The sequence below is a fragment of the Polypterus senegalus genome, chromosome 13 (assembly GCF_016835505.1).
Source record: "Polypterus senegalus isolate Bchr_013 chromosome 13, ASM1683550v1, whole genome shotgun sequence".
In the NCBI taxonomy this organism is placed as follows: domain Eukaryota; kingdom Metazoa; phylum Chordata; class Cladistia; order Polypteriformes; family Polypteridae; genus Polypterus; species Polypterus senegalus.
This window is the reverse complement of record NC_053166.1, coordinates 34,777,305-35,336,011: the sequence shown is the minus strand read 5'-3', so window position 1 is coordinate 35,336,011 and position 558,707 is coordinate 34,777,305. Positions and strand designations below refer to the sequence as shown.

The 558,707-nt window shown below is 39.5% G+C and overlaps 1 protein-coding gene and 1 pseudogene across 3 annotated transcripts; both read right to left on the bottom strand.

The window, feature by feature from the left end:
• Window positions 1-71,798: 71,798 nt before the first annotated feature.
• Window positions 71,799-557,477, bottom strand: htr4 (5-hydroxytryptamine receptor 4). 3 transcript variants are annotated; one of them, XM_039775643.1, is made up of 9 exons: window positions 557,123-557,477; window positions 457,931-458,103; window positions 377,526-377,607; window positions 352,354-352,500; window positions 347,940-348,140; window positions 289,103-289,256; window positions 252,269-252,834; window positions 187,645-187,730; window positions 75,414-75,485 (listed from the first exon to the last, which is right to left on the bottom strand). In XM_039775643.1, exons 3-8 carry the CDS (start codon window positions 377,549-377,551, stop codon window positions 187,667-187,669), a joined length of 1,158 nt encoding a protein of 385 aa, XP_039631577.1. In that variant the 5' UTR covers window positions 377,552-377,607; window positions 457,931-458,103; window positions 557,123-557,477; the 3' UTR covers window positions 75,414-75,485; window positions 187,645-187,666. The 3 variants fall into 3 exon arrangements, with proteins under 3 accessions (XP_039631575.1, XP_039631577.1, XP_039631576.1); XM_039775642.1 differs by having other exon boundaries at window positions 75,421-75,485; window positions 187,649-187,730; XM_039775641.1 differs by lacking the exon at window positions 187,645-187,730 and having other exon boundaries at window positions 71,799-75,485.
• LOC120543434 lies at window positions 222,143-222,323 on the bottom strand (annotated as a pseudogene).
• Window positions 557,478-558,707: the final 1,230 nt, after the last annotated feature.

Below are 558,707 nucleotides of genomic sequence, written 5' to 3'. Positions count from 1 at the left end.
ATGGTCTCCTAATTGCCCACCTCTCAATCGGATCAAGCATATGTGGTTGTGTTGTGAAAGTCTGACCCATGGAAGCCCCACTTTGCAACTTACAGGACTTAAAAGATCTGCTGCTAACATCTTAATGCCAGATGCCACAGCGCACCTTTGGAGGTTTTGTGGAGTCCATGCCTCAATGGGTCAGTGCTGTTTTGGTGACACATGGAGGTCCTACACAATATTTAGGCAGCTGGTTTTAATGTTATGGCTGATATTTTTTTATTCATGGGTTTATTATCTGCTTGCACCTGTTTTGCTCTTGCTCCAATGGGAGAAGTGAGTAATATGAAAGGCAAATATTTTATACTTATGTAGTTTTACTAACCCTTTTAACTGGGTAGGTGTTAACAAGAGTGGCTGGCTTTCTCAGCAGCACTGAACACAAGGCAGGAACCGACAGTCCATCATAAGACACAATCATTCACATATACATACTGATCCAGTGTGGCAATTTTACTACTGAGATTAGTGATATTTAGCTTACACCTACCTCCTCAGATACTATCATATTCAATTCAGTTTTAAAGTAAGTGCTGCTCAAATATCTGCTGTCTGCTTCCACTTGTAAGCCCAGCCTGCAATTCAATAATAGTAAGGAGAGGGTGAAAAGAGCATAGCTTAAACACAAAGCATAATGCTGAAACACAGAGAAGCATCCATCCATTCATTATCCAACCCTCTATATCCTAACTACAGGTTCACAGGGTCTGCTGGAGCCAATCCCAGCCAACACAGGGCGGAAGGCAGGAAACAAACCCAGGGCAGGGCACCAGCCCACCACAGGGCACGCGCACACACACACACCCACACACCAAGCACAATTTAGAATCACCAATGCACCTAACCTGCATGTCTTTGGACTGTGGGAGGAAACCGGAGCACCTGGAGGAAACCCATGCAGACACGGGGAGAACATGCAAACTCCACGCAGGGAGGACCCAGGACATGCAGAGAAGCATCAAGCAATAAAAGTAAATGTGTACAGTACCTACAAATTTTTTTTTTCTCGCACTGATCTACAGATAAAGACTCTTTAATGTCAAGGTGAAAACCGATGTCTACAAAATGCTCTAAAATATTTATATACATAAAACACAAAATAACTGTTTAAGAATTCAGTCAGTTAGTACTTAGTAGACGCACCTTTGGGAGCCATGACAGCCTTGAGTCAACGTGCACAGGTCTCTCTCTTTTTATCAGCTTTGCACATCTGGACACTGTACTTTATCCCCATTCTTCTTTAGAAAACTGCTCAAGCTCTGTCGGGGTGAATGGGAATCATGGGCTCTAACTGAATCACTCCAGGCTATTCCTGTGTAGCTCTGGCTTTCTGCTTGTGGTCATTGTTTTGCTGGAAAGCACATCTTCTCCCAAGGCACAGGTTTCTTTACATCTTCATCAGGTTTTCCTTCAGAATTTTCCTGTTTTTGCTGCATTTATTTTACCCTCACAAGCTTCTGAAGCCTGCTACAGCGAAACGTCCCCACAGCCTGATGCTGCCACCATTATGCATCATGATGGAAACAGAGTGTTTTTCAGAATATCCCATGCTTGCTTATGCCGCACATGACATTTATACTAATGGGCTAAAAGCTCAATTTTGGTCTCATCAGACCACAGAACCTTCTTCCAGCTAACTTCAGAGTCTCCAATGTGCCTTCTGGAAAACTCTTAGGCATAAAAATATATTGACTTACTGGTGTCGAACCTGGCCTGCCTTTCATTTTTCAATCTTTCATTCAGAAAATAATATCTGCCTTTGTCTCCAAGTGGCAGAACAGGACTCTGACTACAAGATAGTAACACACAGGTTAACAAAAAATGTGATTTCTACTGGTTTTGGAACAAACACTTAGCTTCAGGTCAACTACTTTACACTCCTTGTTGCTCTGAAATAAAAAAAGGTATTGAAAAATTCATGAGGGTTGGTGTCCAACAAACTGTAATTATTGTCCCTCTCCCCAAACACCTGTGATTTGTTTAAGTTACTATCGGCTTATTGCCCTTACACCAGTTAAAATGAAATGTTTTGAAAAGATCATCATGTCCCCACATCAGAGCAAGCATCCCTATCACACATGAGCAGTTCCAGTAAGCTTATCGCTCAAACAGTTCTACAGAAGATGCCATATCTACTGCACTTCACTCTGCTTTAACTCCCCTGGATCTCCAGAACAGCTATTTCAGAATGCTATTTATTTATTTATAGTTCTGAATTAAATACGATCATCTCAAACTGGTCAGCAAACTTAGGTTTGAATACCCTTATATGCAATTGATATTAGACTTTCTAATTAACAGGCCCTATAATGTTAGGATTGGCAAAACCACATCTTCTGCCTTGTTTTTGAATACGGGTGCACCACAGGGCTGTGTGCTGAGCCCAATTCTATGTTCAATATTTGCCTATGACTGTGTCCCTGTTAACAGATCTAATTGATCATTAAATTTGCAGACAACACCACTGTGGTAGGGAAAACTTCAAACAACAATGAGATGGCTTACAGAGGTGAGGTTCAACGGCTATTGGCATAGAGCACAACTAACAATCTAACTCTGAACATCTCAAAGACTAAGAAATTGACCCGGAACTTTTGTTTATCCAAAATTGCACAACCTCCTACTTCTGCATCAATGGATCTGAATTTGAACAAGTGCCTACCTTTAAGTTCCTCCGCACTTACATCACAAAGGATCTAGCTTGGACAACTAACACCTTCTTGGTAAGGAAGATTCAACAGCACCTTCATTTCTTAATGAGGTTGATAAAGTCCCATCTGTCCTCTAAATTGCTTGTCAATTTTTACAACTGCACGGTCGCTGATCAGAAAGCTCTACAGAGTAAAGTTAAAACTGCAAAGGATATCATTGGCATTCCAGTTCCCGGTGTTAAAAAATCTACTCAAAGCATTGCTTGCAGAGAGGGATATATGTCACCCGTGATCCTACACACCCCAACTATGAACTGTTTTCACTTCTTCCCTCACAAAGGTGCAACAGACATCTTCAGGCCCTATCCTGTACACCAGGGGTCCTCAGTCATGGTCCTGGAGGGCTGCAGTGACTACAGGTTTTCATTCCAGCCAGTTTCCTAGTTAGAACTCAGTCATTCCTGATAATTAGATGCCTAGTTAGCTGCTTTCATTCATCACAGGCAGACTGTAGTTACATTGTAGATCAGAGGTCCTCAATTACAGTCTTAGAGGTCTGCAGTGGCTGCAAGTTTTTACTTCAACCAATTTCATAGACAGAATCCATTTATTTATTATTAGAGCAATATTTTTGGGGGGTTTAATTTTAGTTATCTTGCTTGTTACAATTCAGAACCCTTACTTGCCTATTTTAGTTTTTAGCAGCTGCTAAGTTTTAATTGTTGTCTGTTTTCTTAACCAGACATTAGTTAATAATGAACTGGAGATAACCAGTATAACCAGCTCTCCAGCTATCGTGCTTCCTTTTAAACCTGAGCATATGCATCATGAAGTTTCTGTGTTAAAAAATGTTTAAAAATACATGAGAGGGGAATTGGAAGGATCACTAAGTTTGAATCTGTTCTGGTCCACAAAACACATGGATAATGCTCTCAGAGAAGGAAACTCTACAGTGCAATTAAAATTTCTCCTGGATGAATGGAAGCACTAACAAGCCAAATAGTTAAATACCAAGCTTCATTATTAGCAAGGACTGTCTTTTAATTAGGAAAGTAGTTGGAAGGAAAACATGCAACCACTGTGGCCCTCCATGACTGTGATTGGGGACCCCTGCTCTAGACTAAGAAATAGCTTCTTTCCCAATACTGTGACGCTATTAACTCCTCAACAACGCCACTATGCTCTGGACCTTCCGAACTGCCTATTGACTATCCCCCTAGCTTTTGCACATTGAATACATTTTCTCTTTTTATGTCATTATTTATCTTTTATTATTGTCACTGTTCCATTGGTTTTCTTTTAGCACAGAGTATTTTTTTGTTGTACACATCCTCAGGCAGTGCACCATGACAATAAAGATGAATTGAATTGACCACAACTAGTCTACTTAAAAAATGATTAAAACTGAACATGAAGTGTAGTCTTCCAAATAGAGGATCCCAATTCACCCAGGCCACTAATTTTTCAATATCCAAATCTGACTACAGGGTTTTGTGGCATAGCAAGGTAAACAATAGGCTATCCATGTCACTTCCTGCTACTGGTGTCCCTGAGCAAATCACTTAAACTCACTATGCTCCAATTATAAAAATTATCTTAACAATTTACTGTATCCTGATCATATAAATCAAAAACATAAAAATGCTATTTTTTTTAATATTACATAATGCCTAAATAGTTTCCTCCCACAATCCAAAGACATGCAGGTTAGGTGGATTGGCGATTCTAAATTGGCCCTAGTGTGTGCTTGGTGTGTGGGTGTGTTTGTGTGTGTCCTGCGGTGGGTTGGCACTCTGCCCAGGTTTGGTTCCTGCCTTGTGCCCTGTGTTGGCTGGGATTGGCTCCAGCAGACCCCCGTGACCCTGTGTTCGGATTCAGCGGGTTAGAAAATGGATGGATGGATGGATAATGCCTAAATAGTGCCAGAGGGGGAAAGATTATGTTGTTATTATAGTGTTGGAAAAAAAATATTGTTATTATAGTGTTGGAAGAGAGTTCCTACATTGTACCATTATGGCTATGAGTGTTTACTGCAGCTAAACATGGCTTACTGTTCGATGTTTCATCCCATGGTAGATGAAATACATGACATTGTCTGTCTGCTTTCCTCATCGGGACTTATTTAGCCATCTCTTCTTCTGTAACTGTCACATTTGGCCTACAAGCACTGCTCTTGCTCATTCTCCATCCCTGCTTGGGGTGACTAGTTGATTTGTATCTGTTGCCACTGACAGAGAGAGGGCATTATAAAAGATAAAACACAGTTTGCTTCATGAGTATGTATATCGGTAGGGGGATTCTGAAGGAAAACCTGCTCATGACTTTGACTGGAAATCACCAATTAATCCTTCATCTCCAACAGAATAAAAAGCACACAATGAAGGCTGCAGATGCCAAGGTCCACATTACAGTTCTTTCATGTGATTTGTGTCTCTGAATTGCAGTCTGGGTTAATACCAGTGTCATAAGTTTGCTTTCTGGTGGGTTCCATATAACACTAGAGAGGAGGGATTCAGAGAAGTTTAGAATGTGCAGCCAACCATATAAAAAGATGTATTTTCTGATCAAGTAGAGGTCAGATTCATGTTTTTTTTGCCATAAAACAAATAGAGTTTGATCAAATATTACTGTGTGGGAATATTTTTGGGCTGCATTAGTCATCGGGTGACATATATTGGCTGACACTATATGGGGGTGGGAATGTGTGTGTGTGTGTATGTGTTTGTATATCTTCACTTGTTAGGCTAAAGAAAAACAAACATATCTTAAAATAAATGAAAAACATGCTACATTTAAAAAAAGTCTTTCAGACGTTTGCTTTACTCTTTTTTATGTAGCTTTTCAAGGATACATTTAGCATATCCATAACTGTCTTGAGTTGAAGTTTATTGGCATTTGTACACAGTACAGTGAATAAAATGTCACATTGAATGTAACATATACTACATGGCCAAAAGTATGAGGACATCCCCCCAAACTATTGAGTTAAGAATTAACCCGTTGTTATCAGATGCATAAGATCATGTACAAAGCCATGCAATCTCTATTGACAAACATTAGCAGGAGAATGAGTTGTTTGAAGAGTGCAGTGACCTTAAATGTAGCACTGACATAGGATGCACCTTTTGCCACAAGTCAGGTCATGGAAATTCTGCTTTACTAGATCTGCCCTGGTCAACTGTAAGTGCTATTGTGAAGCGGAAGTGTTTAGGAGCAACAACAGCTCAGCCACAACCACAGACCATGCAAACTCACAGAGCATGAATGAAAATTACTGAAGAACTTAGAATGTAAAAATCACCTGTTCTGTGGTACATCACTCACAAAACAGAGGTCCAAACTGCCTCTGAAAGCAACATCAGCACATGGGAGCTTCATGAAATGGGATTCCATGGCCGAGCAGCTTCACACAAGCCTAGGATCACTAAATAGGATGGCAAGTGTCCACTGGTGTGGTGTAAAGCAAGCTGCCATTGGACTCTGGGGCTTTGGAAATGTGGACTTTGGCACAGTGGCTGCTGGATGACCTTCCTCCGGGGCTCTCCTCTGCTCTTTTCTGAGTGGGGGCTGCAGTCATCCCTGCGTGGATCCACCTAGGACTCCTGTGTCCGGGGGTTTCTCTGGATGTCTGGGGCACGGGTCTCCTACATATCTGCTTCGGGTCCTGGGGAGCGGGGCTGCTGTTCCCCACACACACTATTACACTATTAGACATTTACATGGAAGAACCTTATGAATACAAGTGCGCTCACATATACGGGTGTGCACACAGGTGAACACGTGTGTATAATCAGGTAATCACAGACACACACTGTCTTGCCTAGTGGCTCCCTCTAATCCTATCCTGTAATATTAGTACTATGTGCTGTTCAATAACATTTAATATTTATTAATCACTGTGATTGATACAGATGTTGGTTGCTGGTTTTGCCTGTTTTTTTTTTCTCCTCTCAACAGGTATTGAAGCAGATTGTCGGTGTTTTGTTTTGTCTCCCCCTCTCTCTCTATCCTCCTTTTTATCTTTTCTTCCATTGTCCACCATCTGACTCTTTCCCCACTTTCTTCCTTTTTCTTTTGTTTTTGTTTTCCCCTGGTCCTGTCTGTGACTATAACAAACCTATTTAAAAGAAAAATAAATATATATATATTAAAAAAAAAAAAAAGCCATGAATGATGACAGCACAGCTACACATACATTACATATGCATGTGTCATCTGTGTTACTGACAGGCTGGTAAAAGGAAAAAAAAAAAAAAAAAAAGGAAATGTGGACTCTGGAGTAATGAATCACACTTCACTACCTGGCAGTCTGATAGATGAGTCTGGGTTTGGCAGATGCCAGAAGAATGCTACCCTCCAGGGTGCATAGTGCCCAATGTAAATGTTTGCTAAAGGAGAGATGATGACAAGGTTTGGGCTAGGTCCCTTGGTTCCACTGAAGAATACTATTAACACTACAGCATACAAAGACATTTTAGACAAATGTGCACTATCAGCTTGTTGGCAAAAGTTTGGGGAAGGCCCTTTCCTGTCTCAGCATTACTCTGTCCCTTTGCACATTGCCAGGTTCATACAGATATGGTTTAATAAGTTTGATATGGAGGAACTACAAAGAACGCTGACCTCAATCCTACTGAAGACCTTTGGGATGAATTTGAAAGACAGTTCTTCTTGTCTAACATTAGTAAACTGATCTCATAAATGCTCTTTTGGCTGAATGGGCACCAGTTCTGACAGACATACTTCAAAATTTTGTGGAAGCTGAAAAAGTGAGGGTGTGGAGGAGTGGAAGGATTGGACTCTGTATTAATGCCTGTAATTTTGGAGTTGGATATCCAACAGGCTGATATACCGTAGGTGTGATGGTCAGATGTCCACAAACTTTAGGTCATACAAGTCCCCCACAGGGATTACAGAGCAGACTCCCTTGGTAGGGATGTCATAAGGAACAGGATGTAAATTAATAAAAAGACAGCTGAGGTGGTGTTTTAAACCAGTCCCCCATTCCAAGATGGTGTGGACATTCTTCAGACTCCCACCAGAAAGTCTAAGAATTGTGGTCTTGGGAGACCACATCTTTGCCAGCAGCGCTTTTTGACTGACACTGAATTGATTCCTGTTTAGACAAGAGTGGCAGCAGAAGTACACCAAACGTCAGACCTTAAAAGGACCCCCTCTCCACAAGCCAGGTGAGCATTTTAGAAAGGAGTAAAGAGTTTGAAGCAACAGCTCACCTGAAGTAGAGAAGATGAAGGCTGGAGTTAGATAAAAGTAAAAGGGGTGAAAAGGAGACATTTTCTAGGCACCAGGTAGGTCACCTTTATGTTTAGGTAGACTGTTGGACCATAGCATTTATTGTTTTATCCTATTAATTATTCCTCTGTAAAAACCTTCCCATATCACCGTTAGTTTTTCAATAAACATTTTTGCTATTTGGACTCCGATCATGTCTGATGGTTTTTCCAAGTATTGAGTCTGATCACGAGTGCCACTCTCAATCCCTCTATATTGTGGGCTGTAAGGGGCATCTTGCACTTCAAACCCAAACACAACTTACCAGAACTGAAGTTCAGATCCAAAAAAAAAAAAAGATTTTATTAGAGCATAGTTGAGCATTAAATTAACCCAACTGGGATCACTTCCCAAAGGGATGGCCTTTTCACATCAGTTAAGCACAACTCCACTCTGTAGTAATTACCTTGTTTTGTATGTGTATTTTGCCTCACATTATAATTTTTATACCAACATAAACTTGTTTTTGGAGTTTGTTTATCATGTTTCATTTTATTCCTCTTCAGTTTCTTTATTTACGGGATGTGATGTATGTGTTGGCGCATTACTTACATCACAGTTTCTGTCAGTATAAATATGGCAGCTATCATTTCATGTTATCCCTTAGTTAGATACAATTGTTGTGCTTTCATTTCTCAGGTAGGTAGTAGGCCCTATTGTCAGGCTTCATTTTTGATTTTGAACTCTTTTTTTCATCCCTGACTCATATTTGCATTTCTTTCTTGCGTTTTGGTTTCCTTTGGTTGGTATTCTGTTAGGTTGTCTGTCTCTTTAGCTCTGACCTGGCTTTCTGTTTTCACCATGATTTGCTGCTAAACGCTGCCATCTCCTGGTTATTGTTGCGCTCATACACATCCTTCACACCTGCATGTCAAAACACACTCCTTTCATTTTCCTTTTTATTATACCTTTGTCTGCCTCCTCTCCCGATTCCCACTCCCTTGATTGATGTGGAGGGCTCCTTTTAAAACCTGACCCAGGAGTACTACTTGTGCCAAAATATTGTCTCTGGAATGTACTTCTGGATCAAGTGGAACTACAGTATATCAGGATAAGGGATCTGCCTCCCAACAGCTCCCTTTGGTGGTACCCAAGGAACCCAACAGGATATTTCTTGTCCAGAGCAGTGTTTAATGTGGGTAGGAGAAGCCCACATTGCTGCTTCTAAAATTGTTACTCCACTTCTCACACCGCCCTACATTTTCAGTCATGGTATGATGACTGCTGGTCATGGACCTTGCTGTTTCATGTTTAGCAGCTCTTTTGTTTCTTGTGTGTCAAATCCAAGGAGACTATGTAAGGTAAAAAACACCTTCCCCCGTGGGAGTCTGAATTGTTCATATTGGTCAATTTAATATATGTGAGGAGGTTTAGCTGTTTAGTAGCTGTTAGCTGTATAGAATTAGTCAGTATGCATGTAGCAGTACTGTGAGCTTTTCATACAGAAATATGCTTTCATTTCATAAAATAACAAAAGGAACTAGAAGAAGCAAACACCAAATACCCTTTATCATAGCCTCTCTTCATTCATCATGTGGTTAAGGTTTTGGACTTCAAACCCTGAGGTTGTGGCTTGAAATCCTACTAATGACACTGTGTGACCCTAAGCAAGTCACCTGACATGTTTGTGCTCTAATTGGAAAAACAAAAAGACATATACAAACAAACAATTAAACAATTATACAATTATATCATAAATGTTGTAAGTTGACGTGGATAAAGGTGGAAGCCAAATAAGTAAATGTTAAAAGTAAATCATGGTATGGATGCAGAAAATTTTGAAAGCCACAACAGAGAAAACACTGTGTCTGATTGTTTATCTACTAAAACTAACTTTTGTGATACAGCCATGGTTATTGAAATGGCTCAAGTTTATTTATTTATTGTTTGCTATTTACAGTACATACTGTATGAGATTTCAACCCGTCCTCGAGCCGCCTCCTTATCGTGGTGGAGGGGTTTGTGTGTCCCAATGATCCTAGGAGCTCTGTTGTTGGGGGCTTTATGCCCCTGGTAAGGTCACCCAAGGCAAACTGGTCCTAGGTGAGCGACGTGACAAAGAGCGGTTCAGAAAACCTCCTATGATGCATACAAACATTGGGCAGGGTTTTCCTTCGCCCGGATGCAGGTCACTGGGGCCCCCGTCTGGAGCCAGGCCTGGAGGTCTAGAGGGCACAGTTGCTGGGGACTCCATCGTTCTGCTGTGAGACTTCAATGCTCACGTGGGCAATGACAGTGAGACCTGGAAGGGCATGATTGGGAGGAATAGCGACCCCGATCTGAACCAAAGTGGTGTTTTGTTATTGGACTTCTGTGCTCATCACGGATTGTCCATAAAGAACACCATGTTCAGGCATAGGCACTTGGCACCAGGACACCCTAGGCCTCAGTTTGATGATCGATTTTGTGGTCGTGTCATCGGACTTGCAGCCACATGTCATGGACACTCAGGCGAAGAGAGGGGCGGAGCTGTCAACTGATCACCACCTGGTGGTGAGTTGGCTTCGTTGGTGCGGGAGGATGCCAGTCTGGCCTGGTAGGCCCAAACGTATTGTGAGGGTCTGCTGGGAACGTCTGGCATGTCCCCTGTCAGAAGTAGCTTCAACTCCCACCTCCAGCAGAACTTCGACCACATCCCAAGGGAGGTGGGGGACATTTAGTCTGAATGGGCTATGTTCCGTGCCTCTATTGTTGAGGCGGCTGACTGGAGCTGTGGCCGTAAGGTGGTCAGTGCTTGTCATGGCGGCAATCCCCAAACCCGTTGGTGGACACCGGTGGTGAGGGATGCCGTCATGTTGAAGAAGGAGTCCTACATGTACCAGCAGATCAAGTGGAATGCGGCTTCGATGGTTGCTGAGGCAAAATCTCGGGCATGGGAGGAGTTTGTGGAGGCCATGGAGAACGACTTCTGGACGGCTTTGAGGAGATTCTGGTCCAACATCCAGTGTCTCAGGAGGGTGAATCCGTGCAACACTGTATATGGTGGGGATAGTGAGCTGCTGAGCTCGACTCGGAACATTGTGGGTCGGTGGAGGGCATACTTTGAAGACCTCCTCAATCCCACTAACCTGTCTTCCAATGAGGAAGCAGAGCCTGGGGACTCTCTGGGACTGAGGTCACCGAGGTGGTCAGAAAACTTCTTGGTGACAGGGCCCTAGGGGTAGATGAGATACACTCGGAGTTCCTCAAGGCTCTGGATGTTGTAGGACTGTCTTGGTTGACATGCCTCTGCAACATCGCATGGACATCGGAGACAGTGCCTCTGGATTGGTAGACAGGAGTGATGATCCCCCTGTTTAAGAAGGGGGACCGGAGGGTGTGTTTCAACTACAGAGGGATCACACTCCTCAGCCTCCCTGGAAAAGTCTATTTGGGGGTCCTGGAGAGATGTGTCTGTCAGATAGTCAAACCTCGGATTCAGGAGGAACAGTGTGGTTTTCGTCCTAGTCATGGAACAGTGGACCAGCTCTACACCCTTGGCAGAGTCCTGGAGGGTGCATGGGAGTTTGCCACACCAGTCTACATGTGTTTTGTGGCCTTGGAAAAGGCATTCGACCGTGTCCCTCGGGGAATCCTGTGGGGGGTGCTCCGGGAGTATGGGGTACCGGACCCCCTGATAAGGGCTGTTTGGTCCCTGTAAAACCGGTGGTCCACATTGCCGGCAGTAAGTCGAAGTAATTTCCGGTGAAAGTTGGACTCCACCAGGGCTGCCCTTTGTCACCGATTCTGTTCATAATTTTTATGGACAGAATTTCTAGGTGCAGCCAGGGCGTTGAGGGGGTCCGGTTTGGTGGGCTCAGGATTGGGTTGGGTGATTTGCTTCATCAGGCCGTGATCTTCAGCTATCTCTGGATTGGTTTGCAGCTGAGTATGAAGCGGCTGGGATGGGAATCAGCACCTCCAGATCCGAGACCATGGTTCTCAGCCAGAAAAGGGTGGAGTGCCCTCTCAGGATTGGGAGCGAGATCCTGCCCCAAGTGGAGGAGTTCAAGTGAGGGAAGAATAGAGCTGGAGATCGACAGGTGGATAGGTGTGGCATCCACAGTGATGCGGGCTCTGCATCCATCTGTCATGGTGAAAAAGGAGCTGAGCCAAAAGGCAAAGCTCTCAATTTACCAGTCGATCTAGGTGTCTACCCTCACCTATGGTCATGAGCTATGGGTAGTGACCAAAAGAACGAGTTCGCAAATACAAGCGGCTGAAATGAGTTTCCTCCGCCGGGTGTCTGGGCTTTCCCTTAAAGATATGGTGAGAAGCTCAGTCATCCGGGAGGGGCTCAGAGTAGAGCCGCTGCTCCTCCGCATTGAGAGGAGTCAGATGAGATGGCTCAGGCAACTGATCAGGATGCGTCCTGGTGAGGTGTTCTGGGCACGTCAAACCGGGAGGAGGCCCCGGGGAAGACCCAGGACATGCTGGAGGGACTATGTCTCTCGGCTGGCCTGGGAATGCCTCAGAATTCCCCCAGAAGAGCTAGAAGAAGTGGCCGGGGAGAGGAAAGTCTGGGCATCTCTGCTCAAGCTGCTGCCCTGTGACCTGATCTCGTAAAGCAGAAGAGAATGGATGCATGGATGGATAAGTTTTCATATTCTGTTATTAATTCTTTAGATTTTGTATTATTTTTGTATTTATGAAAAATTTAGATTTTTATTAATATGGTATTGTTTGTTAATTAGTTTACAAGTTTGTATTATATTAAGGATATATGTCTTAGTTTTATTTGTCTACTGTCCTCTTAAGAGTTTCAGGGGCAGATCCTCCTGATGATGCACTTGGGGGTGTGGCCCCGGCTGTATAAAAGCAGAAGCGGCAGTTGTAACTTTTGCATTGCTAGTTTTTGACTCATCATTTTGATTCTTGTTTGGATTTCCTGGTTTTGACCCCTGGTTCGATTATAACATTATGAGTTTGATTTGTGGGCATTTTGTTAGATTTTGTTCCTGCCCATATGGTAATCATATTTTTGTTCTTTTTCCTGGATTTCCATTTTGTTTGGCTTGTTTGAAATTCTTTATTTGATTGGCCAGAAGGTTTATACAGCTTGCTCCTTTCTCGTTTTTGATTTTGGTGAACATTTGTTTAAACTTTAAAAGCCCTGGCTTCATTTTGGGACTATGCAGGCCTTAAAGTCTGCACTTTTAGTTGTGGGGTTAGGCAACCTGGAGGTGAGGGCTTTCCAGTAGGCTCAGACTAGAATAAAGGGTATGTTTGTGTTGATTTCCTGAAAGCCTGTTTCCCCTGTTTGTGCTTCATTGTGGCTTGTAACTGCGATGCTTCCATGCCTGCATGAGTATTCGTCGGGCACTTTGTTCTTCATCTTACATCCCAAAGACATGTCTATCAGGGTAATTGCCGCCTGTAATTTCAATCCATGTAGGGAAATACATGGCCAAGCTCCCAGTTCCAGATTCTCTTGTTCTTTACACCTGGTCCCGCCAATACAGACTATGGCATTCCATAGCCTTGAATTGCATGAAGCGGAAATTATCAGAATATTTTATGTTACCCAAGCAATCAGGGTTATTTCTGTCTAATATTCCTGTAGTTCCTTGATCTTGCTCTGGACATCCCAGTTAAAAACAGCAGATGGCGCACAAATGTAATATGGAGATGCAAACTACAAAGCTGTAGCTAGTTTTCAAGTAAATAGTCTCTTAAAATCCCCATCTGCTTGTTTATCTTCACTATTTATTTCCAAATGTTATACTCACACACAAAGGAACCAGTTTAAGTTTATTATTTTCTAATTGCTTTTATTTCAAACATAAGTGGCTGTTACCAGTATTTGCCTCCCTGTGCTCTCTCTGTGTCAAGTGAATCAGGATACTGTTGTTAAAGCAACTTTTGGGTCTTTAGTGAGCTCATTGCTCCGTCCTTTTTCTGAACCCACTGTTTCCATTACAGGGTCGCAGGGCACCACAGCAAAGCACAAATCAGCCCCATTGAATCATTCCAATAACCATTAACTGAAATGAAAATAAAATAGAAAACGTTTATGCTTCAGATTCTCCCTTCTTCCTTTAAAAGCTGATTTTCTGCACTATTCCATTTTTTGAATCTGGTAAGCCCATTCATTACAAGGTCAACTTGAGCCTGTTTCAGCAACAGCGAGCACAAAGTAAAAAGAACCAACTATAGACAGGATACCAGTTAAGTCATTGCATCCATTCAACCATCATTTTACAAAAGGGGCACTAGGTAAGAATCAAACCAGGACTGCATGCTTTTTACATAAGGTTCATTTCCTATATTTCCAATATGTTATTTTTTTAAGTCTTAATTATTCATCCATTCATTTTCCAAACCTAATTTATTTATTGAATGAAGATAAGGCTAATCCAGCAGCGCTAGCTCCGAGGCAAGACCCTAACCTGGATTGAAAGTTATATAGAAGAAGTAGTCATTTCCTGAAATTAAGTTACAGTATAGGTTTAGAATTTTAATCTTTACTATGGCGCTGGAGAGTTGCGATATGCTGCATACTAATCATACATACAAGTGTGAATTTCACTGTTTTCTATACATGTGAGAATACTGTTACTACCACTACTCCTCATTCATATATTCTCATCCATCTATTCATCATCACACCTGCTTAATCCATTTTAGGGTCACGATTGGGCTGACGACTGTCTTGGCTGCATCAGGTGCAAGGCACATACCAGCCCTGGTCAGAATGCCAGTGTACTGTGTACAGTGTAGGACATGACACACACACACACACACACACACACACACACACACACAAATGGGGCTAGCAATTAATCCAAAAGAAACACCTTTGGGTATGGGGGAATGCCAACACACACACACAGAAGAGATGATGCAAACTCTGCACAGACACTAAGTGAATTCAGGATTCAAACCCAGGCCTATTTTCGCCTTGCAGGATCAAGGGGAAGCTCAGGAGTAAAACAGGAGCCTAGCCTGGTGGGAACCCCTGAATAATGATTACAGTTGCTGTTTATTGAATCTAAAATGTAAAGTTTATGTCCTTGAGTTTACCTACATGCTGTTTTCTGATCCTAATAAGCCTATCACTGGGTGGAGAAGAATACAAGACATTTCCAGCAGCATTGGTTTCTATTACACAGGAATGGATTCAAAACAACAACGTTAATGTCCTGCAGTGGCCGATGTCAGAATCCAGATCTTAATCCAGCTGAGGATGTGTGGTGGGACTTTACAAAGGCTGTTCACTCAGGATCTATCTATCTATCTATCTATCTATCTATCTATCTATCTATCTATCTATCTATCTATCTATCTATCTATCTATCTATCTATCTATCTATCTTTCTATCTATCTATTTAGTTTTACAAAGAAGAAAGGGGACAAAATGGCAGTGCTCAGATGCGTAAAGCTGATTCCATACAGATTCAAGGCTGTCATGGCTGTCAAAGGTGCATCTACTGCACCAAATACTGATTTGAAAGGGAAGAATACATATGATAGCAATTATTTTGTGTTTAATATTTGTCATTAACTTAGACCATTTTGCAGAAATCTGTTGACATTAAAGAGTTGTTTGCTGTTGATTATTGTCAAAAAATACAAATTATACAAACTGTCAAAGTGGTGTAATAACATTTTAAAGTTCAAAGGGGATGAGTTCTTTCTGCAGGCATCATACATACAATATAATAATCCTCCAACCATTTTCATCCAATTCAGGGTCTTATAGGCCAGAGCCTTTCCAGACAACGCTGGACACAAGGAAGGAAACCAGCCACAGACAGGATGCCAGTCCATACCACAGCCCATTCAGGTACACACCTATAGTGTGTACAGTTTAAAGTCCCCAAATAACCTGACCTGCATGCATTTGTGAGAACAAACACACACACACACACAAACACAGAAGGTGCAGACTCCACACAGGCAAACTGGGGCACAAGATTCAAACCCTTGATGCTGGATACATGGAGCAGCAGTGCTCATCACTGTACTGCCCTAAAACACAAAGTATTTATTGAAATCAATACATTATTTAAAGGTTACGTTCTTAATTATCCATCCATCAATTTTCTGATAATTTTTAGAGCCCGATTTCCTTCTTGAAGAAAGAAAAAAAGAGCCAATCCCAGGAACATAAAATGAAAGGCAGGGCCAATGCCAAGTTTTGTAAACTCTGTTATTAAATAGAATTCTGAAGACTTTCAGCCAATAAAAGAAACAAGAGCAATGGAATTAAAATAAAAAGTTAATTTTGTTAAACAAAAAAAAAAAAAGAACAATCAAGCAAGAACACTCTCCTCATCATACATACTCAAGATTTATTTATAAGTGTCAGTGCCTTTCTCATCCACTTGTTGATTTTCATGTAAATATGTACTTTGTGACGTCAGTTTGCAGTACATCATTACGCAACGTACATTTCTGACTGATTTGTATCCCCCAGGGTAAAAATTCTTAACAATTTATGTGCCTTTCACCACAAATGCCTCAGTCCTTTTTTTCTTCAACAGGCCCCTCTATTAATTTTATGATTTATGTAGTGCATCTTTTTAGCAAATTCTGGTGGATCAGCAGCTTGTGAATAATGCTAGGAATCCTATGGAAATGTTGCAGGAATAAAATATTTTTTGAGACATTTCTAGTTCAGCCTTCACCTTTCTGGTAATTCTTCTTAATAGCTCAATTAGCTAAAAATGGAATTCAGATACAGCAGAGATGGATGGCCTTTTCTGCTACATCCACCAAGCCTTTTCTCCTTCACACAATCTGCTGGCTTCTCATGTCACTTGACTTTTGAAGTAAAAAAAATGATGCAATGGCATAAAACAAGGCCACTTGATTAATATTCAGTTTATGAAGGAATCTTGAATAGTTTTGTATTTTTAGAGAATTTTGTTTCAGTGCTTATTATTAAAGATGCTAAATAAGCAATATGTTTTCAGGCATTTAGTCAAAATCTAATACTACCTGAGTGTAGAATTAATGCATTTGTTACCTATGTTGTTTATTGAATTGATATTAATTATACAGCACCAACTAGTATCTGCCCCTTTACACTTTACATGTATTTACATTAAATTTCGTCTGTCACAAATTTGCGCAAGTCTGCGTTTTGCCCTTGTCGGTCTGTAATGATTCAGTTGGATTTACCATATCCGCAGTTCCACTTAGTTTGATATCATCTTTAGATTTGACCAGCTTGTTATTTATATTTTTATCAGAATCATTTATGTACTGCATATTAACAGATGTAGACAGAATCAGGCGTTTTCCAGCAGGTTTTAGGTAATTGTAGCACTCACAGAAACCGGAGTAAGGAATACATTAGGTAAGTTGATTTGTGTTTTTTATTTATTACAGTGAAGTTCTGTATTATAATACAGTTTGTCATGGGGCTGTAGATTGGCAACGTGATGCACCCAGTGTTGGTGCTGGGCCAAGCTTATAAGTGATCCAGCCGACTGTTTGGTAGTTGACCCTTGTGGCTGGTGTCCCCCCACCCCCGTGAATGCTTAATTCACCTTATTGGTGGTGGTGGCCCTGGGTGCACTTTGGTTGGACATGCAAAGCATCCTCATGCCATCACACTGTCACCACTTTTAGCAGGATGCTCTTACTACGGAATCCTGTGTTTGCTTTATGCCAGACATGATGGGGCCCATGTTGTACAGGAAGGTCTCCTGTTTGTGAAATATTCTTCCAAAAGGTTTGGGAATAATCTAGATGTTTCCTGGCCAAGATGAGACAAGCCTTTACTGTATGTTCTTCTTGTTTAGCTGTGGTTTCTGCTTTGCTTCTCTCCAATGAAGCCCATCTTTGCCTAGTGGCTTTTTGATTGGGAAGGTGTGACCATTGACCTTTGCTTAGGTGTATCCAGCAGGGGGAGCACAGTCCCTGGAAATAGGTCCATTAGAGATTGCAGCCTTTACTAAACCAAGACATATTATAACTTTCCCTAGTGGTACGCCAGTGAGTCTAAAAGGAAGAAAGAATCAGTAACACTAAAGGAAGATTATGCTTAGCATCTGTTTAATATTGACTTAACACACAAATTAATATAACAGTCGAAGGAGAGCTACTAGCGAAAGCATGATGCAGTCGGGGGTTTCTGTAGTTGCCGTTCGTCCAACTTCGATGGAGAGTGCGGGAAGGTATTTTTGTCCTAGGTACGGACAGGAGCGATGTCTTCCATCTGCCTGTATGTGAGGTTCAGTGCACTTGTCTGAGCTTTTCTGACTTCACTATAGTTCAAGGTTCTCCAAACCGGGGTGTAATTTTTTGCTGGCATAGCATGAATATTAAATAGCACATGGTTATTGCAAAGGTTGCTCGCATAGCAGTATCAGTTTGGGAAACCTCTAAAATAGCTGACAGTGGCCCCTGGCCATATATTGATCATAACCGAACAGGGCACATCAGCACTGCCTGAGTCATCTTCCACTCATTTCATCTCATCTCCCTGTCAGGTGGTTTGTGTGGTGTCAGCAAATACCCATTTTAAATAAAATAATGTGTATCGAATAACCCTCACAGATCACAGTGTTACACTTAAGACCATTGGCTACATTAGGTAAGAGGAGTTGCCGTTTTTTGGGATAGGTACTTTTTAGGTGATTTCACACTGTACCCTTGAGCTAATTATACCTGATCGATCATTCCTGAGAACATTCATTATTGTTTCAAGTGTTTTCCATTTGGAGATAATGGCTCTCGCTGTAGTACGGTGAAGACTCAGAGCTGTAGAACAGTTTTGTCCTTCCTGTACTGATAAATATCAACCCCTTTCTTTTCTGATCTCTTCAGAAATTTCTCTTACATATGTCATTATGTGCTTGTTAAATCTTTGCACTGGCAACTTGACTCTGATGTTAAGGATCAAAATAAGTGAGGTTTATAAGTAGGAGGGCTGGCTGTAATCAAGCCTGGCTAAGCACAATTATGCCTTTAATTAGGTTGATTTCATTGTGGGGCAATTAGTTTTTCAGGCATTGCCAGTTGGTGTTGGATAACTTTGTTCCTTAGATAAATGAAAATAATGTGCTCTTTGTTCATTCAGGTGGCTTTCATCTAACATTAGATTTTGGCTGAAGATGCGATGACATTCAGTGCCAAAAAATTAGCAATTATGCAGGAAATCAGGAAGGGGCAAAAACATTTTCACAGCAGTGTATATAATGAATCTCAAGTGAAAACTATGGCTTATTCCAAGGTTGCTTTGTGATATTTCTGACTTTTCTTTAAATAAATCCTTTGAGCGGGCAGGCTTTGGGCTGTGTTTCAGCTTTTTTGGTGAGATAAATCTCATTTGATTTTGTTTTTGGCAGCTGCAGTGTAACCTTTATGTGTCACCATTTGGACGCAGATTATTATAGCTCCTGTTTTGATAAAAACAAATCTTGTAAAAAGTTATTCATCAAATTTGGCTTTGGCTAATTTATTTTTAAGAGCTCTGTCAAGACATAGAAGAAGAACTATATAAAAGAAAACAATTAGTGAGCAGTATGTCACTGTGATCCATGAGGCTGGTTGTCTTTAATTCATGTATACTCAGCTTACACAATTACAGGATTACACTTTGGCAACACATCCTTACTAAAGACAGGGCAACTAAAGACAAACAGGAAATCATATCGACTGAAACATTAACCGGGCATCAAGGTTATAAATGAGGCATTTCAGGTTAACAGTGGCACAAAGTTACTGAAGAAGCATACAAGTTCATTAGTAAAGTTAGTAGAACGTACAGTGGCATGCCCTTGTTCAAATTGTCTGTCACTGTGAAGATGAACTGATCACCAAAAGGCATAAAGTTAAGTATGGTATAAGACATTTCTTTCCAGTATCTTATGGAAGATTAGCATATTATTTTTGTTTTGTACACTTGTACAGTGGAAAAAAAATTAAAGGAGCACCATGCAAAAGTTTGGGCACCCCAAGATATTTGATGTCTTAGATAACGTTTACTGAGGTCTCAGACCTTAATTAGCCCATTAGGGCTCCGGCTTGTTCACAGTCATCATTAGGAAACTCCGGGTGATGCAGATTGCAAAGCCATATAAATTCTCTGACTACTCAATCAGAGAATTTTGTCCCAACAATCAGCAGCCATGTGCTCCTCTAAGCAGCTGCCTAGCCACTCTGAGAAATAAAATACTGTAATTGAAGCTCACAAAGCAGGAGAAGGCTACAAGAAAATAGCAAAGCATTTTCAGGTAGCTGTTTCCTCAGTTCATAATTAGAAGTCAAGCAAAATGACACATTTTATTGGCTAACTATAAAGATTACAATTTGCAAGCTTTCGAGGCAACTCAGGCCCCTTCCTCAGGCAAAGTGTAATACAGACTCCCCTGTGTTTATATAGACACTAGGACAAGAAACAACATTGAAAAACCTTTAAGTGGGATGTCTTAGATGTAAAAAATGAATAGACCACTCCAGGCTAAGATTCATTTAGCAAGAGAGGAGAACAATGTATAGTCAAGATCTTCGGATAAGATAACTGTCCAACAAAGTCTTTTGAAGTTTTTGATGAGTATTTCCCTACAATGTGGATCTGTAGTCAGGTTGTCTGGGTCAGTCGGAGAGATGTAAACAATCCTCATATCTGGCTATAAAACTCTTGTCTCTATTTAAACCATGTTGTAATGTGTTACATTTTAACTTGAGTTTAACTTCCCATTCTTTTCTCTCTTGCTGTCTCTTCCTCTCTTACCCAGTTTATAATGTTATCAAAAAATAGCAGTTAACAGGAACAGTGGAGGTCAAGTTGAGGTCTGGAAGACTAGGAAACTTTCTGAATGAACTGTTCATTGGATTTCTAGAAAGGCAAATAAAAATTCCTGCTTGACTGCGAAAGACCGTCAGGAAGATGTAGCACATTTTGGAGTGGTGGTGCACTGTTCTACTATGCAGTGGCACCTGAACAAATATGACCCTCATGGTGGAGTCAGCAGAAGAAAACCTTTCCTGCATCCTAGCCACAAAATTCAGCACCTGAATGAACATTTAAACAAGTCTGATGCATTTTGGAAACAAGTCCTGTGGACTGATGAAGTCAAAATAGAACTTTTTGGCCACAGTGTGCAAAGGTATGTTTGGAGAGCAAATGTGCAGAATTCCTGGCAAGGAATGCCTTTCCAACTATTAAGCATGGGGAAGGATCAGTCAGGCTTTGGGCTTGTGTTGCAGCCAGTGGCACAGACAACATGTCATTGGTAGAGGAAAGAATGGATTCAAATAAATACCAGTAAATTCTGGAAGCAAACATCACACCATCTGTAAAAAGTTGAAGTTAAAAAAAGAATGGGTCCTACAACAAGATAATGATCTGAAACACATCTGTAAATCAACAGTGGAATACCTCAAAAGGCAAAGTTGATGGTTTTGCTCTGGCCCTCACAGCCATCTGACCTAAACATCATTGACATTTTATTGATAGATCTCAAAAGAGCAATGCATGAAAGATGGCCCAAGAATCTTATAGAATTAGAAGCCTTTTGGGCAAAAATACTGCAAGTAAGTACTGAAATACTCTTAGCTGGCTACAACAAGCATTTATAAGCTGTGATACTTGCCAAAGGGGTGTTACTAATATACTGACCATGTCAGGTGCCCAAACATTTGCTTTAGGCCCTTTTCATTTTTTTGGTATTTGTACCTGTGAATGATGGAAATAAAAATGTAATCTTGCTTAAAATATTAAAGAAATGTGTCACCTATAACTTTATGCCTTTTGGTGATCAGCTCATCTTCTGCTCACCTAACTATTCTCAGTAACAGACATTTTAAGTAAGGGTGTCCAAACCATTCCTGGCCAGGAAAGACAATGGTTTATTACCCGAATGAGAGGCCTCAACAGAAATCCAGACAGATTGGCTGGCTGGATGGATGGATCAGCAGAAGCTGGAGTTTGGGAACAGTTCCATCCCCCATATAGCAGGTGGCAGTGGCCCTTGTGTGGCAGCCCATTTGGGATTTACGCAGGGGTGCATAAGAGTTGGAGTCCGGAAGTGTAACCCTGTCAGGTTCCCTTGCTGCCCAGAACTTCTTCCAGGAAGACAAGACATAGTACTAGAAGCATCCCCAAGTCTGGCTTAAAAGGAGCCCACCCATTGGGGAGTTAGGAACAGGGTAACAATCACTGGGAGGATAAGAGGGAGAAGAATTTGTTTTAAATTGTGTATTTGTGGCTAATCTTTGGAAAGGTGATTGTGGAGAAGTGCTTTGGATAAATAAATATCTTTTATTTTATATCAGTAACATGTTGGGTACTACCATGTTTTGGGTTTTGGGCAAGGTGGCACCCCGTGGTGATTACAATTGGTGTAATTGGCAGGATTTTCTGATGTGTCTATTTGGCAGAAAAGCTGCAATATAAGTTTCTTTTAACTAAAATTCAAATCTTCAGTCCTTCACATCCGGTACCAAAACTGGTACCAGAGATGGGCAAATGATTAGGCAAGAAATCCAGCCAAAGGGAAGCTGGTTGCTGTCCAGGAGGTTGTGAAATTCAAAACACAAATGACCAACATACCGACTCCAATATTGGGATCTATACAGGCAGGAAGTATTCCTTCTGGGAGGGACACTGGATGGCCTCTTTGATGGTAAAGTTAATGAGGTACATGCTGGGGAAGGGCCAAAGTCCCTACAAAGATTTGAAAAAAACCTTTGCAAAATCACACTGTGAAAATGAGTTACCTGTGGCAGGCTGTCTTCTGTCTTTTTTAGCTCCCTGACTGGAAGGCTGTGAGATGCCGAGGACCTGGAGCGACGCCAATATCAGTACTGTGAACGCAAACCCGAATGCTGGTTATATCTGCCCTAATATCCCTGAAATCCAGACTGTGGGTAAGTAACATTTCCTTCTGTGTAAATAATGAGTCGTGGAATCAATGCCTGAACTCCATCACTAAATTATTTGAGATGGAACACACTGCCTCTGTACAGGGACTTCTGAACTCAGTCTCCCTGGATGCTGAGCAACACTCAATGGGAGGGCAAGTGGAAGAAGAATCTGTTTTATAGATAGATAGATAGATAGATAGATAGATAGATAGATAGATAGATAGATAGATAGATAGATAGATAGATAGATACTTTATTAATCCCAAGGGGAAATGCACATAATCCAGCAGCAGTATACTGATACAAAAAAAAAAAAAAAAAAAAAAATATATTAAATTAAATAGTACTAAAAATGAAAAATGAAAAAAAATTAAAAATAAAAAAGCAGACAATAACTTTGAGTAATGTTAGCATTTACTCCCCCGGGTGGAATTGAAGAGTCGCATAGTGTGGGGGAGGAACGATCTCCTCAGTCTGTCAGTGGAGCAGGACAGTGACAAAAGTCTGTCACTGAAGCTACTCCTCTGCCTGGAAATGACACTGTTCAGTGGATGCAGTGGATTCTTCATGATTTACAGGAGTTTGCTTAGTGCCCGTCGCTCTGCCACAGATGTTAAACTGTCCAGCTTTACTCCTACAATAGAGCCTGCCTTCCTAATAAGTTTGTCCAGGCGTGAGGCGTCCTTCATCTTTATGCTGCCTCCCCAGCACACCACCGCGTAGAAGAGGGCACTCGCCACAACCGTCTGGTAGAACATCTGCAGCATCTTATTGCAGATGTTGAAGGACGCCAACCTTCTAAGAAAGTATAGTCGGCTCTGACCTTTCTTACATAGAGCATCAGTATTGGCAGTCCAGTCCAATTTGTCATCTAGCGGCACTCCCAGATATTTAAAGGTCTTCACCCTCTGCACACAGTCACCTCTGATGATCACAGGGTCCATGAGGGGCCTGGGCCTCCTAAAATCCACCGCCAGCTCCTTGGTTTTGCTTGTATCATGTACTGTATTTGTGGCTAATCTTTGGAAGGGTGATTGTGGAAAAGAGCTTTGGATACATAAATATCTTTTATTTTATCCTAGTAACGTGTAGGGTATTACTGTGTTTGGGTTAGTGTCCCTTTGGTGTTTACAGCATATATAGAATGTTAAAAGCACTAATGATGTTTTGAGCAGCTTGAACAGAAAACGTATGAATGGACATTAAGTGTATAAACACAAGCATTCTTCTTCCTATCAATTAATACAAATTGCATCATCCAATGGTGTCAAGTAAAAGGATCATAGGATCATTTACATATTTAATTGAACTGAAGTGCCACATATGACCAATAGATGGCAGTCTTCTAAACAAAGAACTTAACAGACAATGCATTAAATACTCGCAATCCTGGATGCTAAAGGTTTTGTCTCACTCTCTTAGGAGGCATTGCATCAATGTCGTAAAATAAAATGACATCCGGGTCCGTGCCTCCTTGATGACAGAATGAGAAAAAAATACCTCCTACAAATAAAACAAAATGGCATTGTGGTAAACCAAAAAAATTATAATAAAATGTACTTAATCTCAAACATTAAATAAGAAGTAAGCATACATCCAGACATCCTGAAATGATGTTCAAACCCCCAACAAAAAAGAAGTGTGCTAGAATAAAAGATGTTATCTAGCCTATTACTGTAGATTCTTGTATCAATGTCTACACAGATGCAGAGTACGACTACCTTTACATTCTACAGCGTGAGTCACAGCAGTTTAAGTCACTCAATAAGGGTCAGAGGGGAAGTCAGTGCTGAGAAACCAATCTAGAGAAGTTCAGGCTTACAGTGCAGCTCATTAGCCACCAGACCACAGGTTTCCCTTGAGTGAGCTTTCAAGGGTTCGAGTGTTTACATAAACACACTCACTTTATTCAGTTCTGCACTGGAGCACGACAGGAAATTAAATGGATAAGGAAAAAGCAAGATACATGCACGCCCACATTTCAGAAATATTTACATTAAAAAAATAAAGTAAATAAATAATTATATAAGGAAAGTAGTCAAATGTATTGTTTGATATGTAATATACAAATGTTTTCTTTTTCTTCCCAAGGTAGTTAGACAGCCCACACAATGTACACCCACACCCACGTATTCAGTAAGAAATGAAGTTATATAATACATTTGGAGCAGCTTATTGTTTGCTCTTACATATCATTATTTTATACTTATTTAATGCAAGATTCAATAGCCTGATTTCATTATCTGGTTCTGTTATACCCGTAGCAGGTGGGCTCACTTAGGTTTCAGTTCACAGTAAGATATAAAAATTGTTTTAAATATTACAGTTTTTCCTCATTTTCTAGTTTCAGAAGCATAGTCATGTCACATTACTTAACAACTCTAGACTAAGCCATTATGAGTTTGTGTATGTGTGTTTGTGTCCTCAGTATAGTGGCCTTCCATCCAGGGCTGGTTCCTGTCTTGTGACTAATGCTACTGCAGTAGACTTCAGCTCTCTGTAACACTTTTATGAATAAAGGGAGATGGACAGATGGATATTCAAAAATAAATTTTACTACCTGTCAATAAAGAATGCCATTTTAGTACAGGGACTTTAAGGGCTTGCTATAGCCTGTCTAGTCTATTAGTCACTTCTTGTTGCAGTAGCTGCATTGCCTGCCATTGCCTAAGTGAGGAAGTGAAAATGTAGAAAGATGAAAAGTAATTACACATTATATAATACATTATTATCCTTAAACGTATTGAATTTAATTCATACTTACTGCTAGTAATGGAAAGCTTTTTATATGTGTGTATACAGTAAACACATCGATGCATATATATTGTGACTGGTAGAGGGTATCTCAGAAGTCCAAACATAAGACAAACTTAGAGACAAGCTGACTGAGATGGGAGTAGACTCACACCTGGTGGCATGGATCGTGGACTATCTTACAGACAGACCTCAATATGTGCGTCTTGGGAACTGCAGGTCTGACATTGTGTTCAGCAACACAGGGGCACTGCAGGTGACTGTACTTTCTCCGGTCCCGTTCAATCTATATACATCAGACTTCCAATATGACTCAGAGTCCTGCCACATGCAAAAGTTCACTGATGACACTGCTATTGTGGGCTGCATCAGGAGTGGGCAGGAGGAGGAGTACAGGAAGCTAATCAAAGACTTTGTTAAATGGTGCGACTCAAACCACTTACACCTGAACACCAGCAAGACCAAGGAGCTGGTGGTGTATTTTAGGAGGCCCAGGCCCCTCATGGACCCTGTGATCATCAGAGGTGACTGTGTGCAGAAGGTGCAGACCTATAAATACCTGGGAGTGCAGCTGGATGACAAATTGGACTGGACTGCCAATACTGATGCTCTGTGTAAGAAAGATCAGAGCCAACTATACTTTCTTAGAAGATTGGCGTCCTTCAACATCTGCAATAAGATGCTGCAGATGTTTTACCAGACGGTTGTTGCAAGTGCCCTCTTCTACGCGGTGGTGTGCTGGGGAGGCAGCATAAAGATGAAGGACGCCTCACGCCTGGACAAACTTGTTAAGAAGGCAGGCTCTATTGTAGGAGTAAAGTTGGACAGTTTAACATCTGTGGCAGAGCGACGGGCAAACTCCTGTCAATCATGAAAAATCCACTGCATCCACTGAACAGTGTCATCTCCAGGCAGAGGAGTAGCTTCAGTGACAGACTTTTGTCACTGTCCTGCTCCACTGACAGACTGAGGAGATCGTTCCTCCCCTACACTATGCGACTCTTCAATTTCATCCGGGGGCATAAATGCTAACATTACTCAAAGTTATTGTCTGCTTTTACATGCATTTTTATTACCATTTAATTTAATATTGTTTTTTGTATCAGTATACTGCTGCTGGATTATGTGAATTTCCCCTTGGGATTAATAAAGTATCTATCTATCTATCTATCTATCTATCTATCTATCTATCTATCTATCTATCTATCTATCTATCTATCTATCTATCTATCTATCTATCTATCTATCTATCTATCTATCTATCTATCTATCTATCTATCTATCTATCTATCTATCTATCTATCTATAAGATACAACTATCAAACACAGTCCCAGCTTCATAAGGCTTATTTATTTAAGCAGACACTTTTCACAGGCTTTTCCATTTGGTTCAAACAAGCACAACTATGATTCCTTCAACTTTACTCCTCCCAGGTGAGCTTTGCTCTACTCCACTCCTAAATCCTTAAACTGGAAAATTTCCTCTTCTGGTTGTTCTCCTGGGCAGCAGCCAAAACACCAAGCAGGGCTGCCCATTGGCACTACAAATCCCAGATAGCATTGCAGGTGTGCACACAGGAGTCCTGGCAAAGAGAGGTTGCCACTTAGCATATTTGGATAGCAATTGGCCTTGTAAGGCAGTTTCCTATTGTACTTCCACTATGTCATCCCAACTGGGAAAGGGAGCACCAACCATCCCGAGCAGTACACCCACTCAATGGCATTCTCCACCCATTATGAGTGCTCTCTGACTGGGTAACTTATCATCCATTCCAAATCTAATTGGGGCTCATCAGTTGTACACACCTTTGCTTCCCCTTGTGGGGATTGAACCTCAGACATCAGTGCATGAGACAAAACCTCAGGTGTTGCGCCATGTTGGCTCATTCGCTTACTTGGCAGGGTGTAGATTGGAGTATTATCTTCATAGGTCTGAATCGCAATCTGACTAGTTAGGTGGGCACCTACCAAGTAACGCTTGTGGTTGGTTGGCCAGTTGACAATCATCCGCCGTGCCCTTTCAGTTGGGAGAGGCATGACATAGGCATGATCATAGGCAAGTTATAGAGTACTGATCTGCTTCTGTAGGTATCCCAACTGAGTTCCAATGTGAATGACAATGAATGACCAATCTATTTGTCGTTATCCCATGGCCTCCAAGTATGAAATCAAGCTCTTTCCCAGCATGACATCATTCCTCCTTCTACTATATATTGTATGTAAAAAAGAGCACAAAATATGGGTCTAAAAGGTAACTCAGAACAAAAAAGCTAGTTCAAAATCTAATCATCAAAATTCACATGAACCAAACAAAATATTTCAGAAAACCTGAAAATCTGAATGGTACTTACTAATAAAATGTTCAATAAACAATGGCAACCTGGACAACCGGACCCTCTGCGTGAAATATATAGACAGTGGACAGTCCTGTGGGTGAAACATCATAGCAGCCCTGCCCCCTGAAACTCCACATAAAGGGGACAGGGCATATAACTAAACACGTTAACAATGAAAGAAACAAAATCCGTATACAGTATAATTAATAATGGGTGATTAAAATAATATTCAAAACATAATATACAAATAATATTTAAATGTTAACAAAAAGAGCATAATATGTGACCCAACGTTGAAGCACGGGTGGAGAAATTGGCTGTTTAATTATGTTATGGGAACACCTGTAACATTCATTTTACATGAAAAGTACCAACTAACCACTTTGCTACTTTTCTTAACGGTTGATAGGAAGAAATGTCAAAACCAGCTATGTAACTGTTACCTTTCATCTCTTACCTGTCTCACTGTGGGTATTGTGCCACATGTATTCAACCCTAGGGACTTGTAATGACAGGGTGCTCACTGACTAGGACTGCCTTTTATTTTCACTACTTTACTTTAATCCAGTTTACCATCAATAGAAGACTTCACAAGGTTGCTCTCTCATGCCCTTAATGTACCTCAGCTAGACAAGGAATGCTCAGTCTCAGATTCTCAGTTATGCTGGCAATCAATAATCAGACAGAGACAATGAATTTAATCTTTAATATAAATATTATATTTATATGCATAATAACCAATGTCAGAAAAGATAGATAGATAGATAGATAGATAGATAGATAGATAGATAGATAGATAGATAGATAGATAGATAGATAGAACTTTGTTTGTCCCGAGGGGGTAATTTGGCTTTTTACAGAAGCTCTTTAAATAAATAAATACACAAATAGGTAGATCAGTTAATAAATAAATATATATACACACACTAGAATGACTATATAGCAAGAAAATGAAAAACAAAACTTCTGACTTGTCAGTCACAGTATCAGTATGGCATTATGCAGATGTATTACTGTTGGTATAAAGGAGCCCCCGTAGCGTTTCCTGACACACTTCTGCTGAATAAATTTTTTGTCTGAAAGTCCTCAGAGAGGACGTGCAGCATTATTTATAATGGCACTGAGTTTTGTTTTCATTATCTCCTTTGCTGTGACCTCCAGGGGATCTAGAGTGCATCCTATAACCGATCTTGCACTTTTAATTAGCTTGTCGATTCGGTGGGCCTCTCTTGAAGTGATGTTATCAGTTCAGCACACCACAGCAAAGAAAATTACACTGACTATCACAGGGTTGTAGAAGATGTTAAGGGTGTCACTTCCCACATTAAAGGAATACAATCTCCTAAGGAAGAAGAGCCTGCTCTGCCCTTTCTTAAATAGGTCCTCTTTGTTCCGACAGTCTAACCTGTCATTAGTGTGGACTCTCAAGTACTTGTAGGAATGTACCAACTCTACATCCTCTCCTTGAATAGTGACTGGACATAGAGACTCTTTGGTCAACAAATGTAAGCATTACAAAGATTTATACAACCTGCACAGGTTCATACATTCTTCATTTAGTCCCAAATAACAATTCTGAGATGGTTCAGTTCCGTAGCTACTGATTTTATATCCCTCTCAGATAGTGAAAAGAAAGATTTCTTACTGGAGACAGAGCTCCTTGGAAAGTGTCCAACAGCTAAGCAGATAGCAATCTCCATTTAGATTGCCATGGCACCTCTCAAAGTGTCAGAATGACAGCAACTGAATCAAACACTCCATTTTTGGAAGAAAGCCCCAATTGAACTAAAACTACACTAAGAAACTGAGCTAAACGAAGTAATTTTGAAAAAAATTTTGATAAAAGCCAGGCACTCTTTTCTCCCCCCACTCTCAAATTAAGTGCACACACTTTGCTTATTGTCCATTAGCAAACCAGCTAACATTTTTACAGTTCCTAAATTATTATAAGCTCAAGGTGGCTTCCCATGGGAATGAAAATCTTCACTTAGCTGCAAACTGACTTTCTGTACAAAACAAACTAAGGCCCTGATTTACCTTTACCAAATGTAGTACTAGGGTGTTGTACTGTGTTAGTCATTATGGATGTAGTGAAAAGTCAAGCAAACTTACACCTTTTATCTTGCCTGAAGAAGGGGCCTGAGTTGCCTTGAAAGCTTGCATGTTGTAATCTTTTCAGTTAGCCAATAAAAGGTGTCACTTTGCTTGACGTCTCACTACAGTTTTCCCGAAATAATCTTCAATTGCTTCTTGAATACAATGAGGGAATCAAAAGTACGGATGGAGGTGGGAAGCCTGTTCCGCCAATTAGGATCTACATAGAATTGAGACCTGATACCATGCAGAGGCAGCATCACCAGATGCTGTTCCCTGGCAGACCCGAGTGGGCGAGAAGGAGTATAGGGCATCACCATCATCACCTGTAGTTTAACAAGCCTTTCAGGCCTTGGCTGTTTATTTGAAATCTGTCAGTTAGAAAGGTTAAAGCATCTCCCATCCACTGACTAAAACATAACAATAACCAAACTATTCCATTAAACCCTGTATGGCACTGTTTCTCTATCGATAATTCATACTGTACTGTTTCTTGCTACTCACTCTGACAAACCTAAAAGTTATAATTTGTGGACATGTACTAGAATGACAGGGTGCCAAGAAAATCTGGACCCCAAACAGGGTTGTCCTGTTTAATTAACGGGAAGCTCCAAAACAAAAAGAAATGCTCCTTAGGCATTATACCTCTTGCTCTCTGGCTTTAAACAACAAAATAAAAGCTCGCCTCTAGCTGTGCATTAGGTCAGGGAACGTCCAGGAAGTTGGGGTTCTTATGGTCAGGGAAACTAGTGAGGTTAGATGTCCTCACTAGGAGGTTTCTCAGTGCTGCAGGGAGAGATGGAGAAGACAGCATTAGGGGTAGCGCCCCCTTTCAGCCTGGTGGGTCATTACATACCTCGACAGAGCTTCCAACGCGCATGTGTGACAAAGTCTGAAACTTGATTTACAGTGAGAAGGACCTGTGTGCTAAACTTCAAGTTTGATGGCTTGACAAACAAACAGATAATGTGTTTTGAGACATAATAATAAAGGCTTTGTTATGCTCTTCTTACTTAGCAGAGACTGTTACTGTGGCAAGTCCCCTAGCATACAAGTAAAGTGTCAATAGTCCTTTTTAAGTGTTACTAAAAGCAAAGTGTTTGTTAAGTTCTTATTACACAGCAGGGGTAGCTCCTGTTCTAAAGGGTAACCAATAAGTTTTTGTATTAATGCAGACTTTGATGCTGTCATGACTCACTGCTGCTGTCACCCATACTAATAGGAATAGAGAAAGATGTGAAGACGTTTGAGAAATGCAGAATTAATTGACAATATAGCTCTTTGGAAGCATTTATAATGCTGCGTACAGCTAAAAAAAAATCTCCACAAACCAAGTTGGTTTGATAGGCACAGCATGAATAATTCAATAAAACCTAATTGGCTTGGATGTGTGCCAGAGAGAAGGGTAAGGAGATCATAGAGTTTTATGTTTTGACAAAGAAGAAAATAGTATTTGGAGGATTAAATCTTTTTATTACATGTTATATATTTTCATGCCTCACAGAATGATTATAAAGTAAGCACGCCATCGATCTTCTGAATACACTTTCTCGAGTCACAGGGTATAAAGAAAGCTTTGCTATGTAAATGATAAAGATGGAGTACACTGACATGTTTTTAGCATTTCAGTACATTTTGTAGCTGATCCAGGAAACTATTTCTCATGTCATCACACTGCCTTTCTGGTGTTAAATTCTTAAGAAACAGAAATTGAAAAGAAGGAGACCAGCACATTCATCAAAATGGACATAGATTAAGAATATAACAAGAAAGGGATACCCGCCATACTTGTTTTCTTTACAAGTCCCTGCAACACTTATTCCTTTAATCTGTCACCTGGTCATCCTGTAGACAGACATTTTCCTTGGTCCCATGGTGGTATATTAACTACTTTAATGGATAGCATGCAGGGACCAGCATCCCCACCAGTATGGACTCCAATCCGTTACCTGGTCCAGGTGACAAATGAACAGAAAGAATGGTAGGGTGTTCCTTGCCTTAGCCTGGAGGGTGGCAGAAGATGCCAGTGCAGAAGTGGGTATATTGGCATCCCAGTATGGCTGGACCTGAAAATAATACCCAGCTGGGATGCCAATATCATGAAAGAACAGGAGGTGATAACCTGCCATGACTACATGCTTTCCTGATACGCTAGATGGCAGCATTCCTGGGTCAGGATTCCCACAAAGACACCCTCAGGGCATGCTGGGACTTGAAGTCCAGTGTGGCCATTCCTGTTGGGTTCTGTGTGGGCCTCTTCTTTGTGGGGCTTCTGTTTGACCCAGAAGTACTTCCAATTGGCTATGTCCTAGCACCAGAAGTACTCAGTCTCCAAGATAAAAGAAGCCGCTCAACCTCATCCACACAAACTGGAGTCGGGTGTGGAGGATGGAAAAAGTTCACCTGGAGGAATGGAGAGAGGGAGAAAGAGAGAAGAATTGTGTTGTTTGTGATGTCAAAGCCTTTATACAAATAAACCTTTCGTTTGTATAGGGACTTGTGACTGTGCAGTTGTGTCTGGAGTTTGGAGTAGTGTAATACCCCGTAGTGGTCACACTACAGATGTATAGAGTATTTGATGAGGCTACCAGTGTCACATTATTTTTTATCACAGACTAGCTGCTGCTAGTGGCTAAAGGTTTAGGTGTTAAATTTAGATCGTCACATTCATAGTATGTCTACTGTCCGCATTAAGCAGTTTGGGCTTACATGCATCGCGGCAGTTACTATTAAAAGATTTGTGAAGGTGACTGGAAGAATGAACATGCCAGTAGACTGTCATGGCTTGAAGAACAACCATATGGAAGGAATACTGCTCAAAGAGTTAAAAACAGAAGACTTAAATTTAAGAAAAACATTGCCATTTCAGTTAAGAGACCCATTCATGTTAGACAAGAAGGAGTATTGAAATTTATGTTGCATAAAAGAAGTAGTAGTAGCAGTATCACTAGTGCTGTCACATAATAATAAAATGAAAATAATGCATTTTATTTATTTAATGCCTTTCCCATGCTCAAGGGTAAAGAGTACAGTGATATTCTTAACTTCCATGCTTTACCAAAATGCAATGTGTCACCACTCTCTGTTGCCGTGATAGACAAGAAAGCATTCAAAATTCCAAATACATAACTCCATTTATAGAATAGAACACAAAAGCCAGCTTACCTGATGTAATCCTTACCTGTTTCCATATACTCCTTGCACAGTTACACTCACAATTCCTAAAACCTTGTGGAAAGAAACATGATACAATCTCTAGTAAAACTTGCTATTATGGTAATCCAAATGGTATTTATTGTATGCTAGCTGTCCCCATCATGTAGTGGTTAAACAGGACAAACTTTAAAAATCAATTTAAAAAAAAATTTATATTGAGAAGAATTTATATTGACAGCTTTTGGATCTGAACGCTTCTTGATATACATTATTTATGGTTTTGCTATCGGGGCGAGAATGTAGCTGTGATCTCTTTGGTAAAAATATAAAAAGTTGGCAAGGTATCTCTGGCCAACCGGAAAGCAGGTATGCTCCATGTCAAACGTCGCCACTGTATTTGATCATGTTCAGCTCTGGCGGGAGAGCATCACCTACGTGGGGAGCGGTGCACGTGGCCGTGTTATCTCTGCCAATGACCAGGTACCCTCTAAAACACATGTAGCTGTGATCTCTCTCTCAAAAACGTCAAAAGTTACTCTTTAACAATCTAGATGATAATGTCTGCTGAACAAATAGGTATCACTAGATAAGCGGAGGCAAGGTACGCTCCAATATGTTATTAGAGGTAGAGCAATTCAAACGGAGGCTGGTGCGTGAGTGAGGATGGCCCCGTCCAGCTCCCTACTCCTGAGGTCCCCGCCTCCTCAACCTGTCTCTTGGATTCACATGAATAAATTGGTGCCGCAACCGAACTATAATACTTAGCAAAAGTCACAAAATCAACCGGAATATTCAAGCAAATTATAGAAAAAAAAAATCCATTAAGTAGTTCTCTCGTGAAAAGTGGACAGACAATCAGACAAACGGACAGATGTTGGATTTTATATATAGAGAGATGAGTGCATATTGTGACCACAAGGGGGCATCATAAAGTGCCAAACTCTTGACACAGTTACAAATAACTGGACGAAGGGCATAAAACCTACAAGGCAGAAATGTCTTCCTTTTGATGGCAACCTTAGGTAAGGGCATGGCATCCAACCTCAAAAGGATGTCAGTCCATTCAGCATTTTGTGGTTAAAAAAATATTCCTATGGTAACCTGTGATGGACTTTTCATTTAGCATGAACCTATATGTTTATCTTTCTATCTTTCTAACATAGTGAATTTTCTATCTATCTATCTATCTATCTATCTATCTATCTATCTATCTATCTATCTATCTATCTATCTATCTATCTATCTATCTATCTATCTATCTATCACTTGTGAAGAAACTTTCTGGGGAATATTGCCTATACAATGGATGTTCCCTCAGTATGTTGGAGGTCAGCATGCAACTGCTGCTTTTTCAGTTAGGATTTCCATAGGGCTGCATGGGCATTGTATTTGATGCATGTTAGAGACCTCTGGAGGAAGCTCTTGGAAGGGCAGCTTTCCTGCCCTTATCGGTCTGACCTGAAAGTGCTCCCAAGGTATAAATGCCGGTGACGTAACAGAAGTACTTCTAGATCTCACTTTAAAAGAGGCCCATTTTCCTTAGCCAAGTAAGTCAGAGTCAGGAGCCATGTCAGACAAGGTTCAGCTGGAGTGTAGGTAAAGGAAGGAAAGCCACAGAAAACAAAAAAGGTAGTATGGGGTAAAGAAGATTGTTAACTGAAAGAAAAAGAAGAATAAAAGGCTTATTTGAACCTGGAACTGACTGCATCTAGGGTTTGGGGCACCCCTCAGAGGCCGCACTAACTATCTATCAATTGCATATTTTCTTTGTACATGTTGAAAATGTAAAACAACTTTTACTTGATATTGGTGCTGAGTGAAGAGGAGCACAGCATATGTACCTTCTGTAAGCAGAGACCATAAAATCTGTATCCATACAAGGCAGAAATAAATTAAACAAGCAGGCATGTGCTATAGTAAAATTTTAACGAGCATCATTTAAGACTGCAGATAAAGATTTATAACTGGGTACCATGCAGATGCCTGCCAGCATGCTGCCTTCATTCATGGATTATTTCACCCTAACCTGTTTCCTGATGCATGTCACATACATTTGACGTTATGCAGTGAGAGGCTGTGGACTTTTCCAGCTCATCTGGTGAATCATAGCAGCTTGCTACAGTGCTAGCCTTCATTTTCTAAATCTCAAATGCAATGTTCATTAGTTAGGCATTCCCAGCACTAGACTTGAGGTAATACACTGACGTACTCATTCATGGCTTGTGTGCTTGAATAACGCTGGACAGCATATTAAACACCTTAGTCCAAAGTGATTTACAAATATCTGAGTAACACCAAAGCAATAATATGGATTTTACAAAGGGTGAAGAATAAAAGAAATAAGGCAGAAGAGTGCATTCTCCTCTTACCCACACTCTTTTTCTCTTGTCTGATCCAGTTTCAATGATTAATTAACTTCCACTGTTGCAGAATACCTTTAAGCTGCTAAGCCATTATTTGTACCAAGAAAAAGGCATTTTTGTATAACTCTGAAAATATATATATTTTTCAGTTTTTAATAACCTTCTTTCAACCATTGACAGCTCACCTTTGTACCATTTCATGTTATTCACCACCTACATTTCAATAAAACTGGAGAAATGTGGGTGTTCATACCTACTCAATCTCACTTAGCTCACTGTCATGGGAGACAGAAACCTATCCTGGCAGCATTGGGCAAAAGACAGGAACCAAAATTTGAGAGGATGCTAGTCTAGTATGCTATCTTATACACATACACACACAAACACTCGCACCCAAATGGGTACATTTTATAATCACCAATCAACCTAACACACACAACATTAGGGATAGGATAAGAATGGAAAACTAGAGCACAAACAGACAGGAGAAGAAAGTGAAAACTCTACACAGCCAATGGCTGGAAATGGCTTTCATGCCCAGGATGCTGGATGTGCTCTGTGGCAGCACTAAGCATGAAGCAAAAGCGCTGCCTCTTTAAACTGTTAGAACATTAGAACACTCTAGATGAGAATAGGCCATTCAGCCCAACAAAGCTTGCCAGTCCTATCCACTTTTTTATTTCTTCCAAAAAAACATCAAGTCGAGTTTTAAAAGTCCCTAACGTCTTACTGTCTACCACACTACTTGGTCACTTATTCCAAGTGTCTATCGTTCTTTGGGTAAAGAAAAACTTCCTAATATTTGTGCGAAATTTACCCTTAAAAAGTTTCCAACAAGTGTCCCCGTGTTCTTGATGAACTCATTTTAAGATGACAGTCTTGATCCACTGTACTAATTCCCTTCATAATTTTAAACACTTAAATTATGTTATCTCTTAATCTTTCTTAATCTTATTTTGTTTAAATTGTATAGGCTCAGCTCATTTAATCTTTCTTTATAACTCAACCCCTGTTGCCCTGAAATCATCCCAGTCGCTCTTCTCTGGACCTTTTCTTGCACTGATATGTCCTTTTTGTAGCCTGGAGACCAAAACTTCACACAGTACTCCAGATGAGGCCTCACCAGTGTGTTATAAAGCTTGAGCAGAACCTCCTGTGACTTGTACTCCACATATCAGGGTGCTATATAACCTAACATTCTGTTAGCCTTCTTAATGGCTTCTGAACACTGTCGGGAAGTAGCTTAGAGTCCACTATGACTCCTAAATCCTTCTCATAAGGTGTACTCTCGATTTTCCAACCACCCATTGTGTATTTAAGCCTAACATTTTTACTTCCTATGTGTAATACTTTACATTTACTGACATTAAATTTCATCTGCCACAAATCTGCCCAAGCCTGTGTGCTGTCTAAGTCCTTCTGTAATGATATAATGGATTCAAAATTATCTGCTGATCCACCTATCTTGGTATCATCTGCAAACTTAACCAGCTTGTTACTTATATTCCTATCTAAACCATTTATATATATTAAAAATAGCAGCGGCCCTAGCACTGAACCTTGTGGAACACCATTCTTAACATCGGCCAGTTCTGATGAGGTTCCTCACACCATCACCCTCTGCTTCCTGTGTCTGAGCCAATTCTGCACCCATCTAAAAACATCACCTTGAACTCCCACTTCTTTTAACTTGATGCCCAACCTCTCATGTGGCACCTTATCAAATGCTTTCTGAAAATCCAGATAAATAATATCATAAGCTCCACTTTGATCGTATCCTTTTGTTGCCTCCTCATAGAATTCCAGCATGTTAGTAAAACATGACCTCCCTCTTCTAGACCCATTCTGACTGTTCAGAATAACTCCTGTCCTTGCCATGTGTTTCTCAATCTTATCCTTAATAATTTCTTCTATTAATTTTCCTGTGATGCATGTTAAGCTTACTGGCCTATAGTTGCTTGGATCTGCTCCGTCACCCTTTTTATATAATGGGTTGTTATTTGCCATTTTCCAGTTCTTTGGAATCTCTCTAGTGCACAGTGACTTCCTAAAACAATGTGTCAAGGGTTTATATTTACTCACTAGCCTCCTTAAGAACACGAGGATAAATATTATGTGGTCCTGGTGATTTGTTTGATTTCATCTTATTTAATCTCAGCAGAACTTCTCCCCCTACAATTTCCAACTCCCTCAGTACCTCCTTAGTAGTCGCGTTTACCTCTGGTAGGTTATCCACTTGCTCACTTGTAAACACCTCAGAAGAATGTAAGTTTAGGGCATCTGCTATTTCATTGTCTGTATCTTTTAATTCCCCTTTACTATTCCTGATGCACTTGACCTCCTCCTTGACTGTTCTTTTTCTACTAAAATACTGAAAGAATCTCTTAGGGTCTTCTTTCACCTTATCTGCTTTATTCCTCTCCAACTGTCTTTTAGCCTCCCTGATATTCTTCTTAATGGTTGCCCTCATGTTCTCATACGCTCTACGATTCACTTTGCAGTCATTAGTCTAATATGCCTAAAGCAGTTTTTTCCTATGCAACTTCTTTTGAATTTTTTTTATTAATCCACTGTGGAGTTTTTTTTTAATTTCCTATTAATTCTAAATTTAGGTATGTATCTGTCCTGCATTACATGTAACACATTTTTAAACCTGTTCCACTGCTCCTTGACTGTCTCCACACTTAAAAGCTTATCCTAGTGTATCCTACTTATTGTCGCATCAGCTCAAAAGTTCTACTTAACAATTTTAGTCTTTGCACCTGCACTCTTACAAAATACTGAGAATTGTACTACATTATGGTCACTTGACCCTAGTGTTTCAATCACCTCTACACCCTCAATTCTATCTTGATTATTACAAAACACTAAATCCAGACCTGCGATGGGCTGGCGCCCTGCCTGGGGTTTGTTTCCTGCCTTGTGCCCTGTGTTGGCTGGGATTGGCTCCAGTAGACCCCTGTGACCCTGTAGTTAGGATATAGCGGGTTAGATAATGGAAGGATGGATAAATCCAGACAGGCTTCACCCCGTGTTGGTGCTTTAACATGCTGTGTTAAAAAAGTCTTACTTCTAAAAACTCCTGCTCTTGTGCTTCTCCATCTGCAAGGTTATCCCAGTTTATATTTGGATAATTAATGTCCCCCATGACTATAATATCTCCCTGTAAACTTGAAAAGATGTTACACCCTGTTTGGATTACAATATTCAGTGTTTCATCCTTTTCCTTAGCCAGCTTTCTTCTGGTCAGGGTCCTAAGTTGTATGAAATGGCCTTACCTGCTCTAAAGCACTGATGGCATACTAGATGTATGAAGCCTTGAAAGACTGTATGCCATTACCTATCGGGGTAGCAAATGTGTTTTATTTCAGTTCATTTTTAGACTTTTAAAAGGTTTGCCTGTATTCTAAATCACATTTCTGACTCACTGACTCACTGCCCTAAAAGTGTAAATAGATTTTGATTTTGGAGAAAGAATCCTTACAAGATGGAGATGGACAGTGTCACACATGTGCGCATGGGAGGCAGCTAATGGGCTTGAGTAAGGGCAATTCCGAGTCAGACTGGGATGTGGTAAAGTGCACTGACTCTTTTTCTTGCTTTCCTGCAGGCCATCCACGGGGGATTCCACCTGGCCCTGTTAGCATCACTTCCAGGTCTGAGCCTATGGAGGAAGACCTTGTCGGCTCTGGCCCCTTTGATGTCACGTCCGGGCTCGAGCCTATGGCTGAAGACCGTTATGAGCCTGACCCCTTTGAGTTCACTTCCTGTCTTCCCTTTTAAAAGCCTCCACCTTTTCCTTATTCCCTCAGTTCTGTTTTGGACTCAGTTTTGTGCACATCAGTGCTGTATAACATTTTGAGACTTTGCAGTTAGGATACCAAATATACGAGTGGCTGCCCCAAACCTTGCTATGACTCTGTGTGGAGTTTCTGGCAACAGCAAGGTGGTGTAGCAATTAGCACTGTTGCCTCATGGTTCCAATGTTAGGTTTGAATCTTGTGCCCAGTGTTTTCTATATGGCCTTTACATGTTCTCCTTATGTCTGCTTGCATTTTCCTTCCACCAGCCAAACAATGTCCCAGTTAGATTAGCTGGAGATTCTACAATGGACCCATATAAGTGAGTGCCAATGTGTGCATGAAAGTCCCTACCATGGATGGGCGCTATACCCAGGATTGGTTCCTAACTTGTACAAAGTACCATCGGAATAGGCATTAGCAGGATAAAAAAATGGACGGTCAATAAGCCTTAATGTATCATTTAAAGTGAAGTTGGTGCAAATACTATTAGCAGTTAAGATAGGCAGACTCCATCAGCCTCTCTGGCCTGCACGCTGTCAGCTTTTCATGATTTAAGATGTCTCCTGAATGAATTACATGTTTGGATTACTCTTGAACAGCTCTGACGTACACTTTGCCTGATTTAATTTAGTTTTGTGTGGCCAAATTTACAGAGCCCATTGAGCCTGCCCTGCTTGATGTTAACTCTAGCCGAAGTCTTTATAAATATAAAAAGCAATGGAATTTTTGTTTTATTCTAAATACTTGAAATGGTTTCATTAAAAACATGAAATTCTAAAGTGTTTTAGAGCTGAAAAACAAAGGTGTTTAGTGGAGAAAACTATTCACCCCCTTGCATACTTTCACATGTTATTGTTTTACAACACTGAATCATAATGGATTTAATTTGGCTTTTGTTGATACTGATCAACAGAAAAAGACTTGTTAATGTCAAAGTGAAAACAGACCTCTGCAAAGTGGCCTAAATTAATTACAAATACAAAAACGCAAAGGAATTGATCCCATAAGTTTTCACCCCCTTCAAGTCAGCAATTGGTAGATGCACTTTTGGCAGCCATGACAGCCTTGAGTCTGAGTGCGCTCTGTCAGCTTTGCACATCTGGACACTACCATTTTCGGACATTCTTTTTTGATAAAATGCTCCGTCAGGATGCATTATGAATCATGAATGAACGGTCTCTGTCAAGTGTATCCACAAATTCGCAGCCATTCCAGGACATTAACGTTGTTGTTTGGAAGCCATTCCTGTGTAGCTTTGACTTTATGCTTGGGGGTTTTTATCTTCCTGGAAAATAAACCTTTTGTCAGGGTGTAGGTTTCTTGCGGACAGCATCAGGTTTTACTCCAGGATTTCCCAGTATTTTTTCCGTAACAAGCCTTCCAGGGCCTCCTGAAGAGAAGCATCTTCACAGCACAATGCTGCCACCACCATACTTCACAGAGGGGATGCTGTGTTTTTGATAACATGCTGTGTTCAAACATGGTGTTTACGTGTCACTAGATCATAGAACGTTCTTCTAGCTGATTTTAGTGTCTCCCCTGTACCTTCTGCCAAACTGTGGTCAAGATGTTATGTGTGTATTTTTAAACAGTGATTTTCCCTTTGTCATTCTCTCATAAAGCTGCAACTGGTGAAGCATCTGGGTAAAGGACTTTTTTAATCTCAGCCACCATCGCTTATACCTCCATCAGAGATCTCAAAGGTCCTTTGATGGCCTCCCTCACTAGTCTTTTCTTGAATGTTCACTCTATTTTTATGGATGGTCTGCTCTTGTCCGATTTATAGCTCTGTCATACTCTTTCCATTTCTTAATGATTAATTCAACTGGACTCCAAGGGATTTCAGTGGCTTTTAATGAAGTTGCTTGGAGAATTCTTTTCTATTCATTGTGTACATTAGGCCAGCATACTTACAACATGTTGGACTCTTCCAGATAACGTGAATTTATACTACAATCTATTGAAATTCCTTGGCTACACACTTTAGAGTCTCCTGAGTGCTTTCTGGCAAACTCTAGCTGAGATACCACATGCATTTTTTAAAAATGGCTTTGTCATTGCCACCGTTAAAAACTGTTTGTGGAGCACCCAGGCACAGTTGGTGTATGCACCTTCTCTCCAATCTCAAACACTGCAGCCTGTGATGGGATTTTCACACACAACATTCTCTAGAGTTTATTCAAAATGGTGTGGGGAACAAACAAACAAACAAAAAAAAAACACATCCAGTGAGTATCAGTTCTTTTTGATGACAGGTAAGAGGAGAATGGCCAGACTGGTTCAAGTTGATAGTATCTCAGATAACCACTCAGTACAACTGTAGTGAGCAGAAAAGCACCTCAGAATGCACAACACAGCAGCAGGAGACCATGTCGGGTTCCACTCTTGTCAGCCAAGAACAGAAAGCTGAGGCTGCAGTGGGCACAGGCTCACCAAAACTGGGCAGTCAAAGATTGGCAAAACGTAGCCTGGTCTGGTGAATTTCAATTTCTGAAGAGGCACACAGATAATAAGGTCAGAATTTGTCACCAACAGAAGGAATCCATGTACCCAATCTGCCTTGTGTTAACAGTTGGCAATGGTGGCATAATTCTGTGGGGAATATTTTCTTGGCACACTTTGGAACCAATGTTATCAATCAATCATCGTTTGAATGCCAAGGCCTATTTTAGTATTGCTGCCAACCTTGTGTATCCCTTTTTGCCCACAATTTACACATCTTCTAATGACTATATCCAGCATGATAATACACTATGTCAAAAAGAAAAAGTCATCTCAAATTGATTTCATGAACATGACAATGAGTTCAGTGTTCTTCAGTGCCCTTCAGTGCCCTTCCCAGTCACTGTATGTGACTCTAACTGGGATATGGTAGAATGGGAGATTCACAACATGGATGTGCATTTTAAAAATCTGTAGAAATTGTGTGATGCAGTCAAGTCAACATGGACCAGAATCTCAAAGGCATTTTTGCAACATCTTGTGGAATCCATGCCATGAAGCACTGGGCCCTACCTAGTATAGCTAGTGGTATAGTATTTCTAAATGCAATCAATGCATTTAACCCTAATTTTGTAAACTCAGACTATTTTAAGTAGACATCAACAACAACAACAACAACATTTATTTATATAGCACATTTTCGTACAAACAGTAGCTCAAAGTGCTTTACATAATTAAGAATAGAAAAATAAAAGGCACAATAAGAAAACAAAATAAGTCAACATTAATTAACATAGAATAAGAGTAAGGTCCAATGGCCAGGAGGAACAGAAAAAACAAAAAAACTCCAGACGGCTGGAGAAAAAATAAAATCTGTAGGGATTCCAGACCATGAGACCGCCCAGTCCCCTCTGGGCATTCTACCTAACATAAATGAAACAGTCCTCTTTGGATTTAGGGTTCTCACGGAAGGACTTGAAGATGATGGTCACGTAGAATTCTGCCTTTTAATCCATCCATCGTTGTTTGAGCATCATGAAGCTTTGAGTAGGTGGAGGTGGCGCAGGCCACCACCACAAAGAAACCGGAAAAAGAAACAGAAAAGAGAGTAGGGGTCAGTAAGGATTTTAGAGCCACCATGAATAGTTATTATGAGGAAATTGAACATATAGAGTATCAGGATTAAGTTAAATTAAGTTAAATTGAAGTTATAGAAAGGCCATGTTAAAGTAATATGTTTTCAGCAGTGTTTTAAACTGCTCTACTGTATCAGCCTGGTGAATTCCTATTGGCAGGCTATTCCAGATTTTAGGTGCATAGCAGCAGAAGGCCGCCTCACCACTAGACATGGACTTCGTGTTGTCCTTTTATCACAGAGAGATCCAGTCTGTAATTTCACCTTCCTTACCTCTTTTAGTAGTCTGACAAACCCAAATTTGGAAAAAAACCTGCAGCAGATTACCAAACATGCAGTTAAAGGCTTTAGGGTTAATGTAGATGATTTGGTAAGTCTGTGTCAGAGGACAACGTTAAAAAGGAACTGGAAATCATCTCATCTGATGACAGACACCAATTACACACAGAACTTCAGTAAATCAGGGGGAAGAGTTACTTGCTTTAAAGATTGACACAAACCACTGCAGTTGTTTCTTTCTTCCTAGTGCCAAACATCATTTTAATAAGGAATATCTGAGATGATAAAAATCGCAAAAGTGTACAGTCTATATACAGTATATAATGTTAACTGTTTTAGGTAAAAAACAAACTGCTAGTAGTTAGCAAAGAATTTGTTTTGAAATGATGTTAATGTTTTTAAAGTTCTGTATACGTTTCAATTTGCCATGTCCAAGTTTTATTTTTATTTTTTCCCTGTCTGTTTTTGGGGGAAACTGAGAAGGCACATTAAATGACTAAAAAAATCTCGAACCTTGCAGTAGAAAGAGGAGTTATGAAATGAATGAATGGAGTGAACTCTAGGGGACACTTTTGAACCATTCCGGAGACCTAAGGATGCCAAGGTATAAATAAAATTGGGTTATATAATAAAAGAGAGAGAACATCATTGCAAGAACACAAAGAACCAAGAACATGCTAAACATTAAGTCCAATAAAAGTCCCAATGGGCAATCTCAGCGGCTAATTCTTGGGTTAACAATGCTATGTAGATACCAAGAATGCCCAACTGCTAGCCTCTTCTTCCCAATATTTAGCAGGGAACCATGAACAATAGGAAGGAGTCTCTCTGCTACCCCCTAGTGGATTGAGGAGAACTTGTTTGACAGTAGTTGTTACCCTCTTGCCTTTTTTAGTGCATTTATTATGCTGGGACAGTAATACCCCGGGGTCAACTCTCTGTGCATAAGAGATTCTAGCTCCCCGTCAGTCTGTTCACATAACATAAATCCATTTGTGTCTCACTTCTCTCCCTGGTGCCGACTGTTGGTTGCTATCCATCTTATCCATTACAGCAGGTTCAGTAAATGGATGGATATTTGGATTATGAATATATCTTCCTTTTAAATGTATGTCCACTGGGTTTCTTTTATATTTACAAATGCCAAAGCAACAAAAACAAGAGCAAATAAACCAATGTCAAAGAGTGATTATCTAGTAAGTGATTAGAGTAATTAGATCAACAACTGTAATCGGTTACTTATGTTAAACCCACCCCGTGTTTACAGTATCTTTCATGGATTGCACTATTTATAAATTAATGTACAAAAAAGCCGCAAAACCAGGAATGCATAGATGAATGAAGGCCAGGAATGCAATTTGCTATTTTTACTTCATAATTTATAACACAAAATTCTCAAGCCCACTTAATCTGACTGAGAGTTGTCTGTGGCTGGAGCCTATTCCAGCAACATTAGAGAGAAGACTGGAGCCAGTTCTGGATTGAGCGGCAGTCCATTGTAGTGTCCACACACACACACACACGCACAGAGTGGGTCCCTTTTGAATCATCATATAACTAAACAAAAGTCTTTAGGAACGTGAATAGAAAATCCTGAGGAAAAGACATTAAGACAAGGAGGGAATGTGTAGACATTACATGGACATTTAAAGTACAGCAAGTTTAAATCTAGGAGACTGGATTTACAAGGTGGCAACTCTAGAGAACAAAATGGTCAAAACCAAAAGTACAAGTGAGAAAAGAGAGCAAATAAAGATCTATCTATCTATCTATCTATCTATCTATCTATCTATCTATCTATCTATCTATCTATCTATCTATCTATCTATCTATCTATCAAATGCTTGGTGATTGGGTGGTTAGCACTGCTGGTTCGCACTTCACTGTCATGTCAGACATTAGAGAGTGGCAACATCCAGATTAACCAGCATGGAATACTGCCAGTTCAGACATAGGCTGAATAATAACTAAGAATATGAGAACATGACTTTATTAGGTAACCACTATGGGGCAGTGTGTGCCAAACTCACTCCTTGCAAGTTCAGTCAGCCTTGTACTTTCCAGTACAACACAGTGGTCTCCTGGTGCTGCTAGAAGGTGCTAGTCACAGATATTGTCACTGTGTTCTCTACCTGATCTATAAGGTAAACTTTCAATACTTCAGAGATTTTGTATCCATAGATCGTATAAGGATTTGCACTCATAGCCATCCTTTTATCCCATTGTGTCGATTACACATGTGTCCTGACCTCAGAGGCTACACCCCTTGCAATGCTGGAAGCAGCTCTATCAATGGAAATAAACACTGGCAGCCTTTGAGGACTCAAAATTGTACCAAAACACTCAAAATTGTACCAAAACACAATAACATTGTTTCATGGTAAGTGAAATTTAGTTATTTAGTCCCTGCCTTGAAGAGTTATCTTGTGCTAACTATACATGGGTCGACATATTATTAAGTGTTTAAATAAAGCTCACTTGTAAAAAAGCAATAATCATTTCTTTTCACATGTAGATGTTTTGTTCTATTTAAAGACTGACAGTGGTCAAAAAGAAAATGAAAATGACCAGAAGATGTCAAAACCAAAATACGAGTCAAGGTTCAAACCAGGAATCAGAAATTATCTTCAGGAAGGGAAAAAAAGTTTCTTTTTCTTGGCTTGTAATTTAATTAACCTCTCCAGTCTCTGAAGATTGGCTGAGCTTGGCTATTAAGATAATAATTTCACATGGATTTAAATTATTTGTTTTGTTACAGAAGCATTACAAGAAACCCATGTGTATGTTGATGTCACCTAATACTTGAAACTTTAAACATGTGAAAAATACTAAATTAAATTCTCACATCTACTAAAACCAATTCACGGTGGAAGAGGGCTGTGGGGAAAGCAGTACTGGTTGGGATGGGGCGGCACTGCATCACATTATGCAAGCAATTTTATTTTTGGAAAATACTGATATAACATAGCATAAGTTTCTGAAACTGACTTAAAGGAGCACTCCACTCAAAAAAAAAATTTTTATTAATGTTATTTACCCCATGTAGTTTGTAGTGATGGCAGAGAAACATTTTTAATATTGTGTTTTAATGCAGAACAGAGTCAACAAAGTTTCTGTTCCAGTAGATGTCTACAATAAACGTTATCAAAAAATCCATAAAAAATGTCACATCACACGTGTCACATAATCCACATGTTAAGCCGTCCAATCATATGCGCACAACATCCTAAACACATGTATTTTTACTAAAATACTGTTAAATAAATCACTTCCGCAAAACACTCAGACACGACTGAGCCTTTCATTTGCAGACTCACCTCCCATCATTAAATTCATATCCATAACTGGAGTACCTTGGGATTATTTAGCAGTAGGCTGTCAAACTGCACAGGTAAATCGACGTTCTGCTTGGTGAAGCTTCTCTGTCATGCAGTTGGATAAGCCTGTGGTGACCTGGATAATGGACTATCTGTTGGGCAGACCACAGTTTGTGAGAGTCAAGGACTTTTTGAGCAGCACTGCAGCACCACAAGGAACATCCGTGTCTCTTTTACTCTTCCCTCTGTACACCTCTGACCATAAATATAACAGCAGGTCATGTCACTTGCAGAAATTCTCAGATGACTCCACACTTAAAAGGTGTATTGATAAAGGGGGATGAGACAGAGGAGAGGAGCCCGGTGAAGAACTTTGTTTCTTGGGGCAGAAAAATATTGTCTGAAACTAAATATCTGCAAAACCAAGGAACTGGTGATTGACTTTCACCACATCAATAAGCCTCTGTATCTGGTCACTATTTAAGGAGTAGATGCAGAGATGGTCCACTCCTTCAAGTACTTGGGGGTCCACATCAATGATAGGTTGGACTGGTCACGTAACATAAAGGAACTATATTAGAAAGGGCCAGGGCAGGCTCTTTTTTCTTAGCAGGCTGCATTCCTTTAATGTAGGAAGTGACATTCTTTGCATCTTTTACAACTCTGCTATGGCCAGTGTCATTTTCTGCACTTTGGTGTGCTTATCTGCTAATATCACTACAGGAGGAGCCCACTGAATCAAAAAACTAATTAAAATGGCAAACTCAGTTATGGGACACACTGCTGACCCCCAAGAGGTCACAGCAAATTAGAGAATTAAAATAAAACTGAGTGCCATTATGAACAATGCTACACATCCTCTCTCTGACACACCAACACTGAGGACTTTCAGTCGACGAATCATTCAGTAGAGGCATGTCAAGAAACGCTACGGGGGCTCCTTTATATCAGCAGCAATACGCCTGCATAATGCCTCACTGCGATTGTGACAGCTAAGTCAGAGGTTCCTAATTTTCTTTCTTTTTAGTCATTCTGGCATTTGATCAACAACAACAACAACAACATTTATTTATATAGCACATTTTGATACAAATAATGTAGCTCAAAGTGCTTTACATGATGAAGAACAGAGAAATAAAAGACAAAGTAAGAATTAAAATCAGAGAACAGTAATTAACATAGAATAAAAGTAAAGTCCGATGGCCAGGGAGGACAGAAAAAAACAAAAATAACTCCAGACGGCTGGAGAGAAAAAAATTAAATCTGCAGGGGTTCCAGACCATGAGACCCCCCAGCCCCCTCTGGGCATTCTACCTAACATAAATGAACAGTCCTCTTTGGATTTAGGGTTCTCGTGAAAGGACTTGATGATGATGGTCATGCAGACTTCTGGCTTTTAATCCATCATTGTAGATGGTGCTTTGATTAGGTGGTGGTGGCGCAGGTCACCACCACAGAAAAACCGGGAAATGAAACTGAAGAGAAAGTAGGGGCTAGTATGGATTTTAGAGCCACTATGACTAGTTATGATAATAAATTGAATATACTGTACTGAGTATCAGGATTAAATTAAAATGAAGTTATGAGAAGGCCATGTTAAAGTAATGAGTTTTTAGGAGTTTTTTTAAACTGCTCTACTGTATCAGCCTGGCGAATTTCTATTGGCAGGCTATTCCAGATTTTAGATGCATAACAGCAGAAGGCCGCCTCACCACTTCTTTTAAGTTTAGCTCTTGGAATTCTAAGCAGACACTCGTTTGAAGATCTAAGGTTACGATTTGGTGTGTAAGGTGTCAGACATTCCGATATATAAGATGGAGCAGATTATTTAAGGCTTTTAAAACCATAAGCAGTATTTTAAAGTCAATTCTGAATGACACAGGTAATCAGTGTAGTGACATTAAAACTGGAGAGATGTGCTTGGATTTTCTTTTTCTAGTTAAGATTCTAGCAGCTGCATTCTGCACTCGTTGCAAACGATTTATGTCTTTTTTGGGTAGCCCTGAGAGGAGTGCGTTACAGTAATCTAGTCGACTGAAAACAAAAGCGTGAACTAATTTCTCAGCATATTTCAATGATATAAGAGGTCTTTTTTGCTGTGTTTCTTAAGTGAAAAAATGCTGTCCTAGTGGTCTGATGAATATGCGATTTAAAAATCAGGTTACAGTCAACAGTTACCCCTAAGTTCTTTACCTCCGTTTTAACTTTTAATCCTAATGCATCATTTATTTCTAATAACCTCATTATATCCATTATTGCCAATCACTAAAATTTCTGTTTTCTCTATTAGCTGGAGAAAATTAATATTCATCCATTTAGAAACACAAGTAAGACATTGTGTTAGTGACAACCTATGTCAGGGCAATTCAATTACAATTTCAATTGTGTCAGATTTTCACACCAAGAAATTTAGCTGGGCCAGACATTTTCAGCAGGCAGTAAGCCAGCAGGTAATGACAAATTTTAAATTTTTACAGAAATTAATGTATTTAAAAGCAAGTAATGTTTATTCATTGCTTCCCTTTTAAAAATCTGACACAGGCACATCAAAAATGTATTAAAAAAAAAACAAAAAGCTATAACTGAACAGAATCTGAAATAGTAGCAATACTTTTTTCCCCACTTTTGAAATAAACAAAACAAACATTTTGCTCACATCTCAAAGTGCATAAAATAAAAATAAAAAAAATGCACAGTATTAGCAATTACATTTGTTTCCCTTTTGAAATTTGAGACCCTCCCACAATTTAAAGGGGTGGTCATGACAGGCAAAGGATTTTTTTTTTCATGGAACTTAACTATTTTATTCACACGTTTCTAATCACTGATATGACAGAGGTTAAATTTGAGTTCCACAACGCCTTTCCTGTTGAATTTTTTTTTCCCCCAGAGGCTGCACGTATGGAGTGAAAGTGGATTAGTACATTTATTTTAAAATGTCTTTGTACAGAGTTGTTGGATGTCAAGTAATTAATCATTAATTATAATTATTGCTATTATTATTTTTACTAAATCATTTTTCAGGCTTCTTTGTTGACGAGTTTCCATTGAATAATTTATTAGTAACAGAACATATTGTGCACACGCCAAATTGACTGGAGTACTGTAATAACTAACGAAATGAAATTTTTCGATACCATTTTAACAACGTTTACTGACTGCTGTCGATCACTAAGCACCCTGGTAAAATGACAATAATACACTTCAACCTTAAAATGCAGACTTCATCGCATTGTTATGTATGACGAAACAGTGGGCAGGCAACTGCTCGCACATGTTTACTGACGGACAGGCCGGTATTTTGCATGGAGTATGCGTTAAATCAAAAGACAAACAGCATGCAAAGATGCACAAACACAAGGAGATTGGTGACAGTCACACGTTAGTGTGCCTGCACGAAGTCAGAAGGGACAACTGAATTCCACAGGGCAAAGATATCTTCGTAACAGAGGACCTATATGATGAGCAGAGGAATTTTAAATGTTTTACATGCTTACCTTTTATTTTGATGACCGTTTGCATCATATTCAGCCTCTCATTGAAATTCAACCGTCTCCTCAGCAGCGCCGTGTACTTAGAAATATTTTCCTGCACGCATCTCCAACTCTGATGTCACTGCTCAAAAAAATTAAAGGAACACTTTGAAAACACATCAGATCTCAATGGGAAAAAGAAATCCTCCTGGATATCTATACTGATATAGACTGGGTAATGTGTTAGGAACGAAAGGATGCCACATCGTTTGATGGAAATGAAAATGATCAACCTACAGAGCCCTGAATTCAAAGACGCCCCAAAAATCAGAGTGAAAAAATTATGTGGCAGGCTAGTTCATTGTGCCAAAATTTAATTGCAGCAACTCAGAATTGTACGCAGCACTTTGTATGGCCCCTGTGTTCTTGTATACATGCCTGACAACATCGGTGCATGCTTCTAATAAGATGACAGATGGTGTTGTGGGGGATCTCCTCCCAAACCTTCTGGCAATGACACGTATTGATGTGCCATCCTGGAGAAGTTGGACTACCTGTGCAACCTCTGTAGGGTCCAGGTATCGCCTCATGCTACCAGTAGTGACACTGACTGTAGTCAAATGCAAAACTAGTGAAGAAACAGTCAGAAAAGATGAGGAGGGAAAAATGTCAGTGGCCTCCACCTGTTAAACCATTCCTGTTTTGGGGGTCATCTCATTGTTGCCCCTCTAGTGCATCTGTTGTTAATTTCATTAACACCACAGCAGCTGAAACTGATTAACAACCCCCTCTGCTACTTAACTGACCAGATTAATAGCCCAAATGTTTCATTGACTTTATGCTATACTCTGATTAAAAAGTGTTCCTTTAATTCTTTTGAGCAGTATATATATGTTTCCTCCCACATTCCAAAGACATGTAGGTTAGGTGGATTCTAAATTGGCCCTAGTGTGTGCTTGGTGTGTGGGTGTGTTTGTGTGTGTCCTGCGGTGGGTTGGCACCCTGCCCAGGATTGGTTCCTGCCTTGTGCCCTGTGTTGGCTGGGATTGGCTCCAGCAGACCCCCGTGACCCTGTATTCGGATTCAGCGGGTTAGCAAATGGATGGATGGATGGATATATATATATATAAAGCCTTTTGCATCTGTTACAATATACTACTTTAAAGTTTCAATGTCTATTCGCCACAGGCAAACTAAGTAGAAATGATATTAGTCATACCTATTTTTGGTCGCATGTGTGATCATTTTAGTTGAAGTCTGGAGCCCTGGCGGGACCACAGGCTGGGCCACTCAGAGGTTGCTCCTGGGCCACATGTGGCCCATTTGCCGCCATTTGATTAGGCCTGACCTATGTGTCACTGTCTTGAACAAGAGAGAAGACACTGAATCCAAAGGCTTTAAGAAAACCAACTTTATTCAAATCAAAACAAGTTTAGGTATTTATCCAAATAGGAGCTATTAGTTCAACATACACAGACACAGCATATAAGCAGTGATGGAGCCAGGTCAATGGCAGGGTTAGAAATTGCCAAACATTAACCATCAGATAACAGATGCGTTACGCAGTGAGAGCTGCAAACTTGCAGTTGCCTCAGTGTTGCTGCCAACCTGAGGTTGCCCCTGCAATGGACAAGCAATCCTTGACAGACGCGTAAACTGCATTTCACCATGCATAACTGATGTTGAAGGTCTCAAAAATCTCACATGTATATATTTTTATATTTATTTATGTATTTATTTATTTAAAGAGCTCCTATAAAAAGTCCATTTGTCCCTGGGAACAAATAAAGTACCATATATACTTGTATATGAGTCGTATACTACTGTTCAAAAGGCAAAACTTAATATTTTTTTTTTACATTTTCTTGCTTCCTCCAGTCTCGCACCAGTTTCTCAGACACATCGATTTTTTTTGCAGCAGCGCAGTTACCAATTTCTTTCGCCACTTCAATGACTTTTAACTTAAAATCAACTTCATATTTTCTTCTGATCGAACACTCCATCGTAGATAAGGGATGCTCTTATGATAAAGGTGCATGAGGGTGTGAGATGCAAAAAACACAAAACAGGACAAATGTTGCTTCAGAATAGTTTGGGTATTACCGTGTGGTCACATAGGCACAATACAAGAAAAAAAGGGTGTGTGCTCCGTGGTCACTCTCTCAGGTGGGCGTTAGCATATCATAATCTCTTGGACCAATAGTGTGAGTTTTCCGCAATCGACTTATATAACCGACATTATAAAATACCGGAAATTATACAGTAAAATCAAGCCCCAACTTATCGACAGGAGAACTTATCTGCAAGTACATACATTATCTAACTATCTATACAAGTACAAAGCAGATTTTTTCCTTTATTTTTTGTATTCCATGTCTCTCAGTGCACTTTGCAATGTTGATATCACGTGAAGCAAGATGTTAGCAAATAAATAAGATATTACTGGGCTAGAGTCAGGACCACTTGACTGTGTGGGTCCAGCTCCATGCTCCCTCTTTCATAATTGGGAGCCTCTTGAACCCACCACTGTCAATAACGTAACGGGATGAGCGTGGCAAATGGGGACAAACACTCCAGGCAATGGGATGGTACATTTTTTATTAAAACAATCAAAACAATGTCCAAATAAATTGTGCAGTGCTTCCAATAAAGCTCAATAAATAATCCATAAAAACAGTTAAAAAAAATGATTCAAAAGAACACTAAAATCAATGTCCCAGAAGGCAGGTCTTTGTTCTTCTCCCAACTTGGACGAGTCCAACAATACACCCTCTTCATCTCCCCAGCTCACCCAGAGCTCAAGAAGCTAGCAGGAACTTCAGCAGCTGGGGTCCTCTCAATCCCAACCCCTGTCTTGGGTGCCTCCATCGTTGTCTGCCAGACCACAAGGGGTCGGTTGTCCTCCTGTCTTCTCTAACACACATGCAGCTGTCCCTCGGAAACCCTAAGAAGGATGCCACCTCGATTGTACATGCTCTTCAAAGAACAGTCCGCGGGCACGATCCACCCCTAGAGCACCAAACCCTTGCGTCTACGTAGGGCAAACGACCATGCTCCCTTTCTCCATACTGGCTAGCTGGACTTGCCTCTCCACCTGATGCTGTTCTCACGGCTCTGCCTCCGTTTTTCTCTTATTTTTTTTTTTATTTCTCAGTTCTCTCTTTACTTGTGATGGCCTGTACTTATACAGCTCTGTGGGCACAGTATCTCAATCACGCACCACAGGAAGTTGATGAAGCAATTGAGAAAGTACGCGCCATCACGTGCAGGTGCATCTCACCCCAATTACTTCACCAACTTCCCGCAGCTGTGCGAATGCACCCACTGAGGCTGTCTCGGCCAACAGATTATTTCATAGAATAGCCATTCTTTCAGAGCTGCGGACCTGCTATACCACAGACCAATGAATGAGGAGGAAGATGGATGAGTCTTCAATTCAAATGCACATTTGCATCTGAACACGCTCCATTTTCTGTCATGAAAGTGTTTTCCTGAAGTTGTTTATTTGACTATATTTTAGCAATTAAAAAAATCAATGTGTTTGGGACATTTTGCGTATATGACTGGACAACTTGTTATGTGGATTATGCAATATAAGTTACGTGAGACTTCTTCATGGATGTTTTTGATATTGTATGCAGTTGTCCATCATTGATCACCATAGTGGCCTATTCAATCAGAAACTTTGTTATCTTCTTTCAGCAAGATGGCGTGTGATTAAATTTTTTTTCTCCCATAATAATACACTACACGGAGAGAGAGAGAGAGAGAGAGAGAGAGATACATGCGCTGATAGCGTGTTGCCATACCCACCACACGACAAACCACCTGGATCGGGACCTAAGTGCAGCGAGTGACACCTCAGCACCACACTGGAACAGTGTGAGTTTTTGTACGGTAGTTGGAGTGCCAGTCCTGCCACCAACCCCGAAGTGTTCCCTAAAAGTTGGAGGAGCTGCTTATAAGGCTGAATGTAGATTAACGTCATACCCAGGACGAAGCAGGTTAAGAGCCTTATTCAAGGGTCCGACGGAGTATAAGGAACATATAAAAAATATAATTTTAGGGAGGAGTAGCCCTTTAATTCAGTTTAGGGTCATGGGTGGCTGAGCTTCTCATGGTGGAATTGGACACAAGGTAGGAATTAACCCCAGAGATGGCACTAGTCCAGGAGCCATTTTAGACACCTAACATGCACTGCTTTGGGGATATTGGACATTAACCCACATAAATAAGGATAAAACATGCAAACTTCACACAGACAACTACCTGGTGTAAGATTCAAATCCAGGATGCTGGATCAGTGAGGCGGCATGCACTAACTACTCAACAAACCTTCTGCTGCATAGTTCATAGAAACTATTAGGAACAGTTTTTTAGAAGATAGTAAACTCATCAACAGTTTTGCCTACTTTATATTGTTTCCAAAATGTTCACACTTTTCACGTCACTCAATTTCAAATATGCACAAATATCCTCTACTAAAATAGCAAGTACAGGCTGGAGGAGGTTGGAGTAAATGTGACCGAATGATGGCATCAACACATGAAACAAGTCAATGAAGGGAAACATTCCATTCATCACTTTACTGTTACTTTGCTTGTCAATAGTTGGTTCCTTCCCTGCACCCATTGCTTCCTCAACAGGCATTGTTTTTGGATAGGATGATTAAAAAAGAGATAGACAGGTGGAAATATGTTTATAGCATTACAGAGAATTAAAAAAAAAAGATAAGATAACAAAATCTATATTGTTGGTCTAGTGATTAGCACTGATGTCTCACAGCTCCAATGAGACTCCATTCAAGCACCTGTCCAGCAAGTCTATTATTTTAATTTCATTTCATAAACAATATTCTCTATAGTAGTGTTTGATTGGTTTACAATTTATAAATCTGCACTTCTCTGTCCATAGAAGCATATGAGAATAAAAGCAATAAATTAAAATGACTTGGACCACTTCTTATATATGTTTTTTTCAAACCTACAATTCCAGTGAATGACAAACTCCTAACCCTGTGACATTCTCCTTCTCTCTATCCATCTTTCTTCGGGGCTATGAAAGGAACATGAAATTTACATCCACCTTGGCTACTGCTGCTGCATGATCCACCATCCTCCAGAAAACGTCAGCTGTCAAAGCTGACAGAACACACTAACATGAAATCAACAGATGAGGAATATAAAAAGATGGGGCGGATTGGAAGCGGCATGATTGTGAGATTCTGCAGTTATATAACTGAAATCACAGCACGGAAATTTCCTGTCATCTCCGGGCCCTCTTGTTCAGCAGGGGCAGAGCACCACTGTGATATCTGACAACACGGCTCTATTATGGGCCTAATTAGAGACTTAGTGAGATTTCCTATAGTTCTGCGCCACTAGTTTCAGCACTTTTTTCTGTTCCGGAGACCCAGACACGTTTTACTGTCACACTTCTGAATGCACTCGTTTTCAACATCTTCTTGATGTTTGTGTTGGTGTGTAGTGCAAAGTCTAAGAGGTCCTGTTGGTGTCAATCACTCTTGTTGAATGCACATTACTGCACACAGAGAATTAAGAAGAGACAACCGGTCTGTTTGATGAAAAGTATTCAGATAGTCAGGCCACTCATCACCATTCCTTCAATGGTTTTCAAATACAACTATTAGATATAGCGCCTTTTCAAAAGGCAAAAGCATACAACGTAAAGCAAAAGCCTCCGTACTCATTTAGTGCAAGGCTCACCAGGTGAAGGAACTCAGTCTAGACAGTCAGTGAGTGTGAGTGTTGTGTTTTTTCACTTAAACCAACAGTAAACTAGTATATTAATAAAGACAGACACAAATGCAGCAATTATCAAACTTCCATCATTTTATGTGTGTAATAAGTTCCAGCAGTAACGTGCACATTAATGCCAAGGTGCAGGCACATCACACATTCAATGCAATTATTTGTAACATTAAAAAGACCTTATATTTAGTCTTAAATTCTTAAATTTAATGGACTCTCAGAGTGTGAGAAACAAGATTCTGTAGTTTGATGAAGCCAAATTTAGCATCACGTCTGGAGGAAACCAGGCACCTCTAATCACCTGCGTAATACCATCCTAACAGTGAAGCATGGAGGTGGCTGTAAGAGTTTCCTTACTGACAAGCCCTGTCTCCACACTTCTCTTCATACGAATAGTTGGCCCTCCACTCAAGTCTTGAAATACAATGAATGATTTTACTGGGAACAAAATGGCGGTTATATAACAGAGGGAGATCATGTGACAGGAGATGGTTGGCATGGTGTGACGCTGCAGCAGGAACCGGAAACAACGTCATCCTGATGGGCCGGAAGTGAGGTGATTTGTGGGAGCTGGAAGTGACGTCATCAAGGTTGGCCGGAAGTGACATCGTCGCGGCCATTTTGGAACCCGGAAGTTGCTGGGATTATTTTTCTTCTTGGTTTCTGTCGATGAAAAGAAGTTCAGGTAAGTACCACGTGACAACCCCTTATCTCACGATGTTTCACTCACCTTTAGGCTCTTTGACTGCCTCCTAATCGCACATGTGTGACATTAGAAAATCAGTTACTTGAGTATTTCACTACAACTGTCTATTTTAAATACTAATGAATAATAAAATGTAGTAAAAAGTAAATAAAAAATACACTACATTAACTTCTTGTCAAAAATAATATTACGAATTACTTTATCCTCTAACTTACATTCTATAAACGTTGCTTTTTTGCATTTCTGTTTGCATATTGTTTGAGATATTTTTCTCATTTTCATTTATTGGACGATTCTCTTTGTTCTTGATTTTTTATTATATGTAGCTCTTTTTGGTTCATTTTCTTTTTTCAACGTTCATTCACAGCTCTTGCCTCTCTTTTTCTATTGCAATGTAAAATTTGACATCTTGAATCGATCATTTGCTGTTCCTTTATAACCGACTGCATTGAAGGTACTGAGAGTGTCGCAGGGTGGTACGGAGATGTACGCAGTAGGAGTAATGATTGGGTGAGCGGTGTGGAGGGGCGTGGTCAAGGCTGAATAATACAGACACGATGGAAAACTTTTTTTTAATATAATAGAGAGATTATACGTGATGATTTGTCAGTTTCAAATTTTGAACATGTTTTTTCACCAAATAAACAAAACATGTAGCACTAGGATTCTCGGCCTCTGTGAGCCGTCATGGTACCTCAGACTTTATCCAAATACAATGTACTGTATGCGTACTGCCAGCTCTCTGTTTACAAAAAGGCACTGCTAATCACATGTGGTCATTTAAAATGAATCTCTGTTCCCCCAGTGTGCAGTAGACATATTCATGTGTGTTAGTTACTGTTATCACTTATTATGGGTTTGTGCACTGATTGCTTTGATAGCATTGATTGTTCTTTTTTGTATTCTGTTAACTGCACTTTGTGGTGTGCCTGAAACCAAAATGACCAAAATATTTATTTTATTTCAAAATGGAAACAAATGTTCTTGATAATGGGCGGCACGGTGGCGCAGTGGTAGCGCTGCTGCCTCGCAGTTAGGAGACCTGGGTTCTCTTCCCGGGTCCTCCCTGCGTGGACTTTGCATATTCTCTCCGTGTCTGCGTGGGTTTCCTCCGGGCGCTCCGGTTTCCTCCCACAATCCAAAGACATGCAGGTTAGGTGGATTGGCGATTCTAAATTGGGCTTGGTGTGTGGGTGTGTTTGTGTGTGTCCTGCGGTGGGTTGGCACCCTGCCCAGGATTGGTTCCTGCCTTGTGCCCTGTGTTGGCTGGGATTGGCTCCAGCAGACCCCCTTGACCCTGTATTTGGATTCAGCGGGTTAGCAAATGGATGGATGGATGTCTTGATAATACTGTGCACTTTTTTATTATGCACTTTATGATGTGACTACGTCAGATATGACCAAAATGTTTACTTTTTTATTTCAAAAGTGGAAAACGCGTATTGCTACTACCTCAGATTCTGTTCAATTATAGATTTTTTTATTGTGTTTTTATGCACTTTGTGATGTGTCTGTGTCAGATGTGACCAAATTTAAAAGGGAACAATGAGTTAACATTACTTGTTTTTCAATACATTCACTTGTGTTGGTTTAAAATTTATTACCTGCTGCTTACCATGCACTGAAAATGTCTGGCCCAGATAATGTTGTTGATTTGAAAATGAGGCCCAACTGAACGTGTAATTGAATAGCCCTGCTGGAGAGTAAAGAGAGTAGTGTGCACGATGGTGCATTTTGGTGCAGTTTTGTGTATAAAATATACAGAATGTCACATTTTATAAACGAGATGTTGTGAACAAGACGCATTAAATAGCATTTATTTTACTGGTGAACTGCAAATTACTGGCATTACACAGCTGAAGAAAAAAACACAGACATGTGAGCAGGATTTTAGGAAACAATATTTCATGTCTTCCACTCAAAACACTTAAAGAAAAAAACCCAAAAGCTCATTTTGATTACAAAATCTCATATAAAATGATTTTTAGCATCAACCTTCAAAGCTGCATGCAAAATGAATCTCTGCTATTTTGCCTTTCACTAGTTTTGAAAAAGCACTTAATGTTAAAAGTAGGGTAATTTCATTAGTAACATTACACAGTGAATGATGAGAAGCCTCAGGAGTGCATGCCATCCCTTGCAGAGCATTGTCTTGGCCTTTCTTGATGATGACGTATATTTCAGTCTTCAAGATCCAAATTTAGAAAGGAGTTAGATCTAAGATGGAAAGCTTTAAGGACAGATATAGTATTATGCTATTCATTATGCATAACGTCATAGCTTCTGAAGCATTCTGTTGTCACCCAGTGCCCTGAGATTCTCATTTTTTAGCATGTGTATAAATATCAAAAAGACTACATCTTCATTATTCATACCCTGGAAGCACAATTCTAGGAGCTTTAAACACAGAGCAGCACTAATGGATTCCCTAGACATAGAGAAAAGTACCTAATGCATTCCACAAAAGAAGCCATGTGTGAATTAGAATATGACAGAAGGAAATGTCACAAGTCCTGTGAGTCAGGAGCTTTACATCAGAGTGCACAGGCAGCGAGAGGGAGAGGAGGTCCACTAGCAAATCCTGCAATATTCCATTCTTAGATTAAATCCTGGAGCTGCCGAGTCTCTGCAGTAAACTGGGAAAGGCAATCCAAGCAGGAGGATGATTAGGAGCTTTCTATTGACAACTCTGTAGGTATTCCTACATTTACCAGACTTAAATCACCCTGAGTTACTGTACGGCATATGGCATCACTGTCACAATTCCCAGGGACTGCTCGTGTTTTTGTTCTTTAAATATTTTGTAATAATAAATCAAATAAAAACAGTGAGAATAGAATGTAATTACATGTAGTTAACAGTTAAAAAATGTATGCATCACATAACATTCAGGGAGTTAGTTAACTGAATTGAAATTTAGTTTTTTTAGTTGCCTCATCAAAGGGTTAGTAACCATGCTTTTCTAATTAAGTATTTTTACAAGAACGAGTCATAATAAAAATAACAGCAGTAATGTAAAGTAATTACGTGCGTCAATGGAGTGCATAAATACACTTTCAAAGGAGTGGTCCACTCAAAAACTTTGTTTTTCAAATGTTACCTCCCGCTGAAATGAGTTTCCTCCACAGGGTGTCTGGGCTTTCCCTTAAAGATAGGGTGAGAAGCTCAGTCATCCGGGAGGGGCTCAGAGTAGAGCCGCTGCTCCTCCGCATCGAGAGGAGTCAGATGAGGTGGCTCGGGCATCTGATCAGGATGCCTCCTGGACGCCTCCCTGGTGAGGTGTTCCGGGCACGTCCAACTGGGAGGAGGCCCCGGGAAGACCCAGGACACGCTGGAGGGACTATGTCTCCCGGCTGGCCTGGGAACGCCTTGGGATTCTCCCGGAAGAGCTGGAAAAAGTGGCCGGGGAGAGGGAAGTCTGGGCCTCTCTGCTTAAGCTGCTGCCCCCGCGACCCGACCTCAGATAAGCGGAAGAGAATGGATGGATGGATGGATGGATGGATGGATGGATGTTACCTCCCTCATTTTGTCTGTAGTGATCATTTTCTTCATAGTAATCACTAACCCTAATTTTTTATCTTAAGTTTTCACTCACAGTTTCTAATAGAATAGGCATCAATGGTGACCAGTGCTGGACGGCAGCAATAACTATCAAAAAAAGTCCATGAAAAAAAATCTCACATTACTCGTGTTGCATAATCCATGTGTAAAGTCATCCGGTCGCATGTTCATAATGCTCCAAACACATGCATTTTGAATAAAATATTATTAAGTAAATCAAGCCAGGGTCCTTTGTTCATTTTTGGTCCTTTGGTTATTATTATTTATGTCACTGTTTGTGTTTATGTATATTCTTTTTCTAATTGGGCATTTTCTTATCAGTTTTGTTTACTTATTGTTTGGTTTCTATGTGTGGCCGTTTGTTCTGCCATGTCCCTTGTCAATACAAAGGTTAAAAGGAGAGTGCAAGAATGAAAGAGGTAGCAGAACTGAAGCAGAACAAGTGCAGTGCTGTATAATAAAGGCAAGTGGTTGAGAAGGTGGACTCGGAAGAGCGCTAGGGAGTTGGAGATGGATGTGTAGGACGTGAAAATTCATCTGCAATTTCATCAGCGCTGACATTTTATCCCATTGCACACAAAATGTTACAAGCTGTGCATACTTGATTCAGTACTTTGGTTATGCTACAAGAAAATATATTGTAATGAGCCGGCAGTCAGCGCTGGCGGCATGGTGCATTGTGGGTATTTCTGTAACGTTACTGTTTGTACTGGGCAAGCAAGGCAATTGACTTCCTGTTGTACTATAAATGTTATATGTGTTTGTGTTGCAGTTGCTTGGGTGGGCTTGGGTCATTTGCAGCCCAGGAGTGGTAAGTGTAACAGTTACCATCATGGAGAAGGATGTCTTTCTGAATGACCTTGGCAATGGCCTTGCAATATGGGGAGCTTTGTTTCAGACTATCTGCTCTAATAAAGAGATACAAAAGGACAGAGCTGTGTGTTGCTAGATTCCATCTATGCAATTACGTATGGAGACACTCGGGGTCGTGCGGTGTATGGGACACGAGTGTTCACTTGCTTAATGAGCTGGGTACAGCTGCGTGCATGGCGCTGGCATTCCGCTGGCCGACCAGCTTGGGGGAAGAGCGCAGTAGAGTTCGGCTCTGAGAACTTCAATACGCAACCACGGGTTGTTACAGTATCAAAATGGCTGCGTCCATGAGGAACTAAGGTGGTATCAGAAACAATGCAAAATTATTCTGATATAGTTGAATACTCATAAAAAAATTAAAATAAAACTAAAGATAACTTTCATTTGATTTAGCCAACCTTGAAAACACAAATGAGAAAAATTACCATTATGAAAAAAATAATGGGAGGCTGAAAAAAATAAAAATTAAATGATTTCATAAAACTTTATGTTGCATTTTTGTCAGTTTCCTGTCTTCTTTTGGTAGCAAATCATAACAATAAGTTGTTGTTTGGTCTTGAAAAATTCTTGCTCTAATCAGTTGTAAGATATGGCCGGCTATGTACCCCGGCCAATACCTCCAGGCCGCCAGATGGAGCCCTCCTTGCAGCGTAGAGGTGCCCTACTGGATACCATGGGGGCCACCAGGAGTCGCTGCAGGGAGGCCCAGGGACTATTTTCCCTACACTCCGGAAGTACGTCCCACTCACATGGACAGAAGAAATGCGTGCTTCGGGATGAAGAAAAAGAGAAGTTTTACCTGACCCGGAAGTGATAGAAAGTCACATGGACTGAGGGACAAACACTTCCGGGTCAAGGAGTATAAAGGACCATGGGAAATCCCAGACGGACGAGCTGAGTTGGGAGGCAGGGTGGCTAAGCGTCTGGGAGTGGAGGATTGGTTTATTGTTATTGGAGAATTGTGGAGAGGTGGTGCTTTGTGCACAATTATTATTATAATAAATAATTATTGGATTTTTATCTGGTGTCTGACGTATAGTCTGAGGGTACAAGGGTGCGAGCAAGCACTTATTCTATTACACAGTCAATATTTTGATATTCAGTTGTTCAAAACCAATCCTTTGCTCCTTGAGAAATTAGTTGATGACTTTTGAAAAAAGACATTTCTCTGCCTAATGGGAAAATTCCTGGGGTTTATTACAGCGTGAAGAACTCAATTTGACATGCAGATTATTTGCTCCAGACTGAAGTCTCAGTAATACTAGCGATGTCAGATGATACACTGCATGTGTCAAAGGCACATCAACTAAACCTGCCCATCCAACAAACATTAGGTCTTCACTAATAAATGATTTGTGGCATTTGATACGTGCATTATCCTGTGAAACAGAGCGTTGCAAAGTGGCTCCATCTAGCAAGAAGAATGTGAAGTTATTGTAGCAGTGGGATCTTCGAATGGTGTATAAATAATTTCAATAGGTAGTAATCTCATGGACCTGGAGATGTCGGGTGAATCCTACCTCTGAAGGTAGACATGAAGAACACAAAATTATGCTTCCTGTTGTCTCACTTTGACATTCTACTAAAAACATTTGAAATATGCAAGACCTTTGCATGCAGCAAAAACAATGAGGAATGCAGTTAGTATTTTCTTTCTCTAGTTTATGTAGGCAGGATCATTAAAAGTGCAATTATTGGGTTAACATCCTCTGTGGAATGAATGAAATATTTCTCTATTTTAAGCAAAACTTTTTATGTAATCAAAATAGACTGTTAACTAGATATTCCGTCAATTACAGGCCACAATCTACAATCACATGTGGAAACCAGATTAGCTTATATGAATTTCAAATTATTTTTAGTGGAAACAGACTTTTTAATGTTTCTTATTATCAGGAAAAGGAAGGGATATCCTGTGGCAAACAGATTGTCTGATTAATTAGCTTAAACCAAAGTTAATTAGAAACAGTTAATTAAAATACCTGAGTAGTTCATAATAACATAATAGGTTTGCTAAAGTTTATGGGATGCATAGAATTTTATTGTCAAGGAATCTTGAGGACTTCTTACAGTTTTTCTTTAATTAGTCTGGATTGTTCTCTCAGACTCAGTTATGATCCTGTGCTGCTGTTAATGTGGAGCTTATGGAGAGAGATTCTCATTAGTGAGCAAAATCTAAATTCAGGTTCTGACTGTTCTGAAGAAGAGAATTTTCATACAAAATTGAAATTCTAGACAAAACAAATGCATAGTATGTTTAGATTTAGGTAATTTTATGAATCTACAGAGCATATTATTTTCAGCTGGACTTTTTATTATATTGCATGTATTTCATGTATCATATATTTGAATTTGAAACATCAGGGAATCATTCTTAGGAGTTGTTTGGCCATTTAATATTTGCTTTGCAAAGATTCTTGTGATTCTCAAAATGAATGTCACTGCATTGAGAAAACTTCACGATTTAAGCCACATTTAGTTCTGTGGTGATGTACAGTTTTACTGTAGATAAATGAATATGGTACGCTCGGGTTTGCAGGGTGCAGGTCGCACGTGAAGATATTAATTAGTATTTGCTGGCTTTTGACAACATGACAATCAGAAGGCATCTATTCCAGAGCCAGAGGAGAACCAAAGGGGGCAAAAAAAATCCAGGGAAATACAAAGGTTATAAGGAGAGTCCAAAAATAATAGAGGCAGCAGAACTGAATCAGAACAAGTGCAGTGCTGTATGATAAAGGCAGGTGGTTAGGAAGGTGGACCTGGAAGAATGCTAGGGAGTTGGTCTCAGCCGTAGTTTGAGATGGACGTGTAGTATGAGCTCCATTAGCAGCTGTGTTATTTTAACTTTTTTAAAAATATTATACCAAGATATCCTGTATTTATTCATCTCGAGAATATTTAATAATACTACACGCAAATACAAAATCGCATGTGTAGCAAACAAAGGGCTCAGAAGGAAAAGGATAAAGCAGCAAAAGCCCCATCAAGTCTAAAGCCTCAGGTTCACAGTACAGCCTCCCAGAGATAGACCTGGATCAGACAGGTGAAGGTACAGACTTGCCAGGACCTGACACAGCAGCATCTGCTCCTACTGAAAGCATTAGTAGGAGCGAAACTGCAAGTGAGGAGGGCAAGGAGTATTCATCGATTCCAAGAAGACCATTGGAGCCAAGCATGGCCTTTTCATCCCCATAGTCAAGTTCAATTAATACTCCCCACGAGTCTGCCACATAATCTCCTACTGGACTTGCAACTCCGCCTATGGAGATTGGGGAAGACCGAATCGTACTCTCTGAGCTGAAGGTAATGAATGATAAAAATTGATGAAAAAAATACAAGAAAATATGAATAAGAGAGTAAAATTAGTGTACTTAGCTAGAAGATGTTAAGCAAACGTTTACGACCCATATTGAAATAGCCGAACAATCACCTTCTGCTGCGGATGAAAAAGCTATGGCTGCAAAATCAGGAAATAAAATGCTCACTGAGCATTCCATGGCTGCACTGGAAGATAGATATAGAAGGAAGAAACATTAGAAATGAAAGTCTTCCTGAAAAATGGGAAAGTCCAAACCCAGCAAGAACTGCTAAATGTGTCACATTTTACAGCATCTAACATCACCTACATAGAGCTGAAATCAGATAGACTCTTGTACGCTGCCCTACTGAAAGTGATTATTGAAGATCAGTTTTAGATTTTTTGTTCTCCGGACAAAGTGCATAAAGAGCCGAGAAGATTTATGCCAACTTTCTTTTGAAACACACGATCATGAGTCACACTGTGTTCTGGCAAGGCAAAGAAGATTCTACTTGAAGCTTGCATTCTGGGCCATTTGTAATGCCCCTTTTGCCATAACTGTATATTATATTATTTTACTTTATGTTATATTTGACTTCTTTTTGGTCCATCCCTTTACTTTTTTTAAGCTGCAAGTATTATATTGATATTTTTTTAATTAACTATATACACATTTTGGCAGCTTATGGCTACATCTTGGCTAACTGATTAGCAAAAACCTCTATTAACAGTTTTTTAAGTTTCAGCTATTGTATTGAAATTTATTTCATTAATTATATGCACACTTTGACTACTACAAAGTAACAAACTATTGTGTTTGTTAAACTTTAATTAAGTAACCAGCCTTTTATAGCTCTTTAACATTATATCCTTAATCTATTATATTTGGACTGTTTAAGATTATATCATTAGTCTGTTGCATTTGGACTGTATCTTCACAAGATATCTCAGTTTTAACCTTCTCCACACCACTGCTTGGGGGTTCATTTTGCTCCAGAAGTGCTCCTTCTCTTGGCATGTCAGAGGACCAGGGGCCTCATGTATAATGCCGTGCGTAGAACTCGCACTATAACATGGCGTAAGCACAAAAGCCGAAATGTGCTTACGCACAGAAAAATCCAGATGAAGGAATCTGTGCGTACTCCAACTTCCACGTTCTTCCGCTACATAAATCCCGATCAGCGTGAAAACTAACGCTCGTGCACGCGCTTCATGTAACACCCCAACTCCACCCAGAATTACGCCTATTTGAATATGCAAATCAATATAAATAACCCTTAAGCTCAGCATTCTGTGAAAAGAGAATGGGAAAAGCACGGGAGAAAATATAAGATTTTCAGCGATTACCAAGTGGAGGCAAAGGAAAAACATACTATTTGTTCAAATAAACCGTGGTATAATCAACAAAAGGAAGTTGATCGAGTGACATAGCGTGTTGGAGAAACTTGAAAGCTCAGTTCACAAAATCGCACAGTGCCGGAAATAAAAAAGAAGTCACATATCAAAGTCGCCGTGAAAAGAAGAGTTGTAGCCCACTGTCTGAGTGTCATATGAAAGCTTATTAGGGTACAGAGAAAAAAAGGCACACAGTGGGGAAAAAGCACGAAATGTCAACTTCAATCTCGAAATTTCCACTTTAATCACGTAGTTTATTTTGTCATTAAAGTAGAACATCATAAACTTCATCTTAAAATCGTTTAATTAACCAGTTTCTCAAATCACATCGTAATTAAAGTAGCACGTTAAATGCTTTGTTTTGTATTTGATCTTCTATGTGCTCTATGTGTGTGAATCACTACTTGCTTCTTAAACTGGCTCTCTTCCTCCAACTGGACACAGAGTCCATTACATTCGTGATATTACAGCTCTCTAAATAACTAAAATACTGAGATGTATACGTGATATCATTTTTGTGATGACAGGAGTTAAAGTACGTTATTAAACATGTGTTTCACTTCGATGAAATAATTTATTGCAGCAGTACAATCAGGGTCGGCTCTAGGCTTGTGGTGGCACTGGGCAGAGGAAGAATCGGTGGCTCCTTCGCCCGACCGTCAGTAAGGCAGCTTATGCACAGTGGATGGCCACGTCCTTTGCAGACACTGCATAGCCGCCTCGTGCTCATGACACAAGCATTTAACTTTTGCCGAAATTTGTCGCTGTGTTTTTAGCTGTGTTGTTATTTTCTCTTTCTGTTTTATATTCAATATATATTGGCATAGCCGCCACTGCAGTCCTTGCTTTTCTTTCCCTAAGTAACCGATCGCCACACAATCAGCTCTGTAATAGAAGTTAAGGAATCTGTAAGCTTAGCGTCGATTCTTCAAAACGTTTAAGGAACATTGAAATATCTTTGTAGTACATGTTTAATTATTCTATCCTTCACGACACTCCCAGTGAAGAATATAGATTATTTAAATGAAGTTAAAGTTTTATCTGTATAATTTAATAAACATATTTTGCTGCATTTCACCTTAAAAATGATATCGTCATCATATGTAAATACGCGCTTTATAAAGTGGCTCAGGTTGTGCGATATTATAACTGTAGTGCAAGTTTACAGTGGGGTGATTGTACTTATAAGTACAAACAGTTCTACAAGGAGCACTTGATTGACTGCATTTAAAGTTCTTGGGATGAAACTGTTTCTGAACCACGAGGTCCGTACAGGAAAGGCTTTAAAACGTTTTGCAGTGGCTGAGACAGCGTGTCCTTGAAGCTGTATACCGATAATTCTCTTTCTGATCAGCTGCTGCTGTGATTCATACTCAGATACAGGGATATAAATACTCCGAGTGGTGCAGTGAGAGTAATATGGAAAAAGATGATCCGTTGTGGCAATTTCTAATGGGAGCAGCTGAAAGAAGAAGAAGAAGAAGGTGCAGTGACAGTAACAACGCTAAAACAGTTATGGTATTTGGAATACTATGGCTGTTCCCTGGACCATTATATTGTTACAAGTTAATTACAATCAGATGCATTACACTAATAAACAATATGCCGTTAGTTTCAGTGTATTTATAAAGCCGCGTCAGGAAAATAAGGTGTAACCACACAGGAACAGTAGCATTGCTTTGACGCTGGGTGCCGCCAGTCTGCAAAACCGAGTGGAGAACTTGTGTACGACAAGCCATGAGGTACCGTGGAAAAGTGCGTGGCTTTACACCAAGTGTAGGTTTTATACATCACGATTTGAACATGGAAAGGTTCTTACGCAACATTTCTGTGCGTAAGCACCATTTATACATGAGGTCCCAGGACTTTGTGAAGTGTGATTTACCTCACTTGCTGAAGCACTTTGAGGTGAGGGATTGGGAACTTGGGGGTGGAGAGAAATTGAGCAATGCTATTTCCATTTTATCTCTTATACCCCAGTAACCATTAGTGCCAACATAACAATATGCTCCATAACTGTATCACTGGGCAATAATATGAAATGAATGTCAAAGCTATCAAATGTAACAATGTACTAACTTAACCGAATATTACAAAGTGTCAACAAAAGTTCAGAAAAAATATTTACATGACCAAATAGTTAACTTTGTGAGCTGGAATGTTCAGGGACTCAGTCATGAATTAAAGAGAAAGAAAATACTCTTGCATTTAACAGGTCTAAATGTATTATTACAGGATACTCACCTACTAAGCAAGGACCAGTTTCAGTTGCAAATAGACTGGTCTGGCCAAATTTTTCACTCTAGCTATACAAAGAAAACCAGGGGTGTGGGAATCTTAATACACAGAACTGTTGCTTTTGTACCACCAGATGCAATATCTGATTCTGAAGGGCAATATGTCATGGTGATGAGCAATTTAACTAAAACTGAAATGATTTTGAATAATATCTATGCACTTAACATGGGCAATAGAGCTTTCTTTCAAAATGTAATTGCATCTATCTCTAATGTAAACACACAAAAAATTGTAATGGAGTGGTGGAAGGAGACAAATTAAGCAGGGACCCCACAGATACCAGAAGACCGGTGGTGGGGACCTGAGCTATGTTTAACGGGTTAACTGCACCTTTCATTGGACATCTCCCTGTGTTGAGGAGACCAAGGTAAAGCCGAAGAAAGTTTAAGGGGAATCACCGAGATTCATGGATATTTTCATGGATGAATTCTGCCTGGGATTTTCAATCTCATTTTTAGCATTGATCAATATTCATTGATTATTTATGTGCACTTTCTTTTGTACACCAGATACACTGTTTTTATATTGGATTATTTATTTTGTTATGGAAGACTACTGCACCTTTTGCAGTTTATTTGAAAATAAGAGCATTTCTACACTTGCATCAACACTTTATGTGTCCTCATCTGCCTGGTTCATCCTTTGTCATGTTATTGACACTTTCAGCTTCAAGGATGTTGTGGCTGCTCGAGCCAACCTGGACCATCACACATCAATTCATTAAACATCAACTTCCTATGTTTCATTAATTTTACCTAGTAACTAAATCTATCTATTTTCTGAATTCATTTGTCTTGGGTGTGGGTAATGTGTGTCTCTTTCCTGGAAGTGTTTTTATGGTTTCAGAGGAGTCTGATCATTATTCTTTTCCACTTTCTATTAGGAATAGCAGAGCTTGGAAAAACAGAATCTGAGCACCACCAACCACTATGCCACCATGCTGACCTGATATTCACTTTACAATGCAAAATGATATCTGTGTGGACAATACCACCATCACTGGACTGATTTCTGGGGGTGATGAGTCAGCATATAGGAGGGAAGTGGATGGCCTTGTGAGGTGGTTCTTAACACCAGCAAAACAAAGGTGATTATTGCCAGACAGAGGGAAAGAGGTCAGCACCCACCACTGTACACTGGAGAGATTGAAGTGGAGAGAGTGGTCACATTTAAATTTCTTGGCATTAATATGTCTGAGGATCTCACTTGGACCTACCACGTCACAGACCTGAGGGAGGAAGCCTAGCAGTGTCTGTGTTTTCTAAGAAGTTTGAGAAAGTTTGGCATGCCAAGCACTATCCTCAGCAACTTCTACAGATGTGCAATTGAGAGCATCCTCACCTATTCCATCACAATTTGGTTTGGGAACAGTACAGCATGGGACAGCAGACTCTACAGCGGGTAGTAAAATCAGCACAAAATATCATCAGAACATCGCTCCCTGCACTAGAGGACATCCATAAAACCAAGAGGACCCATAATATTATTAAGGACACAACCCAAGCACTACATGAACTGATGAAATTTCTACCTTTAGGGAGATGCTACAAGATCATAGCAGCTAGAACATCAAGGCTAAAAGACAGTTTTCTCCCTGTGCCATCAGGCTTGTAAATAGAACTCACCCACTGCCCCTCCTGCCAAGTCTGCAGGCTAGCTCATGTCTGGAAAATGGAAAAGCCATCATGAGACCTAATACCTGCAGAGTTTACATTGAATCATTTATTTATTTGTACATGCACTCCTACGTCTGTTTGTTTTTCAATATCTTTTTCACCCTAGTGTTATTAGTTTGTTGTTGTGTATTCTTGTCTGTTGCTGGAGGACTCACAGAATAAGATTTTCATTATACTGAGAACATATCACAATGAAGTTGAAAAACCCCACAAATTAATAAAAATCTAAAACTCGAATATGTAGGACATATGAAAAAAAACACAGAATGGCACTCAAATACCTCCAGATTGTGTCGTGTCAAATAGTAGTTACAGCCAGCACTAACAAACTGATGATTCTGGGCAGTTGTCTGTCATGGTTTTTCCAATGAATGCCTTTGTCTTTTGTGAACCCTGGAAGGCAGCACTGGAGTGCAGCGTCTTTATCAATATTACTTTCCAACTGTAATTGTGAACAACTGATTAGTTTACAAGCAGTGCCTTCAGCTGCAGCACATTAAACACAAATCACACAGCTGGTTTTAGGTTCTTAACATCTTTTTTCATTTCCCCTTTTATTAATAAAGCTGTCACATAGCAACAGAAAAAAGTAATACACTTAGCTCCCTTGAATGAGAAGCTTAACATGAAAATACTCATCTTATTCAATTAAAATAAATACTGAAGAGGTACAAAAATTCCTGTACAATATTTTACTACATTTACAAGTTTTTCATTCATTTTCGCAATCATTGTTTCCTTAATATTTTGGATGGGTGAGGGAGGTAAACTATCTATGTTTATGTCAAGCAGAAAATTCAATAGTTTAGTGCCACTTCATTTTTAAAGACTTCATTCTAACCACAAGGCTCCATAACAGACTTGGAAATAACACATTAAAGACATTAAAGAGCTTGCAGTGAAAGATTAAGGATAAATGCTAATAAGCGTAGGTCAGAAAAACGTAAAGAATCATAAATGAGCCTGCAGAGAGCTGGAATAGCTGGAGGCTAACATGCCCACTTAGTCTCCACCCAGTGAGAAACCCATGATGCCAGCTTCACCCTGTGTTGCACAAAATTCAATTCGGCTTTAAACAACAATACGCTCACAACACAAATGTGACTCAGGCCCAAATTAACATTAAGAAGCACAGAAAACAACAACAAGGAGATTTAAGTACAGTTTGGCAAAAATACAGAAAGAAATGTTTTCTTTGTAGGTGGCATGCTGAAATAAAAGGTCCCTTTTCAATTAGCAGTCAATTAGATAAATACAAGTCTTACCAAAGAAAGTGCAAACTGGTCACTCCTCTGATCCAAAGGCACTGGATATGGCACTCTGTTCACTAAACAGTAAGACTGAAACACTTGAAAATGTTGTAAAGGAGAATATCCAGAAAAGCACAAGAACCCAATTCCTATATGTAGCCAATCCGAGTGATGATTTCAGTATGGTGACTTCTACAGAAACCGCTTACATCACACTTATGAAGTAAATTAAAACAACACATTTTACAGTTAAGGCAACAGAAACTTCATCTTTTTAAGTGGACTAATTATAGCCAAACGTTTGAAGTATGTCACAGTGATCTGTGAGGTTTATGCCATAACACGATTTTACTCAAAACTAAGGCTATTAATTGACACAGCTGAAAATATTGAAATTATGTATAAAAGCTAATAAGCAGAAACAGTCCCACCATGTAAGAAACCTGATAGTGAGATGGGAAGACACAAGTGGAGAATGGCTATTAAAAGAGAGTAGGTGTATGCTGTGGTCTGATGGTCAGTTTATGGTCAGCAGTTACTGTGTGCAATTTCCATTTACCTTATGCCAGCAAAATATTGTAGCCCATGTTTGGTACATGCATTGTCTTATTTTGGAAGCAAAGACCACGAGAAAAGTATAAAGCTCTGGAAACTGCAATGAACATTAGAGCTCATCTACGGATGGATGAAAGATATCGCTCCTGCCTGTACCTAGGAAACATGCTTCCCACACTCTCCCAAAGTGGCCAGAGCCTGCTGCAGGAACCCCACAACTACATGCTTTTGTCAGTAGCTCTGCTTCGAAAATTGTATTATTGTGAGAGTTCAGATGATATTAAAAGATGATATGTGAAGCCTTTCTTTATTTTTAGCTTTTAGTTCTTCATCTTAGAATTACCACCATACTACTAAGGAAGGATATATATATATATATATATATATATATATATATATATATATATATATATATATATATATATATATATATATATATATATATATATATATATATATATATAGACTTTTGGTTTAATGAAAGCTGTAATCTCTAATGAACATATTCCCAAGGAGTCTGCACCCCATTCTAGATGCACTAATCACTAATGAACATTACTGGAACATCAGATCCTATGACACTTTATCTATCTAGTATTTTTATACTAAGGTGCCCCTATATGCATAACATTCACACTATACAGTTTAAATATACAATTACACAATCATAGTCTGCTACTCAGGACAATAATCCTTGCCCACTGTTACATCTTTATGCTCATTACAATGCGGCTTGTGGCACATTTTGCAGCAATCAGCTGTTTTGCAGTCCATTGATATTGAACAAATATGGCACTTTCTGCATTTTTAGTCCAATTTTGATTCTGTAAGAAGCTGCTTCAGGTGATGAGGCTTGTTCTGTTTCACTTTGTTCAGCCTCTCACAGCTGCCTGCCCACTTCACTTTCAACCTTCTTTTCCTCATCTGATCTCAGCCCTTTTACAATTCCCTGCAAAGAACATCTCTCTGCACTGCCTCAGTATGTTGTGTATTGTTTGACCCTTAGCTGCATGCCTCTCAGCCTGAATCGGACTTGTCACCTGCCGTCAATGAGAGGAAATCTTTCAAGGGCTTCTTATGCTGATAAGTACCAGCGGCACTTCATTTCACACCTCTTATCTCTCTAAACTCATAAATACCTAAATAATGACAAACACAATAGAAATGCAGCTGTAATAACACATTCTGTGAATTGTTTTGTCCACTTTTGTTTCTGTAAGAAGCAGTTTCAGTTGACATGACTTTTGTTGTTGCACTCGTGCATGGCTGAGATTTCTTTCTAACTTTACCTTCATTCTTCTACCTCTCATCTGTTCTCTGCTCCTCAATTTCCTGACAAAACATTTATAATCTGATGGCATCAGAACTATCACTCTGATAAGCCTGTTGTATTTCTTTGCGTATCTCTTACCTCTCTAAACTTGTAAATTCCTGCATAGAAAGCAACAAGATAGAAATAAAGCTGTAATGAACATATGTACTGTAGATAAAAAGAAATCCTGAAAATAGCACATTTTGTTCAAGCGGGCTTTACAATTAGAGCACTTAAAAAGTGCGTGTTAAAAAATTGACACTTTACCGTATCTAGGGTCTCTAGTGACCCTATATATTTTAGAAATCTAAATGATTATATTAAAATTTTGAACTATTTTGGCATATTTTTGGTAGTAAATTGCTGCAGATGAAATGAATAAAGGCACACTAGAGGAACTGGGTCCTCACTGTATCATACGATCCTGTGAGAGATGCAAACATGATGTCACAGGTCACAAGCAATCCAAAGTATGCATACAACGATGAAATCATGTCTTCTGTGTCTGCATCATCTGCTTAAATAGATGTTGTCTGTGAATAGAAACTGCATTTGCATTTACACCTGTATAATATGTGGTCACTGTCTGTTTCTAATCACCACTGAAAATAGTCTCAGCCATTTAAACACAATATTATTGAGCATTCACAGTTAGTTTTTAAGTTTATAGTTTATGCTTAGCTAGTTTATAATATGGTAAAGTATCACTTATTTCTGATGAGATAACCAAAAGTGCTTGTTATTATTAGGTATAATGGGAGTCCTAGTGTGAAAATATGAATCTTGTATTACTACGCTAGGGCGCCCTATTACACCTAGTGACAGTGATGTTCAAGGAGTAGACTTTATATCCTCGAATTGAGATGTGCAGATTATTTGCGGGGACAGCTTTCCATTTACTTTATACAGACATTCAACCCTAGCTCATTTCTCACTTCATCTTGTTCTTCTAAAATAATAAAACAACATGCTGTGCAACAACCAATCAGATCAATTACACATCGGTGAACCGACATACTATTTAAAAATACAGAAAAAAAAATGATTTGTCCTATAGGATCAAGACATGCCTGTCTTAGGAATTCCCACTAAGCACCAACTTGAGCTGAAAGAGAACTAAGATGATTTTCATTACCCCCTCTTCTCCCTCTTGACATCAAATCTAACATATAATCATTTTTTTCTTCTATGTAGAATTAAAGAACATGGCAGACATCAGTAATAAGGTTCTATGCTATTGTGTCACTGTTCTGATTACAGAATTAAAGCACATGCTGAACATCACTGTTGAGGGTCTGCAGTATCATGCCACTACATTCATTACAGCTTCATTTGAAGGTGATCCAAAGTGCCCACTTTTATTAAAGAGTTACACTTCACATCTACCCTGCTCTTTTAGCATCACTTTTAAAAGAGAACTCATAGTGGAACTATGACTTTTTAGAATATATCACAAATACTGTATATCACTTTCTGACAAAATAAACAAAGAGGGTCCAGCTCTTCATAATTAAGCATGTTGACCAGATGCTGTAGAGCCATACTTACTAATATTTCCATAATTCATCATCAAGTCAGGTTGACTTCTATCCAGTCCATTTCTACAAGGGCACATTAGGTAAACAGATTGCACTTTCTTATGTGACTGTAACTCATATTCACCACTTATTATTTGGTAATGGTTTCAAAAGCTGTGCAAGAGCCGCTCACCAGTTCATGATCCCAAACAGTTTATGGGTTATTGCACTTTGCATTATGCTGCAGCACCTTGAACTCTGACAGGATGTCCAAATCCTCACGCTGTACCTGCCTGTAAGCTTGAAATATGTGGAGCAGATCTCATAAGCATTAGGGAAAAAAGTGGATAATTTCTGTCAGCGTTCAGAAGAATAAGAAAGAGCTTAAAAACTAAAAACATAGCCCACATTTGTGCAGCAACCACTTAAAAGAAAAACTCTAATCAAATCAACTAATCTAGTTTTTTTCCCATTTTAGAGCAAAAGATCAACAATAATTTACATATTATGCATATTTTCTTTTAAGGAAATAACACATTTCGGGGTGGAGGGGGGGATCAGAAGTTCCACAGTTTGTTCATAGAGAAGGCTTCAATCTTCACACTTCTGGGTACATGCGACATTTGGCTGTTCCCTTCAACCAAAGCAGAATGTCATATAGGGTCGAATTTGAAATCATTCCTGTCTGTGCCACTAGAAGACAACGTGATTCACACGATTTGTTCTTTCAAGTCAAATTTTGATTTCTTGAGTAGGACAATAGAATATTTTACATTTTAAGGAGGTTGTGGATTGACGTAAAGGAAAAATAAAATTTCTTTCAAATTTACATTCATATTTTTTTAGACTGTAATATAACTCCAGTAGCTCAGACTGGACTGTAAACATTTTTTTTTCTTCTGAGTGTCAGAGTGATAAAAAATAAACAAAAAAAAGCATATAAACCAAGTGATAGCAGAGCAGAAAACAAATAATCGAGAATGAGGTGGCAATGGAAACCTGCCACTCTGTTATTCTCAAACTGCTTCTGTAGACATTCCACGTTCTGAATTAAAAGAAAATATTAATTTGCCTTCTTTTTTTTTAATCCAAATGTCCAGCACATTTGTCTGTTACTGGAAGGAAAATGAAAGGAACGTGCTGACTTGTAGATCTAAACATTATTAACTAAGCCAGGTTTCATATCTCCTGAATCAGCTGAATGTTGCTCTGCTATGAGGCTTCCTTTTGCGTTCTGTCCTGGGATTTTGCGCTCAGCTCTTCCAAATCGGTGTCTTTGTTTAGTGGCTGCTTCATTTCTTCAGTGTGGTTTCCATTCTGCAGCACTGTGTACCTATAAAGAAGAACAAATATCTGTATCACTTGTACATTCAACTGGTTTTTGAACAGTTATGATTTTGTCTAATTTATACATTAAATTTAACATTTTTAAGAAAAATTAAATCAGATTTGAAGTATGATCCACTATTGATTTAAGGAAAAGTCCTGATAACTTTTATTTGGCATTAAAAGATATCGATGTCGGCATTTTTCATGTTGACGTCCTTTCTAAACAATGATACATATTAATTTGCCACATGAAATTGCATTCTAAAGTGAAATATATTTTATAAATGTAAAGAAATAAAATAACTATCCCACTCTTGCGATTTGTAATGGAGCTTATGGATACCAGGGTCCCACTGTGAAAAAAGCTTTAAAGTTTACCAAATATGTCCATAAGCCAAAAATGTTACTGAATATTGATTTATGTTTTGACATTACACACATATTGCTAAACAGTACACCCATGTTGTATTAAGAAAGAAAAAAAAGCAAACCATTGTTATTAAATTCAGCTGTTTTAAAATGTGACCAGATGTACACTTGACTTTGCCACTCATCTTTCTGCAGCACCCTCCAGTGCCAACAGAGTGGAGTCACCTCGGAAACCCAACACCAAGCCAATTGAATATTGATGTGAATTACAGTCTCTGTTCCATAGACAACTAGGCAATCAGAACTACAGAATGTCACGATTGCACATATTCTTTTACTGTACAGAAGCTGCTGCTGCTAGAAAGATAATGAATGAGTATGTTCAGTAAGAGAGAATATCACGAATACGTATGCCAGACAATTAAGTGACAAGAGCTAAACAGACGTTACAGGCATCCATCTGTCTTCCTAGTTGTGGGCAACTAGTGCCAATCTCAGCAAGCACCGAATGCAAGGCAGGAACAGTCCCTGGTCATAATGCCCACCCACTAAACCGTGCCTGCTGCAAGCTCACAAGCGAGTAAGAAACATATCCTTATCTTGAAAAAATAGTACCCAAAATCTATAATTGAATTTATTTATTTTTTAGTTTACTTTTGCTGTTGCCTCAGAAATGCACAAGGCACAGTTTCTTAATTCAAAACCTTTGCTATTTCAAAGTTGAGGTATTTGGTAAGTTTTAAGGCTTTATTCACTATATTATACATCTTTTTAATCTTTTTTTTAAATGTATAAAATATGTTTCAATGTCATGTGTCAAAAATGATGTATATTATGATGGTGAAGAAATATCTTTGACTTGAAAAATACAAAACTTACCCTTTAAAGGAGTTCATTATGGAATACCATTTGTGCCAAAGTGAAATAAAATGTCAGTTATAAAACTAATTACATTGAAAACTACAGCAAAATATACAGTCGAGTCAATAAATTATTAAAACAGCACACAATTAAATAAAAGTCATCCAATTATTATGAAATACAATGTCATTATTTTATCTGATTTCAATATTGTGGTTTCCTTACAGGGCGGCACGGTGGCGCAGTGGTAGCGCTGCTGCCTCGCAGTTAGGAGACCCGGGTTCGCTTCCCGGGTCCTCCCTGCGTGGAGTTTGCATGTTCTCCCTGTGTCTGTGTGGGTTTCCTCCGGGCGCTCCGGTTTCCTCCCACAATCCAAAGACATGCAGGTTAGGTGGATTGGCGATTCTAAATTGGCCCTAGTGTGTGCTTGGTGTGTGGGTGTGTTTGTGTGTGTCCTGCGGTGGGTTGGCACCCTGCCCAGGATTGGTTCCTGCCTTGTGCCCTGTGTTGGCTGGGATTGGCTCCAGCAGACCCCCGTGACCCTATTCGGATTCAGCGGGTTAGAAAATGGATGGATGGTTTCCTTACATTATTGCAGATTTTATTTTAAAAATCTTCTTCTATTTAAAGACTGTTTTATTTAACAATGGGTCTTTTCTGAACCATGCATTTCCGAATGACTCTTTAAATGCCAATGCTATATATTTCTAAACCCCTCATTTCATGGTGGTCTCATCGTGTGTCAATCAAGACAAAGACTAACAATCTGAACCTGGTCCTATTGGTTAATCGTTTGCTGCTGATTACCATTCCTCGATTGTAGATGGTAGGTGACCAAAGAGTTTTTCATGCTACACCGACACTTGCCTTCCGACTGGCACAGACATGGGGACAGGTAACAGTTTTGAGAGATATGCAGATGAAATAGAAAGAGATCACTTAACACAGGATACTATTTGGAGGTAAAATGACAATATATTGGAAATGTTCAGACGTGCAAGTGCTCTTCACAATATTAGTGTTGAGCTGACATGCTTCAAAATGACTTTCTGTGTGAACATGGTTTTCAATTGATCTTAAGCTACTGAGAACATCTTCATCAACATTAATATCCTGAAGAACACTTACTGTATGTGTCTGAACATTCCCAATATAGCAAAAATGTATCTTAAAATTACATCATTTGTGGCTGACAGACTGATCTTCATATAGGAATGCTTAAGTGACAGTGACCCATTGGACAGGACATTCAAGAAAACATGTGGAGACTTTCAGACAGAGAATGGAGGATTTGTAGGTTGTTTTTGATTGATCACGAAGAGTGAGATAGAGAGAGAGTGCAAAGGAGAGAAGAGGTGATTCCAGTATTATTATGTGAAGGAGCAGGTACAGCGCAAGACTGGCTGCGTCTCATCCTTGGTGCAAGATTGTTGCATGTTTATTGTTTTATGAGGCACTTCCTTCAGATTTCAGCAGTGTAAATAGGTCATTAGATGATTACAACATATTATTGTTTAATAAATGTGCCCACTGTTCAGTATAGTTTGTTAGTATGTTAAAAATTCTGAATTAGCATAAGCCACCCTATATCGGGATGTTCATAAAAAATGTTAACAATTAATTTCATGAGCAAGACGTACATGATAAACAAGAATAGTTGTGTCACGCATTTGAAATATTAAAATATATGCTTCAATTTAAATGTGTAAGGTCTAAATATTCTTGATTGTAATAGAAATTTGTCATTTTTCATGCTCTGATAGAGATGCATAGAAGACTAGATCCCTAGTAAAGGATCAAAAGTCAAAAATAACAGCATATTCATAATCATTAACATAGAAATAGTCTGAAATGATGCCTCACATGCTTATGTTTGAAATGTGCCATTCTTAACTTTCTGGGAATTGCTCTTAGAGTGCTAGTACCACTGGTAAAGAATCAAATATCAAAATTGTATCATATTTGTGATCAGCAATCTCAAAATAGCATTAAACGACACTCCACATGCCTATATTACCATGAAAAAGAGTAACTTTGACCGCCGATATCTCATTAGAGGGTGCATCCCTGGGGATGGTTTTTCTGATCATTTTTGCTGAAGACACCTATTGGTTTACTTTTTATCTTAAAAGTGTAATTTTCTGCACAAAATATGGCCTAGAAATTAAGATTTTTCTGATCCAGAGGGTCAAAATATTGAACCCTAAAAAAATGAACGTCTTATATTTCTAGAAATTTAATGGTTAAAGTAATCAGCAGGAATTGATTAACCAATAAAAAGAGATTCAAAATGTTGGTCCTGATTAACAAATAATGAAACCATCTTGAAAATTACCATCGTGAAATAAACAGTGCTGCCATTTAGAGATAAAGCTGTTTCGGAATAATACCTTCAATAACAAAATGTAAAGTAATAATATTCCATCCATCCATTAATCCAACCCACTATATCTTAACTACAGGGTCACGGGGGTCTGCTGGAGCCAATCCAAGCAAACACAGGGCGCAAGGCAGGAAACAAACCCCGGGTCTGTGCAAGAGAGGTTAGAGCCGACTAGCACCCTCTTCTACGCGGTGGTGTGCTGGGGAGGCAGCATAAAGAAGAGGGACACCTCACGCCTTGACAAACTGGTGAGGAAGGCAGGCTCTATTGTAGGCCCGGAGCTGGACAGGTTGACATCTGTGGCAGAGTGATGGATGCTGAGCAGGGTCCATTCAATCATGGAGAATCCACTGCATCCACTGAACAGGATCATCTCCAGGCAGAGGAGCAGCTTCAGCGGCAGACTGCTGTCACTGTCCTGCTCCACTGACAGACTGAGGAGATCGTTCCTCCCCCACACTATGCCACTGTTCAGTTCCACCATGGGTAAGCGTTAACATTATACAAAATTATTGTCTGTTACACCTTCCTCGCACTCTCCACCTTGCATTTTTTAACTTGTACTTCATTTTTAGCTTTCTTTAATTAATAGTGTTTTTATTGGTTTTATCAGTAGGCTGCTGCTGGAGTATGTAAATTTCCCCTTGGGGATTGATATAGTATCTATCTATCTATCTATCTATAGTATTTTGCAAAAGACTTAAGCCACCCAAGGAATATTTGTTTTCAAGCTAGTTCTCTTGGCGGTCATATAGAATGTTTGATCGTGACACCACTACTGTATATACAGTAACATTAGAGCAAGCACAAGTAAACATTGATACAATAGAAAGTAACAAGAATGTCTGGTCTATTTTAAACAAGTCAGTATATTGCATGAATGAAAAACTAAACAGCTCACTTTGGTCTATGTTCATCTATTTTTTTTAGGGTCTCCCATTGTAAGTTCTTCAAAGCATCTTGCAGGATTTTCCTTTAACACTTTAACTTTGGTTGCTTTTTTGTTGATCCTACACAAATTCAGTGATGTTGCGGTCAGGACTCTGAGTTAACCAATCTAGTACTGTTAGTGCTTAACCTGCACACTTCCATTCCAAATAGGTCTTAATTGTGTTTGCAGTGTGGTGTGACCATTCTGCACACTCAGAAGACAATACAGAACTAAATAAAGCAATGGGGAATACATAAAACAATGTGAAGTGAGTTCAAATGACTGGAGCATGACACTAATACCCCCATTGTGATTCCTACAGGTAATGAGAAGTCAAGCAAAATGAAAAGATTAGCCAACAAAAGGTGTCATTTTGCCTGACTTCTTATTACATCCATAATGGATAACACGGTACAACACCCAGATTTCTACAGGGAAATTCAGGAGTGATTGCATGGACACACACAAATTTGTTAAATATACATTTACAGTATGACATACTATTTATTTTAACACATACTGTCTTATAATTAGATACATCAGTTATAATCTTGAAATGACTGTGAGCTAATGTGTTTATTTTTCTATAATTAACTTTAACATGAGTGATTATTCTGTACAGGAATTTATTTAAAAAGAGCTTTCAATTACTATAGCAGCGTCTCTCTATTAAGAGCCACTTTCAGCAGGACCAAAGATTTCTGACACGATAAATTACTCGTAATTTCTTCCATATAAATTTAAAAAATAGGTAAATTAAAAAAACGTAATAAACTAATTAAACTTGTCAAAACATATTTCCAAAAATGCCATATCCTTTATTTTAAACTTATATCCACCTAAAATGATCAAAAAACTGTTGCTCCATGTCCCACTTGGCAGCAATTATCTGATCCAACCCCCTTTACAGAATTAAAGCTAGAAGCAGGACAGACTAATAAAGAACCTACAGTACTTATTGTACACATACCCATGGCTAATCAACTGAGTAGTTTTTGGATTAGACTTATTTTGTAATGGTTTTATATATTTTGCATCTATCCATCCATCCATCTTTCCATTATCCAACCCGCTATATCCTAACACAGGGTCACGGGGGTCTGCTGGACCCAATCTCAGTCAACACAGGGCGCAAGGCAGGAAAAAAACCGTGGCAGGGTGCCAGCCCACCGCAGGGCACACACACACAACCACACCAAGCAGACACTTGGAACAATTGAGGATCGTCGATGCACCTAACCTGCATGTCCTTGGAATGTGGGAGGAAACCCACACAGACACAGGGAGAACATGCAAACTCCCACGTAGGGAGGACTTGGGAAGCAAACCCAGGTCTCTTAACTGCGAGGCAGCAGCGCTACCCACTGCGCCACCATGCCGCCCTATTTTGCATCTATTTCTTCTTTAAGCCATCATAAAGATTCTCCGCATAGATGGATCGATCATGAGACATACAAGATTTGTTGTAAATATTATCCCATCTCTGTCAAATGGATACCTATTTACAACTTCACTGTTTTTCAGCATTTCCTAAACCATTCGCCTTTTCATGGATGTGCATGCCAACCTCTGTCATCTTCCAGCAGCTCTTAGCAAGCTGGGATAGCTCATGAGCTCTCCTAAATCCTGGTGAAGCTTGGAGAAGTTAACTAAACTTAAAATTTGATAAAATTCTTTTACTCCTACTCCAGGACCAGATTTGCATCATTCTGAGATTTTTTTAACCACTTAGGATATTTTTCCTACTCTTAGACACTTGATGGATACAGGCACAAGTCAGGATGTCAGCCTGTTGCTGGATATACTGACACCCACACTCACATATTGTATGCGGGACATAAATGAATCTAACGATATGTGTTTGGAAACAGGGAGAAAAAGAAAGTACCATGGAGAATCCCTCAAAAACAATAAAAAAAATAAAAACCTGCAGCCACTATGTGTGACGGCTATGCATCCTAAAGCTGAACCTCCAATAATTTAGGCCATAGCATTCTAGAAGAGAAACAGATTCTCTTTCCCTAATCAGGTGACTGCAATGTTCATTATGCACCCCCTCCGCATTACACTGAATATGAAAAGCTTACGCATGGAGCATCATTACAATGTTCAGAAAGGTCAAGGTGGTGGCAATAAAAGACTTAAAATATGTCAGCTCAGGCTTTTGTTATATTTAACATACCCCCACCAGAATGCTCAAAGACAACACTGGAACAAGAAGAATATGCAAGGCTCAGCTTTTCTGTCTACACAACCTCTTTTTAGCAATTTCTGCTTTTGAGGCCATAACTTTAAGTAACTGAACCACAGCCAGCTGTGGTGACGTGAGGAGCTTCTCATTTAATATTATGAGTGATGACGAGCCAAAATGAGCTTGTTGAACTCTACCCCTTCTCTTATACAGACTCTAACCTTCGCATGGATGCATTCTTAAGCTGTAATGGAATAAAAATATTACAGTGGTGTGAAAAACTATTTGCCCCCTTCCTGATTTCTTATTCTTTTGCATGTTTGTCACACAAAATGTTTCTGATCATCAAACACATTTAACCATTAGTCAAATATAACACAAGTAAACACAAAATGCAGTTTTTAAATGATGGTTTTATTATTTAGGGAGAAAAAAATCCAAACCTACATGGCCCTGTGTGAAAAGTAATTGCCCCTGAACCTAATAACTGGTTGGGCCACCCTTAGCAGCAATAACTGCAATCAAGCGTTTGCGATAACTTGCAATGAGTCTTTTACAGCGCTCTGGAGGAATTTTGGCCCACTCATCTTTGCAGAATTGTTGTAATTCAGCTTTATTTGAGGGTTTTCTAGCATGAACCGCCTTTTTAAGGTCATGCCATAGCATCTCAATTGGATTCAGGTCAGGACTTTGACTAGGCCACTCCAAAGTCTTCATTTTGTTTTTCTTCAGCCATTCAGAGGTGGATTTGCTGGTGTGTTTTGGGTCATTGTCCTGTTGCAGCACCCAAGATCTCTTCAGCTTGAGTTGACGAACAGATGGCCGGACATTCTCCTTCAGGATTTTTTGGTAGACAGTAGAATTCATGGTTCCATCTATCACAGCAAGCCTTCCAGGTCCTGAAGCAGCAAAACAACCCCAGACCATCACACTACCACCACCATATTTTACTGTTGGTATGATGTTCTTTTCTGAAATGCTGTGTTCCTTTTACGCCAGATGTAACGGGACATTTGCCTTCCAAAAAGTTCAACTTTTGTCTCATCAGTCCACAAGGTATTTTCCCAAAAGTCTTGGCAATCATTGAGATGTTTCTTAGCAAAATTGAGACGAGCCCTAATGTTCTTTTTGCTTAACAGTGGTTTGCGTCTTGGAAATCTGCCATGCAGGCCGTTTTTGCCCAGTCTCTTTCTTATGGTGGAGTCGTGAACACTGACCTTAATTGAGGCAAATGAGGCCTGCAGTTCTTTAGACATTGTCCTGGGGTCTTTTGTGACCTCTCGGATGAGTCGTCTCTGCGCTTTTGGGGTAATTTTGGTTGGCGGCCACTCCTGGGAAGGTTCACCACTGTTCCATGTTTTTGCCATTTGTGGATAATGGCTCTCACTGTGGTTCGCTGGAGTCCCAAAGCTTTAGAAATGGCTTTACAACCTTTACCAGACTGATCGATCTCAATTACTTCTGTTCTCATTTGCTCCTGAATTTCTTTGGATCTTGGCATGATGTCTAGCTTTTGAGGTGCTTTTGGTCTACTTCTCTGTGTCAGGCAGCTCCTATTTAAGCGATTTCTTGATTGAAACAGGTGTGGCAGTAATCAGGCCTGGGGTGGCTACGGAAATTGAACTCAGGTGTGATACACCACAGTTAGGTTATTTTTAACAAGGGGCAATTACTTTTTCACACAGGGCCATGTAGGTTTGGATTTTTTTTCTCCCTAAATAATACAAACCATCATTTAAAAACTGCATTTTGTGTTTACTTGTGTTATATTTGACTAATGGTTAAATGTGTTTGATGATCAGAAACATTTTGTGTGACAAACATGCAAAAGAATAAGAAATCAGGAAGGAGGCAAATAGTTTTTCACACCACTGTATATGGCCTTACAGCCTTGAAGCAAAAATAAAACCGAGAACTGGAGTGAGCTAATTCATTTCTTATCCACAAACTATTAGTCTGCTCCAAAGCCTTTGTGCAATGAGGATGTCAAGAATTAAAAACACTGAACTGGAATAGATTTATTGTGATGAGTGATTATGCATGTGGGCGTGCTTGGGAGCAGACGGAAACATAAAAAAAAAATGAACATTTTCAGCCATCACATTGTGGTAACTGTGAAAAGCCTGGGATGGGGAGAGTGGCTGTGTGTGTTAAAATGTAGAAAACCATAGGCATGTTTTCTCCAGGAATGCTATCAACTGGAGTTAGTGCCTTGCTCCCCTCCATTTTCACCTGTCATAACTCAGTTATAATACTAATGGACTTTTTACTGTCATTTGTTTGGAATAGTTTTTGAAAGTACTCTGTTTTATAGTACATTTAATGTAATTTGAAATGTCATTTGGCATAATAATTTACTCTTCGTACATTATAGCTGTAAACATGTGTGAGCACTCATGGAAGACTGCTATAAAAAATAAACTAATCTGGTTAGTGGTGTTGGCTCACAGTCCCAGAGTCCTCGGTTTTGAGGTTTGTCACCATGGCGTCTGCAGGTTCTTCCTCTGTTCCTCCCACAACTCACACACGTGCATGTTAGGATGACTTGTCATTCTATGTTGGCCTGATGGTGAATGTAGCCATGGAAGTGAGTATTGTTTGTTATGAACTGCATCTCACCTTCTCCTGATCCTGCCAGGATTGGCCTCAACCGCTTGCCACTACTCTTGAGATAAATGGGTTTAGAAAATGAATAAACAAATTCTACCTATTTCTTAATTCAGTTACTCAGTTCAGGGTTGTGGAGTGATTGAATAAATTGCAAACAGCCTGCTTTGAAGTCAGTTAATCCGACCCTTCATTGTTTTAGGAGTAAACAAGCATGAAAATGTATGAATGACATTCAGGTGCGTTTGGAGACTTGGTTACCAGGATTGAAAGTTGGAGCATTTAAAAAATTTCCAGCCACTTCATCAAGGAACTTGTTGTTGCAATTTTATTTCTTCCATAAAGTGTTGGTGGCCACACTTCACCATCCCTTACCCTTAACACAGCGGCTCCACAGGACTGTGTTCTGAGTCCTCTGCTGTACTCCCTCAACACATATGACCGCATGGCTACACACATCTGTCACACGATTGTCAAGTTTGCCGATGACACAACTGTGATAAGCCTGCTCTTTAACAATGACAAGGCTTATCTGGATGATGAGCAGTGTCTGTCACACTGGTGTCAGGACAACAGTCTTCTCCTGAATGTCAATAAGACAAAGGAGCTGATTGTGGACTTTGTGAAAGAAAACAGCAGTGGCACTACCACCCCCTCAGAATTAATAGCATTAAAGAGGAGAGTGTGGACAGTTTTAGATACCTCAGTGTCCACATCATAGAGGACCTGACCTGGTCCAAGAATATTGACACCATGACACCATGGTGAAGAATGCACAATGTCTTTACCATCTCTGACGCCTCATGGATCTCATATGTACTAAAGAATGTCTGCATATCCACCATTGAAAGTATCCCAACAGGATATATTACAGCCTGGTTTGGAAACAGCATACAGCAGGACCATAATGCTCTGCTGTGAGTGGAGTGGTCAACTTTACGCATCATTGGGTGTGCACTTATTAGTTTCCAGAATATCTATACCAAACAAAGTTGGATCAGGGCAAAGAAAGTTATCAGGGATACCCAACCATCCCAACCATAGCCTCTTCTTTGTACAGTGCTCAGGGAAAGACTACCACTTCCTGAAAACCAGTTCAGAGAGGGCGATACGAGGGGAAGCTTCTTTCCACAGCATAAATGAGGACAGGGCCTAGTGCTACATGCCGCCTTATTGCTAATTCTACTATATTAAGTTATTAATCTTAATATAATGGTGATATTGTACATACTGATATTTATAGAATTGACTATTTACTATTTAGTGACTTTTTATATACTTCTAATGCACTGTCCTTGAATTCAGCAACTGAGAATTTCATTACATATCGTTCTCATATGTACAGGTGTATGTGACAAATAAAACCTAATTTTGTTTGATTTGATTTGATATTGTAACTAAGAATAGTGCTGGACTGGGGGCAGAGCGAGTAGCCAGACTGTTAGCATATGACAGGACCTACCAATATTTGTAGTGTAAGGGTTGGTTCTTACCTTGTACAGTGATGAATAAATAAACAGTATCATTATTACTGGATTGAATAAATAAAAATAGCACAATTAGAAAATTTAGTTAATAAATACACATCCAACATTGTACTTTAACACTCAGTCATCCAACCTGCCTACATCTGACCCCATCTCATCCTGTGCCCAGCAGTGAGGTGAACTTTCTTTAGTAGCTAAAAGCCCCTGTTCTCTCACCCACAGACCAGAGGATGAGTCCGACAACAATTGTTGATGTCACTTGTGGCTTGGCAATGGACGTTCTATTTCTTCTGCACCACAGGCTATTTAAGGAACAACATCTGCGGAAATCGGTTCAGTTCTAGACTAGAGACAAAAGAGAAAGGAGCATAACTGCTGAGGGCCAAATTAAGACTGTAGCCAGGAAGGGAGGCACTGAAGGATGGCCTATTATCCACAATAAAATTCCATTTTAACTCTTCTTCTCAGTCCCAGTTGGTCTCCAACACTTTAACATCTCCTTGTTGACATTTCTCTTTGCACATTCTTGTAAAGTTGTGACATCCATTTAACTTGTGACATGCCAAAAACAAAAGAGATCATTGAACCTAAATCCCTTAAAAGGCTGAATGTCAAACCTCTAAAATAAACCAATCAACCACAAAGTCATAGAGCCAGTCTTATGGTATCACCCAATCCCTTGAGATTGGTTCACTCAGTTGAATGTCAGCACATATAATGTCAGGATGTCATAATGTTTTGCTTTGCCTAACAATTTTCTGGCTGTGTGGCACAAATATGGTAGCCCAAGAATTATACCACATGTTCACCTAGGAAGTGGCTGGATTCATCTTCATTCAAACTTGACCTAAATCTGACAATTTAACAATAAGTACTTGAAACTGCCTACTGTACTCTTTCTTCATTTTAGAAAAATGCAGATTTATACTTTTCAGATATCTCTTTATTTCAACAACTCCTACTAAACTTGGCATTCTACACCATTTCACAGATTCATCCTTCTCATCTCTTTGAAACCTTTATGCTGTATGCTGCAGAGATGGTCATCCTTCCAACAGGTTCTCCTGTCTCAGTGGAAGATTTCTGACGCTCTATTAGCATGCAAATTGGGTTCTTAGTCACCTCCCTGATCAAGACCCTTCTTTCCCAGTTACTCAGTTTGGCCAACTCTAGGAAGAGTCCTGGTCATTCCAAACATCTTCCATTTCACAATTTTTGAGGTCACTGTGCTCCTGGAAACACTCAAAGCTTTAGAAATGGTTTTGCACACTTGCCATGATCTGCCAAATCTCAATTTTAATTGTGGAGCTCTACAGAATGTTCCTTGGATTCATGGCTTGCTTTATGTCCTGAAAGGTGTGATGTTTTATACAAAGGTGTTTGTCTTTCTAAATGATTTCCAATCAATTCAGTTGACCATAGGTGGACTCCAATCAAGTTCTAAGCACATCTGAAGGAGAACTAAAGCAAACAGGATACACCTGACCACAATCTGGAGTACCATAGAAAAGGGTCACAGATGAAATCCACAACACAGTAACATGCACAGAACGTGAAGGAGTCTGAATACTTTCTGAATCCACTGTAGACACCCACTCAAGCACGGAGAGCAACATGAAAACTTCAAACAGATGGTAACTAAGCTAGGGTTTGAACACAGGGACCTAGGCAGCACTAACCATTGAAATCACCTTAAAATTGCATTTAGTTTAAGAAAAGATGGAGTTAAAACTGTTCAATGAGCAGTTTAATATTGTTTAAGGCTATTTGTGTAAATGTAAGGATATTGTACAAATCTGAAAATTGATTAATTTGTGGCTGAAAATTATTGAGAGTATCAGTTCAAAATGTTCAGAATTAAAAAGAAAATCCAATTTCATACTCATACACCACACATTCTTTCAAAGAGATGGAGCCCATGCTGAGATGATATCGGATGTGTTTAAATTACTCAGACCGCACATGCTGGGATTTCTTTTTGGCTATCATGCAAAAATCCAGGAGTCCAGAGCCGTCATTAATAAGCTTGGCTGTGGGGTTCATTGCCTTCTAGTTATTTCATATAAGTTAATGAAAGGCTGAATGAATCCCAGCAAAGCTGCTTGGCACTCTCTAACGTCCAGTTGCTTAGCAACACCCATGTTTGAGCCTCTGTAAGGTGACGCAATTTAAGTGGCCTGCCACATGGTCAATATATGCTGAGGGGTCTATGCAATTCTGCAGAAGCAAACTGAGAAAGAAAAAGGAAGGAAAATGAAAAAAATGCTCTGGGGTGGCACTCTACAAGAGTTGGTCTTGGCCTGGTCACTGTTTTTGTGGAGCCTGAACACCTCCCAGTGTTTCTGATGGTTTTTATTGGGCATTGTGTTTGTTTTCTCACATCACAAAGTCATGTTTGTTAGGTTAATTAGCAATTCTAAATTGTCTCCATGTGCGTGTAAGCTTGTGTGGGTGACTGAGCCCTGTAATGGTCTGATGTCCCCTCTAGGTTTGGTTCCTCTCTTGTTCCCGATGCTGCCAGGATGGTCACTCATTCCATGATGCATCTGCACTCACAACTGTAGAGCCCTAGAAATATGCATGGTTAGATTATATGGTGGAAATACAGTGGATTCAGAAAGTTTTTGGACTCTTTCACTTTCTGCACATTTTATTATGTTGTAGAGTTCCTTTAAATGGTTAAATTTGCAATTTTTGCCCATCAATCTACACTCAGTTACCTTTAATGATAAAGCAATAGCACTTTTCCAGAAGGGTTTGTAAATCTCATTCATATGAGTATTCAGAGCCTTTGCTGTGGTACACCAAATTTTGGTCATGTGTATCCTGTTTGCTTTCATTCTCCTCAAGATATCTCCAGAACTTGATTGAAGTCCACTTATGGCAAAATGAATTGTTTGGGTATCATTTAGAAGGACACACATCTGTATATATGTGGTCCCACATTTCACATTGCATGTCAGAACAAACAGCAAGCCATGAAGTCCAATGAACTCTCTGTAGCCCTCTGTGATCAAATGTGGTGGAGCATCGATCAGGACAAGGATGAAAAACCATTTCTGAAACTTTGGGTGTTCTCAGGAGCACAGTGGCCTCATAAATTGTGAAATGGAAGAAGATTGGAATGACTAGAACTCTTCCTGAAGTTGGCCAAACTGAGTAACTGGGAAAGAAGTGTCTTGATCAGGGAGGTGATCAAGAACCCGATGGTTGATCTAACAGAGCTTCAGAAGATAGGAGAAAATTTCAGCAGCACTCCTTTAATCAGACAGATGACACTCTTGAGTAAAAAGGTATAAAACGGCCTCCTGGAGTTTACCAGATTGCATTTAAAGGATTCTGAGAGCATGAGGAAAAAGATTCTCTGTTTCAGCAGAACTCCAGGCACCAAGTCTGGTGAAGACATGCCTAAATATCATTCCTACGGTGAAGACATGGTGGTGGCAGCATCGTATTATGGGGGTGTTTCTCAGCAGAACTGAGGGAAGAATACATTTAGCCAAATACAGAAAAGTCCATAAAGAACACCTGGTCTAGTGCATGCACCTTCCGACTGGAGTGATGGTTTGTCTTTTAGCACAACAGTGACCCCAGGCACGCAACGTTGGAGTGGCTTTGAGACAAATGTCTGTTTGTCCTTGAGTGTCTCAGCCAAAGCCCAGACTTAACATCTGTGGAGAGACCTGAAGGTGGCAGTTTACAGACGCTTCCCTTCCAATCTAATGGAGCTTGATAGGATCTGTCATGAAGAATGGGATAAACTGACTATATCCAGGTGTGTGAAACTTGTACACATATACTCAAAAAGACGGCAAGTTGTAATTGCTGCCAAAGGGTCTTCTTCAAAGTACAGATATATATATATATGTGTATATGTATATATATGTGGATGTATGTGTATATATATATATATATGTATATATATATATGTATATATATATATGTATATGTATATGTATACAGTATATGTAGATATGTATGTATATGTATATACGAGGTGTGGCAGAAAAGTAATGAGACTGGCAACACTGCAAGCGATCTGGCAACGCTGCGCTGTTGTCCTTGATAGAGCACGTGTATCAGTACCCTCCCATAGCTCAGTGCGAGTTTCAACTCCTTCCGTTAACTACGTGATTTTTGTGACTGCTATTAGCGAAGTTGTGTTTTTGGTTGTGCGTCACGCAAAAAACAGCGGAATTTGGAGCAACGTTGTGCCATTAAATTTTGTGTTAAGCTTGGAGAATCGGCAAGTGTGACGTTTGAAAAGTTAAAACAGGCTTATGGGGAACATTCTTTATCCCGAGCTCAAGTTTTTCAGGGAGGCCTTCAACTTCGAAAAACAATGAAAACATCGAACGTGTGAACACTCTTGTGAGATCAGACCGTCGTTTAACATTAAGAATGTTAAGTTAACAATTAAATTGGAACAGATTTACCGTTCATCAAATTTTGACTGAACATTTGCACATGTGAAAGGTCTGTGCCAAAATAGTGCTGAAAAACTGCCCTCTCCATAACAGAATTTTTGACCTCAAAAGGCATTCATGTGGTTCCCCAGCCCCCTTATTCATCTGACCTCAGTCCGTGTGACTTTTTCCTTTTTCCTAAACTAAAAAATGTCCTCAAAGGACGTCATTTCGGGACTTTAGAAAACATCCAAAAGAGTGTAATGGACATGCTGAAGACCATACCGGTTGAAGACTTCCAGCGCTGCTTCCAACAGTGGGAACAACGTCTCCATCGGTGTGTAGCTGCCCAAGGGAACTACTTTGAAGGGGATAACATTGATGTTTGAAAAAAATAAAAACTTTGGTAAATAAAAAATCAGTCTCATTACTTTTCTGCCACACTGTATATGTGTATATGTATATACTGTATATGTTTATATGTGTGTGTGTGTATATATATATAACAGCAACACTCATAACAGTGACAAAACAATTACATTGTCAATCATGCTACGTTATTTTTAAAATGTTTCCTTTTCTTGTTCATTACTTCTCCGCTGCGAAGCGCGGGTATTTTGCTAGTACTAATATAAATGACAGATTTCAGTTTTTGATTTTTAATACATTTTCAAACCTTTCTGAAAACACATTTTCACTTTGTCATTATGTGTTATTAGACTGATGGCCAATTTATCTATTTAAAATGAATTTTACAACACAAAAAAATGTGCAGAGTGTTATCTTTCAGTAATCAGTGGTTCTTTTCCTGTCTGCCATGCAGATATCTGGGACTAAAGGCACAGCTGATGGCATTCAAATAAAAGGCACATTCATCTATGCAGGCAGCAACTTCACAGCCAGCTTTAACACGCCATCCCACTGTGTGACCAGCATGATGCTCTGGTACATATTCCCCCAGGAAGGCATCTTGCATGCAATTAAAACAAAACACCCGGTTATTATTTATTTCAGACATGTGTTAAAAGTAACCTGAGCTCAGATCTCGCATGTTTCATCCACAATTCTAAAAATAAAAAAAACTTGCTGAAAACCTAAAAAGTTCCCACATTCTTAAAGAGAAGGGGACATGCACAGAACAGGATGGAAGATAGCACTGCTTTCTAATTTGAGAAAATAATCCAAAGATTAACCTGCAAAGACTGAAAATAAAAAGGAAAAGAAAGCAGACTGGACCCGCTGCTCCTCTGCTGAAACAATTAGGCATTTGAACTTCACCCAGGCTTTTGGCCCCTCATTTCCTTCTTTCCCTGGTGGACAATAGATGGTGTTTTTTGCTAAATTGAGTCAATCAGGACCAACTGTAGTCTGTAAACAGGATCTGCCTCTCCATGTCAGGTTTATGGACTCCTCTGGGGTGCATCCTCTGCTAAAAATTAAACCTTTTCAAGCAGTTTGTGACCAGGTGGTTCATAATGAATGTCTGTGCTGTGGATGTCAGAATCAGAAAAACGTGGGGCAAAACTAAGCACCTGACACCACACCTACACTGCAAAAAAAAAAAAAGAAATCTGAGCCCATTGAAAAGTATTTAAATCATGATATTGTAAGAGTCCAAATATTTGCATTTATGATTATTTAACTTATTTAAGAAGTCTTGTCAAGTAAATTTGCACACCCCTTTGGCAGATTTATTTGCTAAATACAAGCAAAACAACTCCCATTTAAGTTTTTTTTTTTGTCTCGTTTTTGCATTGTATGTGCTGCAGGTTCAGGCTACGGTGAGTCTGGTTTTGCCCCCCTTTTGACTTGTACTGTTTGTTTAGGACAACCTTTCAAATCTGATCAGAAAATACCAGTTGTGATGAACTCCTTTCCTTCCAGTATTGAGAGAACACAAATATAATTTCAGATCGACTATATCATGTAGAAAGTTTGAGAAACGTGACATTAACTTTTATGAATTTAGATAGATAGATAGATAGATAGATAGATAGATAGATAGATAGATAGATAGATAGATAGGCACTATATAATAGATAGATAGATAGATAGATAGATAGATAGATAGATAGATAGATAGATAGATAGATAGATAGATATTATCATTTATAATATTCTGATATTTGCCTTTTTCAGTTTTTGCTAACCTAAACTTTAAATTTACACCTCTGGCAATTTACTGCCTGCCTTTTTCATTATATTAGGTCAGTCATTGCATTTCAGCTGATCAGGTTTGAAGAAGAACTACAAAAAGGTGTTTTAAAGCGTTTGACTGGTAGTGTGTATCATTCTTGGGGGGCTTATCGTGTTAAGTCAGGTAGACTGTATTTTTCCAGAAAGAATATTTGTATGCAGCAGAAAGCTACAAAACATAAGGCATTGTTGCACAAGTAAGTCAAGACATAACAACCAAAAACTAGTGTTATCATAAGTTCACACGCTAAAGATTAGTACAAAGAAGAATAATTACCTTTATCAGCACAAAAATAAAAATGTAGAATTCATTAGCATCTCTACCAGTGACAGAATTCAAAATACTTACAGCTCATTGCTCACTCACTCCCCATCTGAGGTGCCTGGATTGCGCTGTCTCCATCCGCACATTTTTTCTGCCAGGACTTTACTTATCTCCTACAGCCCAAGTACATGCCATTAGGCTAAACTGTAATCACTATATTAGTCTGTGTGCTACCTGATGGACCGGCCTCTTCCTTTTATGTGATCCTTTCATGGAAAGGATGATTAAGAAAATGGCCAGATCCGTGCCATTTGCAAAATCTGCATATCAAAGCACACTTGTTCTTTTAAACAAGCATCATACAGAAGGTGTTAACCTCTGTGAAGGCTGGCTAGGGACCTTACCTGACTAGCATGCCTCCATAATGGAAGGACGGGGGAGAGAGTATGCTCAGGAGTACTAGGTGGCAGCCCCCCTGGGCTACAGCAGTGCCTCGGATTCCCACAGGGCTCCATGGAGTTGGAGTTTGGCACAGCCCTGTTGGGTTCTGTGGGGGCCACCAGGGGGAGCTGCAGAGCCCTACTTTGTCAGGTTTCCGCCACACATGGGAAGGCTTTCTGGACCTTACTAAGGAGCCACCTGGAGTACTCCCAGGTGCAACATAAAAGGAGCCATCTGCCTTCATTCAGGGAGCCAGAGTCAGGAGGAGGAAGATGACGACAAATCTTGCCAGGAGGAGGAGTGGAGGCAGAAAAGAGAGAGAAAGAAGAAATAAAGAAAGTGCTGTGTGTATTGGTGCTTATTGTACTGTGCTGGGTATGGTGGGAAACTGGGGAAACGTTTCCCACATCAAAATAAACCCCATGTGTTGCTGGACTTGTGTGTAGTGTCAGACATTGTGTCAGGTTTGGGGAGTTGGTGCGCCCGCAGGTGGCCACACCTTGGATTATGCACTTTTAGGTTGAGTATGAAGTTAAAATTCAGTATCATTTAGCAGGTGGCCATGCAATTCAATTTGCAGATAATTTGATTATGTGCTTTCAGAAGTCTGAACGGCATTGAAACAATGGAGGACAGTAATGGCAAAGAGGAGATTACTGTAAAAGTGCTTCAGAGCTTCTGTTAGTAATAAGCCGTTGTTGGGCAGTGGTGCACATCTGCTGTAAATTATGCCCAAAGCAGCCTGATGAATTTGATATTCTAAATCTGATTGAGCATTTTATACACATTGGTGTCTTTGATTTTGAAAGTAAGTTCTGCACTAAGCTAGCAGGGTGATCAATCACATTTTTGGACAGCACCTTAACCTGGGTTTTAGTGGCTTTTTTAAATTTAAATGTCAGTTTTTTAACAGGAAGGAGAGAGTGAAAGCGTCTTGAGGAGGCTAATTAGGTTTGTGTGTTTGGGACAAGAATGTAAACAGAGCCTCAGGCATTCCCTGTTTGGTATCCGGTTAACTGGCACATACAGAAATACCTTCATTATTTTTCATTTACGCACAACTTCCGCCACCTCAGAAAGTATACACAGTGCAATGAAATGTGCATTATTGCTGTTTTTAATCTTTTCAGTCTTCCTTGTTGACTGAACTGGAGTTTGGCCATACTAAAACAAGACTTTATTAGCTAATTATAAACTTCAGTCTATGAATCTGTATTTTATATTGTGCCATTAAAAACGTGCACTGTCATAAGGTGCTTTAAAGAGCAAACAAGATAATTACCTGCTTTCAATCAATCTTCGTTTCATAGAGTGCCACTAATAGTGTGTTTCATTACAAGGTAATGTGTGAGAAGAACACCTTCTCAGCCCGACACAGATATGCAGTACCACATTGGGGTGCTGACGCGAACAGCCTATTCTTTTTCCTTCCCCTCTGCAGCAGTGAGAAAACGCACTAATAACCCTTCCCGTGCCCACCATAAGGCTATTAAGGTCCGACACCTACTGAAATCAACGTCACATTTGGACCCAGACTTGGTGGCAGGATGAAGTTTTCTGTGACAGACCTGCTCTCAAGAGCCAAAACCTTTTCTCAATGCCAGGAAGGCTGCTTATTTCATTTCTATTTTGTGCCCTCAGGTACTGATTTTGAGTTGTTCTATTGGATAATTAATACGAGAGACTCTGCTGGCACCCCATCACTTTTGGGACTTTACCTAAAATTAATCATCCGTCCACACGGAACAGACCACTTTTAATGATTCCATCATTCATTTATATAGCACCTTTAATAGTGGTCACCATTACAAGGTATATACCAAACAAGATAACCACAAACCTCTTTTAATTCAATTTAATTTCATTCATTTCAAGTCAGTATATTTTTGTGTAGCGCTCTTCACTGAGTGCAGGCTCAGAGCACTGTGACAAGTTCACAGGTAAAATATTGTACAATTACAAGCTAACTATTTACATTATGAGTACACAATTAATTAATCTATATTTCTATTTACTTACTTGGCTGATGTCTTTATCCAAGGAGACTTACAACATTTATGATACGATTGCTTATATTTCTTTTTCATTTACCAATTAGAGCACAGGCAGGTCAAGTGACACATGGTGTCAGTAGTGGGATTTGAAGCCGCAACCTCAAAGTTTGAAGTCCAAAGCCTTAACCACTACACCATCACTTAACAGTGTACACCATTACAAAGCACTAGAAAAGTAAGCAAGAACTTACCACTTTCAAATAATTCATAATTTTATTTATAGTGCATTACTAGCATGCACAGTTGCAATCTACAGCACACAGCATAAATGAATACACCCCAAAAGATTGATTAGAAAATCATCCATTAATACTTTCGATGGGATCCTACACCACAAAACAGTCCAGCAAATCTGGTTTATTGGTAGCAAATGAGATTTGTTGGTAATAAAAAAAAAAGAAAACAAAAATTTGAAAAATCAAAAAAAGATTTGAATGATTTAAGACCATGGTGCAAAACTTAGTACACCCCAATGACGGTCTTAGGACTTTAGAATAACCCTTGATAAAAATGTTTACAACAGATGAGTCTGAGTAATCATCACACAGGCGGCCACCAGAAAACTGTCATTTAGCAAGTAAAATCCCCTCCTATTCAAAGCTGACAACAATGGCACAGTATGGAAAAAGGATGTCACAAGACTTGAAAAATGAACTCACTCACAACTTGCACCCATATGCAAACATTTCTTTTACATCAGTGTTTGACTGAAGAGCACGGCTTGGGAAAGGTGCACTGGCAATATGTTCACTGTGAGGTGGCATTTTACTCATATTGAAAACAAAAGAAGGTTTTTTTCTGAAATGGAAATGTTCAGCTTGTTCCACCTGAACCACCAGCATTAATAAAAGACATCATAGGTTTGACAGGAACTGAAAGAAGAAACTATTTAGAATACAAGTATCAGCAGATCCTTATCTCTATTGATATTACTGCTGAACACGGTGCATACATTGTCACTTCACTTTTATTTTGGTCCATATGTTCTCCCCGAGTTTGCATGTTCTCCCCGTGTCTGCGTGGGTTTCCTCCCGGCGCTTCGGTTTCCTCCCACAGTCCAAAGACATGCAGGTTAGGTGGATTGGCGATTCTAAATTGGCCATAGTGTGTGCTTGGTGTGTTTGTGTGTGTCCTGAGGTGGGTTGGCACCCTGCCCGGGATTGCTTCCTGCCTTGTGCCCTGTGTTGGCTGGGATTGGCTCCAGCAGACCCCGTGACCCTGTGTTCAGATTCAGCGGGTTGGAAAATGGATAGATGGATGGATGTTCTATTAGTATATATTAAAAATTAAACAACCATTTTCAATGTATAAATTAAATGTATATATCTAGTGTCTTTAATAGTATGCACCATTTTATGGCACTGTGCATAGCAAATAGGATAATATCTCACTTTCAATTAGTCAATTTTTCAATCAATCATTAATAACAGTCTGCCATTTGCTTCCTATAGATTATGCTTCTGTTTATATATTGTATTTCTAACAAAACCTTTAACGTGCAAGCCCAGGGAGCACGTCACTGGCTCTACGTAGTCAGGTAACTGACAGGGAAGGGTCTGAGTGAAGTACAGCTGGTAACTCCTGCCACTTTTGTCTTCCTAGATCAGAGAAAGAAACTGTCAACAAGATGTGATGTCACTTCCACCAGAACATTGGAAGCTCCACCCCCTTTTGTTCCTTAATTTAAGTCAAAAGACAACTGGAAGTCGGTGTTCATATCAGACCCTGCTCACGGAGAGATAACATTTCCCACACATACAGCCTTATCTGAAAAACTGTGGAATTTCAGTACACACCTCTGGGCCTCCGGCCTTTACTTTTTATGATTTATTTTGGTGCTATTGTTTTTGGTTTAAAGACCTGTATTAAATTACTGAATCCTAGTTGGTGTCCAAATATTTTGACATTGTCCACATCTTCCCTTCACAAAGTAATCAAGGTAACCATTCTACTTAATGCCTATTTTATATTGCGCTTCCAGGGGTATATGCCATCACAAGATGCTTTAAAGGGGATAGACGATACCCACACAATCTTAAAACACAATGTGCATCATTACAAAACACTTTATAGTGGACGTAAGAAAAATCTTCATGTTCATTTTATACCTTATCATTATAAGGTGATTTATAGACCAAACAAGATAACCAATAATAGCCAGTCATAAGGGGTCCACAGTTTCAATAACTCGCACATCTTTGGGATGTGGTAGCAAAACTGAAGTACCCAGAGTAAAAGCAAAGCTAACATGGCGAGGAAATGCTAACTTCACAGAGAGAACAATCAGCCACACTATTCAAACTGAGGACACTGGAGACATGAGGCCACCCTAAATCTAATCAGTATAACAAAATCAAAAACATAAAATGCAAATAAAATCAAGCTGAAAGAAATGTGCAAGAGCTTGAAAGTATGCCTGACAGTTTTTAACAACAAATCCCATCAAAAGCAGCTTTAGAAGTCAAACAGAGTTATGATAAAAATTATGTAGAATAACTAGATGAGAGAAAGCATTTTGTTTGGAGCTGTCATTGCCAGCAGCTCAAGTTAATGTGCAGTATGAAGGGAGAGATCACTAAACTCAGAAGGGAGGCGACCACATTTAAACGAGCAAAGAGAACAGATAGGGTCTCTAGGTTGTGTTTGAGCAGACTGGTACTGAGGAGTTCGGACCCTGCGAGGATTTGATTTCGAGTCAGGTGTTATGATAGGACGTACTGGCTGATACTGGCCGAGTTCAAAGACGCTAAGACATGATTATTTTGCAACTTGGAAATTGCAGAGGGAGAAATAAAGCTTTGATTAAATAGGCTGAAATCTAACAAATCACCAGGAGCAGGTAACATTTATCACAAGGTGCTTAAGGAAGTCAGCAAGTACATATAAAAACCCTTTGCTTGTATTTTTGAAAAGCTCTGTATACTGGGAATTCCTGAAGACTGATGGCCAATGAATATTACCCCATTGTATAAAAGAGTGATCAGGCAGATCCAAGTAATTATAGGCCAATCTTAACATGGATCAGGGGTAAATTAATAGATGGAATTATTCAGGAGAGGGTCGAACAACACATATCTAGAACAGAATAATTAGCAAAGAGTCAGCATGGATTCAGACAAGGAATATCATGGTTCACTAATATGCAGGAATTCTATGAGGAATCAACAAAAGAATATAATCAGAGGGGTGCATATGATATTCTTTTTCTTGATTTACAGAAGGCCTTTAATGAGGAACCACATAAGAGGTTAGTGATCAAACTAAACCGAGTGAGAATTCAGGGCACAGTCTGTAATTGTGTACAAAATTGGCTCAAGCACAGGAAGCAAAGGGTATACGTGAGGGGAACTTTTTTAGAATTAAGTGATGTTAAAAGTGGAACCCCTTAGGGATCAGTGCTGGGGTCGCTGCTGTTTTTAATATAAATTATCTGGACAATAAGCTGGTTAAGTTTGCAGGAGACACCAGACTAGGTTGAAGGGCAGATTAAGCAGAATCAGCTGAATTGTGACAGAAGGATTTTAATAGCACAGAGGCTTGGGCAGATTTGAGGTAAATGAATTTTTAATGTAGTGGAGGTGTACAGAAGTGGCCAAAGGTTTTGAGAATAACACAAGTATTGGTTTTCACAAAGTTTGCTGCTTCAGTATTTTTAGACCATTTTGTCAGATGTTTGTATGGTATACTGAAGTATAATTACAAGCATTTCATAAGTTGGTACAAAAACATGACATCAGTTCAGTGGTCCTCTCATTGACACAGGTGACAGTGTCGACGAGGACAAGGCTGGAGATCACTCTGTCATGCTGATTGAGTTAGAACAGAGAGGTTCAAATGATGTGATGAAGGCTTCAGGGCACCCAAGAAAGTCCAGCAAGCGCCAGGACCGTCTCCTAAAATTGATTCAGCATTCGGACACCACCAGTGCTGAGCTTGGTCAGGAATGGCAGCAGGCAGGTGTGAGTGCATCTCCACGCACAGTGGGCTCACTCACAATTTTGCCTAAGATCACAGCCATGAATAAAGAATGGGACCAAAACATCCTCCGAGATCAACTTCTCCCAACCATCCATGAACAGTTTGGTGACGAACAATGCCTTTTCCAGCTTGATGGAGCACCGTGTCATAAAATAAAAGTGATAACTAGGTGGCTCGTGGAACAAAACATCAAAATTTTGGGTCCATGGCCAGACCTTAATCCCACTGAGAACTTGTGGTCAGTCCTCAAGAGGCAGGTGGATAAACAAAACCCCACAAATTCTGACAAACTCCAAGCATTGATTATACAAAAATGGGCTGCCATCGGTCAGGATTTGGTCTCGAAGTTGATTGACAGCCTGCCAGAGCGAATTGCAGAGGTCTTGAAAAAGAAGGACCAACACTGCAAATATGGACTCTTTGCATACACTTAATGTAATTGTCAATATAAGCCTTTGAAACTTAATGAAACACTTGTAATTATACTTCAGTGTACCATAGAAACATCTGACAAAAAGATCTAAAAACATTGGAGCAGTAAACTTTGTAAAAACCAATACTTGTGTCATTTTCAAAACTTTTGGCCACAACTGTAGAAAGTAGAAATGTTACTTTTAAATACACACTAGGGGGTCTGAAACTTGAAAGTACATTTTATGAGAAGGACCCGGGAGTTATAGGTGGACACATCACTATTTACAGTACATCCAGAGTGATGAAGGAGACCAATAGGGTGTTAGATTATATATCACAATGTGTGGACAAGGGAAGTTATGCTAAAGCTTTGTAACACACCAGTGAGACCTGACCTGGAGTACTGTGTTCAGTTTTGGTCTTCATATCACAACAAAGACAAAGAAAAAGTCCAGAGGAGAATAACTAGGCTGATTTTAGACTCAGAGGTCCAAGATATTTGGAGAGTTTGCAGGAATTGAACCTTAAGCAAATGGAGACTAAGAGGTGACATGACTGAGGTGTTTAAAATTATAAAAGGAATTAGTACAGTGAATCTAAGCTGTTTCTTTAAAATAATTTCTACAACAAGAACATGGGGGCACAGATTGAAATTTGTCAAGGGCAGATTTCACACAAATGTTCTAAAGGTTTTCTTCCATAGACACATGGATTCACTACCAAGAAGTATGGTGGAGAACAGGATGATAGAGACCTTCATATCTCCTTTTTGATGTAATTTTGGACAATCTATTTGAATAGGATGGATGAGCTCATGAAGCTGAATGGGCTGTTCTTGTCACATCTTTTCTAATGTTCTAACATTCTAAAGAAGAAACCTAGCAGAAATACAGAAAGGTGGTTCCAGTCATGCATTAAAGAGAAGGCCTGTCTTGGTTTATTGGCATGGAGGACTAGGAATAGCTGCAGAAAACACTGACTGGCATAGGACATATTGGGCTTGTCTTGTTTCACATCTTCTGACTGCTGTTTGGCTTTAAACCTTAGGCCTGGGGGTTTGATTACTCCTCTGACTCCCTGTGTGACACTGATCATGCCTGCTTGAGCTCAAATGATATAGTTAAATAATTGTATTATAGCTTTGTATTTACCCTTATGAACCCTTCTACTTTCTAACCTACCTATCTCTATCTCAGGCTCAGTCACTATCTGACCGAAGTCTACATATTCACTTCATGTTTCTTGTGGGTTTTCCTGCAGGTACTTAAGTTTTGTTCATATGTCTAAAGTAATGCCCAATGGTGATCGGCCTACCAGAACCCTCAATTGGAATAAGCAGGTTGGAGAATGTTATGTCATATTATGCCAAAGGTAATAAAACATGCCACTTTTTAATAAATGTTTGGACTGCAGAGGCAGAGCCATTCCCAGAAGAGTATGGGGCACAGAGCTGTGAAATGAAATTATTTTATTTTCTTGTATGCTTAAGCATCTTCTGTGGAAATAACTCACTTTTCTGATATTATTTATTATGAAACGTAACCTTTTTGGTTACAAAACACACTAGATGATGTAATGTTACTAACATAATACGAGTCAATAAAATATCAGTATCATTTATGCAAAATATTAGCAACTACACATTCAAAATGTAAATTTCCCACTACTGCTTACTTAACATTTCAGCACATAAGAGCCTCCTGTCAATGACACGTGTCAATGTATACCTTTAAAAGTGATACATCTTCAGAGACCTCTTTTCTCCAGCCTGGGCATCCATATTTTACAATATGCTGTTCTTGAAACCCTAATTATTATCAAACCCAGTGAAAGTTCATTCACAGAGTTCACCCTACTCCCCATTAGCTCTGTCTGATGGGTCTTGACCCTGATCCCTCTGGTCACTTTTGTACAGTGGGTGTTCCAGGTACTATCCCTCACATATCCTTGTCTTCTTTCCTTTCTTTTGATATTCTACTTTTGCTGGAAACTCTACCTTTTTTTGATGTCTTCCCTGCATCTCATCTCTTACCAGCAGATCCTTATCTGTTTAGGCTGTTTTACTGCTAAACATCTCCTTGCTTCACAGTGGAGATCCCCTGAGACTGTCACTAAAGGGTATCTATATTTTGCAGTGAATTACATATGGAGTTATCTGCATCTCGATTTAACAAAACATCCATGAAAACCATCGAGGATTGGCCTACCACTTTTCAGTGTTTTAAATCCTAGAATTGCTCATTAATGTAAATTCTGTGCTGGGGGCATTGTCACTGTATCGATTCTGTTAGAAATGTTCTGTACAATTCTGTTTAATTTACTTTATACTATATAAGTCACACTTCAGCCTTGTCGTAATCAGGCTTACAAAACATACAGTGGCTTGACAATGAAGGAGAGGATGGCAAAAACACGAGCTAATAACATCCCTTTTAAGAGTTTAATTTGGATTTCTAGCAAACCGAAATCACTGACATTGAGGAGTTTAAATGACCATGCAACATCTGGTCTGGTAGCAACTGATACAAGCCAAGCACACACACTTCTGATTTGCCTGGTTTTCAGTCCTCAGAATGGGGGGATTCGCCTTAAGAAGTAGGCTGCTAAGCTTCACTAAAGCCTATTATTAAAACGAACCTCTCTCCAAATTCAAGGAGCTGGCTTATGGCATGCACAGGCCCAACAAAAGGAAAGCTTTTCAAAGGAAGGGGGATTTATAGGACAGCCCTGGCCCCAAAATGCAGGAATTCTTTGTATGTTAAACATTTATTAACAAAATATAGTCAGAAATGAAACAAAAGCAAGGACAAAACTGACATCAAAAAAGAAATGCCTAAAAAGGCAAATCAAAGCGAGCAAAAACAGTCCACAATTCCAAAAATCTATTACTTTGAACAAAGCTAAGGTCCATTACCGAAATATCAAAGCAAACAAAGAAAAGAAAGCAAACTCAACAAAATAAAATCTAAACTGAGAAGATTGCATCATATCAAGCCTCTAAATTTTGTTTTCTTTGTTATAAGATTTATTGACTTACCAAGAAAGTGTTTAAGATTATTTAGCTCATTTTAAGAAATCTTATCAATTAAATTTTGCCTACCTCGTTGGCATATTTTTTGCTAGATAAAAACAAAACAACTTACATTTCAATTTTTTTCTTAGATTGGTGTTTTCTGCAGTGCACTTACAAAATCCAAAATCAAAAAAGACCCCTTAAGACAGAGGTTGAAGCTAATGCCACAGTAGCCTTTTAAAGGTCTGCTGGGCTTTTAGTAAATACAGGGGGTGGTCTCACAGTTGCAACGCCACTTGTGCACTGCTTTCTTCATGTTGTTATCTGTCTTGAATCGACGACCACCCAGATGTTTTTTTAGTGGTCCAAAAAGGTGGAAATCACACTGTGCCAAATCTGGCGAATAAGGAGGATGTGGCAATACTTTAAACTTCAGTGTCTCCAGACAAGCCTTGGTGTTCTTAGCAGTGTGTCATCGTCTTACAGCAAAATGACTCCTTGAGACAGCAGTCCCCGCCGATTGGATTGAATTAGCAGGCTTCACATTGGTCTCCAACAAGTCACAGTAACTTGCACTAGTGACTGTAGTACCCTTCGGCATGTAGTGTTTGACAATAACTCGAGTGCACGAGTGGTTGCGAGGACAAGACAAAACCTTTTATTCTGCTGGTATCCAGGCACTTCCAAGCAGGTAGCGCAAAGGAGTTGAGAAGGGTGGGGATGACATTGAAAAACGACATTACCAGTTTTGTTAAGGTTCATTCTATTTTCTTATTAATCCCATTTTCTAACTTTAGCTTGACTCCCCCTCATATTTTGTATCAGTTCCTACGCATGTGAACGTGTCTGTGATGTCAATGATGTCATCTCATATAAGAAAATTTACTTTAAATTGTTATGATTACCTTCTGTGGAAAGCCAACTCATTTAAATACTTTCAGAACACTGACAATTATGCAATTAATGTATTTAATTAAAAAATTAAATTGAACAAAACAGAGCTCCCAAACAAATCAAGTAACTCAAATAAAGCCAAGAAAATTACAAAAAAAAATAAACAAAGTGACTTCCAAAAGGAAATAAACAATAAAGCTAACTAATCAATAATAAATTCATTAAACTCTAGAAAAGGGCAAAATTGAAAAATAAAAAACACATGGACAGAACTTAGACTAACAAGTAGAAACAAAACAATTCAAAGACAAGGTCAAAACTCAGATTCCTAAAGCCAATAAATGAAAGCACAAAACTCAAAACCAAAAGAAAAAATCTCAAAAGAAGGAAATACACTATGCTGCTATTATATAATGTCTTTGGGTTATGTTTCAGCCAGGGTTTGTACCCTCAATGGGGTTCAAATTCTTGATTCATGCACTTTTTGGTTCATTTTTCAGTTATATATTTCTGTTAATGTTACTTTTGTTAATCATTTGCATTGTCCCCTGTTTCTTTTTTCTAAATCTTTGTCATGCGCCTTGAGTTTTGGGGGTGATTCTCCAAGGGGTGGGATCACCTGCCTATCACTGCCCAGGACTCTCTCAGCTCTGTAAAGGCAAGGGTTTCCCATAGTTCCTGGCAGGTCATTTCAGATGCGGTTGACTCAAGTAAAACAATCAAACCAGGGTATCCTCATTAATGGTTTAACTCTTTAATATTGTTTGCTGCAGCACAGATGCAAACTGGTCTAATGTTTGTCCAATTAACATGGTTGCTGCCCTTTGCATGAACACCAAAGTGCTGTTATCTGTTTTGTGTGGGCGGAAGGGTATCAGAAGCACAGATTCAGCATTGCCTTTCAGCACAGTATGAAAACAATTTCTTGACTCAGGGAAGCATATGCGAATGGAATGAAAAGTTCAAGAATAGCACTGTGAGTATCACAGATGAAGAATCAGGTGTTTGTGACTCTGGCCAATGGGTGTTACTAACCTAAGGTGCTCAGGCAAGTTCTGTTTTCTTTCTGCATTTATTTTATAAATATATTGCAGATACTTTTGACTTATCATCAAAAAATAAGAGACTGTAATAATTGCAGGGGGATAAATTTCCCATTAATACATAATCAAACCTGCTTATGTTTAAGTCAGAATCATGAGGGGAGTATGTCATGGCAGCACCGTGCACAAGGATGGAACTAACCTTGGAACTGGCATCAGTTCATTAATGGGCACGCTCATGCAGGATGTAAATATCTTGACTGTGGGAAGAACACTGAGATAAGTATGTAGACACAGGGAGAGCAAGTAATGCCTCTGTGACTACCATAAAATGACTACCACCCCGTAACACTCCCTCCATTTTGGATGAAGTGCAGTGAGAGACTGGTCGATGCTCACATATGTAACATCCTGACTCTCCATCCACACTGGATACCCTCCACTTTGCTTACCGTCCTAACTGCTTCATCAGTGACACCATAGCCTCTGCACTCCACCTGAGCCTGGCTCACCTGGAGGGTAGCGACACATACGTGTGGATGATGTTCTTAGACCTCAACCCCACATTTAACACAATCATCCCTTATCACCCACATTCAACACAATCATATCCCTTATCACCTCATGGACAAGGTTGCTGTACTTAGCTTGTAAACCACCCCGTCCACAATTGGTTATTAGACTTCCTTACAGGCAGGCACCAGTCAGTCCCAGTTGGAATCAATACATTGAATACCATCCTTCTGAGCACTGGTGTTCCCCAAGGCTGCGTCTTGAGTCCTGTACTCTTCACCCTGATGATCCATAACTGTAGCTCCTGGTACAGCAAAAAACAACAGCAGTAATTATGTGGACAACACAACAGTGATAGGCCTCATAAGTGGTGATGATAAGATGGCTTACAGAGAGGAGGTCGAACACCTTGTGGACAGGTAGAAGAACAATAACCTGATCCTGAATGCTGATAAAACTAAGATCACTGTTGACTTCAGACCTACACCTATCCACTGTGGAGTTATTTAGAATCCCAAAGCTCCTGGGAGTGGAGATAACAAATGACCTCTCCTGGACCCAACACACCTCCTACCTAGTCAACAGAGAACAGAAGTGACTGCAGCACATAAGAAGACCTTGCCTCCTTCCATCCACACTCCTCTCTTTCCACCAAGACAGCATGGGGGGTGTATCGACCATCATTGACATGGGGACTGTGCTGCCTCAGGTCAGATTTTCCTGCAGAGCGTGGTGAGAGCAGCTGAGAAAATCATTGAGTCCTTCTCTATAAACATAAAATCCAACGTCTTGTCTGTCTGTATATCTGTCTGCTTTTCATGAGAGAGCTACTTAATGGATTTAGATCAGGTTTTTATCTATAATTTGCTTAAACATTCCGGTTGATTTTGCGGCGTCTGTCATTGCACTAAATATCACGGTTTGCTTACAGAAGCGATTAGTTCACGCTAATCTGAGACAGAGGCTACGAGCTGAGGGGAGGGGGAAGCGTGATGTCAGGAGTGGGATGTCGGACGGGGTCCTCCTCACTCACGCACCAGCCTCTGTTCCAATCGGCCTACCTCTGGCCATGTTCTGGAGAGTACCTTGTCCCCACTTAGCTAGCGATGCCTGTTTGTTTGTTGATTTTTATAGTTTGTTCTGTTTAACTACTACACGGGTGGAGCCGCGGGGGACAGTTAGTTTGTGATAGTGGATCTGCAGCTCCAAAAGAATGGACGGGTTTTTAAATAATCCATTGGCCGTGTCAGTCTCCATTGGAGTGCTCCGTGGGAGTTGAAGAGGTAATTGGGACGAGTCACACCTGCTAATGAGGGTGCAATCTTTCTCAATTACTTCATCGGCTTCCTGCAGTGCGGGATTGAGACGCTGAGCCTATAGCGCCATATAAGTATGGGCCGGCACAGAAACGGAAAAAAGAGAAATGAAAAGAGTAAGTAAATGTAAAGAGAACAGAAAGAAAAGAAAGGCTTGTAGAGTGAGAGTGCGGCATTTAGTCAAAGAGAAAGAGAGAGAACGAGCCAGCCAGCTAGTGAAAAAGGGAGGTCAGCATAGTCAGGGGTCCTGTGTCAGAGTGAGGGATTGGCGCTCAAGGGACGGATCGTACCCACTGATTGTGCTGAGGAGTGGGTACGATCAAGGTGGCGTCCTCTCCTGGAATCTGAGAGACAACTATATGTGCGAGAAGGAGGGTAAGATACAAACGACCCCAAGCGGTTTGGCAGACACCGACGGAGGTACCCAAGATGAGGGTCGAGAATGAGAGGACCACAGCTACTGAAGTCCCACCAGTTGAGCGAGCCATGGGTGAGATGGGGAAACATGGAAGGAGTTGCTGCTTGGCTCATTTAGTCCAATGACTGTTGTTAGTTTTTAGTCTGGTTTTAAACATTTGGATTTTTCTGTTTTTATGGATTATTTATTGATCTTTGAGAACTGCACTATTTATTTGGATACTATTTTGTTTTTATTAAAAACACTTTTGCACTTTGCAACTTCCCCTTGCTCCAAGTATGATTTGTCTATATCTGCCAGCTCATTTGGTTACGTTATCAACGGTGGCAGGTTCAAGAGGCTCCCAAAGCTAAAAGAGCAAGTATGGAGCAGCACCCACACCATCATACCTCTCTTCAAATAAGAGGAATTCTAAAGCAAACGATGCCAAAACAGTTCCACCAACACTATCAGGGACCACACTTACCCTTACATTGAACTGTTTGCCCTTCTGGCCCACCCTGGGCAAGTGGTACCAAAATATATGGTGCTGAACTGCAAGATTTCTTAAAGACTTTGTCCAATAAGCCAACAGACTCTTAAACAATAACCAGTCCGAGAAAACAGTACTAGTTTGACCTTTTTCACTGTGGAGTCATTGAGGAGCACAAAGTTCCCAGGAGTGAAGATAACAAATGATCTCTGCTGGATCCAATACTGCTTTGATCATGCAGAAAATCCACGCTTAACACAACATAATGGCACACTGTGAGCACGTGTCTGCATTTAAAGTCATTCTGGCATTCCTCATGAGAAGCAAATATATAACGTAACTGTGCAATATGCCAGTTATTCTCTGCTGTTTACTTTTGCTATTCTAGTTCTCATTCTCATTTACTTTTGTTGTCTGTTCTTTCACATAATTAGGCCAAGTGATGCCATTTAATTCTGCTGTGCACTGACTTCTGTGTGCGCTCCCGAATGACAAATAAAGTCAACCTTAACCATACATAAGACTGCACCAAGGCAGTGGCCAGGTCAGAATTTGAACCCAGGAATTTGGATCTGTTAGCTGCCAATACCATCTACTATTTTAAACTGGCAAATATCTCATTTGATAAAATAAAAAATAGCCGAGATTTGCATTGAAATTCTCTTGCTGTTGTTTCATCCAGTTAGAGAAAAATGTGTACCAAAAAAGATGAAAAGCCTTGCTTTAAGAGCCTGCTAAAAATAATCCTTGTCCAGCTACAAACTGGGTAATATCACCACAAACAGAGCAGAAATTAGTATTCTTTCCAGCAAAAACAGAAGAAAAGGCTGTTTATGAATGTATTTATGGCACCCATAAATCCTGGATGTGCCCCTTAAATTGCTAAGCCACTAGTCTAGGCAAGGCTTCTTGTGCGTTCCGGTGACACTAATTTGAAAGGAAGGCATTGCTTTATTTCTCTGCTATTTATGGTGACCTGGACTGAATCCCCGAGTGAAAGCTGGTGGACTAAAATTCACTGCTTTACATAAACAAAGCGAGCAGAGACAATTCCTGCGAGGAAATTGGCCTGAACATTTACCTTCAAGCAGAGCTGCTGACGCTCTTCAAGTGTAAAGGAAATACGCTACAGCTTTAATGTTGCAGAACTCAAAATTGTTGCCATATTGATGCTGCTTTAACTTGCACCCTGCCAGCATCTGAAAGGGCAAACAATTCAAAAATTTGGGAGGGGGGTATAGTTCATTTTCGTTTTTGTTGGCATGCTTTCGAAAACTTTCAAAAATACACACATATTTTAGCGAGGGACACTTGAGAGCACTGACACGTATGCTGGGATTTCAAATGCACCGCAGCACAAAGTGACATTTTATTTCAGGGGGAACTTCCTAGGACTGCTTTGATCATGCAGAAAATCAGCACTTAACACAACATAATGGCATATTGTGAGCACATGCCTGCATTTGGAGCCATTCAGGCATTCCTTGTGAGAAGAAAATTACTGTTAATAAATAAAAAATAACACTGGCCTGGTTCACTCAAGCTGGTAACCCTTTACATTAAGGGTCTTTAATCAAAAGGTACTATACTGGGAGAGCAAGACACCTCTAAGTAGGCTTTGTCTTTGGGAAAAATACATGAAATGATCTGTCTAGCGACATTAACCGAGCAACTTATTAGAAGCACAATACTAATTCCTTTTGATCTCAACCCAGACTCAGTTCTTCATGGCATGGATTTCGTTAAGATGTTGGAAACTTTCCTTTGAGGTGCTGCTCCATGATGACATGATTGCATCACACCATTCCTGCAGATTTGTCAGTTGTAAAGTCATGCTGCGAATCTCCCATTCTACCACATCCCAAAGGTATCCTACTGGATTCAGATCTTCTGACGAGGAAGTCCACCGAAGAATACTGAACTCATTGTCATGTTCACAAAACCAGTTTGATTCGAATTTTACTTGGTGACTTGGTGCATGATGCTGGAAGTAGCCATTAGAAAATGTTTAAATTATGACCATTGAAGGGATGCACATGGTCAGCAACTATACTCAAATAGGTTATGGCATTCAAGTGACAACTGATTGGTATTAATGAGCTGAAAATGTGCCAAGGAAACATCCCCTTCATCATTACACAATGACCACCTCGGGCTGTTGACTCAAGGCACGTTGGGTGCATGGATTCATGATGTTGTGGACCCTACCATTAATGCACCCCAGCAAAAACCAAGAGTCATCAGACCAGGTTACCCTTTTTCCAATCTTCAGCTGTCCAGTTTTAATGAGCCTGTGCCTGCTGCAGTTCCAGGTTTCTGTCCTTATCTGACAGAAGTAGAATCTGATTTGGTCTTCTGTTGCTGCAGCTCATCCACCTCAAGGTTTGACATGTTGTGCATTCTGAGATGTTTTCTGCTCACTCCAGTTGTACAGAGAAGTTATCTGAATTGCCGTAGCCTTACTGTCTGCTCAAACCAGTCTGGCCATTCTTCTCTGAAGGCATTTCTCTCTGCAGAACTGCCATTCCCTGGATGTTTGTGAACCATTCTGAGTAAACTCTAGCAACTGTTGTGCATGAAGACCTCAGGAGATTAGGAATTATAGAAGTACGTAAACCAGCCCATCTGGCACCAACAATCAGTGAAATCACATTTTTATCCATTCAGGTGTTTGTTATGAACATTAACTGAAGCTCATTACCCGTATCTGCAGGAGTTTATGCAATGCTTTTCCACTCCATAACTGTTTCGTTAGGCAATTGCATGGATAAGCAGGAGTACAGGTGTTTCTAATAATTTGCTCAGTAAATTAAATCTATCTATCTATCTATCTATCTATCTATCTATCTATCTATCTATCGATCAAATGCCTGGTGGTGGGGTGGTTAGCACTGCTGGTTCGCACTTCACTGTCATGTCAGACATCAGACAGTGGCAACATCCAGATTAACCAGCATGGAATACTGCCAGTTCAGACATTGGCTGAATAATAACTAAGAATATGAGAGCATGATTGTTTTAGGTAACCACTATGGGGCAGTGTGCGCCAAACTCACTCCTTACAAGTTCAGTCAGCCTTGTACTTTCCAGTACAACACAGTGGTCTCCTGGTGCTGCTAGAAGGTGCTACTCGCAAAATTCTGTCACTGTGTCCTCTACCTGATTTGCTCCACGCATACCCAGCATTTACACTGAACCGCAGTGTATATTGAATATTACACCAATACCTGATTTGCACAGGATATGTGTTATTTTATAACATTTGTGACAACGGCCACAGCCATTGCACAGCCAGGATGCCAGCTGGATGAAAGGACTGGGGGAGAGGGCATCCACAAGGCACTACCTTTCCCAAGATGCTAGAGAACAGCCATCCGGGGTGGCTGTGGCACCAGAGATTCCTGCAGGACATGCTGGGAGTTGGTGTTTAGCACAGCCCTGTTGGGCTCCATGAGGGGCCGACAGAAGGAGCTGTAGAACCCTACTTTAGGCTTCCATCACACCTGGGAGTAGTTCCATCGAGTTTGCATCTGTCTTTGTTGGGTTTGGCTGCCAGAAGCACCCTCTGCAGGCCACACATTAAATTACTTTTCTTCTAGGATTGTATTGGGGTGGAGTTATTCTTTATTTGGAAGGTTTGTAAATATTTCTAGCTTTACTATGAAAGATAAACAGTTTAACAATGTCTTAAAAGAATAAATTTAAAGCAGAGAATTTCATTCTACCTTAATGAAGACTAGGGGACTCTGCCCCCTGCTCGCTTTGCTTGCCAACCCAAGTGAGGGTGCTATGCACTTGCCACTTTTTGCGGATCTGCCGCTCGCATATGGGAATGTGGATTTTACAATTTAAACAGATTGTTATTTTCATGGGAATTGTTACATGTGCATAATAGACCTAACTATTTTACATTACAGCGAGTAATTAACCACAGTAAAAAATAGTAAAAAGTAATAAATTGAAAGAAAACTATGTGTCATGTTTCGTTAGAGGTATTCGTTACGTTATATGTTTTCATTCTGTTTGGCTTTGAAATTAACACACAAATACTTTTTAAACTTACACTTTTGCTGTAAAAGTTCAGTAAGAACAATTTTTTTAATTAACTTTTCGTCAATATCATGTTTAATTTTGATTCCGTGTTTGGAGTTACATCATGACAACGCAACGTATAACTGCCCGTGTGTGAATATTGTTTCTTTCTCTTTAATAAATAAACTGACTTTTTCAAATGTTTGTCCTGGTGATTTGTTAATTGTCATTGCAAAAGCTATTCTAACGGGAAACTGTAAACGTTTTAATACAAATGGCATATCAAGACCTCCTTTGGTGTCTAATGTTATCTGCGGAAGATGTACTACATTACCTTTCTTGTCGCCTGTTAAAATTTTACATGTCAGACTTGTTCAACCAATTTTGAATACAGCTAATCTTGTCCTATTGCATAGCCCATCACTCATACCTATATTACACAATAACATTACGATACATCCTTCTTTTGACGGTAATTCGGCCGGTGGAAGACCAGACGGTGTTAATGGTTGTAGATATTCTATGGGATATTGTAAGCTAATGTTTTCATCTTCTGCACTATCACCACCAACTATTTCAGCATAGTCTATTGATATGCACTTAACCAATTTGCTGTATAACGATTGACAATTTTCGCGTTAATTGATTTGACTTCATCGTTTCTCTGTGCTAGGATTGCCCATGTACTCATTTCTTCTGTTGATAACCCTTCGGGATGAAATTCTTCAATAAGATTTGGACATAATAAGTCTTCTTTCATAGGGAACTTAAAGTGAGGAGCATGTAAAAATTTATAAGAGCTGAGAGCGCAGGAACTGTGTCTGACAAAAGCATTCACACGAATGAGAAGTGAAAGGACCGTGGGCATGGACTGTTAACCAGAAATGGTTGAGAGGAGGGCGGGACTTGAAAAAATCTCTTGGCAATAGTCCCGCAAGTGAACTGTAGTGTGTGTCCAGGAGTTTTATAATTAAACTTACTGTATGCCAGCTACATTAACATTTTTCTTCCACGTGATGTACAGCCTCTTGATCAAAGGTAGTGCGAAACTAAGGTAGTCAGTGTGGCGTAAAGGTTAATTTCAAACCCTGAGGCAGTGGCCCAAAGTCTGCGGGGTCAAATGCCACTGCTGACACCGTGCGACCATGAGCAAGTGACCTCACTTGCCTGTACTCCATTGGTAATATAAAAGAAATGAAACCAATTGTGTCTCAAATGTACTAAGCCGTCATGTATAAAGGTGTCAGATAAAAAAGTAAATTAAAAGAAATTAGGTTTAGAGATGCAAAAATTCTTCAATATCCTGTCATTCAAGTGTACAAATGTACCAGTACAAATGGAGTGCAGGCATTGGATGCCATATGCATTATCATGACTTTGAATGGTGAGCAATAACCTGGACCTAAAAGCCCCTTCCATTCACCAGCCTAGCAAGCATGGCAGTAGCAGACAAGGACTCATTGTATGGTGGAAATAAACCAAGGGGTGAGACCAGGAAAGTGATTTTGTGAAAATCCACGACTACTTGTAAAGCAGGGGCTCTAACCACTGTGCCCCCATCATTCTAATTCCTTAAAATAAAAGCATGTGCCTTTTATAAGAGCTCAAAATTGTTGGCCTTTTGTTTTTTTCTGTTACATAAAAAGTGCACCACACTGAGTTGGCATGACATTCCATGAAGATTGAAGTCTTAAAATGACATAGCAAGGGTAGTATCATTGATTTTTTTCACTTCACGTAAATTGTATTTTTTTATAGGCGTGAAATGATAAAAAAAATATTTGTAGAAAACTAAGGTTTTCACACTATTTACTGCATGTGGAAATGCCAATGGTGCTACAACTGCCAAGGAAATAATGTAATATCTCCCTTTCTGAAGAAAATGTCGCTATGACTCAGGGTGGGGTGGATTACTGTAAGTTTATAAAGCATTAAAGAATCCAAAAAGTGGGAATTTAGGGTTCACTGCTTTGCTTTTTTTAACATATATCAATATGTTGACCACCATTACTCTTCTTTAAGAAATGCAAAACAGCCTGAACTCCCTGAACAGCTATTCAATGAATTGTTTCTCTTTGTACAGCAGTAAAACTTTGCCCACCAAACTGCTCTTGGCTACACTGCACCCCACCAGCCATTCTTCAGATATAGAAGGTCTTGTACCCTGGACCCATGTTGAATTATCTGCCTTGCTCTGTTTAGGAGTGTGGATTGCAGTTTTGTTTTGGTATTCTAACTGGAATCAGAATTAGGGGCTTCTGGTGGGAGTAACAAAACAGGAACGGGGCCTCATTAAATCTTCCCAAAAAAATAACAAGTAACAAAATGTACATATAGTGTAACATTCAGGTGACTCTGGAGACTTGACTGTTTTGAGTACTTTCGGAGTGACAACATTAAATGTGATAACAAAATGTTGTCAAATTTTGTTTCTTCGATGTTTTTGCATCATATTAATAAACAACAGTGAAAATAGAATATAATGACATGCACTCGTAGGGTACATAAAATACAGGCTTTTAACAGCACAATGCAATAGCATGTAGTTGGAATAGCTTTCAAAGGCAACAACTCAAGTGATGAAAGATTGGCAGCAATTGATGTACTGTTGTTAGTTGCTGGTTGTGGATTGTTCACAGATAATTGGAGTTCAAATTTCTTACACATTACATTTTTGAAAGAAGTACCTGATGGAGATTTAAAATCACCATTGAAGGCTCAAGGTAAAATTGCTGGCAGCAGCAGCCCATAATGGATACATTAGGTAATTTACAGTGTCATACAAATATTAAATCATTATAATCTGAATATAATGTTTTAATGTAATGTATATCCTGAGTCTACATTTATTCACTGTATACATAAAGCATAGCCAACCAATGGTTAGGGACTTTTTTTTTCAAATTGGTCCAACACATGGATATTCACTGTAGTGCACCACCATCTTATATAGGTGGAAGGTGAAATTAACTATATATCACGTGGCTTCCTGGTCACATGACTGCTAATGAGTGATGTTGCTACAAATAAAGTCATGGGCATCAAAATACACTACAAAACTGTGACAACCATATCAAAAAGGCAACGTCTATAGGTCCCTCATATAAATGGCACAATATTTGCATATAACCTAGGCATATCCTCCTGTATACTTTAAATCATCTCTAGCTTGTGGTACTAGCAGCACTAACACTTCCACAAATCTTAGCTTCCTTCTTCTTTATTGTACGAGTGTTTGATTCATTCATGCTGACTTTATGGCCCACTTCAGCAAGCAAAATACCCCTTTTCAAAACTTCTAAGATCTTTATCCTATCGTGGAGAGGTAGCACTTGAAGGCCCATTTATACTTGGAGGTAGGCAGCTATGGACGCAATCTTACACAATGTATGCATATGATGGTCTGTTTATAGTTCAAGTATTTAGTCCATGGCACTGTGCACTTTCCCTGAAGTTTTTCCCTTGCTTTTATATATTGATCTCACAGATATTTCAATTTCTGCCAGCACAAACCTTCATTTCTGCCCAGGGTCTGGGTGATTCATGCCATGAATTTGTGGACATTTCATTTTCACTGTGCTTTTAAAGTTGGATTGTGTACATACAGGTATTGACACTTCACGTGACTGTTCCTTTGATGAGTACATGTTTTCTAGTCTAGTACAAGCACAGTTGATGCATACAGGCAGATACAGGACTGTGCAATAACAAAATTATTGATGCAAGGGTCTGCGCCTCAGGACTGATGATGAAATTTTCATCATGGGCACCCTGGCGAAATCTTGTCTGCATCAAATATAAATGGGTCTGTTAAGTCTTACACTTTGCACATAGCACGCATGGCTCCTATCAATCGGATTGGTTTAGTGAGGTGCAATTGCTTGCACAAAAAACACTTTTGCCTAAGCAGTGCCTGTCAAAGCCCATACAGAGTTTAGGTGGGAGAGTTTGGGTGTCCGCAGCACATGCCCCTTGAGTTATCAAAACTCAAGTATTATTCAGTATTATTAGACCTGGAGAACTCTTGGATGTCTGTACTGCGCACCCCTTGAGTTACCAAAGCGGTGCCCCCCTCAATGTCCATAGTATGGTGGGAGGAGGTAATTCCAGAGCATGCATTGCTTGAGTTACATAAACAGCATCCCAAATGTGCCCCTTAATTTGTTTTAGGGTATGTTTAAATTTCCCGCATAAAGCCTTTGTGCAGACTGCAATGCAAATCGCACATGCAGTCAGTGGGCACAACACATTTATACTTATAAATAGATAGATAGATTGCTTTGTATCTCTTGCCCGATGGCAAAAGCTGGAAGAGGCAATGACCGGGATGTGATGAATCCTGTGAAATGTCTATTGTTTTTTTGCGGCACCAGGAGGTGTAGATTTGTTCCAGAGTGGGGAGGATACAACCAATTGTTCCCTCTGCTGTCCTGACAATCCTGTGGAGTGCTTTCCTTTCTGAGGAAGTGCAGCTGCCGTACCACACACACAGTCCGTACGTGAGCACACTCTCGATGGAACAGTGATAAAAGGCAAGGAGCAGATTTTTGGGGAGATGGTTCTTTCTGAGGATTCTCAGAAAATACAGTCTCTGCTGCGCCTTCTTTTGCAGCTCCTTGGTGTTGGCGCTCCAGGTCAGGTCATCCTCCAGCTCAATGCCCAGAAACCTGAACACTGGGACCTTTCCACACAGGCCCCGCCAATGATGAGTGGCTGGATGTCAGTTTTGTTTTTTCTAAAGTCAATAACAAGCCCCTTTGTTTTTGTGGTGTTAAGGAGCAGGTTATTGACTCTGCACCACTCTGACAGCCGCTCCACCTCGTCCCTGTATGCCAGCTCACCCTCCTTGCCCGAGATGAGTCCGACCACCATCGTGTTATCTGCGAACTTTATGATCTTGTTGCTGTAGTGAATGGGGACACAATCATATGTGTAGAGGGTGTAGAGGAGCGGGCTGAGCACACAACCCTGCGGCGTCCCGGTGTTGAGGCCTCTTTTCAGGTTTGCTCTGGCTACACTATAAAGAGCCCAATTCCCAGACCTGAAAGCAGTATTCCTGGCTTTCAGTAGACTCTGGAAATCCCTCGTCATCCAGGACTTCCTGTTAGGATAAACCCTTATGCATCTGTCATTGTCCGTGCAGAACCTGATGTAATCCAGGACTGCTGTAGTGTGGTTCTCCAAGCCTTGGTGATCGAAAACTTCCCAATCGGTTCTCTGGAAGCAGTCCTGCAACTGTTGGGAGGCCTCCTCGGGCCATATGGTATCTGTCCTGGTCATAGTGGGAGCTTATTTCCTGAGGGGGGTATATGCAGGGAGCAGATGCAGGGACGTGTGATCAGACTGGCCAAGGTGTGCTAGGGATTTAGCCCTATAGGCCTGTTTGATGTTTGTGTACAGCTTCTCCAGTGTTTTTACTCCCCAGGTTGCACACTTTATGTGTTGATGGAATTTGGGGAGAACTGCTTTCAGATCTGCATGATTAAAGTCCCCAGAAATGATGTGAACAGCCTCAGGATACTTGCTCTGTTTACTGCTGATGGTGTCATGCAAAAGCCACAGAGCCGACTTAGCATTAGCATCTGGTGCTATATACATAGCAGCTAGCAGTATGGCGTTGAATTTATGGGGGAGATATATGGGTCTGCATTTAATTGATATAAACTCCACGTCTGGAGAGCAGTGTCTGGTGACTATGGTGGAATTTGTGCACCAGCTATTGTTCACATAAATGCACAGCCCCCCTCCTCTTTTCTTACTGGAGCTCTCTGTCCTGTCTTGCCGGTGTGCTGTGTAGCCTGCTATCTCGATCGCCTTGTCTGGTATGATCGGATTAAACCATGTCTCCATGATCAGCAGGATGCAGCAGTCCCTGGTGATCTTTTCCGTTTCAATCTGGAGCTTCCACTTGTCCAGTTTGTTCGCCAGCAACCTCACATTTGAGGAGAAAATGCTTGGAAGTGGTGGTTTATGTGGCTGCTTCCATAGCCTCGCTAGCACGCCGCCTCAGCACCCCATCTTTTGTTTATGTTCTTTGCGCCGGCTCCTCGAAGCTGGGATTGTAATTCACGGAGAGCCTGGCGTTTGTGCGATGTCATCCGGAATGTTGTGGACGCAGAGAAACTCGGATGTCGAGCAACTCTCTCTCCATAAGCCAATAGATAAAATATCCTGCCAGCTATACGTGTATTTATCCAGGAAGTGTGGAAAAACCAAACTATGAGTTGGAGAGTACACAGCCACAGTGACTAAGCGCACTGCCATTTGTGAGCTTGGTCCATTCAATGAAAGTACTGAGATTGTCCTAGTCAGTAGGCGACAGTGTTTGGTCAATGTGACATGGCTAACAATGTTATGAGGGAAAAAAGGAGAAGATGTACTGACCAAAAGTGGTAAAGAAAACGTGAGTATAATATTCTCGTGCGTGGAGGGCCTGCATGATGAACAGAAGAACTTCAAATATATTTGTAGATCATTCTTGCATTTTGATGACCTGTTGTGTCATATTCAGCCCTTCATTCATCATTCTGGCACCATCATAACCAGCCTCTCATCCAAATTTATTTACCACTTTGGATACACAGGGCCATGTTGCCATGTAGTTAGACAACAATCTGTGTGGTGTGCGCAGCGAAACACCATGCCAAGGCCAGCTTGCACATCTGACATCATTTTCACCATGCGGTTTTTACATTGACACTGACACGTCAAGTTTAAACCTGCTACTAAAAACAATGCCCACTGAATGATGGCAGCCTAAGGGGCTCACTATGTCAACTAATAGGTTGACCAGCCATGAGTCAAAGATTTCCATCACATTTCATTGCCACTCAACAGAAAATATTTCATAAGCTCTACCAATAAAAGAGCAGGAAGTTTACTTGGATGGAGTTGATGGATCGTTTGGAGTGTTTAAAGTTTTTGTATCACCTAAATGTTTTGCAGAAGTCTCTATTTTTGTTCTAAATCAATATCAGTATTCAGTGTATCACAATAACACTTTAGTAGAACTGGTGGAAGAACTGAAAATCCATGCCCATTCCCTAACCACTACATTGATTCTTGGGATTTTGAGTTCTTTCACCTGAGCTGTACTAGACCAGTGATGTCTTCTCTGATGATTTACACAAAAATGGCTGCATTTTTTCATGCCATGGTTTTTTCAAAGCTCCCACATGAAAGAGTACTTTAAGTCCCCATCTCAGGTCACTCACACATGCTTACAAATATATAGATATTCCAGAATATTTGAAAATATTGCTCATTTTCTGTTTTTTCATTATGATCCTGATTTGGATTGAGCAGCTTTGAGAATGCTTTGTTAAGTTTGTTCTAGTCTCTGTGGGCACCAGGGGGCTCACCAGCTCCCCAGTCAAGCATTTCCCACCTGCCTGCCACAGTTACAAATGAACAATGATAAAAATAACAGACAGCAATGCCTTTCTCTTACTCTCTCCATCTCTGTCTCTCCTTCTGCCTTCACTCACCCTCCAGCACGTTTCGACCCTCTTCCTTCTGACTCTGGCTCGTGGAGCAGTGGCAGTGGGCTTCTTTCATCCTGCACTCTGGGATACAACCGGTGGCCTGTTAGCATGGTCCAGAAGTACTTCTGGGTGAAGTTGAAACCCGACAAAGTAGAGCTCTTCAGTCTCTGCAGCCACCCTTGGTGATACCCACGCCATCGAAAAGGGCTGAGTCAAAGAACTCCGGTTCTCATGATACCCTGTGGAAAACTGTTGTAATGCTGCAACCCAGGGAGGCTGCCATTTACAGTTTCGGGAAGGCAGTGTCCTAAAGAAGCTGCCTTCCCCTATCCTTTCACCTCATGGCCAGCCATCCCTTACATCTATTATTTCTGTTGTTCATTGAAAGTTGTGATCACCAGGTCAGCAAGAAATAGTTTTTTATGGTTGAATTATATTTGGTGCAATGCAATACACTACTGCTTTCATTTCCCTTTCATTTTCTCCCAAGTACTTGGGTGTTGTACCGTGTTACCAATTATGGATGTAATGAGAAGTCAAGCAAAATAACTTGCCTGAAGAAGGGGCCTGAGTTGCCTTGAAAGCTTGCATATTGTAATCTTTTTAGTTTGCCAATACAAGGTGTCATTTTGCTTGACTTCTCATTATTTTCTCCCCAAAAATGGGCACTTATCTTTAATTGCCTCTTGTGAAAACGAAATGGCATATCAACAGATTGCCATTTCTACCAAAACACTATTGGATTTTCACGTGAACACAACAAATTGGGAATGTGAAATTGTCACAAGAGGTAATTCATAACATTCCCTTGCCACATACTCATGGCATTACTTTAGCATCCTTTGTAAACTTTTTTACTGTAAGAAACCTCAAAAGAAGTGAAAAATATACAGTACTCAGGCAGAGGCCAACCTTCTCCAAATGTGACTCACGACCCTTAGAGAGAAAGAGAACATCCAGAGCAGGCAGAGAAGAAACATTTTTAAATTCTGCCTTTGTAAATTCCTGTATAGTATCAGTGTCAATAACATTTCTGGCTTGCTTTGGTTTGTAGGCATAAAGAGTTATGGACTGAAAGACAGAAATGCATTCCATTGTGACACTATAACAGAGAATTAAAAAGTAATGAAAATAGTTATACTTATGCTCAATTCCCACTGCTGACACTGTATCACCATGAGTAAGTCACTTCACCAGCCTGTGCTTCATTGGGAAAAACAAAAGAAATGGAACCAATTGTTTCTCAAATGTATGCCACTGTGGGTAAAGGCGTCAGCCGAAAAAATTAATAAGTACAAGAATAACTATAAGTCAACCAACCAATCAACACTCCTCTTCCTGGAGGAATCCGGTCACCCTGCTACTTATATAACTACTTCTTATCAACTAATCCCTTCAGTTTACTATTTAGGCCATCCGATCTGAAGTGGTTACAAAATGGCTTTATGAGGTTTCCCTGTTTACAGCTTCCTATGCCTCATTGGACTCTGATCACCCTTACTGGAGCCATAAAAAAGTCCAAGAATTCTAATCAGAAGTAATTAGCAGCACTATTTAAAACAAACTCCTTCAGAAAAAATAAACTGAAGAAAACCAAAATAGATGGCAGAACTCCGACATGGGCGAGTAGACATGAAAGTCTTCCTTCCTTCATTTGTTTGATTTGTTACAGCACTAAACAAGGCCTCATAAAACTGATGAAAATGTCTTTCATTGAACCCTGACCCATATTTGTTAGATAGTAATGGCTGAAAGGGCTAAAAACTTGACTGATGCCAAAAACATGAATCAGAGGGCAGTGTATGGCACCAAGTGCCACCTCAAAGTGACCAGTGACCTGAGTGAAAACTGAGTGGCAGAGGTTTGGAATTACTAAGCAGACAATCAGAAAAGTTAAACAGTCAGGGGTCAAAATGATCAGACAGCCTTTCTAATCAAAACTCAAGATTTAGGAAAGTCGGTGACATGAAATTCTGCATTTTTTTTAAATATTTATATTAGGGAATTTGAGGAGTCATTCCTTTATTGGTCAAACAGATCAGATGACGCTAAGCCCAAGATCTTAAATCTCCTAACATGTACTATGTTAAAGAACTGACACATGTGCCTGGAGGACTTGCAATGGAAAAGCATCCGTAGAAATTGGTGTGATTACATCATCAAGAACCTAAAAAAAATGAAAACTATACAACACCTCAAAATAAACTTAAACCACAGGATATCCTGACATTCAGGGTGCAATACAGTCTTTTGTAATAACATAAAAAAAGATAAAAACACTACAGCAGGTGAAGCAGAACTAGACTACTGAGATATAAGTCAGCAACACCAGCTCCTCAAGTGTTCATCTGCCTCCCTTACCCAAGACATTCAGATCTGACTGACCTGGATGTCATAGGTGGCCTAGCTGAGAAGACAGAGAAAGCAGCTCAAACAAGAGGTTCTTGTTATTGTCATGGGAATGGCTGTTGTTGTACTGCTTGCACTGGACGACAGCGGTTTTGAGTGAGAGACTGGAATCAGAAGATGGCATGGACTGATAAGAATTCAAATAAGGATTATAACCGGGAAGAACACATTTAAATAACCAAAGATCAGGATGTATAGCCAGAATTGTGGTACCAAGTCGTAAGCCAAAAAACGAACATGCAACCAGAGTCCAAAAAAAAAGTGAAATGTAATTCATAATCAGAGGGTAGAAAAAGTAGTCCTAACTCAGGAACTAACAACAAGAAAGATTGTAAAGGTATCTTTGCTCATGAATCCAAATCTTGGATGACCAGAAAGGGTAAAACTCTGAACTTTAAGCCATCATTCGCCACACACTCCTAGTTGTCAAGCCTGTCAACAAAGCAATCCCAGAATAGCAGTGCCTATAAGATCAAAAAAAAAACACAGCACTCCCGGAGAACTTGAATCATATTTAATACTGGAAAATCACACAGGAACAAAAAATAAATATTCCTTGACTTTCAAAACCTAAAGAACTATATGCAAATAACTTTTAAAGACCAAGGAACTGTTGGATAAAAAAGAAATAAAAATTATAAGCCCGATTGTGACAGCAGTGTGTCCCTTTCGGGGTCCTGTCTGAAGGGTTCATGAGGGAAAGATTTGTGTTTTCCTCTTCTTTGTCTTCATCTTGTCCCACTTGTATTTGGGGTCAATGTATTTGATTAGCCTTCTTCATACAGCTCAGTCCTGCATCTCTTCACCAGTCAAGCCCTTTTCCTTCAGATCTTCTTTTAACTTATCCATCCATCTCCACTTTGGCCTCTCTTGCTTTCTCTTCCCCTGCACTTCCTTTCCCATCAGTCTTTTCTGTCACCCACATATTCATTGTCTGTCCTCATCACATGTCCATACCACCTCAACCTACTTTCCTGTACTTTCATAGATATCTCTCCCACTTTTGTTGTACCTCTTATTGTCTCATTTTTTACTCTGTTCTTTTTTGTAACTCCATACACCCATCTCAACAGTCTCATTTCTGCCACAAGTTCTCCTCCTACACATTTTACTGGCCACGTCTCAGTTCCATACATCATTGCTGGTCTCACCACTGTCTTAAAAGTCTTACCTTTAACCTTCACCCTAATTCTTCAATCACACTCAATACTCCTGATATCTCCTTTCACTCCTCACAGGTGAAAAGCAAATTCAGAAGAAGAACAGTGGCCTCACCCATGACCACACTGTGACGATGTGGGTTCTGGCTCCACACTCCCATTGCTGTTGGAAGCACTTGAACCCAACACCGTCGATAATGTTACCGAGTGAGCTAGTCAGTGGAGGCAAATAAACAATTGAGCAAGGGGTGGTGCAAAAAGTGCAATAGTGCTTTTATTAAAAACTGTCCATCAAAACAAAAACAGTCAAAACAGTGTTCCATAAATAGTGCAGTTCATTCAATAAATAAATAATCCATTAAAAGAAAACGTGGAGGTTAAAACCATTGGAAAAAAAACAATCCTTTAAAACGAGAGGTTAAAATCTTCTTTAGGAAGCTGTCTTTAAAAACCAACAACAAATCCGGTGCATCGTTTATTAGCGTTTTCTGTTAGCGTCTCACCTGCTTATCCCGTTTGGGCTTAGCAGCAGGCAAGACGCTCTCTGCAGCTGCCCTCCTACAACACACGCAAGACTGGAGACCTCCCGATCCCTGGCTTCGGTATGGCACTCATCCCAGTCCCCGAGACTTGATGTCCACCAATGACCAGGACGCACACATTGGGGACTCCACCACCAAGCCTCCCGACTTCCGCTGCCTTTCCATGGCCTCTCTGCGGCCAGTCGCCTTCCCTTGGTCACTCCCGCTACCTGATCGCTCAGCGGGAGCGACATCAACACAAACACCTGGGTGTCGGCCTAACACCCAGCTTCCATGCAGCTGTCCACAAGCGCTCATTCGCTCGCCCGTCCGCTCGCTCTTCGCGGCTCACGCCCTCTCTTTCACCGACCTGCTTCCTCTCCTGCTCCCGGTAACCTCCGTCCTCTCCTGCTCCTATCTTTCCTTTTCTCATCTCGTTCTTATTTTCCACACCGATCGTTTCTTTTTCACCTCTCCATTTTTGTCCTTTTTCTCTCCGATCGTTTCCTTTTCCTTTTTCTTTACACCTCTACACAACCGACTCGCGCTTCTTTTTAAAACCGTGAGGGGCCATCACAGCTGTAGCATTAGCCACGGGAGCAATCACGAATGTGGGCAGTTCCTCACCTGTGCACACGGTGAGAAACGCCCACATCGACGACGCCCTGCTCACTACAACAACGCCCCCTCACGGCCGCCTCGGTGCGGTGATTATTTATTTAAAATGAATGGCCTTTTCTCAATGAGCTGTGGACCCATAACACCACACACACCTCTTCCATTGTACCACCTTATAAACCCCCATCCCTCAACATTTGCTGGACCTTCTTGCAGGACATCAACCCGTGTTGACCTACACTGAAACAACGAACCTGCTATTAAAAGGGGATATAGCCCGATACCCCAACCCTCACACATGGTTCTTGTATGTCTCTTCCCATAATACAAAGAACAAAACTCAAAGTGTGTTTTTAATGATTCCCCTCAGCTAAGGAAAGTTAAAGATCTTTGGTATCTCATCAGAGACATGAGGAGATGGCCACCAGGGTCCATGGCAGCACCAGTTCCAGGAATTCCTGTCAGCTCTGTAGAAAACAGTGCCATCGGTTTGTTTGTTTTTACTTCCGCTTGGTGGAAATCCTTCCTGCCTACACACTTCCTCTCATGTTACTTACATTCCAGTCTGTCTTTTCAAAGAACTCTGCTTGGTATTTGCGCCAAGTGCTTCTACACTTGACATCTGTAAAAGATTGTGCATTAAAAGCAAAAAAAAAAAAAAAAACCCTGGTAGTTTTAAGAAAGGTCTGGTGGTTTCCACCACAACTGCCTGGCATTCATGTCCGCTAAATGTGTCTGGCATTCCTCACTGTGGCATTTTCAGCAGCAATCAGTAGGAGGTTTTATGCTCTGTGGCCACAAATCTTAATCAAAACTGGTCATTTTATAAGATTTTCTTTTGAAGACCGAGAACAATAGAATTATGTTGGCCATACATTGGGCAAATTAAATGTAAAAGGATCTTCTTTCTTCTAGCCTCTTATTGTAAAAGGAAAAACTAAGTAAGATTTTTAGACCTTTTTATAAATAAAGGATTCCAGTGCCTGTAGCAAAAAGGGTCTAAAATAAGACTACTGTTCGCTCCAACCCAAATTTGAGAAGAACAATTAGGAAATACTTTGGGTTACAGGATTAACTATATTTTGGAAAGTTTAACTCAATAGGGCAATTTCTGGCCCCTCACACCATAACATTTCAAACACCCTTAGATTTAAGTGGTGGAAACCAGGCAAAAAGAAAAGAGCTAAGAGAAATGTTAAATTTGCACAATAAACGCTAAAGCTAATAAGTCCACTTTGTTGTGATTGAATAGGTTACACTGATACTCCGTCCTGCCTTGCATCCATTGTTGTTGGTCCATTAAAAGTAAATGTAGAAACGCATAAAGTAAAGACACCGTATTACTTAGCCGAAAACCTACTACATATAGGGAATTCAGAAAGTGTTCAGATTTTATTTCCCTGACATCACAAGCTTGACTAACACAGTCATAATCGACATCCCAATGTTCCCACATGAACAAGAAAATCAAGATGGGAATAAGATTAAAAGGAGCCAACAAGACATTATATTGTATTGTAAATATATGGCGATGTGCACCAGTCCACCAAAGGGAGACCTTCTTAAATGCATAACCTGAAAGACGTAATTTTAAAGTTCAGTGAGTGTTGGGTAAAACTATTATTCACTATGCAATAGCAATTCAACATTAACCTTCCTCAAAATGAACCCTTCCTGTGCACATTGCTTCATTCCAAAGGTTCCATTACTTCTCATAGAGCCTTCATCAGCCTTCATCATCTCTATTACTGGAGTCAACAGTCATATTATCTCACTTTCTTTCGTCCTTTGCTAGTTGTATGTCATTTTTATTACATGGCTATGGGTAGTTGGAGTCTATCCCAGTATCACTGGGTACAAGGCAGGGACACTTGTGCACACTCCCGCAATGGTTCATACCCAGTCTTTGAGCTGAAATAAGAAACTGGAATACTCAAGAAAACCCACTCTGGACAGGCGTCTAGAATTAAACTGACCTTTACCATCAAGACATGGAAAATGACTATTTGCAATTTTTGTAGTTGAAATGGTAATAAAATGAAATCTGAGCTGTTTCTTTTGATTTCCTTTTTGCTAATCAATAAAGCTTCTCAGCTGTACATGTGGTCTGCTTGCTATCCAGTACTGACACCATTATGGGATTCAAACACATTCTCTGTGGCTCAATGTAAAGATTCATTTTGTAGTAATTAATTAAGAAATCCTCCATCACTAAAACACCTTGGAGAACTCACAGAGTGTCTGATCTTATTAGAAAATGCCATAGGGCTGAGTGTAGATGGAGGGAAACTAAATTAACAACACACTATAAAGTATTAAGCTGAGTCCAACAAAGTAGTCCATCTCGAGAGGCAGTTCTATTTTCCTAAAATTATAAAAGATTATGTAGGAAATCCTACAGTTTTATTTTCATCTACTGATTGTCTTGTAAACCCAGCTCAGTTAATGAAATGCCCTCATGAAAAAGGATTTTGCCACAGTTTTAAAAATAAAATAAATTAGATAGTACATGTAATTTGATATATCCTTTCAAAGTCAATCTTGTTGAGTCCTCATTTTAGCACATTAAATTCCTTCACTCAACTCGGTTTAAATGAATTCCGCAGAATAATTTCTCAACTAAACCCTTTACCTCCAAGCCTCCAGTGTGCTCACTGACAGTATACTTGACACAGTGAACTCGTCATTAGATACGCGGGTACTGAAGTAGTCAAACCCCTGCTTGGCAACTTTAGACCTATTTCTAAACACACTTTCTAAGTAATATTCTTGAAAGAATACGTTTTTTAGAAAGTAAATGACTATTCAAATAAAAATTGTATTCTTGACAAGGTTCAGTCAGGTTTTTTAACAAATTGTAGTATAAGAACTACATTGGTTAAAATAGTAAATGATCTGTGGGTAATGTGGACAGTTCTGCTCTTGTTCTACTAGACCTAAGCACAGCATCTGACACCATAGGTCACAGTATTCTAATAAGTCACCTTAGACCATAGACAATTAGTCTCACTGGAAGTGTCTTAAACTGGTTTCAATCCGGTTAAAAAATTCTTTGTTAGCAGTGGTGATATTGTGTACGGTGTACCACAAGGATCTATCCTGGGCCTGCTATTATTATCAGCCTACATGTTTCCATTAGTCCAGATGATATGGAAACACAAGGTGATCTACCACAGCTATGCAGATGACACACAGCTTTACTTATCTACAGCACCTGATGGACCTGATGCTCTGGGCTCCCTGATCTAATATCTTTCTTTTATTTCTGAATGGAGGAGTAGTAATTTTCCCAAGCTGAATAAGGAACTGAAATGTTAATCGTTGGTAAAAATGGAAATAATGAGAGTACTAGAATTAAATGTGATCACTTAGCATTAAAAGTCAAGGTGGAAGTAAAGAATTTAGGTGTAATCACTGACTCTGACAAACTTTAAATCATATATTAACCATATTATAGGACTGCATTTCTCCATTTAAGGAACACTGCAAAAGCTAGACCTCTTATAATATGGCAAGATGCTGAGAATCTAATTCACATTCTTGGTTTTAATCAACTAGATTGATCCTGCAATGTGCTCCTAACAAAGACATCAGCTGGTTGCAGTTAGTTCAGAATGCAGTAGTAAGAATTAAACCAAAAAAAGAACATTTACACACATCTCACCAGTTTTATTGTCATTACATTGGTTACCTGTGTCTTTTAAAATTGATTTTTAAATACCACTAATCGAATATAAAACCTTAAATCAAGAGCGATCAATGTTGGTCCTGGAGGGCCCAAGTGGCTGCAAGTTTTTGTTCCACCCCACTTGCTCACTCGTGATTTCAAGGGTCTGAGTCTTAAATAGCAAACCAATTTTAAATGAAATTAATTAGCAGCAGCAACTGGTCACTAATTCAGAAATGGTTAGAATGTGAATCTGTAGCCATTGTGGCCCTCCAGGATCAGAGTTGGGCACCCCTGTCTTAAATAATCTCGTTCCTTCCTATATTTTGGAGAGCCTGCCCCCCCCCCACATTCCAATTTGTACACTTTGATCCTCTAATAGAGGTTTGCTTATTATTCCAGGAGCCAGGCTTTTTAGAAGTGGTGAGACGGCCTTGTGCTATCATGCACCAAAAATCTGGAACACTTTACCGATAGAGAAAAGTCAGGCTAATACTGGGAGACATTTTTTTAAAAAACTCCTAAAAACCAACTTTTTTAAATATTGCTTTTTTGTAGCTGCATTTTTGTTCTACTAATACACTCACCTAAAGGATTATTAGGAACACCATACTAATACGATGTTCAGAACTGCCTTAATTCTACGTGGCATTGATTCAACAAGGTGCTGAAAGCATTCTTTAGAAATGTTGGCCCATATTGATAGGATAGCATCTTGCAATTGATGGAGATTTGTGGGATGCACATCCAGGGCACGAAGCTCCCGTTCCACCACATCCCAAAGATGCTCTATTGGGTTGAGATCTGGTGACTGTGGGGGCCATTTTAGTACAGTGAACTCATTGTCATGTTCAAAAAACCAATTTGAAATGATTCGAGCTTTGTGACATGGTGCATTATCCTGCTGGAAGTAGCCATCAGAGGATGGGTACATGGTGGTCATGAAGGGATGGACATGGTCAGAAACAATGCTCAGGTAGCCTGTGGCATTTAAACGTTGTCTAATTGGCACTAAGGGGCCTAAAGTGTGCCAAGAAAACATCCCCCACACCATTACACCACCACCACCAGCCTGCACAGTGGTAACAAGGCATGATGGATCCATGTTCTCATTCTGTTTACGCCAAATTCTGACTCTACCATTTGAATGTCTCAACAGAAATCGAGACTCATCAGACCAGGCAACATTTTTCCAGTCTTCAACTGTCCAATTTTGGTGAGCTCGTGCAAATTGTATCCTCTTTTCTCTATTTGTAGTGGAGATGAGTGGTACCCGGTGGGGTCTTCTGCTGTTGTAGCCCATCCGCCTCAAGGTTGTGCATGTTGTGGCTTCACAAATGCTTTGCTGCATACCTCGGTTGTAACGAGTGGTTATTTCAGTCAAAGTTGCTCTTTAATCAGCTTGAATCAGTCGGCCCATTCTCCTCTGACCTCTAGCATCAACAAGGCATTTTCGCCCGCAGGACTGCCGCATACTAGATGTTTTTCCAATTTCACACCATTCTTTGTAAACCCTAGAAATGGTTGTGCGTGAAAATCCCAGTAACTGAGCAGATTGTGAAATACTCAGACCGGCCCATCTGGCACCAACAACCATGCCACGCTCCAAATTGCTTAAATCATCTTTCTTTCCCATTCTGACATTCAGTTTGGAGTTCAGGAGATTGTCTTGACCAGGACCACACCCCTAAATGCATTGAAGCAACTGCCATGTGATTGGTTGATTAGATAATTGCATTAATGAGAAATTGAACAGGTGTTCCTAATAATCCTTTAGGTGAGTGTAGGCTTGAAATACATAAAATAATGATATTCTTTTTTGAATCTGCAGTCAGTCGCTATGAATCTCTACTTTTCTTTCCCACTTCCGCCTGATCGAAGTACTGTGCTGCCCCCTGTGATGTCTGAATGAAAGCGGGTACCCCAACTTCCTATGAGACCCACTCAACTGATCTCACAAAGACATTAAAAACATTAAGGAATGACTTACAGTAAATACATTAATACTGAAAAGTTTCAAGTAATGGCTGGGTGGTGTTTTGGCCTTGGGACCCCTGCAGATTTTTTTTTTCTCTCCTTTTTTAAAAATATTTTTCTCCCCCCGGCTATCTAACCTTATGATCGGACGCTTCTTTGGTGACTTATAAACCAATTATTTATATACGGATGACTAAATGATGACTATGTAAATATGGATTTTTAATGTTATCTATTCATTATTATTCTTGTCTAATTTTAGTTTGCTTTTCGTTGCTTTTAACTATTTCTGAGACGTCTTGTAAAGCACTTGGAGTTACATCCTGTTTATGAAAATGAGCTTTAGAAATAAATGTTGTTGTTGTAGGGTGAATGAGCTGAACTCAGGTCAGCACACACATGTCTTTGTTACTCCAGCAAAGCAAGATGATCAAGTTCAAGAATAAAAAAGGATCAACTGTAGACAGGAGGGGGGTCTTTTCATGGCAAGAAATCTGCCTTGTTGCTCACTAGTGCTTCAAACTAAAGATACTTTTTTTTTTTTTACAAAAGAAAATTTAACAGCAAGTTAGCAGCTCTTTAAACTATGACTCGACTCATTTTTAAAAGGCCTCCCCTTGACCCCCATGAGACTATTCCTCTGGCCCTTTGGGGGTCACTAGCCCCAGGTTAGAAACCTCTGACATATCGAATGCAGTAAATTAAATTTAATCAAATGTAATGAGAGTACATTTGAAAAGGGACATTACATTAACCAGATAATTAACATTTTGGTGTTAACGCTTAATGTCCTAAGTGCTAATTACCCTCAAATGAGTATAGATTGAATTTCTCATAATTCAGCAGCCACCCCAAAGTGGTATGGTAAATTTCATTGCTCATGCATAAGAGGCAGTAATGCTTTTTTCTCTGTATATTTTAGATTTAATTAATGCTTTTGTCCCAAAGGGATGCCAGTTCATTGTAAGGCATAAACAGACGCCCACACTTTAAACATACCACAACAAATTGGAGTTGGCAATTAGCCTAACATATATATCTATAGGATGTGGGATAAATCCATTTTAAATACGCGGAGATAATCTACTCACATTTGAGGCTGGAAATTAAATCCAACTCATTCTAACTGTGAGACAGCAGTGATAAGCAGGGCAGTCGTTTTGCTTTTCATTTTCTGTTCCCTTCTCACCCAATTCCGTCATGAAGCAGTCAAAAACAATCCCACCAGCATTAGGTCCACAACTGAAACAAACTCTAGAGGATGTGCTTAACCACTGGGGAACACACACATGCATGACAGGCCAATTTATGGCATCATGTTTGTAACATGGAGGGAAAATGGAGCTACCTAAAGAAAAAGCCATACAGGCATGATAACAAATTGAGTAACACCACCTAGAAAGAGAGGTAGACCCAAAGTCTAGGAGTTGTGAGGCAGCAGTATAACCCACTGAAACACCAAAATCCAGCATGTTTTGAATAAATCCCTCCATACACATGCACAATGGCAGCAGCCTTTAACAGAAGCTCATTCGCTCTGTTTTTTTTAGTTTTTAATTGAACAATTAATTAATTATTAATGTTAATATTAGATTTGATCTGGCTTGTCATTTTTCAGAGGTACTTATGTAACCATATTTTTATTTAAAAAATGTATTTGTTTTGCCCATTGTGAGCATATGAGTTGATGACACAAGTTTCACAAGTTTTTTTATTGTTTGCTGTTGTCCAGCGTTGGTCACCACATGCTGTAATTCTAGTAGAAAGTTTATTATCTCATGAAAGCATGAGATTATTTTTTTTCTTGGTCATCACCTCAAACTGCATGGAGTAATATAAAAATAAACTGCTCAAAAAATTAAAGGAACACTTTGAAAACACATTGATCTCAATGGAAAAAAATCCTGCTGGATATCTCTACTGATATGGACTGGGTAGTATGTTAGGAATGAAAGGATACCACGTCGTTTGATGGAAATGAAAATTATCAACCTACAGAGGGTTGAATTCAAAGACAATCCGAAAACCAAAGTGAAAAAATGATGCAGAAGGCTAGTCCATTTTGCTGAAATTTCATTGCAGCAACTCAGAATTGTACTCATTACTTTGTATGGCCCCCACATGCTTGTATACATGCCTGACAACATCGGTGCATGCTGCTAATGAGACGATGGATGGTGTTGTGGGGGATCTCCTCCCAGATCTGGACCAGGGCATCACTGAGCTCCTGGACAGTCTGAGGTGCAACCTGGTGGCATTGGATGGACCAAAACATAATGTCCCAGAGGTGTTCTATTGGATTTGGGTCAGGTGAGGGTGGGGGCCAGTCAATGGTATCAATTCTTTCATCCTCCAGGAACTGCCTGCATTCTTTTGCCACACGAGGCCGGGCATTGTTGTGCACCAGGAGGAACTCAGGGCCCACTGCACCAGCATAGGGTCTGGCAATGGGTCCAAAAATTTCATCCCGATACCTAATGGCAGCCAAGGTGCCTTTGTCTAGCCTGTAGAAGTCTGTATGCCCCTCCATGAATATACCTCTCCAGACCATCACTGACCCACCACTAAACCAGTCATACTAAACAATGTTACAGGCAGCATAATGTTCTCCACGGCTTCTCCAGACCCTTTCACGTCTGTCACATGTGCTCAGGGTGAACCTCCTCTCTTCTGTGAAAAGCACAGGGTGCCAGTGGTGGAGCTGCCAATTCTGGTATTCTATGGCAAATGCCAATCAAGCTCCATGGTGCCGGGCGGTGATCACAGTAAGGCAATCAGTGGAAACTGAAGGGAAATAAAATGACAACTTCTGTTCAAGAGTTTTCAAATGCTTGCCTATTGTCTCACACAGTGTAGCAATGTTGATACCTTGCCATTTCTGGGTGTGTGGGTACATGTCAAGGTTGCCACTTTCCACATGTTGTTGCCAGAGCTGCACTGTTGAATGAACTCCATTTATTTTATCTGCCCTTGTAAGCAGGTTTTCGTTTTCGGCCTTTTATCCGTGTGTACAGGGCATTCAAATGTTGAAATATATCCGCCAGATATGCCAGTCTTGCACACCACTCATCACTTGAAAGCAACTTAGCGTCATCACACCTCTCGTTTGTCAAAAACACTTTTAGTTCCTCCCGCAGCTCATACACACAGGCTAAATACCTCCGTATGCAGCAATAGCACTTTATGCTCCACTCCCATTTACTCACGCAATGATGCAAATGTGCGACTTTTTACAGGTCTTTTCTTCACAAAGTTTATAATGTGTACAACATCGTCCAATACAGGAGCTAGGTCTGATAATAATGTCTTCACAACGAGTGCCTCATGGTGCAGAAAACAATGCGTCCCAATAACTTCTAGATGTTGCTCTTTCACTCTGCTTACACATCCTTTGGTTTGCCCGAACATGGCGGCTGCTCCATCAGTGCAAACACTTAAGCAGTTTTCCCACTTAAGTCCTCCTTGTTCGAGGTACTTTGTATACAACTCGAAAAATTTCCTCTCCTGTTGTTCTTTCTGGCAATTCCTTACAACGCAGGAAGTTTGCTCTAATGGTGTCTCCATCTACAAAGCGTACATTTGCCAAAAGTTGTGCATATCCACTACTATCCGTAGATTCATCGAGTTGCAATGCAAATTTTCCACTGACGTGCAAATTTTCCAAAACGATCCTTTCAATACGTCTGCCAATTGTATTATTTGAGGGAAGGACTTGGGCTAGGCGCCAGGGCTGAGCACCTCATTTACAATGATTTTGCAGGCAGGTCGTATTAATGTCTCTGCCACCGTGTGTGGCTGTTTTGATTTGGCGATGAGTTCACCAACTTGGTAGGTAGCTTTGAGAGCTCCCTCATTCGTCGTTGTGGTTTTCCTCACTAAAGCTGCCTGTTTCTTAGTCTATTCACAAAGCTGAATAAAACAGTCTGCGTTCTTGTTTTGACGTGACGGGTGTTTTGTTTGGAGACAGCGTTTAAGTTTTCTAGGAACCATATGGCACTGTTGGACAGTTTCTTCCCACATGCTAAGCATAATGGAATCGGCTCGCTTGGTTCCCCAGTAAAAGTAAATCCAAAGGAAAGATGACTTTCATTATATTGGCTTGAGCTCACCTTTTTTGGTTTCTTCTGACCACTACTCATACTAGGGTCTTCATCTGGGCCACAATTTTCTCCAGGACTCGGGTTCGGATTGTGTACTTTTTCTTTTCAGGTATTTATCCATCGCTATCACTGCTGTCACAACTGAAGCATTATTAATTCTTTTGTTTGAATGGCAACATTTAGATACACAGATTAATTAGCCATCTGCTGCCACCTAGTGGAAGAGTATTTAATTGTTCTGCCTGCCACTGTCACATAGACGAGAGAAGACAAATTATTTGCAGTAAATAAATAATAATTTTCAGACCAATTTAGTGAAATTGGATACTTTTCCACGGCACACTTTATGATCACAGTGGTTGGGAATCACTGGGCTAGAGCTCCAGTGGGACTGATACAACAACAATGTATTTCTTGTATAACCAAAAATTACACAATAAATGCTTCAATGGGCATTAACAGGTCATGTGTTTTCACAGGACCCCAGCCTTGACTCCCTAAGAAGACAAGAAAAAAACACTCAACAAATGAAAAGAAAAGAAAACCTTGTAGGAAAAGAAATGGAAGAAATCTTGAGAAAGGCATTTCAGAGAGAGACTCTCTGCCAGGTAGGTTGGATGTGAAATGGGTGTCAACAATTGGGGTAAATGTACTACTTAAAAAAGAACACAACTACATCATGGGACACCTTAGCCATCTGACAGGAGAGCTTGCACACTCAAGTGCGGCCCTAAAGCTCTCTAGATTCCTCCTTTCCTACTTTTACATGGTTTCTCCATTACCTTTGTCATCCTTCATTACTGCGTAGTCCAATTTGGGGTCACAAGCCTATCCCAGCTCTATTGGGTGCAAGACAACAACCGATCATAGCGAGTCTGTAGCAAGGCAGGAAAATCTGCAACTTTCAAACTGAATAAGTCATATCAGAGTGGTATTTAACATAGACTTGATTAAATAAGAAATCTTTTTTTTGTAATTTACTCAGGCTTGTCACTTTTAAATCATTCTATAAATTGCTTTCAGGCTAACGCAGTTCTAATCACTAGTGAGGTTGCTTGGTGACAAAATAGAGAAAAAGAACTAAGCCACATTTCTAGATTATTAGGAATAATTGTGAAGTACAATAATCACCTTTTAAAATTTACAGATAATGTCAGTTTGAAAACTGACATATTTACCAACATTAATCAAATTTCTTTTCAAAGGGTGACAGCCTTTAAAAAATAACCTTTGCACATTCATGCTGTAATGTATAGTCTTTTATTCTAAAAATAGATCTATGGGGGGGTTATACATCTTACTACAAACACATTTAAGTTGATATTTCATGTGTATCTGACTGCAAGCACATGCATTTAGTGTAGGAGAAAAGCCGTCAGAGGGAAAAGGAAAGGACTAGATTAAAAAAAATTACAGGTCTCAATATAAATATATGTGTGAATACAATAAATTCATGGCAGTCAGTCTCATTTTACATCCATCCATCCATTTTCCAACTCGCTGAATCCGAACACAGGGTCACAATCCCAGCCAACACAGGGCACAAGGCAGGAACCAATCCCAGGCAGGGTGCCAGCCCACCGCAGGACACACACAAACACACCCACACGCCAAGCACACACTAGAGCCAATTTAGAATCGTCAATCCACCTAACCTACATGTCTTTGGACTGTGGGAGGAAACCCACGCAGACACGGGGAGAACATGCAAAGTCCACGCAGGGAGGACCCGGGAAGCGAACCCTGGTCACCTAACTGCGAAACAGCAGCTGTGCCACCATGCCGCCCTAATTTTACATATACTGTATATATATTTATCCATCCATCCATCCATTGTCTAACCCGCTGAATCCGAATACAGGGTCACGGGGTCTGCTGGAGCCAATCCCAGCCAACACAGGGCACAAGGCAGGAACCAATCCAGGGCAGGGTGCCAACCCACCGCAGGACACACACAAACACACCCACACGCCAAGCACACACTAGAGCCAATTTAGAATCGTCAATCCACCTAACCTACATGTCTTTGGACTGTGGGAGGAAACCCACGCAGACACGGGGAGAACATGCAAAGTCCACGCAGGGAGGACCCGGGAAGCGAACCCTGGTCACCTAACTGCGAAACAGCAGCTGTGCCACCATGCCGCCCTAATTTTACATATACTGTATATATATTTATATATATATATATATATAGAGAGAGAGAGAGAGAGGAGATATACATATATATATATATATATATATATAGATAGATATAGCTATAGATATAGATATAGATAATTATACATATAGTGATTGTCTTAGGGAATGATGGGCTGATTTTGGGGCACCAACCTGGCTGTCCCTGTTTAGTTAAGGTTTTTAAATAAAAATAATGCACAATGGTGCTCAAAAGAAACAGGAAATACTGCCACTATAACAATGTTTCTAAATCTTTATCAATGGCTTTGTCATTTGCTATTAGAGTGTGGCGATCAGGTCGCTTAGATAAGAAGCAATGCCTCCTTCCGAGTAGTCCCACTTTTATGGCCCAGGGACTAGAAGGTGCAGAGTTAGATGCCCTCACTGAATGGTTTCTCAGCATTGTGGAGGAAGAAGAGGACAAGACAGATAGTGGCTGGCAGAGGCCCCTCTCTGACCCGGGTTGTATCACATACCCAGGAGGAACTTGAAGGGTGACCCTCTGACATGCATGCATGACAATTTATATTGTCATAGAAGGCGTGGTTTGGCTGGTTTCTCGGCTGGGATGAATAGTTCCTTTCCCAGCCAAGAGGCCTTGATAATGGAAGGGTGGAATGAGTTTGCCTCCTGGGGCCATGTGTTCCCCCAGCAGTATAGGTTAGGTGGCAACAATTGTCTGGCATCACTTGTGTATACACACACTGCAAAAAATAAAATCTAAGCAAGTGAAAAGCATTCATGTTAGGACAATAAATCTTCTTTTCATTATTGTAAATTTTGTTTACCCCATTGATAATTTTTTTTTGCTAAATAAAAGCAAAACAACTCCCATTGAAAGTTTTTGTCTGGTTTTTGCATATGCACGTTTTGCAGTGCACCTGCAGGGCTGCATGGGAGTTGTATTTCCAAGGGGCAGCCCTGCTCAGTTACATTGGAGCAGCCAGGGGATGTTGGCAGGAGAAGATGTCCCCCATTTAGGGAGGTACCACCTGACCCAGAAGTTCTTCCTATATGCAACATGGTCAGGTGGCACCTGAGGCCACTGGTGTTGGGCGCAATGGAAGGACATAGCTTACTGGGAGGAATTAATAAGAAAAGATTAAGGAGAAATATCCTAACACATAGTGGAGAAGAAAGAAACCTTCTAAATTAAATTGTGTTAATAAAATCCTTTCTGTGTTTCTGTGCAATTGTGTGAAGAGCTTGGGGAGCTACTATACCCCTACTGGCTACAATATGCTTGAATATATTGCATATATTTATACACACACCCACACACACACACACACATATATATATATATATATATATATATATGAAATGTTTGAAAAGGCATTTGAGGTTTTTAGGAACAAATATACCATTTTCATTTAATCCCTTTTTCTACCTTGCTTCTTGAAGGACAGGATTGTATGGAAGCAATAACATAGACAATAAAGGGCTCAGAATTCATTTAACCTCCCACATTCATTCATAGTAAGAAATTATTGTGTTGTCTATTAGATCAGAAGCATGACTATAGGCCGTGGGAGTAAATAAATTTAAATTTATATATTCATTTTAGTCTATAGACATCTAACTAATGAAAGAAAATAATTTTGCCATAGATCTGTGCTTGTAAAGTATCTCGGGAGGATGGTGTTCATTATACTAAGATGCCACAGTGAATTCAGAAAGTATTCAGACTTTTTAATTTTTTTTCAATCTGTTGATCAATCTTATTCTGAGCAATTCCTATCATTAATTTACCTGTGATGCACATAAAGCTTACCGGCCTATAATTACTTTCCCATTTTAAACAATAGGACAATATCTAGAATTTTCCAGTCCATTTTTAACTCTTCAGAATTTCCCCAGTGCGCAATGACTTCCTAAAAAAATTGGTGAAGAGTTTATGCATGTACTGACTGACTTTCTTAAGCAATATTATCTGGTCCTGGTGATTTATTTGATTTCATCTTATTTAATCAGAGCAATACTCTATAAGTTCCAAATAACTCAGTACCACCATACCTACACACACACACACACACACTCAGTGGATTTCAACATTATTCAGTCCCCTACATTTGTTTCACATTTCTTATATTGGAGCCTTGTGCTAAAAACATTTTATTTTTCCCACATCAAGCAAAACTCAGTATACTTGTACCTGAATGGCAAAACAAAAACAGGATTTTAGAATGTTTCTCAAATTTCTTAAAAATAAAACACTGAAATATCACATTGACACAAGTATTCAGACCTTATTCTATGACACTTGAAAAATGGCCTAGGTGCATCCCATCCTATTGATCATCACTGAGATGTTTCTGCACCTTGATAGAAATCCATCTGTGGTCAGTTGAATTGACTGCATATCATTAGGAAAGGCACACACCCTATAGAAGGTCCCTCAGCTGACAATGTGTACCAGAGCAAAAGGCAAGCTATGAGGTCCAAGGAATTGCTTGCAGAGTTTAGAGACAGTATTGTGTCAAGGCCCAGACTGGGAGAAGGCCACCAAAAATTCCTGCAGCACCACAGGATCCCAAGAGCATGGTTTACTTTATAGTTATTAATCAGAGGCAGTTTGGAACAGACATAACTCATACTACAGCTGGCCCTCTAACCAAATTAAGTAATTTTGGATGAAGAGCCATGAAAGATGGGGTTTTGAGAAAGATGGTCACTCTGGCTGAGCTCCCCAGAACCTGTGTGGAAATGGGAGAAATGTCCAAATTGATATCCGTCACTACATCACTCCACCAATCTGGGTCTTATGACAGTGTGGCCAGACAGACGTCTCTCATCCATAAAGACATATGGAAGTCCACTAGGAGTGCAATAATGTATCAAAGACTCTCAGACACAAGAAACAAGATATTGTGGTCTGTTGAAACCAAGATTAGCATTGTGTCTGAAGGAAGCCAGGCATCGCTCATCCCCTGTTTAACACCATTCCTACGGTGATGCATGGAGTGGCAGTGTCATGCTGTGAGTTGAATTCAGCGGTAAGAACTTGGAGCCTAGACAGGGTTAAGGGAAATCTGAACAAAGTACGGAGATATCCTTAATGAAAATCTGGTCCAGAGTGCTTCAGAGTTCAGCCTGGGATGAAGGTTTACCTTCCAACAAGACAATGACCCTAAACACAAAGCAAAGACAACACAGGAGAAGCTTATGAGAAACTCTGTGAATGATCTTAAGTGGCCCAGCCAGAGACTGAACTTGAACCCAAATAATCACCTCTGGATAGTCTTGAAAGCAACTGTCCACCAACACTCTCCACCTAACCTGATACATCTTGGGAGGATCTGCAGAGAAGAATGGCAGAAAATCCCCAAATCTAGTTGTGTCTTACAGAAGAAGAGTCCAGATTGTAATCACTGCCAAACAGGCTTCAACGACATAGTAAGTTAAGGGTCTGAACCTTTGTACTAATGTGAGATTTAGTATTTTTTATTTTTAATAAATTTAAAAAAATCTAAAATCCTGTTTTTGCTTTGTCACTCTGAGGTATTGAGTGTTGCTTAATGTGTGAAAAAATGAGCACAAAGCTACAACATAACACCATGTGATAACTGTGAAGGGGGTCTGAATACTTGCTGAATCCACCATACATAAAATGAGCTTTAATTGCTTGTATATTCCACAAAGCACATATTCCAGGTATTCTAAAGAATAACCTGCTGACTGCTTTGTGCTTTTTCGCTCTTTCTCTGGGTACACCTGCCTCAGTTTCCACCAGGTAACTAGACTCCCATGTTTCCAGAGTGAAGAAGTCTTCTTTTTGTGTGAGCTGTGGTTGGGCTTACAATGTGAATCTTCTGAATGGGCTTCCAATACAAAACTCTACTCCTTCCTGATAAACCCATTCAATAAACTGCCAAATGCAATAAAACATTATAAAAGTCAGTCAGTCAGTCGTTGTCCAACCCGCTATAATCTAACACAGGGTCACAGGGGTCTGCCGGAGCCAATCCCAGCTAGCACAGAGCACAAGGCTGACTGCCAGCCCACCACAGACATTATAAAAGTACAAGGCAGAATTTCTGGAGGCCTGATTGCCACCATAGTATGCCTACCGCATTTCAAATCAGCCATAGTTGTTATGGTTACTAAGTGTCATCGTCATGTCATCAGTGCAGAAATTGTCCCCATTGATTTGAAGAATTTCAAGCTATATTTGTTGTGGCTGCTTTTATATTTTAAGGAGCTGTCCCTGGTGCTGCTTTATCTCTGCTCCTCTTCAACATGCCTTTGTTTGCCTCTACAAGTGGTGCTGATGCTTTTAAACTGCATCATTACCTCTGCTCACAAAAGCTGCCATGTCCTTTATTGTTCATATAGGAATCAATAAAGTTTGACAAAATCTCAGAGAGATCAACTTGTCAGAATGTTGTTTCTTATGTGTTATTTATTTTTCTTCTTATGCTTTATCTCTTTCATTTGGTTTTGTGGATGGGTCAAACAGAGCAAAATTAGCACCTTCAGACTGAAAAACCTGTCCTGTTTTATATTTCATCCTGCCAGTGTGACTTGCAGATAGCATTTGTGATCGCTGTATGTTCAGAGGCCCCCGAGAGTTATAATTGCTGAATGTTTCACGGCAGAATGAGCAGCTATGATTACAGATTGTCACGATCAATAAATGGAAGGAGAGATGCAGTGCTTTTGTTTCAATTAGATCTCCTTTCCTTCGAATTCAAGCTGTTGCCCTGTTGTTCAGGACACAGGATGACTGATGGCATTTGAGAGATTAAAGAAAAGTGAATGGGAATGACAGCTGACACTGGCCTTAATGACAAGATTTGACAAAAGGAGTTATGTTAAACCAGAGCCTTCTTTCCAAGACAGTCCCTTTGGGAGGAGCAGGTAAACAGCACTGATGGGCAATCAAAATGGAAAAAAGGAAATAACACAAAACTGCTTGTAGTAGGGACAATAATCAGCAAGAGCATAAGTCAGAAATTAGGCAACCATTTTCCCAGTGTAAGAAAAATAACCTCAAAGCTAACTTAAAGTAAAACATGAAATTACATGTGATCGAAAAGAAATGCCAAATTCAGAAGTATTAATTATTACTAGCCACGATATCTGTCAAAGACAGGCAATGGAAGAATTACAAAATATTGTTTATCTCATGTACCATGTACAAATTCCTCTGAATTTGTGTGTGTGAACGGCTCTTACCCGGTGAGCCTTCTCTCGAGTGGAGAGCAGGTTGGTGGCTCTGAGGCTAGACAGTCGGAAGGTGGCCTGTTCAAATCCTATAAACTACTCCAACAGGCCCTTGAGGAAGGCCCTTAACCTGCAATTGCTTCATCCTGGCTATTATGTTAATCTGCATCCAGCTCTACAAGAAGTTCCTCCAACTTACAGGGAAAACCTGGGGTTTGATGGCAAGATTGGCACTCCAGCCACCGTAAAAAAAACTCTTCCAGTGTGGTGCTGAGGTGTCAGCCACTGCACTCGGGTCCCAATCCAGGTGGTTTGTCGTGTGGTGGGTGCAGCAACACGCTATCAGTGCATGCTTCCAACCTCTCTCTCTTCTCTCGAGCTCATTCCCGTAAAGCCTGTTTCTCATATTCTGTTAGCATTTTTGAGACGCCTTTCTCACTTTCTGTCTAGTTTTATACTTACTAGGTTTGAAGGGGATTCTGCTTGGCATGAGCCTTATATGCCTTTAGTCCTTCTTGTGCATCCCACGCTTGCACTTCCTCTTTCATTGAGTCACCAAAGCCCGACCAATCACACCAAAGGCAATCAGATTGCTCAGAGGGACTGGACATACAGACCTAGGTGTTTTATTAGATACTAGCCAATCTGCGGCGTACCATACGCCGAATAATCAGGCTGGTTTTTTAATGATTTTTAAGCACAGGGAGAAAATTAACATTTGAAAAATAGGTAATGTAATAAATCAGCAAGGAAAGCAACATTGTAACAATGCATGGAACGAACCAACACACAATCGTCCTTGACTGAAAACTGGCGGACCGCCATCGCTCATGTGCCCACCTCCAACTCGTCACTTGAGTCGTTGTCGTCTTTGCACTGTCCAGATGTACCTGTGACTCACGTAGACTTTCTGTGTTCCTGCAGGAGCATCTAAGAAGATGCATGTTTGTCACGGATGCGAGTTGCTGTATGTAGCGTGTAAAACAGTTTGCTGTGGTGCACGCGGTCGCAAGCGTCGTAACGAAAACTCAGTTTTTAAAGACTGCCTACTTCATTGTGTTTTAACCTCAGTTGTAAAGGATTTTTTTAAGGATCCCATGAGATACGCCTCGCAAACCGTTTTACACGCTGCATATGGCGATTCACCTCCGGGAGAAACATGCCTCTATGAACAGTCAATGTGGCTCGGAGTTGCATGTGGCCTCTATGAGAGATGAATATAAATGACGCCGTTTTTTCTGTGTCATCGCGTCCGAGTTGGTGGGCGTGGCTCTGCGAGTTGTCGTCGTATCCAATGGTCTTGGAGTTGGTGGGCATGGCTCCTTCCTGCGTGGCGGCTTAATGAATCCACACCCCTTCCGGTGTGCTTTCCATGGGTTTCTTGCCTTAGTGAATTATATATATAGATTATACAGTACTATTTTAAGTGGTCAATAGATTTTTTTTCATTATTTTATCTTTTGTGTCAAACTTTGACTGGACTAAACAACTCATTAAAAATTTGTAGTGAACAGCTCTGAAATGCACTGCTGGAAAGGCTCCACCCACCCAGTTTCTTCCTCAAAACCCTCCCCCTATTTGCTCCATTCAGTGCACTTCACGGTTGCTGTGTGCCACGTCTACTCCTGTATTGGACAACTACTCAAAATACCAATAGGGAGACAGGGAGAGAAAAAAGAAACCAAACAAAACACTTGACATTGAAAGGAAACAGAAAGGTAAAATTGCTGAGCCTAGTAGCACAAGAAAAATGAAACTTAATGATTCATTTATATATCTTGTTGTCATTTGACTATTGCATCACTTCCTGGCATAAGAACAACAAGCATCATTTTTCCAGCTTTCATACTTTATAAATATACTTTTGATAAATTACTTCATTAGGTTTTAAAAGTAAACTGAGCATTTAGGTTGTCAATACAGTACATTCACATTACAAGCCTCATTGATCAATTCCCATTTTCAGCTCATATCGACCTGTATCTAATTGTAATGTAACGTATCTGGTCTCTGAAATGTCACACATGCGCACATTGTGCACAAGTCATCTGTGTCACAAACAAAAAAAAATCATATTGATGAGATGACTGATAAATGGACGTGCTAGCAGCTAGTGTATGCATCTCACTTTGTTCTGGAGAACAGCATACAGTTCATAGGCTGTACATGATTAGGCCGAGAAAGTGAAAAAGAGCCAGAAGGTTAGCTTTTGCTGTTTTTGCTGCAATTACCAGCAGTGCTGCACCAAGAGATGTGTGAGTTTGAGAAAGAAGCCAACAATGGTGGGACTATGACTGCTTTTACAGCTGTAGCTCTTCTCTATTGTTGTTTTGCTCCTTTGCTGGTTCTGGCTGATGGTGATAGTCCATGCATACAGGAAAAAAAAAAAACAAAAAAAACATGCATTCTAATCTGACCATTCTCATTCATGTCACATGGCCACAGATACGTATCTGATCTAGGACCACTTATGAAAGAGACTCAAATCTGATCAGCCTAGAAAACATCAGATTTGTGTCACATTAAGGCAAAAAATCAGATTTGAGTCACTTCAGCCTGCTAATGTGAACATCTTAGAATACTTACTGGAGCGATATGGTAGGTGCCATTTAAAATCCAGAAAATGATAACGACTTTCATGGGGATTAAATATTTTTTGAAGGCACAGTATACACAACTATTTATCTGAATTCTTAATGCACTCAGTAACCACACACCTTTGTATCTGCCTCCCTATGTCTGACTAAACAGCACCAGTTTATTTCAGTTTTATTCTTGCTGTCATGCATGTGCAATTGGGGGCCATTTTCCTGGCTCAGTTTTGGTTAGGTGGTCTCACTCTGGGACAAGAAGGAATGCTGTCACTAACAATATCTTCCCATTCACCCACAGTTCTGAGAAGATGCCCAGTGAGGGCACCCAATCCCGGCTGTGACACTACCCCTTCCAGTCAGAACACCATAAAACAGGATGGCTGTGGAAGGTAGTATCTCATTCATGACCAGCAGTTGATACTGAACAAGCAGTTGATACTGAACAAGCTCCTGTGTGAGACTGGAAAGAGAGAAAGAGACAACTTGGTGTGGGCTGGTTTTCTAGCTAGCTGTCCTTTCTGTTGTGCTAGATAGATAGATAGATAGATAGATAGATAGATAGATAGATAGATAGATAGATAGATAGATAGATAGATAGATAGATAGATAGATAGATAGATAGATAAGGAAAGGCAGTATATAGATAGATAGATAGATAGATAGATAGATAGATAGATAGATAGATAGATAAGGAAAGGCACTATATAGATAGATAGATAGATAGATAGATAGATAGATAGATAGATAGATAGATAGATAGATAGATAAAGGAAAGGCACTATATAATAGATAGATAGATAGATAGATAGATAGATAGATAGATAGATAGATAGATAAGGAAAGGCACTATATAATAGATAGATAGATAGATAGATAGATAGATAGATAGATAGATAGATAGATAAGGAAAGGCAGTATATAATAGATAGATAGATAGATAGATAGATAGATAGATAGATAGATAGATAGATAGATAGATAGATAGGAAAGGCATAGATAGATAGATAGATAGATAGATAGATAGATAGATAGATAGATAGATAGATAGATAGATAGATACTTCTATCTTTTTTTACTGCAGTGTACCTTGTAATTTTTTTTTTTTCATTAAACAGGGTTAATCAGGTTGTTAATTTAAGAATTTCTGCTACTTTGCACTGGTGTGTCTGCTGGGCACATTGCATAGCACACTTTACTGAGTGTAGGCCTTAAAGTACTATACAGTAACAAGGTGTAGGGGAATGTGATTTTATTCTTGTGAATGGAATAGCTAAAAACATTACAGACACTACTTTTATATTCAAATTGTATGTTAAAACTATAAGTTCTTTTAATTAGAACATTAGATCTCTGTAAAAGTAACAAGTTTTAACCACAGTAAAAGTAACTGTAAGTAGAGACAACAGATGGAAGGCTGAACTAGTAAAAGGGCAGTCTAGCAAGTTGAAAGTCAAGAGTTTTAAATAGTAAGATGGTCTTTTTCAGATTTTCCCCATGTGTAAAAGTTAAACCCTCGATTTTTTAGTTATCTTCATCCATGCACACATCGTAAACATGTATTAATGTAGTCATTGAACAGAGAGGGGCAAGGGATATTCACCTTGGAGTGGAAAAACTTTTTAAAGTAAGCAGGAAGAGAGGAGGACTAGGAACAGGAGGAAGCACGTAGAACACAATCACCCAGAAGGCCATTTCCGTGAGACACAGCAATGCAATCCCAAGAGACACAATGACACACATATTGTTGGCTAGCATCATCCATGAGTGCTCCTAAAACGGCCAGGTTGTACGGTGTGAAGTGCCAGACCTACAGTATTTACTCTTGTTTGCTTCCACTTTTATCCCATTAAGAATACAAAGGAATGTCAAAGACTATAATGACTAAATAAATGTTTATTCCCTGCCCGCCTTGCTTGCCTTGTTGCTATATCTTGCTGTCTGGGGTAATGAGAAGAGAGGAGATGTCCTCAAATAGGAGAGGAGAAGCACAGCAGCAGTCAGTCCTGAGTGAAGTCGGATCTGTAGTCCCAGCAGCAAGCGTATTGTGTCTCCTTCCAAGCAAAGAGAGTACAAGGAGTTGGGCGGAAGAGACACTTGTGGGTCTATGTAACGAATATCTAGGCAAAGTAATAAAACAATCTCTATTTAAGGATAGGGTTACCCCAAAACCTTTCCTTTATAAAACTCAAATTACAAACATTACAAATAATATAATGCACACGCATGAAAATAAAGATTAAGTGAAAGGCAAATGTTATGTCAAGAACGTTTTTTAACAAGAAGAAACAAGGAAGGGCTGATCAAAGGGAGACCCCAAAGGGTACAAAATGAAATGGAAAATAAATAAAAGCTTATCTGCCCCACTAGGCCTGACTTCAAAAGGTTTCAAGCAGGTGGGCTGGCTCACCCACTTGCTCAAAATCAGTTGTGCACACTCCAAACGTTCACTCTCTGGAATTTCTTAATCTTTTGGGGATTTTCTTCTTATTCTGATGACAGTGTTAGTTAATTTACCTAATGAAACTCTGAGTGCCACAAAATGTACTGTGTTCATGGCTCATAGTCCTAACATTGCTAGGACTGTCTTGTTGCCCTTTGCCAAGTCTGCTCTTCTCTCAACAATGTGACTTATTGAATAAGAGTCCACGTTGACGTCAAGCCCCTTATCTTTAAATGGTCCATTGCACTCTGTAAGCTGCTTATTTTGAAACATGATTTCTATACTTTCCTATCAAGCTGTGTGTTCTATTTTAACCTCTAACCTTTACCGCCTTCCAGCATGTAGCCAGCACTCAGCGAGGAGGGAAACTGCGATTTCATCTGTTTCTATTTACTGCACTAGTGAACGGTGTAATGACCAGCGGGCTCAGTTTATTATTTCTCTCTTGGTCAATGATATGAAAAAAACATTCTGACTTGGGTGGAGGGGACAATACTATTAGCAAGATCTTGGGCCTAATGTTATTTTCTCCTGATTTAATTTTTTTCTTGCATCCACTCAAAGATTATAGAGAGAGATGCTGATGAAAAGAATAATCTGTAATCACAGCTGCAGGTTTCAAAATTGTCAATGTGTTCCTTGTCACAATGGTAGATTTCCTTTTCTTTTTTTTATGCTCACAATCAATCCTGCCACAAACAGAAACTCGCTTATGAATTTTTATAATACAACGTAAATGTACTTGTAAATGTAAATGTACAGTCTGGAATTCTCTAGCACCTTCAACACCATCCAACCTCTGCTCCTTAGCGACAAGCTGACAGAGATGGGAGTAGACTCACACCTGGTGGCATGGATTGTCGACTCTCTTACAGACAGACCTCAGTATGTGCATCTCAGGAACTGCAGGTCTGACATTGTGGTCAGAAACACAGGAACGCCGCAGGGGACTGTACTTTCTCCGGTCCGGTTCAGCCTATATACATCAGACTTCCAATACAACTCGGAGTCCTGCCACGTGTAAAAGTTCGCTGATGACACTGCTATCGTGGGCTGCATCAGGAGTGGGCAGGAGGAGGAGTACAGGAAGCTAATCAAGGACTTTGTTAAATGGTGCGACTCAAACCACTTACACCTGAACACCACCAAAACCAAGGAGCTGGTGGTGGATTTTAGGAGGCGCAGGCCCCTCATGGACTCCGTGATCATCTAAGGTGACTGTGTGCAGAGGGTGCAGACCTATAAATACCTGGGAGTGCAGCTGGATGACAAATTGGACTGGACTGCCAATACTGATGCTCTGTGAAAGAGAGGACAGAGCTGACTATACTTTCTTAGAAGGCTGGCGTCCTTCAACATCTGCAATAAGATGCTGCAGATTTTTATCAGATGGTTGTGGCAAGTGTCCTCTTCTGTACGGTGGTGTGTTGGGGAGACAGCATAAAGAAGAACGACGCCTCATGCCTGGACAAACTGGTGAGGAAGGCAGGCTCTATTGTAGGCACGGAGCTGGACAGTTTGACATCCGTGGCAGAGCGACGGGCGCTGAGCAGGCTCCTGTCAATCATGGAGAATCCACTGCATCCACTGAACAGGATCATCTCCAGACAGAAGAGCAGCTTCAGACTACAGTCACTGTCCTGCTCCACTGACAGACTGAAGAGACCCCACACTATGCGACTCTTCAATTCCACCCGGATTGGGTAAACGTTAACATTGAACAAAGTTATTGTCTATTATACCTGCATTTTTATCACTCTTTAATTTAATATTGTGCTTTATCAGTATGCTGCTGCTGGAGTATGTGAATTTCCCATTGGGACTAATAATAAAATCTATCTATCTATCTATCTATATATTGTGGAGTATGGCCAGCCGTTCATCCCGGCCAATACCCCCAAGCCGCCAGGTGGAGCCCTCCCTGCAGTATGCAGGTGCCCCGAAGACCAGCAGGGCAACCTGAACATTGGAGTTTTTATACACAGCCCTGCTGGATACCATGGGGGCCACTAGGAGATGCTGCAGGGAGGAACGATGGTTATTTGCCTTACGTCCCGGAAGTACGTCTGAGTCACATGGACAAGGGGAATGACGTGCTTCCGGGGTTTAGAAAAGGACATTTTATCTGACCCAGAAGTGATAGGAGATCACATGGACTGGGGATTGGAAACACTTCTGGGTCAGTGAATATAAAACGGCGAGCTGAGCTGGGTGGAAGGGTGGCAACGCGTCTGATAGTGTGGAGGAATTGTTTATGGTGATTATTGTGTTTATTAATGTGTATAGTGGAGAGGAGGGTGCTTGGTTCACTGTTGATTAATAAAAAAATGTCAACTTTTTGAACTTTTATTTGGTGTCTGGCATATTGGACAAGGGTTCAAGGGAGCAATACTGCCCCCTATCTATCTATCTATCTATCTATCTATCTATCTATCTAAAATGCATCACCTTTTGCCAATGAAAAAATAACTAATTAATACAAGATTACTAAAAAAGAAGATTCTTTGTTGAAACGCGCATAGCTTTAAATAATTGTGACAGCGTCAATGTAAACTGTTGTCCTTTTGTTGGCTTAGTGGCCTTGTGGAATGTAAATGACTTACCAGCCCTGATCTTTAGAGTGGCAGACACTGGATGGCAAAGCATAAGGTCACCAATTTTTTAGCACTGACTCACTATGTTACTTTGAGCTGCTCTCAAGATCTAAAAATCACGAAAGCAAATGATCTGTGAACTTGTGATTTGAAAGTCACTTTTGATGAGACTGTGAGGGAAAGATGTAAACCTCCAATGCCCCTCGGATATGACACTGCTTAAACTGACTGACATCTAGAGGCCATAGTGTCAATCAGTTGTGAATGTGTTGGCAGTTAAGGAAATTCTACCTGAAAAGAGGTCCTGAAAGACAGGAAAAAGCTAATATGAAGCAACAAAAGAAAAATAAATGGAATTAAAAGGTTAAAGCCATGTTGCATTTAGCGACTTTTCCACAAATTTTAAGTCGTAGCTTTCATTTACATGATCTTAGCAAGTGTCGGCAGGATATTCCCGTGAAGCCAGTCTCGTAATGTGACAAACTTAATGGCTCACACCAACAGGTTTGATTTTGTCTTTAGTCGTGGGGATGGGTTCTGTGTGCACTAGAGTGGACAAACAATGATAACGGTCATTCGAAACTACAATGCATATAATGTATCGAAGAGGAATTAGCAACATAGGTGCTTTGGACCTCGCAAACAGAGAAGCTTGTCTGTTTGATGTCTCACATTTTACATGCCACAACAGAATAAAAAAAAAAGAAATAAAAGGGCTGAAATTGTGGCTGAACTCACTGTAGCTGTTAACCCTTTATAAAGTGCTAGCCTCGTTTGGCAGCGATCATATTGGCCACAGAAAGGAGCGAGCGCGACTGTGCTCGAAGGTGGGCATGCAGTCACTAAATCTGCCATATTTTCAATTATGCAAGTTGACATGGTCTTGCAGTGAACCAGTCGGCGAATTTGACATACTCCAAAACTAAAAGTCATCTAAGGTTTCATCGACTTTAGATGTTTAGATATTACACATGACTAGTAATAATTCTTCACATTCATATAGCACTTTTCTCATTACTCAAAGTGCTCTCCACACATGGAAGACCCAGGAAGCGAACCGACAATCTCCTTACTGCAAAGCAGCAGCGCTACCACTGCACAAGTGCTAATTGAAGTAGAAACTATTTAAAGCTCATGGTATGGCACAATGCTGCCAATGAACCTCATTGCTTGTCTAATGGCTCCAAGAAGGCATTGGAGTTGAAGGAAACATTGGGGCAACATGCAAACCCAAACCAGAGGTCATCACACTCTGGACTTCAGCTGTAGGTCTAAGACCAGTGAAGGGCCACCAGTGTCTGCTATCTTTCAAGCTAATATTTCGGCAAACATTTCTGCTTCCTGTCACAATCCCTCTTAACCCATTAACAGCTGTGTTTGGTGTTCTTCCAGATGGGTTTAAAGTGGAGAAGGACAAACAAACTGTGATTGCATTTACTACACTTTTGGCACACAGACTTATTTTGCTAAACTGGAAGAATCCTAACTCTCCTGTTTTAAGTCAGTGGGAAGCCGATGTGTTATACTATTTGAAACTGAAAAAAATCAAATACTCAGTTAGAGGATCTGTACAGATTTTTTTCAAAACATGGCAGGATCTAATCTATACTAATAAAAGGAAAAGCCCTCACTGACTCACTCACTGACTGACTCACTCACTCACTCACTCATCACTAATTCTCCAAGTTCCCGTGTAGGTAGAAGGCTGGAATTTGGCAGGCTCATTCCTTACATCTTACTTACAAAAGTTGGGCAGGTTTCATTTCGAAATTATACGCGTAATGTTCATAACTGGAACCTATTTTTCTCCATATACTGTAATGGAGTTTAGCTCGATGGCCGTGGGGGCAGAGCTGTGTCTCACGCATCACGCCTCCCACGTAATGACGTCAACTGACTGTGAACGCAGTACGTAGAAAAGAAGGAAGAGCTCCCAAAGAGCGCTGAACAAAAACGCATACAAGCTTATTCATAAGTGCAGCTACTGCGGAAACAAAGCACGGTGTAAACCGTAAGTTTAAATTAAGTTTATGGGCACGCTCCCGCTGCCGTGTCATTGTGGTGATATGGGTCCACAGCTCGTTGAGCAAAAGGCCATTCAATTTTTAATAAATAATCGATGTGCTCGCGGCTTAGTGAGGGACGTTGGGCCATAGTGAGCGCGGACGATCCGTAGGGTGTGGGCGCTTCTCACCTAGTGCACAGGTGAGGAACTGCCCACATTCATGATTGTCCCTGCTAATGCTGCAGCTGCTGTGGCCCTCGTCATTTTAAAAAGAAGCCGAGTCGGTTTTAAAGGGGGAGAAAGAAACGATTGGAGAGAGAAAGGAAAGGAGAGGACGGAGGTTACCAGGAGCAGGAGAGGAAGCAGGTCGGTGAGAGAGAGAGAGCCGCCAAGAGCGAAGCGGACGGGCGAGCGAATGAGCCGTGGGCAGCTGCGTTGAAGCTGGGTGTTAGGCCGACACCCAGACGCTTGTGTTGATGTCGCTCCCGCTGAGCGATCAGGTAGCGGGAGTGACCAGGGAAGGCGACTGGCCGCGGAGAGGCCATTGAAAGGCAGCGGAAGTCGGGAGACTTGGTGGTGGGAATCCCCAACGTGAGCGACCTGGCCGCTATGGGAAACCAAGTTCTCCGGGACCGGGATGAGTGCCATACCGGCCAGGGATCGGGAGGTCTCCAGTCTCGCGCGTGTGTTTCAGGAGGGCAGCTGCAGAGAGCGCCTTGCCTGCTGCGATGCCCAAACGGGATTAGCAGGTGAGACGCTAACAAAAGAGCACCGGATTTGTTTGTTATTGTTTTAAAGACTGCTTCCACAAGAAGATTTAACCTCACGTTTTAAAGGATTGTTTTTCTATTTATTGATTTTTTTTAACCTCCACGTGTTCTTTTTATGGATTATTTATTTAATGAATATGAAGAACTGCACTATTTATTTGAACACTTTTTGTTTTGTTGACTGTTTTTAATAAAAGCACTATTGCACTTTTTGTATACCACCCCTTGCTCAATTGTTTATTTGCCTCCATTGACTAGCTCACTCGGCAACATTATCGACGGTGTTGGGTTCATGTGCTTCCAACAGCAAAGCGAGTGTGGAGCCAGAACCCACATCGTCACAGTCATGCCTTCGAATACTTTATTAGCGAGATACAAATTTAATGAGAAGACACGAAGTATAAACGAGACTTTAGATCACTTTGTAACTAAGTTAAAATTGCTGTAGCAAGAAACTTTTAAGTGCCGGGTCTTAGCTAACATTAAATGAAGCCGTGGACATCGCAACATCACACAAGAGAGCTGCTCAGTGAACTAACTAAACGCAGTAACGAGTGATCACTTCCATGCATCAAACCTGTTCAAAAACGCATTACACAATTGACAAGGTAGGAAACGAATATGCTCGAGCTGAGCTCCACGGCTAACGCGGTCTTGTGAGGCAACTTCGTCACGCTGCCACCAAATACTCACAGAAAAATCCACAAGTTTCTCCACACTCAATTTATTCCTCGCATGCCCTGTTATACCCTCTGATCTCCCATTTCAATTCAGATGCCTCCAATTTCCAGTAAGGCTCTGCTTCGCGATGACAAGTAATAAGTCTCAGGGACAGACCCTACAAAAAGTTTGCCATTGATTTCAGGCAAGATTGCTTTTCTCCTGGACAGCTATACGTTGCATTCTCAAGAGTGAGCTCGCACAGCTTCATCATATTACAATCGGACTGCTGAACTGACAACGTGCTATATAAAGAGAACTATAACAATCGTAATAAACGAACAATAAAACAGCGGCGAATCCGTGAATTAAATAAAAAGGCAGCTTTCTTGGCGAAGCAAGGGAAAACAATGGCCTTATATGTCGTTCGTTTATAAAACAGCAGAGAAGCTGTGTATAGGCTGCGTCACAAAAAATCAGCAGAGCGCCTTATTTGAGCAGGCAGTCAGCTAAAGAGGGGAATCAATAAATAACTATAATCATAATAAATGAACAAAAATGGCGTGCAAGCGCTGGATTAAATAAAGGAGATGGGTACCTAAACAGTACAGTTAGTCTCAAATAGCTACACAATAACTATAAGCAATCGTATTAAACAAACAATAAAACAGTACAGAACCGCAAAGCAAGGAGAAACAATGGCCTCATATGGCGTTCGTTTATAAAGCAGCAGAGATGCAGTGTGAAGGCAGCTACACAAAAAAACAACAGGACGCCACACTCTGAATGTTTTCCTCACATCTCCGTTACACCCTCTGATCTCCCATTTCAATTCAAATGCCTCCAATTTCCAGTAAGGCTCTGCTTCGCGATGACAATTAATAAGTCTCAGGGACAGACCCTACAAAAGGTTGCCATTGATTTGAGGCAAGATTGCTTTTCTCCTGGACAGCTATACGTTGCATTCTCAAAAGTAATCTCAGTGCACAGATTGGTCATATTACATCCAAAGTGCTGAACTGACAACGTGTTATACAAAGGTCGCTGCAAAGTGTGGGGATTTTGCTATATACAGTATATATATGTGTAGATATGTATATATATATATATATATATTGTGGTCCCGGCCGGACGAGAGGAGGGCTTGTGCCTCCTCCAGACCGCGAGGGGCCCGTCCTGGTTATGTTGGGGCCTCGGGTAGAGGGCTTGGAAGCCCAGCCCTGTAGGGACCCGTGGCCACCGCCAGGCGGCGCCCCGATGCCGGTTTATCCCGAGTGGTCCCCAGCCGGGACGCCTTGGAGGACCAGAGGAGGGCGTGTGCCTCCTCCAGACCGAGAGGGGGCATCTGTCCTGGTTATGCAGGAGGCCTCAGGTAGGGGGCTTGGAAGCCCAGCCCTGTAGGGACCCGTGGCCACCGCCAGGCGGCGCCCCAGTGCCTATTTATCCCGGGAGCCGGCACTTCCGCCACACCAGGAAGTGCCGGGGAAGATAACAGGGGACACCCGGACGGCTTCGGGTGTGCAGCCAGCACTTCTGCCACACAGGGGTGTGACCAAGACAATTGCCGGGAAGCAGCTGGAGCCCATCCGAGTTCCTATAAGAGGGCCGCCTCCCTCCAATCATGGGTGGATGTCGGGAGGTAGTTGGCAGAGCTGGAGAGAGGACTGGAGGCGGCCAGAGGAAAGGCACAAGGACTGTGAGCCCTGGACTTTGGGGAATCGTGCAAGAGGCACTGGGGTGCACGTGAACAAATTGTAAATATTGTAAATAAACAGTGTGTGGTGATGAACAATATGTTGTCCTTCTGTGTGTGTCCGGCCAGCTTTCACAATATATATATATACTGTATATGTGTATGTATGTATGTATGTATATATGTATGTGTGTGTATATATATGTAGATATGTATATACTGTATATGTGTATATATATATGTGGATATGTATATATATGTAGATTTGTATATATATGTTTATATATGTGTCTGTGTGTGTATATATATATATATATATATATATATATGTTGATATGTGTATATATATGTTGATATGTGTATATATATATATATATAGATATGTATATACAGTATGTTTAAATGTGTGTGTGTGTCTCTGTGTGCGTGTGTGTGTGTGTGTGTGTGTGTGTGTGTATATGACAGCAACACTCATATCAATGACAAAACAATTACATTGACAATCATGTTACGTTATTTTTAAAATGTTTCCTTTTCTTTTTCATAACTTCTTAAACACATGACATCTGCTGCAAAGCGCGGGTATTTTGCTAGTCAGTAATATTTTAGAATAAGCTCTTAAAGCACATAGTAAGCAATTATCTCTGCATTTCTTTTTCTTTTCCATTCATCTCTATTGGCCTATCAAACTCATCAATTTAGGTATGTTTACAAACCTTAAGTTTTACCCCATTGGCCATGCTTTCTCTCTCAGGGGTGGGGCGACTTGTTCTCAATCCTATTTTTTGTAAAAATTGATCGATTTGTATGGAATGATTACAATAAAATGAATAATAATAATAATAAAAAAAATTCTGCTTCCTATTTTGGTTAAGAAAGGCAGATGACTATGTGTATAATTTCAAGGAAAATGTATGATTACTAAGAGAAATTGGTCAAAATGCTATTAATTTATTTATTTACTTCTTTTTCCTACTATAAAGTTTTACTCTGTTGGCCTTGTTCTCTTTCTCATGGGTGAAGGTTGATTTGTTTCAAACTTAGTTTTGCAAAACTTGACTTGCTTGTATGGAATGTTATTTGATTTTAATAAATTCATTGAAATGTTTAAAAAAATGCTGCTTTGGTCTTTGTATCTCTGTTCTTGAATGTAATCATTTAGCATCTTAAAACACTATAAGGGCTTTAAATATCAAAACTATTTATCCATACATTCATTTACTTCATTAAGAAAGATTAAACTGTCATAGGCTCCTTACAAAGCAATCAATTAGACAATAATTAGCATGTTGGTACATAGTATTATAAATTAAATAACAACATAATATCCATTCAGTTCTTCAAATGGATTCATCAAGGTAAAGCAAATAGCCGATCAGCAGGGCGCAGTCACACTATTAGGGGTGGGTTAGGCTGGTTTAGAGGAATTGTGCCCATAAGAAAGCTCTGCAAATATGCGAATGCTAAAACCCCATACAGAAGACCAGATAAATGAACTGGATTAAACTGAAGATTTGAGAATGACAAGTCAATAGAGGGATGAAGTATTAATAAAGGTGTGAAATAATTAAAATACTTTTGGTGCTTCATACACAATAAACTGCAGTTTTAAATATTTTAAATTGTGGCCTGCAGGGCGCAGCAACTGCCCAAACCTGACACAGGCAGACACCAGGCCCAAGTTTAACACACAGCACATGTTTATTCTTGAGGAGAAACGCTTCTTTATCATTCCCTCAGCAGTACAGTACAAAGCACAAAGCCGCCTTCTTGGCTTGTCTTCCTCTTTCTCTGTCATCTTCCTCTTGTGCCTTCATCCCTCCTCTCAAAGCTTTGTCTTCTCCCTCCTGACTCCGACTCTTGGAGTAGCAGCAGCTGGTGCCTTTGAAGCCATACCCAGGAGCACTCCAGGTGGCCCATTAGCATGTTCCGGAAGTACTTCCAGGTGTGGTGGAAGCCCGATATCACAGGGCTCTGTAGTCTCCGCAGCTCCCCCTGGTGGCATCCAAGGACCCCAACAGGGTTGCAGCGAACTCCCATTAAGCTCTATGGGAATCCGTGACACCGCAGTATCCTGGGGGGCTGGTACATAGCGACCAAAGGGGAGTTAATGCTCTGACCAATTTCTCTACCCAAGTCCTTCCACAATATAGGCATCCCAGCGGGGCAGGATCCTCGGCCAGCCATGACACATTATGTATACTGTAGCACTTACTAAAGCACCTGGCATTGCCCTGTTATATTCATACAATGCATTAGGGTAAGAAAGAAAAAAATTACATTTTTGAAATGTTACCCCTTTTGTCATTACTGGTTGGAGTCCAAGTGTCCCATCTGACATCTTCACCACCCCTATCAGTTTCCTCTGCCCTCACAAGATGAAAATGTGTCCTTTTTGCATATGATTGGATTGCATATTTGCAGCAAGTCTTTGCTAGGTTGGAATCAGGAACGCTACTTCTGTGTATTTCCTGGATTATTGTGGATTCACAAATAGATGTTTATTCCCACATAAGTAAACTGGATGGCTTGTTGAATAATTGAATCATTGATACAGGATGTAAGGTAGGCAAAACTGAGGCGTTTTGTGGTGTTTCAACTATTGAACCTTGATTCATGATAAAACATTTTAAACTCAATAAACAAAACGTATTAAGTTGAGTTATGTGTAATATACTGTATACGTGATAAAATTTGATTAACATCTACTCAGCTCTTTTGGAGCAGTTGGTTTTCTTGAAATCTTTTCAATGAACAATAGTGTAAATATAACATTTTGTGAAAGCAGACATAGCCACTTATGAGTTGTTGTTGTCCACCAGGCCATCGTTTAAGTTTTATCACTGACATGAAATGCAGCCTTCATTGTAAGTAGGGCCAAACCTAAATAATATGCCAATTTTATTTCCATCAGTTGAACTGTTTGGCATAGCAACACGGTATTGATTTTGCACATCCTCCTCCCATTCAAACCTGCTTCTCAATGGAACTTTTGACAGGCCTTAAGGTCTACATTTTAAGTTGTGTCAACTGTCACACTCATGTGCATGGGAGACAGTTTAAGCGCTTTAGTGTTGGTAGTTGTTCACCAATCCAGGGGTTGGTGCTGTGTGACAACAGCCTCTCTTTTCCTCCTTTTGCAGAAAGGAAGATTGACAGCTCTCCTCCTCTGTTGTCACTTCTGGGGTCCGCCTCTTCCGGCCCACATACATAATAACTGGGAGAGCCGCCATCTTTGTCAGTCACCTAAGAGGACTGTGTGTTATAATTTTTTTTTTAAATGTATTATTCATTTGATCATACAGCATTTGCCAGAAGGCATCCCCACACCCTGACTTTGTCTTGTCTTGTTCTTACACAACAGTAATATGCATGCAAAATCTGACTAAAGCTCTTTAAGAGTGACACATTTTTTGAAGGATGAAATGAGGTCCTAATTGTGCAAAATGGCGAAATAACGGCAACCAAAGCTGAAGAAATCAAAAGGCACAAAAGAACTGGAAACTAGAAAATCAGATCAATCGGTAAAGTGTGCACCATTAAAATCGCTGCCAGTCAAACAATTCTGGTACAAAACAAAAACTTTAGGACCTTATAATAAAGCCCTGTGGTAATATTATTAATACAAATGGGAAATGTTTGTATTCAGTTTATGCTTTTTTAGCTGTTAAATTAAACTTTTAGCAAATTTCTTTTATTACTGATACTCATTTTGTTAGGAACATAACAGGAACTTGCAATCTTCTCAGGGTTAGTGCAAAACTCACACTCAATTACACTTCAATGTTTCCTTTGATTTAAAAATAAAGAATTTGGGGAAATGTGCAATGCTGTCGTCACCTTTGTTTCAATGGTTTAATATACAGACTAATACATTAAACCATTCTCACATTTAATGTTTTGAGGGGTCCGAGCCAGTCCCAGAAGCTTTCGACACAAGATGCCAGTCTGCTGCTGGGCCCATGTGAACACAAGCTTAATTTAAGCCAATGTTACATTAAGGCCGTGTCACAGTAATGACCTTTACTGTTTTAGTCTTCTTTTGCATAATCTTAGTGAGTCGAAGGCACTAAGGGGGATAAAATTGATAAGCCACAGCATGAAGTTATGGGAAAAGAGTAGTGGAAGCTAGGTTAAGAAGGGAGGTGATGATTAGTGAGCAACAGTACGGTTTCATGCCAAGAAAGAGCACCACAGATGTGATGTTTGCTCTGAGGATATTGATAGAGAAGTTTAGAGAAGGCCAGAAGGAGTCGCATTGTGTCTTTGTGGACCTGAAGAAAGCATATGATTAAGTACCTTGAAAGGAGCTGTGGTATTGTATGAGGAAGTTGGGAGTGGCAGAGAAGTACGTAAGAGTTGTACAGGATATGTATGAGGGAAGTGTGACAGTGGTGAGGTCTGCGGTTGGAGTGATTGGAGGGATGCATTCAATGTGGAGGTGGGATCTGCTTTGAGCTATCTCTTAATTGCAATGGTGATGAACAGGTTGACAGATGAGATTAGACAGGAGTCACTATGGCCAATGATGTTTGCTGATGACATTGTGATCTGTAGCGAGTGTAGGGAGCAGGTTGAGGAGACCCTGGAGAGGTGGAGATATGCTCTAGAGAGGAGAGGAATGAAGGTCAGCAGGACCAAGACAGAATACATGTGTGTGAATGACAGGAAGGTCAGTGGAATGGTGAGGATGCAGGGAGTAGAGTTGGCGAAGGCGGATGAGTTTAAATACTTGGGATCAACAGCACAGAGTAATGAGGAGTGTGGAAGAGAGGTGAAAAAGACAGTGCAGGCAGGGTGGAATGGGTGGAGAAGAGTATCGGGAGTTATCAGCAAGACTGAAAGGGAAAGTCTACAGGACGGTATTGAGACCAGTTATGTTATATGGGCTGGAGACAGTGGCACTGACCAAAAAACAGGAGACAGAGCTGGAGGTGGCAGAGTTAAAGATGCTAAGATTTGCATTGGGTGTGACGAGGATGGACAGGATTAGAAATGAGTACATTAGAGGGTCAGCTCAGGTTGGACGTTTGGGAGACAAAGTCAGAGAGGCAAGATTGCATTGGTTTGGACATGTGCAGATGAGAGATGCTGGGTATATTGGGAAAAAATGTTAAAGATAGACTGTGGTGGGCTGGTGACCTGTCCGGGGTTTGTTTCCTGTCTTGCGCCCTGTGTTGGCTGGGATTGGCTCCGGCAGAACCCCGTGACCCTGTAGTTAGGATATAGCGGGTTGGACAATGGATGGATGGATGGATGTTAAAGATAGAGCTGCCAGGCAAAAGGAAAAGAGGGAGGCCTAAGAGAAGATTTATGGATGTGATGAGAGAGGACATGCAGGTGATAACAGAACAAGATGACAAGGACCGTAAGAAATGGAACAAGATGATCTGCTGTGGCAGCCCCTAATGCAAGCAGCCAAAAGAAGAAGTGAGTCTAAAGCACACTCCAGTGAAGCAGGTCGTGTAATGTGATATGCCTAGCGACTCATTCCAACTACTCCATGATTCCCTTTGTCTTTAGTCGTAAGGGTAGGCTCTGTGTCCATGTGATTGCTGACAATCAGTGAATGCTCATCTGGAATTACAATTCATTTAATGCAGCAACCAGAAGTAAGGAACAAGGAGTTTTGGACCTCAGGAACAGAAGAGGAACTCGTCTGTCTGACATCTCATGTTTTACATTTCATGACCAAATGGAAAAAAGAACAAAGGACGGAGATAGTGGCTGAAGTCATTGTACTCATTAACCCTTCATGAAGCATGGGATTGGTTAGGCAGCACATTATTAGCTGTCACAAAAAGGGGGGACTGTAATGGAAGGTCAGCACACAGTTGGTAAACTGAAAAGGTCTGGTGTCAAGATCAGCAACTGCTGTCGGCCAGTCTGGCCAAATTCAACCCACATGTCTTTGGGGAGTGGGACAAAAATCGGAGGACTTGAAATAAAGTCCATGCAAAAACAAGGAGAAAGTAAAAAATCACACAGATAACGGCCGAGTGCAAGATTCATTCCCAGATTACTGGAGTTGTGAGGCAGTACCACTTACCACTGTGTCACTACATGGCTTATACGAATATATAAATAATTAATAATATATGGGGAGAAATTAAAAAAATATATCCTCAATAAAAAATTAAAAGTATGATGAACCTTCTTTACAGGCCCTTTTTTGTTCATTTTGTCTCATTTGTGAACCCATCAGGCACATTTAGGAATCAGAGTCAATTTGGACAGCATGAGACAACAGCGCCAGTTTGTGCTCATTCAAATATGAGGTGTGTGTGTGTGCATGTGTGCACTTGAAAGCCTTCCTGACATTTAATTCCATTTTGTTTTAACTGGCAAAGGCCCCCAGCAATGCCACCAGCACCTTCTTTTAATCTCCTAAGAGTTACAGTTTTTTACAAAGTCTGAATATTAATTTAACAGCCAGCCAGCATCTGTTACTGATAAGTTGTCCTTTTAAAAATGTAAGCATTATAAGGGATGAAAGGGATTATGAACTTTTCAGTACATTATAAGCGAGTGGTTAGTTAATTTTATGGATTTTCTCAAAATGATTTATGCACTTGTCAGCAGTGATTACAGGTGAAGACTGGCTTCGAGTTTCTTTGCATCTCATTCACTCCTTTGAAGTCACACTCATACTGGGAAATGTAGAAGCTACAGGGATGGGAAATTAAATAAATGATTGCACACTGCATTTAATGCATGTTAATTATAAATAAAAACCAAAAAAAAAACGTTCAGCTGGAGAATATGTCGATGCCAGAAGTGTTAGAGGTAATCACAGAGAACAGGTATCTGTGGGATCAATATAATTAGAGGGAGAATGCTATTACAGCAAAAGAGCCAATGCAATACAAAGCAGAGCAAGTTAACGGGGGATTAACCAGATAATGTAAATGCAAGATAAATCATAGGGAAGAGAAGAGAAAAATGAGATCGAGCAGCCAAAAGTCATAAGCATACGATGGAGAGAAGCAGCAGAGACATTGCAGTTTTCTCCCTCATTGGGTGACATTAGGCAGTTTAAAAAGAGATAAGCAACAAAAGAATTGAAAGTCAGCAGTCATTATTTTAAAAAATGAGACAGTGTACAGTGTGTCCTACTGCTAAGATGTTTCTTCAGGGTGCCACTATGAGACATTATCCATCATTTTTGTGTACCACCATCTTTGTGTAAACTTCATAATTGCCCCATTTTACCAACTCCATATCAGGCTGTCCTGAATGATGCAAAATAACATTTCCAAATCTGCTTAATTTAATTCAGGAACATCTGGAAGCAATGTTGGCAGCACTGGACACAAGGTAGGAAACAGCAGTGGATGGGGAGCCAGCACATCACAGAGCAAAAGTAGAATTCACGATTAAGACTGCATATGAGTCTATGGGAATGTAAGATGAAAATCCACTCAGACAGAAGGGAAATACGCACAATCTACAAAGACAATGACTGAGTGCAGGATTCAAACCCAAGACCCTGGACTTCTCAGACAGCAGATCAAAAGTAACTGAAACTAACCCTAACCCTGAACGTAACCCTAACATCTTAACCCTAACCCTGCAGGTAAAGATAATCTGAAATAATTTTCTCAAACCTAGCGTGCACTGAACACAAGGAAAGAATCAAGCCTGGATGGAGCACCAAAACATCTTAAGGATCTGTCATCAGGGTGACTTGGGTGCACAATCAAGAGCCCTGCACGCAAAGGGGCCTTACATATGCAAAAGAACAAAATGCTTAATAACAGGAAATGTTCATGTTTCACTGACCATACAGTGAACCATACCATATATATATATATTGTGGTGAACGGCCAGGGTCCTTGCCAGGCTGGGAAGGCTCCACACTGGGAGCACTGGGGGAGCAAGTATGGCCAGAGCATTACCTCCCCTCGGAATGTTAGATGGCAGCCCCCCTAGGTTGCAGCAGTGCCTCGGACTCCCGCAGGGCTTCATGGGAATTGGAGTTTGGTTCTGCCCTATTGGGATCTGCGGCCACGGCCAGGGGGTGCTACAATTACTGCTGAGCCCTAGAGAACATCAAGTGTGGTATACAGAATGCAAGAAAGAAAAGATAGACAAATGCATGTTACCAGAAGTCTGCATGTAACTCCTGGGGCTAGATCATGGTCTTGACTGAGAGCTTATGATCTTATCCATCCATCCATCCATTTTCTAACCCGCTGAATCCGAGCACAGGGTCACGGGGGTCTGCTGGAGCCAATCCCAGCCAACACAGGGCACAAGGCAGGAACCAATCCTGGGCAGGGTGCCAACCCACCGCAGTTATGATCTTATTAGTTTGGAAATTTAAAAAACTGGAGGTAACAGAAACCTCAGCAAACTGATCTATGCTCATTAGTCTATTATGAAAAAGTAATTGGCAAACAAAATGACATAGCAGGAAGAAAAAGAAGGCCAGAAACATCTGCTGAGCGCCAAGTAAATCGCAGAGGCCAATGACATGACAAAGAACACCATAATAGGAAGTGAAAGAAGAAAAAAAGAGAAGCCCCATCAGCTGAGTGTCAAGTGCAGGATAGAGAATACAAGAAAGATAAAACAGAGAAATGCATGTGACCAGAGGCCTACGTGTAACTACTGGGGCTGAAACCTTGATCTTGGTCTTGATCAAAAACTTATAACCTGATACTTTCTAGAAATTCAAACATTGGAGGTAGAAACAGTATCAGAAAACTGACTTTTGCTTGTTTGTCCATTATGGCAAAGTGTTTGGCAAATGAAGTGACATGGTGGAGTGCTAAAGAAGACCAGCGCCATCTGCTTAGCATCAAGTGTAGATGCAGAATGCAAAAAAGACAAAGACAGAGAAATGTATGTGACAGGAGGTTTGTGTGCTTCAGTAGTAATAATAATATTTTGAACAAGTTCTTTGAATAAGCCAGAGAAGCTACAGTTGAAACTAATATGAGGAACCTAATAGTTAGTCGGGAGAGGGCTGATATCACTGCTTCTAGCAGTTTTACCAGCAGCATGCTGAGCAGTTCTGTGGAGTCACCAACACAGACGAGAACAACAATATGATGGACAACAAGGGCACTACCAGAGATAAGAAGTACCAAACAATGCCAACCCAAACACAAGTATTCTCTTTCTTATCTTTTATTTTATTTGGCTGCAAAACGATCAGCTACATATCACAAAAGTGTCATAAGGCCTTTTAAAATATTTGTTAACTGTGAAATCAGAAGAAAGTTGATTTTCTGCAGATGTGATGTTGCACTAATCCATAAATTTGCTATAGGCAGTGCAATAGGCAAAAGAACAAAAAAGGAAGGTGAAGTTTACAGTCTCTTTACCTGATTTATTATTTACATATGTGATGTTCATAATTTGTGAGTATAGACAGATGTCCAGTGGGGGAGCTTCATTGGAGGTAGTGAGGCGACATGGGACCTTTTGAGCTTCAACACACTGGGACCCCTGGGGGTCTTAATCTGGAACTTGCTTGCAGGGCCAATTTAAAATTGCCAACTTTCCTAACATTTATGTCTATGGGAAGTGGACGGAAAACTGCTGCACCTGAAGAGAAACCTGGGGGAACGTGCAGACTTCACACAGACAGATTAAGACCCTGATGCTGTATCCATGAGACCACAGAGCTAAACACTGTGCCACCGTGCCACTCCTGAACTGAAACAATGACATTAACATCTTCTGGCTGTTAAATTCTGTAGCCAGTTTAGAGTCACTAATAAACCTAACATCAAATGATTAATGAAATGTCTTTATTAGGGAGCTGATTAATAATTTGTTAAATACGTGGGAATTATAACTGTACTTTTTTCCAGATTATTTTAATGCTAATAGATAACACACTTCTAAATGTGCACAGTAAACTTAATTAGACATACTGTAAGCTTGTAATGCAACCAGCTGTATTTAAATCTCAATTTCAATGTCCCCTTATAGTGACAGCTCCAAATTTGAGAATTAGGGTAAAACTAATGCTACCCAAACTCTCCAGCTTGTGATTAAACACTGACTTCAGTCAATAATCTAAAATTAAAAAAGAATAACTTGGTCAGGCAGAAATAGCATTTTTGTAGTTGTATTGAGAGGAATGCAAAACACTTAAAATATGTCTATTATGCTCTTTATATTCACTCATAAACGGGGCTGGCGCCACCATTAGGGCGAATTAGGCATTTGATTAGGGAGCAGATCATAGAGTTGGGGGTGGCCAGCTGCAGGGGTTAGGTACCGAACAGTCAGTTGGCACACTAATAAGCTTGGCCTAGGGTGCAAAATAACCTAGCACTGGCGCTGCTCATAAATTAAGTAGCAAATCAGAAGCAATCTCACGCTTCTCCCAAAAATACAACTGGATTTTCATATTAGCACAATGAATGGAGAAGGTTAGAAGTCAGAACTGTGAAATCCAAAAGGTCACGTAATACATGAATGCAGTACTGGTGGTCACATTCTGGTCCAGTGTCTAGCAAACCATCAATGCAAGTGGACTCCTGTACTTTAGACACCATGAAAGTTACCAGTCAGCACATCAATGCAGGCTATTCTTTTCAGAAAAGCAGACACACATCTTTCACACTCCATTAGTGTACTGTGAGCACCTAGCTCTGTTATCAAATAATTAATCTTTAAAATGGCAATGATGTCTACCTTCATCACGTGCAAAGTTTCATGTGCTGTTATTATCCTTTTACCCCCTTAAGACACAAGGTTTTAAGTGTATTATGTAATTACAACCAAAATTCTAAATGTATAATTCAGGAATTGTAAATTAGAAATTTAATATTAACTTTTTTTAATTAGACTTTTCTTCAAGATTTCTTTTTCATACTGGGATTCAGCCTCTGAATTTTGCACTTCTGAAAGCCCTTCAAGCCATTTAGTTCCCTTTACTATGCTACTACAAAACAGCACAGTGGCACAGAGGTAAGTGCAGCTCCCTCATAAAACTCCTTAATGTCAGTAAAAACAAGGAGCTGGTCATTGACTTCAGAAAGCAGAAGACACACCAACCTGCCTTCTGTATCACAGAGGATGCTGTTGAGGGAGCGAGCAGCTTGAAATTTCATGGAGTAACAAATGCTGGCAAACCGAAGTGTGCACAACACATTTCAGCTCTTTTCCTGAAAGCTCACCAGCACCTGTACTTCCTAAGATATCTGTGGACAGCTTGCATTTCTCCATCTGTTCTTGTAAACGTCTACAGGTGCACAGCTGAGTCCATCCTCATAGGCTTCATCACCCCTGGTAGGGCACCTGCTCAGCTCAAGAAGGTAAAGCAGTGCAGAGAGAGATGAAGGCAGCAGCTTCCTTCTGTTCAGGACATACACAGCACTCGCTATTAGAAAAGCAAATGGTACATATAAAGAACTCGGCCATCCTGCATGGCAGCTTTTCTTAATGTTACAGCTTCTACCCCCAGATCTTAAGGTTTCTGAACAATCAATCACAAGAACAAATCTTGCATACTGTAATGTATATACTGTATATATTCAACCCCCACCCCTGAGAAAAAGAGAAAGGCCAACAGCCAGAGTAAAACTTTTCAGAGTAGTATCAAGGGAAATGAGTCCTTTTCCCCAATATAAGTGCTATATCCAAAATGTTATTGATTAAATCCTGGCAGAATTTTCAAATTTCAAATAGTATATAACATCAGTTACCCACTGAATTAACAGAGATGGGTTAGGATTCCTCCAGTTGAGCAAGATAAGTCTACGTGCCAATAATGTGGTAAAGGCAATTACAGTTTGTTTGTTCTTCTCCACTTTAAGTCCATCTGGAAGTCCAAATGCAGCAGTTAAAGGGTTAGGAGGGATTGTGACACCAAGGCTGTCTGATTGGCATTTAAAAATTCTAGTCCAGAATGATGTTAATTTGGTAAACGCCCAGAAAATGTGGCCTAGTGAAGCTGGAGCTCGATTGCAATGTTCCCAGGTTGGATCTTGCCCTGGAAACTTCTTCTTCTTTCAGCTGCTCCCGTTCGGGGTTGCCAGAGCGGATCATCTTCTTCCATATCTTTCTGTCCTCTGCATCTTGTTCTGTTACACCCATCACCTGCATGTCCTCTCTCACCACATCCATAAATCTTCTCTTAGGCCTTCCTTTTTTCTTCTTCCCTGGCAGCTCTAACCTTAGCACCGTTCTCCCAATATACCCAGCATCTCTCCTCTGCACATATCCAAACGAACATAATCTCGCCTCTCTGACTTTGTCTCCCAACCATCCAACTTGAGCTGACCCTCTAATGTCCTCATTTCTAATCCTGTCCATCCACGTCTCACCCAATGCAAATCTTAGCATCCTTAGCTCTGCTACCACCAGCTCTGTTTCCTGATTTCTAGTCAGTACCACCGTCTCCAACTCATATAACATAGCTGGTCTCACTACCGCCCTGTAGACCTTCCCTTTTGGACAATTTTAAATGAGACAGATGTGTTTGATACAATATTTTAAGTTGAATAATTGAATGTTTTGCACATATGGAGCTTGAGTGAATTCTGTGCATGGCTGCCTTCCACTCCGTTTCTGAAATGTTGAGTGAGAGATCCTTTTCACACTGTACTTTGGGATGTTTAAAAGGAAGGGACTTTAAAATGGTTTTATATATTATAGAAATGCTGTCTTAATCTTCAAGATTGATCAATATCTCTTCTGGAATAGAAATAGGTGGGAGGTGAGGAAAATTGGGTAGATTCTGTTTAGCAAAGTTTCTAATTTGGAGAAAAATTGAGTTGATGGGAAACTAAATTTAGAGTGTAATTGTTCATAGGGTGCAAAGACATTATCTTATATATAAACGTCTATGCGTCATAGTACAGAAACGGCACTAACACGGGTTGTAAATGACATTCTGATATCCTCTGATGAAGGAAATTCCACTGTAATTATGTTATTGGACTTAAGTGCAGCATTTGACACCATTGACCATTCTATTTTACTGCACAGGCTAGAAAACGATGTTGGGCTTACAGGCCCCGTGCTCGCTTGGTTCAGTTCTTATTTATCAAATCGATTACAGTATGTACAGAAATGTGCTGACAGTACTCCGTCATTATACACAGAAGTTCAATATGGTGTCCCGCAGGGCTCAGTACTGGGACCTTTACTGTTTTCACTTTACATGCTTCCACTGGGATCTCTCATTAGGAAACATAATGTTAATTTTCACTCGTATGCAGATGACACCCAGTTATACCTTTCATTTAAATCAAATGAAGTTTCTCCGATGTTGTCTTTAATTAGTTGTGTTAGTGAATTAAAGGAGTGGATGAATGAGAACTACTTGTCTTTAAACACAGATAAAACAGAGATGTTAATTGTTGGAGGGAATGACGCTGATCACAGCAATATTTTGTCGTCATTTAACTCAGTTGGAATCCCAATTAATTTTACTGAATCAGCCCGCAATCTCAGAGTTATCTTTGACTCTAGCATGTCATTTAAAGCGCATATTACAAAGTCATCCAAAACATGTTTTTTCCATCTTAAAAATGTTAGGAAATTAAGGCGCTTTCTAAATAAACAGGATTGTGAGAAATTAATTCATGCATTTATCTCTAGTAGGATTGACTACTGCAATCCGGTGTTCACTGGCTGTTCAAACTGTTCTCTATACAGCCTCCAGTTAATCCAAAATGCCGCTGCAAGAATTATTACAAGAACAAGAAAATATGAACACATAACCCCAGTTCTTAAATCTTTACACTGGCTCCCAGTTAAGTTCAGGGCAGATTTCAAAATCCTTCTTTTAACATATAAAGCATTAAATGGCCAAGGTCCGGCTTACTTGTCTGAACTTATCATGACTTACAAACCAGAGCGCACATTAAGATCTCAAGATGCCGGTCTGCTTAGGATTCCAAAGATTAATAAAATAACAGTGGGAGGTTGAGCTTTTAGTTACAGGGCCCCTAAACTGTGGAATGGTCTTCCTGCTTCCATAAGAGATGCCCCTTTGGTCCCAGCCTTTAAATCTCAGGCTGAAGACTCACTACTTCAGTTTAGCATATCTTGACTAGAGCTGCTGATTAACTGTACAGACTGCATCTCTGTTGTTAGTCATTAGCACTAAAACATAAGTAACATGATAGTTATAATTTGTTACTAACCCTCACCTATTCTGTTTCTTTTCTCGGTACCCAAATGTGGCCATTGTTGCCACGGCCCACCTGCCAAGTTGTTTGCCTGCCTATGGTAAAGTCATCCCTGATGGAGGATCACAGGAATCATGGGAAAGAGGGGTCCTTTCATCGGAGCAACGTTTCAGCCGTGGCATGGCCAAATGGGGAGGCAGCTAGATGGATGAGGTCTCCAGGACTCTAAAAATATCCAAACCTAATTATGTCATATCATCTACTGTTAAACTGTACTTCTAAAATTTTTATTATTATGCTGTCTTAAGGAATTGCTCTTTTCTGTATATTGTATTGTATTGACCCCCTACTTTTGACACCCACTGCACGCCCAACCTACCTGGAAAGGGGTCTCTCTTTGAACTGCCTTTCCTGAGGTTTCTTCCATTTTTCCCTACAAGGTTTTTATTGGGAGTTTTTCCTTGTCTTCTCAGAGAGTCAAGGCTGGGGGGCTGTCAAAAGGCAGGGCCTGTTAAAGCCCATTGCGGCACTTCCTGTGTGATTTTGGGCTATACAAAAATAAACTGTATTGTATTGTATTGTATGCGTGGAAGTGGGTGCATCTGTCCGTCCCGGAAGTGAGAAGTGGAGTCGGGCTAATGAATACACAAGCGAGGCCAGCATGTCAGCTAAATGAAACCTCTGAAGAAAGAGTCACTCCCTTAGCAGCTAATATACAAGTGATGAGAGCACGTCGGCAAAACGAATCCTCCTTGGAGAGAGATGCCCAGAGTAGTTTTTCAATTACCTGACATCCCTACATTTCTGACGATTTCAATAGTTTCTAGGACCCCAGGCTTTTTACAACACTGGCATACACAGCTAGTTTATATACAAATCTCTAAACAATAAAAACTGTGTAAGTTTGAGTTGTGATTATCATGTCAGGGTACCACAAATAAAATATTCTCTAACTTAAAGAGCTTCCTACATTGATTCTATATTCTGATTGAAAGAAGGACAATTAGGTTTTTAGTGTATTGACAATAACATTGTATTTACTGGAGTACAAAGCAAGGAATATAAAGAGGTACTACAGGATTTCATTTCTATTGGTTGTTCAATATTTATGAACCATTTTTCAATTCTGTTTCTCTTTTCTGTATCCTGCTGTGGCACTTGGTGAAGCTGTTCTCCTGCCCAGGGAAAAGACACCTGAGAATACTGAGAGCTTTGGAATAATCAGATAGAGAGATTGTGTTCTTCAGATTAGACAACCCAGCATTGACTCTGTCGCAAACTGTGTAGGAAGGAGTGGGCAGCCAAACTGTGTCTCTTTCTGGTTTTGTCTGTTATAACTGACCGTAGACCCTCCAGATGTTTGTTTTCTCCAGTGGAGTTTTTGATTTCCTCTCCTCTGATGTTAACCTTCCCTAATTCAATAATTAATTAATGTACAGCTAATGATGGCCTCCGTGTATATTAATCATTTTCAAACTACTTTGTATCTTTATGTACTCATTATGTTATTCTTGTTTGAGAATCACGTCTGGCCCCGTGAGAGTAGGTAGCATCAAGGTCAAGCTCTCACAGCAATACAAAAGCACACAGCATCGCCTGACAATGGATGGATGGTTGGACTGCATCGACAAATAAGAACTATCAGCTGGAAAATCATTCTGATGCATGCAGTTCTAATGTGGGAGAGGAAGCACACAGCGGCCTGAACTGGAGGGGAGGAATTAACTTTTTATCAGCTCTAGACAGACATCTTTCACAGAAGTCTACTGTCATTAGCCATTGTTTCTATTGGAGCCCAAATTTATTTTAATGAAAGTCACTGATCTCAAAGTGAAACTGTTTAATTGATGAAATTGTATTACCTTCGGTATCAACTTTTCCTTTATAATGTGATTAATTAATTGCTAATTGAGTTAGGATTTTTGCCAGTGGGACAGACTCAGACAGTACACAAAGCATAGTTGGATTATTGATTGAAAAAATCAAAGCTAGATAAAGGAAAGATTGATTGGCTGAAAAATAGATTGACTAATTGATTAAATGATTCATTCTTATAATGTGCTATTAGAAAAACAAAGTTAAATTATGAAAAAAATAATACATTCTATTTGTAGAGACAGGCATCATGGTGTCTCACAGCTGGCTAGTACTCTCACCTCATAGGTCCAGAGTCCTGGGTTCGTACCATTGCTTGGACATAGTTTATGTGTTTTTTGTCAAATTTGGTGGGTTGCTCTGTTTTACCTTTAAATCCCAAAGATGTGTGTTGAGTTAATTGGCATTTATGGATCTTTTTATCACTGTTTGAGCATTTTAATAGTTTCTTAAAAAATACTTTTCTTAAGAACACAATTAAATTGCTATTACAGTAAAACCACACATACAGTGGATTCAGAAAGCATTCAGACCCCATCACTTTCTGCATACTTTATTGAGTTTTAAATGGATAAATTTGTCATTTTTGCCCATCAAACTATGCTCGATAACCTTTAATGACAAACTGCAAATATATTTTCAGAAAGATTTGCAAATGTATTAAAAATCAAAAACTGAAATATCCCATTCATATAAATATTTAGACCCTTAATTTAGTACATTGTGGAATCCCCTTTGGCAGCAATTACAGCCTTGAGTCTTCTTGGGGCAGTCACTACCAGTTTTACACTCCAGTATTTAGTCAGTTTAATCCCATTTTGGGCGGTCAGTGGCGCAGTGGTAGCACTGCTGCCTCGCAGTTAGGAGACCTGGGTTCGCTTCCCAGGTAATTGCATGTTCTCTCTGTGTCTGTTTGGGTTTCTTCCCAGGTGCTCAGGTTTCCTCCCACAGTCCAAAGACATGCATTAGGTTTATTGGCAATTCTAAATTGTCCCTAGTGTGTGCTGTTTGTGTGTGTGCCCTGTGGTGAGCTGGTGCCCTGTGTTGGCTGGGATTGGCTCCAGCAGACCCCCGTGACCCTGTAGTCAGAATGTAGTGGGTTGGATAATAGATGGATGGATAATCCCATTCTTCCCTAAAGATATTCTCAGGCTCCATTAGATTGGATGGAAAGCTTCTGTAAACTGCCATCTTCAGGTATCTCTACAGATGTTCAGTGGGCTTTATTTCTGGGCTTAGACTGGACCACTCAACAACACTCAGAGACTTGTCCTGAAGCCACTCAAGCATTGTCTTGGCTTTATGCTTTGTGTCATTGTCATGCTGAAAGGTGAAGTGTTGTTCCAGGCTGAGGCTGCATGCATTCTGGAGCAGGTTTTATTGTCTTTATCTATCTGCATTTATCCTTCCCTCAATTCTGATGAGACACCCTGCATGATGCTGCCACCACCATTCTTTACCTTAGGGATTGGGCAGGAGATAAGCAGTGCCTAGTCTTTACCAGACAATATGCCTGGAGTTCAGTTCAAAGAATTCAGCTTTAGTTTAATCAGATCAGAGAACCTTTACCCTAATGCCCTCTTGAGTCCGTTAAACTGTCATATAACTTTTACTCAACTGCCTCAATACCATAAACGCTACAGAGATTGCCATCCTTCCTGCAGGTCCTTCCATCACAGAAGAAGACTTCTGAGGCTCTGTTAGAGTGACTATTGGGTTCTTAGGGCACCTCTCTGATCAAGGCCCTTCTTCCTTGGTTACTCAGTTTGGCCAGATGGCCAACTCTAGGAAGAGTCCTTTGTTGTTCCAGACTTCTTCAATATCACAATTATTGAGCCCATTGTGATTCTAGAAACACTCAAAGCTTTAGAAATGTTTTTATCTACCTACTGTGATCTGTTTCTAACCACAATTTGAGATCTACAGAGAATTCCTGGACATCATGGCTTAGATTTTGTACTGACATGTGAAGTGTGAGACCTTAAATACACAGGTGTGTGTCTTTCTTAACAATGTCCAATCAATTCAGTTTGCTTCAACAGGGACTCCAATCAACGTCTAGACACATCTCAAGGAGAATTAAAGCAAACAGGATGTACCGGACTACAGTTTGGAACGACTAAGCAAAGGGTCTGAATTCTTAAGGAATTAGAAATATCATTCTTAATCTTTAATAAATTTGCAATGGGTTATTAAGTGTAGCTCTATGGGCAAAAATGTCAAAACTTAATCCATTTAAAATGCATTCTACAACACAATAAGGTGTGCAGAAAGTGAAGGGGTCTGAATGCTGTCTGAATCGACAGTACATATACTAGTTTAAACAATAACGCTACACACATTTATTTAGTCAAATCAAATCTAGTACTGTATGTAGTGTCTTTGTGTTGGCCCTGTGTTGTGCGCCTTGTAACAGGCTGGTGCCAGGACTGACTTCGGCCTGGCACCCAATACACTCCAACCTTTGTAACTCTGTACTGGATTAACTGGAATCGATAATGGGTGAATGGGTTTACAGCGCACCTTTCTCATGCTTGCTATGCTTGATAAGTGATGTAAAAGGAACAATAAAAGCAGAAGTGCAAAGTCCAAAAACAAACTATGATATATAGCAGTGAACAGAAGGTAAGAATTTGATAATAAAAGAAAAATTAAACTGAAGTCCTGAGTCGGCCCAAGAAAACAATATGCAGCAATAAATATGTGCAATACTTGAATGCAATTCAAACCAGCATCGAGATATGGAGGCACAGTGCAAGAGTGACCTTATGGGCTCAGTATTCTAGGATCAAATCTCACAGTCAGCCATGACAGGAGTGCAGATGGCATGTTCTCCCTGGGTATGTGAGGGTTTTCCTACCATATGGCAAGGACCTATATGTGTTAGGTTAATTGTTTTACACAGAGAACCACAGACACATGGATTAAGTTACCAAGTAGTGTGGTAGACAGTAGACTTGGCTTAATGGTGTTTTAGAAGAATTAAGTGGATAGGACTTGCGAACTTCGTTGGACTGAATGGCCTGTTCTCATCTAGATTCCTCTAATGTTTTAATGTTCTAAAAATAACAACAAAATAATCATTCATACATTCTGAGAGCCGCTTGACCCCATTTTAGGGTTTCTGGGAGTCAGAGCCTGCCCAGGTAGTGCTGAGTGCAAAGCAGGAACTACCAGTGGACCGAGAACTTTGTTGGGTTGAATGGCCTGTTCTTGTCTAGACTGTTCTAATGTTGATTCAAAACTGTCCTCATGTGGGTGTGTGAATGTGCTCTATAAAGGACTGGCACCCTGTCTTGGGCCCAATGCTGCAGGTATAGATAGACACAGTCCCTGTTCAACCCTGAATTGGATTACGCAGGTCTCAAAGTATTATGCAATTTAAATACTGAGCAAAATGGCAAGCTCAAGTGATTTAATATAAAAGCTAAAATGATCTGAAACCCAGGGGCCTGAAATGATTCAAAAAGTTTCAAAGTATTTATTTATATATAAAGAGAGAGTGTGAGAGAAAGAAAATTACATTTGCTTGACATCTCTGCATTGAGAGACAAGTATATATAAATAAAAGCAGACTTAAGTATTATAAACACTTAAACAGAGATTTCAATAAAATGAGTAGTGAAAATCACCTTCTATGACTTGATTGATTTCACTCTTTACATTCACTCTCCATAGTTAATCTCTCGCTGGAAAAACTGGGCATTGACTACATGGTGAGACTGTTGTCTTTCCATTGGCTGGTGGGAATACAGTAAAGTGGAATTAGGGACGCCCTGATCACCGATTTCATGTTATTTGATTGGCTGATTCTGATTCCAATACCAATTTCTTTTTCTTCACCCCTTTAAAAACTTTTTACCCTAATCTCCAGCATAGCCAGGCAAATACAAGTTTTATGTCCTCTATTAAAGTGTATTTTTATAATTAAATTATAGACTACAGGTGTTAAATGTTCATTTATTATTAACAAAAGGAAAATCTGTAGGCTTATTGTTCTGGGAGCATAAAATACTGAAGTAAATTCAATTTCTTAATAATACATACTTTAAATAGTAAAATATGTACTGTGGCAGATGGCTGGGGTTCCTGCCCAGCCTGGACGCCTGGAGGGACCGGAAGAGGGCAATACCTTACCTGGGCCACAAGAAGGCAGCTGCCCTGATCTGTGTGGGGGCCACGGGAGCAGAGCTTGGAAGCCCATCCCGGTTGGGGCCCGTGGTCACCGCCAGGTGCCGCCCAGATAATTATGGAGCCCTGGAAGTCAGCACTTCCACCACACCAGGAAGTGCTGCTGGAAGAAGAATCCAGGTATGCCCAGAGTCCTTCCAGGTGCAAAAGCAGCACTTCCACCACATCAGAAAGTGCTGCTGGGAGAAAATCAGGAAGCACCTGGAGCTCATTCGGGGCCGGAGTTGGGTGGAAGTGGACAGAGCTTGGACGAGAGGAGTTGGAGGTGGCTGAAGAGAGAGAAGGAGGTCTAAAGGACTGTTGTAGTGGTGATTGCTGCACTGTTTGTGGTGTTGGGAAAGGGCTTGTAAATAAACGTGTGTGATTTGAGACATTCTGTGTCTACTCTGTCTGTGTCCGGGTCCGAGATGTCTGCAGTACAAAAATATATATCCATAATACATTTGACGTAAAAGAAAATAAAATGCTTCTCATAATTATAAGGTGTCATATTGTTTAGTTTTATTCCTGTAATGTAGCTATTCTCACACAATCAGTTCATTGATACTGGCAAATAAACTCTGTTTAAATGTAAATAAACATGCACTTATATGGTTTAATCATTTTAAATTATTAATTGCACAGCAACTTTTTGTTGTTAAAATAGAAATTTGCTATATTTATACAGGGTTTTTTTCCATTTATTAAGTAGACAGTCGTAATTCTTGAGGTGTACTTATAAAACATGGATTACCATTTTAATTATACAGTACTTTTAGTTCAAAGGACAAAATGAAAGTCTGAATTCTTTAAAGTAGCCTTTTTACTGTTTGTCTAGTCGCACAGGACGACTTCTATGACTACTTTTTTTTTACTCCACTTTCTTTAACGTAAAGGCTAAAATACCAGTCACCTTTCAATTACTGATAAAAGAAGCTTAGACTGCTGGAAGTTTGCTGCAAAAGAAAAAAAAATTAAGACACACACTGGCTCAGTGGTTCTCAACCTGTGGGGCGGACCCCCCCTAGGGGGGTGCAAAGTAACAAAAAGGGGGACGCGAAGATGTGAAAAAAAGAAAACAAGAATCAAAAATATGAAAAAAACATCTGTTGAAACCAAAGCAAATTAACTTAAACTACATTCTGATACTAGAACAATAAATATAGAGTTAGATAAATGTCGATAAAAGTTAAGTAGTGTGGTCTTTGGCCGACTTGTCATCACGGCCAATACCCCCAGGCCGCCAGATAGAGCTCTCCCTGCAGCATGGAGGTGCCCCGGATACCAGCAAGGAATCATGGACTATGGAGTTGTCCCCTATAAACCTGCTGGATACCCCAGGGGCCAACAGAGGACGCTGCAGGGAGGCCCAGAGAGTTATATGTGCCCTATAACCTGGAAGTGCATCATAAACAAAGCGACAGCAGAAGTGATGTACTTCCGGGATGAAGAAAATGACTTTTTATCTGACCCGGAAGTGATAACAATCACATCAACTGGGGATTGGAACGCTTCCAGGTCAGGGACTATAAAAAGACTGTGATAACTCCCAGACGGCGAGCTGAGCTGGATGGAAAGGTGGCAACGTGTCTGGGAGTGTGGAGGAGTATTGTGATTGATTATTTAATGAGTATTGTGGATAGGAGGGTGCTTTGTGCACTGTGCTGTATTAATAAAGTCAACATTTGGACTTTTATCTGGTGTCTGGCGATTTGGACAAGGGTTCAAGGGAGTGATACTACCCCCTATCTGTCACAGTAGGTATAATAAAATATGCATCTACATTTCAAAAAAATGTTGGGGGGGGGGTGCGATTAATACTGTTATGAAAACTCGGGTTGAGAAACGCTGCACTGGCTCAACTATCGTAATATCTTGCATAAAGGAGTACTGCAACTAAACTACCACAAAGCTTAGAAAAGCAGAGGCTGAAAAATGTCAGTTTTTGTGATCAGCCTTTTTATCATTCACCAATTAAGCAATTTTTTAGTGAAATCAGCAGCCGATCAATCAGAGCAACCCTGACAGGAAAAATAGGTACATGAATACTGATGAGCTTACATTAGAGTAGCAAAATTCATAGAAACAGTCATGAGTTTTGGTAGCATAATTTTATTTTATTTACTAGATGGCAGCAGAGTACTAAATGTTACCCCGAGTCTGACCCTGGTGTAACACCAAAGAGGTCATCCAGGTCTTCAAAATTCTCAAAGACATTGAGGGCGAAGATCCAGCAGAATTCTTAAAGTGTAACAGTGAATCAAGCACTTGAGGACACCAGTGGAAATTAAGGGGATGTGAAGCCCAGAAAAGCACTTCTTTACTCTAAGAGTTGTGGCGCTCTGGAGCAAACTACCAAGTCATGGAGTTCAAGCAAAAACCTTCACAACCTTTAAGAATTATCTGGATGAGATACTGGGACAGCTTAGCTATTAGCTAAACAAACAAGCTTGATGGAGTAAATGGTCTCCTCTCATTCGTCAGATTTTTAATGTTCTTAATTCTCAACAAAGAATTTTCATGAATGTGAAAAGAAAGCACCTAAATTTCATTCACAACATGTTGTGATCCATGTCAGTGGAAAAATGAAATGACTTATTGAGCCTTGTTTTTTGGTTAATACATTAGTAGTTCATTGATGGTAGGTCTAGGCTGGTGGATCGACAGGATTAAAAGTTCCAAAAGGACCAAGACATAAGAACAGGTTATAATATCTGCAGACACATATACTGTTAGTCCTTTTTTATAGTCATTCACTTCTTTTATCATAATGCGATGAACGAACAGAGCACCAGGGTCGATAATTGCACCCTATCAATGAATTTATTCAAGACAAATAACCCCTTTCAAAATAAAGGTGTCAGTCTTTAAGGATACAATGAATTCGAAAAATGAATTTTGTGCTGTTTAGTTATTTACTTTAGGACAGGGAAGGACATGAAATGACCTCTTAACTAATCCTTCATTTACAGTCACACTCTGTTTATTAAACCATTAGCGCAACTGACATTTTCCATTACATTGTGACATTTTCGGTACAATTATAAAAACAAATAAGCTGTAAACGACAAATTACATGTCTAGTCTAGACAGCTCAGCACAATGAAACTAATAAAATTCACTTATTGCTTACAGCCTCACAAAGGTACCGTATTTCACATGACAGGGTGCTAAGATCGGAGGGTCAGTAAAGTAATTGGCTCAATGCGAGGCTCATCTGGAATCTTCTCTGTGTGACATCAAACCCATTCCTCCATCCATTTTATGAATGTGTCCTGTATTTGACAGGTGTTGGCTAACATGCTGACGTCATGTCTCAGCTAGGGTTTCAAATTCATGTTTTATGTTCCTTTTGTTCAATTTTGTTTATTTATGTTGATTATGCGCATCAACTTTTATTTTCAGTTTTGTCGATGTATATAAGCTGCCAGTGTTATGTTCGATGTGTTTTGTGTGTGGTACCCTAAAGAGGAGGTGCCACCTGCCAATGACCACCAGGGGCTGTCCTCCATTTTCTTGGTGGTTCATTGTGAATGTGCTCTCTCGTCAGTAAGTTACAGTACTTGTGTTTTGCTGTGTTTGTGCCTTTTGTGTATTTTGGAATTTTTATCCTCTTGATGTTTTTTTAACCCCTCTTTTTGGATTCTGTTTTGGGACATTGTTCGACTTGGATTGTCTTGTTAGAGACAATTCCATTTTGCCTTTGTGCTCCACAAAGCTTCATTGTGATTACAATCTTTTTTGTGAAGAATAAATCTCTTATTATATAAAGATTCAAGGCTTACTCTTATTACTAGTCGGGGTTTGATGCTGATATTCCCCTCTAGTGGGCATTATTGGAAGTGCATTGGAAGTCTATAGTGCTTGGGGCTCCTAGATCATGACAGCTGATTAGTACATTAATTTCAAGTGTCATCATGAATTTGTGTTTTATAATTGTGAGGGTGACGTTGTGCTGTCACCACTGTTTTTGAGGTCATTTGCATTTTCGTGGCTTGAGTGGACATTTTTTGTAATGTGACCCTGACCTTGTAACTTGTGACATGATTGCTGCAGGCATATTAAAAAATGGTGGTGCAGACTTCTGGTTATCCTAGTTTTGGGGTTTTCAAGTTAGATCTTTACTATGTGTTGTCACATTGTCTTTAGTAAAGAATTAATTTTTATTTAGCTTGTCTGCTCAGAATTTTCATTATTATTCATGTCTTTTTTTTGCTTTTCTCTTCATGTATCTGTTTCTACGACATCTTGCAAAGCGCTTTGAGCTGCATCATTTGTATGAAAACATGCTATACAAATAAATGTTGATGCAGTTAATTTCGACTGCTAATGTCTATCACATAAGCTGTTGACTCGCAGAGATGCATTACTAATTCTGCTGTGGCTTTGGGTCTATTGACTGGCTCCTGTCAGAGTTTCTTCCAGTTTCCAAGGTCTTATTGATGATGTAGGAAACCTTTCTCACTGACACCTGGGCTTTCTTTGCAGTTTTGCTAAAGACAGACCTACACTTTTAAGGGTTATAATGGTCTGAATGTCTTTCCTTCTCAATTGCCTTTTTCTCACCATTATAATAGCAAAATATAGTTCGATACTGTCCAAATAATGCTTCAGGGGGTGTAGCAATACAGTTTGTTTTAACAGTGTGTGGAGCCGACCCGGACACAGACAGGCGGACATGTTGTTTTTCAACCACCGCACATTTATTTACAACTATTTACAATAATAATAAATGGTCACTCAGACCCAGTTCGTGCACAATACCCCAAAGTCACAATCCTGGCCACAATATGCCTTCTCTTCAGGCCGCCTCCACACTCTCCTTGTGCCTCGTCCTGCTTCCACCCGACTCCAGCGCTGAATGAATGGAGACGGCCCCTTTTAAACAGTCCCCGGATGAGCCCCAGGTGTTCCCGGAATTCCTCCTCTGGCCACGCCCCAGTATGGCGGAAGTGCCGGCTGTCCTCCCGGCAGCTCTCCGGGTGGCGTCCTAAATCTTCCCCCCAGCACTTCCTGGTGTGGCGGAAGTGCTGGGGAAACAGGTCCCCAAGGCATTGGGGAGCCTCCTGGCGGTGACCACGGGCCCCTACAGGGTGGAGCTTCCATGCCCTGTACCCATGGCCCCCAGAGCAACCAGGAAGGCGGCCCCCACGTGATCCAGGGTGGGCTCTGACCCTCTTCCGGTCCCTCACGGCGTCCCGGCCGGGTCGTTGCCCCTGGCATCCCTGACAAGTGCTTTTATTCAGACAGAGGATTTGTAAGTAATCAATAGAAGTTGAGACACCTGTAGGAATTGTCTACATCAACGTTCAAGGCTTAATTGATTTCAATTGCTGTAGAAGAGCTGTAAGCTGTTAACCCATTACTTGTTCCCTAAAAAATGTCCCCAACAATTTTGTATAATGCTGAAAATTACATTTGTTTTTCATTTTTTGGTAATCTAAACTTTTTTTTTTGTAAATTCTGAACAGTTTACAGCCTGCTGGTGTACCATTTCAGTTTATTCACTGGACATGAACTGCTTAAATTTCAATAAAAACTGGAAAAATTAGCATGGTCTAAAATTTTTGACTGGTAGTACATATTTTTATAGTGCATGCTGTTTGCAATTTTTGTATGTTTTAAGTTTGTGGTATCATCTGCTACCTGTTCAGTCTGTCACTAAAGCTCCCAAAAGTAACACTGATATGGGAAACATCTTGCACTGTACCTGTTCTGAAGCAGGCAGGTGCCACTTCAACTAAAGAGTGCAGACCAATGGCACTTACATCCCACATCAAGAAGACCTGGTCCTGGACTATATGAGTCCCCTTTTGAAAGACCACTTGGAACCAAAGCAGTTTGCCTATGGGAGAAAGATTGGTGTGGAAGATGGAACTATCTATCTGCTCCAAAGAGCTTATTCCAACCTGGACAAAGATGGCAGTCCTGTAAATATTATGTTTTTTGATTTCTCTAGCAGCTTCAACACCATCCAGCTATCCATCTTAACAAAGACAACATTTTGTTTCTTGCATAGCCCAAATTCACACATGGAATGCCTTAATGGGCTTTAACAGTCCCTGTTTTTGACAGCACCCCATCCTTGACTAACCTGGTAGATTGGGTATGTAATGGGGTAAATAAAAATGAAAATGGGGTAAATACAACACACAAAACAGAAGACAAGTAATCCTCTTCACAGAGCTAGATGGCTAATCGATCATTGCCAGTTCAGAAATATAAGACAGCAGTACAAACTGCAAGGCGATAGGCAAGGAAAGATTATACTACTCACTAAATACAGAACTGTCCCATATGAGGATAAAGATTTGTTTAAATGCATTAAAAACAAAGTAGAGACTAATTAAAGTAAATGAAAAACAACAATATCAGCCAGTCAGCTAATTGAAGAACCACAACCAGATTGTAGAAAAGTAATCACACAAACAATTCACCTCAGCCAACCAGCTGCCTCCCCGCTATTGGCCATTCTACAGCTGAGTCAGTGCTGGGCCAGCCAATCTGATTAAAGGAACCGTCTGCCCTTCTTAAGCGGTAAGCTCAATGATATGCAGGTGGATGCGCCTGTGGTGTTGTGGACAGTAAACTATCTGTCAGACAGACCACAGTCTGTGAGATTCAAGGACTGTGTGATCAACACTGGAGAAGCACAAGGAACAGTGCGATCTCCCTTAATCTACACCCTGTGCACCTCCGACTATAAATATGACCCCAGGTCAATTTTCTGATGATTCTGCACTGCACTGGGTGCATTGACAAAGGGAATGAGACAGAGCAGAGGAGTCAGGCGGTACATTTTGTTTCTTGGTGCAAAAATAATTAACTGCAAAATAATTACATCGGCAAAATTAAGAAACTAGTAATTGGCTTTCATCACACCAATGAGTGCCCAGTCACTATTCAGGGAGCAGACATGGAGGTGATGCATGCTACAAGTATTTGGGTGTCCACATCAATGATAGGCTGGATTGGTCTTGTAATACAGAGGAACTATAGAAGAAAAGGCAGAGCAGACTTTTTCTTGGAAGACTGCATTTCTTTAATGTGTGTAGTGATGCCTTTAACATGTTTTATAACTCTGATAGCTGGTGAGATTTTCTGTACTGTGGTGTACTGGGCTGGTAATATCACTTCAAGAGAGGCCCACTAAATCAATAAGCTAATTCAAAGTTAAGACTCAGTTATAGGACACACTTGGGACATGCTGGAGGAGAGAATAAAAGCAGAAAGTACTGCCATTATGAACAATGCTGCACATAATCTCCCTGAAACACCATTATTGGGTACCTGTCACCTGTTTTTCACTAGATGTGTGTAAAGAAATGCTACTGAGGCTCCTTCATACCAACAGCAGTATGTCTTTGTAATGCCTTGCTTTGGCTGCTCTGATATCTTTAGCCAAGTCGGAAGTTTTTTTCTTAATTTTTGTGATTATTAAGTATATTTGAAGAAGGTTGTTGTTGTTTGTTGTGATACAACTTGAGGTTTTGTAAAAAGCTACATTTATTTCATCCATCCATCCAACCCGCAATGGGAAAATATAATATTATAATAATTCTTCACATTAACATTAGTAACATTAATTTACCATCATGTCCATATGTCACACTGCACAGAGATGAATAACCTATCTGCTGATGCTTTATAAGTGTTATGAAGATCAAAATAAGCCTTGTTACAAAAGAGTACATAAGTAATCGATGCATTTTTGCAGTATCCAAACTAAAGTGTTACCACAGTTTCAAAGGAGTTTTCCATCCTGAGGTATTTGGGCTGGTATCATTGTTTCAAAAGAGGCCCACCACATGAACAAGCTAATTAAAAAGGCCACACTCAGTTATGGGATGCACTCTCAACCCCACAGAGGAAGAAGTGAAGAAGATAATGAAGACAAAAGATAAAGAAGAAAAAATTAGGGTTAGGGTTAGTGCCACTATGAACAATGCTGCACATCCTCTTCCTTCCACACTAACAAAGAGAACTTTCAGCCAACAAATTATTCAGCAGAAGTGTTTCAAGAAACACTATGGGCACTCCTTTGTGCCAACAGAAATACGTCTGCATAATGCCTCACTGGGAATGCCAAGTCAGATGTTTTCTTTTTAGTTTTCTTTACTTTTAGTCATTCTCATGTGTATTTGAGAAAGGGTTATTGTTTGTTGTAATATAATAATATTTATTTGTTTATTGATATCCTGTAAAACATTTTCCCTTGCAAAAAAATGGTTTATCTATCTATCTATCTATCTATCATATAGTGCCGTACACATCTATCTATCTATCTATCTATCTATCTATCTATCTATCTATCTATCTATCTATCTATCTATCTATCTATCATGAACTGTTCTGTGGAGATATGCAAGTAAGAATTTCATTGAATTATGTACACTATACATTACACACACAGGACAATAAACTTTGAATTGAAGGGGACAGAGAGAGTGAGAGAGGAGGAAGACTGACTATTAAACAAGAGGATTTTCGACTGGAGCTCACATCAACACTGCAAAAGAAAATAAGGTCAATAAATGTATTGATGGATGTGTCAGACACCGGGATCACCTAATTAAAAACAAATGAATGGCTTCCCCACTTAATTTTGTGCATTTCTCTTTTACAGTGAAGCATGATAAATCAAAAAGCACTTTAGTTTTACATATTCTGTTTGGGGCTTTTTAATATAACCTACTATTCATTATCAGCATTCACTCTGTTCATTTCGGGAATATAGGGCCCATAACAAACTTTTGGAAGATCAGGGAAAAGGCAGGAGCTGACCCTTGGTGGAGTGGCAGTTGATAGCAAGACTGCAGTCACGTGAGACACCAATTAACCTAAAGAGACCATCTTTGGGGGGAAAACTGGAGTACCAGGAGAATGTGCAAAATCCACACAGACTGTGGCCAAGCCTGGGATTAGAACTCTTTGAGCTGTAAGGTTGCAATCCTAACCTCCATGCCACCTCTTTTAAAAAATATATGCTTTTGCATTTGCCAAAAATCATTCATTCAATTAGCTTTTTTATTGTATATAGCACTCATCATACTGAACATAATGTTACACAACAATAATATTTTCTGGAACGCTGAATGTATCAGGGATTCAAAAATGTACAGCACACTCAAACTAAAGAACAGATGTGACATTCAAAATATACAGGTGATCTTCTATAATGCAGAAACATTTCAGTGTTTTGAAATATTAATTTTGCTTTGCTAGCCTTAAACAAGAGACACAAGTAGAGGAATACCAAAAAATTAAATTCAGATGAAGCCCACGTAGATGTAAATGATGATGATGCTAGTAAAACAGAAAGATAGCAACGGTGTTTCTGAGTGTCAGTGAACAACAGGCAGGCAGAAAACATTTCATCACTTGCAGGTATTTAAGTACATATGGCAGTACCATTCAAAGAGCTATGACAATCAGGATGCTTATAGCTCTGGAAATGGCGCTGCCATCTGCACCACAGATGTTCTGAGATGAGATCTGTTTTGTTATTTTTTGTTTTATCTTTTAATTCTTTTGGATCTTGGAGGCTTGAAAACAAAACAAGAATATTACTATTTGCTAGTTTAAGTTTGCATACTGTGTTTTCATATAGTCCTTGCTACTCTGAGTAACTGGAATTAACTCCAGTAGTCAGTGACCCTGACTGGGTCCAAGCAAATTGGACAATTCATGACAGATAGATAGATAGATAGATAGATAGATAGATAGATAGATAGATAGATAGATAGATAGATAGATAGATAGATAGATAGGAAAGGAACTACATATCAGGCAAGGTGCATTGCTTTCTTCATTACAATTTTGAAAAACTGAGAGCATTTTAAAGGCATATAGCTAATTTCATTTTCTACTTCAAACCACAGGCCAAAAAGATTAAAGAAATGAAAATTTTCTTACTACAAAGACGAATAAAATGTTTAGTGTCATCCAGCACATTACAGAAATTAGTTTTAAAAACTGCAGAAGCAACAGCCTTTTTCCAACGTGATGATTACATCTCTTTGACTCATTTTTTCTAGTAGATCAGAACTTAAGCGCAGAGTCTTCTTTAGTTTTCAAAGACACGTCTCTGCTTTTTAGCAGATAACGACCTTCAGAGGACAACACTAAGCATTGGTGCTACAGATAATGAGGTGCTAACACCAGTGGGATGCCAGTTTATTTGCAGGCAACATTCAATCCTCCCTGTGCTAATCAGAAGAGCGGGTGATGCACATTCACTATCTGCGTCACTTTGTGAGATAAACAGCACTGACCTGCTGATTTGAAATTCGCACTGATCTGACCTCCCAATACAGAACAGAGGCCCAGTGTATAGAATATATCATTTTAGAAAAATGTCACCTTTCTAAGCTGTGACTATTTCAGCCAGATTTCAAAAGGGAATCATTGGTGTATGTGTTTAGTTCATTCGAGACCCAAGACTGTTAACAAGTGTTGTTTTCAGAGTGAGTAGACACTGCAATGAACTGGCATACCTTCTAGGGATAATCCCTTACTTCTGCCTAGTAATGCTATCTCCATGCAATCCTGAAATGGAAAAACAAGGTTCAGAAATGGATGAATGAAAATTATACTGAGTGACCACTTTATGAGGTACAGATGCCCTTGCTATGTAAGTAAAAACTTAATTGGTGAAAGCACTGAATGTGAAGACAATGCAACTTTGAACATGTAGTCTAGTAACAAAGGCCACCTTGTGTCTGTCAATCAACCTTTATTATATACTGTGCCCAGAGAGTACTGTACTGAAATGTTGAGAGCATGCACTGATAGCGTGTTGCCGCACCCATCACACGATGAACCACCTGGATTGGGACCACCCACTGGAACATTGTAGTACAGTGACAGTGCCTCAGCCACCAATCCCCAAATGTCCCCTGCAATTTAGAAGACCTACTTGCAGGGCTGAATGCAGATTAACAAGTACACTGCCACAAAATGGTTAAGAAAGGAACAAGAAAACACAGCAATAAAATACTACGAATAAAAGCCCTTCAGGATACAAGACTCATAATGGTATTAAAATTACCCGAGAAAACATCCAGCCATCAATGGTCCAGACCATCCTGCTTACATTTTCTTTAGTTAAAGAAATGGCTTTCAAGTATCTCAGTAGTCTGCAAAATATTGCTAGGAATACAGTGCTTGCTTGTGCATAACACACACATTAGCACATTTTATAAATTTAGCTCTGGGTGAATCCCTGTAAGATGAGCCTTCATGTCTGTAGGGGATGAGCTTAGAAAATTTCATATTTAAAATATTATTTCAATTATCCATCCATTTTCTAACCCGCTGAATCCGAACACAGGGTCACGCTGGAGCCAATCCCAGCCAACACAGGAACCAATCCTGGGCAGGGTGCCAACGCACCACAGGACACACACAAGCGCCAATTTAGAATCACCAGTCCACCTAACCTGCATGTCTTTGGATTGTGGGAGGAAACCCACACAGACACGGGGAGAACATGCAAACTCCACGCAGGGAGGACCCGGGAAGCGAACCCGGGTCTCCTAACTGCGAGGCAGCAGCGCTACCACTGCGCCACCGTGCCACCCTTATTTCAATTAAAATTGTTTTTTTCTAATATAAACTGCTGCCCCATTAAAAAAATAAAATAAAACAAGCCAATGTTGTGTTTCTGTGCATTGAAATAATATCACAGTGTAACAGAGAGTAATATCTGATATATAGGTTAATTTTTTAAAATTATTATTAATATCTGACAATATCTAATTTTAAAATGTTTACCCTGGCAGAGGAGTCAATGTCTAACAATATTTTATTTTAAAATGCTGTATTATCCAGTCCTTGCTTGGGGACATTTACAATTTAGCAGTATATGATAAGAATTTTACATGAAGTTGTTTAGTCTTTAGCTGAAAATACCAAATCAGAACAAGCAGGAACAGACTGCTGAATGACCAGCACTAGACTGGGGGCCAGAATCACACACCCACTAGTCCAAGAGGTGTGCCAAGGCTGGGATAAATGAAGTCTGCAAAGGCATGCTGCTCTCTCTGCCATTCTCCATCCTTAGGAGATGCCATCTCTCTCAATCAATCTGTAAGCCATGCTGAAGAATATGCAATTGCAGCTTAAAAACTAATTAACATATTAAGACAGAGAGCCACTTGATAATCCAAGCATATTTGATGCTTAATATGAACCATGTTATATTGGTATTGTTTTGTCAGAAGCATTGTATTCTGCTTATATTTTGGGCATATTATCTATAGTGAATGAATACATTTGTAACTTTCTCTCCTGCCTGTTCTGGTACTAATTGCCTGGGGAAACAGACATAAAAGAAAGGGGGAAGTGTTGACTACAGTACCTGACAGTGCGGTAAGAGCGGGCGACTTAGGACATTCTGATATGATCTACGTAATAAAGAGTCTAAAAGGGAAAGTAGGGTTATCTTTGGTCCCTACCATGACAACACACACAGACAACAAACATTCAGTTATTCAGTAATATTAAAGAAGTAGTCAAAGGACTGAACACTTTTGTAAGGCACTATATACAGATGTGCATTTAAAATTCTTGGTGCTACATAAATAAACGTTACCATAAGGTACACAGTTAAAGTTTCATATAAAACCAAATGTGTTAAAGGCTCTTCAGTTCCATGATAAACATTCAATTTTATTCTGCATTCACAACTTTGTTACAGCTCAGAAGAGATTTACATTGTGACCTGCAGCCATACAGCACTGTAACAGGCATTAATGACTGCATGGGCTTGTGAACACTGCAGTTACTGATATTTCAGCTTTGGTTATCTGTTTTTCTACTGTTTATGATTATATCAATTTGTGTGCATGAAAAATTCTCGATTTAATATAAATCGTTTTTCAAGTGAATAGTCATTTCTTTAATAAGAACATGGGGACATAGAAACTTGTTTAGGGTAGATTTTTCATAGTTTTAATTCACACTGAGATCAAAATATTCACAGAATAAGTTATCAAGTAGTGTGGCAGATATTAGGACATTAGGAATTTTCGGAACTCAGGCTGATGTAATTTTGGAGAAAATGAAAGAATAACATCCATGAGGTTTATTGGGCTAAATGACCTGTTCTCATCAAAATCGTTGTAATGTTCTAACTTCGTGAGATAGTTCTAGTTTTGTAGTGTGTCAGAGTGAATGCTTTTAACATGAGAATGATTACAAATTTCATGTTTCATATTGGGCTCTTTCTTTGCTGTAACCTTGTAAAAATCAAACTTAACCCAAAAACAACTCGATCATGGAAAGAGAATTTGCCATTTTGTCTATGGACTAGTCTCATTTTAAAAATTAATGCTGTTGAGTCTCTCTGTCACTGTAGTGATTTGGGAGTTAGCTTCCATTTGCTGGTTGTTGCTACTTTCGATCTTCCTAAATTTTCAAAATAGAGCATCTCCCATCCTGACATTTGTTCAGTTTTCCTTAACTTAACTTACGTGGTTCATAACTTGCTTTATTTATTGTAGCAGTAAAGGTTGTAAAAAGAACAAGGCAAATGGGTTAAGGAGCAAGGCTAAGTGATTCATGAAGTTCTTAGGCTGTCTGGGTCATACATTGTGCACCTCCACTGTTCTTCTTGAGGCAGTCAGACTGATGTTAGACACAGTAACTCAAAGACTAACATAGAGAAAGAAAGAGAGGGAAGCAAACTCACTTACACGGTGTGCCGCCCTGGCTTAGACTGGGACAGGCCTGGTGTTGCAGAACCAGAGGAGGAATTTGGAGGCAGAAGAACAGCCGCTGAAGTGGAGATGGAGAGAAAAGTAGAAATCCAAGGAGTGTAGTGAGAGGGAGGACAACCAGAGGGAAAGGAAAAGAAGAAAGACAGAAAAGAAATGGTTAAAATATGCAATGAACACTGCAGGGAGACACTTAGTGAACTCTGACCTACGTGCTCTCCAGTTTTAAACAGAACGTTGCAGATTTTGGAACATTCAGTAACTCATCAAATATCATTTTAGCAGTTCCTCACAATGCTTCACTGAATGGACATTCAGCATTCCAAGAGGGGTGGGAAGTCTCTCTGTGTGAGGGTTGGAGTGTATGAAAATTATATTTGTGATAAATCAATGTTTTTCATATTCCTTATCCAATTCATTTAATTTTTGGAATTTTTGTATGCTTATTTAAATTGTTTTATTAATTTTAGCATTATTATGATAATGGCATTTTGTTTTCTGTTTTTATTTTTTACAATTGCCACCATTTTGTGACTATCTTTGTATAGTTGCAGCTATGTTTCTTTTTGTGATGCTGGTCCTGTGACATTCTGTTGCATCATACTCCACCTATTTAAGATGGTGCTTCTGTCTAAAGAGAGACAGAGGACAACACATGGAAATTGCCAGTATATTCAATAATCAAGTAACAGGCCAAAATCATAACCAGGAATCAAAGAAATCTTTCATCAAAGCCATAAGCATAAATCAAAAATTCAAAACATGAGAGCAAGGGATCGTAACTGGGAAATCAAATGGTAATTGGAGATTTACGCAAGGAATTAATCAAGTTCTTATACACTGCAATTGAAAAGAATGTTGTTTGTTTGATGACACTAACAAGAGCAACCTGGGAGAATTCAGAAACAGGTTTCAATGGAAACATTCAACGCAATGTTCAGAGTGGCGGTGCCTGTGACAAAGCCAAATGTCATTGCGGTGGGATGTAAACATATATTCAACTTTATTAGAAGGATAAAAACACAAACAAACCTCAGATTTAGATTCTCTGTACTTCAAAAGTCATAATCAATATACAATAGTCATGATGAATCGCTAGAACAAGCACAAATGATTTATAAATATCTGAGATCATTATAATGGTGGCACATACACTCACCTAAAGGATTATTAGGAACACCTGTTCAATTTCTCATTAATGCAATTATCTAATCAACCAATCACATGGCAGTTGCTTCAATGCATTTAGGGGTGTGGTCCTGATCAAGACAATCTCCTGAACTCCAAACTGAATGTCAGAATGGGAAAGAAAGGTGATTTGAGCAATTTTGAGCGTGGCATGGTTGTTGGTGCCAGACGGGCCGGTCTGGGTATTTCACAATCTGCTCAGTTACTGGGATTTTCACGCACAACCATTTCTAGGGTTTACAAAGATGGTGTGAAAAGGGAAAAACATCCAATATGCTGCAGTCCTGTGGGCAAAAATGCATTGTTGATGCTAGAGGTTAGAGGAGAATGGGCCAACTGATTCAAGCTGATAGAAGAGCAACTTTGACTGAAATAACCACTCGTTACAACCGAGGTATGCAGCAAAGCATTTGTGAAGCCACAACACGCACAACCTTGAGGTGGATTGGCTACAACAGCAGAAGACCCCACCGGGTGCCACTCATCTCCACTACAAATAGGAAAAAGAGGCTACAACTTGCACGAGCTCACCAAAATTGGACAGTTGAAGACTGGAAAAATGTTGCCTGGTCTGATGAGTCTTGATTTCTGTTGAGACATTCAAATGGTAGAGTCAGAATTTGGCGTAAACAGAATGAGAACATGGATCCATCATGCCTTGTTACCACTGTGCAGGCTGGTGGTGGTGGTGTAATGGTGTGGGGGATGTTTTCTTGGCATACTTTAGGCCCCTTAGTGCCAATTGGGCATCGTTTAAATGCCACGGGCTACCTGAGCATTGTTTCTGACCATGTCCATCCCTTCATGACCACCATGTACCCATCCTCTGATGGCTACTTCCAGCAGGATAATGCACCATGTCACAAAGCTCGAATCATTTCAAATTGGTTTCTTGAACATGACAATGTGTTCAATGTACTAAAATGGCCCCACAGTCACCACATCTCAACCCAATAGAGCATCTTTGGGATGTGGTGGAACGGGAGCTTCGTGCCCTGGATGTGCATCCCACAAATCTCCATCAACTGCAAGATGCTATCCTATCAATATGGGCCAACATTTCTAAAGAATGCTTTCAGCACCTTGTTGAATCAATGCCACGTAGAATTAAGGCAGTTCTGAAGGCGAAAGGGGGTCAAACACCGTATTAGTATGGTGTTCCTAATAATCCTTTAGGTGAGTGTACTGTAGAATCTCATTCTAAAAAATACTGCAAAGAATATAAGGAGAATTAGAGGCATGAAACTGGGATGGAGATTGGATGGGTAAGAAACTATGTTAGTGTTAAGACCATTTTCTTGTTAAACTGACTTCAGTCTCTGTTTTGGGTTTTGAACTTTGGCAGTCATGTTTCCTGACCCTACCCTGTAAAAAGACTAAATATTTGTCAGCTTCTGTTATCCCTCCCAATTCATTCTGAAGTGTTTTGGTCAGTAAAAAGAAAAAGCAACTTTGAACACGGTACTTTGGTGTTTATAACAATGTTAGAGGTATTGCTTTGAACAGGCAGTATGCATTAGAAGATAAGATGATAAGCTATAACCTATTATGTGTAGGAATCCATTTGCTTCAAAAGTTCAATTGATTTTCTTTTAGGAAGCATTGGTATTAGAGTTTTACTAGGACACCACAGCACACTGCAAGTTCACCCATACAGTAGCATACCAAATGAGCAGGTGCATGTGTCTATAACATCAAGCTCCTTAGACTCTTATAAACACCCGTCAGTGACAACATTTTAAATAGGGCTGGGTTTATACTTCATGCGACGTGACGCGTTTTCCAGTGGACGCTACTGCTACACAAGCGGTGTATTGTTTATACTTGCACGTGTACTTCGCATAAATCTGGAAGATTCCACCAGGTGGCAGTGAATTGCCTGAAACATTCATTAAATCCCAAGGACTCTGAAAAGGATGGATGTTTAATGATTACATCCATCAATCCAGGGATGTGCCTATTCCAGCTAACATTGGGCATGAGGCAGAAACAATCCCTGGATGGGGCATCAGCTCATCGCAAGGTGAATACAAGCACTCACATACACTAGCGTCATATTAGCATCACCAGATCCCCAAACCTTCATATCTTTGGAAGGAAAACGGAGCACAATGCGGAAATTCACAAAGAAAACATGCAAACTCCAGGCAGGGAATACCAGGGACGTGATTCCTACCGCTCCACCACTGTGCCACCCCCATATGTGTAATTATTAACAGTATTTATTATTTAAATGATAATTTAAATTCTTAAATTATCTGTAAAATGCAACATACAAACTGCATTTCCATCATGAAAGCGATATCAAGTGTAAATCTAAGTATTCTAAATGTGCAGAGAGTTGGAATATCATAAATGTAATGTGTTCTGTGTAGTGATCTATTGCTGCTTAATGCTGCTGTTTGTTCAGGAGGAATCCCCAGAAGCACATAGAGATTAATAACTGGATTGGTTTTAAGATGATGTTTAAAAATAAACTACGAATTTAAAGTGGAGATTTTGAGATTTAAGCTGAAATTTCCACTTTAATCACAAAATAGAGCTTTTCACTGTGTCCCAAATATTTTTCTCTGTGGCTCAAATACTCTGCCGTACTTTCTGATGCTGTTGCGAAGGTGCAAAAAAAAAAAAAAAAGACGGCACACAGATGGTATGTGAAACCTTTAAAGTGTATCGTGTCATTACATTGGGGAATATGCGATGCTTGAATGTAAAAGCAAGAAGAATGCATTTGTATGTCGGCATTTTGCATTCATGAAACATTGAAGCACGCACATCGATCCCTGATGATCCTCAATGCGGTTTTCTGTCACATATTGATAGTAAACACAGACTCTGATGTCATGTTCCAAGTTGAACAGACTGCGCCTCCTGACTCTTTGCTGGTACTGCAACTTATGCACGCGTCACATTAATTTCTGAAGATGTGCTCAGAGGATGTGTCAAATGAACACTAGTGTTCTGAGCATGAAGTATAAACTGGCCCTTAAAAGTATGAGTACAAGTACAGGCATAAAGAAGTTCAAAGTAGATTTCTGCTTACTGTAATTTGTTATAAAGTTCATTCATGTTAAACATTACACAAAACGAAGTCACAAACAAAATATCCTGAGAAGAAATATATTAGAACATTAGTGCAGCTGCAACAAGACCAGGCCATTCAGTGCAACAAGCTCATCCATCCTATTCACATAATTTGTCCAACATGACGTCAAATCAAGATTTGAAGATCCTTACGTCCTACTCTTTACCAAACTACCTGGTAATTCATTCCAAGTGTCTATAGTTCTTTGCATTAAGAAAAACATTCTAACATTTCTGCAAAATCTGACCTTATCAAGTTTCTAACTGTGTCCCTATGTTCTTGTTGAAACTTAAGGTGATGCCTGCTTTATGAGAAACACAGCACATGGAATGTGTATCCTGAAAGTCCTGCTTCATGCCACAGCTAACCAATGTTGTTGACTCAAAACAATTAATGTCTCACTGCACATTATAGAATTTGACTAGACAGGGGCCACAAGGGAACATTGTGCTCTACCACTGCAGGTGGTGCCCAGATGTAGCTCTTTCTATGGTCCTAGATAGGTGGTATGGCTTTTTCCAGAAGTAACTGCTAATAACATTTTAGCAAATAATGCATGTGTTTTGCATGTTTTCAGCATACAATTGGACAGCAGATATGTAGATTATGCAACACGAGTAATATAAGAATTTTTTTTTCTTTTTATATGGACATTATATCATTTGCCAATGTACAGCATTTGGTCACCATCAGGTTCTATTACATCATAAACCCGTTTATTTCATTCTTCATAAAATCATATTTTTTATTGGCCATCACTACAAACTACATAGACTAAGTAACATATGAAAAAAAAATCATTTTTGGGTGGAGTATTCATTTAAGATAGCAGGCATCCAGAAAATTGCCATTTGGGGAAAATATTTCCTCATAAATAGCCACGGGGAGAAGTTATAAAGTCCTTAGAAAGTCACGAGATGACACAGATGCAGACGTTTTACAAGACATCTGTAACTCTGAGAGTGATTCCGCATCTTTGGGTGTATTTTAAAGGTTTCTCCTTGGCAAGTGCTCATTGAGTCTTGAATTTGGAAATACAGTAAGTTAGAAGAAGGCATCTTCACAAGAAGGAACGGAGAAAAACTTGAGAAAGTGGACTTTACATATGGCAGCATAGTGGCATAGTGTTTGGTGCTAGTGGCTTGTAGTTTCATCTGGTTTCGAAATCAGAATCACTTTGTAACAGTCGTCTGGAATATGTGAGTGTGTCACCGTGAGTTTGTACCTTTTCCCAATCCTGATAATGGTGGAATGGCGTAATTTGCAAGGCCAGCCAATGGTACATAGGGAGCAGAGCACCTGGCTTGGAGGGCCCAACAGACTATACAAGGAGGAGCCAACATGGGGGGTGGGAAAAGGGAGAGTCAAGAGAGAAAGAGACACTATAAAAGGAAAAGGCAAGAAGGAAAGAGATTGACCCCACATGGAAAATGTCAGGTGAATGTATTCGGGAGAGGACCGAAAGTGTGTTTTGTTAAGTGTGTGTAATTTAGATAGATAGATAGATAGATAGATAGATAGATAGATAGATACTTTATTAATCCCAAGGGGAAATTCACATTTCTTCCAATATTCTATTTTTAACTTAAATCTGCATTCACTGGTGTGTTTCTGTACTCGGGGTGGTGTAGTAAGAAAGTAGTGTTGGTCGTTTGCGCCCTGGATTATTTATTTTTTCTTTCTTTGCTGCCGCTCTATGATGGCAGCGTATATTATAATCACGTCGGCTTTAGGAGTGGTACAACTTTTATTTGCAGGTACTTAATGTACAGGAATTTGACTTGGTAGATTTGAAGCTGCTTAAAACAGAACACGGCATCACATGCAAATAACATAAATAGCATAAGTTAAACGTTTGCAGAATAATACAATTATAAAGGAGATGTGCAAGTGAAAGTGGAAGTGTGTAGTGTGTATGCAAGTGCACACCCTTACATGTACATATACTATACACACATACCTTAATAAGTATATGACACCACGTATGAATATATAAAGAAGATAAGCTAAATTACTGGTTTGAGAGATACTATGGCTCTGGGAAAGAAACTATTGAGGTTTCTGCTAGTTTTAGTTTTAATTAACCTGAAGCGTTTACCAGAGGAGAGTTTATGGAATAAGTGATGAGCAGGGTGAGATGAGTCTGTGGTGATCCTTTTGACATGGTTAGTGACACGAGATGTATACAGGTCTGCAACAGATGGAAGGGTACAGCCAATTATTTTCTCAGCACACTTGTGATTTATTTTTGACGTGTGCCGTTGCTGAACCAAACAAGACAACAATGAAGAATGTGATCACACATTCAATTATGGCTTTATAAAACTGAACTAGGATTGGCTGGGAGATATTTAATTTCTTTAGTTGAAGTTTATTTAGCAACAGTTCAGGGACAATGGTGCTAAAAGCTGAACTGAAGTGAACAAACAGGATTCTGGTATAAGTTCCTTTACTGTCCAGATGTTCCAGCACAAAATGAAGGCCCATGTTGATGGCATCGTCAACAGATCTGTTTGCTCAATATGCAAACTAAAGAGGGACAATAACAGAAGATGTAAAGCAATCAGGTACAGTACACTGTGTGACAGACTGGGTAAAGATGTCTGCGTAGAGGGGAGCGAGCTGCCGAGCACAGTGTTTGATTGTCTCAGGTGAGACAAAATTAGGCAGTTCTGTGTTGCAAACAGCTTCCATTCTTTGTAGAAAAGGGAGAAGATGGGTGAGGCTTTTGTGAAGTGGTGGCTGGTGTTGAAACCACTTCAGAGCTGGAGGAGCAGAGCGATTGTAGATATTCAGCACTTTGTTGTTCAAATCTGTCATAGAACTTGTTAAGTTTGTCAGGGAGGGACGAATCTGAGTAAGCACTGGGGGATGTCTTTTTTAAGTTCTCATATACGAAGTATAGGGTAAGTATTGTAATCATCCAAAGATTCAATGTCAAGATTTCGATGAATCTCGACATTTTAGATCTGCCTGAGTCTCAAAATGCCATTTTTGGAATTATGTCTGTCTGTCTGCGTGTGTGTGTGTGTATGAAAACACGATAACTTGAGTACGGTTTCACTTAGATCAACCACATTTTGCATACAAGTATAAAACGTAGATTTCTATCAACGTTTGGGCTATTTCCGTTAACCGGAAGGGGAACTTTACCTTTTATTTATTAGGCTGCAGAGTCCAATTTATTCAAATTTACTTTTATAATAATTGTTCAATATATTATGAATTTGATTTGATTTGTTGTTGATGGTTCTTTAAAGTACATAGTATAAAAATATAATCATTGTCTTGCGGTTTACTCCTCAAATATCCATCCCCATATCTGAGTCTAGTAACAGACTGATGGCTTACTATACAGAGGAGCTATTGTTTGTTGAGAACTGAAGCTCCAGTTTATTTTTGTGTTTTCATTTAGCAGATCTGATGGCATTATTTAGCCTTTTCAGATCTTTAGCGGGTCACTGTCTATGTGGAATTTTCATGTTCTACCTGTGTTTATGTGGGGTGTTTTCTCCAGGTATTCTAATTATCTTCCAACGTGGTTTGTTGTTCAGTGTGCCCTGTTAAGGACTGGCAGTCTGTTAATTCCTGTCTTGTGCTTGATGATTCTTATTTCCAATACACTGTAACCTTCCATTTAAAGTTCTTAAATTTTGATTAAGTACTTAAGTAATGGAATTTCAGGTGATCTCGACTTGATTTTTTATATTGCTTCCATTTTTTCACTTTACACAATCATTCTCCTTGGGTGAGGGTCATCTGTTGCACTCCGGGTGTGCTGACCCCTTCGACTTCCCTGAATGTGGGAAACCAGAGTGCAGAATTTGTGGGGATGATATTTCATAAAGCTTTTGAGCATGTTAAACAGTTTTCTGACTGCTTTGTGAAATGTTTTTCTCCATATGCAGAGATTTCTATTCCCTGTAATGTATTAATGATTTTAGTAAAACTCCATTTATTGCTATAAATTCCTTACCCCACCTCACTCCAGGGTAATATATACAAAAATGTAATTGATCCAAAGTGCAGGATTTTAAAAAATCACTACTGCCATTCTTCTGTAAATCCAGTGTTATGCAAACAAAGATTAGGAATAGGACATGGTCATTTGAAATCCTTTCCAAAGATCAAACCATGCAGATGATTGCCTTTGCTTTGGCAGGAATTGACAAGAGGGTAAAGGAATGCCAAGTATGAAGCACTTGGCCTCTTCGAATAAACATTTATTTACAGTCCAACAACAGCTGGTTAGCAAATGGAATGAGGGGAGGAAGAAAACCGTCTGGGTGTTTGGCTCTCATCAGAATGAAGGGCTTTCGAAGAAGATTGCACAGTTCTCTTGATCTGAAACTGGCTTTACAGGCTCTTCCTTAATGGACCTGACAGTTCCATGGAACATTTTTGTGTGTAAAAGGTTAGACAGAATGCAAGTCCTTCAGAAGAAACTGATAATGTGAGCTCAATGGGAGCACACTCCTTCAAAAGATTTGAACGGAATTCCATCCATCTGTCTTCTGAAGCTTTTTTTCCAGTATCAGTTTAAAGAAGCAGAAATGTAATAAACCTGAACTGGATGCAAGTCCAACACAGGTAAGTAACACAAACACTTGGATTAGGCCCTGCATGTCACATACTGTATGACTCTAACTCCAGACTCCAGCCTGCTTCTCCACAGTTCTAGCATGGCAGAGGTTGTTCACCTTGGAGGCCAGTCTTACTGGTACACTATACCCACATTGCTTGATCACCCAATATACCCCAAGCTCTTCAGTCAAATGCTCATGTATTGTGGTGCTTGTAGACCCCCCTACATCAGAACACCGTCAGTAATTTGTTTCCACTTCAAGCACTGCAGCTTCACAACACCGATCTCCTGGAACCAAAAGTATTTCACACCTTGCCTGTTGAATATATTGATATGGCCTAATGCAACATTTAGACCCTCTGCCCTGAATTTTGAAGATGTAGAGAAAGATGTTTTTACTTTGACCATGTGTTTATTATTATTATTTTGGTGTCATTGATGTCATTTCCATTGCACCCGTGAACTTGTTGGATCAATCTGAGTATGTGCAATAGAACATTAGAAAAAACTGTGACAAGAACAGGGCATTCCACCCAACAGGCTCATCCATCTTATTCATCTAGATTGTCCAAAATAACATCAAGTTGATATTTTGAAAGTTTGTAAAGTTTTACTTTCCACCACACTACCTGGTAATTTGTTCCATGTGTCTATGATTCTCTGCATGAACTTTGTAACATTTGTGAGAAATCTGCCACTAACAAGTTTCCAACCATGTCCCCGTTTTCTTGTTGCAGATTTTTTTTTTTTGTTAAATAACAACTGGGACCTACTCTACTAATTCCTTTCATAAATTTAACGTTTCAGTCACTTCATCTTTAAATCAACATTAATTTCCTTCAGTCTCTCCTTATTCCTAGCCCCAGAATCAGCCTAGCCACTTTTCTCTGGATTCTCTCTAGTGCTGCTGTTTTTTGTCCTCAATTAAAATCACTGTGCAAAAATAAGTTAAATTGATTTGAATTGGGTTAGTCTGGCATCACCTTAACAACATGTGTTTGGATTGTGGGCAGAAATCCTTGGAAAAAGAGGAAGAACATTCCAACTCTTCAGCCAGAGGCTGAATTTGTTTAAGCATTGTGAAGCACACTGTAATAATCAGCTGGATTTAATCTGTTTTGTTAATTTGAATTATTGAATGGATTTCAGTCATCTATGGTCACCTATGGGTCTAACTGGAGTTCTCGGCTCCAGGATATTGAAATTCACATTACTTATTTATTTGGAATCCTCCTGACAAAGTTGAATATATTAAACGTTTTACCACAATGCCATTTTTGTTTTCTCACGGGCACCGCCATTTCAAGATATTTGTGTCCATTATCACCATGTTAATCCTTTCCAACAATTTCTGGGTTACACTTTTCTTGTGCTATCATACTAATGACAATACACAGGTTGACCCGAGCATTTCTGGACTAACCAAATTTGTGGAAAAACAAACCCTTTGTTTGTGCTTTACATTTGCATTTTGCTATTTTCCTAAGCTACGAAAGTTTTGTTATTTTTCTGATTTTTTGATTATTGGTTTACAAATCTAACTTGACTTATGGTTATGACTTTGGCTTGTTTTTTTGACTATACTTATCTCCTAGTCATTTCATCTCTCCAAGGAAAATGAGTACATGAAAAAGAAGGAAAAATGAAAAACCGTTGACCCCAAAACAGTAAAACTGCAAGGTAGCATGAACACAGAGACAGATTTATTTATTTTAAGAGCATCAAGAAACTGAAAGTACAGACCCAAAGACTGATTGCTAACAGGCACCAGTGTTGACGATTCTAAAACCTGACAAACCACATTAGACCATAACATTTTTTTAGGCACAATAAAGGATTTTTATCAACCTTTTTAGAAAAAAAAATTACTGCTTGAACCTAAATGAAGTTTCTACTGGCTTCTGATGTGGCACCTCATAATCCTTAAGACTGCTACTCTTTATTAATTAGTTTGCTCTCCAAAGGGGCTATGGTACATTTTTTTAATTTGGTCAGATAACATGGATAGCTGACAAACTGTCCCTTTCGTTCTGAACATTAACAATGGCACTGAAATTACTTCATGGATAATAACGTGCCAGTTGCTGTAAGCTGTGGAGTCAGGAGGCATTTAGAGCTGCCACGTTCAGTGAATCATAATGTCCTTACAGATTATATTTTTCTAATCCAGTAAACATTGAAAAAAAAAAACACTTTTATTTTAATCATGTAGATTGCTAAAGTAGTTACATGAATGTAATATTAATTGGAGCATTGCTAATGGCTGTAGATGAAATTAAAGCACTGCATTTATTTTTCTGTAATTTGCAAATTTGGAGTGTCGAGTACTCCTAGCAGCCTCCAGGAGGTCCATCAGTTCCATTTGCTGAATCTGCTCATTTCATTGTCAGGAATCAATAAACTGTACAGTTTTGAGCCATTCAGGGTACAGATGAATTGTCTATATATAATATACTACATAAACTATAGTACACTTGAATAGTGTTTTATGAGATGGCACATGTCTGATGCTGGCTATCCTGCTTCAGAGTTTCTCTGCAGGTCATTTGCTTTGGTGGTCGCGTCCCCGGTTGGTTGGCAGGAGTTATGGTTGTGTGCTAATCTCAGCTAAATCTCCTCTAATAATGTCTGAACATTTACATAAAGACCACTTTACTTTCAGCACCTGATTCTTGAGACTTTCTGTAGGTTTTTTTCTGACATTGCCTTTGCTTTCAACCCCTGGCTAGCTCTTTTTGACCTGTGCCTCAGTGCTAAGTCACTCTCATATTGACCAGTCTACAGTCTATACACTCATCTAATGAGCCAATTTACATTTGTCAGGCATGTGTTTGGAATATGTGATCAAAATCAGAGTTCATACCCTTAAAGCCAAAGTGAGAATATGGGGCGTCCAGGATTAACTGCTATTCACTATGAATAAATATTACACTAGTGAAGGTGGCAGGCCAGATGGCATATGGGCTAATAACATAAGAAATTTGACAAACGAGAGGAGACTATTCAGTCCATCAAGCCAGTTTGTTTAGCTAATAGTTAAGCTGTCCCAATATCTCTTCTTAAAGGTTGTCTAAGTTTTTGCTTCAGCTACATGGGCTCAGTAGTTTGTTCCAGAGTTACACAAATCTTTGTGCAAAGAAGTGCTTCCTGGCTTCAGTTTTAGGGTGTACTCACACTGGCACTTCATTCTGTGCCCGAGCATGTTTGTCCGTATGTAACTCTGCAAAGTCTAGTTCATTTGACTAGTGTGATCGCTCTGTGCCAGGCCAACCATACCATGCCCTGGACTGTTTGGAAGAGGTGGGCCTGAGCACAGTTCAGTAGCATTCAGGAACAATGTGATCACTAAACATGCCCGAGCATGGAAAACAGACATGACATCAATGATGCGACAAGTCAGATAGTGCAATTCTCATTTCATTCAATATCTTTTGAGTTAAAAACAGATTTTTACTCTCCCCTTACACATGAACGTGAATTGTAGTTAGCAAGAAAAGCTGCAAATTTCTCCCTTAACATCATTTGTCACTGTAAACATCTTCTCGTACATGCAACACGATTAACAGCAAAGCGCACACTCAATAAATCTTTAAGAGGGTAGAGCGTTATCCTGTCCTACACGACTCCAAAACAACCACAAAATAATGAAAATCATTTTGACATGCATGCTGTCACTCCGTGCTTGGATCTTGTTTTGGTCATTACACAAAGTCACATGGGCATAACAAAAGCATGCCTGAGCGCAGAACATTAAGTGCAGTGTGAGTGAAGGCCAACAGGGGAGTTGGGAGCGGGGACAATCGCGTTTGGATACAGTACGGGCCTAGTGTGAGAGAGAGGGAGAAGTTAGGAGCATTCGCTGATCACAGGGTGTCACTGCACCCACCACACGACAAACCACCAGGACTGAGTGAGTACACCCTCAAATGCACCTCCCTTTACTTTCCACTGATGTCCTCGAGTATGTGATTCACCCTTAAGAACGTTAGACAGTGGATGGATGGAAGCCTTTAATGTTTTTTGTTAATGTTTTCTATGCTCCAAACCCTTTAATTCCCATCTCACTCATTTTTTTTAAACTTTTCAGTTTTTTAATTTGTTCAGTGAAGGATACATTTATTTATGGTGGCTTATAATTAGATCTTTGACTGAGGCCCCTGCCATGCAGCCACGCACAAGATCACTTTATTTTAGGAAGCGTGGAATGAATATTTAGCAGTGAGGCCCTAACCCTTCTGGTTGACATGCCACAGATGGAGACATACCCAAGAGGAGGCATATGATTTCGGACCCGAGCCTAGTGGATGATAGAGCTAATGTACAACCCAAATGTTTCCTCTAATTCTGTGTTAGGGGCAGAGCTGTTCTGTTTTCTGTGGTGCCTTGTGCACTGGAACCCTTTCTGATTTTTGTTTCTATTCAGCAGAGTTGCCCAGCTGGCACCTCAACTTTTCCCTATGGACGATTACATCAGATATCAAATTAGCCTGTTACTTTGAATCCTACACTTATTTACTTTGTAAAGTCCCTTGTGATTGTGTAAAGGTCATTATATAAAATACAGATTGACAGACTTATGTTCTGCCTACAAAGAAGTTGGCGTTTCATTTATTTGTTCCCTTCCTATGAGCCCCTGGACATTTTCAAGAATTTTTGGAAGTGGAGACCACTTTGATGCCAGCAGTGTTTGCTGAAGACCTTTCCACTAATAATGAGTTCTTTCTGCAATTCCTAAATCCTACAGAGAGCCAATTTACACTTTGCTCAAGTCAGCGGAGTGTGACTATTGATGCCATTACCAGTCCAGAACATTCATTAAGCAAAACACAGAGAAAGCCAAATCTACCAATCAGTCGAGTCAAGGCACTGATGGAATTTTTCACACACTAACAGATAATCATACTAAAACACAAAGAGATCATCGGGCCATTTAACGCCAATCAGTACAGCTCTAATATTACAACAGCAAGGTGCTGGATGTGTCCCCTTGTTACTAACCTGTAAATCCCAATCAAGAAGTGAATACTGTTGGCTGGTGTCACTCTGTAAACTCAAATTTGTGGCTGAAAAGCCTGGAATGCTTTTTCAACTCCCCTAACTTTGGAGAGAGTTAAACCTGCTTGGCTATGAATGAAGTCCTCAGGGCTGGTGCATGGGGTGAGGTTCACTTTGCTAAGGACGACATTTTCAAACAGCAGCATTTTAACCTTACAAAGTAATATTTTAAACATTACAAAGTTGTTTCCATGTTTAAAGGAAACTTTTACTCATAGCTCAGTTATCCATCAGTTATCCATAGCTGAGAGTGTATTGTATAGTTTGTTGTGTGAGTCTGTATCAGTGGTGTCACTAGAGGGCTGCAAGGAGCACGGACCATACTTGGTAACACCATCCTAGGGGATGACACTCAAATGACTGTCTGTAAAAAATTTTTACAGTGTTTTGGGTTTAAATCACCATGGTGGCATCCAACTCTCCCACTTCAATGAAACGACTGAGTGTCCGAGTGCCACTAACAGTGGGAATTACAGCGCTGCATTAAATAGTCAGGTGTCTGCATTCTGCATTGTTTAAAGTAAGATCAACTATCTGTTAATGAGCTCTGTTTATCAAGTCACCCAGGGATGTGTGGTGGGCCTTGCCCAGAGGGGACTGGGCGGTCTCATGGTCTGGAATCCCTGCAGATTTTAGTTTTTTATCCAGTTTTTTTTTTGTTTTTTCTGTCCACCCTGGCCATCAGACCTTACACTTATTGTATGTTAACTAATGTTGACTTATTTTATTTTCTTACTGTGTCTTTTATTTTTCTATTCTTCATTATGTAAAGCACTTTGAGCTACATTTTATTGTATGAAAATGTGCTATATAAATAAATGTTGTTGTTGTTAATCCGGCCTCGGTTACCTCACTAGTTGACACCAACCCTAGTGACGCCACTGCTGCTGTATGCATCTAAATTTACCATACAAATTAGTAACGTTACTCTAATCTAATCTAATCTAATCTTAGCTGTCGTGTAGTAGAAGGAGTGCAGAACAGTTGATTGTTCACAGGCTCTGTGTATGGACGTCTATCAAAAGCAGAGGGCTGTAAAGCAGCGTCTGACCAGCTGCAATGTATATGTGTGGCTGAGGGGTTCTGAACACCACGCAGTTGTTTAGTAAAAGCTTCCCGATGGATAGCTTTGTTGCGTTCACATCAATGTCGCATGAAAAACATGACAGAACAAAAACATTCTGACAGGAGCGTCAGTATGCTTTACGCCCTAGTAACCAAGTTTCCCAAACTATTATATAACATTTCAGGAATTATTTACCACTCAGATGCTGATCTTTCTGACCATAAAATAGGTTATTACAATAGCAGCTGATGAGAAGAATTCATAATTAATTGCAATATTACGGTATTTGAGGGTTCCTCTAGGGAGCCTCTTTCTCTTGCACAATTTGGCTCAAAAACTATTCAGCACATCGACATCTCATAACAAGCTTATGTTTCGAGTTTGGTATTTTTACGTCCAGCCGTTTTAGCTCTAGACTGTCCTCAAGAAACTGTGATGCACCAACACAGACAGACATACACACATCATCAGCATAACAATGTTTTCGGTATCAGGGGACCCTAAAACAATTTGTCAAAAAATTGGAGATTTAAAGTTTTGACAAATCCAAAGCTTTCGCTCCTCCACCATAGACGATAGGTTACGGTGGGGGAGGAGACACAAAGCAAAATGAGAGTTAAGTATAAACCATAAGAATTAAATACACATACAAAGTTAAATGAGCAAATGTGCATGTCAATATTACATATCAGTTCATGATATTGATGTTCATTTTTTTCATTTTCACATATCGTATTTTGTATTTAATAATTTTGTACATTTCTGTTCATTTTTAGAATGTTACTAAGGTGTCAGTCACAGGTACAATATATTTTATATTTTAATTAAGTTTACATCATGGTTGTTTAATGTAATAATGGGATAAGGAATGGAATAGGAGTAACTCAAGAAAAGACAAATGGAAGAAACAGTGACCAGGCTAGAACTTGAATCCAGGATTTTGGCGCTATGAAGCAGTGCTAACCACGGTGCCACGATATTGATCAACTGTAAGATACAATCTGTCATCTAAAGCATGAGTTTGGAATTTATCCTTTGGACAGATACCATATCCTAGCTTGGTTGTATTGCTAAGTTACACGATGGCTCTTGCAGCTTTGAACTGGATATGTGATTTTGGACAATGGAGAGATTTTGGGACACTGGGTAGCACATACATGTGTGTGCTCTGCAATGGCTTTTGTTTCACAGAGAAATAATAGTGGAATAGTGGAAAGTGAAGAGACAAAAACGTGTAAAATTGTAAGGTGAAAACCCAAAAATATACCAAAAACCAAAACGCTTTGTTGAAAATTCCAAACCTTGATTCTCTGAAAAGATTTTGGAAGTAACCAATGCCACAAAAAGTTTCTGAATATATTAACAATCTCGGGCTACCGCAATGCCAAGATGTCAGCTTAAATATCATTTCAGCGATGACTTCATACGTTTCTACCATCACGCAGTTGCAATAGGATAGCCCACTTCCCTCTACCCTCTATGGTACCGTGGCTGTCCGTTTATCTGTCCAGGATTTGAAATCACCTGTAACTTGCAAACCGTTTGAACTATTGACCTGAAATTCTGTACACATATACTACTGTACGTGACATCTTCAGGGTTATGATTGACCTCCAAGTTATTCCTCTTTTTATTTTAATTTTATTTTATTGTAGAATCAACTCTCGGCAGCAGCCAGTGTTCTCATTCCTACCACCTTCACTGTCACTTCCTCTACCTCTTCATATCTTAAATCATTCCTGAGGCAGATTGAAGAGTTAAGTGCCAGCATAAGTGAAAAATTAAAGAAAAACATCTATACTAATAAAAGGCAAAGCCCTCACTGACTGACTGACTGACTGACTCACTCACTCACTCACTCACTCACTCACTCATCACTAATTCTCCAACTTCCCGTGTAGGTAGAAGGCTGAAATTTGGCAGGCTCATTCCTTACAGCTTACCTACAAAAGTTAAGCAGGTTTCATTTTGAAATTCTACACGTAACGGTCATAACGGTCAACAACGTCCGCCATGTTGAACTTCCTTATTCATGGCCCCATCTTCACAAAATTTGGTAGGTGGCTTCCCTGCACTAACCGAAACCAATGTACGTACTTATTTCGGTGGTATGACGCCACTGTCGGCCGCCATATTGAACTTTTCAACGGTCTTTGTTACTTATGGGCCCATCTTCGAGATATTTGGTACGCGGGTTCCCAACGCTAACTGAATCCTACTTATGTACATATATACGTCCATAGCCTGCAGCTCGGTCACCGTGTGAGGCGGTGTTGGGTCCCCCATCCCAATGCCTCCCACGTTGTTGGCTGCCTGCCTATATAAGGCTGTCCGTCGCTCCAGTCTCTACATTCCCTTCCTTGCTTCGTCACGGGATTCACGTCTCAATGCTGATAACTACAGCCTTTTTATTTAATCCACGGCTTCTCTGCTGTTTTATTGCTCATTTATTACGATTATAGTTATTGTGTAGGTATTTTAAACTTACTTTACATTGTTCAGGTACCCATTTCCTTTATCATTCCAACCGTACGCCCATTAACATGTCTATCGAGGTGATCACCATCGATCAAAGAACTGTCACTTACCGAGTGGTTTCCATGCCCGGAGATGGCACCTGCCTTTTCCATTCTCTTTGTTACATATTGCACAGCCATATCAGGCTCACTCTTGATATCCAGAGGAACATTGTGTCTTATGTATTGAATGACTGGGACAGGTTCAAGGTGTGGACTGATGACGGTACAGGAGATAATTATACTACACAGGAGCACTAGAAGAGTGAAATGCTTAAGCCCTTCACCTATGCATCTGCATGTGAGTTGATGGCTGCCGGTGAATTGTTTGGTTGTCGCTTTCACGTGTACCGAAATGGCCAAATATTTTACACCTTTTGACAACTGCCAATGCCTCTTTAACATCTTAGATTGACAGGTGACGATTTCAGTAGTGGACACTTTGATGTTTATGAATGTTTCAACTCTCAAAGGCTGGATGTGAAGTTATCGATGAAACCGGTTGTATACTTACAACGCTTTACAGATGCCGAATGTCTCTTCAACACAAGTCCTACAAATACTGTCGTAATTGAAACAAACCATGAAACTCATGCTCAAGAGTAAGCTCAGCGTACAGCTTGGTCATATTACAACCGGAGGACTGAACTCACAATGTGGTATACAAAGAGATCCTTAACAAATAATTTTTGGTATATTATCCCTCAGTTTAAAAAGGTTTAATTTTCTTCTTAATAAAAATTTTAAGGCAGTACTTAGCCGCTGCGAAGCACGGGTATTCTGCTAGTACTAAATAATTGCAACACAAATACTGACAAAAGATGCAGATGAAAGAGGAGAAGAAGCGGGCCACTAGGGTGGAGAAAAGAAAGCAGGAAGCAGGAAGTGCATCAACCTAAACGTACAGAGAAAGAGGATGAAAACTAGGAATACTCAAGTCAAGTGTATTCACTGCACGTTTTTGTGTAGTACGCCGTTACTGGTTACCAATAACAATGCTCCTAACAGACAAAATGGCAGTACCCACAAAAGTCAAAATAGTGCCTCATAACAAAAGTAATTTATATGGTTAGTAGCTTCGGTCTGCGGTGGGTTGGCACCCTGCCTGGGGTTTGTTTCCTGCCTTGCGCCCTGTGTTGGCTGGGTTTGGCTCCAGCTGACTCCTGTGACCCTGTAGTTAGGATGTAGCGGGTTGGATAATGGATGGATGGATAGTGGCTTTGGTTATTTTTTTTTTGTGGGACCCCTTGAGTGTATTCAAGTGGTTTTAAATCTCAAGGATTCAACACATTAGTGTTTTTGTTAATGGCAATTTAAAACACTGGAAAATATTTACATTTTCAGCATGTTGCAACACCATTTTTGTTTTTTTATGGGTGCTGCCATTTCAGAGGTAGGTGTCAGGTGTTTCCTTGGTAATTCCCACAATTCCCTGGGAGACAGGACACATAAAATATCATTGGAGCGACCAAGTATAATTCGACATGTGCATTTCCACAGTAAAAGAGATCAAAGGATGAAACTCTACTTTGTGTGCAACTTAACACTTTTAATTACAGTCCTCTTGGCATAGTGAATTTTGCCATTTGTTATACAGTATGTCTTCACGTTCTGATTAGTGATTTGAGTTTGACAATAGATTGGTTTGACTTTGGCCTTGACCTTGGTTAATTGCTGACTGCATTTATCTCCCAGTCCTTACCATCAAATGTATTATGTCTAAAACACAAAATCAGAAAAGCAATGATTAAAAACTCAATGATATATCCAAAAATAAAGAAAGATGAAAGAGAAAATAAATTCTGTAACATTCAAACCCCCAAAAGCATAACAGCTGTTATGGGCCTGATTGCCCTTTGCTCTTTGCTGGCCCCTGATGGAGAAAGTAGGTGAAGAAAATTGAGGACTGGATTATGAGGCACAAGAAAGCACATGCCTTATAAATGTGGTCCACAGACTGCCTGGCATTGCACATTTTATATCATCTTGTGTAAGCCGCAATTTTCTTTCATGAGATTATTGCACAAGGAAAGCACAACCAGTAACATAAAGTCTAACTGTAAAACAATTAAACCTTATTCTGCCCTAACACTCAGCTTGTGTCCCTTAGTGGAAATAAAAATATTTCTGTGAGTGGAGAACGGCGGCCACTTGAAGCACACATGATGAATTGTGGGTCACGTTTAAGGACAGTGTCTGGGTGGGCATTGTTATTCATCTGCTGGAGTACACCATATTTTACTTGATTTTGTTCATCTTGTTATAAGACAGACTTTGTTTGTTTATTTGTTGTATTTAACCTTTACCCTTCTTTTTTGATAATAAGACTTTCAAGTATATGTGGCCTCATGCAATGCATTTGAAGTAAATGGATAAAAAATTTTAATAAAACCAAATAAAATGAATAAGAACAGTTTTCGTACTTAGTTACTCTGGCTGTTCTCCTCACTTCATGTTCTTAAGAGTTCATTTTTTTTTATTTATAGCAGATAACGACAATCTACTTTGAAGATGGTGTCTGTGTGTTCTCAAACCCACTTAATCCAATTCTGGATCATGGAGGGCTGGAGCTTATCCCTGTAGCATTAGACACAAGAGAGGAAACATCCCTGGTCAGGGTACTGGTGCATCACAGGTCTCACTCACACACACACATATCCTGTACACATAACAGAGAAGAAAATGGCCAGAGTCCACACTGACAATAACTAGGCACAGGATTTAACCTTTTGTTATCTGCCTGGCTCACATTATCCTTAAAGGAAGCTTCAGATTCACCAGTAGGCCTCATTACTTAACTGAGGCTTATATTTAAAAAATAGCCTCTCCCTAAAACTCAAGAAGAACAAGGCTTCTGGCCTGCACAGGCCTAACAAAAAGTCATAGTCTTTTAATATTTAAAACAAACTTCAAAAGGAAGGAGGGGAACCATATTAAAAACCCTGGCCAAAGCTAAAAAAAAATTTTTTGTATTTTAAGGGCTTGTTGACAAATTAATTCAAAAAGACAAAAGTGAAAATAGAATCAGACAAGGTATGTCTAAAATTGAAAACCACAGAGCAAACAAAACCAGTCCACAATTTGAAAAAATCTATACCTTAAAATAAAGCGAGAGTTCAAAACCAAAATACACTTACAAAATCTAAAATCCAAAACCCAGAAAGATGAGCTAAAAGACAGAAGTAGATACTAATGCCACAGCAGTTATCTTGTGGTCTGCTGGGTTCTTATATAGCACTGAGAATGGTCCCCCAGCAGCAACATCAGGGGATTTTACCCCAAACCCCCTTTAGACAGTTAACATACCAAGAGATGGATATATAATTTAAAACATAAATATATACAATCAATCAACGTAAAGTAAATTATAAAATTAACGAACAAAACAATGCCCACAATATCTATACATATAAAAGGCAAAGCCCTCATTGACTCATCACTAATTCTCCTACTTTCCATATAGGTGGGAAGCTGAAATTTTGTATACTCATTCCTAGCAGTGTACTTACAAAAGTTAGGTATGTTTCATGTCCTATTGCAACACCCAAGGGGGGAAATGGGTGTACACCCTAAACTGTATATATAGATAGGGGATTTTTAATATACAATGGTACCTCTGGTCACGACCATAATTCGTTACAAAACTCTGAACGCAGTCGCGACCAAACAGAATTTCCCCATAAGATTATATGTAAATATAATTAATCCGTTCCAGACCATAGGAAGTGTATGTAAATATATATTTTTTAAGCACAAAAATAGTTAATTATACCATAGAATTCACAGTGTAATAGTAAGCTAAATGTAAAAACATTGAATAACAGTGAGAAAACCTTGAACAACAGAGAAAACTAACATTGTAAGAGTCCGCGCTAGACCCCATCCTCTACTGGCTTTAAATTCCTCACCTTCACCCCTCGAAAAAGGATTTTTTTTCAGCAAATCGCCATGAATCTTCCTGGCTTTCTCGCATATGATCGCCTTGCTTACACTATCCCCTGAAAGGTGCTTCTTGTTCAACCACACTAGCAACAGTTTTTCCACCTCTTCCAGCACTTGAGGCCTCTGCCTGGTTAACATTGTTGCTTTGTTAGGCCCTGTATATGCAAACAAAAGAAAATGGAAAACGGAGAATAGGAAATCATTGGTGCTTACGAATGTGCGTAGGGAAACTAGCCACCAGTGTTTTTGTTCGCCACCAGAGCGTGTGGTCATGAACAGATGCAAAATTTTGGCAAACTTTTTGATCGTAACCCAATTTGTACGTGTTTGGAAACGTTCATGGCCAGAGGTTCCACTGTATGTAGGAAGCCCAAATTTCCCATGCTCATCCTTTACACTGTACTTACAAAAGTTAAGTATGTTTCATTTCGCGCCATGCCCCGTAACAAACTCACTGACTATATACATTAACAACATCCAGCACTCATGTGCCTCCTCATTCGCTTTCTTAACTTCCTCAGCTGTTCGTCGTGCTCACTGCTCCCTTCTTCTTTACTCCATCGCTTAAAGACTGTTACTGTTTGCTTTCCTTCACGTCTTCCTGATGGTGACTCCTGCCTTTTCATTTACTCCACCGCTTCAAGGCTGACATTGTTGGGATTCCTTACTTGCCTACATACGTCTTCCTGAAGATGACTTCTGCTCCATCGCTTCTCGCCTTCCCTTGTACTTTCTTTCTCAATGGGTGTAAGTTTACCCCAAATAATGTGTCTATTCTGGTGATCACCGTCGATCACAATTTCACCGACCCGAACCCAGTGGTTTCCATGCCCCAAGATTGGGCCTGCCTCTTGCATTCTCTCTTTTACTTATTGTATGGCCATAATAGTCTCAGCCTTGAAATATGCAGAGACATTGTGTCTTATGTACTGAATGACTGGGACAGGTTCAATGTGTGGACTGTCGGTACAGGAGACAATTATACTACACAGGACCACTATAGCAGTGAAATGCTTAAGCTTCCAACCTATAGTTCTGCATGTGAACTGATAGCTGCCGCTGAATAGTTTCACGGTCGCTTTCAAGTGTAAACAAATGGGGAAGCATTGGACAACCGGGAATGCCTGTTAAACATCTTAGATTCACAGGTAGCGATTTGGGTAGTGGACACTTTGATGTTTATGAATGTTTCAATTCTGACAAAATGGACACAAAGTTACCAGTGAAACCTGTTGTATCTTTACAATGGTTGACAAACGCGGAATGTAACTTGAACACAACACATACTCCAAATACGAACCTGATTAAAAGAAATAATGATAATCAAATTCTTGACAGCAACACTAATAACAGTGACAAAAACAATTACAATGACAATCATGTTACGTTATTTTTAAAATGTTTCCTTTTCTTTTTCATAACTTCCTTAACACATTACTTCTCTGCTGCGAAGCACTGGTATTTTGCTAGTATATATATATATATATATATATATATATATATATATATATATATATATATATATATATATATATATATATATATCGTATACTCAACCCTGTGGGGGTCCGTTGTACAACCAAGGGGCTGCATAGATGATTCCTGAGCTCTGGAGCACAGCACTTCTGCCACACCAGGAAGTGCTGCCCATCCAGTAACTGTGTATGCCTGGAGTGCTTCCGAGTGCAAGGGCAGCACTTCTGCCACACCAGGAAGTACTGCCAAAAGACCATCACCAAGCACCTGGAGCACATCCGGGGCATGATAAAAGGGGCCGCCTCACTTCCTTCGTGGAGCCGGAGTTGGGAGGAGGAAGACAGACCTTGCGAGAGAAGAGTAGAAGCCAAAGAGAGAAAGGACTGAGGAACAGGGTGTGTGTGGGTGGAACCAAAGTGTAAATATTATTGTAAATAAACCTGTGTGTTTTGGAAATTGGTGTTGTGTCTGTATGTGGCCGGGCTATCAGTTACAATATATATATATACTGTATATAGGGTGGGTGTGTGGTATAGCGGGTCCACAGCTCCCGTCAAAGGGCCACTTTTAAATAAATAATCACCGTGCTCGCAGCTTGGTGAGAGGGCATGGTGGTTGTGTGGCTGAAGCAGTTCTCAGGGGGATTTGCGATGTGGGCGTTTTCTCACCTAAGTGCACAAGTGAGAGACTGTCCACATCCGTGATTGTTCCTGGGGCTATTGATTTGCCACAGCTGCCATGCCCTCTAGTTAAATAGAAGCGCCTAAAGGTGAGAGAAAAAAAGAAAAAGAGAAAGAAAGAAGAGAACGGAGGTTGTAGAGGAAAGCAGGAAGCAGTAGGGAGAGAGAGAAAGCTCGTGCGGGAGAGTGAGGGAGCGAGTGAAGGCTCGCATGCAGCTGTGCAGGCCGCCTGGGTGTTTGGCCGACACCCAGGGAGTAGTAGTTGTGGTTGCTCCTGCAGAGTTTGTTTTTATGAAGGACGGGAGTGACCGGAAGGCAGATGATTCTCCATGTGAGGCCGCGGAAGGCAGTGGGAGTCGGGACTTGGGACGTGGTGTCCCCAGCGTGAGAGCCGTGGTTGTTGGGGAAATCCCAAGTCGCTGTCAGGAAGAGCCAACCAGAGCTAGGGATCGGTGAAGCAATCCTAACAGCTGAAGCAGGCACAGAGAAGGTCAGCTGCAATTAGGGTGACTCCCCTATTGAGAAGCCCAGATGGGGGAAGCAGGGGAGTCGCAGGTATTAAGGCACCAGGCTTCTTATTGTCGGTTTTTAGAAATATGCTTTCTAGAGTATTTTAACCTCATTTTTTTAAGAAGACTTTTTTCTATTGTTTTTAACCTCCACATTGTCACTTCTTGGTTTTATTGGATTATTTATTTAATGACTAGTGTTGAATGCACTGCACTTAATTATTTGGACTTTGTTTTTGTTGATGGTTTTAATAAAAGCATTTCACACATTTGTATCATCCCCTTGCTATGTTGTTGCCTTACTGCTAAGCTCATTGGTGACATTGTGATGGTGATGGGTTGAAGGGCTCCCAGACAGCAGATGGGAGCATGGAACCAACCCGCATCATCACAGGTTGATGTGAGAGGCTGTTTTGCATTTACATCTTGGAAAATTTCCAGTTGAATCATCTCAGGAATTTATCAATGGTCTTTACTCATGAAGGCTAAGCCCAAGGCAATCAGGCAGAGGTTCTGTAAAGTGTGCAAGGGACCCCACAAACATAAGAAAAACAGCTACATTTGTTCTTTTAATGTATTTTAAGTATTGGATGGCACTGTACACCCTAAAATGGATTAAGTGGCTTTGACAATGTTATGATACATTTGGTCATGTTATTCAAATAGCAAAGACACATTCAAAGCACAGATGACACCATGGATGGGAATCAGAAATAGCAGAGGCAAATATGAAGAACAAGGGTACAAATCTGTATATTAATGCATATTCAAAACTTGAGCAACCTTGGTTTCCAAAAGAAGTGCATATTGACCACCAGAGCTTGTCCCCTGCTTCACTTATGTTCCATTCTCTGTTGTAAAAATGACAGCTGTGAAAAAGGTGATCTTTGACTGAGTCTGGTAATAACTGGCTCAACAATTTCCTCAATGGTTTGGGTTTAAAATAGCCTCCTTATTTCAAAATCCAGCCATTATAGACACTTTCCAAATATCTACCCTTAGAAAACAGCATGTTAGTCCATCAAGGCTCTTATGAGTAGTTTGCTTACGTAGACATCAATAAATATGTATCAAGCAGTTTTCTAGCTTTATTCACATACAGTATATGCCAGTCCAGCAAATTCCTTGAAATGTTATTAGGCCTCAGTCTGAGAAACAGTGATAAAACATTTTGGAAACACTTTAGATTTGGGGTTTTAAGTGCCGGCTCTACTGCATCTATTAGTCCTTTCATGCTGTCTATCACAAGCAAAGTCTTTCTTTCTTTCTTTCTTTCTTTCTTTCATTAGTTAGACCGTCCATACAGTATATGGTGGCATAGAACGCAGTCGTTGAATAGATACCAGTTTTCCCTTACTCCTCCACTGAAGAGCCATTCAGGTGAAAAAAGTACAAATCGTAAATAATCAGATTGAACAAAAAAATAAATGCTAAAACTTGAAAGATATGGACAGTGATCAGTGGATAAAATCAAAGCCCACACAGACGTAAGTGCCAATGACACAGCATGTTGGCAGCCTAAGACTGGCATCTTTTGGACTCCCTTTGTGCTGTTTTTTATCATATATGCCAAAGTTTATTTCATCAATTACTAGATGACAGAAAACATTGCCTGTTGACAAATATGTCACAGTTTATTGTTCCATTAATAAACAACAAGGCTTTTCTGGCACAAAGGCTTTCAAATTGAATTTGTGAATGTTGTGAAGTTGGTCATCGTGCTATCCAGCTTAAAGTATTCCAGATCTCCAGTCAATTGAGCTTATATATTGCACCTTTTATTACATCAACATAGCTAGGTGTGCCTTTTTTATTAAGGTACACAGGCACAGGAACAATTGCTTTAATAATCAAAAAACAAGAAACACATACATTATAAACACAAAGTGAAAATCATCACAATGTGCTTTTTAGCATTTGTTTCTGGAGCAGAGACAGTTAAGTGACTTAAACAATAGATATATAGTCTAGTGCCTTACCCCCTAAGAGACATTCTGCAGGCTCAACAATCCACCCTATTATAAAGATAAGTATCTGTGCAACTGTGTGTTCATTCAGTTCCCATGTCTCTGGTATTCCAATAAATGGCGCATCACAGACATTTGTGGCAATAAAAAGCATTGAATTGGTCATTCCAGCAGATGCTGCATCACAAACATTAACACTTCATCAAATGGCATAAAACAGAGACAAATGCATTGCTTTTGTCACATTTTAACATGCATTTCATTACTACAAATGTTAGTGATACACCATTTGTTGGAATGACACACATTTCGTATCTGTGATTTGGATAAAAACACTATCAAATTATGTGTGTACTCCCTTCTTGAATTTCTGGCTTTTCATCTTACTGTTTACTCTCTGACTTTCATTTCTGGTTAGCAATTAGGCTTTGGGGTAAAATTTTTTGTCAATTAAGGTTTCAATACATTTTCAGTTTTGACTATGGTTCTCTCCTCGACATTGAGCAAAACAGGCAAGTTTTATTTTTATTCAACTTTGAACAGGCATTTTGCTTGCTCATAAGCAAATGTAAACCTGCGACTGTGAGTGTCCCCTCTACTGATAATTCATCAATCAAAACACAATACTTGCAGATCCCACCCTCAAAACTTTACGGTTTGAAAATGACAGTTTCCATTTCAAGCCACATTTCATGTTGTGCTGCATGCGGTGTCACTGGAATAAATACACGAAGAAATAAATACATAAAGAAAAAACAAAAACAAATCTCATGACACATTTACTGCAATTATTTATGCTTACATGTTATTGTGTTCTTATTTATTGTCACATTTCATAATATATTTATGTATTTGCAGATTTATTTATCTCCTTAATATTGTCCAAAACGTTCCTCTGTACTGAAGTCACAGCCTCATTTTGTGTGCTCCAGTACTTAACCACCAGCTCACACATTGTGTAATGTGAAGAGTGCAATATTTGTGCCCCAAGCCTGACCCTGACACAAAGTGAAACAGAAGAATCTGATAATGTATGAACGGATGAGTGCATACAATGGATATCCACAAGCATGTCGACCTCAAATTGACAAATGGCCTGCTGCAGGCATGAGTAAGAAAATGTTCAAAAGAGTCATAAGATACTGTAAATTTAAGGTAGGTAAGGGTTAGCTAAACAACAACTGCACATAGTAACTTGAGCATTTGAGTGCAACATCAAAAGTGAGAGATGTGCTGTCCGCAAAGATTATTGCACAAGTGAAATCACACTTAGCAGGGTTATCATCTAATAGACTGCTTTGACTTTCTAATTTTTAACAAAGAATATTTTTGGAAGCACAAGCAAATCACAAAGGTCTGTTTTAAAAAATTTTGCTAAGACTTTTTTACATTCAGCTTGACATCAGAAAGGAGAGTGAAAATAGCAGAACAAAAATAAAAGGGGGATTAGGTTTGGTGGTCCTTCATTATAAGTCTCAGTCAATTGGGACCAACTTGTTAAAGAACTGCATGTGACTAGATCTCATCAAGGAGCAGTGCCATTAGCTTCATGTCAAACAGGTCAACTTTTCATCCTAGCCTGCCAGAAGACACAGTTGGCTAGCAGTGAGGTATCCCTTTGAATATTGGGAAATACAGGACTTGAAGAACAGAGGATCTGGGTGATTTTTACTGTTTGATGGCACGTCTATGGGCAGGTAACTATACAGTCAATCTGGTAAACCAAGTCCTCTCCAGTAATTTCTTTTATTTGTGAGAGTGGTCACAGGCTTGGACCTTCTAGTGATTCATGATGAACACACAAGTGAACATTACCAATTGAAGTTTCTTTGATATTTTGAAATCATTTTATTACTATAATCAGAAAGCAGCAGAGAAAGGGGCCTTACCTCATCCAGAAACTGACAACTGGAGTTTGTACTTCAAGTCCCAACACTTCAATTACTGTCTTGTTCTTTCAAAACTACATTTTGCAAAGAGATACATTTCAGATTCTGTTCAATTTTGTTAAATCATCTCATCAGAATCAAAAATAAATATATCACTTGGTGCTTTAGCCACTCTAATGAAAAGACTTTACTACAAGAACAAATCGAAATAGAGAGTAATGGGGAGATGTTCTAGGCCACTGCTGCAGCATAATGAGTAGAATAGATTTAACTTGGCACTGGGCAGAAAGCAATGCCCAACCCTGGGCTGGGTGCCAGTCTATTGCTAGGCACATGTCTACACTTGATCATACCAAAGAATTTTAGAGTGGCCTGTCCGCCTTCATGCATGTCTTTGTTATGTTTTATATAGAAGCTGGAGTAGCTGCATAAACTAGCATGAATGTTTGGAGAATGTCCACATATCACAGACTGGATTATAATGTTTCTAATTGCATTCATTCATTCATGGAGTTTGTTTTCTGAGGTTTCATTAATCCATTCATTTTTTTCACTTAGAGTTGCAGGAAATAAGTCCATCGGATGACATGCTCACAAGCACATGCCCACAATTACTCACACAGACATAATTAAGTGTGGCTAAGCCTTACACCAATCTTTGCCATGTGTGTGGTAACAACAGCACAGTAAATCCATACAAACATCTTTCATATTTACTTAATCCTGTTCATGGTAGAATCATGGTGTGTAAGGCAGGAAACTGCCCTGGACAATGCTCAGTCCATTGTAGAGCACCTATGCGGCACACTGGGGTCAGATTGAAATTGCCAATTAACTGGTCTGAAAGATGAACTAGAATTCTCTCTAACTTTATTTTGAAATTCATATATTTTCTTTATGGAATGCTAGTCTCTGACAGGACATGTTCATGTAGCACACCATCACACCCACTCAAGCCAAACCAATTTGAAGTCAACAGTCAAGCAAGCCTACCAGAATTTGGAATGTGGAGAAAACAGGAAACTAACTAGTGGCTTTTTTTCTGACATTGTGAGGTATCAGTACTAAACAGCATATCACCATGCTGTTCACCTAAGCAATCAAACTTTTTTGTTATATGGCACCTTTCATCACATTGTGCTCTGGAGAGGTTTCATCTCACAAGAAGCATTCCAGCTACTGCAGGAATATACTGCACAAGTTGCACCCTAGTGGTCAGCGGGTTAAGTGGGATCCACACAATGAAGGCGTACCTCATGACTAATAATTTTGTTTTGCCTTCGGATGAGGTGGAGTGGAGGCCAGTTTAAATCCCATAAATGCCAGAGGTTATTCCACTCCAAGGGGTGGCGGGTGGGTGTTTGAGCAAGGCTCTTAATCTGCAATTGTTCCATCCTGGGTATGACATTAACATTAAGCAGGTCCTCCAACTTGCAAGGGACAATTTGGGGTTTAGTGGCAGGACTGGCACTCCAGCCAATGTAAACACCACTCCATTCAAACTAGTGTGGTGCTGAAGTGTTATCTGCAGAACTAGGGTCCTAATTTGGGATCCTGAGGTGGTTCATCATGTGGTAGCTGTGGTAACACGCTGTATCAGTACATGCCCTCAACCTCTCTCTTTCTCACTCTCTCTTTGGATGAATCATGCTTTGCACTCATGGCCTCATTTGTGTCCTTCAAAGCTGATAGAATTAAAACCCATTATGACAAGCAGCTCTATTCTTTGTGTTCCCACTATCATGACATTTTCTGCTTTGCTGATTAAGTCATATAGGCCTTATAAAAACACTGATTGAACTGTTTTAATTTCATGTAATGCTTACAGAATGTCAAAGGCAATGAATAATAATAATAGCAATAATAATAATACACTCCAGTCATTAGTAACTTTTCTCCTGCCCAAGCATTTTAGAACACAAAAATCCCCGTTGTCAATGTGTGCTTATGTACTGAATATCCATCCATCCCTCCATTTTCCAACACGCTGAATCCAAACACAGGGTCACAGGGGTCTGTTGGAGCCAATCCCAGCCAACACAGGGCACAAGGCAGGAACCAATCCTGGGCAGGGTGCCAACCCACCACAGGACACACACACAATTTAGAATCGCCAAACCTATCTTTATAAGATATCTAAACATATCTTTGGACTGTGGGAGGAAACCAAAGCGCCCGGAGGAAACCCACGCAGACACGGGGAGAACATGCAAACTCCACGCAGGGAGGACCCGGAAAGCGAACCCGACAGCGCTACCACTGCACCACCGTGCCGCCCTGTACTGAATATATTGCACATATATATATATATATATATATATATATATATATATATATATATATATATATATATATACACCTGTAAACACAAAATGACATCAGTGGAGAAGTAAGCCAAGCATTCTTTCAAAATGGTAAAAATGAAAGAAAACTAAAATGGCAAAATGATTCAGTCGCTGCCATGACGAACAGAGGATAGCACTGTCGACTTTCAAGCAATTCACAGATGCGTATTTAGAATTGGGACTTTGAACATTTAATTTTAACAAAAGAACCCCTAAGATATATTGCATTTGATTTTGTCTTCCCCAACCTGAAGCCGTGAGTTTAACTTCAGGATTATTTTTATTTGATTTCCATTTCACTGGCTTTTTTAAACTGGGTCTGCCCACAGGTCTGCAGCCTTGTTTTGTGTGGTGCTACTGAATTAACTGACTGCTAGTGTCTCGTTTCATTTTTAAAAACAGCTATACTACAGTGGCACATTTTTTCAGCCACTGGCTAATAACTAAATCCACTGTGTGCCAGCTTGAAGTAAAAGTAAGGAGCTGTAGAGGCGGAAGGCAGATGTTGCTTACCAGACAAGGTGTTGGACATGCTGTAAGCAGAGAGTACTGCTCATTAGGCCTACAATTTTAATTCTGCTACTAGACAAGAATCTATAGTAGTGTGTAATATCCTGGAGAAGGACTTTGAAAAGTTAAGTGCACATAATTGATCTTTAACACTAAACAGCTGGTCAAAGTGATGGTCAGCATATAAATATGCAGAAAAAGGATAACATCCTTCATCCAGTAGTCTAGACAAACACAAACAGTGAGCCTAATTTTACAAAGATTATCACATAAAATGGTAATAGGTAAAGCAGGGAGAACAATATTAATAATTGCAACATCAATAATATTAATGACAATAATAAAAAACACAAAAGTGACACCTTGAAGTCACATAAAAGTGATAAAATGTTTCTGAACAAAAATTGAGGAGTAGTAATGGTTGTCAACTGATCCTGAAAAAGACACAGGCCTATAGATTGTATATGAATACACACACACTGTACTGTATATGGACTTAAGATCTGCCTTTTAGCTGAATGAAGCCCATCTCATCTTTGTTGGATACAAAACAGAAAGCAACTTTAGATAATATTCCATATTATATAAATTATATAGATATTTATATATTTATATAGATGTATTCTGCAATAAGATGCTGCAGATGTTCTACCAGACGGTTGTGGCAAAGGCCCTCTTCTATACGGTGGTGTGCTGGGGAGGCAGCTTAAAGATGAAGGACGCCTCACGCCTGGACAAACTTGTTAAGAAGGCAGGCTCTATTGTAGGAGTAAAGTTGGACAGTTTAACATCTGTAGCAGAGCGACGGGCATTAAGCAAACTCCTGTCAATCATGGAGAATCCACTGCATCCACTGAACAGTGTCATCTCCAGGCAGAGGAGTAGCTTCAGTGACAGACTTTTGTCACCGTCCTGCTCCACTGACAGGCTGAGGAGATCATTCCTCCCCCACACTATGCGACTCTTCAATTCCACCCGGGGGAGTAAATGCTAACATTACTCAAAGTTATTGTCTGCTTTTACATGCATTTTTACTACTATTTAATTTAATATTGTTTTTTGTATCAGTATACTGCTGCTGGATTATGTGAATTACCCCTTGGGATTAATAAAGTATCTATCTATCTATCTATATCTATCTATCTTTCATTAAAGGTAAAATGATTGAGGCCTCCAAAACAAGCTGGGGAGTATCTTAGAATTTTACCCAGTCTGCCCAGCAGAGGCTGACAAGACTACAGCCAGGTTCCTAAGGCACATTCAGGCTTCAACTGGAACATGCCCCAAAATGGAGAGCTTGCAAAAAAACTATTACAAATCTCAAAATATATAATGAATGCCCCATCAAAAGAAGGATGACCATTAATATATGGCTTGTAGGAATAGGGCCAATAAAGAATCTTTATAAATAAATGGTTCACTTGACAAAAATAGAAATATACAAAGCTAAAGCTCCATATACAAAAAAATTCAGAAAAGATTTGCCTAAAAGGCAATCCTAAGGAAACAGTCTAAATACACACTCCAGAGGTAAAATCCGAGAAAGCAGTCAAGTAAACTAAAAAACTAAAAAAGAAACAACAAACCAAAAACTCAGACAGAAAAAAAGATACTCAAAAATTCCTGTAAATGATGAATGATTCCTACTTTTGAGCCTTCTCAGCCAGTTTAAATAGCCAAAGGAAGAGCTCAAAAGTGGTGATTTCAACGTGGTCCCTCCTCTTTGGGCTCCACACACAAAGAACAAGGAACATAAGTAAATTTAAAGATGCAGTGCATACAGTGTATCCGGAAAGTATTCACAGCGCATCACTTTTTCCACATTTTGTTATGTTACAACCTTATTCCAAAATGGATTAAATTCATTTTTTTCCTCAGAATTCTACACACAACACCCCATAATGACAACGTGAAAAAAGTTTATTGAGGTTTTTGCAAATTTATTAAAAATAAGAAAACTGAGAAACAATTCGGGGCTTAGTGGCAGGATTGGCACCCCAGCCAATGTAAACAACACTCCATTCAAACTAGTGTGGTGCTGAAGTGTTATCTGCTGAACTAGGGTCCTAATTTGGGATCCTGAGGTGGTTCATCATGTGGTGGCTGTAGTAACACGCTGTATCAGTACATGCCCCCAACCTCTCTCTTTCTCTTTCTCACTCTCTCTTTGGATGAATCACGTTTTGCACTCATGGCCTCATTTGTGTACATTTGTGAAACATCTCAAGGATGATCAGGGGAAACAGGATGCACCTGAGCTCAATTTTGAGCTTCATGGCAAAGGCTGTGAATACTTATGTACATCTGATTTCTCAGTTTTTTTTATTTTTAATAAATTTGCAAAAACCTCAAGTAAACTTTTTTCACGTTGTCATTATGGGGTGTTGTGTGTAGAATTCTGAGGAAAAAAATGAATTTAATCTGTTAATACTTTCCGGATGCACTGTAATTAACCAATAGTGAACAACATCAAAAGAAATAACAAAAACATGAAAAAATAATAATATAAACACAACAAATACAACAATAAATCATCTACACATATGTTAATATATAACACTGGGGCTCATGGACCAAAACAGAATGTCACAAACTTGACTTATGGTGCAGAATGAATGAACAAACAGAATAAACTTTTAAATTATATTATTCATTCATTTTCCTGTCCTGCTTATCCAGGATGGGTCTGCAGGAAAACTGGGGCCAGTCTTAGCAGGCATAGGTAGTAAGTCAGGAATGACCCCTGGACAGGGCAGCAGTCCTATTAATGTATTTTGCTGTCATGGTTAGTGATACCTCCTTACAGATCTGACATTGCGGATTTGAATCCACTGCTTGGATGTTGTCCATGTGAAATATTTATGTTCTCCAAATGTCCGTATTGGTTTTCCTCCAAGCATTTGGGATAATTGGCAATTATGTCAGTGGGTGTGTTAATGGACGGGTACTGTCGACTACTAGTTTTGGATTCTGGTTTTGTAAATCACTATGAATGAAGATATTTAAGAATGTACTGTATAAAATGAACTGTGCTAAACATATACTGTACATTGGGGTAATGGTTACTTATATTGCATCTGCCTTTAAACTTCACCTGGAATTAAACTTCAAACCTTATGTTTAGAGTCCTGCAAAGAAGTAAGCAGGTAAGTGGAGTAAACATGAGAAGTAAAGTACTGTAGATCTTCCACTGTCATTATTTATATCAAACACTATTACTCTGAACATAAAAATATATATGCAAACTTTAAAAATACTACCCTATCCTGCAAACATAGTAATAAATATATCATCCCTGGGGACACAAAAAGTTGTATCTATCTATCTATCCTTATTTCTATACTATATATATATATATATATATATATATATATATATATATATATATATATATATATATATATATATATATATTACATTTTGACCTCATTTAAAAGCACAAAAATTCATTCAGACATTGATTGTAAATATAAACATTTATTGATCCAATCACTCATCCCGTTTACACCAACAACAGGAAATTCTGAAGCAAAAAATAGCCAGGTTGATAAAATGAATTTAAAAAATGACAAGAAAGTGCAGTGGATGGCTACTTTATTATTTTTGTAGGTATTAAGTTTTAGACTCATGGATGCTCATCTAAAACATGCTAGTTTCTTTAGTGGGTCTCAAAAAAAAAATATTTTTTTTTTTCTTTTTTATTTATGGCGCAAGCCCCTATTCCATCTCCCTGTTCCAAAAATCAATTTAATATATGGTCCCCAGATAGGGGACGTATCAGATATTAAACTGATAAGAACAGATACTACACTTGATCTTAGCCAAAAGGCAGAGAATATATATTTATATTATTTATTTTTTATTATATAAAATATTTATTTTTACTGAAACTTTTAGAAACTCTTTGTCTGATCAAAAAAAAATAAAATGAAAATGCCACACCATATTTTCCTGCAAGAATTGTATTTGATTTCCAATACATATGCACTAAATGGAAGGGTCTTTTAATTTATTTCACTACATTCTGGTATTCCAGTGTCTATACTATTAGTATTTTTATACTGTAAATTTACTAGTATCTTACAGTTTTTTTTTACTAGGATGTTACTGTTTTTAATTCCTTCATTCTCGAGAGCTTTAATTAACAGAAATATATGCAAATAATTTAGTCATAAATGATGACATTTATGCATATGCTTATCTTCACCAATATAAGAAAATCAGCTCAAAGGCAATTATTACCATTACTAATTATGCTGTTTGTACTAAAAAAAAAAAAAATGGTGAAATTAAAGTGGATAGTGCCAAGCCTATCGGTTGAAGGTAAACCATAGGCTAGAGTGGCCATGCCTTACATTCAGTCTGAAGTTCCAGCATATACCGTAAGTATGTAAAAAGACAAAGATCAGGTGAAGTGCCAGGGTCAGAAAGGACAGCAAATGGACCGAAGATAGTCCATGTTTTATTAGTCGAGCCGTAAAAATTGTAATGTTAGTAAGGAGCTGCTAGACGGGTGTGTTCCTCAGTAATTTAGAGTTGGAATACCCCATAATAATGGGAATGGCAATGTGAGTAAAAGGCTGAGGATGCCAGAATTTAACTGAGTGTTTTGGAGGATGTTGGTTTCAACAAGAAGTTATGTGTAGAAACTTCCAGATAGTATCTCTGTGTTACATACTGAGTCCTGTGCCCACTTATATGGAACAAGCAGTGTTAATGCCTGTCCCTTTTAATAGGTATAGAAGCTCAGAAGTCCTGTAGAGACAGACTGAGGGCTACCAGAGAAAGTTCTAGAGAGGCAGCCTTAAGACATTCTAAAATAATTCCTGACAATGTAACTATTTAAGGGAATTCCTTCAAAATGAGCATAAATCCACCCCTTTACCAGGAGGTAACATCAGAAAAAAGCACAGCCTGCATGGAAGTAGCATGGGCAGACAGAAAGGAGAACTTGGGAGGTCAGAAGGAGCGCTCTGTGCACGTGTAACTGTGGTTTTGTTGGCTGTTTGAGCCATCACACCTGCTAGAAACCTGTGAAGGATGGAATTTGTTTTCCTCTTGTTGTTGGATACGTCTGAGTTCAGCCTTTGATTACCCTTAAGGTGGGCCAGGATTTCAAAGTCCCAAAGAGGAACACTCAGGTAGCATGTGTGTACTGTATGTGTGTTAACTCCTGGCCATGCATAATGCACATCCTGACTTGTTTAATGCCTCATCATCATCAGAGAAAGATTATGACAGAGGACCAAAATTCACAAATAGACACATATACTTCAATATCAAAAATGACACATCTTTTTAAATGTATTTTTAATATTACATTTAATTTTTGTAATTTTTCATTTTATATTTCATAAACATTGGTGATGCTCTTTTAAACATGTAATACATTACACTCATGGATAATCTAGGTGCATTTAACAGTGCATATACCTTCACTATGACTTTTTGGAGTGCCGCAGTTCATTTTGTTTGTTTTCAAAGTCTATACTGAATGTGAATGCGCTGTTTATTATATGCATTGAGTTCTATCCTCAATAGAACACCAAATTTCCTTTATTAGCTTAATTTATTTAGTGTGGTTGAATTTTTGCCAGAAGAATGGACGCTCCTCAATAGCTTTTTGTGAATGGGAAGTGGACAGGTGGTCATCAGTATCTGGATTTCCTATGTGTGCAACTGAAAATGAGTGCACAAAACTTTAGTCATACATCATTGGGAATGTGTTTGAAAAAAGGGAAAGCTTTTCTGCAGTCCCTAAATAAAATCCATTTTTTCTTTGGCGTGGTAGATTTGTGAGAGTCACAGCATGGGTTGATATTCTCATCTCCGTATTTTTTTTCCTACCACATAGAATTGGCTTAAGGCTACATCCAAGTCCCCGGGACTGTAAATGACCAATTGTGTTTGACAGCTGTGATTGTCAGCTGTACGAAGTGTTGAGGAGGTTGCTTTTCATTTGTGTGATTGGTGGTTTCACGTCTGTGTCACCATGAGATATGTTTGATACACAATAAAACTTTTCTAGATGGTGTATCCAGCTGGGGGTGTTAGCTCCCTTGTTGGAATGAGTTCTTTTGTAATTGCGGCGTGTTACATAACCCAAATGTATATAAATATAATATAAAAAGGCGATACCCCTCCTTTAATGATACAGCGGTAAGAAATCATACAGGAGAAATAACAGCTTTCTTTAATGATGGCTTACGCTGCATAACAAATGAAGGAAGCCAATGGCAAGAACCCAGTTTGTGTAGAGACTGCCATTTTCCTCGCTGCGTTGGAAGGATTTATCTCCCATCCGTCCATCGGCTTCAAAGGTGTGCCAGACTATGTTTCAATACTTTATACTCTTTCTTCATGTGCAGACCCCCACTTAGGTGAATAATACAATTCCAAACATGGCAAAGAGGATACAATTTCATGCTGACTCACAGACAAAAAATAGTGCATGGTTCCCCAGCTGCTTTTATCTGTCTTGTCTTATGCTTTGCCTAGCAGTTTTAAATGATGAGGCTCTGTGCTAAATGTGTGAACTGTGCATGTGAGTAGAAAGAAAAGTATATTTATAAAATATATTTGCACAGAGCACAGTGACATATTAAATGTACACACTTATTACAGATGGACATATTTCTGCATTTCAGTTATTTCTCTGGATATTAACATACAGTACATAGCCTGGCTGTCTTGGTCAAACTTTGACACTGGGTCCTCCTAATTATTCTTCCTTTTCATATTTTTGAAAATAATTTTCAATTTAATTTTATAGTACTCTTTTTCTGTGTTTTTGGTAGTACATAGTGGTGCCCTCCTTCACTATAAGCATATTGAAAGAGCTAGTCTTAGAATGTTTAACCTTAATGTTAAAATGCCCAAGAGTGTTTGCTAAATTTGTTTAGTATGTGAGATTCTCATAACTACACAGATAATGGATGTTCACTTTATCCCCTAAAGCTAACTTGGAATTGAACTCCCTTAATTCTCAGCTTTACCTGACCGGCAGTAATAAAATTTTAGTCAGTCTTTACTCTGCTAGGATTGTAACTGTTTCATTTGCCTTGTTTTCATTCGGGTAATGACGGCACACAGTTTTCTGATTGTCTATCACGTCTGCAAATTTGATGTGTGAACATATGACTTGTGAAAAAAATATAACAAGATATACAAGACCTGAACTGAAACATTTTATATAAGAACCTTTCTTTTCTATTATCATTATTTCTCTTTATTTTTGTGTAAAGTGTTTTGCTATGAATATTTCAAATGAAGACACTTGAACTGCAAAATTATTTGCATTCAAGTCATTGCCAAACCCCATGAGAAGCTGCAGTATTTTTGAAACCAGACAAACACAACTACAAATATATATATATATATATATATATATATATATATATATATATATATATATATATATATATATATATATATATATATATATATATCTCCACAAGAAAATCCACAATCCTTCCTTATCCTCCTCTCCTTATTTGTATTCCTGTAAGTCTAATCATTTTCCTCTGATGATGATTCCTGATAGGAGGCTTAGAAATAAAAAACTATTTAAAGGTATGTGACGCATTTGCTCCTTGTGCTAATTTCCAACTACAAATATGCAAGCCGTATCACAGACCTTTTATATATATATATATATATATATATATATATATATAGTGGCCACCAGGGGGCACACGAGCTCCCCATACCTGACACAGACAGACACCAGGCACAAGTCCAGCAACACACAGGCTTTATTTAGTGGGAAATGCTTTTCAGTCGTTTCCACCTGCTCAGCACAATACAATAAAGCAGAATAAACAGCACACAACAGAGCCTTTTCTTTTTTTTCTCTCTCTCTGTCTGTCTCTTCCACCTCCACTCTTTCTCCAGCAAGCTTCATGTCCCTTCCTCCCGACTGAAATGAGCCTGTCACTTTTTTGCTGCACCAGGGAGCATTTCAGGTGGTCCATCACCATTATCTGGAAGTATTCCCCGGTGTGGTGGAAGCACAGAGTAGGGCTCTAAAGCCCCCCTATTGGTGGCCCTCACAGAACCCAACTAGGCTTTGCTAAACTCCAACTCTCAGGAGGCCCTGCAGAATTTTTGAGGTGCCGCTGCAACGCCAAGGGCTGCCATCTAGCTCTCTGGGGGGGAAGCAGTGCCAAATCTACTCCCCCGGTCCTCCATTAATTATGGCCGTCAATATTTATATTAACTATTTTTAAACTATTTGAAACTATACTTAAACTACTTGGTGTCTCTTTTACAGGATAGCTGCTGTTGTACTGATAGAGAGTTTAGGATGCTGATTTTTGTCTTAGTGTACTGTAACTGCAGGTATAATTATAGAGCAGAAGTACTACTGCCTCTTGGGAGGATTTTTTTATGTTGATCTCTGTGTTTTTTTGATGCTTGTACCATCTAATCATTCTTGTATGCATTACAACTTGCGTTGTAAATCACCTTGGATAAAGGTTTCTACTAAATAATAATAATAATAACAATAACAAATTTAATTCAGTTACTTTTTAAAAGTCTGTGCTTCCACTACATCTCTGTCATTTGCTGCACATTTGGACATGAAGTTGTGCTCTTTGTATTCAATTTAATTTATTTCTATCTAGCACTCCTCACTGAGTACTGGCTCAGAGCTCCTGCCTTAATTGACAGCTACAATGCATTAACAGTAAATTGCTAAAATATACAACATTTACATATCTGAACAATTACATTAAACTGAGCAGCTCCAGCTTAATTAACATACATCAGGAAATGTGAAACCCATTAACACTTGTCATAAACAACAGCATGGTGAGGCTCTATAGGGGGTCACTTATGAGTTACATCTGGGGAAGGAGATGAGGTCACAGTCAAAGTCAGACAAAGCCACAATTCTGATGACTCTGGTGACGTTATTTCTAGTTGTGGGGTATATCAGACTTGCTGAGTGAGTTGATTGATCCCATCTCAGGACCATGTCAGTCAATATCATTGGATGTGTCAAATTTAGCAACACTGTGATGATGTTGCAGTTGAGCAAACCCCCTTTTCCTGACAACCAATAGCGTGCTGTCTGATGGAGCCGGTGCTGTATGAATGGTTAACAGGTATGGTGAGTTCATTTTGTCATTGCACATAAAACACAAGACATCAGACAGATGAGTCTCCTTTCTGTTTGTGAGGTCTGAAACAGCCACATTCAATTTTTTTCCATTATTTCTCATCAATGCATTATATAATTTTGTTTTTCCAGATGAACATTCATTGGTTGCCAGCTTTGATGCACACTTCTGCAACTAAAGACAAAATCAAGCCTGTTTGGTTTTGTTTGAGTGAATTGTAGGCTAGTTGGAGTGAATAGCTGGACATGTTACATTATATGACTACCGTCATGGGAGCACAAGTGCACTGCTGACTGCCACTGACACACTAAGAAAATGTAGATAAAGGCTACAACTGAAAATCACTGGAAAAGTCGCATAATGTGGTGTACTTCAGCTTAGTCTCCACTAGGTGTCTTTGAGGATATGATCCACTATTTAACTGAAAAACTGCTTTGATAAAAATTTGAAGTCTGGGCTTGATTTTACCGTATAATTTACAGTATTTTATAATTTCGTTTAAGTCGATTGCGGAAAACTCACGCTATTAGTTCAAGAGATTATGATATGCTAAAGCCCACCTGAGAGAGTAACCATGGAGCACACTGCCTTTTTTCTATGTGTATTATGCATATGTGACCACACTGTAATACCCAAACTATTCCAAAGCAATGTTTGCACTGTTTTGTGTTTATTGTATCTCACACCCTCATACACCTTGATAGTAAGAGCATCCCTTATCTACAATGGAGCGTTCGTTCAGAAGAAAATATGAAGCTGGTTTTAAATTAAAAGTTGTTGAAGTGGTGAAAGAAATTGGTAACTGCGCTGCTGCAACAAAATTCAATGTGTCTTAGAAACTGGTGCAAGGTTGAAGGAAACAAAAAAATTAAGTGTCATATTTTTGAACGGGCATATAAGTCAGGGTCTGATTTTATGATCGATTTTTCGGGTTTCAAGACCCGACTTATACGCGAGTATATACTGTATGTAGCAATTTCAGTGTTATTTCTAATTACCAACAAGTCTTGATTATGAAAACCCTCATTGGAGAAAATGCAATAATTATTAGTGTAGTGACTTGTGAAAGACAGTAAAAGAAACCAGGAGAATCATAATCAGAAAATGGGCAATGGTCAAAACTGGAGGATAACATGACTGAGCATCAGAACTAGAAATCAAAATAAAAAAAAAACAAGAGCAGAAATTCAATAACCAAGAAGGGTAAAATGAAAGTTTTTAGCAGAATGAAGCAGGGTTTATCTATCAAACTCAGGTACCCCGGAACTGCTGATGATGATCTTTAAACTGTCGCTCTGATGACATCACCAACCAGCATACCGTGGAGCATTCTGGGAACCATTGCCAGAGAAACAGCAAATACGAATGCTCTAAAATAGTGCTGGTCATCAGGAAAAACAAAAATGGCAAAGTTGTACATGTAAACAAAAATGAACTTTCTAAATATGCCAGGCACACCATTTCTGACCAAATATTTAGAATTCTTGACTGTCAAAACCCCCGATTCCATATATGGATTGTCCTGATTAAACTCTGCAAGAGCATGAATAAATCCATTTCCATCCATTATCCAACCCACTATATCCTAACACAGGGTCACAGGGGTCTGCTGGAGCCAATCCCACCCAGCACAGGGCACAAGGCAGGAACAAACTCCGGGCAGGGCACTAGCCCACCACGAGGCACACACACACAGTCACCAAGCACACACTAGGGACAATTTAGGATCACCAATGCACCCAACCTGCATGTCTTTGGATTTTGGGAGGAAACCCACGCAGACACAGGGAGAACATGCAAATTCCACGCAGGGAGGACCCGGGAAGTGAACCCAGGTCTCCTAACTGCGAGGCAGCAGCGCTACCACTGCCCCACCGTGCTGCCTGCATAAATATATAATTAATGAAAATCAGAGGTCATAATAATTAGTTTTACAGTGTGTTTTATTTCCACTCTGTGTGCCTGCTTTTCGGATGCCCATTATATTCTGAATCTTTATGGAGGCTGATTCTCCTCCCTGTCCAGATGACTTCTCTGCGTGAGACCTGCCAATAAACACTGGAGTGATAAAAGGTGAGCTGTATCATTGCACTCTGCTCAGGTCAGTTGGATTTATGAAATCATCTCAGACATCTGCAATAATTTTGCTGCTGATGGTAATATGAAGCGGTTAGCGACAGGAGTGAATGCCATTTCATATTCAGTTGCAAGTCATTTCACTTAAAAGAGTGTACAAAATGTCAGGAGCACCAAAAAAGATGATTGAGGATTAGATAGGGATCAACCACCAGGCCAGCATTTTTAATGGTGGACTGGTGATAACTGCAAATGGAAGTCAAAATGTCCTGAGGTTCATAAAAAGGGAACAGAATTGCAAGCTTTATTAGTCTGTTATTCTGTATTTTAGATGGTGTCCTTTACACTGTCACAAGGAGTTTACAAAGCATTTCAAATTAACAAGATCCATTCGTTCTTTCCCTCGTAATCAAACATACACACTCATATTCCTCCCCTGCAGACCCACGCTCACAGATCACTGGTCCCTGCAGGCGTTCTACCTCAGGAAAAGTCTGGACTTGATGATGTTTTAATGCTTCTGTCTTTTATACTTATTATGTTTATTTTATTATTTATAGTGTATTATGTATTTTAAGTAGTCTGCCTTGAAGCCGAGTCCTAGAAAATGAAAAATGTTGTTATGTGTAGGCATAATGACAATAAAGAATTCTATCTATCTATCTATCTATCTATCTATCTATCTATCTATCTATCTATCTATCATCCATTTTGAAACATGATTCATCCTGAGCAGGGTTGTGGGGAAGCTGCAAGCACCAGGAACGAGGTAAGAACAACACCTGCACAGGGTGCCAGTCCATCGCAGGGTGCGCACACACACACACACACACACACAAGGGACGATTTAGCAGTGCCAGTTCACTTAACCTGCATGTCTTTGGACTGTGGGAGGAAACAAGCTAATCTGATGTGTAATAAATTACAAGGAAGACTTTCAACAATAGCCATGAGCTGATAGTGAGCACCTTATAGTAGTTATCTTTATTGTATATTGGCACGCAGGGGCCACAACTACCTCATAGAAATGGGAGGGAATCCCAGTCAAATTAATGTTTGTATAATCCGAAAGGGACTGTCATGGAAGCCAAATTAGTACCTTTTAATAGGGCCTTTTAAGGTGCTTCTGCCTCATAGCTTCAAAGGACTGGTTTTAATTCTTACTACTGATCCTTTACTATGGTGAATTCAACTGTTCTATTTAAATGTTCTCCATGTGTCTGTATATTACATATAAAGACGTGCATGTTAGGCTGACCGGCGGTCTTCTACGACTGTCAGTGTAGGCGTGTATGTGAATGTGATTGAGTGCGGATCCCGGGCTGGGATCTTGAACCACAGGTTTAGAAAACGTATGGCCTTTACATAGTAAGCATCATCACAAAGTGCCTTGAAAATCAGATTTAACAAAGTTCCTTCTCCTTTCCCCACCATCTTTCTTTCATTGTCTCTTATCAGAGGTCTTGCTAATTTGTCATATTTGTTCATTCATCTTGACCTGAATGCATTTTACTGAAAAGAAATTGTGTACAAGATAAAAGCTCAGTTTTACTAAAAGGTCTGAATATATCAATATATTGGTTACTAAATTTGTACAATTTGTCGATCCAGGTTAACTCAAATTTAGAATTGTGGAGAGCCAGAGCATATCCTGGCAACATTAGGCACAAAGTAGGAGTCGGCATCTTCACAGAGGTAACTCATCTTGACAGACTCAGAGGTGGTTGAATCTGCCTCAACATAATACATTACAATAACATTTTAAAATTTGCTGGGTCAACTTAGAGTCACCAGTCACAATGACTGGCACAACTCTTAGGGGAGCCAGAGTACCCTGAAAATAAAGCTGTGTGTAAACCACACACAGATAGTGTGACCAGGCCATGAACTCAATGCTGGTGTCCAGAGAAAATTCACACAGACAATGGCTGGACTGGAAATTTGAACCCGGATCCCTGAAGCAGTAACAAGGAAGCAATACTAATTAAGTTACTAACCATGAACAATCAGTATGGCTGATTTAGCAGACCTAATGGTTCTCTTGGCTGGCTGATTTCTGTCCTCTGAGTTGATGAATCAATCAGTTCTCTTTGGCCACATAACCAATAATGGAAGTGAGTGATCCCATTGCCAGCTTTGTGCTGATCTCTCGTCTTATTGCGTAATTAACTTTTCTCAACAATGCCTGCTATGTAAATAAAGCTCTCTTTGAATGTGACAGGGAAGCAGCTGGGAGTCCACTCAGGCCTCAAGTGCTTATTAAATTTTACAATGCACTTTGCTACAGTGTGTAAGTTTACGTTCTGCTCAGGCATCTTCACCAGCTCTGCTATGTCAGTTTTATGGGTCTGAAAGCAGCAGACTCAGACTGCTGGCTTCTTTAAACAATCACAGAGACCATGGACTTCAGCCATGCCTCTTGTAGACGCTGTCTCTCTTATAAATTGGAGCTTTGTTTAATCAACAGTGCCGGCTGTTTCCTAAAGGGCATACTCTGTGTGGCTAAGGAGTGGCACTTTAAAGTGCAAAGCTGCAGGATCACATGGGTTACCCATCCATCCATTCAGATTTTGTTTTTTTTGTTTTTTTTTAGTTATTTTTATATTTTATTTCATTAAAACCATAAAAGTTTAACAAAACTGTCTTGAAACAAATCGACCCCCACCCATGAGAAACAGAGCTAGGTCAGCAGAGTAGCATTTTAATAATAGTAAAAATATGTAAATACATAAAAATAGATAGAATAGAAAAAGAAAAAGAGGGGAGAGAATCCACAACCTCAATTTAAATGCTTATTCTAAAATGTTATTTATCAGATCCTGCCAGGTTTTGATAAAGTTTTGTACAAATCCTCCAAGTGAGAATTGGATTTTTTTTCCAATTTCAGATAATATATAACATCAGTTATCCACTGACTTAAAATAGGAGAGTTAGGATTCATCCAGTTGAGCAAGATAAGTCTACGTGCCAATAGTGTAGTGAAGGCGATTACAGTTTGTCCTTTTCCACTTTAAGCCCATCTGGGAGTACCCTAAAAACTCTGCTGTTAGTGGATTAGGGGGGCTTATGACGCCTAGGCTGTCTGATAGGCATTTAAAATTTTTGTCCAAAATGGTGTTAATTTGGTGCAGGCCCAAAATATGTGGCCCAATAGGGCTGGAACTTGATTGCAACATTCGCAGGTCGGATCTTGCCCAGAAAACATTTTGGACAATTATAAACGTGACAGATGCACTCGATATATAATTTTAAGTTGAATAATTGTATGCTTTGCGCATATGGAGCTCGAGTGAATTCTGTGCATCGCTGCCTTCCACTCCTTTTCTGAGATGTTGAGGAAGAGATCCTTTTCCCACTCTACTCTGGGATCTTTGAAAGGGAGGGACTTTGAAATGTTTTTATATGTTACAGAAATGCTGTTTGAGTCCTCAAGACTGGTCAATATTTTTTTCTGGTATAGAGGTAGGTGGGTGGTGAGGGAAATTAGGCAGTTTTTGTTTAACAAAGTTTCTAATTTGAAGGTAGTGAAAGAAATGTGTTGCTAGAGAGTTACATTTGGAGTGTAATTGTTGTTAGGATGCAAAGACATATATGTACAGATCTCTAAGTGATTTAATCCTGGATGTTTTTGAACCTATTAATTTAATTCCGAGTTGTGTGTAGTAGTTGCAGGAGCCTATCCTAAAGTCATTTAGTGGAAAGCAGGGGCCACTGCCGAAAGAGGCACTGGTCCATTGCAGGGTACTCTCACTCGTACAAGTTATAAATGAGCACACAGGTCTTCAGAATATGGGAAGGAAAATATGAGCATCTGAAGATGATGAACATGAACACAGTTAGAATGTGGAAACTACACGCAGACAGAGAGAGACTGGGCTAGAAATCAAACTCAGCTCTCATCATTTCCACCATGGTAGGAGGATCACAGAATGCTACAGATCTAGTTAGTAAGAGAGAGATTCTGCATTTGCCCTTTGTACAGATGTACACAGGAAGTCGTACTCGATCTGTCAGGCACATTGAACACGGTGCTAATACAGAGTAGAACATTTACATTACTAGGTAGCATGTTGTTGGATGTTTAATGTACAAGGATTGATTGAAAAGTAATGAGATTGTCTGTGTTTCTTGTTCATGGAGATAGACATGGGAATGCTGTTTAGGTGTTTGAAGAGCTAGTGTATATATGAAACGATCTGTACAAAAATATGGATCAAATCCCTCACTGATTCAATACGGTACGATGTATTTTATGTTCCAATACACAGCATTTTATATATACACTAGCTCTTCAAAGTGTAGAGAATAACATGAGAAAAAATAAAAACCGCTGTATAAGCGGAATGAATAATTTTCATTTTTGTGTCACGCTAACATTGTAGACGGACAAGTACTATGCGCTCAGTGACACTGCATGTCAGCATCATCCTTGCCATTATGCTGCTTACTCATTTTGATGCACAGTATAGCGGAATGTCCAGTACAAGACGCGACATGCAGTGATGTCTGCTAATGCACGGTCACCCTTGAAACACGAGTGAGAATGACAGTGTGTTAGACTTGTCCTTGGTGACTAATACATTTGCTGTGGAGCTTTTTTGGTCATTCAGGAAGGGATATCTGACCTGAAACAGCACGGTTTAGGTGCTACTCATGTCTGTGCAGCTAAATAGCAAATGACACAGAATAGAATCACTCGATTCCACATACCTCACTCTTAGACCCCCTAAACGCAGACATGGCACGTTATCATTGCTTAATTAAATGTATGTTACCTACTGTAACCTAAATTATAACCTACATTAGCCTATATTATACTGTAACCAATACAACTAGGCAATAATAAGTGCAAACTGATCATGCTAATATTTCCATTCATTTGGGCTAAAGGTTTAGATAGACTTATTTTTCATAAATGATACATTCAATGACAACACGCAATTTAAAACATCTAAATAAATAACCCTATCAGATACACATTTAGGAGTCTTTTTCAGTCTATACTTTGCTATTTAAAAGGCTAATCTATACACATTTACAGTCATATTCATGAATTCTCTTCTCTCTGTAACAGCCGTGAGTGTTTGATAGTCATTGGGCATTGTTTATGTAACACAAAACTGTTCAATAAACTAACTGAAATAGTTTAATTTCCAGAGGCAAGTGGTCATTAAAATGGCTTTTTAATTAGAAATTAAACACTGAGTTTTTCCTGCTTTATAGAAAAATATCAATACGCTAGAAGGTAATACGATAAATTGTGATTAATATGCAGTTAGTTTCTGAAAAAAAAAATACTCTTTCAAGTACTTTTTAATTGAATAGCAGCTCTAGGCTGATAATAGCTTCCAGTCTATTTTCAGTTATATGGGATTCATTTCAAGATACCTCAACTTTGTTTAAAAGTATCTTAAAGCCCCTTTGAAAGAATTTTGAAAGATATTTTACAGTAAGTCATATTTGAAATATCTTATGAATATGTCCTACTGTCTACCACACGACTTGGTCACTTATTCCAAGTGTCTGTGGTTCTCTGTGCAAAGAAAAACCTGTTTGTGTGAAATTTACTCATAACAAGTTTTCAAGATCATAATTTTAAACACTTCAATCATGTCACCTCTTAATCTTCTTTTGCTTAAACTGAAAAGGCTCAGCTCTTTTAACACTAGAATTACCAGAGCCTACGAGACAACTCGTAAATCCAGCCCATCTTAAATCCATTTGCGCCTCTCCGTCAGCGTCTTTTGTCCTGTAAATGTGCTGATTAAGACAAGCAGCAAGAATGTTCACTAAATTTTCCCAGCTCATGCCTTGTTTGATTATCTGGGAGTGAAGTGCTGCGGTTTTAGAGTGGAAATAATAGATTGCTATTTGGAACACATGCATTTCATGTGTGTTCCGTTTCTACAATAATCTGTGTAAACACATTGTTAAAACAGAAACTTTTTCATATTTTATTAATAAATGTTACAAAATGTAGGCATAAACTATAGAATGTGTGAAGCCTGAAGTCCAAAGATCAAATAAACACTTTCATAAAAGGTTCAAGGATGATACAACAGCTTCCATGGCGTAGCGGTAAGATTTGCTGACTTGTAATCAAGAGTCCCCGGTTCAATCCCTACTGCCCCCTATATTTGCTGTTTTCAGTAGTGAGTTGCTCTTATTGTTAATATTATACAGTACACACGCACATTTGGCTTGCGTCAGTACATTTATAGTACTGTACTTGTAAAAGTTACCGTTTTTTTTTTTTTCACTTTTATTCTATCAGTCATGATCACGAGACATACCACCGCCCTAGTTTATGTTTGAAACTGGGAGTAATTGTAGATGTGAGTGGTGTTTTGAGGCAATGGAATTGGACATTCTCTGATCCAGAGAGATAAAAGCTGACACACAAACGCTGGCGAATCTGTCTTCTTCGTATCTCACTGTCACTTTATTTTTTTTAATTCAGTTTTATTGAGTGTTCCTGCGCATGCTGAATTAGTATCACCTTATGGTTTATAATGTCAAAAAAACCCCCAAAAAACAGAGACGTAGGTATATTTGATATTTGGAATTATTCATTTTATGACCTTTTATGAGGTCAGTTCAGCGCTATATGTAATCATCAAATTCAAATGTTAACAGTTCACAAATACGCAAGGGCCGTCCTTCCTGCATTTATGACATGTGTACCTGCTGCAATGCGCACACTTCTCTCTATGCTGTGGTTTCTATTGCACACCTGAAAGAAAGAGACAATATATGTGACATTTTGAAGAAATCATTTTATGACCTGAATAGTACCAATCAGAATACATCATCACACTAATGGAATATTATTTGAAAATGAAAAGCGTCAGATCGGGTGTGAATTTACGCTAGCCTCAAATTCCTTCTTACAAGCCTCTGTACACTGTCTGGCAGTTGAAAGTGTTGAGTCTACTACAACTACTAAATCCTTCTCATAAGGTGTATTTTAAATTTTCAATCCTCCAATTGTGTATTCAAATCTAACGTGTCTACTTCCTTTGTGTAATACTTCACATTTACTGACATTAAACTTCATCTGCCACCAATTTGCCCAAGCATGTATGCTATCCAAGTCCTTCTGTAATGATATAATGGATTCCAAATTATCTGCCAATCCACCTATCTTGGTATCATCTGCAAACTTGTTACTATCCTGACTTTTTATATCTCTAATTCATTTTAATATATATTGAATGCATTTCCAGATCTCCTGAAATGTATTTTGAAATATCTTTAAGTGTTAATTTAGCTAAGTGTTAATTTAAGTGTTAATTTAGATTTCAAGCATTTATTGAGTGAGCTAAATGTACAGTAAAAACACAGGTGTTCACAGCTGCAGGAAACAATGCTACCCACTGTGCCATGCTTATATGGGAAGAAAAGGGAACCACCAAATCGTAACAGTGACAAAGACACAGAGAGAATATGCAAAATGAGAAAAGAAAAAGTCCTCCTCATCTGCAGAGTAAAGGGAGAACTGAAAAAATAAAATGGTAAAAAGTTTAATGTGGAGATTTTTACTTTATGGAGGAGAGACTTGTAGGCCCTAAGGAAAGAATATAAAGTATTGAACATTCAGAAGCATGTGAGATGCGGTTCTGACAAAGAATGGAGAAAATAAACTGGACTGAAGGGAAGAGCAATAAGGGAAATACTGAGACGAATAGATGAAGAGTAGGAGAGGAAAGGACACGACTGGGACATTTACAGTTGTTAGGCATGATGGACTGCTAAGCGATATCACTAAAGGGAGATTAAAGGGGAAATGTCATGTGGGAGACAGAGAAGACCACTGCTGGGCAATATTAAAGACAGCAGAATGTAACAGAGTGTGAAAAGGAAGACTCTAAATAAAAAGAGTAGGGGATTCAGACGAGGCATTGACCACACATAATTTGTCTTCACATGAGAACGAAAGCTTTTACTTTTTTAAAATGCTTCTCCTCTTTAGCATTTTGCAGTTGTTTATAGATTTTCTTCTCAATTTTTTTCTGTAGGGAGTACAGCTAAATGTCACCATTAATCCATGCATAAATATACAAAATTATAAAAGGACACTGATTCATTATGCTTATGAATTATTCAGACAATAATATGTATTCTATTAAATATAGATGTGACTTCTTTTTGGATTAGATTTTCCTGTAATTGTGGTCTTAGGGAATTCACTTTTAGCATTAAGTTTCCTCTTGCTATTTTTCATTGCACTAATGTAATGTAATGTAACTCCTCCTGAGCTGAAAGTCACTTATAAGCATGACGTCATTTCAAGACGGCCACTGCTCCTTACCAGATATCTAAAACAAGCCTTACAGAAAAGATGGATTGACCTTTCATTGGAAATACAAAGACAAAACAATGATGATCAAACCTCCAAGGGCAAAAGAGGAAAAAAGGCAATATTCACCCTAGAAAACACTTCAAATGTTTTACATCTTAAACATTGACATGACCCTTAAGTCCTTACAAATGTCAGGGATAGGACTGCAGAGGGTCAGAATCCTACATAGTAGCATCAGGTGCCAAGCAGAACTAAAACTTGAATGAAAGCCAGTCCATGGCATGACACGTTCACGCACATGAACTGGGTGCCAAGTCAGATGTTTTTCTTCTTTTTTGTAATTCTTGTGTGTATTTGATATTTTATGGGGGTTATTGTTGTGGTTTGTTATAATATTACTATATTTATTGAGCTTGTCTGCTCTGAAGCAAATTAAGTACTATCTATCTATCTATCTATCTATCTATCTATCTATCTATCTATCTATCTATCTATCTATCTATCTAATTATAAAACAGATGTGAAAGGCACTATATTAGATTCAGTCGGGAAAATAAGTATTTGATCCCCTGCTAAATTTGTACGTTTGCACACTTACAAAGAAATGAACAGTCTCTAATTTTTATGGTAGTTTCATTTTAATGGAGATAGACAGAATATGAACCAAAAATCCAGAAAGAACATATTACATAAAAGTTATAAATTGTCATTTGAGTGAAATAAGTATTTGATTTCCTACAACCGAGCCAGAATTCTGGCTCCCACATATTGGCTGTGTGCCCATGTGGCACATATATTTCAATCAATCAATCAATCAATCAGTCAATCAATTACAGATACTCCTGATCACAATTTGTTATGTGTATAAAACACACCTGTCCATAGAATCAATTTCTTCTATTCCATCATGCAAATACTTATTTCCCCCACTGTATATACACTCAGGGAGCAAATGATCAGAAACACCAGTACACCTGCTTATCTATGCAATTATCTAACCAGCCCACAATGTGGAGGCAGCACATGCAGATACAGATCAGGATCTTCAACTAATGTTTATATCAAAGAGCAGAATGGGGAAAAATGTAATCTTAGTGGCATGATTGCTGGTTCCAGACTGGCTGATCTGAATATTTCTGTAACTTTTGATCTCCTGGGACTTTAATGCACAACAGTCACTAGAATTTCCTCAAAAAGGTGCAAAAAGCAGAAAACATGAAGTGAATGTCAGTTCTGCACATGGGCACTCCTTCTTGATAACAGACATCAGAAAAGAATGGCCAGATTGGTCGGGTCAGAGAGAAAGGAGAAGCTCCATTAACTCAGATACCCTCTCTGTGTAGCAGTGGTGAGCAGAAAAGCATCTCCGAATGCACAACATGTTAGAACTTGAGGTAGATGGGCTACAACAGCAGAAGACCACTTTGGGTTAAATTCCTGTCACCCAAGAACAGAAACCTGAGGCTGCAGTGGACTCAGTCTCACCAAAACTGGATGTTAGAAGACTTGACGTAGCCTGGCCTGATAAATCTCATTATCAGCTGAGGTACAGAGATGGTAAGATCAGAATTTGGCACATGAATCCTGTATCCAACCTTCCTTGTGTTAATAGTCCAGAACGCTAGTGGTGGTTCAATGGCGTAGGGAATGTTTTCTTTGTACACTTTTGATCAGTTAATACCACTTTTGTTACTGACATGTGCATCCCTTCAAGACCACAATTTACCAATCTTCTAATGGCTAATTCCAGCATGATAATGCATCATGTCGGAAAGCAACGGTTGTCTCAAACTGGTTTCATGAACATGACAACAAGTGTGCTTCAGTGGCCTTTCCAGTCACCAGATCTCAGGCCAGTAGAACAGCTCTGGAATGTGGTAGAATGGGACCTGCCCAGCATGAATGTGAAGCTGACAAATCTGCAAAAACTGTGTGGTGCAGTTATACCCAGAAAAACCACACAACACCACACCACACCAACACCTTGTGGAATCCATGTCACAAAGAATTGAGGCTGTTTTGACAGCAAAAAGAGGCCCCACCATGCATCAGTATAGTGGTCCTAAACATTTGCTCACTGATTGAGTACATAGATGTGAAATTTACTGTATTACATAACTTGATCCATTTACTGAATCTTGCAATGTGGTCTACAGTGCTGTAGAGGCCAGCTGACCCCATATGTTTTTTGAGCTAAGACAGACCAAGTATTGGATTGAACATTGGTCCATTTCAGGTCATGTTCAATAATCATGAGGTCAGTTCAGAAACACTAATTAATCTAACCCAAGTTTTCTTTTCTGAATGAGGTGGGGGAAAGAGAAAACCAACAAAGAAGTGCTCAAAACATGGCAGCTCAACTCACACTGTGGTTGGTCAGGAAAATAGGCAAATATCACTAAAATCTGTGGGGCAGCAGCATGAGTTATTGTCTCACATCTCTGCCCATGATCTTAGCTTAGAAGGCAGTGATTTCTGATGCATGACAAAGGCCAGACGCACGTTTCTAGCAGCAGAGTCTTTGAACTGCTTCTTTCGCTCAAGCAGGTGTGTCTGAGCACAATATCATTGACAACACCATTCAGAGCCCTTCACTGGCAGCTCAGTGTATTTGTTCAGGGAAGCTGTAATTAGCATACTATTACATGCGCTTTTTTTTTGTCTCTCCACTAATGGACTGGCAGAGAGTCTCATTCAGAGCTTCAATGTGTCTCTTCAATAGAAAAGATCAAGAATTCTTTCAGTTACAAAAGAACACCACAAAGAGTGTGCAGTCACCTGCTAATATAATACACCATTAGAAGTCACTTTCCGGTGAGCGCTCTTTGTGCAGTTGGCGTTTGGAAGGCGAGGAGACTTGTCACTCTACTTGTTATACATCTACAGTTCTTGTACTTGTCTTGTGGTCCGTGCCTTAATGATACCTTAATCAATCAGTTTAATGCAATGCTATTGAAAGACTTCTAACTCAACTGTTGCTCATCAGACAGGCTGCTTATTAATGTTAAAAGTTCACACCCCATTGTATTCTGAAAATGAAGAATGGCCACATAAAGGTCATGCTAATTTCATAATTTTATAAGTGAGGAAGTGGTAAGTCCTCCTCTTGATTTCACCAGCACTCAGTGCTAATGCCAGGTGAACCCTGAATGATGCCACTCTGCCAGCACTCTGTGCCATACTCAGTCTCTCTTGGTCCCATTTAAAATGTATGCCTTTGAAGTATAAAGATTGGACATTTTATCTCTGTTGTTACATTTTATTTTCTATGTATCAATTTCTCTGTGATTTGATGTGGATATGAACCTCCATTCAATATGGTTTGAAGGTTTGCTTCTACAAAGGGCAACTCTTCATCCCTGGTCAGCTCTCAGCATGATGTCTGCAAACCAAGTAGGAAATAATACAAAGGTCGCCCAAAATGTTTTGCAACACATTCTACGTTTTAGTCAAAATAAAATGTTGGCAGCTTAATTGTGTGCTTAATTTGAAATGACTCACTTAACACACAAAACCTTTCCTACTGCATGTGCAGCTAGCATTCAAAATGGTAATGATACAATAATATGCATTTTAAAAAATAGGCTCTTATTGAACTTCGTCTGGCAGAGATGACTGGAAGAAACTGTTACCTTAAATATATACAATAAATAATAATCACTACGAATAACCAGGAAGGAGGAAGCTTGCTCATTGTGTCTTTAATTTCTCTTCTGGAAGAGGGTCACACTCCCTCACTGCAGGCTGTGATGCAATGGTCATAGAACAGAGACAGAAAGTCTTTCTTAAAGATCACAGCATTTGCATAACAGTGCTGAATTATTACTTACTCTGATTGGTACCATGTGAACATTTACTCTAATTGGTTCATTGGCTTACACACTCAATAAGCATACCCAAATTAAAGTCTCACTTCTACTATATTCATGTCCTTCAATATCTCTTAAGTTCATCTCTTACTCTTTTATGGAAAACTGTGAATGTGACAAGCGTTAAATCTTGAAAGAACATGACATCAGCCCCTTTCTTCAGTTATCTCCTGGAACATTCTGTTTCTCTTCATGACATTTCTAAGAAAAACGTTATATATTTCTTTTAATGTGTGCTGTATGCCAAAATGCTTCATGTGCAATAACTATATTACCTCTATAACTAAAGTTACAGAAGGAATCACTGAACATTCTCAAGAGATTAAGACGTAAAAAGAGATAAGGCAGATGATAACATTACTCTGCAGTTCCCCTGTTGGACCCTCTTTAGTTTGCCTACAGAAAAAACTGGTCAATGGATGATGCAGTCAGTATGGGTCTGCAACATCTTGACCACCCAGGGATCTACATAAGGGTTTTGTTTGTGAACTTCAGCTCAGTGTTTAGTGTCCTGAAATCCTCCACTCTGTTGTGGGAAAGAATTTGGTGGCAAAATTAGCTGCTATCATGAAAAATCCCCTCCATTCCTTTTAACCACAGACTCATTCCACCACGGTGTGCTAAGAAGTGCCTCTGGAGATCTTTTCTGCCCACTGCTATCAGTCAGTTCAATGCTTCCTCTCAACGGTCCATACTAAATACTGATACTCTTCAAATTCATTTTGCAATTTCTGATTTATTGATTGATTAATTGTATTATTTGTCTTTATATGTTTCTACTGATGTCTGCATCTAAATTTCCTCTTGTAATTAATCTATTCTCATCTAAACTCACCCAGCCTCCACCTGTCAATAGATGTACCAATTTCCTGACAAAAAGGAACAGCAGGTGAAACTGAGAAACACTTTTTCGCAACACCAAAGTGTGGTTTCTGATTTATAGTCTCCAACTTGACAAAGAAGGCTGGGAACGTCACTGCAAGCCCAGAAGTGGCTCACCCCAGTTTAGCAAACCCACAACTGCTACCTGCAGGCTTTGGCCTAATCAGGCAAAAATGGTGACATCAGCTGTGTTTAATGTCTCAAAATATTGTAAGATGTCTCTCAAGGGAGAGAAACCGTGAAAAACCCTGGCTAGAAGAGAAGTCTGAACCAAAGAACCTTTATAAATAGCAACATTTATGCACAAAAAAAGGAGCTGCCTAAAAGGCAATTCAAAGCAATTAAATCTCAATACATAAACCAAAAACATAAATCCATCAACAGAGTGAAGGTACCTGTAAATCTACATGAAAAAAAATACTTAAATTAACTCCTTCACACATCAGTGTACCACAACTCAGATCCTCTTCTCTGACTCAATTAAGAGTCAGAGGGAGGTCTCAGCAGTGGTGATGTCATACTGGCCCCGCCTCCAGGAGTATAACCCACAGAATGCAAGGAATGGATGCCCAGTTAAACAGACGGTATAGAAATAACAACTAATTAACAAATCTAATAAAGATAACATTAAAACATGGAAAGTATTAATGCAAAAACAACAAAAATAACAGTAAAACAGAAAAAACATAAGGAAAGAAAATAAACCCTAGCTGCAATATACTGTAACAAAGGAGTGATTTTGGTAGACATTAACATTAGAGATGAGCTAAATAATTCATGTGAAACTGAATTTGCAGAGTAACTCAGTGTTTTGTTTCACAAACCAATTTGCAAAATAAATTCTATTTCGCTACCAGAAAAATACATGCAATTAACAAAAGAAGAAAGGCAATTAGTTCCTGTGTGGAAGCATTTTCTTGCAATAATTCCACATGCATCTGCCTATCATCCATCCATCCATTATCCAACCAGCTATATTCCAACTACAGGGTCACGGGGGGTCTGCTGGAGCCAATCCCAGCCAACACAAGGCGCAAGTATTTAAATAAAGATCTCTAGTGGAAAAAAACTACTGGAAGCATGTGTATTGTCAATTAAAATTAGGCTGTTGATGGAGAACAGGGCAATGATGACTTTCCATACACTTTCAGTATAGAAAACACAATAATGTGCACAATGATGTGTTTTGCTGTGTCTTCAAACAACATATATGCACATTTGTCACAGTTGTACTCCTCAATGGTGATGTGAACAGAGGGCTAGAAAGTACAGATCACATGCTTAAGGCAGCTGCAGAAACAAACACAAGTAAACCGGAAGTAGGAACAAGGGTTTAGGGATCAGTACTCCTCATTTTCCAAAAAAAAAGTCTTTATTGAGTTTGAAAATTATCTTGAAAACAAATTTCAGCATCATTTTCACAATACTGTATGCCAAGCAAAACTTGCCTGTTTTGCGTATCACTAGTCCCGAGTGAGGATTATTTTTTCCCAGTTTCAGACAGCACAGCCATTTTGCAAGGTAATTCTAGGGTCTTCCAGTTGAGCTGGCAATATAACAAGCACAAGAGCAGCGTTTGGGGGTGGCAAGTGGGGTGACCGCTCTAGGCCCCGTGCCCCATGCCTAAGGGGGCTCTGCTGTCCTGTTCAAACGGATTTGTCGTTATATTCTCCAGTGTGTGTGTATATACAGGTATATATATAACATATAATATATATACACATTGAGCTGCTTCTAAGAAGAACCCTTTTAAAATGCCTCTTCAGGTCAAATTCCATAAATGTACGTCTTTGAAAACATTCCATAGTCCACCTTCATCGCCCAAACAGGGTTGCCAGTGTAATCCCTTCCTAAAATAGGAATAGCCCATTAGTCACTTGGATGGCTTTTTCTATCTATAGAAAAAGACATTGCATCCAGATTAGAATATGAAGATGTAATCAATGACTCTTCCAATCGGAAGGCAAGAAAAGTGAATTTTCGTCTGGAACCTGAAAACCGGTAAGAGATTTCATAATGATACCTCGATGTTAATTTCACACTTCCTGTCGAAACACTGAAACTCACATTTTATTTGTAGACCATAAACATGTCCGAATAGTAACGCACAAAAAGACTTATCGCTAATGATAACCGGCTGACATGACATCAACGTGACTTATGATTATGACATCCTGTATATTAGGATTCAGAGTATACTTGCAATTTGGGTACTTTTCTAGAAGAGACCCTGCTAATTTCCGCATGACACCGCATCGCATTTCCCACTGTCGTGGTATTGTTGTGAATTATGAATTGCACTTTTTTAACAGATTATATCGTTATATTTTGATAAAGTTCACATATTTAGCTGAATACTGTAATGAGAAAATTCGGTGTATGTTAACATTATTTTTATTAAAATCACACGCAAGTTTATACAGTCCACACATATCGGTGACAGCATTTGACTTAACTGGCCCCATGTGGTGTTGGTCAGCCCTAGGCCCCGCATACCCCTAAGGCCGCCTCTGAACAAGCACCATGACATTAGAATGAACAAACATCAGGGGGCACCCTCAAAAGAACCATTTTCTTACCATACATTGATATTTTAATAGCCCGTCTATCCATTTATCTATTTTCTATTTTCAAAATATACTTCCTCTACAACAGGGTAACAGACTTATGAAGAGTTCTTACACGTCTTGAAAACCAAACTAAAGACCAAAGGAAGAACAAATGACAGGAATCATTTAGGGATGGCCAGATAGGAGACAAACTCCAAGAAAAGACAAATATCTTAAAGGAGGAAGTTGGAGATATGGAGTTGGAAGTTCAGTTAGATTTTCCCCATGCTTATCCAGGTTTGCTCACTAAAGTAGAGTCTCGCTTATCCGACCTTCGCTTATCCAACATGCGAGTGTGAGCGTAGTCTATTTTTTGTTGCTAAGTTAATTTTTTCAGTTAAAATTTTCTGTTGTTTGATTGTAAAACATGATTACAGTGGATTATGTGGCCAGCCCTCTCTGGTGTGTCTCTGCCTCGCGTGTGTGTGTGTGTGTGTCTGTGCACGTGTGTCTCTCTCTCACAGGTGCGTGTGTGTGCGTGCATGAGTCTCTCTCGCGTGTGTGTGTGCGTGCATGAGTCTCTCTCGCGTGTGTGTGCGTGTCTCTCTCTCTCACGTGTGTGTGTCTGTCTGTGTCTCTTGCTCTCTCTCTCGCTGCACAGGGAATGCACAGGGAGATACTGAACACGTGCGGAAATAATCGGCACGCACAAACCAAAAAGGAAACCGGCTTGTTCCTATACCGAGTGTGTGGTCGTGAACAGAGGGCAAAAGTTTGGCAAACTTTTTGGTCATAACCTGAATTGTATGTGTTCAGAGACGTTCATGAACCGAGCCACTGTATTAGGTTCGTAATGTGTAAAATGATAACATAGTTTGATGTTTTAATAGGCATTTTCTTAACACCTCCCATTATCCGACATTTTCGCTTATCTGATGTTCTGCCGGCCCGTTTATGTCGGATAAGCAAGACTCTACTGTACTTGCATGTTAACTGGCTACCTACAAACTAGGAGGTTCATTAGCCATCATTATGGTCTTCTTGCACACCGTAAAGAATCAATTTGGCTACTCTTGTTGAGAAAATGCTGTGGATGGGGAGCCATCGAGGTTAAGTTGTCACAGCGGTGCAGATATTAGCATTGGAGATTATTGAAGCATTGGATACATAGCTTCAGTTTCTGGCCCAGATACTGTCATCACTAAGGCTAATATTCTTCCCATGTCTTTGTAGGTTTTAAAGATTCTGGTTTATTCACACGCACACAATCCAAAAATGTGTGTGAAAAAGTGTTTTCTTTTATCCAGTTATTTTTTGTAAACAAATATATAGAAAAAATAAAGATAAAGAAACAGAATGTGTGGTATGTGTGTATTGGATTATGTGCGGATTCAAAATTGATATGAGCAAGGGGCAACACGGTGACACAGTAGTAACTCCGCTGCCTCCCAATACAGAGGCCAGGGTTCATGTCCTGGATGCTCCCTCTGTGGAGTTTGAATGTTCTCCCCAAGTCTGCCAGGGTTTCTTCCAGGTTAACATGCAGGTTAACTGGAAGGGCAAAGCTACATTGGATCCTGACATGTGCGCACATGTGTATGTGAGTGTGTATGTTCACCTTGTGGTGGATTGGCGGCCTGTCCAGAGAATGTTTCTGCCTTGTGCAGACAGGCTCCAGCTTCCCCACAAAATGATTAGGTTACATCTGGATTGGAAAATAGATGGATGATATGAGCGAGGGCAGTTGATTTGATGGGTGCAGGAGTGTGACCTGTGCTGAAGTTTCCTCTCATCTCAGTCTGTTTCTTACTCTTCTCCCTGCTACGGTAAAAGCAGGTGCACAAAAAAAATGGATGGATGGAATTTTGGCTTATAAGACTGAGACATTTTCATGACGCTCCTCAGTCAAAGGAATGAAAAATTTCAAATCCAACCCTTAAGACATTTATTAATAGGCGTGTACAGAAATCTCTGAGACATATTAAAATCTCAGCTCTAATCCTCTAACTCTAGAGCTATTAATTAAAAAGACAAAGACAACTGTGCCGAATGTCAATTGTAAGATGATAATAACAGCCTTGGTATAATTACGTTTTAACAAATTCTGTTCAACCGATTCATGATTAAGTGCTTTTTATTCTCCAGACAAAATGTACACATTGTTGCAAGAGAGTGGCAGGTCTGGAGAATCCTGCTGATAACCTCCTTGCCAGTGTAAATTTGGGACCAACATCATCCTCTTTTCCATATTTCAAATTATCAGGAGTCATTGTGTTGGAGCGGAGGCTCACTTACTGTGTATGCAGCACTTTCAGGAAAGGTCAAGTGACTGGACCCAAAGTGAACGCTCATTACAGACTGAATTTAAAGACATGATTATATAGTTTTAATTGTATAGTTTTGGATAGTTAATGGATTAACAACTGAATTAATTTATTAATGAAGGAACAAATTTCAATAGTAAACAGCAAAAATAATCAAATATTCACATTACTCAATTTCAAAAGTAGAAACTATGCCCGTCGTCTAGAAAAATGAATGAAGTTCAGAATTTGCAACAGAATGGCTGCCATCTACTGCTCCTCCAGTCTTCCAGAGCTCCTTCCATGCAGCTCCAATGATCTTTTCTCCACCTTATCCATTGTCTATCGGTTCATATCACTGGCTCCATCTCACACCGTTGACTTGTGGTTGGAGGCAACAACATGGGCATCTTAACAGCATCATAGGCCCCTGGGCCAAGTAGTGCACTGGGGCCCCTGTTTTTACAGCTAAACAGAAACATACATTGGCATCAGAAACATTGTGGGCCCTGGCCAATGACCATTGTGCCCATATGTTATGACGGCCCTGGGCAAAACCATCCGCATTCGATTTCCTCGACTCTGTATGTCATGTTGAATCAAGCCAGGATGCTTCCCAAGATCACCAGCAGTCATGTACAGTGCCCAGTGCAATTGATTTAGGCAGCAGTGTGGATCTAGTAAGAGTCCGAGGGCAGCTGTTCAACTGCTCAATCATACAGTATCTCTCATTAAGCCCTACCAGAAGTATGACACAAAAAAATGACTCTGGAAATAAGAGGGACTGATGAACAGAGGGGCAGCTAAATGAATGAGTGCATTAAAGATAGATAGATAGATAGATAGATAGATAGATAGATAGATAGATAGATAGATAGATAGATAGATAGATAGATAGATAGATAGATGCTTTATTAATGAAGAAGCAAACCATTAAATGAATGAATGGAGGGAGAAGTTCATGAATAAATGCATGAGTGAACACATGGATGGATTTTTTTATAAAAGAATAAATGGAAAACTTAAAGATAAAGAAACAGAATCTGCAGAATGTGTGTATTGGGTTATGTGATGATTCAAAATTGATAAGAGCAAGACAGAGGGACAAACAAATGAATGATATTTAAACCTGCTTTAGTTGCAGTGGACAGAAAGGACATGACGTGAGGCCATCTGACACAAGCATCATGTCCAAGACGCAGCCCTGAGTGTTCTGTCTTTGCACAGACAACTTAGAGTCCTCTGGGTTTTGTCATTGTCATGAATGACATCTTCCCACTGTCAACACATTTTAAAGTATTACAGCACAAAGTGTTTATTTTTCTTAATTACACCTAATCCATCTAATCGACTGTATTATACACATCTCTGCACAGATTTTAAATTATCTGCACTTTTATTATTTTTTTTCCATGTTCACACCTGTTATCAATTTTCACATCTTGATTTCCAACGATTACCCGGTGGATGATTGGGTAATTTCTTTGTACCTTTGTTTATTCATGACTTCAAATTCAAATTGCTGGAAAGATCTCAGTGAATACTTTTCTATACAACAGCTCTTTTGTTACACGTAATTTGTATATATGAAATGGTATCAAAAGAAAAAAAATCACAGTATAATCACAGTATAGGACTGTGCTCTATTAAAGAGAGAAAAGACTAGAAGGAAAGATAATAAGTGTGACTTGAAATGAAAATACAAAAATCAGCCCATTCTACACAAAATGTGTATTTTATAAGTACACTGAGTTCTATCTTTACACCAACAATACTAAACCACAGAAAAATAGAAGATATACAGGTACAGGGAAGAAGTAATATGCAGCATATAAAAAACACTTGGACAGTTGTAGAAAACACACTGACAGAGACCTCATCAGGATGTGAACGCAGTTTATGAGGTACTGAGCAGTTAATCTAAATATTAACTGTTAAACTCATACCAGTGACTTCTCAACATTCATTTGCAGTAAATTCATCAACCCAGTGATAAAGGGAGCTATAAAATACTACAAGTAAATATGGCAAAGCATGTCAAGCTTGTGAAGTGTGGAACCAACTCATGCCACCCATGGTTTAATAAACAATGGAGTGTTAGGCAGGCTTCAGTTTCACTCACCTCACTACTGGCAGTCATATTTTTAGCCCAAAGAAAAGTACTAACGATATTATGAATGAAAAATAAAGATTTAGCTCCAAAATGAGAATAAAATGATGAATGGCATCATGGGCTGGATTATGGGCAATCAAGTGAGTGCCCAGGGTTACCCACACCAAAAAAACCTAAACAAACAATGCCAGATTCAGGCTCCACAAGTATCTTGATGGCTGTGTCAACTCATCAGCATTCACCAGTCTAACTAAGCAAATAAATAATTTGCTTATGTTACTAATTAATAAAGTGTATCAAATGCAAAAATACATAAATACTGTATACAACTGACGTTTTCATGTAGGGGCTGACATCCTAAGCACCTGGTTTCTGTACAGCTTGTGGCGGCACCAATTACACAAATTGACAGATGTTGCGGTTCTCATCTTGCACTCCACACAAACTCCTAGATGTTCCTGACACAGAATAGCATTCACGTTTAACAGTGCACTATGTGTAAAAACTTGTTATCTTCTCACAATGTGTGTCTGTCAAGTCAGTTCACTGGAAACATTTTATGATACCTCGTGAGTGCGCACATTGAACAAAAGTGTCCAAGGTACAAACAATTCTGGTAACACTTTAGTTTAGGTACGGCAAGAATGTATCGATTACTCATTTACTGTTATGTAAGAAGACCTCAACAAACACTCCTTTGTTCTTTCATAACACTAAAACTGGATCAGTAAGGTGTTTATCCATTTTTGCAATGAGACCGACAAACAAAACTTCACTTTGGAGTGGTCAGAGGCGGCTTAACTGAGACACTTATCTCTTGATATTACACATTTAGTATAAGACCTTCACATGAATAGGTAATTTAACATCATGTCCATATGTCACACTGCACAGAGATGAATAACCTGTCTGCTGATGCTTTATAAGTGTTATGAAGATCAAAAGAAGCCTTTGTTAAGGTCTTCTTACAAAAGAGTACATAAGTAATCGATGCATTTTTGCAGTATCCAAACTAAAGTGTTACCACAGTTTTAAAGGAGTTTTCCATCCTGTGGTGTTTGGGCTGGTATCATTGTTTCAAGAGAGGCCCACCACATGAACAAGCTAATTAAAAAGGCCACACTCAGTTTTGGGATGCACTCTCAACCCCGCAGAGAAAGAAGCGAAGAAGCTAATGAAGACAAAAGATAAATGAAGAAAAAATTAGGGTTAGGGTTAATGCCATTTTGAACAATGCTGCACATCCTCTTCCTGACACACTAACACGGAGGACTTTCAGCCAACAAATTATTCAGGAGAAGTGTGTCAAGAAACACTATGGGCACTCCTTTGTACCAACAGAAATACGTCTTCATAATGTCTAACTGGGAATGCCAAGTCAGAAGTTTTCTTTTTCTTTTTAGTTTTCTTTCCTTTTAGTCATTATGAGGTGTATTTGAGAAAGGGTTATTGTTTGCTGTAATTTAATAGTATTTATTTGTTTATTGATATTCTTTAAAACATTTCCCCCTGCAAAAAAAATCAAGTCAGTCTATCTATCTCTTATATGGTGCCTTTCATATCTATCTTTCTATTTGTTATATAGTGCCTTTCATATCTATCTATCTATCTATCGATTTGTGTATGATTGTGGTTACTCAACTGTTTAGAATTTGCTGTCCTGTCCCCCATTGCTCTTCATTTTTAGGTCAGGTGTGCTTCTTTTCTGATTTACAACACCATGAAACTGTTTCCAAAGAAACTACAAACACTCTGCAATGTTATCCTTTTTTGGATATGGAAGGCCCTTTATAGTCTAAAGTCTCTGATCAGTCCATTCAGGTGTATAACTACATTCGGTGGCTTTATTTTAGTTCCAATTATTTGACTAAAATAAGTAGTTTGTTTCTTAAAGTCAGAAACAGCCCTTTTTATAGCTTCACTCTTCTCATCTGGGTTTTTAAACGGGGACTGATGTTTAATGATGATGTTTGATGTTTGATGAGTAACCATCTATTGACGTATTCAGAGCTTATGAATTACAAAATTGATTTGGGGTGAATGGAGACACGTCTCATGGACAGGGGAGGATCTGCTGTTGCAGCCTATAATCCTGTACAGATTCTAATAGCACCCCACACCTATGGACCTTCACTTGGAATTTAAGAAAACTGATTCAGGTTGCAGGGATCGCTCTTTTGGATGTTTGTTTGCCTTTAACAATGGCTTATTACCTTTTTTATGTATTGTATAGTATAATACATTTGTGTGTGTGTGTATGATGACACCATTGGTGGTAATGCTCAGAGTCTTAAACCAGCCCTGAGTAATGGACAGAGCTACAAACATTCTAATGGTGAACTGACACCTGGGAAGTTGATTTTTGGTACCCTCATCATTATCATCCCGTACTATGCCAAGTTGGTTGGTTTATTTATTAAATTCACTGAGCAAAACTGAACTAATGCATGTGTCCTTTCAAACTCTTTCTAGGAAAAGTCCAACTGCCCAAGTCATGTCATGAAAACGACATGACATACAACCATTAGTGTTTAAAGCAATCAGTATGCATGCATAAGTGGACTTACTTCAGCACATGAGTGGATCCGTTGATTGTGGTCTCAGTGCAGGGTACGCTGGGCCCCAGGATGGACGGTCGACGGTAACGCTCATGCCCGCAACACAGGATGATGAGGAAGGCACGACGGAAGGACTTGTTCAGGAAGGCATAAAGGAAAGGGTTGAGCATGGAGTTGATGTAGCCCAGCCACAAGAAGGCAGTCCACAGCTTCTCAGGCACTGTGTAGTCAATGAAAGGGTCCACCACGTTTGTGATGAAGAATGGCGCCCAACAAAGGCAGAAGCAGCCCATGATGATGCATAGAGTCTTTGCTGCTTTGGTCTCTGTGCGCATGCGATGATTGCGCTGGTGATCGGCACTGTCAGAGGAGCTGCTGGCACCGCCCGCTCGCTGCAGCATGCTGATCTGGTGGGCATGATCCCGGGCCGTCACATAAATGCGCTGGTAAGCCAATACCATTAGTCCCAGGGGAATGTAGAAGGCCACCACAGAGCATGTAATGGCATAGGGCTTGTTCACCATGAATATGCACAGCGTGGAGTTGGAGCCCCCAATAAGCTTCCTTTCTTCTATCTGGTGGGAAAAAAAGAAGCTGTGAATAGTTATGTCATGTCATGTGGCTGTAACACGCAAAATAAATTCAACTTTTGCATGTTTCATTTTTTCATTTCTTATATATTAAGACAGGCATAACATGTATTTATGTTGTTTTTATTAACATTTAAAATGACAGAGCTGGAGAAACATACTGTGAAGTACACCTCACATTAATATGTTTTCCTAGAGAAAGCAACTTCAAAAAGGGATTTAGAGGTTTCCAGTGGTGCAACATTTCCATCTAGCCAATGCACAAAACAACTAAATAGGCAAATAAGGTGTAAAGTCATATTGTAAAGATACAGCAAGTCAAGGGGCGTTTTGCTCAGACTGCATAATGCAGACGTGAGAGTGAGAGAGTAGTTCTTGTTACCATGCTATATTAAGAAATAAAGGTGCCAAAATGGTTCTTCAGAGTGATGCCATAGGGCTGGGGTCAGCAACCTGTGGCACGCGGAGCAATTTTCAATGGCACTCTGATTGAACTGAAATCTAGTAAAAAAAATATATTTTAATTACAGCAAATGCGTCTGCGCCCTCACCTGCGTTTTGCGTATGCAACTCACATGTAAATGGAAACCATTTGTTCAGTGCAGGCCTGGTACGTTAAAACTAACCTGTTGTTATTATTAAGTAATATACTGCACTAAAATGACTCATAAAAAACAAAAACTTGATGTTTGCTCTTTTCAAGAATCTTGGACAAATGAATATGGATTTGTACAATAAAAGGATCGTGATGTGTGTGTGTTATGCTGTGAAAGTATTGTGTGTCGTACGTCAAGTGTACAAACTAAACATCAGTCCCCGTTTAAAAACCCCGATGAGAAGAGTGAAGCTATAAAAAGGGCTGTTTCTGACTTTAAGAAACAAACTACTTATTTTAGTCAAATAATTGGAACTAAAATAAAGCCACCGAATGTAGTTATACAATTGCATCAGATTAATTGATTAATAGCTCTGATTAATAATAAAGAATGATTAATCATATTAGAATTCTTAATTTTTTCTTATGCAAACTATGTGTTTGTGTTGAAAGAACTTGTAATTTATAATTTGTAAAACAATTTTTAATAAATGTGTTGTAAATTAAAATTTGACAAAACACTCCTATCACATATGGTCCTATGTATTTTAAAATATTGAATGACCAATAATATAAGATCCAGGTATAAAGTATATACTTTTGAAGCCCTTCATAACCAGACCAAATTTGATATTATATATAACAAAATTGGTAGAATTATGTCGTCACACGGAATAACATTGTAACATACTGTAGGTTCGGCATAACACTGCTGAAAGGTTGTCGACCCCTGCCATAGGGGAACCATCCACATGAAGGTCCCAGAATTAACCTTTAATCTTTTGGACTCTTAATAGGTTCCATAAATAGCCACAAAGTGATAATAACAGATTTGTGAAATACCAACAGGCTCATGATTTTGCTGCATACAATAACAACTCAGCCTGAGATCAGGTTTACTTAATATGTTAGAGTCCTGCTAGGTAGCCTACTGTACATTACAAATGTCTGTTATGGTTTCATATTAGGAACCTTTTCAAAACCTAAAGAACCAATTTCATATGCAAAGAACCCCTCGCTAAAAGAAAACAGTTTGTTTTCAAGAAATAGTCCTACCAGGAACATTACAATCCAAAACAAGTGCCATTCACGAACCATTATTTTTAGTGTGTTCAACCAAATAAGAAAATGCAGACATGGCATAAAATTAAGGTGCTTTCAGAGACTGGTGTAGGCCACTTCAAAGAGTGAGTTATCATAATTTTGTTTATTAAACATTTGCATAACAGTGAGTGATATTCAAAAATAACAGTCATAAAAGAATGTAATTATATGTATTAGTAGAGAACATAAAAATGTTTTCTTAATACCATTTTAAAATGTCATGTAGTTAAAAGCAGAGCCTTGTGGTGGCTCCATTTTAGCTCAAGTGAAAATGTAAAAATGGCATCCAGTGATATGCTATTGTTACAGTATATGATGGTTGAGGGCAGTCTGTGGCTAAACACATTTCCTAAATATAACATTTTTTCAAACAAGTAAATGAAGGAAGATTAAAGTCTGTGTTGAAGTCTCAAAATAAAATTGTTGGCTACTTCCAACCATGACAGAGAGAAGCTCATTACGGTGCTTTGCTGATAGATTATAGCACTACAGGAATATTGAATCATTGTGATCAGCAGATAATGCAGCTGTGAAGTTGTTTTTAATGTAATTCACATCCTGAGTACACGTTTATTCACTGTATGCATCACCAAACCACAGTTAGGTAGCTTGATTCTTCTTTCATTATTAGGACAAGTTGGCTCCGTTTCTTCATTTAGCTAAAGCCGATGGCACATTACACAAACTTTAGTTGGAGGGAGCGTCAAACATGATGACTGCACTTGCTTGTCTCCTTGCCTGAGTACTTCAGATTACAGGACTAGAAATCAAAGAGGATGACAAATTACTGTATGTGTCTGCATGATGAATTTCCTGCACACTTTCACATTTCATGCCATGTACAGCTTGAATGCTTTACAGGACAGGTACGGCAAGTTCAGCCACAATTGCTGCCCTTTTTTGTTCTTTTTTTCCATTCCTATGTGTTATGTAAAACACAAGACATCCAACAGATGCACCTCTCTTCTGTTTACAAGGTCCAAAACACCTGTGTTTCTTATTCCTCATAGCTGCATTATATGCATTGCACTTCTGTCTAAATGCTCACTGGTTCTCAACTCTCACACACACACAACCTAACCCTTAAGACATAAAGATAAAGTCAAAACTATTTGATTTTGTCAGAGCATGTCGCAGACTGGTTGGACTGAGTCGCTGGGGATGTCAGACTATATGACCAGTGAGAGGAGTGCATTGTGACTGCCTCCAACATGCTAAGTTTACATTAAAAGAAGCCTGAAACTGTTAATCACAGGAAATGCCAAGTCATGTGAGAGGGCCTTGACTCACTGTTATTTCAATGAGCATGTAAAGTGAGCCGCTGTGACTGAGGTTCATGCATATGGCATGGCATCTACCGCAGATGCTTCAACAAGCAGCATATCAAGCAGCGTGCACAACTGTGTTTTGCTGTCGCAAGCAGGTGTTGAATGAATAAAAGTTGAAAATATAAAAAACATTCAAGTTGAAGTTACCTCTCTTAAGGTAAATTTGAAAATGTAAAGTAATCCGTAATCGATATCTCACAGAATGTTTTCTTGTTTTAAGATAGACTAAGTTTGAACATTTTCAATGGGAGATTTTGAAGTTTCATTAATGTGTACCGTTCAAAAATTCAACTTTCCCAACAAATTTCCCAGAAGAATAACTGTGCCACATTTCAATCAAATGGGTTGTTTCATGCGGACAGACAGACAGACAGACATGGCAATCACTGTAGGAGATGTTTGTATTAAATACAAACAAACCTAACATGAGATAACAGCAGAGAAGAGCATCCAAGTGGGTGTCCTACTCTGACAGGTTTTGGAGAAGGATGTATGGCTACCTGACTCAGGTCTATCAGATTGTCAAGGCGCAGGTAAAAGTCATTCATCAGCATTCTGTCAACCAGATGGTGACTCTTGTATTCGAGGTCACCTTGCTAAAATTAGGGGGGAGTACATTTATGGCAAATGCAAGAAAACACTTCTTCACAAAAAGAGTAGTGGGAATCTAATTATAAATATTCAGTATATCTGTCGTTATGTATGTGTGCATTATTTATTTTTTGTATACTATTCATGCATTATTATTCTTATCTAATTTTAGTTTATTCTTTGATATGTTGTAAAGTATTTTGAGCTACATCCTGTGAATGCTATCAAAATAAATGTTGCTTTTGTGGGAAACAAATGACCAAATCATGTAGCCGAAGTGGAAACCTTGATAACTTAAAAGTATCTGAATAGCTAAGCTGTGCTTTATTGCATTAGCTAAACAAACAAGCCTGTGGGACTGACTGGTCTCCACTCATTTGTCAAAACGGTAAGTTCTTATGAAATTCCTTATTCAAATCCCTGATTGCAGCAGGAGGGAGTCAATTCTGGTAAAACAGGAAGCAGCCTTGAAAGAGGTGCCAGTCCATCTCTACCACAGACTCGCACTCACATGCACACCACTAAGTGAGTTTAGAGCTTGCTAAACAATATAACAGGAAATTGTTTAGGGTGTTCATACACACAGAGATCTCCACGCAGACTATGACCTTTCAATTATGTCTGATTGTATCAGATGAAATCCATCCAATATTAAAATAGCATCTGAAATAATAAGTCTGAGCTGATTCTCTGCAGAACTTCAAATGCCACAATACCTGAACTAGCTATGACTCACCATGAGATGTGACAGTTCATCCAACTTATTTAAAAACGATCAAACATTCCTCATTATATGGAGGCATGCCAGACCTGAAACCTCCATACTTTTATTATTGCTCCAGATTTTTGCCCTTTCCCCCAAGAGATGAGCTGATTCTCCAGTAAGGTGGAAGTTGTCATAGTGCTACCAGCCGAGTACAGGGATATTTAGTACTGTATATCTAACTATAGGTTACTCAGAGTCTCTTACATTCTCAGATGTGCACTGTAGATGTACGGTAGCCTTCAGATCCTCAATACTCACCATGTGACATAATCTCAAGTTCTCACCTTGTCTCAAAGGTAGTTGAGATAAGCTGACACTCAGATCTCTGACAACAGCAGCATTGCCTCAATTTAAAAATCCACTGAAAAATGTAGCCAGATGTCAGATCACACCTTAACATTAATAATTAATAATAATTGTTAAAAACAGAATCAAAAACTAGAACAATCGGTAGGCTTTGCACCATAGGAGCAAAGTTACCCAAACTATTCTATAACATTTCAGTAATTATTAACCGCTCTAATGCTGATCTTTCTGATCATATAATAGGTAATTAAGACAGCAATTGACGAGAAGAATTCATAATTAATTGCAGAATTATGGTATTTGAGGGTTCTTCTAGAGCAGGGGTGGGCAGATTCAGTCCTGGAGGGCTTCAGTGGCTGCAGGTTTTTGTTCCAACCCCATTGCTTAATAAGAAGCACTTATTACTCAAGTAACACTTCTGCTTCACTTTATTTGTCTCGCTTGTTAAGATTTTGAACCCTTATTGCATATTTTAGTCTTAAACAGCTGCAGCCTTGGTTTTTAATTACTCCTTATTAGCAATAAAATGCATTTCTCCATTTAGCTTGTTTCCATTTACACCTGTGTGTATTTATTATGCACTATTGGGTTTAATTAAATACTTGGAAGAAAAGTGAAGCACTGAGAATAACTTGTCTGTTTTAGACTTCAAATCATTTGGATGTTATCCTTAGAAAGGAAAAAAAAAATCTAGGATATTAGAATGACTTGACATGGCAGAGTTAAAACACTAACAAGCCATGAAGTTAAATAATTGACAAGGATTGTTTTTTAATTAAGCAACTGGGTTGGAACAAAAACCTGCAACCAATGCGGCCCTCCAGGACTGAATCTGCCCACCCATGTTCTAGAGTGTCTCTTTCTCTTGCACGATTTGGCTCAGAAACTAATCATCATATCATCATCTCATACCAGGCATAAGTTTTGAGTTTGGTATTTTTTCCGTCCAGCTGTTTTAGCTCTAGACCATCCTTAAGAAACTGTGACTCACAGACACACACACACACACACACACTGGCAGACACACACACACACTCATCATCAAGATATCAATGTTTTCGGTATCAGAAGACCCGTAAATGTTGAGCTCCATCGAAAACAAGTGATCAAAATTTTTGACAAATTTAAAGCTTTTGCTCCCCCATCCATAGATGATAAGTTATGGTATGGGAGGGTGTAAAGCTAAAAATGTATGATTTTAAAAAAGTGGAAGAGTTTTGTTCACAAAACCTACAGTGAAAATGTTACCCTTAGGCCCATACGCAGCCTGTGGTTGTGTGACTTGTTTTTTAATCAGCTTGTCAAATGTCTTATTTTTTGCACTGCTTTCTGTTATTGCATATGTTATTGACTTTCTGTGCTCCATCTACATACTGTATGTAAGTATGCAGAGGTGAGTATGTAGATGTAGATGCATGTATTTTTTTCATTCGTTTAACATTTTGCCAGTTCCTGACCCTGCCACTTTAAAGTGGCTAGCTCTGATGCCTCACAGTTTTGGGGACCTGAGCTCAATTTGCACCTCAGTCGCTATCTGTTGGAAGTTAGTCTGCTCTCCCTTTATGTTTTCTCCTCACTGGGTACTTCAGTTTTCTTCTACATCCCAAACACATATCTGTTTGGTCAGTAAGTAAATAAATGTGTACCTGATGTTGGACACTTGTCCTGTCTAATGTTTGTACCTTCCTTCCACAGTTCTCTTTGGACAGATACTACCTGTCCACAGACCCTGTAATAGAAAAATGTGAATGAAGAATGTGGATGCCTTTTTGCATGTGACATGTAAGATTTAAATAGAGTGTTCTAACATTTGTATTAAAGTGATTATTTGTCAGGATGGTGGTGAACTGAGATAGTGGTTTGCTAAAGTGGTTAAACTAACATCAACTTAGAAAAGCATTGTTAGTGTGTACTCCTTACCAGTGCCACTGCTGATGACCTTTACTGTGCCAAACCCTGTGCAGTAATCACTTCTTCATGACAAGACAGAGCACTTTGAAGACATCAGTTATCCCTTGAGCTTCATCCCATTTGAAAAATATACAGAGCTTAAGAAAAGTTTAACCTAGTGAGTAGAATTTGGTGCTAAAGCCTTCAACTGAAGCGATACCACCAGACCATAAAAGCTACATCATCCCTGCAAAAGTCCTAAACGTGGCTCTGCTAATGGCCTACATTCTACACTCTTAGTACATTATCTAATTATTGCAATAATAATTGTTTCTAGCAATGGCTTGGGATAAATACTGCTTTTTTATCATAATTTCCTGGGAAATTATTTGAGTTGTATTTTTTTTCGTCTTTTATCACATGGTTCAGAAGTTATTCCATTCTGCAAATGACTATAGAAAATAATCTTTTTATCATGCGGTGGGCTGGCACCCTGCCGGGGGTTTGTTTTCTGCATTGTGCCCTGTGTTGGCTGGGATTGGCTCCAGCAGACCCCTGTGACCCTGTAGTTAGGGTATAGTGGGTTGGATAATGGATGGATGGATAGATCTTTTTATCAACATGTTTTATGGCTTGTTGTATACAGGAGGATTCTTGTTTATTTTATTGTACTTTATTTAAGAAATAAAACATAAAATTAGGGTTAGGGTTAGCAAAAGGACAACTCAAATATGTGGAAATAACACAGCAAGTACAATAGTATGATCCCAAGACACCCCATGAAAATCAGCAGTCAACCAAAACTCAACAAAGAAAGCTACACAATTACAGGGCCTCATCTAAAATGATTCTTTAAATAGAATACAACAGCAAACGCAAAGGTTGAATACCGGCTCAGCATGTTTACTTTATAATTACATTAATGATTTCTGGCCAAGTCAAGTACAAATTCTGAAAAGAACTTTGTACAGAGAATTTTTTTTTCTGATCTGAAATAATGTAGCACATCGCTTTCCTACTGCGTTATAGATGGCGGATTGGGATTCTTCCAGTTTAGGAGAATAAGCCTTCAAGCCAATAGTTGGTTATAGGCAGTGTCAATTCTCCATTGAGTAGCAGTGGGCCACAGCTCCACCAGATGTTGTGTGAAATAAATAATAAGCTTCCTTCCTTAGTTTAATTTATTTTTAAAATGTTCATAACAACCTTTATTTTTTTCCAACCTTCCATCATATGCTCAAACTAATTTCTTATCTAGAAAAATAGATTGTGTGAAATGGTCTCCATGCAAGGTGCTGATGGAGTTAGTTCTACAAGCCCTGTAGTGTTCTCAGCTTGAGAGAAATTGGGAAATGATGACACTCCGATCAAGTAGGGAAATGCAACCAAAGCTGATAAATGATGACTTGCACGCATAATAATTCATATTATCAAGCCGTATTATAATGGGTGTTGATGTAACAAACTTAAATGTAAATTGTGATGCATATGATGATCTGACTGGATTTTATTCCCCCTGTAAGATGAGCAATGCGTATTTGTTATTATTTACAATGAAGAACTTTTTTTTGTCAGTTTCGACTACCTGTTCTTTGCGTCTCAGGGGACTGGCTGACGTGTCAGAAATATCTCAGCCAAGCTTCACTCCATTATACCTGCTGTGCTGGAAGCCTTTAAACATCTCACGAAGTGCTACATCCTGTTTTCGTATGGTGTGGGTGCACATACATGTAACATGGCATGCTATTATCAACATCGAAAGGCAATTTGCATCACTGTCTGTGTTCCTGAAGTAATCAGAGAACTTTGCTGCACTCATATTGGAATAAGGGCACCGAACGAGAATGAAGCTGCTTTTGTTAACTGTTAACAGTTACATTCTATTAACATGTAAGGCATCTGTGATGCCAACATAAGTCATTCGTTAGGACAGCACTGGCATAATGCTGCATAAAAAGGCATCTCCCATTTCAGAAGCCATTCGCAGATTGAAATCAGAGTGTATAGATGTGTATTTTTCCTCCTCCTGTTACATACTGTACAAACTCTGCTAGTGACTAGCGATCCGCTTCATCACCAGAGATCTGAACTTTTTATTTTTTTATTTCAGGCATGTTATGGCTGAAGTTCATAGCATTTACAGCAGCAGTAACATATTGCCTTTCAACATGTTTACAATCATTGCTGACACCCACGCTTAGGCCACCAAATCCATTTGTATTGCAGGCCTCTAACTTCTGCCTTGCAACACTGGATGTGTCATGTGACTGCACTACCAGCCAATGAAGGTCTGCAGGTCTTGTGTATGCATATGTATGACGTTATAATGTATGATGTTAATTAGCATGGCCCATACAGTATATGGTTGTTTCAGGGTGGAACCAGGCAGGGTTTGAGCTGCACTCGCAAGCACACATTTACTAAATAATTGTGACTTATAAAGGGTAAATTGTGTAGAATCGTGTACGTTTATTTGCAAACTCTAAACCACACAAAGTTTTTAAAATGAAGCCCATGGTGCGGAAAGAACAGGTACTACATGGGTTATGTTACAACTATAGCTTGTTCCCTGGTTTAAACTTATCTTATTTTTTATTGTTATTTATGTCATTTCTGAATTATAATTTTATATATTTTCTCTTTTATGTCCATTTTTTTATAATGCTTTTTGAAAATTTTTGTAAATATATTCTGACGCTGACTTTATATATTCAAGATTTGACTTTATATATTACAGCGCTGACTTTATATATTCCGACGCTGACTTTATATATTCCAGCGGTTACTTTATATATTCCGAAATATTCCAATGCCATCTTTATATACTCAGGTTTTGACTTTATATATTTGGGAATGACTTTATATATCCCAGCGCTGACTTTATATATTCAAGTTTTGACTTTATTTATTCCAACAGTGACTTTATATAATCAAGTTTTGACTTTATATATTCGGGAATGACTTTATATATACAAGTTTTGACTTTATATAGTTAAATTTAGTCATCATTGCATAACTTTTACTTGCATAACTTTTACATAACTTTACCATAGAAATTTAAAGACTAAATTCAACTTCCATTCCTAACAAAAATATTTCTGGTGACTAAATAGAATCTACTTATATCCAAATTCGAGCTATTGAGCTGTCGCCTGCCTGCCTGAATAAGTCACCCTCGCTCTTACTTTTTTACCGTTCATTTAATCATGGCTAGTGGCGGAAAAATTATAAAATGGAAGAAGGATTACACTGAGTATGGCTTTACTAAAACAATTATTGATGGCGAATCAATTATTCATAAAGCTTCAATTGGTGATCTGTTTTTCTGTGTTAACCTCATAGTTTTTCATACTTCTTCTCAAGCCAAGGGGGTGCAAGGGTAAAATGAATCGGGATGCGCTGATCAATGTAATCGGTGTACCAGGAAATCATGCATTGACAGAAGTTCCCCTTTGCTTGTAATGCAAAGTGTGATTAAATGCGTGATTTTTTAACACGTTATGGAGCACATGCATCGAAGCTTCTCAGCTGTGCTTGTGCTAAGAAAAGGAAACATTTTAAAAATAAAGTAACACGATTGTCAATGTAACCTTTTGTAAGTAGTGCCTGGAGGATTCAGTGTGGAGAAACTCTAGAGACAGCGTGTGTATTAACTTGTGGATTTTTCTGTGAGTATTTGGTGGCAGCGTCACAAAGTCGCTTCTGTAAGACTGCGTTAGCTGCGGAGCTCAGCTCAGAGCGAAATGAGGTGAATGGGAGGGGAGATGATGACGTGACTCCCCCACCCGCCTTAACTGTCAATCCCCCACAAACACAGTCTCTCGGAATTTGCATAAGCACACCCCTTCACGTGCAATTTTAACTTAGTTACAAAGTGATCAAAACTATCGTTTATATCCTGCGTCCTCTCATTAAACTTGTATCCTGCATTAGCCGTGGGCATGAAAAACACCAGCGGCAGCCTGTCTATGAACTTAATTTAAAACTTCAGGTTTACACCAGGCTTTGTTTCCGAAGTAGCAGCACTCATGAATATGGTTGTATATGTAACTCGCTTGCTTCTTATTGTTTCGCTGCCTTCTCATTTATATAATGCATGTTTTCTTCAGTGATTTTTGGAGCTCTTCCTGGTTTTCTACGTACTGTGTTGACAGTCAGTTCATGTGATTACGTGGGAGGCGTGATGATGTCAAACAAAACTCCGCCCCCCACGGCTTTCCAGCTCAACTCCATTACAGTATATGGAGAAAAATAGCTTCCAGTTATGACCATTACGCGTAGAATTTTGAAATGAAACCTTCACAACTTTTGTAAGGAAGCTGTAAGGAATGAGCCTGCCAAATTTCAGCCTTCTACCTACACGGGAAGTTGGAGAATTAGTGATGAGTCAGTGAGTCAGTCAGTCAGTCAGTGAGGGCTTTGCCTTTTATTAGTATAGATTTGATTTGATTTGTCGTTGAAGGTTCTTTAATGTACATAATATAAAAATATAACCATTGCCTTGTGGTTTACTCTTTAAATATCCATTCCCATATCTGAGTATACGAGAAAGTATAGGGAGGACCACACACGTTTTTTTTTCTGAATTTCTTGCTTTTGTATATTGGATGTTGTCCTTCAGATTTGTTTGGTTTGGATTTCCTTTGTATGCAAATCATTGGGCCTTTCTTTATTTTAGCCATTTTTTGTACTCTTTTTGTTGAAATGCATTAGTCATTTACTGTATAAAGATCCTTCATTGTCCTTGTTCTTTAAGCCACGTGGTTTTACTATTTCCTCTCCCTTGAAGTCATTTTTTTCAGTTTTGGGACATTTACACCATATTTTGGAAAGTTAAAAGCCTGAGCTCCTTTTTTGGGTCAGGCTGCCTGCTTTCAGGTTACAGACAAAATGAGTACTTGTCAAATTTAAGATATCTTGAGGCCTACACCCCTTTTTTATATGATTTAATTGAACACATGAAACTCATTTCAGTCTTAATGCATGATGTTTTAAATGAATAAAAATAAGTACAGAATAAATCTCTGATATTTCCAGCAGTATGATTCATACCTCATATGGTTGCACATTCACTCCTGTCACTGACCCTGAGAAAAATTCATTAATTCACCTGACGACCAGCTGTGTTGAGGTTATCTCTGTAAATGAGAATCGATTTTCATAGGAATTGTGTTGTTGAAAGAAAAGAAGCTCAAAAACATTACAATAAAGATCAATTTTAAATGTATGATCCACTATTTATATTGTAAATTAATTTGGTCATATGTATCAGAAGTAAACAGATGAGGCATTAAATAATAAGAAAGAAGCAAATGCATACAGTAAACTGTGTATATCTGTCAACACATTCACATGTACTGGAGGACCCCACAACACATACAGCATGCATGGACACACAACTCGGTTAATTCACTCTGATCTATCGATCTTTGCTTTAACATTAAAGAGCCTCTTCACAGCAAGAACACACCTCTTGTGTTCATTCTCTGTCTCAGAATTTTATTCTTTAATAATCTTTTACTGCTGAAAATGAGCAAAATAATTCAGAATTTGGTTGAGCTTTCATGTAGTGGAATGCTCATCAACTTTAACAGCTCTGCTTACTGCCTCTGTCCCACTTGTGACATGATTCTTGGCCCTGGTTTATAATTTTTCCTTGTGATAGTTTATTAATTATTTTCATTAGTTTTGTTCATGCCTCGTAGTTAGGAGACCCAGGTTCGCTTCTCGGGTCCTCCCTGCGTGGAGTCTGCATGTTCTCCTCGTGTCTACATGGGTTTCCTCCCACAGTCCAAAACCATCCAGGTTAGGTGTATTGGTGATCCTAAATTGTCCCTGGCATGTGTGTGTGTGTGTGTGTGTGTGTGTGTGCCCTGCGGTGGGCTGGCGCCCTGCCCGGGGTTTGTTTCCTGCCTTGCACCCTGTGTGGGCTGGGATTGGTTTCAGCAGACCTCCGTGACCCTGTAGTTAGGATATAGCAGTTTGGATAATGGATGGATGGATAGTTTCGTTCGCTTTCAGTCACTGCTGTTTTGCATTGTGGTAGCCACTTTTCATTGGTGGTTGCCACAAGGAGTGGTCCAGGATGTTACATATACTGCATCACCTCTGCAACAGAATAAAGATCTGTGTGATGGAGATCCTAAATAAAAACATTTGGCATTTGCTTTCCGGTTTTGACATCATGGCTCCTGACTTATTGCTTTTGTCTTTGAGAACGATTCTTGAACATGATGTAGTTTTCACATTCTTTCTTTCAGTCTTCAATGTGGTGTTATGGGTCCACAGCTCGTTGAGTAAAGGCCATTTTTAAATAAGTAATCGATGTGCTCGCAGCTTAGTGAGGGGACGTTGGGCCATAGTGGGCCGCGGGACGATCCGTAGGGTGTGGGCGTTTCTCACCTAGTGCACAGGTGAGGAACTGCCCACATTCATGATTGTCCCGTGGCTAATGCTGCGCTGCTGTGGCCCTCGTCATTTTAAAAACGAGTCGGTTTTAAAGGGGGGGAAAAGAAACGATCGGAGAGAAAAAGGAAAGGAGAGGACAAGAGGTTACCGGGAGCAGGAGAGGAAGCAGGCAGTGCGTGAGTGTGGTGAGAGCGCGATCGAGCGCTCGTGGACAGCTGCGTGGAAGCTGGGTGTTAGGCCGACACCCAGGCGTTTGTGTTGATGTCGCTCCCGCTGAGCGATCAGGTAGCGGGAGTGACCAGGGAAGGTGACTGGCCCAGAGGCCATTGAAGGCAGCGGAAGTCGGAGACTTGGTGGTGGGAATCCCCAGCGTGGCGACCTGGCGTTGTGGGAAACCAAGTTCTCCGGGACTGGGATGAGTGCCATACCGGAGCCAGGGATCGGGAGGTCTCCAGTCTCGAATGTGTGATGTAGGAGGGCAGCTGCAGAGAGCGTCTTGCCTGCTGCGAAGCCCAAACGGGATATGCAGGTGAGACGCTAACAAATGCTAATAAACGATGCACCCGATTTGTTGTTGTTTTAAAGACTGCTTCCTAGAGAAGATTTTAACCTCTGGTTTTAAGGATTGTTTTTTTTTCTATTTATTGGTTTTACTCCCACGTTCTTTTTATGGATTATTTATTTAATGAAGAACTGTGAAGAACTGCACTATTTATGGAACACTGTTTTTGTTGGATTTTAAATAAAAGCACTTTTGCACTTTTTACCTTCCCCTTGCTCAGTAATTTGCCTCCATTGACTAGCTCACTCGGTAACATTATCGACGGTGTTGGGTTCAAGGGTTCCCAAACATCAAAGGGAGTGTGGAGCCAGAACCCACATCGTCATATCTTCTGGTTACTATCTCTTGCCTTTGCTGACGATTCATCTACTGGTCATTCCATTCAACCTGGTTGCATCCCAAAGCCACCTTAGCAATTTGAAGATGCAAGGATCCAAAAACTCAGATCAGACTGAAGAACAGAAAATAAAAACAACATATTCTTTTCCTTTCAGAAGTTTAAAATTACAGAGTAATGGCCCAACCTGTTTGTTACCACTGAGATTCTCATTTTTTGAGTATATAGAAGAACATATGATATTGGATGTGGAGGCAGTGCACAGCTAACATCAATGACAGGCTGGACTGATCCCATAACACAGAGGAAATATGTAAGAAAATGAAGAACAGACTTTTTTCTCTGGAGTCGGCACTCCTTTAATGCGGGTAGTGACATTATTTACATGATCTATAACTCTAGGTTTTAGTGTGTTGGGCTGGCAACATTATGATTAAGAAGGCAGGATCAGTTATGGTGCACTTCCAACCTGATAAAGGAAAGAATGAAGACAGAACTGAGTGCCATCATGAACATTGTTGCACATTGTCTCTGTGACACATTAGCTTTGAGGACAATTGGCCTACAAAATTATTCAGCAGAAATTATTATGAAATGCTACTGGGCCTCCTTCATACCTACAGCAATATGACTTTATGATGCCAAGTCAGAGGTTTTTCTTTGTTTTTATTAATTGTTATGTATATTTGTCAGGGCTTGTTGTTGTTTGTTATACAGTATTTATTTATTTTGTTGAGCTTCTGTGAAAAAGTAAATGTTACCCTTGGAAAAAATAAAATATCTATCTTGTGCACAATCGCCAGTCTAGAGTATGCTTTGGTTACTCAGCTGTTCAGAAGTTGCTGTCCTGTCCCCCATTGTTCTTCATTTTTTGGTCAGGTGTGCTTCTTTTCTGGTTTAAAATATTATGAAAATGTTTCCAATTAAACTGCAAACTTTTTTTGTCAGTCTTCCAAGTTTATGGAAGGTCCTTCACTGTCTAAAGTCCTTCTTCAGTCCAGTCAGTTGCAGAGTAACCATTTATTGACTACTTTAGCATTTATTAAATAGAAAATATATTGGGTGTGAATGGACGCAAATCTCATGGACATAGGGGTGGATCTAGTGTTGCAGAATATAATCCTAAATCAGAAAATCACACAGAATCCAAAGCCTTCTGGTCCCAGTCAGACTTTATTAAAAGATAAAGCTGCAATCAGTCTATGGAGAAAGATGCTTTTGCTGGGCATGGAGGCATCTTTATACAAAATGTAACATAGCTAAGATACTTAGACACTCCTGCTTATGCTAATGGACAGCGCCTAATGACATTTCAATGCTATTGTCTGATAGCTTTTAGTCAAGTCCACTTCTCTTGCATTTTTAGGGGCTGAAAGTAGGCTTTTCAATTAGCAGAAATCTGTGAGTTAAACATCAACGTTTCCAAAGAAAACACAATGGGCCACAACAAAAGAGAGTTTGTTTACATGATTTCTAAACCATCTGACTTTGCCAATTTGATTTCCTGGCTGCTTGTTAAGATTTCTTTGGAATAGCAAACACAATATGTTTTGATCTAACAGGTTTGTGCATATGGAGCTTGTCTTACATGTGAAAAGTTTAATTTCCATTGCTTTCTGATAGTTTAAGATTGATACTTTGGAACACATTCCCATAACTTTAGTGAAGAGTGTGAATTCTACTGTTACATCTAGTAAATATTAACTTATTAGGGAGATTAGCTTTGATCTTTGAATACTCGTAGCTGAAGAAAAGAAAGCAAAGGTCAAGGGCATCACCTGGCAACAAACGGGTAGCGCCTTTTAAACTCAGGGTGCACCATTTTCATCATTACTGGGGTTTCAAACATTTTTTATGTGTTTACTACAAAAATCATTTTTACCTTAGACCCTTTTTCAATGCTATTAATTCAATTATGCGGTATATTTCTATATCAATTATACAAATTCCTCAGTGCAATTTTCATATATACAGTAGATTACAAAGTGATACATTTTCACCTGTTCTCCCTAATATGCCTTATATGCCTAATATGGACTTCTGTGTCAAATATTAACCTTCAGTGTCACAAAGATTCAAATCAATTTATGTTTGTTTGGTGCTTCTTACTGACTACAGGCTAAGACTACTAAACAGTCCAGTCTGGCCATGCATTATTATGAATCTACCAGGCCATGGACATAACAGTAGTAACATAGAGTAGATCATTCAACATATGATATCGTCACAAATTTATATAACAGTAGTAAATGAAATTATATTGCAAATTATACAATGCGGAGCACTTCGTCTTGTGGTGCAGGGACAACCACCTGCAGCTCAACATCAGAAAGACAAGAGTTAGTGATGGACTTCCAGCCTAACAAAGACCCTCTAAGACCAGTCACCCTTCATTGGGAGGATATGGAAATGGTGCAGAGCTACAAATACATGTGGGGTTCACATAAACAACAAAATGAGCTGATCTGACAACACAGTGGTGCTTTACAAGAAGGGTCAGAGCAGACCGAACGTCCTGAGGAGACTCTTTTGATATATGCAGCAAGCTGCTGGAAATGTTTAACCAGTCCATAAGTGTATTCTTCTATGCTGTGGTCTCCTGGGAAGCAACTTGAGTTGAAAAGACACACAATACCTGAACAAACTTATCAGGAAAAAGTACTCTATCTCAGGGCTAACTCTGGACACATTGGAAGCTGTTGTGGAAAAGAGGATGGTGGCAGAACTGGATGCCATCATGAAAAATGCCATCCATCCACTCCAGGAGGCACTGTCTTCCTGGAAGTCAATATCTTTGTTTTTTATATTTCTGCTGCTGTATGCTGTCTAAATTTCTCCTTCGGATTAATAAAGTTTATCTAACCATATCTAACATAAAACAACATATGGAATAATACTCACTCTCCATGTTCTGTAGTCTTTAACAGTCAGCAGCCATACCACGCGCACTTCACCTGAAGCTAAGCAGTACTTGGATGGGAGACCAACCAGGAAAAGCTTAGGTTACTGCTGGAAGAGGTGTTGGTGAGGCCAGCAGGGGGCATCTACCTTGTGGTCTGAATGTGGATCCCAATGTCCCAGTGCAGTGACAGGGTCTCTGTGTTGTAAAAATGTGCCATTTTTAGATGAGATGTAAAAATCAAGACCCTGACTTTCTGTGGTCATTAAAGATCCTTAGGCATCCTTCCTAAAGAGTAGAGTATATTCCTAATGTCCTGGCTAAACTGCCCACCACAGCTTGGTCATTTCGGCCCCATAATCATTTCCTGTCTCTGATTGGCTCTCTCTCTTACCACGTAACAGAGTATGGCGCAAAATAGCTGCCATCGCATCATTCAGGTGGATGTTGCACATTAGTGGTGGTTGAAGTGGCTCCCCACTAACCGTGTAAAGTGCTTTGAGTACCTTGAAAACCGCTATATAAATGTAATTAATTATTACTAGCCAACCCATGGCATAGCATACACAGCATAATTATTGAACACTTCCTGAAAGACACAGTTGTCCAAATGGGTAGGGTTTGAGGATACAACTGTCAGTGAATGAAAAGATGGAACTCTGGAGAGAGCAACATACAATTGTCCGTGAGTGAAAACAGGTTTTGGCAGATACAGGCAAATTTTTTTGAAAGTTTGTCCTTGTGCCTTATTAATAGTCATTGCAAACGCCAATCTAACAGGAAATTGTCTGCGTGTAAAAGTAAAAGGCAAATTAGAATCTGATGGGGTCAGGGAAATCCGGGGAATAAGGACAGTTTGTGAGGTAGCAGATGTGATAGCCTTACACTCCAGTACATTTAGGTGAATGCTGGTAACAGAAAGTCTAGTGCCATTACAGAGACCTTTTGCTGGCATGAGGTTCCTGAGAAGCATGACGACTGAACCAGTTTTAATTTTGAGTTTATGCGGGGGCATGTCAGCAGGAGTAAGACTATTAAGAAATTCTTCGGGGAATGCAAATTGATCTGCAGGATCGTCTGTGACGATGGAGTCAACGCTGGTGAAAGTTACTTCGTCGTTAGAGATAAGTTTCAGCACCTGTTCATTAAGGTGTAGTGAGTCTTCGTTGGTGACGCTTAATATAGCTCGCATACTGAGTTGATCCAGAGTGACAGTTGAGAAGTCGATGTCGCCATATAATTGCCTCGAGAGTGATGTTGGAAGCCTGCGGAGGGTGAGAGTTGGTGGTCGGGGCCTTGTCGTGCGTTCCCCATGACGTGGGAGGAGGGTTAGAGTGGGCATTCGTGGCTCTTTTGCGAGTAACCCATGGGCGGGGCTCTGTGAGTTGGCGGGCGGTGCTCTCTGTCTTGCTTATGTTCACTGTCTTGCGTGCCCTTAGTGAATTATATATATAGATTATTAAACATAATAAACACTTCTGAGGTTCCATTTGTAACATGCACACCACACAGATTTCTCTCTAGTGGCTCCTATTGCTCCTGAACCTTCAGTAGGCCTAAGTGCCCAAGTGTTTGAGGCAATCCCCATAACCATTCTCTTAAAAGAACAGCAAGAACTTTTCAACTATTGATTGGGCAATGAATTCCATCCTTTCCGAAATTGCTTGAATGGAAACTTAAATAGCAACTCCATTCTATGGATTAACGGCTTCTTCTGCCTTGAATAGCTGTGATGTGCCATTACACATCACTGGATCCTGCTGTCCTCTAGAGTCCTGCACAAATATTGGATTTCCCACAAAGACCACCACTTTGTCTCTTTAGGATTGATACGTATGGCTTTGGTTCCATAGATAACATCCCCTTGCAGCCCTCACCTTCCCTTACAGCCATTCCAGGTCACTTATTTCTTGTTATAGTGGCTTTCTCATCAGTCTGAAGGTTTTACCCAGGATCACCTTCTGTTTTTTGCCTTGGCCCTGGCAACCTTATGTCATTCTGCAGTCAACTGGGAGTGAGTTAGCACTTTTTATTGCCTCCAATCAGTACCGCATTTGTAATGTGCAGCTCATTCTTCCAGAAGGAATGCTGAAAAATCAGCTAAGCATCTGCTCTGTGATTCATTTAACAACCGCAATCAGAAATGATTAACATTTTAAATTAGCAGCAATTTAACAAAGAATGACACAGCTTGAGGCGTCTACTGTTTGGATTTGTTCAGGTGTGCTGAACAAGTTATTCTTTTGAGTGTTTTGGCTGCTGCGCAGCTCTGCGGTCCTTGAGTTTTAATGTTGCGCGGGTCACCGTCTGTGAGAATTTTGCATGTTCTCCCCACATCTGTGAGGGTTTGCTTCAGGTACCTCCGTTCCCTTCCACACGCCTCAAACGTTCCTGTTGTGTTTTTGGGAATTTCTTACGCATAATTTTATTAAGATTATAGTTTTTACATTAAGGATTTCATTTTTAGGGTTACATTTTTATTTCATCATTTTAATTAACATTTTGTTTTCATTATTTATGCCACAGTCAGAGTAGCATCATGTGACCAACTCGGTTACTCTATTGGTTTCACAGGATATGACACTGTAAATATGGTAGCGTTCTTATCATTTCCTCTCACTTAACGAATCTTCTGAAGAACTTAGTGATCGTTAGTTTCAATTCGACTTGGTCCTACTGTTGGGTGTTTGGTGTCATTTTTTAAACTTCAATTTTGATTTTAATTTTGCCCTTTGAGTTTGGTGTCTCTATCTCTTTCTTCTTTATTCTTGAGTTCTGACTACATTTTTGATGTGTGCTTAAAATCCCCTGATCTGAAATCCCTTCTCACTGTAATACTGAGACGGTTACCTTCATAAGAGTTTAAGTCTGGCAATTTTAAATTGACCCACTGTGATTGTGCACAAGTGTGGCCTGTCATCCAGGGTCAGTTTCTGTCTTAAGCCCAGAACTGCTGGGATCAGCTTTAAAGCGACACACTCCTAGATTGGAAAAAATGATTTAAAAAAAAAATCAATGGACAGATGGATGTGTAGTCTATCTGAAGGTTCAAGTTATATCAGGCAGAAACAGATGGCCACTTTTAATGGTATAAGATACTATAAGGTTATTTTTTTATTTGTGGTATGAACTAAAACTTTAGTAAAATGTGCTGCCCAGTTTGATGTTGTTTTCTGATCTAGTGTGTCCTGCTTCTGCTCATTTATTTGGTACTAGCAGAATACCCGCGCTTCGCAGCGGAGAAGTAGTGTGTTAAAGAAGTAATGAAAAAGAAAAGGAAACATTTTGAAAATAACGTAACATGATTGTCAATATAATTGTTTTGTCACTGTTGTGAGTGATGAGTGTTGCTGTCATATATATATATATATATATATATATATACACACACACACATATAAACATATATATATACATATCCATACATATATACATATACACATATATATACACACACATATATACATATATATATACACACATATATATAAACATATATATACATACATATCTACATATATACATATACACACACACACACACACATATATATATATATATATATATATATATATATATATACAGTCTTTGGGGTGCGAGCAACTGTTGCTGGGGGTGCCAGAGTCCATGAAGGAAGAAAAATGAAAAACATTATCTGTACAAAATCTTAATTTATTTATCCATTCCTAAATAATTAAATGGGCAGGCTATTTCGTATCAGTGCAATGCGCTGCTTGTTAAAACGGATGACTCCCGCTCTTACGTGCAAGTCTGCGTGGATATTATGAACTATCATTTCTGTTCAAGTTCTATTTAAATTTTAAATATAAGGAATTTTTATTTAGTCAACAGAATATTATTCCGGAATAAATCAACTCAAACCTTAAATAACATAATATTTTGCTCTCCATAAAAATATATCCTGTCTAAATTATACAAGTTAGAAATAAAGTAAACGTTAAAAGAACAAACATTCAAATTTCTTTACTCTTATGTAATTTTATATAAAAAATAAACTTAAATTTTAAATATCCCAAAAGATTTTGCTCTCCATAAAAATATATCCTGTCAAAATTATACAAATTCAAATATGAACATGCTGCATAACAAAACCTGGAAATATAAATAAAATGTGTTCTTTTCAGCAATAACAAATCAAATCATTCAGTTGTCTTTGCTCTTATGTCATTTTATCAGAGCTGGACGCCTGGCATCTTTTTGGCAACAAGTTCGTTTCTGTTTGGTGTGAGGTTCTGTGTTGTGGAGATTCTCAGGATGGACTGCAGGTGCTCATCAGTGAGGCGACTCCTGTGTGCTGTTTTGTTAGTCTTCATCACTGAGAAGAGCTTCTCACACAGATATGTGCTACCAAACATGCACAAGGTTCAAGTCGCATGTAGACAGAGCTGGAGCATTTGTGCGGGAATGGAGTGAATAAACTGTGCGGGTCCTGCAGTATCAAACTTTGCCTTCAGTGTGCCATTACACTGCAGCTCAATCACCTCCATCTGAATCTGCACAGGTGCAGTTTCCACATCGACGGCAAATGGGTTGAAACAACTCAAAATTCTTTTTTTGTTCTTCAAAGTCACCAAAGCGCCGTGCGAACTCAGTGCGCAGTGCACTCAGTTTATCAGCAAAATGCGTATTTGGGAACACCGTAGTGCCGACTTGGTTCAACATTACTTGGCAACAGGGAAAGTGGGGCAAGTTGCACTGGTGCATTTGTGTCTCCCATAAAAGTAGCTTCACTTGAAATCACTTTGTGATTTTGCACGGGTTAAAACGTCTGCTGAAGTGTCAGATTCTTCTTTAACTCTTCTGCTTTCTGTATCTTCTGCATTGCATTCAGGTCTTTCAGGTTATCTTGATGTTTTGTCTCATAGTGCCGTCTTAGATTAAATTCTGTAATTACAGCCACATTAGCTCCACAAATGAGACACGCGGGTTTACCGGCAATGTCAGTAAACATATACTCCCATCGGTTTTTAAAAGCTCTATTTTCAGAATCAACTTTTCTCTTCGGTATCGTGTGGGCTAGCTTCGCAATAACTTGCAGCATCATAAGCTAGGCTTGATTAACGCGGTAAGTGTTCGGCAAGGCAGCTGAAGCACTGCATTATGGGATCTGTAGTTTATTGTGTTACCAGCGCTTCATATCCCCGGGCCATTAATAACAATAATACAGTATATAAAATGATCTCGGCCTTGAGTTTGACACATATGGACTAAGCAGAACTTTTTTCGAATGTGATCACGCAATTCAGATCGAGTTGACATGCACTACAGTACATCAAGCCCGCGTGCTATTGTGGTTTTGCGTGCGTGCCTCAATAAGTTACCCTCCCTTCGCTCTTACTTTTATACCGTTCATCTAATGAATACACTGAGTATGGCTTTACCAAAACAATCATTGATCGCGAATAAAGTATCCATTATTCATAAAGCTTCAATTGGTGATCTGTCTTTCTGCGTTAACCGCATATTTTTTATACGTCTCAAACCAAGGGGATGTGAGGCTAAAATGAATCGAGAAGCGCGTACATACTTAGTGCATCCCCTTTCGGGAATCGAACGGACGTCGGCGCTAGAGGCGAAGCCTCTACTATTGCGCCACGGCGTGCGGTTTGTCTATTTGAGCGTAGCAGTGTAATTCGGTTTTTGTTCAGCACTCTTTGGAACTGTTGCTTTTTGTCTGCGTACTGCGTCAGTTCACGTGAGTTGCTGAATATGGTTTTATATGTCACTCGCTCGCTTCTAATTGTTTTTCTGCCTTCTTAATTATATAATGCATGTTTTCTTCAGCGCTTTTTGTAGCTCTTCCTGGTTTTCTATGTAATGCGTGATTACGTGAGAGGCGTGATGATGTCACACAAAACTCCGCCCCCACGGCTTTGGAGCTCAACTCCATTACAGTAAATGGAGAAAAATAGCTTCTAGTTATGACCATTATGCGTAGAATTTCGAAATGAAACCTGCCCAACTTTTGTAAGGAAGCTGTAAGGAATGAGCCTGCCAAATTTCAGCCTTCTACCTACACGGGAAGTTGGAGAATTAGTGATGAGTCAGTCAGTCAGTGAGGGCTTTGCCTTTTATTAGTATAGATAAGCACCATTATTTCATTAAGTCAGTCAACAAGATTAATAATAATGTATTTTAAATACACTGGCAGGTCTCACAATGTCATGCTATCACTTTTTTCAACTCATTTCATTCCCTACTGTGTTTTGCTCATTAATAAAAAACAGCAACAATGATGCAATCAGGTGGCGCAGTGGGTAGCGCTACTGCCTCACATTTAGGAGACCTGGGTTTGTTTCCCGGGTCCTCCCTGTGTGGAGTTTGCATGTTCTCCCCATGTCTGCGTGGGTTTCTTCCGGGTGCTCCGGTTTCCTCCCACAACCAAAGACAAAGACATGCAGGTTAGGTGCAGTAGTGATTCTGAATTGTCCCTAGTGTGTGTGGATGTATGTGTGTGTGCCCTGCGGTGGGCTGGCACCCTGCCTGGGGTTTGTTTCCTGCCTTGCACCCTGTGTTGGCTTGGGATTGGCTCCAGCAGACCCCCGTGATCCTGTAGTTAGGATATAGCGGGTTGGATAATGGATGAATGGATGATGCAATCAAGTTTAAAAGATGCAACAAAAGAACAGTCAGTCGTAACATGAGAAACAGCCAATCAGGACAACAACATCCAAAACATAATGCAAATCAGGAGCTACAACAAGATCAGAACCCTATCTGTATTTTTTATTTCTTTCCTTCTCTTTCTGTTGAGCAATTTGCAAATTTACCTGCTGCCCTGTTTCACAACAATGACATATTGTCACCTACCGAAGATCTTCAGCATTCTGTGGTTACCAACACGCATCTATCTTATAGACAAAATGGCAGGACTCAGGAGCCTATGCAAAACAACACACAAAATGGGAAGGGCAGAATTCAAAGAAAACAAACAGACAGAATTGTAATGTGGTGACAGTATGATTTAAGTCTAAAACTACCAACTCCATTTACACTAATTTATTTTAAGTAATTTAGTGTCCAATACTATCACATCAAAATTTAGATGGCATCTACAAAAACCCTAGTGATCTCCTAACACAATGCTCTCCCTCTGCATTCAGAGCATTGCTTCAAATTTTAATTTGTGCCTGAATACCGAGACACTGTCTTTAAGTAAGAAGGATTCACTCCCTTGGACGTTTTCACATTTTATTGTCATACAACACATATGTAGATTTCATTTTAAAATGGCTCTTTACTGTTGAAGTGAAAACAGATTTCTGCAAATGGATATGATGCAATGTGATTAGTTTTTATTATGCGATAAGTTTTTTGTGTTTCATATATTTGTAATTATTTTAGATCACTTTGCAGAGATCTGTTTTCATTTTGACATTAAAGAGTCTTTTTCTATTGATCTGTGTCAAACATGCCACATTATTTTAGTTAGTCATTAGATAGGATGACCGTTACCTGCTGGGAATTATACATTTATAAAGAGAATTATACTATTATAACACCTATATTCAATACTCCAGCTGACAACAGAGGGTCTTAAAGGAGGCCCAAGTTTAATGTATCACTCCATCACAACCCAGAACTACCTAAATAGTAGCAGATGCACAGCTTTGCACAGCAGTCTAATGGCACACATAAGTCGCACACGCACAGATGAGAACACTTCAAAATAGTCACTGTATTCACATGGCACTTTTGTCTCACAATTACAATGTACTTACTGTGTAATGCATGTTAGCTGTTCTTTCTTAAACCTTTATTCAAGTTACAGATAAGTACATGGCAATAATGCCTTATTACATTGTGGTTGTGTAAGCATGTTCTGCTTAGTGACACTGGAAGTACACTAAAATAAGAGACACTCAATACAAAAGTGTTGCAGAGGATACATATTTTAAGAAATTCAAATGCCTATAGACTCTGGGCAACCAACAGAAGCATGTCCAGGGTTTCTTTTTGCCTTGTCCCATAGAACAGACACCAGCGCCTTGAGATCCTAAGCTGGATATGTGGGTGGGAGTGGATGATTGGTTATACACTGACAATTTAGGCTTTTCTGTGATTGTATGAGAGCGTAAATGTAGTATTCTCTTAAAACAAATAGATCAAAATTACATATTTTGAGGGAAATCAAAACTAATCATAAATTCTTTACTTGTCTCACTCTCCTAATTTAAGAAGTGCCTTTATCTTGAGTCTAAATTCTTTACATAGCATCTGCTTCATAGTTTCTCATTAAAACACAGGATGACATCTTCAAGTCCGCTCGGTCTCATTTAGGGCCATGGGAGGCTGTCGCCCATATTTGAAGTTTCATATGCAAGACAGGAACCAAGTCTGGAAGGAAGGAATACCACTGCGACACAGAGCCCAGTCACAACACACGCACATGAAGCCAATTTAGAAATTTTTAGGAGTGAGTTAAAAAGTAATAACTTATTTAATATGATTATTATGTTGTAAATAACAGCTTTCTCTAAAGCAATATAGAAGCATCATCACTCACATTACACAATATCAAAAGAAACACAGGTTGAGAGTGAAACAAATTGACTTTCTAATCACAAGATGACAAAATACAGTTGTGTACAGATACACAGTAATGGCTGCATTCTTGGAACTAAGTACTCAGTGGTTCAAAGCTGATGAGATGGGAACATCTAAGTGCTTCTTGAAAAGGTGAGCTTTGAGCTGGCGCCAGAAGATCAAAGCCAATGTGTTTCCTAAGCCTCCACTTAAAGCCTATATTCTTTTTTTCTATATCAAAATTAGAATATTAACTCTGTGCTATTGTTGTTCTCACAATATTTAGAATGCGCCAGTCTTTTATGGTTAAAGTGTACAAGATCCATAAAGAATTTCTTTTTGCAGTATTTGCCTGATGCAAATGCTTTCAAATTCTTACCCATGGCTTACAATCATCTCCAGCTTAGCACAGTTAGCTCAAAAAATTAACCAAGACAATTTAACAAAGTAATGTAGGGAAGGGGAGTCTTGAATTAGCAAGGGATGCTTTCTTTATCTATAGGGAGGAGAAGCCCACTTGAGATTTAAATAATCTTCTTCATCTTAGCATTGTTGTGCTGCTGCAGGGCAGGGCAGTCTTAACATATGGGCACAATGGACACTGGCCGGGAGCCCCAGAAGCACAGGGGTCCACAATGTTTCTGATGCCTAAGTATGTCTCTGTTTTGCTATGAAAAAAGGGGTCCCAGCACATTACTTTGCCCGGAGGCCTATGATGCTGTTAAGATGGGTTTGCTGCAGTGTCAGCTTTTTGGATTGCAGTATGCCATTTTGCACAATCAAGTGTATGGCTTGGGTGTAGATGAGCGATCCCACTTGAGATTTAAACATTCATAATCATTTCTTATTTTTAGGAAATGAGTACAAGCAAAATAAGTCTGCGCTTTTCATTGTTTTACATATATAAAAACACTAGAGTATGTGTGTGTGTCCAGTTCCTCAGAGCAATCTGATTGAAGGAAGAGAGAGTATGAGGCGCACAAAGAAGAGAAAAGGCATCGGAGGCACACTGAGAAAGTCACCTTCAAGGACAGGAAGCATCAAACCAGATAGGAGGTGACAAAGGCACCTCGAAAACAGTGAAAGAGTGAGGAGCAGGCTTTACGGGAACATGCTTAAGAGAGGAAATTCTGGTGAAGAGAGATTTTGACAAGCGTGAATAGAGAGGAAAGGCGATAAAGGTACATGTGGGGCAAGAGAAAAAAAACATTTTTTAACTACTCTATTACCTGTCTAAGACATGTAGCGTGGCTAGTTTATGTATATGCAGTCACACACTGATTTACGACCAACTGAGTTGAGGCCATTTGTATTTACAGCTAATGGCCATAGGAAAACAATAGGGTAGACTTGGAAAGGGGTTTCTCTTTGAACTTCTTTTCCTAAGGTTTCTTCCATTTTTTCCCTACAAGGGTTTTTTGTTGGGAGTTTTTTCTTGTCTTCTTAGCGAGTCAAGGCTGGGGGGCTGTCAAGAGGCAGGGCCTATTTTGGGCTATACAAAAAAAGAAATTATATTGTATTGTAATAAGGTTCTAAAAATCTGCCAAAACCAGACATTACAGGCTAGTGAATTTAACCGGCAGCATATACAGTAAGCTCAGTCTCAGGTAAATAGCTTGATCGGCAGCTGGCTGTTTAAATGGAGTGATAGAATCTGCTGCTTGTAATTCCCTTCATTCTCAATACATGTCGCAGACACGCTGTCTCATGTAGCTTTTGACAAACAGCACATCTCTGCTGAGGGATCAATCGCCACTTAGTGCCAGGTTTTATGCGACATCATTATACCTTTTCAACTCTATGAGGTGCTGTGTCTTTATTAAAAACTGTAGATGTTACTATATATATATTTGTGGTTTATCTTGGTGGTTTATTTGTGTTTTGTGATTTGAAGGGCAGTAATATTGCTTCACTTTTATTTTATTAATACTTTTGAATTGTTTTTCTATAAAATAAATAAATCAAGCATTGTGTCTTTGAGTCAAGCGTGCCCACTTAGAGGGCATCTTTAGGGCTCTTGCAAGGTAAGCAAAAACTCTCTGAGTCTCCCTAATTAACACATTCTACTTTTCCATCCTCAATTCTGAGGGATGTCAGCCAGAAGACAGTTGATTTCACCTCCTATGCAGTCCAGGAAGTCCCGCCCCTTCTGGAATCCCCCGATTTAAATGGCACAGCCACTAGAAGAAAACATTCAGAGTTGAAATAACCCAGGCATTTTGCTTCACAGCAGACACAGTTCATTTTTTTCCTGTTCATTTTCTATCTTTTGGGTACTCAAATAAACTGGGTTTACTATTACTGTACCCCAATTCATCATTCTGTGTTATTCTTGCTTGTTATATTTGCTTTTTTTTCTCATACTCTTAATCATCACTTAATTTAAGCACAACAAAAACACATTTTATTATACCCAGATGTCTGAGTCTTTTAAGTTATGTTATATGAATAAGTAAGCAGGCAAGCAGACAGGGAGAAAAGCAAGACTGGTAACATAAAAAAGCAACAATCCAGCAAAAAAATGAGCAAAAGTAGCAAGCTAAGACCTTACAGAAAAGAGTCAGGAATGAGTTTAGATCATATGGTGTTAGATTTGATTGAAGACCATTCAGTCCATCAAACTCTTTGGTTAAATAATAACTAAGATGTCCTCCTTTTATCTAAATTTTTCCATGGATAAAACATTTCAGCTGCTCTCTCTTTCTCTTCCTCTTCCTTCTGGGTCCTTAAGGGGATTCCTTGCGTAAAGTAACCACTCCACAGGTCTGGAAACACCCAGCAAAGGTCAGCAACATCCATTTGTACACAAAGAAGTACTTGGACTAAAAATCTGAATTCCATGTTATGTGCATATTACAATGGCTGGAGGTCTACTTGACTGTTCCATTTTATTTTTCAATTAACAAACTGAGGCTGTTGAAGAGAAATTAATAGATTTGTAAAAAAATGGCCTCAGTGTTTAGATGGTATAGTACATGTGCAATGGAAGAGAGGAATGTGTATTAAGGATTAATCATTGCTTACCGGTAGAGTTAAATGCTTTAGATTCTTCATCCTTGACTTGCAAAGAGGTCAGCTTTCAGCTTCCATAAAATCATTTTGATGCTTACAGTAGCTGATTTGTTATTCAAAGGACATATGCACTTACAGGGTGACCAGCCTTCCTGTAGTTCCCTGGGGACTCATATATAAACGGTGCGTACACACAGAAATGTTGCGTAAGAACTTTTCCACATTTAAATCGCGATGTATAATACCTACACTTGGCGTAAAGCCATGCACTTTTCCACGGTACCTCATACCTTGTCGTACGCAAGTTCTCAGCTCGGTTTTGCAGACTGGCGGCACCCAGCGTCAAAGCAATGCTACTGTTCTTGTGTGGTTACTCCTTATTTTCTTGACGCGGATTTATAAATACACTGAAACTAACCGCATATTGTTTATTAGTGTAATGCATCTGATTGTAATTAACTTGTAACAATATAATGGTCCAGAGAATAGCCATAGTATTCCTAATACCATAACTACTTTAGCGTTGTTAGTCTCACTGCACCTTCTTCTTTTTCTTCTTTCAGCTGCTCCCTTTAAGGGTTGCCACAGCGGATAATCGTTATCCATATTACTCTCACTGCACCACTCTGAGTATTTACAGTATATCACTGTATCTGAGTGTGAATCACAGCAGCAGCTGATCGGAAAGAGAATTATCGGTATACAGCTTCAAGCACACACTACCTCAGCCACGGCAAAACATTTCAAAGCCTTTCCTGTGCGGACCTCGCGGTTCAGAAACAGTTTCATCCCAAGAACTTTAAACGCACTTAATCAATTGCACCTTGTAGAACTGTTTGTACTTATAAGTACAATCACCCCACTGTAAACTTGCACTACAGTTATAATATCGCACAACCTGAGCCACTTTATAAAGCGCGTATTTACATATGATGACGGCAATATAAAACAGAAAGAGAAAATAACGACACAGATAAAAACGCAGCGACAAATTTCGGCAAAAGTTAAATGCTTGTGTCATGTGCACAAGGCGGCTATGCAGTGTCTGCAACGGACGTGGCCATCCACCATGCATAAGCTACCTTATTGACATTGGCTGGCGAAGAAGCCACCGATTCCTCCTCTGCCCAGGGCCACCACAAGCCTAGAGCCGCCCATGAGTACTGCAGCAATAAATTATTTCATCGAAGGTCTCACACAATCACTGTGCCATGAAACCCATGTTTAATAATGTGCTTTAACTCCTATCATCATGAAAATGATATCACGTATACATCTCAGTATTTTAGTTATTCAGAGAGCTGTAATATTACGAATGTAATGGATTCTGTGTCCAGTTGGAGGAACAGAGCCGGTTTAAGAAGCAAGTAGTGATTCACACACATAGAGCACATAGAAGATCAAATACAAAACAAGCATTTAACGTGTTACTTTAATTACGATGTGATTTGAGAAACTGGTTAATTAAACAATTTTAAGAAGAAGTTTATGATGTTCTACTTTAATGACAAAATAAACTACATGATTAAAGTGAAAATGTCGAGATTGAAGTTGACATTTCGTGCTTTTTCCCCACTGTGTGCCTTTTTTTCTCTGTACTCTAATAAGCTTTTTTATGACACTCAGACAGTGGGCTACAACTCACCTTTTCACGGCGACTTTGATATGTGACTTCTTTTTTATTTTCGGCAATGTGCGATTTTGTGAACGTGAGCTTTCAAGTATCTCCAACACGCTATGTCACTCGATCAACTTCCTTTTGTTGATTATACCACAGTTTAATTAAACAAATAGTATGTTTTTCCTTTGCCTCCACTTGGTAATCGCTGAAATTCTTATATTTTCCCCCGTGCTTTTCCCATTGTCTTTTCACAGAAGGCTGCGCTTAAGGGCGATTTATATTGATTTGCATATTCAAAGAGGCGTAATTCTGGGAGGAGTTGGGGCGTTACATAAAGCGCGTGCACAAGCGTTACTTTTCACGCTGATCAGGATTTATGTAGTGGAAGAACGTGGAAGTTGGAGTACGCACAGATTCCTGCATCTGGATTTTTCTGTGCGTAAGCACATTTCAGCTTTTGTGCTAACGCCATGTTATAGTTCGAGTTCTACGCACTGTGTTATACATGAGGCCCCTGGACACTCCCTTATATACTAATGCAAGGGTTTCTTCTAGAATGAAAATACTTTCTATCTGGTGTACACATTTCCTGTACTCAGTTGTAAAATAGGTAATCTGCAATTATGCATGCACACACATGTATACCAATCAACAAGAGCAGCATATAGGGGTGGCAAGTAAGGCAACCGTCCCAGGCCCCGCACCTAAGGGGTCCCTGATTTTGTCCCATTCATGCGGATTTGTCAAGTTATATTCTCCAGTATATATATAAATATACTAGCAAAACACCCGCGATTCGCAGCGCCGAAGTACTGCATTAAAATTTTTATTAAGAAGAAAATTTTACCTTTTTAAACTGAGGGAAAATATGCCAATAATTATTTGTTAAGGATCTCTTTGTATACCATGTTGTCAGTTCGGCCCTCCGGTTGTAACATGACCAAGCTGTGCGCTGAGCTTACTCTTGAGCATGCAACTTACAGTTGGCCATGTGAACAGTAATCTTGTCTCAAATCTCACTGCTTGGATTGCTGCTGTCATAATCGGTTTGAGTTTCATGGTTTGTTTCAATTACGACAGTATTTGCAGGATTTGTTGTATTGAAGTGACATTCGGCATCTGTCAAGCGTTGTAAGCACACAACCGGTTTCAGCGATAAAATCACATCCAGCTTTTGAGAGTTTAAACATTCATAAACATCAAAGTGTCCACTACTGAAATCGTCACCTGTGAATCTAAGATGTTTAAGAGGCATTGGCGGTTGTCGAAAGGTGTAAAATATTTGGCCATTTCGGTACATTTGAAAGCGACAACCGAACAATTCAGCGGCAGCCATCAACTCACATGCAGAACCATAGGTGAAGGGCTTAAGCATTTCACTCTTATAGTGCTCCTGTGTAGTATAATTATCTCCTGTACCGTCATCAGTCCACACCTTGAACCTGTCCCAGTCATTCAATACATAAGACACAATGTTCCTCCGGATATCAAGAGTGAGCCTGATATGGCCGTGCAATATGTAACAAAGAGAATGGAAAAGGTAGGTGGTATCTCCGGGCATGGAAACCACTCGGTAAGTGATAGTTCTTTGATCGATAGTGATCACCTCGATAGACATGGTAATAGGGGTTGGAATGATAAAGGAAATGGGTACCTGAGCAATGTAAACTAAGTGTAAAATACCTATACAATAACTATAATTGTAATTAACAAACAATAAAACAGCGGAGAAGCTGTGGATTAAACAAAAAGGCTGTAGTTATCAGTAGGGAGACGTGAATCCCGTGGCGAAGCAAGGAAGGGAATGTAGAGACTGGAGCGACGGACGGCCTTATATAGGCAGGCAGCCAACAACGTGGGAGGCGTTGGGATGGGGGACCCAACGCCGCCTCACACGGTGACCGAGCTGCAGGCTATGGACGTATATATGTAAATAAGTAGGATTCAGTTAGCGTTGGGAACCCGTGTACCAAATTTCTTGAAGATGGGCCCATAAGTAACAAAGACTGCTGAAAAGTTCAATATGGCGGCCGACAGTGGCATCATACCACCGAAATAAGTACGTACATTGGTTTCGGTTAGTGCAGGGAAGCCGCCTACCAAATTTCGAGAAGATGGGGCCATAAATAAGAAAGTTCAACATAGTGGACATTGTTGACCGTTATGACCATTACGCGTAGAATTTCGAAATGAAACCTGCTTAACTTTTGTTAGTAAGCTGTAAGGAATGAGCCTGCCAAATTTCAGCCTTCTACCTATACGGGAAGTTGGAGAATTAGTGATGTTGGAAAATTTAATATGGCGGCTGACAGTGGCGTCATACCACCGAAATAAGTACGTACATTGGTTTCGGTTAGCTCAGGGAAGCCACCTACCAAATTTCGTGAAGACGGGGCCGTAAATAAGAAAGTTCAACTTGGCGGACGTTGTTGACCGTTATGACCGTTACGCGCAGAATTTCAAAATGAAACCTGCTTAATTGTTGTAAGTAAGCTGTAAGGAATGGGCCTGCCAAATGTCAGCCTTCTACCTACAAGGGAAGTTGGAGAATTAGTGACATTGGAAAGTTCAATATGGCGGCTGACAAAGGCATCATACCACCGAAATAAGTATATACATTGGTTTCGGTTAGCGCAGGGAAGCCGCCTACCAAATTTCGTGAAGATGGGACCATGAATAAGAAAGTTCAATATGGCGGATGTTGTTGATCGTTATGACCGTTACGCCTAGAATTTCGAAATGAAACCTGCTTAACTTTTGTAAGTAAGCTGTAAGGAATGGGCCTGCCAAATTTGAGCCTTCTACCTACACGGGAAGTTGGAGAATTAGTGACGTTTAGAAAATTCAATATGGCGGCCAACAGTGGCATCATACCACCGAAATAAGTACGTACATCGGTTTTGGTTAGCGCAGGGAAGCCACCTACCAAATTTCGTGAAGATGGGGTCAGCCTTCTACCTAAACGGGAAGTTTGAAAATTGGTGACGTTGGAAATTTCAATATTGCGGCCGACAGTGGCATCATATTATCGAAATATGTAAGTACATCGGTTTCGGTTAGCGCAGGGAAGTTGCCTACCAAATTTCGTGAAGATGGGGCCATAAATAAGAAAGTTCAACATGGCGGACGTTGTCGACCGTTATGACCGTTACGTGTAGAATTTCGAAACTAAACCTGATTAACTTTTGTAAGTAAGCTGTAAGGAATAAGCCTGCCAAATTTCAGCCTTCTACCTACACGGGAAGTTGTAGTATTAGTGATGAGTCAGTGAGTCAGTGAGTCAGTCAGTCAGTGAGGGCTTTGCCTTTTATTATTGTTATTATATATATATATATATATATATATATATATATATATATATATATATATATATATATATATATATATATATATATATATACTTCATGGGGTTTCATGGGAGATGGAGTTCTCAACAACCTGTGGGGAGCTGGGGTGGCCGCCAGGGAGTGCTGCATGGAGCCAGGAACCCACCTGCACATCTCTGCCGCCCCACCGGGAGGTGCAATTAGCCACAGGTGATCAAGCACCTGGAGCACTTCTGGGTGGGCTTTAAAAAGGGCCAGCATCCACCACTCAGGAGCCAGAATCGGGAGGAAGAGGACGAGGTTGCCTGGGAGGAGTGGTGGTGCCAAGGTGGAGAGAAAAGAGTGTTTGTGCTGTATTAAGTGCTTATGGGACTGTGTTGTGGCTGGAGGGATTACAGGAAAGATGTGCCCTCCAGCTGAAGAAAAATAAAAAGACTTTATTTTACACGTGCCTCTGCATAAGTCTGTGCTGGGTCGGGCGCTATATAGCGCCTTTCACAATATATATATATTTGAGATGTTTCTAAGAGGAACCCTTTGAAAATCCCTCTTCAATGTCAAATTCCGTACATGTACGTCTTTGAAAACATTCCACAGTCCACCTTCATCTCCTGAAAAGGGTCGCCAGTATAATCCTTTCCTAAAATAGGTATAGCCCATTAGTCACTGGGTTGGCTTCTCCTATCTATAGAAAAAGACATTGCATCCAGATGAGACTAAGAAGATGTCATCAACAACTTTTCCAATTGGAAGGTAAGAAAAGTGGATTTTCGCCTCTGAACCTCGAAACCGATAAGAGATTTCATGATGGTACCTATACGATAATTTCACACTTCCTGTCGAAACAAGGAAACTCACATTTTATATGTAGGCCAGAAACACTGAAACTCACATTTTATTTGTAGGCCATAAACATGTCCGAATATTAATGCACAAAAACATGTATCGCTAATGATAACCGGATGACATGACATCAACGTGAGTTATGACTTCCTGCCTATTGAGACTCAGAGTATACTTGCAATTTGGGTACTTTTCTAGAAGAGGCCCTGCTATTTTCTGCATGACACCCCATCATATTTCCCACTGTCGTGGTATTGTCATGAATTCTAGATTTTAACGATTTTATATCATTATATTTTGATAAAGTCCACGTGTTATCTTGCAAAAATTTATCTGAATACTGTAATGAGAAAATCCAGTGTATGTTAACATTATTTTTATGAAATTTGCACGCAAGTTTATACAGTCCACACATACTGGTAACATTGTTTGACGTAACTGGCCCAGCATGGGGTTGGTCAGCCCTAAGCCCCCGCACACCCCTAAGGCAGTCTCTGCCAATCAATCTCAGCACACTTGGGGAAAATGTGCAAACTCCTTACACTCCACGAGCAGGCTAGCAATCAAACCTCAGCTCCTAACCCCACTACTCTGCCCATGTTAAAACACCAGAATTAAATGACTGGATTAAAACTAAATACTTTGAGTACGTGTTATTTCAGTTTGGATTCTGTTACTTGATTGCCTGCCTCTCTACCCATCATATGAACACAAAAGCACACATGGCATGCAAGAAGGTAATATCTTTACAAGAAATGCAAAGCTTTTGACAAATTATAATAATAATTGCTAAGTAATGCAATATATGTGCAAAATAATGCATGTTTTACAAAATAACACAATTTAAAAAAATGTTAAAGCCCCAAAAGATTTGACAGCTCAGTACTGCTGCTAATGATTATAAACCATTCAATTTAGGATATCAGAATCATGGTTTGCTTTGTTTAGAACCTAGTTTTGTAAAACTTCACTTGCTTGTACGGAATGTTATTTGATTTTAATAAATTCAATAAAATGTTAGAAAAAAAAAATCAGATAATGGCTGGTATTGACTTGAAAACTTTGCATTTTTGCTTAACAACTCGTTCTATGGTTAATATTAATGTTGAAGTGTTATTTAGAAAATAAACAAATGTTTTCTGTATAAACAAAGAATAAATTGGTAAATTAGGGGAAAATCAGCACTTTACAGGTATGTGTTTTTGTAAATTGCAGAGTATTTCACGTATGCTGTATTTCTACCTATTTTGGCCAACAAAGACAGCAACTCGTAACTTAACCATTTTCTTTTCTTCTTTTTTTCATTTTAAGACTAAGGCCTACATGTCAAATTCACCATAGCTCTTGATTTGTACCCAAGTGGCTGGATTTTCCAGAAGAGCAGGTCTTGGTTTGGTCAAAGTTCTGACTTGACGAGAACTAACAATGAAATCAGAAATGACCAATGAAATTCAAAGACTAAGCCATTGGAAAATGATAAGGCTTCACTACTGGCTAACTGTGCTAGAACATAAAACTGTGACTGAGAGCCAGAAACAGCCAGTGAATTCAACAAAATAAGCCAACTGATGGTGATTAGTTGTCAGTAGTTATTCACAATAGAAGTGGCTTGGGGAAACTGTAAGATTAAACTTGACACATTCAAATGTGTGACAAATAAGTGGCAAAGTAAATGTTCATTTTCTGTCTACAAATGTACTCGAGGAAAGTAAAAAGTGTCATTGCCAAAAACTTCTCTGAAAAGTACAATTTTTCTTTAGCACAATGTAATGTATTACTATGGGCCTTTGGTGTTAACACGGGGTGGAGTATATGGGTGTGCATTCTAATAGAAATGTAAATGAATCAGCATAGGCTGTCCAATCTGACAACAACACTGGTTTATATTGATTTCGAGAGAATCTGGTAACTCTGCATTCTTGGGAACACATGGTCTTCCTCTATAGATAACGATTACTTTTGATTACCAAGGACACTCCATTGATCTGCTGCACACTCAGCCACGTGACCGACTATAATTCCACAGCCGATGGATGGGAGGCAATGGAGCATTGATGAGGTGGTGGGGGGCATACAACAGAAATTCAGTGCTTATTTTTCTGTGATGCTACTACTCACCAGATGATGTATCCCGATGCTGTTCCAACCTTGCATAATTGGAACAAAAGAAATGAAGGTCGGGATTACCCAGCATCCTCCCAGCATTAGCGCTATTCTCATGGGTGTCATTTTATTTCTGTAGACCAGTGGTTGGCAGCAAATGGCATAATACCTTCAGAAAACAAACACACAAATAAAAAAGTTAGTGGCACTAATTTCCTAATGCACTCTTTTTACAAGATACTATACAATGGAAAAACAAAGGAGTACACCCATAGGATCTAAATTTGTAAATGTCATCAGGTAAGACCTGTTTGTTCAAAGGTATATACAGTAGGACCCCATTCAGTCTTTATCTAGGGAGTAACTTTTTAGCCTACGTAATACAGATTTGCACATAATGAAGTGTTAAAAGTGTTATTTATTTATTTTGGGTACTAATCTAAACCACACAAAGAGGAAGTGCTTGCAAGGGTTGTTTTTCACCTAATTAAAGTATACAGGCAAAATGTTGAACAAGAAACAAAGGATTAAAATGGTAATTTCTGGACATGCTGGCATACATGTAAGCAACATGAATATTGCATGATTGGATACCTTGTGTGACACTGGACCGAGGGTAAGGCTACAGATGTGCACCTTGTACCCCAACAAACTTTAAAAAGCCAGCAGTTGCAAATGAAAGAAGGAGGAGAGAGGAATGAACACTAGAAGCACAAAGCTCTGAGATATCTGAGCTACAGCATAACACAAGATCTGAAAGCCATGTGAACACTGACACACAATGGGTTTATCAGTCAGAACTGTCAGGGGTACCTACTAACAATCCAGGTTGTATGGTGTTATTGTCACACTCGCTTACTTTGCTTCTGGTTCAGGCATATTAAGAATTCATTCATTCATTAAATCTTTGATGAGTAAATGAAAAGTTTTTTGCCTGCTCTAGATATACTGGGGGGGTGGTACTCCTAATTGGGAAACTGGAGTATCAGTCAAGCCTGGGTGAAGTCAGACCACAGTCTCAAGTGCAAGTGCATTATGGCTGTATGCTGTGTCTTCTTTTCAAACAGGTGAGTGCAATGATAGGAGGACAAGAGTTTGGGTGGAAAATCCATGTTTTAGGATAGGAACGTCACAAAACCCTTCCATAATAAAACAGTAGGTATTGAGGGGGACATAAGGTAAAATCTAAAAAACTTGCATAAGGTTAAAATGTTTTATGGAATGTTATTTAATTTTAATAAAATCAATAAAATGCAAATAAAAAAATAATAAAATAAAACGTCAAAGCCATTGGCACATTTAACAAGAGCATTTTTGCAAGTGCATGCTGCAGAATCCATGAACCTTTTATTTCTCTGGACCCTCCCATCACCTGCAGGACAAATAGCATTAGCCAGTAACAGATACAGGTGGAAGGGACCAGTTGCATACTGCAAGGTGGGGGCAGGAGGTGAAGCCGTAAATGCTAGACGGTAAGTCACATGACCACACCAACATGTCAGGCTCCAGAAATCAGCAGCCAGAAAAAGAACATAAAAATAAAAAAAACAAAAACGACTGTAATGCCCTGGATTTTACATTTTATATTTCATTTTATTTTTGCCCATACAAACAAGATGAACTTAATTTTACAAGGACAGGGAGCATCAAAGTGTGTTCCTGAATTGTATCACCTTAAAACATATATTTTGCTCAAAATGACATGATGAACTTAACACTTATGGTGGTAATTAACATCAAAGCATCTCCTCCTACAGAATTGTACCTCACTTTAAAAACATCTGTGCAAACATAACAGAAGTCCAGGATGATACCTTGGCCATATTGATTACTTTATAACCTGTGAACAGATTGACACCATGGGACTACAAATTGCCAAACTATTTTGCAACTTGGGAAAAGAAGGAGTCCTTTGTTGGGAAACAGAAATGCATAAACAGATTAAAACACTGAGCAAACTCATTCATTTGACTGACAGCCAGCCAATCAGGTGTGTGTAATGTCACCCATCTCAAAACCCCACATGGAATTTTAAAATAAATACGGCCTTTCCAACAGATCAAAAAGGAGCTATGTCAGGAGAGGGCAAGAGCGAGAGACATGTGACTGTTTTCATCTTACAGCTAGTGATTAGTAAAAAGTCGCTCTAGGGCATTAATCTTTGAAATTCTTAGTAAGCTTACTCTAAAGATTATTTATATATCCAGAATTTGTTCTCTGTATCTTTTTTTGTACTTTCCTATACTGGTATTATTGTTCTTTAATAAATACCAAGTTGCTTTTAAGTTTCTATAATTTGTCTTTATATATAGAATGATTGAAATAGTAAATGGAAAATTAAGACACCTGTATGGGAAGTAAACACATTAATTGCCCGCAGGGTTTATTAAGGTTGAGAGGTTGCTCCTCGAAAGAAGAGACAACTGTGGGAAGAAGCAGAGCATATTGTTTGATGGGTAAGTGACATAACCAAAAGAGTTATGATGATGACACCCATATGTTCGTCAGTGCTGGTGATAGTAAGTTCTTAAGTAGACTCCTGTAGAATATTGTGAGAATGTATGAAGGCTCCATTGTCTACTTATGTATATCTACATTACGTATGAATGTGAAGGGAATTTCAAGCAGAATATTGTGTGGTGACTGACAAGTGAGCTTTCACCTGAGACTTTGTCTACAGGATTCCTATGTGTCTGTATATCTGTATGCGTATTAATCTTAAGATGTGACAGTAGACCAACCCAGAAACAGACTTGGCAAGTCCAATGAAACCCAAGATAATACAATCACAAAAAGAAATGACACCACATGGATTGCTTGCCTGTATTAGAAACCTGGGACCGTCAAGGTAGAGCAATATTGATTGTGCTACCTTCCCAAATAAGACATATACAGTATGTAATATTTATTGTTATACCAGTTAGGCACTCACTAAAATTCTTCCTGGGACTGTACAGCAGTAGCATGGGATGGGATTAGGATTTGGTTTACTTGTGTGTGTTTCTCTGATCAACTATGCAATGAAGCAAATATCTTTGAACTTTGATAGCAAGTGTTTTTAACTCACCACCTTCTCCCTTTGTGACCTCTTTTACTGTGTGTACTATCCATATTATCTGACTCCTGGAAGACAATTTATCAATCAGCCCTTTATACAATATCTTTTACAATGAGCACAATCACTTATAGGATAACAAGATAAACTACACAGGGGGTTCCTCTATTTAGACATTTTAAAACCACAATAATACCTTCTTTTACTGTTTGCTTTCTAAATGTAATTCTAGGTAATGAATATTTAAATAACAGGCTGACTGAGATAAGATCTGTTTCATTAATTTATTCATGTTGTATACTGTGTACATGACAATGACTCATTACCAACCAACTGGGGGTTCTGCTTACCCAAATGATCTTCATAATGAGACTGAAAGAGCAAGCAGTGTGATGGCTGAAAGTGAATGTCCCAACATTTTTTCCATGCAACATGTGCTGACCTTCCAGCCCCCTACTGTACAAAACAAAGGTAATCCTAGCATTTACTTCCTGCATTTTTATTCCGTATGTCACACAAGGCACTTTGAAAAGCTATTTGCAGACAACTGCAAATCTATTGTTAAATTAGTAGCCAGTGGCTTTGCCCTCTGCAAGCCATAGGACCACCTGGATATGAGGGCATTAATATTTCATTGAGAGATCGCTGTCTTTCCACCTTGACCGCTCCTTGTGATGAATCTTATTTATCTATACTAATAAAAGGCAAAGCCCTCACTCACTCACTCACTCACTCATCACTAATTCTCCAACTTCCCGTGTAGGTAGAAGGCTGAAATTTGGCAGGCTCATTCCTTACAGCTTACTTACAAAAGTTGGGCAGGTTTCATTTCGAAATTCTACGCCTAATGGTCATAACTGGAAGGTATTTTTCTCCATTAACTGTAATGGAGTTGAGCTGGAAGGGCGGGGTTTCGTGTGACATCATCACGCCTCCCACGTAATCACGTGAACTGATTGTCAACGCAGTGCGTAGAAAACCAGGAAGACCTGCAAAAAGCGCTTAAGAAAACATGCATTATATAATTGAGAACCAGCGAAAAACAATAAGAAGCGAGCGAGTGACATATACTACCATATTCATGAGTGTTGCTGCCTCGGAAAGAAAGCAAGGTGTAAACCTAAACTTTAAATTAAGTTCATAGACAGGCTACCGCTGGCGTTTCACATGCCCACAGGTAATGCGGGATACAAGTTTAATGAGAGGACGAGGATATAAACGAGTTTTGATCACTTTATAACTAAGTTAAAATTGTAGGTGAAGGGGTGTGCTTATGCAAATTCCGAGACTGTGTTTGTGGGGGATTGACAGTTAAGGCGGGTGGGGAGTCACGTCATCATCTCCCTCCCATTCATCTAATTTCGGTCTGAGCTGAGCTCCGCGGCTAATGCCGTCTTCCGAAGCAACTTTGTCAGACTGCCACCAAATACTCACAGAAAAATCCACAAGTTAATACACACGCTGTCTCTAAAGTTTCTCCACACTGAATCCTCCAGGCACTACTTACAAAAGGTCACATTGACAATCGTGTTACGTTATTTTTAAAATCTTTCCTTTTCTTAGCACAAGCACAGCTGAGAAGCTTCGATGCATGTGCTCCATAACGCGTTAAAAATAATGCATTTAATCACACTTTGCATTACAAGCAAAGGGAGCTTTTGTCAATGCATGATTTCCTGGTACTGTACACCGATTACATTGATCAGCGCATCCCGATTCATTTTACCCTCGCACCACCTTAGTTTGAGAAGAAGTCTGAAAAAATATGAGGTTAACACAGAAAAACATCACCAATTCAAGCTTTATGAATAATCGATTCGCCATCAATAATTGTTTTGGTAAAGCCATCCTCCTTCCATTTTATAATTTTTCCGCCAATAGCCATGATTAAATGAACGGTAAATAAAGTAAGAGCAAAGCAAGGGTGACTTATTTAGGCAGGCATATATATGACAGCAACACTCATGACAATGTCAATCATGTTACGTTATTATTAAAATGTTTCCTTTTCTTTTTCATTACTTCTTTAACACACTACTTCTCCGCTGTAGGTAGGGATTTTGCTATATATATAATATATGAATGACCTCCAAAGAGCGCTGAGACTTTTGATATCATGAACGTGTCTGCAAAACTGGGGTCTCCTGCCCAGCAAAAGTCGAGCAGCCAGCGCGTGCATAGCTGTGCCGGCCTTTGAGACGCTGACTGCGCTTCTGCCTTAAGTCAAAGTGAGCACTTTTAATTTTTTTCATCCTCCCCCTGCGCTATAGCCCAGACAAGTGCAAACACGGGACCCCTTTTCTACACCACGGAAAAATAATATTAAGGCGATTCACACTTTCTTTTGCACGTATACGATTATGAGGTCCTCACCTCGGATTATGAAAACACACACGAGTGGAGGACTGACAGTGCCATCACAGCCGATTAATGGCGGGACGTCTCACCAGTCTACACAAGGCGATCATAACGCCAGCGAACACATCTCTATACTATATAAAAGAAAAAGGCAACTTTCCTTTCTTTACACCTTTTTTCCTTTTATCCCAAACCAAAGCCTTTCTCTCTTAACACTGCAGAGGACACAAAACTAATTTTCTTTAAATGCCGGTAAGGCACATTACCAGAGGCACAAATTTGAACGTTCACATAGAAAATGTAATTTCTATACCACAGCCGTCGTGTAGCGCCTTTCAAAAGGGATCAACTACCGAGAGATGATCCATATACATTTTAGCTGCTGTTAGTTACTTACCTGTTGTGTTACACAGTCTTTAAAATGTAGTTTACCTGAAACCACTCCAGTAGTGCTCAATGTACCTGTACTTCTTAAAACGTTAATGTTTTACTGTTTAATAACTTATAGACTATATTTTATTATTTTTCCCTTGCACTCAGTGACCAAAGCTATACACACACATATAGACATATACAAACATACACACAAGTATATGTATGTGTATATATATGTATGTATGTGTATATATATATATATATATATATATAAACACACACACACCCCTATCTACATTATATATATATATATATATATATACACATACATACATATATATACACATACACACACACACACACACACACATACATACATACATACACACATATATATAATTTGTGTGTGTGTATGTATGTATGTATGTATGTGTATATATGATGTAGATAGGTATGTATATATATATATATATATGTGTATATGTAGATATGTATATAGATATGTAGATATGAAGATATGTATGTGTATATATGTATATATATATATGTATGTATGTATGTGTGTGTGTGTGTGTGTGTGTGTGTGTATATATATATATGACAGCAGCAATCCAAGCTGTGAGAAAACACTAAAAAGGAGGCGTGTCAGACGTCGTGGTACATTTTCTGATGCAGCTAGACGAAAAAAACTTTGTGACGCTGCCGCCAAATACACAAAACAATTACTTTGACAATCATGTTACATTATTTTTAAAATGTTTCCTTTTCTTTTCATAACTTTTTTAACACATGACATCGCTGCGAAACGCGGGTATTTTGCTATATATATATATATATCACAGCGACACTCATAACAGTGACAAAACAATTACATTGACAATCATGTTACGTTATTTTCAAAATGTTTCCTTTTCTTTCTCTTTCCTTCTTTAACACACTACTTCTCCGCTGCCAAACGCGGGTATATATATATATATATATATATATATATATATATATAGAGATATATATATAGATAGATAGATAGATAGATATGAAAACAATATATAGATAGATAGATATGAAAACAATATATAGATAGATAGATAGATAGATAGAGATATATATATATAGATAGATAGATATGAAAACAATATATATATAGATAGATAGATATGAGAACAACATATATATATATATATATATATATATAGATAGATAGATATGAGAACAACACTCATATCAATGACAAAACAATTACATTAACAATCAAGTTACGTTGTTTTTCAAATTTTTCCTTTTCTTTTCGTACCTTCTTTAACACACTACTTCTCCGCTGCGAAGCGCGGGTATTCTGCTAGTTGTTTATAATTTGAATTGTTATTCCGGCAATGCTACTTTCTTTTTTGTTTTGGTGTGGTTGGTAACATCTTGTGTTTATCTCATTAGAGTTTAGCTGTTGACCTCATAAGCTCTGCTCCATTCACAAGCCAAATAAATTGCAGACATCCAATGATGTTTAGTGGCCTTTGTCAACGCACTCATTTTAAGGTGTGCCCCGTTAATCATTCTCATAAAACATCCTCACACTATGGTTAAGTTTAAATTTAAATCCATGGGAGGGTTATCTTATGCAGGAGTAATGCCAACTTGAGCAGGTGTATCGTGAAGAAGGTCATTCTCTCAAGTAGTGACTGTTGTGTAGTGTTGTGGGCCACAATCAGACCATCCTCAGAGTTTGCACTGTGTAAATCATGTGACATAAACAGGTAATTTGATAGGCTGTTCAGCAGAGCTTCTGAATTGCAGAGCTCCTGAGATCTGAAGCTAGATCCTTCTCATTGATCAGGGCATGGCTGCTCTTTACTGATGCTACACCTATTGTCAGCAGTCTGACAATGGAGGTCATATGTCATGTTATGGCATCATATTTTACCTATTTAAGATGGTGGCACACAGCTTCTAGAATTCAGTTTAGAATTTAGTTCTATTTAAATAAAAAGCTTTTGTAAAGTAATGAAGGGCAAACTAAACAAGGTAAAACCTGGGTTTGTTGGTTTCAAATGTCTTTTTAATCAATTAATTTTGTTTAATGATTATTAGTTTAATAATCAATTTTTGCAGTCTTTTTTGTTTAAATTACTTTTTTGCCTGCCCTTTGACCAGAAATACAGTCTGCTGCTATTTATAAGTTCATCTACTGTTCAAATAATATTTTTTCTATTCACTAGGCACTCTGCTACTTTACAGTGTCTATAATACACTTCTCCATCTTGGTTTAATTGACTTGGTAATGGAGCAGCACACTAGGCTCACATCGATCTGTACACAATATTAACCCAAAGTATATTATTTATAGCAAGCAGCAGACATTATATTAAAGACAGATGGAAAAACTGTTGTCTAAAAAACTACCAGGGGTTAGATAACTTGTAAGCAAAAATCACTTATTAGAACCATAAGCATAAAGTAAAACAAGAGAGTCACTAATCAGTTTTCTGAAATTCTTTAATTATACTCTCAAAAGAAACTTTTCAACGTCATTTAGTTTCTCTTTTAAAAAACATTTAGATAGATAGATCGATAGATAAATAGATACTTTATTAATCCCAAGGGTAAATTTACAATTTAATGCTGTTAAGTAATCTGGCTACCACAAGGTCTTCGAGCAATGGATAAATGTTATATGTCAGTTAAGGCTCCTCCTCTGGCTGGAATTCAAATGATATTTTAATATCTTTGTTGTTCATTTTTAATTATTTTGTATAGTAATATTGTTGGTCATTTACTTTCCATGTACTTATCTATCATCTTTTAAGTTGTGTGTGTTTTGTGGGTAGTCCCCCAAGAGGTGGAGCCATCCACCCATCATTCAGAGAGGCTTCCCTTAACCCTATAAAGCAGGGGTCTCCAACCTTTTTTCCCCTGAGAGCTACTTTTACAAAAAATGCTTATTCTCATAGCTTATAGCTCAAACAAACTGAATAAGCTTGTTTTGCCTGAACATTTACAAAATGTTGGTGTCCACAACTCACATTTTACATTAAAACATCACAAAACCTCACCTGCAAGTGCCTTTTGTATGTCTGTATGCATTTTCTAGTGTATCTCACACTATTGAATTAACACGTTAATGCTGTCAAAACTAAATCAATGCAATTACAAATACACAGGTATTACTAATTCATTTGTCATTTTGTTCCATGTCACTGTTTCACTTCACAAGAGTATTCACATGTCCAGTTGCATGTGTGATGTGTTTTTTAGTTAGTCAGATGACTGGCACTGCATGGAGTCAACAAGACAGGTGTATCGTGGAATGTAGCCACTTAGGTTGACTCTTATGGAGTCATTTCAATGTTCATCTGTCAGTCTTGTTCTGAACTTTGATTTCATGACATTCATGTCAGAAAAGGCAGAGGTATGGAGACCCAAACAAAGCAGACATTTTCAGAGCTGCTTGGTGAAGATTCTTATAGTTATCTGGGTCTACTAAGCTCCAGAAATGCTGAGAATGATGTTGAGACTTTAACTGCATAATATTTTGAAGGTTTACTAATATATAATATATAAAATCCAATGTCTTTCTGTCTGTATGTCTGTCCGCTTTAAACGAGAGAACTACTTAATGGATTTAGATCGTTTTTTTTCCTATAATTTGCTTGAACATTCCAGTTGATTTGGTGACTTCTCTCAATTCGCTGTGTATCATAGTTCCCTTGCGGTACCCGATTTATTTGCGCGAAATTGAGATCCACGCAATGGGCTGAGGGGAGGGGCCTTAATCACTCACCTGCCAGCTTTGGGGCGTGTTCCTTAACTCTGCTCTGAGAGAACAATTGAATTCAACTTTGTTTGATATTTAAAATAAAGTGTTACTTAGGTCTTGATGAGTTTGAGTCCGGTTATTCTCTTAAGTGTATGCCACATTGAAAAGTTAGATTGCAATTCAGATTGTGAATCATTATTTTGTGTTAAAAGGATGGTGAATTGATTTTTTGGAAAGATCGCCCACCCCTAATTTGACTAATCAAGTTTTCAAATTTATGTAGGATTCATTAACCCGTTGGCGAGCTACTGGGAAAGGAGTTGCAAGCTACTGGTAGCTCGCGAGCGATGTGTTGGAGACCCCTGCTATAAACCCACATTCCCTTTCAGTTTATTGAATGCAGTCATGGTGTGGGAGTTATGATTATTCTTGTGTTTTGTGATTACTGAGTTATTGACACCTTTTGGTTGTGTTTTTTTTCCACATTCTTTGGAATTCTCATTGAGAATGCCTTCTGTGCCTCTATGAGCATATTTTTTACAAACAGAGCATCTTGTAAAAATAAATCTTTGTACTTATAAAGATTCCATGTTGTCCTTTTCATTACTAGCCAAGGTTTTGCGGTGTTTCTCCCTCTAGTGGGCATTTTTGAGATTATTTGGGGATTTTGTGCTTAGGAACTCTTTAGTTTATAACACCAACAACATCTGTGATGAACAAAGAAGCTAGTGATGACAATAAAAAAAACAAGATCAACAGCAAAACAGAATCAGAATAGTAATAGACAGCAAAACTAATGACATAAAAGTAATATTAATTATGTCCAGAACCAGACAGGTTACACCTGAAACACCAACACTGTCAGTGATTTTTTGTTTGTTTGTTTATTTGTTTATTTATTAATTTATGTTTGTGATCAAATAAAAGAAACAGTCATGAGAAATGAACAAAAGCAGACATTAGAATTAAAAGCTGATAGCAACAATCCTTGCTCCCCAGTAGTGTTAGTAATTATATGTAAAGGTATATGTAGGAAATAGTCTTAATTTTATTTGAAATGGTGGATTGGAATGGGAACCTGATTCACATGACATTTACTTTATCAAGGTTAGTGAGTGGTGCTAAGGTCTATCCAACTCAACGCCTGTGGAGTCACATTAACAGCACTCTCTGTAATTACACTGAATGAAAAGCTATTAGCACACAAGTCAGACAAAACTAAAGCAATTGTAAACGTTCAAACAGATAAAAACATACATTCTTGATCTTTCTCTTTGTACAGCAGGAGCAGGACCATTAAATGCAAAAGCCTCTGTGTCATCAATGTGTCTGTCTGTCTGTCTGTCTCTCTCTCTGTCCGCATGAAACAACTCAGCTGCATGTGGACTGATTTGGTTCAACAATTTTTTTTTTGGAAAAGTTCCATTTTCATTGAGATATCTAGTTATAAACATATTTTAGAAAATCCGGAAGGCTCATTCAAAAAACATTAGCAAATGTTTTAAAGCTGCAACTTCAAAAAGAGAAAAACATTCTGTGCAACCTTAATTCTTGACTAATTTACTTTTTTAACTTTTCCTTTAGTGATGTTGTTTCAACTTACTTGTTTTCTTCTTTTAAAAACCTGATGGCTGCTGCTGACAGCAAAACAGGTCCCTAGAACAAGTTAGTGAAATATCAGAAAGTCACACAGCAGACTTCAACATAACTCTACATAAGGTATTTCTTTCAAAAATTATATGTTTAAAAATATGAGCTGCAATTAGCCATAGACTGTCCACAACCAACAACTTTCAGCAGGACATCAATCAAAGCCATTTTGACATCGCTGAGCTCTAATTTCTATGAAAGCTGTGTCTGTCACCACATGTTTACTTACCTCATACTGTAAAATGCTATTAATTAGTGTTTTTTATATAATTTATTAATACACGTTACTTTCAAAATGACTCATTGTTACATAGATAGGTAGATAGAGGCACTATATAATAATAGATAGAAAGACAGATAGATAGATAGATAGATAAAGGGTGGCATGGTAGCACAGTGGTAGCCTCCCACAGTCCAAAAACGTGCAAGTTAGGTTCATTGGCGATTCTAAATTGTCCCTGGTGTGTGCTTGGTGTGTGTGTATGTGTGTGTGTGTGGGCTGGCGCCCTGCCTGGGGTTTGTTTCCTGCCTTGCACCCTGTGTTGGCTGGGATTGGCTCCAGCAGACCCCCGTGACCCTGTAGTTAGGATATAGCGGGTTGGATAATGGCTGGATGGATAGATAGCTAAATATATTGGCTTTGCTGGCTCAAATATAAGTGAAAGATTGAGTGTGAGACACACGAGGAAGAGTAAAAGTGTAGGAGGCATTCTGAGAGTCACTTTAAAAGACCGGAAATAGGAAAAGCAAGGCACCTTGAAATGACAGTGTCATAGGAGCAGACTTTATGGAAATGCCACCACATTACAAGAGAGGTTCAGACACACAAGGACACAGAGGAAAGTTGCTGAAGGTACACATAGGGTAAGAGATCTTAAATATTTTTTTTCATTTATTCTATTACATGTCTTCAACTGGTAACATGGCTAACTAATAAACAAAGAAACAAGCAAATACATAAAATGTAAATAAATATTATAGTATGACAAATCAACAAACTCCTAAACCAACTTTGCCATTTCTGGACCTGCTAGGCCGTGTGCCTGCAAATAGGAGTTGGAGGCTGGCTATATCTGGGCTGAACCTCATCTGTGCTGGCCATTGATGAATCTGACCTGCTTTTATGAGACTTTTTGGAGGCATCAACACCCTTCTGCAATGACTAAGATTCTGGATTACAACATTCATTATATAGCCTTCCATAGTTGGCTCCTGGGATGTCATTTTCCAACAGGACAATGCCTTTATTCCACATGACTGTTTTCTATAAGGAATGTCTATGAGTTCCTCTCCCTTTCTCCAACAGATCATATTATTTAGTGAATTACCTACTCAAAGACACAATTGGAAAGTAAGGGAAAGTGAATTTAACGCAAAATCCAGGCAGCAAGCACCTCATCACAGAAAATGCTATGGGACTCTGGAACAAATGATAACCTCCTGTAGTTGAAATGACAGCTTTTAAAAGCCTTTGGATGACATACTAGAATAATCCATCTCTTAACAGACCATAGGGGTTCCCGTCATTTGGATGTGTAGCAGTTGATTTATGTCATAAAGTGGACAAAGTGGTGTGAGGCCTTCAAAAACAGCCAGGGAAGCAGGCCTGAATCCAGCTCAGAGGAGATTCACCAGAAGGCAGTCTAGCTTCCACTACAGTGGTTGGCTTCGGCCCACACCAGGCCAAAATGTGCTTTAAAAATCAAAGTTGAAAAATATACTATGAAACGCCTTGTAAAACACTCAAAATGTCCCACAAGGCAGGGGATCACCATCAACCCCAGACTTGTAAAGAGCAAGGCAATGAAGTAGTTTTCTAAAAGAAGGATTTGAAGATTGAACAGGAAAAATACAACAAAATAGTACACAGTGGCAAAACTTAACCAAGAAGGACTTGCCTAATATTTAATCCATAGTAAATGAGTCCCAGTATAAAATCCTTGTGAAACTCCAAGTAGCTGAAGCTACTCATAAATCCCACCAAAATCCAGTTTATTGATAATGGACTGCACTGGACTTCAAATCCCAGCCTGCCTTTAGAGGGCTGGGGTGGTCCTTTAATGGTGATGAATGGCTGTTCCCGACTTTTAGGAGATCCACCCATAAAACAAGAAACATGAGAGAAACATACATAGATACTGCATAATAACAAAACAGAATAAAATTAACAGATAATATATAATTAGACAAATAATAGACAAACAGGGGGGCAGCATGGTGGCGCAGCAGTAGCATTGCTGCCTCACAGTTAAGAGAAATGCACGACTGCACTCAGGTCCTAATTCGGGATCCCGAGGTGGTTCGTCATGCTGGCAATGCACTGTATCAGTGTACATTCCTAGAAAGGAGAATATCTACAATACTGTATAAGAATGGGGCGGCACGGTGGCGCAGTGGTAGCGCTGCTGCCTCACAGTTAGGAGACCTGGGTTCGCTTCCCGGGTCCTCCCTGTGTGGAGTTTGCATGTTCTCCCCGTGCCTGCGTGGGTTTCCTCTGGGTGCTCTGGTTTCCTCCCACAGTCCAAAGACATGCAGGTTAGGTGCATTGGCGATCCTAAATTGTCCCTAGTGTGTGCTTGGTGTATGGGTGTGTGTGTGCCATGCAGTGGGCTGGCGCCCTGCCCGGGGTTTGTTTCCTGCCTTGCACCCTGTGTTGGCTGAGATTGGCTCAAGCAGACCCCTGTGACCCTGTAGTTAGGATATAGCAGGTTGGATAATGGATGCATGGATAAACAAACAGAAGAATATACAAATAACGGAAAACGATGAACTGCAATTAAAAAGGAACAAAGAAGATAAAAAGAAGCAATGTAAACATAATCCAGTAACATTTGAAATTTTGAGACACCAAGTAAGACCACTTCACACCCTCAGTGGGCCATTGTCTGCCTCAAGCAGTAGTGGCCTTATGTTTGGCTCAGTGTGCACACAGGACCCCAGGTGATACCTGCATGTCACCATTCCTCAGCACAAAGCGAATCAGTTATAAGTGCAGTCTCCAGTGTGCTCATCTTAGAAACATCACTTAGTCAAGTGTCAACTGTCTGATTGCTGGTTGCAAAACACCTTGAATAATTAGCAACTGTTTTCGCTTACAAGGTGTGAATAAATAAATAAATGAATAAATATACTGTACTTGCGGCATTTCATTTGCTAAATGGCTCCTTTTATTAAACCTTTCTTTATGCTCTTATGCAGATGTTTCTACTCTCATTTTCCAAATGCAGTACTTATTTAAACTATTAAAAATTACTGATTATGCAAATAATCCAACAGATTTTACTGTATAAGTACATTAAGCCTTTTTATTGTGAAAGTCATCCCAAGGTGTGTTATCAGTACAGATGCCTAATCTACATAAAGGTTTACGTCTGCTCATTATATCTTATGCCGGTCTGCTTGGGTATACTGCAGTGGGCAGTTAAGCTTATAGTAATAGTAGTATTATCATACACTCCAAGGATGGATTACTTTGGAATGTGAGAAGCTGCAAATTTATTATTTTCTGATCTGGTTCTATTTTTTTTTTTAATAAAAGCTTAGTGAAATGATGTTCCTGCTCAAGATGTCATTTACCACTTTTCTCTCCTTTGTACTCACTGGCATCCCCAGCTATTTGGAGCTGCTCCATCATTCATGCCACACTTGACACATGTCACACTCCACAGGCTGTCTCTAACCTCTTATCAGCACCGCTTCTGAAAGACATTTCTGGACACTGCGTTGCTATGGTAACATGCCTATAGCAACGTGAATGAGACATCCAGACAATTATGGTTGCCTGGTGTGGATGTCAAATAGTAGAGAGCTGAGAACATTTCTGCTTTGCATTCGTAACACAGCTTATAAGATATTTATTAACAGTACAAATTTTGGTTGGTGCTGTCACATCTCAGCTCCATCAGTCTTGGATTGATTTTTAGTGCTTGTGAAACTTGCATCTTCCCTGGTGTCCACATGGGCTTTGCCCCCACAGCTTAAAGACTTACATGTTAGGTGAGTGAGAGACTCTGAGTTAGCCCATTGTTAGTGTTGTTAATAGGTGGAGTGTATGTGAGTGACTGGCAGTGTCTTTTCCATGACGAGTAGTGCCATGCCATCATGCGCTTCAGTTTAGGTCTGATAAGAAGTGTTTTCTAGTTTAAAGATATTTTTTAGTTTTAGTTTTTATTTAGCGTTTGGTTTTCAGCATTTTCTAGAATAGGTTTTATTTAGTTTTTCATTATATTTTTTGTTTTAGTTTTGGAAAAATTAACTTTTAGTTTTTGTCACATTTTATTAGTCTTGTTTTACTCACCAAGAAATGTTAACACAGACATTGTTCTGCAAATCTAAAACTACAGATTTCTAAATAGTTATCTAATTGTATATCATATACCTTGCATACAGGTCAACTTGACGCATGAATACATGAAACATAGAATATGACTAACTATGTCAAAGCTCAATTGTCTCATGACATTGTGACAGTTCAAGGCTTCTGATAACCAGTTGTAGGTTTTTAATAGCCAACATCCTGCTGTAAAACCAGTAATCTGCAGTTACACACACTGAGTCCACATACACATTGGTAGAACATTCAGTTCCATGCAGACAATTGACCAGATAGCGATTCAACCTGAAGTAATTGTTCTATGTGATAAGAATACTAAATAACCTGATTAAAACCCAATGTACATGTGATAGCATTTCTCTCTTTAAAAAAAAAAATTCCTGGCAGAGAGACTAGGGAGACGAGACGTGATCTTCTCGGAAAACAATTTGACATCCCGCGAGAGAAGGCAGTGAGACAGACGGACAGCTGCTGTACAGGCTTTTTAATGATTGATGTGCAGCGCAACAAGCAGAACACGCACCTCGGCAGCAGCAGCTGATTTGTCCGCATTTCCTTAGCTTGCGTTCAGCTCCCTCCCTTCACACCACTAGTGGGAGAGACGCAAAGTGGTAGGAGCGTAGCGCGCCTCCAAGGGGAACTAGACATTACAACCTTAGGAAGCAAAACCCATGAGATGGTGACTTTTGCACGTCACGTCCTACTTACAAGCAATTTAAAATAAGTTCACAGACATCTAACCTAGTAGTTGTTGGAATGCTTTTGGCAGACACACTTCATGTGCTCTCAGCTCTTAAAACAATGACGACAAACAGAACACGCATCTTGCCAGCTCCTTAGCGTGCGTTCAGCTCCCACCCCACCCTTCACAACACAAGCAGAAGGGAGACGCGAAGAGGCAAAATGACAGCTGCTGTACAGGCTTTTAAATGATCGACACAAAGCAAGACAAGCAGAACAAGCAGCTCACGAGCAGCAGCAGAAAGGCAGCAGCTGATCTGACCGCAACTCCTTAGTGTGCGTTCAGCCTCCCTCCCCATCAAAATGCGAACAGTGTTATACGTCTCGCGAGAAAGAGATTTAACCACACCCGGGGCAGGAAATAAAGGACAAATATTATTTTTACAAAAGTTTTAAAGTAAAAGTGAAAATTATGCAGATGTAACAATTCACGTGAAAATAACAATCTCTTTACATTGTATATCTGGTAAACCAAACCCGGGGGTGGGCGAGCTAAGTGAGAAGGGGCGGAGCTTATCTCTTAACTGGCCAGGAAGTGCCTGGAGAGCTAAAGACTACATTGTGATCTGTCCAGCCTCTCTAGATAAACTGGGAATAAATGAGATGAAAATAAAAAAATATAACTTTATAAAAGCTGTCTCTCTCTTTTCTTTTTTAAATTGTCAATGTTAAAAGTTGGCCTCTGGATTGTTCCTACAAATATTTTATTTCGATTTCTAAATTAAAGATATGCTTCTGTTATCACAGACCCTAGCGATGGCTGGTCTCAAATGCCTTTAGGATAAGCTACAAACTTGGAAGATGCCACAGGAGAGCAGAAAGCTAACCAGAAGGATCTGAAGGCTACCTTACATCTACAACAACTGAGAATGTAATGGACTCTGAGGAACATAAAGTGGAATATATTAAACATTCCCGTAGTCAGCTGGCAGCACTGCGATCACCACTGCCTAAGGAGATCTCTTACACCTTATTGGAGGAGCACATCATCTGAGGATGGAAAGGGAGAAGATTTACAGCAAGGATAAAATTATGGAGGAAAGAATTTAGCCTGCCTCCATATAATAAGGAATGTTTAGTTGCTTTTAAATAAGTTAGATGAACTATTACGGTATCTCATGGCGAGACAAAGCAATTTCAGGTACTGTGAAATTTTGGGTACTGCAGAGAACTCTTCTTATTTTAGGTGCAATTTTAATGCTTGTCAGGTTTTATATGATACGAGTGGAAAAGGCAAAATCAGGACTGGATATCTGTGTGAATGAAGAAGAGTGAAAAAGCAAGCACGCTACAATTAGAACTAAAATGTGTAATCCACACATTGGGTGAGGTATGACTGAATTTGTCCACGTTTCTACATAAGGAGATAAGTTACATCCTCTTTGTTAGTGTTTATTAACTCAGCAATAGAAATGTTGCTAATGTTATTGTTACAAATATTCTAATGATGAATCATTTTGACCCTAGAATGCTTCAGTCATGGAAAGAAACTTCTATAGGCATATTCAATTTGTGGATACAACAAATATTAATGTCTTTAATTAAATATAAACCTGTAATACAACTGTACAGGTCTGACCTCATCTTTTTCACACTTAACCTCCTTATTATCCAGGTCCGAGGTTATTATGTACAGTGGGGAACTAGGGAATAAGGGGAGTGTTATTTGTTATAATTATTTATATATTTTTCTATAAATCTTTATCTAGGGCTAAATTATGTATGCATATTTTGTATAGTGCTTTTCATATCTATCTATCTATCTATCTATCTATAAGGTAAAGTAAAGATTGCGCTAGTATTTTTTAATTTCCTTTGTTGTAAAATTCAGCCTCTATGGCTAGCATTCCCTGAAGAGAACATTTAACACGTCATCTGCCTTTCAATCAAAGCATGACTAAATAAGAAAGAAGGCAGAAAAGAAATAAAGAAAAGTGCCAACAGGGTGCCTGAGGCAGATTTCTCATCTACTGCATTCAGGTTAACAATCATCCTCTTCTTTAATCCTCAAGATAACCTTTTGGCTTAAAAGGATTAATGTGACATTAAAACAAATACCATGCATCTGACAAATTTGATTACAGAATGCCTTATTCCCAGAATATATCCATGACAGATATAGTAGATTTTATAGATAATGCAAGCTATTTAGTCAATTTTCAATTAAATAACGTCTCACACAAATAAAATGAAAACATCCATCTGTCACACTGATATATTATATTAGAGCTTTATTCACCACAGAACCCTGAACTATTTTAAGTGGCTTTAGAAATAAAAGAAAGGGTGGATGGACATATGGCATTAGCCATCAATCCTTTATCGAGCCTTCCTATTTTATTTGAAGGGTTAAAGGGGCTGGATGTTAACCCAGAAGCATGAGGTGCAAGGCAAGGACCAACCTCAGTATATCACAGAAAACACTCATCGATCTAGATAGGTATATAAGGAAAGGCACTATATAATAGATAGATAGATTGATTACCGGCATGTCCTGGTGTGGGTGTTCTCCCAAAAATGAATCTGATGACATTCCTTTATTCATTTCCATCATCTTATTACTCCATTTCAAGGCTGCAGGATTCCTGAGCCTAACCCCATGGCATGGAGTTCATGACTGGAGCCAGATTTCATGCTATCAAAGTATGATTTCCAAAATGAGGTACAATGCAGTCAACACACTATGTTTATTTTTTAAACTTTCTTTACGTGAAGTTGGGTATTAGTGTTTCTCCATGCCATTATTCAAATTTCTTGCATACGTCAGGATAAAAACAGTTCAGACAGTAGAGTTTACTGTCAACAGGAAAGTTAAGTATATGAAGAGTACTGTGCTTAAGAAACAGAACAATAATCAATACATTTTGCATTAGGAAATTCTAAACTATTATTTTAAAGGTGTTCACTTGCTTTATAGTGCTTTGCATTGTCCTCATTGATTTTAAGAAATTTAAGGGTACCCCGAGTCTACTTCTTCCTTCTTGTCCAATGCCACCTTCCTAGGTAATGATAGCATCCCAAGTGACCAATCCGTTATAAATACGGGTATAATAACACTAGATTCTTCTTTTCACTTCAACTATTATTTTTTGAGAAGCTTTTCCAAATTATCAATGACATAAAAGCAGAAAAAGAGTATTTAAATAGCAATTAGAAGTAAAAGACAAATTCTTCATACTCCAGTGTACCCTTCTTGCACATTTTCTATTCTTTCTTTTTACAGACTGTCATTTCTAATCTGGAGTCTCAGTGAGCTGGAGCCAGTCCAAGCAGCATCAGACCTAAAGTGAGGACCAACCTGGATGGGAGGCCCTTTAGTCCAATTAAAGATGCCGATGAGCCTTCACATATTTGAGATTGGTGAAGACTTCAGAAGATTCAAAGAACAGTCATGTGGACTCTGCCATCCTTCAGGCCAGTGATTGTTTTGAGAATAGAACCCAAACACCAGCAGCATTGCCACTGTATCACTATGCCACCCAGAAACCTCATAGCTCAAATAGTAATAAAATGTTAAAAATGAAGCTGACCATTGATACACAGCAGAGCATCCAAACAAACATTTGCAGTTATTTCAATTGATTTTTATTTATTATGCATGATGGATTTCCATCCTGCATTTGTTTCAGTTTTGTGCTTGATGTTGTCAGTATGGTTGCTGCATTCCTATGTCCCTTAACTGAATAAACAAGTTAGGAAATGGACATAGGTGATGTTTTTACTGAAACCAACTTGTAGAACAAAGATGATTGTTTCCATCTTTCCATAAGTGCCTGGTACATTAGCGATAGGCATTGAACTGGCATTCTCTTGCTTTGCAGTTGAATGCTTTAACCACTGTGCCACACTGCTTGTGTGCCGTTGGCTTTGCGTTCACTGTACCTTGTTTGTGTAAAGATCTGGCTCTTGTCCTACATCTTAAGTGTATCTTCATTTATTTTGCACAGTATTACCATCGGTTTTATTCCCCTTTTGAGCTGGAGACAATCTTCTGGATTCATTTATTTGATACCTTTGAGGGTTCTGTCAGCCAGCATTGCAGTAAATGTTAATACATCAGCCTGATTAAAAGACTGGTGGATATCATCTAGCAAAAGACATTTGTGTTAAGAGTGCATGCACTGGCAACACAAAGCACCATGGGCCCTGCGGTGAGATGACAGTATCATGGAAGAATGTCTGTTCATGGAAGTCAGAGAGGGTTGGAGTGTCATTATAAAACTGACTAAAAACCAGTACGGTGGTGACGATCAAATGATTATTAGAAGGACATCAATTTAAAGAACACTTATTGGCATCTGCATGGAGTTGGCATGCCCTCCAAAGTACTACTACAGGTATTCTTTGTTGAGATTTTCCTTCATCTAATGTTCCAAAAGGCCATGAGTATTAGCTGGCCCAGGATGAGTGAGTGTGGGTGGTGTATGAGAGTGCCCTGAGAAAGAATGGCATCTAATCCATGATTAGATGCCATTGCTCTTGATTCATGCTTTGATTCACCTTGATTAAGCTGGATATAAAAATGGGCATGAATGTCTATGAAATGCAAGGCTGATATCCATCCATTCATTCATTATCCAGCCCGCTATATCATAACACAGGGTCACGGGGGTCTGCTGGAGCCAATCCCAGCCAACACAGGGCACAAGGCAGGAAAGTAACCCTGGGCAGGGTGCCAGCCCACCACAGGGCACACACACACACACTAGGGACAATTTAGGATTGCCAATTCACCTAACCTTCATGTCTTTGGACTGTGGGAGGAAACCCACGCAGACACGGGGAGAACATGCAAACTCCACGCAGGGAGGACCCGGGAAGCGAACCCATGTCTTCTAACTGCAAGGCAGCAGCGCTACCCACTGCGCCACCCTGCCGCCAAGGTACTCAAACTCCCACAGGGCTTCATGGAAGATGGAACTGGATTCAGCCCTGTTGGGATCCAGGGGCGCTGCCAGGGTGTGCTGCAGCTGTTCCTGAGCCCAATTGGGCGGTTCTTCCAAAAGTGCTGCTGGAAATGGGACAACAAACACCTGAAGCACTTCCAGGTGCCTTATATAAGGTATCAGCGTACAGTACTCGGTGAACCAGAGTCGGGAAGAGTGGAGGAGAAAAGAGAAGGAGAAGAATAAAGTGTTGTGTTGTTGTGCGTAGTGGGACTGTGTGTGCCTGTGGAAAATAGGGAAGGCATTGCCCACATGTGAAGAAAGAAAATAAAAACATTTGTGTTTTTATCATTGTGCATCCTGCGTTTGTCTGTATCGGGTTGAGTAGCTGCTATGCCCTCTACATTTGTCCTAATGCACACACATTGTATAATGTTAAGTTACCTGGCTTATATGAGTACACTGTAGTGTGTGGTAAAGAGGCCTGTGACGGACTGACGTGCTTACACTCGATGGGGCCAGGATAAGTTCTGGCTTGAGCAGTTTCTGAAAATGAATGGATTTTTAAAACGTGATATTATATAGAACACTACCGTCCTACAGTACTTGATATTAAAGCCTCCTGAATATATGAAGTATGCGTGCTGTGAACTGCAGAAATGTGGACTAATGAGGAGATCTGAAATGCTAAGGGAATTAAGAGATGCGAGAGAGAGAGAGAGAGAGACAGCCTGGATGAGCTGACGGCAGCTGCGAGGTAATGTCAGCTTCTCTTGAGACAGGCACAGCCTAACAAGGTCATGTCAGACCTGATTTACTGTGTACCCCCTCTTAAACACACACATTAATTAAAAGAGGAATTAAAGCAGCTAGGGATTTTAGCATACGCCCTAGGTCAGCTCAGCTCGAAATGTGCATTATGATTTTAAACTTAAAGTGGAGGGTCATTCACCAGCCAGAAGCTCTTTGTTCTACAGCTCTGCCATGTCCTCCTCAACAAGACATTTATTCTGGTAATTATGATTGCATTACAACTCTGGGTGGACAATGCTAATAGACCTGCATAAGCAGGAAAAGATATTCAGATAACAAAACACAAGGGAACAGGGTCTCAAGCTGCATTCTTCACATTGAAGAGGTAAAGAGAATGGTATCCTGGGCATGATAATAGTTGACTGTGCCATTATAGCACCTTAACAGGCATCAGAGCAAATGGAAACAATGGTCAAGTTTCTTTCTAAAAGCAAACAAAAATACTCTTGCTGTAACTGTCTTTAACTTGTGTCACTCCATTTGATGTTTACTTATTACAGCCAGGGTGGTGTAGGGCAGCTGCTTCACATCTCCTCTGTCACTGTCTGTATATCGACTGTATGTCCTCCCTTCATCTGAATGAGTTTATTTCTCCAAATCCTCCAGTTTTCTTATGTGTGATAGACTGGACTTTTGACCAAATGCTCTGTTTTTGACTTTGTATTCTGGATTTGTTTGCCTTTAATTGCCATTGCCTTTTCTGGCTTCCCTGGCTCTGCCGTTTGTACCTCAGAGCATTTTTGCAAAAATAAACATTTCTGTTTATTATTTAAAAAAGATTCTAGGTGGCCCTTTTCATTAATAGCCAGGGTTTGCTGGTTATTTCCCCCTCTACAATGATTGCTATTCAGAGCTCTATAACAGTACTGTAAAAGGGTGCGTGACCAACTGGATAAGACGCTGGACTGTAATGCACAAGGCTGTTGGTTCAAGCCCCATCACTGTCTCATTGTGTGCCCTAAGAGAGTCACTTAACTGTCAGTGTTCTGGTTTTAGAGCTATGGAAACAAAGTGAAAAAGCTGAAGTAACCATAAATAAAATAAGATGTTCTTGTTTAATTTTGTACTTCTTAATATTGTTAATGCAAGTAGTTACTTCAGTCATTTTGTTTGTGTCACCACTCAGATTTTGCATACACTATCTTTCTTTAATTTTCTGTCATTTGCCATTTCCTCAGCTCCACAGAGTGTATCACATGTGGTGGGCAAACAAGAATAATGTCCAAGTTGATGCCATGGAGGAGATTTGTAGATAATTTGGCTGCATAAAAGATAGGGTGGTAAAAGGCACCTTGGAGTCTGACAAGAAGCATTTCTATTGTTCATTTGGTGGCAACCATTTTAACACCTTTGCTCTTCAATCAATCACAAGTAAGGATCAATATCTCATAGACAAGCAGGACACTCCATCAATAAACTTAATGGTGCATGCATCCCAAAGTGCCTCTCACGATACGTGTAATGTTTTCTCTACAACCTCTGGATTTCCATTTTGACATTGCCAGTAATATTAATGTATTGGGCACACAATTCAAAATGAGTTTTGAAGACTACATTACCCATGGGCACTCAGACAATTTAAAAATAATGTTGATGTGCACATGGGACAATGTGGTGGTGCAAGGACTCTTAACAGACATTTTATGTGTTTTAAGTCTGAGCTTTGGCTGGGCCACTTATGGACAATCAGAGACATGTTTCTTCAGTATTGTTTTGGATGTATGCTTCAAGTCGTTGTCATGCTGAAAAGGGAATCGTCACCCCAGTCTGAGGTTGTGTGTACTGTGGATCAGATTTTCTTCAAGGACCTCTCTGTGTTTAACTGCATTCATCCTTCCCATAATTCTGATCAGTCTCCCTGTCCCTGCCTCTGAGAAGCACCCAAGAGCCTGATGCTGCCACCATCATGTTTCACTGTAATGATGGCATTAATCAGGTGATGAGCAGTGCATGGTCTTTGCCAGACACCGTTTTTGGAGTTCTACCCAAAGAGTTCAGGTTTTGTTTCAGCAGTCCAGACAGTCTTTTTCCTCATTCTCTCCTATGACTTACTCAAGCATGGCTTGTGCCCAGCTATTCTACCATAAATGCCTGATTGATTGAGTGTTGCAGAGATGATTGTCCTTCAGACAGGTGTTTCCATCTCAAAAGACTTCTGTTCTAGAGCTCTCTTAGAGTGACAGTTGGGTTAGTTGTCACCTCCCTGACCAAGGCCATTCTTGCCCAGTTACTCAGTTTGGCTGGACTGCCAACTCTAGAAAGAGTCTTGGTGGTTCCAAACTTCTTCCATGTCACAATTATGAGGTCACTTTATGACTTTGGGAAAACTCAAAGCTTTAGACATGGTTTTATCCCCTTGCCTGGTCTGTGCCTCACCACAATTTAATAATGCGAGTTCCAAGGATTTGATGGCTTGATTTTTGTTCTGTCACACAGTGTGAATTGTGGGACCTTACATACACAGGTGTGTACCTTTCTCAACAATGTCCAATCAATTCAGTTTACTTCAGGTGGCCTCCAATCAACTTCTAGACACATGTCAAGGAGAATTAAAGCAAACAGGATGCACCTGATCACGATTTACATTGCTTCAGCAAAAGAACTGAATACTTAGTAAGAGATGTCAGTTTTTGATTTTTAATACATTTGCTAAACTTTATGAAACATGCTTTCACTTTTTCACAACGGGTTAATGAGTATTGATTGATGGGCAGAAATGGCAGATTTTTCCATTTGAAGTTAAAATTAACATCACACTAAAGAGTTCAGAAAGTGAATAGGTCTCAATACGTTCTGAATCCATTGGACGTATGTGTAGTATAGCGGGTCCACAGCTTCAAAAGAATGGCAAGGCTTTAAATCCAGATAGCTGTGTCAGTCTCCGTGGGAGCAATTGCACGACCGCAGGCAGTTAATGAGGTAATTGGGGCGAGTTGCAATTGCACGTGCGGGTGTGATTGTTCTCAATTGCTTTATCGGCTTCCTGTGGCATGTGATTAAAGGGCAGCGCCCATGGAGCCATATATGTACGGGCTGGCACAGGGGGATCAGGAGGAGAAAAGAAAATAAGATAATGAAGGAGGTTAAGACGAGTGAAGGGCAGTCTTGCGAGGACGATCTGGCCACCTAGATCAGGAAGGCAGCACAAGCTGGGGCCCCACGAAGGAACATAGTTAGTGGCACTCTAGGGACTGGTTCGCCCCACTGAATAATCGAGTAGAGTGGGGTGAGCAGGACGGATGACCTCCCTATGGATCTGAGGAACGAGTGAGGGAGCGTGAAGGAAGACGAGAGGAGTGCCAACCTCAGACGGTCTGGCTGTGCAGTGTGGAGGCAGCCAAGACGGGGGTCGGCAGAAAGTAGTTCACTAACAGTGAGTTTCCGGCTACTCGAGTAATGGGTGAGCTTAGGAGATGACGAAGGATGTGGTCTGAGATTGTGAGGAGTTAGACTTCATTTTAACCACTGATTTTAATGCTGTTTATTGGATTTTAACTTCCACTGTTTCACCCTGGTTTTATGGATTATTTATTTATTTATGTACTGTTTAAGAACACTGCATTATGGGCACTTTTTGGATTTGTTTTTGATATTTTAATAAAAGAACCTTGGCACTTTTTCCACCATCCCCTTGCTCCATGTGAGATTTGTCCTCATTTGTCAGCTCAGTTTGGGCATAACTATCGACAGTGTTGGGTTCTACACACTCCAATAGGTGAAGAGGGAGTCTGGAGGGGACCCGCATCCTCAAAGTATGTGTGGCTGGGCCCTGTGATGTTCTGCCATCCAATCGATAGTTGGATCTTGCAATGTCCCCTTGTGACATTGTGATGCACATCAGTTTTTCACAACTTTATAACTGGGTTTAAAAAATGGATGGATGGATACATGGTTATGAGTGGAAAGGAGGAGAAGGTGCTGTATACCATTCTAGAACAGCTTGATGGCAGGGAATAGGACAGCAACAGGTTGTCAGTCCTCAAAGTTTTATTTTCAGGAATTGTATGTTTTTGGTTCAGTGCTACTTGGCCAGAGATGATTTGATGGCAATTTTCACTGCAATTTGCTATGTCCTGACATATTCTCTTCAAAGTGAAGTAATTCAGTAATTTTACATACAGTGTGGCAGAGATAAGGTACCAAACCACAAGGCTAACTGAAATGGGATCAAGCAGAAACAAGATGGCCAAACAGGCCTTTACTTTTTTAAGGGTAAACAAAGCTGAAAGGTAAATAACAGATCTAAGTATTGCCATATATGTCTTAGATTAATGATCTATAGAAGAGGCTAGCAAACAAGAAGTCTTTCCTTTTTTATGCACCAATCAGTTTAGAAGCTATCCTGCCCCTGAAGTTTAATAAGATTGACTGCATGATTTCACTCAATGACGCACATGTAAACTGATTGGGCAACAGCAACTGTGACTAGTGATAAGCAAAACTGTCTTGCAAAATTGACACTAAAAAGAGATTTGGGTGGTTCTAAACATTTGTGGGGGGACAAGAAATAGTGCTCTCTACAGCCTTACTTACTTTTTTAATTAACAGTGTTTTTATTTGCATTAAACAACTTATGTAATCTATAGCACAATTGACAAAGTATTCTATTTATTCCCCTTGTTCAGATCACCATGGAGGTTTTTTTTTTTTAAACGTGATTTGCTCCATATTTTCCACACAATGATATATCACACCACATTATTGTGTTTTCTCCACTACATAAGAAGATGACAGAAACTGCCCTTTCCTGTTTCTTGATCCCAGCAGAAGAGGCTGAGGATATGCAATGTCTAAGCACTCTGGAGCGCTGGGTTTCTTTTCGGTCTATGATACATCTTTAGGATTGCAATTGCTAGGATTGTCATCATAACTGACAAAGTGGGAACTGTAGCACAAGAACACATCTGTTTTCTCAACAAAATGTCTACACGTCAAAGGAAATGAGTCCAGTGATTTTTTTTTTCCTTGGAGATTGTTATTTAAATACAAATGACAGGCAGATGCATATGGAATAAATGTATGTAAATGCTTCCAGACAGGAACTAAACATCTTTGTTTGTGTCAAAGGCACAAATTTCATTGGAATTGAAAGGAATTTTATTTTGTGAAACAAAACACTGAATTTCAGCTTTGTGTGAATTGCTGTAATGAACCCGCTAGTGAGGTGGACAATCAAAATTAAAAATGTAACCAAAAATTTATATTTTAATAATTATTTGACAAAAAAATAAGAAATGTAAGAATGCACTGCATCTTAGTAACCAAATGTTAAATAACATTAGTAATAATGTGACAGTGTCAATAATTTGATTTTAAAGGATAAGAAATGGCCTTTCATTCTTTGTTCCTTCATTTAGGACTGTTATGATGCACTAAAGCAGTTGTTGAGAGCCATAGGAATGCTACAGTTTGTAATTTTACAAAAAAGGACTAATAAGTGGTGATTTTTCACAAAAAGAACAAAGATGTCAAAAGTCAAGAATAATAGGTAAAAGGTTTACCTAAAAAGATAACTCACAAAAAACAACTCCTAATCCGAAATCCTGTAATAGCAAACAAAAAGAAGAAATAAAAAAAATTCAAAAGCCAGAAAAAGATAATACAGTGGAACCTTGGTTCACGACCATAATTCGTTCCAAAACTCTTGTTGTAACCCAATTTGGTCGTGACCCGAAGTAATTTTCCTCATAGGATTGTATGTAAATACAATGAATGTGTTCCAGACCGTACGAACTGTATGTAAATATATTTTCTTTAAAGGTTTTTAAGCACAAAAATAGTTAATTATACCATAGAATGCATAGTGTAATAGTAAACTAATGTAAAACTAATGTAAAAACATTGAATAACACTGAGACAAACACCAAGGCTCCCTGCTCAGCTGCACGCGAGCCTGCACTCTCTCTCACCTGCACCGGCTTAATTTATTTAGTTATTTATTAAAACTGGCCTTTTTCACAGGAGCCGTGGACCCGCTATACCACAGGAGGAAGCTGGGTTGAGAGGAGGTTACAGTTTTGAGGGAGAGTCCCTCTGTGTGATGCACCGAGAACAACATACAGTACAGGGAGAGACTGAACACGTGCGGAAATCATCAGTGCGCACAAACCGAAAAGGAAACTGGCTTGTTTGTATACCGAGTGTGTGGTCGTGAACAGATGCAAAAGTTTGGCAAACTTTTTGGTCGTAACCCGATTTGTACGTGTTCCGAGACGTTCGTGAACCAAGGTTCCACTGTACTCATAAATGATGCACTTCTCCAAATGCTGACAATTTATCACATTGAACCACTGAAGGACCTGCTCCCCAGCCTCACATATAAAGACTGAGGGCGGTCCTTCAGTGGTGGCATCAGGGTGGCCCCGCCTCTTAGGGTTTCACGCACAAGAAACAAGAAGTATAAAAGAATGCATTATATGTAGATACTAAATAAAAAACAGAACAATATGAACAAAATATATGTAATGACAGTCAACACATATAAATAACACATTAGAATAAACAAAGAAGACATTAAAAAGGAAATTAACATAAGCCAGGGAGCACACTCTGGCTGTAACATTACACTATTATTTCAAAACATAAAAAAAAGTACAAAGAAAAAGCCTAAGGCAAATATTCCAAAAAAACAGAGGCAACAATTTAAAAACAACCTACAAAACAGTATTAACTATTAAACATACAAATACATAATAACAAAAATTACAAAATAATTTTTAAGAGACCACATAAAGACTAAACTAAAAGAAAAGACATCTGAGCGAGGGACAAAAATTTTGGCTATAGCATAGCACACTTAAGATGAGTAAATAGAAACTACTCTCATGCATGTGCGTCATCCCCCGGGATCCTCCGAGAGAAGAGACAGAGCTCCTTCAAACCCCATGTAAAGTGACCAAAAACATCTTAAGAAGCAGTGATTCTGTTACATAGAATACCAGGGGGAGATTCTTTTTGCTTGTTATAATGGCATTGCATACTATTTTTGTTTAAGTTTGGAAGTAAACGGGGACTGACAGGTTCGCGCCCCAACATTTATCTCATCTTTTGACCAGTCATTACCTCGGACAACAACACTATGAAATACAAAATGTGCACTGGATATGCAAAGTGAACAAGACTGGATGGAAAGAGCTGGCGCCTGATACGCCATGAGACAGGTAGCAAAATGTTAATTTTTCTCAGTAAATAGATAAGTACACATTAACATACTGTATAACAGTAGAGAGTACATACATGTATCTGAAGCATACCTCTTTATCACAGCTGCAAAGTGTAAATATGTACTGAATTATAGGCAAGAGATATTAAACATGTACTGTACCCTTATATAACTGGCAGCACTACTGGTTTTGTTTAGAATGCATGTGGTGCAGAAAGGTAGAAACGCCACCTATGGCTGTCAAATGTATGTTTGAAGATATGAGATAGATACCTGCTACGAACCTCGGATGTAAATACAACTAGACATTACATAAAATATTGGCCATTTGCATGGACGGTTTTGTTATTGTACTATATGTATCCACAAAATGAGTTGATGTTATGTAAGAACTGAATGCCTGAATGTAGGGGTATTTTACATTCCTCACATCTATTTCCAGTTCAATATTCATATTTTGGTACTGCTAAGTGTGAATGACTGTCATTGACTACATTTCTTAACAACTAGGTTGTTCAAAGATTTGAGGCATTTAACAACATAAGGGATGCTAACTGAAAAATGTTGATCATTGTGTGGCAGTTGTCCATTTTGTGTTAATTATAGTCACTAAAAAACCCTGTGTGGATGACAGAATCCAGCTCCTGAGAATCGACCTATTATAGTTATTGTCATTTTGCCTGAATAAATAACAGGGAGGGCTTTGCAAATATCAAATATAATCACAAGAAAAGCTTTCTAAAGCACTGAAGACTGCATTATTACTTTTTAGAGCATGTGGGCACACAATAAAAGAGAGGTCAGTGGAAATAACAGACAGTCAGATGATCTTCATTTCTCCTTGCTTCTGCATCAACATAAGTCATTAGTGACCAACAGAAATAATGTTACATTTAGATATTTTAAATACAAAGCAGGAAGTTAGCTGCTGCCTTCATGTGGCACATTTATGCATGGTCCAGAATAATAAAGAAAATCAGAATTATGAATAAATATTGAGAGAGGAACAGTCTGTAGGGGGCAAAATCAAGGGCAGAATGCAACGTGAACCACAATACAAAGGGATTGTGCCTCCAACTTTCCTTAATCTCTCTTCAACCATTTCATTTACAAGAACCAATGCACTTCTAGCCAGATGACTGAAAGGCTCGGGTAATGAAGTAGATGGTTCCCTGGCTTTACAGATATTTCCATTAGTACAGAAAGCATTAAGAGCAAAAGTGTTACTATGAAACACATACTAGAAAGCGTCTTGTTAGACAAAAGATCTCTGCAATCAACAACAAGCATAAAGCAGTCAAATAAAGTCCAGCACATCAGGTGCAGAATCACCCTGACCATTACAGAATAACTCTTCATGCCAATGTATGCCAACAGGGTCAGGGAGGGTGGTATTGGATTGCAATGTGAATAGTACCTTAGTAATAGGGCTAGTCCTCGACTATAGGGGGGCCCTAAGCTGGATTTAATGTGACTAGTTCAACCCCACCATGCTGTTAGTACAGAAATGCCTTTAAAAACATATAATTGCAAAACACAAAGTACACCTAACATATCTTCTGCACACATATAAACAAGTCCTGTTTGATGTTAGTTTTGCTGGATGAAGAATTGTCACAGTTGGCCAAATACAATATATGTACATGTATCTTTCACCTTATGTCCGTCCGAGATATGTTCCTGCACTGGGGACACAACTCAATAATTATTGGCAGGAGATAAAATATACTCATATTCAGGTCCTACTTTTTCTTCAAGCATTTTAAACCACTTTTGGTGCCTTTGTGGTGATTATCATGGTTCTTAGGAGTATACACTTCTGGTTTTGGTCCTCAATCCATGTTGCAAGCAACTTCTCCCTATCATCTATAAGTCACTTTCACAGCTTACTGTGAAACCCTTGTAACCACCCTTGTGAGACTCGCTAGCAGCTACACATCAGGTCCAATGGCCTCTATCAGTGAGGAGACACATCCAAAGTGTATTAAGTATTGTATCTGCGACCTTTCTGATGCTGATCGTGGAGCTGCTTTTATGCCAACTTCTCCAGGTAGTCTGGCCCGCTCTGACAGGTTTCGGTGTCTCCCTCAAGTTTTAACTTTGTTTCCAAATCAATGAAACGTCTTTTCTTCTTGGATTCCTCTATAGACTAATCTTAGTGTTATTTTGGGACCAAGATCATGCACTCGATTTAATTAAAAATACAAACTACTGTCACGCAGGTGTGTCTCCCTTCCGGGTTCCTCCAAGGTACGTAATTCCAGCACTGGCCAAGAAGGGGTGCTGCTGCTAACTATGTCATCTTCCTTTGTCTCCACAATGCAATGCCAAGAAACTGCTCAGTAGTGGTAATTGACTCTGCCCCTTCAAGTCTCAGGACCATAAAAGTCCAGCTGCCCGGAAGAAGGCAGTTACTTACTGGCAGAGACGGAGCTCCTTCAAACCCCACATGAAGTGATCAAACACATCTTAAGAGGCAGTGATTCTGTTGTATAGAATGCCAGAGGGAGACTCTTTTAGTCTGTGGCATTGCACACTAAATTTTGTTTAAGTTTGGAAGTAAATGGGGATGGCCGGGTTGGCACCCCAACATTTATCTCATCTTTTGACCAGTCATTCCCTCGGACATTCACACTATGAAATACAAAATGTGCACAGGACATGCAAGTGAGCAAGACTGGATGGAAAGAGCTGGCGACTGATACACTATGAGACTGGTAGCGAAGTGTTAATTCTTCTCAGTAAATAGATACACATTAACATACTGTATAACTGTAAAGAGTACATACATGTATCTGAAGCATATCTCTTTATCATAGCTGTGAAGTGTAAATATGTACTGAATTATAAGTTAGACATGTACCGTACCCTTATATAACTGGCAGAACCACTAGTTCTGTTTAGAAACACTGGCTATGGCTGTCGAATGTATATTTGATCAGACGATAACGTAGATATGAGACAGATACCTGCTATGGACCTTGTACGTAAATACGATTGGATATTACTCAATAGGAAGTTGGCCAGTGGATAACTGTATATGGAGGAATTTTTCAGACAAAATTAAATAAACACACAAATAAATCAATCAATGTATTGTGAAATGTAACAATAAATAATAACAAAAACATATGTGAGCACAAAATAAGTGTGTGAAATATATGTACTTTGTTGCTTATTTCGTTATGCACTTATACATTTTTTTCATAATTTATTTCAGAAACACTGCACACAACATAATGCACAACATTAATCCATCAGCATACATTAGCTTAGCGATTGGCAGTACAATTCTGACAGACCGACCCCTTATGGCAGCAGTTTTGATCAGTATTCTCAGGGAAAACAAAACACACAATCAAAGTTGTGACTGTGCGAGTCTATGGCAGATACTTGCTGTCTTTTTATTTTTAATCTGAATGTTAAAAATTTTTCAAGGAATCTTTTGTGGACGAAACTTATGTTTTTCACCTCAGAGAATCTTTTGGTTACATTAGATTTCTTATTAGAAGTTGTTTTCGTTATGCAGAAAATTCTACCTTTTTAATTTTAATTTTTACAACTCCATTTTCTTTAGCTAATGGGCCTCACCATTTTTTAACCAAGTTGGTAGAATACACCAGGAGTTGCTGGGGAGGTGTCCCCTGGAAGTTGCGTTGGATCACGTCATCAACCCAATGATTAAAAAGTCTCACACAGGCTTTCACTGACCAAGTTTGTGCATAAATTAAAAGCTCTTTGAGCATCGTCTTTTGGGTGAATTTTCTGGCAAACTACTACAAATTCTTTTCTGATTACATGTTTTGGGAAACTTTGTGACTAGACATAAAGATTGATTTATATTTCTGGTGTTGACCCCCGCTTGTCTGACTATATTTCATTCTATTTACTCTCAGTTTGTTCACTTTGCCAGTGGCAGAACAGATACGAGGGCAAAAAAGTTACCTAGAATAACTGCTTGATGCAGTTACTTTACTTTGAGAAAACTCTGAATTCATCATGCTCTCAGATGTCATGATACACTTCAATTTTATGGATATGTGTTGTTTGTGGTTAATTTTTATTATTAATAAATAGTTTATTACTTATGTGCCGTGATTTAAGGGTTGTGCGACCGCGATTATCATTGACGTCACCAGATTTCCCAGTATAAATATGGCCCAGTTGTAAGTATCTTTCAATTGCATAAAACTCAAACCACTTAGTGATAGAGTTTCTCTTTTCAAGTAGGCCAAGTACTAGGTTTATTACGTTTTTTACTTTCTTTATGTTGAGATTTTGATGAATCTCGACGTTATAGACCTCCCAGACTTTCTCCTATATGAAGTATAGGGAAAGTGTTGGAATCCTCTAAAAATTTCATTTCACAATTTTAATGAATCTCGACAATTTAGACCTCTGAAAATACCATTATTTAGAATTATGCCTGTGTGTCTGTCTTTGTGTGTGTGTGTAAACACGATAACTTGAGTACGCTTTCACTTAGGTCAACCAAATTTTGCATACAAGTATCCGATTTTTTCAACTTTACTTTTATAATAATAGTTCAATGTATTATTAATTTGATTTGATTTGTTGTTTACTGGTACTTTAATGTACATAACATAAAAATATAATCATTGTCTTGAAGTTTAGTCCTCAAATATCCATCCTCATATCTGAGTATACCAGAAAGTCTAGGGGAGACTGCTTCCGATTTTTTTATCTGTTTTTGATTTTGACTTAAAATTTTGGTTTCTCCCACACCCATCACATGGCTGCACTCGAGTCCTAATCTGAGGTGGTTTGTCATGTGTTGGGTGCAGCAATGCGCTGTATCAGTGAATGCTCCTAACCTCCTCCTCCTCCTCTTCCGGTGCCTTGTTTGTTTGATATATTTTTTAATTTGTTTGTTTTGAATATTTGCCAAACACTGACATCATTTTGGCTCTTTCTTTTACTCTCACAATTATCCCAGAGACTCTGTCACGTCAAATCAGGAATTTATATCTGAAATGTCTTATTCAAATGTGTCATGTGATTTATGTCCACTATACCGATGATTCACCATTCAAAACACAGTACTCGCTGGAGCTCACTTTCTCAACTTTGACTGATGAAAATGACAGTTTTATTTCAAATAACACAACCCTGGATGTCGTGTCACATGGTGTCATCAGGGCACCGTTATGTAACGTAAGTCAGCCATAGTCCAAGTTTGTGTATATTCAACAAAAAGTTTTCACAAGTGCTTATTCTTTTGTAACTTTGTGTATTTAGAGTTAATCTAGGTCAATTCTTCGAGTTCAACCTTTTGATTAAATATTGAGACTGTCACAAGGCAGCTTGAACCCTCACTAATTTTTTGGTTACAATTGCTCTCTTGGCCATTCCTTCCAGTTTGGAAGACTAGGGATAATGGCTGAAAAGCTGAGCAGATCACTTTTACATTTAATGCAAATGCAGCTATATTTTTCAGTGCTGTACAAGCTGTTTTATTTTCCCTTTGATAAATGGATTCTCAAGGTTTAAAGAATGCTACAGAACAGGTCCAGTAAGAAGGAAGCTATACTAAGCATTTAATCCTTTGTTTAAACTACAGTTTCATTTTGTATTAAACAAGAGACAAGGATGGAAGCCAGCCGGGCAGCCAACTCGTCGGCTGTATCGTGGAAATCAGAAAAGAAGCTTCAATGTGCAGTAAGTATGTGGAATCGCTAAAGCTTTAAGTGAATTCAGTCTAGCCTCCTGCTGGAAATGCTGCCACAACAAGCGGAACAAAAGAATTAATGTGGTGTAATTATCATATTGTGGAGGCTGATAAAGCATGTCTAATGAGAGCATGGAAGGCTTAGGCTCAGAAATACCAAAAGGCCTTTGGAGTTAAAGACTATAATCCTCATAAAGAGACAAGATTTTAAAATATCTTTTAGCAATTTTTTTTCTTTTGTCACTACCAACATGTAGCCCTGCTGCCCCCAAGATGTTTCAGTATCAGGACTGCATGCAGAATCTCAAAGAGAGTCCTGATGCTCTCTACCTCAGTTCACCAGTTTCAGGGTTTTGCTCAGCATTGGGGAGCTAATCAAAATTTCCAGCCCGGGCAAGCCATTCACAACATTCCCACTTCAAAATCTACACCACGTATCTTCCTTCACAGTAGAACTAAATTATGTCTTCCAATTATCTCTTTCAATAATGGCACAGGGGCTACAGCTGCTGCCTCATGGCTGGACTTGTGGGCTTGAGTTCTGGCCTGGTGAATGCCTTACTAGCATTGCAGAATGGATGAGTAGTAATTTCCTTAAACTAAACAAGTAAAAAATTGACATTTTAGTTTTGGAAAGAAATTAACTTAGGTTTTACCATGGACTCTGATCTAAACTTCAGATCGCATATTATAGTATGGCACTAAGGGTTCTCATCGAGCACAAACGCGAATATCAGCAGAGTTTCTTTGCGGCCTTTGTCTATTTTCATAAAGTATTCAACTCAGCTGATCGCGCTGCCCTATGGGATATCCTGTGGAAAGTTGCTGGATATCATGGCCAGCCTATACACTGGTACTGGGACTGCTAAGTGGAGGCAGAACCTCTGTGTTTTTCCCAGTTAATTCTGGGGTTCATCAGGGGTGTGTTCTTTCTCCTACTCTGTTTAGTGATTGTATAGACTGTGTGTTGGGCAGGGTAGTGGGGTCCAGCGGCTGTGTGGCATCTGTTGGTGAAGAAAGATTCACTGGTCTTGACTTTGTCAATGAAGTTGTAATCTTCTCAGAGTCAATGGAGGCTCTGATTAAGGCTCTCAAGAGACTGTGTAAAGAGTCTGAGTGTCTGGGTTTGTGAGTCTCTTAAAGAAAAAACAAGATCCAGGCCTTCAATGACCTCAATGACCATCAATATTGTGTCTGTCTGCAGAGAGAGTGTTGACCTCATTGAGAGCTTTACTTACCTTGGCAGTGACATTCATGTCTCTGGTGACTCTTCCTATAAAGTCAGTGGATGGATTGGGAGAGCATTGGGGGGTCATGAGGTCATTGGGAAGGGGTGTGTGGCACTCCCGATATATGTGCAAAAAGACAAAGGTCCAAGTCTTTAGAGTCCTGGTGCTTCCTGTCTTGCTATATGGTTGTGAGACATGGATGCTATTCAGTGACCTTGGATGAAGACTCTTTCGGTACTGTGTCTCTTCGGAGAATCTTTAGGTACTTGACTTTGTGTTGAACGAGAGGTAGCTCATGGAGTCCCGAATGAGGCACATTACCTGCATTGTGAGGGAGCTTCAATTATAGCAATAGGGCCATGTGGCACAATTTCCAGAGGGTGATCCCGCCTGCAGGATCCTCATTGTTGACCCCAGCAGCTGGATCAGGCGTAGGGGACGCTCGCATAACACCTGGTTGTGGCAGATAGATGGTCATTTCTGGATGGTAGGACTGGACCGCGTGTCTGTCTGGGGGTTTGCCAACAGGGATCCGGAGCTGTTTCATCATGTGGTGGGTACGGCAACACACTGTACCAGTGCATGCTCTCCAACCTGACCTGACCTGGACCTCTAAAAAATTAATTCACAGTTTTGTTTTTAGTTGACTAGATTACTGAAATGTACTTCTAACAGGACAACCTAAGAAATACATCAGTCGACTTCAGCTAGTTCAAATGCAGCAGCAAGAATCTTAACAAGCAAACGAAATGAGCACATCTCACCCATCTTTCTTAGCTGCTTGTATCCTTTACATATGATTTTAAAATACTATTAGTCTATATAAAGAAAATCATGTGCTATTTGTTTGTCTGTTTGTTCCCAAATCACACAAAAAAAGGGTGAACTGATTTGCCCAAAATTTTGCGCATACCTTACCACTGGTCCCCCTTAAAATCTAATATATATGTCACATTCAGGAGCGGTGTTATAACATTGGAAAGCAGCCCAAAAAAACAGTCCCAAAACAAGGACTACAACTCCCATGAGGCAGCAGGAATGTGCTGGTGATGATGGGAGAAAACTCTTTTCTCAGTGTGTAAAGCTTTGTAACGACCAAAGCAGCATGTCATCAAAGACCACACATATATATATATATATTCACAACAGACTTGGATAACATTCAAAATAAATAATAATAATGTCGAACTGATGGTCATCTGTTTATCGGATATTTATTTATTAAGCATTGGCAGGGACTTTTTTGAAAAGTGACTAACATTCAATATAATTGAGACACAAAGCTAAAGAAAAATTGTAAAATGTAACACAAAAGCTTAATTGTACACTTAGTCCTGAGACAAGATGAAAAATAGCTACACGTGAAAATGTCAGATACAGGACAGTATAGTCAGTATAGATATGACAAAGAAAAGCAGATCAGCCACTGACCACCATGATCATGATATAAAATGGTGAAGAGACTTTTTGATTAAACTGTCTCAGTTTAGCAAAGCAGCTTGGGGTTTAACATCTGTGATTGAGTGAAAACACCAAATGATATGCACAGGCCACTATAGTTGACTAAAGGCAAGTGGTGCCATTGCCAGCTGGCATTGAGAGTTGACTCTGCTCGGACAAGCCTGGCGTAAACCTCAAGAAACTGAGTCTGACAGCACTCACGAGCACATCTACAGCTGGAAAAGACGCCCCTTTTTGGCCTCCAATAAGAGAGCAAAAATGAAGATTGAAGAAAAATGAGCTGGGGCAAAGGTCTCCAGTCCTCATGGGCTTTGAGCTCTTAAGACAAAATATATGAACAGCTGGATGATTACAAATAGCTTGAATAAAAGCTATAAAATGTTGTGCCCAGCCCTAAAGAAAAAAAATGGTGAGTTTGTGAAGCACTAATACATTTGTAACTCATCATAAGCTATGGTCAAGGTAGTTATATGTGCTGTGCAAAGATTTATTCCTCAGTCCCTGAGAGTAATGGGAATTAAATCAAGTGATATGACAATAAGGACAGTTTTATTTTTACACAGCATCCTTAACTTTCCTACATGGCACAAAAGTATTCAGTAAACCTCTAATCCTAAAAACAAAATTAGGAAAAACACACCCATGTCTTACTGAGAATGGAGAAGTGGGAAACGCAAATCCCTGAATGATGTGAACGAAATAGGTTAGTAAAGTCTTGTAGATCCCATAATCGTTGTAAAAGTCTAATTGACATAGTTGTGCAGCATGGACAGATGACAAATAGAATATTGCAAAGATTACAGTATAAAAGACATCTGAGGAGTAATAAAATACAAAGATATGGTTTGAGAAATTCAGTCAAGTCTCTTATAAGCATCTGGATAAAGTTAATATCCTTATTAATCAGTAACCCTCTACTGTAGGAGGGAAATTGGACTGATTGGAAAGAATCCTAAAATTTATTGAACATAATACTCGACAATGAAAGTTTTGCTTCCTGTGAGTATGATAGACAACGTCAAGCTGAACACAAATGTAATTTCAGATTGTCTGTATCACATAGGAATTTGGAGAAACACGAAATAAAGGTTTATTGAATTTAGTGTGTTTAGTCACTTAATGATGCTGACACATTGCATTTGCTTCATCAAGCTAAACATGTTTAGCTGCTGATTTTCGTTTGCACTCAGCATCTGATGCTTCTCGTTTCAGTGGCCAGCAATAGTTGACCAGCATTGATGAACTCTACTTGCCTGATACCACTTTCCTATCATTGCAATTTCCTGGTGAAACCTTTTGCCATTTTCATCTCTGTATTAGCAAGAAAGATGTCCAAGTATGAATGCAGAAAATGAGCATTTACAAACATGTTGCACTTCATAGTTTTGCAAGCTTGAAACATGTTGTTAAACAATTGGACATACTGTAATTTGGGGTCCTGTAGTTTTTCAGCAACACATTGAATGCCTTCCATGTGATTTTTTCCTACACCACTAGCAGATCTTCGCTTGTCATTGAGGATGTGTCCGATCAATGGACCAACAAATATATAAGGGGCGTTCAAAATGTTTACGCACTTTTTTTTTACTTTATTTATTAGGCATTTCAAAAACAAAAACATCACTTTTCTAGATAGTCACCTTCCTTTGCGATGCAGTTTTCCCAGAGTCGTACCAATGTTTTAATCCCCAATTACTACTCCTCCCACATTCACTGTTTACTGAAAATATAAAAGTCCGTAAATATTTTGAACATCCCTCGTCCCATTATTAATCTTGGTATCAGTAATTTTTGTGGAAACATCTGCCTCAAATGTCAAAATCTTTTACCTTCCCTGGTTATCGCTTTCAGTCCAAATTTTATATGAAGAGGGGGCAAAATTATCTTTGTTGGGTCAACAAGTGGTTTATATGCCTCACTTTTCTTGCCTGAAATGCTTGTGGAGTAGCCCGTTCTTTTTAATGTAATGAGATTCTTTAGCATGGCTGTCCCGACAGTACTTAGGATATCTTAGCTGCATTCCTAGTCGTTGCTATTACTACTGTGAGATCACCACAAATGTACCAGCTGCAGATGTACTCTATATGTATACTTAGAATATGAGGGGGTCATCAGAAAAATCAGTGATTGCAATACAATGACATTGAACACAACAGGAACACTTTTAAAAAGTGATTACTGTGGCCAAAATCAATAAGATACTCATAAATATGTTCAGTAAGCAAAATCTGTGTTGACCAGTATAAGTATTCAAGACTGGCACACTTGCACTGAAGTTAGAATGGCTCCAGGTACTCCAGTTTTCTACCTGTTGCCAAATTCAAGTATGCTAAGTTAATTCAAGACCCTGGATATTCCCAATGGGGCAGTGGGTGACTTTTTGTTCTGATGTCCATACTGGGTTGGTTCCTGCTGAGCACTTGATACTAATGAGTTCCTGTTGCTACTGAAAGTACATTAAAGTACTGTGGGGGTGGTGCCTTTGTGCAGCCCTCACAGTGGCGGAAAAGTACATGAAGCTGAAGTAATGACTGCAAGCCATAGCGCCAGAAGTGAGCAGCCTATCACAGCTGAGGTTCCCAGGGGTGCACACATGCAGGGCACACGTGTCACACAAGCGGAACAGGCTAAAGAAGCGGGAAGCAACATGGCTGCTGGTTTTTGTTCCAACCCAGTTTCTTAATGTGAAGTCAATTATTGCTGATAAAGCACTTAATGCTCAAGCAACATTTCTCTGCTTCATTTAATTTGTCTTGTTTGTACATTTAATTGCTTATTTAAGTTTTAAACAACTGGATTCATTGTTTTTAATTGTTCCTTATTAGCAAAAAGATGCAAATGACAACAGAACCATCCGTTCTCCACCTGACTTGTCTCCATTTACACTTGTGTGTGTTCATCATGGACTGTCTGGTTTAATAAAATATTTGGCTGGAAGCTGAAGAGAAGAAAGGGACTTAGAATTACTCTTTCCTTTAAGGCTTCAAGTCATTTGAATGATATCCTTAGAAAGGGCGGAGTGGTGGCTCTCAGGCTAGGGGTCTGCAACAGCAATCGGAAGGTTCAAATCCCGTGAATGTCAGAAGTGATTCCACTTCATTGGACCCTTGGGCAAGGCCCTTAACCTGGGTAGGACATTAACCTGCACCCAGCCTTACAAGGAAATTTTAGAGGTTGGTAGCTGGATTGGCTCTCCAGCCACTGTAAAAAAAACTCACATTGTGGTGCTGAGGTGTCATCCACTGCATGACTGCACTCAGGTCCTAATTTGGGATCCCGAGGTGGTTCGTCGCGCTGGCAATGCACTGTATCAGTGTACATTCCCATCCTCTCTCTCTCCTAGAAAGGAGAATATCTACAATACTGTATAAGAATGGCCTAACATTGAAAAGTTAACACGCTAACCAACCATGAAATTGGAATGGCTTCTAATTAAGCGACTGGGTTGGAACAAAAACCTGCTGCCCTCCAGAACTGACTTTGAATACCCCTAGGCTAATTATTATTTTTTGCCATTTTTGTCAACCAATTCAAAAGCAATCTAATAGGCTTCTCTAATAGGCTTTGTCACGCATGTGCGAGTAGGAGGACGTTGTATGGACCAAGTGAAGGTAATTCCACGCTAGGTCAGTGGTTGGCAGGGTGCACTAAACCTTCTCCTGTTCTCTCTGCAGACCAGCCGCTGGAAATCCTGTCTGACTCAACGTTGATGGCGTCACTTCCGTTTCCAGTGCCTAGGAGGACGACACTTCCACTTCGAATGACATTAGAAGAAGGTCACATCTGGTTCCCATACGCCACTTCCGGTCTGACTACTTAAAACCCCCATCTTTACAAAACCTCACAAGTTCATGTCTGGACTCCAACAGAGACACTTCTGTCAAAAACAAAACCCATTGCAGCCAGGGATAATATACGGGTGGCTGCCCCAAACCTTTTTAAGTGTGTTGAGTCTGATCTTTTCACAGCTTATATAGCACCTTTCATGAAGAAGTAACACAAACATAAAGGACTGAAAGTAATTTGTGATCTAACATTTGGTGACAAGCATAAGTCACGATAAAACAGCTACTCCCGTGTGCTTACCAGAATAAAGAAATTGAATGACATCAGACATGATTTCTGCCTCTGGCCTGAAATACAGTAAATGCCACACAAGCAGTTAACAATTCAGAAACTAAACCCAGGTGTCCATTGAGCTTCAAGAAGGCCGTGTTAAGCGTTGCCATAAAATACACTCTGTGACTCAAAAGAAGACAATTATGAAGTATCTAACATTTATAATACATAAAACAGATCATGACACACAGTGGCTTGTCATCTCAGGTGCTGACCCTGTTTGAAGAATGCTATACCAGATTAGGCCAATTTGCTATGAAGGATGGAAATTGTGTGAAGAAGCAAGTCCTGCGGCACCACTCGAAGCACACTCTTCTTTTAACAATGTTCAAGTAAACTGAATATTTTTAGCTCAAAATTGCCCTGTCTGCTTTTTTTCACCCAAATGTTAACAAACCTTGATTAAAACCATGCAGGCTGTGTTTCTGAGAATGCTTCTGTCAGTAATGAAGGAAGCTTTTACAGGCGTATATGCTGGAGTATAAAGCTAGCAGGTAATGAAGCAAGACAATGCATCTACAAGAAGTCTCACGTTATGATATTTAATACATGAGCTGGGCTTCTCATATGAGACTTTGGGGCTAGTAGCTTATGTCTAATTAATCTTGGGGAAAAAACAGTGACTGTACACACAGCCCCCTTCTGCTGCCAAGTTGCTCGACTCCCTTTGGCTGGGTTAGGTACAGTATGTGTTTGCTGAAAAGAGCATATAACAATAACCAAGTTATTCTATTTTTTTTTAATCGTATCTAAAGATTGAAATTGGTCAGTGCTGCTGCTTCACCGCACTAGAAGTCCCTGCTGATATCCCGGCCCAGTCACCATCTGTCTGGAGTTTACACATTCTCTCCATCTTCCCACACTACTTAGATGTCTAGTTTATGTGACTGGCAAGTCTAAAGTTGCCTCAGTGTGGGTAGGTGTCTTCTCCAGGGTTTGTTTCTGCCATTCTTCCAAAGACACCAAAATAGTTTCCAACACCCTGCTGTGGTGATTTTTTTTTTTTTTTATTTCTGCATTATCTGAGTTGTTTTACACAATTGTATGGCATTTGAATAATTTTATTGCATGGTGAATTTACTGTAGAGCTGTTATGATCAGGCTTAATTTGTGTTCAACTGTTTCTTGACCTTTAAAAATCCGTGGTGCACAACATCAGCCCTGGAGGGTCCCATTGCCTGGAGGGTTTTGTTCCAAGGAAGAGATGGGAGAAGCGCTACATAAGTAAAATGTATTATTATTATTATTATTATTATTATTATTATTATTATTATTATTGCTGATCAAACACTTGTTGCTCAAGTGACATTTTACTGCTTCATTTTAGTTGTCTCATTTGTTAAGATTCTGAAGGTTTAATTGCTTATTTTATTCTTAAATAGCACATTTCACTGTTTGCTGCTTACAAGCAATAAGCTGCAAATGACAATTAACCAGAAGTTCTCCATCAAACTTGCGTTCATTTACACCTGTGTGTATTCATCATGCGCTCTAAAATACTGAAGAGAGAAAAAAATGAAGGACTAAAAATAACTCATCCATTTTAGGCTTCAAATCATTTGGATGATATCCTTAGAAATCAAAAAATCTATGATATAAGAATGAGTTAAAACAATAAAAAGTCATGAAATTAAATAAGTTCTGCTCTTGGCAAGAATTGTTTTTTTATTAAAGCAACAGTTGAATTAAAAAATAATCTGCAGCCACTGCGTCCCTCCTGGGCTGATGTGGTTCTAACTTGATTTACATTGTCAGACAAGGAACACCTTCACGGCTCTACTAAGGTAAGCAGTACTACTCCATGCCAAGAGGGGACATGGTTGCTAATGCCTTCCCCAATTTTCTCTGCAGTTCCGAGGAATGCTCAAAATCCCAGTGAGGTTACCTCCTCCATTTCCTTGGAAGCCCTGCCTCTTCCAGCTTCTATGATATATAAACTCACCTGTCACTGGAAGAAGGGGTTCATTTTTGAACCACAGAGAACAAGAGGCAGATCTTGTGCTTTGTGAAAACAGCATGCTTGAGGACTTGTATCATCTGGCTGTGGCCATTGAACTTTGAGTTTCTTTCTTGTTTATTTTTTTCTTTTCTCTTCCGCAGTTAAACAGAGTTCGCCGTGGAGGTGTCATATACCTTTATTTGTCTCCATTCAAAGTGTGACATTGTGTATTTCCTGGAGTTTTGAAGTTCAAAGAATCTATTGGTAACATATATTTTTTGTTCTCATGCTTTTATTAGTGTTAAATATGATTCCTGTTCACCTCCAGCAGTACTTTTTTATGGGTGCTGCCATTTCCCACTGGCTATGCCATTGCTAGGCTTGACAACCAGAAGTGTCAGATGTGTGATGTTATTACTGCAACAACATAAAGGCCACTGTCTTACACATCCTGATTATCCAATATTTGGATTCAGGAACAAATCACCTATAGCGACCTTCTTATTGCTAGTGTTTGAGTTTCTGTTTAGGACTACTTTTTCTGTCCTCTGATTACGATTATGTCTTGTTTGGTTATGTGTGCTGTTTTTGGCTTATGGCTTTCCACTCTGTTCTGATATTTCTTCTTATATATAAATGTCTTTGCGTGGAAGTGTGTGTGTGTCTGTCCAGCCCAGAAGTGTGAGGCTACAGCATGAAGCTGAATGAAATCGAGGTGAACACATCAGCAAAACGAAACCGCCGAGATAATAGAACTTCACTTAGTCGCTAATACATAGCTGATGAAATTGATTGCTTGAAGTGCCAGAATCCATGGTTTTTAGGAGGCCAGGCTTTTTACAGCACAGGCTTACACAGCTAGTCTCTCTATATAATCTTCATTTGGATCTTGATCTTTGTTTGTCCGTGAATGAATTAGAAGAAGAAGCACTAGATGGCAGTAGAGAGACAGCTAAAACATAGGCATTGCATTAAGAATCTCCTCCAGGCTTATACTACTGAAGACTGTAGTACGCCAGTCACACCTCAAAACACAGACATTCAAACTAAACAAATTGTTGTGCTTTAAATTAACTAAAGAGATCTTCATTTAGATTTTGATCTTTGTTTGTCCGCGAATTCCACGCATGCGTAGACCACCTTCCAGTTTAGTACGTTGTTGTTACTCACGAATGTCAACAATGTGCCGGAATAACGAAAGGGGTGGTGGACAGTGTTACGCTGGTTAGCTCCTGAGGCCTGGTTAGAGAATGAGATTGCCGAAGATAAAAGGTATGTGCCTACGTAACATATGAATGAAAGAAAGACAGTGGGTAAAATGAATGACAACGTAACAGCACGTTCCGGAAATTATTATTGTTACGTTGCAGTCGGCGAGTGCTGCGCATCTCACAGTTGTACCGTGCCTTGCTCACATGTCAGTGAAGTGATCCCTATTAATGCTTTAAAGAGCCTGAATATTGATGTGTCCCCCTTTTATAAACATTGCTCCGTGTATATTGCCTTACTCTTTGGATTGCCACAAAGCCACCTGCGAGATTGGAGAAAGGTAGAGAAGACATCGTGAGAGGAAATGATAGCGTCGTGAAAACGAGACGGACTGTGAACGGACAGAAGAAGAAATGCTCCTACACCACCACATAATTACTATTCGGACAGTGATTCCAAGTAGGCCGTTCCTATCGAATCAATATCCAAGGGTTTTCTTTTGTAATTTTGTTTCCCTTATAAAAAATCATAATGCTGTGCGACAAAGGGCCCAGGTCACGACTGGCAGTCGCGTTTAAACAGGGAGCCCTTCTCAGACAACTTTAACACGCGGAACGTAGTTGGGCGCACATGGCTAGTTATTTAATATTAGTCTTCCTGGTTATGACCTGTGATTGAAATCTGTTCTGTCCGTGCCATTTGCTAATTCCATTCTCTCTCTCTCTCAAAAAGCTGTCACCCTATGCAAGAAGTTACAGGTGCCAACTGGGATGAGTTTCTTCTATGGTCAGGATTGCTGTTATGATGTTGATTATTTTATTTGTGATTTCTATTTCATGTGATTTATTATAGTCCATTTCAGTGGCACTTTTAATAATTTTATTGCATTCCAATAATTTAATCGTTGTGCCATTTTGGATTTTTTTTTCTAGGGTCATCAGTGTTTTGTGTGTTCCAACCCTGTTGTTTGTAGTGATGACATCCATTTCTAACTATGAGTTTGGATGTGATTTAAACATCATTGCATTATTCCTACTTACGATAGGGCATTTTTTCTTTCAAATATTTTTTGCATTAGGAATCAGAAAAAACATCTGACACCACAGACTAAGCATTTTTAACTTAATTTTTGTGGTTTTTAAAGTCTTTTTTGGCATACAATCCCTGTTTGTTCTGTCAGCTGCCCAAATCACAATACTTGTAAAGCACAACCAGAATTTGCAGGCTCAGAAAATTAATTGTAAAATAGTAAATTGCAAGCAACGCATTCTGTTGTGACACACTGGTGTCAAATTATTATCGTGAGAAAAAATATGACTAGGAGTTGATTACATGAAGCAAAAGACCCAATTTTGATAAAAAGCCAGGTCATTTCAGAAAAAGACAAATGAAAAGGCAACCAACAGACAAGGGCAAAACGAGAATCAGAAATTGAAGGGAAGAAGGGGATCAAAAAGCGAGAAACGAAACCTGATGCTAGGCCTACTTGGAATTGAACCTGACTACACTAGAGGTCAAGTTCAGGGAGTGCTAACGACTAAGGAATAATGTGCAATGTAACCTCCACCATTTTGATTGTGTCACATCCCATAACGTATTTGACATGATGATTACAGTCATGTGACACATTTGCCAGCGTTGCATAAGCAAAGAAAAGTACATTGAATAAATACAACATTTTAAAGTAGCTACAAAATCATCAAATGATCTCATGAACAGATTGTACAAGGTAAAAAACAACCCAAAATACATATACCTGTATAAATAAATTGAAAGCCTCATTTGTCCTGTGATAGTTAATCTGCTGGCCTAGCTTGTTCTAATTTGTCCCACGTGGCCTGACTGAACTGACAGAATCAGTTTAAACTAATTAGATTTTAAAGTTTAGTCTCAACAAAATAGATCCATGAGGCGCTCCGACTGTATTATTCCCTACGTTTCCTCAGTTAAAGGTATGAGTTGTCCTCAGGCATTATGCAGGATAGACCATCTAAATTTAAGTCAGATGATGCCACATTTCCTGTGCTTTTCATTTCTAAAGTATACTGCCTGATGAGGCTGAAAATTCTAGAGGGCACTTTTTCTTTTTTGGGTTGTCCCCACGAACAAATGATAGCACATTAGCATAGCTGGCATCAGAAGGATGATCCTCTACTAACTACTTCTTATTGTGGAACTTTAAGGTCATGTCACATTAGATGACCTTCCTGGCAATTTTTAGTTGACTCTTACAGTCAGGGGGGAAGTCGTGGTGTCTCTCAGTCACGTAGTCTGACATACCCAGCAACTCAGTCCAACTAGTCTGTAAATGTTGTCTTTGTTGTAGGGTCGGGCTACGTGTGCATGAAATTAAAGAGTTGAATTTGCACGGTAGTTTGAATTGCACTTAGTTTGTGATGCAGGTAACTGTTAAAAGGAGCACAACTTTATTATCTGCTGGTTTTGTGCTCGAGTTTCATATTTTTTATCTTCTGAGATTATACTTAAAGGCTGCAGCTGTTATTTTATTATTCACTATTATTGACATTTTTACTGACTTTATAGCAAAAAAATATATAATGCTTAACAGAAAATGGCATATTTTAAGGTATAATCATTGTTCTGTTGTTATGCTTAGGGTAGGTTTCTTGTTGATGTACCCAGCTGGATTATAAAAAATATTATACCATTGTTTAACAAAGCATTAGAATAAGTAAAAGGAGTGAAATCTCAGAGTCACATTTAAAAAGTCATGTACTCCTAAAACTGACAGGACTGTCAATCAACCTAGTGGACATGGTTAATTGTGGTCATTTGAGGTATTAATGGTGGTCGTGTCCCGTTAGTAACTGTGTGTAACCAATCATGTTAAATGTTTACCGATTATGTAATGAATTCCTTGGAATTGTGCTCTGATCCATGAATTGCATAAATATAGTGCAGAGGATGCTCATTTCTTTTGTAACATTAATAAGATATCCTGTGTTGCCTCTTGCAAGATAATGATTGACGCTTTCTGCTGCCTGCATTTACTGCCTATACTAAATTGTATACCATTCTAAATAGTGCACACCGAATCATCACCGGCACATTGCAAACAACGTGCCTTCCTACTTTATACAGGCTGGCCAGAATCGCACCTTCCCATATACAACGAGAAACTAGTTCAAGAGCAGAAAGGTTCAAGCAACTGATGGACTCCAGGCACCAACTTCACCCTCACCAGAAGGTAAATTGCCGACAACCTTCTCGTCGGAGCTTCACCACAGTGAAACCCCTCAATCCAAAGCAGTCCACAACACATAGGCTCGAGAGATGGCAAGAGACTGACCGTAACCCTCCCAGTGAAGCTCTTCCTACATATCAAGAGCATCTACCCAATGGAACATCCCTCTCTAGGACAGACTGGGTTGTGCTTAACTGAGCTAGGTCAAAGGTGGGCAAAACTAGGGACAACCTATTTAGATGGGGCCTCACAACACGTGCTGAAAGTGACCCAAACAATGGACCACATTCTCCATGAATATGCCCAAGGCTCTAAATGCACCAATGAAGGTCTTAAGGATGCTAATGACGCCGCTCTTACCTGGATACGGCAGTGGCATGATAAGATATGATGACAGCCTATACGGGACACCCAGTGGAGTGTGCCTGTTAAATTTCTTCCAAAGAAACTTGACAACCAATGAATGCTCATCCAAAAGTACAATGCGTATAATGCAATGACAAGCAATAAAAATGTGTGTTTTTTGAATCTCTCAAACAGAAGAGAAGCTCACTTGTCTGATATCTCATGTTTTAAGTGCCATGACAGAATGAAAGGAGGGAAAAAAGGACAAAGACTGCGACTGAACATACAGTACCACAGGTATTAACCCATAATACAACACCATCTCTACCAAACAACATGCTGTTGGCTTTCAGAAAAAAGGGGATACTTTGGAAATGTAATACTGTGCTGGAAAGCCAGCATGCTGTTGTGTAATTTGACATGCCAAGTGATTTTCAGTCAAGTAAACTGATGTGGCCTGGTGATAAGATCAGCAACTGCAGTTGGCACGATTGGTATACCCCACGACTAGAAGTCACATAATATGACATTGGCTTAAATAGATCTTGGAATAAGTTACCCTGTGTTGTGTCTCTTCATTTGTCTTTTTGATGGATTAAAGGCCAGGTGCCTCATGTATAAATGGTGCATATGCACAGAAATGTTGTGTACGAATGTTTCCACGCTCAATTCGCGATGTATAAAACCTAAACTTGGCGTAAAGCCACGCACATTTCCACGGTACCTCATACCCTGGTGTACGCATGTTGTTCGCTCGGTTTTGCAGACTGGCGGCACCCAGCGTCAAAGCAGTGCTACTGTTCCTGTGTGGTTAATTTTTCTTTTTCAGATCCACATCCCTAACGCGGATTTATAAATACACTGAAATTAACCGCATATTGTTTATTAGTTTAATGCATCTGATTGTAATTAACCAGTAACAATATAATGGTCAACAGAATGGTCAAATTATTCCAAATAGTTACTCTCACTGCACCTTCTTTTACTTCTTTCAACTGCTCCCGTTAGGGGTTGCCACAGCGGATCATCTTTTTCCATATTACTCTCACTGCATCACTCGGAGCAGCTGATCGGAAAGAGAATTATCGGTATACAGCATCAAGCACATGCTGCCTCAGCCATGCTTCCTACTTGAACTGCTAATCACACGGCAAACACTTCAAAACCTTTCCTGTACGGACCTTGCGGTTCAGAAAGAGTTTCACCCCAAGAACTCTAAACTCACTCAATCAGTCCATCAATTGCTCCTTGTAGAACTGTTTGTACTTATAAGTACAATTACCTCACTGTAAACATACAGTACAGTTATAATATTGCACAACCTAAGCCACTTTATAAAGCGCATATTTACATATGTTTATTATATTATACAGATAAAACTTTAACTTCATTTAAATAATCTATATTGTTAATAATTAAAGGATACGGTGTCGCTACGGTAGCAAGGATCTGGTGCTCCGTTCTCGGATTGTTCCTGCCTCGCACTGTATGCTTCACTGGGACTGGCGTGAAGGATAGAATAATTAAACACGTACTAAGAAGATATTTCAATGTTCCTTAAAAGTTTTGAAGAATCGACGTTATAAGCTTACAGATGGCTTCTATTAGAGAGCTGATTGTGTGGCGATTAGGCATTTGGAGAAAGAAAAGGAAGGACAGGAATTGGAGGTTAGTATGGTTGAAAGAGACAGTACTGCCACAATTAATTATTTCATCGAAGGTCTCGCACAATCACTGCGCCACCGTGTTCCCATGTTTAATAACATACTTTATCTCCTATCATCATGAAAATTATATGAAGTATACATCTCAATATTTTAATTATTCAGAGAGCCATAATATTACAAATGTAATGGATTCTGTGTCCAGTCGGAGGAAGAGAAAGCCTGGAAGCACGTAGTGATTCACACACATAGAGCACATAGAAGATCAAATACTAGCAAAGCATTTAACATGCTACTTTAGTTACGATGGGATTTGAGAAGCTAGTAAATTAAATGATTTTAAGATGAAGTTTATGATGTTCTACTTTAATAACAAAAAAAATACTTGATTAAAGTGTAAATTTCGAGATTAAAGTTGACATTTCATGCTTTTTTCCACTGTGTGCCTATTCTTTTTCTCTGTACCCTAATAAGCTTTCATATGAAACTCAGACAGTGGACTACGACTCAGCTTTTCACGGCAAATTTGATATCTGACAACTTCTTTTTTATTTCAGGTACTGCGCGACTTTGTGAAGTAGAGCTTGTGAGTTTCTCCGACAATCTGTCAGTCGATCAACTTCCTTTTGTTGTTTATACCACTGTTTAAACCAACAAATAGTACGTTTTTCCTTTGCCTCCACTTAGTATTCGCTGAAAATTTTATATTTTCCCCCGTGCTTTTGCCATTGTCTTTTCACAGAAGGCTGAGCTTAAGGGCTATTTATATTGATTTGCATATTCAAAGGGGCATAATTCTGGGAGGAGTTGGGGCGGGACAGCAGGCGCGTGCACGAGTGTTACTTTTCACGCTGATCAGGATTTATGTAGCGGAAGAACATGGAAGTTTGCATATGCACAGATTCCTGCATCTCGATTTTTCTGTGCGTACGCACATTCCCGCTTTTGTGCTTATGCTATGTTATAGTGTGAGTTCTACGCACGCCGTTATACATGAGGCCACAGAAGTCTACATGACCATCATCATCAAATTCTTCCATGTGAACCCTAAATACAATGAAGACTAATTGAGGTTATTTATGTTAGGTAGAATGCCTAGAGGGATGCTGGGTGATCTCGTGGCTTAGAACCCCTGCAGATTTCTTTTTTTCTCCAGCCGTCTGGAGTTTTTTTTCTGTCCTCCCTGGCCATTGGACCTTACTTTTATTCTATGTTAAGCAGTGTTCCCTAATTTAAATTATTTATTTTGTCTTTTTTCTCTTTATTCATCATGTAAGGCACTTTGAGCTACATTATTTGTATGAAAATGTGCTATAGAAATAAATGTTGTTGTTGTTGTCTTGCTAATGTTTGAATTTTATAATCTCCAAAAGCCCATTTGACAGAACTGAAACAAGTAGACATTTTCATTATGGTGACCCCATCTATAAAAACTGGTGGCCACCACCAGGGGGCGCCTGGAGGATTATGGAGCCCTGGACTGCAGCACTTTTGCCACAACCTGAACTGCTGCTGGAACATCATAGCGAAACACCTGGAGCACATCTGGGGCATTATAAAAGGGGCCACCTCACTCCATTAGAAGAGCTGGAGTCGGGTGGAAGAGGACAGAGCTTGCAGGAGAAGAGTGGAGGTGGTGAAGAAAAGAAAACAAAAGAAAAGAAAAGAGAGACAAAAAGATAAGGACTGAGGTATGGAGGAGATTTGTGGTTGCATTGTGTTGTGCAGAAAAGTAAAATAAACCGTGTGTGTGTTTTGGGGACATTCTGAGACCATCTGTCTGTGTCCGGGGGTCAAATTCCACACTGCATACCCCAATAGTTTAGCAGTTCAGTATTCAGATAAGCCTTGTGGAAGAAGAGTGTCCTGGCTTTCATCATGAACTACTTTATCTTATTTTCTCATTGTTGTCCTCAAAATAACAATTCACTATTTAACTACAAGCATTACAAATTAACTACAAGCATTACAAACATTTGCAAATTTCACGATTTTATTGCATCACTTCAGTGTTACCAGGCAGGTAACATTTTCCAGTTATGGTACTACTTGATTAAAGCAATAACTCCCTCAAAAATGTAGAATAGTGTTATTATTTACATACCTTTACAGGCATCTGTGATAAAAATGTGTGCTTTGGATATTTCACATTACAAAAAGAATGCCTTAAGTATAAACGTTTGAAATCAGTTATTCCGATTTGCACACTGTGAACAGAATTAAGAAATCTCTATGCTGTACCAAAAATGAGGTTCACTCAGTAACACAAATCTATTAGAAGTTTTGCTGCTTACTGAATAGACAATATGGTGATAAATGAGTTTAAAAATAGGTTTAACATACTGCATATTTTTCTTTGGTATGCACTGCCACAGAGTCCAATAAATGAGAAGACGACGTGTTTTTAGTAGGTGTGAATTTGTCACGCCTGAGGCATGAAGCTCTTTTGAGGTGGGCATTTGTATATCCCATATTAGATGCTGCTCATTTTTTTGGCACTGAATGGTAGTTTCTACAAGATAGATAATTTACTGCCAAACACTCAGGTCCTAATTTATAAATTCTGCTACCACCTCCATTTTATAAATATTTGGCTATTATGTTTCTGAAGGCGATCATACAGTATGACTAAATACTCCATTAAGTAATGAAGCAGCAAACAAAAATGAAAGTGCTGGGTATTTAGTTACCTTCCCTGAAGGAATTCAATGTCTATTATATTACTGGCTTTATAGCACACTCAAAAACAGAATCACACTGGACAGCAAAGATTATAATAAATTATGGAATCTGCTGTGGACTGGAAGCTTTTCACTTGTGCCAGGCTTCTGGGCCAGGCTGACTTCAGTTAAAATCTGACCAAAGTTATGTCAAGACAGTTATACAAAAGTAAGCAAAGCTTTATGGGATTAACATTGTTAAAAAAATCTTAAACAGAATGTTTGTTAAAAAAAGAAATGAACATTATTGATCCCTAGTGTAAGAGCTAAACAAGTTATTACCTCATTTTATTAGAACACTGCTGAGTCATGTCTCTGCTGCACTTACCTTTAAATACTAAAATACTAACCACTAAAGCCAAAATGAAATAAAAATCTAAAAAAATCTCTTAACCCTTTTGTCTTTGATGTTGTCATACATGAACACTTAGATGGTGTCTTCAGGTTTCCAGATATAAAAGCAATACCACCCAAGATCAAGAGGAGATGCAGTCATTTTACATTCGCGGGTCAGAGGGACTGATCATGGATGTCTCTCTCTTACGTGAATCAATTATAAAAACGTGAAGGCAATTGGAAGTGGACTTTTATTATGGATTCACAACTGACAACAATCAAAGGTACTGATAAAGTAAGTCCAGCATAATTCTTACAACTTAATAGTAAATCACATACTTGATGACACCAGTGGAGATTAAGGGAAGTGCATTTAGAACTGAAGCCAGAAGCACTTCTTTATACAAACGGTTGTGGGAATTGGGAACAAACTAAAGAGACACGTAGTTGAAGCAGAAACCTTGACAACCTTTAGAAAGTATCTGGATGAGATATTGGGAGAGTTTAGCTACAAATATGATCTAATGTGTCAGGCTTGGTGGACTGAATGGTCTACACTGGTTGGTCAAATTTCTTATGTTCTTAATAGAAGGTGGTGAACCATGAAAGATGAGGCCAAGGGAGAAGGTCAGTGCAAACCCTGTAAAATAAAGGCAAATCTGTAACTCCCAGGGCTTCTAATTTCTAAAAATAGTCTGGATGTTTGAGGAGCTATTGTTTTAAATTCCTAGGTTAGCCATAGCAGTAGAGTGTTGAACCGTGTTAGCCATAGATTGATACAGGAGAAAGTAAGGTGAAATGACACCTTTAATTGGCTAACTAAATAGATTGCAAATGCAAGCTTTCAAGGCATAACCTTGCCTGGTGAAGGGGCCTTAGCTTGCATTTGTAATCTATTTAGTTAGCCAATAAAAGGTGTCATAACCATAGTCGGACTTCACTAAAAATCACTCATTTACATGTACAAGGGCATCTCTGGAGATCCCTGGATTGGCAGACTTCACAAAGTAAAGGGTGGAAATCTTAAAAGGTGGGCGAAAGGCCTTTGCACAGTAAGGAAAAATGTTTCCCTGTACAATGAAATTCTTTCTTTGCTGTCCACACCAAATGACAAAACCAACATATAAAGATAAACATAAATAATAAGTAGCAGATAGATAATAAGTAACAGAGGCAGCATAAAGTATAAAAACAGAATAGAATAAAAGTATAAAGTGTAATAATCTGCTCCATCTTATATTTCAGAATGTCTTACACCTTACACTCCAAATCGTAACCTTAGATCTTCAAATGAGTCTGCTTAGAATTCCAAGAGCTAAACTTAAAAGACGTGGTGAGGCGACCTTCTGCTGTTATGCACATAAAATCTGGAATAGCTTGCCAATAGGAATTCGCCAGGCTAATACAGTGGAGCACTTTAAAAAACTGATAAAAGCACATTAGTTTAACATGGCTTTCTCATAGCTTCATCTTAGTTTAATCCCAATGCTCTGTATATGCATTTAATTATCATTATTATTCATGGTGGCTCCAAAATTCGTACTAACCCCTACTTTCTCTTCTGTTCTTTTTCCGGTTTTCTGTGGTGGCGACCTGCGTCACCACCACCTGATCAATGTGCCGTGATGTCCCTACATTGATGGATTGAAGGCTAGAAGTCCACAAGACTGACTTTCACCAAGTTCTTGATATGCACATATGCACAGTTTTCTGCATCTGTATTTTTCTGTGCGTACGCTCATTCCCGCGTTTGTGCTTACGCTATGTTATAGTGTGAGTTCTACGCACGCCGTTATACATGAGGCTGCAGAAGTCTACATGACCATCATCATCAAATTCTTCCATGTGAACCCTGAATACCATGAGGACTGACTGAGGTCATTTATGTTAGGTAAAATGCCTAGAGGGGGCTGAGTGGTCTCGTGGCCTCGGTACCCCTGCAGATTTTATTTTTTTCTCCAGCTGTCTGGAGTTTTTTTTTTGTTTTTTCTGTCCTCCCTGGCCATCGGACCTTACTTTTATTCTTAATAATTAGTGTTCCCTTATTTTAATTCTAATTTTTTCTCTATCTTCATCATGTAAAGCACTTTGAGCTACATTATTTGTATGAAAATGTGCTATATAAATAAATGTTGTTGTTGATGTGCAGGTAGGTGTGTGATGGACAAGTCAAATACAGTTGTGTGAGGTCAATAGAATGAGGTGAACCATGGTTATAAACTCCAGTGATTTATTTAGAAGTCTAATGGCCTTGGGAAAGAAAAGAGTTCTTTAGCCTGGAAGCCCTGCATTTCATACTTCTATACCTCCTGCCTAAGGGTAGAAGTGTGAACAGTTCGTGTTGGGAGTGAGTGGGGTCCCTGAGGATCGAAGCAGTTCTCCTGCGGACTCTGCAGTTGCAGATGCTCTACAGAGAGGGTAATGGGGTCCTGGTGATCTTCTCAGCAGCCTTTACCACTCTCTGCATGTGTTTGCGGTCCATAGCAGTAGTGTTGCTGCACCACACGGTGATGCAGCTGGTCAAGATGCTCTCAACAATGCAGCTGTAAAACTTACCGAGGATCTTAGTCGACATACCAAACTTCCTCAGCTTCCTCAGAAGGTACAGCCGCTGTTGAGCCCTCTTGACCAGCTGTGTGGTGTTAAGTGTCCAAGTGAGGTCCTTACTGATGTAGATGCCCAAGTATTTAATGCTGCTCACCCTCTCCACTTCAAGCCCTCAGATAAACAGTCCACAACCAACATTTCTAGATTTTTTCTTTTTTAATCAAACAGGAGCAACATGGACATGCAGCATCAGTTGAGTTTTGTGTTTCTATCAGCTTAACTAACTAGCTGTGCTACCCATCTAAGACGGGTTGAAATCTACATAATCAATGTAGACCTCAGCATTAATGTTTGCAGTGCACCATATGTCTCTGTTATATGCCATTTGGCATTGGATTTATAAAGGTAGTGTCAATGTCTGCGATGTGCCATCAGCTGGAATGAGAAATGCAAAGCATTTAATTACTAAAAATATCTGTGAGGTGCCATCTTTTGGACTGACAACCAGAAACAGACAGGCAGGCAGACAGACACACATAGTTTTTTAAGGTGGATTATTATTGTACGCAATGGACTTCAATTAAAAAGCACTTTCAATACATAAGTATTGAATAAGAAATGAAAATGCAAAAGTTGCAAAAGATGTACAGTGCTGAATTTATTGGTACCCCACTCACTCAGAGAAGTGTTTTATTCCCTTTATTGGTGGTAAATAGTCACTGTAAAGGAGGCACAGGACTGCATATAAGTCAGTGGTGGACTTGACGACTTTTTGCCTTGGTTTGGATGGAGAGGAGTGTCCTTATTTCAAAATCATTGCAATTTCCAAAAAAAAGCTAACCTCAGAAAACAACATTCTGTTAAACAATCAAGCAAGGCTTTCATTTGTCATCACCCAGGTCTCTTAGGAGTACTACAAATAATGCTTTCAGAAATATGGCAACCCAAATATTTTCTGGAAATTAGACTAGTTTTTGATCTGGGAAACTGCCTGAGTGACTTTTCTGGTACTCTTGACCCAGGGACATGAACTGAAAATTTCCTGGTAAATTCCTTAGACAGCTTGCTTGGTTGAAAGGGGCCACTCCTGTTGGAGCTGTCTTTGTAGCCTTGATACATTATTATTTGTTTAAATTATTATTTAAATTATGGCTTTTTCTGTTTCTTAAGACCTTTAACTTTTGGCCAAGTTGCAAGATATCACAGCATATAACAGAATAGACGTCATTATAATATGTTGGACTCTGCTACTCTGCTGTCTTACACATCACTGCTAAAGTCTTGGCTAGCATGACTGAGATTATGTGGGAGGTGATGGTAACATTGTAATTAAAAGGGTCCTCAAGCAACTGAATTCCAAACTGTTAATAGGCTTTCAAATCCTAAATACAAAGAGCCATATATTCTTCTATTGCAGACGGGGCCAGGCCACTCAAACATTTCTTTAAAGTGTTGCTGCATAAATAAATAAATAAATAAATAAATACAGACAGACAGACACAGCTGAACTGTTCTGTATATATATCTATATATTCTGTATAAGTAAAATCCAACGTCTGTCTGTCAGTCTGTATGTCTGTCCACTTTTCATGACAGAACTACGTAACGGATTTAGTTTGGTTTTCTTTCTATAATTTGCTTTAACATTCCTGTTGATTTTGTGACTCTCTCATCGTAGTAAGTATCATAGTTCACTTGCGTTACCGATTTATATGCACAAATCCGAGAGAGCAGCTGTGGGCTGAGGGGAGGGGGTGATGCACTCCTCACTCACGTGCCAGCCTCCATTCGAGTCGCTCTGCCTCTTGCCACACTTAGCTAGCGATACCTGTTTGTTCAGCAGACATTATCATCTAGAGATTGTTAAGGAATAACTTTGGACATTTTTGAGAGAGAGATCAGAGCTACGTGTGTTCTAGAGGGTAGCTGCTGATTGGCAGAGATATCACAGCCACGTGCTTTTCCCCCATCGCCAGGGATGCTCTCCTGTCAGGGCTGAACACTATCAGCATTGCATGAGGAGGCGGTGAGCTTGCAGTTGCCTCTATGGCTCTTCAAACCTGCAGTTGCCTCACTGACGGACAAGCAGCCCTCAACAGACGCATCAGTCATGCTTTGGCGTGTTGCCCCATTGGGGAGGGTCTCAAAAGAGTTTCAGATTCTCACTATATATATATATATATATTCATAGCATTCATAGTCTAAAACACAATCTGATTGTATGGGTGGTTACCTAACAGATAACGCATGTGGTTGGTCTGCAAGTCGGCAAATGTCCGCCACGCCATCTCAGTCGCGAGAAGCAGATCATAGAATGTTATATAGTTTTACTGTCAAATAATGCAGAGTGTTTCACCCTTATTCAATCCCCACGAGAGGATGCAGTGGAGTGTGTAGGCCTGATGAGCCTAAATAAGGATGAAACACGTGTTGTGTACTCTTTGCATTATTTGATAGTAAAACTATATTACATATATATATATAATATATATATATATATATGTATAATATAGTATATATACAGAGGGTCCCTGGGTTACGACACAGTTCCATTCCTACAACAGTGATGTAAACCGAATTTTGGTGTAAGTCGAAACACACTCTAGCCTAAGTCACTTACCTATTCTAACACATTTGCAAAACCATAACCTAGAACATAAAAACACAACTAAGCCACAGAAAAAGGAAAAGGACATAAATATACTGTACTGTACACTGTACTGTAGTAACAGAAAAAATGAGTGTTAAAAAAAAATCCTTACCTTATCGGTTTTTTTTAAGTTTTTATGGGAGTGCGGGTTGTAAACGCGAAACGTTGTATGTTGAGGACGCCCTGTACTGTGTAAATATACATATAATGAAGGTCAGGGAGGGAGTGACAATATCTCCTTTCTGTGCCCGGACCCTGATGTGGAAGGACATTACAGTGGTTACATCAGGGCTACCATCCTAACAGCCACTGAGTGACACCCATGTTGGATTTGGAAACTGGGAAGCACACACAGTGGGTACACTGGGAGACAGCATCCCATCTGTCAAACCCCATTATAGACACCTGTACACATGCTACTACATATACAGTTCAGTAGAATATTTATGAAGAATTATTTAAATATAATAGGGACTAAATGATCTACAGTATCTGAAAAGATAAATTAAATTAGCACATTACTGTATCACACATTCAGCTACATCAAACATCAGGTGAGCAGGTCTGATGCTTAGCTTTAATATTAGCAGAGCCATCTACAGTACCCTTTACACTTACCTGTCAAGAGAAATGCAGCAAAGATGCAAAATGGAGGCTGTGGTCAGTAGCACATCCAGCGATGTTCGCACCAGACAGAAGGTCTCGCCGTAGATCCAGTTCTGGTGGACCAGCTCAATTGCTCCAAAAGGCATCACCAGAGTAGACACCAGTAGGTCAGCAAAGGCTAGTGACACAATGAAGTAGTTTGTCTTGATTTTCCTACAAAATGAAACATAAATTGAAGATGACTTAAATTGGATTTTAATAATGTGGTGGTGAAAAGGTTAGCAATGTTTTCTTCAGGGTCCTTTTGGGTTCTGGTTTACTTCTCGACTGGGGTGTGTATTTTGTACAAAGTGTAAATGTTCTCCTTGTGTTCATGTTGGCTCCCTCTAGGGCTTTTGTTTTCTCTCAGAAGTCAAAGACATGCTGCCACAGTGATGTATGTATTTGTATCCTGTAATAGACTTAAGCCCCATTTAAAGAGTCTACCTCACTGTCACCTGCCACTGCTGGGATAGGCTCTGGCTCTCTGAGACCTTGTATTGGTAAATTAAGGTATGGTAGGCCGATGAGTTAAAACAATTTTGATTTCTCTGCTTTGACAAAACAGTAATGCGACAGCAGCACACCAGATCACTGCCAAAAGCAATTTTAAATTTGCTAAAATAATAGTGCTTTACTGTAAGGTTAATTTTAACACACTGTGAGCAATAGCCAGAATAGCTGGTGTGAAATGTAAGTTATATTGCCTTCAACAGGATGGATTCTTCCTTATTAACCAGTAAAATATGAAATGTTAACATCTTTTGATAGATTTTCTGTTACATGTGCCACTAAGCAATTGAAAGGTATCCCATCTGTATAATATTTCTTACTGCTGTCAGGGTTATAGACAACTAGAGTGGAGGTGAATGAAGCAGAAGCCATCCTAAGCTGGGACATCTGTTCATTGTAAGGCACTCACACACACAACCCACTCTCATAAATTTAGAGATCACCACCAGCTTAACAGCACGTCTTTTGCTAGGTTTGGGAATCTCATTAATGCTAAACATGCACACTTCGGCTTGCAAGTCTATGCAATGCCATAATCATACTTGCCATCAAACCACTATAAGGAACATATTTCATTAAAAAGAATTGTCAAAAGGTGTTTATTAACTAAAGAACAAAATGTTATAATGAATAGATTGGTACTTTAACTAAATTTACAGAACAAAATATAAAAAAAACTATCAGAGCACTAGCTCATATGTTCACTCTTATACTCTGTAAATCAGGGGTCCCCAACTCCGGTCCTGAAGGGTCCCAGTGGCTGCAGGTTTTCATTCTAACCCTTTTCCTAATTAGTGTCCTGTTTTTGCTGCTAATTAACTTCTTTTGAATTAATTTTAATTGATTTGCTCATGAAGACTCACAGCCCCCAGTTCTTTCTTTTTTTCCTTAATTAGCAGCCAAACAATAATGAGATACAAAATGAGCCAAAACATGACCAGCAAACTTTGACCATCATACAATATCTGAAAACAAAGAAAGGTGAAGGTCTCAGAATGTTGATCTGCTCAGGTTCCCAACACATTTTAACAGAGCTCTTAGAAAAGAGAAAAAAATTTCAGAAACGTATGCTATTGCAGAATGAGAGCAGCAACAAGCCATGGAATTAAAGAACGGGTTTTATTAACAAGAAGAATCGACGTCTAATTAAGCAACTGGTTGCAATGAAATTGGTTGGAGTTTGAGGTCCTTAGCTGGTCTTCTGTTGGCTCACTTACTTCACATTTCATTTCTGTTTGCATGTCATTTAGAGAAAGAAATGGAGCAATTCAGAGAATAATGAATGTAGTGAGAAGTAAAGCAATACATCTTGCGTGAAAAAGGGGCCTGAGTTGCCTCGAAAACTTGCATATTGTAATCTTTTTAGTTAACCAATAAAAGGTGTTGTTTTGGTTGACTTCTCACTACATTCATAATGGTTAACTTGGTACAACACCCTAGTCCTACAGAGAACAATGAAGAAACAAGTGAACTAAAATGAATTGAAAAGAAGTTAATTAGCGGCATAAACAGTGACCTAATTAAGAAAAGGGTTAGAATGAAAACCTGCAGCCACTGGGGACCTCCAGGACCAGAGTTAGGGACCCCTGCTGTAAATGATTTTGCTTATTTCAGTATTAAATGTTTAAACATTTTTTGTTTATTTTTTAATGTACATTTTTCACAGAATAGGTTATTGCTAATAGGACTATAATTATTTTATTAAATCTCACAAGATTACATTCTATTAAATAAACACTAAACAACAGTTTATCCCAGAGGTTTAATTTTTAATTTCAGGAAATAAGTATGAATTTTTTAAATAATTTGAATACAGGTATAAAACAATAGCAAAAGTTGAAAAGATGCTGCCAGATGAGTTTCTGCAAATAACTCAAACTAAATTTGATTAAGTCAAAAAACCAATTAAATACTCTTTTTTACAATGATATAGTTAAGATATTTTGTACAGAATGAAAGCTGATTTAACATTGCGTGTGGTGTGTTCATGAGAAGAAGGGCAAATGCAAGTGGTAAGGCAACTACACGGAATAACTTTGCCTCCATTTTTTAACAGGCATGTTTGAATTTTTTATTTTTTTTCACACTGTGTTGTTCAATTTGTCTATCTGAGCCAGTTGAAATAAAAATCTCCTTTCTCATCTTTCACTCTACCCACTTTTCTTAGAAAAAAGTGACATTAACAAGCTGAAATAACCCCAACCACTCCTTTCAGCATATTCTGGTGACTTAACCAAACAACTGAAAGGTCTAATCTGCTGAGTGTATCCAGGGTTTCCTCCCAGTAGTTGATAAACTGACCTACCTACCAAGGGGCATCCACACTGCACCACCAAAACAACTCCACAGGATCCTCTCACTCCAGAGAAGCACCACTTCCCACCTGAGGTCTTTAATTATTGTTGACCTCCTCTATTTCCCGTGAAACATTATAACTTATTATGGAACCTTATTTTTCCCACTTGTACCTAAACTCTTACCTTTGGTGATATTTGGTGATATTATTTGGGATTAATAAAGTATCTATCTATCTATCTATCTATCTATCTATCTATCTATCTATCTATCTATCTATCTATCTATCTATCTATCTATTTCTGAGACCTGTTTCTGAGAACTTAGCTCCTTCCTTATCTCAACAATCCAGTACAACACCCAATGAATCTTGACTGCTGCGATGATCCACTGGTCAATCTCATTATCGTCTCTGCACTGAATTGTGAACAACACCCTTGAGGGGTTTGAACTCCTCCATCTGGGTAAGCTGGTCTCCCCTTGAATGTTTGCTCTCTTCTAGAAGATGACCATGACCTCATGCCCATATGTTTGATTGCGTTATTTAACCTAGAATGTGTAACTTGATTGTATTTTGTTCTGAGCTGTTCTTTTGTGGCTTCTACTCTAACACTTGCTTTCAAAACAGTCCCCAAGACTGATGTTTACTCAGTTATGTTGACCTCTTTTGTAAGTCACTTTGGATAACAGCATCTGCTAAGCACATAAATGAAAAGGTAAACCTTGTATTGATGCCAAAGATTTCACATTCAACTGATTAAATTGATTCATTCAATTGATTACATCTTGCCTGAAGAAGGAGCCTGAGTTGCCTCGAAAGCTTGCATACTGTAATCTTTCTAGTTAGCCAGTAAAAGGTGACCTTTTGTTTAACTTCTTATCACACATTCAACTGAGAAATCCCTACAGTATGTATCAGAGGTTAAAGTCACGTGGGGACATCACCATATACAAAGAATGACAATGTGCACCTCTGGTTTCTAATTTGGACTTTGTTTGTGCATCAGTTGCATATTGATATTTTGTTAATGAAAATGACAAAGAGGAAAGAAGAGAGAGGAGGCACATCTTTAAAGGAGCCCAACACCCACATTGAACAGACCTTTAATGGCAGATATGCAAACACAGCTCTCTTTGTTTAACTACTGGGACCAAATGACACAAAGCAGTGACTGCAGAGACCTAAACTCTTGTAGCATTCACCACAATATACCATGGGGTACATGGTCATAGGCTTTCTCCAAATCTACAGAGCACATGTACACATGGCATCTTTCATGACCCATCATTGACTGAGGGTGATTTGGTTTTTGCCAGGAAACAAAATATACATGCACGAGAAAAGTGGAAAACATGCATATGAAGGAAAGGATCCTATAATGAGATATGACATACATACATGAAGAGATGGACTAATTAAATAGAGATAAGTCGATACCAAGGCTAAAATAAGCAGATATATTATTCATTAATCATTGTTTTAACTACTGATGGTTAAAGAATAGATAATTCAAGCTTTTCAAAAAGTAAAATGTTCACCAAAAGTTATTGCCATTAATCATGTTAATGTCCCACAAACCTGAGCTGGCGGTCCCTGCACACTGCCACCATGACTAGGAGATTCCCAAGAATGGTCATCAGCATCACCATTGAGAGGAAGGTGATGAGGACAATCCTCTCAACTATGTTGTCACTGGGCACCACATGCGTCTCAGCCTCCGTGTTACTGGGGAAGGAGAAAACAAATACAAGAATGAAGTCTGGTAAGAGAGAAGAAATAAAGCCATATAGAGTCATCCCAAACCATTGATCGAAGAGAAACTTGTGGATTATCAAAGTAAGGTTGAGTACGTCAGTTTCTACGAGCAGAGATGTTCGGAGTGCCATAAACATCTGTTCAGAGCAATCGATTTCTGACTGCAAACTAAAACATGAATCCAACAGCAAGGCAGAATTCTTTCAGTATTTTGTAGTTTCAGTATTATAATAGACTTGCCCATGCAGCGATGGTTAAGGCCTAGATAGGCTTATCCCAAGTTAACCCTATGCTTAAATAAGCGGAAAAAGAGAATAAATTAACAAAATCAAGCAAATACAAAAATACAAAGTATATTTAATAAAGGTGCCTTATCAGATCACACTCTCCATTAGTTCACATAATGAAGTAGATCATAGCTCGGCAAGTCAGATTAGAGAGAGGGGCTCCAGGATTGAAGCTTTTACAAAAATGTACAATTTTGAATTTTTATTAGTAGGTATGAAACTCTCCCACAGTACTCACCCATCCAGTACCCTTCCATAAACAGTACCTATACAATCTAATCTTGGAAATGTTCCATTTTATTGTTAAAGAACATTGAATCGCAGATGATTTCATTGGTTTCTTTTGACAAAGACTCTTTAATGCCAAAGTGAAAACAGATCTCTGCAAAGTGGTCTACAAATATAAAATACAAAGTAACTGATTGCATTAGTATTCACCCGATTTATTTCACTATTTAGCACAGCAGTTCTCAAACTGTGGGGAGCGCTGAAGCTGTACAAGGGAGGCCTCGAATAAATGAACAAGACATCAAAATGAATTTTTTACATTTTCATTTCAAATTTAAATTTGCAAGCATATAATCACAATGAATGCATTATAACTAAAATTAAAATAAAACATTTCTAAGGCATAGATCTAATGACTAATATGTGCTTGCTTTAAAGTACACAGCCTGTCCAGGTTTGGTTTGATATTCGACACTCTGAACTCCTTTTCTATTTGAGGTTTTGTTTCTATGACGAGCGGCGCCACTACTGCTGCTTTTATAGTCAAGTATTTTCAATCCAGAAAGTTCGATAAGTATCGGTTTCTGACGCGAACATTCGGGTAACAGTTGATCAGGTGATAATGCAGTGTGACTGCACCACATTGGCAGCATAGCTAATATTGCCAAATTGAGTTAAATAATTTACTGCATATTGGGTTATTTTCATGATAAAACTAATAGCGGTATAATATTTTTCGGACGTTCGTCTCATGCAGACTGACTTCATTGATGTCCTCGTTTTACGAGATTTTTAAAAATTAAAACATATTTAATCGTTTCTTTAGATAAAAAAATAATTAAATAAGAATAAATAATTTATTCTTTGTTTTTGGGATTAGAATTACTACGAAAAACTACACAAGGCATTTTAACAAAAATTTTTCCAAAAAAAAATAGAAAATATTTCATCGAAGTTAGCCGAGCACATGCAAATCTTATGGAAGTAAAAATGATAGGATACCGTGACACAGCACGAGTATCATACCTTTGTTAGTTATATCATGGGTTATTCTCATCCATCTTATATTATGTAGGGGGCGCAGAACTATTTAAGGTAGAAAAAGGGAGGCGTGAAATCCGAAAGTTTGAGAACCGCTGATTTAGCAGATGCACCTTTGACAGCCATGACAGCATTGAGTCTGTGCGCTCATCTCTCTCTGCCAGGTTTTCACAACTGGACACGGCCATTTTTCCCATTCTTCTTTACAAAACTGCTACAGCTCTGTCAGGTTACTTGGAGCTTGTGAGTGCCCAGACTTTATCAAGTCCAGTCCAGGTAAACTGAGATCTGGATTCTGACTCACTCATTCCAGGACTTTAACATTATTGTTTTGAAGCAATTCCTATGTAGCTTCAGCTTTGGTGTCTTCTCCAAGATGCAGGGTTCTTGCAGACTGCATCAGGTTTTCGTCCAGGATTTCATTCTATTTTAATTCAATTATTTTTCCCCTCACTGAGGCCTGCTGCAGAGAAGGATCCCCAAGGCATGATGCAGCCAACACCATTCTTCGCTTCAACTATTGTGTGTTGTTGATAATGTGCAGTGTTCAAAGATGGTGTTTAGTCTGATGGCCAAAAAGCTACAGTCTGGTCTCATCAGACCATAGAATCTCCCCCCATCAGATTTCAGACTCTCCCAAGTTTCTTTGTGGCATTACTCTGTGCATTTTTTTAACAATGTCTTTCTCTTTACACACGGAGTGGTAACTCTGAGGCTAGGGATCTGCAGCAATAATCAGAAGGTTGTTAGTTTGAATTCCATAAATAGCAGAAGTGATTCCACTCCATTGGTCCTTTGAGCAAGGTCTTTAACCTGCAATTAACCTCCATCCTGGGTATGACGTTAAACTGCATCAAGCCAAGCAAGCTTGCAGGGAATACCCTGGGATTAGTGGCAGGATTGGCACTCCAGCCCCTGTAAAAAACCTCACACTGTTCCACTCCATTCAAACTAGTGTAGTGCTGAGATGTCACTGGTTGCGTGGCTGGTCCTAATTTGGGCTTCTGAGGTGGCTTGTCATGTGGTGGGTGTACCAGTACATGCTCCCAATCTCCTCCTTTCTCTTTGCCCCACTCCCATAGAGCTGTGACTGGTGATGCACCTGGGCAACAGAAGCTGTCTGCACAGTGCCTCCAAACTCATCTGCTGTAGCTTGTAATTTCTTTAGAGTTCCCACAGGCCTCCCTCACTAGTCTTTGTTGGGTGACCTGCTCTAGACAGCTTTCCAACTGTGCTCTTTCCATTTCTTAATGATTGATGTAACTGGACTCTACGGGATATTCAGTGACATGGATATTTCTTTGTCTTTATCCCTGACTTGTGCTTTTCACTCACCTTTCCATGGAGTTGCTCAAAGTGTTCCTTTGTCTTCATTGCGTAGGTTAGGCCATCATACTGACTCACCAAAAGCTGAAAATTCAAGATGAGGTACATTTATACTACAATCAACTGAAACTCCTCAGTTACAGAAAGGTGACCATCATTGAACTAATGCTGTGACTTCTTAAACCATTGTGCTGCACCACTGATGATTTAGGTGTGCCATATTAAAGGGGGTGAGTACTTACTTGTGCAGTCAATATTTTGTTTATTTGTCATTAATTTAGGTCACTTTGCAGAGATCTGTTTTCATTAAATAGTCTTATTGGTTGATCAATGTCAAAAAAGCTAAATTAGATCCACTCTGATTTAACATATAACAATAAAAAATGAAAATTTTCAAGGGGGTGAATACTTTTTAGAGGCACTGTAATCCATTCCATGCTGGTTATACTAATGAAGTAATCTTCTTAGAAGACTGGTACTTAATTCCACAAGGCTTTAGGCTGGCATATCTTTTTCTGGTGATGGTAAAAGTTTCTTTACTTGCCCCAAATAACGAAAGCAGTGCTGAACGAATGTCACATTCACTCACAGAAGGGTCACGCATTTAGACGTATGAGCCTTCAATTTTTAGAGTGCCCTGAGGTCAGGTTTCATCACGGCTGCTGAATTAGTGCTATTGCCTCTAAGGAAAATGGTGACAACCTCACAATGAGGTCTCTCAAATGGAAGGAAACAATGAAAATGAAAACTCGGGTGTTAAGTAGTTAGGTAAAGGAAAGTTAATACTCAAACACTATCTTCTCCTTTTTTTTCAAGATAAAGTGTGCCATAACGCACACAGCTGCTACTAAACGTCATTCATTGTTTATGTGATATTTAATTCATTTATCTTTTTTTATGTACTTATTTTTTATTGATATTATTTAAAAAAACATTCTATACAATCAAGTCTAACTTATACAACAAAGAAAATTACATTACATACAATTGAGTCAAACTTAACAAACCAGAATTCAATCCCCACCCAAGAGAAAGAGAAGAGAGCCAACAACAAGAACAAATCCTTTAAAACAACAAAGAATGGAGAATGTCCTTTTCCCCGAAATAAATGCTTATTCTAAAATTTTCCAATTAGATTGTACCATATTTTGAAAAAGAGTTTTGAACAGCTCTTCTAAGCAAGAATTAGATTTGCTTCCAATTTTAAACAGTATAGGACGTCAGTTACTCACTGACATTTATCTTTTAACTAAAACTCCACTTACTTAATCTGTGGTGGTGGAATAAATGGGCACAAACCTACATGTGACTTTAGTCCACTGCATGGTCCACTCACTCAAAGTGGGGAAATTTGGTCTAACATGCACTTATTTGGGATGTCTGGGAAAAAAACAATTAGCCAGAAAACACCCAAGTGTCTTGGCCATAGGGTGCAAATGTCACACGGATGTTTCTCAAGCAGGATTCTAAAGCAGTGAGGCGGCAGAGTTTTCTACTATGCCTCACGATTGGTAAACAAGAAATGATTAGACATTCAGAACTAAGGAACCTTTCAATGGGGCAACAAGTTGGCAAGATTATTTCTGAGGTAGACACCCATGGTTGGCACCATCAGATGCAGTTATATGGGTGCCATCTTAATAACACAACCAGACAGTTATTGTGCAATGTCTTCATGAAATGTAATGAACGTGTTTTGGAAAAGCACAGATGCAAAGATTAAAAGTGTTTGGGATGCTTAAATTGGGGCTGATATCTGGGGAGACCCTGGAAATATGGAATATGTGGTCATCCATACTGACCCCTACTCTCTCTTCTGTTTCTTTTTCCGGTTTCTTTGTGGTGGCGGCCTGCGCCACCACCACCTACTCAAAGCATCATGATGCACCAACATTGATGGACTGAAAGCCAGAAGTCTACGTGACCATCATCATCAGGTCCTTCCATGAAAACCCTAAATACAAAGAGGACTGTTTGACTAATGTTAGGTAGATTGCCCAGAGGGGACTGGGCGGTCTCTTGGTCTGGAATCCCTACAGATTTTATTTTTTTCTCCAGCCTTTGGAGTTTTTTGTTTTTCTGTCCACCCTGGCCATCGGACCTTACTCTTATTCTATGTTAATTAATGTTGACTTATGTTTATTTTTTATTGTGTCTTCTATTTTTCTATTCATTTTGTAAAGCACTTTGAGCTACATTTTTTTGTATGAATATGTGCTATATAAATAAATGTTGATTGATTGATTGATTGATCCTAGCTAGAAGTGAAACACTCAGTTCTGGTGGAAGGAGTCTGTCTACTCTCAAGCCCCAGAACACACAACTAATGCAGTCGGGGTCTCATTTGGTCAGAATAAATCTGACCAGAGGAAAAGGTCTGGTAAAAATGTACTCTCTTATGTTTTCTGCCTGCTCGTGCTAGGCTCCACAAGAAAAAGGGAAGGTTCTGTGCTGCTGACGTTACCACTTTATATCACTTCATGTACAACTTTTTGAAAGATGGAGGACTAGAGATCTGCTCTTTAAATCAGCTTCTCCTTATGACCCCTGAATGGAATATGAACATCTAAAATAAAAGAATGGATCAATGGATTGGTATTAGCAGAAATCAATTAAATTTTTCAAGAAATCATCCAGGGTTGCGTCTTACCTTGTGCCCTATGCTCCTTTGATGAATTTTGTACCCCTTTATCCTGATAAAATTGATGGATGTATGGATAGATGGAGAGCTTATTTTAAGTAGACAGAAGAATCAGATGAACAATCAAAGTGCTTAGACCCATAAAATTTAAACTGTTTTTATAAAGAAGTAATTATCATGCACTGAACCTTACATAAAGATGAGCACTAAATTGGAAAAGTCAAAAGTACAAATGGTTGCCTTTTTAGTCCTTGTATTGCAGGCTCTGAATCATTACAAATTACCACTGCATTTACTCCTCTATGATTGTGTACAGTCGCATAAAACACATTAATAATTTAAATATCTCAATTGCTGTTACTTTTATGAACTCGCTGGTAAAACGGAGTAATTCACTAAATGCGTTTGGACTGCACCTCTTAATTTGGAATTCATTTCCATGCCATGATACAGACAATATGATTAAAAGTTTCTCCCTAATGCACTGCAATGTTGCATAAGGGCAGCTTTAATTTAATTGGCCCTCGCGTTCTTTTCCTGCTTATAAATGCCATTAAACTAGGATTGTAAAGTGGCGCAAAAGCCTCTCTGGAGAATAATTATTTACTGTATTTGTAAATTCTGTGTACAGAATCGCAGACTGTTACTTTTCCTCTTTCCAGAGACAATTTCTCATATTAATCTTCCATGAAATTAGGCTCTGAAGTTCACTCCAGGGAGAAGAAGCACAGAGCACACATTTAAACAGAGAGTTGGCGTCTGATCTGTATCCAGCTGAATGATGGGCTTATCCTTTCTATTATGTTTTGAACTTTTTCTTTTTCTTAATTTTGGCTACTTTAGCAATTGGACATTTAATGTAAAAGTCTTAGTTTGTTTTCTTATGATTCTTGATTTACCAAGCAAATTCTTGATCCACTGTGATGTGAACTGGCACCCTGTCCAGGTGTTGTTCCTGCCTTGCAAAAGATGACTGCTGGGATTGGCTCCAGTTGCCCCGCCACCCTGCCCTGGATAACTACCATGGGCAGATGGATTCTTTATGGATGAGGATATAACTAGAAAAAAAGGCTGAATAGCTCTTGTCATTTGATATTTTAAATTTGTATGAAAATTGAAGCAGTAAGATAACTTTTATTTAAAAATTATTGGACAATTAGAGTATGGGTTACAATCTTTGGACATCCTTTTAGGTACCTTTTCTAGCTGTACTGAGTCAATGCTTTCAGTCCACCCCAGAAGCACATGTCCTTCAGGCCAACACCCTATAAAAAAATCAACTCAATGGCATTCATTCATCAGACCACATCTGTAAAGCAGAGTCTCTACAGAAGCAACTATAATCCAATAGCTGAAACGATCTCACATGACTTCGCTTTGTTATTCCTTTTTTCATTTCCCTTCAGTTTTTTAGCATCACTATTATTAAACAAGGATATTGTTGGAAATTCCATAACTTATTTCTTGTATTGTTTACCTAATCCCACTATCTTTATATATAATACGTTACTATGGCTGTTCGTTTGTACAGTATGTCCAGGATTTTAAATCACCTGTATCTTCGCAAATTGTTTGACTTATTAACCTGAAATTTGGTACACATATACTACGTGACATCTACTATTCGCTTTCGGGGTGATGGTTGACCTTCAAGGTTATTCCTCTTTTTATTTTTATTATATTTTATTGTAGAATCAACTCTCGGCAGTGGCCAATGGGGCAGCTGGGCGGCACATGTGTACGGGCATCGTTCTCATCCCTACCACCTTCGCCGTCACTTCCCCTACCTCTTCATATCTCAAATCATTCTTGATACAGATTGAAGACTTGAGTTCCAGCTTAAATGAAAAATTAAATAAAATGTACTAAGTAATTGTAACACAAACACTGACTTAATAAGTTTTAATACGAAAAGATGCCAACAAAAGAAGAGAAGAAGCGGGCCTCTAGAGTGGAGAAAAGAAGAGCTGCTCAGGAAGCTGCAAGTGCATCAACCTCTAAGCAAATGAATGGTAAATGTGCAACGAAAGAGCATGAAAACTAGGAATACTCAAGTCAAGTGTATATATATATATATATATATATATATATATATATATATATATATATATATATATATATATATAAAAACGTCACACATGCACTTCAGAGGGTCACCTTCTAAACTCATCAAAGGTGAGCACGACCACCCCGGGACACCAGGGGGCGTGACTACTAAACACTTTGTCTCCTTTTACTTTTTTTTTTTTAATTTTATTGATTTTATTGTAATCATTCCATACAAGTAGATCAATTTTTACAAAAAATAAGATTGAAAACAAATCAACCCCCACCCTTCTTTTTCCAGCCACAGCCCAGAGAAACCACCCTGGGAGGACAACTAATTCTGCCCCTTCCAGTCCAAGAGCTATATAAAGAGGGATCCCCCGGAAGGTGTCAACTCATTTGAAGGATGACCCATCTATGGGAAGGTAGTTTGATGACAAACCTGAGAAACCTAAACAGGACATATTACTGTATACAGTAACAGCTAACGGCTTTACTGGTTTCTGTTTTACTTGGCGACATCGTATGTTTGTTATTTTATTCATGTATCAAAGAAGTAAACAGGATAGACCAATTGGCACCCCAACATTTCTTCTGAAGTCTTCTGGGGCCTCATGCATAACGCCGTGCGTAGAATTCACACTATAACATGACGTAAGCACAAAAGCCGAAATGTGCATACGCACAGAAAAATCCAGATGCATAAATCTGTGCGTTCGCCCACTTCCACGTTCTTCCACTACATAAATCCCAATCAGTGTGAAAAGTAACGCTCGTGCACGTGCCTGCTGTCCCGCCCCGTCTCTTCCCAGAATTACGCCTCTTTAAATATGCAAATCAATATAAATAGCCCTTAAGCTCAGCGTTCTGTGAAAAGCCAATGGCAAAAGCATGGGGAAAAATACAAGAATTTCAGCGAATACCAAGTGGAGGCAATGAAAACATACTATTTGTTGGTTTAAACAGTAGTATAAACAACAAAAGGAAGTTGATCGAATGACATAGAGTGTCAGAGAAACTCGGAAGCTCAAGTTCACAAAGTCGCACAGTGGCCGAAATAAAAAAGAAGTTGTCAAATATCAAAGTCACCATGAAAAGGCGAGTCGTAACCCACCATTTGAGTGTCATATGAAAGCTTATTAGGGTAAAGAGAAAAAAAAAGACAAAATGTGTGAAAAAAGAACGAAATGCCAACTTTAATCTTGAAATTTCCAATTTAATCATGTAGTCTATTTTGTCATTAAAGTAGAACATCATAAACTTCATCTTAAAATCATTTCACTTACTAGTTTCTCAAATCCCATTGTAACTAAAGTAGCACGTTTAATGCTTTGTTTTGTATTTGATCTTCTATGTGCTCTATGTGTGTGAATCACTATGTGATTCTTAAACGGGCTTTCTCTTCGTCCGTCAGGACACAGAATCCATTACAGCATTAAAGCATGTCATTAAACATGGGAACACGGTGGCACAGTGATTATTCATGTCTCGACGGAAAATGCCTGCTGCTCCATGCGTGACCTGCGATGAAATGCTTTATTACAGAAGTACTGTCTTTTTCAGACATACTAACCTCCAGTATCTGTCCTTCCTTTTCTTCCTCCAAGTAGCCAATCGCCACACAATCAGCTCTGTAATAGACGTTAAGCCATCTGTAAGCTTAGAATGCAGATTCTTCAAAACTTTTAAGGAACATTTAAATATCTTCGTAGTACATGCTTAATTATTCTATCCATCTATCCTTCCAGTGTCGCGCCAGTCCCAGTAGGAATACAGCACGAGGCAGGGACAATCTGTAGAGTGCCAGCTCCTCGCTAGCACTGTGGCACCGAGTCCTCACATGTTTAATTATTAACAATATAGATTATTTAAATGAAGTTAAAGTTTTATCTGTATAATCAAATAAACATATTTTGTTGCATTTCATCTTAAAAATGATATCGTCATCATATGTAAATACGCGCTTTATAAAGTGGCTCAGGTTGTGCGATATTATAACTGTAGTGCAAGTTTACAGTGAGGTAATTCTACTTATAAGTGCAAACAGTTCTACAAGGAGCAATTGATTGAGTGCGTTTATAGTTCTTGGGATGAAACTGTTTGTGAACCACGAGGTCCGAACAGGAAAGGGTCTGAAGCGTTGGTCGGATGTGAGCAGTTCAAATAGCGAATGGCTGAGGCAGCGTGTGCTTGATGCTGTATACCGATAATTCTCTTTCTGATCAGCTGCTCCTATGATTAACACTCAGATACTGTGATATAAATACTCCGAGTGGTGCAGTGAGATTAATATGGAAAAAGATGATCCGATGTGGCAACCCTTAACAAGAGCAGCTGAAAGAAGAAGGTGGTGCAGTGAGAGTAACAATGCTAAAGCAGCTATGGTATTTAAAATAGTTTGACCATTCTGTGGACCATTATTTTGTTACAGGTTAATTACAATCAGATGCCTTAAACTAATAAACAATATGTGGTTCATTTCAGTGCATTTATAAAGCCACGTCAGGGATGCGAATCTGAAAAACAAAGGGTAACCACACAGGAACAGTAGCATTGCTTTGACGATGGGTGCCGCCAGTCTGCAAAACCGAGCAGAGAACTTGCGTACGACAGGGTATGAGGTACCGTGGAAATGTGTGTGGCTTTACACCAAGTTTAGGTTTTATACATCGCAATTTGAACATGGAAACGTTCTTACGCAACATTTCTGTGCGTACGCACCATTTATATATGAGGCCCCTGGTTACTAGCTGTCAACGACTCCATTCAGATAATAACATAAATACATTGTTTAGATACATTTATTTGTTTATTTATATACACTGGTTTAACTGAAGTAGTTTGGATTAGGGATCTTAGAATTCAAGGAATTTCGTAAACGTTTTATGTAAAGAATCAGAACGGTAGAAATTTTTACATGGAAATTTTAAGTCACATTACAGCAGCTCAAAATAGGCAGATTTAATGTTCGTCTTATTTTTGTCAAATTTGGTCCCGTGGATCGCATTGTGCTTCTAGAGCATCTGCTTGCATGACACAAAGGGGCCACAACTCATTTGACATTTTATGCTTATGTACTGTAGGTGGCTGGTGCTTAAAAGTTTGGCACTTGGGTTTCTACTTTTTCCTATTTTTGTACTCTCACTTGCTTTCATGCTAGGACAGATACAAACTAGGTTATATGGAAGTTTTCCACATGCAGTTGATTCTGTCTGCTTGTTTTTAGCCATTTCAATTGAATGTGTGAAAAGAGTAATACAGTAAAAAATGAATTTAAATGGCGGATGGGATGAACTTTATTCAGCTAGATAAAAACCTATTTACGCAACACAGTGCTGTCGGTCAGGTGAAGGACAGGACTCAAAAGAAATGTTGGGGTGCCAATCAGGCCACCCCGTTTACTTTCAAGGCAAAAAAAGAATTGAAAACAATACATATGTGTTAATAAAGCAAATTTTAGCCATTGGGTTCAAAACGATGGGCTCTGGAATGTGGTCTAATCATAGAGTCAGAGCTCCGTAATTTGGTTAACTCATCTACTGAATAAGATGTCACATTTTGGGAGCGCCTTACTTTTATAGCCCCCAAAGGGGCATGGTTAATTGCGTTTAGTGGGCGTTTTCTCCGAGCTGTGGGTGGTAAGAGAGATATAAAAGTAAGTGACCGCACTCTCTGGTGTCCCTTAGCGGTAGTGCTTACCTCAAAGGAGCCCAGAAGGCGAACCTCAGATGTGCATGTGTGACATGAGAATGTGAGTTTTTTAGCCCTATTTATATTTACCTGTTAATTTTGCATACATTCCAAGGTGCAAAGTGTGTGCGCTGTGTGTGAGACCAAAATACACTTATACTTGTGGATTTCCTTCTAATCGGCATGTTGATATTCTCCTAGTCAGTAGGTGGCAGTGTCTGGTCATTGTTGCATACCTAACAATTTTACAGCAGAGTAAGCAAATTTCTTACATGATTGTTCAGCATAAGAGGGCTATGATTGAAGAAACTCTGCCTTTTGTTATTGATTTTAGGTGACAGAAAAAGAATAATAATAATGATATTATTGGAAGCGAGTGGAGAGGACGCTGGCGTTGAATGTTCGCCGCTTCTCCCTATGAGTTTTATGAGTTTTATATTACTAATTTATTATTTTACTTTTAGTTTAGTTTTTAGCTAGAAAGTTTTCGTACTTTTTTGTACTGTTTCGTTGTCTGCCATGGGTTTTTATGGATTAATACCCATGCTTTGCAGCGGCGAAGTACTGCATTAAAATTTTTATTAAGAAGAAAATTAAACCTTTTTAAACTGAGGGAAAATATGCCAATAATTATTTGTTAAGGATCTCTTTGTGTGCCACGTTGTCATTTCGGCCCTCCGGTTGTAACATGACCAAGCTGTGCGCTGAGCTTACTCTTGAGCATGCAACGTACAGTTGGCCATGTGAACAGTAATCTTGTCTCAAATCTCATAGCTTGGATTGCTGCTGTCATAATTGGTTTGAGTTTCATGGTTTGTTTCAATTACGACAGTATTTGCAGGATTTGTTGTGTTGAAGTGACATTCAGCATCTGTCAAGCGTTGTAAGCACACAACCAGTTTCATCGATAAAATCACATTCAGCTTTTGAGAGTTTAAACATTCATAAACATCAAAGTGTCCACTACTGAAATCGTCATCTGTGAATCTAAGATGTTTAAGAGGCATTGGCGGTTATCGAAAGGTGTAAAATATTTGGCTATTTCGGTACACTTGAAAGCGACAACCGAACAATTCAGCGGCAGCCATCAATTCACATGCAGAACCATAGGTGAAGGGCTTAAGCATTTCACTCTTCTAGTGCTCCTGTGTAGTATAATTATCTCTTGTACCATCATCAGTCCACACCTTGAACCTGTCCCAGTCATTCTATACATAAGACACAATGTTCCTCCGGATATCAAGAGTGAGCCTGATATGGCCGTGCAATATGTAACAAAGAGAATGGAAAAGGTAGGTGGTATCTCCGGGCATGGAAACCACTCGGTAAGTGAGAGTTCTTTGATCAATAGTGATCACCTCGATAGACATGGTAATGGGGGTTGGAATGATAAAGGAAATGGGTACCTGAGAAATGTAAAGTAAGTGTAAAATACCTATACAATAACTATAATTGTAATTAACAAACAATAAAACAGCGGAGAAGCCGTGGATTAAACAAAAAGGCTGTAGTTATCAGTAGGGAGACGTGAATCCCGTGGCGAAGCAAGGAAGGGAATGTAGAGACCGGAGCGACGGACGGTCTTATATAGCCAGGGGACCCAACGCCACCTCACACGGTGACCGAGGTGCAGGCTATGGATGTATATATGTATGTAAGTAGGATTCAGTTAGCATTGGGAACCCGTGTACCAAATTTCTTGAAGATGGGCCCATAAGTAATACAGACTGTTGAAACGTTCAATATGGCGGCTGACAGTGACGTTATACCACCAAAATAAGTACGTACATTGGTTTCGGTTAGCTCAGGGAAGCCACCTACCAAATTTCGTGAAGATGGGGCCGTAAATAAGAAAGTTCAACATGGCGGACGTTGTTGACCGTTATGACCGTTACGCGTAGAATTTCGAAATGAAACCTGCTTAACTGCTGTAAGTAAGCTGTAAGGAATGAGCCTGCCAAATTTCAGCGATCTACCTACACGGGAAGCTGGAGAATTAGTGACGTTTGGAAAATTCAATATGGCAGCCAACAGTGGTGTCATACCAACGAAATAAGTACGGACATCGGTTTCCATTAAAAGTTCAATATGGCGGCCGACAGTGGCATCATACCACCGAAATAAGTACCAACCAGCCTTCTACCTACACGGGAAGTTGGAGAATTAGTGAAGTTGGAAAGTTCAATATGGTGGCTGACAGTGGCGTCATACCACCGAAATAAGTATGTACATTGGTTTCGGTTAGCGCAGGGAAGCCGCCTACCAAATTTCGTGAAGATGGGGCCATTAATAAGAAAGTTCAATATGGCGGACGTTGTTGACCGTTATGACCATTATGCGTGTAAAATTTCGAAATGAAACCTGCTTAACTTTTGTAAGTAAGCTGTAAGGAATGGGCCTGCGAAATTTCAGCCTTCTACCTACACGGGAAGTTGGAGAATTAGTGATGTTTGGAAAATTCAATATGGCGGCTGACAGTAGCGTCATACCACCGAAATAAGTATGTACATCGGTTTTGGTTAGCGCAGGGAAGCCACCTACCAAATTTCGTGAAGATGGGGCCATGAATAAGAAAGTTCAACATGGTGGATGTTATCGACCGTTATCGTCCGTTATGACCATTACGTGTAGAATTTCGAAATGAAACCTGCTTAACTTTTGTAAGTAAGCTGTAAGGAATAAGCTTGCCAAATTTCAGCCTTCTACCTACACGGGAAGTTGGAGAATTAGTGACGTTTGGAAAATTCAGTATGGCAGCCGACAGTGGTGTCATACCAACGAAATAAGTACGGACATCGGTTTCCATTAAAAGTTCAATATGGCGGCCGACAGTGGCATCATACCACCGAAATAAGTACCAACCAGCCTTCTTCCTACACGGGAAGTTGGAGAATTAGTGACGTTGGAAAGTTCAATATGACGGCTGACAGTGGCGTCATACCACCGAAATAAGTATGTACATTGGTTTCGGTTAGCGCAGGGAAGCCGCCTACCAAATTTCGTGAAGATGGGGCCATGAATAAGAAAGTTCAATATGGCGGACGTTGTTGACCGTTATGACTGTTATGCGTGTAGAATTTCGAAATGAAACCTGCTTAACTTTTGTAAGTAAGCTGTAAGGAATGGGCCTGCCAAATTTCAGCCTTCTATCTACACGGGAAGTTGGAGAATTAGTGACATTTGGAAAATTCAATATGGCGGCCGACAGTAGTGTCTTACCACCGAAATAAGTATGTACATCGGTTTTGGTTAGCGCAGGGAAGCCACCTACCAAATTTCGTGAAGATGGGGTCAGCCTTCTACCTACACGGGAATTTTGAAAATTTTTGACGTTGGAAAGTTCAATATGGTGGCCGACAGTGGTGTCATACCACCGAAATAAGTATGTACATTGATTTCGGTTAGCGCAGGGAAGCCGCCTACCAAATTTCGTGAAGATGGGGCCATGAATAAGAAAGTTCAACATGGCGGACATTATCGACCGTTATGACCATTATGTGTAGAATTTCGAAATGAAACCTGCTTAACTTTTGTAAGTAAGCTGTAAGGAATAAGCCTGCCAAATTTCAGCTTTCTACCTACATGGGAAGTTGGAGAAGTAGTGATGAGTCAGTCAGTCAGTCAGTGAGTCAGCTTTGCCTTTTATTATTATAGATTAGCTGACTACTCGCTTGTTGCCAGGACATACTGTTTTACCGTCTGCTGTGGATTTTAAGGATTTTTTTAAGTTTTTGCTGTATATTCACCTGATGCCCAGATTTTCTGTTTTACCGTCTGCTTTGGATTTTATGGCGCTGTCTGGATAGCATCTCTCCCTTCTTCTTCGGTCAGAATGGCGTTCAGTTATTCCAGCTCACAACTCTGCTAACTTAATCCCACAACCACTCCTGAAATTAACATCCCCATCATTAGAGAACTTGGACTCCTTCGCTCTCCTCGATACACTCATAGAGGCTCCGGTAGAAAGTTCATCTTTCATAACCAGCCAAAGTGCTCTGTTCCCAATATTCCATCTTTATGGTCACCTGTCACACGTTTGACGCGTCATCAGAGCACCGTCCTTCCAACCAGTTGTCCCTGATATTCAGCATTTTGGATTAAGTCAGGAAAAATTCTGTGAATTCCTATTGTACTCACCATATTGTGTCCTGAATCCTAGAAACTTCTGACACTTTTTTGCTTAGTGTGAACACCCATACTACCCAAGCCAGTAGCTCAGCCACACACACTATAGTGTTCTTTTCTCTGTACTTTATTCTCTTGTTCCTTGACTATAACCTCACTGCTGCTTCCCTGAAAGTGCTACGCAAAGTGAAACTTGCAGCTCAAGTTTATTTACCATTATTATTCTTTTCCTATCTTGATGGAAATGGAGTGCACAAAATGTGGAACACTAAAAAGGAAGAGTTTCAAAGTGTGTTTTACCTGAGTTTGTAAGAGGTTGCTTTGTTATTATACTTGATTTGAGTCAGTTGCACGAATTTGGTTTACATAATCGACCTGCAATATTACAAGGAGGCTTTGCTGAAATGTAGTTTTATACTTAAAAGTACATTGTGATCACTGGGCGTAAGGTTAGGAGGGAGTGGGGCTTAGGTGATCACCGCTTTTAATTTCCTTAAGGTTTCCAGCTTCATATCAGCTAAATGTTTACACATTATTTTATTTACAACCATATTTTGGATATACAGTCGGTCATCTAATTTTGCTGTCTCATTTTTGATTCATCATTCTATAAATATTTTTGTGATTGTTGTAGCATTGCTGTAAATCCAGTGTCCCCGCCTCCTTTTATTAAGTTATGAATGTATGCATGTGAATTATATAAAACATTGCTTTGTTCTCAAAAGACAAAATGCAATGGTACTGCAATTGTCTTGGTCATCACAGAGAAACCTAAACCTTGTTACAAGCCTGGAGACGCCAATTAACGTTTGCATATTTTTAAAGCAGCAAGATCAATATTCATAAAACTGTTTTGACAGTTCCTTTATCAGATATTTGCCAGGAAGAAATCAACTGAAAGGTCAGCACTTGCCTTCAATTTAGGCTGATCTAATGATGGTTTTCAACTGCAGACCCAACACTCAGGCAAAAGGTCAGCAGACTTCTAGGCTCCATTCAAGAAGAATACAAGAGATGAAAAAATAAAACACCAAATGAATATAAGTGAGAAGCAGACCTTCCCTAAAAAGTGATGTGTATATGGCTGAGAGTGGTGAATGGAGAACTGAGAAAAAGTCAAATGCATTTAAAAAGTAGGAGTCCACCTTCTCCATGTGCATTACTTCTGTATTATACTTTCCATCCTTCTTAAGTCCGTCACATCTGTTCTCTTGCTTCTTCTTTGCAACCCATTTCAGTTGCCACTTCTTTACAGTCTTTCTAAATGAACCTTTTCCACCTTTGCCCTCACTGTTTCATTCCCTCCCTTATTTTCCTAATCACCTACATATCATAACAGAATCATATCTAACTGGTGTGGTAGCCGGCCCAGACACAAACAGGTGGACACGTTAATGTCATCCAACACACGTTTATTCACAAAGTTAATTATTTACACAAGTGCAGCAACAACCCCAAAGTCCCCGAAGTCCTGGTCACAACAATGCCTCACTCTCTTCAGGTTGCCTCCTTGCCTCCTCCACCAAGTTCTGTCCTTCTTCTCCCGACCCAGTCATCATATGGAGGGAGGTGGCCCCTTTTATAGCCACCCAGATGTGCTCCAGGTGTGCTCGAGTAACCTTCCGCCGACATGCCCATGTGTGGCAGAAGCACCGGCTGTGTACCCGGAAGCATTCCGGTTGTCCCCGATCTTCTTCCCCCCAGGTCCGGGTGTGGCAGAAGTGCTGAGGTCCAGGGCTCTCTAGGTGACCATGGGCCCCTTCAGGGTACAGCTTCAAAGCTCTGTACCTGTGGCCCCCAAAGGAACCAGGGTGGTCACCCCCCACATGGTCTGAGGTGAGCGTAAGCCCTCTTCCGGTCTTCCTGGGTGTCTCAGCCGGGTCGCCACCCCAGCCATCTCCGACACTGGCTTTAATCCTAATATTATCCATCTCTGGTTATCTTTCCAACCATACAGCAATATGAACATGTAGGCCTCCTTATATAGTAGCATGCTGGCTTTTGTAGAGCCTTTCCTCTTCCTTACAACCTGCAACCTTTATACTATAAAAATCCTTATTTGCCTTGCTAACCCTGTTTGTAATTTACTGGACTATCCTACCATCGTTATTTTTAAGATATTTCATGAAAACCTTCATGGATATTTTGGGTTCTCTAAATGTTTTTAATACAAGAGGAACCAAATCTAACATTTATTTTCAGGTTTAGAGTGATTTTGAAAAAATACATCACATCTACCCCTGAAGCCAATATTATTATTTATATTGTATGTGGCCATAGTGGGCACCTTCTGCTTCTCATGGTCAGGGTGCCGTTATACAAAGACATCCAGCACTTACTGGTTATCCAAAATTATGTATAGATACAATTCATTGGTGTGTGCTTAACTTTTCAAATACGTCTTACGGTTTAAGAACTTGTGCTTCAAAATAATGAGTATGAATTCTGACTACTATCATGAGTTTAGTTAAAGATAGAAATGACTTTTGCGTACTGAATTTTTGGTTAGTGACAACGTTTCATCTTCAGGTCCCTATGTTAAAAACAAAGCCCGCCTTATTTTTTTTGAAAGGCACAGTAGACCCAAACCTTGCTGCACATTCAAGTTCCCTTGGTGTCTTGGTTGCCTGTTTAGTTTTGATCTCCTGGTTTTGGTCCTTTCCTGGCTGCAACTTTTTTTACTTAAGCATCTCCTGATCTTATCGATTCCCAGAATAACCTTTAGACACTTCATCTAATGTTTTTCAAACCATAAGACATATACAGTACATGTAAACAGGTTTAATGAATGATGATCTTGTACATCACTTTGGATAAATGCCTCTGCCATATATACATTACTAATGTACTGAACTCCCTAAGCTGCAGTTACTGTCTGCTGTCTTGCAAAAACCCTGAAGGGCATGATGAAAAAGAATCTCATTTCTATAAATAAGGAAAAATAAGATTAAACATAATAATACTCATTTTTAATGAGCCTAATACATAAAAAATATAAAAACAGTATCAAAAGTGATTTAAAATGGAACAGAATGTGTCATAAAGGCATACAGTACACCTATTGAGAATTTGCATGAAGAAGCACTGTTGTGAACTAATAGATGGCTGGGCCTGGTCTTTTATTATGGAATCACATCACAATCCATTTACAGTTCAGATATCTGCCGTTGGTCAGCTGCAACTTAACGCAAAAATAAGCCTGTGTCAAAGGGCCTTTGTAGTCCAGAGGTAACCATCTTCAGCTATCACAGTGCAAATATGTGAATAGGGATTGATTGTGGCCTGACTCCATGACAAAACACTTGGCATAGTAGGCAGGATTTGTCCTGTGGACAGGTTGGGTGTAGTGGTGGTGCTGTATAGAAAATCGAGGCTGAGTTGAAGAGATAGACAGCTCAGCTGATATTACCAGGAAGCACTCCGCTCAAAGTACAAATAAGCAGCCCCTGAGTGAATGAGCATAGGAGTTCTAATGCTCAGTATAAAATGGAGCTTGCTTCTGGGGGCATTTGTAATCCAGGTGTAAACACTATCAGTTATCAGAGTGCAAACATATGAATTGGGATAGATTGTGGCCTGACTCCATGACAAAAAACTTGGCGTAGTAGGCAGGATTTGCCCTGTGGATGGGTGGGGTATAGTGGGGGTGTCTGCTTCTGGGTAGGGGCTTTGTAATCCTGATGTTGTGGATTTGCTGCTAACCACTGGCAGTTACCACAGTGCCAATATGTGAAATGTTACGAATCATGGTTCCATTCCACAACCAAACACCAAGATAGACTGTGGCCTTTTTGACCCTGAATTAGACTGAAAGAGCTTGATAATTTGTGGGTGACTGATATCTTCTTCTGCGGTGAGGTTTGTTTCCTGCCTTGCGACCTGTGTTGGCTAGGATTGGCTGCAGCAGACCCCCGTGACACTATGTTAGGATATAGCGGGTTGGATAATGGATGGATGGATGATATCTTCTTTGTGATCCACGTTCCTTTTTTTTGTTTCTGTTTAATAAACAATTTTCTTCAACATAACTTTTGTACTTTGCCCATCCTGATTCTGAGCTATGGCGGTGCCACCTGTAACAGAGGCTGGCCTCACAATATTCATCACAAATCGTGAGCACTCCAAGAATACTGGCACTGAGCTACCTCATGTTGCTGCTTGTTAGAATTATTCTTCTAAAGCTCTTTTGGACTGTATTAGCAAGTTAATTTTTAGTACTCATAAAAAAAACTGTTCAAATAACACCAATTTGGAAAAAACACACACAAATGTTGCCAAGTGGTTTTTAACCTTAGATAATGTGGCAGCTAAGACTTATGGCTGAGAGCTGTGGAGGATCAGTCAGCAGGGCAAGATCAATACTGATACTGTTAGCAACAGCTGGGCTCGACAGAGGGAACAGGTGTTCAGCAATTCACCGTGTCCCAGTAGTGTGTCTTACAGCAAAGTGACAAGTCAAGGATCAAAGGAAAATTGCATCGCTTATGTGGTCGATTTCATCAGAATCAATAGGCTTTTCCTTTTCCTTCATAATCAATGCAACCATTATAATTTGCATGCCTAATTCAATAATTATTCTCAGCTGTACCGATGCCACTTTCTATTCAGCTGAATTGGGCAGGCGCTTTTCATCTCTAGCACTCTTTTCAAATGTTCCTCTCCCCAGGAGCTCAGAGAATTGAATGGACCACGTACTGGCATCTTTCTTTTTCTTTAAAATTTCGCTTTCCTTCTCTTTTGTCAAGTTTAAATTTGATTTCTTCTAATTGTACCTTTCCATAATGACAGCTGTTTCACGTATATTTTATCCAGTAGAACTGTTGCCATTGCCACAGATAACTTTTTTTTTATTTTTGGCAAATCACTTGCCAGTCTGTGGATGTCAGAATTATAATAAAAAAGGAAATTAGCTAAATATGTTAAACTATCTCCCATTACTTCCACCTGTAGTCCTGCCTACAACCACAGCCAGGTTGGAATACTTCAGAAACCAAAGACAAGCCAAAAACATGAATGTGAAAAAGAATATTGCAACACATTGCATACTGGATGTTTGCAGACTTGTGTATTTTGCGCATATAATGTCGCTCATTGTCTGGACTGTTCATTTCAACACTTATTACCGATAATGTTCACTTATATTTATAAAATGCTAAGGTCTCTCTGTCTGTCTGTCACAAGATTACTCGCAAAATAATGGGGCCACAATCTTGATCTTGGTCTTAAGGGAATGGTTATGTCCCAATACAGTGGCGTGCAAAATTATTCAGTCCCCTTGAAAGTCATCCTAATTTTCTGAAAAAATCTTTCTGAAAAAGATTTGTACAGCCAACAGTAATAATTCGACATATTGTTTAGGTTTGGCGATGAAGAACCCATTCCATGTCAGTAATTCACAAAAAATGACACAAAATTTACTCATCTCTTATATATCTACTTTCAAAAAATTTTGTATTTACATAATTTTTTATGCAACTTTAAATAAAGGCTTCATGGAGTTTCAAGAATTTAATCGAGGAGTCCATCCATCCATCCATCCATCATCGAAGAGTCAACACTATGAAAACCATGCGTTACTCCAAAACAGTTGAGTGCATGTTCATGAAATTTTGCATGTGTATTACTGTTAACTCAACTTAACATAACAAAGTTTATGGAACATCAATAGTTTCATTATGAATATGAATGAACAACACAAAAACTAGTAGCTTTGTTCAGCTTATCTGAAGCTGCAGTTATCTGCAATTATCTGATTATTAAACAAGCCATTAAGTTTATTAATGAGGGATTAAACATTTATTGGTGATCACAGTAAACCAGAACATGCAAAGAGGTAGCCCTCATAATTCCAACCCGGCAATTATGGAATCTAATTACACAAAAAGAACGAATTCTCAACTCAAGAGAGTGGGCAAATTGAGAGAGAGGTGGTGCAGATGATGTATGGGATACTTGCGTTTCAGCCATCAATGACATAAGGCTGGATATTAAAAAACACATAAATATTTATCTTTGTACCTTATCCCATTATACAAATACACCAAGGCAAAGTTAACAATAATCACAGTGTTATCATTATTAGAACAATTATTTAATGACTCATTTTGTCTGTTGATGGCTGTTAAGTTTTCTTTGGCTCACTCTCTTCATTATTGCAATCTGTTCTCACAGCAGAATTTCCCACCTGGGAAGCCACGAGCAGAGGATCACGCTGAGCAGATGACCTCCTCTGAAGGAACAGTTGTGGTGGCGCCTGCAGCTGACAGTTCTAGAGTTTGTTTGGCCTCTTTTCTTATTTTTGTTGCATTGTGGCACTCATGGTACTGCATTCTGATTTTTGGCTAAAGGCACTTAACGGACTGAACTTTTCTATTCTATAAGGCATTATTATTACACTGAATGGGCCAATCGCCTGACGTATTGGAGGCTATTTTATAAAAAAGCATTTTGAAAAATATAGCGGGTTGTCTGAATGTTGTTTAGAACAAGTGATTTGTCTTCCAGTTTATGAAAGATAAATATTTATTTCAGAATAAAAGAGCGTCAAAAAGACTTCAAACAATTATATTTTGAATGAGCTGGAGCAAAATAAAGAAAGACCTCAAAGAAGTTAAAGGAGGCAACTGAGAGGGCTAAGGACTGAACAAGGTAATGAAATTGTTCACCTGCAATTCTGCACCGATTCAGTGCTCTGCTTTGATTGCTGTATATTGTAGTGGCACTCAGGAGCTGTCCTTGAGTCCAAACACCAACACAGGAGTCCAGATTAACAATGAAAAGGGGTTTTATTATCAAAAGAAGGAATTAACAGCACAGGGGAATAATAAAGTCCAACAAACCAGAAAAACAACAGACTCCTCTGAGCTAAAAAGTAGTAACTTCCGGTTATTCTGTTGCTTGTGTTCTCCCTGCTTACTGTCTAACAATATGGCTCTTGTTCTTCCCCTACTCTCTACGCCCTTGTGACCAGCTGCCCTCTGATTCAATTTTTGGGGTTCCAGGTGACATTATCAACACCTCCTGGTGGCAGCAGCAATCTCTACAAGTTTCCCTTACCACAGGGGTATACTGGAGAGGACCGGATTGGCTATCATGTGATGGTAGTGTCCCCTGATGGCCAATAAGAGTATTGTTAAACAGGTTAATTTTCCAGTGCATAATTTATATTTACACCTATACTGTGGTATACATTTATGTAAAAAAAAATAAAAATATATATATATATATATATCGTGAACACAAGGGGGTGCCAGAGAGCCCCAAACCACAAACATGAATGTTTAATACACAAAACCTTGTATACACAAGCAAACAAAACAGAAGTTGTCTCTCCTTCCTCTCTCTTACCATCGCCACTGCTCTCCTCCAGTTAAGTGTTGCCTTCCTTCCTTCCTCCCAGCTTCGACTTGCCTGGACAAAGCAGTAGGGCCCCTTTTATTGAGGACCTGTAAGTACTTCCAGTGAAAGGGCTTCACCTGTTGGGAACACTTCCAGGTCATATGGAAGTCCCAAATAGTAGGGAGTGTATTCAGTACCCTTTTGCAGCACACCCGGGCTCCAGTAGGGCTACGTTACTGGAATACAATTCCCGGTATTCCCTGCTGACGTCCAAATGGGCACCAATATCTTGGACTGCTGCCATTTAGCATCTCTGGGGATAAAACAGCCCCCAGAAACAGTTCTCTCCTTCTATCCCAGCCAAGAAAGGTGCCGTAGGTATCACCAGTCTGGTCGCCTGCCCATCTACCTGGGCTTCCCTTTTGGGCAAAGGAACTTCCTCTCTCCTAGCTGGGACGCCAATCCATCCACATAGGGCTTCCCATTGGGGTAAGAAACCTTTCTCTCTCTCGGTTGGAATGCCTGTCCATCCACTTGGGGCTTCCTATCTGGGTAAGGATTCTTCCCCTCTCTTAGCAGCCAGGATGCCCATCCATTTCATTTGGTTGTTACAACATATATACACACACATATATTTATGTATTGCTATGTGCCTGCCAAACAGCGGCAGGCTCACTGCCTCAATGACAAATCCGCAGCCCCGCCACACAACATGTCCTGCCTCAACAACGAGTTCACAGCCCCCCCATAAGGCTCCCGCAATGGCTGATCCATGGGGTACCTTAATTTGGTCAATGACCTGACTAATTCCAGTCGCAGTTACACAGTCATGGGACCAACCTGATGAGAAGGATTATCAGTGCCTGAACTGAAGGAGGGAGCCAAGGCAGAATGACTAATGAAGTCAGTGCTTGTTTGCTGTGCCTGTGTGTCGTGGAGTGGCAGCTGCCAATTCAATAAATACGCTTGCTGTACCTGTTTTAAGTTTATTAATAAAGTTGATCATTCTAAAGCCTGAGACTGAGCCTCATTTTTCAAGAGCAAAGCAGTGACTCACGCATCACTATATATATATATATATATATATATATATATATATATATATATATATATATATATATATATATATATATATATATATATATATATATATATATATAGTGCTGGGCGACCGGGTCCCATGCCCGCCTGGGATGCCCCTTCTGCATATGTTCCAGGGGAGCAGCCATGGACTCTTCAGTACCTCCCCCGGGACGCTTGGTGGCAGCCTTCCTGGGTGATGTGGGTGCCTCAGTTTCCCGCAGGGCTCCATGGGAGATGGAGGTCTCCACAACCCTGTGGGGATCTGGGGTGGCTGCCTGGATCCCGGAGCCTGTATGGACACCTCTACAGCCCCACCCAGAAGTGCAATTAGCCACAGGTGATCAGGCACACTTCCAGAGGGGCTATAAAAAGGGCCACCATCCACACCACTCATGAGCCAGAGTCGGGAGGAGGAGGACTAAAGCTTGAGGCGGAGTGATGGTAAAGGGCAAAGAGAGTGTGTTGCAATTGTGCTTTGGGACTGTGTTGGGCTGTGTGGCACGGGGATGACGTGTCCAACAGCTGAAGATAAATAAAAGTTTTGTTTATTTTTATACGTGCCTCCGTGTCTATCTGTGTCGGGTCAGGCGCCTATATAGCGCATTTGTTACTATATATATATATATATATATATATGCACTGTATATAATCATTCAACATTTACCAGGTTTATACTTCTTTTATCAAGGTAGCATTAAATTGATTTAAGCATACAACTAATTATTAGTGTTGCAAGCGGCTGTTACTGATTTTTAATTCATTATTCACTTCTGTATGACTACAAAACCCCATTTTCAGAATGATAAAGTATATAGTGTCTACAGTATCTCCTGATTACTTATGCCACCATTCACAAAAATGTTCTCACCTTTAATATAACCTTGGACAAAGGCTCCAACCAAATATACAGCATGGTAACAACATTGAACTTAAGCAATTTGAGATCCTTTGATGAGAGAAATACATTCCAAAACACATGCTTTCTCATTTCCTTAAAAAAATCAATTAGCTTATATCGGAAAGGAACAAGAAAGCTCAACTGGAAGCAGCTGTAGTCCTTGTAAATCTCTTCTCCGGATGCAGTCCACAGCTGGATCCACACTCATTGATATCCATAGCTGTTTGCTCATCAAAAAAGAAATGGTTTTGTTTTATGACACTCAAAGAAGATTGGTTTATTTCTAGCTTACCTCTCATTAATATCAGCTTCGTCCATCACAGGTGGTTGGCCCTGGGCTTACAGAATCAGGTACCCACAGACACAGAGACATCCTGTGGATCAAAAGCAAAAAACAAAGTGTTAAAGATAACAGGGAGTTCTCAAGATCCTGAATGTCAGAAGGGCCCAAAACTGCCTTGTTTGCTCAGCTTTCAAGGACCTTAATTTAATTCATTTCACTATAAAGTGCCTTTACCTTTAATAATTGCACATGTTATTTGATTCTGATCTCCACTTTGTAATATACAGAACAATAGCAGTTGAGAAATGTGGAACCTGAATGGTAAAAACTACCAGAAAGTTAAGAGCCGCTCAAAGAATGATAGAAATATACACTTAAAAAGACAAAATGAGATATGAATGGATCAGATTCAAGCGAAGTTTGCAGATGTAGAAACTGTAAAGAAGGTGACCATATAGCCAGACCAGAAGATAGTTATAGAGACAGAAGAAAAGATTGAGGATGTACATCAGATACTTTTCAGTGGAGTTGTAAAAAGAAGAAACCACAGAAGACTGGTGGACGAGATGAAAGTATTTGTAGGCATGATGTGGATGAGAAAAGCAAGTGACCATATTGTCTGTAGCAGAATGGAAGAATCCTTCATCTACTTATGGATAGTTAGTGACTGCAATGAAGTTGATGATGATATACGTATTTTTTTTCCAAAGTTTTCTTCTCCATCATTCTTGGATGCTTTTTGAGGTTTGCTTTGGGTTGGACCTATGCACCTGCAACTTCCTTCTGACACTGGACTGTACGTTTCATCCCAAAATGCCCTGATGGTCTTCTGATTTTATTGTGTCTTGCACAGATTCAAAGAAGTAGAATCTTTTGATGGATTTCAATGTCTCGAACAGCAAAGTAAAAACAACACTTAGGGTTGCTTAGGGTCAATTCTATGAATGTTCTTCAGTGGCCCAGCCAGAGCCCAGACTTTAACCCAATTGAACGTCCCTGGGGAGAGTTGGAACCAGCTGTCCACTGACAGTCTCCATCCAGCCTGATGGAGCTTGAGAGGATCTGCAAAGAAGAATGGCAGAAAATCCCCAAATTACATCATACCAAAGACTCCAGGCTGTCATCACTGCCAAATGTACTTTAACTTAGCACTGAGTAAAGGGTCTTGAATGCTTGTGTGAATGTGATCTTTTAGTTTTTGATCTTTATTAAATATAAAAAAAAATCTAAAATCCTTGTTTTGCTATGTGATTCTGGGGCATCGAGAGTTGCTTGAGGAGGAAAAAATGAATTTAAATCATTTTAACACAAGGATGCAACATAGCAAAACATGAAAATATATAGTGAGAGACTAAACCACAATCTGGCTATGGACCCTTTATATTGCCAGGAAGGCTTGATAACAGAAGGTCAGGGAGGAAGTGACAATATATCCTTTCTGTGCCAAGACCTGAATGTGGAAGGACATTACATTGGCCGTCTCGGAGCTGTGCCCTAACAGCAAATGAGCGACACCCAGGATGGACTTGGGAACTGGGAAGGACAGCACAGTTGGTGAATGCCTGCACTGGGCAGAACATCCCACCATACACTGGGTGGCAGCATCCATTCCCATTATGGACACCAGCAGGGCAGCATGGGAGTTGTGGTTCCAAGGGCCTGCCCTGTCAGGTTCTGTGGGGGCTTCCAGGGCGAGTTCTGGGATAGTGATAATACAAGGACCATTGTGGTCCTGTCTGACGTGGAATTGGTTTATGGAGACAATAGATTAAGCACCGAAAGTTCTTCCAGATTCAAAGTTAAAAGAGAGCCCTCAGGGAGTCAATGTCAGGAGATGAGACATTTGCCTGGGTGGAGTGGAGACGATCATACAGAGCTGTACTGTTGCGTGCAGCAACCCTTTGAGACAATGTGAAGAAGAAACCTGTACAAGGTACACTTTGGTGGTTAAAATAAAAGAACTGGGTTTGAAGCCAGGGCTGTGCTGTGTGGGGTGTGTGGCCCTAGTGACTACAATATATATATATATATATATACACAGTATATATAGATAGATAGATAGAGATCACTAAACTAGTGACTACTATATATATATATATATATATATATATATATATAGATAGATAGATAGATAGATAGATAGATATCACTAAACTGGCACCCGAAGAGTTCCAAAGATAGTTTAAGAAAATATGAGTGTCTTGTGTGGTACCTTGGACAGTACTGTATGGAGTTTACATCTTGGCTGTATGCCTTGGTCATTTTTTCTCCTGTATGTTCAGGAAACTTTAAACTGACCTTCGATGAGGAGTTCTAAATGTGTGCCTGAGTGTTCACTTAGACTGACTTGTTCCCAGTCCAGGATTTGTTCCTGAGTTCCAGTGTTGCTGGGACAGTCTCTGACGCACTGCACATTTGTATTGAAAAAGGGGGGCTTAATGCCTGTATGTCACAAATATTATTCAATTTTAATTAAACTTAATTTTATAGATTACATTTCCACTGAAAGCCCAATGTGCTGTACATTAATAAAGAACACGGTATAGTTTGAAAAACAGCACTAAAAATAATAGTGAAACTGGAATAGAAAAAAAGTTAATATTTTAATGTCTCCTTCTGAGCATTAATAGCTTAAATATATGTGTGTATGTAAATATATGTAAATATACTATATATAGCTCTTTGCTACTTGTTACTTTGCTGCTTTTGTTACTTCTCTCATGAAGAGCCCATCATTTTAGATGGGGCTTTCAGAGGTTTGTTTTTTCGCATGCTCACAGCTGGACTTAGAGGGGTTAAAGGTTTGCTTTAGTTCTAAATTCAGCTTCATTTCTTGATGTAACTTTGATGAGCCCACTTGTAGTGTAGGTGCTTTCAGCATGCTGTTACTGAGCTGATGAGCAGTTCAGACAAGCTGCAGAGTCAGAACCCCAACTGTGAGAGTAAACACTCCTTCATATCACAATGTTTTACAGTCATTGTGATCCTAAAATGTAAATGACTTTCAGTTCTGTTTTTATATTACAAATAGCTAAAAGAAATGTATGAAAATTACTAGGAAATTCAGAAAGTAACTGAAATGTTTATCCAATGTCATTTTTCAAGCTATTAGACAATGTTGACCTCGAGCTTATTCAAGAAGCATTGGGAAAAGGGAAGAAAACTACAATAGATGGGATGCTAATCCAGTGCTGGACACACACCGTCTTATCAGGATAATTTAGATTCACCTAACCAGCACATGTAGCAGGAGGCAATTAGCCACTGCGCCACCATGCTGCCCAAGTCCTGTATGTTGCAATAATGTAGGAGGAGGTAGTTTCAATAATTTGAACATTTTTCAGATAATTTATAACTTACACAGTCTTACACTGACATTTCAAAAACATGACATTATTAGATAAAAGTATTTTGTCATGTTGAAGTGGATACCAATGACAAAAATGATAACATTAAATAAGGAAGTCTCTTAATATGAAAGGGATTAAAAACATGAATTGAACATAAAAATGAAGAAGAAACTGTCACACACACACACATATATATATATTTACTTGGCCTTACTTTGAGACAGAAGCCTTTATTGGTCTAATTGTCACCAGTCTGTACTGGCATCAGTCACTTTGGACCACAGAACTGTGTTCAGGTCATTAAGGTATAATCACATCGCTCTCTGTGTAGCATTTATGGTGAACAATAACTGTCAACATTGTCTTTGAAAGGCAGAAAGTAAACAGCCAGCCTGAGTCAGGGGGGTGTCCAGAGGGATGACAGACCAGAGCAGTTCTTTGGGCTATTTTTACAGATCAGTCTTGAACAATTCTAACACCATCCCTGCATCTTGTAACACTGGAATGGTGAATTATCAAAGTATTCTTTAAACTTCAAACTGAAGAAAAAAAGAGACTTAATTTAATACTGTACTTAACAGGAAAATGGATAGCCAATGCTCATATTACCAATTCATCTGTCCATCGTAAGCTGAAGACAGTCAGATTCATAGATCCTGTCAAACACTTGCGTATAGGGGACCGCTTAAGAGCTCCTGTGGCTGCAATTCTACTGCTACTTCAGGGGTGGGTGCTATGGCTTAGTGCCTTATTTCTTCCGACAGTAGATTTATTCATCTCTAGAAACTAATAGTGAAGAGATATACATTTAACAAACTGGTAACCTTTATAACAATTTTACTTGATATATCAAAAAATATCAAACTGACAATATAGCGTTTCAAAGTAGAATACGTCACATCCTACATAAACTGGGTTCATTAGGAGGCCTGTGCTTCATTTGTTCCAGGTAGAAACATAAGCCATAAATAACCCTTCAGAAGTGAGCGTACAACGTCTTTTACACAATACTATTAGAAATATATTATTACAATATATTAAGGGAAGTGTAAGTTTGGTTTTATCTCAAATGTAATCGTAAAAATATATTTGAACTATATATACTTAATATTACATTGCAAGGTTTGTCCACATATGTTTTAGGTATATTGCAATATGTTTAATTTACGTACGGGACCCCATTTGGATAACTGCAACTCTCTGTTTGTTGGTCTCCCCCAAATGATCATCTAGAAGTTACAGTACATCCAAATGACAGCTGCTTGTTTGCTTATTAACACATTAAATTATTCCCAGATAATGCCCCGCAGACAAAGTTGCCTATTACAATAGCACAATGGGTGATTGAGGCTTTTGCTCCATTGGCCGTGCTTATGGGCCTCCTCGTCACTGGCTGATTTTACATGGAGATTGAAGACATATCTCTTTCCATGTGCTTTTAGTAAGGTATAATGTTTATTGTTTTATTATGTTTTTCTCAAATTTTAACATGATATTCTTATTTTAGTGTGATTTATGTATTTGTTTGTTTATTTATTTATCAACTAGCTGTCCCCCGGGGCTCCACCCTTCAAAGCAGTGAAAAAGGACAAACTTTAAAAATCAATGAACAGACAGGAATCGCTAGCTAGTAGGGGGAGGTATGCTTCAACACATGGCGAGAGGTACAACAACTCGAACGGAGGCTGGTGTGTGAGTGAGGATAGCCCTGCCCGACTCCCCACTCCTGATGTCACGCTTCACCCTCTCCTCAGCCTGCAGCCACTGTCTCGGATTAGCGCAAATATATCACTTCTGCAAGTGAACTATGATACTTACCGTGATGAGAGAAGCCCCAAAATCAACTGGAATGTTCAAGCAAATTATAGGAAAAACCCGATCTAAATCCGTAAGTAGTTCTCTCGTGAAAAGCAGACAGACATACAGACAGATGTTGGATTTTATATATATAGAGATGTAAAGCACTTAGAGCAGCATTTCTCAACCTTTAAGTATTTCCGACCCAAGTTTTCATAACAGTTTTAATCGCGCACCCCTAATGTTTTTTTGAAAGGAGCCCACTAATACCAATTTGTTCTTTTTTAATTAATGATATATTATAGATGCATATTTTATTATATCTACTTTGCTTTTATCAACATTTATCTAACTCTATATTTATTTTTCTAGCATCAGAATGTAGTTTAAGTTAATTTGTTTTGGTTTCAATAGATGTATTTTCATATTTTCGGTTCTTGTTTTTTTTTTTATCATATCTTTGCACCCTCCTTTTTGTTACTTCGCGCCCCCCTAGGGGGGCCCACCCCACAGGTTGAGAACCACTGACTTAGAGATAACATTGTTTATACTGTGTGCAATATAAATAAAATCTATTATTATTAAGAGAAGAATTTATAAATTAAACATAAAAAGTGACTAGGGTAAGTGAAGTTTGATGAAGAATTACTGCAATACTGTGTAGCTCCTTAACTATTAATAATAACAATAATAATAATGAGGAAGACTATATGTATAATAATGTAACACAGAACTGCAGATGTTAGCACACAGTTTGTTGATTTATTCTAATGACAAGATTATGCCCAACGGACAGGTTTAAAATATTATGTTACACCATTACTCAGTGATTAATAAAGACATGTTTATACGAAAATGTGTTACTAATGTTACCATTATTGTTTTACAAAGAAATCCAGCTATAATGAATTCCAAACAAGACTCTAACCACTATCACTCTATCAAAGATTTCTAAAATAAAGGCCGCCGATGATTAAATACAATATGACAAGTGTTTTAATTAGCAGACCTAGCAGCCTGCAAAAAGCTGTAAACAAAAATGCAATTTATGCAAATCTGTGTTAAAATTCCCCATGGGAAACCACAGGTTACAACAACAGAAGAAGGATATTTGCTTTGAAATGCATTTATTCTGAGCAGTGAACACAAGACAAATAAAAAGTCAACTGGTCACTGCAGTGCCAGCCTGCATCCAGGATATTTGTGCCTACATGTGGTTTTGTCACCTGCTCTGCTCCATTCTTAGCATGGGTATTATGTGCGGATCAGACATAACAAGTTGAAAATCCATCCATATTTTAGTTCATTTTCAACATGATGCGTCAGTTCAGGAATGTATGCTCCAGAGTCTCGGCGGAGCGAATGAAATCACTAAATTAAAGCTTACTCATTTTTAAAGAACACATCATTTATAAAGAATCACTTCATCAATTTTACTTGTCACATCACTTCTAAATAGTTTCCCTTCCAAAATCTCTCTAATCAAAGAAAACAAGATACATAAATGAAATGAATGTAATCAGCCATATCTCTGTTCTTCAGTTTTAAATTTTGCTAAATAACTTGTTTACTCAATTCAGTTCATGGGGGTCTGCAGTGGGTGCAAGTTGTCATCACAGCCAGTCTCTTAATTTAAAACTAATGTGTGCGTCTTATTCAGGTTCAATGTCTATTGAAAGTAATCACCCTCTTCAGATGCTTTCATGTTTTAGTTTTATACAACACTGAAGTGCAGTGAATTTAATTTGTCTTTTTCTGACACTGACCAACAGAGAAATACTCGTTAATGTCAAAGTGCAAACAGATCTCTAAAAAGTGCTGAAATTATGTTACAATGAATATCTTTACAACGAAATTTTTATTACAACGAAGTATTTTTACGGTTTTGACAGTTTCCCCATATGACACGAGTCTATAGAAATCTTGTTACAGCAAAGTACATTCAGCAGATACTTTCATTACAACGAAATGCCCAAAAGACCTTAAAATGCTTGAATGAATCATCCACAGAGCAGTTAGTTCTGTGGTCGCAGTTCAGTTGTGCACACTGATCCCCAAAAAGAAACATTGTAAAAAAAGAATTTCTTTCTTCAGACTTTCCCTCGTACTGTTTTTTTTTTGTTTTTTTTTTTTTGCAGTTTTTGTTTTTGGTGGTTTTCAGTGATACCTTTTGCTTATTGCTCGTTAACATTTGAAAAACATCCATTGGAATTGAACTCATTGTCACCCTCCTAAAGAAACGGCAGACATGAAAAAACGTAACAGTTCGTATTTGAAAAAAAAAATTACATTTTTTGCAGCTCTTGATTGCGGCAAAAAGAAAACAGATGTTGCCAGTGAATTTGGAATTTCGCCATCGACACTGTCAACTTTCTTGAAAGACCGACCAAAGAAAGAAAAATCATGGGTTGCAAATGTATGCAAACTGCTGCATTTGAAGACATCAAAAAAGCAGTTTTTTGTGGTTCAGTGAAGCTCGTTCAAGAAACATTCCTATTAATGTGGCACTCATTCAAGAAAATGTGAGGTTTGTAAACTCTTGGGACCTCCCCCAGCTGGACAACATGCCAAAGAGCGTCCCGAAGAGAGATCACCGCATCTGTGGAAGACTGTTTATCTGTTGCCGTGGCAACAGCAGGCTCACAGCTCAGATGTGGCTCAGCACTGAAAACAGAAAAGATCTCAATGGGTGATGCAAGGTACAATGTAAATGCAGGTAACAGGATTACTTGGCCACTAACCTGGTCATGACCCTGTCTGACTGCTGTGTCTGTTAAATAACCCTGCTGGTCCTGTTTCAAGCTGAATAAAGTTGGTGTTGCTAAAGTACTGAGACTCTGCCTCATGTTTTGGGGTGTAAGACAGGGACTTATAGTGCGACCCCAGTCTTTTAGGATTTGCTTCTGTGTCGCTTCACTGCAGTGCTGTGAGCCTGCTGTTGCCCTGCCCTGGCAACGAACAAACAATCTTCCACAGACACTGCAATCGCGCTTCGGGACACACTTCAGCGTGTCGCTCCCATTGGGTGGGGAGTGGAGTTCAGAAACTTCACAATATGAAGAAGAAGAAAAAGATGATTTGGCTTCTGATTGATAATTGTGATGCCCACAACATGCTTCTGCATTTAGATAATGTTTGCGTTGAATTCCTACCACCCAATTGCACAGCAGTGCATCAAACATTGGGTTTGGGCATCATTCACACCCTGAACGTGTATTAGGGTTAGGGTTACAAGGAAATGCTGAGAAAAATTCTCGTCAGCATAACTTGTTGACAGGAGAAGATTAAAATTAATGCAAAAGAAGCTATTGAAATGATTGCATACGCCTGGACGCAAGTTAAAGAAAGCACTATAGTGACAAATACAGAATCTCATTACTACAAAATTTTCATTACAACAAAATATTTTTTAGGTCCCTGGCATTTCGTTGTAATGTGATTTTATATGTACAGTGGGATGTGATGCTTACGGGGGCTTTGCATAAATAATAAAAAATTAAGATAGCACCAAAAGAAAACAAATTAAATTCAAAACTCACAGGCAGGGGTATTGCTGCTAGTAAGACTGCACCTAAATCAACCATGAAGGATTTCAAGGAGAGGGGTTCAATTGTTGTGAAGAAGGCTTCAGGGCACCCAAGAAAGTCTGGCAAGCACCAAGACTGCCTCCTAAAGTTGATTCATGGCTGAGGATTGGGCACAACTAGTGCAGAGCTTGCTCAGGAATGGCAGCAGGGTGGTGTGAGTGCATCTGCATGCTCAGCGAGGCGAAGACTTTTGGAGGATGGCCTGGTGTCAAAAAGGGCAGCAATGAAGTCATTTCTCTCCAAGAAAAACATCAGGGACAGACTGATATTCTACAAAAGGTACAGAGATTGGACTGCTGAGGTCTGCTGGGGTAAAGTCATTTTCTCTGATTAATCCCCTTTCCGATTTAATGGGGCATCCGGAAAAAAGAAAGTTCTGTGTCATGCCAGCAATAAAGCATCCTGAGACCATTCATGTGTGGGGTTGCTTCTCAGCCATGAGAGTGGGTTCACTCACAATTTTGCCTAAGAACACAGCCATGAATAAAGAATGCTACCAGAACATCCTCTGAGAACAACTTCTCCCAACCATCTAAGAACAGTTTGGTGACGAACAATGCCTTTTTCAGCATGATGGAGCACCAGGCCATAAGGCAAAAGTGATAATTAAGGGGCTTGGGGACGAAAACATCAAAATTTTGGGTCCTTGGCCAGGAAACTCCCCAGACCTTAATCCCATTGAGGACTTGTGGTCAATCCTCAAGAGGCTGGTGGACAAACAAAAACCCGCAAATTCTGACAAACTCCAAGCATTGATTATGCAAGAATGGGCAGCTGCCATCAGTCAGGATTTGGCCCAGAAGTTGATTGACAGCATGCCAGGGCGAATTGCAGAGGTCTTGAAAAAAAGGGCCAACACTGCAAATATTGACTCTTTGGAGAAACTTAATGTAATGGTCAATAAAAGCCTTTGAAACTTATGAAATGCTTGTAATTATACTTCAGTATACCATAGAAACATCTGACAAGAAGATCTAAAAACACTGAAGCAGCAAACATTATGAAAACCAATACTTGTGTCATTCTCAAAACTTTTGGCCACGACTGTACACCTATATTCATACACTTTGTACAGAAACCACCCAATGTACCCCTTATTGTTCCTTGATTTAGATTCTAAAATTGCCTTGAATTGTCCAGGAGATGGACATCACAACATTCATCCATGCAAAATTCCTTTACTTGCTGTTCTGATGATACTGGTGGAAAACCCTGTCTCAGACACCAATCCTTATTCTCCAATAAGCATTCATTTGGTTTGAAACTTTAAACTTTAAAACACTCTCTTGTGTGAAAATGAGCTCTATTTCAAATGTTGTAGCTGCTGTTTGGCTTATATCATTGTTCTCTTCAATGATGTGTAGGCGCATTATCATACTTAAACATTCTAGCATCATAAGAATAAAAATGCTTCCTCACAGAATAAACTTTATAACTCAGAGCTTCTGTTTTTTTGTTAACATTTTAATTTCCCTGTTAGTGTAGTGGCTTTAGAATGGTTGCTGATGCTTTAAAGGAAGACAGTCACACCAATATTCAGATTCTGCCAAACCAAGCAGTAAAAGGGCACAGTCAGCACATGCAGCGTTAACGTTTAGAAAAGTTTGATGACGCTTTTGCAGAGTAAATGGCAGAATCCGAATATTGATGTGTCTGTCTTCCTTTAAAGCATCAGCAACCATTCTAAAGCCGCTACATTAGGCAATCAAGAAATGTAAACCTTGTAAGGAAAATTCATGCCACACTCTAACAGAATCCTTAACTGTGGGGGAAACAAGCATTAGGCATGAAGACTTCTATTGGTCTGAACCGCAAAAATAGTTGTCATCTTGTCGAGCACTCGGTGAAGGTCGGTTTTGTGAGACCTGTATTCTGTTTTTAATCACTTTACAAACAAACCTCATTTTTAGTTGTAGTAAGGAATTCATGCATCACAACACCAGCGCTGAGGTAGTTACTCATAGTAAAGGGATTACATTACTCATTAATTCCTGGAAAAAGTAACCACATTTCTAATTACTTTCATTTTAGGTTTCTCTTTAAACCCAAGCAAACATAGTATGTTCCAAAGTGGAAGTAGTAGCAGAAGTAGTACTGTCACGTGTATAGAGTAGAGTGAAATTCTTACTTGAGCTCTTAAGTCAAGAGACTGTACATCACAGTGAACAAAAATATTAGAGAACATTACATTTAAACAATTTAGACGAGAACAGGCTATTCAGCCCAACAAAGCTCACCAGTCCTATCCACTTATTTCTTCCAAAAATAGTTGAGTTGAGTTTTGAAAGTCCCTGAAATCTTACTGTTTACCACACTACTTGGTCACTTATTCCAAGTGTCTATCGTTCTTTGTGTAAAGAAAAACTTCCTAATGTTTGTGCGAAATTTACCCTTAACAAGTTTCCAACTGTGTCCCCGTGTTCTTGATGAACTCATTTTAAAATAACAGTCTTGATCCACTGGACTAATTCCCTTCATAATTTTAAACACTTCAATCATGTCACCTCTTAATCTTCTTTTGCTTAAACTGTTTAGGCTCAGCTCTTTTAATTTTTCCACATAATTCATCTCCTGTAGCCCTGGAATCAGCCTAGTCGCTCTTCTCTGGACCTTTTCTAGCGCTGCTATGTCCTTTTTGTAGCCTGGAGACCAAAACTGCACACAGTACTCCAGATGAGGCCTCACCAGTGTGTTATAAAGCTTGAGGAGAACCTCCTTGGACTTGTACTTCACACATCCATCCATCCATCCATTATCCAACCCGCTGAATCCAAACACAGGGTCACGGGGTCTGCTGGAGCCAATCCCAGCCAACACAGGGCACAAGGCAGAGACCAATCCTGGGCAGGGTGCCAACCCACCGCAGGACACACACAAACACACCCACACACCAAGCACACACTAGGGCCAATTTAGAGTCGCCAATCCACCTAACCTGCATGTCTTTGGACTGTGGGAGGAAACACTTTACACATCAGGGCGCTATATAACCTGACATTCTGTTAGCCTTCTAAATGGCCTCTGAAGCATGTTGGGAAGTCGATAGCTTAGAGTCTACTACAACTCCTAAATCCTTCTCATAAGGTGTACTCTCAACCTCCCATTGTGTATTCAAATCTAACATTTTTTATTTCCTATGTGTAATACTTTACATTTTCTGACATTTAATTTCATCTGCCACAAATCTGCCCAAGCCTGTATGCTATCCAAGTCCTTCTGTAATGATATAACAGATTCCAAACTATCTGCTAATTCACCTATCTTGGTATCATCTGCAGACTTAACCAGCTTGTTACTTACTGTATATTCCTATCTAAATCATTTATATATATTAAAAACTAGCAAAATACCCGCGCTTCGCAGTAGAGAAGTAGTGTGTTAAAGAAGTTATGAAAAAGAAAAGGAAACATTTTAAAAATAACGTAACATGATTGTCAATGCAATTGTTTTGTCACTGTTATGAGTGTTGCTGTCATATATATATATATATATATATATATATATATATATACACACACACACACACATATAAACATATATACATATAAACATATCTACATATACACATATGTACACGTACACATGTCTATATATATATATATACATATACACATCTACATATATATACATATATATACACATACATATGCATACATACATACACGCACACATATACATACATACATACATACAGATAAATATACATATATATACACACATACATACATATATACACACACATATATATATATATACACATATATATACACATATATATACATATCTACATATATATATATATATATATATATATATATATATACTGTATATAGAAAAATCCCCACGCTTCGTAGCGACGAAGAACTGCTTTTAAATTTTTATTAAAAAGAAAAGAAAACCTTTTTAAACTGAGGGAAAATATACCAATAACTATCTGTTAAGGATCTCTTTGTATACCACGTTGTCAGTTCAGCACTCCGGTTGTAATATGACCAAGCTGTGCACTGAGATTACTTTTGAGAATGCAACGAATAGTTTTGTCCAGGAGAAAAGCAATCTTGCCTGAAATCAATGACAACCTTTTCTTGGGACTTATTACTTCTCATCGCGAAGCAGAGCCTTACTGGAAATTGGAGGCATTTGAATTGAAATGGGAGATCAGAGGGTATAAAGGGAATGCGAGGAATACATTGAGTGTGGAGAAACTCTAGAGACAGCGTGTGTATTAACTTGTGGATTTTTCTGTGAGTATTTGGTGGCAGCGTGACGAAGTTGCTTCCGCAAGACCGCGTTAGCCGTGGAGCTCAGCTCAGAGCATATTCGTTTCCTCCCTTGTCAATTGTGTAATGCGTTTTTTGAACAGGTTTGATGCATGGAAGTGATTGCTCGTACTGCGTTCAGTTAGTTCACGTGAGCTGCTCTCTTGTGTGATATTGCGATGTCCACGGCTTTATTTAATGTTAGCTAAGACCCGGTACTTAAAAGTTTCTCGCTGCACTCCGGTTGTAATATGACGAAGCTGCGCGAGCTCACTCTTGAGAATGCAACGTATAGTTGTCCAGGAGAAAAGCAATCTTGCCTGAAATCAATGGCAACCTTTTGTAGGGTCTGTCTCTGAGACTTATTACTTGTCATCGCGCAGCAGAGCCTTACTAGAAATTGGAGGCATCTGAATTGAAATGGGAGATCAGAGGGTATAACAGGGATGTGAGGAATACATTGAGTGTGGAGAAACTCTGGAGACAGCGTGTGTATTAACTTGTGGATTTTTCTGTGAGTAATTGGTGGCAGCGTGACGAAGTTGCTTCCGCAAGACTGCATTAGCTGTGGAGCTCATCTCGGAGCATATTCGTTTCCTACCTTGTCAATTGTGTAATGCGTTTTTTGAACAGGTTTGATGCATGGAAGTGATCACTTGTACTGCGTTCAGTCAGTTCACATGAACTGCTCTCTTGTGTGATGTTGCGATGTCCACGGCTTTATTTAATGTTAGCTAAAACCCGATACTTAAAAGTTTCTCGCTACAGCAATTGTAACTCCGTTACAAAGTGATCCAAAGTCTTGTTTATACCTCGTGTCTTCTCATTAAACTTGTATCTCGTGAATAAATTATTCACCGTTTTTCTTCAGCGCTCTTTGGGAGCTCTTCCTTCTTTTCTACGTACTGTGTTCACAGTCAGTTCACGTGATTACATGGGAGGCGTGATGATGTGACATGCAGCTCCGCCCCCCACGGCCATCGAGCTAAACTCCATTACAGTATATGGAGAAAAATAGGTTCCAGTTATGACCATTACGCGTAGAATTTCGAAATGAAACCTGCCCAACTTTTGTAAGTAAACTGTAAGAATAAGCCTGCCAAATTTCAGCCTTCTACCTACACAGGAAGTTGGAGAATTAGTGATGAGTCAGTGAGTGAGTGAGTGAGTGAGTGAGTGAGGGCTTTGCCTTTTATTAGTATAGATAGCAACAGCCCTAACACTGACCCCTGATGGACACCACTCTTAATATCGGCCAGTTCTGATGAGGTTCCTCACACCATCACCCTCTGCTTCCTGTGTCTGAACCAATTCTGTACCCATCTAAAAACATCACCCTGAACTCCCACTTCTTTTAATTGGATGCCCAACTTCTCATGTGGCACCTTATCAAATGCTTTCTGAAAGTCCAGATAAATAATATCATAAGCTCCACTTTGATCGTATCCTTTTGTTGCCTCCTCATAGAATTCCAGCATGTTAGTAAAACACGACCTCCCTCTTCTGAACCCATGCTGACTGTTCATTAATTTTCCTGTGATGCAGGTTAAGCTTAGTGGCCTATAGTTGTTTGGATCTGCCCTGTCAAACTTTTTATAAAACGGGATGATATTTGCCATTTTCCAGTCCTTCGGAATCTCTCCAGTGCACAGTGACTTCCTAAAAATAAAGGTCATGGGTTTATATATGTACTCACTAGCCTCCTTAAGAACTCAAGGGTAAATATTATCTGGTCCTGGTGATTTGTTTGATTTCAGCTTATTTAACCTCAGCAGCACTTCTCCCTCTACAATATCTAAATCCTTCAGTACCTCCTTAGTAGTCCTGTTTACCGCTGGGAGGTTATCCACTTGCTCACTTTTTGTATCTGTGAATTCCCTTTTACTATTTCTGAGGCACTTGACCTCCACCTTGACTGTTCTTTTACTACTAAATTACTGAAAGAATGTCTTAGGGTCTTCTTTCACCTTATCTGCTATATTCTTCTCCAGCTGTCTTTTATCCTCCCTGATATCCTTCTTAATGGTTGCCCTCATGTTCTCATACGTTCTACGATTTACTTTGCAATAATTAGTCTTATATGCCTTATTCATCTGTTTTTTTCCTTTGTAGCTTCTTTTTTAAATCTTTATTAATCCACTTTTAGGTATGTACCTGTCCTGCATTACATGTAAACCATTTTTAAACTTGTTCCACTGCCCCCAAACTGTCTCCACACTTATCCCAGTCCACCCTCCTTAGACTTTGCTCAAAATTTACCCTACCAAAGTTAAACTTAACAATTTTAGTCTTTGCATCTGTACTCTTACAAAATACTGAGAATCTATATATATTATTCACTAAGGTAAAACAACCATGGAAAGCACGCCGGAAGGGGCGTGGATTCACTGAGCCGCCAACAAGTAAGACACCTATGGCGCATGCAGGAAGGAGCCATGCCCACCAACTCCTGGCACCTCCGAGCCACGTTGAGTATTCATAGAGGCATGTTTCTCACGGAGGTGAATCGCCATATGCAGTGTGTAAAATGGTTTGCGAGGGGTATCCCATGACATCCTTAAAACAATCCTTTCCAACTGAGGTTAAAACACAATGAAGTAAGCAGTCTTTAAAAAACGAGTTTTCGGTTACGATGCACGACCGCGTGCACCATAGCAAACTGTTTTACACGCTACATACAGCAATTCGCATCTGCGACAAACATGCGTCTTTTTCACTCACGGACAATTATATGTTGCTCTCTCCAGAGTTCCATCTTTTCATTCACTTTCTGTTGTATCCTCAAACCCTCTCTTTTTAGACAACTGTGTCTTTCCAGAAGTGTTCAACCATCAATAAATAATTATGCGGCGTTTGTTATGCCGCGGGTTCACTATTGTGTTGTATTTTGCTCTCTCCAGTGTTCCATCTTTTCATTCACTTACTGTTGTATTCTCACACCAACCCGTTTTAGACAACCGTGTCTTTCCAGAAGTGTTTAGCATTCAATTAATAATTATGCATGAGATTAAGCGTGTGTCTACCCGGCACAGAGACGCGTGGGAGGGTAAGCTGTTGAACCCCATTCGGGCTGCAAACCATGGAATTCCCACTAAGTGCGACTCATACACTCCCACTGGTTGCGTCCCTACCCTTTGTGCACACCCCCCTCCCACCTCGCTACTACCGTGGTCGGGTGTCTTGTTGGATTATATATAGAAAAGCAGCCAAAACCGCACAGAGCAATGAAACGTCTACGTCAGTCACAGGTGCATCTGGACTGTGTAAAGACGACAATGACTCCAGTAAAGAGTTGGAGGTGGGCACATGAGCGGGCAGTGCATACTGAACGAGAAATCAGCAGACTAGCATGGCGGAGGGAGCTGAGTAGACTTCATTCTCCTCTCCTGCCATTCCACACTCTGAGCCTGAGCGCAGTGCACTCGCATCCCTCCGTCTGGCAGGAGAAGGCGCAATAGGGCTCCGCCAGTTTTCAGTCACGGATGATTGTGTGTTGGTTCGTTCCGTGCATTGTTACTATGTTGCTTTTCTTGCTGATTTATTACATTACCGATTTTTCAAATGTTAATTTTCTCCCTGTGCTTAAAAATCATTAAAAAATCGGACTGATTATGCGGCGTATGGTACGCCGTGGATTGGCTAGTTGTATTATATTATGGTCACTTGACCATGGTGGTTCAATCACCTCTACACCCTCAATTCTATCCCGATTATTACAAAATACTAAATCCAGACAGGTTTCACCCCACGTTGGTGCTTTAACATGCTGTGTTAAAAAACAGTTACTGATTATTTCTAAGAACTCCTGCTCTTGTGCTCCTCCATCTGCAATGTTATCCCAGTTAATAGTTGGATAATTACAGTCCCTCATGACTATAATATCTCCCTGTAAACCTGCCTTTTTGATATTACTAAAAAGATGTGTGTTGAAATTACTGTCTGAATTGGGTGGTCTATAACACACTCCTAAAATAAGACCTCTTTTCCTAATGCTTTGCAGGCGAAGCCACATATCCTCACTAAGATGGGGCTCATCTTCCAACTGAAGAAGATTTAATTCTGTTTGACATAAATAGCAACCCCACCTCCATTTCTGTTTTGTCTATCCTCTCTAAAAATGTTTATCACTTTATGTTACACTCATCCCCATCTTTGTTATTTAGCCAGATTTCTGTTACAGGGAAGCAATAATATGTTTAATTATAAAAGTTTCCAGACATATACTGTGGCAAACTTTGCTTCATCTTCCTTAAATTAGAGTTACACTCTCAATTAATTATATTATTTCAATGGATTCTAAAAATAAATAAGTAAATAAATAAATAAATAAATAAAAATAAAAAGTTATTATCCTTCAAACAAACAATCAATCATGTGATGTTGTACACCAAAACACATTTACACGTCAACGTATTCTATGCCTACATGAAAATAACGTGCATATGTAGTGCAAAATAGGCAGGAGATGATTGGCATGGGTAGCCACTCTCACCTTCTTAAATTTTATGTGAGATGAAGAGTCTGCCTTTCAAATCACTTGCAACAATTACATTTTATTTTCTTATAAATATGCAATATGGCTAATGCAATAAAAATACAAATTTAAGTCAATAAGTGTACTATGTAAATAGCATTCAAACTAGTAAACTGTACTATGATTGGTATTGGGAAATGTAAAGTGTTACTTTTTACCATGTTACTCACAACTCCACAAGACACTACAGTACCTAGGACAGGGGTGGGCAACGACGGTCCTGGAGGGCCGCATTGGCTGCAGGTTTTCGTTCCAACCCAATTGTTTAATTAGAAACCAATCTTTGCCAATCTCCGACCCTATCTTATGGCTTGTTAGCCTGCAATGTTAGGTTCTTATATTGAACATTTTTTTCCTTTCTAAGGATATCATCTAAATGATATTAAGCCTCTTTCTTCTTCTTTCGGCTGCTCCAGTTAAGGGTTGCCACCGCAAATCATCATTATCCACATTTTCCTATCCTCTGAATCTTGTTCTGTTACACCCATCACCTGCATGTCCTCTCTCATCAAATCCATAAACCTTCTCTTAGGTCTTCCTCTTTTTCTCTTGCCTGGCAGCTCTATCCTTAGCATCTTTCTCCCAATATTCTCAGCATCTCTCCGCTGCACATGTCCAAACCAACGCAATCTCGCCTCTCTGACTTTGTCTCACAACTGTCCAACCTGAGATGACCCTCTAATGTACTCATTTCTAATCCTGTCCATTCTCATCACACCTAATGAAAATCTTAGCATCTTTAAATCTGCTACCTCCAGCTCTGTCTCCTGCTTTCTGATCAGTGCCACCATCTCCAACCCATATAACATAGCTGGTCTCACTACCGTCCTGTAGACCTTGCCTTTTACTCTTGCTGATACCCGTCTGTCACAAATTACTCCTGACACTCTTCTCCACCCATTCCACCCAGCCTGCACTCTCTTTTTCACCTCTCTTCCACAATCCCCATTACTCTGTACTGTTGATCCCAGGTATTTAAACTCATCCACCTTCTCCAGCTCTACTCCTTGCATCCTCACCATTCCACTGACCTCCCTCTCATCCACACACATGTATTCTATCTTGTTCCTATTGACTTTCATTCCTCTACTCTCTAGAGCATATCTCCACCTCTCCAGGGTCTCCTCAACCTTCTCCCTTCTATCCCTAGAGATGACAATGTCATCAACAAACATCATAGTCCACTGGGACCCTTGTCTAATCTCATCTGTCAACCTGTCCATCACCATTGGAAATAAGAAAAGGCTCAGAGCCGATCCCTGATGGAATCCCGAATGTATCTGTCACTCTTACTGCAGACCTTACCACTGTCACATTTCCCTTGTCTCCTATCCCTTGACTCCTATCAGGGGTTTTCAAAGACAGAAAAGCCTGTTGGTTAGTACTGTGATCAGTGTAATTATACACTGTATATGCTATCAGCCTGTTAAATAATTATGAACAAGTTGGAGTCACTGCGAGCCTTTGTTGCGCAGAGTCTTCCCCCACACAATGTAATTTAATTTATTAGTTTAATTTGGCTCAATGTTGACACTTTTTATAAATAAAATATAAAATGTATGCACATGTGAATACATGAATAAATGAATGTAGACTGTCCTTTGTCTTGATTTTAAGGTCTACAACTTTTCAAAGACGGGGGAAGGAATGTCAAACTAATTTTAAACGTTTAGATGTCATTCACCTGAAATGAGTTCTGAGTTCTATGACAGACCTAGCGAGTGGCAAATGGCATTCCTTGTAGGCTGGAGGCCAATTAGTGTAGTTGCTATGTAAAAATTATTTTAACAAGGCCCTATTATGCTCTGCAAATGTCTTTTTTGACAAGATGTCTGGTGCAACATTTATCTATCAACAACCTACATAATAGCTTCATTAATTCATCTTGTAACTTATTTGTTGGAATCCTTTCAACCATTAATGGAATGGCATAAAATACATCAGCTTATGTTGCATATTTTTTATAAGTGTGTAATCCATTCATCTGTTTTTCTCCATTACAGGGTTATGTGATGATGGAGCCTATCCAGGCAGCATATGGACATATCTGGGATGATCAGCAAGAGTGCCAGTGGCAGAGATAGATAAACTGATGGGGCAGGGGTGTAATGTCAGAAATGCATTATAAGCTAATTGTTCTTATATTATTGTTGCTTTTTTGTTGTTTCATCATTTTTTTTCATTCTTGCATTTCTGGTCAACATCTAAGGTGTGCAACAATGACTGATTGCATTTTAAAAAAGGCTCCACACTTTTATGTTTTCAATGAAAATGACCTCCACCTATGCTATGCTAAACCATAGTTTAAGTATTTTTAATTAAAATAGTCCATACGTTTTTAACTTATGTTTATAATAATAGGGTGTTGTACCGTGTTAGCCATTATGGATGTATTGAAAAGTCAAGCAAAATTACACCTTTTATTGGCTAACTAAAAAGATTATAATATGCAAGCTTTCGAGGCAACTCAGGCCCCTTCTTCAAGCTTTTCAGTTAGCCAATAAAAGGCGTCATTTTGCTTGACTTCTCATAACTTATATTTATTAAAAGATCATAATAAATGTAACAGGATTCATTTTCATTTCAGCCTTTACATTAACAAAAACTGAAATTTCAATAGGGGTGTGTAGATTATTGATATCCACTGCATTAATATGTGTATGGAAATCAAGAATATACAGATTTGTTTTCCATTTTTGTTCTGATGTGTTATTATTTATTTACTGTCTACTTTGTACATCACAGAACTTCTATTTTTTTCTGGGTTTTCTTTAAGTGCTGGTATTCTTTGCGGGTAAAGTCATGGAGATGCCTTTTTGCATTGTTAGGTAAGACGCTTCATGCAAGTGTAGTGCAAGTGACGCCATCAAAACCGTGCTATAAAAGGTGACAGCACATACGTCAAGTCATCAGAACTTTGATCAATCAAGTCTAAACGTTGGAAACATATTGCTCCAACAGCAAAAACCTAAAATCAAAACAAAGAACAAACCAAAAAGAAAGGGAATACTGCTTGGACACTTGCTTTGTTTAGTGATTAAAGAGTTTAGTAAAACCCTTTAACATGCTGAAAGATTAAAGAAAGTGACTAAAAATTCTGACAACTATTTTGTCAGCTCCACAACAAAAAATTACTTGTCTGCTTGTCTCTAGGATTCCCCTTGTGTCCTCCTGAGGACGTCACAAACCAGAACGACTTTTTGATTATTATTTATTCTTCACATCAGTCTCCAACTACAGACAGGCAAAGCGAAATGCATTTCTCCAAGGATAAAACATTTCAAAGTTAAACAGTTTCAAGAGTAATAGGATTCATCTACAATTGAGAAAATGCTCTGCAATAAGAATTAGGATTGGGGTTGCCTTTGTGACTCCTTTAAGTAAGCGATTGGGAATAAATGTGCAGAGGTCAATTTGATTTGCCTGAAGAATCTGTTTGTTTAAATTGCCAATGTACATCTAGAATGTGTTTCTCTTCAACGGCATCTGCTGGGATTTAAAAACATCTCTCAGGTTATTTAATCTACATTCCGTATAACACAAGTTTAGATAATGAAATATTTTGACAAAAATGTTAAGGAAGATGAGTGTAATATTCAATAAAAGGTGAAACAGAATTTAATGAAGTAAAGAGCACTTAAAAAACTGTATGAAGTGTTTGACTATGCAAATATTTACAGCTTGGATTCCTTGTCAAGAGGTCTGTGCATGTTGGTTGAGTGTTTACTGCTTCTATTCCATAGTTCTGCTGTCGTGAACTTGGGGTTCCTTAGTAAACAGAATCCCAAAATACCGCAAAATATTCACCCATTACAGTAAAGCCCTGGCTAATAACAAAAGGGCAAACTTATAAATAAAAGACTTATTTTCACAAAAAAATGTTCTTCTTAATAAAAAGCTCCATGGAGCAAAAAAGGCATTGCAGGAGTTGCCTGAAATAGACAAGGAAGAGTCAAAAAAACAGAGCAAATGGTCAACATCCAGAAGGATAGATCACAAGCAAAGCAATACATACTAGAACTCACCCACACCACGAGCGCATTCAATGAACTGCAAAGCACTGTGGGTTTTCCTCAGCCATTATAGGTATGAGGGTATTTCCTAGACAAATGGCCCCTCTTCTTGGCACATGGTACACAGAAAAAGATACACAGAACTAATAAGAAGCACAGAATAATGCTAACAATCAACGCCAGTAGCACTATTAACATAAACCAAAGATTCACAAATGGATAAAAAGGACTTTAAATAAAATTTGAGCACCAGCTAGAGGAGGAACTCTTCTGAAACATAAGATCTGCAGTCCTGGGTTTGAATTCCAGCATGTGCAATGCCTGTGTGGCATCTGAACATTTGCCACTTGCCTGTATATGTTTTTCTCCATATCCTGAAAATGTGCAGGTTAAGCTAATTTGCAGATTGCAGAGATGAGACCTACAGGTGGTAGTTTCAATAAACTTGAAGTCCTGATCTTCAAGTTTCAAGTCAAGTCATAAATTATTATAAAGTACAATCTAATTTACTGTAATTCAAAGACTACATTCAAGCAGGACAATTCTCAACCTGGACCATCACACCACTGAACTTGAGAATATGGAATTAGAAGAAAGAAGTAGTAGGCCACATTTTGTTCTGTTCAAGTTATATTGTCTGCTCCATGATCGTTTCTAGTAAACAAAAGTATACATAAATATTTAAGGTAATTTTTAAAGATATAAGATTTTACATAAAACAATACATAAGGTGACCAGAGAGTGTGTTCCAGCTACAGAGGGATCACACTCCTCAGCCTCCCAGGTAAGGCATGTAAGGGTGCTGGAAGGAAGAATCTGTCAAATGGTTGGGCAAAAGATACGAGAGGAACAATACGGTGCAGTTGCTAGAAGGTTGAAATGTGATAATTGAGTCTACACATGCTTTGTTGATTTGGATAAGCATATGGCCAAGTCTTTTTAAGATCTGTTGCAGGCATATTGGGTAGCATGGTCTTCTATTTATTCCCTATATGAATGTAGTGAGAGCTGTGAATGAAACTTGCCATTTCATTGTGGGTGTCAGACTCCATCAAGGCGGTGTCTTGTTCCCAACTCCTGTTTGTGGTTTTCATAGTCAGGGTATCAAGGTACTCCTCCAAAAGACTATCTGCAATGTACATTCAACTAAAATAGATCAAGAATGCAAGTTAAAAGATCAGTAAAAATCAAGGAAGAAAGCAGAATGTGTTCTTGATATTATCTGTGCCTGTAAGGGAAAATCTTTTGTATGAATTAGTAAAGTGTCTCTGACTATAAGTGTCTCATTAACCAAAACATCATGTAACATTTGTACCCAGCACATTACTAAAGAAATGATGAGATAATTCTAATTAATACTTTCTCTTCTGTCTTGTATAAGAATGTATATATAAAAAGTTCCTCTTAGACAGATATACTGTATGTGAGAAAGACTTTTAACCCTAACCCTAATCTTTTTAATTAATTTGAGACCTATACATAATATTAACAGACAGGTGTGTTAAAGATTATACCATTCATCTGTATGCTGATTAGCACAAAGTAAATGTTTTTGACTTAATTATGCAAATTAAAGTAACTTACTTAAGAGCGCTGCTTTGTTATACTTCTCAGTATTGTCATAGTCTTGAGCTGTTCACATAATAGGCCCCCTCATGCATGTTGTAATAAAGAACATCCAGCAGGTGGAGCTGTTTGTTACAGTGATCTCAACTTTTTTCTACTTAAAATACTAATTTTCACGGCAGGATTCTTTTCCCATTTTTTAGCAGTTTACAATATTTAATGTATACAAAATAAAGTGCATAACAGTATAGTGCCATGGTGGTGTTAAAAACTGGCCCCTGTGTTTGAATTCTTGCAAAAAGGGTACTACGTATGCAGAGTCTGCACACTGTCTTGGGTCTGCTTGGATTTGCCCTTGGTAAACAAGTTTCATTTTCTGCAAGTCAACCTAAATGCCTTTGGGATTTGGCAAAAAACCGAAGCACCAGGAAAAAATTAATTACAAAATGGAAAAGCATGTAGACTCCACACAGACAGAGGCCAAGTTAGAGATTTAAAGCCATGTTCCTGGAAGATGGATGTATATTTTGTGCAAATATAAATAAAAGTGAATAGAGTAGATTAACATTAAATAATAATAATAATGATAATAGTAATAAATTATATTTACAGTATGTAGCTCTTTTTGAACCTCTTCAAAGACCTGTTAACAGACAGTCGGGTACCACTTCATCTACCACCAATGTGCACCATCCACCTAAATGACACAACAACAGCCATTTTGTGCCAGTATGCTCACCACACATTAGCTACTAGGAGGTGAGGGGTGAGAGACACAGTTAGCCAGTAAGGGACAGAAGATAATTAGGAGGCCAGAGTGACTAGACCATGGTGGGCAATTTAGCCAAGATATCAGGAACACCCTTCTTCTGTTTCTTCTTTCGGGTGTTCCCGTTAGAAGTCACCACAGCGGATCATCTTTTTCCATATCTTCCTGTCTCTCCATCTTGTTCTGTTACACCCACCACCTGCATGTCCTCTCTCACCACAGCCATAAACCTTCTCTTAGGCCTTCCTCTTTTCCTCTTGCCTGGCAGCTCAATCTTTAGCATGCTTTTCCCAATATACTCAGCATCTCTCCTCTGCACATGTCCAAACCAACACAATCTCGCTTCTCTGACTTTGTCTCTTACTGTTTTCAAAGGATGCCCAGAGATCTTTCATGACTACAGAAAGTCAGGATCTTGGTTTTATGTTTCGTTCGAAGGACAGCACCAGTTTTTAGAGCAGTGTGACCGTGTCATTACAATGAGGCATTGGGATCGACACACAGACCACTGAGTAGGCACCCCCTGATAGCCTCATCAACACCTCCTCTAACAGCAACCCAATCTTCCATCCAAGTGCTGGCTGGGGCCAAAAAGGCTTAGCTTAAAGTAGATTAACTGTTCTGAAATACATTGTGAAATATGACAATAAATAAATAATAACAAAATGATATGTGAGAATAAATAATTATATGTGTCACAAAAGATGTATTCTTTTGCTTATTTACTGTATGTTCTTGTTTATTTCTTCATTCATTTATTTCAATGAAACCCCATGCAACATGAAATGCGTCTAGAAATGAAAACTGCCATTTTCACCCATGAAACTTGAGAGGGTGGGCCCTAACAATGAAGCGCTCCGCCATCTTTTTGCACAGAACCATCCCAACAGCAATCTGGCTACTTGAGAACACAACTCAATTCATTTCTCCATTGAGAACTTGGCAATGTGGAGAAAAGCTTGTTTCACAATCATTAGAAACGTAAACTGAGAAGACATGTCGAGTCTAGAACCCGCCAACATGAAACCAGTGGGACAGTCTGAATGATGATACAAAGTGACTGCTTGGTAATATGCTGAATTGCCTGAAATTGAGGGTGAGGAGCGAAGTGTTAGATGACCTAAAATCCTCAGATTGGTTTAATCCAAGGCTGGGTATTGGGGTTAGGCAGAGACTATCCCAGCAGCACTGGGCTCAAGTAAGAAAACAGTGTGCCAATCCATCAGAGCGCTCACTCACACTCTCATACAACCAATTTGGAATCAACAATTATGCTAACATACATCTTTGGAGACATGGGAGGAAAACTAGAATACTTGCAGGAAAACCCACATAGACATTGGGCAAGCAAGAAAGAATTCCATTGTACCCTGCTCACATGACAATATTTATTCTACTACTATTAGTACAACTACAGACACAGAGATTCTGATTCTGATTCAAACCTTAGATCCAGGATACAGCAGTTCTAGCTACTGTGCCACCATGCTGCCCCGCACACTTCTAAATTATATCACTTATCTCTGTTAGTATTTCTAGATGGACACCATGAAATTTCAGTAAGGTTCATTAGAGTAGGTATACTCCATCCAAAGGCAATTTACTAGCAGAGATATATAATGCAGCTCTTTATGTTTACTTCTTATGGTTAGAGCACTGGGATCCTCTGGGTTGTCCTAAAGTACAAAGACATACCAACTAGGTGAATTGGTGTAGCTTAATTGGCCCCTGGAGTGTATGTTTGTGTTTCTGTGTTTGTGTTCGCCCAATGATGGACTGGTGCCCCTTTTCCAGGTTTTGTTCTGACCTTGCGCAATGTGATTGATTGACGGGATTGATGAGCTGCCTGGATAAGCATGTTAGGAAAATGGATGGATAGTTGGAACACAGATAGAGAAAGTGACTCATTAAGAGTCATACCGTGGGTTGGAAAAAGTAATTCACTCAACAAACTTTCTGTTTCTGAGTCCATTTCCTTAGCCACTGCAGACCTCACGGCCTACGATTTAATTAAGGCTGAAACCCAGGATCTCTTGCACTTTAAAACCAGTAAACCATCTGCACTCTTCTTAACTTCTCAGCTCTTCTGACTTTAAAAAACATCAGGAGAAGTTCTTAAAGCAAATTACACTTGTCATTTAAACTGAATACATCAAATTGATTGAGCCTTAGAGTAACGGATCCAATTGCCAGCAACTGTTTATTGTAACACATTTACGTGTCACTTTTCACACTTCCCACATCTTATACTTACATAATGCTGTATGGACTATAAGGCACGCTTCACAAATCTATTTATAACCAAGACAAACTTAGCTATGATTCAGTTTGGAGATGTTGATGTAGTATTCCCTGCATGGTCACTGTGATCATGGTCTGACATTGTTTGGCCAACGTCTCCATTAAAGGCACTGCCATCTGGTATGTTTTGTTCAGGAAATAAGACTGTTGCTATATAAAATTCTCCTGACTGACAAGAGGAAGGACTATCTATTTGTCATAGTCGGCCAAAGGGTGGGTGCACAGAACATAGCTCCACCAAATAAATGAGCACCAAGGGCAATTTCTTTTTTTTTTTTTTAATTTTATTGAATTTATTGTAAGCATTCCATACAAATAGATACATTTTTATAAAAAATAGGATTGAAAACAAATCAACCCCCACCCCAGAGAATGACAGCATGGCCAACGGAGTAAAACTTAAAGCTTGTAAAAATACATAAATTGATGAGTTTAATAGGCGGATAAAGATAAATGAAGAAGAAAAAGAAATGGGAAGAGAATTACTTCCTCAGTGCTTTAAAAGCTTATTCTAAAGTAGTATTGATTAGATCCTGCCAGGCTTTGAAAAAGTTCTGCACAGATCCTCACCTAACAATTTAATTTTTTCCAATTTCAAATAGTATAAAACATCAGTTACCCACTGACCTAAAAGAGGAGAGTTAGGATTCTCCCAATTTAGCAAAATAAGTCTGTGTGCCAATAGTGTAGTGAAGGCAATCACAGTTTGTTTGTCCTTCTCCACTTTAAGCCCATCTGGAAGAACACCAAACACAGCTGTTAGTGGGTTAGGAGGGATTGTGAAACCAAGGCTGTCAGAAAGGCATTTAAAGATTTTGATCCAAAATAATGTTAATTTGGTGCCGGCCCAAAACATGTGACCCAGTGAGGCTGGGACTTGATTGCAGCGTTTGCAGGTTGGATCTTGCCCTGGAAACATTTTGGATAATTTCAAGTGAGACAGATGTGCTTGATATATAATTTTGAGTTGAATAATTGTATGCTTTGCACATATGGAGCTCGAGTGAAATCCCTGCATTGCTACCTTCCACTTCTTTTTCTGATATGTTGAGTGATAGATCTTTTTCCCATTGTCCTTTTGGATCTTTGAAAGGGAGGGACTGCAAAATAATTTTATATATTGCAGAAATGCTGTCTGAGTCCTCGAGACTGAGCAATATTTTTTCCAGCATAGAGGAGGGTGCGAGATGAGGAAAATTGGGCAAGTTCTGTTTAACAAAGTTTCTAACTTGAAGATAGTAAAAGAAATGTCTTGCAGGAAAGTTAAATTTGGAATGTAATTGTTCATAGGATGCAAAGATGTTGTCTATATAAAGATCTCTAAGCAATTTAATCCAAAATCTTTTCCAGATATTAAAAACTGCATAAGTTTGCAAGGGTTGAAAGAGGTGGTTCTCATGCAGAGGTACCCCTGATAAAAGATTCTCCATCTTAAAATTCTTTCTACATTGGTTCCATATTCTGAGTGAGTGAAGCACAATTGGGTTATTAGTATATTGACGATAACTTTATTGGGGCACAAAGCAGGGAACATGAAGAAGTACTGCAGAATTTTATTTCCATTGCGGACCAGGCCTGTGTATGTTCATCTATTTGTGTCCAGGTTTTTATAGCTTGAATGTTTGCTGCCCAGTAATAAAACTGAAAGTTAGGTAGAGCCATGCCACCTTCTTCCTTAGGTCTTTGTAGGGTTTGCTCTTTGGATAGGTGGATGTTTTGAGTTACAAATAAATGAGGTTATGGTGGAATCTAATTGCGTAAAAAATAATTTATTGATGTATATTGGAATGTTTTAAATTAAAAAGAGAAGCTTTGGAAGGATATTCATCTTAACAACGTTAATTCTTCCAGCTAGAGTGAGATGAAGGGTTGACCATCTATGCAAGACTTGCTTAATTTTTTCCATACAGACCAAGGGCAATTTCAAGGGGGAGTAAATAACGTTGCATTCTGCACCTTTAAAATATCATTTACATTACAGAGGTAATTATGGTTATGCCACTTCCTTTTAGCTCCATAGTCCTGGGTTCGAGTCTCAGCCTGGTCGCTGCCTCTCCTGTTGGCAACAAGAGGTTACTCTGGTTTTCTTTTCTTAAACAAGTAGGCTCCTGTTCAGTTAAGTGGTGAATTCATGCTGTATTACCTATTGTCACAAATGTGCGTATGGTAGATAGCTTCAAGGCTCATCTACTGAAAATTGAACTGCAAACCACAGGGTGGTGCTGTCGCCTAATGCCTTTTCTCTTCCACCCTCTGGAGAATGGATGACTGAAAGATATTCCACCTCTGATGTCACTTTCAACTCACGGCCACCTCCAGTCAGTTGGAAAAGACACCCATCTGAAGAAGACTTATCTGCATTTCTTGTATGTTTTTGTTTTCAGTTATCTCTTAATTATATGGGGATCACCTTTAGGTTCCCCAAACCCTTATCATCATCTTGTGTGTTTATTACACCATGTAACAATGAGCATGTGGGATGCAGTGGTTAGTCTTGTTGCATCACAGATCAAGCACCATCGGTTTAAATCCTGTGATTAGTTGGTACCTATGTGGAGTTTCCATGTTCTCCTTGTGTCTTTCTCAAGATATTCTGGTTTTCCTCCTACATTCCCACAGATGCACAAATCAGATTGATTCTGAGATCCTCATTTGACCATTTGTTGTTGTTTGCAAGATTGGATCAGGCAATGGACTGGCACCATATCCAGACCTAATTTCTGTTTTGTACTGTACAGGATGCTTTTAAGATAGCTCTGTTCCCCATGACCCAGAATTGGTCTACGCAAGCTTGAGAACATACAGTATTTTATGAGTTAGTGTAGATATGTCTTTTGATGAATTAGCTCCATCTTCAGGGCTTGTTCCCACTCCGTGTCCAGGGCTGCCAAGACCTGAAATGTATAACTAACTACTGCATACACCGCAGGTTAGAAATTGAATGCATACATTGATTGCTACTGAACTGAAGGCATACATTGATTGCTACTCATATTGCATTAAACTAATAGCTATTATCAGTAACTACGTAAGATGAAATTAAAATTTCCAGCCACCACAGAGGAAGAAATAGCACAGTATCATGAATTATTTATGTCAAGTTAACCTAGACAGCTGTGCAATAGTGAATGCTGCAGTCTGACAACTCCATGGATCTGGCTTGTTTTAAAGCGGGTCACTGTCTATGTGACATTCTCCTCTTCCCCTTGTATCCATGTGATTGTTGTATAAGTATTCCCATATCCTCAGCCATCCCAAAGGTGTATGTCATAGGTTAGCTGATGTGTTTTAATTGACTCTGTATAAGTATGTGTGCGCCATCATGGACTGACACCATGTCTTGTGCCCAAGCTACTGACTCTTGTAACAATGATTTAGGGTGTACTCACACTTTCAATTCATTCCGTGCCTGAGCACGTTTGTCCACATGTAACCCCGCAAAGTGTTGTTCGTTTAACTAGTGTGATGGCTCCATGCAAGGCTAACCGTACTATATCCTGGCTCACTTGGAAGAAGTGTGCTCAGGCATAATTCAGTAGCATTCAGGAACAGTGTGATCGCTAAATGTGCCCGAGTACGGAAAGCAGACATGACATCAATGCTGCGACAAGTCAGATAGCTCAATTCTCATTTCATTCAATACATGTATCTTTTCCGTTAAAAACAGATTTTCAGTCTCACCTTACACATGCTGAAATGTTGCAAATTCCTCACTTAACATCATTTGTCACTGTAAAATTCTTCTCGTACATGCAGCACGATTAACAGCAAAATGCTGCTCTACACACTCAATAAATCTGTAAGAGGGTTGAATGTTATCCTGCCCTACACGACTCCAAAACAACCACAAAATAAGGAAACTCCATGTTCGGATCTTGTTTTGGCTTTATACAGAGTCACATGGGCCCAGAATGTTAAAGCGCAGTGCGAGTGTAGGCCAGCAGGGGAGTAGGGAGTGGGGGCAATCGTGCTTGAGCACAGTACGGAACAAACGGGCCTAGTGTGAGTACACCCTTAGACTATCCATCCATTTGCTAACCCGCTGAATCCGAATACAGGGTCACGGGGGTCTGCTGGAGCCAATCCCAGCCAACACAGGGCACAAGGCAGGAACCAATCCTGGGCAGGGTGCCAACCCACCGCAGGACACACACAAACACACCCACACCCCAAGCACACACTAGGGCCAATTTAGAATCGCCAATCCACCTAACCTGCATGTCTTTGGAAGCGCCCGGTAACCCATGCAGACACGGGGAGAACATGCAAACTCCACGCAGGGAGGACCCGGGAAGCGAACCCGGGTCTCCTAACTTCGAGGCAGCAGTGCTACCACTGCGCCACCGTGCCGCCCACACCCTTAGACTAATCAGGTTAAACAAGTAAGAAAAAGTACACATTACGTGAAATTTACGTGCATTTGGAGACTTAAGCAGATTTAAATGTTTAAACTTTCTAGTCACTTCATTAAGCAGTTTGTTATCCCAGTTTTGTTTATTGCATATTTTTGTAACAGTGAGTCATATTCAAAAATAACAGTGATAATATTATGTCGTTACATGTACAAGCAGTGTAAATAACTATGGTTTAATACCATTTTACAATATCATGTGGCTGAAATTTCTTTCATAGATAGCAAATTCCAATTAAAGTTATGAAATAGTTGTTGGATGTGGTGGGTGGTCTGTGGCTGATAGTAGTTTACATTTCTTACACATAAAATTTAGCAAAGACGTATCCAGTGGAGATTTAGAATCTGCGCTGAATTCTCAAGCTGAAACTGTTTGCTGCACCCGATCACGACAGGTAGCTGATCATTGTGGCGTTTTGCTAATAAATGATTGTGTCAGAGAAATACTGAATCTTTATAATCTTTAGATAATGCAGTCATAAGGTTTTTAATGGAAATACTACATACATATTGAGTCACTGCAGAATAAGGTTATACATTTCTACATCACATAAGTTAAGTTGCTTTTATTTTTTACTTTTACATCCGTGAATATCATGCCACTTGCTTGGGTTTCAGGGAGCAGGAGAAGTGAGCTGCAGTGACTGAGCTTCACACAAGTTGCAGTGCAGCCACAGAGACGAGTGGACAATGCGGTGGAGACAGAAGGCAGATTGTTATAATATTACAAAACCTGCCACTGAATTCTGGTACAGTAATGAATAATTAACCAAGATTTACTTTTTTTTTTGATACTGATACTTTTATCCAAGGCAACTTACAATATTTATAATACAATCATTTACATTTCTTTTGGTTTTCCAATTGGAGCCCAGGCAGGTCAAGTGACTTGATTATTGTGTCAATAGTAGGATTTGAACCCACAACCTCAGGGTCTGAAGACCAAAGCCTTAACCACTACACCACACTGCCTGCAAGATCATTACTAAAGAAAGAAAATTCATCCAACTCTGCCCATCTCTGATCCTACCCTGTCCTAAGTCCTGCAGCGAGGTGCACTCATGACTGCAGGTGCTTCATTGCTTTGTCATTAGAAAAAGAAAAAAATATATAAATATATATACAAGTTGAAGTAACCACTCTCAAGGTAAAATTGAAACAGTAAGCTGCTTGAAGCCACACAGAATGTTTCTCTGTTTTAACATGGATCAGTTCACAAATTCTCCAATGCTTTTTAATGAGAGATTTTCAAAAATGTGTACAGCACACTGTATTCAAAATCTCTCAATGGAAATTGGACTGTTCTCTCAAATGTTACTGAAAGATAAACAAAATCGGCACACTGGCAGCCAAGCTGTTTCATGTGGACTGGTCTTGTGGGGCCAGATGTGATTCTCAAACAGAATGCACGTCTGGGGACAACTCATTAAACAGTTTGTAGTGAATTGTGGAGAAATCGTCCACTGCAAAGACTACACCCACAGGGCTTCTTCCTAAAGCACCCACTCCCAATTCCTCCAGTCTGCACAATTTAAACTGCCGGAATTTCAGGGAGATAGTAAATGAAACTGAAGAGAAGACTTGGCTCCACACATTTGAGAAGTGATTCTTTCTATTACGATATCCTTCTGTCATTTTGATTAATGCATTACTATGTGACATGAAAACAGCAAAGAGAGTTTAGATAAGCATTACACTTAATGGATATACTACGTGTTAAAATGCCACAGCTATACGCTGGCAGGACATCTTGCAGTTTCAGTTACAAAGTAATATTAAGTTACTTTAGTTATTTGTTTAGATTTGCAGGTAGGAGATGGATGCTGTGCAGTCTTGTCCAGGTATCTACTGATATATTATTAGGTAAGTTTGTTGAATCAGGTGTTTTGAGTACTGAAATCTGCATGTCTTGTGGCTCTTTGTCATCACCTCTCTTAACCACAGTCCATTCTACCTCAAATGTAACACATCGTTTACCTCAAACGCCTTTCAAATTTTCAAAGCATAGCTGCCAGTTCTTTCAACTCCAACACTATTGTCGCAAATGAACATCAGAGAGGACACTCAGCACCTGTGACAACATATCGTTCACTTTTACCACTGGTCGATCAATGTCTTACAATTTCCATCTATATCCATCTCATTTTACAGAAAGGTTTTCCCGTTGCAACAGGTTTTATTTTTGATACATGCAATGAGCTCTCTGCACACACAACACACATCTGCATGTTTAATAGGGGTCTTTTTAGGAGTCTGTCAATGTCAATGTCAATTTATTTATATAGGCACATTTAAAACAACATAGGAATGCTGTGGCCAAAGTGCTTTACAATAAGAGAATAAAAGAAACCATACAAATAATATAAATAACATAAATAGAAATAAAATATATGAACATAAATAAAATAAATAATAAATAGAAGTAATGTTACATAATCACAATGAGGAAACCATCAGTATTACTGAAGGTCACAGAATGCAAGTGAATAGAAATGAGTCTTTAATCTTGTTTTGAACACTTCAATTGTAGACAACTTCTTATGTGATGAGGTAAAGACTTCCACAGGCAAGGAGCAGCAGCTGCAAAGGCTCTGTCCCCCTTAGTTTTACATTTAGTACGAGGGACAACAAGAGACAACTGACCAGAAGATCTAAGCACTGTAGATGGCTTGTGTAAAGCACACACTTCGGATAAATAGGCAGGAGCAAGCCCATGTAAAGCTTTAAAAACTAGCAACAAGATTTTAAAATCAATTTGAAAACTGACAGGCAGCCAGTGTAAAGCAGCTAATATTGGAGAAACAGAATCAGACTTTCTTGCCCCAACCAGGAAGAGAGCAAAAGCATTCTAGACCAACTGTAACCTGTGTATCAGGGATTTGCTAATCCCAGAATACAGTGAGTTACAGTAATCAAGGCGAGAAGAGATAAAAGCATGAGTAGCTTTCTCAAGATCTCTAGAAGATTAAAAAGGCTTTATCTTACCTAAAAGATGAAGCTGGAAAAAGCAACTCTTGACTACAGAATTAATCTGTTTCTCAAAAGAGAGGCTACTGTCAAAGATAACACCAAGATTGCAGACTTGAGGTTTGCAAAAGACAGAAAGAGCCGAGAAATCCAAGACCAATCTGGGCTTTAGCTGATGGACTCACTATAAGCACCTCCGTTTTATTTTGATTCAGATCAAGAAAATTATTAGCCATCCAGGAGCTTAATTCAGAAAGACAGTTATGGAGTTGATTTGTTGCAGAGTTGCAGACAGGAATATAGACCTGAGTATCATCAGCATAGCAGTGAAAAGAAATGTTAAATTTCCTAAAAATAGCTCCAATAGGATGAAGGTATATAGAGAATAAAATAGGACCCAAAATGGATCCCTGAGGAACACCATATTTAAGAGGAGCAGTAGACGAAAAAGAGGAATTTAAAGTCGCTGAAAAGTGTCTACCAGTTAAATATGACCTGAACCAGTTAAGAGCAGCCCATTTAAGCCCAACAAGATGTTCAAGCCGCAACATCAATATCTCATGGTCAATAGTGTCAAAGGCAGCGGACAGGTTAAGGAGGACAAGGACTGCAGCACCACCTGAGTCAGTAATAATAGAGATGTCATTGAATACTTTTAGGAGGGCCGTCTCAACACCATGATAATGCCTAAAGCCAGATTGGTAGATCTCAAATAAATTATTGGAGTCTGTTAAGCATCTGACAGTTTATTGTAATCAGAAGCTTGCAGTCTGTCAGATCAGGTTAACAAGAGCACCATTTCTCTTTGCAGTTCAAAGTCCCTGCCTCTACTTCGAGTGCCGTCTTCATAAGGCGTTGGATTGGTTTAATAATTTGGCACTCAGTGAGTCATCTACTTTTTTTAAGCAAAATTCACTCATGGTTGTCTCCAGATGTACATATAATATATGTTACTCAGTGCAAGTACATGTGGACAGATGAACATGGCTATCACAGTAGGTGCTTTCACATTACATGCAAATGCACCTAAAAACTGGTCCAAGCTAAGCCAGCAGTGGCTTTCCAACTGTGATTTGGGGTGGCAGATGGCCTTAGACCCTTATAAACTGAGGGTATTTTGAGTGTGTGATCAGCAAGTCTTGATTCATTATACCAAATAGCAGGAATCAATTGCTGATTTCCATGGAGAGTCTTTGGAACATCTATAGCACTTGCTGTTCTGTTCTCTCTTGATTTAGTTGAGCTTTGTCATTATGCTTTGCTTCATAAGCAATATAAAATAAAAAAAATAAATAAATGAAAAGTATGTTGACCTCTAGTAAAATAAAGGCATAGGGAAATTTGTGATCAGAATTGAAATGTACCAGATTTGGGCATTTGGACCAGTTCCATATTTTCTGTCTGGAGTTGCACTGTTTAATGTATTTGTTGAACTGTCTTTTCCCATCCAAAAAAAAAAAACAGTTTTGGAACGCAGTACGACTGCGATGCCAAAGCCACAAAGTTGCCTGTTCGATTTCTAACTTTAAAGCTCACTATGTCACACTGAACAACTCATTTAATCTGTTGGTGCCCTATTTTATAAATATATTAAAAGAAGTGCACTGTAGCTCTATTAATAAAGTGTTTCAGGTTGGAGTTCATTCTAGACAAATGCTCTGTTAAAACGGATATTTAGAGAAACCAGTCACAAATCATAAATGGGGCAGTGCAAAATAACATTCATCTGAAACAATCAAGAAAGCGCATGCATGTTGGGCCAGCAGTACTGCAGTTGATCACTAATGTGGAAGAAATTAAATAGGAAATATATTAAAGAAGAAATCTGTCCTCAACTAGGAACTCTTTGAGACAAAAATCAGGCAGGAGAAAACTTGTTCACGCGTCTTTAATTTCTCTTCATGATGAGGCAGCAGAGGTAGCAATCTACTGAGGGATAGGACCCCAAACAGAGATGGAACAGAATGGTCACAGAACAAAGACAAAAGCTCATATTTATTGATAACTGAATTTACATAACTGTGCTGAATTAATCTTGACATTTACTCTGATTATTTCATTGGCTTACTCAATCAGAACATTTACTCTGATTGGTTAAAAGTCATAAGACATTTTCAGCAAAGATCACAGCCGTTTTACATACCCAACATAAAAGTCTCATTCTACTAAATTCTTGTTTTTCGATATCTCTTAAGTTCAACTCTTATTCTATGAAAACTGTGTACGTGACAACTGTCAGGTCTTACTGGGAATATGACATGGGGCAATTTCTTAAGCCACCAGGCTGGAACACTCTTATCTTTTTACTCAACTCTTTCAGCAGTCTCTTCATGCTATTTCTAAGACAAATGCTATAAATCTCTTTTTAGTGTGTACTACATTCAAAACACTTCATTTACAAAAAGCTATGTTACCCTTTGACACACTAAGACGACTGGTGCTGCAGTGTTCAACGATAGTTCCAGGCATTTCTTGGAAGCTGCACCTCTGCTGCAGTTTGATGATGACACCTCCCTGATAGGCCTGATCATGGATGGGGGCAAGGTGCCATGTCTGTGGGGGGTGAATCGGGTGGCCACTTGGTGTACCCTCAACAATCTTGAAAACTATAAAAATGATTGTAGATTTTAGGAGCCACTCCTCAAATCCTGTACCCCTAGTTATAAATGACGTCACTGTCAACAGGGTGGACTCACTTAAATCTCTTAGCACATTTAGTACTCACAGCCTGGGATGAAAACATAATTGCCCTTATTAAAAAAGCTCAGCAGTGGATGTGTTTTCTCCACCAACTTAAAAAGTTTAACTTGTTCCAGTCAATGCTTGTGCAGTTTTATACAGGTGTTATTGAATTACTCAATAATAGTCTGGTATGGCAATGCATCTGCTCATTCAAAAAATAAACTGTGGAGTGTCCTGCGGAAAGCACAAACAATTGTAGGCCTGAAACTGGACTCCATTGAGGTTCTGTATACATCATAGGTCAGGAAACATGCTAGAAATATAATTAAAGACTACCAGTTATTACTGTTGAAGAAATGTTACCGGTTACTGAAGGCAAGAACTTCTAGACATATGAACAGTTTCTTTCCTAAACACAGCCTCTGATTCATCTCTGTCTATTCCTGACTTCTAAACTCCTCTATCCAGTATAAATTGTTTGTTTTGTGTTTATTTAATAAAGACTTGATATTTTACTGGACAGAAGTGCAGTTCTACTTTATTGTTCTATACATTTGTGCTTTATGTAACATATTTTTCATTGATACTATATATAATGTTGTGATGATATCCTGCATTGTTTCATTTTGTTTACCTTATTATGTGTTTGGATATAACACCAAGAGAAATTCCTAGCAACTATGTTGCCTGGAAATCAGGTTTAAGTTCATGTAGGCAGGCCTCCTGGAAATTCTTGGAAATGTTTGCAGCTTCTCTTGTGTTTAGAAAATTAAAAAAAAAATGTATGTGCAGAACTAGGCCTTATCCACTATCAAGCGCTAAAGGAATCATCATGGGATAAGATCTATATAAATGAAATGTATTATTATTATTATTAGTAGTAGTAGTAGTAGTAGTAGTAGTATATCAGGACTGATTGACTCATGAATAGATGAATGAGAAAATATGATGTTCCCATTTAATTCCATCCACCCATTTTTTGTGCTTTGTTAATTCAATTTAGAAAGAGGAAAGCCTAAGAGAAGGTTTATGGATGTAGTATGAGAGGACATGAAGGTGATGGGTGTGAGACAGCAAGATGTAGAGGACAGGAAGATATGCAAAGATGATCCACTGTAGCAAACCCTAACAGGAGCAGCTGAAAGAAGAAGAAGTTAATTCAGTTTAGGTTCACTGGGGCTGGAACAATCTTGGCAGTGCTGAGTAAAAGGCAGGAACCTTCCACAGAAGAAGCAGCAGTATATCACAGGGCACGCTCTCTTTACCCCATCGTACATGTTTCCAGACTAAGGGAAGAAAGCTGAAGTTAATTCTTCTCTGAAAGTGAAAACTTAAACTCAAAACACAATGATTCAGTTGTTGAAGCCATACCTGGTCTGCCTTGAATGAAAAGTAGATACGCAAGTGAAGAGAGACATGAGAAAGAAAGAGAAAATGAATGCAAAGGTGAGGAAAATGATTGATTGTGGTACATCCCTGAATTGCTCAAGTCATCTTGTTTGCAGAACTCTTTCTAAGAGAAATATGCTAAGATAAAACAGACATGATTTGAAATTTTTGTTACACACAAAGTTAGGCATGATCCATGATCCCTGCCGCAATGCCTTCATCCATTCAACTCACTATGCACATTACAGTGTTAGTTGAAAAAAGCACCTGCGACTGTGCAGAGCTGCAGTTTTTATAGGCACTCCTGCTATAGACGATGTAATGCCAGCTCATTCTTTTAGTGATTCATCCCTGGCTGATCTAACTTGTCTGGTGCCATTGCAACAGCAGTGTGTGTGAAGCTGACCACTCCAATTACATTTAGAAAACCTGACATTGCTGCAAATTGCTCTTTGATGTTTCCCAGTTCCACCACAGTATATGGAAACCTTATATATCTGACTGACAAGCGGATATAATACCATCCTATAGAGCTGGCATGGCGTAACTTAGTGATGACTGAGAAATAACCAGTAAGTCAGTAAGTACACCTTGAAAAGCTCTTGTGGCTCAAAACCTGAGAGTGGCAGCAGGTATAGCATAATTCCTGAAAAAGTCTGCCATTGTAAAGCCGGCACCAGTTCAGCACACAGCTCCAAAAGGATAGCTCTTGGAAATTGAAAATCGACTTAAAAGCCATTCATCATCATCATCTCTAAATACGATCTCTCTTCTAATTCTTCCATTTGTGATGTCTTCTGACAACGCTTAAGCAGCTATGGTAGTTGAAATGGTTTTGCCATTCCATGCACCATTATATTGTTATAGATTGATTACAATCAAATGAATTCAATTTGTAAATGATATGCAATTAATTTCAGTGTTTATAATAAAACCTGCATCCTAGATGTGAATCTAAAAAAGAAAATCAGACCTCAGAAACAGTAGCACTGCTTTGACACTGAATGCCACCAGTTTGCAAAACCAAGCAGAACCAGGGTACCCTGCTGTGAAAATGTGCATGGCTTTATACCAAATTTAGTTTTTATACATCTCGAAGTGAGTGTGGAAACGGGCATACGCAACATTTTTGTGCTTACGCACCGTTGATACATGAGGCCCCTGAGGTTATATTTATAATCTGAGGTTTAAATGGTGAACAGATAAGGAGACAGGACTAATCCTTGCGGGGCTCCATTGTTTTTCTGCCCAACATATACTGTAGTCCATTATCCAGGACACCATAGGCTCATCCATCTGCATATTCCTGAACTTACCACCTCAAAGGGATGGCCAAATGGTATTGAAGGCACCGGAGAAATCAAAAAACATAATCCTCACAGTGCTGCCAGCTTTGTCCAGGTGGCTTTAAGTCAGGTGCCTACTGTGAGGCAGCAATGCTCAATATGTACCACCATACTACCCTCCTGTTACAGTAGAATGGAAAAACTAATAAATATGCAAAGAACCCTTTTAAAGTAAAAAAAAATTCCCATCATGCCTGATTGAAAAGCACCAAGTGGAATCAATTGTAATTTCTGAAGACACAAATTAGACATTACTCCAATTAAAGGATGAACAAATACATATGTGATTTCTTGTAAATGGCTCAACACATTATTGAAGATGTGTTTAGATGCCAGCCACTGTAAGGAGAGCTTCACGTTTCATTTCACATAGTTTAACTCTTGATGATGTGATTTTTTTAGCCCCATTTTATTATCAATGCCATGTGCCTGCTAGCAGGTTAGGTGTTTAAGAGGGCCATCTGCAGCAGGGAATCACTGACCATGCTGGGTTACCTGCCGGGTAGGAGACCACCAATAACACGTCAGCCAAGATCACCTTACACTGCTCATTACTCTGCGGGGCTTGAAAAAGAAAAGTAGTTTTGCATGGACATTCATTTTCCTAATTCGTGTGTTTTCATTCCAATTCGTGATAAATATTGAGTAAATTCAATACTGTGTTCCTCACCTGTATTACGCCAGAAATAGCTCTATTTTTCCTTGACTTTTAATATTAACTAACTATAATTTATGTCTGTAAAGAAACTATTTCTGTAATGAGAAATTGTAGAGATATTAATGCATTGTGGTATTCCATTACTGAATTAGCTTAATCTAGTTCAAGATCACAGAGTGGCAGAACCCAAACCTCTCAGCATTGGATGTGAGACAGAAGTCAGCCCTGGACATTGCCCCAGTCCATCACAGGGTACATGCAGTTGCCTACACAAATACACTCTCATACTGGATAAGCTCAGGGCTGCTACTTAAGAAACACACATTTCTTTGGGATGTGGAAGAAAAACTGGAAAACCAGAGGAAAACAACAAGCAGACCACATGTGAGTAGTCATAGTGCGTATTTTATGTGGATACACCAAGGAAAGTTCTGGTTGCTGCACACAAACTGAGGTGTCTTCCTTTTTCACCTACAGATTTGAAGAGAAGGCTCTAATGGCAAACTCTCAGAGCTTTGTAATGCAGGAGTTCTGCTAAACAGCCAATCAGATTACATATTTATATCACATGATTTATATAGCAAAGACTGTGGCAGTAGTACATGCTGCTCCACTTTCACAACATCCATCCATCCATCCATTTTCCAACCTGCTGAATCCGAACACCGGGTCGCGGGGGTCTGCTGGAGCCAATCCCAGCCAACACAGGGCACAAGGCAGGAACCAATCCTGGGCAGGGTGCCAAGCCACCGCAGGACACACACAAACACACAAACACACCGAGCACACACTAGGGCCAATTTAGAATCGCCAATCCACCTAATGCCTATTATAAAACACACCTATTTCATGCCATCATTACGCCCGAGTACAATAAGCCTCCCACAACTCTATACCCCTACCCATAGTGCAACGTTGGTCCAGGAGGGCTGTAGTGGTTGCAGGTTTTTGTTCCAACCCAGTTGCTTAAATAGAAACCAATGATTGCCAATAACAGGTCTTATTTAATTGTGTGTCTTGTTAGTGTTTTCATTTTGTCATGTCAGGTCGTTCTTCTATGGTAGATTTTTTACTTTCCAAAAATATGATCCAAATGATTGATTTGAAGCCTTAAATGAATGACTGATTCTCAGGCCTTTACCTTTTCGCTCTTCTGTTTCCTTCCAAATATTTTATTAAGCCAGACAGTCCACGATGAACATACATAGGTGTCCATGGAGACAAGCAGGATGGTAAACTGTTGTTTCCTGTTTTAGACTAAAATAAGTAATAAAGTATGGGAAATCTAAACAAGAAAGACAATATTGCTTGATCAGTAAATGCTTCATTCAGAAACTAACTTTTTATTAAAAAATTGGGTTGGAACAAAAACCTTCAGCCACTGCATCTCTCCTGGACCAATGTTGCTCATCCCTGCCATGGGGTAAGAACATTTTATAAGAACAATGCACAAGATATGCCTTAAAATGGGTGCACTGAATAAGATAAAAATGACTGAGCAGGTCTCGCAATAAACTGTAAGTCATATGTGGCAATGGCCACTGAAAATCATTGGATGTGTGCAGTGTGATTGGCTCATCAAGAGATCTGACATCTGGAAGCCTATAGCTAAACTACATTGGACTTGAAGGCAAAAACCTGGAAGAAAAGCCTTAGCCACACCTCTAGCCCTGACTGGCTCCACCCCTTCTGGTCCCCAGTTATGAAAGATTTACCCAAACAGGAAGTCGCCATTCATTTTAGGACCAGCTCAGTTCAAACACATCTCACAGTGACCAAAGTTGCTATGTTGCAATTCTTTTATTGTTTTGAGCTATGTAGCCATCTGGCAATTAAACCAGGATTCCTTCTGGGGATAAGTCAGCTTACAAAATTAAGGTGGGATTACTGATGGACTGATACAAGTGCAATAATCTGTGTCTTAATTGAATGGTCGATTGCTATAATTTTGTTAATCCCCGAGGAAAAATTATCTTTTCACACGACCCTTAATGTAGATAAGACTAAAGGGATAACTGTTGACTTCTAGAAGACTTATGCACATGGATGGCTTCATGGTGGTTCTTGGTGTGTGCCTGGCTGCTGACCTTATCTGAACAATTAGTGGAACCTCCATAAAAGGACTGCACAACTGATCAAATATTAATTATAATTACAATTCTGACTGCCTCAATATACTGTAAAGATCTGGGAAAGAAATTGCCACTGGGCAGAGTGTTGAGTTATAAATCTCTCACAGATTGAGCTTTCCCAGCTCTAAATGGCAAATGAGTGTTGTAAACAAGCGCAGACACATTCACTAAAAGGGAGTGCACTGGCAAATCAGAATCACTTGCATCATAGAACTTTGTGCAAAATGATAAACATATTTTTAGGGATCTGATCCCAAACAATATCTTTTAAAAAGTGTGCATATATTCCTTTGCTGTTTACAGCAGATTATAGAAAAATTGGGAAGTGTAAGTAGTGTTGAACATAGATCACCTGACACATGTTTAAGTACCAAAATCAAGAGAATTGTCCTTCATTTGGAAAAATTTTGTTTTTAAAAGTGTACTGCCCAAACATTTAGACAGCCATTTAAAATTTAACTGCATATTTCCATATGAAGAGTTTGTGAAAGTTAAGCAAGCAGTACCAAGTGCCAGTAACGCTGGGTCTGCGACAAAGTTAACTGTCTCTAGTATAAGTAAAAAAGAATACCAGTCATCTTCACATTTCATTTATCAAAGACAAAGCTCCTTGCAAAACAGTGCACAACGGAGGTTTTACAGAATTGTCAACACTCATGGTATGAGAAGTCATCCCCTCCTGCAATTATTCTTCTGACGTCACACTGCCTTTACTTTATTCCAAATATCGGACAAAAATCAAATAGCTTAATGCAACTACAACCGATCTGTGGTGGAGTAGAACTATGGAAGCATAACAGTTCATTCTATTAATGAGGAATACACATTGAAAAGCACACACTTACAGTGCTGCTTATTTAAACGAATGCGCCTTTCATTACAATACTTCCTGAAGAACAGGAAACAGCACTGCTCACGGTCTGAGTCTAGTAGAAGTGTGTTACAATGTGTTACTATTTAAATATTTCTTGAACTTGCAATATATTCACATTTAAGGTTTTACATACCTGTACAAGAGAACTATCAAAATGTGTTTACATTAACTTCTCAGTCTTACAATGTCATCATTTAAGATTTTATTATCTCCTTTGATTTTGCATTCACATGCAACATTTGTTTACTTAAAACAGCAGAACCCAAATGTAACATTTTTGAATGATGAGTGGCGGCGATGGCTGAAGTATCATTTATTTTGTTAAATTTGTATATCAGTAATTTACTGTGTTAAAAAACAGTTACACATATTTTAAAATAATAATGTCAAAAATAAACAAGAAACAATATTAAACACTAAATCTTTACTATTTTTAATTAATTCAGCATTTAACAATTTCAAATTAGCAATTTTGAAGCATTTCTACTATATTTTGTGTAAACAGAATACAGCATATGTAGTTGGCAAGTCAAGGTGCATATTTCATTGTACTGTTGCCAAAAATTAATAATTCTAATCAGAACAATAAAGGTAATACTTGTTTATTATTATTTGTGCCCTAAATGTGCACCCCGTTTCATGGCCCAGAAGGCGCAGTAGCATCTCTATTTCCTTCAGTGACTGAGGAAGACAAGCATACCTCCCTCTCATTTTCTCCACATTCTGCAGGGTCGCCTTCAACAGTGTTCTGACCGGCTACGTCACTGTCGGGTTTTTGGGTAACTGCAGTGTCTCTGACTGCAAAGACCTACAACGGATAGTGCACACAGCAGAAAAGATAACTGGATCTTCCCGACCCTCCATACGAGACATCTTTATCGAGCATAGCATCCTCTGTTGCATTTCAGTCAAGGTTCCTCTCGTGGCTGGGGTTCACACCCTTGTTTAATGTCTTTTTTATTTATTTTGAGCTTTTTCTTTATGTTATTGTTACTTTAGCTAATTGTTTGCTTTATTCCAGATGCATGTGTTATGATCCTTGTGTTTTGTGTGTGGTTCCCCAAGAGGCGGGGCCACCTGTCCATTACCACAAGTGACTGCCCACAGCCCTGAAAGGAGAAGGTCCCCCCACAATTTCTTTCAGTTCATTTTGATTGATCTCGTGGTGTGCTGAGTTGAGTTTTGCTTATTCTTGTGCGTTTGAGATTTTTCTGAATTTGTGAACCTGTGCTCTGTTTTTGACTTTGCCTTTTGGATTCTCTATTTGGATTTTGTTCACTATTGGATTGCATTATACCTTAGGCAACTCCTTTGCCTTTTAAGCTCCACAGAGCGTCTTTGTGTCCCATGGCATTTTTGGAAAGTAAATAATTTATTTTATAAAGATCCTGAGCTCCTTTGTTAGTAGCCGGGCTTGCCAGTTTTCCCCTCTAGTGGGCATTTTTGGGAGTTTTTGGAACTTTGTGCTTAGGACTTTGAGATTCATAGCACTGTTCTCACCCTTCCCATGGTCTCTTTGTTCTATTTCCACCTGGCAGAAGATACTTTAGCCTTTAAAACAGTTGTGCCAGGTTCTGCGCCAGCTTCTACCCCTTGGCTGTCCACCTTCTGAACTCTGTGCTGCTCTCCTGGCCTCAGATCTGCTCCTAGCAGCTTATTTGTATAAAGTAAATCAGCTACTACTATTGTTTTTATTATTAGTTGTCATCATTAATGTACACATTACTATCTCTTTTAATGTATCTATTTATCTATTATTTACTCAATTATCTATTAGAATAGCATAGTATAGTGTAGTTTAGTTTAGAAGAGCAAAGTATAGTATATTTTTTTTTATTTGTCTTACACTTGTCCTCTGTTTTGTCACACACACAGGACTATTTGTGTTTATGTTGCACTGCCTCCTAGGAGACTGTGACTGGATGGTGTGACAATAAAGTCATTTGACTTGACTTGCCCAGCCTTTTTGTTTTACGTAGACACACGCAGATGGCAAGATGGTGCCTGAATCACTATTTAAACATTAACTGAAAGGAGATAATCCAGTTCAGGGTCAAAGCAAATCTGAGCCCTTCCTGGAAGTAATGAGCACAGGACAGGAACCAGTTTTTGATGTGGTGCCGGAGCCCACATATACAGTACCTACTCACACAAGGCCCATTTTAGAATCACCACTTAACCTAACCTGGATGTCTTTAGAGATATGGGAAGAAAACCTGACACCAGAAATATGCATACACGATTTATTACATTTTAATGTATGGCAGCAGCATTACCCACTGTGCCACCATACCACCCTCATTTTTTTATCAAATCAACACCTAAAATATTTTTTCTGATGTTTCATTTATTCTACCATCTAAAAGTGGCCACAGATGTCTTTACCTCATTGAATGTTTAAGCTGCCTGTTCGAGTCACTGACCAATTAGCAGTAGGAATGAATGGTAACACATGTATAATAAGGGGATAATCAAATCAAATTTGTCACATACAAATTACACATACAGTACAATATGTAGTGAAATGCTGGGTTAATCAACTCCTATGACAGTGTGTTAAGATTAATATAAAGAGACAATAACAATAACTTTATAAGTCCAAAAATCATTAATAAATCAATAACAATATTATTATCAACAACTAAAAAGATAAGCAAGCGAATGTGAGAGAGTTAACAATGGGGGTAGTTTTAGGCATTTTCTATATTTAACATGCAGCTGGACAGGAGCTCCTCCTTAGTATCTCTGAATTGTACTTTAGACAGCGATATCATTTGCCTGACTGCAAAAGAGACTATTGTTGTGATGGTGTAATGGTGCGGGTCCTGCTCCATACTCCTTCTTCCCATTTTGGGAACCTCTTGAACCCGTCTCCATCGATAGTCATGACTGGGATGAGCTGTGCAATGAGGACACCACATGAACCAAGGGGAAGGTGCAAAAGTGTTTAGTGCTTTTATTAAAAAAAATCTAAAACTGTGTCCAAAGTCAATAATCTGTTGACACATGTACAAAAGGTGAAGGTTAAAATCAATAAATATTAATTCAAACATGGTTAAAAATCTACTGGCAGGAAGTGTTCTTTTTTTTTAACAACCTGGTGTCTTTTTCCTTCCTTTAACTGGCGGCTCCCCTGCTAATCCCTCATGGGCCTTGCAACAGAGGAGTCACCCAGTCTGCAGATACAGCTGACCCTCCGCACGTCCGGTTGCCTTCCGTCCTTCACTTCAAGAGAGGTCCAAAAAATCAACAAGCTAATTAAAAGGGCAGATTCAGTTATGAGACACACTCCGGACCACCTGAGGTAGCAAAGGAGAGAATTAAAACAAAACTGAATGCCATTATGCACAATTCTGCACATCTTCTCTCTGACACACCAACACTGTGGACTTTCAGCCAACAAATTATTTAGCAGAGTGTCAAGAAATGCAATACCAACAGTACTACACCCATATAACTGTGACTGCCCAGTCAGAAGTTTCTTTTCTTAATTTTTAAAAATTTCTTCCTTTTTTGTCATTATGGTATGTGTTCAGACCACAGTGTGTGTATTTATTTATTTACTAGCTGTACCCCGTGGCTTCACCCACATAATAATGAAACAGGACAAACTTTAAAAATCAATAGACATTGGCACTATATCCGATCGTGTTCAGCTCTGACGGGAAAGCGTCCCCTGTGTGGGGAGAAAAGCACATGGCCGTGATATCTCTGGCAATCAGCAGCTACCCTCTAAAACATATGGAGCTCTGATCTCTCTCTCAAAAATGTCAAATGTTACTCCTTAACAATCTGTAGATGATAATGTCTGTTGAACAAACAGGTATCGCTAGCTAAGCGGAGGCAAGGGGCACTCCAACACCTGGCGAGACGTAGACTAACTCAAACAGAGGCTGGCGAGTGAATGAGGAAGGCCCGGCCCCCCTGCTCTTAGGACACAGACATTCTCTTGGATTTGCATAAATACATCGGTACTGCAAGCGAACTATGGTACTTAGCGCAATGAGAGAAGTCGCAAAATCAACCGGAAAGTTCAAGCAAATTATAGAAAACTACCAGATCTAAATCCGTTAAGTAATTCTTTCGTGAAAAGCAGACAGACATACAGACAGAACATGCTTGGACCACAAAATTTTTAAAACCATTTCTTAACGAGCATCTATGGGCCAAGGGTAACATACATTTCAAATGTCAAGTCCCAAGTCCTCATGGTTTGGGAGATTTCATGATGAGTGAGTCAGTGGTATTTGGCTTTTATATATATAGATTTATTGATTTACCGAGCTCTATAAAAAGCCAAATTCCCCCCTGGGGACAAATAATGTTGTGTCTATCTATCTATTTACCTACCTATTATATAGTGCCTTACATATCTACAGTGGTGTGAAAAAATATTTGCCCCCTTCCTGATTTCTTATTCTTTTGCATGTTTGTCACACAAAATGTTTCTGATCATCAAACACATTTAACCATTAGTCAAATATAACACAAGTAAACACAAAATGCAGTTTTTAAATGATGGTTTTTATTATTTAGGGAGAAAAAAAATCCAAACCTACATGGCCTTGCGTGAAAAAGTAACTGCCCCCTGAACCTAATAACTGGTTGGGCCACCCTTAGCAGCAATAACTGCAATCAAGCGTTTGCGATAACTTGCAATGAGTCTTTTACAGCGCTCTGGAGGAATTTTGGCCCACTCATCTTTGCAGAATTGTTGTAATTCAGCTTTATTTGAGGGTTTTCTAGCATGATCCGCCTTTTAAGGTCATGCCATAGCATCTCAATTGGATTCAGGTCAGGACTTTGACTAGGCCACTCCAAAGTCTTCATTTTGTTTTTCTTCAGCCATTCAGAGGTGGATTTGCTGGTGTGTTTTGGGTCATTGTCCTGTTGCAGCACCCAAGATCGCTTCAGCTTGAGTTGACGAACAGATGGCCGGACATTCTCCTTCAGGATTTTTGGTAGACAGTAGAATTCATGGTTCCATCTATCACAGCAAGCCTTCCAGGTCCTGAAGCAGCAAAACAACCCCAGACCATCACACTACCACCACCATATTTTACTGTTGGTATGATGTTCTTTTTCTGAAATGCTGTGTTCCTTTTACACCAGATGTAACGGGACATTTGCCTTCCAAAAAGTTCAACTTTTGTCTCATCAGTCCACAAGGTATTTTCCCAAAGGTCTTGGCAATCATTGAGATGTTTCTTAGCAAAATTGAGACGAGCTCTAATGTTCTTTTTGCTTAACAGTGGTTTGCATCTTGGAAATCTGCCATGCAGGCCGTTTTGCCCAGTCTCTTTCTTATGGTGGAGTCGTGAACACTGACCTTAATTGAGGCAAGTGAGGCCTGCAGTTCTTTAGATGTTGTCCTTGGGTCTTTTGTGACCTCTCGGATGAGTTGTCTCTGCGCTCTTGGGGTAATTTTGGTCGGCCAGCCACTCCTGGGAAGGTTCACCACTGTTCCATGTTTTTGCCATTTGTGGATAATGGCTCTCACTGTGGTTCGCTGGAGTCCCAAAGCTTTAGAAATGGCTTTATAACCTTTACCAGACTGATAGATCTCAATTACTTCTGTTCTCATTTGTTCCTGAATTTCTTTGGATCTTGGCATGATATCTAGCTTTTAAGGTGCTTTTGGTCTACTTCTCTGTGTCAGGCAGCTCCTATTTAAGTGATTTCTTGATTGAAAAAGGTGTGGCAGTAATCAGGCCTGGGGTGGCTACGGAAATTGAACTCAGGTGTGATACACCACAGTTAGGTTATTTTTAACAAGGGGCAATTACTTTTCACACAGGGCCATGTAGGTTTGGATTTTTTTCTCCCTAAATAATAAAAACCATCATTTAAAAACTGCATTTTGTGTTTACTTGTGTTATATTTGACTAATGGTTAAATGTGTTTGATGATCAGAAACATTTTGTGTGACAAACATGCAAAAGAATAAGAAATCAGGAAGGAGGCAAATAGTTTTTCACACCACTGTATCTATCTATCTACTAGATATTCTATAGAAAGACTTCAAAGTCCCCATTCACAAGAATGATATGAACATTTAGCAGAGTGTCAAGAAATGCAATACCAACAGTACTACACCCATATAACTGTGACTGCCCAGTCAGAAGTTTCTTTTCTTAATTTTTAAAAATTTCTTCCTTTTTTGTCATTATGGTGTGTGTATTTATTTATTTACTAGCTGTACCCCGTGGCTTCACCCACATAATAATGAAACAGGACAAACTTTAAAAATCAATAGACATTGGCACTATATCCGATCGTGTTCAGCTCTGACGGGAAAGCGTCCCCTGTGTGGGGAGAAAAGCACATGGCCGTGATATCTCTGGCAATCAGCAGCTACCCTCTAAAACATATGGAGCTCTGATCTCTCTCTCAAAAATGTCAAATGTTACTCCTTAACAATCTGTAGATGATAATGTCTGTTGAACAAACAGGTATCGCTAGCTAAGCGGAGGCAAGGGGCACTCCAACACCTGGCGAGACGTAGACTAACTCAAACAGAGGCTGGCGAGTGAATGAGGAAGGCCCGGCCCCTGCTCTTAGGACACAGACATTCTCTTGGATTTGCATAAATACATCGGTACTGCAAGCGAACTATGGTACTTAGCGCCAAATTTAAACTCCAACTTTGCCAGGCCACCAGCTTCAGCAAGGAATCCAGGATAGAAAAAAATATCTATTTGAGTGGACAAAGTTCAACGCCTCCCAAAACTACAAAATGAGCCTCATCAAACAAGCTTGACAAGGTGAAAATTCAAGGATCATAAATAAAATAAGGAACAGAAGCACAAGTCATCCCATTAGTAATCTTAAATGAGCTCTTTTACTCCTTTACTCTCTGCTTTGAAAATTTCAGCTCTTTGGTAAAAGTCCGTCCTGAGCAGCTCCATTATTTATCGAGTCCTCAGGTGAGGTGCACAGCCTGAACTAACATTTGTGTGCCTGCAGCTCCTTTACCTCTACAAATGCCTATTGTGAGAGTGACCCTTAAGGCACAGAAATACCATGTTAGTTAACATTACCATTAGTATTTGTTTTAGAAGAATCTGTATAAATACAATGCATTTGAGTGTTTGGCAAGACAGCCAAACACAATTGAATGTAAAACTTAAGATGCTTATAATCTAAAGTTAAAATTAGTAGATGATAAACTAAATTTGTAACTAATAAGAACAGCAATTTGCTTTATATAGTTCCCTTTCACAAGGCAGGGTGAGGCATGATATGCCTCAAGAAACTCCCCTTACTGATCATCTTTAGATAAGGCTTTGTTTGCTATGAAAAAAATCATTGATGAGTATCCTTTATAACCAATATGTTTGTTTGAAGTTAAAGCAACTTGTTTTTCTTAATCAGCAGGCCCTGAGAGAGAGAAAGAGAGAGAGTTTGGGAGAATGCACTGATTACAGCGCATTGTCGCATCCACCACACGCGAACCACCCATATTGAGAACCGAGGTCAGCCATGCAACGGGTGACACCTCAGCACCACACTGAACAGTGTGAGGTTTCTTATGGTGGCCAAAGTGCCAATCCTGCCACCAACCCCGAGTTTTCCCTGCAAGTTAGAGGACATGCTTGCAGGCCCCGATGAAGAGAAAAGTTTTGAAAGAGTGTCAGCTGAAGAGATGGCATGGAATATTTTTGAGAAGAACATTTTTAATTTGTTCCCCATTAACACTGTATTTCTTATTCTTTGAAGTCTCTAGAATTGTTTGTAGCCCTAGTCTGATGTGAGAGCTATTATAGCTCAAATGTATTGTATGGAGGATTTAAATTGATAAAGAGAATTGTATAAAGCTGTTTCAATTAGTTGTTTATTCAGTATATTACAGTAGTTATTTTGATGATCTGGCTTGGTAAAACTAGACAATAAAGTAAAAATACAACAAGAGCACACATACAGTAATTGGGGGTGATCAGTAGGGATAGCTCACACTCAAGAGAGCAGACGGTTAGAAAGCCAAAGTCACCATGGGATGCTATGTGGGTCTGTTCTAGAGAAGCCTAAACAAGCCTGGTGTTCATGCCAGCCTCACTTACCAGCTTGAGAGTAGCTACTGAGAATTATAGCTCAGGAGTGAGGAGGGACAGTTAGCCTTGCTTTGTACACCCACAGCTATACAGGTGACACACAGCTTTACTTATCTATAGCTTCTGATGACCCTGATTCTCTTGGCTCTCTGATCCAACGTCTTCATTCTGTTTCTGATTGGATGACTAGTAATTTTCTCAAGCTTAATAAGGAAAAAAAAAAAAAATAGAAATCTTAGCTGTTGGCAAAAATGCCAATAGTCACTGGGCATGTCACATTACGTGAACGGCTTCATGAAAACATCATGCTGGCTACCTTCGACTCACTAAGTTTTTATAAACAAAGGCTATTTCTGAAAATCACTGGAAAGTCATCTAATGTGAAATGCTCTTTACATTATATTGAACAGAAGAAACATTTGCCTTTACTTCTTTTTTGCCATGTAGTTTATTGTCTGGCAATTAACAGCTCATGTCTAGGTGTAAGTCAGCAAAGATGAGAGGAGACATCCTCAATAAGTTCTGTTTATAGGGTAGTCTTGAGTGAAACAGTACTATATGAGCCTGATATGGCTGACAAGTCTCATGTTAGGTTAGCAGAAACACAGCTTTAATAGATAATCTGTGCAAAGTGTAGTCTTCGGTGAAGCGCTACTATAGATAAGTAGGTACCTTAGTGAATGAAGTGACAAATGCCTTGTGGGTACATTGTGGATTACAATCCTGTCCAGGTTAAAGCACTACATGTTATGACAGTTTGGAGTATATACTCCCAAATAGTAAAGAACCAAAGGTTTAGGGTCAGTGTAAAATATTAAACGTGGTGTAGTCAAGTGGGTGGAGTGTAGTGGCAGTGTTGTGCAGAAGATCAGGGCTGTGTGAAAGATAAAGTTCAGCTGATGGCACCAAAAACTGCTCTGTCTGTAGGGTGGGGGGATGGGATACCAGACTGCTTGCTGCTTATCGGCACATTTACAGGACAAAAGACACTGACAGAGAGGTGAGAATGGATTTAAGGTGGGCCGGATTTACAAGCTTTCTCATATGCTCTGGTAATTCTAGTGTTAAAGGCAATCCCTGCATGCCAGAGAGAAGGAGTTCTTCTATTGCTCTGTCTGGAGAGTAACTTCTCCTAAAGGCCTTTATTATCCAGGTGTCACAGTTTTGCAGCAGGCCATCAGCAGTTATCACGGTGCAAATAAAATGACTAGGATGAGTTGTAGAGTGATTCCATGACAAAACACTGGGATTAAATCTCATGCCTGAATGTCATCCATATGGAGTTTGGACATGTTTCCTGTGTTTGGTACTCTGGTTTTGCCATTACATTTTTAAAGATGTGTATGTTAGATTGATTGGCAGTTGCACATTGGCTGAAATGAGTGTGTTTGAGTAAGCCTTGCAATGGACTGTTACCTGCTCTGCTTCCGGTGCTGCTGAGAAAGTCTGTGGCCCCCACAACTCTGATCAAGCGGGATTGAGAATCCATTTTCTGACGCTTCTCCAAGTCCGGGTTACAGGGGCAACAGTCTGAGCAAAGATGCCAAGATGTCTCTTTTCCCTGCCACCTTCTCCAACTACTCCAGGGAGATACCAAGGCATTCCCAGACTAATTGGGAGATATAATTTCCCCAGCATGTTCTGGGTGTGTCCAAGGTCTCCTTCCAGTTGGACATGCCTGAAAATCCTCCCCAGGGGGGCATACACGAGGCATCTTTATCAGATGCCTGGATCTCTTCAACTTTCATGCAGAGGAACAGTGGCTGTACTTTGATCTCCTCTTGAATGTCCTTCGAAACCCTGTGAAAGGAGCTCATTTATACTGTTTGTATCTACATTGTAGTTGTTTTGTCTACTACACAAAGTTTGTGACCATAGGTGGTCAGCTCTTTCTTTACCATAACATGACTTTGCACATCACTCTGACTGGCCTGTTGATCTCCCACTCCCTTCTTCCCTCACTCATGAACAAGACCCTGAGATACTTAAACTCCTCCAATTGCACCACCCTTTTCCAGGTGACGTTTGAGCATAACAGGAGGTTTTTCATATACATTAGTATTCCATATGATCTAATGAGACTTGTGGCAATTTTCTACTTCTGCCTTTATTGCATTCTACTTTAATATAACGTTAAAGCAAAAGGTGATATTTAACCATCCACTTGTGTGTATTGCTAGCACCTCGTTGTGCTGAGTGGATTGTCTTTGAGACCTTAACAGTTTCCGCACTTGAGTCACCAATAAATTTAATAACACAAATGCTTATCTTTTCCAGATAGAAATAGCTTCTATTTCCTCTTTACATTTCCACGTTTGTATACCTGTTTTTTTAATAACATACAACCTATTATGCAAGCTGTGGAGCACCCCAGCTCTTTTTCTCACAAGAAAAGCATCTTCATTTAAAAGCATCTCTGTAATTATGTAAAACACTGTTCACTCTCCAAATGTGAATAAATTAATTTTCCTTTCCATTTAGATGCTAATTTGGGTTTAATGATGTATGTGTGAGTGTCTGAAACAGCAATGCACCTATAGCTTGTCTAGGATTTTTATATTCAGGGTGACATCTAACAAAAGTTTTGATCAAAACAAACAAGGAAAAAACCTGCATATTTTAGAAAGGCTAGCAATTTGCATCTCATTTTCATTTTACTCAAAAAAGCAGTAAATGGAAGTCTATATTCATCTCTTCTTGAGTGAGCATTTAGCTTCTCTGATGCATAGTACATTCTTAAGATGCTTGATACTGTATATGTGCCTACAAGACTTTCCTCATAAGTGGCTTTGTCTACAAGTTATGACACTCTAAATCATTCATATGATGAAGCTCCATTCCACTGCTCACACCAACTTATAGCTAAAATATACTGTAGCACTCCCTGCTGTTTTCTTCTGAGCTCCAAACAGAAACCAATTCCAATTTGACCCACATAGCCTTTACCAGGACAAGCTGCTTAGCAAATTAGGAATCATTCAATCAGCAGATACTGGGTGGTTTTGCCAAGTAGTCACCAGGGCCTCATCCCAGACTATATTATATTTGACATTTTGTTACATCCCTGTTCTTTGTGCATTTTTTGGTAATTATTTTCATATTAGTATAAGGCCAAATGAAGCAGGGCCTCTGATTTTTTCACAGCTTTCAAGTGTAGCAGCTAACAGAGCTGCAGTCACCTGAGGAAAAAGAAAAGACTCCTTGCTGTTTTAGCTCTTCACAGCAGCCGTTCACATTACCCCTCAACCTTATCTCTTGGTGTAGTTCTCAATTTATTTCAAAGCTATTCTTCAGCAAGAATATTTCATGGTTAGGTTTTTGGCTGTCTGCATTTAGCATAGTACTTTTTTGCTTTTCTGTTTAGTATAAAATATGTGTTGGTTTGGAAAATTATTTCACCATTGTGACTGAGTTTTGGATCTGTTTGGATGGACACCATTGGTTTAAGATTTAATTTGCGCTTTCTGTCCTCTGTATGTTTTGTGATCTGTACCTTTATTCATTTTTTATGAGACTTCCATTTCTAAAAAAATAATACAGTGTAAAATCCATTACACTCATTATATTACAGCTCTCTGAATAATTAAAATACTGAGATGTAGATGTGGTATCATTTTCATGATGATTGGAATGAAAGCATGTCATTAAACATGGGAACATGATGGTGCAGTGATTGTTCATGTTTCACACAAGATGCTGCTGTGCCATGTGCGACCTTCGATGAAATAATTTATTGTAGCAGTACTGTCTCTTTCAAACATACTAATCTCCAATTCCCGTGCTTACTTTTCTTTCCCCAAATACCCAATCACCACACAATCAGCTCTGTAATAGACGTTAAGCCATCTGTAAGTGTATAATGACGATTCTTCAAAACTTTTAAGGAACATTGAAATATCTTCATAGTATGTGTTTAATTATTCTATCCATATCCTTCCAGTGTCACACCAGCCTCAGTAAATATACAGCGCAAGGCAGGAACAATACGTGAACTTGCAAGTCCTCACATGTTTAATTATTAACAATACAGATTATTTAAATGAAGTTAAAGTTTTTATCTGTATAATATAATCACCATGTTTTGCTGCATTTCATCTTACAAATGATACCGTCATCATATGTAAATACGCGCTTTATAAAGCGGTGCAGGTTGTGCGATATTATAACTGTAGTGCAAGTTTACAGTGGGGTAATTGTACTTATAAGTGCAAACAGTTCTACAAGGAGCAATTGATTGAGTACATTTACAGTATAGTTCTTGGGATGAAACTGTTTCTGAACCGCGAGGTCCGTACAGGAAAGGCTTTGAAACGTTTTGCCGTGGCTGAGACAGCATGTCCTTGAATCTGTATACCGATAATTCTCTTTCCGATCAGTTGCTGCTGTGATTCACACTCAGATACAGTGATATAAATACTCCGAGTGGTGCAGTGAGAGTAATATGGAAAAAGATGATCCGCTGTGGCAACCCTTAAAGGGAGCAGCTGAAAGAAGAAAAAGAAGAAGAAAAAGATGGTGCTGTGAAAGTAACAACGCTAAAGCAGTTATGGTATTTGGAATACTATGGCTATTCCCTGGACCATTATATTGTTACAAGTTAATTACAATCAGATGCATTACACTAATCAACAATATGCGGTTAGTTTCAGTGTATTTATAAAGCCGCGTCAGGAAAATAAGGAGTAACCACACAGGAACAGTAGCACTGCTTTGACGCTGGGTACCGCCAGTCTGCAAAACCGAGTAGAGAACTTACGTACGATAGGGTATGAGGTAACATGGAAAAGTGCGTGGCTTTACGCCAAGTGTAAGTTTTATATTTCTGTGCGTACGCACCGTTTATGCATGAGGCCCCTGGTGATTCATTTGGATGTGCTCAGGAGTGGTGAGCTTCTTGGTCTGTGATTTTTTGTGCTTATTGTTAATTTACTGGATTATTGGCTTCTGTGCTCTTTATTTCAGACATTTTTTGGATTTGTGATTTAGACCTTTTTGCCTTGGATTGCCTTTGCCCTTTCTTTTTCCTTTTGTGCTTCACAGAGATTTTTTACAGAGTAGTTTTTATTTATTTGAATACTGCATTGCACTATGTGATACTAGCCTGGGTTTTTAATTTGATTTCCCCCTCTAGTGAGCATTTTTGAAAAGGGTTTACAAGCTTTGGAACACAGCACAGAACAGCACACAGCATCCAAGATACTGGATTTACTTCTTTAAAATGAAAACATCGGTAATATCACAAGACCAAACTGGATTTATTAGGGGCCGGCACTTATTTTCAAATCTTCGACCCCTGTTTAATGTAATATACTCACCAACTAAATCAAACACCCCAGAAATATTATTATCATTGGATGCAGAAAAAGCATTCGACATGATTGAATGGAAATACCTTTTTACTACATTTGAGAAGTTTGGGTTTGGCCCAAACATTTGTGCATGGATTAAATTACTGTATACTAACCCAGAAGCTTCAGTTTGCATCAATAACATTTGCTCAGACTACTTTAAACTAGAACGTGGCACTAGACAAGGATGCCCTTGTCACCGCTGCTGTTTGCGATTGCCATTGAACCACTGGCAATACATTGTCGAAATACTGATCAGATAAAGGGGATTAGCAGAGAAGGACTGGAACAGAAAATCTCATTATATGCAGATGACATGGTACTGTATATATCGGACCCAGAAAATTCTGTGCCTGCAGTCTTAGCAGCACTCACAGAATTTCAAAAGCTCTCTGGTCTCAGAATTAATCTGAATAAAAGTGTACTCTTTCCAGTGAATTCTCAAGCATATAATATTAGATTAGACACCCTACCTTTTATCATTGCAGAACAGTTTAAATACCTCGGGTAAACATCACAAGTAAACATAAAGCTCTTTATCAACAAAATTTCGCCGTCTGCATGGAAAAAATTAAACAAGACTTGCATAGATGGTCAACCCTTCATCTCACACTAGCTGGAAGAATTAACACTGTTAAGATGAATATTCTTCCTAAACTCCTTTTTTTATTTCAAAACATCCCAATATACATTAATAAATCATTCTTTAGGCAATTAGATTCAACAATAACCTCATTTATTTGGAATTCAAAACATCCACGCATCAAAAGAGCGACCCTACAAAGACAAAAGGCAGAAGGTGGCATGGCTCTACCTAACTTCCAGTTTTATTACTGGGCAGCAAATATACAGGCGATAAGAACCTGGACACAAATAGAAGAACATACACAGGCTTGGACCACAATAGAAGTAAAATCCTGCAGTACTTCTTTGTATTCCTTGCTCTGTGCTCCAATAAACACACGTTATCGGCAATATACTAATAACCCAATTGTGCTCCACTCACTTAGAATCTGGAACCAATGTAGAAAGCATTTTAAGACGGAGAAGCTTCTATCTGTGGCACCTCTGCAAGAGAACCATCTCTTTCAACCTTCACAAACATATGCAGTTTTAATATCTGGAAAAATTTGGAATTAACTTGCTTAGAGATCTTTATATAGACAACGTCTTTGCATCCTATGAACAATTACATTCCAAATTTAACATTCCAGCTACACATTTCTTTCACTATCTTCAAATCAGGAACTTTGTTAAACAGAACCTTCCAGATTTTCCTCATCTTGCACCCTCATCCATGCTGGAAAAAATATTGCTCAATCTCAAGGACTTAGACTCCATCTCTACAATATATAAAATCATTTTACAATCCCTCCTTTCAAAGATCCAAGAGGACACTGGGAAAAAGATCTCTCAATTAATATATCAGAAGAGGAGTGGAAAGTAGCAATGCAGAGAATTCACTCGAGCTCCATATGCGCAAAGCATACAATTATACAACTTAAAATTATTTATCGAGCACATCTGTCTCGACTAAAACTCTCCAAAATGTTTCCAGGGCATGATCCAACCTGCGAACGCTGCAAATTAGTTCCAGCCTCACTAGGTCACATGTTCTGGGCCTGCACCAAATTAACATTATTCTGGACAAAAATTTTTAATTACCTTTCAGATAGCCTTGGACTCACAATCCCTCCTAACCCATTAACAGCTGTGTTTGGGGTTCTTCCAGAGGGCTTAAAGTGGAGAAAGACAAACAAATTGTGATTGCATTCACTACACTTTGGCACGCAGACTTATTCTGATAAACTGGAAGAACCCAAACTCTCCTCTTTTAAGTCAGTGGGAAACTGATGTGTTATATTATTTGAAATTGGAAAAAATCAAATACTCAGTTAGAGGATCCGTACAGACGTTTTTCAAAACATGGCAGAATCTAATCAGTAATATTTTAAAATAAGTTCATGAAGCATAGAGAATTTATTAATTTAGGTATGTTTAAAAGCTGTAAAATGTTTCAAGGGTGGGGATCGATCTGTTCTTAACTCTATTTTTCTTTTTGTAAAAACTTGATTGCTTTGTATGGAGTGTAATAAAATTAATAAAAATAAATAAATAAATAAAATAAAATGAAAACATCTTCCTTAGCAATGGGAATAAATACACTGAGTAGTATATACATTTTTTGCTTTAATATTTTGAATTGGTTTCCTCTTCTTATGTTTTGGTTTTGCCAATTCATTTTTCTTGTCTTTTTCTGGAATTCAGACATTTTTGCCTGTCTCTCACTTTGCCCTTTTCAATTATTGTCCATGCCCTGGCCTTATTTTTCTTTCTTCTCTGCCATCATCAGCAAAATCATAAAGAAAGTCTAGGGCTTCTTTAAATCAAGACCAAAAGAGCATGACCAATAAATAAAAATGCAATAATAATTATAAGAGTGATATAAAAATATTGCAAACTCTCTAGAACTACTTTGAAACATCTGCCAATTGTGACACTTGCCAAAGAAATGTACTAAGTACTTTGTACTAATGTACAAAGAAATGTACTCACACTAATGTGTCAAACCCATTTGTTGTGTAACGGTTTAAAAAAACTTCTTCTTGTAGTTCACAAAAAAGTGCAGATGATGGGAGCAACAGAAATTTGCATGTAAATGTAAATGGCGTCTCTTGCATTTCTTGGTATAACACAGAGGAGAATTTCCCTTCATAACTACTTCTTCCAGGAAATTATGTGAGTCTACTGAGTTTTATAAATTGTTTCTAGTTAAAATTAGTACAGAAATAAACTACCATAAAAGTGAAGGATAGTCTTTTAATGCATGCCAATTAAAGTCTTATTACTGTGGAATGATTTTGATACAGAGAGTTTTAGTGTCACCACAGCATTTTCTGTTTAGTCCATGCAATAGCTCTCACAGATCTAATTTCTTAAGTCACCGTCATGATGAAGGTATAAATTCCTGGAAATCACATGAATTACCATCAAATGTCACCATGTCTAGTAGATTTTTATTATTCTTAGAATGTTTTTATTACTCATAAACTGAATGTATACTAATGTTTAATAATTCTACTCCCACAGATCAATAGTGTATTAAAGAGAAAAGTAGAAAGATAAGAGAATATTAGAACTTCCTTCTAGATATGAATAATCATTTCTTTTGTTCTCTGCTTAGCTTGGCTTAGCTTAGAGAGGAAGAGCCTTCTAATGCTATGAGAATGTTTTCCTTTGGCCATTAAATTAAAGCCTAACTTATGTTATATGTGTTCCATATTTTATTGATATTCTGACATTAGTTTGTAAGAAAACCATACAACTAATTTGAACTTTTAACAGCACCAGATTTGTTTTACACCAAAGTTTCTAACTAAAACGGCACTTTTAAGACCCCAAATTCTATTTATTTTTAAAAAAGGGCAGTATTCCTGGACTTACTGTAGTTGTAAAAGGCACATATAACAAAAAAGCAGTTTGTTAATGGATAGACTCCTCGTATTGTGGGCACGGACGTCAGTCAAGCCAGAAGTTGATCTTGTAACCTCCACTCTAAGAGGAATTCCAATAATTAAACTGTTTTCCCATTCTAATCTAAAACTCTCTCTATCCCACAAGTCATCACACAAAACTTCCCAATTTGGAAGACCAGTCCTTTCACAGGAGACCTTTTTTTCCTGTCTCTGTCTTGATTTCTCTTCTGTTGACCACATAACCTTCTCAAACTTCGTGTCTGCAAGCTCACTTCACATAGGAGAGCTACATTCAAAGAACTTTAAGTAGTATCAGGGGCAGCTGTGTCATTTGAAAATATGTCACCAAAAACACCCTTGTTTCTGATCCCTCTGATAAAATCAGTATTAAACATTGGGCTTCTGTTCAAAATATATAAATCTTATTTACAGCCTTTTTTAGTACAAAGCATGCAGCCATTGGCATTGGTGAAATAGGGAGACAACTAGCAGACTGTTTCGGAATTTTGAATTGTTTAAATCAATGGCCTCACAACGCCTGTTATAGAACATTTCAAATCCATTGATCACAGCCACACTGAACTCTGTTTGTGTTCTTTCACAGCGCTTCAGAGACACGTTTCAAAAAAACACAGAAGAAGCTAAGCTCATTCTCACCCATGGATCATTCATTTTTCCAGATTTTAATGACAGACTAATGTTTTAATCTCTCTTTTCATCTTGTCTAATGGCAGCTTTTTCACACCTACTCTCACCTTTTCTTCTTCCATTTGTCCAGGCTTTCTCCCCTCTATGTGTTACCTGCTCTTTTTTTTTCAGTGGCTCGCTCGATGAAGTCTGTACAGCCAAATGTTGTGTCTTTAACCTTCTTTCCTTCTCAGCATGGAAAACATCCTTAACCTGACAAATGTCCCACACTAACTCCAAAAAAGCAGTAAAAGCATACTTCAGTAAATGATTGTTCTGAAAGTTCACCAAAACAAGTTGAAACATAATTGTTTGAGTTGGAAAAGTTAAAAAGGTCAGCACTTACTTACTGTCTATCAGAAACTTTATAACTATATTTTTCCTTTGGAGTATAAAAGAAGGTAATAATTTTAGAGATTAATGACCCCTTTGACAAGTCAGCTTCCATTGCCAAGGCATCAGCAGGTCTGACTGTGTCCTACACATCTCACATTATATCTGACCGTAATGCTTTATCTTGCATCTCATTACCTTTATGGTGTTTCTTTAAGCCGGGCCAGACCAGACAATGAGGAGTTATGTGGCCACCAGGTGAGGAAGTGCACTGTGAGACCAGCCGTGAGTTGTGGTGTATGTGGTTCTCTGATTTTGTTGGTTATTTCTGTTCAGATGGTCAGTGCCAACCATAATGTTTGGGACAAAAACACCTTTCTCCTTGATTTCCTCCTCTGCTCCACAGTTTAAAATCACAAATCAAACAATTCAGACATCATGATTAAGGTGCACATTGCAGACTTTCATTTAGGGGGATTTGCATACACTTTGGTCACACCATGTAGAAATGACAACACTTTTTCTAATGATAATGATAATAATTCTTTTCATTTATATTGTGCTTTTCTCACTACTTTTCATAGTACTTATACCATCACTATAGTGTAGCACCCACCTGGATGATGTGATGGCTGGTACGCTAACCACACATGAGGTGTTAGGTGGTGAAGGGGTGAGAGACAGTTAGCCAATTAGAGAAAGGGGATGATTAGGGGGCCAGAATGACTAGGCCATGGTGGGCATTGGGAGTCACCCTACTCTTTAGGGATCTTTTATGTCAACAGGGAGTCAGGACCCTCAATGGAGAATCATATTTTTGATTGTTATGGTCGGCTTTCAGGAAAGCACAAACAATTTTATGTTGTTATAATTATATATGCTTAAATAGCTTGTGCATGCCATTTACTTTATCAAATCACTGCTGATCTCACAAAGTAGGAAATACGTTTTCTCTTTGTCTTTTCTTCCTATAAATGCAGTTTTCAGTATAGTTTCTTGCTGTCTCTGAAGCTGGCCTTTTACCCAGAATCAAATTCTAACCACTTCTAACTTCTAAAGTCGCACAGTGCCCTAATCCTCTTTGAAGATGTAGAAAGCAAACCCTATTAATCCACCATTCAATTTTCCAATCTTCTATTTTGCCAGATTATTCACTTCAACACATTTGACAACCAGAGACTAAAAGGCACTTCTTAAAAGTTGTATGACATGCCTGGGGCAGCACGGCACTGTAGTCTGTAGCACTGCTACCTCACAGCACCACAGGTCAAAGTTTAAAGCCCAGCTTGTCCACTGGCAGTGTGGAGATGTGTAGCTAAGATCCTCACAACTGGACCCATTGGAGAGAGTGTGTGCTTGTGTGTGTGAGAGTGGGCCAGGGTGTTTGGGTGGGTCCAGTCCATGATTAGATCCTGTCTTACGCCATATGCCATAGAACAGGTTCTGCCCTTCCTGTGGCCCCAGATAAAGCCAGAGAATGTTACTCTATGTTATGTTTTTGAAGTTACATTGATACTTCTAAAAGCTCTTTGATTTATATGTAAGACAAGGAATTGTTTCAGATAGGTTAGGTTATTTCACCCATTTAATCTAATTTAAGATCTTTGTGGCAAGGAAAGAATCCAGCCAAGATCGGATGCTAGTCCATCAAAGATTGAAGGTAATAGTAATTGTAAATTGCTAGGGTTATTAATGAAACAGTTGAACAATGAAGTTAAATATGCTAATGAGGTAACTGAACATTGAGAGACTCAGGAAGCTATCAAATCTAAATATTGTATATATTCAGCATCTAATTGCAAAGCTATTAACTAGTTGGTGATTGTGTCACTTGGTGGAAAATTTATTTTTTCATTTAAAAAGCATTTGAAGTGTTTAGGGCACCAAATAAAAGCGTAACAGTTGTGCTCCATCGAGTACCTTTAGATACGAGTTAACATGGGCTGCTTTTTATGAATCAAGTGGAAGAGTTGGTTTGGGGTTAAGCTAAAGAATTATCAGACATTGGCTAATTCTTATAATTAACAGTGGAGAACAAACATTAAAGTAAAAAAAAACTTACAATATGATTTATTCCCTAAATGGGAGGACCAAAAGCAATAAAAAAAAAATCCAAACATTAAAGTAAAAAAAAAACTTAGGATTTATTCCCTAAATGGGAGGACCAAAACCAATATATAAAAAAAAAATCCTACCGAACACAATACTAAATCATTATCAAAAATGTTATGAAAGAAAAAAGTTAAATAAAAAAATAAACATTTTAATATAAAAAAAGAAAATATGAAAAAAGAAAAGAAAAATCATTAGGAATGTAAAGAATTTCAAAACTCAAGAACTGAATTTAATTACCACAACAGTAAACCTAATACACCTTTAGGCCAACAGTCCACAACTTCCAAATTACAGTAATCTAAAATTCCAAATAATAAATCTAAAGCCTAAGAGACTATAAACCTTTAACATAAATAAATAAATTAAAGGAGTCAAAGAACATAATTGTATTTAAAAACTAATTCCATAGCATTTGATGTGACATGCGGTAGTCTCATATGAGAGTCTCAGGTAACTGCAGATTTAACTAATGCAGCATCTGAGAGTACTAGAGGACACAGACAAAGGTAGGGGGACTAAATTAAATTGGAAAATTGAACACACAAACAAACAAAAAATCAAGAGCAACAGAATGGTGGAAACGCTGGCAAAAACAAAGAATACATGAAATTCTAATAAATCCTCACTAAACAATATGCCACAATCAGAGTACTAAAGAGTAAAATCAGAGTAAAATTTTTCTGAAGAACTAAATCCCTTCCTAGGTCTTTCCTTTAATTTTTAACAAAGTTCTGACACTATCCATCCATCCATTTTTTAACCCGCTGAATCCGAATACAGGGTCACGGGGGTCTGCTGGAGCCAATCCCAGCCAACACAGGGCACAAGGCAGGAACCAATCCTGGGCAGGGTGCCAACCCACCACAGGACACACAAACACACCCACACACCAAGGCCAATTTAGAATCGCCAATCCACCTAACCTGCATGTCTTTGGATTGTGGGAGGAAACCAGAGCGCCCGGAGGAAACCCATGCAGACACGGGGAGAACATGCAAACTCCATGCAGGGAGGACCCGGGAAGCGAACCCGGGTCTCCTAACTGCGAGGCAGCAGCGCTACCACTGCGCCACCGTACCGCCCAGTTCTGACACTAGTTTAGCTATTTGCAGTTCCATATGTGATTACTTCTATGATGTCACAAGTAGCGTATAGTAACAGTATATTCACAACAATACGCCATCACTCTCATTGGCACATGTTTCATATGTCTTGCAAACACACAGTTGTTATGTGACAGAGACTCCAAGGATTATTGCGAGTGAAAAGTGAAGACTGAGAGATAATAACATGAGGTGAGAATTATGGTTAGGGCCAGGCCAGGCTGAAACAAGGAGATCAAAATGAAACATAAGTGAATGAAGCTGAGGGGCAAACCAACAATCAAAGTCAAAGTCAGAAGGAGAATAAAAATATCAAACAAAACCCAACACTTGGCCTATATGAGTTACAAATTAACTACAGTTAAAGACCTTAAAACTTTATCCAAGGGATACCAAAATATAGAACTACCACCATGCTTATAGCATCACTACCACTTACATTACAAATGTGCCTATAGTGGTCATGTGACATGTCTTGTGCGTCGAATAAATAAAAAAATGGACCAAGACAAAATACAAAAAAGTAAACTGTTACAACAGTATCATAGCAACCAGACACCACAAATGATAGCACCCATGAAAAAATAATCTTATAAAATGATGTTGAACAATAATGTCCTCGTATTAACTATAAAATCATAAAGAAATGATTAAACAGAAATGGCAAATATTTCCCACAGTGAATCGCCAGAACTTATCATGGCACAGCTGAGTGTAAAGTAGGAAACCACCTTGAACAGGGTGCCAATCTATGACTTGAGAATCACGACCAACATATTTTTGAGGATGTTGGACAATAAGTAGAGTACTCAAAACCCTTTCAGACATGGGAAGAACACATATTCTCCACAAAAACATCACCAGCACCAGGCTCCTTGCACCTGATTCATACAGGATATGAAGTGACCCCTCACAACCCTGTACTGGATAAAATAGGTACAAAAAATAAATTAACACATGAAGGAGTCAAAATTCAGAATCAAACTGTGTCGCTCTCCTCTTAGGACACAGGTTTCCTTTATTAAAAACTTACTGGAAAATTCTCACCAAAAATTTTTTTTTCAGTACTTCAGGGCAGGAGGATAGTAAATTCCCTTAAATGACATAATGCACCACATGCAGACTTAACAAAGCCAGTCAACCAGACCCCCACTGGGAAAAGCGCCAGAAGTGAGGAGTAAATCACAAGAAGGTAAACATTGTGTCTAATGGGTCCTGTCATTTATTTCTCCCAGTTGTAGCAGAATTCAGCAGATCTTAGGTATTATTATGACTACTGAACTTTAAACCACCTGAGATGTGATAGCAAAATGGCAGAATGTAGTTTTCTGTATATAATATACGTTGAAATATTTTGCTGCAAGGAAAACTTTGTGAACCTTTTAGAACTGAATTGTGCTTCTGCATTATTAATGTAGAACAATAGGATCAGACCCTCAACTAAGACACAATAACAAACACAGTCTGATAAACTAATAGTCCACACACCATTGGACGTCTTCTTGCTGATACTGAACACCTCTTTTAAACGTTCACAGTGTTGAATCTGTAAGCTATTGACTTCTCCAAAAACTGATTGGAAGCCAGTTGCTACAATCAATGAGATGAGAGTGGAGGTGCCAGTCGTGCATCAGCACTTCAAACTTCCTAATGACATAGAAATCCCTTATTGACATTCCTAACTGAACTTATTATTGCTGACGCTCCACACAGACAAACAATATGAGTTAAAAGGATAAGCAAACAGACCAGAAAGCCTGAGTCATAAATAAGAGAGATAAATAGACGCACTACCAGGTTTTGGACTTAGCAACAGAGCGTTCAGTAAAACAACCAGTAAAAGCCAAAGAATAATGAGACACTAAAAGTGTAGACAAACTAAAGGTGATGAGCAAACATCACGTCGAGAGTGTAACCAAAGACGATGCCAGGAGTTGATGAGAACATTTCTAGCAACCAATAACAACTGCTTATACTGATTGTCAGCACTAAGTTATTTTATTGAATTAGACACAGTGGTGATGGCCAGACATAAGTCAATAAATAGTATTCATAAACTTGCAAAATCTCATTAAAGTCTATTTAAAATAACCAAAAAAAGTTAAACATGTAACACCACAACTCACCCTCCATAATAGTATTTAAAAGGCTTTTTCTATGAAAACAAAAAATCCATCAAAAGAGTATTTGTTATGTTGTAAAGTTGTTTTATTATTATTATTAGGTTCATTTTAAGAATGTTATCTTTGTGATGTTACTGTGCTATCGTGTTTATTTGGTGTTTTTCTCTGTGTGCCTCCTATTGTACTATACTTTACATGGGTGCTGTCATATTCCCTGTTTGTTGTTACTTGAGGTCACTAGGCTAACCCTATTTAAGATGGTGGTGCACTGCTCCTTCCATCCATTATTTGGATTTTGTGAAATAATTAAGTTGCATTACACTATCGATTCAAATCATTTAGAGAGTGACAATCTTTGGCTGTTTCTTTGAATTTGATTTTTAAATAGCATTCTGGGTCTGCTTGCTTGGTATTCTCTGCTCTTCTGGCTTAAGACCCCTGCCTGTTCTTTTGATTTGCATTGTTTGAACTTCATCTGCTAGTCCTATTGATAACTTTGCTGTTGACTTGCCATTTTTCTCTGCGGCAGTACAATATTGTTAAAAAAGGCTGATTATAGACATAAAGGCAGCTGACCAGCTTGATTGACTTGGGAAGTTTACTACTGAGATATATGGGAGCAGAATATTTAAATGCCAGTTTGGAATTGTGATGTACACTAAGGTGAAGGGCCCATCTTTTTATAGGCCACCCTCTCCTGCAGCTCTTTGTGAAATGAACAGAAGATGATGAAAAAGATGTTAGGCTTCCAAAGAGATGCAGAGTTCATTGAGATCTTGATTAGCCTGTCTTAGAGATGCCCTTACCACAAAACTCAACAGGCAGGGTTTGGCGCACACTAACCAAATTCAAAATATACTTTTAAATATTCAAAAAAATGCCAAAAATGTTCCAGAAGGGAGAATAACCATTACATGTCTAGACTGAGACAGAGAGGTCCAATACACAAATCTTTACAGATACATACATTTATTTGAAATAAACAAAACAGCAAAAAAGGGTTTATCTAAAAAAGGGAACCCAAAAGCAAACAAGTCCCAATATGAAATCCAGAAGATGGAAAACAAAGACAGAAGACAGACCAAAAAATCTATACATAGTATCAATGTCCTCTCCAAACGTCAATGGAGCACTGAAGGCCCAACTCCCCAGCATCAGATATAAAGACAGATTGTGTTTTTTCAGCAGTGACATCAAGGCAGAGGTGTAGCAACAGGACAGACAAGGCAGGCAAATACCTGGATCCCTGAACTGGTGAGGACCCCATGAAGGTTATCCATTTACATAGGTACTTCATTTTAATGATAAGTCAGTCAGTCATTTTCCAACCCGCTATATCCTAACACAGGGTCACGGGGGTCTGCTGGAGCCAATCCCAGTCAACTCAGGGTGCAAGCTAGGAACAAATCCCGGGCAGGGCACCAGCCCACCGCAGGACACACACACACACATAACACCCAAATACTGTACTAAGCACACACTAGGGACAATTTAGGATCGCTAATACACTTAACCTGCATGTATTTGGACTGTGGAAGGAAACCGGAGCACTCGGAGGAAACCCACGCAGACACAGGGAGAACATGCAAACTCCACACAGGGAGGACCCGGGAAGCAAACCCAGGTCTCCTAACTGCGAGGCAACAGCACTACCACTGTGCCATCGTGCAATGCATAAATCTGCAGGAACTCCCTTTGAAGCATAATATCGACACACCGTTGCAACACAATGGAAAACCCTCCTACGAGGGGCCCAGTCTCCGTTGCAGAAGGGTTTGTGATGTAACGTTAAATGTAATCAGTGCCATTTTCATGTATGGAAGCAAAAACTAGATGACCTTATTTGGTAAGAACAATTCAGCCATTTCTGATTCAGCTTCAGTCTCTCTACGACCAACTGTAGCCAGTAGGCAGCTAAAATCGGAAGCACAAATTCAGTCCCAAAGTGAGTGGTAACAGTGAGATGGTGGTCCAAGAAGTCCCTCAGCAGTCCTGACTCTTCCTCTGGAAAGAGACATTTTGTTTTTTTTATATTTAAAGCTGATAAAATCTTACTTGCGATCTACCAGGCGCCATCAGAGGCTTTCAGCCCCAACTCTAATTTCAACTGTGTGCTGTGTTGGAGGTCTTTGGACCTGCAGAACATTGTGACTGTGTTTGACTGTGAATGGTGATTTTGAAAGTTACAGTAATACCTTTAGGAGCCACTTTAAAAAAATCAATTTTGTGCACTTTAGATAGATAGATAGATAGAAAGAAGTTTATTTTTTATGAATATGTGCACATTCTTGTCTCCTTTATCCTTACAGAAACTGCCCCTTGACAGCATCAAAGCCAAACAAGTCCTGCCCCTTCCACTCTGCTCAGTGTAAAAGAGAGATGCTGCTGGAAGGTTGCATCTCTTGTTGGACCTGACAGCAAGAAAGAGAGAAAGGGAGAGAATGTGTGTGTCTTGTTGAAACTGACCATTGTAATAATGGAGATGTCCTGACTATGCTCCATTGAGCATGTGTTTTGTTTAAATATATATATATTTTTTACTTAAATGAGGTTTTGCCCTGTTGGTACCCAAATCATTTGAAATTCACCCTGCCTCATCATTCGCCCTGCAACAATAATAAAAACCTAAGCTAATATTGAGTAGACACAATTTTACCAAACGAGAGATTTCAAAGACTTCTTGAACTCATTGAACTAAATGAAGGTTGGCAGCTCATTCCTTTAGATAGATAGCTAAGTAGATAGTGTCAGAGATGGCTGGGGTGACGCCTAGGAAGACCGGAGGAGGGCTTACGCCTTCCCCAGACCATGTGCGGGCGACCGCCCTGGTTCCTTTGGGGGCCATGGGTACAGAGCTTTGAAGCTCCACCCTGTAGGGGCCCGTGGTCACCGCCAGGGGGCGCCCCCATGCCTTTGGTGCCCTGGACCTCAGCACTTCCGTCACACCCGACTTTGTCGGGACTTTTGGGTTGTATGCACTTTAATAATTGTAAATAATGTATAATAAATGTGTGTGTGTTGAAACCAATGTGTCTGCCTGTCTGTGGCCGGGCCAGTCTCCACAATGGCATCCCAGATGGGACTCTCTGCCTGGTTCAAGGCAGGGACCCTGACTAAATAATTTTGTGGACGGCCCAGCACAGCAGGTGCGCCCACACATGTGCTGCGGGAGCAGTGTGCGCACTTTGAACTTGTAAATAATGTACAATAAATATGAGTTGGGTGACATTAACGTGTCCGCCTGTCTGTTTCCGGGCCGGCTTCCACAACAGATAGATAGATAGAAATTAATTTTTTATGAATATGTGCACCTTACATTTATTTACATTATTTATTTATTCTCTTTTTTGATCTTTACAAGTTACTTTATTCTTTTATTATTTTCTATTTTCTATGCAGCTGTTGTACTTACTCAAGGATTTTATTTATATAGTCTGTTTTTCCCAAAGTTAAAATAAAGAATTTGTGTTTATTAAATTTCCCCATTTAATCTTTTTAATTTAGAATTTGTGCCAAAATAATGGTAATACATTTTTTTTTGAGTCGAGACTCAGGAGAAGGTGAGTTGGAGGGCCCTGTGCAGTTTTTTACCAAAGTTCTCCAGAGTCCTTAGAATTGCCACAGTGTCAAGGTACCCATACCACCCACAAAACACAAGTGATATATGCAAACTTAATTACATTATACATAAATATTAAAGCAGTGGGTTGTGGCCCAAATTCCCATTGATGGGTTGCCAGCTAAACTTAAAAACAAAAAGCCATTTCAGCAGCTGAATACTGGACTCATTTTCTGCCCTCCTCACATGAAGGGTAAATCTCGTCCTCATTTCTCATCATTAAATGCATTTATCACTGCGCTCGCTATGCCAAGTTCGGTTCTTTAATGTAACAGATGCACTGTATACCAATGCGCTCAAAACTCCGAGTGGGCTTTTGATTGTGTACTGCATTGTGAAGAGCACAAAGGAAGCTGATAAACACAGAGAGTATCATATTCCATCAATGTACACTGTTATGAAGTGTTATAGGGAAAAATATTGTCTATGGCCATCACCTGAGAACCACTGTACTCAAATAATAAAAAAATATTATTAATATTAATTACATCAAAACATGCTCAATAATTCTTCAAAAATAGCAAAAGCAGCAATAAAAAGGAAAGTACACATAAGCCAGGGAATATATCCTGGCTGTAACATACAGCTACAATAACACAGAAGGTTATTTTACTGAAGTAGTAATAAAAACACCCTCCCATATTTTTAAACTTTAACATTAAACATTCATATTGTATCCACAGGCATGATGTGCAAACTGTTCAAGAGTGATCTCCATTTGTACAGTGTGTAAAATACCCCATTGTAATCAAGGGAGTCTTCTTAGTGCTTCCTGAGCACTGAAATTAAACTCACACTTATGAATATACAAATAAATTACCTATGGAGAAAGAACTTACTAAGGGTAAGAGCAGACAAATCACCTCAAACAAGGATATGCTGTGGTATGTGTGAGATCTCTGCTTCACCTTCCAGCCGGGATGCCAAAACTATTAAGAGATCTGTATAATTTATCAACAAAGTTCATGAATTGGTGAAAGTCCATAAAATAACTTTTCCCTTCTGTGTTTGTGGTTTGATAGACTATTTTTTAACAAATGACTCAACTTGCTGCAGTAAACCAAGTAATACAATTTATTCATAAAATAAGGATAATAGATAATGGATACATGCAAGTACTGTATATACAGACAAATGACAATAACAAACCAGACAAAGCATAAATCGTTTAGCTTGAACTTTTTATACTCTTTTTAATGAATTCTATTTTCTTAATTCTTATCTACAGAATCACCCAGGAAACAATTTATTACATACCAAATTTAAAATATTCTAGTCAGAATTCTGGTCTTTCAACTGGTTAGGAGTTCTTAGCTAGACAATGTGTCATGCAGTATAACATGCATATATGTGGGATTTTGGATTAAAATCAGATTTTTCAGTTTTGTATTTGTATGTGTAACCCAGCCAATGTCTGCTTTAACACATATGCAGGCTCAGCTGAGATATGTAATTACCCAGTTAAACGAGAGGGGGTGCTGCCGCAAACATCGTCATCTCCTTCTTTCTCCACAGCGCTAAGAAGCTGCTCAGTGAGGGCATTTGATCCTGCCATAAAACCCCAGGCGGAGACATCATTACTGGTTCAAGTGAGCTGCCAGATGCAGTTCTGCTGAAAGTGACTAAAGCTATCCAGTTTTCACACATACGGGACATATGCCAACAATTAAAGGGGCAACCTGGTTGGTGCTCCAAAATTTCTTCCTGTTTCAGAACTGCTATTCTCACACTTGGCCATGCTGCTCACTTCTACCAATGGTTGTAATATTTAGGCATTCCTGCATGAATACAGTATAAAAGATCAGCAAGAGTATAGGATGGTCAACAACAGCCTGTGGGCCATGAGAATGATAAACTTCTTTATGAGAAAGTTTAACAGCATAAGATTTAAAGGACTCCAGATTCTCTGCAATATGTCACAGATAAAAATGACACAACTGTCCTCTGAGTTGTATATGAACTGCATTTTACATTTGTTTTTAACATATCTACTCTTCTATGTGAGTGTGCATAAAATGTGTAAAGTCACTTGTTTACTTTCACTTATGGAATCTTTTTTACAACATATACGGTTTACTATTGTATGGTTCTCCCAAGTTTGTTCTTCTGTGTAGTGATTTCTAAACTTCTTGTAATAAATGTGTCAGCTAAATAAACAAATGTAAACATAAATTATTCTGTGCTGGCAACTGGTGAGGAATAGAGCTAAGACACACGGCTATACTTGCAGTTTTCACAACTTCAGCTCAGAACTTTGACTGTAAAAGGCTATCTGGCAAACTGTCAAAGTCACGTCATATTTGTGCACTTGAATTTTCATAGCTTTAAAACGTATTTCTTGTTTAATGTATTGAGGGTTTCAAATGTTCCAGTTTATTCAAAATATTGCCATGAAGCTGCTGTGCAATTATTTAACTCATCAGCTACTGTGTACAAGTTTTTGCCCAGGATTTGTCAGTTGTGTTTTGACCAAAATAAATTATGGTAGACAGCCTGGAACAGTTCTACCACCAGTTGACCTTTACTATTTATTTCATATAAATAGCGCTAAGAAAATTGGTTTAATTTATAGATAAACATCTATTTTTAACAAAAATACTAGGGAACAGACAACGATGATGGCTCTCTTTCTGTCCAGCCATGGCTTGTCCAGTTTTCAGGTGACTGTTTCATTTAATTTCACACAAAATCCAAAATTCCTCTTTTGTGTATTTGTATTGCAGTCAAATTATTGTAAACATTTTCTCTTACATTGTCTCTTTTTGTTATTTGCATTTTGAGTTACTGTACATTAAGATATATTGTACTATAGTACATCTTGTACATCTTGCCTGAAGAAGGGGCCTGAGTCGCCTTAAAAGCTTGCATATTGTAATCTTTTTAGTTACCCAACAAAAGGTGTCATTTTGCTTGACTTCTAACTACATTAAGATATATATATATATATATAGTGGCATATTGCCGCCAGACAGAGCCCTCCCTGCAGTATGGAGGTGCCCCGACAACAGAACTGACGTGCTTCCGGGGTGAAGAAAAGGACTTGTACCTGACCCAGAAGTGATAAAGAATCACATGGACTGGGGATTGGGAACACTTCCGGGTCAGGGTGTATAAATGGACTGTGGGAGCTCCCAGACGGCGAGCTGAGCTGGGTGGAAGGGTGGCGACACGTCTGGAAGTGGATGATTGTTTATTGTTAGTGTATTGGTGAATTAATAAGTATTGTGGAGGGGCGGGTGCTTTGTGCACTGTGCTGTATAAATAAAGTCCACATTTGGACTTTTACCTGTTGTCTGGCGAATTGGACAGGGGTTGAAAGGAGCGATACTGCCTCAATCTGTCACTATATATAAACATATTTAAATATATATATATTTTTTATTCCTTTTATTTATATGTTGTTTCTTTTTATTATTCTTATTTTTATCATTGACCTTTGGCCCAACTGTGATGTAAACTGCAAATTGGCACCTTCACCTCAGTATGTGCTAAATCTGACACTTATGGGAGGTATAGCAAAACTTGGATTCTTTTCGGATTAGACTATACTCAAATTCTGTCATTTATCTAATGAATGGATAAGATGATATATTTTTTAAAATACTTATGTTAAGTGTTTCTCTTGAAACTTGTCTTTCCTTTTTTTCCTGTGTCCTGAGCATGCAGTTGGTGCGAGATGATGGGACGCATGCTGCTTTTAGTTTTATTTTGATCATCTTATTAAGGTAGGGGTTTCTGTTATGCAAATGTATTTATTATTATTATGCCCTAATCTAACATTTGCATAAGAAATGTAGTAATTTACTTCATGAAGTAGAAGTACATAATAAACAGAAATAGTTGTGTTATATATTTGAAATATTGAAAAGTGTGCTTCAGTTTTATTAAAGTCTAAATATTAATGATTGTAATAGAAATTTGTCATTTTCTACCCACTGATAGAGGTCCATAGAGGGCTAGATCCCTAGTAAAGGATCTCAAATCAAAAATAGCATCATATACATAATCACTGACCTTGAAATAGTACAAAAAGATACCCCGCCTGCTTCTGTTTAACATTTGTCATTTTTAAGCTTCTCAGAGTGGTTCTTAGAGAGCTAGGACTACTGGTAGATAATCAAATATCAAAATATTATCATATTCATGATCAATAACCTTGCAATAGCATAAAATGACATTCGACATGTCTATATAACTAATCCCCATTTTTTTCAAACTTTCACAAAAAGGAGTAACTTTGACCCTTCTTTTCCCAATAGGGGTAGAGCCCCAGGGGTTGGTTGTTTTCAAACACACGACTTGAAGTTTGTGTGATTATTTTTGCAGAAGACACCTATTGGTTTATTCTTTATCATAAGGGTTTAATTTCCTGTACTAAATATAGTGACGCACTGTGCCCCTGAATTGGATTATCTATGTATGTCTTAGTGTGCTAAGCATTCCCAAGTGGTCACACTACAGTCATTGTTCATATGTTTGAGTTCAAAATATAGCTGTTCTTTTTATTTTGCTCTCTCTAGAGCAACCTATATTGAACTGAGTATGAGAAAAGCATGGATCCCACATTGTCTATTCCCTCTGTTTTCATACTTTGACTATAAACTTTATTTACGGACATCACAAACTTTAGTCTGTTTGGGAAAGGCAGACTTTTAAACTTGAATTGTGAATCTGTTGGAGTGATGGATGCCTGGGTTAATAAAAATATTTAATTTACATCACTTGCCAAGTAATTTGGGGATTGCAATTCTGGGGACATGTAATAGGAGCTAAAATGTTTAATATAAGTAAATGTTAAGGAATATCTGACATTTTTAAAGAAAACTTTAAACTTTGTGTAGAACAGTGAATGGCCTCTTCATCCTCTACTGCATCATCAGAGTTAAATTCTATTCATCCTGTCCCAGATCAGCTTAAAATGGCACCATCTTTCTATTGGTTGTTTTTGTTCTTTAATTTATGAATTTGACTTAATAATAAATGAATTCATATAAGGTGTTTAATAAAATAGGAAATAGTGCAAAGCAAAAATCTTTTTAACACTAGAATTACCAGAGCCTACGAAAAAACTTGTAGATCCGGCCCACCTTAAATCCGTTCGCACCTCTCCGCCAGCTATTTCATCCCCCCACCAACTTAGAACGTGCACAAACTTCTCCCAGCTCATGCCTTGATTCATTATGTGGGAGTGAAGTGGAGTTTTAGAGTGGAAATAATAGATCGTTATTTGGAACACACGCATTTCGTGTGTGTTCCGTTTCTACAGTAATCTATGTAAACACATTTTTAAAACAGAAATGTTTTTCATATTTTAGTAGTAAATGACAAAATGTAGGCAAAAACTATATAATGTATGAAGCCTGAAGTCCAAAGATCAAATAAACACTTTCACAAAAAGTTCAAGGATAAGACAACAGCTTATGTGGTGTAGCGGTAAGATACACTGATTTATAATCAAGAGTCCCTGGTTCGATCCTGACTCACTCCTACATTTGCTATTTTCAGTGGTGAGCTGCTTTTATTGTTAATATTATACAGTACACACATACACTTGCTTTGTGTCTGTAACACACGGTGTACATTTATAGGACTTGTAAAAGTTAACGTTTTTTTCACTTTTATTCTCTCTAAATCACGATCACGATACATACTACTGCCCCCACCCCCACCCAGGGATCTGACGCTGTTAGTTTTTATTTGAAACTGGGGTTAACTGGAGTTGTGAGTGGTGTTTTGAGACAATGGAAACTGGACATTCTCTCATCTGGAGGGATAAAAGCTGACAACACAAGCGCTGGCGAATCTGCCTTCTTCGTATCTCACCATCACTTTTTTTTATTCAGTTTTATTGAGTGTTCCTGCTCATGCTGAATTAGTATGCACCTTATGGTCTATGATGTCAAAAAAAACCAGATACATAACATCTTGCAGTTTGTAATCGGTGACCGCGTGTTTTTTTTTTCCCAGTTTTCCCCACATGTTGCTGTATGCTGTTTCTTTTGTACTCTAGGACATGCAGAGGACAGAATAGTACAGAGCAGTAAGTTCAGCGCTATATGCAATTATCAGATTCAAATGTAAACAGTTCACACACACGCAGGGATCGTCCTTCCTACATTTACAACGTGTGTACCTGTTGCAATGTACACACTTCTCTCTTTGCTGTGGTTTCTATTACACACCTGAAAGAAAGAGACAATATATGTGAAAACATCATCGCACTAATGCAATATTATTTGAAAACGAACAGCGTCAGATCGGGTGTGAATATATGCTGGCGCTGTTACTTAGAGTCAGATCAGGAGCTTATTCAGTGCACGCAAGAACATGCAGGTGGCCACTTGCTGTGTGCTACAACATGCTGGCATTGATCAATGCACATGTACTGTGCAAGGCATGCATGGGGGGGCCACTGTGAAAAGAAGAGTGTTCATGGTTCAGCTTGCAGAGTAACTTCGTTGTCACATCTTACTAGAAAAGGCGATGCAAAAAGAAAAGAAATATTCAACATCGACAAGTCAGTGTCACCCCACCCCGCCCCTCCACATTTGCTACGAACACTTCGGTATTCAGCTGTTGACTGGTAATCAGAACTTCACGGGTTCGATCCCAGGCGAGTCCGTTTTGAGAACTGAGCTGCTCATATTCTTACTATTTTAGAATAAAAACATACATTTGATTCCAGTCTGTAACAGCCGGTGTAATTTATGATGCTTGTAAAGGTTAGCTTTTTTTTTATTCTCTCAGCCGCGTTCACGAACCCAACTCCCCAAACCCCACCCCCCGCATTTAACACTGCTGTTTTCACATAGACACACTATTACAGAGGTAAACTCAAATCATGACGATGATTCTACATCGGATCAAGAATGCAGTTTTACCATCGCTGTACTTTGTATATGTACATGGGAAGCTCTGCACTCATGACTTTACGTTGTAGGAAGTAAGTAAACAAATAAAGGTAACAAAGGATGGTGCATGTGCCCAAAACATTAACATTTATATGTTACTTACATAAAAGCCAGATCTAATGTTATTTACCGACATGGGCATGCTCAAAAAATACACGCATGTAATGCCATGAAAAGTACATGCTGACACTTCAGTTCGCAAGCATTGGTACGAGAATGCAGTCACAAGTAGACTGCAGAGCTATAGCGCGTCTTTATGTGAAAACAGCAGAGAATGAAAAAAAAACAAAGCTAACCTTTACAAGTATCATAAATTAAACCAGCTGTTACAGAATGAAATCAAATGTATGTTTTTATTCTAAAATGGTAAATAAGAATAAGAGCAGTTCACTTCTCAAAATGGACTTGTGCGGGATCAAACTCATGACCTTTTGATTCCCGGTCAGCAGCTGATACCGTTGCGCCATGGAGGCAGTCATAGTAAATGCGTGTCAATGTCGCTTGCTAACGCGGCTTTTTTTTCTACGGTTATATTTTTGAATAAAAGCACACTTGTTCTGTTATGTTTGTACCTTTTGTGAAAGTGTTTCTTTGATATTTGGACTTCAGGCTTCACACATTATACACTTCATGTCTACATTTCGTCAATTATTACTAAAACATGAAAAACGTTTCTGTTTTAACAATGTGTTTACTGTGCATAGATCGTTGTAGACATGGAACACACATGAAATGCAAGTGCTCAAAATAACGATATAGTATTTATGAAAGGTGTCATTTTGCTTGACTTGTCACTCTTTACAACTCTAAGCAACTGACATGCAGGTAAACAGACTTGAGCTGAGAAAACTGTGCGGGGTGTGGGGATGTGATAGCAGGCTGCTTGCTGTTTGGTGCTTATCCACACATTTACAGGACAAAGGACGCTGACGGAGAGGTGAGAAGCGATTTAAGGTGGGACGGATTTTTGAGTTTTTTCGTAGGCTCTGGTAATTCTAGTGTTAAGGAAGAATAAGAGTAACAAAATGAGACTGAAATGCATTCTATCCAGATGGGGTGCCGGCCAATTTCAGGGCCCCCTCGCCTACACCCAAACTCACATTCAAGCAAGGCCAATTTAACATTTTGAATTAACCTAACATGCAAGTCTTTAGAAAAGTGGAAGTAAAACTGGAATACCATATAAATGCAGACAGAATTGATTGTACACAGACAGTGAGATTCAGGCCTAGAAACACTGCATCTTACCAATGTGCCACTTTGCCACCTACCCAACAACAACAACAACATTTATTTATATAGCACATTTTCATACAAACAGTAGCTCAAAGTGCTTTACATATTAAAGAATAGAAAAAATGAAGGACATAATTATAAAAAATAAATCAACATTAACATTGAATAAGAGTAGGGTTCAATGGCCAGGGGGGACAGAAAAAACAAAAAAACTCCAGACGGCTGGAGAAAAAATAAAATAAAAATAAAATCTGTAGGGATTTTCACCCACAATACTAACATAGGAATTTATTCAGCTTATGGTTCTGTCCAGTGCAGGGGTTACATTTTCTAACTCACTCAGAAACACAATTACTCAGCAGGTATTAACCTGTTATGAATTGGAACATTATTACAATCTTTTGCTGGCATAAAGGAAATAGAAACAGAATACAATAGATTTTGTACAGCCCAAAATCACACAAGAAGTGCCGCAATGGGCTTTAACAGGCCCTGCCTTTTGACAGCCACCCAACTCTAAGAAGACAAGAAAACACCCTTGTAGAGAAAAAATGGAAGAAATCCCAGGAAAGGCAGTTCAAAGAGAGACCCCTTTCCAGGTAAGTTGGCGTGCAGTGGGTGTCAAAAAAAGGGGGTCAATACAATACAATACACAGAACAGAACTCAAGTAATACTCAAAACAATATAATAGTGCAATAGAAATATTACAAGTACAGAGCAGAACTCAACAGTAGATGATATGACATAATAGGATTTTAATTTGTTCAGAGTCCCGGAGACCTTGGCCATCAAACTGCCTCCCCCCATTGGCCAGAATATTGACCATAAACTGACCATCAGACCACGGGATACATCTGCTCTGTTTTAATAACCTGCCTGAGTTGTCTCCACTTGTGTCTTCCCATCTCTCTCATGGCAGTAGTGTTTCTCCCTGTCACCTGGTTTGTGTGGCTTCAACTATATTTATTTATAGTCTCAATTTTGAATAAAATAATGTATATGGAATAAACCTCACACATTGCAGTGGCGCACTTCAAACCTTCCTGCCTACTGCCTAGTGCTACCAGGAACAAGCTCTGCCCTCCGCAACTCTCAGTTAGATTATATTGGATTAGATCTGTGGCGTAGCAATGGATTGTGCAGATTGTGCAAAGCACAAGGGTCTATGACCTTGGGGGGCCCACTCGGGGCCATATAGATTTAAAATCACTTGCATAGTTCATTGCGTTATTAATTCAAAGTCTCAGTGACGTGTTTGCACCATTACCAGCAAGTCCAATCCAATCCTTGATGATATTATGTATTCGGCAGGCCTACAGTTTACACGAATTTAGACTTCAGGAGTTCGGAGGCACAACACGTCCTAGTCCACCTTACAGAGAAGGGCTCTTTCCAAGATTTGGCGACCTTTGGCGTGTCATAGTGGACGTCACATGAAAACTGTAAATATACATTATTATCGTAAATAATTGTTACTTTTGTACTTTGATTTGATGTCAACAGTTTTCGAAGTTCAAACTCGTAAACGGTAAATCATAGCAGTTCTGTTGTTAAGTTATGGTCCCCGTTAGTCGGCAAACACTGAATATTTGAACAATTTGACGCTTATGTCGGCCAGTAGCAGCAGATACAGAAAACATTATAAGAGTGGTGCAGCTAAACGTAAAGCACACCTGCAGCTGGAATTAGAAAACGCTAAGCTTACCAAGATTTCTACCTTACTCAAAACTAAGCAAGGGCCAGCAGTAGTAACTGAGAATGCTGATGCTGGCGAATCGGCACAACGGTCGCAAGCTGGTTATGCAGACAGTGCAGTGAGTGAAATGGTTGCAGCTACCGATTCGGGAAGAAGTGATACAATGGCTTTATATAAGGTGCTAACTGCTAAAACAGTTAAAAATTGAGAAATTACTAAAGACAAACAAAGCAATATACTATATATAACAAAGCAATCTCCTACCGACAAGGCAAATTTCTTGGAACCATTGATACCTCACTTTATGATGTCCATTTTCTCAGAACTTGTGTAAAACAGGTCAATTGTGTAGTAGTATCCTGTCAGCCGGTGTTGTTGTTTTAATTTGTTACAAATTGAAATTGCTTCATTTTATAGCACATTTTATAGCACAGGACAGTTTCTACTTTCTAATCTGCTTTTCATTTTAATCAATTTCCTTCACAAAGTTGTCTTGGATCGGGTTCACATCTTACTTATATTTATTTACTACTACTACCCACACCTCCCACATTCCATTCCCACAATTTACTTTATTTTTGCGAGCTTACAACAGCTATAATAAAGCAATTAATAAAGTTATTACAAATTTCATTTAGAGAGCCATTTTGTTTGTCACCAGCATGTGATCTGATTGTGTCGCGGTCACAGACACCATGCCCAGCCGGCCCCTAGAATCTAGTTGTGAATAAATTACTAACAGCAATTGCCTTCAGCAAGTTAGCTACGCCACTGAATTATATATTGTGTTAAAATAAAAACTTGATACAAGTGTACCCGGTACTTAACCTCTATCACGATGAACGGATTATCTGTAGAAACCAAGAAAAAAAAAGTGCTAAATGCAAAACAACTTGACTACCTGGGTTTGGAGTATAAAACCCTTTTACCGGACCAAAGACCCAGGGGAGAACTCCAGACAGAAGGCACCAGAGTTTCGGACCAAATTAGAGTCAAACTGCTTTGTGGCAGAAACACTGTCAACTGCTTCATTATACGTACTTTACTAGCCCCATTTTACAAGAAGTGTATGTAGCTCACCTTGAGTTGTGCTTGCATTATTTAGGAGAAAAGAACAGCCAATGCAGTATTTCACCCAGCAGGACAGAACATTAGGTGCTTGACAGAGCCTCTCTATGCATCACCGTTTGACCTCATTTGTACCATCCTCTTCACTGGCAGGTGACTGTTACCTATGCTTCTTGTAAATTTACCTGAAAAGATGAAACCACAGAAACAGAAAAAATTAATAGTCCACTTTATCCACTAGAGTATTTGTTAGTGCTTCCACAATAGATCTCCATCTACTCCTTCACCCATAAACACTTCAGTACTAGACATGCTGCTTGCTCTGCTCAGGTTTTGTTAGTCTCACATTGTAGTATTAAATAGATGGACTCCAGTTACATCCATCTTTGAGTTCTCTATTTCTCAGATATTCAAAATAGACTTGTAGCACTTATTAAGAAGATGTGTTTGGGAATATCAGGATTGATACCCATAGTCAGGCAGGCAAAGAAAATTGAAAGCAGTTCTACTGTTCAAAGGGGTGTTATTCATAAATTAGGGCTGTGTTGGAGAGGATTAAGGGGTCAAACTGAAGCTGTTATTGAATCAGAAAACATACAAAGAGGAATGGACAGAACCCTGCAACCTTAAAAAGAGAGCTGTAGTCAGCCCTTCTGAAGGCAAATGAATATACCGTGTATACTAAACCTAACCCTTTTAAAAAGAATTTGGGGTAAAAAAATTTCTGGCATATACAGTATATGAATTACAAGTAAATATACTTGCATACCGAGGCCTTTTTTGTTTAACCACTTATGGAATCACTTTCCAGGCCCATGCAGCAAATCATTTTCCCTTCTTGCAAGCCTACATGAGCGAACTTCATGTAATTGTTTAAATACAGAAGGTCTTATGAGGTAAGAGATCAAATACTTCAAAATTTAAGGTGCACCTCAGTTTTAAGTTTGGAAACAATACAGCTCCAAGGGGCTTGGGATCAATGTCTGGCCTGCTGTGGTCTCCCTTTATTCTGGTGTGTGCCCCCCCTTCTACTCTCATTTCTTGCAACATCCCAAAGAGTGCCAGGCCAGACTGGGCTTGAGCATACCCTTTGAGGTGTGGGCATCCCACTCAGGATGTTTTCTAGATTTGCACCTGATGTTCCTGGGAAACACTCTGCCTCTCAACAAGGTCTGTGGTGTTAAGATACAGGCTGTGAAAATGAATGAATGGACGTCACATTGAAAAGAATGCAAATAACCCACCATGACAATGCCTCCCCTTATGATTACCAGCTCCAGATTTTATAGGAGATAAAGAGAAATCCGCCAGGGTGCTGAGCCGCGATGATGAAATGGACTGAACTGAGAACAGGTAATACTGAAGGAGTTAGCAAGGGCCTTCAGGGAGCTATGAAGGACAAGAGCCTCCTCTTTGGTAAACAGCATTGCTCTTTCAGCTTAATTGACAGGAAGGCCCCGCTGGGAGTTTCAAGATCCCTGGTATGATTTTTACCTCTGGCTGAGCAAAAGGAGAAAAAAATAATAATTTCAAACTATTAAAAATTAATTCTAAAGAAAGGTTATTCCATTAACACCACAGCAATTCTGCCCTTCAGTTTGCGGAAGACAATATATTTGAAACTTGCACTCATTAATTTATTTAGTCATAATAATATAAATGTATATTCTCGCAGTCTTTCTGCCCTTTGAGTTATTACACCAGTGTCTTTCACAGTTAGCCCTGGCATGCCCTCAAAGTTTTCAGTATAGAAATATCCTTAACATTCTGTTAAGGAGTGGAGTTAATTAAAATAATGACAGACTCGGACTTTGGCTATAGCTCAAAGTATGCAATGTAAAGTGTAGGCACCAACTAGAAACACTGTTTTTTTACTCTGTTAAATTCCGAAAATAAATAACAATCATTTATTACAATGTAGAACAATATGTCATAGGGCTACCAAGTGTCTCAGTAGTTAGTACTGATGCCAAGAGGCCAAATTCAAATCCTGGCCTGGTCACTGTATATCTGTGGAGTCTGCTTGCTCTCCTCGTGTCAGCTTGAGCTCAGTTCTCAACAACAGCTAATTGTTGTCTCCAAACAGGATGGACTCTGACAAACTGACACCCCATCCAAGGTTGGTTTCTGCCTCGTATCTGATGCTGCCAACACAGGCTCCTGCATATGTAAACTACAATAAGAAGGAAGCATAGTACCTGGATGGTATGGAACTTTTAATTAATTAATCTTATATATAAACGTCTACGCGTGAAAGTGTGTGTGTCTATCCAGCCCGGAAGTGAGAGGTGGAGTCGGGGTACGGGCTCCACCTCCAAGGAAAAAGAAAACTAAATGTCTATGCATTGAAGTGTGTGTGTGTGTCTGTCTGTCTGGTCTGGAAGTGCAGGGCTACTACAGCATGAAGCTCAGAGAGCCGGCAAGGCGGCCCTAAGTTAACGAGTCGGAAGAAGAAAGCAACTTTGTTGCCAAAGTAAAACCACTGAGAAAAGAGAGAAACTCTTACTCAAGCGAGACAAACACATCAGCAAATGGTATTCCTTTTACTTTTCCTCCCGCTGCTAATACAGAAGTGAGGCAAGCATATCAGCTCAACGAAACCTCCTAGGATAGAAATGCCCAAAGTAGTTCCTTTCAATTACCTGACATCTCTACATATCAATTTTTTTTCTGACGATTTCAGTAGTTTCTAGGACCCCGGGCTTACACAGCTAGTATATAATCTTTTAAAAGCTATTACAAGTATATATGATGAAGCTATAACAGAATGAATTATTAAACATAAGGAGAAGGATTGAATGCAACTCAGGGGTTAACTAAATGTAACTTAAAGCACATCAAGCCTATGCCTTGTCTTAGGGAAGAGAGGTTGTGAGCATGCGTTGATTACAGGGTGTTGCCGTACCCACCACATGATGAACCACCTGGATTGAGATCCGAGTGCAACTGTGCAACATCTCGGTATCACACTGAACAGTGTGAGGTTTTTTACAATGGCTGGAGTGCCAATCCTGCCACCAACCCTTGAGTTTTCCCCCACAGGTTAGAGGACCTGCTTGCAGGGCTTGATGCGGATTAATATCATACCAAGGACAGAGTAACTGCAGGTTAAGGGCCTTGCTCAAGGGCCCAACAGAGTAGAGTCACTTCTGGCGTTTATGGGATTCAAACTGGCAACCTTCTGATTGCCGGCATAAATCCCTAGCCTCAGACCCACCACTCCACCTGTCGTAGAGAAGCTACCAAAGTAATTTTCCAAGGTTTAAATAAAGTAAAGGAGTAACAAACACCCATCCAGAAAGTGGGAATAAACTGATGGGAAAACCCATACATCCCTCCTATGAAGAGGTGCAGAGATCAAAGGGAAGTTCTGCTAAATACCCCTCTTAACTAAGAGGCATTCAGAATAACACAAGTCAGAAATTACTTGTGGCATTAGTTGATTGGAGGAGATGATAAAGTGCTGCATATTAAGAGTCAGCTGGCATGATGTATTAGATAAGGTGATACAATTAGAAAAAAGTATAAAAGTTGATGTATTGTTCAATTGTCACTCACTCCACGCACTGAGACATTTGTGTGTAACTCTGTGCAAATAAAGAATTTGTTCTGCATTCTCCTCTCAACTCCATAACTGCCTTCTTAGAAATAGAGAAAAGATTTATGCACAACTAAGGATGTTTACAGTTATATTTTTTCTTACGAAGTACCCCATATATGTACAGCACATTATATACTAATCCATATCAATGAAATCGCAATCTGTTTGTTCATCAATCATCCAAAAATGGACAAACCGATTTTCAGAAAGTTTTGCATGTGGGCTGATGGGAGGACGCTATTATCTGTGTGCACAAAGTTTTGTATTATCCAGAGCAGGAGCTGATCTAAGACCACAGGTTAAGTGCCTTTTTTTCAACTAGTTTGAATAGTGATTTTATTGTCTCACTGAATTACAGCTTTTGTCTAATATTACATCATTTTGCCTTATCATGGGTAGAGTTTAGCAATATTGAATTTCCAAAACACAGTTTTTCTTTGTTTGTTTTCACCTTTTTTTTATTAGTATATGGGTCTAAAAACCCTCATACAGCAACCCTCTTTTCTTTCAACTCTCCGAAAACCTTTTAAACCTCCATGACACCCTTTTGGTGACTTTTGTGGTTGCACAATTGTGCGTGAAATGAAGTTTAGCATCAATTTTACAAAACTGTAACAGTTTATGAAAGTAAACTTGGCTGTTTCGTTTACCACTACTTACTATTTTCTGATATTATACAGTATTATACCTAACCAACAGGACAGTGATGACCTGCTCCATGTTGGTCAAACATGCAGATAGGAATTTCATTGCATTTTCTACTTGTGACAATAACTCAGAATTGATCTGATGACACTGTATTTTTTATGAAAGCAAAACCTTACATTTGGAAACATTCAACACAATCGTACACCTGTTTATTGTTATTAAGTGTGACTGAGATAAGCCATAAGAAACAGAATGAAATGTAAGTTTCTAACTCTGTTCAAAAAAAGTAAGAAAGAAGAAACTGAGAATGGTGTAAGTAACTTTAACTGTTTCTTGATGGGAGACATTTTTTCAAGTCCATTTTATGATAAGGGCGGTTATTATTTTAGACGTTGGTGCCTACAGCATCATGATTAGTAGCAATTTTAAATCAACATTGAATGAATCATCATCATTGCAGCATTATAGATGACCACCACGGGTGTCATCTCCTGTAATAACATGGTGACTTGTACTGATGTCTGTGAACTCCAATCCCCCTGGCACCTTTCTACTGTAAAATGCTTTCCGTGATCCATGAATTCAATTATTCAACATGCCATCCACTTTATCTGTTTGTGAAACCACACTAAACCAGTAAATACTGATGTTATATACTATTTGAAATTGGAAAAAATCAAATTCTCACTTAGAGGATCTTTCAAAACTTAAAAAAAAACTGTCAAGATCTAATAAGTAACATTTTAGAATAAGATTTTATATCAGGGAAATGGATTCTCTGCCCTCTTTTCTACTTCTTAAAGTTTTGCTCTGGCTGTTGGCCTTCCTCACTTTCTCTTGGATGGGGATTGAATTGAATTTAGTTTTGTTAAGTTTGACTTGTTTATATAGAATGTTACTTGCTTTTAATAAATTCAATAGAAAAAAAAATAAATCAGTAAATACATACTATTGTGGAAACCATCGTAAACAGAAAAAAAAAAATTATCCGCTCATGAGAGAAACAAATTGAGAGAAGATAACAGATGGGAATTTTTAGCCAGGACTGACAAAAGGGTCGCCATTTGGAAAACCACATAAAATATTTGTTTTCTTACTTTAACCCATTATAACATTATACCCAGGAACACCAAGTACTTTAGCTAGTCACAAACACAGCATAGATACACTTGATTACTTGTACTACATTTCATCACTTGTACTGCATACATTAAGCGCATTTACATGCACCTCAATAACCCAGTTATTTGTAGAAGTCTGATTTATAAAATGCCACACAAACCTTATTCTGATTAGCGAAATCGGGTTATTGGCTTAACAGAGGTAGGTTTCTCCGCAAGTAACCTAATTATGTGGCCATGTAAACCCTTCACCAGGTTACTGTTAAGGATTTTGTAATCTGCGCATGTCCATTGCACTCTATCATCCTGCACATGTACAGCATTTGCTCTGCACATGCTTTCAGCAGCCATGGGTAGAAGTGTCTGCAAAATACAGAGGCAAATGTGTGGATAATCACATTATTCTTTCTCCTGGATGAAATAATCTGTCTTAATATTTCAGAAATCGATACATTTATCTTGACGAGCTGAAGCAATCTTCAGAGCAGTAGGTTAACACATTAAAAGTAGTGAGCAGTACGTAGTTTGATTACTTTTTAAAGTAACGGGCACCCTAATGCAATACTTATCTTAATGAAATAAAAACACCTGTGTTATTATTATTCCAGCAGCACTCAATGTAAGGCAAGCACATGTACAGATACATCGGTTCTTTGCAGTGCTCAATTTCACAGCCAAGCAAAAAACTATGCGCTATATGCAATCCAGAAACAGAAACCTATAAATAAAGCATCAACTTGACTAAACATATTTATAAAAAACAAAGAAAATCATCACAGGCGTCTTTCTTATTTTCAAATTCATGGTCGCTGATGATGACATTTAACTCTTTTTGCTCAGTTTAACCATGTCAGAGCATTTTGCCAAAAGAGTACTCCAGAAGCTTATTTACACATGTAAATGCTTATTATTAAGGAACCAAGTTTCTGTCTTAATTGTATTATTCAACGTAACCTGATTATATACTGACTAAGTAGCCATCCATTACTAATCAACAATGTTCTTGGGATTTAGCTCATAAAGGAGGAAGACCAAAACAGAAATGGGTCTTTTCCACATGATGTTGGACAGCATTGTGTGAATGACATAAGCATGACAATGACACCATATTCTCAGACTTGTTATCCAATTCAGAGCCACAGAGTACTGCAGTGCCAACTCCAGCCCTGGACATGGTTGTCAGCCCATTGCATTACCTGCTCCTACACTCACTCTAACCTGGCCAGTTTCAAGTCATCAAGTTAACCTAAAATGCTCCTCTTAGGGAATGTGAAACAAGGAGAGCATACCGACTCCACACAGACAGTGACATGCGGCTTGAATCCAGGACTTGTGAGCAGCAGCACTAAAGATATGGTAAGATTATAAAGAAACTGAAAATGAATCAAAGATTAAATAATTAGATGTACAGCACAGCATCCTAACTGGTTCTCTGTCACCTGAGCAGAAAACTCCTCTCAGTTTTTGACAAAGTCTCTTAAGTCAAATATATCAGAATGGGTGATTTGGTCATCCATAGTTAGCTATAAATCATTTCCTGAGAAAAGGGCAAATTCCATGCAATAATATTGAATTACACAGAGGAATCAATAGCAACCTGCAAGGACCTTCTATGCAGATACAAAGGTCAATCACTTATTTTTCTTTTCTAAAAAGCAAGTCTATGTACAAATCACGAAAATTCAAAATACAATTTAACACTCAGTACAAAATAGTCATGGACTGCCTAGATAATGTTTCATTATTTTGTTCTATTTCTCTAGCAAGCAGCAGCATTTTCTCTCCATTTCCTTCTGACTATATGTGTTCCCTTTTATTTTAGCTACACATAGGCATAATTGTAGCAATAAAGGCCTGGAATTGTGCTCTGCCGGTGACTCATCCACATTCCAATCAAGAAGTGCTCAGAGACGCCCACTGATGTTAAATGCAGAAAGAAGAAATTTACCAGGGTAGCACAATCAGAATGTATATGTACAGTGTCATGAAAAAATATTTGCCCCTTCCAGATTTCCTCTATTACTGCAAATTTTGATTAATGTTTGCATGTATTCAACATAAATCTATAGTATATAAAGTGCACCTAATTAAACAAATAATATTTTTTTTCCTCTCTTATGGTATTTTTTGAATGACAAAAGTTATCCAACATCAGCTGGCATTGTGTGAGTAATTAAGTGCCCCCTTATGGTCTACCACCTTTAGCTTTAATGACCGTGACCAAACACTTCTCAAGTAATTCAATATCAGCTATTCACCTAACTATACAGGAATTTTAATAGAACTGCTTTAATTTAGAAATATTGGTAGGCCTTTGAGCATCAGCTATTGACTTCAAGTCCTGTTGGATCATTTCTGTTCAGTTTAGTTCCAAGCTTTAACAAGGCAAGTCCAAAAAACATTCACTTTAGTTGTTTTTAGTAATTTTGACGTGGAGCTGCTTTTGTGTTTCGATTCATTGTCTTGGCAGTGCTACATGACCCAACCACAATTCAGCTTCACCTCACGGATGGATAGCTGGATATTCACCTTAAGATTTTTTTTTGATACGGAGAAGAATTCAGTGTTTTTTCAATCACAGCAAGTTTGCCAGGTCCTAGGTCAGCAAAGTGTCTCCCAACCATCATAGTGCCACCTTTGAGTTTGACTGCTGGGATGATGCTCTTACAGTAGAATTATACATTTGCTTTAATGCCAGATCCTTGTTGCTCAAAAAGTTCTACTTTTGCTTCATCTGCCCATAGAACCTTCTCCCACCCACATTGGGGATCATGTAGGTGCTTCCTGGCTAATGAGAGATGAACATTTATGTTCTTATTGTTTAGCAGCCTTGGTAATCTCAAACACTATTTGAATTTATTGAGGGAGTCATAATTCTAAATGGAGGTGAGCTGCTCATTCCTCCAGCTAGGAGCTACACATGAAAAGATTCTCGATTAAGATTTGATGTCACTCATCAGGGGCCTCATGCATAACGCCGTGCGTAGAATTCGCACTATAACATGACGTAAGCACAAAAGCCAAAATGTGCTTATGCACAGAAAAATCTAGATGCAGGAATCTGTGCGTACTCCAACTTCCATAAATCCCGGTAAGCATGAAAAGTAACACTCGTGTACACGCCTTCTGTCCCGCCCCAACTCCTCCCAGAATTACGCCTCTATGAATATGCAAATCAATATAAATTGCCCTTAATATGCCCTTTCATGTCGACAATCAGTGTGACCAAAAGGTAAAGGAATTCATGAACCTCCTGGACTCTTTTGATTTGAGGCAGCTCGTAAATCAGCCTACACATAAAGCAGGTCATACGTTAGACTTAGTGATTACTAAAGGACTTAAAGTTGATATAAAGCAGGTCACTGATATCGGTCTATCAGACCATTTCCTTCTACTATTTAATATAGAAATAAAGATAGAAAACGCTCATGAGAAGCATTTTGTTAAAAAACGCTTCTTTGACTCATCAGCAGCTTTAAAGCTTACAACTATTCTAAGCAATCAGTCCGTTTATAATGCCAGCTATAATAGCGAGGATAATGTAAATAGTAAAGTGGAAAACTTTAACTCTAAAGTAAGAACTGCTGTTGACATAGTTGCACCTGAAAAGACAGTTAAAAAATCCTCTAGTACTGTTATTCCATGGAAGACCCAAAGAGTGTCTGATTTAAAAGAACATGTCGTAGAGCTGAGCGTAAATGGAGGAAAACTAAACTAACTATCCACTATGAAATATTAAAAGTTAAAATAACAGAATACAATAACACTGTCCGTCTTGAGAGGCGCTGCTATTTCTCTAATATTATAAATAACAATGCTAGTAATCCCAGAGTCTTATTTTCAACAATTGACCGTCTGTTAAACCCAGGGAACACAAAGGAATGCCCCCAGAATACTTCCAGTGAAACCTGTGAGAACATTGCTGTATTTTTCACTCAAAAATTAATGATATTAGAGATAACATAGTATATCTCCCCAACACTGCAGAACCTCCAAAGCCCGGTACTCCGTTATAAACAAATTAAATGCTTTCACCAGGATAGATTTACCTGAATTACATAGTATAATCTCTCAACTGAAACCTCCACCTGCGTCCTTGACCCAATACCAACCAGGTTTTTCAAAGAAATATCAGGCGTTCTAATTGACAATATTCTGGACATAGTAAATTGTCATTAGATACGGGGTCTTTCCAGACTGTCTTAAGACTGCTGTAGTTAAACCCCTTCTTAAGAAACATAATCTTGACCCCTCTGCCTTTGAAAATTTTAGACCCATTTCTAACCTGCCCTTCTTAAGTAAAATTTAGAGAAGGCAGTCATTATGCAGTTAAATGACCACCTAAATAAACATGCTATTCTTGATACTTTTCAGTCAGGCTTCAGAACAAATCACAGTACAGAAACTGCACTTGTTAAAGTAGTAAATGACTTGGGTAAATGCAGACAGAGGCCATTTATCTGTTCTCATCCTCTTAGATCTGAGTGCTGCATTTGACACCATTGATCATAATATTCTTAGAAATCGCCTTAGTCAATGGGTGGGCCTCTCTGGCAGTGTCTTAAATTGGTTTGAATCCTACCTGGCAGGGAGAAAATTCTTTGTGAGTTGTGGTAATCAAATCTCAAAGACACATGATATCCGATATGGTGTTCCACAAGGCTCTATCCTGGGTCCGCTGTTATTCTCAATCTATATGCTTCCGTTAGGTCAGATTATCTCAGGTTACAATGTGAGCTACCACAGCTATGCTGATGACACACAGCTGTACTTATCTATAGCACCTGATGACTCCGACTCTTCGATACACTAACACAATGTCTTACTGGTATTTCTGAATGGATGAATAGTAATTTTCTCAAACTAAATAAAGAGAAAACTGAAATTTTGGTAATTGGCAATAATGGATTCAGCGAGGTTATCAGAAATAAACTTAATGCACTAGGATTAAAAGTTAAGACGGAAGTAAAAAATTTAGGGGTAACCGTTGACTGTAATCTGAATTTTAAATCGCATATTCATCAGACCACTAGGACAGCATTTTTCACTTAAGAAACATAGCTAAAGTTAGACCTCTTATATCATTGAAAGATGCTGAGAAATTAATTCACGCTTTTGTTTTCAGTAGACTAGATTACTGTAACGCACTCCTCTCAGGACTACCCAAAAAAGACATAAATCATTTGCAACGAGTGCAGAATGCAGCTGCTAGAATCCTAACTGGGAAAAGAAAATCCGAACACATTTCTCCAGTTTTGATGTCACTACACTGGTTGCCTGTGTCATTCAGGATTGACTTTAAAATACTGCTTATGGTTTATAAAGCCTTAAATAATCTCGCTCCATCTTATATATCGGAATGCCTGACACGTTATATTCCAAATCGTAACCTTAGATCTTCAAATGAGTGTCTCCTTATAATTCCAAAAGCTAAACTTAAAAGAAGTGGTGAGGCGGCCTTCTGCTGCTATGCACCTAAAATCTGGAATAGCCTGCCAATAGGAATTCGCCAGGCAAATACAGTAGAGCACTTTAAAACACTGCTGAAAACACATTACTTTAACATGGCCTTTTATAACTTCACTTTAACTTAATCCTGATACTCTGTATGTTCAATTCTTCATAATAACTATTCATGGTGGCTCTAAAATCCGTACTGACCCCTACTCTCTCTTCTGTTTCTTTTCCGGTTTCTTTGTGGTGGCGGCCTGCGCCACCACCACCTACTCAAAGCATCATGATGCTCCAACAATGATGGACTGAAAGCCAGAAGTCTACGTGACCATCATCATCAGGTCCTTCCATGAAAATATGATGATTTATGTTAGGTAGAATGCCCAGAGGGGACTGGGCGGTCTCTTGGTCTGGAACCCCTACAGATTTTATTTTTTCTCCAGCTTTGGAGTTTTTTGTTTTTCTGTCCACCCTGGCCATCGGACCTTACTCTTATTCTATGTTAATTAATGTTGACTTATGTTTATTTTTTATTGTGTCTTCTATTTTTCTATTCATTTTGTAAAGCACTTTGAGCTACATTTTTTTGTATGAATATGTGCTATATAAATAAATGTTGATTGATTGATTGATTGATTAAGCTCAGCCTTCTGTGAAGAAACAATGGAAAGAACTTTTCAGCGAATACCAAGTGGAGGCAAAGAAAAACATACTATTTGTTGGTTTAAACAGTGATATAAACAACAAAAGGAAGCTGATCGTCTGACATAGTCGCACAGTGCCCAAAATAAAAAAGAAGTTGTCACATATCAAACTCGCCGTGATTCTTTGTGAGCAATGCGCATCTCCTTTTGTCAGTGCACCCTTTATTGGTAACTACACTGAAATCATTAAACATTCTCAAATAGAACTTAAGGAATATACTTGTTTTTAAAACAGAATGCTACTAAATGAGCAGATTTCCTATTTTAATTTTGCCTTACGTGAATTTTTGTTCTCTTTTATATATTACCAGCCACAGTACGTGTCAAAAACAGGTAATGGGATAATTAAAAATATTTGCTATCTTTTGCCCTATGTGTACCTTCGCCACCTTTCCTCTGTATTCACATATGTGTGTGAACGCCCCTTCACAGACACTCCTTTTCTCAAGTGCATTCCCATAAGGCCTGCTTCATAGACTCTGTCATAATTTTCAAAGTGCCTTTCTCATCTCCCGTCTGGCTTTATTCTTGCCATCTTTGAAGGAGACTGTCTCACCGTGCTTTGTGCACCTTTACTCCTCCTCATGTGTCTCACACTCATCGCTTCTACTTTTAACATGTCACCAAAACCAAACTGACCAATCAGATTGCTCAGAGGAACAGGACTCATATATCTTAATGTTTTATTATGTAGTAGAGGCCTTATCCATTTGTAGAATACAGTAGTAAAAATATTTCATCAGAATCACTGAAGCCAAAGTATCAGAAAAAAAACAATTTCTTGTAAATGAAGTAAATAAAATGACTGGATTATGTTAGGGATCACAAAGTCTCACAGCTCCAGAATCCAATTTCCACCAAAGACATCGGTAGGGTTTGCACATGTCCACTTCAGTGTTCTTCCAATTACTCCAGCGTATTTTAGATTAATTAGTGGTTTAGACAGTAGTGTGGTCAGGAATTAATTTCAGCTGAGGTGAATTATGATTCTGTCTATAATTGATCAGCTGAAACTGTCATGAAATAGATTTCAAAGAGCAGTGCAAACCAAAATCCACCCCCTGGCTATGCCTATGGGTTCTTAAATCGGACTAAGAGGAGTAATTGTGGGTGTTTGTGTGTGAGCATAACCTGTGATGGACTTGAGCCAGGGTCGTTTCCTTCTTTGTGCTCAGTTCTGTCAGGATATACCCCAGCACTTCTTGATTCAGACATGGATGGAGAAATTTTGCATGTTGACATTGTGAAAGTATTAATGGCTTACAAATAACAGGCTAAATCCATCAAGTTCTAATCTCAAAATAGGTGGACCCTAATGAAATGTTTTGAGATTATTTCTTTGGAGAATCCTTGGGTACCGCTGGTTTGACTTTGTGTCAAATCAGTGGCTGCTCACGGAGTCCCAAATGAGGCTCATTACCTGCATTATGAGGGAGCACCAGTTACTGCACTATGGCCATGTCATACGATGAGGGAGGACCCTAGTGGCTGGACCTGGGCAAAGGGACATCCACGTAACACCTGGCTGCAGCAGATATAGGGTCATTTCTAGAGGATGAGACTGGACCATGTGTCTGCCAGGGGTGGTTGCCAATCAGGATTCTGAGCTGTTTTGTTGTGTGGTGGGTGCAGCAACATGCTGTACCAGTGCATGCTCCCCAACCAGACCTGAGGTTATTTGGCTGATGCCTGTACTTTAATCCAAATGGCCTGATCTTTTGGCATCTATACTAATAAAAGGCAAAGCCCTCACTCACTCATTCACTCACTGACTCACTCATCACTAATTCTCCAACTTCCCGTGTAGGTAGAAGGCTAACATTGGGCAGGCTCATTCCTTACAGCTTACTTACAAAAGTTGGGCAGGTTTCATTTTCGAAATTCTACGCGTAATGGTCATAACTGGAACCTATTTTCTCCATATACTGTAATGGGCGTTAGCTCGACGGCCACTGAGCTGCGTGTGACATCATCACGCCTTCCATGTAATCCCGTGAACTGACTGTGACCACAGTACATAGAAAAGAAGGAAGGAATAAAACAGCAGAGAACCCGTGGATTAAATAAAAAGGCTGCTGAGTTGGTGAAGCAAGGAAAAATGACGGCCTTATATGCCGTTTGTTTATAAAACAGTGGAGAAGCTGTGTAAAGGCTGCTTCTTATATGGGCAGGCAGTCAGCCAAAGAAGGGAATCAATAAATAACTATAATCGTAATAAAGGAACAAAAAAATAGTGGAGAACCCGCAAATTAAATAAAGGAAATGGGTACTTGAACAGTAAACTAAGTCTAAAATAGCTACACAATAACTATAACAATCGTAATAAACGAACAATAAAACAGTAGAGAACCGCCAAGGAGAATAGCTGTGTAAAGGCTGTCTCACAAAAAAATAGCGGAGCCTATATGGGCAGGCAGTCAGCCAAAGAAGGGAATCAATAAATAACTATAATCGTAATAAAGGAACAAAAATAGCGGAGACCCCAGGACATAAATAAAGGAAATGAGTATCTGAACAGTAAACTAAGTCTAAAATAGCTACACAATAACTATAACAATCGTAATAAACGAACAATAAAACAGTAGAGGCCTTATATGCCGTTTGAGAATAAAACAGCGGAGAAGCTGTGTAAAGGCTGTCTCACAAAAAAATAGCGGAGCACCTTATATGGGCAGGCAGTCAGCCAAAGAAGGGAATCAATAAATAACTATAATCGTAATAAAGGAACAAAAAATAGTGGAGAACCCGGATTAAATAAAGGAAATGAGTATCTGAACAGTAAACTAAGTCTAAAATAGCTACACAATAACTATAACAATCATAATAAACGAACAAAAAAACAGCGGAGAATCGCAAAGCAAGGAGAAAGGACGGACTTATATGGCATTCGTTTATAACACAGCGAAGAAGCTGTGTAAAGGCTGCTTCACAAAAAAACTGCGGAGCGCCTTATATGGGCAGGCAGTCAGGCAAAGAAAGGGAATCAAATAACTATAATCGTAATAAACGAACAAAACAACAGCAGAAAAGCAGCGGATTAAATAAAGGAAATGGGTACCTGAACAGTAAACTAAGTGTAAAATACCTACACAATAAGTATAACAATCGTAATAAATGAACAATAAAACAGCGGAGAACCCGTGGATTAAATAAAAAGGCTGCTTCTTGGGCGAAGCAAGGAAAGGAATGAACACAGCGTAGTGAAGAATGGCCTTATATGGGCAGGCAGTCAATTACATTGGAGGCGTGCTGAGTAGCGCAGCAGCCTTACTTATGAATATGCTAAGCACAGTCCTTCACCCACAAATATATTTTACTCCTTTGGAGAACCGCCAATGCCTCTTAAACATCTTAGATTTACAGGTGACGATTTGAGTAGCGGACACTTTGATGTTTATGAATGTTTAAACTCTCTCTAAAGCTGGATGTGATTTTATCGATGAAACTGGCTGTATGCTTACAACGCTTGACAGATGCCGAATGTCTCTTCAACACAAGTCCTACAAATACTGCCGTAATTGAAACAAACCATGAAACTTAAACCGATTATGACAGCAGCAATCCAAGCTGTGAGATTTGAAACAAGATTACTGTTCACATGGCCAACTGTAAGTTGCATGCTCAAGAGTAAGCTCAGCGCACAACTTGGTCATATTACAACCAGAGGGCTGACCTGACAACGTGGCATACAAAGAGATCCTTAACAAATAATTATTGGTATATTTTCCCTCAGTTTAAAAAGGTTTAATTTTCTTCTTAATAAAAATTTTAAGGCAGTACTTTGCCGCTGCGAAGCATGGGTATCTTGCTATATATATACTTTGTATATACTGTATATACAGTATATGACAGCAACACTCATAACAGTGACAAAACAATTACACTGATTACTCATGTTACGTTATTTTCAAAACGTTTCCTTTTCTTTTTCATTACTTCTTTAACACACTATTTCTCCGCTGCAATGCGCGGGTATTTTGCTATATGTGTATATATGTATATATATGCTGTGGAGGACTGCCGGTTTCTCATGCCGGTCCTCACCCCCAGGCCGCCAGGAGGAGCTCTTCCGACAGCAGGATAGTGCCCCGAGGTCCAGCAGGGCCTCATGGACTTTGTAGTATTTATACACAGCCCTGCTGGATACCTTGGGGGCCACCAGGAGTCGCTGTGGGGGGGGCTTATGGGCTCTTTTGTGCCTTATGACCCGGGAGTACGTCACGTGACGGGAAGGAACGACGTGCTCCCGGGTTGAAGTAAAGGACTGATTGCCCTGACCCGGAAGGAATAAGGAACTGTGGACTGTTGGGACAGGAACACCTCCAGGTCAGGGGCTATAAAAGGACGATGCCTCAGTCCAGACGCTGAGCTGAGCTGGGAGGTAGAGGAGCAAGTGTCTGGGCGAGGAGGAGAGAGATTACTGTGTTTATTGTGATAATTTATGAGTAGTGTGGAATGTGCTTGGTGCACTGAAGAACAGATAAATAAAAAGCCTGGGACTTTTATCCAGTGTCTTGCGTGGTATCTAATGGTTCAAGGGAGCACTAGTGCCCCCTACTGCCACAATGCATATATATGTATATATATATATATGTGTGTGTGTGTATATGTATATATATGTTTATATGCATGTGTGTGTGTGTATGTGTGTTTATATGCGTGTGTGTGTGTGTGTGTGTGTGTGTGTGTGTATATATATATATATATATATGCCAGCAACACTCATGACAATGACAAAGCAATTACATTGTCAATCATGTTACGTTATTATTAAAATGTTTCCTTTTCTTTTTCATTACTTCTTTAACACACTACTTCTCCGCTGCGAAGTGAGGGTATTTTGCTATTTCTAATAATTAAACTTATTATTTAGTGTGAACCTAACAAAACATCCATCCATTATCCTAACTACATATATCCTAACTACAGGGTCACAGGGGTCTGCCGGAGCCAGTCCCAGCCAACACAGGGTGCAAGGCAGGAAACAAACCCCAGGCAGGGCGCCAGCCCACTGCAACTTATAAAACACCCATTCATAAATGTTCATATCATACGGTGCTATCCACTTTGCATTGCATCTTCTCCATTCTCATTTTTTTAGACTACTAAGGTCCTTTAGAAGCTTCCTTACCAACAGTGACATCAAACCTCAGCCCATTACAGACGTCATCACTGTCACCCTAAATGAATGGCTGATCCTAGGTTTAAATACATTATCGGCACGGTTACTGGTTTTTGATCGTTTGCCTTTTATCTACTAAGACTTTGGATCCTCATTTTGTTCCTCTTTGCTTTTATGGTTAATCAAAAATGTCCTTCCTGGGAAGATTAAACTCATATATCCTACCAGCTTATTTTTGCAGGGTGCAGTTGCTCGACTGTGCATGTCAGGATTGAGCAGGTTTTTATTTTGGCTGTTTCCTATTTTTTTCCTTAATTACCTGATTTTACTCACCATGTGACTAAATGGAAGGGGAAATATTATTTGAAATGATATATTACCAAATAGTATTACCTGTAAACTTGTTGCATTTCATACATAGATAGCATTAGTATTAAAAATTGTCTGTTTTTACAGTCAGTCAGTCATTGTCCCCCCGCTTAGTCCTAAACAGGAACAACCCTAGACGGGCTAAACCCCCTCCCCCGACAAACACACACACACACACACACACACACACAAACACACACCAGAGCCAGTTTAGTATCGCCAGTCCACCTAACCAGCATGTCTTTGGACAGTGGGAGGAAACCGGAGCACCCGAAAGAAACCCAAACAGACAAGACAACACCCTTGTAACTTCTGTTTTTCACAAAACGACAGACAGACAGACCTACCTGAGAAGTGATTACTTCCACCCCAAGTATATAAGGGGCTCCATTATTTTCAGCCAAGCAATACGATACAACTGTATTTGCTCAGACCTGACAGACCTGGATAAACAACTGCAGGAGATTAGACAAGATTTCATCAGACAAGGTTATTCCCCCAAAACAACAGACACTCAGATAAGAAAAGCTACTGCCATACCCAGAGACAACCTTCTGGAATATAAAAAACAAAGACAAAAAACCGCATCCCCCTTGTTGTCACCTACAAACTACATCTTGAAGCACTTCGAAAAATTATAAAAGAATTTCAGCCAATGCTAAACAATGACAAAACGCTGAAAAATGTATTTCCTGAACCTTCCGTCCTGGCATACTGACAACCACCAAACCTAGGGGAACTAATTGTCCAAAGTTCCTTTACTGAACCCACAGAAAATGGCAGCCAGGCTACAGAAAAGATGTAAAACGTGTGCTCACATTTCTGATACAGATTGTGTAGTTATACCACACTGACGACTAGAACATCGCATAAAGGGATCATTTTCCTGCAGATCATCTAATGTGGTCTCCCTAATTCTCTGTATGAAATATCCTGACACTGCACTCTATGTTGGAGAAACTGGACAAACACTCCACCAAAGAATGAACTTACACAGGTCCCACATCAAGCATTTCAACAGAGATGTTCCTGTAGCAGCTCACTTCACCAGCCATGGACACTGTGAGAGGGACTTGAAAGTCACAGTGCTTATAGGCAACTTCACAAAACAGCAACAGACAATAGAATGGGAAGTTAAACTCATGCTAAAATGTAACACATTACAACATGGTTTGAACAGAGATGAGATATGATGATTGTTTGCATCTCTCGGACTGACACAGACAACCTGTCTACAGACCCACATTGTATTGAAAAACTCATCAGAAACTTCAAAAGACTTCATTGGACAGTTATCTTAGCCAAAGATCTTGACCATACATTGTTCTCCTCTCTTGCTAAATGAATCTTACAGGAGAAAGTATCAATCAATCCTGTATCAATCTATGGCTAACACAGTACAACACTCTACTGCTATAAATGAATCTTAGCCTGAAGAGGCCTATTCATTTTTTACATTTAAGATGTTTCACTTAAAGGTATTCCAATGTTGTATCTGTCCTAGTGACCATATAAACAGTTTCTGTATTACACTTTGCCTGAAGAAGGGGCCTGAGTTGCCTCAAAAGATTGCATGTTGTAATATTTCTAGTTAGCCAATAAAAGGGGTCATTTTGCTTGACTTCTCACTATATTCATAATGCCTAACACGGTACAACACCCTAGTACTAAAAAAAAAAGAGGCATAGTGTGAAAAAAACAGTATGTAAAATGCTTGATTAAAGAAAAAAATATATATATCAGTTGAATGGATTAGAAAGGTGAGCAAACACGCCATATTTGTTGATAGACCACACTGTAGTATTTCATACCCTGTTGTTATTTTAAAAATGTAACTCTTTTTCAATGTTTTATGTGGAATATTTTCCAATCATCACTGTAAATTTAAAGTGTAAAAAGATTGATTGTGTCCCAAACAAATATAATCAGTCATCCACATTCGGGGGGGTTGGAGATTTAAGGCTTAAAGTAGTGGGCAGGTTATGAGAGTTGTGTAATACTGAGAGATTACACTTGCAACCCCAAAATGCAATAAATTACTTTGTAGACAATATGATAGCATGGAGCTGTGAAGGAAATAGTGTGGCAAATGCTTAACTAAAGAAAAAGTTAAATATTAAGGGTGGGAATCAATCTCAGACAACAAAGTATGCAAGTCATCATACGAGCGTCACACCCTGCATGGGACTGGTTCTCTGTCGACAGACCACAGTGAAGCATTTCTTTCCCTATCAACTCTGATCTCAAGTTACCCCACCAAAGTCCAAAAGTTAAATGTCAAGAACCTTTCTTATGAAGAGAAGTACTTGAGTGCCACATTTGAAGTCCATGGTTTGTAAAACAAAGCTGTGCATAAAGAACATTCAAACAGCTTGTATTTCATAGACCTAGAGATTGTTCCTCTCATATGTTCTTAGGAGTTGCAGTTGGTAATTACATTTCATTGTTAATTACCTATTGTTCTAGCTTAGTTAGTTATTGCTTTTTTCAATTAGGTCAAAAGTTTCTATGTGGCAAATTGAGTTTACTTAAGAATTTTTAAATCACTTGTTGCCACAGTTTCTTTCCTGTGGCACTCGCTTTTACCACCTTGTTCCTCTGTTACCATTTGTGCTTTGCACGTTCTTGTGCTCTTGTGACCATTTTTGACTAAAAAAAAAGATTAAATCTGGCCTTTTGACAATATTACTGTAAATGTTCTTATGTGATCAAATGAGTATTTCATTTGGCATAAACTCATGGCACCTTGTCAGTGATGGTTAAGTACTGTTAAGCTGCCCTTAAACTCTGGTTGTCCGCCCCTCTCCCATACTAGTTAATTGGAGAGTATAATTTGCCCCCAAACCCGAGGAAGTATGGATGTTTTTGTGTGAGAGGCGTCAGACCCCGTGACCTTGAATTGAATTAAGTGGGTTTAATAATGTATGGTCCAGGCATACATTACACATACCATATGGCCTTGCACTCATCAAATCCAAGCATCCCACCATCACATTTTCCTGCGTTCAGGCCTTCCATGTCCATACAGGCTATCTGTTTCAAAGCCTCCCTCTCTGATTCGGCTGATCAGTAAAAGAACATCAACTTACAGGAAATCTTACTTTATGGGTTCCCCCTCTACCACCATCACAAATAAAAACAGACTTATAAAAGGCTCCTGTTGAAGTTCCATCTTCACCATCTGCCACTCTGACCACAAATGTGTCCATCTTCACACTCCTCCCTCACTGCAGTGGCTGAGGAATGAGCTCATGATAAAAAAAAACTTACTTGGCTGAAATTTCAGTCATCTTGGAGGTGATACCAGATAACTGTTCTTGGAAATTTTCACACAGTATAAAAAGCAACTACTAAATTTGCATGCAAATTCTGTATTCAATTCCTGGAAATGAAGTCAGCAATAAAAAAAAAATTATTTTATTATATGAGTTTCAATTCTCTTCATCTATGCCAATTTTTGGACTGTTCTTATATTCTGAACTATGACAAGACCTGCCCCCAACCAAACAGTTCATGGCCGCTATGTCCATTGCTAACTGTGGCACTGTATAACAGGCTAGTTCACATTTAAAAAGTTTTAATGGATATTAAGTCCTAATGGATATTAAGTCATTTCTTATTCTGGTTTGGGTGGGGTGTTATGCTTTTCTAGAGTTTTCAATGCAATTTTTTTGGGCATTTCCAATTTACAGTCTTCTCATTAGCATAAATACTGTACATCCTGTGAAATGTTGCAAAGAACTCGCCTCCAAAATCCACACACATCAAAGTGTCTTTTAAGGTCGAAAAAGTTGGTGTCGTCTATTGTCGAGTACTGGTGCTTGTGTCAGCTCTCTCTCAAATGTGGAGGGTATGTTAGAGCTTATCTGGACAACGTTTTCCAGTTCACTACAACTTCATATTCTGATCCATGTTAAATGTTGCCACAGTGAACTGTGGTCATTTATTGGATGTTGTAAAGGTGCAGGTGATCATTGTAGTCAAAGGTACAATATTTCATTTTGTATTCTCCTTAATGTAACAGTCATCTGTGCTTGAGACATTGATGACAGACTCCTTTGGCTAAACATTAGATGTTTTGAGTGAGTGTTACCGTAACCAATTGCCCACATCTCATATTCTCAATTACCATGTCTTTCGTTCTCTCTCTGCAACGTGTCAGATACCTTTTCTATATCCACTGTCATAGATACAGTTGGCTGGCATCCTGACTGGGATGAATGGTACATTACCCATCCAAGAGTCCTTGATAATGAAATGGTGGAATGATGTGCTCCCCAGGTGCAATAGGTTACAATGACTCTCTGGTGGGTCTTCCGTGTCCAAACCCAGAGGGCTGCATGGGAGTTGTAGTTCCATTGTGCAGCCCTGCTGGGTTGTATAGAAGTCACCAGAGGGAGCTAGCGGAAGAAACTGTCCAGAGTTTAAAGAGGTTCCACCTGAGCTGGAAGTGCTTCTTGGATGCAGTGTGGTGGCACCAGAAGGGCTTCCCATGTCAGGTATAAAGGAGATTGCTTCACTTCACCTGGGGGAGTTGGAATCGGGTGGAAGAGGACAAAGCTCATCTGGGAGGAGTGGAGGTGAAGAAAGAGAGACAAAGAAAGAGAATTGTGCTTTGCCACTGTTACAAACAAGCCTTTTGTAAGAAATTTTGTATAATAAAATATTTTTTTACACCCAGGACTTGTGTCTGGGGTTTGGAGTGCTGCATCGCTCCCTAGTGGTCACACTACTAATGCATAAAGAAACTTTGTTCTGTTTTCCTGATTGTTTTTTTTTTTTTTCTTTCTAAATATACCTTTGGAAAAACAACACTTCCCTTTGTATGAGAAAACAAATCGGAGAATGAGTGGGTGAAGAGCTGCACTGCAATGAATGTGGGTGAGATGAGGTCAAAAAGAGGCCCTTTGTGATGTTTGGGAAGACAATGTTGTTATTTTCTTTTGTGCCAGTGAAGATTTCTCAAGTGTCAACAATGAAGGCTGTTGGTTTCACTGAAATGAGTAGAGTATTAGGTGAATGTCACATAATATCTGTTCAAACACTAGTACTGATAAGGTTCAAGTTTATTGTCATGTGTACACAGTATTATGAAATTCTTACTTAGATGTCTCCCAAAGGTAAGTGGCTATAATATAATATCAGCAACAGACACAACATCAAGTGATATATACAGTATACACAGTAGAATACACAGCAATGTGAATACTGACTTACCTAAAGCAAGTTATTTAATATTCTTGTGCTCCAGTACTAAAAATTTGTATGTAAACCATTTTAATAAATAAGAATATTGTAATGTAATTATTTATCGTTGTTTTAATTTTTCCTTTATTATTATTTTTCTTTTTTTATTATCATTAACTTCAGGTCCATTCATGCAGTTGTCATGATGAACGACTACTGAGTACTCAAATCTGTCCTTGAATCCATGCGTGTGAGTGATAATGATCCTGTATCCTTTTCTGAAGTGGAGGACAGAGAACATTGCAGGATGTGTGAGATCTTTAATGATGTAGTTTCCCTTTCTAAGCTAGCATGCTGTATAATCTGCATCCGGATAGCGGTGCATTGCTTCTTGGGAATCAGTAAATTATGTTCCATTATACAAAGTTAAAAAAGTCTTTGAAAGTTTCAAGAATACAACTATGCATTTATGTTGAAGTTAACCTAAATCCAAAATCGATCATCTGATGGATGAGCAACAAGCTGACCCACTTCCCACTTAAGTACCACAGCCAAACATTGTGAGAAGTCCTAGAAATGATTTTCTTCACTTTTAGACCCTTTGCAAGCATTTTTCTTAATGCTTTATTTTATCTTGACATAATGGTGACTCCATGTTTTATTCTTTTTTTGGGGGAAGGAAGTAGTTGATACTTTCTAATTATCTCTGTATATCTGTGGGCATAATGTTTACAGTTCCAGTGCCCAATGCTGGTCATCTGACAAAGAAGTCACATGGCACATTGACTCATCTTTTCTTGCCTATTTAAGATGGTGGCACACCACAATCAGCATACGAACATTAGATCAAATCAGAAAAGACAAACAATGAAACAAATACTACTTAATTTGAAGACCTTTTGCTTCAGATACTTAGAGTACAACTTTGGTTTATAGTTTTGGTTTTCATAATTGCTTCTGTGGTTTTTTTCAGTATTTTTGACCCCAGCCTGTTTTCTGAAATCTCAGATTTTTCATTTTCATTTTGCCATTTCCTTGTTATTTATCCAGTGCTATAAGTTGCAGAGCCCATAAAGATAATAAAAGTCTTTACCACAAGAATCAGGGCTCAAAATTCCAATAACATCTAGAAACAAAAAGACAGCCTAGTTCTGAAAATAGTTATTGTGGTATGAACAAGCAAAAAGGGGACAAGCTTATATTTCACAAATAAAGGGAGAGAGGAACTGGCAAAACCTCTGTCACAAAACAAAAAAAAAACTGTTTCTTATTATCATTAACCAACAAATCAAAATTCAAAACTTATAAATTATCTCAAAAGGAAATGCAAACCTAGAAACCAAACAACAAGAGCAGTAGTTAATGCTTCATCAATAATGTTGTGATATTCTAGTTCTCATATATGTCATGAATTGACTGTCCTCCAAAAACACCTATAAAGAAGACCTACCCCTGGCAGCCTGACCCCAAACTCTACAGGGTGGCTTTAACCTAAACAGGCCTAATAGGGGCCCTAGTATTTACTGTGCAATATATTTCTTCAATGACCTAAAATACACATAAATGACATTCTGGGGAGAGGAACTATTAAAGACTTTCTGCGTAGGAAAGACAGGGACAACAAAGTATCTTAATAAATGTAAGAATGTATTAAAATATCAAAAGAAAGAACAAAAAATGGGAAAAAATGGCAACAAGCAAGCCCTAAATTGCAGGTCAATAATCAAAAACCAAGAAGAGAAGAAAAGAAATCCAATAAATGTAAAAAAACTATGCACTAGGCAAACCACCAACAGAATTAACAAAATATGGAAATGTAATAAACAACAAAATTATTAAATATACAAGAAATAAACTAAACCAGGGCAGTAACCTTGGCTGAACATTAATATAGGCTGAGGCAGGACCCACAGTTACAGCTCAACATATAGAGAACAACAAATAAAAATAGAGAACAGTAACACAATAAGTAGAAACCCAAACTACATTAAATAAAATTAAATAAGACAGAAATCTACAAAATTTTGACATAGAAAATAACCAAATATTCAATGAAAAATAAATAAATAAATACCTCGATAAATAAAAACAGAGCTCAGAGATGGAGCTCGGCTACAGCCACAACACTTAGCCCCTAATAATCATCCATTGATCACTGCTCAGTCCTTAGTGATCATGACAAGCATGCCTCTGTTTCACCTCTCGTGCCTCTTTCATGCCACCTCTGGCCTCTTTTCCTACCAGTAGATGAACCATTGTTGAGATTCATCAGCTAACTGACCTAAAGAAGCTTTTAAGCCTCAGCCTGACATCACATCCAGCATAAAGTCCCTAATAATTTTCCTCCCGGTAACTGTCCTACAAGAGCTGCCTCTGTCTTTCCGTGCAACCTTGAGCCACAGCTTATATTTAAAAAGATGTATAGCTCTGCCAGGCACCAGGTAACCTGGTTTTCATATTATGCAGAAAGGGTCCACATATGTTTTAGAGGACCTTCAATCCAGTGGACTTCTGTTCAATTCCCTATCATTTAATTATTGTCATTGTCTTATCTTTGCTCCCCATATGGAATTACTTCTGGTGCCACTGACTTTAGACCGAGGTGGTGTTCTACTTTCTATCCTGGCATGGCGATTTTTGCCCCTGCTTCCTTTCTAATGTGTCTGCTTCAGTGGATATCCTAGTAATCCACACACTACGGTAGGTTCCAGTTCTGGATGGGTATCCAATTGGTCACTAGACACATTTACTCATGCAGCACCCATTTAGAAATTGCCAATCTTTACACATGACAATGCCAGTCATTTAGACAGAAGATGGCAGTAACAGGCAGGCTCTATTTCTGAAAAGGGTCAAGTGTGATGGTTAGCCATCACATTCAATATCATATTTTTCTTCTGTCTGTAGTATAAATTATAATGTTGATGGTGCAAACCTGGCCCCTTGCAAGAGCAAATGTGTGCACTTGGTGATAGATGCCTTCAGCACTTTTGTGAAATGGGTTTCATTTAATCCCCTGAATATTTTTCTAGGCTTCCAATTAAAAGAATTGACATAATTATTGAGCACAAGAATGCCGATTATGCTTCACTCTTCAGTCTGTTTCTTCCAAAGCAAATTCAATAGCCTAATTAGTACTGCCATTTAGAAAACAAGAGCCCATTATGTGACTAAGAAGCAATCAACTTCCCACTGAAGAAGATCAGTTAGCAAAGGATTTCAGTTCCTCAGAGAGACTTGAAGTTTGCCTGCAAAGTCATCTGTATAGATTGGAGGAGACTTTCAAGGAAAATGAAAAATAGAGGGGGACAGTTGTGGAATCAAGTTAACGGTGATAATGCAGCACACCAGAAACTAGAGTGTTACGGTAGCGTGTGAGTCGGGGAATTATTTGGTGGTTCACTGGTTAGCTATTGAGATATCAGTCCTGGAGGAGGACAATATGCTGAAAAGTCCTTTAATTGAATTTTGCATGCTACCACATGTTGCAATGAGACACATGTTATGTGGTGTACAACTAGCATAAACTTAGTGATGAGTGAAACAGGCAAATTTCAATTTGCATATAGTGAAACTGTCACAAAAATTCATTTTGTAAACCTCACCTAAAGGGTATTTTGGAAGTTTGATTTCTTGTTTTGGGTCAAAAATGAGGAACACTTTTCCTTAAAGCTTCAATGACACTAGTGTATTTACCTGTGTCACCTACAAACTGCTCTTTATTGCTTCTTGATGTAGAAGACGTTGGGTATATGCACTCTCCAAGTGCCATGGAGCTTCATGTTTCTTTTCTGTCTCCAGTACATCTTTAGGATTACAAGGGCCAGGATTTTCATTGGGATTAGAAAATTAGTGAAGTTACTACCTGAACGTGCTTAGTGACTAAGCAAAATGTCTACAGGTGACAAGAAATGAGTCGGATAATTTAAAAAAAATATATAAATCTTTATTTAAATGCTAAATGACAGACAGACAGATGAAGAATTTGTGGATTTAAGCGCTTCCAGACAAAAACAAACATCTGTCTTCTTGTATCAATGACATGAATTTCGCATATGACTTTCCCTGCACTCTGTGGTTTTCTGTGAATTTTTTCGCTCATCATTACATACATTCATTTTTAGTAGGACTGACTACTGCAATGCAGTGTTCTCTGGCTGTTGATATTGTTCTTTATACAGCTTTCAGTTAATGCAAAATGTTGCTGCAAGAAGTATTACAAGAATCGTAAGTAGAAACACATAACGCCAGTTCTTAAGTCCTTACATTAACTCCCAGTAAAGTTCAGAGCGGATTTCAAAATCCTCCTTTAAATGTACAGTATAAAGCTTTAGATGACACTGGCCCTGCTTACTTATCTGAACTTATCATTTATTACAAATCAGAGTAAACAAAAAGATCTCAAGAAGCTGGCCAGCTTATGATTCAAAAATAACAGTGGGCAGTCAAGCTATATAAGAGCAGTAAGCAGTAGTAAGTATGCACTACAGTTTAGTATACCCTGACTAGAGTTACTGATTAGCTGTGCATAACGCATCTCTGTTGTTAGTCATTAGTACTAAAATATAAGAAATACAATATTTAGAAACTGTTACTAAACCTCGCCTGTTCTGTTTCTTTTCTTGGTATCCTCATGTGGCACTTGGTGCCACTGCTCTACTATTAAGTTGTATTCCTGCCTATGGTAAAGTCATCTCCAATAAAGCAGCACTGGAATCATTAGGTAAAACGGTCCTTTCATCAGATTGACCGGCCCAGCACTGATTCAAGTGTAGAATGGCCAGTAGTGGGGAGGCAGCTTGTTGGCTGCAGTCTCCAGAACTGTGTCTGGATTGGCCTGATTCCTTTTCTACAATCTGGCATTGGTTCTCCAATTAGCTGATGGGCAGATATTGTTGTTAGTTAGTTTGTACTTTGTTTTTGATGTATTTGAACATTTCATATGTGATAGTTCTGTATTTAGTGAGTGGAATAAGTCATTCTTGCATTTTGCCATGAGAGTTGTCGCAGTGTTCTGTGCCTGCACTTCGTGATGAGCGCCCTTCAAAAACAAAGTAGTTTGTACTGTTATATTATATTTCTGAAGTGGCAATGAGAAATTGGCCATCTAGCTCTGTGAATGAAGATTACTTGTATTCTGTTCTGTGTATTGATTTCTCATTGCATCCATCGAAATCAAGTTCTGCTACAGATTAATATCATTAGGAAGTAGTGATGAGAGGACCCTACTGAATTTGCTTTGCCTGGAGTTCGGTGAAAACGTTGAAATGTTCGGGAATTTCAGTGAAGTCTGCGAAGTGCATTGAGGTCAATGGGGAAGGAGAAGCTGAAGTAGTATTGAGTGGATTATAATGTTGCAATGGTCTTGCAAGTGTTCCTGAAGTCTAGGGAAGCATCTGCCAACTATGCTGGACTCAGTATTGTGGTAAGAAATGTGGCATGAGCTGTGAGGCAGCAGTGCTAACTATTGAGATAAAATTAAACTTTGAGACCATAATACTCTGAGTCCTTAATTTCTGCCTGCCTCTCCCGAGCATCTCTTATGGTGACTAACTAACACCCACAGAGCCTGTAATGCAAGGGATCAGCGTTATAAACTTGGGCTTTCTCTGTCACTACTTGATTTGCACTGCATAGCGAGGAGCATAACATGCTTAATCCAGCAATGAAGGCACAACATATAATAAATCTATGCAGAACAACAAGGCATTTTCATAAAGTTCTCATTATGGTTAGCTAATGTACCCCTTCAACAAGGTGGTCGGTGGCGGCAGTCCCCGAACCCGTTGGTGGACACCAGCGGTGAGGGATGCCGTCAAGCTGAAGAAGGAGTCCTATAGGACTTTTTTGTCCTGTGGATCTCTGGAGGCAGCTGATAGGTACCGGCAGGCCAAGCGGAATGCGGCTTCGGTTGTTGCTGTGGCAAAAACTCGGGCATGGGAGGAGTTTGGAGAGGCCATGGAGAACGACTTTCGGACGGCTTCGAGGAGATTCTGGTCCACCGTCCGGCGTCTCAGGAGGGGGAAGCAGTGCAGTGTCAACACCGTATATCGTGGGGATGGTGCGCTGCTGATCTCGACTCGGGACGTTGTGGGTCGGTGGGAGGAGTACTTCGAAGACCTCCTCAATCCCACTAACATGCCTTCCAATGAGGAAGTAGAGCCTGGGGACTCTGAGGTGGGCTCTCCCATCTCTGGGACTGAAGTCACCGAGGTGGTCAAAAAACTCCTTGGTGGCAGGGCCCCAGGGGTGGATGCGATACGCCCGGAGTTCCTTAAGGCTCTGGATGTTGTAGAACTGTCTTGGTTGACACGTCTCTGCAACATCGCATGGACATCGGGAACAGTGCCTCTGGATTGGCAGACCAGGGTGGTGGTCCGGAGGGAGTGTTCCAACTACAGAGGGATCACACTTCTCAGCCTCCCTGGAAAAGTCTATTCGGGGTTCTGGAGAGGAGGGTCCGTCGGATAGTCAAACCTCGGATCCAGGAGGAACAGTGTGGTTTTCGGCCCTGGTCGCGAACAGTGGACCAGCTCTTCACCCTTAGCAGAGTCCTGGAGGGTGCATGGGAGTTTGCCCAACCAGTCTACATGTGTTTTGTGGACTTGGAAAAGGCGTTCGACCGTGTCCCTCGGGGAATCCTGTGGGGGGTGCTCCTGCAGTATGGGGTACCGGACCCCCTGATAAGGGCTATTCGGTCCCTGTACAACCGGTGTCAGAGCCTAGTCCGCATTGCCGGCAGTAAGTCAAGCCCGTTTCCAGTGAGAGTTGGACTCCACCAGGGCTGCCCTTTGTCACCGATTCTGTTCATAACTTTTATGGACAGAATTTCTAGGCGCAGCCAGGGTGTTGAAGGGGTCCGGTTTGGTGGACTCAGGATTGGGTCACTGCTTTTTGCAGATGATGTTGTCCTGTTTGCTTCATCAGGCTGTGATCTTCAGCTCTCTCTGGATCGGTTCGCAGCTGAGTGTGAAGCGGTTGGGATGAGAATCGGCACCTCCAAATCTGAGACCATGGTCCTCAGCCAGAAAAGGGTGGAGTGCCCTCTCAGGGTTGGGGGAGAGATCCTGCCCCAAGTGGAGGAGTTCAAGTATCTCGGGGTCTTGACGGGCGGATCAGTGCGGCATCCGCAGTGATGCGGGCTCTGCATCGGTCTGTCGTGGTGAAAAAGGAGCTGAGCCGTAAGGCAAAGCTCTCAATTTACAGTCGATCTACGCTCCTACCCTCACCTATGATCATGAGCTATGGGTAGTGACCGAAAGAACGAGATCGCGAATACAAGCGGCTGAAATGAGTTTCCTCCGCAGGGTGTCTGGGCTTTCCCTTAAAGATAGGGTGAGAAGCTCAGTCATCCGGGAGAGGCTCAGAGTAGAGCTGCTGCTCCTCCGCATTGAGAGGAGTCAGATGAGGTGGCTCGGGCATCTGATCAGGATGCCTCCTGGACACCTCCCTGGTGAGGTGTTCCGGGCGTGTCCAACCGGGAGGAGGCCCCGGGGAAGACCCAGAACACGCTGGAGGGACTGTGTCTCCTGGCTGGCCTGGGAATGCCTTGGGATTCTCCCGGAAGAGCTGGAAGAAGTGGCCGGGGAGAGGGAAGTCTGGGCCTCTCTGTTTAAGCTGCTGCCCCCACGACCCGACCTCGGATAAGCGGAAGAGGATGGATGGATGGATGGATAATGTACCCCTTAAAAGAAAATAGTACAAGATTATTTTTTTTTTTATTATTTTTTCAGGGAGCAAATCCAGCTGGAGTGCCCATCAGGAGGTGACATCACAAATGTAAGTATATGGTGCAAATTATTCATGTATGTGTGAAGCAGATTGAGCAGCCTAATAAAATGTGATGTGGTGTATGCTTACAGTGCACATGTGTGAAAGTCGAATCGGATACTAACAGGTCTGTGTTGTCACTCTGGCATCACAAGGCATCAGGGGGCACTGGGAAAAAAAAAGTTTGTCTAAGTCACCCACAATGTTAATTTTCAGGGAATAAAATCACCAAACAAGGTCAACAGCAAACTCAGATAATTCTCTGCAAAAAATGCTTGAAAATGACTTGAGCTTTGACTCATTAGAAATGGCACAACCAGAAAGTATAGACTGGTCACAAAACTAGAGCGGTTATTTTATATGTCCAATTCACCCTGTAAATGACTTCTAACAGAAGTGAGCAGCACAACACAGCTCTCATCCTATCTGCTTGACCCTAAAGCCACAGCCATGGTACTCCTTAAATTTTACATGAGAGGGTTTGAAAACAAATGAATGGAAGGGTTTAATGTTAAAAATGGATGGACTCCAGGCCTGAACATAAATGGATGGCAGACTCAAAGCCCAAAAATGACAATAAACGAATAATCCTATCCATTTTCTTTTCCAATTTGATGGCGTGCCACCCTTCTTCCCCACATTTCCCCAATGATCTCTTTCCAATTTAAGCTCTGTGACTCAAGCCTGGCTGTTATACTGGTGGTCTGGACAGTAGATGTCAAGTCCAATGTGGTTCTTTGTGTTCCTTTCACCTGTAGGTTCCGTAAATTCCAACGGGTCAAGATCGAAACATTTCCATGGTATTACATTCAACTACTTAATACATTTATTCCAGGCAGTTCCATTCCTTAATGCAAAGGAACCTTGGTGGTTGTGACATTTTGTGTTATTTCCCAGTGGTTTGAACCAGTGTAATATATTTGACTCAGAGAAGCCACCTTAGGTATAAGGAGTTCAACATCAAGCTCTAGTACATTGAGAGACTGATGGGTGGCATGGAGGTGCACTGGTTAGTGATGCAGCCTCACAGTTTCAGTGGCCTGGGTCCAAATCATGGCCTGTTGGTGAGCTGTCTGCATGCTCTGTCTGCGTTTCTAGGTTTTCATCCCAAAGACATGAGTGTCTGGTTAATTAGTATCACTTAGATGACCTAGTGTGAGAGTGCTCTACAATATTCAGCCTATCAAAGCTCTTCAGTTCCCTTCACCAAATTTCCCTAAACTAACATCAAGTCGGGTTTTGAAGGACTCTAAAATACTACAGTCTGGCACACTGTTTGGTGTTTTATTCCATGTATTTGTAAATCTCTCTGAATAGAACCATCCATCCATTGTCAGCTCCAGCTTTGTGCCCACTGCTGCCAAGATAGGCACCAGCTTGCCTATGACCCTGAAATTGATAAGCAAGACTAAAAAAATGATAGAGGAATGGTTGATAGACAGATATTAAAAAAGAGAAAACAAAAGAATGTTCTTCCTATAAAAAGAATTAAGCGGCCACTTTGAAAGTGTATGTATTTATACCAATCAATTGCTTTTTTTATGTAATAACAAATATACGTCATACCTTTAAAAAACTGACAAAATGAGAGAAGAACTGAGTCACCACTCAGGACTGAATACTTGTCACGACCTTTCATTTTATACACAGATCCTGCCAAAATAAAGGAATGTGCTTTCAAATATAAAATGTGACGCTTGGACATATTTCATAACAGTAACACAGCCGGCAGCTATGTGCTGCATTTCTGTAAAAAGACAATTAGGATGTACTGTGTCTGAAATGAACTTTGCAAGGATGGCCCAATGAAAGGTGCCTTATATAAATAGGGATGGATTGTATCAAAGCAATTCTTTTTACCCTCATGAGAAATGTGTTGAAATCCATCCATTTTTCAATCCCACTTATCTAGAAAAGGGTAGAGAAGCCATTAGCAAGAATTGATTACAAGACAGAAACAAACCCTGGAAAGGAGGCCTGCCCATTGCACAGAAAACACACATACACAACAGGGCCAATTCAGCATCACCAGCCATGTGGAAGCCATGTGGACACAGGGAGAGCATGCAGACATTACACAGGAAGCACCTCAGTCTTCTTGTTGTGAGGCAGTACTGCTGCAACTGTGCCACCGTACCACCCATGTATGGAAATGTTCACCTTAATTATGTAGGGCTACAATGGCATGGTGGGTACAGTGCTTCCTCGTAACTCTTGGGTTCACACTCTATATGGGATTTCCTGTCCATTCTTCCTTCCATTTCCGAAGACATGCAGGTTAATTGGAATATCTAAATGGGTCCGATATACAAGTGCCAGTCTATATTTATGTGTGGGTTAGCCATGGACTGGAGCTGCTTGCTACCCACATAGAATGCAACCTTGAAAAACTGAATTAAATTAAGCAGTTTGAGTTAATGAATTATTTACAACCTTTACACAGCAGCTGGGGATCCTAATTCTTAAAAGGAAAATTTCTTTATTTTTAACCAAAGTCCTTTCCAATTACAGTACAGTACCTCCATCTATTGTTCCCATACATTGTTACTGAGTGGTGGCTCCATGACTAAGCATTTGTGCTGGTATCTGGAAGGTTGCTGGTTCAGATCCCATTGTGGCCAGAAGGGGTCCTATTCCGTTGGGCCCTTGAGCAACGCCATGTACAATGGCTGACCCTATAATCTGACCCCCAATGGTCACGCAAAAAAAAAAAAAATCGTCCCTTTGGGATTAATAAATAAATTTTTAAAAAATTCAAAACTGGGAGTAGAAGCTTTTCTTACTGTAGCATCACAGGAATGAATTTTGGGTGTTAAGCTTAAAGGGCATAAAAGAGCCCAAAGTGACTATTTGGCATTTGCATTTTTTTATTACTTTACTGTGTTTTATTATAAAACTGTTTCCGTAAGTTGCATTACCTAGTATGCAGCAAGAGACACCAGGTGGGATATCAATATATATTTTAAGCAAAAGAACAGACAAAACATTAACACATAGTAAAAGTATTATTTCTCATTTTGTCCTGCTTCTTACACCACCAAGCCACCAGCAGAAAATGAACAAAAATGAATAGCCCAGTGTCATATTTCTTTGCAACAGAAATTAACATTTCAATCCTTCAATAAATAAATAGTAGAAATTAAATCGTACCAATAAATCGTCATTAAGTAATAAATGAACACTTATGTGAAAACGTAATTTAAATGACACAAGAAGACTTCCGCTAATAGGGGCGGTACAGTGGCACAGTGGTAGTGTTGCTGCCTCACAGTAAGCAGACCAGGGTTCATGTTTTGGGTCCTCCCTGCGTGGAGTCTGCATGTTCTCCCCATGTCTGTGCTGGTCCAAAGACATACAGGTTAGGTGAACTGAGGTATGTGATTGTGTGCTTGCCCTGAGATGGACTTGTGCCCTGTCCAGGGAGTGTTCCTGCTTAGTGCCCTGTGCTAGCTGGGATAGACTCCAGCACCCCATGCATCCCTGTTCAGGACTAAGAGGGTCAGAAACTGGCTGACTGGCCGACCCCCTCTAATGGGTGTCACTAACTGCTGGGGAGGTTTTAACAGTGGATTCTGGTCAGTATAATGTTCTAGACTGTGGTCTGCTGAGTGACTAACACCCTCTCATTGGATGACATGTACCAGAAAACAATGACAGGGAAGGACAGCTGTACAATTGGATTGATTCTGGGCTCCCTGCACACAGTGACAGAAAAGAGAAAGATGAGCCTATAAAATGGGTAATGCTGCTCATCCTCTCGACAACATGTTGACCTGGAACACCCTGAATCATCATCTCAACCACCACACTGTAAATGATAAAGTCCCCCCAAGCTTACCTTCACCTTTGTCAGTTGTAATGGACACATTGAACAAACAGAATTCTTTATATTACTGTAGCATTATAATTATATTGTATGTACAGTTCTGAGCCATATATTTACCTCTACTCTTTGACTTTTACATTTTTTGTGTTTTAATGTTCTATGCTGCTACTGAAGCAATCAATTTTCCCTTAAAGTACTATCTATCTATCTATCTATCTATCTATCTATCTATCTAACTTTCATATAGTGCTTTTCATATCTATCTATCTATCGATAGATGGTTGATAGATTTCTGCTTCTCTGTTGTCACCTTTTTTACCTTCTTGTTAGACAGTCTTCACATCATGGAATGTTGTGCAAAAATGTTAGTGCTGCTGCCAATCGATTTTCCCTTAAAGTACTATCTATCTATCTATCTATCTATCATATAGTGCTTTCCATATCTATCTATCTATTTTGGACTTTTACATTTTTTCTCTAGCAATGCTTCATAAATGGCTCTAAACCTTTCTCCCTTATTAGGTAAAAATTTACCACTAGCTCTACAATAACAATATAATTTAATTCTGGTTAATATGCCTAAAGTAACACTCCTTCCTTATAATGTCAGCAAAGATACAACTGTATCTCCGAAAGGGTATACTTGTGAATGAGGAAAAGCTGTAATTTGATGGCCCACCATTACTCTTTCTGTTGGGCAGGCTGAAAGGTAATTCATTCTTAACATAAAGTTATTAACAGAAATCAAAGAACTGTTTTAAGAGTGGACTGCAGCAGAGTACAGCCTTGTGTGATGGAGCCATGCACATCTATCTATGGATGGTTGATAGATTTCCACCTCTCTGTTGTCACCTTTTTTACCTTCTTGTTAGACTGTCTTCACATCATGGCATGCTGTGTAAAGATGTTAGTGCTGCTGCCTCACAGCTCCATGAGCTTAGATTTGATTCCTTGTCTTTCGCTGCCTGTGCCTCCATATCTGCTTTTTCCAGTTTCTTGGGTTTACCTCCCATATCCCAGAGATATGTGAGTTAAATTAATAGTTATAACATGACATGACATGCTTAAACCCAATTCAATTGGTGTATCCCAACATCATTTGGGCATATACCAGCTCTAGAAGATACCCCAGCCCAACACAGTGTTAAATTAATTTGCCACTCTAAACTAGTCGAGTATGGGAGTGTGAGAGCCGTGTGCCCCAAGGTGTTCCTACCAGGGTTATTTCTTGCCAAGCACAAATAGTGCCAGGATAGGCTTCAGCCTCCACAGCTCTAAACTGGAATAAGCAGGTTCCAGGACAGATGGGTATAATGGTAAGCTTCCTAAAACACACTCTATACTATTAACACGTCTTATAACTGAATGCGTAATTCCCTTGATTGTATGCTCTGATTGAATCTCACACACTGCCTAACCTTTTATGTGCATAAATACAATGTTTCCTAGTGTAAAATTCATAAAAATGCTTTATCGCCCAAATGGTTCTGAGTCAGAAGGCAAAAACCTAACAACTCGTTCCAGACACCGGCTACACACTAATTAACATGGCTTCTAGACAAGCAGAGACTTTTCTATTTTCAGTGCTCTTGTAGAGCAGCTATGAGTAGCCAGAGGTCAGTCTGCACTGTAAGAAGTAAAAACAAACCCTTTAATCTGTCTTCCCTGAGCGCCAGTGTTAATTGCAGAGTATTGTCAAGTGTTTTTTTTTTTTTTTACTAGACCTTTTTTCAGTTTAAAGGAGTCTGTGTTTGAAGTGCACAATAAACTTAAAATAGCTTTCCACTGTAACAAAATTAATGCACAGTTTCATTGAGCATAAACTAAACTTTCAAAGCAGTGAAATAATAGAAATAAAAATGACTATGGAGAATAAACATCCATGCATACACATTTTCTAACCGCTTTTATTTAGTCAGGGTTGTAGGGAGAGGAGGCCTAACTCTTCAGCACTTGGAGCCAACACTGGACTGGACATCTGTCCATAACGCCCACATTTACTTATTTATTCACATGTTCTCGTAGCTTTTGGAACAAAAGGAGGTAGTGTGACATAAAGGCTAATCTGCTGTATGACCAGGAGCAACTTATTTACCCTTTCTGAAGTATGGACACAATTATACTATGGTACAGCATGACCTTGGGATCTGTAAGTTACTTTGGGTCAATAATTAAAAAAAAGAAGGATGGATAGCATAAAAGTTAGCACTGCGGTGGTCCTAAAAGTGTAATTCACAATCATAAGACAACTGGTCTGCAACAGCACAGTCACGTCAGAGCAAAGCGACATATAAATCATTCACATACATTAGTGTGTTATGTTCTTACTTAGGAATTTGTTTATAACAATCAGGCTGCTGCCGACCTCCACATTCCCAAGTTCCCAAGGTTCGCTTCTCGGGTTTCCTCCCACAGTCCAAAGACATGCAGGTTAAGGTGCATTGGTGATCCTAAATTGTGCTTGGTGTGTGTGTGTGTGTGTGCCATGCTGTGGGCTGGAGCCCTGCCCAGGATTTGTTCCTGCCTTGCGCCCTGTGTTGGCTGGGATTGGCTCCAGCAGACCTCCGTGACCCTGTAGTTAGGATATAGCGGGTTGGAAAATGACTGACAGTCTCTCTCCAGTTCAACTGACCTCCATCAGTGTGTGACTCTCTCCCTTTTTACTTCACCCTAATGTCAGCCTGGAGAGCGCAACCCTGGCAATGCCATCCCTTAACTCCATGCAGCTAGCAATGCGGGCCACTTCTGCTGTACCAGTGCTGTCAGGCTGCCTCCCAATACACATTCTCATAGCCAAGGGCTTTTGGAAGACTCGCTAAAATTTTATTTTCGGAAACACATTCAGCAATGTTAGATTTAAATCTTATTATTTTGACAGTAATCTGACCCGATCTTAAAAGACAGACATAAACACCTCAGCACACCTGATGGCAGATTCATCCCCAGCTGTGTTGTGATGATGGATAAAAGAAAGAGACAGCAAGCAATAGAAAGAATGGAATATTTGACATTATCGAAGGAGAACAGTCATGGCATGAAATACACGGAGGAGAAGACGGCTCTCCTTAGAGGATCATTTATGGAGAGTCTGTACAGTACTTAAATTAAAATATTAAACAGAGTGGAAATAATATGTACACCGTATCATCCTACCAATGACGTCTGTCTGGTCTGAAATAAGCATGGCCATTTTTTATGCTGGACAGAGACAACATAATTAGATCTTTGCCTACTTTTTCATTCTTTTTTTAAACAACACTGGTGTGCCTTATCATTATATCTATTTTTTTTTTTAATCATTCAGTTTTGGTTCAGCTACTGGAAAGAATTAGCCAGACGTGCTCAAAATCTAATGAGCTCTGTATATGAGCCTAAGAAACAACCTGGCCATCTATTCTGCGAGGAAATGGCCATTCAGCCAGACAGACATGATTTTAATTACAGAATGGCAATCAAAAAAGTGAAAAATTAAAATTATGACTAAAATCATTTACCTCATTTTAAGACTTTGGAACAGGCCTTGTCTGAGGCCAAAGATGTTAAAACTGAAGAATCCTGTGACACTTTTCCGGTAAGAGGCTACATTTCAGCTTTGCCATAAGGATGCTGGCTAAAAACATAATCGTAATGGCAATAAATTCGAGTTTTTTTATTGTTACCACATTTACAGAGGGCAACATACAAGTTCAAGCTGGAGCCAAGAATGTCAAGCAAGTGCACCTCTCATTAAACAGATTGTTCTATTCTGATAGGAATTAAACAGCATTAATCGTGAGCACACAAGATTGTATGGAACATTAAATTAGACACAAAGACAGATCTGCCACCTTCAAAGAAGCCAAGACCTCTATCAAGGCAGAACAACGCAGCAAGTGGTTGCACCAGAACCCGCATTACGGCAGAAAAGATCCATACCACCTGCTGACAAGGTCGGAGCAGCCAGCCATCTTCAGGCTGCGGACAGAGCACAACTGCCTGAATTATCATTTGTACACCAAGTTTCGCCCATGCTAGCCAGATAACAGTACATCTGCTCTAAGACTGTCCATTTTACAATGCCCTGAGGTGCAAGATTGGGGCGAAGGAGATACCAGTAGCAAAGAAGCTCTACAGCAGCCTGGATGTCCCGTAACGCATTACAGCTTTCATCAGAGAGGCCAGCATGTTCACTTGACTGAACGACAGGAAGAAGAAGAGGAAATTAGATAGACAGACATACGGAAGAGTGGGAAGCTGAAAGGAAGTGCATTCAAGGATCTAAAGAGCACAAGCTCAGGGTAATCTGTTATTATTGTATATTGGCAGATGTGTTTTTCAAAGATGATTTAAAGGTCAGGACAAGGAATAATTGTTCAAATGCTATTTTTTTTTTATTTTTCAAGCACAAACAGGTTACTCTGGGTCATGCAATGAGTGGCAGGTGATGGACATTCAACCAATATTATTGTGAGGTAAAGTCCAACGACTTAGCCACTACAACACAGTATGCAGACTATTGCATCATGGGCACCTGGATACACACCAAAGGCAGCTGGCCATAGGTCCCTGGCATCACTTCTCTTTTAATGTGAGGGGAGTTTATATCAGATATTAAAATATGCATTTGGAATCATGTGTGTTCAACCGCTGGGGCTGCATTCCCTAAATGGTCATGGGTTAGTTCCCTCAAATGCCAATTTACACGTGTGGCGAGCGGCTGGGGGTGGTAACCAGCCAGGACGCCTGGAAGGACTGAAGGAGGGATTATGCCTCCTCTGGACCATGAGGGGGCGACTGCCCTGGTGGCTATGGGGACCATGGGAAAGGAGTATGGAAGCTCAACCCTATAGGGGCCCGTGTGTCACCTCCAGGGGGCACCCAAATGCTTGAGGAGCCCTGGCCCTCAGCATTTCTGCCACACCCGGAAGTGCTGGGGGGACGAAGACCAGGGACACCCGGAGTGCTTCCGGGTGCACAGCCGGCACTTCCGCCACACCAGGGAGTGCCGACAGGAGCTCATTGGGAGGCACCTGGAGTACGTCTGAGTGAATATAAAAGGGGCCGCCTCCCTCCATTCGATGGCTGGTGTCGGGTGGAAGAGGACGGAGCTCGGAGGAGGCAGTCAGAAGAGAGAGAGGCATTGAGAGAGGCCTGGACTTAAGGGTGCTTGGTGCAAGGGCACTGGGTTATGTGTGCACTTGAAATGTATAATTAATGTGTGTTGGTGCTTGAACCATCAGTGTCCGCCTGTCTGTGTCCGGGCCAGTCTCCACACACGCTAATAGTAACTATTCAGTTAAAATGCTGAGTTTATTGTAGTTCTATGACCAGCATGACTAGAGTATTGTATCCTGTGTTTGCCTTCCTTTTTAATAGTCATGGCACAGTTTAATTGGATTAGAAGGTGATTGCCTACCACAGAGCAGTGGGCAGGGTAATTTTTTGGCTTAAGAAAGCTTAAGTGACCACCTGGGGTCCACCACCTAGAGGGGGTCTCCAACTTACACCGAAAGAACAGATCAAGAAGTGTGAGAACTTCAAAATGATTATACTGCTTATTCCTTATAAAGTCAATGGGTGCTCCAACTATGCTGCATATTCGGCAGGCATGTTGCCCATGTTGCCTTTGGTTTCTCTAGGCAACTGGAATGAAGTACATCAAGCAGTTCAGACCAGGGAGGTCATTTATTTAGTAAAGTAGACCCACTTACTGTCACAGTGTCTTATTTAAGTACCTCTCATTTTTTTCAGCATTTATAAATTACAAGCACTACTGCATTCTGTAACCTGCAGGCTCCAAGTTAGCAAAAGCTGTGCGCTCTTTAGATTGTAATGCTGCCGGCTAAGATTGCACTGCTTAAGAGTTTCTTTTGTTAGGGTTTTGAATTTGTAAGCCCACGCACTGACAGGTGCCACACAATCTTCTACTACTTTGAATCTTTTGTGCCCTGTTAAGATATCTATCTTGTCATTAGTATAAACCCAGAGCAGATGCCAATGACACAGGCCAGTAGTCTGCTGTGGGTGCAGGCATTCCTGAGACCTGACACACTGCATAAATGCCCTTTAGTGTCACTTCTCTTTTGTTCTGTCTGTTTTTATATACAGTGATTGTACGGATTCATTTTAAAATTTCCATTTAGATTTTAAGATCATGGATGCCAGAGCGCAAGATAGCACCAATAGATAGAACAGCAGACCATTATAGGACGCACTCACGCACACCCTCAAATCATTGACAATTTACTTGACGGATATATCTTCAGGAATCAGGAATACCTATAGGAAGGATCATTTAAACAGCGATGAGACAGGAATTCAGTCCCAGTCTACTGGAGTCATTGTCTCTTTTAAAGCTCACTGTATAAACTAATGAATTTTTAGTATTTTCTTTAGAATAACTTTTTGACTTATATCTTGGAGACTTCAAAGGTATCAGCTAGCTAGGAGTTAAGTCATCTAGAGTAAGTCACAGCATTCCTGTTGTGATGGAACCCGGGGCGTCAGTGAGCCCCAGACACTATCACACAGAGTCCCGGGTTCAAATAAAAGAGTGTTTATTCAACACAATTCCACAAGTACCAAAAACCACAAGCACAATATCCTATCGTCTTTCAATATCTCTCAACACCCCACTGCCCTTCTCCAGCTTAGTGTTGCTCCACATGGTCCCAGCTCCGACTCGCCTGGACAAGGGAGTGCGGTCCATATATACCTGTATGTGTGTGTGCTAGACCGTCATTTATGTTGTCTGTTAGGCTTTTTTTTTCTGAATTCACTGTCGTAATCTTCTTTATTTATTTATTTGGTTTGTACAATGCTAATAACTGTTTACCCTGCCGTTCTTTCTTATATTCTGTAAGTGCCTTGAGAATGGGAAAGGCACTATATAAATAAAATGTATTATTGTTATTATATTATTAAGGAACCAGGAGTACTTCCAGTGCCAGGGCCACTGCCTAATGAAAGTACCTCCGGGCTATACAAAAGTCCCACTTATTAGGGAGCTCATCTCCTTGCAGCACCCCCTTGTGGCACCCATGGTTCAAAGCAGGGCTGTGTTGCCAGACTACATCTCCCAGCATTCCCAGCTGGTTCCCAAATGGGCACCGATATGGGGGGTTGCTGCCATCTAGCATCCTGGGGGAATAACACATCCCCTGCAGTGTCTTTCACAACTGATTGGCTGTCCGTCGATTCCTTCTGGGCCATCTCTCCTGGATCCTGGATAATGCAGTATCATTGACCACCTTAAGAGCGTTCACATGGCTTCTTAGAGAATCACTGCAGTATTCTGTCACGTCGTGGATGCCAAACAATTCAAAGAACGTCTTTGTTTTATTAGTAATGAAATGGCTCAGGTCTTTTCCTTCAAAAACTAGGTTTTTACCCTCTAATCGTTTCATTTCCTTTTTCTTTGCAGGTTTGGTTTCTAAATTTTGAGTCATATTTTCCTTTTCAGACTGAGTAATACGTTTGTCCAAAAAAGCCAATCCTACATTTGTTTCTGACAGATACCAAAGGTGTCTCTTAGCAACTGTGATAGCACTTTTTTTGACGTCTGCATCTGGGTAAGTGCTCAGAAGCTGTAGCATATCCAAATCATTCTTTGGAGCCCATCGACTTACAATTGCCTCGTGCCAAAAGCGAACAAATATGAGGCTGACAAAATGTGCAACCCGTTTCATTCTTTTCAGTTCTCGTTGAGGAATATACAACTGTTTAGTGAAGAGGACAATTTAAAGTGCATATATTGCCTTTGCCATCCACTTTGCTTGATGCAGAGCCCCATGGATCCTGAAACTGAAGTCATTTTTAGACCAACCTCCTAGGTACACTGTAATAAAAGTGATCAATGTGTGCAACCCCTAAATATTATCCAATCTTCTTGAAATTTGGCATATATATCTTTTACATCACTGAGACTCGGCGCGTAAGCAAAGTCATATGAAAATCACATCTTTGGAAAAATGAAACACCCCAGTGTGCATAAATAATATGTGGGTCATAGACTTGCACTAGAGAAAAAATGGTGAGTCCAGATTTCTTAAAAAAGATTTGTTTTATTATCATCTGAAAGTTATCCAAACAGGAGCTGTCTCTTCAGTATCTGTAGAAAATCCCAGCATGCACACAGTGACACTGTCATCATCTTGCAGTCACTGCCTTCTCAGATGTTCCCACCTATTTATCAGAATTATGTGTAATGCACCTGCTATCCAAAGAGCTTAGATCTACCAGTCAGTTGTCTCCTGTTGTTTCTAGCACTAAGTACAAAACTAAGGGGGACAGAGCTTTTGCAGCTGCTGCACCTCATCTGTGGAACTCTTCACCTAATTACATTAATTAGTCACCTTCAACTGAACTGGTTACAATGAGACTGGAGACACATTTCTATTCTCTAGCTTTCCGTGACATTCAGTGATACTGATGGTTCCTTCATTACAGCCGTTTATTTGTTTTCAATTTACTACTTTTCTTTATTGTGTCTTACTGTATTTTATTTTATTTATGTTTATTGTATATACTATTGTAAAGCACTTTGGCTACACCATTACTGATGTTGTTTTGACAATAAAAGAGTAGGCAGAATTCATGCTCAAGTGACAAAACAGCAAGTAAACACACAGCCAAGTCAGCGGCCGGTTTTAAATGTTCCCAACATGAGCCAGCGGGCGACAAACGTGTTACATGGCGAGCCTCTGACCTTGCACAGGTGGGTGGTGGAAAAGGGATCCCTGCCTATGGATTTTGGTGCACAATGCATTTGGGGGATTTGTCGGGGTTCTAAAAAATCAAATAGTAAAATATTAACTTTTAAAAGCTATTTGTACTGTACATACACTACAAATAGCATGTTTTCAATAAGAGTTGAGGAGAGATCAGTATATGCTAGGTCTGTATACATACTGTAGGGTCTTTCGCTAGTGGTAAGCAGGACTACTGTACTGAGATCAGCTGATGGAAAACAATGGGAAAAATAAATGCATTTTCAATTCTTTGTAGTTAGAATGCACTAGAAATCTATAGCAAAAATAGAAATATTGATTTTTTAAAGCACCTTCTTATATATAAATAGCTGCACATGTACATGTTCGCTATAGGTGTTGTGCTCGTTGGGTGCCCAGGCTAACTTTGCTGGACTTACAAGCAGACTGGACTTGCGAACGTACTCTAGGAACTGAACTTGTTCATATGTACGGGACTTGCTGTATTTGGATTGCTGCACTGGACTTATTATTTACGCCAATTTGTTTATAATCAAAAGAGAAGAAAAATAGTAAGTAAAAATTCAAAACAAGCTTTGGTGGGCTAGTGCCCTGTCGTATGGCCAGTGCTGCTTGGATAGACTATTGCCCTCTCATCCTGGTCTGGATTAAGAAGCTTTAACAATGTAACATCATATATGTAGTGTAAATTATAAATAAAGAGGAAGGTATTGTCCCTTTAAATGTAAGTTCTTGGTTGTTTGGGAAAGTTTTCATAGTTTGGTTTCTGTAAGGCGACGTTACTAATGAGTGCATACTGCAAAATACAAACAAAATAAGAGTGAGCATTTCTGCTGGCACTTTCGTGGGTACTGGAGCATGTGACTCAGTCCAATTAGTTATGGTTGATACTTCATCAAAAGTCAATCCATGTTTTCCCAGAACCCAATTATTCCATTTCAGGGTCATGCAAGTGTATCTTAGGAGTATCAGATGCAAAGAGAAGGCAGCAACAAGAGCATTATTTATAGCACATTTTCATAAACAAAGTGCTTTCCAAGGAGTAAAAGGATTAATACAGAAAAGTAAAAACATGAATAAAAAATATTTATGCAAATCTACACTATACAAATAAACAAATAAGTAACAGAAAGCAAATCATTCCGGGATAGACCACCAACCAACTGCCATACCTACACTTTTTTATTAAGCAGAAGTAGACTCATTCGTGGAAGAAATACAAAGAGTGACCAGGCCAAAAATCAAATCTGTGTACCTAGAAACAGGAGATAGCATTCTGAACATATGCCACCATGCCTTTCTATTTTATTATAAGAAATAGAAATGTAAGCTGCTGGCATTCAGGCAGGGTCTCTGCCTAGACACGGGACATTGTAACCCTACACCTTCCTTAAATATTACTGTTAGTCATGCAGTCCAAGTACTAAAACAAATGCTCTTCGGCTATTCTATGTTCATGATTTGTACTGAGGAGGATCACAGAGTGCCGCCATGGGTGGGATGCTAGTTTCTGTCATGGCACACTAAGGCTGACTTCTGCACAATTTAGATTTGCCACTCAAACTACCAATAAGGATTTTGACTGAGAGAAAACTTAACTTCCTACTATGAACCAGCAAAAAAACCTGGAGAGAATATGAAAGCCCCCATAGAGAAGATGCCTAAACTCAGACTTTGTTACAGAGGCACTCATCAAAAAAAAAAAGTTATGTTTGATTTTCCATTATGAATATTGTATACACTTATTGTGTTGAACAGTGCCTCTAAACAGTATTCCGCCCCTTTGGAAGTTTTCACATTTTATTATAATGCAGCATTGAATCGCAGTGAGTTTCATTTGCACTTTCTGACACCGATTTGCAGAAGATGACTTGTGAATGTCAATGTGAAAATCACATCAAAGTTAAGACCTCATTTGAATCACAGCCGATTCTTCATCGAGAATGAATGCCCTACCCATGCCTAAGTGACGAATTCGCTGGGTACTTGGACTTTCTGTCCACATCCCAAATATGTGGTGTGATTCCCCAGGTGCCAACAATCCTGACATTTTTCATCTCCCGGGACACTGATAGTCATGAAACGAGAGGGACTTAGTCAATGAGGACACAAACAACAAGTGCATCTCTTTTCAACAATTCAAGCAATGTCCAAAAACAAAGATGCAGTGCAAAAATTCTATAATAAATAGTAAAACCACTGCAGGTGGAGGCTAAATCAATTAATAGGTCCATGAAAATATGTTATAACCTAAAATAAAGTCACAACCAGTTAAATTCTATATCTCTTCTCTTGTGGTTTTTCTCTCTCTCTCTCTCTCCCCATCTCCTCACCCCCTTGGGTCTGCTCAGCAGTCGAGACACTGGCAAGTGTGGTACTCTCTCATCCTAGTCAACTCAGTCAGTCACCCCTAGGATGTTTGGGGCCTGACTCCATCACCCTGCCACTGTCCCTTCATCTCCACATGATTATGCTTGTGGCCTTTCAACCAAATCTGCTCCTGTTTTCAACAAGTGTGACCTGCCCCTGGAGTGCCATTCCTCCATTCCACCGCAGGGCATCCTGACAGCTTCACCTCCTTTCATCCACACCCCTCCTTTCGCTCTTGGTCTGTCACTTTCTTTCTTCCCTGACTCTTTTAATCCATGTGAGTGTAGGTTCTTTCCAGAAGGACCCATGGAATATCAATGAGGAATGGCTGTGCAGATTGCACTCACACGCGAAGAAGCAATCAATCAGTTTCCCCATTAAACACTCTGGTGCTGAGTGACTTTCTGACTGCATGCACCTACACCCACAAAGTCTGAGTTACACTGCTTTAATAAAACCCTTGAACTGCCGTGGACCCTTGACACACTTCACCACATGTGCAGGTTAGATTACACAGCAATTGATCTATTGTGTGAGTGTCCTGTGATATATCGGGGCTGATGGAAACTTGTAATCCCGGGCCACCTTAAATTCCTTTGCACCTCTCCATTAGCCTCTTTTGTTTTGTAAATGTGTCGATCAGCACAAGCAGCAAGCTGACTGCTGTCCCATCCTCACCACCGACACAGCTCAAGTCAGACAGAAAGTTCTCCCAGCTCTGTTTATCTGGGTGTGAGGTGATTGGAGTTGTATAGGGTAAATAATATATCGTTATTTGGAACACATGCATTTCATGTGTGTTCCGTGCCTACAACGACATATGTAAGTGTAGGATGACAGGAAATGCGCCACAAGAAATGTTAAACACATAGCTAAAAGAGAAACCTTTTTCATATTCGTAGGTTTCTGGGATTCTAGTGCTAAGTGGATTCAGAAACTGAGTAGATGAATACAAAATAATACACCTGAAAAAGCGAGGTCTACTGGCAGGCAGGGAGGGAGGTATAGTGATTAAGGCATTGAACTTCAAACCCTGAGGTTGTGGGTTCAATTGCTACTGACACTGTGTGACCGTGAGCAAGTCACTTGACCTGCCTGTGCTCTATCTGGAAAACCAAAACGAAATGTAATGAATTGAATCATAAATATTATAAGTCGAATTGGATAAGGCGTCAGCCAAATGAGTGAATGTAAATGAATTATCCTCATGCTTAGACAACTGGTAGCAGAGTCTATCCCAGCAGTACTGGGCATAATGCAAGAAACAGCCATTGACTGCATGTCAGACCAACACACACACTGGGCCAACTGAGATCAACTAACCTTATATGTGCGTCTTTGGGATAACGACAATATCTGTAGCAAAATCTATGTAAAAAAATCAGTATCCACCCATTTTCTAAACCCACTACTCCATTGCAGGGTCACTAGGCACCTGGAGCCTATAACAGCAAGTTTTGGGCACAACATTCAATTGACAAGGTGCCAATCCATCGCAGGGTGATCACACTTCCTAGGGCATAATTTAGCATTGCCTGTCCACCTGCAATGCATGTCCTTGGAGCACCAAGAGGAAAGCCTGCATGGAAAACATGCAAACTCCATGTAGGAAGTCTTGTTGTAAGGCGGCAGCACTACCAATATGCCACCATGCTATCTGCAAAATCAACATTTATGGCATCATTTCACACTAATTGTAAGATATTTATGCTTCAAATTAAGCAGTCATTTTAGTTATTGTTACATTATTTCTTTTTTTTTTTTGCCAGGATGTAAACTTAATATCTTGTGCCACCCTTCAAAGGGGTCTTAGTTAGAAAAGTGATGCAAATGAAAAGCAAGTCAGCACTACTTGGGCTAAAAGCTTTTTAATGCCAGTTTTAGTAGTGCTGGGAATTTTTTTCCTAATGTCTTCATTTAGTAGTCTTGTAAATGCCCAATCCCCCACCCCCAGCCATAAGACCACATAATCACCACCACCAATTTCCAAGTGTTCCATGTCAAAATGCATTTATTTTGCAAGTGTTCAAGTGTGTTAATTTAGCAGCACTGAGTTTCACTGCCTGGGGCCTGAATTCAGCATGTTGCCCTCAAAAGCACTAAGTAGATGCAGACGCTACTTCACAAGTGCACTTTAACTTGGCATTGATAGAGGCTTGAAATGTGCTTGAAATAAAAAATAAATGCATCCTTACCAGATCTGTGGTATCTGTGTCCCAGGAGCCTAATGCAGACCCCTCATTATAAGGAGTTACACTGAATTTGGATTTCCTTTATTCTGTTTATTCTTATATAGTGCGCCTCACTGAAGATGGGCTCAGAGATTTACAAATGCAAAACTGAATAAGAAAAGTTTATAAAAAATGAAATATTTACATTCTACTCTGTTTGAATCTAAAAAAATGAACATTAATAGAGGGATCCATGCACCAGGGACATGCATGGTAGAATAAATGGCAAATGTGAAGAGGCCCTCTGTGAATGAGTGTGCGCATTGTTTTTTGCCTGTAGCAGCAGACACCGGTTCTATAATGGGTTGTGTGGTCCTTGTAGCACCATTGCGTTCTGGGAAGGGTACTTGGTGCTTTGAAAAATAACCTAATATGTAGAAGAAAAAAAAAATCTGAAATCTTTAATTTACGGTAGGCTACAGAGCAGGACACTAACTGATTAAAAAAACTTGGACCTAGTCTGTGTTAATGAACATATATAGCAAGAATCCTTTTAAAATTCTGACACATTGGTATTTCACAGATCTGCTACCATCTATTCATGGTCATTTTACTGCATGGAGCCTGTTATAAATTTAAATAAATTAAGGTTCTTTCTGTACCCTTCATGGGGATGGCTCTTTGGGCAACCAAAAATGGTTCCCCTATGGCATCGCTCTGAAGAACCACTTTTGTGTTTAAGGGTGTGCCAGAGCATGCCCATCACTCAGATGGTAAGCTGACCCCTAGAAGTTTGTTAAATGAGGATGGACAAGGTGGCGAGCAAAAAATAATAAATAGATCTTTGAATTAAAAGGTACAAACAAGCTTTATTGAATAAATATTAGGCCATGCAAAAAGGCAATTTCCCCTTGAGGATTAAATAAATCATATCAATAATTAATTAATTATAAAAAATGTATATCAATAAATAAATAAATTTAAATATTGTTTAATTGATTGGCATCTGTAGGCAAGATGGCCTGCGAAAAATGAAAAAATGTTTACTGAATACATTGGATTGTCAGGCAATACAGAACACTCTAGTAACTGCATACTGCATATAGTATGTGACTCTGATATAAAAAATTCAGTGCCAGAGTCATAAACATAACTGCAAAACTCACAAAATATTTACAGAGTCTGATGTCATTGACCAAAATAGACTTGACTACCCCAAGCATGAGAGAAACTGTAGCTGTTCAGTTCACATCACAATCTGGTGGCATGTCAGTAGCGAGGCAATCTGATAACAAGCATCGTGTTATGCGGGAAATTCAGCAAAGAGCTTTTTTTTTTTTGTAGTACATTTGAACTTGACAAGCTGCTATAGTTTTATACATTTACTTGTTTGGCTGACACCTTTATCCAAGGCAACTTACATCATTTACTGTATGATAAAGTTGCTTACATTTCTTCTGTTTCTCCAGTTGGAGTCTAAAGTCTTAACTACTCCACCACACTGCCTACTGTCTTTAATTGACTGGGTGCCTGAAAACCTCCTATTCAAGACTTAAACTTTACGGCTTCTCCCACTTCATTTTCCACCTAGAACTGAACTCTCACCTCGTGGTAAAAGCTCTGTACCTCAGGCACATTAGCATTGTTGCCATTTGCAGTGGCAGCCTCATCGATGTACTCCAAGAGGCTCTCACTTCAAACTCAGTTATACTCTCTCTGCCTCATTAACAATGAATGAGGGCCTACTGGTTACATCATTGGAACGAAGATTAGCTTTGTCTTAGGCAACCTGCATTTGCTGATTTCCTATCTGGAAATATCAAGATGAATATCAAAATACCACTCATCCCCATTCTCATCAGCATAATGTCTTGTAGCATTCCTAGTTTAGATAGATAGATAGATAGATAGATAGATAGATAGATAGATAGATAGATAGATAGATAGATAGATAGATAGATAGATAGATAGATAGATACTTTATTAATCCCAAGGGGAAATTCACAGATTTATTTACGGATTTATTACTGTAGTAACCTGTGTTACTGCTTAGATGTAACTGAAACACCGTTAAACCTAAAGTACATTCACAGTTTAAAAAAAAGTGGTCCACATTTGAATATCAAAAATAAGGTGAGAGGAGGAGGTTAGGAGCACACGCTGGTACAGCACATTGCCAAACCCACCACACGACAAACCAACTCAGGATCCCAGATTAGGACCCAAGTGCAGCCATGTAATGGGTGACACCTCAGCGCCACACTAGTTCAGATGGAGTGGAGCAGTGTGAGGTTTTCTTAAGGTGGCTGGAGTGCCAATTCTGCCACCAACCCCCAAGTTTTTCCCTACAGGTTGGATGGCCAATGTGCAAGGCTGTATGGAGATTAACACCATACCCAGGGTGGAGCAATTGCAGGTTAAGAGCCTTGCTCAAGGGCCAATGAAGTAGAGTCACTTTGGTGTTTTTGGGATTTGAACCGGCTACCTTCCGATTACCAGTGTAAATCCCTAGCCTCAGAGCCACCACTCCACCTAAAATAAGATGCCTCTTTAATAATTAGTTTTATACACTCACCTAAAGGATTATTAGGAACACCTGTTCAATTTCTCATTAATGCAATTATCTAATCAACCAATCACATGGCAGTTGCTTCAATGCATTTAGGGGTGTGGTCCTGGTCAAGACAATCTCCTGAACTCCAAACTGAATGTCAGAATGGGAAAGAAAGGTGATTTAAGCAATTTTGAGTGTGGCATGGTTGTTGGTGCCAGACGGGCCGGTCTGGGTATTTCACAATCTGCTCAGTTACTGGGATTTTCACGCACAACCATTTCTAGGGTTTAAAAGAATGGTGTGAAAAGGGAAAAACATCCAGTATGCGGCAGTCCTGTGGGCGAAAATGCCTTGTTGATGCTAGAGGTTAGAGGAGAATGGGCCGACTGATTCAAGCTGATAGAAGAGCAACTTTGACTGAAATAACCACTTGTTACAACCGATGTATGCAGCAAAGCATTTGTGAAGCCACAACATGCACAAACTTGAGGAGGATGGGCTACAACAGCAGAAGACCCCACCGGGTACCACTCATCTCCACGACAAATAAGAAAAAGAGGCTACAATTTGCACAAGCTCACCAAAATTGGACAGTTGAAGACTGGAAAAATGTTGCCTGGTCTGATGAGTCTCGATTTCTGTTGAGACATTCAAATGGTAGAGTCAGAATTTGGCGTAAACAGAATGAGAACATGGATTCATCATGCCTTGTTACCACTGTGCAGGCTGGTGGTGGTGGTGTAATGGTGTGGGGGATGTTTTCTTGGCACACTTTAGGCCCCTTAGTGCCAATTGGGCATCGTTTAAATGCCACGGGCTACCTGAGCATTGTTTCTGACCATGTCCATCCCTTCATGACCACCATGTACCCATCCTCTGATGGCTACTTCCAGCAGGATAATGCACCATGTCACAAAGCTTGAATCATTTCAAATTGGTTTCTTGAACATGACAATGAGTTCACTGTACTAAAATGGCCCCCACAGTCACCAGATCTCAACCCAATAGAGCATCTTTGGGATGTGGTGGAACGGGAGCTTCGTGCCCTGGATGTGCATCCCACAAATCTCCATCAACTGCAAGATGCTATCCTATCAATATGGGCCAACATTTCTAAAGAATGCTTTCAGCACCTTGTTGAATCAATGCCACGTAGAATTAAGGCAGTTCTGAAGGCTAAAGGGGGTCAAACACCGTATTAGTATGCTGTTCCTAATAATCCTTTAGGTGAGTGTATATTGACATATATTTTTAACTTATAAATTTTTTGAGTTCTGTGGTGTTCAAAATCACTTCAAATTGGACTACCTCTCACACTTGATTTTAAATTCCAGAGAGGATCAGGAAAGACAGTTAAGCTTAATCACTCAGGAAGAAGGTGCAAAATGGCCAGTGCCTTGCAGAATTCATAAAGTACAAGAGTACACTTCCTTAGTAGGACTCAGGCTAAGTCCACATTAACACAAATACATTTTATTGAACTTTTTAGTCCACATTATTATTCTCAGATAATTTTCTAAATGTTTGATGTCCATACTGAAACATCTGTGACATCTGAAACTGTTTCCCATTCAGGGCGCCATCGTAAAGAAAGGACCCGGGGAGCAGATATGCGCATAGCACTGCCTCCCCCAGAGTGCTAGATGGCAGCCCCCTCGGCTGCAGTGGTGCTTTGGATTCCCATAGAGTTCCATGCAAGTTGAGTTTAGCACAGCCTGGGGGAGCTGCAGAACCCTACATTGGGATTCCACCACACCTAGGAGTACTTCTAGACAATGGTGATGGGCTGCTTGAAGTGCTCTCAGGTGCAGCATAAAAGGGGCCACTTCATTTCACTTGAGGAGCCAGAGTCAGGAGGAAGGAAGACAAAGCTTGCTGGAAGAAGAGTGGAAGAGAGAGACGGAGAGAGAGAGAAAGATGGACGAAAAGGCATTAATGTGGGCTGTTTATTGTACTGTGCTGAGCAGGCGGGAAAGATTGAAAAAGCATTTCCCACATCAAAATAAAGTCTGTGCATTGCTGGACTTGTGCCTGGAGTCTGTCTGTGTCAGGGTTGGGGAGCCGGTGAGCCCCCATTTGGCCATACATCAAAAACACATAAATCTGGGATTATACAGTTTTTAAGCCAAGGGGAATATTTATTTATGGAGCAAATACAAAATAAATCAAAAATGGCAAAAGCACAAGGAAAACTCTAAACTACCATAGATGATGTATAACTGCTTTTAAAGGTTACACAGGAGTATAAGATAGCCAAAGTTGTGGAATACAGGCCTGACAAAAATAAAAACATGATGAACTATTCAAAGGTTTGAAGGCACAGTACAGGCAGAGAATTTACAAAAGGGCTTTTCCCACTGATAAAGATGAGATCACAAAGGGAATTATCACAACAAAGCTGACGTCAGTGTCTGACCACATGACCATTGTGTATCGGCATTTTTGAGAAGCTCCGTTTTCTCCATCCGCTATACACCACTTGGCATTTTCAGATTTACACACTTATTCATTTTCAGTGATCAGAAATGCCATTTAAGAATGGGATGGTGACAGGGAAAAATGATTGATCCCAAATTCCTCTTGATCGCCGGTTCAATTCAAATAGAATACAAAGTCTGTTAGGACTACAGGAAGTATGTAAGACGTTTTCTTGACAATGACCCCATTGGAGCACCAAGCAAGATGTGCTCCTTGCCCTGTATTCACAGATATGCTAACACTTCTTAGTACAATTAAGCTTTTAGAGATATGAATATACAAGAGCATCTTTGGCATATAGGTGATAGCCTGAAAAGTAAAGGTAAGCACATCTACTTAAAAAAGTAAAGAAGGATGAACTAACAGTGGATAATGAAATATATTCATTTATATTTACATGTATTTGCTTAGCAGATGCCTGTATCCAAAGCAACTTACAAAAGAGATCAACATAATCGAGTCTGGGAGGCTGTTTGGGAACAAGCGTTATAGGACAATGTTCAGATCAGATAGTTCAGAACAGAAATACAATCCAGTTACAATTCCAAAATTATAAAAATCTAACAGCCTTATATCACTTAGCCAGAAATGTACCTTACAAAGTCTTCATTCACTTCTTAAATGCATTGAGGAAGTCAGAATTAATAATGGCAGTGTACTTCTCATTCCACCAGCTGAGAGCTACACACGAAAAGAGTCGGGGCAGAGATTTGATGCCACGCAGAGAAGCACAGGACCATCACAAGTGTCTCTCTATATATATTTGCTGATCCACTGACTACTCTATAGGCAAGAATCAAGGATTTGAGCTTAACATGTGCTGCTATAGGGAGCCACTGTAATAATCCAAAGAGAGTAGTCACAAATTCCTGTTACTGAGGCTCAAAGTCAAAGACTGCATCCTGCCAAAGTGCAGACAGTTTAAATGACTTGCTTGGGGTCACACAATGAAGCACAAGCAGAAACTAAACTGGCATCCAGAGTTCTTTAAAGCCCAGTACCTTAACCAACATAGTGGCCTTTCATCCAGGCCTGCTGCCTTACTCACAATGCTGCCAGGATCGTCTCTGGCCACCCCATGTCCCCAAATTGGATTAACTCTTTCGAGGTAGATGTCGACATATAATGACATATAGGAGCTACCGGCTGCTGCATAGACGCATTCAGCACTACGATTAGTTGGGGACCAATCAACGGATGCTGGTACATGACTTTCATTTTCGATCTCCACATCACTTGCATCAAAATCAGAGTCCAATAAATCAGAGTTCAATTCAGCAATAATATGCAAAATGTTATCCATGAAGCATTTTGCTTTGCGTGTTCACTTCTCACTCTCACCAGATTCGCCTTTAGCTCCAGCCAGCAGCCGAAAAAAATATTTAGCCCTAAAAGAGTTAAATGGGTTTGAGAATGTTAGGCAGTTCTATACTTGGGGATATAAAATGTATAATAAAAACATCAAGTAAAACCCCTTTGCATTTTCTTTCCTCAATCTGAAGGCAGTACAATTGTTCATAAACAATATTGTTTTAAAAGCTAAAGTGAAATGTTCTCCACATGCCATCTTTAAATAGGCACCACAAGACCCGCTATTATTAATATTTTAACAGATTACAGAGGAGGTTCTTTTATGGATTTGACCTAATAAAACTCTAAGCAGCAGCTTAAAACTGACCCACATGTGCAGTCCTGTGGAAACACAGAAGTAGAAAGAGGCCCTCGTGGCCTTCTAAAAAAGGATGTAATAACCATGAGCGTTATGACAAAAGATGGACAGTGAGTTGTGCCTGCTTTTATGAAGAAGTTTTTATGATGGGGTTATCACATCTGGAATTGCTGATTCAATTAAAAAGATTCATCAAAAAGTGAATCAAGCAGTACTGAGTGTACACCTCGACGTGTACATGATGGACACATTTGGGTTAAGCATTAGGGGAGCAGACCCCCGTGACCCTGTATTCGGATTCAGCGGGTTGGAAAATGGATGGATGGATGGATGGATGGATTAGGGGAGCAGGATACCCTAGACAGGTGTGGTGAAAAAAAACGTGATCAGAGTCATGTGTTAAAAAACAAAGCAGGAAATAAGACCCTTGGTGAATATGAATGAGAGCCAACTGCTGGGGTGTATATGGTAAGAACCTTGATGATGAAATATTGGACACATCTCGGTTAAGGTAGAAAGAGAGGGCTCAGGGTCATGTATAGAAATATTCTTTCAACAACTATGACTACAAGGTGAGGGTATGAAACCACACTGATTGTAGAGACACAGTTTGTAGGATCCTCAGTGAAAAAGACAGCTCACCCTGTGGCTATTTCAAGAGAAACAGCTTTTCAATCAATGGTGGCAGGGTACTCAAAGGATGGGATATTGTCAACAATTTGCACTTAAAGTCAGAAGTATGTATGCCTGAATTTATGACAGTGTAGTGTGGTGTCTATTTAGGATGGGAATCGCAGACTGCAGGGGCCACTACAGCAGACACTCAGTGTGTCTTATGTGTCCCAGGACGAAGGTAACCCAGACAAGACTGACATATGTTCAATCATACAATCACACAAGTTGACAAAATTTCGGATTTACTTCATAAGAGAATGCCCTGGGGTAAGCAGTTCAGTACACAGAAAAGGGAGAATGGAAATTGAGGGTGATGTGTAAGTTAAGAGAAGTTATCAGATCAAGAGGTGGCAGTTAAGGCTATGTTCTGGATGAGATATTGGGAAAACATGTCTATCAGCTAATAAAAACGAGCTTGATGGACTGTGTGGTCACTTGTATTAGTTCTCTAAAAGTAAATGTGGAACCAGGCTGCATATGATGGAGGAGAGGCTTCCTGGTGCTTAATAGGGCTGCCTATCCCTTAAAATGAGAACCCGGGTCACGGCTGATGGGAGACATGAGGGTCACCAAAGGGAGCTTTAGGTGGATGAGTTCTAGAAGATGTTCTTGATTAAAGAAGAAGCTATGGGTTTTGCCCTGGAAGGTAATCCAGGGACAAGGTCTTAACAACACTTCTGTTGAGATGCTAGTTACACTTGGGTTTAAAAGGCGAGGATGGAGAACTAAACATTTTTTAAAAAGGGGTTGGACTAGAAGAAAAAGCTATAGCCATAAATAGGAGGATCAAAATACTTTCATCAAAATCTACATAGAGAATTCTAGTCACAACCCCAGAGACAAAAGATCATCGTAACCAGGAAAACTTTTTAAGAGGAAATTGGTAAAAAAAAGGTTGTGTTAATCCAGTGTGTCAACACCACCAGATGCCGTGATGTCAGAGAGCATGCCGCGTCTTAACTGGAATCAAAAAATGGAAAAGATCGTAAACAAAACAAAAATAGCGTTGGAAACAGCACGATACAATTTTAACCACTTAAAATATTTATTAACCTCACAAACCAATGTCAAATTTAAATTCCTTATGAATGTAATCTCCAAATGGATGCAAAGGATCCAAAGGCCTCATTAAAAAATTAATGACAGAACCATTTCATAAAAACAAGGCAGGAAGAGAAGAGGTGAGAAGTTGGACAATAAGTATGAGAGGTGAGAAAGAAGTCTATAACTGTGGGAAGTGCATAATTAGTGACAAGCTGGATCATCCACCTTTTCATTGACCTGATGTGTCGGAAGGGCCAGACAAGCATTGGGTTTATTGATTTTTGTCTTTTAATTCTGGATTTTTACTACTCTTTATTTTATTTCCTTCTTTATTATTTTAATTTTAAATAAATAAATAACACTCCTTTTTTACACTTTAGCCTCTTTGGTGTTCATTCTGGGTTTGGGGAATGGCACCCATCAGCCCTGAGGTGAGCAATTCTGAATTACTCAACTGTTAAAGTGAATCTTGGACAGGAACAGATAGTGTAATCAAGAAGTTTACTAAGATGGATACTGTATTCAGGACCTGTTTCGGAACAAACTTGGCATTAAGGGCAGGACCAAGAAGCACAAATGGTAAGAAGAATCTCCCTTCAGCACATTCTACGCAATGGGATGTGAGCAAGTGTGGCACAAACCAAAAGATGCCTGTAGATATCAGTGCTTGCTCCCAGAATGCTATTAGTCAAATATTGACACAGTCTGGAATACACACCAAGTTGGAAGGAAAACTCAGTACTAATCATTTCTTAATAATTCTGAAGAATCTGATTCATCATGTACTTCTATCATGCCAAGAAGGATGATCTTCCATGGTGACAAGGCCAATATTAATAAAACATGCTAAGTCCCTCATTGGCGTGACATGTTTGACAATATCTATCCATACACTCTGATTTTCTGACTCAAAAATATGTTGTTCACCTCCATCAATAAGAAAGCCCAGAAATTGAGCAAATGTGTCACATATGTCTTTTGGATTTTCATAACACTTGTGGATTTTAGGTCCTGGTGGTTCAAGCAAATTCTGGACATGTGAAGGAATCTGATGCACATATTAAGTGTCTTTATATTGGTGAGGACACTGTGCACTTTGTACAAATCGGTAGAAATGCATTACAAAGGCAGGCAAACTGAAGGTGAACATCCCCACATCTTCTGCGCCTAATAAACAATCAGCCTACTAGCATATTCTTAAAGTAGGAAAAAAAGAAACAGTCTGCCTAGAAAAATCACAGGAACACTGGGAGAAAAAGCTACCAACATAGACGGTGCCTCAGCCAGAAATCCAATGACAGTCCAAGAACTCTGGGGTGGCATCTTCACTCCTTGTTTGAGAAAGATGAATCCACCCATCCATCCATCCATTATCTGCACCTACAGGGAGACAACGCCAGTCTTCAGTGGGATGCCAAAGAGCTCTCCTTCCTGTGACCACCATTATTTATATTGAGCCAATTTGAAGTTGCCAGTTAACTTAACACAGCTTGGAGAATTTGGAAATACTTTGCTTTTAGATAAGCAATGTCAGCGTGAACTTCAAACATAAAAGAGAATACCACTTGTAATCACAAAATTAAGACAAATTATACTGAATGACCACAGCAGGTGCTTTCCTAATTTAATCCAGAAAAATCAAACATGCAGCGTATCTCTGAATATATCACACTCAGATCTACTCAACAGAAAAATGCATACTGTAGAACACAAAAGTTATTTTAAAGCTTGATTCTGTGCAACCATTATATTCGTCTAGGTTTCTTTTTTCCCCATGCTTTGAAACAAGCCCACCACAAATTTAAGGGAATCTGTAACATTTGTATAACTTCCTCCATTAATATCAAAACATGCCTTATCTCTTGTGACTAAGTTCAGTCTCTGTTAATAACACTAATCCCATAAGAGGCTGCAGCAATCATAAGTTTAACAATATAATAAAAACGTTCATTTGCTTGGACAAATTGGCATGACGTTGTCAAGCGTATCTTTGAAAAATGTTCCCAGGCCTGAGAAAAAAAAACCTGCTAGCTGCAGTTTTGAGAGCCACTTTAAACACACAATGAAGGTGAGAAAGTAAGCAATTTGAGAAATAAGATGAGAACCTTTAGCCCATAACAGTCATTCAGTCAGCTGATATCTCAATCAGCAATTTCTTAAATGCCCTCAGGGTCTCTGTTTTAGCTACATGACTTTCTGCTTTGTTCTATAAGTGTGTTGTGTCCTGAAGAAGGCACAGCTGACGGTTCATTTTTTGCCACCATCCTTGTTGTCATTTCCAGGTAGAAGTGAGACCCTCACAAAAAGTGGGGTTGATAAGAGTTAGAGGCCCCAAAATAGGTATACCATTTAGAACCATCATAACGTTAGACATGACCCTGCTCTGACTTAGGTTGTCAAAAGTGAAACTGAAAAACTGTACTGTATCTGCATCTGTAAATCCCTTTGGATCCATGTGTTAGACAAATACCATACACAATAATAAAATGTACAGTATGCAAACAAACACTTGTCCCACATTGTCATCTTGTAATTTGGCTTGAATAAAGCATTCAGTCAAATTTATATTAGTAAACTCCCATGACTCTAGTAATCCACTCCTGTGGGCTCTTGAGTAAGGCCCTTAACCTGCACTTGCTCCATCCTGGGTATGACATTAACCTGAACCCAGCCCTGTAAGTGGGTCCTCCAACTGAAAACTTGGAGGTTAGAGACAGGATTGGCACTCCAGCCGCTGTAAAAAAAAAAAACTTCACACTGTTCCAATCCATTCGAACTAATGTGGTGCTAAGGTGCACGGCTGCCTGGGGTCTTAATTTGGGATCCTGAGGCGGCTCCACATGTGGTAGGTGCAGCAACACTCTGTATCAGTGCATGCTCCCAACTTCCTCCTTCTCTTAGTGTTTCCTCTGTCAGGGATGCCAGGGGCGACGACCCGGCCAGGACGCCTTGGAGGACCGGAAGAGGGCGTGCGCCCACCTTGGACCATGTGGGGGCCGCCACCCTGGTGGGCTTTGGGGGCCACGGGTAGAGGGCTTGGAAGCCCAACCCTGTAGGGCCTGATGCCTTGGGAACCCTGGACCTCAGCACTTCCGCCACACCAGGAAGTGCTGGGGGGAAGAGGGGCATGGACACCCGGAGTGCTTTCGGGGATTCAGCCGGCACTTCCGCCACACGGGGGCATGTCGGTGGGAGATTGCCGGGAAGCACCTGGAGCACATCCGGGTGTGAATAAAAGGGGCCGCCTCTCTTCATTCGAGGCTGGAGTCGGGAGAGAAGGAAGGACTGAGCTTGCTGGAGGAGGCAAGGAGGCGGCCTGAAGAGAGTAAGGCGTTGTGTGGCCAGGACTTTGGGGGTTGTGTGTGCACTGGAACTTGTAAATAATTGTAAATAAAAGTGTGGTGGTGGAAATACAACATGTCTGCCTGTCTGTGCCCGGGTTCCGTTCACACCTGGTATTAGGATTTTTTTCCCAAAGTGGAGAGGGAGTCCATTAAAACCCTGGCCACAGAACAACAACTTAATAATAAATGTGCATTTTTGTACAATACGTAAAGCAAAATAACAAAAAAGTACAAATGATTCTTAATTAAAAAATAAATCAGACAAATACAGAAGTAAATTCCCAAATAAGCTCAAAAGAAAAGAATTTAATCACATCTACAAAATACAGTTAAAAATAAAAGTCAAAATAAAACCTAAAATTACCTGTGCTATAAACACAATATTGTGCCTGAGGAAAAAGTGATCAAGAACCAATATCGAGACTAAAAAATGAAATGAGAGATGAGCTAGGGTCAAAGCTAGGAAGTTGGTCTAAAATAAATAAACAAAACCTAAAGATAAGGACAAAATCACAGGTCAAAAACAGGCCTGAAGTAAAAACCAAAATCCTAACACCAGGGCCCACTTGGTTAAGAGGTTGACTACTGCTGAAGTTTGTGGTATTTAGAATATCCACTAGTGAAGAGCAATGCATTCAAGTGAAATTGAATTTAGAGTGAAACTTCACAAAAAACACTGGAAAACAAATTGTGCTTTGCTTCCAGCAAATGTCTGTCATTTAATGTTTAAATAGGGAAAAAAATCAAGAGACTCATTTCCTGTCACATGTAGACATTTTGTTGAGCTGCCAGATATGTTCTGAAACTACAATTTTAACACAATCCTAAAGATGCATCAGAGACAGAAAAGAAATGTAAAGCTCCACAGTAATGGAAGAGTGCATGTCCTCAACCCTTTCTGTGGGAATCCATAGACAGGAAAGGTTGATTGCTATCTAATCGGGGTCCGGGGGCTTCCTGTTTACTGGATCTCCTTAGCAATTTGCACAATAGTGCATTTTAGTGCATGTTCTGGAAAATATGCAGCTCTTGTAAAAGAATACTACTATATCTGTCCAAAAAAGGCCATTTTCAGGATGTCTGTGTTATAGTTAAAGGAGGGATTACTTAGTGAGTGTTCGGGGCCTTTTTCTTTTAAACAACATTTTTGGCTCTCGTTATTTGAACATTTAGGTTTTTCTGCCTGCCCTTTAACTATTGCACTGTTTGCTCTTTAATGAAAAGCCATAATCTACCAGTTATTTTATAATTTAAACTGACTCTATTAACAGTCACATTTTATATGATGGCATCATTTGCAGTGCTCCACACTGGCCACATTGCTCAGAAACCCAAAAATAGTAGTGTCCATGAGAATGAAGACAACAGGAAAAATAACATTTCAGAAGAAAATGAAAACATCATAAATTAAATACTAATGTATACTTGACCATGATGCTAATGTAATAAAGATGAAACACAAAATTATTGGGAATAGAAAAATAAATAAGAAACAAACGCAAACGGTTAACCAGCCAGGCATTCCTGACACCACTTGTCTCAAGATACGGTCAAAAAACAGCAAAAAGCAGGAGATAACACTTAAATGCCTGCCCATCACTGAACACTCGTCATCCAATTCAGAGTCCGTTTTTTTATGTAATATTTTGTGTTTGGACAGAAAGCGGACTTATAGGAAGAAACATAGACAACAGTAACATAGAAAGCTAGGCGGGTAATGTAGTCCAGTGTGTTCTGTGTGAGGGGGGCTGAACAGGAAATTCGAAAAGTCACGAGGTTTAATACACACAAAGGAGAGAAAGAGAAGCAAGTAACCAAACCAAAAGGGATTTGACAAACAACATAGAAAAGGTAAAACCCTTCACTATTCTTCTCCTTGCACGATCATGCAGTTTTTGCAGATGGTCTGCTCTAAGCAGATTTCCATCTGTGCTATACTCTTTCCATTTCTTAATGGCTAGCAATGTTACCAGTCAAGAAAAGATAAAAAAAAAAAAATTAATCTTATGTGTATCATCAGCATTCATTCTACATCGTTCTTTGGTATCCTCGTGTGTCTCAGCTCATCTGGGCTAAGGCTTCCTCTCTCAATCCTGTAAAGCCTTCTCAGGCTTTGTCATTTCAGAGCATGTTGTTTGCCTTCTGTCCATTTTTTGCCAGTCACTAGTGGTAGACAGATCCCCCATGATCCACTGTTGAAAACACCTTCTGTATTTTTGTAAACATTTCTTGTGTCAGAAGGTGACTCTCAGTGTTCCTCCTATACCTTTCGTTGGTATCCTCCTCTGTGTCTTGCCTGGAGTTTCCTGTCTTCATTCCATTTTATTGAGCAGCCAAAGCGAAACTGACCAATCACATTGCTTGGAGGAACTAGACACACACACACACACAGACCACGGTGTTTTATTATATACTAGATAGATTCATTTAACTGTAGTCCAAAAGGATATTCAGTCACTTGAACATTTTCTTGTCTCTGTTATGTTGTGCTTTTCATGGAGTTGCATTGAGTGTTCATTTGTCTACATGGTGCAGGTTATGCCACCATACTGACTCACAACAAGTTGTTCCTTCTAGGCGAGGTGCATTTACACCACAATCAACTGAATCCCCAGACAGCTGATCTCCATTGAGCTGATTCTTTGACATCTAAAACTAATTGGGCGCAGAACGGATGATATGGTGTGTCATATTTAAGGGTGGGGGCTGCAGTGGGCCGGTGCCCTGCCCAGGGTTTTGTTTCTTACCTTGTGCCCTGTGTTGGCTGGGATTGGCTCCAGCAGACTCCCGTGACCCTGTCTTAGGATATAGCATGTTGGATGGATGGATATTAAAGGGGGTGAATACTTATGTGAGCAGTAATTTTGTGTTTGATATTTGTAATTAGCTTAGACCACTTTGTGAGATCTGTTTTCATTTGGACATTAAAGTGTCTTTTAGGGCATTTGAACAATCTAGACGAGAACAGATCATTCAGCCCAACAAAGCTCACCAGTCCAATCTACTTAACTGTTCTAAAAAACATCAAGTCAAGTTTTGAAAAAGCCCAAAGTCCAACTGTCTACCACACTACTAGTTAGCTTATTTCATGTGTCTGTGGTTCTCTGTGTGAAAAAAAACCTTCTAATATTTGTGCGAACTTTACCCTTAACAAGTTTCCAACCGTGTCCCCTAGTCCTTGATTTTAAAGTCAGAGTCTTGATCCACTGTACTAATTCCCTTCATAATTTTAAACACTTCAATCATGTCACCTCTTAATCTTCTTTTGCTTAAACTGAAAAGGCTCAGCTCGTTTAATCTTTCCTCATAACTCATCCCCTGTAGCCCTGGAATCAGCCTAGTCGCTCTTCTCTGAACCTTTTCTAGAGCTGCTATGTCCTTTTTGTAGACTGGAGACCAAAACTGCACACAGTACTCAAGAGGCCTCACCAGTGTGTTATGAAGGTTGAGCAGAACCTCCTTGGACTTGTACTCTATACATCAGGGTGCTATATAACCTAACATTCTGTTAGCGTTCTTAATGGCTTTTGAGCACTGTCTCGAACTTGATAGTGTCAAGTCTGCTGCGACTCCTAAATCCTCCTCATAAGCCATACTTTTGATTTTCCGACCTCCCATTGTGTATTCAAGCCAAACATTTTTACTTCCTACTGTTCATGTAATACTTTACATTTACTGACATTAAAGTCCGTCTGCCACAAATCTGCCCAACCCTGTATGCTATCTAAGTCCTTCTGTAATAATATAACGGATTCCAAATTATCTGATAATCCACCTATCTTGGTATCATCTGCAAACTTACCCAGCTTGGTACTTATATTCCAATCCAGATCATTTATATATGTTAAAAATAGCAGTGGTCCTAGCACTGACCCCTGTGGGACACCACTCTTAACATCAGCCAACTCTGAACCCTCGCACCATCACCCTTTGCTTCCTGGGTCTGAGCATCAAAAAATCCAAATTAATTCCTTAGTGATTTAATGTTGTATAACAATAAAATGCTAAAGAAGTGAATTCTTTGCATACTGTCGCCATGTCTCTTTGGGTGACTATGACCCCTTGCAACATGCCACATCATAGCAACCGGGTTGCAAAACAGTAGAGGAATGTCTAATGTTATATAAACTGTGTGACCTTCACAGTTAGTAAGAAATATTTTTATTTAATTGTATTACAGCTTTGCGTTTGTAAAGCACTTTGAGACCGATTTCAATACACAAATGCATCATGTTTTTACTGAGAGGTGGTAACACTACACACAGTGCAATCATTCAAATAAATGTAATTGAGTTCCATTATGTTCAGAAGAAACACAAAATGCCTGATGGTTGTCTTTTCTGATGACCCAGAGTTCAACTGAGCTATGATTTCACACGTACTGTATGCCATGTGGTTGGCACATTTCCATAAATTCATGAGCAACCACAGTGGTGCCGAAAGGGAAGAAGAAAGACTAAAATAAATGACAGGGAACATCTTATCAGCAAACCTTCAGCTGGTTATAAAAGCTACCAGTTATTAAGAAAAATTGCTTAACACCCAAGGAGAAAGCAGATCAATAAGCAATTATTTAAGCCATAACTCGACTGTCCCTATTCAAATTCAGTGTTTCCACAGACTATTAATTATATGGGTGGAACTCAAATTTAAAAGCAAGAAGGGTGAAAGCATTTAGTCTCTTGTTTTACTTCCTCATATGAGTTCTTATGCATTTTTCCTCACACCGCACATTTATGAATGTGATGAATGTCTGTATTTCACTGACCAGCCCATGTCCTAAACACACTTAACCTGCCAGCCCATAATTGTAGAAGTGAAAAAAAGAATTGAACCTGACGTGTAGGTCACTTCAGAACAGCCACTACAATATAGCCTGACATGTTCAGTTTAAAGGAATACTCTAACTAAAAATTATATTTTTTCATGTTACATACCCAAAGAAGTTTGGAGTGACAGCTCAGAAAAAAAATGTCACCTCTTGTTTTAATGCAGAATGGAGATAACAAACTTTCTAGTACAATAGGCCTCTACATTGGACATTATTAAAAAAATGTCTATGAAAAAAAAATAAACAAATTACATGTGTTACATAATCCACATCATTCAGAATCATCCAGATGTTTTCGATAGGGGCTGACTTGTTTTTATCAGAAAACAATTAAACTGTCTTTAAAACACAGCCAAGATATTACTAGTGTCGCTAATGGCTACTACTGCTTGAAATGACTGATCTTTCATTTATTATTCACATGTAAGTAAAGTCCCATGTCCAACAGTGTCCTAGTGGTAAACTCCCTTAGCTCATCCTTTATTACTCATGTAAAAATATTAGTTGGTTATTAGAGAAACCTTTATAATCGCATTAGCACCACCACAACTATTTTGTTCACTTTTGTTACAAGGTACACTCTCAAAAATAAAGATGCCAGAGTGGTTCTTTAGAGAGATACCATTAGGGAAATGTTTACCTTTTTTAGATCCGTAACAGGATCCATACAGTGAATAACCTTGAATAGATGGTAACAGATTTGTGAAACATCAAAGGGTTGTGAGTTTTAAAGGGCGTCTGATAACACTGGCTAAGACCAGGGGCCTCATGTATAAAAGGTGCGTACGCACAGAAATGTTGCGTAAGAACTTTTCCACGTTTAAATCGCGATGTATAAAACCTACACTTGGCGTAAAGCCACGCACTGTTCCACGGTACCTCATACCTTGTCGTACGCAAGTTACCCGCTCGGTTTTGCAGACTGGCAGCACCCAGCGTCAAAGCAATGCTACTGTTCCTGTGTGGTTACACCTTATTTTCCTGACGCGGCTTTATAAATACACAGAAACTAACCGCATATTGTTTATTAGTGTAACGCATCTGATTGTAATTAACTTGTAACAATATAATGGTCCAGGGAATAGCCATAGTATTCACTGCATGAAAAGAGCTGTATCCGGACAAATATGGTATGGGAAATCTCCGCTAAACTCTACGTTTCCCAGATGTATGAGGTAGAGTGCTTGGAAAGGTAGCATGCAAAAGGAAATTTTGTGAAACAACCAGATACCTTACGTATGTGGATGTATACAGGAATCGGTGGAAGTTTCAAGGAATCCTCACAGCTAGCAATGAGGTGTGATGGCTGTGAGGTGTAAGAGCCTTTCATATGTTAATGACTATCAAGTAGAGGTGTTGTCTTTGTTATCATAGCCACGTGGGGGGATTAGCAGCAGGCTGCATACTGCTCTTCCCGAAGAGGCTATCCAGCATCTTGATGCGCTTGAGCGCAAGTTCGGCAAGCAAAGACCGCAGGAAGAGTCAAGCCATGCGCTTAAAAGAGTCAAGAGGGCGCATAACGTGGGCACTGCGATAAGTTGAACTTTATGTTAGCCGACAATATAGTAGAAAATTATACCTCGCCAAGTTAGCCTAAGTTAGCGCTTGGCTACACATCTACTTTTGTTCCTTGCGTCTAGCTTATTTAACAGTTTGCCATGTCCGAATTATACGATGTTGTTTGAAAATTCTTTGTTTCCTATGCCTGTATGCGTGTATCTACTAAAGTGTTTTTAATTCAATGTTACAGGAAGCTGTAAGGCGCCTCCATAATTCGGAAAACAGCCCGCATAAATATGATCCACAAACTGGGTAAGCAGTGGTTTTTTGTTTTTTTTTATATGCTATGTATGGGTTTTATGTAATCATTTTAAATGTAATTAATGACACTACTCTCTTTCCACACAGAATAAGTTCACCTCATAACCAGGCAGTAATGACATATCTGCTGGAGGAATTGAAGACGACTTTTGCAGATGCAGACCCTGAGTGTATAAAGGGTAATTAATACACTTAATATTTGTATATAAAGGGGAATTGTTATTATAATTATGTTCATGTCCCCTTTATTGTTGTCCCTCTAATAATTTGATTTAATTGATTTTGTCACTTATATGAATTATTTTTTTATTCAGCATGCTGTAGGACTTACTATGAGACATTGCGGAGGAAATGCTCTTTGTCTCAGCCAGGAAACTCCCAGCTAAGAGACTCCATTCCGACAAAGGAAAAGACGAGTAAGTGTACAAATTTATATATATATACAGTATATATAAAGTTTGGTACATCTCTGGGTGTTTTTAGGGGTTAACATATGGTGTGTTTTGTAGTTACTGGAGTCCAGGTGTAGAGTCGTCCAAACAGATGCAGAGAGAGAACTGTGGCAGACTGCAATTCTGGACCTGATGTCCGATGAAGAGGATGCCATCGTTGATGGAAGACCGGTGTGGGTTGTGAGGTCTCCACCTCACAGGAGCCCATAATTGTCTGAGCTTTGCCAGCAGCTTCAGTCCAGATTGGAGGCGGATATGCGCTATGCTCTTACACACCGTCAGCGTATAAGAGCTGATGGAATCGGGCCAGAAGAAGATTCATTTTTGGAACTTTAATAAGCACTGGTGCATGTGTTTGTTTCAGTTTGTTTCATTGCTTTTAATTTACTTGCACCATCATATTTGCACATTTGTTTCTCTATATTTTCAGTTTTTTCTTATTCTTACATTATATATTTATTAGTGTTTGGTTTTATTTTAATAAAAACATTTCTGAATCAATTTTATTCTCATTTTTTAAACGGTGCAGGGGATGTAGAGTACAGTGGGGGGTGGGGGTGGGGAGTGTATATGGTCCATCTACATACCTGCCCAATAACCAATCAAGTCACTAAGCTATGAGGGCTTGGGTTGGGCCAAATAAAAAGTGTGACCAATGGAAGTGTTTTTTTTTGTTTTTTTTTTTAAATCAACCAATCAATGTTGAGATAAAAGACCAATGTAGAACAGCAGAGTTGTGCAGAGGTGTAAAATGCAAATGGTTCTTGAGGTGTGAATGTCTCCTTGCAAGAGCCTTGAGTGGATTATTTGCCATGGCAACAAATGGCTGTACCATGGAAGAATCCCTCAGCAAGATACATCCAATTGGTATCAATCCAGAAGTATCCTAGGTTGGTGGAATTTGATGTATATGCTCAGTGGTACTTGTACAGTAGATACTTCCGAAAATCAGTGGTATTTACAGGAGTTTCCTTGTACAGATACACCTCTTTTCATGCAGTGATTCCAAATACCATAACTGCTTTAGCGTTGTTACTCTCACTGCACCTTCTTCTTCTTCTTCTTCTTTCAGTTTCCTCCCGATAGAAATTGCCAAAGCGGATCATCTTTTTCCATATTACTCTCACTGCACCACTCGGAGTATTTATATCACTGTATCTAAGTGTGAATCACAGCAGCAGCTGATCGGAAAGAGAATTATCGGTATACAGCTTCAAGGACACGCTGTCTCAGCCACTGCAAAACGTTTCAAAGCCTTTCCTGTATGGACCTCGCGGTTCAGAAACAGTTTAATCCCAAGATCTTTAAATGCACTCAATCAATTGCTCCTTGTAGAACTGTTTGCACTTATAAGTACAATCACCCCACTGTAAACTTGCACTACAGTTATAATATCTCACAACCTGAGCCACTTTATAAAGCGCATATTTACATATGATGACGATATCATTTTTAAGGTGAAATGCAGCAAAATATTTTTATTATATTATACAGATAAAACTTTAACTTCATTTAAATAATCTATATTCTTCACTGGGAGTGTTGTGAAGGATAGAATAATTAAACATTGTGAACGCTGGCCCCGACACAGACAGACGGACAGCATATTTTCAAACCACACACTATTTATTTACATACACTATTTACAGTTCGTGCTCACGTGCACCCCCAGTGCCTTCTCGCACCGATTTCCCCAAAGTCCAGGCCCACAGTCTTTTGTGCCTTCCTGGCCGCCTCCAGTCCTTCCTCTTGCTCAGTCCGCTTCCTCCCGACTTCCACCACTCACTGGAGGGGCCCCTTATATAACGCCCCCGGATGAGCCCCAGGTGTTTCCGGCATCTGCTCTCTAGCCACGCCCCAGCGTGGCGGAAGTGTCGGTTGCCTTCCTGGCAGCTTTCCGGGCGCCACACAAAGTCTTCCCCCCGGCACTTCCTGGTGTGGCGGAAGTGCCGGGCTCCCGGGATAATTAGGCACTGGGGCGCCGCCTGGCGGTGGCCACGGGTCCCTACAGGGCTGGGCTTCCATGCCCTGTACCCAGGCCCCTGCCTAACCAGGACGGACGCCCCACTCTGTCTGGAGGAGGCACTCGCCTCCTCTTGTCCTCAAGCGTCCCGGCCGGGCTCCAGCCCCAGCCGCGGACCGTACGGGATAAACCGGCATCGGAGCGCCGCCTGGCGGTGACCACGGGCCCCTACAGGGCTGGGCTTCCATGCCCTTGACCCGTGGTCCCCAACAGAACCAGGACGGACGCCCCCTCGCGGTGTGGAGGAGGCACAAGCCCTCCTCACGTCCTCCAAGGCGTCCCGGCTGGGCTCCAGCTCCGGCCGGCGACTGCACGGGATAAACAGGCATCGGCGCCGCCTGGCGGTAACCACGGGCCCCTACAGGGGAGGGCTTCCATGCCCTCGACCCGTGGCTCCCAACAAAACCAGGACGGACGCCCCCTCGCGGTGTGGAGGAGGCACAAGCCCTCCTCTCGTCCTCCTGGGCATCCCGGCCGGGGACCACGATATGTACTACGAAGATATTTCAATGTTCCTGAAACGTTTTGAAGAATCGGCGCTCCCAAATTCTGATTGGGTATTTGGGGAAAGAAAAGCAAGGACTGAACTGGTGGCTACGCCAATATATATTGAATATAAAACAGAAAGAGAAAATAACAACACAGCTAAAAACGCAGCCACAAATTTCGGCAAAAGTTAAATGCTTGTGTCATGAGCATGAGGCGGCTATGCAGTGTCTGCAACGGACGAGGCCATCCACCGTGCATAAGCTAACTTACTGACATTGGCGAGCGAAGGAGCCACCGATTCTTCCTCTGCCCAGTGCCACCACAAGCTTAGAGCCGCCCCTGAGTACTGCTGCAATAAATTATTTCATTGAAATTCGCACACAATCACTGCGCCGTGAAACTCATGTTTAATAACGTGCTTTAACTCCTATCCTAAAATGATATCACGTATACATCTCAGTATTTTAGTTATTCAGAGAACTGTAATATCACGAATGTAATGGATTCTGTGTCCAGTTGGAGGAAGAGAGCCGGTTTAAGAAGCAAGTAGTGATTCACACACATAGAGCACATAGAAGATCAAATACAAAACAAAGCATTTAACGTGCTACTTTAATTACGATGTGATTTGAGAAACTGGTTAATTAAACGATTTTAAGATGAAGTTTATGATGTTCTACTTTAATGACAAAATAAACCACGTGATTAAAGTGGAAATGTCGAGATTGAAGTTGACATTTCGTGCTTTTTCCCCACCGTGTGCCTTTTTTCTCTGTACCCTAATAAGCTTTCATATGACACTCAGACAGCAGGCTACAACTCTTCTTTTCACGGCAACTTTGATATGTGACTTCTTTTTTATTTCTGGCACTGTGCGATTTTATGAATGTGAGCTTTCAAGTTTCTCCAACACGCTATGTCACTCGATCAACTTCCTTTTGTTGATTATACCATGGTTTATTTGAACAAATAGTATGTTTTTCCTTTCCTTATGTAGCGGAAGAACGTGGAAGTTGGAGTACGCACAGATTCCTGCATCTGGATTTTTCTGTGCGTAAGCACATTTCGGCTTTTGTGCTTACGCCATGTTATAGTGTGAGTTCTACGCATGGCATTATACACGAGGCCCCAGGTCTTCTTAATCTGTTAGTGTCCAGTAACTCACCATACTTTAAAGGCTTTTTTCTACATTATTGGAAGTTTTTCTAAGCACAAAATACCAAATTTAAATGCAAAGAATCTGTACCAGAAAGAAACTGTGCTATGGAGCTACTAGAAACCACACAATCGAGTAAAGACCCATAAAGTACCATTAAAGAATTGTTATTTTTAGGAGTGTCCTGGCATTACTAAAAATCAGTTCTAGCTTCAAAATCAGCCAAAATAAAATGGCTTTCTCAAGAAACACGTTTTTGCAGCAAGAAGGTTAATCCATGTGACAGATTACCAAGAAGCTGAAGATTTCATACAGAGGTGTCTATTACTGTCTTGAGAGAAGAGAGCAAACAGCATCTACCCAGAAGAGGAAGGCCCAGAGAAACAAACAAACATCAGAGTTTGTAGTCTGAAACACAAATGACATACAGGTCCTCAGCTGGTCTCTTCCTTAAATACATGCCAACTACCAGTGTCATCTGCAGAAGGGGAAAGATGATTCCAGGATGCTGAGCATAACATGCTTTTCCAGTCATTGTCCATCCAATGTTTGTGTTCTTTTGCCCACTTTAAACTTTTCTTTTTATTTGCCACTTTCAGATATGGCTTTTTCTTTGAAACTCTGCCCCTAAGGTGAGTTATAAATGACACTGGTATGACACCTGTATAATAATTATTATTATTTATTTGTATTTTGCTATTTTTTGTTAACCTCCTTAGCATTAGGCCTGAGTGTTATTCAGGGTGTAAAAACAGTGCCAAAAATGAGTTAGTCCCAATTGTCACTCGAGTAACGGAAGAGACATGTCTCATGTAAGACCCGAGGTTTACTCAGGCTGTAAAAGTGTCAGCAGTGTTAGTGCTCAGTTGTTACTCAAGCAACGGTGTCAGCGTGTCTTACATAAGTGTCAGACGCCGAGCGTTACCTGGGAAAACAATGTAGACGCGTCTCCTCATAGCCTCATAATGATGTCTCGTAAGAAACGCCGCTCATCAGCAATGATGACGAAGTGAATCTGTCTTCAGGCAGTGAAATTGAAACAGTGAAACTGAAAGTGATTATGGGAAGAACAATTATTAAAAGTCCTCCTTTAAACATATAAAGCTTTAATTGTCCAAGGTCCAGCTTATCTGAACTTATCATGATTTACAAACCAGAGCGCACATTAAGATCTCAAGATGCTGGTCTGCTTATGGTTCCAAAGATTAATCAAATAACAGTGGGAGGTCGAGCTTTTAGTTACAGGACCCCTAAACTGTGGAGTGGTCTGCCTGCTACTATTAGAGATGTCCCTTTGGTCTCAGCTTTCAAATCCCGGCTGAAGACTCACTACTTAACTTAGCATACCCTGACTACAGCTGCATATTAACTGTACAGATTGCATCTCTGTTGTTAGTCGTTAGCACTAAAACATAAGTAACACGATTGTTATAATTTGTTACTAACCCTCACCTATTCTGTTTCTCTTCTTGGTACTCAAATGTGGCACTTGGTGCCACTGCCCGCCTGCCACATTGTTTTGCCTGCCTAAGGTAAAGTCATCTCAGATGGAGGATCACAGGAACCATTGGGTAGAGGGGTCCTAACATCGGATTGGCTGGCCCAGTGCTGACTCAGCTGTGGAATGGCCAATTGGGGGAGGCAGCTTGATGGCGGAGGTCTCCAAGACTCTGAACAAATCCAAATCATATTATGTGATATCATCTACTCTTGAATTCTGCTCTGTACTTGTAATATTTTTATTTTACTATTATACTGTATTGAGGAATCCTTGTGCTCTGTTCTGTGTTTTGTACTGTATTGTATTAACCCCCTTCTTTTTGACACCCACTGCACGCCCAGCCTACCTGGAAAGGTTTCTCTCTTTGAACTGCCTTTCCCAAGGTTTCTTCCATTTTTTTCCCTACAAGGTTTTTTTAGGAGATTTTCCTTGTCTTCTTAGCTGTCAAGAGGCAGGGCCTGTTAAAGCCCATTGCAGCACTTCTTGTGTGATTTTGGGCTATACAAAAATCAATTGTATTGTATTGTATTATTCATTATCATTATTATTTGTAGCATTATTATAATTTCTACACTTCTGACTTTGTATTTTAAGAGTTTTGCATGTTTTACAGTAAAAGGATGAGATTTAATGAAAATGCCATTTTTCAAGCCAAAAAATGTAGCGCTTTTACATGTTTTTTTTGAGAAAAAATGTAATGCTAAAGAGGTTAATATATCTTTCATTCATAAAGATTCTTCAGTTGCTCTTTTTAGTACAGTTTGAGGTTTGCAGTCATCCCTCCTCTTGTTGGCTGTTTGGTATATTTTTGGTGATATTTATAGTTGCTTTGCCATCTCCACATTTGTAGCTTTGCTCAAGCTGAATCCTGCAGATTGTCTTAGGTGCCTAGGTGGGTTAAGGTGAAGCTCTACTGGGCAGACTAATAAAAAACCTGACCTGCTAGATTTTCAGCTTTCAGAGGCCTCTTGTCTATTTTGCCTTGGAAGAAATTCCCTATCATGGCACTAAAGTCTACACACAGTGAAGGAGCAGGGCAGAGACTCAACTCATTTGTGGCATCCTGTGGAGAAGTGACAGCTTTGTGGCATGAAAACTTAAAGCCACAGAGTTTTGGTAGATTCTGCCCGTCCCATTAAAACAGAATTAGTGTCAGCTGACCGAGTGGTTCATTTGTTGTGTGGTGGCTGGTGTATAACAATGACACAAAATCTCCTAGTATTAATGAACTTGTCTTAATTTTTTGGAAACTTTTCTGTTTTTCCACAGCACTGAAGGCAGATGGTCATTACTGTTTGCTGAAAGGCTACATGCCCATATCTCTGCAGAGTGGTCCAGCTGATATCATTTTCTCTGCCTAACTGTTTCATTTATTTTCAGTTTACCTCTCATAAGAAATGTACAGATGACGATGAGCTGCAGAATTGAAAAATGGCTTCTGCAGGATAGGACAGAAGTGAAACATTCATCATGAACACAGCTGTGCTGGCACTGAACACACCCACCAAATACAGCTTGAGCCAAGCTAAAGTCTGCCAGACAATGTGTAAAGAAAAACAGAAGATTCGCTCCATGTCTGCAGCATGGCTGTAACTAAATGCTTCAAGCCATCTTTTCTCAATGGTGACCTCACATCTTCTGAAAATTGTTCTACATTTGGTGGTGGGAGGTATATTTGTGTTTACCTCTGAGCAATGGCCTTTACAAACACTCTTTCTTGTGCTCATAAAAGATGATCTGTTTCAACATTGTAACTGCTGTTTGAAATATTTGATAAATACCCTACAAGTCATAGGTGACAGGCAGTTTGGATAAAGCACTGGGCTGAATAGTCCCAAAGCTGCAGAATCAGATCCCATCCCTTATCCATCCTGGGGCACTGTGTGAGCCCCATAGCCTGTGATCTGTGCTCTGCTGGAATAAATATTTTAACAAGTGTGCTTTACCACACACCACCACCATATATTTCCATGTTTAATACCATACCAAAGCACTTTATTACCCCTTGAAAGTTTCCACATTTTATTAGTGCCAACATTGAACCACAGAGGATGTATCTTGGCTCTTTCGAGACTGATCAACAGAAAAAGACATTTTAATGTCAAAATGAAAACAGATCTCTGCAAAGTGGTCCAAATTAATTACAAATATAAACAACAAAATAACTGATCACATAAGTATTTTACCCCCTTTAATATGACACACCCAAATCAAGCCTGGTGCAACCAATTTGTATTAGGAGTCCTAGGATTAGTTCAATGGAAATGACACATCTGGGGTTTCAGTTGATTGTAGTCTAAAGTCATTAAGAAATGGGAAGAGTGTGACACAGCTGGAAATCTGACAGGAGTCCACAAAAACATGCAAGAAGACTAGTGAAGGAGACCACCAAGAAACCTATGAGCACTCTGAAGGAGTTACAAGCTACAGTGGTAGCGATCAGAGAGACGGTGCAGACATCAACTGTAGCTTGGGTGCTTCATCAGTCACAGCTTTAGATGAGACTGTCAAATAAAAATACAAAGAAAACGTACAGGACATCTCAGCTAGAGTTTGCCAGAAGGCACATAGGAGACTATAGTCAGTTTTAAGAAAGTTCAGAAGTTGGATGAGACCAAAAATTAGTTTTTTGGCCATCAGACTGAACTCCATGTTTGGTGTAAGCTGAACACTGCGCATCTTCAAAAACACACCATTCACACTGTGAAGCGGGGTGGAGGCAACGGCATGCTGTGGGGATGCTTCTCTCCAGCAGGTCCTGGAAGGCTTGTAAGGGTAGTGGAGAAAATTAATTCAACAAAGTGCATGGAAATCCTGATGCAATCTGTGCCTTTGGAGCTGATATATTTTCCATCAAGACAACAACCCTAAGCATAAAGCCGAAGCTACACAGAAATGTCCTACAGGCAAAGCTAATGTTGTAGAATGGTTGAGTCAGAGTTCAGATCTCAATCCAGCTGAGAATGTTGATAAAGGCCGTTCACTTATAATCTCCATGCAGACTGACACAGCTTGAGCAGTTTTACGAAAAAGAAAGGGGACAAAGTGCAGCATCCAGAGAGACCTGCGCACACAGACTCAAAGCTGTCATGGCTGCCAAAGGTGCATCTACTAAATACTGACTGGAAGAGATGAATATTTTATGTAATCAGTGATTTTATGTTTTATACATGTGATGATTAAGTTTAGACCACTTTGTAGAAATCTTTGTTAACTTTGACATTAAAGAGTCTTTCTCTTGTCAAATGTCAAAAAAGGCCAAAATAAATCCATCGTGATTCAAAAAACTGTAACTATAAAATATGAAGTTTACCAAGGAAATTAATTATTTTTATAGACACTGTATATCTACAACTAGCTGTCCCCTGTGCCCACACCCACGTAGTAGTTAAACAGGACAGTGAGGAGGACCCGGCCCAGCTCTCTACTCCTGACGTCACGCTTCCTCGTCCCCTCAGCCTGCAGCCTCTGTCTCGGATTAGCGCGAATATATTGCTCCTGCAAGCGAACTATGATTCTTAGCGTAATGAGAGTACTCACAAAATCAACCAGAAAATTCAAGCAAATTATAGAGAAAAACCCGATCCAAATCCGTTAAGCAGTTCTCTCATTTGCTAGCTAAGCAGAGGTAAGATACGCCCCATGGTTCACGCCCCCTCCCCTTGGCCTGTTTTGTGTATCACAGATTTGCACAAATAAATTGGTACTGCAAGCAAACTATGACATATAGCGCGATGAGAGAAGCTGCAAAACCAACTGGAATGTTCAAGCAAATTATAGAAACAAAACCTGATCTAAATCCGTGAATTAGTTCTCTCATGAAAAGCGGACAGAGATATACAGACAGACAGACAAACATTGGATTTTATATTAGAACATCTGAACACTCTAGACGAGAACAGGCCATTCAGCCCAACAAAGCTCGCCAGTCCTATCCATTTATTTCTTCCGAAAAAACATCAAGTCGAGTTTTGAAAGTCCCTAATGTCCTACTGTCTACCACACTACTTGGTCACTTATTCCAAATGTCTATCGTTCTTTGTGTAAAGAAAAACTTCCTAATGTTTGTGAGAAATTTACCCTTAACAAGTTTCCAACTGTGTCCCCGTGTTCTTGATGAACTCATTTTAAAATAACAGTCTTGATCCACTGGACTAATTCCCTTCATAATTTTAAACACTTCAATCATGTCACCTCTTAATCTTCTTTTGTTTAAACTGTAAAGGCTCATCTCTTTTAATCTTTCCTCATAATTCAACCCCTGTAGACCTGGAATCAGCCTAGTCGCTCTTCTCAGGACCTTTTCTAGAGCTGCTATGTCCTTTTTGTAGCCTTGAGACCAAAACTTCACACAGTACTCCAGATGAGGCCTCACCAGTGTGTTATAAAGTTTGAGCAGAACCTCCTGTGACTTGTACTCCACACATCAGGGTGCTATATAACCTAACATTCTGTTAGCCTTCTTAATGGCTTCTGAACACTGTGGGGAAGTCGATAGCTTAGAGTCCACTATGACTCCTAAATCCTTCTCATAAGGTGTACTCTCAACCTCCCATTGTGTATTCAAATCTAACATTTTTTACTTCCTATGTGTAATACTTTACATTTACTGACATTAAATTTCATCTGCCACAAATCTGCCCAATCCTGTATGCTATCCAAGTCCTTCTGTAATGATATAACGGATTCCAAATTATCTGCTAATCCACCTATCTTGGTATCATCTGCAAACTTAACCAGCTTGTTACTTATATTCCTACTGTATCTAAATCATTTATATATATTAAAAATAGCAGCAGCCCTAGTACTGACCCCTGCTGGTCACCACTCTTAACATTGTCCAGTTCTGATGAGGTTCCTCGCACCATCACCCTCTGCTTCCTGTGTCTGAGCCAATTCTGCACCCATCTAAAAACATCACCCTGAACTCCCACTTCCTTTAATTTGATGCCCAACCTTTCCCTTTGCTCTCTCCTCCCCTCTGCACCCCCAGCAGCACCCACAGAGCCCAACTGGGTTGAGCAGCAGAAGTCCATGTCCCATAGTACCTTGTGGGAATCCAGGGCACAGCTGCAACTCAGGGAGGCTGCTATCTAGTTATCCAGGGGAGACAGTGCCCCATGCACACTCTCTCCCCGGTCTTTCCACTCCAAAGGCACCCCGGACAGGTAAGGGCACCGGCCATCCATTGCAACATATTAATTATATTTTAAGGTAGACGTGAAGGCATCCTTTGCAGGGCAGGCCCAAACTTTGTACCTGATGGTACCAGTTTAGGCTGCCTGGATCTGGGAAAAGTAGGCTCAGAAAAAAATGAAAGGATGAATGAATGGGTAATTAGTTTAACTGTAAAAAGAATCGTAACATTTTTAATAACCCGACAATGCATCTCATTCTAAAATTTGTAAAAGCCTATCAGTTCGAGGCTTTTTTCAGCATCTCGGCTGCACCCGTACTGGCCTACACCTGGAGTCTTGTGCATTACAAGTGAAAACTGAACATAGGTCAAAGATTACCAAGGTACAAATAAATAAGTCAGTGCTTGCCACTGTGCGCAGCATTAATGAGATTAATAATTAATGCAGGCCTTCCTGCAAGGACTACAGCTGCTTTGCTGGCATTTATTTTGGCTTTCATTAACCTTAAGAGAAGGGCTTCTTCTGGCTGTCTTCCCCTCATCAATAGCGCCACCTGAAGGCTTTGAAGGAGCATAACATGGCAACATAGTGAGCAGTCCTTGTGGTTTCTTCAGTTTTCTGCATCACTCTGCCTGGCTAAACATTCATCTAATTTTTGCAACGAGGAAGCACAGTAGGATGCTGGCAAAACTTCACATAAATAAATATCAAAGTCTACCAATTTGCTATTTCAAATAAATGGCAATTTTAGACTTTACTGATTCAGAGTATTTAAAGATGCCTTAAACTAAATAATAATAATCTGGATCCCCCATTTCCTGCTTCCCTTCCTTTTTAAAAGAGACTGCCTTGCATTTCACCTCCTTGCCAAGATATTCATACGTTTACAGCACCTAAAATGATAAATAAGTGACCTTTGGCACCCTTGCCTGCAGCTGGTGGATGTCACAATGAAATGAAAGCCAATGTGCACAAAATGAAGATTAATTCATGCGGCTGGTCTGCCGCACTTTCACATGAAGTGCTAACTTCCTTCTATACACATGAGACGGTAACTGTCACAAGTGAGGAGAACTTCCGTTATCCATTCTGAATTGCTAGTGATTAGACGCAAACTGCTCTTGATTGTTTTAAAGGTCATAAAAAGTACAATCCACACACCTGATTGAGGCCTGGTCTTTAACGCCAGTTCATTGTTTGCACTCCAACAATCTCAAAGATAAGCACTGCTGCCTCACAGCTCATGGAGTCTGGGCGTGAATCCCAGGCCTTGAGAAGGTTGGTGTGGAGTTTGCACGTTCTTACCACGTCTGCCTGGGTATTCCCTGGGGTGCTCCGGTTTTCCTGCTTCATCCCAAATATGTGTGTCTTTGGTGGGCCTGTGCGAGTGTGAGTGTGGGTTTGGGGGTCTGCAAGAGGGACTTGCAATGGACTCACAGCCTACCCAGGGCTGATTCTACCTTGTGCCCAATGTTACCAGTGTGGAAGATCAGCCCGGCTACAGACAGACACTTAGACACACAATGTCCCAAAAATACACACTTTTATTATTTTCCTTCTCCACACAAAATGCACAAACCACAAGGCTCAGTCTTTTCTCTTATTTGTCCTTTTCTCTATTCTTCTCTGCCGCCTCCTCTCCTCTCCTCTCCTCTCCTCTCCCACAAGCTCTGTCCTCGGCTCTGCCTCCCGACTCCGGCTCCCTGAATGGAGTGAGGTGGCCCTTTTAATAATGCACCTAGGTGTGCTCCAGGTGCTTCATGACGATCTTCTGATGGCACTTCCTGGTGTGGCAGAAGTGCTGCAGTCCAAGGCTCAGTAGTCATTTGGGTGCCCCCTGGTGGTGGCCACAGGCCACAACAGGTTTTGAGCTTCTAAGCTCTGATTCCATTGCCCTGATGCAAACCAGGGTGGCTGCCCTCTCGTGTCCCTGGGGGAGGTATTGTCCCTTCTTCCAGGTGTCCTGGCTGGGCATGATCTCCGGCCGTCTGCCACACCTGGATGAACATACAGTAGTTTTATCTCTTATTGCTTTACTTTCAAATTATGCTAACACTTAACTAATAACATAAATTGTGCGTTTAATCTGCAAGACAACGCTCATTGGTTCAACATTCACTCTGCTGCATAGATCTACAGTACATTCTCCAATCTGTCCTTCAGTGACACATCACACATCTATCTTGTTATGCACGTCTTGGTTCTCTCTAACTCCCTCAGGTGATCAGCTTTTAACTGCAGGTATCACTACCATATAGCACACAGGCGCACACACACACAGAAGTAGGATAAATTCTCCCTTTCATTTTCAGAAAAGTTGCCCTGGACTTTAGTAATGGTATTACTTCTCTAAACCCTTACAAACCACACTTCAATCCAGGGCTGTTTTAATGAATGGGCACAGTGGGCACTGGCCTGGGGCGCCAGAAGCACAGGAGCCCACGATGTTTCTGATGCTTATGTATTTTCCTGTTTTGCTATCAAAACAGGCGGCCCCAGCACACTACTTTTCCCAGTGGTCTATGATGCTGCTAAGACGGCTCTGCTTCAATCTGGTGGCTGCTGCTAAATCTGAGCCTTCAGTAGAGTCAACCATATTGCCAAGATAGCAAACCTTATCAACCTACTTTAATTTTGTGTCACCTTCAGCCGCAAAGTATGTTGTGTTGCTGATTGTCTGTGGGGTTTCACTGCTGCATCTTCTGCACACAAGTAAGATGCTGATCTTTGTCAGCTTGTCCTTTATGCCTTTCAACAACTACTGGCTTATCAGTGTTGGTCCCAAGCCCAGGTAAATTGCTGAGGACTGACATCATGCAGGGCATTCTGTTGTGAAAGTCTGTTCCAATCCACCCTAGATGACTATCAAAAGAAAGGTATCCTTTTTGTCACATAGTTTATCATGAGCCTCACCACTCATTCCACACGCTTCAGGCACAACTTCCTCCCCCAGGCCATAAGGTTACTGAACTCTTGGTAACCTGTTACCTTACATGCCTGGTACTGTGCCCACCTGCTGGCTTACTGTAGGTCTGTCTAGCTGTGCTACCACTCTACGACAGTTTAAATTGAAATGATCAGCATAGACCTCAGCATTAACATCTGCTAGTGCACCATCTATTCAAATGTATTTTGTAAATGGCAATGCATTTGTCATTCAACAGATGGCGCATCATGAACATTTGTACTAATTAAATGCGTTACTGCAAATGTTCCTGATACACCATCTGTGGGAATGACAAATGCAATCATAAGTCTGTTATGTGCCATTTGGTATGGAATTCGTAAAAATAGTTCTAATGTTTGTAATGCATCATCAGTAGAAGGCCCAGAGGAGAGTGGGTAGTCCCGTGGCCTGGAACCCCTGCAGATTTTGTTTTTTCTCTCCAGCCGTCTGGAGTTTTTTTTTGTTTTTGTTTTTTCTGTCCTCCCTGGCCATAAAACCTTACTCTTATTCTTTGTTAATTAGTGTTGTCTTATTCTAATTCTTACTTTGTCTTTTATTTCTCTTTTCTTCATCATGTAAAGCACTTTGACCTACATTATTTGTATGAAAATGTGCTATAGAAATAAATGTTGTTGTTGTTGTTGGAATGACAGATTATATTACTACAAATGTTTGTGGTGCAACCGGATGGGGACACACATACAAAGACCCACAGACATTTGTTGGTTTATTAAGGTGGATTCCACTACAAGTTACATGTGTACTGCCACCTACATATTCTTTTTTCACTTCTGTTTTAATGCAATCTGTACATTAGGCCATTCTTCTGCAACTCATATTTATTGTATTTATTTATACATCATCATCATCATTTTATTATCTTATTGTGTTTCATTGCCTGGATGCACTTCCCTGTCTCACCAGCTCATCCCCACCCCCTGGAAACTGTGGCACAAAGATGTCATTGTTCTCGTACAGGTTATGTGACAATAAAGATCTTAGACCTCAAATCTAATGTGATGGATTAGGGTGAACATACAATCCAGAGGGTTTCTTTTAACATGTTATTTTCTGTCTTTCATCTTTCCTTTACATATTACATTTATTTTGTCCATAATAATGATGGAAGAGACTTAATGGAATACTAGTCAGCGATATTTCCTCATAGGTTCGGCATCCTGGGCTTGAATCCCCTCTCTGGTCTCTGCTGTCCTGCACCTGCCTGTTTCCATTTTGGCTCTCCTCATATCCCAATGACGTGCTGGCTTGGTTAGCTGGCAATTCTCACCTTGGCACACTAATAGAATTGCATCCTGACCTAAGGTGGTTTCTGCCATGCACTCACCGCTGCCAAGGTAGGCTCCAGCTGCCCGTGACCCTGAACTGAATTAAGCAGGTTTCTGGATGTTATGCTATGCTATGAGATGTCACACAACATGGACCCCACTTATGAATAAAGCTTGAAAAAATGCATTAATCCTCTATTCACACTTTTCTTTAAAAGAATCCTTAAGCATTTAATAATTAAGCAGACTATGAGCAATGATTTAAATACACATGCTTAAATGCTTATATTACTAAATATATTTTCAGGCCACCCAAAAAGCACATGAAAGGGTAAAATGAAATTGTTATGTAAGGATGGACATTTCAAGGCCAGACCCCCGAAGCCAAATGGATATTTATTTAGAAGAAAATAAGGCGCATTCTTCCCACTTGAGTGAATGCTTCAGTTTTTCCATATGTGCAGCGAGCTTTTCATACACCCAGTGGACACAGTTCAGTGTCTGCCATTTGTCACCAACTACCTGGGGTCTGGCCAGGGTGATGGAGCAGGTTGCTGCTGCTGCTGCTCACCTCTGCTTTCTGTTCCTTTTTTAAATTCATACGCAGAAACATGCCTACAAGAAGGAGACAATGGAGTTTCCAGAGAGCCACTTGTCCCTGTCAACCTGCCTGAAGTGATATTACAGATCAACGGGTTATTTTCCCACATCTGTAACAAACTTGGAGGCACACTGGGAGATTTTTAAACGGGAACACGTGACTGAAGACAATGAGGTCCTTTTATGGGTTAAGTAATTAGCTGCCACCATGCTGGCACTCTACGGGACGTTAAATTCATTAACACTTGTGAACACTTTAATCTTTACTCAATTTAAAGAGTTGACACTCTTTCATTTTTGTTTTGCCCAGTTATGAACTGGTGCCAGTTTCATTTTAGCAAAGTAATAATACCCCATGGAAATTAGTGACATTTTCAACATATTTGAACTTGTAGACATTAGATCTTCATGCACACAGTGCCCACAGATAAAGGGGATGTACCCGTAGAGGGTGAGCAAAGTCAGTCCTGAAGGGCAGCGATGGCTGCAGGTTTTTGTTCCAACCCAGTTGCTTATTAAGAAGCACTTACTGCTCAAGTAAAACTTCTACTTCATTTTAGTTGTCTCACTCGTTATGATTTTGAACCTTTATTGCTTATTTTAGTCTCAAACAGCTATATTCTCGGTTTTTAATTGTTCCTTATTAGCAATAAGATGCAAATAACAAAAGAAACCAGCAGTTCTCCGTTTATCTTGTTTCCATTTACGTCTGTGTGTATTTATCGTGCACTTTTTGGTTTAATTAAACCAGGGGTCCTCAGTCACAGTCCTGGAGGGCCGCAGTGGCTACAGGTTTTCATTCACTGCACGCCCAACCTACCCAGAAAGGGGTCTCTCTCTGAACTGCCTTTCCCAAGGTTTCTTCCATTTTTTCCCTACTGGGTTGTTTTTTGGGGAGTTTTTCCTTGTCTTCTTAGAGTGTCAAGACTGAGGGGCTGTCAAGAGGGCAGGGCCTGTTAAAGCCCATTGTGGCACTCCTTGTGTGATTTTGGGCTATACAAAAATAAATTGTATTGTATTGTATTCAGGGCGCTTTCCCAATTAGAACTCAGCCCCTGCTGTTAATGAAACTTGCTATTTAACTCTAGGTCTTGTTAGCCGCTTTCATTCATCAAAAACAAATTTTAGTTACGTTGTTGATCAGAGGTCCTCACTTACAGTTCTGGAGGTCGGCACTGGCTGCAGGTTTTCAATTCAACCAATTTCTTAATTAGAACCCATTTATTTACTACAAAAGTAATACAAGTGCTGAGATTTTAGTTATCTTGCCTGTTACAATTCAAAACCCTTAATTGCCTGTTTTAGTTTTTGGCAGCTGCATTTAAGTTTTAATTGTTGCCTGTTTAATTAAGCAGACATAACTTAATGATGAAATGCAGATAACCAATAAACCAGCAGCTCTCCAGGTAAAACCTGTGAATGCGCACAATGAAGTATCTGTGCTAAAAAAATAGAGGGGAATTGGAAGGACCATTAAGTTTAAATCTGTTAAAACTGCTAAGACCCCTGAATTAAATACTTGGAAGGAAAGTGAAGAAAAAAAAGTGAAGGACTGAGAATTACTCCTCCATTTTAGCTTTCAAATCATTTGGATGATATCCTTAGAAAGGGGAAGAAAATCTAGGATATGAGAATGACCTGGCATAGCAGAGTTAAAGCACTGATAAGCCCTGCAACACCACACAAAGTCTGCTTGTGGTCAGCTTTAGAGCAGGCAGGCAGTGTGATGTAGTGGTTAAGACATTTTACTTCAAACCCGGAGCTTATGGGTTCAAATCCCTCTGCTGACACTGTGTGGCCATGAGCAGGTCACTCAACCTGCCTTTAAGTTAGGGCGGCACGGTGGCGCAGTGGTAGCACTGCTGCCTCACAGTAAGGAGAGCCGAGTTTGCATGTTCTCCCCATGACTGTGTGGGTTTCCTCTGGGTGCTCCGGTTTCCTCACACAGTCCAAAGACATGCAAGTTAGGTACATTGGCGATCCCAAATTGTCCCTAGTGTGTGCTTGGTGTGTGGGTGTGTGTGTGTGTGTGCCCTACAGTGGGCTGGCACCCTGCCCGGGGTTTGTTCCCTGCCTTGCGCCCTGTGCTGGCTGGGATTGGCTCCAGCAGACCCTCGTGACCCTGTGTTAAGATATAGCGGGTTGGACAATGACTGACTGACTGACTAATTTTAACTTGCACCTCTTTTACACGTGATAAGTAACAGAAGAATGGCTTCCTCATATTTACTTACCAGCCACGGCCACTCAGGAATACACAGTGAGCACTGGGCAGGGTCCTAACTGGCAACATTGCGGTTTGCATCTCGATGTCTTAGCCATTTGGCTACCATGCCTGGAGGCAAAGGTGCAAGACTGAAACTGAATCATGCCACTGTCAAAAAATTAGGTATAAACAGAGGGGGAAAGCCAGGTAAAAATCATGGTGCAAAAACACACGTGTCACCAAATGAAGGTGAAGTGCTGTGACCATTGTGATTATTCACTGAGAATGTGGGAGGGGTGTGGCCAAGCAAGAGACAGGCAGCTGTTCCAGATGTGACTGGCCACAGAGGATCTGGCAAGATATGTCATGTGAAAGGATGAGTATCTTAAAAATAGCAGAGGATGGTGTGGCTAGGGTGGTGCTCTTTACACCTCATGATTGCTGGTTCAGTTCTCACATTTGTAGTAGCAGTAAGAGCACAGAGAAATTCTCACTTTCGTGCGCAACCAACATGGAGCACATCATGTCTCTGTCTTAGCCACTAAGCTTCCTTGTGCACCAACTTTAAATACATCTACAAATAGTTCTAAGAAATCCTGATCTTGTATGTTGCCTTGGAGAACTCTATAATAATCAACTTTATCCACAAAGTGATTTGCTTTTCTCAGGTGTACAATCAAAGATAACGCAAGGTTCTTTAGCACTATTTACTTGCCTTTCTTGAAACCTCTTCATGTTTAAAATCCTTTATATTATAGAGCCTTCAGATATTAGAGACAAGAAAGTCAAATGATTTCCTTTTTTGATTGTATAACAGATTGCATTCCAACTACATATTCTTTAAACTCTTCGACTGCAATTGCACAATGAAAGATATAGAAGTCATTTTTTAGAAAGAATTTGCAAGCTTTACCTAACTGAGCATGTTGCTTATGTAATCCAAATGTTCTGAGCACTTAAATGGCCCATGCCATATTCTTCAGTCCCTCCATCCTATTAACAAACCTTCTAATCTCTGAGCATGGGGTTCATGAGGTCACTGGAAAGGGGTGTCTGCTGTTTCTTTGCAAAATGACGAAGAGTGAAGTCTTTAGAGTCCTGGTGCTTCCTGTCTTGATAGATGGTTGCGAGACATGGACGCTATCCAGTGGTCTGGACTCCTTCGGTACTGTGTCTCTTCAGAGAATCCTTGGGTACTGCTGGTTTGCCTTTGTGTCAAATGAACGGTTGCTCATGGGGTCCCGAAGGAGGCTTATTGCCTGCATTGTGAGGGAGAGTCAGTTATGGCATTATGGCCATGTGGCCTGATTCCCCAAGGGTGATCGTCATTCTCACTTTCATGTGTGACCAGCATGGAGCACATCATGTCTCTGACTTAGCCACTAAGCTTCCTTGTGCAACAAACCAAGCGGCTGGACCAAGCCAAGGGGACGCCCACATAACACCTAGCAGAGGTAGATAGAGGGTCATTTCCGGAGGGTGAGATTGGACTTTGTGTCTGCCTAGGGGGATGCCTACCAGGATCCTGAGCTGGTTCGTCATGTGGTGGGTGCAGCAACGCGCTGTACCAGTGAATGCTCCCCAACCTCACCTGATCTGTAATCTCAGGGTCAATTTCTTAAAATGCAGCCCAGAATTCTCTTCACTGTTATGGGGTGTAGTCCTCTCAGCATTTCATTTGTCGCGGTACCTGTTCTGACTCATCAGGAAACCAGATAAGTAAATATTTTTGATATTTTGATAATTTAATAATGGTAATTACTAATTAATTACATTTACAGGGTGCTTTTCTCACTACTCAAAGTGCTTTACATAGACAGAGAGGAACCACTTCAGCCACCACCAAAGTGCATCACCCACCTGGATAATGAGACGGCAGTGATTACTGTGCCAGTACACTCACCACACATTAGCTGTTAGGTGGTGAAGTGGTGAAAGAGACAGGGGACGAATAGAGGGCCAGAATGGACAAGAACATGATGGGCAATTTAACCTGCTCATCAGGATACACCCTATTCTTTTCGAAAGATGCCCAGGGACCTTTTATGACCACAGAGAGTGAGGACTTCAGCATTATATTTCATCCATTTTTACAGCACTAGGGTATTGGGATCCCCATACAGATAACAGGGTAAGCACCCACTGCTGGCATCACTAACATCACTTCCAGCAGCAATCCAAGGTTTTCCTAGATGGTCTCCCATCGAGTACTGGCTGGGCATGAATATGCTTAGCTTCAGGTGGATGATCTCTTCTGAAGCGCATGTGGTATGGGAGATGCATGCAAAGGGCAAAACACACAGACCCAGACAAGAGGTAAGAATCACAGTCATAACTCGAAAACCAGACAAGACATGAAAATCAAGTACAAAGAGAATTACAATAAGGGTTTGAAAGATTTATCCATAGATTGGATAGATTTTAGTGCAACCGCTGACCTATTTATCCCTTCTGCTGATGAACTCGAGGTCACGGAGACCACACTCCTAGTAACATGGGGCACAACTAACTACAGTACACTGTCATGCACGTGCGAGTAGGAGGGTGTTGTATGGACCAAATGAAGGTAATTCAACATCAGGCCAGGGGTTGGCAGGGTGCACTAAACCTTCTCCTGTTATCTCTGCAGACCATCTGCAGGAAAACCTGTCTGACTCATCAATGAATATGTCATTTCCGGTTCCGGTGCCTAGGCTGACGTCACTTCCGGTTCCAGCACCTACGACGATACCACTTCCAGTTCCTTCACCTACAACGACATCAGAAGAAGGTCACTTCCTATTCCCCTACGTCACTTCTGGTCTTGTCAGTTAAAACTGCCATCTTCTCAAACCTCAAGCAGTTCATGTCTGGACTCCATCAGAGACACTTCTGTCTACAAAAAAAAACAACTGCAACCAGTGATAATATATGGGTGGCTGCCCCAAACATTTTTAAGTGAGTCGAGTCTGAACCTTTTACAACACAAAATGACTTCCACTATAGGAAAAGGCTATAAGACCCCAAAATTCAGTCCTAATCATGACAGTACCCTTACTCCATCTACTGTAAGCACCCCAACTATTGGGAAGGAGGTTCAATGAGCCACACCTCTTGCTGGTGAATAGCGATAGCCATTACTCCTTTTCATATTTCCGTATTGTTGACTGGTAAGCATTCTTCCGTTATCCTGACCAATGGTAGAACTGCAAAAAAAGAGCTTCTGTAGTGTCCCTCTGTCTTTAAATTCTAAAAGAAATCACTTTTACCTGAGTTTCAACTATTTTCCCACTGGTGAAATGTAGAGAAAAAATAAAACCAAGCATCAAAAGAGATAAAGGAGCACATGTTTTATAGATCATGACAGCCTTTATGTTTGTGGCCAGCACTCAAAATTTGTTGACTGCATAAAGCTTTTGTTCTGCCTTAAGAATTTCGGTGCAATTCATGTCAGGGACTTAATTACTCACATACGGCAGACATGAAAAAACTTTTGAAAACAGTAGGTCAACATAGATCAAGCATGTTCATTTTATAAGATTATAGCAAAGGTGCCTTGTTTTTCTGTTGAAATGGAGCCAGCTAATGTTAAAAACAAAATAAAACAAGTAAACTGAAAGTGTTGGCATATTGACACAAGAACATCAAACATATCTTGTGGAGGTGCCAAGGTGGGGAAACTGGCTTCCCAACAACTAAGGAGGGTGGTTATTTACTCAGATGGGGGACCATAATGGAACAATATGGATGGACAGGCATCCCAGCTGGGGTACTTGCGGGATACCTTTCATGGCAGGAAAGATACAATACAATACAATTTATTTTTGTATAGTCCAAAATCACACAAGAAGTGCCGCAATGGGCTTTAACAAGCCCTGCCTCTTGACAGCCCCCTAACCTTGACTCTTTACAAGTACGGAGCAGAATTTAACAGTAGATGATATCACATAATATGATTTGGATTTGTTTAGAGTCCTGGAGACCTCATCCATCAAGCTGCCTCACCCATTTTGCCATTCCACAGCTGAAACAGTGCTGGGCCAGCCAATCCGATGAAAGGACCCCTCTACCCCACGATTCCTGCGATCATCCATCAGGGATGATTTTACCTTAAGCAGGCAAAACAACTTGGCAGGTGGACCGTGGCACCAAGTGCCACATTTGAGTACCAAGAAGAGAAACAGAATAGGTGAGTGTTAGTATCAGATTATAACTATCATGTTACTTATGTTTTAGTGCTAATGACTGACAACAGAGATGCAGTCTGTACAGTTAATCAGCAGCTCTAGTCAGGATATGCTAAACTGAAGTAGTGAGTCTTCAGCTGGGATTTAAAAGCTGAGACCGAAGGGGCATCTATTATAGTAGCAGGCAGACCATTCCACAGTTTAGGGGTCCTGTAACTAAAAGCTCAACCACCCACTGTTATTTTATTAATCCTTGGAATCCTAAGCAGACCGGCATCTTGAGATCTTAATGTGCGCTCTGGTTTGTAAGTCATGATAAGTTCAGACAAGCCGGACCTTGGCCATTTAATGCTTTATATGTTAAAAGGAGGATTTTGAAATCTGCCCTAAACTTAACCGGGAGCCAGTGTAAGGATTTAAGAACTGGAATTATGTGTTCGTATTTTCTTGTTCTTGTAATAATTCTTGCAGTGGCATTTTGGATTAACTGGAGGCTGTATAAAGAACAGTTTGAACATCCAGTGAACACCGCATTGCAGTAGTCAATCCTACTAGAAATAAATGCGTGAATTAATTTCTCAGAATCCTGTTTATGTAGAAAGTGCCTTAATTTCCCAACATTTTTAAGACAGAAGAAACAGGATTTGGACAGCTTTGTAATATGCGCTTTAAATGACATGCTAGAGTCAAAGATAACTCCGAGATTGCATGCTGATTCAGTGAAATTAATGGGGATTCCAACTGAGTTAAATGATGACAAAATATTGCTGTGATCAGCGTCATTCCTTCCAACAATTAACATCTCTGTTTTATCTGTGTTTAACGACAAGTAGTTCTCATCCATCCACTCTTTTAATTCACTAACACAACTAATTAAAGACAACATCGGAGAAACTTCATTTGATCTAAATGAAAGGTATAACTGGGTGTCATCTGCATACGAGTGAAAATTAACATTATGTTTCCTAATGATAGATCCCAGTGGAAGCATGTAAAGTGAAAACAGTAAAGGTTCCAGTACTGAGCCCTGTGGGACACCATATTGAACTTCTGTGTATAATGATGGAGTACTATCAGCACATTTCTGTACATATTGGAATCGATTTGATAAATAAGAACTAAACCAAGCGAGCACGGGGCCTGTAAGACCAACATCATTTTCTACCCTGTGCAGTAAAATAGAATGATCAATGGTGTCAAATGCTGCACTTAAGTCCAACAACATAATTACAGTGGAGTTTCCTTCATCAGAGGATATCAGAATGTCATTTACAACCTGTACGTTGTAGTATGTAAGGTGTGACTGAAGTTGACTAGCGACTACTTTTTCTAGTATTTAGAGAGAAACGGTAAATTTGAAATAGGCCTATAATTATTTAGTATGTGTGGGTCTAGGTCTGACTTTTTAAGTAATGGTTTAATAACTGACACTTTTAGTGCATCAGGTACTGTGCCATGCAATAATGAACTATTGATAATGTTTAAAATAGGCGCTGCAAGAACGTCCATTAAACTTTTTACTAGTTTTGTTGGCACTGGATCTAGGAAACAAGTAGTGGGCTTCATTTTAGTAATTAAAGTTAAGACTTTCTGCTCAGTTACAGGATTAAAATTACTAAAGTGCTGAATGCAATGTGCGGCAGGGTCTGCTAAGCTAATATGCAGTTTGTACTGTGATGCTGTGGGGAGAGGACTCACAACTTTTAAAGGAGGTTCTGCCTGACCCATAAGTGCATCTATATGGCAGCAGAAGTACTCCTGTGTCTGGTATAAAAAAAGCTGCTCAACCTCATCCAGTCAGGAGGTGGAGAACAAAGCTTGTCTGGAGGAGAGTAAAGGAGAATTAGTACTGTATATGAATTGTGCAATTGTGAGTACTTTTTTGAAGAAAGAACCTGAAAAAGTTATTTGTAAATCATTAAATTTACTTTATTTTGAACCATTTGTAATGTACATGCACCGTGTCTCGAGTCTGGTGTTCTGTGGCACCCCCTACCTGTCACACTTAGTAAATATAAAGTAACTTCTTCACTAAAACTTTAGAGCCTTTGTCCCGTTTGGATGCTTTTATTGTTGTGTAGTACTTTACAACATTACTTCTTACAAAACAAAAATCAATTATTGGAAGTGAAAGTAGAGAAGTGGCATAAATGCAACCCATCGCTGGAACTAACACAAAGTAGATTTACCCATCAATGCGTCATCTCTGAGTGATGTGTAAAGGTGGACCTGTGACAGCAACCCAAGAGCCGCTTTTCCTCTTTTTAACATTCTTTCATGTGTTTTAGCTTTATATTATGTGCATTCTAAACTTTTTTGCAAAACAAAAAATAATAATATGGTAATAATAATGTGGATGTGTGACTGCTTACCACGTTCATCTCTTCCTGCAGTTCCATTTGACATCCCAATTTTACAAGTAAGACATCCAGAACAGAAAAAGCAATACCTTCTATGATAAAAACCAAAAGTAAAAGATAAATAAAGAGACTGCAGCAACAACAAAGCCTACCCAGATACAATATACTCCACTACACACATGAAGAAGCTACAGCAGCGACAATCAAGAGGATCATTAAACACCATGATATTGTACACCCTACCAGTTCAGTCCATTACCGTGACCATAATCATTGCATTTCAAGACTGGGTTGGTCCCTTTGTCAAATTAAACCTCTCTTCTTACTTGAATTCTTCTGATTTATATTTTCGATTCTACTCCATTTGTGCCACTTTTTTTTTTTTATTATTAATTTATTACAATCCATACAAAGCAATCAAGTTTTTACAAAAAGAAAAATTGAGTTAAGAACAGATCGATCCCCACCCCTGAGAGAGAGAGCAAGCCAAACGGTGTTAAATTTAAGGCTTGTAAACATACCTAAATTAATAAATTCTCTGTGCTTTATGAACTTATTTTAAAATATTACTGACTTTTTTTAATGTAACCAGAGTGGGAGCCCGTTTAGTGCCTCCTGACACCTGCCATTTTGACACGAACACTCAATATGTAAAAAGTGCAGCATTCAGTAAACTAATTAAGCACAAACAGGGAGGGATGAGTACAGGGAGACTGTAAAATGCAAAAGGAAACACCAGAAAAAGAAACTGCTTCTTACCAAAAGGGCTTGACCTACTGAATGTCTGGAAGGCCTACCTGCCCAATTCTCCATCTCTTAAGTACTCGCAGAACACACTCAGTCAGGACCAGTATCATATACACATTATGAGTGCCATGTAGGACAAAAGGGCATCCCAGCTGGACGACGACATGTCCTCCTACAAAGCTGGAAGATGCCAGGGGATGGACGAGCAGAAACCGGAAGCCAGGAGCAGGTCTATCTCCCATACATTAGATGGCAGTGGTCTACTAGAGGTGTCCCAGTTTGGACACCTACAAGGGTTCATGGGAACTGGAGGTTGGATGTGCAACCCTGTTGGGGTACCTAGATGCCACAAGAGTGTGCTGCCCGGAACAACCCAGAAATGCTCCCCGCAAGTCATGGTGGGTCACCGGAAGCCATTCTGGGTGATATATAAAATAGAAGAGTGGGCAGCACACAACTGGAGGCAGAAGTAGAGGAAAAAGTTTCATAGTGTTGTGTGATTTTTGGCTGTGCTTTTTTCTATAAAACTGCTTGAAGGATTTAACATCCATTATTTAAAGTTGTGACTGTGTTGGGCATAATTGGGTTTGGGGCTCAGTGACACCCCTTACTGGTTACATTCATTCATTTATTTTCTGTCACACACAGACTCATGGGAGGCAGCCAATGGACTTGAATAAATGTAAAACGCCGGGTCAGGGGCTGATGAAGTGCACTAATGTCTTTTCTCCCTCCTCTGCAGATCATCACAAGGAAAGACCACCTAAATCCCAACCAGGTTCCGCTTCTGGTTTCTGACCATGCCCTGCTCATGACCTCACTTTTTCCTGTGTCCCACTGGACCCTCCTCTTCCTTCCCACCATCTATAAAGCCAGCCACTTTCCGTTCCCAGTGAGTCCCATCTTGGACTCAGTCTTTTAAGATTACTCGGGTTATTAGTGCACTGATTAATTTTTCAAAGAGCAGGTCAGGTCAGGTAAAGTTGGGGAGCATGCAGTGGTACAGCGCGTTGCTGAACCACCACATGATGAAACACCTCAAGATCCCAGGCAGACACACGGTCCAGTCCCACCCTCATGAAATGACCATCTATCTGCTGCACTTGGCCTGGTCCAATCACTTGGATCCTTAACAATGAGGTAATGTGCCTTATTCGCCACACAGTCAAACCAGCAGTACCCAAGGATTCTCCGAAGAGACACAGTACCAAAGGAGTCAAGTCTTCGTCTGAGGTCACTGGAAGTCCATGTCTCGCAACCATATAGCAAAACAGGAAGCACCAGGACTCTACAGACTTGGACCTTTACCCTTTTGCAAAGATATCATTTTCATTGTTTATTATTTTTATAGATATTGTTTTCTATGTATTTTTTTATTGTCTATAATATACGGGGTGGAACTCCAAACCATTATTTTGTCTCTTGTGCTTCCTTTCACATTCCCTAACCTGCTTATTTCACTGTGTATGGGATGGCATCTATCCCAATAGTACTGCATGCAAGGCAGAAACCAGCCATCGACTGGACCGTCACAGATCACATTCATTTCTGGCCCCCTCAGAGCTACCAGTTAACAAAATCTAACCATCATTGATCATCTCTGAGGAAAATGGAATATTTAACAAATCCAAGGCAGTGTACAAAGTCCACAGAGTGCCATGTAAGTCAGACCCAGGCTGTTGGGATGGTGAGGGAACAACGATAACCAGAGCGCCACCTTGTGGCCCTTCCATATTTGAAATGCAGACAGAAATACAAATCTTGGCAAAAGTATATCAGTCATGTAAGTCGTGATTAGATCTGCCTCCCCAAGCAATATTTCCATGGTTACAAGGAAAAAAGAACTTTAAAGTAAGATACAAAAGGATGGGCTTTTGCTTTATATGAGAAAGAAAAGCGTTTCACAAGCTAGACAGCCATAGTGCCGCATTATTAGATCTAAATTCAGCCTATGGCACGCTGCCCATTCTCTCTTTTATTGATCTGAATTTTATACCATTGTTAACCAACATACGGCATTCTGTTTCTGTCAATTGCTACACAAAAGATTTTAAAGCCACTTCTTCATTCAAGCATTCAGATGAAAAGATTTTAAATGAATTGTTTACCACCAAGCTATTGGAACTTAGAAAACATAATCATTTACAAGATAATGTCCTTATCGCACTGTTAAAATGAAACAATATGGAAAAATAATCAAGAGCAAACATTACATTCCAAAGCAACTGCAGCACAAGAAGCCTTACTACAAAAATTCCCTTTAATCTGACAACGTTTCATTTCAATATTCAGTTATTGGAAACTGATTCATCAATCAGAATTTATTTCAGATAGTGCCCTTAAATAGTTAATTATGGTTGCAAAACACAACACACACTGATGTGAAGGTGCATTTTGGATAACTGAGGTGAAAACTAACGTGTTGTAGTTACTGTTGCTTTATTTCCTTCCTAACTCTTCAGGAGGACTTTGGTGACTGTCAGTATTCACAGAAATAACAAAAGCTAAAATATCTGATGTTTCATAGAAAGGAGATGAAATCTCAAAAGATCAAGAGGCTGATCGTTTAACTGTCACCGAGCAAGCTGAATAAAGAGGTCTGTTCTGCAAGGAGTGGGTGCTGTGTGTGGAAAAGAGGAAAAAATCCAAGTGAACTGACACACTGAGTTGGTATCGAAAAGTCAAGTGGCTTATTGTCATACTATCCATACACCATATTGCAGCGTACAGTGGCAGGAAATAACACTAACCGGGGCTGCATTACATATACATAAGACAAGTACAGAATTACACTAAAAAAACATAGATAAAGAACTAAATTATTAAATATGCATACATAATACAACAACTAATAATAAAAAAACAGCAGTAGGAGCATATATAACCAATGTACAGCATATAAATAAATTACTGGGAACAGATCAGGAGACGGGGGCAGCAGAGAGTTCAGAGTCCAGACAGCCAAGGGGTAGAAGCTGTTACAGAGCCTGGCAGTAATGGTCCAGATGCTACCTTCGGCCAGATGGAAGCTGGACAGGGGGACTTGTGAGAGGAGTGGGTGTGCTCCTTCACAATTCTATACCATTTGTGGATGCAACGCTTTATAAAGATGACTTTAATGGAATGCCCAATGATCATTTCTGCTGTATACACTTTCCATTGTAGGGTCTTATGGTCAGAGACACTGCAGTTCCCAAACCAGACAGTGGTGCAGCTGGTCAGAAAGCTCTTGATGGTCCCCCTGTAGAATGCGGCAAGAACTGGGGGCGGAGGTAGGTTTGCCTGACTCATCACCATTACTGATTAGACCTAACATCATTATGTCCTCCACAGACTTAATGAGGGTTTAGAGCTGTACGCAGCCATACAGTAGTTAGTCAGCACAATGAATAGAAGTGGGCAGAATACACAACCCTGGGGGGGCACCAGTGCTCAGTGTGATGGTACTGCAAAAGGTGCTTCCGGCGCAAACTGTCTGGGATCTCTCTATTAGGAAGGCATTTACCATATTAATTTATCAGTCAAAGAGTAACAGATTAGTAACAATAACTGTGTGTTATCAAATCAAATACCAATAAGAGATATGATGAATGCAGGTTAATACACACTGCAACTGATAAAACAACCAGGAGGGTTTTGTTCTGATAGTAAAAGAATTATACAATTAATTATAATACTGAAATTATACATTAGATAGATAGATAGATAGATAGATAGATAGATAGATAGATAGATAGATAGATAGATAGATAGATAGATAGATAGATAGATAGATAGATAGATAGATAGATAGATAGATAGATAGACATTGTATTTCACCCCTGCAGCAATTTCCAGGTTAAGGGCCTTGCTGAAAGGCCCAACAGAGTAGGATCTATTTTCAAATCGCTCAGTCCAGAGCAGAGATTACAGGGCTGAAACCAGTCCTGGCAGCATCAGTGGTACATCAGGAGATAACTGTAAGCAGGGTGCCAGTCTATCAGAGGGCAGACTCCCTCAGTTGGTACCAATGAACTTAACCTGCATGTCTTTAAGTTGCTAAGACAAGATTACATTTTCAATATTGCTTTTTAAGATGTCTGTGCATAAATATATCATTCCATTCAAAAGCAAGATCAATTTCATTATTTGTGATTCAGTTTCACAGCATTCCGACAATCTGCTCTTAGTCTCAGAATGAAAGTTCACATGAAATCTTGCAGTTTATAAAACTACAAACTGAGAAAGTTTATCTGTTCAGTTTAGCACCACAAATGTTAGGCAGGGATAAAGGGTCTGCTTTCAGAAATCTAAGTGTTATTGCAGTTATTTAATTTATGGATTGTGTTAGAAAAAGATACAGCAAATCAGTGAAAGCATCTGACATTACAAATAAAGGTAACCAGATATGCACAGAAACTCACTGAGCATGGAATCGATGAAATGGAAACTCCAGAGTTTCTCAGCCTGCGCCTTTCAATAATCAAGTAGGTGAGCTTATTAAGCAAACAGATGTTTGGATTTCCTAAAGCAATAAATTAAATTGTTTCAGGATTTTTACCGCATTTATGATTTAGCAATTTGTACACAGTATGCAAACATTTCCACGCCTTGTGTAATTAATTATATGTCAATAACATTACATTTTCAAACTTAATATTCAACCCAATTCAGGGTTGGGTGGCCCAGAAAATATCCTAAAAGTGTCATACACAAAGCAGAAACAAGTCCTGGACGGGGTGCCAGTCCATTACACACTCTTTAAAATACGACTTCTACAATGGCACTTTTACTAGGCTGAGTGGTTCCTTGTGGAACTATTGCTTGACAAAGTACCATTCATTCTAGGGAAGGGTTCTTTGCATTTAAAATTAGTTCTTTAGTCTTTGAAAAATGTTCCTATTATCCAGAGAAAACAGAAATCTTTCAGGTATTGTAGGACTGCTAGCAGGATACTAACAGATTAGGGAAACTTGATCTGTGTGATTGTATGCAGCGAAAGACCTTTTAAAATTAGGAGCCTGCTGGTTTTTCACAAATAGTCTATTTCTGGTTATCCAAATAAATAAAAGTTCTTTCCTGATCCATCATGTGAATGGTTCTTTTCAGGAACCAAATATAGTCCTCCTAATGCATTGCTTTGTGGAACCACTCAGGCACCTTTATTTTTTCAGATTGCAGGGCCACTGACTTTCACAGAGTTAGGTTAGACTGAAGAGTCTGCACATCTGTGGGCATGCGCGAGGAAAACCCACACCGAGTGGGCCCGCTCTACCTGGACAGCCAGAGGGCACAGGATTCAAAACCGGGCCCTGCAAGGCAGCAGCGCTTACGGCTGGAAAATCAGCGACTTCATTCTGCCATACAACGCAATGCAGTGGTGCTCAGTAAAAGCGACACTTTACACATCATGGGAGTCAAAAATAATGACACAATAAAACATGATACAGAACCATAGAAAACAAAAACAATGTTTAATATACTGTTGTATTTACATATTTTGCATTTGGGAACGATGGATTTGGATGTTTTATTTACAGACTGAACACTGCTATCCTAATACTGTACATTACTTACAGCGGACAAAGTGATCGTGTAACAGCGCGCGTAAAGGGAGAGGACAGTCGTTTTCATTGACACGTTTTACTGCAGAGATTTTCATTAACTGGACACTTCAAAACTAATTCATAAATAAAATGTAACTATAATAACACAATGAACTCGCGTCTCATTCTGGAGTGGTTCCTACCTTTCGTCCAGCCCTGCCGTAAAAGCCATCGGTAAAACTCCACACCGAATAGGAGAAACGGCTGCTGGGTGAGTGTTTCTATTCCACTGACAATATCACAATTAGCACGGCCGTCAGGCTTGGAATGCATTTATTAATTTAGCCTTCAGAAAACACAAGTTTGAAACCACTGAATGGCTCCAGATATTACCAAAAACCCTCCAACACCGGTGTTGAATTTCTGTCCGGATTGGGTTTTCGGGTTTTTCTTGCATGAATTTTCACTGGGACGCTACGATTTCTCTCCATGACGTGACGATTCTAAAGAGTCGCCCTGAATGTACCCAGTGACGGACTGGTGTGTGGCATATTTGGGCTGATTAATGCCGTGTTTTGCCCAACGGTGTTTGGACAGGCTTTAGCAGTCTATGACCAAAAACAACTTCACAAGATGGATGACTACGTTAAGAAGTTACTACTTTTTGCTTTCATGTATATGTGCTAAATGATAGATAGATAGATAGATAGATAGATAGATAGATAGATAGATAGATAGATAAATAGGCGTGTTCTTAAGCTATCCGTGAGATTCAAATATAACTAAATGAGTTTCATTATAAAAATAAATAACAGTCTGGCGTAACATAAGCCAAACCAAAGCAGATACTAATAAGGAGAAACACCTAGCAAGTTAAAATCTTCTCAAACCTCAAGTTGGAAAGGCGCTATATAACAGATAGCACAAGCACAATAAGACAGGGAAAAAAAAAACTGCACTGGTGTCACGTGATTTTAAACATCGTTTCTTCGAAAATGAAATTTGAGAGCAGTCCGGCTACACACACTTTGAAGTAGTTTTACGAGCACCTTGGTTTTTCTTTCACAAATATGTTAAACAGTAAAGTAACTGGGACGGTGAACTGTGCAAAGCGCATGTGTGTGTATGAAAGCGATCGTCATGGAATAAGGCATGAGAGCGGCAGAAGGAATTTGCGGCGCTTTCTGTCTATTTATACATGCAGCGCCAGCTCGGCACCTTGAATAATTAAATGTGATAGGAATAGAGCTAGTCCAGCCTGCTTTTGGACCCGAGAATACGGAATTGCGCGAGCGTGCTGGATACATCAGATCATTGCTAAGCTCGACGTCGGGCGCTTCTTAACGGCTTCTTTAAAGATCATTTAGCTTGTGTTGGGACATATAATTCAGCTCAGAGCCCTCCATCATCCTCATACACATTTCATTGGCGACTCGAGTGTAAGTATTTGCTACAAGTATTTGAGTGCTGGGCGCCCTGTCGAAGTTTTGTCCTTGCCTTTAGCTTGATGAGTCCTACCAACGGCCAACTTTTAATGGGGAAAAGGCTCACAATGTTTGTCTGTGTGAAAATATATAAGTTAAACGAGCCCAATGATCTCAACTGGGGTGCACCCTGAGGTCGGGCTGAGCTGTTAAGCGACATATTTGCTTATATCTAAAATCCACTTTGCTCTCAATTGCCGTTTACCCCTCACTGCTTTGAAGAACCGGTTCGTATCCGTCCAGCCTTCAGACTGCAGTAGGGACTTGTCTTTCTCCACTCACGCACGCTATCTTGGCTGAGCCGACTGCGTGTTTATTCTGAGCTCTCCAACTGTTGCTTACGTGTGTATTACGAGCGCTCTGCCATACGGTTTATTATTATTGCAGCGGTTAAGGATGGTTGACGTCCCAGTGTGTTGTAACAGTCGCAGCCTCAAGGGGAACGCGAATATTTGTTTATTTTAAGCTGGCATCGTAGTGACAGTACTGAAATTTAATTATTTCTTTCTGCCACATCTGTTTATACATTATTACTGATATCTGTATGGTTTCGTTCAGCTAAATGTTATTCATTTCGAATAAAATTGCATTGAAAAGGCATTATTTCATGTTATTTCACTTTCCTTCTTTTTCTATTCTGACTATTTTTTAATTCAGTAGTAAATCTGTGCGTCCAGTTCGCGTATCTAGTACAGTATTGGTATGAGTAGCCGCCAGTCGCCTCGTTGTAAAATAAATGTCTTGAGTCCATTGTCCTAATAAAAAACAAAAAAGTGGGAATCATTTCAGAAGCTCCTAGGAATATCAAGTCTTTCGCCAATTACTTTTTTTCCCAGGATATACATTTTGAACTTGAACAGGCTACTTTATTTCTTTGAATCCCGGAAGAATGATATTGGTTGGCTGTTAAACTTTGAACACGTCCTTTTTTTATTACAGTACTTTGACTGATGCGTGTGCGAGACTAGCAACGTGATTTATATAAAACATGCTAGTAGGAATGCTGAAGTTAAATATTATCTTTTAAAGGTGTTTTTAAGGAGGCTATAAAGTTATGGCATAGACGTAAGTACCTCAATCAACAGCTCATATTTCTAATGTTAATATATTAATGGTAAAACATGATGAATGAATTACCCGTCATTTTAGTCGGCACGCGGGGAGCAGCGGGAATAGGTAAAGGACTAAAAGCACACTGGACGGGACGCCACTTAATTACAGTACGTACTGACGCACGCTAAATTACAGTCTCCATTGAAAGCTCCAATACTGGGCTGATAAGCAGCAAATAAATAGGCAAAGAGGAAAATTAAAAGAAGTGAGAGCACATGTTCTACTTCACAGGGCAATTTCCCTTTATATAGCGCCTTTCAAAGCGTAGATTATCACGCTACATTACCAGATAATTGGTATTCTGATTAAATGACTCATCTCATTAACAACACACTTATAATTTAAGCGCACTCATTATAGTAACATCAAACTTTTGTATGGTTAGCTTTGAAGTATAGTGTACTACAAATTATGTGTTGCAACAACACTAAAGTCCGACTGATTAAATATCCATTTCCCGACCGTGACGTGTCATATTGTCACCTGCCACCGACTGCCAGTTTAACAAAATTACAGAAAGCATGACAAAAGGAGTGCTGCTTACCATTGCAATGTGCAGTCGCCAAATTGCACGATCATGATACGCGGTTAGAGTCCATGTGGAACAAATCACATTTTCTTATGTTTCCTCCTCCTCTTCACGAAAAGTGTGATTTGAAAGAAAAAAGGGGAAAGAAGGAACCCGAAAGAATCTTCCGCCCCGTTGCGCGATATCCAGTGTGTCCTTCACATTGCAGAATGGAGGTGGAGAAGATTATGAATACTTCTCCCCCTGTGGAATTCGACACGCTCTTTCGTTATAGCCAGCGCACACCTGAGCGCCGCGCAGTGTTTGTCCATCCAGAGTTACGAGACTGAAGAGGAGCTGGCTGACACCGCCCCTCCCCCGCACTCCCCAAACCCCCGCCTTCCCAGTCCCTCTACTAGTCCACGGGCTCCACCATTCCGAAGCAGAACGCGCCGAGAGAGAGAGAATGAGAGAGAGAGAGAGAGAGAGATCGCACTTGGGAATGCCATTCATTTAATTGTGCTCATGTCAAAACAGCGCGGCAAGACGCAGTCAGAGCACAGCACCGCCGCAAATTACGCGGAAGTGAAAGAAAAATCTAAATGCGAGCCGCTCTTCTTGGACAAACTGTTTCAAACTACATTATATATTCAGAGAGTAAGAAAGTAACACCAGTGTTAGAGACCATTTGGCGCTCATTCATTCTTTCATTCATTCCCAGTAAATAAGGTACGAACATACAACGGGGTGTCAGTCCATCGTGCTGCGCACTAACGACACACTCACAATCATCTTACAGTCTCCATCACATTATTTTCACATAATCTGATAGAACCGTTTACATATATGACGTGTTCCTATTCACTTTCTCAATTTTCCAAAAACAGATCTAAAAGGTATCTGTGTAGTTTCGTTCAAATGGCTAAATGTTTTCCCAAAATGATATTGAAAAGACAACTTTTCATATCATTTCATTTTCCTTCTTTTTCTATTTTATTATGATTATTCTTTCCTTTAACGGTAAATCTCCGTGCCTGGTTCGCGCATATAATACAGTATTGCTTTACGTACAAGACGTCTTGGTTCTCTGAATATTTCAAAACACGAAGAAAGATGTGAAGAGCTCGAGTGTCTTCGGAGTGCACGCACCCTTTGGGCTTAATTTAAAAGAATAATCTCAAGAGCAGAATCAGCCGAAATTAGGTTCTTGCGTAGGACCTCTGTGTTGAACCGCTGCCTCTCCAGAAGCAAGCTGAAGTGATTTGGTCATGGAGTTGAGATGCTACGTTGGTGCTTTGTAAGGTGTGATCCATCTGCACTCTTATACATAATGACGCCATAGTGGTTCTTCAGAGCAATGCCACACAGGAACCATTTTTGGTTTCCTAAAGAAAAATCCTTACGAATATGACTTTATTTATTTAGATCCGTGACAGGCACCATAAATAAACATTCAAAGTTGGTAACAGATTTGTGAGATACCAGTGGGGTCCTAATTTTAAAAGAACTCGTGTTGATGATACAGAAGTTTATATTCCTGTGCCTAACTCTGCAATTAATCGGCTGCACAATTGTCTTTTTGAACTAATATCCTGGATGGCTGACACTTTTCTCAACCTTA

Bases quoted from the DNA above. Each gene is read 5' to 3' on its own strand.
- htr4 (XM_039775641.1), bottom strand. From the start codon at position 377,551: ATGGACGAAGCTGATATTAATGAGAG. The intron at 289,257-347,939 runs GTAAGTGTAAAG...TGTTTTCTGAAG, and splicing joins TGCTGCATTTCTCTTGACAG to GTATTATGCCATTTGCTGCC. The intron at 75,486-252,268 runs GTAAGTCCACTT...TCTTCTTTATAG, and splicing joins GGATCCACTCATGTGCTGAA to GTACACAGTGCTGCAGAATG.